The sequence below is a fragment of the Halichoeres trimaculatus genome, unplaced genomic scaffold (genome assembly GCF_033239565.1).
Source record: "Halichoeres trimaculatus isolate MK-OKI-2021-1 unplaced genomic scaffold, fHalTri1.1 fHalTri1_scaffold_6, whole genome shotgun sequence".
In the NCBI taxonomy this organism is placed as follows: domain Eukaryota; kingdom Metazoa; phylum Chordata; class Actinopteri; order Labriformes; family Labridae; genus Halichoeres; species Halichoeres trimaculatus.
Genome location: NW_027437184.1, coordinates 15,514,755 through 16,080,126, shown reverse-complemented (window position 1 = coordinate 16,080,126; position 565,372 = coordinate 15,514,755). Strand labels below are relative to the sequence as shown.

The window sequence follows — 565,372 nt, the reverse complement described above, 5'->3', positions numbered from 1 at the left end:
CACATTGCACAGTACCTACCCGAAGGCTGCGGAACTCATTTTCGTCATTAGAAGCCAGCTGGAGTCATGGTGAGGGCTGCTGTTGCATCTGATGGCTCCAAGTCTCCTTTGGTCTTCATTCAGGAGGGTGTGAAAGTGAACAGCCAGGTGTACACCTGGTTGTAACTTTTTTCTTGAAGAAAAAGTGTTGCCTTGGTGTACCAATGCGTTTGGAAACCAGTATGTCTTCACACAAGATGGTGCAGCAGCTCACACATCCAATGTCACACAGGCCTGGTGCAAGCAGAACTTTCCTGGCTTCTGGGACAAGAACATGTGGCCTCTGTCAAGTCCGGACATCAATCCAATGGACCTTGCGATCTGGTCTATCCTGGAGAGGGAGGTCTCAAGAGTATCTCACAGCAGTGTCACTGCTTTGCAGACAGCTCTGATGAAGTCATGGTCAAAACTTGATGCAGAGGCAGTGCGGCGCTCATGCCAGGCAGTGCCAGGTCGTCTCCTGGCTGTGATGAAGGCAAAGGGCGGCCATATTGAGATGTAAATCTTTTTGGTGACAGAGAATTAAGTATAGAAACTGTGTTCAATGTTTGTTATGTTTGTCTGCAAGAATTTTTGGATAGTTCGGAAAAAACGATGGGTAAATCTTTCTGGCCCACCCTGTGGCAGTGAGAAGAGAGCTCTGTGTTTTTCTGTCCTGAAAATGGTTTGTTGGATTAATTTTGTAGCAATGGTGGACACTGGAGCTTAAGTGTCAAAAAGAAAAAGGGCAGAAGAGCAGAAAAAAGGGAAAATCCTATCCTAACACTGAGCCATATCTACTATTTGCACCAGCCAAGCTGTTTTTTTTTCTTCCTCGCTGTGAGAGTTTAAGACAGGCCAGTGACCTCCCCTCATGGTCATCTGCATATGATACACAGGTTGTTATAGAAGACACTGGGGATTAGAAAAATCAAACCGTTAACCCTTTAACATTGCAGGTATTGCAGTAAGATAAATGAATAAATAAACTGAGTTTATGTGTTCCTGGTTTCTGTTCTGGTTGTTATCTCAAGGGTCACAATCCAAAAGTTTGGAAAGCACCATTAAGGGGAAATCTCTATTAAGCTTTTCCATTTGTCTTTTTTGTCATGTGTTTTTCTTCTGGTACTAATTCCCATAACTCACATCTATTTTGCATTATAGTTCTTCCAGAAGTTCATTGACAGTACACAGTAGTCCCTCACTTTAATCCTAAAGCTTTTCACTGACTTTATCAACCCTACAAGTTAATTTATTGACATGCAAACAGCAGAGATTCTCTCAACACAAGCTGGATTGTTTTATGTTGATGATAACAAAGTGGGGCAAAGATAGCTCTGGACTTTTTTGGTCAAAAATGACCTACCCTGATCGATACTTATTCCAAAATTTGATGTGTGTTAAGGACTGCAACAACACTGTTGTGGAGAAAAGTGTATAAGTCTGGCACATTATGCGGCTGAGATGACCAAAGATCCTCTCACTGTTAAGAAATGTCCAAATAATCAAGTTTTTTCATTGTACCCTGCAGGTAAATCCTTAAACATGACAATTTATGGCTTTTGTCCCATTTTTTTGGATGAAGTTACAGGAGTACTACTAAACTGAAAGTCTGTGGTTGGTGCATTTGAGCTAAGTGAGAGCTTCCAGTTTGGTTTCATACCCTGAATTTTATCTGTTTGTGTCAAGTTCTTTATATTCAACAGTAACTCAATAGCCAGAAAGGTCAGCCAGCTGAGCATTGCTTCAGTGGAGACGTATGAGAAATAATTTAATGTTTCATTTGAGTTGCTCATCCAATGGCTCACCATTGAACATAAATCTGGGGTTTGATATTCCATTAACTCCAATCAAGAGGCTTTTAGGGTCCCAGAATAAGGAGAGATTAAGTAGAACCATGTGTGTCTTTATGAGAGGGTACCCAGAATGAAAAGGATGGCTTGGTCTGACATTTATTCTTCACACTATAATTTGGATCCCAAAGACAAACTCGATCTGAATGAAAAATGTGGCATCAATCATGGAGCTGTGATCAAAGTCTCAAAGTGTATACAGAATACTGGTGGAGCGGGTCGGAGCTGCTTTGGCTCCTCATAATCCCAAACATGGATGTTTTGGGTGGTCCGGCTGCTTTGGGCCTTTTGTTTAAACCAAGCCATGAGATAGTTTGACTCGCCTATTACATGCCGAGGAACAGTCCAGTTGTGGTAAGCCAGAAAATGACAATGACAGCAAATTACTGCAGTCTGTAATCCATCAAGAGCACAAAGACCAGAGCACGTGAAGAGGTAAAGGTCTCATTGCTGACTTCATTTTTATAATGCTGACTGTTTTTATGATGCTAGCCATTCATTTCAATGCAACAAATAAATTCAGTACTACCACCAGCACTTAAAACTTTTCATGGGCTGAGCATATTGAAGACAAATGTAAAAGGATGATGTCATTTGCCATTATAATCCTATAAAACAGTGTTAAGCAGGCTCAAGGCCTTATCTACTACTGTGACTGAAAATGGATCATAATGCAAGACAGACAACGTGGCACAACAAAAGCCAGTGCCCAAACCTTAGTCCCTAATCCTTAATGAGCTGTCCAGAACTCTAATCATACGCTGTTATTTATGAACAAGAGTAATCAAGGCCAGAAACCCACTAATCAAAACCTGCTGTGGACTAAACACTGAAAAACATGCCTGGAAAATATATCAGATCTGAAAAACACACAATCAAAAGATGCTGAAGCGTGGATACTGAAAGTGGTTGCAGACTTTTAGTTATTGCTCTATTGAGTGAGATAAAACACTTTAAGAGGCTCATGATTATTCTAAATGAATATATTCCCATAAAGTTTATATAAGCTTTCCTCCACAATATTAAGGTAACATTCAGATGTGTGAGTGGATGTTAAATCATGACACCTACTCTGAATTCTGTAAAACGACAGGAAAAAAAAGACTTGGCTGCCCCCTCAGCAGAACAGTGTAAAATCACTGTCTGTTTGCACTGTCTGGTGAGGGTGAGCTGGATTTCATATCAGAAAAACAAATCCATTCATCACATTTAAGTATAAATGAAAAATGTCCATGCTCTTTGTCTTACGGTGTGCCAAAATCCATGACAAGCATCAACATGTATCAAAGCAGTTATTCCCTCAGTCTTCAGTCACACCAAGAGTTTAATACCCGAACACAATTAAAATCTCTGTTTAAAGTCCACCACCAAAGGGGTGGCAGAAGTGTTACGCCCTAGAAAATATACTCATTTTTCTCTAAAATGTACATGAGAAAACCAGACAGCAAACTAGATGGATTACTTTCAGGTACACCTTTGTTTTTTTGTGCTTCAGTTTTTGATTTATCAAACCAGATTCAGATCATCTTTCTCTCCTGCTGTGACCTTCAAAGATCAACATGAGCAGTGTTGATAAGATTTTTTTAGGGGGGAAAGACATTATCATCTTTTTTCTCTCCTGAAGATGTCTATTGAGCTGAAAGAGCAGAACTGCACAATGTAATGGCTGAGAGCCAGGGGGCTCAGGGGCAGATTTAAATCAACCTGTAAAGACTCATTTTTAAGGGGGCGGTGGGAAGATGTAGACAGGGTTTACAAGAAGACAGATTGGGGTATTTAATGCACTGAATGTTTGTGTGACACACTCTTAAAACATAGATTAAAAACCCTTCAAACCCTCCAGAACCAGGGTAGAAAGTCAGAGAAAACACGTCATTACTTCTACTTATTGTGGATGAAATCTCTTGGATTTAGGACAAAAATGCTGACCAAAAGACAATCACTAAAAACTGAAACAACAAGTTTAATGGTTCAGGCAAGCCATGGTGGTGATACTGTGGTGGATTCTGGGAGATGCTGAGAGCCTGTGGCTGGATTTAGAAACATGAAGAACTCAGTGTTCTTCCTGCAGTTGAATTATTTGAACTGATGTTATTCTAGACCAGAAGCCCCAAAAATCTGTCTCTGAGTTTAACTGAAGCTAAATGCTAACATCAGCAATGCTAACAAGCTCAAAATGAAGCTGCTGACCCGTCACGCATTAGGTTTAATATTCACATAAGGCTGACTTTCACGCATGTCGGAGTTTGGTAAGACCAAGTTTTATGGGTATGTCATGCAGTACATGGTGATTACTCAAAGCAAAGATAATTGTGTTTTTATTTGGCTCATCCAAATTTGTCAACTGGTAAATATTGATGTCTGTACTGTACCAAATCAACAAAAGATTAGTGAGAATATTTACTCTGGACTGATCTGAACAGCCATCCTTCAGTGTTGTCATGAATGATGAAAATAAAACATAAACCACATCCACAGTCATCTGTTGATGCTAAAGTCTGACATGAATCAAGGGTTATTATAACTGAACTGAAAGGAAATTAAACCAGCGTGTTCATAAAGTCAGAATTCACTAGCCACTAGATTATTATGTTTGTTTTTCAAAGAAAATGACTCTGGGCACTTAAAAAATCTGCAACATTAACTCTTTCATTTTTAATAAAAAACAAAACTTAATAAAACAGCTTGTGGTAAAATTACCGCCCCCATTTTTTTTCCTTATTACACATTGTAGCTAATATTCCACTCAACACCCACTGCTACTTTATTTAGGGGTTAATCATGACATTATGTAATTTTATGTGATGTTTTTACAGAGGAACAAAGGCTCAAGAGCCACTTGGCTGCTGCCTTGGCATATTCAAGAGTAAACAAATGAAGGGGTGATAAATTGATTTTGTAAATACAGTGTCATGTTGGTTCATTGAGGGTTTTTGTCAGAGAAAAGCTCAGTCTAAAGCTCAAACAGAAAATTTAAAGCTCAGTAGATGACAGGCTTACATATCTGGTACAAATGAGAACCCTTCTATATATAAATGAATACTGAGTTTAAGTTTTGCAAGCTTTTATAGGACAGTGGATAGAGCAGGAGACAAGGTGAGAGCTGGAACTGACATGAGGTCATAAGGACTTGAACTGGAGCTGACTGCTTAAGGGATAACCTCATGAAGTGTGTGTTCTAACTGCTAGGCCTTTGCCCCTCACATATTTTTTTTATTTTTTATTTTGAAACATTTTGGTGGTGTCTGATTTGAAATGAACACATATTTTTCGTTTTTCAAAACATTCCTTTTTTCAGTTTCAACAGCTGAAGATGGCCGTGGCTCTGCAGTAGAGTCAGATGACTCCCAGTATGAAATGTCCATAAAGGTCCCATATTATGCTCCTTTTCTGCTGTTTAATATGGATCCTTCATGAAATGGTAGCAACAGGTTTTGGTCCAAAAAACCAAAAAATTAAGCACAGCAGCATTGTTTCCAGGCTCTCATAGCCCCTCTGTTCAGAACAGTCTGATTTAGTGGGCGTGACTTTCATATGTAAATGAGCCACCGCAGATATCGCCCCGCTCTTCCGCGTCACTGAGAGCGGCGCCACGAGCGAAAACAGCGAAGCTTGTTTACCGCAACATTAAAGGCTAAAACAACAGGCTAACCGCAGCTAAAGTTAGCATCCTGAAGCTAGAGACAGGGGGGACACTGAGGAAAAGCTCTTACATATGCTCCACAGCACACAACATTTAAAATACTCACATTTCCAGGGTCAGAAGTTTGTTGGTGGATGGTTGGAAATGCGCCTGGATTCAGGACCAGTCTATTCACTAGCCCTCTGTTGTACTGTCCAAAGTTAGAAAAAGCAGTCAGCCGTTAAGTGACTGGCACACATGCACAGTTTTACTGAGTGTAGCTGGAACATTTTCTTGATAAATGAACTCTAGCTACTTAGTCTTGTCGTCTTCTGAGGTGGGAAGCTTGTGCATGGAACTATGTGGCTGTTTACAGCCCAAAACAAAGCAGTGATGGCTCTTCAACTTAGACATTGGCATAGGAGGGGAGTGGGCAGGGAGGGGGGTGGGAGGCATCTGCCCGGGTGGACCAATCAGGTCAGACTTGCCCCTGATTGGTCAAAAAAGGGAATCGCTGACGTCGGCAAACCCCAAAATCCAAACAGCTCGTTTTAGGTCAGGATTTTACATCCACAAGCACTTCTAAATACAGGTTTTATCATTAAACATCACATTTTGTGGGCTGGGAGGAAAGCCAAAGACCCACAACTTTCACTAAAAGACTTAATAACGTGATTTTTGCATAATATGGGACCTTCGAGAAACACACCAAACCCATAACTGTCCCCAGAGCTTTGCCATCAGTGTTTGTATTAGATTATCCCGATAAGCACTTTACATAGTAGCCTCTGCCATCTTTGTATGACTGTGGAGCGAATGATAAAATCTAACATGTCATGTAAAAGGGCCTTGAGTGGCAAAAAATTAGAGAAGGCACAACACAGTCCATTAACCATCTACCACATTTTGTTACACTTTCTAAAAAGTGAATTAAATAAAATTTTACAAAATATACAAACACTTTTTGGTTTGGTCCAATCAGGACCTAGCCCACTGAAAATCAGATTGGATGGGGTGAGGCTTCTGCCAGAGCAAATGTAACATTAGCTGGCAAGTTTTCACAGTTATAAAGCTATAAACTTTAATGAGATAGTCGTTAATCATGATTTGGATTTTTCACATTGTTCAGATGAAGGGCTTGATTGCAAAGCTGTTGTGTTGTAACATTAACTTTTGACTTCAGACTTGGACTACTTGTCCAAAGTAATTATAAATCTCACAAAAGAGGAGTAACTTACAGTAAACCTGAAACTTAAACAAACATTGTGTTCATATCATGAAGCTTGAAGCAGGGTCATTTCCAGTTATTCAAATTGAACAGAATCCCACTTTACACACAACACCAGACTTTACCTCTAAATGCTCTGAATCAAACTCTCGGAGGGTCAGGAGTGGCTGCTCACTGCTGAGAATAACAATCAAAACTCTAAATTTTCTTGGGATAGTCACAAGATGACAATTTCCCCATTACTCTATTACTTTATGGCCAAAACAACACCGAGTTATTTTCCTTAGTCAGTCTCTCCCACATACTGATGAGGTTTTGCTGTAAAGTCATTACAGAGGTCTGAAAGAAAAACTGAACCTAGGCTGAACATTAAACATTATGAGCCCATTCCTCAAAGGGCTGTCATGAATAGAGATGAGACTGCCAAATGCATCGCCCAGCAGAGCACAAAGGAATGAGACTGTATATGAGACCAGCATTTGTAGTTTTCCACCTTTGAAAGGAAGGTAAGAATAAGTCTACAGAATGTCGCCTGGTGGACTGGATGAAATGGGATCATGGTTTGGAGAACTGTCAGTGACATACTAAACATACTGAAGCACATTGTATGAGTAACATGCAGTGTTGGGAAGTAACGATTATTTTTCGTTACGTTACCTAACGAAACAACTTTTCTCTGTAACTTCTAACGTAGCGCGTTACTTTTGTCATTCTGTAGTGCCGTTATAGTTCTTTTGAATTAAATAGGTGCGTTAGTTGCGTTAGTCGCGTTATAATGAAGCACTCCCCGTTCCTCCTCCTCTCACAAACGAGGAGCGGTGAGCTCTCACAAGAACATGGATCTTGCTGCTGAGAAAGCGAGTGATAGTGATGATTGGTTGACACAGGGGAACTGCTGACGGTAAGCCAATCAGAAACAGAGTTTGGCGGGCCCATGCTGCTGCACACACACAGACATGAGTATGATCAAGCGCGCACACACACAGTAAACAAACACGACAAGATGAGCAGCAGCGAGCAGACGAGTGCCTCACACCCATCTACAATGGAAGGCAGCGGTGCCTGCTTTGCAGGATAGAAGTACAACCACTATTTTGATTTCGTGGGGGTAAAGGCAAACAACAAAACATTGTTGTGAAATGCAAACTCTGCCTTGGTCAGAAACGTTCATCCATGTCGAAATCCAGCAATGCCAATCTTTTAAAGCACATGACCACGAAACACACGACAAAGAAACTAGTCACTGTTACACTGCCAAACCAGAGCAATTCTGGTTTACAAAAATAAATATTCCTGTCAATATTTCTTAACATATTTGTTGTGTTTTATTGTTCCACTACATGTCATAAAAATAGTAGCTATAATGATAAAGTTGACTTTTCTGTTACTGAGCCACTTTTGTAAAGTAAAGTAACTAGTTACTATTATAATTTAGAAACTAGTAAAGTAACTAATTACATTTTCTCAGCACTAACTATAACTATAGCTAGTTACTTTTTAAAAGTAACTTTCCCAACACTGGTAACAAGTGGATATAGTTTCGTAGTTTTTTCAGTAGAAAAAGTCATGTAGTAAGAACAGAATTTTTTAACGTAATGTTAGCATTTCAGTAACTTAGTGAGTGCAATGTCGACAGTGTTCATTAAAGCACAGTAGCTTATTGAAAACACTGCATTAGAGGCAGAGGGGAATAGTAAGATCAGTCTTCTGGGGATCATGAATGTCACCTTCATCTATTTCTCAACCAAACTCCACATTCATCGATCACAGAGCACCAGAAAAGACAGAACAGTCACATAGCTGAAATGTTTGATTCATGATGCTCTCTTAAAGAGGGGACATGTTCAGTTTTAGACCACTCTTGCTAACATTTAAGTTCGTATGAGAGGCCCACAAAAGATCTTACAGTTTGGGGTTTTCTTTCTTCTTCTTTTTTTCTTTGTTGTGCTTACTGTGCTTTATTTTTTGTCAACCCAGTGGATTTTTGTGTAACCATCATTTGCCTTTGCCCTAGGGTAACATACTTACTTGTTATTCTGATGATAAACCACATGTGTTGTGCTCAGAAAACACACTAGAAAGAATCCCTGTGTTTGTGAGCTCCCACAGATACTCTTTGATGATGCACTCAGGACAGTGTTAAAGGGCATGCACTGAACATCAGTACAAAAAGAGAAAAGAGCTGGAGGGATTGAAAGTAAAACCTACATTATCTTTGAGGAATATCTGTGCCAGTGGGTTTTATGATCACAATAATCACAATGAGTTTTATGAACTATAATCCAAGATCTTAGTTTATTTTGGTCACTGATATACTGATATACTGGCTCAAAAATGTAACAAGGTTTGCTCAGGGGGTAGACCAAGTTAACCCAACGCCCACAACAAATGAACTTAATAAATAACGAAATCAATCAATGAACATATACGCTCACCAGCTTTTTTATTAGGTACACCTGTCCAACTGCTTGTTAACACCAATTTCTAATCAGCCAATCACATGACAGCAACTCAATGCATTTAAGCATGTAGACATGGTCAAGATGATCTGCTGCAGTTCAAACCGGGCATCAGAATGGGGAAGACAGGTGATTTAAGTGACTTTGAACGTGGCATGGTTGTTGGTGCCATACGGGCTGGTCTGAGTGTTTTAGAAACTGCCGATCTACTGGGATTTTAACCCACAACCATCTCTAGGGTTTACTGAGAATGGTCCCAAAAAGAGAAAATATCCAGTGAGCGGCAGTTTTGTGGGCCAAAACGCCTTGTTGATGCCAGAGGTTAGAGGAGAATGGACAGACTGAGGGAGCTGATAGAATGGTAACAGTAACTCAAATAACCACTGGTTACAACCGAGGTCTGCAGAAGAGCATCTCTGAACACATGAACACACAACACAACACGTCCAACCTTGATGCAGATGGGCTACAGCAGCAGAGGACCACATCGGGTGACCCTCCTGTCAGCTAAGAACAGGAAACTGAGGCCACAATTCACACAGGCTCACCAAAACTGGACAATAGAAGATTAGAAAAAAAAAAAGTTGCCTGGTCTGATGAGTCTTGATTTCTGCTGAGACATTCAGATGGTAGGGTCAGAATTTGGCGTCAACAACATGAAAGCATGGATCCATCCTGCCTTGTATCAATGGTTCAGGCTGCTGGTGGTGGTGTAATGGTGTGGGGGATATTTTCTCAGCACACATTGGGCCCCTTAGTACCAATTGAGCATGGTTTAAAGTCCACAGCCTAACTGAGTATTGTTACTGACCATGTCCATCCCTTTATGACCACAGTGTACCCATCTTCTGATGGCTACTTCCAGCAGGATAACGCTCCATGCCATAAAGCTGGAATCATCTCAGACTGGTTTCTTCAACATGACAATGAGTTCACTGTACTCAAATGGCCTCCACAGTCCTCAGATCTCAATCCAATAGAGCACCTTTGGGATGTGGTGGAACGGGAGATTCGCATCATGGATGTGCAGCCGAAAAATCTGCAGCAACTGTGTGATGCTATTTAATCAATATAGATCAAACTCTCTGAGGAATGTTTCTAGTACCTTGTTGAATCTATGCCAAGAAGGATTAGGCAGTTCTGAAGGCAAAATGTACCTAATACAGTGGCCAGTGAATGTATAACAAATGTCTTCTTTATAGCTAATAACTAGCAAAAAAGAAGACATAAAAATAAAATGTCATGGGATGTCTTCACAACAATCACAATAAACAAAAGAACAAAACAAAACTCAACAGCACTAAATTTAAATCTCACTGCTTTTTGAACAAATTAACCAACATTTGGTTGTATCCAGGCTGTTTTAAATGGGGGAAATGAAGATAAGGCTCCATGAGAGTAATAATAATGATAATGTTGCATGGACACAGCTACATTTCTCCAAAGCCAGCTCAGAGGTGATATGGTGAAGGACTGTTTAACAAGAGCTTCCAAATGACAGAAAAAAAATCAGACATGCTCTGCTTTATTTCAAGAAATCTCTGACCTAAAAGTCTCCTAATGTTTGTCTTTGTCTGGAGCAGGGAGTAAGAACAGGATCCAAAACCATCTGATCCAGTCTGAGGAGAGGGAGATTAGGGTTAAAAATCTCTGGTTGGACATTAATGCAGAGATTTCAGAGATGAACTAATCTCTCTTTCTCAACCTTATCTATGCTGTCAGGAATGAAAAATACACAGACAGAATAACCTGAAGCCAAAAGCAGACTGTAACCACAAAGTATGAGTTGCAAAGGGATATTTATTGCTTATGTATTAACATGTATGAATGTTTGTTGGACAGGAAAATAAAAAACTAATTTTGGCGATGTTATGGTTTGGATCTTTGCCAGACTTCCTACAAGTTTTCACTATGTTTAAGCTTGATAAATGTCCCAGGAGAAGTAGGTCTGGAGGTCAGAAAGCCATAACTACAGAACTACAGCCAGAATTTCTGCAATCCACAACACATTCCTCCAAAGTATAAACTATGATTGATGTTCCTGTTCTAGCCAAGAACCTGGGAATGGTCCCTGGAGTCAAGGTCGTGACACAGTGGGCAGGGAAAGTTTTTTTGTTTTTTTGGGGATGGCGGGGGGGGGGGGGGGGGGGGGGGCTCGAAGACGTTAAATTCCAATAAACAACATTCCAGCTACATGGTCCTGCTTGTCACAAAGACCAGCAAGTTGGCTGTAGACTTAAGTGAGCAATAAGTTAAAGATCTACATCAAAAACATGTCGGTATTTATCCAAAAGACATCTTTTCTTTTTTTTAACAATAGAAACATAAAAGGACTTTTTCAAAAGAACAGTCTGCAATTCACAACATTTTTGAGGCAGAGTGTGACTGAAACACAGACAAAAAGAGAATAATTATTATGAACGGCTTTGCAGTTTATTGTTCTGTCTTTTAGGTTTTTGAAATCACAGCACAATGGCGATGTTCTTTGTGAATGAGAAAGTTTTGTTCTGTCAGACTTTTAATTTAATTCTTGAAATGCTCTGCCAGACCTCCACAGTGTCACTGTGAAAGTGATGGTAAATCATGCTAAACTGATCATGCTAAGCTAAGGAGGAATTTTTCTCTTAGAATATATTGATTGCTTGTTCTGGAGCACCTTATGTAACGTCACACTATATAACAATGCCCCAATTTGTAATAATGTAATAAATTTTCACTTCATTATGTGATAACACCACACTTTGTAATAATCTGGCACATTTTGAAATAAAACTCTTGAACGCAATATGTAATAAACTTTGCCGCGTCATTTAAGAAGTTCTTACTTGTTACATGCAGGAACCTGCATTTTTTAATAGGTGGTGCAATATTTAAGAACTTATTACAAAATGTGGCAAAGCTTATTCCATATTGTGTTCAAAAATGTTATAACAAAATGCAGCAGATTATTATAAAATTCTGAGTTATCCCATAATGAAGTGAAAATTTATTACGTTATTACATATTGGGGCGTTATTATATAATGTGGCGTTAGACACCTCCTCATTTGATCCCTCTAATGAGTATTTATCTCAGAGTGGTTATTATGAATTGAATAGGAACTTATATGACTAAAAAATTTCAAAGCCTTTCAGAGGGACATGAATTTTTGTGTCCGCTTTGACTTTTTACCAGACATAAAAGAAAAAGGTAATGACTGCACTTGTCAATCCTATTCTCACATGAGAAGTTAAAGGACAGCCAAGCTGTGAAAGAAGTGCTTGTGGAGAGCGGGTGTCCCTGTGCCAGAGGCCCCACTGAGGTACAGACAATTATTTTTACTTAATTTTTACTTAAAGAACTGCTCTTGGGGGCCAGTATGACTACTTCTGTTTATATTAAACAGAAAGGAAAGCTAATGGCTATGGCTCCTCATGCAGACTGGCAACTATGCAAGTGTTTTCAGTAAATGTATGCATGTGCTTGTAATCCTGGACTGGACTGGCAGATCTTGGTAGAATCAAAACAAAGAGGCACTCATCTCTCCTGTTGGAGGTCATGTGGAGAGGAGATGGTGGACCACGTTTTCTGATCTTGCCTCCCTGTTAAGCCATTCTGGAGGAAGGTAGCAACAATCATCTTAAAGCGTCTTGGTTTCACCACTCAACATGGCTTTACCGTGGACATATATCCCTGAGTAAAAATGACGACTGCCTCAGAAATATTTTAAGTCTAAAATAATAATTAAAAAGCACACACAGACGTTTAACTCAGAAATGTCAAAGATAGTCAACTGTCTATCCAAAGAAATCCTCCAGTGCCTGCAAGACTTCTTTTTTCCATTTATTGGCCATGGGCATGATTTTCCTTCAGTGATATCAAACACCTTTTTCCTTCTCAAATCAAGACAACCATCTCAACATGGGACTCTGTAAAATGTATATCTGTTTGTACAAGGAACTTTAAATGTAAGTGGAGGGTGAGTAGTTCACATCCCACACTGATAACATCAACAGGATTAAACCCTATAGGTATCACTTCACAGTTTCAATATTATTGCTTGATCTGTTTTGTTATGTCAGTGCACACTTCTCATGTAATTGTTTCATGCAGCCTGCTGCATGTTGACTTTAGAAGCACATGTGTTCTAATAATTGGAGAAACTATTTCCAGCTTTTTCCTCTACTTGAGATAAAAAGCACATTCAGTTGTTTAAGAAAGGAAGTCCAAAAATACTCATGCTGTGCCACAAGAATATTTGAGATGAATAAGATTTTAGTGATCCTTTTTATTCTGAATTGAACAAAATTTGTTAAATATTTCACAGATTTTACAGTGAATGAAATATAAGTGGACTGATACATAAGAAGAGTAATTAAATTGATTTTAAATTAATTTGACATCAAATGTTTGATGCTGATTTTTTCCATTGCATATATTGATACATTTGAACTACTTTTTTCACAATAAATAAAAACTTCAGTACACCTTTAGAGCCTTCAAAAAAGACTTTTCTTTTGGTGAATTCTTTTTTTTCTCATTTTATATCTTTCTGTGTTTGCCTTGTAGAACAGAGTATCTGTGCTTTTAATTTGTTCTGTTGTCGTTAGAGTGCAGCTGATTAGAGTAAATTAGCATGTGGGAACACGCAATGGAATGAAGGCTTTGATCAGAGCAGGATGAGGAGCAGCAGATTTTCTGACCATAGCTTTTGTGAAGCTAAAATTGGAGTATTTTTGTTATTTAAGCAACTTGAAAGTGACCCGAGATGTGCTTTTCATTTGATAGCTGTAGATATGTCCTGCCGCATGTTGAGGAAGGTATTTTCCATTCCACTGTGAATGATAAAAAAGTGGGGAAATCTGAAACCTTTGATGCATGAAACATAAAGGCCGGTGCCAAGTTTTTTTAATTCTTCGTATGGCATGAAAAAAGTGTTTGCAATACTTTTTCAGATGTTATTGTTATTTTTTTCTTTTTCAGAAAGTGACAGAGCGATCTACTACAGTGGACTTTATGTGCCTGAGCATTCAAATGAAACAGTATGAACTCAATGTGTCAATGAATTAAATTGTGTTCTTTTGTTAATTCCATCAATAATCCTTCATGCTTTGCATAACATTTTAACACATTTTAACTTGTGATATTTTATAGTTTAGTGTTTTAACCCTCTTAGTGCATGTCTGTAACTTTGTGTCTGTTGTATTCAACATTAAGGTCAAAATTTGCGACTTTTCAGGTTGCTCACTAAATAAATGGGTGTGAACGAAAACCATGATAGTGCTTTCTACATTTTCTTTGCAAACATAGCACCCCTTAAGTAATACACATCACTCAACAAGAGATCCTTATCTGATCTGCAAAACTTTGCCCCCCTGAGTAGCTCAGCTGTGTATAGGAAACCCACAGAGGCTTTGGCCCTTTTCCTGCACATGAACAAGATCAAGAAATGCAACAGCGTCAGAGTAAATGAGCTGGGCCTGTGGGACATGTTGCTGCTCTTACTTTCATCAGAGCCGAAGAAATAAATATTGACATATGGAGCTCTGAGACACCTTATTCACAATGATCGATGACCACCATCTTCCTCGTCTTCGTCCTGATGAAAAAATGCTGTGATGTAACTTGATTACAAATGTAGAAATGCAGACAGACATAGTGTTCTCAAAACACTGCAGGAAACTGGAATAACAATTCTCCCAAGCTGAGCATTCTGCAGTATAACTTATGTCTTATGCATGATCTATATTCCTGCTGAGTGCTGGTGGTACTACAATCTGTACTGTACAGCAGTATACATGTTTATTACACTGATATTTCACGGATATTACAGAAGGATGGCAGAGTCCCTTCGTTATCTGGATTGCAGATGTTTTCACTAACCCCTCACATGCTTGCAATCTGTAAAGCCAGAAACATGATGTCCTACAAAAAGAGTTTTATATCCATGTCTGCACTTTGTTTGACTAATTGCTGCCAATTTTTATAGTTTCTTTCAGGCTGATTAATAATGGAAAAAAGTGCCAAAAGACAGAAATCACGAGTACCATTGTTGATTGATTTTTCCTGTTGACTGGAGACTTCTGGAGGAACCTTGCCGTTTCCATAACAAGGAAGGTCTGAACAAAGCTTGCAAGTTGACAAAGGTTTCAGTTGTAGTAGTTGCATCACGTGTGTTTAAGCCAGAACACATGAAAACGGGGGTTTGTGGATGGCCGGACTGTGTTTTCAACGTATGGCTAAATCAAAAGAGATAAGAGGTATTAAGATCACTGCCTTTTAAAAACAAGGAGAAAGATATTAAAGATATCAAAGGCACTGGCTGTTTCTAGAGATACAGTTGGAGGAATAGTTTTAAAGTTTTAAGTTAAAAGAATAGTAGCAACATTTTCTGAGGAATTCGATACCAGATTCCTGGAGAGGCAAAAGATCTACAGTAAGACCTGGTGGCATTTTGCACAGCAACATAGATGATAAACACTGCAGGTCTCCATGAACAAACTCCAAAATGTACCCCATTACTGACCACAAGGATAATGGTGCGGCCACACCGAAAGAAAATTTGTATTGAGATTACATACAAAGGCAATGCAAAGACGCGTTCGGACGCCAATTCCCCTGGACGGTGCGTTGGACACGTTTGGTGCGGCGCGATTGGGGCGTTTGCACATTTGGGCGTCAGACGCCTAAATGCTCGAGTTGAAAATATTGAACTTTCGACGCGAATTTGCGTGAGGCTGTGCCGTGGCAGCCAATCAGCAATGACATTCCTCAACAACGTCACTGATTTGATGACGTTGTTGGGTAACCACCACCTGCTCTGACTCCAACCCTGCCGGAAGATGGAGGAGAAACTAATCTGTGCAGTGTGTCATTATCCAGAGTTATACAATGCGTTATACCTGTACTCTACAGAGACCGCAAAAAAGAAGCAGGCTTGGGTGAAAGTCGCTGAGGAGACAGGTTTTGAAGGTAAGTTCTGTAAATATTTGTTTCCAGCTGGATTTGCCTGCACGGGTCGTCACTGAGTCCTACTGTGTTTTCTTCAGTGTAGTTTTGTAGTAATGTAAGAGCCTGATAGAGAGGAGGAAAGAGAGGGGAGGGGCAGAGCCAAAGAAGAAAAGATGGAAGTTCTCTATGGTCCTGTCTTTCCTCAATCCCTTCATTATCCCCAGGGAGACCTCTGGGAACATGGGTCGAGGGTTTGGGGAGTCGGGAGTTGAGGATGAGGTCGCAGGGAACAGCCAGGCAGGGCCGGTGGATTACCAGGGAAAGGCAGCAGGCCTTGATTGTGATGTCCAAAGCTTTCACACATTCAACTGTCATGCTTTTGAAACCATAGCTTATTATTTTTCAGATGCTCTTTTGGGCTTTCGGTCTTTAAATGAGTGGGCTCTCTACTCTGCATGTGCAGTGACCCGCGTCAGCCCCTCAGCTTGTCAAAATAGTCAAGCGTACAGACTCAGGCATTCACGCAGCCCATTACAGGCGTGACGCGCGTTTAAATTTGCAAGTTCGCGTTTAGTGTGGCCGCGGCATAAGAAAAGTAATCTCTTTTTTGCTTCAGGCTGTGGATCAGCAGTATGCCTGGAGTAGGAAAAATGAAGCACATGTTAACAAGGAACAACCCGCCTCTGGTGAGGCATGGCATTGGCGACGTTCTGGTGCTTCTTTGCTTTTTCTGGCACTGGAAACCGCAACAAGTGAAGTGCTTGATGTAGTCAATGAGTTATCAGGAAATCCTGGGAAGAACAGTTGTGCCATCTGTGAGGAAGCTGGAGCTAGGGTTTGGTTGACCTTCCAGGAGACAATGAGCCAAAGCTTCTGAGACCGTTGAGGCTTGGTCTCAGAGGAAGTCCTGGAATATTCTGGAGAGGCCATCACAGTCGCCTGACTTAAAGCCAGCAGGAAATCTCTGGAAGGGTTTGAAGGAGGCACTTGTAGCAAACCACTCGCAAATATAAGTGGTCGGCTACTTAAATTGTTCTTGTTTGATTGGTTTATTTTCCAAAAGCTGATAGTTTGTAAATTTGATGATAAAACTAATTTTCAATGGAGCATTAATCATCTAGAGTGCAACTAAGTACTAGGGCTGGGACAATATGCTTTTCTTGCGATTCAATCCTGTTACGATGTTATTGAGTGCTGATTCAATTCAATTGCGATTATTATCGCTATGTACGATTTTTAGTTTTCTTTTTTAACACCAGACCATATGAAAAAGTTAAATGCTGATGATAGTGTCTACAGACTTTACCAGGAGCCATATTTTCCCATAAAATGCACATCACATGAGTCAGAGAGAAACATTTCACCCTCTGCTGGAGAAAAGTGGTAACTTTTTTCCAATCCAGTTTATAAACAAAGACTGAAATGAATCATTTGAATTCAAATTCAAATTATTCATTCCAGTCTTTTTTTTTAATTTGAAAAATAAGACTTTTTGACAAAGAATCCTGGTGTTGATATTGTCAAACGAAAAATCCTGATATGTCGATTTTCGATTTTTTCTCCTACCCCTATGAAGTCTGTTTGTAAATTTCAGGTGACATTGTCACTTATAACCTGAATGATTTACATCTGTTTAGCAAGTCTGAAGACCTCAGTGGAGCTGCAGACAGCAATGGGCTAGTGGAGCCTTTTAGTTTCTTTGTGTCAGCCCACAGAAAAAGGCCCTGTTTATACAACGTTTCATCTGAAAACGCTAAAACGCAGTGAAAAAAAATTGGGTTTACATGGAAACGCTGAGGGACTGAAAACGCTGCAGTAAGCATGCTAGGCCTGTAGGTGGTGCTATAATTGTCCAGTCCAGAAGGACACTTCCACCGAAGTAGAGTTGGGCCAATCATCTGGTGTATTGGTGAGTACTAAGTACAGAAGTGCAACAGATGCGCATTTTGTTGAAAGACAACCAGCAAATACAAGCACAACACAGTAATCTGCAACGATTATAACAACGGAACTGTTGGACTGTTGTGAGGCTCACGCTAAGCGTGATGTTAGTGTTTTCACCGAAAATGCCGGCTTACTGTTTACACGGCGACGGTGTCGGCAGCGTTTCAGAAAAATTCCACTCTGGATTTTCAAAAGTTTGCATTTGAGGCCGCCTGAAACGCTATTTCCGTGTAAATGCGAGGCCAAAACGCAACAATACTTTTGCATTTCACCCTAAAACTGTTGTCATGTAAATGACCTCTGAGTGTCATGGGTGCTTTTGGTGGAAACATGGCTGTAGTGATAATTGTCTTGTTAGAGAGGCATAAGGCCACTTTTATGACTTTGAAAATGCATCTGTAAGCCAGTGAGATTATACATGACAGAATAAAACAAAATCAACGCCCTGGGTGAAAGGAAAACCCTCTTAGAGATGTTAATGTGTTGCATACTGTGTACTTGAGAAGTGTATTTTTCATAGTGAGCCACTTCAAAGAGCTTATCAAGCGCACACATGTCTGACAGGATATTCCTCTCTTTGTGTCCGTCACTCGTCACCCTGCGCTGCCCAGACCCACAGGCTCCGTCTGGCTGTCTGCCAAAGACGTCAGTCAAAGACGCTGATGTTCATGTGAAGCGGATATGGATGTCTTCATTACGGCTGTCACAGCAGCTCAGAGCCCTGTCAGCGCACAGACATCTCCGGCTTCCCTTCATGCAGGTGTTGTTCTGGGTCAGAGTGGGTGTAACGGATCAGAGGAAACCATCAGTGTATGATCTCATTTCAGTGCATTACACACAGCGATAAAAGTGACGTCAACAAACAGGAGACCTGTATCTGATATCAGGAAATCATACCGCTGGGGTTTCTCTTTAAAGGATCATGTATGTGTTAGATTCTGCAGTTGGCAGTAAATACTATCAGTTACCCGTGGTGAAAGGCATTTTTTATACAAACTGGTACCACTCACCGTTTTCCTATTTTTGTAAGTGATTAAGCACAAGCAGACATCAACACAGGGGCATCAGCCAGGTATGAGCGGGAAACCCTTTTCTGGTCTAAGAGTTCAACCAGTTTACACACCCAGTTTTAGGAGAAGCAGGTCAATCCGGACAACTTGAAGCTGCAGCAATGAAAAGGATGTTGATGGAATTTAAAAGCAGCGGCGGGACAGAGATTAGGACATCACCGGGCTTCCTCTCAGAGATGACAGCAGGATTTAGGCAGAAATAGCAGAGTTAAGTGGTTAAAGAGGTGAGAGTGGGCAAAAGCACATTTCTGGTGGTTATTTTAAAGAGTTCCTCGCCACACTTTTCGAGAAGTGGGTCACTTAAGAAGTGACTCATTGACTGCAGTTGCAGTGGGACCTCAAGATGAATTATCCATTCAAACCCACAATGGCATAAAACCTGGAAAATGTTCAAACTATTTTGTTTTGGCAGTTGTCTCTATGCCTACAGCACGTAATTATCATCCTGCAGGATATCCTGCTTTTTTGTCTCCCTCCAAGTCATTGATAGACTGGAAACTGAGGCAGACAGATGCACAAAGCTAACGCTGCCATCTCCACCTGATGTCTGTATGTGTTTGATCTGTTCAAGGGCTCCTTTTTTCACTATATGTCAATTTAAGATTGGCTGACTTTTCGCAGCAGATAATCACACATGTCAACACACTGTCAAGCAATAGGTTTATCAAATGAAGCCGTCTAAAGAAAAGATGGCAGATTTCACTAATACTTTCCTACTTGAGTCCTCCGGGCACACACAGTGCAGAGTGTGTCCAAAGAGATTAATGTGAGTCCTTCAGTTCTGGTCAGGTGGTTCTGATTAGGAAAATGTTTTTGATTTTCAGCTCTTCTGCTTCACTCTTCATCGATCTGTAGTGACATCATGACTATATTATGAGAATCAGAGGCTCCCACATACAAAGTAACTTCAGATAAGAAGAATATTAAATGTATCCAGAAGGGAACTTCATGCTACTTCACAAGACCGTCGCTTTATGAGGTCTGCTTGAGATTATGACAGTTGTTGTGAGAAGTGGAAGGAACAAGTTATCCTCCAGGGTGAGCCAACAAAGGGAGGCTTCTTATTCTTCAAACACCTTGAACTACTTCACAGCGACAGGACACAACAGTCAACACTTCAACTTACAGGAATAGGCCTGCTTTATCCAACAGACTTCTGTGGACATTTTTACCCATTTTTTTCCATTTCCATTTGTAGATATACAAAAATCTTTATTACAACAGAGACCTGGCAGAGAAAGCAGCATAACATTTCAGACAAACATTACCAAGAGATGAATATTAAAAGTTATAGATTAGCAGCTTTTGGCAGTATCACATGTAGAGTTAAAGTTCAATATTTTCCTTTATCCAGACTTAACCAAAGACAGAGAAAGTTTAATGACTGATTATGTGTCCTTGGGGAATCCCAGAAGCCATTTCAGAAACAAAGCAAGACAAACCGATGGACAGATGGGATCATCCCACCCAGGTCACCATTAAAGGGTAAGTTTGGTTTATACAGCTTTTACATTGTTTATAGAATAAAGTAGAACAAAATAGTCACCCAGAATGTTTTCCTGATCCAAGTAGTGCTTCGGGAGATATTTAGATCCAAAATCGTGCAGCAGACGTCCATATAATGGGATCCATCGGGGCTAAGACAGCGGCGCTCCTAAAACTGCATTAATCGTTCAAAAACTCATGTTTTTCACCAATATTCCATCATAGTCCGCCCCGGGTTAGTCCTCTGCTGCAGTAGTGTCACTCCAGACACTACTGTGGCTGTACTGACCTCTGAACTGACGAAGACTTTGTTTACGATTGCCCCTCCGCGCATGCGCAGTGCGGCTCATTGTTTCAGAGGAAAACGGCATGCTACATGATGACGCGCGGAGGGGCAATCGTAAACAAAGTCATCGTCAGTTCAGAGGTCAGTACAGCCACACAGCGCTGTCTGGAGTGACAGTGAGTGACAGTGGATGGAATATTGGTGAAAAACATGAGTTTTTGGACAATTAATGCAGTTTTAGGAGCGGCGCTGTCTATGCCCCGATGGATCCCATTATACGGACGTGCGCTGCACGATTTTGGATCTAAATATCTCCCGAAGCACTGCTTGGATCAGGAAAGCCTTCTGGATGAGTATTTTGTTCTACTTCATTCTATAAACAATGTAAAAGCTGTATGAACCGAACTAAGGCTGGTTCATGCTTGACGCATCCGCAGGGTCCGCACTGCTTCGTGTGGACAAATTACATCATTTTCGCACCTACGCCCCCTCGAACGGTCCCTTACAGGGAAATTTCCACGCCATGCATATTTGAAAATTTCTAGCCTGCCAGATGGAGACGCGCGAACAAGATGGCTTAAGAGCGGGATCTCTTAGGAGTGGTCGAAGTGCAGAAATAAGAGCATCTGTATGACTTTCCCCTCAGAGATCACGGTGATAACTGAGTGGTGAATAATTTATAGTGTGAAACTGCGGCCACTCTTGGCAGAAAAAAGTAATCGGTTGAAAGAACCTGGAAAAATCTTTTTTTTTTTTTTTGTAAACAAAGGCAAGCTTCTTCGACTCTCATGTCGAACTCTGGTAGTTTGTAATACATCGCCCCCTGCAGTTTGACACCAACGGACGACGCACTGGGTGTTAAAAAGTATAAAAGCCTCACGCAATCTCTTGGATCTTGTGCATCCCATTTCTACGCGCCCCGTTCGCGCGGAAAGCATAACTTTTCTGTGTTGTTTGCAAATTCTTCCTGTGGATGCATAGTTTTTCTCTGGGTGCTCTGGCTTCCTCCCACAGTCCAAAAACATGCTCACCAGGTTTACTGCTGATTCTAAATTGCCCATAGGTGTGAGCGTGGGCATGAAAGGTTGTGTGTTTCTGTCTGTCAGCCCTGTGACTGGCTGGTGGCCAGTCCAGGGTGTATCCCGCATTTTGCCCAATGACAGCTGGGACAGGCTTCAGCCACCTGGGACCCTGAACAGGACGTGCAGTAGAAGATGAATGACTTACTGAATGGATTATAAGTTAACTGATAAAGAGAAGGTACTCCTCTGACAGCTGTGTGAGGAAGACAAACCTGTCTCATAAAGTGACAATGAGCTTCATAGAGAGAAGGTCACTGCAGTTTCTTCCTGTGGCTACAAAAAAGAAACAGCTGCTCAATGGAAGAAACAAATTTCACCCGTTTTGTAGTCCCACCTTCCTGCACTCTTCTGCATGGACATTTGCTATTGAAAAGGTTGCGATCAGTTGTCCCTCTCCCATTTGATTTGAAAAGTTCAGCAATGGCGACATGACATTCACTATGTGGCAGTGTAACAAAAGTTAAATTCCTTCCAACGTAGAGCACTGTGATTGCAGGGACAAAGAAACACTGGCACCAAATAAGTTTCTGTGCTCTCGACAATGAGGGATGAAAGTGGTGAACTTAAAACTGACTCATTCTTTTAGCTCGTGTCCTCCAGTGTCTTATCTGGGCAGTGCTAACAAGAGTACGAAACTATGATACGTCACTTTTGTTGGAGAACTTGTTGTTGTGATCTCGTTTTTATCAATTCCTCAAGAAAAGTTGTAAAAGTTCAGCATTTGATCTGCGTTTTTGTTCCATGCTGAGCTAAAAGATACAGTAGCTGTGTGAGGTTTGACCCCGGTCTGAGGAAAGCTGAGGTGTGGGCAGTTTATTGTTTGTCTGCAATCACGTGTTTGTATGTATGTGTGTGTTTCTGTCTGAGCTCAGAACAACAGCTTGGGTCCAGAAGGCCCCAGTGATCCTCATGGTGCCCCCTCCTCCTCCTCCTCCTCCATCCCCAACAAACACACACACATAAACATACAGACACACACTCTCTCTCAGCTGTGAAGACTGGGCCGACATCACTCCTCCCTTCACCCAGTGACTCATTCACAGAATATTCTTTTTTTCCTCTCATTTTTTTCTCCCCAAGGCTAAAGCCATCCATTGTATTCTGCAACGGCCTTCAAACAGCTGCGGTGTAACTATGATCTTTTCTGCAGAGAAGTCACACATCAGCAGCAGCTTATCACTTGTGTTCAGCTCCTCTTACATTAAGTTTTGTTTGTGACAGAGGAATTTAGTCCAGACTTCTTTTTCAAATTCAACAAAGAAAACTCAACTTGCCAACAAGTTGCAACATTCACACGTATCATGTTTCCTTTTGAAATTTCAAGTCAGAGGATTGCCAGCTGGGTGAACAGAAAACATTTGATAAAAAAGTATGTCATCAAAGGTAAACATGGAAGCTAATTCTACTCTGCTGATGCAGGGAACAGTTCCCTCAGCCAAACTGAGCTATCTGCTCTCCATGCTCGACTTCGGTGTGGCACGCAACAGCTCCAACAGCTCCAACAGCTCCAACCACCTGTGAAACTCATTATCTCACAGCAAACTAGTTCCACATGTAGAGATGCACTCCCACAAATGGTGTGTCACATAAAATGGAAATCTTGGCATGAAATTGTGTAGAGGGAAAAAAAAAGTGTTAAAACTGTGAGAAACATTGTTGGAGAGCAGTTCACTGGAAAGGGCTGGGCTGGAGTTTTATGTCCTCGTTATAAAGATTGTCAAAGAGAGGATCAAAAATGGGGAAAACTGAAAAAAAAAACTTATAGCTTCCTTTGTGTAAAAATCTGAGAGTTTTTTTTCATCTACTCACACAGAAACACAGGTGAAGCAGTTACTTTATACAAGCTGCCCTGTAATTTTACTCTTTAAGTTAACCTTCAATTACCTCAATAAAGATATTCTATAAATTCAGCCTAACCCCCTAATTACAGCCTCACACTTCCAAGCTGAATGATGCTGTAGGTTCCTCAACATCTGTTAATCTGAAGGTGTGAATCTGCCGTCAGGTGCTACAAGTCAAGGCAATTGCCGTGAATGGATGTTTTTTCTTTCTCCTGGACCATAAGCTGCAGATTTTTTTTGCTTTTAAACTTGTTTTCTCCGGCTTCAGCTGATCCGTCTCAAATGACTTCATTCTGGGTACTTAACTGACCTTTCTCAGCTTCTTCTGGACCAACAAAAGGGTATAAACAATTTCTTTCCCACGTATACTTCACTCTTCAAACCCTACAAACAGTTCTTGGTGTTTACATCAATGGAATCCCCCTTTAAATGACCAAATTTACTTTGTCTCTTCAGCAGGAGAGCCAAGTCATTGACCTCCTTCTTTATTCTATTGTTTTATTTTGCTCTCAAACAACTGTCCACAGAAAATGTTTACACAAAGATGAAATGTATCCTCAAGATGATGGACATTTGGCAGAATATCACCTCTAGAAACAATGTTCATGAGAGCAACAGCATGATGCGCTTTGTTGGGCTGTGACACACCAGCATAAAGGAATAACTTAGACTTTGTTGTTGGAAAAAATTACATTCAAACAGCTGCAGTTCATTCTGTTAATGGTGCAAACGTTAAATTTTACAGTGAAAAAATAATTTAAAAAATGAGTCAACAGTATTGAGGAGAACTTTGTCATTTTATTCATTTTTTCTCAAAATGACTTGAGTGAAAGAAATAACAGTGTTTGCATTGCATGGAGTGTGTTTTTACTGCTGTAAGCCTAAATTTATGCATCAGCTGAAATAAATGAAAGAACCCTCAAAGTGTGAGGGCTGTAACTTGAAACCATATGGAAACGTCTGTGAACAGCAGGGGTTGCTTCGCTAAATGTAGCCCAGCAGGGCTTTAAAATGTAAATTGCAATGAGCTCATTTGAAAAAGCAACTTTCCTCACCTGGGAGTTTGTAAATGTTGCAGGTTGTATTAAGTTGTTTGTTTTCAGGCCTACAAAACTCAGCTTGAGCACCTGCAAATAATAAAGAAAGAGCTCATTACACCAAAAAGCACAGAGTGCATGGATAGTGAGAGTCTCTCAATAGTTAGAGAGTTATTTCTCTCTCTGGCAGTCAGTAAGCTGATACCTGACAGTGAAAGTGTTAAGATGCACGGGTGAATACACTCGAGAGTTAGAGTTAATGAAAATCAATGTGAGATTATTACTGTTACATGTTGTATTCAATCCCATCTTAGATCGCCTTTGAATGTAAGAATAAGGAGCTGACAGATGGTGCTCTTCATCCTTCTAAGGAGACACCATCATCCCTCTGAGAGCTTTCCAAACGTACACACGCGCTGTGGTCACATATTGAGTCGACTTCAGATGGAAACTGAACTAAATTTTTCCCATGAATCCCTCTCCCACATCTGAAAACCTCTGTGGATGGCGAGGACACTGACCACAGCTGTAATGAGAACAGCTGTACTGAACAGACCTCCTTCTCACAAATGGATTACACTCCAAAGTTAAACCACATCTAGAGATGGACTGGATATGAAAAACATTGTAATGCTTCAAATGGAGAGAACCTGAAATCATCGCCGTCATCAGCAATCACCCAGAGTCCAGAGTCCTACAATAATAATAAAAAACAAATCCATAAAACACCGATTCTTCTTCTCACACCATGAAACAATTTTTCAAGTCCAGAAGCCTCAAACCTCTTCTAGTTGACAGCTTGAGTCTAACACCCACACTGACAGAAACTCATATGCATAACCATAAATATATACATTTATCCATGTCTATATTTTTACTTTCTTTAATGTTCCTGGATTTTGTAACATGATCTTGTTCTCTGTAGTTTAACTTTGTTAGTATTTCCTGTTAAGCCTCATTTTGTTGCCTCAGATCCAGGGCTTAAAGACTCTGACCTCTCATTTGTCCAAAGCTCCTCCAACAGTTACGGCAACAGTCCTGGTGCAAAGAGCTATCAGCTGACTGGCCTCAAAGAAAAGCTATCTACCCATCAGAGCCTATTTGTAATTTTAATCCAGAGTCACTTAACGAGGAGGTTTTGTGGAGTTAGGGTTCACGTTATCAAGTCATTTTTTTGAATGGTGGTCAGAAAATTCAGCTCTAGAAACACACCACTCTGTCAATCATCGTCCTGTCTGATAATTAGTGAATCCATCAAATTCAGAATATGTTAAAATCCTGCTGTTATCTTTTGGTTTCACAGCTCATAACACAGACTCACACTCCATGTTAAAAGTTATTCAGCTCAGAAAGCAGGAACTAATAGATGTGGAAATCTTTCAACAACCTCAGCTTTGATATATCCCAGAGTAATGGTTAAAACAGAGCGCCCGTTTTACAGTATGAAGGGAAGCTGCAGACAGAGGGGAAATGTACTTTGGCAACAGGGCCAGAAATTGGCAGAGGGGGAGAAAACACTTAGGTTTGTCCATGTTAGCTGGGTTATAAAATAATCACAAAGAATTCATCTTATATGAAACACTTTGAAGAAGGACTCCCTTTGATTGGCCTCACTGATCGTACTTGGTTCAATTCTACACTTCCTCTGAAAACGAGAAAACGAGGAAATCTGAGCTCTCTACAACTCTGTCTAAGGTGGCATTCAGACCTGGACTGTTTGGTTCACTTTAAACTGACCAGGGTTCGTTTCCCACGCTGGTCCGGACTTTCCATGCAGGTGTGAATAGACACAAACGAACCCTGGTGCGGACCAAACAACCGGACTGAGACCCACTTTTTGAGATGGTCTCGGTCCGCTTCCAAACAAACTCTGGTGCGGTTTGTGGTTCTCCGGTGCAGGTCTGAATACAAAACAAGGTCCATCCGAACTAACTACAGGATACATGCGCCTTTTTGGCCTATAAAGCCACCGTAGCCAAGCATTGTGCATTAATCCCCACGTATTTCACTCGCAGCCCATAGTGAATGTTGATCTTTAGTTCATACCTGATTCCGTCTTCTGTTTAGCCACGCTGTTGCTAGCATGTTGTGGGTCAGGACACACAGAGCATAGCGTCTCCTTGCTGCGTGCATTCGTCTTCGCTGTTTCAAAATTTAAACGGAGCATTGTTAAGCCTGATTTGAAGCAGCTGCTCTTGAAACTGAAAATAATTTAGCAGCTCTAATAAGAGCACAAACACACAGAGCGGCATTTAGGACTTCCATGTTTACCACCATTTCCGGGTCTGTACTCTGTGTGCCACCCTTTGTCAGTGCTGTCCAATGAGAGCACTGATCGTCACATACGTGGATGTGTTTACAGAATATAGTCCACTTGCAAAAAGTACAATCCGAATACAAACCGCACCAAATGAAAAAAAAAAGTCTGCTTTTGGTCCGGATCAAAGGACTTTTCTGGTCTGAATACAGCCTAAGTCTCAGGAAGATATGAGGAGATGCATGCAGACCATGGCTACGTTTACATGCAGTCAATATTTGGGTTGACTTCAATATTCCAGTTTCTGAAATATTCAGAATTACCTGTTAACATGCGTGAGCAAACAGGGTTATTCCTTTTTACATGGTATCCTGATCAAAACAGCGAAGCACGGACAACATCTCGACGCACAGAGAATGTCATGATGCAATATGCGTCATTTCCTGCATCCATAGCAACGACAACAGCAGCAGCACAACAGACTGCCTGTACTCAAAAGACCAAGATTCCTTGAAAACAGAACATGTGCAAAACACAAATTAATTTTCCTTTAACTGGGGATATCCTGATAGACATATAAATGACCAACTATTCGGGTTACAAAAGGAGTAACCCAGGGTTGTTCGTTGGGTTTTTAAAAACTGGAATATGAACATATTCTGTTTCTTCAAAATGGTTATTAGTGTTTACTTGGCCCTTGCACAACCAGGTTATTGCTAGTATTCCGAGTATGAAAGGGTTACTGACTGGATGTCATCTCAATTAATATCTCCCCTGGGAGCAGTGACTTTGTTAGGTTTATTAAATAATATGGACACCCGCCAGCATAACAGGATTGAGACTTTTAATTTTTTAAAAATATTGTCTCAACACCCATCCATGTTTTATTGTTATTATCTTATTGACTACTCTTCTCTTTCAGGGTTGGGGGACTGGTGCCTATTCTCTCCACCACTGGGTGAAAAGCTAGGTACACATTGAACTGGACCCCAGCCTATCACCTGACACGTAGAGACCAACAACTATTCGCTCACACCTGGGGTCTTTGAGGCCCCGTTTACCTGACAAAGTTTCATCCGAAAACACAAAAACCCAGTGAAAAAAAACCTGCATTTACACGGAAAGACTGTGGGACTGAAAACACTGTAGTTAATACGCCAGGCCTGTAGTTGGCACTGTAACTGTCTTGTCCAGAAGCCACTTTTGGGAGATCTCCACCAAAGTAGAGTTAGGCTGATCATCTGGTGTATTGGAGAATGCCAAGTGCAGAAGTGGAGCAACAGATACACATTTTGTTGAAAGACAGTCAGCAGATACAGCAGATTGAGCAGCACAAGCACAACCCAATAGTCTGCGAGGATCGTAACAACGGTACTGTTGTACATGCATGTGCAAAGTGGAGTGTGACATCAGCGTTTCCACTGAAAATGCTGGCTTACTGTTTACACGGCAATGATGTCGGCAGCGTTTCAAAAAAATTCTGGAGGCCATTTTCAAAAGTCTGCATTTTAGGTTGGCTAAAACGCAGTTTCCGTGTAAAGGCCAGGCCGAAACACAGCAATACTTTTGCGTTTCACCCTAAAAGCGTTGTCATGTAAACAGCCCCTGAGAGTGACCGGTCAAACGTCACACCGGGCACGTTTTTGGGCTGTGGGAAGAGGCTGAAGTACCCAGAGGAAACTCCCTCCCCTGCCAGCCAGGGAAACAAGTCTCTTAGCTTGTTTAATGTGTCATTTGTAACAGATTTGTTGAGGTATTTTAATATTTCAGCTTAAAAAACATCAACATCCAGTTTAAGTACCATTTACACAAATACAAAATACCAAAGAAGCCATATTTTATCAAAGCATCACATATTGCACTGCAGTTTCCTCTTTAATTTGTCAGCTTGAAAATGTTTAAATGTTCTGGATCCAAACTATTTTGTGATTTTACACAGAAGTGGTTTATTGGTTATGTTTATAGAAGAACAGAACTACAATTAAAATGGTTTTGCGGTCATACTTTAATACTTCTTTTTGGATGTGGTAGCTGTACGTTCCCATGAAAATAGTTTGGGAGAAAAAGTGGGAGGATTTATAGTTTTTGGAAGTCTCCATTTCAAAACAGTTCAATTCAGGGTAAACATTCACACTCACACGTGCAACATGCTGAATGTTGAGAGCTCAGAGAGAGAGCCGGGTTACAGCAGAGATAAGGAAGCATTCTGGGGCCTGCAAACAAAGTTTTAATGGTGTACATGAGAAATATTTGGCACGATGATCAACCATGATGGATGTATAAGCAGTGGCAATTACACTCCAACTTTTCAGCTTGAAACTGGTAAATGAGCCAACTCAGGATCCTCAGGCTCTTTTTAAGAAATGTTGGCCAGTCTACATGAGCTCTACATACTGATACGTACAATCTGCTCAGCATAATCCCACAAACACACATAAACAACATCTTGACGCTGACAGACAAACAGCAGCTGCAATCACTGTAGTCAAACAGTTTAGTTTACTCCAGATTTACACAGAGTGAATTTATCTGAGGATGTGGAGCCTTGTGTGATCAGAGCCTGACAGTCTCCATCCGGCTAATAAAACATATCAAGATGGACTCTGATTGGATGGTAAGATTTAGCATCATGGAAAACACTGCTGAGCCAACAGCGTACTCTTAAGTTGCTCTTAAACTCTGTAACAATAAAGTGTCCTTCAGCTTTGGAAAGAAAACTGTACTTGGACATGAAATACAGAAATACCTGGAGTTACTTTTCAACATCAGTGTGGACATCAAATGACTGAGGGGATGTCAGCCAAGTGCTTTCTGGAGATCCTTTTTGTTGGTTTCAAGGGATAAATTTTATTTGTCTCCCGGACATGGAGTCCATAAAGTCGATTTCACACAGTGTCAATAAAAACCTCAAGTACTAAAATAAATGATAGAACCTAAGAGATGATTTGGCCGTGCAGTCTCAGCTTGAGCTCTTAGACAAAACGTACAAAATGATAGTTTGCGTGTGTAGCTTTGTAATTAGACATTTCAATTCTATTGCTGATGGTGAAAGATTGTGGTGGTAATGACATACTTCATTCTGGATTACATAACCAGTTTAGAGAACTATTTTTCCACTAACCGCACAGAGATAACCATGAATCTTGTCTGTCCTTTCCATGCAGGAGACAGGAGGGATTAAGAATGACTTTCTATAACCAAATGTACAAGATGGAGGGAAAACTTGCATTCAGAGGTTTTTCATTTGGAAATATTACAATTTATTGAGCTTGTGTAATGTTTTATTGAAACGCTCTAATTATTGGACCTTGAGAGACACGTTTTCATTGCAGAGGTTTGGGGTTTGAAGTGTTCACCAATTACATATAAATCCACACCTATGGCACAGAGGTGTATGTTTGTTGTAAGAATTTAAGGGTGAAAACATCATTTCTTTTACTAAGAATGTGCCATGAGAACGTGTTATGAGCTCTTTCCTCAGAAATGTGAAGAGTGGAAAGCATGATGAAGCAGATTCATGATATTTCGACCTCACATTGTTTTTTTGTTTGTTTGTTTTTTTTATTTTGACGAGTAATGGCAAGTGTTTCAGGCAAATACACTCAATGGTTACTTTCAACTCTGTGTTTGACTCATTTATCAAAATATCTTAAAGAATCTCAAGTTTTATCAGATTTCTTTGTCAGTATTAAAAGGTTACATAAGAGCTTGGAAGGGTAATAAATCACTGATCCAAGATGAATACAATTAAAGTTTCACATATACCCAGAGAGGGTCCAGGCCTAGAGACCACCGACATGGAGCATATGCGACTCTTTAAGTAGAAACACCTGATGTTATTTGCTCTGATAAAAATCTAAACCTTTATGGGCTGAACGTATACTGCAGAGAGATGAGATGTTTTGACAGAGGAAAAGGAGGAAGAGCCGTAAACAAACAGACATGGAGAGTATCAAAGGTCAACATGTGGTGGTTTAATGAGATCACGTGATTTGATGTAGAAACACTTACTCAGACATCTGCCAAAGGGTGTAGGCAGTGGTGTGCACAGAGGGGGGACTGGGGGTGTCACTCCCTCCCTTCTGGCCCAGTTGTTGAAAAGCATGCATGAAACTGCCTTTTTGGGGCTGAAACGCACTAAACTGTCCCCTAGGTTGGTTAAACATAATGAACTCCCCTTTGAGTAGCAAAAATGCATGCTAAAGAGCCCTTCAAAAAATCTGTGCACACCACTGGGTGTAGGAACCACCAACATTCAATATAATGTTCTTGAACAATGCTTGTGACATATTCCCAACTGATCCTTTGTTTTCTCAACATCCAGATCCTTCAAATGTAAACGGTAGAAGTGAAGATATTGTGGCCCTGAAACACAAAATGCCTCCAAACAAGCTCTGACATAAATGGCCCTGGTGTCAGTCCTGTTCAGAAGAGAGCTGCCTTAATTAGAACCAAAAAAGCTTGAAAGCTGCCAGTGTTATAAAGCTCTGCCTCGCCAAAGCTTGGCGCCTGCGAGCTCAGCACAGCCTGCAATTTGTGTTTCATCTGCACCATCAGAGCAGAATGAAAAACATGGCTCCAGGCATGTTACATGAAAACGTAACAGCTGGCTCACATAGAAAGCCCAAGTTGAAAAGACATCCAAAGGCAGTGGTGATGATTTAATCAAGAACAAGAGAAGATACCATGGAGTATAATTAATCTTTCAGAGGATGACATCACTTTTATGATGAGACAATGTAAAGAGTTGAACATTGTTTACTCAGCACATAATTTTCATGACAATATACACACAAGGTAAGAGTCTGAATAGATCATATCATTGAGGACTTTTTAAACTTTTGTAAACTCTCTAGGGTGGATTCAACTTAAGCTTTTTTTTCTTTGGGAGTTGGGCCACTCGACCTCGGGAGTCTAGAGTTAGAATTAAAGTCACAGCTGTATTAAGTTTGACTCAAAGGTAAGAATGCTGGACTTAAAGTCAGTATTCAAAAATCTTAAAGTGTTGATTTGCTGAGTCAAAGAAATTATAATAATAAGAAAAAAATTGGTGGCCCCTTATACTTTACCCAAACAACCTTATCAGGATTTCCCCTTGTGATATTTTTAACTTTTTCTTTTCTTTGTTTTACATTGAATGTTTTTTTTTATCTCAACATGTGTGTGATCAGAAAAAAAACAATTACACTTTAATGAGATTTCAGAAAATTCAAAGCCTCTTACATATTCAACCCTGCAGTCGAGTAACGTGTGTCTCACATTGTGTCATTGTGTTACGAACCAGACAAAGGTTTGGCTTGTAACACAGCAGGCACTCCATATGCATACACAGAAACATACACACACATACACAGCACTGTTAAGCTGTTACACACAGCTGCTGTCTTCCCTTCATTTCACCTCTGTTATACTCATAGACTGTAAAATGGATGTAGCCTCCAGGATGTCACCTATATTTTTCTAAAAATGAGTTTTAAAGCAAATTGTCGTTAGAGACCATATTGGAAATAGGCAGGATTTGAGCCTCCTCTCTGATAGGGTGACCATCAACCAGCTGGGCTCTACCTCTGATTGGGTGAATTAGTGTCCATAATATCTTCTCAACTGTTGCTGTTGTTGGTAGAGTTTGTGCCATTAGAGAAATGTTGGTTTATGGCATCTCTTGAGCCAGCCTCAAGCAGACATTTGATGAACTGCCGCTTGGTTATACCTGAGAGCGGACCAAGAGGTGTGATGACTTTCCTCCACAGACTACCTATGTGTGCTACTGACTGCAGATGAGCCCTAAAAAAGCATCACCATCCCACCAGTATGGCAGTATGTAGGCTCCAGACCAAAAATCCTCACTACCCCTTTTTGACCAATTTATTATTTCTGCCAAGGAGGTTATGTTTTTGAAAGAGTTTGTCTGTTTTTCTGCGAACAACATAACTCAAAAAGTAAACAGATCTTGATGAAATTTTCCGGAAATGTTCAAAATGGGATAAGGAAGAAGTGATTGAATTTTGGAGGTGATCTGTATCACCGTCTGGATCCGGGATTTTTTTAAAGGATTCTTTATCATTGTGAGATAAAGCCGTTTTTACCATATGTGTGTATAACTCCACGATAAATGGTCGGATTGCTTTGCAGAACAATACAAGACAAGGTCACCATAATTTCTGACGGATGTAAAAGCCCGAGCCAGTTCCTGTCAATGTTCTGGATACTAAGATCTGGAATATGAATTATGCACTGGGTCATACTTTATTTTCAACACTGTCAGGTAACAAATCATCATACAACCTTGCAACTAACACCAAATTGTAGCAGACAGTTTGCTGAAAGGAAGTATAACGTTAAAGTAGGACTAAAGCAATGCGTGAGAATCACAATATGTTTGGTGGAGGTCTGCGCTTTCTGAGTGCTTTTCTAGTTCTGGATGAGCCAGTGGTCTGGACAAACCACCAATGAATCATCTTTTTTGTTGTTGTTTGTTTTTACTTTTAATACAGCAGGCAGCCCAATACACTTTGATTTCAACACACACACACACACACACACACACACACACACACACACACACACACACACACACACACACACACACACACACACACACACACACACACACACACACACACACACACACACACACAGAAGATGAGCATGTCTGACCCACTGGTGCATGTTTTCAATAGGGATTTTTTGTTAAATAGACCATAAACCTAAAAGGTCATCTAAGGACTTTCAGTTGAAACAAAAGACACTGACTGGTGTTTTGCTTTGTTTTTTTTTTAGCTTTGGCTTTCTTTATTGTCAGCCATGCAAAAGGGTAAGTCGTAATGTGGTCGAACATGTTGTCCAATAGAAGCTCAAATATTTTCTGCAGGGCTGACCTCTTGGCCTGTGCACGTTTCCGGCTCTAAAGAGGGCAACGCCGCACATGTCAGAGTCAGTTTTACTGCTTATGACAGGAAAGCCCTCAGGTGATGCTCTGCAGGTGACCTGATGAAGCCAGAGGAATTTGGTGAAATCTGTGATTCATGGACTCACCTCTCTGCTGACTCACATGTGAGCCTGTTAAACATGCACTCGATCAATGAAATCATAACGTTTGTCAAAGCTTTTATAGGCTGTACTGAACAAGCTGAGGATTTTATAGCAGCGGGAGTAGTATTTGTAAGAGGAAGGCATGTAAATAAGGTAAGATTAACAAAAACGACGTAAAAAAGTTGAATGTTGGGAAACTCATTGTGTCATTATCAATCAGCAACACAAACTGTGGCCACAGATAACCATTTCACTTAAATAATGTATCATACCAATCGCCTTTGTATTTTCTATGATTACAGAACATTTCAACATTGCTATGCTGAGGTTAAAGGCAGAGAAAAAGCAGTGGTCAGCACGTGACATGTCAGTTATAAATCCTGCAACCAAAAAAAGTTTGGAAGCGTTTAAAATCCAATCATGTTTCTGGCTCGGTCACACCTCTTGTCAGTGACGCTGCCACATTGTTAAACCTCCTGCCAAAATGTGAAACAAATATTCTATTCAGTGAATTACATTTGAGAGGGAGGGGTTGCATCACAGCAGTTCTTAAAATAGTAATGACATGTAATCTATACCAGCACAGGCATTTGTGTTTTTCTTTTAATCTTTGAACGTCTTTGACCTCTGGGCTCAGCGGTTCATGATGCTGCATGTAAAAACAATCTATATCAAGCAAAAGAAACAACCTCGGTGTGTGTTCTTTCAGCAAATTGTGCCTACAATTAAGAAATAATATTCTATTTTATGTCATGCACAAAGCTAAAATTTAAAGGACGATTTAAAGAGAGTTATAACTGCTTTGTTAGCTCTGCTTAATAAAAGCTACAGGGCCGACCTTTACCACCGACAGATCTCAAACTATAATTAGGACAGATTATTTTCAGAGAGGAGTATAACTGCTTATTTTGGTAAAATCATGTCTAAATTAGAGAGGTAAACTTATGAATGTCTTAAGTGAGCTGTGTAGTACGCAGTAATGTGTGTACATACAATGCCGATGCATATTTGTGTATAATTAGGCCTTTATTGGTGTCTGTGAGTTGAATCTGCCTTGAAAAATGTTGCATCTGCAATTTTACACCAAGCAAATCCCACAATAGTAAAAATATGTTAGCTCTTCAAAAGCCAAGCCTGGAAACTACTTCCACATTTATAGCCTGAAATATCCATAAAACTGTTCCCTCATGTTGGACAAAAACACGTGAGTTTCGGCAGCAGGAAGAAGCTCAAATCCAACACATGAGCGCAGGGATGCCAGATTTAAGCCCAAACTTAGCCACCACCCTCACTGCCATTTCCTGTATAGCTATGGAAACAGAGTCAATGGGGTAAATTCAGTGTCCAACTCCTGACAATAAACACTCACTAACAGCCAGCAAGGGGAAAAAGCCAACAAGTGGACCATGAGGCGGCCCTGTGCTCCCATTACGACTCAGAAACATGTAGGCCACCTCATGGCACAGGTTTATATTCCTTTAACAGTCAGTGTGTGGCGAATGCATCCAGTTGTGCTTGTTTAGCTTCTGACAGATATAACGTCAGGGATGGGAAACACACATGCCTGCAGCGGTTCTCCCTGACCCACATCCTTTTCCTCCCAAGCGTCCTGTAAGTATGAAAAAACAGAGCTGCAGGAGGGAAGTGCAAGCTGGTGTTGATGGATTTTCATGTGGAGATCACAGGAGGCAGGAAAAACCCAGGACTTGTAACCTAATTTCTAAAACTCACCGGCACTGAAACACTAACATACATGTTTGAGTAAACGGCTTGTGAGCATCAGATGAACATTAAAGGGACAGTGAGGTCTTTTCCTGCAAATCCTGCAAAAGTCTCCCTTCTCGATATATGCCTGACCGAAATCCACACTCCAAAATAAGATTATCAGCGCCAATATTACAGGTTGTTTCAAAATGCTACTTTGTAGCTCCTCGATCGGGTCAGGCAGGACCGGATTGATTTACGGCACGTCCAAGTCTCTACACAGGGGCGTATTTAGTTGTTTGGGGGCCCAAGGCAAACCCAGTCAATGGGGCCCTCCATGCCCTTGTAACTCATCTTCCTCAGAGCTAGACTGGCCTTCCCTGGGTCCACTGTCTCTTTCCGAGAATCAAGGCATGAGACAGTGCTAATCTTGTACGTGGTAACTTAACGCAATTAAATGCATTTCCTCAAGTTCTGTACTTTAGTTTAATTTTGAATAAAACAAATACATAATTTAGTCCACTTTGTCCTGGATTTGAAATCTTTCATGGTCAATTGACAGCTTATTTGTCCCACAGTGGGGAATTTACAGAGTAACAGTAACAAACAAGAAAGTGTGAAGTGAAAAACATTACAATAGGTAAAAATTGAAAAAAAACAATTTAGTAAAGAAAAAATATGTAAATATCAATCACAACATAAAACTGGAAAAAAATCTACTGAAAGAGGTGATATTTAAAGTTACCATACTTTTTGGTACTGTTATTTTAAAGTTAATGTATTTTTATTATACCCCCTGTCCAGTGAGTTATGTATCCAAAAAAGAGATTTTGTACAATGTTTATCACCAACTCCAAAATTTTGATTTTGAGAAATTTATCCTATTTCCTGGGCTGGATAAACTCCTTTGAATCCTAAAAGTCTTATATGTTTATCTTAGATCTCAAAGCAGCATTGTTTTTATTTCAGACTCGGTTGAAAATGAGAAAAAAAATGGGGGAAAAAAGTGTTTTTCACCACTTTCTTCCTGAATCAAATTTTCCAAGTGAGTTGTAACATGAAATAGCCCATTGAATAAGAAGGGAGGGGGAGTACCCAAAACGATCATTAAAGATTAAGCCTTTTGATGTATTTTGAAGCATGCGAAGTAAGATTTAGAAAAAAGAAATGCTTTCAATTGAAGAGAACTTCATAAATCAGTTTTTAAGAGATGCTTCTGGGGCACCTGTGAATCTTGGGGCCCCAGGCAACTGCCTGTGTTTGCCTAATTGTAGCTATGCCCCTGTCTCTACAACCACACGCCAGCTGATGAAGTTTAGAAGTTAGAAGAGGGCTCTGTGTGCTGAAAACAATTTCTGTGATTAATTTTGTAGTGATGGTGGACACTGGGGGCTTAACTGTCAGACAGAAAAAGGACAGAAGAGCAGAAGAAAGCTGAACGGGAGAGTGACAGCCCACGGGCTTAAGGCTAAACAGGGACTTAACTGTTACAGTGGTCTGTTCAAACTTGAGAGTCAATCAATAAAATGAAGAGCAAGGTTATGTTAGCTATGCTTGTTAGATGACTGGCAGGACATAACCAGGATTAGCTAACGTTACACTTTGCAGACATGTCTTAGGGCGCTGTTACACTGGCCATCTAAACCATCCTATGCTAAGGCACATTTGCCCCCCCCTGCAGTGCCGTTTTCCCGCTGGAGAGTGCAGCCAGCAGTCACACTACTCCAATATGAACCGGACTTTATGGGGTATCACACATGCACATGGCCCACTTACGTCATCCTGAAGCGTCTGTTTACATGAAGTGCGATTTCATTAGAGTCAGCACAATGAGACACAGACAACGCTGCTACAACTTTACACACTTTTTGACTTTTGTGCTCCGGCACAGTACACGTGTATCAGAGGACTGTGTCGGACCAAGAAGACTAAACATAAGCAAAAAAAAAATATCTTAAGTTGTTGCGATGTTCTCTGTTAGTTTCATTTTACACTTTTACACTTGTATGAGCAAAGACTCAAAGAAATAAAGCAGGACCCATACAGAATACAAATGGGGAATGTTTTTGCACTTGACTGATAATTTGCTTAAAAAACATCTTTTTTTGCACCCATGCTGTTTGCTGATGAAGTCATTCTTTTGGCCATATTTAGTCTTGAGTGCACACGTGAGGTTTACTGCAATGTTGTAGAGTCAGGATTACAATCAGTAACTCCAAATGTGTCTACATGATTTTTTATTTCCCTCTGAAATAACTTGGAGCAAAGATCAGTTTAGAGACTCCAAGAAAACACTTCATAGTGGTATGATAACATCACTGCTTCTCCTTTGGATTAACCATCAGTTTGATTTCATTACTATGACAGTGATTATAAGTGGTTTACTCTGCCACACAGAAACCTGTTAGATAGATGGGTACCCAAAGACCTGGATCATATAAACTTCCTTCATGCAAAGTGCAACAATTTTTTCTTAGAAATGATTTGTTTTCTTTGTTTATGGGGAGGATAAAGTATAAAGTCATTACATAGCCAGAGTTTTATTAATTTTTCCCCTTTTGAACCCAAATTACAGGCCACTCAGAGAATCACGTTGTAGTCATGTGTCACAGATTGATCTGCTCAATAGGTTTTTATTAAGCAAGCCAAGTCCCCGTAAATCCAGCGGACTGGAGATGAAAAATGTGTTTTATTTTGCTGTCTTGGAAGGAGAGAAAGGGTAAAAAGAGACTTTCATTGGAGCACCATGTAAGGACATTTCAGTCTGAGGGAGCTGATCAAAAGCACCTGTTAGTGAGTGTAACAGACAGACAGGTTGTCAGACTGTTCTGGTACAGTGATCCATCCAATGAGCTCTCTGGCTTTAGGGTTGTGCCCTCTATAAATGTTGGCAAGACTGATTTTCTCCTGCAAGAGTTGTTCTAATCTCTTGGACTGAAAAGCTCCAATTTTTTCTTTTTTTCCATTAACATCACATAAGCACATTTTCCAAGAAAACAGATGAGATTCATTAATAGCAGAGATTAGTGGAGAAAAACCATCAGGACCACTGTGATAAACTTCATGAGTTATAGACGCAAAGGAGCATGTTACTTAATTACGCAACTGCTTCTTCTTGAAGTTCGGATCAATTTTTTTTACATGACAATCCTCGAATCACACTAACTTACTGACCCTACAATTGAGCTACACCCCGCAGATTAAAGGCATATTGCAGGTCAAAGACAGCAGTTAAGGAATTGATAGTAAAATAACCTAAAAGTAATAATTTGCAAGAAATTCTGAAATTAATCAACCAAAGGTTCTCTTTGAGACATTTTAGTTCATTTTAACTTCCGCATTTAAAACTGTCATTTGAACGTGACATCACAGAGAGGAGTCCCTCTGATTCTGCCTCCGTTTAACATTAATAAACATGGATCCGACTGTCACTGCTGTCGATTAGGAGGAAAAAAATCTATAATCCTGTACATATGATGGTCTTTAGGGTTATATTTATGAGCCTGTCACGAAAGATGGAGACTGGGAACAGGGCAGGATTAGGAGAAATTAGGAGAACGGTGGAGATGTGATTAGGGCTGCAACTGACGTTTATTTTAGTAATAGATTACTCTGACAATTATATTTATGATTAATCAATGAAGGGGGGGTGCATAATAGTAAAATTCACAAAATCAAACGTGTTGTTATTTTAGTTGATGACTATTGTTTGCTTAAAGATATAAACAAAGAAAAAACATATTTGAACATAGTTTAAACTGACCAGATGCTACATTTATAAATTATAACAAATGACAAGAATGTATTGTCTCTTAAAGAATCAACAGTATGGGCAAAATAATAGAAATATATTGTTATGTCATCAGATTAAGAACTTAGTGGGCCAAAAAGGCAAATAAATATAAATGTGTCCTCAATCTTATGTCTTCTCTCCTCTTATCTGTCCTCAAATAATACACCCCCTATTGCCTACCACTATCTGTAGCAGCTAACGCTAATGCTACCATTAGTTCAATGAACCCCTTGAGGTTTTCAAACAGGGTGACAATTTAATAAGAAGACAAAACAAGCCCTAAAAGACATACTGTGCATTTCACAACATATAAAAGGAGTGTATGTGGGGTTGTGTAGCTCTTCACCTTGCTGTTGAGCTCCCCAGCTAGTCATCAATTAGCCCAACATGTTTGCGTTTTAAATTCTGGATCATTGCAGTCTTACTGCCATGCCATGCAAGGTCATTTTTGTCAAACACTGCAATTAACACGCTGTGTGCTTTTACTCAGCATGAAATACTCCCCAACTCTTTTTTTGACGAACGGCTTTTCCTGCTCTGCCATTATTTGCGTGTTAACTCGTTTCCCTCACCTGCTGGCTCAGCTTCTCCTCCATCACGCTGATCTGTTCACATGTGATTCATTCAGCCCCACAGCCCAGGTAATCTACACTCCAGTCAAGTAGGTGGCAGTAATGCACCCTCAGCTACATGCCAACTGCTAAATAATCTGTCAAAAAGGAAGAAGACAAACAAACTGAAGACAAACTAATATAATAATAGCGCAGCACAATGCATTGATTATTCAAAACCATTGTTGACGCTTTTACTTATCGATTTTTATCAATTTTATCAATTCAGCCCCAGTAGAAGTGTGAGGAGAACCAGAGGTAAACGGAGCAAGTGTCCCTGTGAGTGGCCGCTGTTAGCTAGTGATATGTAGCCTAATGCTGTGTTCACATCAGTGAATTTAAAGTTTGAAGTCAGATACACTGACTTAAAAAATAAGTAGTATGTGTAAGTGCTCATCATAAAGCAGCCTTCATGATAAAGCCTAAAGAGAGAAAGACAGAGAAATCTATCAGAGGTTTATTCACTAATCTTAAGTCAGAAAACCAAGACTTAGATTTGGTGCTCAGCTCACGTTTCAGTCAGATTAAACCTTGGGCTAAATTTCCGAAAAATCCTTTTCTACATCTGCCACCTGGAGCTGGGCTAGGGCCTGCTGCTGAGGATGAAGCTGCAGTTGTGTGTTGTGTTCTGGTACCCCATCCTGAACTCCACCCATAGACTTTATAGAATAGATTTCATCACATCACCAGGCACAAAATCGTCCGAGTCCTGCGTTTTTTGAGAAACATGCTGAAATGAACTCTCGACTTGTCACCTGCACAAAACGAATCCGACCACGAAAACTAACTCCATCAAGACTGAAATAGTGGACTCGATGTCCTGTCAAGCTGATATTTCTGCATCCATCCATCCATTCAAACCCATCTGAATCATCTTATTGAATGTAAAGTGATCAGTTACATCAACTCATGCCCCCTGAAAACTGGAGTTGGTCCTAAATAGCGTTTAAAAAGATCTAGAGTGGAGCCAGCCTAGAGAAGAAATCAGAGGCTACACAGGCTACTTAATGCTAAATTAACAGTGCAGACTTGTGTGTTTGTCAGGGTATCATGTTTCATAGCTGACAGACTTTACCAAGTGTCTAAACATTTTCAATTTATACCACTAAAACTAAAATTAAAACTACATGTTGTCCTCAGATGACATGGTTGGTCATTACATTTTCTATGTTCCAGCTCGCTGTATTTTATTAGCTGATCTTATGCTAATCCATCTTCTGTAGATTTGGATGGTGGCACTAGATGAAAAGTCAGGGGATAACCAAAGCTAGTAAGATTGCTCCTCTGTGGATCATAAATGCCTGCAACAAATTTCCTGGCAATCCATCCAGGAGTTTCTCAGCTGTATCATTCAGAAGGAGGAGCAAAGTGGACAGAAAAACAAACCTTACAAAGCCAAAAAAGAAGAAGTATCAGATCGCATGTTGTTCCCCCATGTTGTAAAACTGCAGCTGTAGCTTTAAAAGTTTAATTCTTTGTCATCCTTCAAGGAAACACTGTGTGCTTAAGTGCATGTGTGAGTGATTCCTGGAAGACAGCACAGACAAGATCGAAGACCAGAGCTCACTCCAGCAGTTCAAAGCTGTGGGTGTCTCAGGATGAAGGGTTTTGTCTATGATTTTAGGGGACTCATAAAACCACAGCACCCTGCAGAGTCTTACCCAAGCTGTCCTGCTGGTTTTCTTAATAAAGCTCTGCTGTCTGGCAGCATTCACTTTTTAATGCACCACAACAACTCTGGGAGCATGTCTCAAGGTTTGTCATATTACACTTCTTTTTATGTGCACCTGAATACCACAAGATACATATACTGTCGAATAAGTCATGGTTATTGATTTTCCCTAAAACTAACCTGAAGTCTGCATCTGCACTGTACTGGATATACACGCTCACAGGTACAAATCAAGGAGGTTTTTATGGCGCGCAGCACTCCTCCTGGGAACATGTACCAGATATTAATACCATAAAGTATGACATGAAAAGCTTTTGCAGTGCACGGGGCTTTAAGGCTGTGTATTACGTATCTATTATGGACCTCTTTGAAGGTGACAGCTGCTCATTAGGCCATATAAAAACCTGGATGTTGACAGTTTGTTCTTGAGCTGTTCATGACCTGCTGGTGGGATACAAAATACCTCAAACATTACTGCGGAGAGTGAAAATGATTCCCATGTTGTGGTCCAAACAACATCCCTTCACAAGGCTCTGGTAACATTTTTCTCTTCATGTCCTTATTCACTTCGGGTTAGGGTTACAGCCAAAGCATTAAGACAAAGAGAACCATGACGGCACACATGTTCCATACCAATGTTCAGTTGTTCCAGTCTGTGTTGTAGACTCTAACCTTTTCAACATTTCCACTGTTATCTCTCAGGGGGAGCAACAGCCAAGGCAAGCTAATCTCTTGAATCATATGTTGTGTTTGTTAGCCATGTTGTTGTTACAGATTGATGGGGCTCAGCACTTCGACCCCCAGAGAGGTTCCTGGAGGTTGACTCACAGCCACGTTGTAATGGAGTCAGCATCACATCACAGCAAACCCCAACTCTACAGCACATTTCCATGGTTTGGCAGAAAAAAAAACACCCTTCAAAGCAGAAAAACCACACTTGCTCTCCAGAGTGTTCCAGTATTCCCATCAGGAGGTTCCCTTCCAAAGTACACCCCTGAAACACAGAAAAATCTGCTGAGAGGGGAAAACATCATCATCATCGTCACTGGCCCAGTATCAGGGTCTGTAGGTTGATCTGTCAGGCAGCTGTTATATGAATAACTGCTGTTTGTCTTACTTTCCAGACAATTCACTGATGTGATTACTTTATTCAATGACAAGTCAAAGAGGATTATAATATCAGTCTAATTCAGTTACTTTGAAATGTGTGTGGAGTCTGTTGGCTGAGTTTGATGAAAGTTTCACTTTTTTCAGAAAAATGTGTCAGTCTTGCTCGGTAATCTGACCGCACTGTTCTTTGTATCTTTACAGGCAACTATTGTTTGTCTCACAATAAGACTGTGAAGATTAAACATTTAAGATACTATGAGGAGGCTCCATTTGAATTGGACTGCCTCGCCACATTCTGGTCTCACACATACTGTCGTAAATGACTTTTAGTGGCTCATGTTGGTTTTGGAACTAAAAGATTGGATCAAAACAAATCTTTGTTCAATACAACTTTTTACCAGATACAACACACCAAGGCAAGGTATTTATCAGTAAAGGTACATAGCGTCACGTTTTGAATAGTGACATCAAGCAAACGTTGTAGTAGCCGGCTATATGAAGTGCTATCGGCAGCCCCGTGCTCCAACGTATCTGTAAGCTAACGTGACAACAAGTAAACACTGGCAGTTTGTAAGTAGTTTAGTTACAGTTTATATTTAGTGCAGCTAGCAGGCTAACATTTCTGTGATGTGTAACACTAGTAAATCCTGGTTAGCTATGTCCTGCCAGCAGGCAAGACTGTTTTGCTCACCAGCTACTGGGGCTAGTGGTTTCCCAAAGCTACTAGCCACACAGCATTTTCACTAGCCAAAATTTTGATGTTGGATAATAGCGTTTAATATGATTAAAGCCAACAATGACATGCTAAAGTTTGAGCTACATTTAAAACCTCTTTAAATGTAAATGACCCCTGTGCACACTCAAATCAAGACTACATAAATGTTTAAAACTACAGGTCATTATCAGGTATTCCGTTTTGAAACAGTTGTGTGTAAGGCTGTGCTTCTTTAATATAAAATTATGTAGTCTATTGAGACAAAGTCACAAAAGGAGGAGCTTGTGAAAGTTGTTATGCTTGAAGGTTAGTTGAAAAGATAAAAACTAAACTGAAAAACTAGCAAGAAACACTGTCTGCTTAAACATTTATTTACAACAGTAATAAAGTAAGTACCATACTTTCTGGACAACAAGTAATTTTGTAGTATAATTATAGTTTTTTTAAGTCGTATCAGTCAAAAAAATGTGTCATGAAGAGGAAAACAACAGATATAAGTCACACTGGACCATAAGTCTTATATCGATCGGATCGGAAATCGATCCAGTTCTGCCCGACCTGATCAGGAAGCTAAGAAGTTTCCAAATAACCTGTAATATTGACGCTGATAATCTCATTTTAAAGTGTGGATAACAGGCATATATCTCGAAGGGAGACTTTTACAAGATCACTTTGAAACTCCTCACTGCCCCTATAACTTCATATGAAATAAAGTAATGCTGGTTCAGCACGTAGATCAAAGGTTTGTAGGTGTAAAGCAGAAAGCCCTCTACAAGGATGTGAGTCTCCTCCCTCTTCTTCTTAGTATCAGACTTTGGAATGATCTCAGTATCCAGGGTGCTATTAACGCTACAAGATTTTCAAACTTCACCGGGTTCTCTAACCATCCGTAAACAATATCCACTCACACCAACGTGACCAGTTGAAACTTTTACTCGCGGGTGATGTTTCCAAAATGTCTGTGGTTTTTGTCTTAGCTGCCCCCCCTAACCAGGAAACATTTAGACAGAGTAAGTTACTGTCCTCTAAATCACATCAAATTATTGATCCAACTTTTTCTTTTCAAGAGATCCCAACTCTGCGGTTAATATTTGGTAAGTGAATATTCAAAGCTGTGGTCACATTTAAAGAAGGACTCAGAGCTGACAGTGAATGACTGGAAGTCTGGTTTACTCCAGTGATGATTGTTTTTTAATGTCTCCTCATGTCAGTGACCGTAACTATTCACACTTCAACACTAATTCACTCGGCTTAAACAAGCCAAAGGATATTTTGGCAGCTACTTATGACAAAAAGTTTACATTTGCAGTCTGTTGGCTAAAGAAGGACCAGACATAGAGGGGTTACTCATGAAGAGGACTTGATGTCAACTTTATTAAAGAAGTTTTAAAGAAGTCAGTCTGAATGTCAAGGCACAGACAGTTAATTCAGTGTCTTACCCTCAGTGTTAGTCATACAGAGGACAATACTGATCATGTGTATTTCTCTCACATGGGGTTTGAAGTTCCACATGATCTCTGACATTCAACAATTTAATCACAAACAGACTCTTTGCCTCAGGGTCTTTGACAGTAATCGAAATGATACATTCAGCTTTTTAGAGCTGCCATCAGTTCCTTTGATGGCTAAAAGCCTGTAATCTGACAGATATTTTCTTTCACTCATAAAAGGCTGACAATAAAAAGTTTATTCTGATCATGAAATGTATTTAAAGGATTTTGGTTGTGTTTCAGATACCTGGGCCAGACATGACCATCAAAGTATTTTATCTGCACTTTCCTCTTTTAATTCAATTAATCTTCTCTAATATTTAATGGTATGATTTTGTGCAATGATTTTATTTTGCCTATTGTGATTTTTTTTTTTTTAGCTGTAAAGCACTTTGAATTGCCTTGTGTATAAATTGTGCTGTAGAAATAAACTTGCCTTTCCTTTCCTTATTTTTTTCATCAAATGAAGCAATTCTTGGTAATGTGTAGAGTTAAAAGGTGTTGTACGTGGTATTTAATTTATTAAAATTGTTAAGCACAACAGACTTGGATATGTATGTATCATCAACTGAATCTAATGAGTGATTTTTTTTTTAACTTGGATGTGTTTTCCTATCCACCTTAGGATGAAATCTCTTTCCAAGAGGCTTCCACTTTGCCAAGTTTCTACAGCAGCACTAAAAGGACAAACTAGTAGCATACACGTTTTTTGTATTTAGTAAGTGGCTCCACAAAATGTACCAGATTAAAGATGAAGAATACAAGAGTGGTTGTTGATGGCAAAAGAATTGTCTTGAAAGATGTTTTTGATGATTAGGACTTGGCAAATCATAGACCATAACTATCATATATCACAGGAGGGACCTGTCCTTGCAGGCTACCATCACTTCATCAGTAGAGAGCAGTGTAGCGTTAGCTGGATACAGCTTAATACTCTCATTTCTACACAGTGAGGAGACCACTGTAAATGTACCTCAGGGGCCCGTTTACATGACAACTGTTTTAAGGTGAAACGCAAAAGTTTTGTTGCGTTTCAGCCTCGCGTTTACACGGAAAACGCAAACTTTTGAAAACGGCCTCCAGAGTGGAATTTTTTCGGAAACACTGCCGACACTAGCCACGTATACATGGACCCAAATATTCCGCTGTCATTCGGTTTATTTGCTCAAACGGAAATAATTTAAACTTTGTACACACCTCATTCCGAAAGTAAAGTGCCAATCTGAATTTTAATCAGTTTCACAGGGGTGGAATATTCCTTTCCCCAAACAGATTGAGGTATCATGTATCCACTCAGACGGAAAATTGTCAGAGTGCGTTCTTTCAGCGCATGCTCAGATATGACGCAAGGCGCAACTAGAGACGTTCCTCAATTTAAAAAATGGCGGCGAGCAGTCAGCACTGGGGGAAAGTTTGCTTTTGATCCAAACTTTGAAGAACTGAACATAATTTCAAGACTGGACGGACACTCGCAATACGGAGTATTGCAATAACATGATAAAAAAACTGTTGTCCTCTGTCTTTGATAAATCAGGTGATGTTTACGTTTTTCTGCGCACGCCCCATTGACTATTGTTTTTGGAAAAGTCATTCAGAAAGATTCCATTCGGAAAGACGAAATACTCATGTAAACGTGGCAACTGTTGCCGTGTAAACAGTAAGCGGGCGTTTTCAGTGGAAACAGTGGCGTCACGCTCCGCTTCACGCTTCACGCATACAGCAGGACAACAGTACCGTTGTTACGATTGTCAGGAACTACAGTGTTATGCTTGTGCTGCTCAATCTACTGTATCTGCTGACTGTCTTGATACAAAATGTGCATCTGTTGCTCCACTCCTGAACTTAGTATTCCACATTTCACCAGATGATCAGCTCAACTCTAGTTCGGTACAGATCTCCCAAAAGCGGCTTCTGGACAAGACAGTTATAGCACCACCTACAGGCTTGGCATGCTAACTACAGCGTTTTCAGTCCATCAGCTTTTCTGTGCAAACACAGATTTTTTTTCATTGCGTTTTCACTGCATTTTAGGGTTTTCAGATGAAACGTTGTCATGTAAACAGGGCCTCAATCATCACCAAACAACAGCAGATTGAGCTGAGAAGATCTGGTAAAATTTCCATGGGCTCAATCCACATACTCAGCCTTGCTGTTTACCCCACAAGTGCATGTTCCTTCCAAATGCGGCACCAATTTACAAGAGACACAGGCTTTCCAACAGTATAAGATTTATTGCCAAATAATTTAACACATTTTTTCTTGCTTTTTTGTGCTAAGTTTATAAATTGATGATGTTTCAGTGTTTTTGTTTTGAGTGTGTCAAAATGTTCAGCTCACTTTCATTAAAGGCTGATTATTTCTGCAAATACTCACATCAATTGTTACATTATTCAAGTAAAAAAAAAAATCTGGACATGTCTGATCAGACTACACTGGAAGCAATCTATGACCCCATCTGCTAATGTTTGAGGAGGATTTCTGTTTATAGGTATTAAGCTGATTAGATTAGCCGATGGAGCATAAGACATGTTTTTCATTTAGGAGTTTTATTTGAAGGAGATTTTTGTGTTGGGATTTTTGTCTTAGATGAGGACACATAGACAGAGTTTCACCAGTAAAATAATTTATTCTGTTTGATAAGAGTGTGAAGCTTCTAATGGCTAGGAGGAGAAAAGATAGCATGAGGATTAACACGCAACCCGTTTGACTAAAGCTACTTTTTTCTGGTGTTGGTATACGTCCTCAACAACTCACCTTGTCCCATGTCCCCATTCCACGACATTAAAGACAAAAATGTAGCCTGCTCTAAGGCGAAATTCTGAAAAAAAAAAAAAAACAACAACGAAAAAACATGTTACAGAAATTATAAAAACTCGAATAAACACTGAAAATAAACTTGCATGTTGGATATTTACACCTTGTCAAGAATTTATGGGCCTATAAAACGGCAATCCATCAAAAGTTTTCACTTCGCCTCCATTTCTGGATGTTTTTATGGTGTTTGGCAAAGTAATGTTGACTGCATTGCCAAAAGAAGTGATTTAACCCTGACTTGGATGTGACTTTGCAGCAAAATATTCTTGTTTTCATAAAAGGTGATCAGAGTCTGAGTGAACTTTCTTCAGACTTGGAGGGGAACCATGTAAGAGCTCACAGAGACCATTTCTTAAAAGAAGACACCTTTTAGAATTCACATTGAAGAAATCCTGACTTTCTGTGAGTTTTCTGCTCCAGCTCATCAAAGGCCCTTTCATCCCTCCCAGAGAGATCAGGCAGATTTGTCAGCCATTAAACAAAAAAACTCTGGAAAATATTTGACTCTTCCCAGAGATTTCAGGGATCCCTCCTCCACCCAACTCAGAGTTCCCACCATCTGAACGTCTCATGTCTGCAGGCTTTATTCTCACAGCCCTGGCTTTGTGATTAAAGTGAAGAGATCAAATGCCTCCATTACTGATGGATTTCAGCTGAACGTGAGATAATTTTAAGATCACACCTCAACTTTTGTTCCTTGCGCCTGAAATACACCAGTTCTGCAGTGCGACTCCGTTGCGCTGCGTCTTGACTGCGTTTGTCAACTTACACTGGCTGCGTGTTCAGTCCGACAAGCTGCATGACTGACAGACAGCTGGAGTTATGAGACTGAGAAGTTTCCGCGCTTCCCACTCCCCATTGATAAGTCTCTCTTCATTCATGTTGGGCTGTAAAACCTCAAACCTGTTGACTCCTGGTCTGACTCCTCTAGTTATGTACGTTAATCATCGTGCAGTCAAGCTAAATACAAACTGATTTTGACACAGGTTGGTTTATTTTGAAAGTCACTTGGTGTTTTTAGGTAGTTTCTGGTCACAACTTCCTATAATCCCTACACTGAATTTATGCACCACAGCGCCGGGTTTGTCAAAAATAGGATGGCTGCGTATCACCTGCAACACGATGGACCAGCCATGCAGACGTACTGCAACAGGATGGATCCAGTGTGAGTTGACACATAATTTCATAAACCAGGCGCAAATGGCAGAGAGGGAGGAGAAAAGCCGTGAGTGGGTTTAACACAGCTGAGCGCTGTCTTTACCAATCAAATGAGCGCCTCTCCTCGCCTTTAAATGCCCTGCAGCCGAGGCGCAGCGTCTGATTGGTCTGAGTGATCCGAACAGTGTGCTGGAAAGACCTGGTAGCGGAGACTGTCAGAGCTGCTGTCCCTGCAGCAGGAGAATGGACAGCGGGGCGCATCGGAGGACACGAAGCGCGTCACCTTGTGGGCCAGCTCCCAGGACAGATGTAATCTGTTCCTTTGTCATCAATAGGAGTAAAAAATTAAGAGACAGTTACACAGCTGGCTTATCCATTCAGAATACTTTTGATCCACCTGCACTCCTGGTTTGACATCGCGAAATAGCAGAACCTTTGGTGATATACTGTATACTCTCCCAGTGTCTCTGCCTCATCCTCCTTACAATAATGTACTCCATCTTTTTACATCACGTTAAAAATAAAGACTAAAACAGAGAAATATGGGAAATCACGGGTAAATCCTGAGTTACATACATTTATTTTGTCTCTTTTTTTCTTCGTCTTTTCTCTCCCTCTTTTCTTTGAATTAAATGAAATGAGAGAACCAGATATATACTCAGTATCAGATGTTAAGGCTGTTTATTGTTTAATTGTAAGATGTGCATCAAACTTCCAGCTGCCGTCAGGTTAACTTTTCATTATGACAAACGGCTTTAATCTAACATTAGATGCGACAGGACAATTAATATAGTGGAGCAGATAACTGTAAAATTTCAAGAGAATCTTTCAAATGGTGATGCAAGCATGAAATTTGGTACAGATACTCTCTTAGGGTCACTCTTTTGAAATAAAACGTTAGACACGCCAAAATTCAAGATGGCGGCCATTTTTAAAGATGGACGCCATTTCTATCAAACGATTCTTATTTCAAAAGTGCGAACGGTGATGCAAGCATGAAATTTGGTACAGATACTCTCTAAGGGACACTCTTTTGAAATAAAATGTTAGAAACGCCAAAATTCAAGATGGCGGCCAGTTTTTCAGATGGACGCCATTTCTATCAGACGATTCTTATTTCAACAGTTCAAATGGTGATGCAAGCATGAAATTTGGTACAGATACTCTCTAAGAGACACTCTTTCGAAACAAAACGTTAGACACGACACAATTTCAAGATGGCGGCCACTTTCATAGATGGACGCCATTTCTATCAGACGATTCTTATATCAAAAGTTCTTATGGTGATGCAAGCATGAAATTTGGTACAGATACTCTCTAAGGGACACTCTTTTGAAACAAAACGTTAGACACGACACAATTTCAAGATGGCGGCCATTTTCATAGATGGACGCCATTTCTATCAGACGATTCTATCAAAAGTTCTTATGAAATCCAGTTCTCCTGGATCCTGTCTGCTCACAGCAGGTGAAGCTCCTCCAATGTGGCGCCGGCGTCCGATGTCAGCTCCGTCAGCCACGTCTGTGAACAGCACGATGCCGCTGGGTTAGCACAGCTAGCTCATCCATCCCCCGGGGCTAGATCCCACGTTCCCAACAACGATGGATGGAAGGACAGGTCCACGTCATCATCTCCCAGCTCACATCCGAGAACCAGCACGTCGTCCTCACCTCCTCCTCCTCAGCTCGAGGGAAATCATCAAGCCCTACACTAGTTAGCATTGACATGCTACAGGCTGCTAACAGCTAATTTTGCATGTAAACAATGCAGCCATGGTTACATGTAGGATCTCCAGACAAACACAGGAGAAAAGTAGTAAAAAATATCGCCGAAGTCACAAAGAGTTTGGTGTCCGTGACCAACAATGAACCATACAAAGTGATGATCCACTCCAAATACAAAGATGACAAAAAAGAGATGAAAAAAATTACAAGAAACGGACAAAGACGAGAGAGCTGCTGCAACAGGCAGCTACTTGGGTAGCGCCTAGCGAAATGAAATGGCTGAAATGGCAGCCATCTTGAATAAAATGGCCCCCATCATGAAAAATGGTCACCAATTTGTATTTTGGGGTGTCTAAATTGATTTTTCATGAGTGTTAGAGAGTGTATGTGCAAAAACTCATGCTCGCATCACCAATAGAAATATATTAAAATAACAAGTGTTCAACAAAATGGCGGCCATCTTTAAAAATGGCCGCCACCTTGAATTTTGGCATGTCTAACATTTTGTTTCAAAAGAGTGTTCCTTAGAGAGCATCTGTACCAAATTTCATGCTTGCATCACCATTTGAACTTCTAAAATAAGAATCGTTTGATAGAAATGGCGTCCATCTGAAAAAATGGCCGCCATCTTGAATTTTGGCGTGTCTAACGTTTTATTTCAAAAGAGTGTCCCTTAGAGAGTATCTGTACCAAATTTCATGCTTGCATCATCATGTGAACGATTTTTTCACTTATCTGCTCCACTAATATGGATACAAATGTATATGCTGGTTCAGACAGTTACATTAAATAGTGATTGCTGTGATTGTTTATTGCGTTAAAATGTGCCTGACACTCTGGAAACCTGCCTCTGAGGCTTTGTTGACATGTGTGCACATGTGCACCTGTAACCAAATTACAGCTGCGGAGGGTGCACTCCGCTTTGTGCCAAGAATAGACCAGGTTGGAGCTGGTGAGCTTTCAGCACACTTTCTGCACTGTTTTTGGCACAAAATTGTCACTGAACCAACATGAATCTGCTGACACCTCCCCCTGGTGCGCCGTCAACTCCCCCTGGCGTGCAGTCACACCCATCTCTGCGCAGACGGTCTACCAATTTGTCAAATTGGCAGCGCACGGTGCTGCGCCGCACGAAATTAGCACTGCGCAGGGTGCGCCAGGCTTGTGCCCCCTGTGCTGTGCCACCAATTAGAGCCCATAGAGTTGAAAGAAACCTATTTGATCTGTTTGCCCTTACGGAACAGAGTGTATTTTAGTTGTTAGAAGAGGTTGAAAATGTTCATACCATTTATTCTTTATATTAATAATCTTAGATTTATGAAAACAAATATGTTGCTTCTTGATAGAGTTTAAGTATTCTAATCTGGCACTTAATTTATGCTATATTTTACTGGCAACCTGTCACCTGCAACCTCCATGACACTTCAGCTCACTGATGTGACGGTTAGTCCAGCAGGCTTTCTGATTGGAGCCACATCACATCCAACACTCTAAACCTCATAATAATGGTCTGTTCTTCTCTAAAGCAGAACTTTGCCTAGTAACACTGGTCCCAATCAAGTGTTTTTCATACTAATTTGATTTCATTCATGGTTTGACTGCTAGGGAAATGCGAGTGAAATGCTGTATCAGGACAGAGCTGTATGTCTGATTTACAGTCCTGAGATTGTGGAAAAAGACAGATGATGGATCCTTTTCAAACTACAGACGACTGAAATATTCCCCTTCAATAAGACTTTAAAAGAGATCTTCAGCTGCTCATAACCACAAAACATGGGAAATGACTTAAAACACATTGGACAATAGAGAAGTATAGATAAGACACGTTCTTGCATAAAACCCCGCAGCTTTACAACACCTGGCACCAGAGTATAGAGACTGAACCAAAGAAACTCGTGTCCTGGATTTAATTGTCAAATAAACACGTATGTATTGAAGGGCTGTATGACAGAGAAGTTTTACATGTGTTCAACCTGTCCACATGTGCATCTCGACCTTGCAGCTCACTAAACATGCCCCTAGCATCGTTTTATGACGGTGGCTCCACCATCTCTGAGCCTCTCAACACCTGTACAATAAATCACTGGCCCACTCCTAAAGGTGTTACATAACCCAGCAGGGGTTTACTGACGCCAAGCACAACTGCCTGCGGTGGAGGCCTGCCGTGGGGCCGGCAGGAGCCGACTCATCTGCCTAAACGGGTGGGTGGCGCTTTGGCACACGGATGTCATTACAGGTGCTTCACAGTAGAAGCACACAGTAATAAAACATGTTGTTTGGGCCCTTTAAAGTCATCCAGAAGAAGAGACTGATGCTCTGTGGGGTGATCCATCAAGCTGGAGTCCACGCTACAGACCTGCTGAGCTCTAATGAAGAAGTTTGATCTATTAGTCTTTATATATATTTTTTACTGTAAAAACTGTCCCTTAGATTAAGTCTTACAAAAATCAGACTTACTGAGCCTGTGGGTCGTAAAAAATAATCTATGTAAGCAAACCTTGCATGCTAAAGGTGAGCATGTTTGCATAATCCACTTATTTAAGTTCTACAAATAATTCAAACAACTCCCAAATCAACTGGAGCATGGTGTAATAATTATATTTGTTCCTGGCTTTTTAACACCAGTCACCATCAAAGTAAGTCCTTAAACAGGGTATATGCTAAAATCCTGAGGTTGATTTCAATACCTTTTTAAGACTTTTTCAAAAACCTTTAAAAAAGTTTTAAGACTTTATCGCAACTTTCAGTTGTTGTTGGCATCCACTTTTTAACAGTTGTAGTTTACATTTTTACAGAAATGATGTAAGCTAAGGAGGAATAAAGCTTGAAAAACAAATGAAACTAAAGGCAGGTTTATCGACACTCCCACAACAAGAAACAGCAGTTATTTAAGGCCAACTTGCTGAAGAAAATGAGAAATTATTTAATCATTTTTAAAATTTAGGACATGTGCAAGAGATTGTGTGATTTGCTTTAATGTTGTATTTAATTTCTCTTTATGAAATTAGAAATGACGTTAATTTATAGCTAGTGTTTATACCGCTCACAATCCTTATTGTTGTATTTTATTGTAACCAGAGTCTTTATGTATTTTTTTTTTATTTTATTCTTTTTTATTTTTGTATTTTTCTACTGACTCCATCGATTTCTGCTGTTGGCACAACATTTTTCCAGTTTGGGATCAATAAAGTAACTCTATTCTTTTCTATTCTATTCTATTTTAGAACTTTATCGGCTGAATGTTTAACGTCTCAATCAGGGGACAGTTGCAAGGAGGAAAATAAATATTCATGGATATTTTTTGGGTCAAAGCTTGAATACCTATGAAACTTGATACCTCAAAAAACCACAATTAAGACTTTTTAATACTTTTTAAGGCCCTTAATTTTCCCAAAATTGATTTATCAACTTTTAATACTTTTTAAGACCCCGTGGACACCCTGTTAAAGCTGAACGTTAATGGGACACCAGTGATAAACAGAGGTCAAGTACTGGTCTTGGATCCACCAGGAGTCTATAAACAAGACTGCAGGGCTCAAACTTTGATTTTTTCATTGTAGGGGTTTGGTTATATCTTCCTGGATGATCCACTATTTGGGTTGGAGTATGAATATTTGACCATGTTTAATCTTGTTGTGCTCTAATCAAAGGGTCAGAGAGAGGTGAGGACCTTCTTTATGTCACCCACCTGAAAGCATTTCTCCCTCTCACAGCTTTAGACCATAGAACCTGTTATCAAAAAAACTGTCTCAGCATCAGGTTGTCTCCATCCTGCAGGTCATTTTTTTTTCCTACACTTTCTTCCCACACCATTGGGGATGTCCATATGACCCCCAGATCAACCAAAACAGCTCCACAAAGTCACCATTTTCACCCTAACACTTTAAGCACTTTGTTTGTAGAAGGTGTTGCTCATAAAGAATTTGAAAATCATCACGCAGTTCCCCGCTGATAGAACAAATTGCTTCTTTTAGCCCTCTCCTTGTTTTTACGACCCCCAGACAGCACATTTGGACAGTTTCCAGTAGTTTTCTGAGTAAAAGCTCTCAAAGTCTTTAAAACACTAAGTGCTTTGCCAAAAACAGCCAATCAAAGTTTGAGATGATCAAAAACTGCAATGTCGCTCTTTCCTGTGACCCATGGAGGTCTTTACTTCTCATGTCTGCACATGAAAGAAAGAGAAGGTGTGCTCTGCTACCTCAGGCTTTGGCATTCCTCATAGGCATGTGAAATGGCTGGGAGCCCTCAGAACAGAGCCATACTTTCAAATATGACTCACTGCATGCAAATAAATAATTCTTTTGACAAGAGTTGATCTGAGAAAGTTATACATAAATTAACAGTCTGATATATAGACTCACACAAAACAGTTCGAGACATGTAAAGAACATGAGTGTAGCTTTTGTTGGAGCTGTTCGTGTGAGCTGGCTGTCATTACAGCGAGCTGTTTCTTCAGTTTGGGCCGTTATATAGAGTTCATGTGTGATTTTCAAACCAGATATCCAAATCTATGGTTCAAACAGTGATTACAGCTCCACAAGTGCGATTCAAACCTGCTGCAGTTTCCATATGAACACAATAAATACACAACATGCAGAGAGGAAAAAGTGATGTGAACCCAAAAGTGAGTCAAAAAACGAGAGTGTACAGTGAGGTGAGCTCATGAGACTCATTCTCAGTAATCACAGTCCAATCAGAGCAACATGCCAGAATGCAGAGACACTTAAAGAGTGCACCTCATGTCTGATAACGTGAGGAGAAACCCTGCGCTCCAGCTTCTCAGTGCTTGTGCCTCGATTGAGACTGTTCTTTGTCGTGGCAGAGAGCAAACTTCCAAAAGCAGTTTGAGAAAGTCCCTGTGTGTGGAGCCAAGTATTAATGCAAACCCTTTGACTCCACAGGAGGGAGAGTTGGTGAAACCAGCTCTGGCTTCAGCGTGACATCATTTGTCTCTTCATCATCCCTGCATGAGATGTATGTGATCACAATGTACAGCCACAATGTAATTTAATCATGTTCTCTCTGGGGGAGCAGCTGAGTGGGGGTATGCAGGAATTTTGCTCGGCCCTTAAGGAAGAGCAGGCTTGGGGAATCCTTGTAAAAATCTGTGTTTACTCCATCAGTAAACATGTGATTTGTGAATCAAGATGGTCCTTAAACCAACTCTGCATCAACACTGAATTACCCCACAGAGTTCTTCATCCAAGTTTTAGGGATTATGAAAGTAGACACAGAGCTAATTAAAGTGCACTGAATGATAAAAGAAGTCTTTACCGCTACAAATTCTGTGTGAATATGAAGAAAAATCAGTGGCTTTAACCATGAAGTCTCCACATAAAGATTAAAGCTGCTTTAACTGAACCCTAAATCATCAGCTCTGGATTATTTAAACAACAAGGGTCATGTTTAAAGGAGCTGTGAGGAGTTTGAAAGTGAAAAAGCCTATATATATATATATATATATATATATATATATATATATATATATATATATATATATATATATATATATATCCCTAAATATAAGCCTGATTGTAATCCACACTTTAAAATGAGATTATAAGATCTAATATTACAGGTTGCAGGTTATTTTAAAAAGCTACTTCTTGACTTTCTGATTAAGTTGAGCAGGACTGGATTGATTTACGGCATGTCTGGGTCTCTATGACAACACCACGCTGTCTGACGAAGTTTAGAAGTGAGGAGATACTTTTGTGTTTTTCTCTGCTGAAAAATGATTTCTGTGATTAATTTTGTAGTGATGGTGGACACAAGGTATAACACAAGGCTAACACAGGGGCTAAACTATTTGTGATAATCTTCATTCCAACCCATATACAGCAGTTATTCTGCAGTGGTCTGTTCAAACTTGGGTTTCAGATCTCCATTTAGTTCAAAAACAAACACACGCCCCATTAAGGTGGTTCACAACAGTTTGCGTGAGACTCCGGGCCAGAAGGTGGCAAGGCAGTCCACTTAAAAGAGATCCTCCTCATAGCATCTTTGAGTACGACCTACTGAAAACATGAAGTTCACATGCACAGCCCATCATTATGAAGCTCTTAAATGTTTTTCTAATGCTGTTTTTTTTTGTTTTTTTTTTGGCCTAACATCTTTTTTTTTTTTTACCACGACAAACAGGAAGCAGACTTGGTGGGACAGTTACACATTTTTAGGGGTTGGGTAGTGCTATTTATTGTTACTGTGAGAAAATTTTGAAATATTCAGCCAGAATTTGCTGCCCAAATGCAAAACACACAAACTCAAACAAACAGGGTCATTAATAAAGCAGTGCCACTTCTCTTCAGGGGCAGCAGGCCAAGTGCAACACAGATTACTGCATTATGAAAAAGGTTGCCTTGCCAACTAGCTTTGCTCGAAAGTTGTTAATTTCCAGTACTAAAACATGAAAACAAACAAATCAAAGCTGAACACAATTTATCTAACACTGCTGAGCGCTGAATCCCAGAGTCTACAAGGCTAATGTGGCTAAAGTTAGCAGAGCTAGCACCATCAGTCTTCAGTTCTCTTTACACATTGATGTACATGCCTGTGCTGGCTGCACATAGCTCCATGCAGTCAAGTGGTTATCAAGCTGCAACCTCAGGTCTAAGGATATGAGACAATGCGGAAGTTTCTCAAGTGTCTGCTTGAGGCTGTCTTCATAAGTACCAAAAGTCACATACGCATCAAGCCAAAAAAAGACATTTTCATAGCAGAAATTAACCCATTAAAAAACTGTTAAAAAAAACGTCTCCTGCCTGAGTTGCTAACTTTACTATCCCCACACACTGTACAGGGGGTGATTTATTTTCTAACTCGGGCGTTCAGAGGATATTAGGATCATGAGCTCACCCAGTCAGAGGCACAGCTCAGGTCACGTGACTGAGAGGCGCCCTACAGCTGCACGCGAAGCCCTTGCCACTACCAATATGCCCATGATGCTTCATTTTCTGTTTCAGAAACAAGACAGGTGACGTCGGGGAGACTATGTCCATGTTTTATACAGTCTATGGTGGTTATATGTCAGTTAAAGCAGACAACCTTGCATAAAACTTGATCTGGATCAGAAGATGCCATCCTGCCACTGTGCTTGTTAACACAGCAGAGTAATACAGCATTATGGCAGCACTCATGACTTGAAGCCCCAGCACCAGCTCGTGGAGCATGACTGCACAACAGATCAAACATTTGACCAACTTGGCCAGCAAAGGTGGCAATCTTTAATCAACTAACTGACTGACACACCTCTACTGTTACATTTTGACAACATGGCATCTCAACGCCCTGACATGCAACACATCTTGTTCATCTCACTGACATGTTCACTCCAGCTTGCAACAAATTGATCCCTCTTGGGCCTCATTGCAGGAAAAACCCCAAACACTAACATAACACCCTTATCAGTCATTTATAACAGATCCCAGTGTTTTTGTCCAAACTCAGAGCTGAGTGAACTCATTCTAATTCAGCTCAGCTGCTGTGGCTTTGCAACCATGGAGGAAGTGAGACTCAAAGTGTCCAGAACTATTGTAACACAATAACCACAAAAGCATTTTACTTTGTGAATACTGGATGAGAAAACCATTTGGAAGACTTCCCTTTTCCCTGTCCACACAGGATCTGTGAGCCAAACCCTCTGGCTGCTGGCACTGGGCCTATAAACCGCTCTCCTTTGTGTCACATGTCAGTATCGATTGTATGAATGATGGCTGACTTCGGCCCTGACAGGCAATGAGGTGACTGCAGACCTACGTCAGCTCTGGCTTTAGTGTGTTATTCTGTGTTGTGTCAGCTGTCATGTTTTTTTTCCCATCATGCATGTTAGAGAAGTTTATTTTTGAACCCACTTTTTCTCCTTACACTCTGAAGGTAGGCTACAACAGGAATCAGAAATGTGCATCATGTGAAGTGAAGGCTCACGTGTGACTGTAAGACGACTTCCTCACTGAAGCACAGACACACTGCAGACAGACCACAGCATTTATCACTGCAGACAGACTGATGTGGTTCACCACAACGCCCTCTTATGGACTCAGACAGACTCAGCGTTGACACTGTGATGAGTCGAGGTGACTAATCTTTACTTTATACAACAGGTTTTTAAGATGGTCTACTAGTATGGCTTGTTTACTTTTAGCAAAGTTTAGTTCAGTTTACTTTTTCTTACCATGCTAATCATCACAAAACAATGTCAGTTTCTTGTATGTAAACACTCAGCTTATAATGAACCCACATTTCGAGGATTAAAAAAAAAGTTAAAGAATTCCTTGCCTCAGTATTTTAAGAGTAAATCTGTTTCACTTTACATTTCTTTTCCTATTTTTTTCACAAAAATATCTCAAGAGTCAAAATTACACATCAAAACACCATCATAGAATATCTCAGCCACTCAGATTTCCTCCCTCAGTGTTGAACCATATCAACCATTAACTAGAAATTAAAAGCAGGATACTTTCTCTCTTCAAAGAATCAAAGAAGTATTTTTCCCAGAAGCATTTGGCTGAAATAAGTTTGTTCCATCAAATGTTAATAGTGTTTCAAATCACATGTTGTGGATCATCATCACAGACTGTGTTAACTCCTGAAAAACCTGTCGTAGCTTTTGTCTCCCACCACATGAGACCGGTCACAGTCTAAATCCAATTACAGCAATTTCCTTCAACTTCCAAAGCCCCCATAAAGCCTTCAGACCTCATTTCCCCCAGGTCACGTCAAAAACAGCAGTGTGAGGGAAGGACTGCTACAGTCAAACACAGGGGTGATTAAAGGAGCACAGTTAGTAACACAAATCCTGCAGGTGGGCTGATGCTTTGTGCATTCTTTTCTGTGACACACCTGCATGCAGTCTCCTCACTGAGAACAAAATAAACACACAAACTTTAAGAGTCTCTACACATTTTTTGGCATCATGGTCAAAGTGAGACATGTCTTTAAATATCTCCAAGATTCATTCAGAGGAAGAGCATCATTTAATTCATGTTGTTTAAGAATGCTTTGGGTTTAAATTACAATAACCAACATCCAAATGATGTTCATGTAATGTGTTGACAGGAAATTTTAGGAGAACGTGACTGACGGCGTCGACTTCATAAGATGAAGTCTTCCAAACAAACCTGCTGGAAGTAAAAACCGTCAAAAATCCCCAAGATTCTTATTTAGTCTCCGAAAAACCACAGGGATTTTCTGCTGACTAATGATACGACATGAAACTCTTCCCTGAAACTGTCATTTCTCTTTTCACTTTGTTTAAGAAGTAAAAGATGAGTTTTTTTCAAAATAAGAATCAGAAATACTTCACTGATCCTGAGGGGAAATTTCTTTTAAGTAACTGCTACTCCTTCAAAAAGGGTAAAAAAAAAGAAAAAAAGGAAGAAAGTACAAAATATGAAATTATAAAATGTAAGAAATTACAAAATATAGAATTATAATAAATTATAAAACTATAAGATATATGAAGTTACAAAAATATACAAATATAAGAAAGTACAAAAAAAGCATAAGGGTAAGTGTACATGAAATTGAATATAACTATGAAATATATATAAAAGTATGAGCATTTGCTGAGAATATGTTACTAAAATAGGAACACAAGTTAAATATTGCACCTATTGCTGTAAACAGTGAGTCCAGAGTGAAACTAAGAGAAACTCAGAGTGAGGAGTTGTACAGACCGATGGCCACAGGCAGAACAAGTATACTGTGATGGCTCAACATCTGGACAAAAAACAAACAAACAAACAAAGGCTATAGTCTGTGTCCCAACAGTTGCTGGTTCAACTCCACCAACTCATACTCTCTGCACTCCACATCTTCTGTCTGTCTTCAGGAAATGTGTTTCCCCCAATAACGGCAAAACACTAACAAATATAACTTAAATTAAAAAAATAAAACACACACACACACACACACACACACACACACACACACACACACACACACACACAAAAAAACGGAAGGCAATGGCCTCCATTCGATCATTTGATTATTTGCTCAAAGAGGGGCCTCTTCCAGAGTAAGGAGACCCAGAAGTATCCAAACAGCAGTCATAGACCATATTCCTACAGTGGCCATTTTCTAGTGACACTGCGCTCAGGATGAGACGTTGAAGTAGTATCTGTTCAAGCTTGTGTGAAGATAACCGAATGAGCGAGAAACTAAAGTTGTGTTTTAGCCTTTTCTTCTCCAGGGTGACTTATTTGTTAGGACTCTTAAAAAAAAAAAACATTTGAAAAAGGGAAACAACAGCCAGGAAAAGAACTGTAAGCGTGTTTGTGACTGGCTGATGCAAAGTGAAAATGAGCAACGCCATTAATGCACACACTATGAGTGGTCAGCAGACAAAATAACCAATTGCTTTGGTCAAAACAGGAAGCTCATTCATTAGCATCGCCATCTTAGATGCAGTTTTACTTTCAATTCTTTGGCAATTCAGGATAAACCTAATACAAAAGTGCAAAGAAAACAAAAATACAGCCCAATATACTCTGAAGGGTGTAATCAATCTTCTCTTCCCTTGGCGTCCCCTCCAACCTTAAAAAAACCTGAACAAATTGATGTATGTTCCACTGGTTGTGGCTGATGGCAGCAGGTACATCATGCTGTATACTTCTGTCATTTAAAGGTCAGTGTGAAGTCCACTCCAGAGTCTGTAGAGTTTCTCCTGCTACTTTTGGATTCCTACTCATCTTCCTTCCTGCATCAACTTGTTTTGGAGTGTTATAGAGATGTCTTCCAGTAACACATAAATCCCAGAATTCCTGTCATATTTTGTGATTTTGATCCATAATGAATCCCTTAAACTTCTGCTTTTTCTTGGTTGAACCTGTAATTTAGCCGTCTCTAGTTTGAGGGATTGTTTTGGCTATGTCTGCACCCTCCCTGCAGTCTATTCCAGACGAAGCTGACAGATAGACCCTGCTGCTGGAGTTTGTGTGTTATGTAGTACAGTCGTGTGTAGAGATAGACTGGTATAGATTTTTCACCAATATCGATTATTTGTATTCAAGGAGGCTGATAACTGATATTTGAAGCCAATATTAATTTGCAGTAAAAGTGAAGATATTGGTGTCAAAATTTTGAACAATACGAACTTCAACGCTAAACTTCATTCAAATGCCTTCAAGCATATGTTTATTAAACAGCTCCCAGGCTCAGCAGCATGTTATATAAAGTTAAATTAAAAAAAAAAAGCTTAAGTTTTCAACAGTAAATACATTTTTCCCAAATTTCAATGTAACTGCAATAACTGTAATAACTGCACTGCTGATTGGCTGTTGCCCAAGTAATGGCTCTGCTTGTAACCAATCAGATAGTACTGTGGGTGGGACAGTTCTGGGGACTGAGTTGTGACTGCGGACAGCGGAGCTGCTGCATCAGAGCCGCAACAACTTAGTTTTAAATGTGTTTCTTATCGGCCGTCAGTTATAAAAAAAGGCTGATGCCGATATGCTTCAAAATGCCAAACATCGCCCAGATAATCGGCCCAGCCCATAATCGGTCTATTGCTAGTCCTGTGTCACCTAGATGGGATTTTTTACAGATGCTGAAACACAGTTTACATGTTTGTCTAAAAATATGATAGCTTGGTCTAATGCCTTCAATATGCTTAATATCAGAGATCTGCCAGTGACAGTATGTGACAACAGATAACAGAGTCTTTATACAAAAAAGAAAAGTTGTTGTTCTTTTAAATCATACTATTTCATGCTGAGGACCATGCATTGAGCCCCAGATACTTCATAAAAGAGGCCAGACCTGGAGCCGTGTAGCAGCCCTGAAACCTTGCTTCTCTTTAAACAGTCCGTACTGTACTCCTGGCCTTTGCCCAGGGCTTACAGAAGCTAGTTATTATCGTGACAGGTGTTTTGTCGCTTTTTACTTCCTTTAACACGTCCTTTGAGGTAAAGCTCGTAACTCCAATCATGTAAGAACGAGCGCCAAGCTGCGAGAAAATACAAAATCTTTATGAGTGTGTTGCATAATGCTACATTTTGTGAGACACCTCCTGTCATCTGTTCTCATGTGAAAATTTATACCAACGCGCTTCTTCTCATCACCAGCAGACAGCTGCTGTCTTCAAGCTACGACACATCGTCTCCATACATGTTTCTCTTAAATGCTGCTAAAGTGTTGTCGGCAGTAACAATGGTAACCGTAATGTATGCTGGCAGACATAACTCAACAATTAGAAAGTGGAACGTCCTGTTCAGATGTTCAAGTCAACAAAACGGGCAGATTTGACCTTCATTGGCTCATTGTAGCTCTGCACTGAATTACTGAGATAACAAAAACAGCACGTTTTTCCATTTAGAGGTTTTTGACTCAAGTCCCTCACAAATCCCAGGCTCCTCTTTAGATAAGCTATAAAGCTGTCCAGCAAAAACTAAACAGATAAGAAAAATCCCTCTCCTGCATGTTTCTGTGATTATTAAACCTGATCTCTATAGGTGTGGTATTGTTTGACACATAATTTGGTCCAGCCCTTGTTCCAGTATTAAGTAGAGACAGAGTACAGTGTAAGTTGTAACTGAGAGGATGTTGATGATTAGTTGCCAACAGATATTCAAAACTTTCTTCTGCAGGTTATGAAAGAATGAAATCAAAGACTGATGTTTCTACAAAAGCCAGCGAGAAAATTTGTAAATTGTTTGGTTTTAGATCGTTTTTTTCTGCCTGTAACCACTTCAGACAGAAGAGCCGTGTCAAACTAAAGCCTCTAATACAGCACAATTACACAACAGCACCAGGACGCTGCCCCCCATGAGCTAAACCTACAGTTTAGTGCGTCTGGGGAAGGTTGTTGCTAACTGTCTGGATATTTATTATCTGCAGAGTTTTTCTTCAATCAGATTCGACAGGGCAGCACATTCAATCATTAAAGGATTGTGATTCTGATTTACACGTGTACGTGATCTCATTTCTAAGCATGGACAATTCTTTCATTCTTTCAATTCTACATTTTTTTCACGGGCTGCATTGTAAAAAAAAAATGCCCCCCTCTGCTTTCTCTTTTAACCAATGGCAAAGCATCCTCACAACACATAGGCCTACTGCTGCTGGCAGCTCACTTTACTTGTATGACTCGCGAGCATTCGGCCCTTATGTCGTCTATTCTTTCCAAGTTACCTTAGCTTAGCAGATAGATTTTTTCAAGTGAAATGACAGAGAGGACTCAAAAACAGTTTTGTTTTAATTTTATGAAAAACTCTTTAACAGAAACCCCTGTTTCTCTCCTGGAATTCAGCTGTTCTTTTGTTTTAAAACCTTCACCTTGTGAAATCTTATCAATATTCATGCCCATTTGACTGTTCTTTTTTTGTTTTGTTTAAGTTCATCAGTGCAATAAATATTTTGTGGGAAAATCGTGCCTCAGAAACGTGAGCTCAACTCTAAGCAAAAAAATAGTGATTTCTATTTTTACCAAGAATGCACCTATCCAGCTTTTCTGGTCCCGATACTGATACCTGGGCTTTGGGTATCGACCGATATCGATCCTGATCTGATACCAGTGTTAAATATTAACCTACAAGCTCTACTGTGGGATAAGACTGGTAGTGTTTTGATCAAAAGACAAAAAATGAGTACATGTGTAAATACTGAAGTCAATATTTATTTAAACTAAACTTTTATTACTTTTATTACTAACTTTTATTATTTATTTAAACTCTAAGTGTTTAAATGTTTAACAGCAGTGTGGTTAGAAATGCTTCAGAATTTACAGAAATGACTTTTTGACTATTTTATTCACTATGAGGAGAGGTCAAAAAAGGTCAAACTCTGAAAGAACAGGAAACCAGAGAAGGAGTGTGTGATAGTTTTTCCGTCAAGACACAAAGATCTGTCTGGCACAGGCCTGTCATAAAAAGTAAAAACAGTAGCTGTGGGGGTGTGCATCATGTTGGTGACAGAGTGAACCAACCGCCCATGAAAGCCACAAATTATACCCTGAAGATGCAAATATTTTTACCAAACCAGCACTAACTTCCACTATTTTAGGATAGCTGACATGGTTATTTGTGGTTAAGGCAAACATTCAAATGCATCCCACCATGAAACACATACCAAACACAGCACCTTGACCTCAGAGAGAAATATCTGTCAGAAATCTGTCTTTCTTTGTTATGACTGCCAGTTCAACAGAGGTGCAACTGCACAGCGTCAGTTTTGTCTCAATTTGGGTTTACTGTCTGCACAGAGCCTTCACTTTGCTAGAGTCTTTGAGCAAGAGGTGGGTTTGTCCACAGCTCCAGGGTTCCTCTGGACTCGCTGACCGATTTGAAGAGGAAAGACTGAGGAGAGGATTTTCCTTCAGGGGTACAAGAAAAACAACTTGGTTTTGAGAGATCAGTCACTTTCTTTTTGCGTGGACCTAAAACTAGAAATACCACACATCAAGAGACATGGGGAAGCCACCAGATTACTATCGTTGAGGCAGATAAATTCTAGTAACTCTTTACAGAAGAACTTGTGGTAGCAATGGCAGTAGGTTAACCTTTTACAAGTGAACTGATTTAAAGTGATACTCCAGGATGGAACAAGTTGGGTCCTATCACAAGGTTTAGGGCAGAAATTACCCCTACAGCAGTGATTTTGTGCAGCAGAAGCCCAGAGCGCTCTAACCAAACACCCCCTCCCTGCTCCTCTGCCGGTTTCCTCTGCACTCAGACGGGACCATTTTCTACTTGACCAAAAAAACAGATAAACAGACTCCTACCAAAAAGAGTCTGATATCGGTCTGCATTCACGCTTTATTTAGATAATTCTCAGCGCGTTACTTTCACACAAAAACACCGCTAAATAAGGCTCTAGTTCTTATCGTGTCTCTTCGTCCTGGCAGACTACCTCCGTTTGTTTATATCTGGCACGCCGCACGCGCGGACTGATACACTAAGTGGCGAGCGCCTCGTAGCCAGCTGTGGCTCTGCAGCGGAGGTAGCGCCGTTTTACGACACGATGAGAACTAGAGCCTTATTTAGCTGTGTTTTTGTGTGAAAGTAACGCGCTGAAAATACTCTAAATAAAGCATGAATGCAGACCAATGTCAGATTTTTTCGGTGGGAGTCCGTTTATTTTGTTTTTGGTCAAGTAAAAATTGGCCCCGTCTGAGTGCAGAGGAAACCGGCAGAGGAGCAGGGAGGGGGTATTTGGTGCGAGCGCTCTGGGCTTCTGCTGCACAAAAACACTGCTGTAGGGGTCATTTCTGCCCTAAACCTTGTGATATCAGGACTAAAATGCTAGCATCAAGAAATTACTTTTTTCAAGTTTGGGCAGGAGCGGAGTGAAACCATACATGACGAGACAGAGCTTTTTTTGCTAACAGTTTCATATAATGAGGGAGTCAATCATCAAACTAGTCACTCTTGTCAGCTGCTGTTTTATCTTTGCTACTCTAACATGACAGCTGCATGCAGTCAGTACTCTTGAACTTAAAATTAATGCAGTAGTCTCAGAGCACCAAACTGACCGGCAGAACCTCTTACTGAACCTTGAGGAGCTTGTCCTGGGGTCAGGAGTCATTATAAATAGACAGTTACTGCGGCTGAGAGTGACTGATGGTTTGACTCAGACAGTTGTCCCAAGGCAGGGTGAGAAAGAGGTCACTGCACTTTCTGCTCTCCCCAAAAAGAGGCTATCATGTTTCTCCTTCTGTGTTTCACACAAGAGTTTTAAATCTCAAACACAAGAAAACATAAACGTCCACTCACAGCAAAGTCACTAAACACATTGTCTGATTTCCTCACGCTGACCTTCACTGCATCATGTTCAAACTCAGCAAAGTAAAAGAGCCAAGATGGAGGTTAGATAGTGTTGTAACATGATTAAATATGTTTGATGTTTCCCAGAAAAGTTTTCATCCGAGTTGTTCCAGCAGAAGCAGATGTAAGTAGGGCACTGAGGCGGAGTGTCAGAGTTCCTCAAAGGTCTTACAGCACATCTGCACGGTGATGCAGAGGACACAGTGCTAACACGAACCAGATTCAATTCACTGCAAAGGTCAGACGCTTGAATCAGCTCTTAGGCACGCTTACGCCAGGAGATGTTTGCACATTGTAGTCGTCATTCGTAGTTTATTCCAACATTGTTGTGAGGAGTTATCATAAATGACAACACTGTAATCTGCATCCAATCAAGTGTAATCCTGTTTCTAATCAAACTATCAATATATCAAAATGATGAGGGGGAAAATGGAGCTGCACGTCACGATTCAGACGTAACACATACTCAGCTGTGATACTCCTCTGCTCTGACTAATCACTACATCTGGGAGTGAGTGAGTACATTCATCTTTAAAGATGGAAATCCCCTGTACTCACTCCTCGAAGCTGCAGCTGCTCAACTATGACTGTCAGCTCTGTGGTCTAAAGGTGGGACTCACTGTGGTCTGTGAGCAAAGCGTCACCTCTGGCTGTTAGCTCAAATATCGCACACATGCAGGCCTACAGGACAGCTGATGTTTGGCTCCAGAGCACTCAAACAGAGCCCAGTTCATGATTGTCATCATCATGCTAATGGTGCATGTCTGCAGGCACAATCCAGGGCTGCATTTTAATCAGCCTTCTGCTCGGTTAGGAACGCTGTGGGCTTCATTCAAAGACAGGATATTTTTACAAACCTAAACAGGCTGGACACCTGCTTTAGAGGTGCAGCTACACAAAGACCTATCCCTCAGTGACTGAATGCTGACAGTTGTCTACAGACTGTAAAAAAATTGATGTAATCTTTGAGGTTGCCACAAAAAGTGCTCCCCCTGCTGACTAGCTGTAGTACAGGTCAAAAAATCTGTTTCTCCTGTCATTCCAGATGGGCTGTGGTCAAACTTCCGATCATTGTGGTGATTTGAAGATATTACTTGGCTGCCTTGTATTCGGGTCCTCTTTTTTCTGAAAAGTTTTGTTTTCATTAGTTATACCAGGTTAAAAACAAGGTTTAACGTTACACTTCACGATGAATGACAGCTGCCCCTATTGTGCATTTTTGTCAGGGATTGTAAAATATGTCCGAAGGGACAGCCAAGAAGAGATTAGACTCTCAAAAGAAAAAATGATTAGTCATTTATCCGGACCTAACTAACTGGTCATGTATTAAGGTTGTCAAAAGTATCGATACAATATCCGGATACAATACTCACTTTCAAAAGTATCGATACTACCCCCCCCCCCCCCCCGCACTCATGCCACACCTCCGATTTCTCACGCTCAAGTCAGAGGCACAGGAGCACAGAGGACGCAGAGGTTGTGTTGTGTAATATAGAAGATACGCAGGTATGCACCCTATACCCACTAGAAACCCCAAGAAATACCATAACCACTATAAAACATAATTATAGGATGGTTGTGTAACTTAAACTTTCACTTTCCGTGTACGCGCGCTCCTCTTTGTGCCGGTGTGCGTAAAGGCACAGATAGACACACATCCCAGCAGATAGTGAGAGATCGTCAGTCACTGTGCGTGATTTTATATTTCAAACTGTGTCTTGATAGCTCATGAGCACATTTTAAATGAACGCAGAGACTTAAAAAAGACGAGTCAACCTTTTGATGAATCAAAATGCAGCATTGTTCATCAGTCCATCTGAGCTGCTGTTTTCACTCACTCACTGTTTTCTAAATGATTAATTCATCCTGAGGTTCCCTGGGTCACATATTGTTCATGATGTAAGCAATCTTTTAAGGATCAAGCTTCAAATACAATCTACTAGTGCAGTGGTTCTCAACCTGTGGCTGGAGGCCCATAAGTGGGTCTCAGGGCTGTTTTTAGTGGACAGTGCATAAATCAGGCAAAAATTTGGTAAAAATGTCTTCAGTGTGTGCTCAGGCCTGAAACTTTCTTTTTACACAACTGTTTATTGTGTGTGTGGTACTGTTAATTGTTACATGTTAAAACAGAGGTTATATTTGCATTTTTTTGTTAATAAAAATGTTTCTTTTAAAAACTGGGTTCTTTTTTTTTTTAATCCTTGTGGTATCGAAAATAGTATCGAGTATCCAATATTTTCCTGAGTATCGGTATCGAGTTGAAAATTTTAGTATCGTGACAACCCTATCATGTATCCTTCCGCGCAGCGCTAGTGCGCTCCGTCCCCCCTCCTCCTTTCAGCTGTAGGGAATGTAAAAAAGCTATGCTTCAGGCGCTGGTTACAGACATAAATGTTTATATTTGCGAAGACTTAATGCACTTAAAATTATTCTATGTAGCGTACTCTTAAACTGTGGTATTACTTCTTGTAGGCAGAGAAAATAGCCTTTGAAATTGGTAAGGTCCCTCCCTGTTAGCGCCTATTTCCTCATCACCAGCGATTACAGTCTGTGTCTTACTGAGGGAGAGGAGACAACTTTCACTGTTTCTAATGTCTTTAGTGGTCACATAGAGCTCATACAGCCCCACTTCAAAAAAACTGAACTGTCCCTTTAACTGCGCAGACTCTGGCTGCACCGTAACCAATGGCTGCACATGTGACGGGGATATTTTGGCAACAAAACCATACAATGGTAAATGGCGGAGCCACACTGTCCACTCTATATACAGTCTATGGCGTCGTCCCAGACCAAACATTTTGATCAAGCTTAAGTTTACATGGAGACTTTGAGGAGTGATGAGTAAAAACATAATGACCACAATCGGAGTTTGCAGTTGGATGCTGGGGTGGTGGTGGGGATGGAAGAATACAGGGCAGCAGATGCACTGACAGGTCGCGGAAGGGATGGGAGATTTTTAAGTTTAAAAAGACTGCCAAATTAAGAGGCAGGGGGTGAGACTGGAAGATGGTTATGAAGAGTGGGACATGTGACATGTATGACTGTGTTGCTCGATTTGTCTGCCTGCACTAGTTCGCAGGCGTCACTCCATTTCTGTTAATTCTCTTGTAGTGAAAGAGTGAGCAGAAATATAGACCTCAACCCACATAGGTCCGGTTTAGCATGAGAGCTGCTGGACATTATTCCAGGACTTCACTGACTTCCAGAGATTTCAGGCCCTAAAATAAACCTCAGCTTTCATTTGAGTTTTAGGAGCATATGTCTTACATGACAACGCGGTGACTGTTATGGTTAATGCTATTAACCAGCTAAATTAAACAAAGATTTAAACACTTTGCTGTGACACTTTTTATAAACATAAGGGGAAAGAACCACTCAAGTTAAGTCTGAAGTTTACATTTTGTGATGAGATATGTAGGGAAAGAGAGGAAAAAGGAAAGGCACACCAAAAGAGTCACATAGAAAATCAATCACTTAAAGAGAATTTTGAAGTAAGGTTTTGTGAGGTACCTGTCACTGGAAATTGTATTGGGCCTGTTGAGAAACAGGCAGAAGAACAGGAGTAAAAGAAACTTTAATGCATCATTTGAAGAAACTGTGACCAAAACTAGCGTTGAGTAAGAATATACTCGTCTTTGATATATGTCATTGCTTTACTGTGACACCAGGCCTTTTGTTTTTGTACTAATTGCAGACACAACACATACATAATCTTCCACCATTGATCAGTGGTTCAGATCAGCTGGTTCAAAAGAGATAAAAGTAAAACACAACCGAATGGGAGGGATTCTGACAGCAGAGATGACAAACTGTAGACGCATAAGGATGCCTTTGAGTTTGTCCTCTGAAAACTCAGGCTCATGAAAGGTGAAGATATAGTTAAAATTACTTTATGGTGAGCCTGTTACAAAAAAAGGAATGAATTCTGAATTAAAACCAAGAGTTCCGGTTTGCGTTAAAGTTTGAATAGAGTCAAAATTGTGACTTCAAAATCAAAAAAGTCCACTTTTTTTTCCTCAATGTCCTCCTGTTCGTTTTTTTTTCCTTTTAAAGGAATTCATTTAGTCCTTTCCAGTTTTACATTTGTGATAAACAAAGTTTGGAAGAAAAATTGAAATACCTGTTTGTTAATATACTGGTAAAAGTAAAACTGTAAATAAGTCTTTATATACCTAATCCTCAATTTCAGCAAAAAAAATAAAAGTTATTCAGCAGGGGAAACCTTTTAAGAGTTGATAAAAGATATTCTTTGCTCATGAACATTTAAAGACAAGTCCAGTGAATTAAATAATTAAGTAACTTTGTATCAAAGTTAATCCAATAATGTAGACGATGATGCTGTGATTTTATCAATCCGCACGTCAGTCGGAGATCAGAAATTTCCCAGATGTGTGTCCCACTGAGAGAGGTGTTGAAATTCAGCTGCCTTGTCTATGAGACGTATGGGCCACCATCAATGCAGTTAGGCTGTTTTGTCTCCTCTGACTGCCAGTGAAATCCCGGGGTGTGAGCCAGTAGGTGGGAGCTGGCCAGTATCAGCCCATGATATCATGAGAAAGGAAGCGAGCTTTGCTAAATGTTCCTGAGGTCCAATATACAAAGTTCTTCCCAACAGCTCGAGGAAACAAAGAGAGAGGGGTTACACACTGACATGAGGTTTTACACGTGAACATCAGCATCAGGAAAACTTTGGGTTTCCTCTTATTGTGTCCACATGTCCCTTTAGAGGCTGTGTCATCTTAAACACCTGAGTTCCAGGAAACTTTGTAATACTTCAAACAGATATTGAACTTAAATGGCATGCTGTGACAACATGATTCCCTGTTGCACAAGACATACTTAGACTCACCGCCAAGAGCCTAAAGAAATGAAATTCAGCTCTCTGCACTGTTGTAAGGTGTTTGGACTCACACTCAAATTGATTACAGACTAATAATACCATGTTTATCTCAGCACATGACCTTTAAATTCACAACACTGGATGCTTGCCCAGAGAGCCTGGCGACTGCATGAGATCTTTAGCATCTAATTGGAGCCTGGAAGCCATTAAATATTATTTTCTTTAAGTGGCCTACATGTTGTGGTACAGAACGCCTCGATTTAAGCTGTTGCCTATAGGAACACATGACATCAAAGCTATAACACAGTTACGTCTGACCAAATATCAGCATTGCACAGAGGAAAAACAAGAGGAGACACATTTTTACTCATGTGAGTTCCACTAAAGATTACATCTGATTTATTTACAAAGCTCAGAGGCTGCCACATACACAAACATACATGAACTAAGTTAGCTTGCAGTTTGTGAACATGAGTTATTTATTTACTTATGTTGGTGGTGCTGATGTTGATCCTCACTTTTTAATTTCCCCTGAAGTTAAGATCTTAAAGAAACCTTTCCGCCAGTCACATAAGTCATGCAGTAAGGTGTTAATCTTCCACTGTTGTGGCTTCATCAAAGAGAGTTTCAGTGAGCAGCTTTCAAAGGCCGCTCAAGATCAAAAGATCATGGGCGGACTTTCACCCTGCCTGCCTTGCTCTTTGTATAAATCACTTTTACTGGTGAAATCGGTGAAAGCCTGGGATCTGAAGAGAATTAATCCAAGTACTTGAGTCAAATTTAAAAGTCTTTAACATATTAAAGGCTTTAAGAGCATTAGCGCATAAAGGTAACGTCCTGAGTGTCAAGGTCTGACTACTTTGTTAATCCAGTCAGTTTAACAAACCTTCAGAGTAGTCAAAAAAAACCTTTAGATTAGGAGTCTGGCTTTTAAGTTAAACCAGCGGAGATTTCACACAAAACAGAACCAATGATACAAAAAAAAGGAAAACTAAAATAGAAATAGACACGTCAGCCCACAGGAGACAGGAAGAAGTAAATTATTTCACATTAAGCCACAAGTTGATACTTTCAGGTCACAAGAGAACGTGATCCTCTCCTATTAACAGACCTCATTCAGAAATTTCCCAAACAAGATTGTGTTTTCTTTAAAATGTCAACTCTTGTTTCTAAAACATAGAGAAGTTGGAGAAACTGTTTGAAAGCTTAAACTCCGAAAATGTGATAAAATCACACAGTCACCTCTCTCTATGACAGGTTTTGTACTTTGCTCAAGGGAAGGGTCTACTTCATTATTATGATTGCATTAAGAGCTCTTTTTTTCTGAGATTTACCAGAACTAAAACGTGTATTACTTCAGTGCCTCCTTGACAGTTTAAAGAATTGTAACCTACCAAGCATCAAATTGAAGTAAAAAATAAAGAGAGGCACATATAAGCTTCACATGACATCTTAATACATGCGTTTCTATTTATTTCAAAGAACAAAAGTTTGTATGACTAAAAGGTGTGGTTAGCAGGAATTTTTATTACTTGTTAACACAACATTCAGACTAGGTTCTCCTCTGTGCCATTGTGTTGTGCGAATCATGAATGAATCGTTCAAAACCCGAGAATCACTTTACTGACTCGAGAATCATGATTCTTCGCCCCAAATGACTAATTTACTGACTCAGTACAAAGCTCACGGTAGCCCAGCCCCTCACTCACATCACGGGAGAATGGCTGGTACGTAGAATGGCTCAACTCACAGTGTATACGGGTCATTAACTCACCCACAGTACATACGGATCACTAACTCACTCACAGTATGACTCAAAGCACATACGAGTCACTCGCCAGCTCGAACGTACGTACGTAGCATAGCTCGACTCTCAGCACATACGGGTCGCACTTACTCACTCACAGAATCACTCATACAAGTCACTCGCTAGCTCGAACGTATGTAGCATGACTCGACTCTTAGCACAGTCTCACTCACAGAATCACTCATACCAGTCACTTGCCAGCTAGAACGTGCGTAGCATTACCGTCTCAGTCCTGGAAAGGTTTGTGAGATCATTTTCCTGAATGCCAATTTGTTGTGAGGATAATTCATTTTAAATGAGGGGTGACTTTTTGATGACTGCTTACACTTTATTTTTTATTTCACTATTGCTTAAGCTATTCCGTTTATTTTCATATTTGTCAAGAGGCTTTATTTTACTTAAGATTTATTGTACAATGTTATTTTTTCTAATGTTGCACTGTTTGAACTTTGTAATTTTTCTGTTATATTTATCTAATTTAATGTTATTTCATTTGTGAGTTAGAAAAATAAAAGTTTCTTTAATATATATTGATCTTTAACTCTTTTTTTCACATTGGAGTGAATTAATTGTCCTTTTCAGTCATTTCGCTGGTATGAATCCATCTGAAATATAGATTTCTATGCACTTTCTGGGTAACTGACTCGAGTGACTCAAATGACTCAAAAACCAGATTCACTTTGGTGAGTGACTCATTTAAACTCGACTCAGTAAAAAGAATCGAGTTTCCCATCACTAATGTGCTAGCTGCAGAGCACAGCCTCCAACCGTAGCAACGTGAACACACCCACTAGCCTAGCAACCGCCTGTAGCATCGCGTTTCTACAAAGACATTGGCTGTTTCCCAAACCACCTACAACACTAGCAGTGCCTACTACTTTGGCTAAAATTTAGTATGTAGAAGGTATCCGAAAAATGCAAAATCTGCAGTATGCCAAAAATCCCCTGATGTCCTACTGATCCAGGAAATATTCCTCAGTATGGAACGGACCAGTCTACCTGGTATACCGTTTCCCACAATTCGCGGCGCTTACGCAGTTTGTATATGCAGGTTTTGGTGAATAACCACCATCTACTGGAATGAATCAGCATCATAACCACAACACAACAACACTAATGTTAGACGGTCCTTGAGCTAAAAGGGACGTGATTCAAGAGAAACACAAGTAAATCGTGTTACTCCTCGATATAAAAGAGGCGCTTCCTGCTACAAAGTCATAAAAGCCCATATAACCAACTAATTCACTTTTTAAACCATACGTGGAAATCCCGTGATAATTCTGCTATGATATGATAAACAAAATAACTGCCCACTATACTACATTCACACGTAGAGAGCAGTTTGAAAACAGCCGTTGCTTGAGATACCTCAGAGCAGTGCACCTGACTTGCCATGTTAGCACAAGCTAATCACGAGTGTTTGACACATACCTGGTTAGCAGATAGCCAGTTGGCAACTCACTTCGTCCCCAACTGCTCTCCAAGTGTCCGAAAGCGAGTAAATGTCGAATCAAGCTTCATCCTCGTTTAGGAAAAAAAAAGCATTATCCGTTGGGCGTTTAGTTCCACTTTGGTTGTGTTTTTCTTATTCCGTGATATATCCAGTTGTCTACTATCATAGCCGCTCAGGGTAGCTTCTTCTTCTCGCTAGCCAACACGCAAAGTCACTTGCGCACTGGGCGCGCTATGATTGGCTGAGGCAACTACGCTAACTCTCCACCCAGAAACGTCCCGAAACAACCAAAAGATCAACACACTGGCCGAGAGGACAGAGACAGACAGACACTGGCATACATGTAAAGAGACTTAGAAATGACGATAGACCGGGATCCTGTAAAAGTTGACACTTTATTTTTTAGGAAAATCTTGCAGAAGGTGACAGGGTTTGCCAAAGAAGATCTTAAATAATAAAAAAAAACATCATTAAAAAAAAAAAAGCTCCACAAAAAAAGTTTACCGTTTGTTTGTTTTGTACCACTGTTGTGATTTTTGTTTTACATTTGATTGGGTTTCTTATTGAGTTTAACTGTTTGCTTACTGATGATGATCCCACAACTGCTTCTTCATGAACTCATAACATTTTTTTAATCTTTTTTTTCTTCCACACACAGGCAAGAAAATCATTTTTACCATCAATCAATCAGATAAATGACAGCAGCTGACTGTCTATCCCATTGCTGTCATCTTGTTCTTTCAGGCCGTCATTGAACCATCCCAGCCCTTTCCCAGTAAATTTCTGATGTGTCACACCGTTCATCACATGCTGCAGATCATATATGTGAACTCTCCCTCTCTGTGTCTTTGGACAGGCTCTGGAGCAGAGACCTCTGGAAGCTCTCATCACATGACTCAGGGATGAGAAACTCCAGCAGCAGGTCACAGATGCAGTAGATCAGATGCCTGCATGTGATCACACAAACATGGTTAACAACAGGCTAATCTTATCTGTGTTGATACTGTGTACATATCCCCAGAGCTCCAGAGTGAATTCAGATTAAAACAGCAAAATCAGACATGTCTCTTTGTCTGTAGACTCACTTGTTTATCTGATGGTCCTGTAAGGACTCCAGAATAGTTTCCAGGCTCAGCCTGTACTTCTCACTTCCCAAAAAGTCTGTGATCAGTTCTGTTCAAACAGTGAGAAAAACACAGAACGTTACATGGACTGGGCACGTTTTAAGGAGAATTCAAAACTCCGTGGTCTGAAACTTGAAGTTGCTTCGTACCTGGGAGCAGCTGCATCAGAGAGAGTAAGCATTGCTCTTTGGTCTCCTCTCTTTCTGCAGCGCTGCGCTCTGGATGTGGTTGAGCAGGCAGCATGCCGCCTGGCCATACAGCTTCCTGCAGCACTTGTAGGTAAATTACCCAACAGGGGGCGCTTGTAAGGTGGGCAACTCCTACATCCAACCATCTAAGAAAGAATCAGATTAATTAGATAAATAAAAACAAGCAATTTCCCCCTTATCTGTCTTTGAGTGTCTCCTTTTCTACATGCAAACATGCTTCAATTAAATGGAGAATGGAAAACAAAATCATGCAGCAGAAAGCAACACAACTAAGCATGCCTGAATCCCCACAGACCACAGTGGAAACATTGTTTGCTAACATACTTTGTGAACCCTGAATCTCCCAGAGGCTGAGGTCATGTTCAAAAACAGAGGTCAGGGTGATCAGCAAATGACAGCAGGCACTGGAGATTTGTCAAGCACAGTTCCCACAGACTGAGTGGTAAAGACATTCCCAGTGGTAATTCTTTATTCCCAAATCACCCCCAAAAACATTGTAATGAATACAAGGGAAGAGAAGAACATAATAAAAGACAATCTGAGGGACTTTTCTGTGCTAGAAACCACAGTGTCGTCCCCTATATGGAAAGGGATCCAGGCTCTGGATGGTCAGCTGTTCAAAGGAAAAATGATTGAATGCCACAGCGCCAATTAAAAAAAAAGTAGTACAGGAAGTGTAGGTAACTTAAAACTGCTGTCACTCCTAGCCCCCTTACGTCAATAAATACTGGCAGGCGAAGGTTGAACTGTACCAGCTAAGTTTATTGTGTCACACAGAGCTACTTGTACAATATTTGGGGACATTATTTTCCTTCCAGTGACTTCGAGTCCTTTGATGACACTTTTAGATCTTTTTTGTGCCTGTATTTTTAATGTTGCCATAAAGAATAAAACCCTTTATTGGCAATTGATGGAAAACAAGGAATAAGCAGTGTTTACGTTCTAAATAATTAGAATAGGATTATTAACAATAATAAATACACAAACTCTAACCAGCACAGAAATGACAGAAGTCCTACCTCTCAATGAAGGTGCCAAAGAGCAATCTGATGGTTTTCTGTATGTTCTCTGTGCACAGCCAGCTCCACTGGTCCTTCATCAGCAGACACAAAATGTTCAGGGCAACATCTGCCACAGCTGTGTCTGCAGAACAGAAACATTAAAAATAAAATTCATTTATCAAACAAAACAAGTTTTCTGTAAGAGAAAACTTCTGAGTAAGGGACCCATTTCAAAAGTGATCCTCTGCTGCACTCTGGTGGACACACTGTGTCACTGCATACTGGCTTCATTCTGCTTCAAGCAAGGCAGCAAACCCTTGAAGGGAAGAAACAACTCTAACAAGTATGTCTAGTAAACTTACCTGTCCCATGACTTTTTCCTGACATCTTCTTGTCTTTGCCAGGGTGCTCATGGCGCTGCCGGGTCGCTTTCTGTCCACTCGGCTCACACAAAAGTCTTTCCTGCTCCCTGACAAAGCTCTCCAGGCCTGACAGTGACATACCGTTGAGGACCTGAGGAGCCACAAAAAGGACCGAAACTACATGTTTAGTTTATGTTTTAAAAATACAATTTTTAATCAGAGATAGTAGAAAGTGAATGGGAACTCACAGTGCTGCCTTCACTGTAGCAGTATGTTACTTTCGGGTGAAGGTCGGGTATATTGAGAGATGGGGATATTTTGCTGGGAAACATGAGTCTTCTGATGCATGAAAAACAACACAGAAAACAAACAAATGTAGATGAATAACACAAAAAAATTATCCTGAATTTCTACTTTTTAGTGATCCTGCACTTATCGATTGAACCAACAATGAGACAGAAATGTGTTAGCTCACCTGCCAGTTAGAGAGCCTCTGGGTGTGGGGAATGTGGGTGAGACACAAAGATAACTTTACTGTCACACACAGTACCATTTAAGTATTTCACTGCCTTTTTTCCAATAGGTACCATGATGATAATCTTACTAACTTGGGAGGGTTCACCAAGAATTAATAGATTGCAGCTGCTGACAGAACCATGAACTGGACATTGTTTGTCCGCAGTTTGCTCAAGTTTTGGGTTGAGGCTGACACTATGCTGAGCTGAGCTGTAAGGGCTCAAGTTGCTCAATTCTGTCTCTTTATAGTATGTGATGAGTTAAGTGAAATCTGAATACAGAAGGGAAGTCTGTAACACTAGAGGAGATGATTTGTTACAAATGTGACAAATGTTTTACAGTTTCAATTTTAACTTACTTCCTGGAGTACTTAGCTAAATGGAGTTCATCCAGACAAAAAAAATATGTATACATTATTATGTGTAAGGGACCTGCCTTTGAGAGCTGAGCCTCAGACGTACTTGACAGTGTAAATGTTACAGCACTTATTAAAGCTGCTTATAAACACAATTGGCTTAAGCTCTCAGCAAATGCTACAAATTTTACTCTAAAGGTGAGAGACTGATAGCACCAGTGTTTGTGGATTGGATGTTATTTGCAGAGTGGCTCCAAAAAGGCCTTTTTTCACACATGCTTTGTTTTGTAAATTAGACAATGTCTGTTAGGCAGCATGAACCAAAACAGCACAATCCTTTGGCCCTGAATGAGTGATTTCAAAAGGGTCAGTGACTGCCTGGTTTAACAGGGGTCACATGGTGTTGGACTCATAGAGGACAAATACCTGTTCTTCCTGTTGTACGTTGTTCTTCCATCAGCTTCTCCCTCAAGCTCTTCTGTTGGACTGAGAGGATCAGGATAAGGGAATGCTGTCTTCAGAGTGTCCAGTGCATTTTCCACCATCTTTAGAGCAAACAAATCAGAGGAGACATGAACTGTTGTACTAAAATTAAATTAATGAAGAACAAAAAGGAAAATTAACTTTTTAAAATGAACAGCATTAATTCACAAAATAGTGAGTGTTCATTTGGTTTGATTTGAGCTGGTCTTAGAAGCTGCAGTATTTCAGTGTTTTCTCACCTTGTCAAATCTTGACTTGGCAAAAGGCTTCTTTTCAAAATACGTGCAAACATCTGAGTTAAGAGCCAAAAACTCCTGCATTTCCTCACTGTTGGACATCTCAGAAATGCTGTTTAATTGCTAGAAAAAAACATGTAATATAATTAGAACACTGGAAAATTTTAGTAACTAAAATATCCCTCCCCACTACCCACCTTGAGAAACGTGTCCAGTTGACTTTTACGAGCCTCAACTTTCTCGCTGTCTGCATTTCCAAACGGGAGGTCAGGGAACATCTTTTTTGGACCTTTCACATCTAGATATAAAGACAGAGATTCAGTGACATAGAACAGCTGGTTGGCTTGAATTTAACCACAATAGTATGAAATATGTCTGTATCATGAAAAAGTGTAGCATGGTTGATATGTGGTGGAGGATGATGGCCTCAGTAAAACAAACCAACTAAAAAATTGAAATCTAAGTTGTAATTTTATGCCAATACAACACTGAACTCTATGTACACAGGGGCAATGCTGCAAAAAAAAAAGTCATTATCGTACAACGTAATCTAAGAAGAAAAGTTCTGATATTAAAAAAATAATGTTGTGATGTTATAAAGATAGAGCTACAGTGTTTAAAGACCAAGGTTGTGATGCTATGACAATGATGTAATGTTGAGAGACAAAAAGAGAATAATTAATGTAAACCTGTGGCTTTTATCTCACTACATTACAAATTTATTCTCATACCATTAACATTTCTATTTCACTGCATCAAGATTTTGTTCTCAAAATTTTATGTTTATTCATTTTAGTTCTGTATTGTATTAATGTCTGATAAATATACTTTGATGAGATTTTGAATAAATTGGGGAAAGCTTAAGCAAGCACTTGCCTTATAGCAGTGGTCCCTATATTATGGCCCGGGGGCTGGACACGGCCCGCCTCCACATTTTGCCCAGCCTCCTGAACAATACCAGAGGCGCATTAGGATTTTTTTTTTTTTTTCAGTCTGGCTACGTGATCGAGACTTACACATGCATAGAACGCAACTTTCTATTCCACCCTTCTGCAGTTCATGCAATATCTGAAACCCCTCCCTTAAAAAAATCCTGTTATACAACCATACTAGTAGTTAAATGTATTGTGCTGGTAGGTGTTGTATCACTTAGTTCAGTTTCTTAGCCTGCTTGCTTTCTGGTTTTCACAGTGAAGTTATTGAGAGAGCTGCAAACAGTGGTGTCTACAAGAAAGTGAATATTTCATGGTCTTTTTTTTCTGTGAAAAACCTGTAAAGGGTTCTTTAGTTATTATTTATTTCACAAATAGTGTTATGACTTATTTTCTGTTTTGTTTTGTTTTGTGTTTTTGGTTATGTGTGGCTTTCTGGGAAACAATAAATATTTACGTTTGGACACCTCTGTGATTGTCACTTTTTTTTTTTTTTTTTTTTACAAAACTGACCCTGGCCCCCCATCAGAGAAGGGAAAAGTTGTTTGGCCCTGACGGGAAAAAGTTTGGGGACTCCTGCCTTATAGGGTGCACAACCTAGACTGCAAGGATATACTAGTGATTTCCATGTGGTTCTAAGGGATAAAAATTGAATTTTTAAAATAAGGAATAAAGAGAAAAAAGGGGGAAAAAAACAGACCATGACATAAGAGTCTAGTACCACTATAATTCATACACTTACATGAAGTACACTACGCATACTATAAATTTACTAGTGCACTAATTTTCACATTTCACAACCCTTAAGGTGTTCTTTAATTTTTTTATTTACTCAATTTATTAATTGCAACCATCATTTATCATTTGATCCATTCCTGCCCCCTTCACTATGTAGCCAAGATGGCAACAATAGAGAGCGAGCAGTGTCCAGTGTTCCACACTCAACTTTTTGGCTGTTTTGACCGAGCCAGCAGTGTGATCTAAGTGAAATATCCTTTCCCATAATGCCAGTGTGAACGCACTTATGCACAAAACAGTGAGTGTAATACGGGATATAAGACACAGCCTATTTAGTTTTTTTTAAACACCAAACTGTGCCACCAAGCTGGACCAGAGCAGGGTAATAACTACATGTAGAGAAACCTTCGTAGACATATTCCTCTGGTTAATTACAGTCAGTGATACTTAGGAGTTGAAATTCCAGATAATGAGGCTTTTTCTCTGAGAATAGCAAAAAATGGATGAGACTTGCTCAGGCATGTGGCGTAATGCTTTCCTCGCAAAGGTTGCCCAATTTTAAAGAAACGTTTTTTTTTTTAGTCAGTGAAAGCAGTATCATCATTTCTTACTCTTGATTAACTTCTTTACTTCAGGCTTCTCCTCTAAACGTGTCTGTAAGTTGAGGAACTCGCTGTATCTTCTGTTGACAGTGTGACAGGACACAGACCGTGGACCGCCATCCATCTCTGCTTCTCCAATTCGCTCATACTGAAACCAGAAAAGTAGAACGCAATCCACAGTTACCACTGGTACACTTCATACATCAGACATGAAAGGAGGACAAAGGGAGATTTACCTTTATGGTGTAGAGAGTGTAAGGATGTGTGCCCGTGCCACGCTGTTCTACTGCAGCGACTGTACCAGAAATCTGCACGTTGTGGATGTTCACAGCTGCAGCCTGGTTGTTGGGTGTTTCAAAGTTACAGGGACCTAGACAAAGTCCTCTTGGGGGACATGCAGGAGATTTCTCCTGGGCTATACCCGCAGGCCACAGGGAGTCTTCAGGCACAACCATCTTCGGCCCAAGACTTTTCAGAGGACCAAAGCAGCCGAAGTCTTCATCCTCCTTAAGAGTGCAGAAGTTCTTAGGAGGACCACAATCACAAAAGCCTCCAGTGAGGTCTTCCTCAGAGTCTGACTGAATCAGGGGGTCAAAATAATTCATTTTGGACTCTGATGAGCGGCAGTAACGGCTGGGTGTGAGGGAACAGCAGCTTGCTTTGCAGGGTGTGAGCAAACCAGGGTGACATTCCTCTGCCCTCCCAGCAGACATCAGGCTGACCATGCTACCCTGTGACGAGCCTTTCTGACTCTGTAGATCGTCAAAGTCTGAAGAACTTCTGCTTTGGAATCTGGCTTGTTCTGACGAAGACTCCGATTTACATGTGGTCCAGGACTCCTGCTGGATGGGACACATGTAGAAAGCATCCGCTGGGAGCCGATCCACATTGATTGACTGGTTTATTGGTTCTCTGGACCTGGTGATTATGTCTACAATAGTCTGATTGAGCCAGTCAGGATCAGATACTCTGCTTATGAGAGGAAGCAGCACGTTGCAAGTAATAAGCTCCGTGACCACGTAACCTCCTGTTCTTGTTTCCATCTGGGGATATGGAACAAGAACATGTAGGACAAGGTTTACCAGCGCTCTGGAGTAGCTGAGCTCAGCTGCTGCACTGTGCACTGCTGGGTGAGGTGAGTCTACTTCACTGTAGAGCTGCCACAGGCTGATTCTCCTCTTCTCAGTTGACTGGATCTGTCTTGCTGTCATGTAGCTCTGCAGGTGACAGCCATACAACTCTAGGAGTCGTTGAACAAGTGCTTTCCTGTCCAGGCACCGTGCACGCTCCTTCAGCTCCATCACGGATTCCAGCATTGAGTTACGTACTGCACGTTCAAACTCCCCCTCCACCTCAGGCAAAAGAGTTCTATACCAAGAGGACACAAAGTCCCGTACGGCTTTGTGCACAGCGCTGTGGATCTCATGATTCAACCTCCACTCATGTTCAGGTGAATACAAAGGTGGGTTAACTTTACCCAGGGGCAGAAAGTGTTCCAGGTGGAGAAGACTGTTTGCATCCAGGATGGCACGGGACCCCAACCAGCCCCCAAGAACCACCAACAAACTGGTAAAGATACAAAGCAGCCAGACATTCACAAGGAGGTGAAAGAGGACGAGCCACGCCAGCAGAGCTCCAAGACCCAACAACCTCCGCTGACCTAGTAACTCTGACAGAGTCCAGTGATTGAAGCTATTTGTGGACGCCATTTGTCTGAAGGTTGGACGGGCTCTGGTGGAAAAAACACAACCGAAAAAAAAAAAAAAAAAAAAACCCCACAAAAAACAAACAAACAAACAAACAAACAAACAATAGTTACTCAAGCTTTTGCAATAAGAAAGTGGTGCCTCAAATAAGAGACCATGTATACCTGATTTAACAAATAGACAAACACAGACTTAATACACACTTGAAAAAAGGAGGTTGCAACACTTGCTTGCAGACCCTGAGTTGCACAATATTTCAAGATAATGAACTAGCACTGAAAAGATTTTTTGTGTGTTTTTTACTAATCTTAAAATAATCTTTGTCATTTCTTCATTATTTGGTCTACAAATTTATTTAAGACCTTTCAACCAAATTAGTGGTTGATCTTGAGGTGAAAACAAAAAGGTGGAGATTTGGGGTGTGACAAATATTCCTCAAGCATAAAACATAAGAAAATGCTTATTGTTGATTACAAGGCTCTAACAAAACAAAACATTGACTGTATAATTAATACAACTGTTCTCTGATCTTCTGTTTTTAAACAAGGTGATATAGTAATTACACTTGACATTAACAAGCTGGCTACCTGATAATATCATATAATTTTCATTATTATTAATACTATTAATATCATTTTCAATGTATATAGTGTATAATTAAAAACTATGCTACTTTCATGGAAAAGTAACTAAAGGATCTTTCCTGGATCCTTAACACATGCGAGAGCTACCTCCATCATTTTGCATAATTCACCAAATAGATAGGGATTTGTTCATAGCTATTTATAAACTTCAACTTCTAGACTCCTAGACAATAATATTATCTGAATGAAGACATGAGCCGGAGTGTAGAGGCCATTAATTTAGCTCTTCATGGCATTAGGACCTAACCTTTAAAAGCTTAATGCAAAACATGCTCACAAATGTAATGTTTACCATGTAGTTAGCATACCTGTTGCTACCTTAGCCTGCAGGCTTAGAATGAGGTTACTGACCTGGGACTGCAGTTATTTGGAAATACTCATCCCCTTAGCAAAAAATAAAAAATAAAATTAAAAAAACTGTAGTGGACTGTGAAACAGACATTACGGTAAAGGCTATGGAAACCAATTGAATGTAAATGATGTCGACTCTCCTTCCACCTCCACACAGCTTTAATCCTCTAACAAGGATTAGCTGGATCAGACTGCAGGTCAACAGACACGTATGGCCCATGTGGATAGAAGACTGCTTTTAGGCACCAGCTTGACCTGGCAGCAAAATAGAAAACCGCTGTATTCGATTGCTACATTGTGCCATATATAATCCTGATTGTAGTTTGTTTATTACAGACTAGTATACAGACCATTCCCAGAAATCATTGATTCTTTAAATAGACGTGGATTTTTGATGATATGGTGGTGCCATGTCATCTGCTGCTGTTGGTCCACTCTGATTTATCAAGTCCAAAGTCCACACATCTGTTTGACAGGAGAATTCAGAGCCCTCAGTGCCAAAACTCCCACCAAGTTGTTTGTTGACCATGACTGTGCACAACTGGCCTGCAGAGAATCTGTGGAACGTGAAAAATATCTTAGGGCCACGATCAACCCAACCTTGGCTACAATGACACACCAGCAGTGCTATGGATTGATGTCACCCGTGCTGTGCAGCACTGATGCAGGTCATGATGGTGAAGGAGCCCTCACCAAGTATCAAATGTACTGAATGTGTAAATGACAAAGGTTTTTCAGAAGCTCGACATTGTTGTGTTGCATTTTTATAATTTGAGACACTTGCTGATTATTAAAATGGTTTGGTAAATTTCACTTGAAATGCATTATAGATTCAAATGACAATTAAATCAACTTTTCATGATGTGTACAGTTTTTGCAGTTTGTATAGCTCTGCAATGAATCTTTTTTTTTTTACCCATGGATGACTGAATGAAGGCTTTATTTCGAACATGGGAGAGTAGTGTAAAAAAAACCAAAAAGAAAAGAACAAATGAAAACATTTAAATCAACAAAGAATCAACAAAGCACAAATTAAAACACTTAAATCAACTAAAACAATACTAACTTAACATGTTCAAAAAGGAGTAGGAAGAAGTAGTAGCTTATTTAATCCTACCCCTTCTCCACTTAAAAATTACACAGTTTACTTCCTGTGTATCCTGTTTTTCTTTATTTTTCTTTCTATCATTATCCCTTTTCTTTTCTTTTTTTTTCTTTTTTTTTGATCATACCTACCAAACACAAGTAACTAAGTATATTTACCCGTGCCAACAATAGAAAATAAATCAAATAAATAAACAAGTAAATAAACAATATGTGAGAACCCTAATATTTGCCACACTGTTCTTCTTCCATGTACCTTGTGAATACCATGTGTTTGTACCGCTGTTTGAACTTGCTCATGCTTGGACATTGCCTTAGTTCCCCCATCAGTCTGTTCCACAGTTTCACTCCACATATAGAAATGCAAAAAGTTTTTAAAGTTGCGCGAGCACAAAGATGTTTTAGATTCATCTCCCCCCTCAAATTATATCCCCCCTCTCTCAGAAAAAAAAACAGTTTTTGTATATTTCCTGGGAGCAGGAATTTTATTAGGGCAGTTATCATCTTGTAAATTATATAAGACAATTTCTCAAGCCCACTACTTTCATGACAAACAAAACAGGGCATAAATTAGAATATGAGTTTGAAACTGGTGTAAATTCACCTGATGCCTGAATTACAAGACATTGCAGTTCTACAGTCTCATCAGCCCTTGACATCATCAACCATCTCCCCCACCCAGTCTTTGTAGTTTTGATTAAATCAAAAACAGCAGAGGACACAGAAACAAAAGGGCCATCATTGACAGGCTCTCCAGACGCATCCTATGGGATGATTGAATTATCGTTTTGGGGTAATTAAAAGGGGACAAGAGACAGAAAGTTTTTTTCACCAGTTTTAAGATTATCGGTTTTATATTAAGCTTAAGAAATTAAAAAAAGAGATGTAATTCAGTTCTAGTGTTTAAACGTAAGCCAGCTACACATTGTTTATTTCAAAAACAAATTGTGCACTTTTCCTCTTCTTTTGTGTGTTGTTTCAGCTATTATCATAATTTTCCTTTTAGAATTTGAATAAGCGCTACTGTAGAAACGAGCAGTTTTTGTACACTAGAACATTTAGTCCTTTCTCACACACTATAAAATTTTTACTACAGCTTTCTTTCTTTTCTTTTTTTTCTTTTTCTCTCTCTCTCTCTCTCTTTTTTTTTTTTTTTGTTGTGTCGTCTCTTTCAAACCTCCTCTTTGTACCCGCCCCCATTCGCTTAAGTGAGTTACGTAATAACATGCCACACACCCCCACGGCTGCAGAGCACTATATTAGCTGCACCAGCTTTCGGGTGCAGGCAGGAGAAGCTGAATCTAACCAAGATTAATTACTACCATGGCACCAGTGGAGCTTGACAGCTCAGGTAACCACTTTCAATTCTATAGCTAAATTGTCTTCAATATTTTTTCTTATGTTTGATGTGGAGGGAGATAATCATTGCGGTCACCTGTTAGTAGTCCCGCAGTGCTGCCATTACCGGATGAAACTTGTGCAACCGTTTGACTGAGAAACACTGCACGTGATGTGGTAATAACTCAGGTCATATTTGGCATGTCTGCACACAACGATGGCAGAACCGGTTACTTGTGACTGCGTCTGTAAAGTAGCCAGTTGGAGACAGATGGAGAGGTGGCAGCACACGATGTTCACCCTACCCCACTGCTTCAGTGTCGGGTTACATCTCTGCGTTCAGCTATTGAATCCATTTAAAGGACTGTTCTCCACAGCTTGCGTTAAGTGGATACAAAACCTGCCCCTGCAACAAAAAAGGATTAAAATTTTAAACGTTATTGTTCCTACTCAGACTTTTAGTTCATTAAAACTTTCCTTCATTTTTTTCAAAAGGCGAATAGACCTTTCTTTGACAGCGTGGCGGGTTTATAACTGCATGTAGGGACTAAAAGTAGAGCTACAGATATAGCAGACATGCAGCGTTTGTTAATGGAATACATGTATAGCCGACGCGCCCCCGTATGCCAGGGCCAGACAAGGAAGTCAATGAGGAATGACTTACAGGCTGATTTGCAGCTACTCTCCCTAAACACATACAACAATGAGCCAGAAAATCTCTCAAATACACTGGGACGCCTGCTATTCAACCGCATGCACCTTATAAACTCCACAAGTAAAGAGTATTTCACATTGTCCTCCCTTCAGGATGCAGTTCGTTGTAGGTCTTGCCCTAGGCCTCTTTTTTGGCGTTGTGGTAGGATCTCCATCCTGTCCGCCAGGTATGTCCTTGGATAAAAAGAATTACTCTGCCTTCAATAGGAATTAATGTTTCCACAAAGAAATGTCTTACTTGAAATAGATTTAAGGGTTGTGTTTAGCTGCACAATGACTAAAAACCATCACATACAAATAGTTAAACCCCAAAAAGATCACTCTTGTAAAGGAGTGCTAAATAATATCAATTATACAACAGTAGGCTCTTTTTAAAAATAAACATTGCTACATATAAAAATGATATATCTCTCACTTGTTGGAATTTCAATGGTTTCGAAGACGCCAATATAATAAATATTCCAGAGAATAAAACATGTCACTCATAAGATGAGCCACACCAAACACTGCCTTTTAGCAGTTTGTGTTGATGGGGCGGGGAAACACGGGGACTGACTGTTGATGGTAATGCAACTCACATGCTTTTGTCAGTGCTGGAATGTGCCACAAAGAGAAGACAGCCCTTACTTCTGTGGAAATGTTGACTCTAACATTAGGTTGTGCAACATGGTTTATTTCTACTGCTTTTTTGATAAACCACACCACATGTCAGTAATTTGTGAGTTGCCAAGTTAGATGAGAGAATTAAAACCATAAGAACAACACAACAAATAGAATGAGGTTGTTACGTTGGTGTATCATGGAGGTCACAAACACAAGGTAAGAATTAGAGAGTTGGCATATTTTCAGCTTGTTAGATAATCAGAGACTGATTACTGGAAGTTTTTCTTCATAAACCAGTTAACACCATTGTATCTTTGCAGAACAAAGAATGATATGTGTATGTGTGTTTCGCAGACAAAAACGTACCTGTCAAAAATGGGAAAGCAAAGGATTGCACCAGCTCAGGCAGAAAGGGACTGGAGTCGATTGCCCCACTGGTCCGTTCCATGGAAGAGACACCAGAGCCCATTTCCACTGAAGTACATGGCACCATTCCCTCCTGGATCAATGGAAACTTGCTCCGCAATGGCCCAGGGAAATTTGAGTTTGGGAAAACACAGTAAATGCACCTCCATTCATTTCTGCACTAAACAAAAACAAAGCAGACTGTTCCTAGAAAAATGTATTTAAGACTCACCGTGTCTATTTTATCACAGCTACAACCACTGGTTTGATGGGATGGCCATGATGCACCAGTTCAAGATCACCAAGGGCCAGGTGACCTACATGAGTCGTTTTCTGCGCAGCGATGCCTACAAGAAGAACTCAGAGAGTGACCGTATTGTGATGTCTGAGTTTGGCACCCTTGCCATGCCTGACCCCTGTAAAAACTTCTTCCAACGTTTCCTGTCCCGCTTTGTGATGATGGGTGAGTAGAAAGGGAGTTGGGTACAAGAAGGAGAGCTCACTGCAACAGCTCTCATGTTTTTTTTTTGTCCTCTTTAATTTCATTTTTTGGCTATAAGCCCAGATCTGTGACTCAATAGGACCTGCTTGGTAAAATGAGAAGCAAGTGAAGACACTTAGAGTAAAACCTTTACCAGATGTAAAACAGGGAAATTTACGACTGATTGTGCAAACTCTGCCTTGCTCCATCTGGGGTAAGGCTCTGGTTAGACCCCCTTAAGTGAATAATATTATGTAAGCTCTGTGTACCCAAGCTTACATAATATCATGTACTTGCACAGTGGGGGACGAAAGAGGGGAGAGGGGGACAAACCTATTTTAACTCTTCAACAATCTTATTCCTTTTTTAGGTCCAACAAACAGTCAATCATGAAGCAAAATGGTTTACCAAGATCTTTTTTAAAAGTGAAACTTTTTCAAATATTGGGAAAAAAAGTCATTATTTCATGATTTTGTCTCCTGTAGAGCCCACCGACAACGCAAGTGTCAACTTTGTGAAATACAAAGGTGACTACTATGTGAGCACGGAGACAAACTTCATGCACAAAGTGGACCCAGAGAATCTGGAAACTTTAGAAAAGGTGAGAGTTGTTACTCATCTAGGTGAACTCAGAGTTTGAAGGAAAGAGCTGTTAGGAGTACATGCGGCTGAAGGCAAAGTTTTTCATGTAACAGCCTTGTATCAGACAAACATAAGGTACATATAGAAACACATATTGCTTTTAACTTTGAAAGAAAATCTGTTTAGAATTTGCTTCAGTATCTCAAGATGACTCAAAAAATAACTAATCCACAGACAAGAGCCCTGCCCAGAATCTTATTTACAAGTACCTGCTGACTACCTGAAAGCAAGATTATTTACTATATTTACTAGAGGAACTGGATGTTCCACCTTTTCACAATGGTCTATAAAACACAAACACTGTTCTCATGGACTCAGTGATAACGGCAGTCTCACACAAAGTTAATTAGCTCAATATGTTGCTGTTGAATATATGGCAAACATTGTAAAGAACAGCAGAGTAGCCCTTTTTTTTTGGTTAGCAAAGACACTAAAGTTCTCTCATTGTCCTACTGTTGAAACTTTCAGTCTAGCTATCTCCCAGCACTTATACTGTTTTCATCTGTGGTATCAAAGTTTGTTGTGTCTACTACTCAAGTAAAGTAGGCAACAACAATTTCCACCCCCTGACCTTGTCATTCTTTGCTCTGTCTGGTAGGTGGATTGGAGCAAGTTTATTGCTGTAAATGGAGCTACTGCCCACCCACACTTTGAGCCTGATGGTACTACCTACAACATGGGCAACTCTTATGGAGCCAAAGGTTTGTCTGTTGTACATCTTACCCTAAAACTCTCTCAAAATATTATAAAGGTACTCTGGACGTCTGAGCAGTTTATTCTTATCTCATCTTTGATTCAGAAGATTTCAGATTAAATTGATGTTCAACCTATAATAAACTATGTGTTTTATCCAGGGGCCTTGTACAACATAATCAGAGTACCTCCTGGGAAGAAAGATGCCACAGAAACCCTGGAAGGAGCCAAGGTACTCTGCTCCATCGTGCCTGAAGATAGAGGCAACCCTTCCTACTACCACAGCTTTGGTAAGACACCACACCTCGTCGTTTGATCTTTGTGTATTTTTTTTGTGCATCTATTAAATAATTCCTATGCTTCCAGCAATGTCGGAGAATTACGTGGTGTTCATTGAACAGCCGATCAAGATGAACCTGCTGAAGATTGTCACATGCAAGCTGAGAGGGAAGGCTCTGAGCGACGGCATCTATTGGGATCCAAACATAGAAACTGTCTTCCACCTCGTTGACAAACGCACTGGTGAGGTCAGCTCGGTGAAGTACCACACCAAAGCCCTCTCCGTCTTCCACCAGATCAACGCCTTTGAGGAAGACGGGTTCTTGATGGTCGACATGTGCTGCTCAGACGATGGCCAAGCCATCAACAACTATCTCATCCAGAACCTACGCAAGTCAGGAGAAGCTTTAGATGAGGTCAGTGTGTAAAAATGCGAACATACTTTAAGGGCGATAAAGATCCACTGAGAACATTACAGAAACGTTATGTAACATTACAGCAGTGTTATGTAACATTACATATGTAGTCTCTTTGGACTAAGAATTGCATAGACACACTTTAACAGATGTAGTTTATGAATGTAACCCCTGCACTTCCCTGATATGATTTTCCCAGGTGTACAACACTCTGAGCCGCTCCTACCCACGGCGCTTTGTTTTTCCTCTTAATGTGACCAATGAAACACCCATGGACAAAAACCTGAACACACGAGCCAACAGCAAAGCAACCTGTGTCAAGGTCAACAAAGACAAGGTGAGCTGGGGATGAAGGGTTTGTCTTCAAGTGAGAACTTTTTAAAAAAGATACTGGATCTAGTCTTTCTAGTAAGGTCAAGCTCCTGTTAGGATTTTCCTTATTCAGGGTTGAATCCCAAACCAATTTGAGCAAAGTGTTGGTGGATTATTAATTATTCAAATCTTAGAAAATGCTTTGCTTTAACTTCGCAGTCATTATTCTAGTTGGTCTAAATACTGAGGTTTTGGAAGGCAAAGGGAGTAAGTCAGACCATGGAGACTTTTCCATATTTTGTACTTTTCAAGCAAAACATCAGCACAACTTTTCACGACTTAAAGATCTAGCAATTTGGACAAGTTTGTACAAGTTTGGTGTTATAGCAACTCAATCAATTCAAATTTAAGAGGCACTGGTTTGGTTTCAGAGACAAGTTTGTGTGTTTGTGTGAGTGTAAATATCTGCCCTAATGTCATTGCTTTTCTCTGTAAACAGGTCTTCTGCCAACATGAAGACTTGCACAGAGATGACCTGCAGGATTATGGTGGCATGGAGTTTCCTCAGATTAACTACAGCAAATACAACACGAAACCATACCGTTATTTCTACGGCTGTGGCTTTAGACACCTGGTGGGAGACTCTCTGATCAAGATGGACTTGAAGGACAAGACATTCAAGGTGTGTGTGATTTTTGGAAAACAACTTTATCTACATCAAGTCATTCTTCTAAGGCAGAGGTAGGGTTCATGCTAGCTTTGTTACAGTGTGGGTAAGGCCATTTTTAACAGCTGATGTATGAGGATAGACGTGTACCCACAATTCCAGGATTTATCCGGAAAAAATATAACGACTAAACACTGTAGTGTGTCTAACAGAGGATAAAAAAGAATTAATGATGTGGAGAAAAAAAAACAGTACAAACAATAAGGTTGACAGACTCTAACGTCTCTACTTAGCTGTACAAGGCTATTGAATTACTAAGCTTTCCTTAGTGAATAAATGTGTGTTTGACCCCAGGCGTGGCACCTGAAGGGTTTCTACCCATCAGAGCCGGTGTTTGTGCCTTCACCCGATGCCAAAGAAGAGGACGATGGAGTCATCCTGTCTGTCGTTCTTACTCCCTCACAGGTGAGATTCTGTTTCTGAGGAATGAAAAGGTGTTGGAGCTATAACATGATTTGAAATGTTTTCTCTTGATTTAAATGGTATGAATTAAGAACTGTTGCATTTTTGGGGTTTAACTCTTCACTAAGCAGCAGATGTGTAAGTCTGCCTGATCAAGGTGAGTTTCCCCTACAGTCTGCCATTAACAGAAATGTAACCATCATAGATATCAGTGAGGAAGAGGAGCAGATTTTTGTTAATCTGAAGTCTTTGTATATGAAAAACATTTCTATGAAATGATATGTTCTAATCAGAAAAATGGAGAATGAAGTGGACCTTTTCTAAATGATTTGGTTGTGCTTACCTCCCAGTGGCCCTCATTTATCAAACGTGCATACAACCAAAAAAATGGGTGTACAAAAAGGTCTGAGTTTGTTAACGCAAGTTTCATGTCAGTGGGGAGCACAGTGTAGCGAGGAAAATCCGTCTATGAAGGAAATTTATTAGTTGATATGAGTGCAGAAAAACGGATATTCTTAGATTAATATTTATTTATTAATACTTGAGATTCTGATGCCCAAGATGATATATTTGTTCCTGCAAACTCAGTTTACTCCACATCTGTATTTTTTATATCTTTCATGAACAAAAGCACTTCTAACGTAGTTGTATGATACTTGAAGGTCATTTGAGCTGCTGTCTAAAGATTTACAGTACATTCACACTGTGTGTGTGTAGAATATCTTTGGTTGACATTTTTCTAATTGTAAACACAGTCGGAGTTCAGGGTAACCCCATGTATCTTTTCTTTGCAGGATAAAGGGACATTCCTCCTTGTTTTGGATGCAAAGACGTTTGAAGAGCTGGGCAGAGCCAAGGTTCCAGTCAACATGGCTTATGGCTTCCATGGAGTCTTTGAGTCAAGAAATTAAAACACCTACAATCAAAGAGTTACCATACAACAGAGAACACCAACACAGTGTTGATCCTTTTACCACTATATTCCTAATGGTGCACATTTACTGCTGCTCTATATGCTAAAATTGAATGTAGTGTTCTGTCGCTGATATAACCCAGATTTGAACGCAGAGCCTTGCAGATCCTGTGAGGTTTTTCAAATCTCTATATTACAGTGTCACAATGTAATCCTCTTGATTGACACTTCGTTTTGACCAACTGGGTTGATCTAAGGTCTCTCCAGAGCTAATAATATCCTCAGCTATGGCATAGTGTGAACGGACACCCGCGTACTCTTATTTCAGTTTCATTTCCATACCACTACCTTACCATGTGCTGCTACATTAAAAATGACAATAATAATAATCCAGGCCAGGACAACTATGTTCAAATCCTGTGTGTTTTTACTTCAAGAACTACAAACTAGTTACAGTTACAATGAGTTTGACTGCTGTGGTTTAAGGGGCTGTGAGGAGTGTGAAAGTGATCTTGGAAAAAGTTTCCCTTCAAGATACATGCCTGACCGTAATCCACACTTTAAAATGAGATTATCAGCGCCAATATTGCTGGTTACAGGTTATTTTAAATTGCTACTTCTTAGCTCCCCGATTGGGTTGAGCAGGACCGGATTGATTTATGGCATGTCTGAGACTATGACAACACTATGCTGGCTGACGATGTTGAGTAGTGAGAGGAGATAAAAACACAGAGATCTGTGTTTTGAGGCTAATTAGCCTTTAGCTTGGGCTGTATGACTCCATAACACAGGGGCTAAGCCGTTTATAATAATGTTCATCCCAACCCACAAGCAGCAGCTATTCTGCAGTGGTCTGTTCAAACTTGAGAGTCTGTCAATAAAATGAAGAGTGAAGTTACGGTAGCTCTGCTTGGTAGATGACTGGCAGGACATAGCAAACCCGGATTTACTAATGTTTTGCATTATGGACATGTCTTAGAGCACAAGGCTGTCAGCTGCACTACATGTAGATGGCTACATACAACTAGAAAACTTGTTTCCATCCAATCTCCAATTAATTCCAAAACAAACACACGCCTCCCTAAAAGTAATTTATGTCAGTTTGCAGAAACTCTGGGCCACAAGGTGGCGAGGGAGTGCAATCAAAACAGATGCGCCTTGAAAATTTCAGAGCGTGACCTTTACAGAGAGACAAAGCTTTCTTGTGTACTTTGTAGAGTTTAACCACATCATATCATGTCAGTTTGTTCTGTCTCTTTTGGGGGAAGGTTAAGGGGTTAAAGCTGGCAAGTTAGTTTTTTTCCAGTTTGTGTTAACGTCTGACGTTTAGAGAATGTAACACAAACTTTCCATGGGAACCAAGGGGCAACCTGAAACCACACCAAAGACATCCTTTAGTTCCTAGAACGTTCTGAGAATACAAAAATTGTTAGAAGGGTGGGGTGTCATTTATCAAGAAACTCAAATACTTCAGACTAGCATTGCAACTTTGTTTCTTTGTGAAAGTTTACATTCCATCAAATGCCTTATGACTTGTAATATTGTAGCATGACACCTGTGGATTCCTGATTGCAGAATGCACCATCTATCAGGTCACCAAAGTGCCAAATGACCTTTACTTTTATACTTGTTTGTCTAATTGAACAATATTTTTTATTTTTGGGAACTTTTTACTTTACATTAAACTTGTACTCCTGTGACCCCTTTAAAAGTTGCTGTGAATTGTCTTTGTCTTCTCACACACACACACACACACACACACACACACACACACACACACACACACACACACACACACACACACACACACACACACACACACACACACACACACACACTCACACATGCACGCACCATCACACTGTTCCTGCAGATGTCTGGTTCTGCTCATGGCCTCTCTCTGCTCTTTAAAAGGAGGTCTCTCCTTTGCTACCATTCCAAGTGGACTGTTTCCAAGAACTCTACTCATGGTGGGTTGATTTATAGTCTCTGGAGGTGATATAACAAAGACGACACACTCGACCTGCTCTTTTATGAAGCGTCTTTGGAAACAGTGTTATAGATTGACACTTTACAGTGTCGACTGACACAAAATCCCTGTCAATGATAATTTTTAGAGAGGTACAAACCTGCCCTTTGTCTCCTGAGAGGATTTTACAATTTTTTTTATCACAAATGCTTTGTATGTGAAGCAAACGTATAGAGTCTGAAAAACCAAAAGTAATACTTTATTTTCTAAAACTCTTGGCACAGGAGTTACAACTTAGAGATCAATTCCATTTTCCAGATTGTGCTTATTTTTCTGATGCAAATTGTATCATATAACTGTTCCCAGTAAATGTTTCCACATCAGATACCATGAGAGGACCCAGTGAAGAAACTGATCCTTCCCACCTTCGCCCTCTACTGGTAAATTCAGTATCCTACAACATGTCTCCAACAGTGCACCAAAGCCACCTGAGCCAGCATATAACTGGTTCATCAGGTGGGCACCTCCCTTCACTGATGTTTGGTGAAGTTAGGCTTATGACATCTTGGAGAGGCTTAACAGTCTCTGCCGGCTCCCGCCATATCTTATCTGCAGGCTCCATTCATGCAAACTCCAGGTAGTAAGAACACTGATACAAACTACTGTGTCACATTGCCCCTAGTGGGCCTTATCCCCGAAAACACAGCAGGAGGAAGAAGAGTCTACAGTGAGACAAAAGGAAAAAGACAAGGAATGAAGAGCCAGGGCAAGGAGCATACAGTTCATCCCAGCCAGGTGCAGCTGTACACAGATAAATGGATATATCAGAATCAGAATCAAGTTTTATTGCCAAGTACATTTGCACATACAAGAAATTTGACTTGGTGTGTTGGTGAAATAATTAACAAGAAAATAATACAGAATTACTAGCTGTACATTCTGTAAAATAGAATATAGAGAAAGTTGAGATATAGAATATACAAATATAAAAAAAAAAGAAAAATAAAAGAAAAATAAAGAATATTTATTGAAAAAGGAAATAATAATAATAATAATAATAATAATAATAATAATAATTATTATTATTATTATTATTATTATTATTATTATTGAAGTAATAATAATAAATAATATAATTATTTTTATTAATATTATAAAAATGAGAAACAGAGGATACAAGGTGCAATATGGAGCTGTGCAATTTAAAGTTCAGTGGGCGTTAATGTAACGCATAAGTAGTCCAACAGTCTCATGGGTAGAGTCTGGGTTATGTGGGAGGAGGAGGGAGGGCATGGGCAATGTTCATCAAGCTGACGGCAGAGGGGAAGAAACTGTTCTTGTGGCGAGAGGTTCAGGTCCCGATGGACCACAGCCTCTTACCTGTGGGCAGAGTCTCAAATAGTCCGTGTGCAGGGTGAGAGGGGTCAGCCACAGTCTTACGGGTAGACTTACAGCTTGTATGATTTATCCTTTCATATGTTAGAGTAAGGGTGCATAAATATTTGAATGAGTTACTTGCAGTGAATAAAGACCATAGACTGATATTGAATGAACTGTAAAGCATCCAGAAGAAGCTGCTGCTTTTTTTAAATCATAGTTTGATATTAAAAACCCTAAAACAGACACCAACAGAAAGGTGTGGTAAGCATCTGTGACCAAGTTTAATTTCATAGCATGCGGTAAGAAGAGTTCGCACATTGCCCACTAGAGGTCAGCACCTGATCCTGTTTCCAAGTCAGTGCCTGGACATAAAATTGTCAATAAAATGTGACACAAAATGAAAACACTTAGAAATGTGGTCGAGAAATTTGTGTGTAGTCCAACCATAAGAAGTTTTCTGGCTTTCTCTGCTTTTTGACTCTCTCCCCTTTCAGTTGTACTGAGAATCTCAACAGAAGTCTTTTCTAGTTCTTACATCAGAGATTGAGGCAGGAGCATGTCTGAAAGAGGCAGGCTCGACACAAGAACAGCATCTATGAGAGAGATCAAACCTGTTACCCACTGACAACTGGGCAGACCTTAGCGGCCAGTACTTAGTGCATGTCAAGTCTGTGACCCAAACTACTGCATTTATAGGAGACTAGAGCCAGGACATTCAGTGTAAAGGACAAAAGACAACATACAGGAAAAGAAAAGCATGCTCCTGAGAAGTAAACTGAAGACAGGAGGGAAAAGTTAAGAATCATTTGTCTTGAAAAAGAAAAGCTTAACAAAAGATCTGGAAGAAACAGATTTAAGCAGAAGACTACAGCTTGCTAGTTCAAGTTTTCTGCAGCGTGTGTGGTCAGAGAACAGATGCACGGCTCCATAGATGAGTGAACAAAAGAGAGAAAGAAAAAAAAACCTCTGTGTGTTCCTGACAGCTGGTTAAAGAAACAGGAACCAAAGTCTGAAAAAGAAACCTCAAAATCTGTCAGGTTTTTTGTGGCCAAACAAAGTTTTCAAAGTTGTAATGAGGGACGGGAAACACATTGTTAAGGGTTCAAACACTGTAAATGGCACGTCATGTTCAGACAATTGCCATTTCCTAAAATGAAAAAGGTTTTTTCATGAATGATCTGTGATTGTTACCCAAAAGGTAACACATCTTGTACACAGGAGTGGCTCCTGAGTGTGCATTATCTTCAGCAGGAAACTTCACAATCAATACATCAGTGTGTGGTGACTCTGCAGCACAGGAAGGAATGTGGCACGGCAAGGTAAAATAAATCAATCATTAGTAATTGCAGTGATAAATCAGAAGTATGGCCTTGATTTTACATTGATCTGCTTCAGTTAGACCAGCTCAGTGAACAGGAATCCAGCAGCTGTTTCTTTTGATTTATTCTGCAGAGAGAAGTGCTGACAGATTACTTTCCCATTCCCCTTTTCATGAGCCAAAACTAAACTGAATTTTAATTCTTACTTGAACAGAATTGTTTTAAAGTTGTTTTAAAAACTTTGAACTTTTATGAATTGGTTTTCATGACTTTTAAAATGTGTACAGTTTTCTTTATTTGCCTGTTTTATTTAATCCTGAAGCCCTTGGGAAAGACTAGTCACATGGGTTTGAAAAGTGTTTTATTAATTGTTTTATTATTATAATATATATATCTATTTCATTTAAAATACTTCAGGGCATCACATTATCTTTTACCACAAGGTACAATTTGATATGATCCTATATAAACAGTATAAAACATGGCACTGTATGGCAATAAAGGATGTGATTTATGATATGATGCAATAAAATAAAATAAATACTTCAAGTTATTATAAAAGTCTTGTGCTTTTAGTTTGAATCCAGTTGCCTTAAAATAAGATAACCAATTAACAAACAGAGATCCCACACCAATGAGGCAGACAGACAACATGCTGTACAACAGGAAGTAACACATGGAAGATGATTCACTCTACAGATAAACAATGACTGATTTTTCTTTTTTAGCACAGACTGGCTGAACTTTAGGGAGTGGCTCCGTGTAACACTTATTCAATCTGTCAGCAGTGTCTCAGGTCAGGAAATGTATTTTTTCTAAGAGGGTCGTATCTCTGATCAGCTCTGTCAGAAAAAGTACAGTGTGTATTTTTAGCATATTTCTCTTTGTGATATGAATAGCTACAAAAGCTGCTGCCTTTTCTGTAAACTCAAGAAATGTCTGAAGTCGGACAACACTGAAAGAATCTGTGCTGCCTTATTCGCCCAGACATCTATGAAACTTTGGCTGAATTCATTTGTACTATTACTGATTGTATTTTATTTACAGTTGTCCTAACATGGCTAACAGTTGGCTAATAGATTACAGACCTCAACCCTAAAATGCTAAAATGCAGGGATACTAGTGAAGCCTTCAATAAAACCAACATGTTGCTTAAATCTGCTGTCATTGAAGTTGAGCAAGCATAATTAACACAACACATGAAACAAACTTGATGTACCTCAGCTAACAGCAGCATTCTTATTGAACTCAGCAGCAACTGGTTGTTAGCTCATTAAGTCCTCCCCCATTTATCCAGGCTTGAGCAGTATTTGAAATAGTTTTACCAAATCCATCTATCCAATTTCTATACTGCTTATATTGTTCAGGGTTGCAGGTAGCTGGTGCCTATCATTGTGTCTGAGGGCTAGAATTTTTAACTCAGCGCGTTATGTACAGACCACACTGGCATACAGATTTATGACTTGAAAATAAACATGAATGAATAAATGAATGAATAAAACAACAATAATAATTACAATAATTATAATAAAATGAAATTTAAGAAAAACTTGAAAAACACTAAGACAGCTCAGACCTCCACCAAGCATATTGTGATTGTCACCAACACTTTAGTCCTACTTTAATGTTATACTCCCTTTCAGCAGACTGTCTGCTACAATTTGGTGTTAGTTGCAGGTTTGTACAATAATTTGTTACCTGACAGTGTTGAAAATTATGACCCAGGACACATTTCATATTCTGGATCTTAGTATCCAGAATACAGCCAGGATGTGGATCGTACTTTTACGTCTGTCAGAAATTATCGTGACCTTGTCTTGTATTGTTTTGCAAAACAATACGACCATTTGTTGTGCAGTTATATACACAAATGGTGAAAACGGCCCTATCTCACAATGATAAAGAATCCTTTAAAAAAATCCAGGAAAATGTAACCACATCCCCAAAATGTAACCATTTCTTCATTATCCCATTTCGAACATTTCCTGAAAATTTCAACATGATCCATTTGTTACTTTTTGAGTTATGTTGTTCACAGGCAAACAGACGAACTCTTCCAAAAACATAACCTGCTTGGTGAAGTTAATACACACTATAACTAACACTATTAAACTGGTGTTACTTATACAGTTTTAAAACCTGAACAATCATGGCACCACAAAAGCAAATATGAGTTCACTTTATGAAATTGTCTTAAAAGTACTTTAAAGTTCTATTTTTAAGAGGTCTGACAATTTGTATGATAAGAAATCAGGAATTAACAGCTGAAAAAAAACTGAAAAAAGTTTCATGGTGCTGCATGTCTAAGAAGCGTTTGTTGATTTTGGAGTTTATTTGACTTCTGCAAAACTCTCCTTTTAGGAAAGCAAAACTGGCCTGATTATAGTGGGAAGTTGCGCTGCACAATTCATCTGAGTTAATTTCTTTTCCTCCTCTCTGTAACCTATGGATAAAGACTGGAAGCTGACTGAATGTATCAACCATTAGCTGTGGATAAATATGGAGTAGATATCTCTAGCTTCTCTTATTGTTAAACACTGAAGCTATGACAGGTGATGCCATTTTCTGCTGGTGGAAATTTGATGCCAAAGGAAGTGATCCAAGTACTTAAACTTACTGATAATAGATCAGAAATGCTTTAGGCTGTTACAACTTTGTGTTTATTAGCAGCAGACACTCACAGTTATGGAAAGTTTCATGACTATGATTGATGTTTAAGTGTTTCTTCTGAGGTGCGTGGAAGTAGATAAATTGCATTCATCACTCACATCTCAGTAATTCTGTAGCTTTTTATGTATATGTGATACCTTAATTTGAATTTGAGCAAATGTCAATGTCACCATTTTCTTCTTGCCTGACATCAAGATTGGAATTTTCAATGTGGAAATATGGACCATTCTACAAAATTGGTGCCTTTTGTTTGTAATAACTCTGAAAGCAAAGTTACATTTCTGCCTTTGTTCAACTCTAAATCTGACAACACACATACTTAACCACTCAAACTGTGTATTGGCTCAGGAAACTTGATCTATTTTTTAAAGATTCCTGATAACAAAACTCATGTGACATCTAAAAAGCATTTTTATTTTTTTTTATTGAATATGCAATCAGATGCAATGATTTGCACTTGGCTTAATGCAAAAATGTTTTTTACAGTTAATTTTTTTCATGCATTTTTACATTTTATTTTCTGAGGATGCAAATGGCACCTTTATGGTGCAATGGTACAAACTGTCTTATGCTGAGCGTATTGTAGTTGTTTGCTTTGAGCGCTTTTGCCAGCACTGTTTGCAGCAGAAACAAATCCATATGTTGATGCAGCTGTGGACTTTGAGTTGCTCCCATACATCAGACAAAAACCCTGCAAATGCTATCTTTGTTTAATCAATGGCACAACCTAGTTTTAGAGTATAATTACATTACTTTTACTTCTACTCGAGTGAAATTTCATTAAAACGATAAAACTTTTACTTAAGCAGAATATTTTGCCACTCTCACACATTCTTTACCTAACACTAATTAACAAACTGCAACCAAACTTCTCTCCTTGCACATGAATAAATGATAAGAAGTCACTGTAGTCGGTAAATTGGAGAGAGCATTGTTGGAAAAATATTATAAGATACTTTAAGACCCCATATCAAGAAAAATATAAGAACCCAAATCCAACATGCTGGAGACAGTGTGGTTTATAAGAGGCAAATCATTTTCATGTCTTCTGGGGTTGCCCCAAACCTGGCAGCTAGCAAAAAGTCCATCACTAGAAAATGGCTCAATCCTGTACCACCTACAAGAGACGAGTGGTTCTAAATAATCCTAGAAATCTTTAAAATGGAGAAGTTGACCTACAATCTAAGGATTCAAAAAGACAAATTTTATCTCAACTGGAATTAGTGGATTGAATTTGTTACTTCATTTAGAGCAGACTTTGTCTGACCTTACTATAAGTTATTCTTCTTCAACCTCCTAAGTGAGAGACACAATATAAATGTAAACTCCCCTTGTTCATTTGTACATAGTTATTCGTTTATATGAGTGATGTAACATATGTGGATATAATATGGAGATTAACACATATTTAAAATGTAAACAGCAACAATGAGAATATGTTTAATGGTATATTTTTGAAGAAGACACAAAATTCTACATATGTGTAAATACAAAAGACTGGAAAATGACTTTGTATAAGAAATGCTTAATTGTTTATCAATGAAAATGTGATTTCCAACAAAAAAAATAAAGAATTATAAATATATATGTGTGTGTGTGTATATATATATATATATATATACATTTATATATATATATAAAAGAAGTCACTGTAGTGACAGAAAGAAAATACTCTGAAGGCATGTTTAAACTTTCTACTTTGACCAATGTCTGATCAGTTATGATGGAGTCACCAGGCAGGGCTCTTCACTTGGGTTGTATGTCTTTTTATCCAGTCTGTGGTGTAGAAGAGGTTTCTTATAGGGTTGAAGAGTCACCAGTTTGACAAATATAAAAGAAGGCATCAGGGCTGTGTTACAGGAGAAAGGTTGGTATTATGTAGTATGTAGGATATCTTTCTGTGGCATTTTCAGAGGAGGAACTTTGCAGCAGTCTGTTTCAGCTGCTGGGGTTGTGGCTCATCAGTAATTGATAGCAGAATTGATTTTCATTCATTCAGTTCTTTTTTTTTATTTCTGAGACCGCTTCAAGGGGGTCAGACATTTTTTTCCCAATAAAAAGTGATGGATTTAATTTACTGCCAAATACAGTAGATTATGAGAGATGTTTGTTGTTTATAACATTACGTTCACATGTGCAGGACTAAAGCAGCAAAAGGCTGAGAAGCAACTGCTTCGTTCAAATTTGACATAAACCAGAGTTTTATGCAAAAACTGTGAAAGGCTTTGATAAGTTCTGTCATTTAATCAAAAACTACAAAGATCCTCTGTACAGGAGATACAGGAGAATCTACCGACTGTGACGGATTCAGCCGCTGCTTTGGTCGAGTAATAAACATCCACAATATAAACTGAACAGGCAGAAAACAAAAGGTCAGGATGCTAAACTTGCACAACAGATTGTTCACTTCTCATTTAAAGATCTGAGAGTTTTTGTGTTGGGATCAGCAGCATGTTTACAGCAGTTTAAGATATAACACAGCACAGAAATGTCTTTTAAGTAACTTCAGACTACAAAAAACGGTGAAGTTGTTCACTTCTGTTTCTCATTGTGTGCTACATTCTCTTGATAATCATGCACATGTGAGGAATCCTATTTCCCATTTCCACTCCACACTGCTCTGTTTCCAGTTACTCTGTTACTACAGTGATTGTGCAGTGGATGTGTGTATGCTAACATTTTTCAGAGCGAGAGCTACTTGACCCCAGAGGAGTGTATATGTGTGTGTGTGATATGTCAGCGCAGCACACATACTGTATAGACACACACACATACACACACACACCAAACCCCACTGCAGCCTTTTCAGTACATGCAGACTGACTCAAGTTAACCCATAAAACATGTCTGACATACTAATCGGGGCTGCATGTGGGGGTAGCTCTACTACTGCTCCGTGCAGTAAGTGGGAGGGCTCTCATTGGGCCATCTTACGCATCCTAGCGGCCAATAAGAGAAGGCTGAATCCCTCCTCTCCTAGCAACAAGACTCCTTTTTCTCAGTGCGACGCAATCAGCAAACCAACACCCGTAATTTAAAAACTGAATAATGATCTTAACAGTTCTGCCGCAGAATCAGGAAAACAAGTTTTCTCATCAAAGGAGGATCTCTGATTTCTCATCCTCTCCCTCCTTCTCTCCATCTTGGCCACAGCTCTGTCGGTGAGCACATTCAGGCAGCTCCTGTCTTATGATCTTAAAGGAACAGCCCTGCATATTTAAGTCCCCCCCCCCCCCCCCCTCTTCAGTTCAGGGGCATTGTGGGTAATGGTCTGTACTTGTTGACCTCACAGCGCTGAATGGCGGGGCCTCTCTCAGGAGGGAGAAGGAATACCTTGGCACAGAGCTATCATTTCCCCGAGACACTACCAACCGCTCAGCTATGAGCTTCTCCCTCTTTCTGTGCAGATGTTAGACTCTGAGTTTCTGTTTCAACAAAATTCTACAAAAGAAAAAAAAACAGTCTGAATATTTGAAGTTAAAAAGTCCTCTCATTAAGGTGTTTAAAATAGCAGCAGATGAACAGAAGTGCATACTGTCAGGAAAAAAATTACAAAAATGTAGCCTGATTGTATTTCGCTGTAAATGACTCTGCTGTTGCTCTTGTACAGCACCTGTTGCCAGGATACAGCGGTGCACGTGCACATGGCTGTCCGACCCCTGACCCTCGCTGCATTCCTGTCCTTGCCCCTCGGGGAGTTGAAGAGAGCTGAGCACATGTTACATGTCTGCACAGCAGCCTCAGACAGCCAGGAGTACACTGGATTTCTTCAGCCACTGTGCTGTTCATTGTGAGAGCAGGTACGGACCAAAGTACGCACCTGAAGTTCGGAAAAACTTTTTCACACAGCATTTTTTTTCTAATTCTTTTTATGGTTTCTTTGCAAACTGAATCAAAGATATTTGTGTATTTGACCAAGAATAGAAAGCTGCGGAACTCAGTATGTGAAGATAAATGCCAGCACTGTAGTTCAAAGTCTTCGTCTCGTGTCTGTGTGAAATTTGACATGTAGCAATTGCAGGAACAGTTTGACCTTACAGTTGCTAGACTTCTGAAATTTAGCAGAACAATATCTCATGGTCATTATAAGTCAATTGGGGAGAGGGGGATGCGGAAAGTGTCTGTCAGCTTGAGAAGCAGATAATTAACTACCCATCTGACCCCCTGTCCTTTTCGGCATCTTCCGTCCTGTCTCTGAATTGTCTAACAGCAGGAACAAAAGCCCCCACAAAGCTCATTTAGCCCGCTTTCAATGAGAACAGACAAGGAAAGAGCGCTCTCCCTTTGAAGTGTGTTCCCTCCGTCCTGCTCCAGCCCCACCTCCTGTCCACCGGATCAGACCGTTACAGTACGAGCGGCTCGAACACACAAACCAGCGTTCAACCTTAGCTGACCCTTGCTCTCGTCAGACCCGCCCTCCTCTGTGGAGGAATGCTGCTGATGGGAGTTTTTAATATTCCCCGGCCCTGTGTGCCCTCAAATTTGGCGGTGCGGCGTTAACACAAGCTGACACCACAGATTAGCTACAGACATCAGGAATGCTGCTGCCTTTTTGTGCCACGTGGACTTTGGCCAAGAGAGCCTTCGGGTTGCAAAGGCCACGCAGACCTGTGGAAAACAGGTCTTTGACAGGAAGACGGACGCTCCTTGCCATGGTCACCTTAATGTTAGCTAGCCAGCAACTTACAGACAGGTGTGGTTACTTTTTCTCATGCGTCTCAAGTTATTCACAAATATGAAGGTTCAGTGTCTCTAAAAGTTAGACACTGAACTATCATAGTTAGTCACAAATATGATTACTTATACACAACTTTTCAAACTTAAGTCTATCTGATTTATTCATTCCCACTGATGATGAAACTTAAGTAAGATGGCACAATGAAAAGGCTGTTAAACATACAAGTTTTTCTTGTAAACATACAAGTTTTTCCACATATTCTACTACTGCACACGCACGTCTCTTGTTAAAAACGTTTTTTCTTCTGTCACACTGACTCGTAAAATGGTCCAAACAATGACTGAAAATACATTCTGGATGTTCACTTGGTGGGATCAACGACAGTATTTTTATTTCAACATTTCCATATACGTCTCTCACTACATTTATCTCCAATGATGTGTCACAGTTACATAAATAAAAAGCAGGAACGTTGTCTTTAAAGGTACATTAACCTTTGTTTTGTCAAGTCTTTCTCTCAGTGAGGCGAAGTCAAAGCTGTTTCAAACAGACAACTCTCCTGTATATTGCTGTAAAACTACTGCCAGACTGGGAAAAATGCAGGCCCACACACAAATTGTTGTGGTAGACCTCAGTGTTGTTATGGCAGTTCTGCATCAAATGCATATTTTCAAACACAAATCAGTTGTGCGGCAAACGTGTGGTTGCTCCTGAAAAACAGTTGCTGCTAACCTCATAAACATCTTTCCCTGCTTGTGATTTTTCATGCCTTTGTGCTTCTCTTTACTTCACATATGGCAATAAAGTGAGAAACAGTCCTCATTTACTGCCACTCAATCGTTCTAAACAAAATTAATTTACTTTTCAAGATCACAGAGATGATCTACTGACATTTGGAGCTGAAATTTTACTGAGTTTCTTACTCATTGAGTATGTCATTAAAATGACAAAAAATACTGTCTCTAAAAGACACCAAACTATCAAAAAACAATAATAAAAATATTTATCTTGAGGGGAAAAAAATCAAAGACCAAATTCATCAAAAACTGAATTTAAACCGAGGGTTTGAAACTCATTTTTCACTGAGGGCCACATCGGCTTAATGGTTGTCCTCAAAGGGCCAGATGTAACTGTAAGAGAGAATAAAATGTAGCTAATTGTAACTTAAGTCAATGTAAAATAAAAGTGGCTACTTAATGCACTTTTTGACCACCACCACAGCCTCATCACACAAAAGATATACCAGTTCTCCTTGAAGCACAAACATATATTAGCCTTTCCATCTTTCTTGAAACTGCCTTCAATCTGCATCAACTTTTCTCTCTCTGGACATTTTGGGATCATTGTTTTATTTCTCAATTCCACTAGTTCGGATATCTAGTGGTGGTTGACTCATCTATTATAAGACAATCAGACCTTTTAAGCTCTCACAGGCCACATAAAATGGCCTGTGGGCCACATTTGGCCTGTGAGACTTGAGTTTGACACGTGCTACAAACTGAGTGTTTTAAGACTAGTAGCCACAGAATAATTAGGAACGAGTCTTTTTAAAGTGAAAAAATGAACTCTGTCAAACTCACATACAGCAGCTGTTAGACATTTACTCACGGCTGTAAAGGGTCGTTCACAAAACTGACACTTTATCTTTAAGGTGGACACTGTACAGTACTGCTGCCCCTGAATGTCTTCCTTTATTTGTTTGACTTAGATTTAAAAATTGTTTGCCTGTTAAATTGGCAAAGAAGCAAACAAAGTGTGACTACACATGACAAACATTTCGAAGCCACCAAAGTTAAGACTTCACAACAGTAAAAGAAGAAAACTTGAGCCCAAGGTTAAAGGCTGATGAATACCTAAAAGTCCTCAAACCTTTGATCTGCAGTTGAGACCATCTCTCTTTTCAAAATGTGATCAAATAATCATCAGGGCATCAGGTTTGTGCAGCTGCTGCAGTATGAATACAGTGAGACTTGTGATCGGTCCAGCGAGAGGAATCAATGTGACACTTTGCTCTAAAAAACTGTAGAACCAAAACACGGCTTTGGCCTTTTCCTGATGAGAGAAGCAGGGAGAGGAATGAACAAATGACTTTTAAACAAAGGTGAGTTAAATGGGCTGGCCTCCATAATATTAAAACAAAATGTCCTCTATCGTTTGTGTTATAAGATGATAAAATCGATTCTTTGTATATTTGAATGTTATAGCATAGCCATCTTTCAAGGGACTAATAAACACCTCTTTTTAAATTATCAACTAATGCACACATGAAACATAAAGTGGAGAATCACAAAACTAGTGATTTTTTTCTTCTTTAAACATGGTCAACTTCAACTTTGTAGTAAAAAATAGCATTATTTGTATTCAACACGTTAAAACTTGTGACTACTGATTTTACGAAGAGACGTGAGACAAATAGCAGGTTAAACTTTTTTTCATAGTTACAAAAAAAATTTGATTTATGTTTGATGTTATACATTTAAAAACTGGTGTTTTATCACTTTTAGTAATCAAAGAGAAACTGTTCCATCATAGCTGTGTTCTGCTTTGACAAATTGTTAAATCTGTTACATGAACTGAATTTCTCAGCTGCTGACATGGCATGGGAGATGTTGTCTTCATTTTCTAAATTTTCTGTCAGTCAAATCAGATCAGTGACAACCAGAGCGTTGTTACTTTAGATTCAATAGGGAGCTCCTGAACATCATTGAGAAATAAAGCAACAGCTGTTAGGGTGTCGGGATTAGACAGGAAGGGCATCATTGTTTGAAACTTATTGCAGATAACTGTTCAAACTTACCTTTGATGAGCGCTCAATGGACTTAAGAGTATTAATGACGTTAAGTCGACTTCCGACCCACTTTAACCTGCCACTACAAACTGGTAAAGTAGATTTTTTACAAGTGACTTTGATCAGTCACTTCAATCAGAAAGAAATATAAGAATCATGATTTCTTTATATTGTTAAAAATGGGCAGTATTCTTCTTTGTTTTGTTGTAAAAACTGAACCTTGCTTGAACTTATTTCATTCTTTGACAGCACTCATTAACCTGCTGACCTGCTGGTCTTTCTTACTTAACCCCATCTCTCCGACAGCAGCTACCGTTGCAAACCAAAAATTTTAAAGTTGGGAATATTTTTTCTTGAAGTTTTTGTCTGAGGTGTTTTGGATAGCTCATCAAAGCATTAGAGGCTTTCTTCTTAAAACTAGAGGTGTTAAGAGCCACAAGAGAAAAATGGAAAAAAACGTGTGCTGTTTTATCAAGGCTTACTGTTAACTGTTTTAAATGTAAGAAAAAAAAATACAGCTTTCATGAGAAAAAAAAGTTAAATGGGGCCATTTTATCCCTGCTCCATTTGGGTCTGCCAACTGTGACTTTTAATCTCTTGTAAAGCAATTAAAAACTTTAAAACACATCCTTAAAGTATTATGGACTAAGTGATAGCACAAACGTTTGGTTCCGTGATTCACACAGATAATATGTAAAGGCAAAAACGCTGTGCAGTCTAACCTCGGCATAAAAGCTTGGACTAGAAATCAAACTCCAAATAACAAATGGTGATATTCACAAAATGTACTGTGAGGTGTATGCACAGGAAAACATCTTCTTCAACAGGTTTAGCATGAGAGGGAATAAAGATTCACAAAGGGCACACAGAGAAGGGACTACATATTGTTTATCAGCAGCTTAAACTAAATGGGAAATGAATTTTTGCTGCTGCAGCGGTCAATAAATGTGTCGTGTCTCATTGGTTAAAAGAAGTTTGCACTGTTTTACTTCAGTCTTCAGTGTTTCATGATGTAATGTCTGGTTTCATTTTGAAGTCAAGTTTTTCTTCTTGTTTTAGGGAACTTCACATCCTGCTCTCATGTTTTCTCACCATTGTGACTGTCAGCCCCACCCCTCATTGTTTCCACCTGTGCACCATTAACTTTGAATAAAAGTCTGTCTCTCTTTGCCTTCTGCCAGATCGTCATGTCTTTTTACATCTCTCCCATGCTCCAAGTTTTAAGTAAGTATCTTTTCTGTGGTTTTAAGATTGTAGTTGTCACTGTTTTTTCAGTTGCATCTTTGATAATCAAGTCCAGTCCAGCTTAGCTATGATTTTTAGTTTTACCTTTTTCTCTAGTTCTTTTTTCTGTTCTATAAAATACAGCCTGTGTCTGCAGCATGAATTTGGTTTAACTAAGAATCCTTTTTTTAACCAATTGATCTTAAAAATTGCAGTTTATATTCTGTCTACATAACAACTTCATGTTCATTGATACTTTTTTTTTTTTTTTTGATGTGTTTATTGCTTTAAAAACTTTTGATGTTGCTAGGTGCTGCCCTGTTGGCTATGGCTGCCTTTTGCAGCAGCTCTCTCTTCTTTGTCTGTTTCTTGTATTTTTTTTCATCCCTTTTACGTAATTTTTGTATTTGGAGTGGATCATTACTTTGTACGGCTCGTTTGTTGGTCATGGACACCAAACTTTTTGTGGCTTCAGCGATATTTTTACTACTTTTTCTCCTGTGTTTGTCTGGAGATCCTACATGTAACCATGGCTGCATTGTTTACATGTGAAATCAGCTGTTAGCAGCCTGTAGCATGTCAGTGCTAACTGGTGCAAGGCCTGATTTTTCCCACAAGGTGAGGAGAAGTTCTCAGGTGTGAGCCAAGAAGTGACGACATCGATCTGTCCTTCCATCCATCGTTACTGGGAATGTAAGATCTATCTCCAATAAAATGGATGAGCTAGCTGTGCTAATTCAGCAACAGAGGGAATACCAGAGGGCAGAGTGGCATCATGCTATTCACAGACATGGCGAACGGAGCTAACATCAGACACCAACGCCACATTGGGAGAGCTTCACCTGCTGTGAGCAGACAGGATCCAGGAGACAGAGACTGAACAGACTGCTGAAGAAGTTCAGTCCTGGACCCTGTGGAGGTGGAGGCTGGCTGAACTGGAGAATGACGGACAAGCTGTCATCATTTATTTTCTTATGGACTTTTTTGCACTTTCTATACACTTTCTTACTTTTGTTTTCTTGATTGGTGCTGTGACTTCAATTTTGTTGTTCTTGTTACAATGACAATAAAGTTCTATTCTATTCTATTCTATTCTATTCTATTCTATTCTATTCTATTCTATTCTTTGTGACTAATTGGTGACTTTTATCATTTATTTTCTACACAGGTTAGGTTCATTTTAACGACACACAGCACCAGTACTTGGGTATGAATTTAAACTGCTTAACTATTTTTTCACAGATATTTAATTTTGTGATGCTGGTTAAATGAAAAGTGGTTCTTTGCCGCTCTTTGAAGATTTTGAAGCTAATTGCAATAACAGGTCCATACTTTATATGTCTGTGTATGCGGTGCTGTGTTCGCAGAGAAGCTATGAGGCCAATAGCCGTGTCAGTTACGTAAAAGTGTGACGCCATAGCAGTGCGACACAGCGTACCTTGCTGATAAATTCAGTGAAGAAGTAAAACACAACACAGTTAACAAAGAGCAATGATTGAATCCAACAACTCTCCTTCTCTGTGACTGGTGTGTTGATCTTTGCTACAAAGCGCAAGGTCAAGCTTTGGTTCAGAGAAGGCTGTGTGCCATGGGCAGAAATACAGCAGCCGCTGTCGCACAGTAAGTGACGATTCTTTGGACTGATCAACGCATTGCAGTGTTTTAGTTCAACTTCTGGGGTGGGATCGGTTTAGTTTGGCACCCCAATGGAAGGGTCCCAAAAAGCGTGACATTCATCATGGGGATTTGGGGACCTGTCCCAGGATTAGTCAGTGGAAACATCACACAATGTGTCCTGTTTAGAGACGAACTGAACTGAACCGTTTGGTGGAAATGGAGCTTTAGTGTAGCTTGGGAGCAGCTGTTGTTGGGACAGCAAGATCACAAGAGCTCCGTTTCAGCAGCCACATGAGCTGCCATCTAAGGTTTGTTGCTTCATACAGGGAGGACACCAGAGTGAGAAAGAAAATGTTTTCTCAACCTTCTTGATTTTGACTAGTCAGTGATTTGACTAGTTAGTCAGCATCAGGCTGATTTTGAGATGTGACCTTAAATTCAGATCACCCTGTAGCCTGGGGTGTAGGAACTGTCTGGACTGTTAACAGAACCACTGATTGCTGATATACTGTTTCACATAAGAAGACTGATCTGTCTCGTATAGGAAAGCAGCAGATTTATTACTTTGATCTTTAATGATTTTGATAAAAGTGCATCAAACCCAATGACGCAGAAACGCTGATTAAGAAAAGATGGAGGCAAAGTGTGAAACTGGCTGAAGGAAGAGTTTCCTCACAGTTCTCTGTCATCTATGCTCGAAGAAAAAAAAATCACATACAGAGCCTGTCTCATTTCTATGGCAACCTGAAGGCTATTATCGTACCTTGCTATTCATCATGAAAGGACTTCAGTAAACTGGGAGGGAAACTGGGTATGGGGGAAGGGAGAAGTACGGTGGAGTTTTTTGGCTCACAGTTTGGAAACAGAATCAAAAAGAGTAGATGAGTGAAAGAAACATAACACCTTTGTCAATGAGACCTACAGTACACAGGTGTATAAAAGTGAAAGACTTCCTGTTTTGAATGTTTGTGACTGTTTTCTGAGCCTTTGTCAAGAAAAGGAACATGAGATGACCATGACAGATGAATAAATGTACTCAGTACTATTGTAGTTACACGTTAAAAGAAAGTTCATGTGCACAGCCAGCATGGTACATTTAAATCTTAATATTCAACAGATCTCCAAAGTCCACTCTGTCTGCATTTTCTCTTTTTGTTACCTCCGCCAAGGAGGTTATGTTTTTGGAAGAGTTTGTCTGTTTGTCTGTGAACAACATAACTCAAAAAGTAACAAACGGATCTTGATGAAATTTTCAGGAAATGCTCAAAATAGAAAAAAGAAACAGTGATAAAATTTTGGAGGTGATCCAGATCACCGTCTGGAGCCAGGATTTTTTTAAAGGATTCTTTACCATTGTGAGATAGGGACGTTTTCACCATATGTGTAAATAACTCCACGATAAATGGTCAGATTGCTCTGCAAAACAATACAAGACAAGGTCACAATAATTTCTGACAGATGTAAAAGTACGATCCAGATCCTGGCAATATTCTGGATACTAAGATCCGGAATATGAAATATGTACTGGGTCATCATAATTTTCAACACTGTCAGGTAACAAAATTATGGTACAAACCTGCAACTAACACCAGATTGTAGCAGACAGTCTGCTGAAAGGGAGTATAACATTAAAGTAGGACTTAAGTGTTGGTGACAATCACAATATGCTTGGTGGAGGTCAGCACTATGAGTAATTTTCTAGTTTTCTTGATTGAAAGTGGGTATGAGGAGGGGGACCTAGCATGATGAGGGGAGTTTCCAGGATGCTTGAGCTAGCTGCAAAACCTCCCCAAGGTGTCGAAGGCCTGACTAAGCACTTGTAGTTTCCATCAATGCACATGTACTTTGTGTTAATCTTCCATACAGTGACACAAAGAATGAAGTCCCTGAACCATGAAATCTTTCTGTTCATTCTGTGTACCAATATTTGTCAAGCAGTTTCTTTGAATAACAGAGTGAAAGATATGTTTATATAGTAGCCACTGTAGTGGTCACAGCCTGGTGCTCTGCTTTATGCCTGTAACATGAAATGTTACTGAATCCTGATTATGTCCTGCTAGTCATCTACCGAGCAGAGCTAACGTAACTTCACTCTTCATTATATTGATGGACTCTTAAGTTTGAACAGACCACTGCAGAATAACTGCTGACTGTGGGCTGGAATGAACATTAGCACAATTAGCTTAACCCATGTTTTTTCCTGTGCTCTATTACTCTTCCATTTGGCTTTCTTCTGCTCTTCTGTCCTTTTTCTTTTAGCCAGTTAAGCTTTAGTGTCTGCCATTATTACAAAATGAATCTAAGAAATTGTTTTCAGCAAAGAAAAATACAGATCTCTCTTCTCTTCACTTAACTTTGCTGGCTGGGTGGCGTGGTGTTTTCATTACTTCAAAATGCCGAAAAATCAATCTGGTCCTGTCCAGGATTGGGAAGCTAAGAAATAGTATTTAGAAATAACCCATTTCTACGACTGATAATCTCATTTTAAACTGAAGATTATGATCAGGCATAAATCTAAAAGTGAGAATTATTCAAGATCACTAGGAAAGGCCTTACAGGGACTTTGATGAAATGACTGTGGTAGCGTTTAACTCCTGTGATTACAGCTGAGTTGAAAAGTTTCTGATGTGAAATGTGCCTTTTGTCTTGAACATTTTCAAGCTGGTTAAAATTTGACCTTGAGTTCAGGCCATTGTTCCCCAATTATGATGTTGTTTGTGTTATTCAAGAATGTACTTTTAAAAATAAGTTGGACTGTATGGTGATGTGCCATCAAAAATATCAAGCATGAAATTGAGTTTTTGAGAATTACAGAAATCAGCTGAAGAAGATATTCTGATATTGTACCACCAATCACTGTGTATAAAGGAAACAGCGAACAAAACATAGATGCCACCTGGGAAGTTGTAAAAATATAATTGACCTGAATGACGGTAATGAATCAGTAAGTTGTGAGTGCTGTTGAATAGTTTTCAGGGCTTGCGTGAGTGCTCTGCTGCTGTTTCTGACTGTGAGAGAGGACTGAGCGGGTTAGTGTGACAGTGCATTAGCAGCCAGAGTCCATTCTCTGCGTCCCCAGAGAAACCAGAGCGGCCATATTAACATTCTCCTCAGAAGGGCCACAGGATCTCCCTTCAATGCCGTCTGAATCCAAACAAAAGACTGTGTGTGTGTGTGTGTGTGTGTGTGTGTGTGTGTGTGTGTGTGTGTGTGTGTGTGTGTGTGTGTGTGTGTGTGTGTGTGTGTGTGTGTGTGAGACAGGCTGTTGGTGTGTGTGTGTGTGTGTGCAACTGTGTGGAAGACGAGGAGGAAAAAGCGGAGAGAAAGAGCGAGGGAAAGGAGCTAAAGTCGGAGGGGGCTGGGTTTCGGCATATAACTCTGGCGGTTCTTTATAAATATACGTTAAATCAAAAGTTTTGAAACTTTGGCGGATGATTGATTTTCTCGTCGCTCTTCTTGGATGAAAACTTTGTCTTAAAATCCAATTTCAGGAAATTGTGCCTTTTTCTTTTCTTTCCATTACTTTTTGGTCTCCAAACCTTGTGTGACAGATTTTCTTGCTTAGAGGCCAGGCAACACTAAAACCATTTCATCCTATATGTAAACATATCATCCATCAACAAGACTAACTGTAAAAACAAACGTCTAAATCTGACTTGTGACATTCCTTATTCCTGGATTTTTTGGATAAAGATTTTGACCAGTCATGTTGACCAACACCACTGTCAACCAATCTGACACTACTGAGCTTTAGGGGTGAGTTGTTATGAAAATTGACCAGTGAATAATAAACAACTCCTCTTACCTTCTCAAACATAAACTTTTTATATGCTTAGATGTAAATTTCTGTTTATGTAATGTTCTACAAAGATTTTTTCTGAAGCACTCTCAAGCTGTAATATGTAAAAGGGCCACTTTAATTAGATCATACAGTAGATACCAGAGCTGGTGCCTGGCTGCATCACAGACATAACCAGTAGCAACTGTTGACAATCAACTTCCTATGCATAACTCAAACATCTGGCCTTCATCACAGAGTGTCTGAAATCTCTCTACATTCCATGTGCAAACTGCACAGTGTCATGCAATCTATGTCTGTGCACCAGAGATCATTCACTGCTCTCTTATGTCTCGTACTCATGTACAGCTATATCTTACAGTCGCACCTCCTGTAAGATGTTTTTTTTGATTATAAGCTGTTAGTGACTGTAATGAAAAATTAAGACTGCTAGAGCAAAGTAAACCATAATACAGTGCCAGGTTTAAACACTTCTGCTCTACCTACACATACGTGAAATTATACAGGGCTTAACAAATTTATCAGACCACATGTCATATAAATGGTTAAGAATTTTTTTAATTATTTATTTATCTATTTATTTAATTAATTATTTATTATTGATTATTTATTTATTATTTTATTTATTTTTATTTTTGTAATATCTATAGTATATGCAGATGACCTGAAGTATTTCTGGACATACTTCTTTATTTTTGCACTATCTGCAAAAATTAATAAAAAGATTTGGGAAAAAAAGAAACTTAAAATTGAATTTATGTTTTATACCTAAATTTGAGCAGCACACTGGAATTTTCTGAGAAGTCAGGGAATAATCAAGAACAATAGCTCTGCTAGAAGGAGTCCTTGCTCAGGCCTCGGACCATAAATATACAACCACTCAAACAATTGTTTTCTGTTCGGGACTTAAATAACTGTAATTTGGCGATCAAAAATAGTAATTTGCTTTATTATTTTTTCTACTTTTTTGTAAATCAGTATTTTGGAAATTTAAGGATAACTACTTGAATGATATTTTGGTATTAAATATAAAAGTACATCAAAGGCTGACTTGCTTTTGGTATATAGATATTATAGAAGATCAGAAATCATGTACACACCCAGCCATAAAAACAGCCTTTATGGCAATAAAAAGCATATTTACAGCCTGGTTCAAAAAACAGCTTGGGTCTAAAACGCCAATTTTGCTATCGGCACACTGTATTGTGAGTGTATTTTTTTCTAACTCAGCGGTTTAGTAGTTTTTGGGATCGTTTGATTGCCCAATCAGAGGCACAGCTCAGGTCACATGACTGGCGGGCGCCTGTAGCTGTCGGAAGAAAAACTCACAGCCGGCGTCATAGCAAATGTGGCTGCATCAGCGGATTGTCTTCATTCCACAGTTTCAGGAACGGACGGGTGATGTCGCAGAGACTATGTCTATGTTTTATACAGTCTATGATAACAATCATAGACTGACTACTGGGAGGGTAGAAACCAAATGCCAAATCCCAGCCTGGAGAAATGAAGCCCATTCAAAAGTGTTAAAATTTAAGTTCTTGAGATTGAGTTTCTCCCTGAAGCTGGCTGCAGAAACACTGGAAACCACATACATAACAAGCAAAAAAGATGATTTTTATAGGAATAAACATGTTTACAGCCTGGTCAAAAAAAGCCAATGTTTCTATCAGCAAATACTGGGAATAAACTGTCTCTTTGTCTAATACAAACCAGAACAAAGTTAGGTTGAGTTTGGTGTTTTGTCAATATGGTCTCTGTTGACTGTGGGCTTCAAAACTCCACATCAAAGACAAATGGGTGACATCACAGAGACTACATCTATACAGTCTATGTTAAAAGTTGTTTCCTTCATAAAAATCACTCACAGACATCTTTTCAAGTATAAGGGCATAAAATGAATAATTGTAAATTTAAGTTCAAATTTTGATCTGATGATGGTGCTAGATGACAACTTTAGAGATTATCATATAACATTAGAGAATGAAACTCCTCTAAGGCGAGGCTATGAATATTCATCCTAAAAATAAAAATGTCTACTCATGATGACACCAGAAGTTACATGTGGGTCAGTGCTTTTAAGTCATTCATTGTCTGTACCAGTGTGTCTAAATGTTTAGCTGATGCAGAGGTAAGAGAAAAATGTTTACTGTTGCTGGCTTTCAGGGAAAATGTCATGAATTTTTGACAAAAGCCAAAAAAATGAGTCACTGCAGTACAGACTAGCTGCAAACTGACAAAATAAAATACTTTATAGCAGGTACTGTGAAAAAACAGAAATCAAACACAGATATGACACTCTGTTTTTCCTTCTATTTCTAGTAATTATAAGACAATAAATGGTGGGCACACGAACAAGATCATCTCACAGAGAAGAATAATGGAGTTAAGACCCAGGAAATTTTATTTATGGGCCTTAGATTAAATGCTAACTGTGGTAATTGATGTTTAAGATTTTAATTGCAGCATACGTTGTGTTGCTGCTTTTGACAGATTTATAACATATTCTGTCAACTCTTCTAGTATCTCTCTTACATTTCTCTGTTTCATGATGTTTTATCTGCTTGTATTTTAAAACACCATTAACTACTCTCCTCTGGTGAAAAATTCCGAACATTATTGTGATATTAATTAAATATAACTTATGTCATCTGTCAGTAAAAACACTATTTGTGCATAATCATGGCTTAAATTGAAGGAAATATCTTTCATATCATGATTAGATTTCAATTTTTTATCTGATGATAGCCTGTTAACATCATCGTTTCAGAACTGGCCACATGCACGATTCACAGAGAATAATTTTCACAACAGCATGAAACTGATACTGGTAGGAGGAATTACTTAACTACCAGCTTGATAGAAGAACATCTGATAAGAGCTGACAAAATTTAACCTTGAAGAGAGGCAGCTCTTGGCCTTCTGTAGACAGTATCACAGCAAAGCTGCAGAGCATGAATGCTCAAAGACACGAGGGAAAAACTGAATCTGGTGACCTCAGATGTATGGGTGTATCCTCAGGGGACGGTTTGTTTTTTCTTTAAATTCTTTATGATTGCATTATTGGAGTTTCTTGTTGGCAGAGTGGTTGAGAAAACTCGAGACCTTCTGATCTCACTGCTGCATCACTCTGGCCTCCACCTACGCACATCCACTCATTTTTCAGCTCAGTTCAATGCAGCAATATAATCTCCATACATCCAGCTGATATAAGCTCCCTGAATTTTTACCCTTTGCTTTTACATTGATTCTACCTGTACACATACTGAAGACCTAGCTGTTAGTGGTACCTCAGGGGTTAATCATTTAATCATTCCAAGTTTTAGTCTCGACAAACTTGTATTTTAGGACTTTAGATTATTATATTTCCTTTCTGCTGTCATAAACATTTTAACAAGTGGTATTGGGTCAGTTCAACCCACACAATTGTATAATGAAATCATCTACCCTGAATCTTTGAATATTAAAATATGACGATAATAAATGTTCGCATTTGACACTTAACTTAGAAAAGAACCATGAATCGCCAAATGCACCTGCTAGAGAAGACATTTAAAATGATCTTTACTCCTTAAACTAAACATTGAATCACTGTCAGACGCTTGGTTTGAGTATCTGTTTCATCAAGCACATGTTCAGACAGCTTATTAGCTTATCAGCCATAACACCTCTCTACTGAAGTGAACAGTGGTGATTGCTCTAAGACTGCAAGGGAAGCTCAGCTTCCCCTAAAATGTCCCCAAAAAAGTGGTGATATGTACTGTTGTGTGTACATTTCATTGACAATATAGATGCAAGAATTCCTTCATCTTTTGTTCAGAATCAGCTACCTATCACAGGTAACTGGCTCGACCTCCGTCTCATTCATCCCCGCAGCGTCTCAGCGCTTTAACACAGTCGGACGCTGAGCGTCTTCTGACTTCAGCTGGGAAGCGTAGAGTGGGTTGTTTCATTGTGGAAACTGGGCGGTCATTGGATAAACGCTGGGCTTTGTCCTGCCCATCAGATGCTCAGCGTCTCTGGGGGTCTATGAGGCAGTGGGCTGGCCTGGACGCTGGGCTTCTGCATGATGATTGGTGATCTGTCTGAGACTGAATCCCTTTTTGACTGACAGTGAAATGAGCCAATCAGCGATCTTGAAGTATAACCCTCCACCTTAGCATCTTCTGAGTTTTACAGTCAGTTGTTCTGGACTGATCCGGAGGCTTTATCGATCCCCAGCAAGTTTACTTTTCTTCAAAACGACAAGCGTTGTGTTTAAAGATTCTCTCTCTTTGCACCAATAAGCAGCTACAGCTACAGCTGTGGAGCTTCTCCCCCTGTCACTCACATTTACAGCCTTCGTAGTCTCACGTAGCAGCTCCAGCTGCTAGCAAGCTGGCACGGAGGGTAGAATTTACGTTTAAATAAATAAACAAATTTATGATGTAGGCCGGAAAAAAATGGGCTTCCCCTCCTTGACTGCCCAGCAGCCGCCACTGGAAGTGGAAAATAATCTGTTGGTGGGCAGTATATGTCAGGCAGCATGTCAATGTTTTGTTCTCAAAGTTGATGATGTAGAGCAAAAATATAAAACAAGAAGGTGTAAGGATGTTGGTGACTTTGACAAGAGCCAAACTGAAATGGCTTGACCACCAGGTCAGAGCATCGCCGCATCAGCTCTTGTGCAGCTCATCCAGGTCTGCAGTGGTTTGTATCTAACAAAGCGGAGTGGAGACAGGATCATGGGCAGTTGAGGCTCACTGATTTGTCATGAAGAGCAAAAACTGGCCCACAGAGCCACTGGAGCTCATACTGCTGAAAAAAATAATGCTGATTCTGACAGAACAGTGTCAGAACTTAGTGTGCATCGCTACCTGTTGCAACAGGGGTCAGCACAGCCACAGACTGGTCAAGGTGCCCATACTGTCCCCTGTTAACCTGTGAAGGCTCAACAATGAGCAGGAGAGCATCAGAAATCAACCACAGAGCAACAGAAGAAGGAGACCTGGAGAAAAAGGACAAGTTCAGTGATAAATTTGTCTCCAAATTCTCCAGATCGCAATCCAATTGAGCATCTGTGAGATGTTTATTTGATCAATGAAGGCCCTTCTTACAACTTCCAGGATGTTATCCAGAAGTTGCTGCTAACATCTTTGTGGCAGATACCACAGAACACCTTCAGAGGTCTACTGGAGTCCATGTCCCATCAGGTCAGGGCTGTTTTGGCTCTAGCCTGATGAGACACAGTGGCTGTAATGTGACTGATGAGTATATGAATTGAGCATACTACACTCCTTGAACAGAAATCCCAAGCTTGAGATGCAATTTTTACCTTGGAAAAATCACCATCACTTGCTGAGATTACATTTTCAATGTCACCATTTGTAAAGTTGTGAAAAAAAGAGTTGTAGTTTCACTCACATTTATTTAGTGTTTGTCATTATGCTTAATGATGTAGGTAATAAGCTTACAGCAGAGTTACTGTGATCAGACACAAAGTTCAAAACTCAGACATGACACAGATTTGTCTTCTTATCCAACTGATTTCCCTTTTATAGTGAGAATAACATTTATTCAGCGTTACGATGACGACGTCTGCAGTACAGACCATCAGGAACAATGCATGTGTTCAAAAAGCATCCATTCGCTGTTGTAATAAAGATTAGCATGGAGCACAAAAACTGTGGCAGGGCTGAGACACTGGCAAACACTTGAGGCTGGGTTCGATTTGGTTTGAGCCCAGCAGAGGCAGCAGACCGGCAGCAAAAGCAGGAACAAGATGGCGGCGGTCTGCAGCAGAATAGTGAGCTCTGTCCAGGGAGGAAAGACACAGAAAGCCTGAGTAACAGAGCGTAACTTGCTCAGGGCACCAAGGGCCAAGTATCACAGTGATTTGGAGCCAGTCCCATCTACTGGTAGGGGCGGGCAGAGACGGCACCCACAGGGGCACGAATAGGTGCAGGGGGCGCGAGAACAATGGAATGGCTGCCTCCCAGACAGAGCTGCCGTACTGCAGTGATAAGGGAACAGGAAGGAGGGGGGGCAACACAGGAGGTAGACACACCTGCTCCTGCCGCTGGAGCAACAGCAGCCACTGTATCGAGCAGACAGAACGAGAGAGAGATGGATTCAAACGCGAGTCCAGCCTCTTATGCAGCGAACAGAGGGCATCTGAGGACTCATCCTCTGTGCCGTGAGAGTGTGAGTGAGATCACAGCACAGGGAAAGAGCTAGAAATGACAGAGGAGAGGAGGCAGAGAGCTGACAAAACCATGCTCGCTGACATATGCTGCACACGCACATGACAGATGTGTTTATACATGCAATTAGACATAGAATATGTGTCGTAATGTTTTGTTTGCTCTTGGTTTATTTAGCAGCAAATCCCTGACAGGGTTTTTTGAGTGAGTTACACTCATTTATAGTGCCATCAAACATTTTTAACACTGAGACAAGCTGTCTGCCCAAACAGCATTATGTAAAAGGTCAGATATCAGAACTAAATCGTATTACTCAGTGGATCCAAAACTGACTGAAACAAATCAAGACCAGAAGGAATGATCTTTATCTTTATAACAGAGAGAAGGCAGAATAAAATAAGATATTTGACATACAATCCTGTTTTAGTAACCTCCCTCAATTTAAAGACACGTGCTTTGACACCTGGTTTTTATCTGTCAGTCTGAAATCTGAACATGAAATCTGTTTGCATATTAAGTCAAGTTGCATCCATCCATCCATCCAACATTTTTAAACAGGTAACAATCAAACTGTAAATGAAAGAAACAAAGAGAGATGGTCTTCTTTCAATAGTCAATCATTTTGCAAGTTTGAAAAAAAAAATCCAGTAGATGCAGGAGGATAAGGCTGTTGCAGGAGGTCTTAATAAAGTGGCTGGTGCATGCACACACACATACACACAGAGTGACGGGAATAAAGTCTGAAAGCTTGAACTGTACACATGGAAATTATTGCTTTTCCTCAGTCATTTCTGTCAGAGTCAGAGCAGAGATGACATTTCAGAATCAAACAGAAATCAAATCAGCAACCACTCTACAAACATCCTCCATGTTTTCTGTTTGTTTCCCCTTCTTGCTGTCTGTGTGGATGTAATCTTTCACCGCATGTTTTTGCTGAACAAGGAAAACAGTGACACCATGACCTACTGCTGCTCCACGAAGGAAACCCCGCTGACATCACATGATAAGATTTACATTTTACCGCGAGAAGGAAAAAAAAGATGGTGAACCTCTGCTCGTCCTCACTGATTCTATTTGAGATGCAAAGAGGCTCAGAGATGGCATCAGATAAGCATCCAACAGCAGATTTAAGGTCTTTAAATGCAAGGGATTGCAGAGACGGAGACTTCAACAGTGACATATATATGACCCTGATGATCAAAGCTGCAAACAAAATCTGGATAAAAGTTATGACTCAGGTCAGTCATGCTAAAAGAATCAGCAGTCAGACTCTACATTGCAGTTTTCTGTCTTCTGTTAAAATCTGTGACAGAGATGATTTAAAGTATCATATGCTGGTTCACTTCAAAAGATACCTGCTAAATACAAGTTATTCTTACAGCTGCATCCTCTCATACAGTAAACTGAAACCATGATTTGGAGAGAAACAGCAGAGAAGATAAAAGGCTACGTGAGTAAGTTGCAGACACACTTAAGTCATTGCTCCTTAGAATCATTTAGCAAAATGAGGGAAGTGAAATAAATCTTGAGTATGGGTGGAGGTTGTGACAAAAAAAGGCAGCTGTTTCTTCTTCTGCATTAATCCAAAATGGCTAAAATTGCCTTCAAATCAAAACTGAAAATAGAATCAGAGCTCAAAGCTACCTGTCCTTCAACCACACAATCACTGCAACGCATCTTATCCAATGAAAACTAATGAAAGAATGAGGACAACACATCAGACAGCATCCTCCTCTGAGTGCTTGTGAAGCTCCCTGAAAGAGTGAGAGCGACTTCAGAGTGTCTGAAGAGGAGGAAGCAGACATGTAAAGGGTTACATACAGGAGGTGTGGGTAAGAGCTGGAAATGAAGCCGGTACTGTGATCACAGATCAACGTCCAATTATAGAAACAGACATTTTCCTCCAGACACATTACAACATACTGAGCAGTAGTTATTGCAGCAGAGAAGAGAGTAGAGGAGTGAGACAACAGCAGTCTCTAGCATGATGCACTGTTCACTAGCTGAAGACATGAAGATAACCACTTACAGCACCTGAACCAAATACTGACTCATTCTGAGGGTTATCTCAACCATCTGTGAGGTAATTTTGCATGTCTGTACAATCCTGCTTTTATTCAAGGTTTTATGACCCTGCTGTACACATGGACATGTATCAACTGTGCATTAGATTAGCTGTTTTATTATCTGATATATCCATGAACTGGCAGATGCAGAAAACAGAAAGATGAGGATTTCCATGAGGTCAAACACAAGTGTACTGAGCTTTCAGTGTCACGCTCTCACCAGTACTTTGTGCTGCTCTCAAGATAAGGGGTGAAAAAGTGTTATGTTGAATTTGTCTGTTTGATAGAAAAAGCACAAAATAAAATTATTTACACAAAAGGGATTACCCTTTCCAGCCAAAGTGATATTATGTGTGCTACATTATCTGTACTGAGCATATAGATAACTTCACTGTCAGAGTCTCTCTCTGAAGCCTGAGTGTGTGTCTGGACAGTACACGCAGCATTCAACAGACTGACTGAGCGCCTTGTGCTGTTGCTCTGTGTAAGCACGTGTAACATTAGTCACTGTGGGTGTAACCTTAGTCATAAATTCCTCATTCAATAGTTGTACCTGCCCAAAACAAGGATACTGTACATGTCACAGTGTTTCGACAGGCCACCCCACCTTGTCTGGACATCTCTATCCCAGTCACATGTCCTTCATGCCGACATTCCTCCATCAATCTACCCCACCCCACACCCCACACACACTGTGCCTGCCTCTGGGTCTAACCCATCCATGGAACGAAAGAAACCCAGTGTTCTTCCTTTTCGATCCTCTCTTTCTCTCTTATTCGTTGTGTGGGTGGATGAGATAAATGTACATTTCTCTGTCACCAAGCTCAGCTTCGGAAAAGGGAAGCTGTCCCTTCTTCGTTTCGCTTTGTGTCTTTCCTCCATATTAGTCTTTTTCTTTTTTTGTTAGCTCTTGCTTACAGAGATGTGTGAGTGCCCCTCGCAGCTCCCAAGAACCCAACCCGTGCACATCACAGGAAAACGTCACAAGTTAGGGTCTCAGGGAATGAGAGAGGTACAAGTGGCTTTTTTTTTTTTTTACCTTCGGCCTTTCATATGCGACATACATTTGCTGCATGAGCGTTATGGCAGAGACCGGAGCAGACAATGGTAGCTTCCTCTCTCCCTAGCTTTGTGCTGCTTTCTTTCCCGAGTGTAAGTTATGTGACTGACCTTAAATGACTTCCTTCGTATCATTTTCATTCTCCTAAAGACTAATGTTGTGCGGGACTCAAGATATCAATACATATGGCATATCACATCACACAAGTGAGACTGACCACAAACCATCAAACTGCCAAGTGAAAACACACACACTGTACACACTTGTGCTGCAAATGAATGGCAAAACTAACCGAGACAGACAGACAGCACTAAATCATCACATGATGTTCATAAGAGTGATTCTGCCTTAGCGTATTTTGGCCTCTCTGTTTTTGTTGCCGCCACGGCCTGGCTCGGCCAAACAGTGCTTCAATAATCTTTGATATTCAACTGAACGTGCCAAAATCCTCCACACTGCATGCACACTGAAGCAACCAGATAGTATGGAGAGCAGCAGAGCCCCACGACTAGACTACCATGGGTCTCATTCGGATAAAATAAATCCTTCTGCATTGCTTAAAAAGCCAAAGCCTCTTCCCTTTTACAGTTTCCCTATGAGACATTCCATCTCCAGACACACCAGGCTTGTCAGCCCTTTGAGACCACACCTGTCAATCATGCAGCTCTGATTTTATGGAGGGAAAGCACTCATTGAAAAACTGGGAGGAAAAGGAGGGTGGAGAAAAGAGGCAAGGAAGAAGAGAACGGAGGAAACTCACCCAGCTGACTGTGGCGGCGGAGGCTGCCGCAGTCCTCACTATGCGTGTGTGCTGGTCAGTGGAGCAGAGGAGCGGAGGATACGGCCAGACGCACGGAGAAACGGAGATCTGCGATGAAAGAGATAACTGGAGAGAGAAGCACAAGGAGAGGTTTTAGTGCTACCAGCTCAGGCTTTGTTGAATGGATGGTTCGCACTAGCACATGAGGCTGCTGTAGCAGATTGCTGCTGTCTAGCCGTCTGCTGCTCAGACATGCAAGACTATACCATGTGCAGCGGGAGAGGGAGATAGTGGGAGAGATCCAGAGACCGAGAGATGAAAGGAAGGGCAGGTGTGAAGTTAAAAGGTTACTTTAGGTGAACAAGGAATGTTACAAAGCCGGGATTCTGATAACAAGTATTAAGAACGACTAACACTAGTACGAAATTAAAGAAATAAGGAGGACAGAAGCCACGGTATGGCTCATCAAGCAGCAGTTAGAAAAAAAACACAAAAGCAAAATGTATTTTCCGAAAAGACTAAATTTCAGTAAGACATATTCTAGTGGGCGTGAGTAGAAAGTAGCACACACAAGGGCCGAATGAGCAGATCAATGGGCCTGTAACGCTACATGTGTGCTTGTAAAGGAGTCGCAGAACAAAATGAGAAGTATTGCAAAAAAGACAGAAAAAGGAAAGTCTAATCAAAGTATCATAAGTTTTGACAAAATGTGTCACTGATACTGATAAAGCAAAAACACTACATAGACAGTCATGCATGTGACATACATAAAGTACAGTTTGGCCTACAAGCTCAAAGTTTTTCATATAAACCAAAGCTTAACATTAATCCCTTAAAAAAACAAAACAACAACAAAAGACAGACAGAAGTTCTTCTTCTCATCTGAACGTAGCAGATAGTTATGAAAATAAGTGCAGACAGTGAGTCCAAACAGCCGCAGAAGTAAGTAATAGGAAAAAATGTGCAATGCCTGTTGCTGTAGTGCCTCTGGCCACTGCTACTCACCCCTCTTTCTCCATGTGACACTACTACCCATCATTTCCTTCCCCTGTCTGCCTATCTGTCTGTCTGTCTGTCTGTCTGTGTCACATTTTTCTATCTGCTACTGCTCGCTGCTTTAGTCTCATTATATCACACCTCTCTGTTTGTGTCTGTGCCTCTGTATTTTCTTTCCCTCCTCTGCCTCGCATGCTTCATGGACTGCAGGCTCAAGTCCCCTGGGCAGAGAAACAGTAGAGGCTCTGCTTGCCCCTCTGCCTGTTACATACAGCACAGAAACGGCAGAGGCAGAGCGGGTAGAAGAGAAATAAATATCATCCATTCATTCCCCCTTCCCAAAGCCCAAATCACAGACTCTAAACGCCTGCCATAATGCAGGGAAACAGAGATAAGAAAAGGTGAAGAGCAAGGGAGAAGTCGAAAGACAAAAGATAGCCACTAGCAGAGGGTAAAAGAAAGAAGGCAGAGGTAGTTAATCCCATTTCTATCTTACAATGTCTCTTTTCAAGCTCCCTTTCATTTAAGAAAAGAAAAAAAATCCTTCTTCAGTCAGCAAGTCCGGTATTCTGTTCCTGTCTCTCTCCCCTCTGTGTCTGCGAGAGTGACTGGGTATTACAGCGTGCAATCATGGAGGAAAAGGAGGGTGGGACAAGAGAAGATTGAAAGAGGAAAGGAGCAGGAGGAGGGGGAGCGGGGAGCTGAGCGCTGCTGCACGGAAGAGATGTAGGCGAAACTTTATGCAAGCAGCATGAGGTGACTTTCTCATTTTCATACAAACGGCGAATTCCAGCCTCCATGCCTTGTCAAACAAAGTTCCCTATTATATGAAATTACCAAAGCACACACTGACTGGCTTTGGGGGTGGACCATGAGGGCCTGGATCACATAACTATGAATAACAGGTACACTGGGGATGCTAATGCTAGCTCGTCAGAAGAGAAACTACACTGTTCTACTATGTTTAAAAAAAAAGCCTTTAGGCTCACTGAAGAGTGGCACTGACACAAAAATGGCTGATTAAACATGGATATTCTTGCTGTCAGGGATCAGTGAACTTCACAAGTTTCCACCAAATTAAAGGACAAGTCAGGCAGCAGCCAACAGGATGTGGTTAAAATCAGTTACTGACACAAATCGGTTTGAGAAGCTTTGGGCTAAAACCTCCAAACAAGGTGCGGAGATCTTGGAGGTCTTGATGAACAAATGTCCTCTGATTTATGATTCCTGTGATTATTTATCATGTATTGTATTGCAGGATATGGTCTTTGGCCAATCATATATTATCTTCATCAACCACTCAAACAGCATGGTGTACAAGAAAGCTGGTTTTGTGGTGTAAGGGTGTGGCTCAGTCATTTCTGCGGGTCTTGGCTTTTCCCGCCAAATGAAGTTCTGAAAAATTCACAAAGTGAGGAGAAAAACTGATTTAGCAAACATCAACTAGTTATAGTCTGTGCGACTTCTAGGGAGCATTAGTTATTTTTAAGACATATCAGGGAACACGACAAAACCTGAAACAAAAATACTCCAACACTGTCACACAAGTGGAGCAGTTTTAACATTTTAACAAGCTGCTCATGATTCAAGATGTGGAAAAATATCAATAAACTCAAACTCATCAAAAAAAAAGAAGAAAATATCAAGTGAAGTCATATTTATGACATCACTAATGGGAAAAACCAACTGCACTTCTATCACTTGTACATATACAGAAAACAAAACTGAAGGAATCAACAAGAAGCTCAGATTAAAAACTTCACTCTATGCAGATGACCTGCTACTGTATATGTGAAAACTCTACCGGGTTTATTTTCATTTCACACTTTAAACTGAATTTATTTGACCCCAAGCTCCTCTTGAATCTACAGATCGGAGAGTTTTTTTCCTACCCCTGTAACTCCTCTGTATGCTGGAGTAACTTTTTCTTTGTGTTTGTGTTACCGACTCATTTTCTTATCTTTTCTGAGCAAAGCTTTTCTCTGAAAGGTCAGACACAGTCTCACTTCTGGATTCATTTATCAGTGGGCTTGAGGTTGTTTAAGCTCCATACAAATTAATATTCCTCAACGGACTGAGTTGAATGTTTTCTGCTTGTACTATGGTATGTGAAGTTCCTGAATGGCAGCAAAGGTTTGTGGGTCAAAACATTATGGGGTAAGGGAAGCAGCAGACATTTTAGTCTTCAACTGGGCAAAGCTTTATGGTGTGTTTGAAATTTCTTCTTTGGCCAACCCTTTTTGTAGAAAGTCAAAATATGACCCTTCCGACTAAAAAAAAAATCGTGAGGTAGGATCACCAGTGATCAGCTCTGGTCTAAATTTGCATTAAAACTACAAGGAGAAAACTTTCCTCAAATTTTTGAAATTTTTCTTTCACTGCTCTGTTAATGGATGGTGTACTTTCTGTATTTGAAGATTTCTGTGGTAAACTTAATGTCTTTAGGAGTATTTCCCCCCCCTGTGACTTTCACACAAAACTCATGCTCATTTTTCTGCCTAATCTTAAAATCCATGTGATTAGCTCTTCAGCGGCCTCTATCATCCAGACACAGAATTTCAACACAGTGAAGCAGGACCTTGAGGCCTTACATTCCTCAATTTAAGGTGGATTGGGAAACTTAACGAGAACAAATCTTATAATTTGCCTTTATCTGATATGAAAAAGATCTGAAACTAGTTGTGGAAAAAAAGGTAAAGAGCAGTAAGAAGAAGAAACATTCAGGCCTTTAGAGCAGTTGAGGAAATGGAACTCAAGGTGGTGTTATTATCTAGATGTTTCAAGTGTTGGCTGGTGTAAAGCAGCAGAGAAGCCTTGTGAAAAGATAATACACAAGACAGTAAGACAGTGAGACAGATAAAGAAAAGGGAATCACTAAGATGAGGTTTCTATGACGGCCAACACATGATGGGCTGAGATAAATGACAACAGAAAAATAGACTGTGTGGTCTCACAGCCTCATCCCCTAAACCCTTTGTTGGATGGATTTAGTCGAACAACCAAAAAAAGCAGCAACCTAACATTTTTATTTCTAGCTGAAGAATTTTTTGTTTTAATCTTAATTCCAGCTCCTTGTTTTAAGGCTTTCTTTGGATCAGTGACGTCAAATTGAGGTGTCTTAGCGATAACACATGAAAATACACTTAGGTATCAGTTCAGTAGTAGTACCAACTTTAGAAAACTTCCACTTTCTCTACGGTGCTTCTGATGTTTTACCATAAGTTGGCCACACGCAGTGCAGCTAAACAGAGCCTAACACACAGAAAACACCGCACACAGATAAAGATATAGATGAAAAACTAAAGGTTGCACTCGCAGAACACAACTATCAGGCTCAGTACGCGGTGAGAAAAACATTTCAAATGTCCGTTCCTTCATTTCATATCTACTGTAACCAAAGGCTCGCTGTCTCTCACTCTGCAAAAGCTGCCCCGTACCAAGGGCCCCCGCTTCACTCTGGCCAACAGAGCTCCTTACTCCACCTCCATCGAACCCGGTGGCCTCAGGACAGAGAGCGAAGGGTTTAAGTGGAAACAGTCTTTCATCATCGCAACACATTATGGCTCACACATCTGCACACAGCAGCACAGATACTGTCTGTAACCGAAACCACTGACATATTTTATATATATTTAATTGGTTTAAAACTGAATACTGTTGGAAAAGAATACATCAGAGCAACACAAATAGAAATAAAACAGAAATAATACGTTTTTCAAACTATTACTGAAGTAAAGCCGAGAAGTTGTTAATTTACCACGTTACTCATCATGATAAACGTAGAAGATGAATTCAAAACTTTACCAGCACGTTCTTGAAGTTTATCTCATTTGTGAGTCACATGTTAAATTTGACAAGTCAAACGTAGTGATTTGTTATTGCTCACCAATAGCGATCCAAAACAAACACCCTTACTTAAGATTGAGTTTCAAAATGTTGTTTCCAACAGAGATCAAAGTTATGCAGCTAAACTTTGAATGTGAAGAGGAGCACAAAGACACACAGAGAAAGACGAGGAATTACTTAGAATATCCATCCTAAGAAAAGATACCAATAAAAATGGTAATAATCCAGTAAATTCAACATCACTGTGAGGGATACAAATATTTTAAGAAACCTGTGGTTTCTTGGTTTGAAGCAGTGAAAGTTGTTTCTGGTTGTTTTCATCACAGCAGTGTTTTAACCACACAGCTGAGCAGAGGAAATATATCGTTTTGGTTAAGTGAAACTGAACTTTGTACGTAATTGGCTGCCTAGACAGTATTCTTCCCCCTGCGGCTGTATGGTGTTTCCCTTCAGTGGCATCTCTTTCATTGGAGCGCCCACAGAACTCGCTGCTGCTGCAGCATGTTAGTGCTTTTTACACATCTCTTAAATGTTTTCTCTTTTTGTCCCCTGGTCGGTAAATGTTTTCAGTTTTTCTCCACCAAAAAGAAGGGATATGCAGGAGGTCTGATTTATCATGTTAACATTTGTACATGCTACCATTCTTTTCCTGTAAATAATGTAAAATGGAACAATTCCAAATTGTAAACTCATTATTTTGTGGCAAAAAACAAACCCCTGATAAAAGACAACATATTTTCAACCAACCATAAATCCAGGCTTATTCTTGAAACAAATGAAGCATCAAAGTGAATGATTTGAAAAAGAAATGATCAGTAGTTGGTGTGTGTGGTGTTTCCTCAGGGAAAGCTAGGAGGCTGTACAGTTACCTCCTGTGGTGTCACTCTGAACTATACAACCTACTACCTCAACCTGCGGGAACACTGGAGGAAACTGGAAGATGATTACCTCATGAAGGTTAAAAATCGACCAAACCTTTAGGAGTTTGTTTGATATACTGCGAAACTCAACTTAATATGTGATAGAACGTTAACGCAATATTTGGAAAATGTTTTGGGCTAAAAAAAAAATCAGAAAAGGAAAGAAAAGGGGGAAAAGGTAAAAATGTCTGATTTCCACTTTTAATTATGTGTTCTGTTATTTCACTTTTACTTCAAAGTAGTTTTTGTTCGCTGATTTGCAGCACAGCCAGAAGACATCAGGACTATTTCATGTCGTGTCACATCGTCATACAGTCCAACCCTCCTACTTGGGTGGGGTTACTGCATAAAGATGGGACATGGGGGATAAGTGTAGAGAAGAATACCCTGTTGTGAAAAGCGTGGGTGCTGTTTGGTGATTAGAACATAAATAAAAGCTCAGTATTAAAAATGACACACTGAAGAAAATAATTTAAACAAATCTGGCAATAACCTTCTTAATAACTGCGGTATTTGTAGTGCAGATTACGATGCTGGACTACTTCATTTTAACAGGCATATTGTAGAGCAGGTGTTGTGTTTGCCACGAAGACACATACCTATAGATACGAGCTTGTGCAGCCAGTCACCACAAGTTCGGATCTACGGGTTTGTGGCAGCTGGCATTACCTCTCCAAGAACCAAAAGAGAAAAATGTTACAATCTGTAAACATTCCATATCCAGCCCTATCATTGGGCGTTCACGCAAATGTTTCACAGCAAAAAACACAGATTCATTAATTCTTTGGCATCACATTTTCCTCTGTAACAAGATTTAGGAGCGGTATTCATTTTAACATTTATCGCTTTAGAAAAAAAGTGACGGAATAAATTCTTTCTTTTATGATTAAATTAAAAACGGTTACCTGAAAGTATTTAGCATGTTTTTATTGAGTAAATACATTTCAGTGTGGCTCTAAAACATGTTTGCTCCTTATGTATCTCATCAAAAAAGCTTGAAATTAAACCATGGTCCACTGAACAGGCCAAAAGCACATGACTGTGAGATGGACATGGTGTTTGTGTAACCTACTGATCACATTCTTCTGAGGTCAACATTCATTTTTTCGAAATGTCAGACAGAAAAAATATACTGCATGTTCTCTCTTTATAGAACACAACTGCTAAACAGCTTTCATTTAACAGTCTTTTACATTGTGAAAATGAATTGGTGTTAAAAAAAAGAGGATTTCAGGCAGTTTTTTATGAGTTACCACGATATGAACAAAGTGTCCCGAAAACACCCAGCAGAGCATTTGTCCCCAAGCAAAAGGATTCAGTTCAAGTACGCTGTCCACAGACACAAAATTAAACATCTTTGAGTAAATATTGTAAACAAAGGTCAGGAAAGGGGATGAAATTGTATGAAATCACACTTGAACAGAACTAAAAGCGTGACAGCAGTTTCAGTTTTCAATATAAGTGACGATTTCTAAATAATCACTGTGCAGCTATCTGATAAATGATGCATTTTTATAAAGTGTAACAGTGTTTCTCTTCCCCTCACTACCTTTCAATAACACCGTAAAAAAGGACAGAGAATGAAACATCAGGTACGTATCACATGGAGAGGTTAAAAACAAAAGCTCACAAAAAGGCAGAGAAAACTACACGTATAAATAATCACCAACGTACCAGCAAGGCGCAGGCTGGGAATGATGGTCAAGGCATCCTCTGAATCAGCTGGAGTCAAGCATGAGGAACAGTTTAGGCCAACCCCTCAGCATAAATCAAGGTACCTATAAAATAATAAAACAGAATTACAAATCATCACCAGGAACAGAGCAGAATGTCTAACACTGACAGATTAGATACCCATGAACACACATTCCTCTCACCACACACTAAGAAACACGTGGTGATCCAAACACCCCCTTACAACACACAAAAACTTACAACAGCGAATCGAAAAACAGTTACAGTAGAACAAAAAAATCAAATAACAAGCCAAAGTAGGAAAATAACATCCCCTCGGTCTGTCCCTGTTGGCCCTCCTGACCCGTTGTCCAGTTAGTGTTTTCCGGAGTACAAAAACCTCAAATCGCCTTGAAAAAAAAGGTACGGCAAGAGAGAAACGGCAAAAGGTTGAATGCGGTAAGATGTGGATGAGGAGGAGTCGCAGCGCAGGGCTGGCTACAGAAAAAGTGGAATTTGTGATCAGGCAAAGGAAAGGGTGGTGTTTTCTTTTTTTTTTTTTGGTGCTTCATTCTGCTTGGCTTTTTTGGATCCCAGCAGGATCCCTGGCTGCTGCTCTGTGTCTTCGTAGTGCTGCCAAAATTTGGACATATCCTTTTGTCTTAAAGTCTGTCAAATTGAGAAATGAGAAAAGACATATTTTAGAATCGACAGGGGAAAGCACCCAACAACTAAACTAGAGCACAAGTTATTAAAGAAAGGACACAGCGTGAGTGAAAGTGCACAGCAATGAGCAGAGAGGCTTAGCAGCTGAATGCAAGGGAAATGAAAATTCATTTAAAAAAAAGTCAAGATGGAAGAGCGTTGTTTTTCGCGTCAGATTTTTTCTCTGCAAACATATTATCCCCCAAATGCGAGCTGCAAAATGTCTCTTCTGTGCTCCTAAAACACAGCAGCCGAAACCTTTCCAAAGCTATGCCACGTAGTGAGAGAGGGAGTGAGACAGCAGCCACTTTTTCCTCTCTCCAAAATGGCTGAGGGCCGGGGGAAAGCAGCTCTGAGCAGAGAGGAAGAGTGGTGCTCCCCGTCCTGCTCAGGGGAGGGCTGGGCGATTCAGCGAGCATCTCTCCCTCGTCTCCCTTTGCCTCACTCGTGCCCTTTGTCCCATTAGCCGTCTTGCAGATTGGACGATTTGTGTACAGCGGTTGTTGTGAGTCCATGAGAAACTCTACTTGGGCCACCATGCTGGGGAAAGCTACGTCTGTAAGTGAGTCAGGCTGATACAGCTTATTTTGTGTCTCCCACATGCCCACATCACGCTCCAACCTGATGTCTGCGCTGTGTTGTCCTCCTAATGTTTGACACACTAAACTGTAACGTCTCCTTGATACCTAATAGGACGCAGGACTATTTCTGCTTATTAATGGAAAAATACACGTCAGTGATGGATAAATAAATATTCCATCTTTATTCATCACTGCATGATTTTAAACGTACATCTTTTAACTTTTTGTACATTCTTTCTTTAGTGAGCAAATTACTCATGATAACATTTTAAATATGTATACTGTTAATATCAAAGCCAGAGTCATCACAATTAATGACCATGAACAGTGGTTTACACCTTTCATCCTTCTCACTTCACTTATCTTAACCCATTGATGCCTGTTGTCGCAAATTTTCGACATACTCAGTCAGGTCTCAATGCAGCTCAGATGACCTTTGTATCCCAGTAATACCTATTGACTCATATTCTATACGTACCAAGGATCATATCAAAAGCACTATGTCTCAATATAGTGGTCAGAGGATGAAATTATTATGAACTTATTTTATCTTATATATTTCAAATAAATTATTTATAACTGTTTTATGTGCACTATTTAAATTTACCACATTCTCCACTCAGTTTAGCATCTATAAGAAATCAAAGACACATAAAAACAATTTCTTTATATAATTGTAAACTAATTCAGGCAGTAAGGGGTTAGGCACCACCTCAACAGAATAGTGAGGGCTCTAAAAGTGCTACTTCCTCATCTGTGCTTCTTTAGTGGAGTATCTCAAGGCTCTATCCTCAGGCTGCTTCCATTTATTGGTCTTTGTGCTCCTGTCTTAAAATGCTCTTCAGATTTTAAGTGAGGACAAATACACCATGTATCCAAAGTATGTAAGCTTTAAACAGAACACACTGAAGTTCAGAGCACAAGCTAAAGAAAGGTTGATCTGATTTGAAAAAATTAAGAACATTAGCTTAAATGCTACTAGGTTATTTCCTGAATACAGTGAAGTCTTCCCTTTGATATCCAGTACTCTGATATACTTTCCTGTGTGGTTGGGCATTCCAAAAAAAACTTATCAACACACACTGGTAACAATTCACAGATTAAGGATAGAGACCCATTTGGCACATGTGCATAACAGTTGTGGATACTAGGGCTGAGACGTTATGCTATTCTCACAATTAGAATCTATTACGATTTTTGGGATGCTGATTTTGAGAAAGAATCATGATTTTGATATTGTCAAATAAAAAACCCAATATATCGATTTTCATTTTTTTCTCCCACCCCTTGTAGATACACAGGGTAATACCAGCAACTGGCACTTGTGTAAAAACAATTTTAAATATGAAATAGGTCACATTAACAATGTAATTTTCCATCATTAAATGATTGTTTGAAATCACCACATCCCTTCTTTACAGAAAAAAATGTTTTCTTCCCTAAACACTACAATACTTAATCCTTTAAGAAAATAAAGTTATGGCTGCCTTCTTTTTTTCACATAAAATACAACAAATTATCTCATCCAACCATCCTCTGCATTATCACAGGAAGACGTTCATTTTTACCACATATCTTAAGGTAGCCATTTGACACACATGCACATTTGTGCTGTATCTAAGCATCATAAAAGTAAAAGCTTCCCTATTTCAGTGGCTCTAAGCCAGGCTATTGCCATGCTGCATACAAAGACCACCACCCACTTGCTCGTCAGAGTTTTGAAAAGGGAAAACATTGAGTTTAAGACATCAAGACTCCTGAGCGCTAGTTTTGCCATGGCATGCCAATGGGCTGCTGTCTGCTCCATGGTCACCACTTGAATCTAAATGACCAGATTTGACTTTCAGGTTATTGCCAAGAAACCTGTCACAGAAAAGAGCCTCTCCAAAACAGAAGGTTAAAGAAAACAGAGTGACTGACACGGGCATAACCCCAAACCTCTAACAAGGTAACCCCTTAAAGGCACTCTCAGAGCCTGGGAAAGGCAGGAAGAGAACGTGGGCTGCCAGCAGAGGAAAAATCATTACCACATTATTTGCACAGTAATGCAGAAGAAACTACAGTGGCGATTGAGCTCAACTTCATACCTTCAGAATTCAGTGATGTCTCAGCAAAGGATGTATCACTACAGTGCATCGGGCACAGTTGCAGCGTGAGACACTCCTTTGTTGTCAGGCTGAACCAGAGCAAATATGTCCACTAAATTTTGCCTTTTGACACCAATTTGATGGAACATGACTTATAAAAAAAATGTCTTTACCTACAGAGATGTGTATGTGATGGGCGGAAGAATTCCTTTTACTGCTTCACTTTACCAGGGGTGGCCAACCAGTCAGAGACCAAGAGCCACAAAAATGACCGAGGTACTACAGAGAGCCACGCCACGCTGGGGTCTTACAGACACACTTCCTCTCACACATAAATGGAATGACATAAAATGAAAACCAAAACATTTCCAATTTTTCAAAACGAGATTTACTGTGTTTGTTAGTGTGTTTAAATTCGTACTAGAGAAGAGAAACTGAAACTTAAGTATCAATGTGTACACCCAAATACTGATCAACACTGAACCCAACATTGGCATTAGTTAGAAATATTTTACATTGATCGGCCCACCACTACTCATAGCTTTATATATATTTTTATGAATGGATCGAAGAGCCACACACTGAGAGGCAAAGAGCCATATGTGGCTCACGAGCCGCAGGTTGGCCACCCCTGCACTATGCCATTACAAATAACTTGAAACTTCTGATTTTGTTGTATGTATTATTTCAAATAATGCAAACACTCCTCAAATAAAATGTCTCAATAAAAAATGTCCCTCCAGTTTTGGTTGATAAAAAGTTGTGACAATTAAGCCATTAATTTTACTTACATTTTTTCTCTTAAGTTATTCATCAATCAGCAACTTGTTTTAAGGTTGTACTAAGTGTTTAAATCTGCAACATTTTACTTTCCAACACTTCTGCATGTATGATATCTGAATCTATTTAAGTAGGATAATTTAGACTACCACTCAACCTCAGGTTGAGAAACAACCTACATCCACTTGACAGTCAGTTCACTGCCCTTTGAACTGCTTCTCTGTTTTTGATAATTAAAAGTTACTCAAAATAAGAAATTTTGGCCAAACGTCAGAAGGCATATTGTGCATAAACTAAAGTAAATTTTGGCTTTGACATGGAGCTATGAACTGTCTATTAAGTATAATATGAGATGAAATGCTGGTGAAGATGCTGCTGCTTGTTGTTTTGTCAGTGACATGTTGAGAAAAAATGATTGATGAAAATGAGGAAGATGTGTGGAGGCAGTGAGACACACTTGTTGCAGGTCAGTGATAAAATCAACACTGTGCCCCACTGCAAACTTCACCCGTAAAGCATTGCTGGCATTCTGAGTGACATATCAGATATACAGTGGAAACAAATACTATGGATGTTTGAACGTCTAAAGGCCCATAAACATTTAAGCCCAGTTTAGTTTGGATAAAGAAAAACTGAGTCCTAAGAAAACTAAATATAAATTTGTTGGAGTTTTTATTATCAAGCGATTTATTACCGTGATAATCATCATCGTCTTATTTTATTCCATAACCCCATCTTATTTCCCAACTGCTGTATTCTGCGAAGAGCAATGGTAACACCAAATTTCCACCCTGGGATTCATAAAGTATTCTTGATTCCTGACCCCTGTATCATATTTTGTGTAAACATTTATCAACTCATTAAGTAAATTGTGTGCAATATTAGAGATTTATTTTCTCTTACAGAATATCAACTGGGAAGCTAAATGCAGCATAGAAAACAATTATCTTTTTCGGGACCTCTGGGTAGCTTTTGCTTCCCATCATGTCCTCTGATGTTTCTCTTTCAGACATTGTTCTTGTCTACAGTTTTTTTAAGAAAGACAAAATCTTTCTCGACTTCTCAAAGCATAATTCAACACTGCAGGGGGTGGGAAGTAATAATAGCTGAATTCAATTGTTTGGTTACAGCTGTCAAAACACAAGTTAAACTTCTGTAGTTCACACTTACAAGCTTCAAAAAGTTGATAAAACCCCCAAAATTCATTCAAAATGTTCAACTTATAAAAACTAAATTAGGGTACAGCTAGTTCAAATATAAATCATGTGGGTTGACCGAAACACGACTGTAATCTGCTTATTTCGACTCCAAATAATCACAGTACAAATGTATTAGGACTTCAGAGTATATGTGCTCATGGGGCATTTTGTCTACCAAAATCAGACAACCAAACACTGCATGAGAAGAGCAAAGACGTAATTTCATAACGGTTACAGTAGTGCCTACAGTACACTCACACAGACTTTAAGCAACATGACAAAAAATATCAATCATGAATGATTTCTAGTGTAGTCCAAAAGGATGGGACTTGTTCTTTTCACTCATGTTGTGAGAGATATCTAAACTCAGCTGAGGCTATATTTCAGCTCTCTGTGAAGGCCTTTGTTGAGCTCAGTGCAACAGACTAAATGTGTAACGCGCACAAACTGTGACGCGCAATCAGACAAGATAAAGCACCAGTGGGAGACGCCAGACAGCAGAAGTATTTAATACTGTAGATTTTGATTCATGTTCATACATCTTGATGTTTCAGTCCAATTTTATCTGTTCCCCTGCTTTCATCTCCCCCATCTCATGCAGTTACTTGTCCCTCACTCTTCCCTCCTCTCACTTCCCCCATCAAATATTCTGCTCACGCACAACTGCGGCACCCTTTCTCCAGTCCTCCCCATTAATCCACACCACAGACATCTTGGCCCACTGTCTCGTCTCTCTCTCAACGTGCACTCGAAACTCTCAAAGTCTGGGCCGCTTCAGCAGAGAGCATTTTTCAGAGGCCAAGGGGCCCACTGCTGAACATGCTTTTTACTGTACAGACAGAAAAGTACATCACGTCGCTCTCCCACTTTAAATACTGCTGATTGGAAGACAGCACTTCATTCAAAGCAGAGGTCGTATGAGGATAAGCAGCACTCCTGTCCTTACTCACACATTATAAAACCTGTATGTCCAGCCATGCCTAACATTTACTTTTACTACTGCAGGAAAAACAGCACTAAGCAAACGGATGGCCTGCTCCAGCCGGCTCTGGCCAGCCTGAGATTTGAGGATGGCTCTGCCCTGTTTGAGCTGGTTTCTAAAGACACTGGAGATGCTCGCCCGAAGTCAAGAAAACAGCAAATCTGTGGCTTTTTTCAACAGTTTTCCGTTAAAAGGTGATTTCTAGTCCTATTCATGTAATAGCTAAAAGTGTACACATTTTCAATTTATCTAAAGCTGTACATTTTCTTCATCATTTGATTAGTTTTGACTTTAAAGCTATGTCAACAGATCTACAAGTAAGTGGTGTAGATTTTCTATGTAGTGAGGCCCTGAACCATGATGACAGAGTTGTCTTTAAATCATTATTATTTTTTTTTAAATTGGGGGTCAATGTTACATTAATGCTACCTGATATGTTCATAATTAGAAGATACACTCAGGTCTGATTAAAATGTGTCCAAATTAAATGGAGCAAGATTTGTAACCTAAGAAAGTTTTAGAAACACATTCGCATTCCAAATTAAATATTTGCTTTTTGTAGCAACATTACACTTTTACATTTTACTGCTCACTAGTGAAAAATGGTATCATGCTGGTAATGGGACATGGCAACCACTGTTGGAACGTATTGTTCCCAGCCACTACGGCGTGTCCCCTGGACAGTAAAACAAACTGTTGTTGCAGAAGCTTGGCTAGCATGTCCAGTAACTATGTGCATTTAAAGAGGCTTGACACAGGAATGCTTTTACAGCAAAGCTTCTTTTACTGATAATCGATATATTACCAGAAGTTAGTCATTCTCAAATATGTGACCTTTATGGGAAGGGTGTGCATGGAATGTGAGTCTACAGCATCTTCTTTGATTTTGATGCATCAGAGACACAGGGTGTGTATCTGGCAGCACCTCTGTCTTGTAGTGAATCAGTCAGACTCATTTTCTCATGTCTTGCATTAGGTTGAACGTTTTGTATTATGAAACAAAAAAGACTAAAAAAAATTGTCCATCTGCTACTTTATTAGTCTAACTTTAAAATCATTGAAAACACGCTTACAATGGCCTTTGCTTTCCTCTTGACAAGCTTCAAAATAAGCAAATTTATCAAACTCTTCAAAACTGAAACTTTTTAATAACTCTAGAAATCAGCTTTTCTCTGAATCTCACTGTGTGAATTATTTTTAAATTCCATTGTATCAATAACCCCTTGACTGTACTTCAGTGTTTGACAACATAGCAGGAAATTGTATTCACCAGACAGAGACAAATTACAAAGTAAAACCATCCATCATGGGTGGCACACTGCTTCTTCACATGCTTTATGCACAGAGAGTTAAGAAAAGAAGGAGCACAATGACTTAGCAGGGGCAAAGCTGTAGGAAGAAGGAAAAGATCTAATTACTGTATTAATTACTTAATTCTTTTCATCTACAGGATCCATTGGCTTGAACTAATCACTCTAAGAATGCAGCCAAATGCTCAATATTAACACATCTTCCATGACAGGAGGAAGAGAGTGGGTTGAGGAGGGGATGAAGGGATGAGATTTGCAGGCACATTAAAGCCACTAATGCCGTCAGACTTGCAAAGAAGCAGCTTACTGTGGATATCGAGGAAGAGTATTCAGGGAGGTCACATTTTTTCCTTTCTTTGTGAAGAGCACTTGTTCTTCACTGAATTGCAGGCAGTACTAGGTAAAAAAATGCAGGTGGATTACATCAGTTTTTTCAGGTATTTCTGTGTATCAAAATCTCAGGTGGGATGAGTGAGTTTACCTCTCACTCTTTCTTCTTTGAAATGAGGCTGAAGTCAAATTTTCCAACAGTGTTTCGAAAAAGCCCACAGAGCCTCATCAACCTCCCTCCTCTCCTGCCATTTCTTCTTTTTATCACCCTTCACTCCTGCCATTTTAGACCCTCCCCTCCCTCTGTCTGTCCGTCCGTCTCTCCCTCTCTCATTCATTCAGTTTAATTTTGAACTCTGTGCTAGTAGACAGGCAAAGAGGGGAGCTCCATGGTTACCTGGCACCAGGCCATCTCATTACACTGCCAATTGATTCTGGCCTGCCGCCACGTCCGCTGCCTTCCTCTCCCCCCATCCACCATCTCTGCACCCCAGACTGTCTGCAGCAGAGGAGATTTCAGAACACACAGGAAGAGGAGAGAAAACAGCTTCACTTACGCACATCAAACACGTGCTCTGCTACAAACGCAAAGAGCACAAGCATCAGATCCAATAATAAGACGTATCAATAATACAATGAAATCTCTGACGCATCATGCTTTTAAAATGTAGATTCTATTAGTGTGATTAATGAAAACATCAAATGAATTTCCTCTACTTACAAAGTCAAACCATTTTTCTCAAGGATAAAGACATGAGCTGTGAGCAAGTACAAATTAAAGTGTTCAGCAAAAACCATCATCATTGACGGCACATGAAACAAAAATAATGACCTCTTGGGAAATATTAATAAAATATGAAGGTCGATGTGCACAACCTTGTGTTAAGGAACTAAATTTTTAAGCTTTGTAATTCTTTTTCCTAAAAGGCTCATAAAATAGATGTTGCTTTCAACTCCTGATATAAATATAAAAAGTTTGAGGAACCATCACATGTGGTTTAATTATACCCTAAAACAAGCCAAAAAAGAATTAACACCTGAACGTTTTCACATTTGGAGACTCAGATTTTTGTAAGAAAATGCATAAAAAAACTGTTTACAGATGCTGATTTTATGAAAAGAGGTGTTTTGAAAATAAGCCACAACTTGCGGACTTATTGTAATTTTACATTCTTCAAATTCTGGCTAAAATATTCCCTGTGACATGTTACCCTAGCTGGTAATGAGTCAACTTTTATTCACCAAAGAGAATCAACTTGTTGGTGGCTCAGAAACCAGTGATTTCACCATGTGACTTCTTTAGGTGGGTTTGGAGCATGGATCAATAAAACACCCTTCAATAATTCAACATGTTCAGGTGTTTGACCTGAATATTCCTCATAATTGATGTTAAATTTGACTGGGACCCTTACTTTTACTAGGATCTAAATCAGGAAGTAAAGCTTCAGTTAAAAGGGCAACAAAGTTTAAAAAAAAAAAAACTCATAAGAAATCATCGAGGGGAGGCTTAATTGACAGAAAAGTCGGTAAACACACACCTTCGAGTTCCCTCTTAAGTCTCACTCTGTTTCAGCACTACAACTCTGGTATAAGTTTTACATACTAATACCAAATACTATGAACAGCTGCCCTTATTAGGCAACACTGATCCGACACAACACAGTTAAGAAATTTGGCCTCAGATTCAGACATCCATAATTTACTTGGAGACACACATTTTACAGCAGTTTAAAACTAAACAGAATCCTTATAGGGCGTTCCTGATATCTGAAGTGTCTGCTTCAAATCATTTTGTGTAGTTTGGAGCCAGAGAAGTCAGGATTGATGTGTAATGACTCATCTTGCCCTGTGAGACCTTCGGTAGCAGAGACCGTAAGTGAGGTTTCACTATACAGACACTTCATATTACAGAGCATCTGTCTGGGTACAGTCGGAGCTGGCCTCCACTTCTGCTGCTGCTGGCAGATGCCAGGGTCGTGGCCTCTGGGTCACTGGGGATTTGATGGGATCAGGAGTGAAAGGGATCATAAAGCCATATGACAGACTGTCTTCTGTGTCTTGAGTGTCTCCATATCTGACCCCTTTCCATTCTTGTCCTGATTATTAAAGTAAATGATGGATTCAAGCAGTTTTTGTATCAGCACGTTACTGTTCTACAGAACTCCACTGGTTATCTGTTGTCAACAGAGTGTAAGACAATTTTGGGTGAGTTTTCAGTGTGTGGTGTACAGGTCATAGGCTGTATATAGAGTGGACAGCATGGTTCTGCCATTTACTATTGTACGGTTTTGAAGCCAAAATACCCCCGTCACAGGCGCAGCCATTGGTAGGTAGCAGTTGTGCTGCCAGAGTCTACGCAGTAGAGACTGTGAGGGATTCTGGGAGAATCTGAGTAGAGCCGGGTGACAATTTTTTAGGGATGCACGATTTATCGGCACAATATCGGTATCGGCTGATAAAAGCTTAAAAATACGTTTATCGGTATCGGCAGATATGAAAATTTCTGCCGATAGGCACAGCCGATAAGGTGCTATTCAGTTAGGATTATTATTATTTTCCATCTGAAAAATAAGCTCCTTAAATAAAATGTAGCACTTCATTTATTTGCACTGCAGAGCTCTGTGTCTGTCACCAGGTTGTTACAGTAGCTCTAAAATAATCAAAGGCAACTTGGTTATGTTTAAAAATGCATTGTACATTTAAAGTTCATGTGATCGAAAGAAATTATTTTTCTGTATTTCAATACTGAATGTCTTGAGTTTGAAAAATAATACATTTCTTATTTATGGTAAAATCAAATGTTTTTTGTCTTGTTTTATGTGTGTTTCTTAAACAAATAAGACCGTCACAATAAGAGTAACATATAAATTCCAGTACAGGATAGACTTAGCTTTCTTTACAGTGAAAAAAACAAACTAACATGTGATTATCGGTATCGGTATCGGCCAAAAGGGGTTTTGATATATCCGATATCATAGCGGATATCGGCAAAAATCCAATATCGTGCATCCCTACAATTTTTCTTTTTTTCCGAGAGTCTGATCACTTCTTGACCCTACCTCCCACCATATTTTGCAATCCCCTTAAAAAAATACATAAGAATGGCAGCTGTCAATCATTGTTAAACGTGAGGTAAGCCTCGTTTTTAACCACTCATAACTAAGGAAAACAAAACGTTCAGAAAAAAGAGGGTTCGAATCCAAGGCAGCCTTCTTCAAATCACCACAACAATCGGACATGAGAAAGATTTCTATAAGGTGTACTCATTTTTTAGAGTTTGACCACAGCCCATCTTGAATGACTGGAGAGCTGGATTTTTTAACCCATGCTGCAGCCAGTCACCAGGGGGAGCAGTTTTTGTGGGGACCTCACTTCGAGCCCAGCAAGATGACGTCTCTTTTTTTTTAGCCTATGGTTCAGAGCATCTCTAAATAAGACAGGAGACATGCCATGTTACTGCTTTGTACTCTATTTCCATCAGTAGGTTACTCAGACATATATCCAACACGTCACATCTGCTGACATGTTTTTGATATCGGAATTTACAAGCCTCATCTCTAACTGTAGAATCTGACTTAAACTCTCTCCCATTTTGGTTTTCTTCTTTTAAAAAATAGTCCAGTCGTCCAAATAAACTCCATACCCAATAATCATTTGAAATGAATACCATTTGTGTTTGCCGAATGAGATTAAAATTGAAGACCCAGCTATAAAACCCACTGTCTTCATTGTTCCCCGGATATTTTTTGATTACTATACAAATATTCAAATTTCAGGAAACAAATTTACAATCACCACAGAGATATACAACTTACAACTCATGCACACACTTCTAACAATAAAGTAGACTGATCTAATCAGTTCAATACTTAAGAGAGCACCCAAAAACATCTGCAAATCAAAGCTAATCAGAGGGTGCGCTTGTCTTCATTTTGGCTGGTTCACTCACTTAATTTAAGGTACAGCCCTGAAACTGATTGTCACACATTCCTTGCAGCAGAGGAGCGAATCAGATGTTGTCTTGACAAAAAGCCAAATGAAGAGCATGATGGCTACATTTACTGCTTTTCAATCTCTCAGATCACAGTGGAGAAATTTAGACACCAAACAACAACAGCACCTGTTCCTTTTTCACATTTATACTACAAAGCTTTTACACAGATGACATACGCATCTTTTAGTTTCTGCTATACCATCCCTCCTCACAGCTGGACATTAAATGTCTGTTTTAATTAGATATACAAGTGTTTTTATTCTTTAGAAACTCTGCCATTTCATTCATTTACTCTAGCTTTAAGATTTTAAGCAAAGAGTTGCATTATTACAGCCAATGAGTACAGAGAAAGCTGCTGCTCATGGTTCTCTGACACCAGTCTTAACTTAGAATAAGCAACCTTAATGAAATCTATTGTTCTGCCCATTACTGAGAACCAAGAGATAACAGATTAACCTAGCTTAACTGCTCGACAGGTCTTCAAACTGATGATGCACACATCTCATATCACTGACATTACTTCAGACATACTCATGGGTATCTGTCTGGTGTGCCATTTTTTGGCTTCAGCACAGTCATGCTCTGTGACTCAGCACACTCAGGAGGAGGTCATCAATTACTAGCAGGTGCCGTCCATCTGTCTATCTATCCATCTATCAGGATATCCACCAAGATATCCTTCTATTTCTTAAAAGGCAGGTGCTCCTTGTGAGGGGGAACAACATGGAGGACATAAAGGTCTTTACGCCTTAAATTAGTTAGTAATAGTAGCAATAATAGTAATAGTAAATATCTGATACAAAAGAAATGTTTGCCTCGACACATACCTGAAAGAGAAATATTCTTTCAAAAAAATATATAAAATTTCAATCATTTAATCACTCCAATGTGAATTTTTCTTTGCAAAATGGAATTTAAAAAAAAATCAGGTAAAAGCAGCTACATATATGGGCTGAACTAGAAAAACAACAGAGACACATAAGAATATTTTTCTCCTGTTTTTTTTAAAAGAATAACTGAATGCCGCAATCATTCGAAGGATGCTAAATATATGTTTTCATTTTAGGAAAAAATTTAGAGTTGTATAATGCCTAACGTAATGATCCAGGTATATCTATATAAAAACATTTATGAAAAACTCATGTAACTCAATGTTAAATGTTTATTTTTAGTACCGAATATAAAGGTTACTCTGTGAGTTGCCATTATCTGACAGATAACACTTGTACTTTTGTGGGCAGTGACTGTGGAAAGAACACCTTGACATCTATTTATGAAGAAAAGTCAGTGCAGACATTTTCGAGTGCAACTCTGTCTCTTAACAAACGAAGGGATAGAGATGGGCCTCCCTGCTTCGGGGCCCCTTTCCTGTACATGCACACGGGTTGTTTAAGGACACAGTGAACCAGGCTACCCGATCCAGAGAAGGGGCCAGGCAGGGGGAGCAGTGACAGGACGGCCAAGTGGAAGAAACTCTCATGGAATCCTACAAGCTCAAGCTGCTGGCTCAAAGCTAGAGGGAGTAGAGAGCGTTGAAAGAGAGTGACAGGATTGGTTGGGGTACGAAAGAGAGGGTGGACCTGTTCAGGAGGAGAGTGGGGGAAGATTTATGGACTCCGCTGACAGAACAGAAGAAAAAAAATGATAAAGGTTGTGGTAAGCAGCAGGTTATGCAAGTGTCTTCCAAAGTTACTCGAAGACCTTCTCCAAACAACACAGACTAAAGGCAGAGCAGCAGGTATGATAGCTGGTCTGGTTTTACATGACAAACATATCACACCTGGGTCCTTATGGGAAAGGGAGCTGCCACATGTTTGCCCTCTCCCGCCCCTTCTCTATTTTCTCCCTCTTGTTACCTAGTCTCCCCCAATCCTGTGTCCCTCTTCTTCTGTCGCTCCCCTTTCTGTGTGAGTGTGTCTGGGTCCTGCTGGAGAGGCTTTGTCTGTGAACACTGGAGCCTGGACCGGCCCACGGGGGCCAGATCCATGAATACCCACACTGTGAGAGCCGCTCTTTCTCTTCACACCACTCTCTCTACTGGAATGCCTGAGCAGTGAGGTAAGAAACATACGCACGCGCAAACACACACACGTATACAGTACCGGGTGAACACACACATTTCCTCACTTTCTCTGCCATGCACACACGCAAACACACGCACATCCATCCACACACACACACCGTACTTTACACACAAACTGAGTGAGTCATGCGGTGATGAAAAGCCAGTGTTTTGTGTGTGAACCCTCTCACCCTGGACTCACATCCTGAGAGCCTTTCTCCTCCATCAGTCCCTGCCAAGCTCTCCCTCTAATTAAAGACTATCGGGTCCAATAGCATTGGCCCAGACCATGCCCCATCCCCAGCTCATGGAGGTCCTGAGCAGAGTAGAGTCTATGTGGAATGTGAATGACTGCGGTGATTAACAACTTCTCAGGGTTTCTAATTCCATAGTTAATGGTGTGCTTGGCCACAAGACTCCTGCCAGCTTTACAGAATGCTTTAATGTATAGACGGCAGCTGACGGGACACAGTCTGCAGAGGAAACTCAAAGAGACTTTCAAAAGACTTTCATGTTGTTTGACCTGTTTCTGAAATCAACAACAATAAAGCACAGAATGGGCAAATATTACCAGAGAAACATGAAGAAAACTACAGTTAGGATTGATTATTACTGCCTAAATTAGAAGCTTGAGAATTGCCTGACACAAGTACAATTACAGGATGTCTTCAGCCGCATCTTACATTGCCACGAGATCTCAATACTGAAACGTGACAATATTTCTCATCAAGATAATAAGCTTCCTCGCAAGGTCAGGATGACCCAGGGTTATTCCTGCATCATTTACTACAAGTTGGCTGACTCAGCTTTGTTCAGAGTCAGACAACGCCCATGTTCCTTATGAAGAACACCATTTTCCAATGACATCCTTTTATGGGAACGTTATTCCAAAAGCAATTTTTGGCATGATAGTAGCCACGTATACATGGACCCAAATATTCCGCTTGCATTTGGTTTATTTGCACAAACAGAAAGAATTTAACCTTTGTATCCACCTCATTCCGAAAGAAAGTGCTAATCCGAATAGACATTTTATCGGTTTTGCAGAGGTGGAATATTCCTTTCCCCAAACCAATTGAGGTATCATGTATCCACTCAAACGGAAAGTTGTCAGGGTATGTTCTTCCAGCGCATGCTCAGATATGATGTAAGATGCAACTTTGATAAATCACGTGATGTTTACATTTTTCTGCCCAAGCCCCAATGACTATTCTGTTTGATTATAGCGGCGCATGGAGACCAGTGATTGGAATATTCCTTTCCATGAATACTATTGTTTTCGGAAAAGTCATCCAAAAAGATTCCATTCGGAAAGACAAAAAAATCCTCATGTAATCGTGGCTACTGATGAAGCGGCTGAGCTGTATCTATTGTCACAGCAAATCCACGTTTGCTAACCACTATGGCGGTTAGGCAAGTAGGATGATCTTGTGTCTTTAACACCAAATGGGAAGCAATGGCTCAAACACACCTGATACATCTCTGGCCCTGCCCCGTGTTATGTGTTGACAGCATACGCCAGCTCACACCGACTACTTGTTCAGTCTGAGGTGGTGGCAGGACTGATGGACAGCTGGAGTTGCAAAAATGAGGATTCCCTGTGCTTCCCAATCCATTAATTCCTCCTCATTCTAGTTTGGGCTGTAAAACCTCAAATGTGTTGACTCCTGGCCTGGCTCTGGTCATTACCTCCACCAAAGAGATTATGTTTTGGGGAGAGTTTGTCTGTCTGTGAACAACATAACTCAAAATTTTCAAGAAATGTTCAAAATAGGATAAGGAAGAAATGATTAAATTTTGGAGGTGATCCTGATCACCATGTGGATCCAGGATTTTTTTTAAAGGATTCTTTATTATTGTGAGACAGGGCCGTTTTCATCATATGTGTATCTAACTCCTCGATACATGGTCGGATTGCTTCGCAAAACAACACATGACAAGGTCACCATAATTTCTGACAGATGTGAAAGTATGATCCACATCCTAGCAATGTTCTGCATACTGAGATCCAGAATATGAAATATGTACTGGGTCATCATCATTTTCAATACTGTCAGGTAACAAATCATCGTACAAACCTGTAACTAACACAAAATTGTAGCAGACAGTCTGCTGAAAAGGGAGTATAACATTAAAGTCGGACAAAAGTATTGCGTGACAATCACAGGAATTATGGTGACCTTGTCTTGTATTGTTTTGCAAAGCAATCCAACAATTTATCATGTTATATACACATATGGTGAAAACAGCCCTATAAAGAATCCTTTGAAAAAATCCTGGATCAAGACTGTGATCCGGATCACCTCCAAAATTTAATCACTTCTTCCTTATCCCATTTTGAACACTTCCTGAAAATTTTCATCAAGATCTGTTTTGAGTTTGAGTTATGTTGTTCACAGACAAAACAAACAAACAGACAAGCTCTCACAGAAACATAACCTCCTTGGCGGACGTAATGATACATGTCAATGGGAGAAAGTCCACTGACTACAGAAAAAGGATAAAAACAAAGTAAAAACTTGTTATTAATGCAAATATTCATGGAGGGGTATAGCTATGACTGTTCCTGATAACAAGTTAGAAAACTATTTCAACATTGTTTCTTACTGACGAATGTTGATGTTGAAATATTATCTTTTCCCATCCTCTTGAACACAATATCATGCATCACCCTGTCTTGTGATCTAATGGTGTTGTAAATACCCCTAGTATCCAATAACTACAATGAGGTAGGATCTAAAAAGTTAAGATCTACAACATTCAATCCTTTAACAGTGTCATGTGTCAGCTTTGTTGGTAGTCACAGAAGAAGAAAAAGGTGCTGCTTCAAAGACTGCTCAGATTTTTTCATTTAACAGTGACAATTGCTGTAGGACCTCCATCTGTGCGCAAAATCTGCTTGTTACATTGAGACTTTTCGGTTCACGTATTATTACTGGGGGCATAGTTGTGCCACAACGTAATTTGCATAAACATCTGAGTGAATCATCAAGTGAGCTTGTGCAACTGAGCCGCAAACAATTAGGAGCAATTTGAGGCAACTACAGAGCAAAACGACCCCAAAACATACCAAAGCGAATAAAGGCAATCAAAAACAACTTTATTTAACATAACAATTATCTATTTTAGGATCTTTTGGGGGTGTCAAAACCTGAAATTACCGAGTGCATCAATTAACAGCACTAATGTTGTGTGATATTTTGCAAAAGGTACAGTAAAAGGGTCCCAGACTAAGCAGAATGGTGCCCAGATAGCTCTCACCTGGTGGAGCGTGAAGCATTAGAGCAGAGTCGTTATCACAGTCTTTGCTACACATCACCCCTCTCTCATTCTCTCACTCCCTCTAAAACCCTCTGCTTGTGCGTTCAAGACAAAATGATCTGGAAAAACATGTATCAGAATATAAAAAATGTTGCGGCAGAGAGAAGAGTCAGACAAATCTGTAGGTTTTTCATAGAGTATATAATAAATGGACTTCATCTCCGTGACGTCACCCATTTGTTTCTGAAACTGAGTTTTGAAGCAAATCATCACCAGGGGCTATATTAGAAATGAGGCCGGCTTGGAGCCTCGAAACTAACAGCTATAGGGTGCCCACCTGTCAATCCTCTGATTGGTCAAACTCATGATCTTAATATCTCCTAAACTGCAGAGTTAGAAAAAAAATCACCACCATACAGTGTGTGCTGTTGGTGAAATTAGCCATTCAGACAGGAGAATTTTTTGTACCAAGCAATAAACATTTATTTCTGCATGGGTGGATATACATATGTGCTGTAAGGAACTCTCACTTCAAGCCAATCTTGGTGACAGAGCGTTTCATTCATAACAGTCAAATATAGAACTCACTGAGTTTTTGTTGTTTGATTTTGAGTCCTTAAGAGATTAAATATCAAATCCCATCAAGACAGTATGAGATGCATGGTGAAGTCAGAGGTAAGAACAAATGTGTTAATGAAGGTTGAATAAGTCACTTTCACTACAGATGGATGAACCTCATGTATGATCGAGGTATATGTAGTTGACTTTGTTACATAATTAAAAAGTAATCAGTGGCTAATCAGGCACCTGATTCATGTTACATGGTATCAGAAGTTCAAAAAAAGAGTCAATAGCAACAGAAGAAGAGGCTGTTTGGCATAGGCAGAGAATGTATGTTCCTTATAAATGTGGCACTATTTAAAATGGAAATGAACAGACTTTCCAACGGTGTCAGATTTATTGCCAAGAGGCCTTGGGACAACAATGACTTCATCTACCAAGCACAAATTTCATCATTTTCTGTGTTATGCTTTTAAAGAAATATCTGCCCCGTCCTGGTGGTCCCATGCTTCATGTGAGGCATCAGTATTAACAGGTATCTGTGTCATAAATACCTTAACAGAAGCTTAAATCACCTAATTCGACCAGTAAAGGGGAAATTGTCAGTCTCAAAAGAGAGGAAGCTGGAATCAAAGGTAAACACCTTTGCTAGGCGCCGCCATGTTGGCTATGGCTGCCTTTTGCAGGAGCTCTCTCTTCTTTGTCCGTTTCTTGTAATTTTTTAGTCTCTGTTTGGTAAACTTTGTATTTGGAGTGGATCATTACTTTGTTTGGCTCATTTGTTGGTCATGGACACCAAACTTTTTGTGGCTTCAGCGATTTTTTTTTACGACTTTTTCTCCTGTGTTTGTCTGGAGATCCTACATGTAACCATGGCTGCATTGTTTACATGTGAACTCAGCTGTTAGCAGCCTGTAGCATGTCAATGCTAACTGGTGTAAGGCCTGTTGTCTTCCCATAAGGTGAGGAGAAGGAGGTGAGGATGACGTGCTGGTTCTCAGGTGTGAGCTAAGAAGTGACAACATGGACCTGTCCTTCTATCCATCGTTATTGGGAACGTAAGATCTATCTCCAATAAGATGGACGAGCTAGCTGCTAGCTAACCCAGCAACAGAGGGAATACCAGAGGGCAGAGTAGCATCATGCTATTCACAGATATGGCTAACGGAGCTAACATCAGACACAAAAGCCGCATTGGAAGAGCCTCACCTGCTGTGAGCAGACAGGATCTAGGAGACAGAGATGGAGCATGACTGAAAGAGCTCAGTCCTGGACCCTGTGGAGGTGGAGGCTGGCTGACTAAAGAATGAGGGACAAGCTGTCATCATCTGTTTTCTTATGGGCCTTTTTGCACTTTCTATACACTTTCTTACTTTTGTTGTCTTGATTGCTGCTGTGACTTCAATTTCGTTGTACTGGTTACAATGACAATGAAGTTCTATTCTATTCTTGTTTTATTCTTAGGGGTATTGGGGAATATTAACCAATAGGCCCCTGAGCCCCTCTCAGCCAAGTGTTGGAGTTAACTTTTGCTTGTCACTGCTCTCCTTTGTCCAACCCAAAAGACAGCCTAAAACAATCCCTTCAGACACCAGGCAGTGATGTCACAGACACAGCATCCTCTAAGTGTCTACACTCTGTGGTCTGGTCACACCTCAAACCTCTGACAAGTTACTCCTTTCCCTTTTAGGCATCACACTGTGGAAGCTGCGTCAATGAGATACTCTAATAAACAAATAGTGGAGCACTGTGGTTTGGAAAATGCCAAACATTACACACACATTACCAGACTGTTACACACGTCTACTTGCAGAGGAGGAAAAGGACAGGCAACGATCTGAAACGAAGAGATGGCAGCGGTTAGTCTGAAATAAAAACAGACTTAACAAACAAATGGCAACTATGTTTTTGCAGCTTGCCTTTTTGGAGGAATAACTACTCATCTGATAAAAAATAAACCCATGGAAAGAGAAGACCTGTGCTACCTGTATCAAACTAATATATGATCTCTAACCCCTTAGTATCTAAGACTGAAGGAAAGAGGACTATCATTGTTGGGACACATGGTTGTATTATGTTGTGTGGTCTTTATATGATCTGTATTGTCAGTGTGGTTCAATATTTATGACTAGTGGCAGGACTTCTTGCATGCGCGTGCGTGTGTTTGTGTGTGTGTTCACTGTATGGTAAGCAGCGACACACTAACAGACAGGTAATTGGTCATCTTGATAGCAGGTTGAGCAGGTGCTCCCAGATGACAGTCAGCTATAAATCATCTCTCTTTTTTAATCAGCCTCACTGCATGATGATAAGTGAGAGGAGCTGTCCTCCATGCTAATGATTTTCTCTTCCTGCTGTCATTTTGAGCTTTGCTGCCAGTGCTGTTAATCTTCTGTTTATCTCAAAAGTTCAGAAAAGATACACCAACATTTTCATTATACATCTTAATAGGTTTTTTATGATTCTCTATCTTGTGGTTGTGGTTAGATTTGACAACCCCAAAGCCAACCTCACTAACCTTCTTATCTTTCTTTTATTTTATTATGTTTTTTTTTTTTTTTTTTATCAGACTTGAAAGAAACATGTAGCCATTGTTTTCCCTGTCAGTTTGACCCACTGTGTATTTCATGCTGATGCTTCCCCTGGGGAAAGTAATGTTGTGATCGTAGTTCTACCTCTCTTTGGCGTGAGAGAAATTTATTAAAGTTAGTTTTCTGGTTCACTTGTATTTGTAATTGTTACACCTAAAAGGAGGCTTGATTTTATAGTGAAAGTGAAATACAATCAAAAAATCTAAGCTTGTTTCCCTCATATTGGTTAAATTTTCACCACGTAAATAATTGTCTCCATTGCCAATGATAAGATATACAAAGTTAGAGAATAAATCTGAGACAACTTGAAGCAATGCTACTGAGTGATAACGATGCTGAAAGGCTAAGATCACTTCTTAACACACTTAACCCCCCAAAATTACTGAAATTGGTGAAAATACATTTAACCTTCTCTTGAGACAGACAAAAAGACAATCAGCTGATGGTCAGAGCAAAAAATGGCTGGGAGTGATGTCATGACATGTACGTTCACACTCAAAGGTCCTGCAGGTTTGTATTCTTATGGAGAATCCTAAATCCATTGGTTGTTTTACTTCTGTAACATTTGATAAAATCTCCGGCACTGAATATTTCTATTGAACCAGAATTACATGCCAAAACAAATACAGAATTAAAAAATAGCGATAGTTTACTGTTTGAGTCAGGAATTGTGGGTACAGCAGGTATAGTGTATCTTATATGGAATATTAACCTTACAATTAGGGAGGAGGGGGGCTGAATGTATCAAAGTATCTGGATTTTTTTTTTTGATGATTTTAAATCATATTTTTTTTGTTAAAAGTTTTTTTTCCTTCATTTTAGCCTTTGCTTATAAGATGGCTTGAAAAAAGTTGAGATGTCAGATCCCCTGAATAAATCCTAAAAACTGACTCATACATGATTTTTCGGGAAAATATGGCTCCTGATATAGTCTGTAATCTTTATCATCATTGCCCAACTTTTTAACATGGTCTGGTGTTAAAAAGGGAACTGAAAATCACAAAAATTGGACCTATCATAGATTTTGTTATTCAAATCGAATCCGCACCCCAAAAATCCCAAAAGAAAAGAATAAAGAGAAAAGCACATCATCCTCCCCCTACTTAAAATATTTTTTAACAATGGTTAGACCAAAAAAAGAGCGTAATTACTGTAGTTTCACTTTTCAACTGTGGGTCAGTAGTTCAGAGAAGTGACTCAACCCTGTCTGCATCCCCCTCTGCTTTTCTCAAAGCTATGATTCAGAAAAGACTATAAGGTGTGTCTATCCAAACCATTGGAGACATGAGTCAGAAAAGAGCAAAGCAATCACGAGCAGGAAAAAATACCTAATTGCATCAATCAAGTTACTCCACTGGGTCAATGTGTGTGCATTCAGTGTGTGTGCATTCAGTGTGTGTGTGTGTGTGTGTGTGTGTGTGTGTGTGTGTGTGTGTGTGTGTGTGTGTGTGTGCTCTGGGCAGAGGGAAGTGTAGACACTGCTGTGACTTCCTGAACTATTGTCCGTCTGATGACTCATGTGCACTTTCACTTGCGGTGAGCACATGAAACAAACACTCAATGAATCACATCCTCGACCACAACCACATCTACACACACACACGCAAACACACACCACACACACAAACCATGAGGGACAATCTAGTACAAATCTCTTTGTCATCATCTTGTGCAGTGGACAAGACCAGAGACACAGATAAACCCAAGTTACACCTCACCCTACACTGCTCAGCCTTTCCAGAGCAGGCGTACAGCACACAGACAGACAGACAGACAGACAGACAGACAGACAGACAGACAGACAGACAGACAGACAGACAGAGACACACACACACACACACACACACACACACACACACACACACACACACACACACACACACACACACACACACACAGACACAGACACACACACACACACATTTTAATGCGAGTCATGAACCAAAGCTGTGAGACTGTGAGGGAGGGACACACACAGACAGAAGGACAGCGGTCTGCAGTCTCCTCAGTTAGACTGCATCACAAGATGCACTCATAAATCACGTTGTCGACTGTCAGACTCAGTCAGAGAGCATGGGATATTTAGAGGAAATGAAAATTTATTGTTTTTCAGTAAAGCATGGTATCATTTGGGTGTTTTTAAGATATTACTTGAGACTCAGGCCTTGTACACAGGTAGCCGGGTATTTTCAAAAAGAAATACCTCCTCTCATCCGTTTTCAAAAATAAATTCATCAACACGCAAATTTGCTGATAAGTGAAGCTAAAGGCATTTCAAACCCATATTTGGCAGTTATTTTCAGACGTAAAACCCACACCAGCCAATCAGAATAAGCTCCGGTCATTCAGTTGTGACATTTGAGAAACAAAAACTCTGTTTCTCGGCGTCTATACAAAACCATGAAACTGGATCTTCGCTTTAGCCGGAGTTTTCAGAAAACATCGCTTTTAGTGACGTAAAGCTGCGGTTGCATGTGGACGACAGGCATATAAGACTTTATGCAGTTTCCCAGATACCCAGCTACGTGTGGACATGGACCAAGACAATTTTCATCCACAAACTGGAAAACCACAGATTTCATATTACAAAGGGAAATCAGTTAAAGCTGCGAGAAAATGGAATCTGAGAATGGAAAAAGTAAAGCTGGAATCTGAATTTTCTCAAAGGTGTTTAAGCAGCTGAGAAAAAAAATAAAGTTAAATGTAAAAGCCAGCATACGTCATCCATCTAACATTCCTTTGAAAGATAATTCACAGCAGAATGATGATTTGATACTACCCATAATATATCATGCATTATCTTTTATTGGAATAAAGCACACAATGAACAGCATGTTTACTTTATTCTCTCCAGTTAGATGATGCAGGACATGGCAGTAAGTTAGACCTTAACCTTCACTAAACTGAGGTTTTCACAGAAGTCTGTGGCACATGACTTCTTCCTTCAGTACAGTCAGTTTGGTGTCAATGCACTGCCCCAAGTATTGTTAAGCAGATCAATTAATTTTTAACACAGCTTATCAAAAAATTATACTTTTATTTTGGATTATTTCATTATTTCACTCTGCACACAAATACAATATCAATGCACACAAAAAACTACCAGGGTCAGGGTCAGAGTTTATAAATCAATTTAGACTAGAGAAAAAGAAATGATGCATGCAAAGCAGAAGAAGGATACACAAAGTTATCACAGTGTTTCCAAGGGTCAAGACTGGAGCAAGAAGTATGTTTAAGAAATTCAAAGAGCACGACTCAGTACAGAGCAGAGGTTGGAAGACAAAGATTTCAAAGAAACTAGAAAACTAGTGAGATATTTGTCTAAAGACCCTAAAACAACTACCACAACTCTAGCTAAAGACTTTGCCAAGTCAGAAATTATTGCGTCAAATAAGAAAATCACTACAGCCCTGCACAGAAATGGACTGCTGTGGAAGATACAGACCAAGAAAGACTCCACCTCAACAGAAGAGACACCTAAATGTCAGACTGAAGTATGCTGAGGACAATCTGGAGAAAGAGTCTGCATTGTTGGTTAGATGAGACCAACCTAGAGCTCTTTGGTCATAGATATAGTGCTCATGTTTGAAGAAAAAAGGGATACTGTCTCCACAGTTAAACATGATGGTGGGAGTATCATGCTGTGGGGATGCTTCAGTGACCAGTCTGAAACTGGGAATCTTGTCAAGGTTGAAAGAATCATGAAGAAAGGAGGTTTTGTGAAGGTTTTGAAAGAAAACCTCAAGCAGTCAGCAGCAGAACTTGATCTGGGTCGAAGCTTTATCTTCCAATCTGATGCACTGATACCGATCCTGGTATTGGTGCCCCTCAAAGTTGGATCTTTATTGGTGGGATTGGGCTGATCCATGGTGTCAATCTTGGCTACCTGATTTGAAAAGTTACCTTTGATGCACTTTCTTAGTTTTTTGCTGCATTACCAGTCTACATGGTATAAAAGTTTACGATTAAATTACTTGTTACAACATCACCAGTCTTGTCCCAGAGAAATGCAGGTTATTATTTAACACTGGTATCGGTATCAGTATCAGAACTAGAAAAGTTGGATTAGTGCATCCCTAACAACCATCCAAACACATATGGCTCCTGTCGTAAGAACTTCCCCCAGAAATCCAAAATGAGCGTCACTGACTGCCCTGCACAAAGCTCTGACTTGAATCTCATTGAATATCTGTGAGGTGAACAGAAGACCAGGGTCCATGCCAGGAGTACCGTAAAATACCAAATAGTAGCCGGGGCGTTTATTTGTTTCAATCACTGAGCAGACCAGGCGTTTATTTGGGACCGGGCGACTATTTGGGACAGGCGTTTAATTCCTTTCCCAGCAAATAACATTCAGCGGAAGTGGTAACGTCTTCTTTGACTCTTCAAAGCCTCCTCATCTTTACGTTGTTATTGCATAATTCGTCCTGGCAGACTACCTGCGTTTGTTTATATCTGGCACGCTGCGCGTGGACTGATACACTAAGCGGTGAGTGCCTCGTAGCCAGCTGTGGCTCTGCAGTGGAGGTAGCGCCGTTTTACGACACGATGAGAACTAGAGCCTTATTTAGCGGTGTTTTTGTGTGAAAGTAACGCGCTGAAAATTCTCTAAATAAAGCGTGAATGCAGACCGATATCAGATTTTTTCGTTGGGGGTCCGTTTATTTGTGTTTTGGGTCAAGTAAAATATGGTGAGCAGACGGCAGACGAGCAGGTGTTTGGTGCGAGCGCTCCGGGCTTCTGCTGCACAATAAACACTGCTGTAGGGTCATGTGTGTGCCGAACCGATTACGTCCATCCGAACGGATCAGGGATCAATGATGATCCGTTGCACCACTACTAATAAAGTACAGTCTGATTATGTTTCTTTTACAAAAATCAGTTTTCAAGAGTCAAATGTCAGTTGTGAGCTCAGCTTTTGCATGTGTGTTCTGTAACTATGACTGCGGAATGAAAAAAAGAACAAAAGAAATGGACCGCGGCTCGTAGGCTGAGCCGAATAACTTACCATACCCCCGGCGTTTATTTGGAACAGGCGTCTATTTTTCTAAACGTGCTGCTACACTCGGCGTTTATTTGGAACCTGGCGATTAATTGGAACTCGGCATTTATTTGGTATTTTAAGGTACATCAAATTTAGAGGATCTAGAAATATTTGCCAAAGAAAAATGGTCTGGAATTACAGACTTCTTATAAACTACAACAAACGATTGTAGTGCTGTTAGCATCAGGGCCACTAATCATTTTGTCCCTGGTAGCTTTTGATTTTTTGTAAAATAACATTTCTGTGTGCAAAGTAAAATATAGTAGAATTTCAAAGGGGGGTAAATAACTTTGATCTAACTGTGTGTGCAATGTACGTTAAACATCCACTGGTCAGTCTCCAGTGTAACACAAACAAAACGATACATCAGTCAATCAACCAATGATAAACTCAGCTTGGGAAAACTTATACATGACCCACTGAGGCTAAAAACACATTTTCTTTTCATTCATTCTTTACACAGTGCAGGAATATCAGCACTGTTGAAACATGGACAATAAAGTAAATGCTGCTTTCTGGCACGGCGCAGTCTGGACAGCAACATTAAGGCTCACCATGCATTAAAGTTTATGCTTAAAGAGGGATATATAATGATAATGGCTTCACTGTACAAAATCCTTGATAACTGTCACACTGATTGTGGATGAATGAGTGACTGTCATCAATACTTAATGTGTTTGAACATAACACAATCCTGTTTCAGATCAAGGTGTGCTGAGGGCCAGTATGAAGATAAAATACAAGGGGGTGGAAATGAGGTGATGAATAAGAGAGGGCTGAAAAGGAGTGGTAGTCTGGAAGAGACAAGAATGTCAATATGTGCATATCTAATATATATGGAACAAACACATTTTACATTTTACATTTAAATTTTGCCATTTTATACAAATTTCATCGCTATAGCAATATACTCAAAGCTGCAGTTCGTAAAATGTGCAAAAGTACAGCATTGCCAGATTCCCTCCTTGAATAAATTCAGGCTGCACTTACTCTTCTTCTTTTTTTTTTTTTTTTTTTTTTTTTACTACTGCTGCTTTCTTTGCTGCAGTGCTCTGTGATTGGTTGGATACATGTGTCAAATCACTCCAACACTGTCACGATTATGCGTGTGATTGGCTGGCGCTCCGACCCCACTCCACCCCCGCCAATCACCCACCTACCATGGCTGTGGCGTAGATGAGTGGGCAAGCAGATGTGTGCATCAGGTGGGGCTGTGCTCGTAAAAAAGGAGGAGGAGGAGGAGGAGGAGGAGGAGGAGGAAGAGGAAGAGGAGTGAGAAGGGGAGGAGGATGTTGGGGCCATCCCAGGTAACAGGGAGCCAGAACGGGGACAGTGGAGCAAGTGGATGCCTTTCACTACACTTGCTTTTCATTCACAGACAGTCAAGTGCAACGAATGGTGAAAGCATCTGTGCTTAGTATGTTCTATGCTGTCTTGAGTCAGATGTATTGTGCAAATTTATCCAAGCAAGTGGAGTAAAAATGATGAAACTAGGTCATATGAGGATAAAGTGTTTTAAGGAAAAAGGATTTCAAAAAGCTGTTCATTTGGGCTTACATCGAGGGTTATCTGCCTTATGATGATCACCGATGAGAGGTCATACCACTCCATAAGAGGAAGACAGACATGATCATTTAAAGCTATAATCCACTTTTTCCAGATAAGTCAAAGTCATGGCCTCGCTCAAGTCTCATTCAATCCTCTCTGACTGAACAGACTCACTGGCAAGCTCCGGGCTCACTTCAGGGCAGCACATCAAAGCTCAACAGTAGGCTGGCATCGCACATAGACCTCAGAATGACACCGTAGTTGAAAGCAGAAAAAAAAAAAACAAGAAATTGGGTCATGCCAGCCCTGTGAGTCACTTTATGGGGTCTTCTGCCATATACTACTGACAAGTAGCTTCAAGTCCATGAGAGACAAACAAAAAAACACACAGGTTCTCACTTACACAGACAGACGCAGAGGTGGAGGGGGCACCAACTGTCTGTCGCATTACCAATTCACACCAAAACTTGGAAGACCTCAAAAACTGGAGAGAAGAGTTTTGGTGCTAGTATGTGGAGCACACACAGCAATGGGTGTGACTTCCACCTGCAGGCCAGTCATGGGACTTTAGGCTTGATGTAGTCTCAACTTACCGTTTAAAGCGTGGTGTCTCCTTTTCATTAACTGCAGAACTTCATACAGCCACCTACGGAAGACAAAAACAACCGTGAACAAGTGCAAAATGTGCCTTTTAACACAACAATAATGCAATGCAGTCATGTTTGGACTGCTTTTTTTCCTGATGGTTCACAGCTAATACAAAGTTGAACGCTTTTACCACAGCTAGTGTGTCCTTTTTCACAGATTGAGGTCAGGATTTGGTTTGGAGTGTTATGTAATCTGGAATATGGGCCAGAATAATAGTATTACACATGAGATTGCAGTTAAAATAGGAGTCACGCCGGTGAAAAAAGGCAAGCTGGTGCAGACTGCGGCAATGTCTGTGTTTTCAGGCTCATAACGGTCAGACATGCCCCAGAGAGCAGTCCATGTCTTTTTCTTCCTGCCTCGTTTCATTCCTCCTACCCCCATCAGTTTGTGCTCTCCCCACTTCTCCTCACCCACACTCTGCTATTCTGTCTCTTACATTGTGTTTTCTTAAATTCCCTGATGTCGCCATCATCCGTACTTTGATGCTTCCACTTCCCCGTTTAGTCTCACTGTGACAAAGTGCCAGACAAGCTGACAGATTGCCAGTTAGACATGCAGGACAGACAGACAGACAGACAGAAACACAGACAGATAGATAGTCTCTGCGTGTAGGGTCTCATTAGGGTCTTGTCAATGTGTCATTACAATTTCTCTTTTTTTCGCCTGCACTCTGGTAGGGTGGGATATCCGCATTGGTTGCTATGGCACCAGACAGCTCCTCGTTTCCTCAGACAACAGCTAACTGTGATTGTGTGTCTGTGTGTGCATATGAGTCTGCACACTTGTGTGTGTGCGTGCGTGTGTGCATGGGCCTTGCACACACGTGTAAGACCCCTCGTGTTTAATGAGATGAGGTGCAGGATAGTGTAATCACTGGTGTTCGGTTTACCATGCCTTCACTGCAATCAATAACAAAATCCAACTAATTGGGCATCAGCTGGTGTGAATCTGCTACAGATTACATTGAAATTCTATCAGTCTTGATTCCCAGTGTCTGTCTTGCCTGGGTTCCTCATTACTTCATAAAACTCTTGTCTCTTCAGTGTTCAGATGCCCTTCGTCCTCTGGTTGCTCTCCAGCAGAGGGCAGTGTCTGCTTGACACTACTTACACTCTGCATCTAACAAACTTCACAAGTTGGATGTAAAGTTTAGATAGTGACAGCACTTGTTTCTTCAAAAAAATAATAAAAGAGCATGTCTTTTTTTATTCTTTGTGTGTTCTCTTTTTCAAACATTAACTATGTTTGAGGAACATGATGAAAGAAGCTCACAAGTTTGAATATATTTGACTGAATTTCTGAGTTTTTTATTGAGGATGTATAAAACTAAAAAAAAATGTAGTACAAGCATTTGCAGAATTTTCACTCTACAAGTTGACATGATTGAAGAAAAGTGAACTGGCCAACAAAAGGATGTGCAAACAATAAAGATGTTTAAACTACAAGAACTTGCAGCCCTGACAGCTGGAGGGTAAGGAAAGAAAGCCCTTGAGCACTTGTCTGTCTATCTGTCTGTCTAAGCATGTGTCTGTCTGTCCATGCTGTGTGTGTGTGTGTGCATGTATGTGAGGAGGCCGTCTTGGTGTTGGTTGAGGGAGGAGTGTTTTTTTCCACCCTGTGGGGCCTCAGGCTGGGCTAGGGTGAGGCGGAGCTTTGGGGAGGCGCAGCGTGGGGCGGGCTGTTTCAGCTGAACTCAATGCACTGTAACAGCACTCGGGGCGGGAGGTCACAGAGTCCAGCATTCCTCCAGAACGCTGTGTGTTTACACGACTGACGCTGTGCCGGGGGGAGGAGGTGTCAGCTCTGCATAACTATACCATCAGATAACACTCATCGCTTGTATTTACGTTCATCATCTGTAGAGAGATAAGAATCCTCTATTCGTTGATTCAAATGTTAAACTTAATTTTGCTCCTTTCTTCTTCATGTACAGAAATCAGTGTAGTCACAGCAGCTTCATAGTACAAGAGAACAAATTCTTGCATTCTTGTGTAACCAGTCAAACCTTTTGTTTATCCAGCTATATAGGTAATCTACTGTACGCTTACTCCTTTCACTTTGTGTTAAACATGCACAGAGATACTGAAGAAAAACATGTGATAAGACTGTAAAGACTTATTCTACTCCAAACATAGAAGATTGCAGCAAGAATGCGTTGATGTATGTATATGCTAAACGGTGCTACGCATTAAATCTTATTGGGATTATCTAAATTTTATATCAAATAGCTGCACAAAAGGCAACCGTTGGCAATTTTTAAAAAGTGTGTGCTAAATACATCTTCACAAAAATATCTTAGGTCAATAAAAATGCCACATTTTTATTGCCTGTCCACATTGCAGGAAAGCAGAAAAAAAAGTTTATTTTTAAGTATTTTTCAAAAAAATAAAAAAACATTAACTTCACAGTTATTTTTTTAATTCAGAAAATACATTTTTTCTGCATGTTTTTGACAGCAAAGTAAGTAGATTTAAAATACCATTTGTTATATCACAATTTTAAAAATGGTCCTCTATTATTGTAATTGAACACACACAAAATCATTTAGGGCTAAAGAAAAAAAAATCTGTGAAAAAAACTGTCAAATAATAAAAATTCAGTATTACTTTGACTGTATTAGCATACAAAGTTAAAATATACGTTTATTACAAAAACATTTTTTATTCTTACATGAACCAAACATCTTAGTTGCTTACAAGACCTCTGTTTAAAATAATGAATATTTTGACTGAGTAAATCCCAAAGTGGACCTGAGGCATAATGCTGCATGAAAGACTATCAGCTCTCACTGGGAAGCCAAAGTCAAAGTCACAAGTATCCCTCAGAGAGGCCAAGGGGCCAGACCAGAGCTGAGATTATCCAGGGAGGGTCAGTCTAAAAAAGACTGGTTCAACCTCCTCTCAAGTGGTCCAGCTTATCAAGTTATTTATGCAGGAATAGCCTGGACTCTGCTGGGCTGGGTCATTGCTGGCCCCTCTGCTAGGCTAATCTAGACTGAACTTTGACTGTAGCTCCTCTGTGCGAGTGCTCTTACATCCCAGAGCCTAGAAGCCAGCTGGTCAGCTCCAGGGGAGCACAACAGAGATGTAGAGTGACACCCAAGCCCTGGAGAGACAGTACTCTGACTGTACTGTGGACGAGGGAGGGGGGTATGGTCGTCAAAGGCTCCATTGTTTGACAGGCCAGCATGGTTTCACGTGCAGCACATGATTCTCGCTGCGGGTCTGAACTGTAGCCCGGTCCGACCTAAACTGTCCGGGAGGATGTAGCTGTGGCCTCCCTGGGCAGGTTAAAGTGTAACCGTGTCCGTGTTTTTTCAGGAAAGTGTGTTTATCTAGAGGACCAACATGGAGGCCCTTTTGTTTAACTAAGTAGTGAGGCTCGCCCTGAAAGTAAAGCTCTCTGAAACACACAGGAACCAGGTGGCCCTCCTCTGTTCCACTTACTGCGAGTCAGGTACAGTTTGGATGAGCATACATGTGTGTGAGTATTTGTTTAAGCTAACATAAAAAGAGCAGAATGTGCTTACACAGACTATTACATCTGTGTAAGATGATGAAAAAACATAAGCTGAGATTTTCTTTCGGCACACTGCATGCAGCTCAGAGTGAGAGCACAGAAAACCAGAGGCACCTATCTACTGCGGAGGGTGAAACAGCTGCAGCCAATTAAGGCTAAATAGTGTGAAAGGTAAATGATCAGGCACAATGTGGCACTGTTAAAGGAAACTCTGGTGCTCTTCAACCTATGTCTTGATGTCATAGCTGTGGCCGCTATGACTTTAGCTGAGAAATACTTTGCACCTGCCATCACTTCTGCCCCAAAGCAGAGATTTATGACGCAGAACCTTTTAAAACGACTCATTGTCGTTGTATTGGTAAACCAAGGATGTTGCTGTTGATTTCAGAAAGAAATTGAATAACTGTTACTAATAGTAATAAAAAATGATGCAAGATAAAAAGTTTCTCAGAAAAAAAGAGGCTCATCAAAATCATTATGGTTCATCCTGCAAGACATGCTGTTTTAAGTTAATGCTGGATCCATTCAATATTTGTTTAAAAAAATTGATTAAAAAATGTGCCAGCAGAGACAGGGGAACCCAAAGCCTTCAGTATCCATTGTCTTGGGTTCGTACATTTTTTTTACAACACAAAGTGTTACTAACCTTGACTAAATCAATAAAGAGGCTGAATCATATCATGTGCCAGAGAAAAAAATACAACAGCTGCTTAAAACCTTCTGCTTTCTCTTTTTTTGTGTGTACTTTACTCTGTTTTCATGGAAACAACTTCTAATAATATCCAACAAAACACGTCAATGACTGGTTAGCCAAAGTTCCCAGGGTTAGATTTTGTTTGTTTTCATTGTCTCTCTGTGCCCCTGCTAGAGATCAGCTTGCCAGATGCTGTCAATCAGACACTAACACCAACAACTCTGAGGCAAAGACACGGTGTTTAGGTCACCTCCCTGCAGTACTTTAAGTTATATCATGTGTGACTCAATAGTTTAGTTGGACCTAAAGACAGGCATATCAAGCTGAATAAGTAGATAACAGAATTTAAAACTCCAGTAAAATAAGAAAACATAGGATAGCAGCTAATACATAGCTCTCCGATTATGGGCCATACATCTCACAGCTTCCGTGTATACTATGACTACAGTAAGCATCTCTTAGGACAACTCTAGAGTGAAACATTCAAAAGCTGTTGAAAATAAGAGGTTACCTTCAAAAATCTCACAGCTTCCGTGTATACTATGACTACAGTAAGCATCTCTCAGACAACTCTAGAGTGAAACATTCAAAAGCTGTTGAAAATAAGAGGTTACCTTCAAAAAGCCACTAAATGACCCCAGGATTTAAAAAGCGAATCTTATAAAGCTGCAGAGAAGACCGGCACAAAGACTGAGGAGAAGCTTGGATTCCTTCAAACCAAGTTTGACTTTTTTTATGACTCAAGAAATCCCTTCACTCACAAGAACGCAGGATATGTGTAGCTTTCAGTTGTAGTTTACAAAAGAGGTATCAGAAATGGGAAATTTCATTACAATTTTGATGAATACAAGCTTTCTTTTTATATTTGAAGACAAGGTTTCAGCTATATACCGATTTACTGTTCCTGTATTTCATCAACAGAAGTGCAGCAGTGTCAAGCTACATGAGGGGATGAACCACCAGCTATCCAGGGTTTCAGTGAGATATTAAAACAGATAGGTCATGGCAAGTGGACAAATAATAAGTGGTTAGATGTTTTCAATGGAGAAACCCTCAGTGTACACCAAAGTTAAGCAAATCATATGACTACATTATCTGTGGTGGTGCCATATAGTAATAAGAGCCAAATAACCATGTGTAACAATTCCAACCTTCCTTTTTTATTTACTTCTCAAAGCCAGGGCTTGAAACCAATCTTTGACAACGCACAGAGGCAAATGGGAACAAAATCACAACAGGTACTTCATGGATTTCAAATCAAATCTGATTAAACTGGCATTGGACACACTCTGTAGTTACAGGCATAATGTGAAGAGTTATATTTACAGTGCATCAGGAAAGTTTTCACAGCACTTCACCTTTTCCACGTTTCGTTAAGTTACAGCATAATTCCAAAATGGAAAAAAAAAAAAAGTTTCCTCAAAATTCTACACACAGCACCTCATAATAACAGCATGAAAAAAGTTTTTTTTTTTTTTTTTTTTTTTTTAAAGGTAGAGTGGCCAGACTGAGGCCACTCTTTAGCAAAAGGCACATGGCAGCCCTCTTGGAGTTTGCCAAAAGGCATCTGAAGGACTCAGGCAATGAGAGTGAAAATTCTCTGGTTGGATGAAACAAGGATTGAACTCCTTGGCCTGAAAGCCATGGGTCATATTTGGAGGAAACCAGGCATCACCTGCTCATTATCATCCCTACAGTGAAGCATGGGGGTGGCAGCATCATGCTGTGGGGATGTTTTTAGCAGCAGGAACTGTGAGACTAGTCAGGATTAAGGAAAAGATGAATGCAGCAATGTACAGAGATATCCTGGATAGAAACCTGCTCCAAAGAGCTTCTGACCTCAGACTGGTGCAATGCTTCGTCTCTAAGCAGGACAATGACCCAAAGCACACAGCCAAGATATCAAAGGAGTGGCCCCAGGATAACTCTGTGAAGGTCCTTAAATGGCTCAGTCAGAGCTCAGACTTGAGTCTGATCATACATCTCTGGAGAGATCTGAAAATGTCTGTGCACAGACACTCCCCATCCAACCCGATGGAGCTTGAGAGGTGCTGCAAAGAGGAATGGGCCAAACTGCCCAAAGACAGGTGTGCCAAGCTTGTGGCATCGTATTTGAAAATACTTAAGGCTGTAACTGCTGCCAATGGGGCATCAACAAAGTATTGAGCAAAGGCTGCGAATACTTCAGAAAAAAAAACTTGTTTCACTTAGTCATTATAGGTTGTCGTGTGCAGAGTTTTGAGGAAAAATGGAATGAGGCTGTAACATAAGAAAATGTGAAAAAAGTGAAGCACCGAGAATACTTTCTGGACTGATTAAACTTATCAGTCACCTCAAATGTAACCATCGCTTCAACAGACTTTTGAAAGCATATGATGACGCCCAGGATGCTACAGACACTAAAGCCAACTCCAAAAAAAAGCCACCAGGATTTAAACACTTTTGAAAAACCCAAGAAATTTGTCAGACATGACCCATGGGCATGAAGAATTGTTAAGAGTACTGATAAATGATGCCCTAAATTAAACATATAATACACAGATGGGGGTCTGCACGGTGGCACAAAGTCACCAGTTCGACCCCCAGCTTGGCCAGTGAGCCTCTCTGTGTGGAGTTTGCATGTTCTCCCTGTGCGTGGGTTCCCTCCAGGTACTCCGGCTTCCCCCCAAAGTCTAAAAGCCTGCTCATCAGTTTAATTGAGAACTCTAAATTGTCCCTAGGTTTGAATGTGTGAGTCTGTCTCTGTGTCAGCCAGTCCAGGGTGTACCCTGCCTCTCGCCCAATGACAGCTGGGATAGGCTTCAGCCACCCACGACCCTGAACAGGATAAGCAGTTCAGAAAATGAATGGATGGATTAATACACAGATGGCATTTTAGCCTTGGTGTCCATTGCAACAGACAATAAGTGAGGTGCTAAAAAGTTGAAGGAATGTGAATTAAGATAATCATGTTTGTTTCTCCTTTTTTAATACAAACAGATCCATAAAAAAAACAACCAGACAAGACCAATAAGTACTTCAGGAGAAACTCAGGAAATTTTCCCTCCTGTCCGTTTGCTTTATTTCAAAATGCCCATACAGGGGGATCATCCCACAAATGGAAAGGTATATATTTCACTCATGGATTAAGCACACAGTGCAGAGGCCAACCATGAGGGATGATCCTGATTTTGTGGTTATTCTCTAGATAGACACGTCACATCATAGCAAATATAAATATTGGGTTTTGTCTCATGATGTAACTCCATTCCTCACGTGCAAGCTGCAAACATCCTTCTATCTTTGCAGACAAACCTTTGCTAGCAAGGTTGATTATCTTGTTGGCTGAGTTGGACCAGTGTTCTACACCAGGACTGGAGTAAGGTTTGTGGTTTAAATGTGCTCAGAGTGAGTTTAAAAAGTCGTGGATCAGGAGTGACTTTTCTTCACAACTATGAGAACAACTGGAAAAGGAGCCAAACACAATACCAAGTACAAGTAAAAAGGGTGACTGTGATGTTGGGAGTGGGTCCTAACCACAGCCGTCTGGAAAAGATGAGCGTAAGAAAACAATCCTCTCACATGCTCTGATGTTACTAACTTCATATTATAATCTAATATTCAGGCACAAGGTAGTGTAAGAGACCATGGTGAAATACATCAATATCTTCTTCAAATATCAGGCACTGATGGCTATGAAAAAGCATCCAACCAAAATGCAAGGTCAGCAAAAAAATGTGCTAGATACATTTATTCATCGGATGACAAATAATGGCAGCAGAGTGTCACAAAAAAGAAACACACTGATCTATATATATATATATATATATATATATATATATATATATATATATATATATATATATATATATATGTAAAGGTGGCAACATCAACCTGTACTTCCATACATCGTTATTGGGAAAGTAAGATCTTTATTCAATAAGATGGACAAGCTAGCCATGCTAATCCAGCAAAAGAGGGAATACCAAAAGGCAGAGTAGCATCATGCTATTCACAGACATGGCTAACAGAGCTAACAGCAGATACCAGCACCACATTGGAAGAACTTCACCTGCTGTGAGCAGACAGGAAACTGGAGACAGAGACCGAACAGACTGCTGAAGAAGCTCAGTCCTGGACCCTGTGGAGGTGGAGGCTGGCTGAACTGGAGAATGATGGACAAGCTGTCATCATCTATTTTCTTGCGGACCTTTTTGCCATTTCTATACACTTTTACTTTTGTTTTCTTGATTGATGTGATTCCTGAATTTCCTCTCTGGGATAAATAAAGTATTTTCTATTCTATTCTATTGTATTCTCTTCTATTCTATTCTACTCTAAAGAAGAAAGATAGAAATACAACATGAACCCCTTAAATTTAACAAAGTCACAAGTCAAATTTCTCTTACTGGAAAACCAAAGATAAGTGTAAAACTAACCCTGAATCCAAACAGCAACTCCAAGCTAACCTGCAGAGGCTGAAAAGAAAAATCTACAAAAAAAACGAAACTGATCCATCTAAGAGAAAATTAACAATTAAGACAGCATTAGCAACTAAAAAATGATTTGTATTACACATAATGATAACTTAAATAAATGGTGTTCATCTGGCTTCTCTGTGTGGCTGAGTTTTTAGATTATCCCACATACAGCAGAATGTTTCTCTAAATCTTGAGTCCTGAGATTACATAAAGCTAAGTTGATGGACGTGAGAAAAACAACAAAAAACAACTGCATTGGCAGCTTCTTAAGTCTGGACCAAATGACAGTGGAAATCTAGAAAAATCTTTAGGAGGGTGTGCCCAGGCCTGGGCCAATAACAAATTACGCTGGACGATATACTGTCCCACAAATTATTGGCAATGAATGATATTACTGAGATTATTTTGAGACCAAATTAACCACTAATATAATAAATTATACAATAATAATTAATGCAATACAACTTTTCAAATGTTCATTTAATAGGACAGTGAATGAAATCTTACAGGCTGCTTTGCATTTCCCGGAAATTACAATCCCATTTCACCTCCATTCACAGGTGTTTCTCCATCATTCATTGTTTGCAACCATCTTTTGTCTGTTCCCACCCTTCCTGTATGTACGGTGAACACTGAGAAGTGTCCACCATTCAACACTGAGTGTGCCAGCTGAGAAATCAAAGTGTACTGCATTTTTCCATACTGTCAGTGTGAACGCACTTATGCACTTAAAATAGTAAGTGTAAGTGCAGAAGTACGTGATTTGCGACACAGCCAAAGTCTTGAGTCAAATGTCACTGGTCGCACACAGAATAATTTTTCATGACATGAAAATATAGATGGACCAGATGACTTGAAATACATAAGAGAAGTTTTCTGAAGTTGTCTCCATATGTTATCTTTTGACATCTATTTTTTCAAAAGCTTGGGATAACTGGTGTAGCTACAACCAGGGCGGCTTCATTTGAATAATTTTCTTACACATTAGATCTTAGGCACAGGTTAAAGACAATTAGCATTCTAAAACAAATAGCACAATAAGACTCTTTAATCAGTTAAAAATGCTACAGTTGATAAACTCACTTTGCAGTGGCTCAATCTGTTGTGTGTTCAGTGTGTTTCTCAGAGGCTCATATGTGATCAACAGCAGACACAGAGTCCAACTGCTTCCCACTCACTCACACTGTGACAGCCTCAGTCTCTGCTGCAGGTTGATCACAACAACTGGAGTTCAAATGGCGAAAAGCGAAGCGCCCAGAGCGGGTGCTCTACAAGAGCCACTCTCTCCTCTCTTGGCCTCTCCACACACTGCGGCTCTCTAACGTGTGTTACCTGAGTAGGATCAGGATGGCAACATCTGGATATGTTCTGAGGGCTGTAATTTTAGAAGCTCTTCAACACTCTTAATCCCTCTCAGTATGTTGTTTATTTGGGTCCTGTTCTCTGGTCTATTGCCAGATTTCTAAGAAGCAACCCCAGGTTACTGGGACTGACACAGTGAGGCCTACAGAGTAGGAAGAGATCCAGTTTGTATGCAGTCCCCCTTGGTGAGCGATCACAAATATCTCCTCTGTAAACAGATAACACACAGGCCTATTTGTCAACACAATGTTATGTCTGCTTATGGAACATCACAAGCCAGTTGTTGTTTATAGAAATTATATTTAGATGCTTAGATAACTCACATGGTGTCCTTTTTTAAGAAAAAGGAGCAGCATTTGAATTTATGCATGGACAAAAGCAGACAAGAAAGATTTTACAACAGAAAATGGAAAAATAAAAATGAGAGTTTTTTATGGATTGTTTGTGTTTGTAAGATATTAGATCTGCTACTTGGACACAGAGTTTCACTGCAGAATGGTGATGCATAAAAGATGCACATATGAATGATCAGCAATTGGGGTATTTCTAATAGATTATTGACAACATTACTGCAAGAATGTAGAGCTTTAGCTAAAGGTGCAAAGCAGCTAAATGTTTAAACAAACTCTGCTGAGTTTGATGACAATGAATAAGGAAAAAATATCAGTGCACCATGGCATAAACTGTCGAGGCTGTGGAGACTGAGCAGAGACATCCATGATAAACACAGTAAGAGTTAGGCTCCACTAGTTTCTTAACCACGTTAAAGGGGAAGAAGGGAACGTTACATATGAAACACACTGATTTCAAAGCGAATTAAAGCTGCAAGCAGTGATGAACGGGCCCTCGCCCTGTGTGCGCCAGTCGTAGCGTGTGCTAGCCGCCGCATGCGCTCGTTCAAGGCTTGCCAAGTGGAGCATGTCCCAGCTGCCGCATGAGCAGCGAAATGTGGCTCAGCCAAAAGCCATAGGTCTAGGCACGAGGGCTTAGCCCAAAACTTTTGATGCCTGTAGCTCAAATTAGCTGGATGGGCTACAGATATGAGCCCCACGTTGGCCCTGTGGAGCATAAATGTTAGTGCAACCAGTGTTAGAAATGCACTTAGGCTGTGAAACTGAACCTCTGTGTGCATTTTGGCCCTGATCCAACACTGCACAAGAGAGAAATGAAGATTTTAATGAAGCAGCCAAAATGGTCAACTTTGACCGTCATTTGTGGCCACGCCCATTGACGTAGCAAAAATCCGTTTGGAACGTATCATTGTCCGTGTGTGTAGATTACACAAGCCAAGTTTGGAGTGGATCTGATGAAAAACCAAGGAATTGTTCCATTTCGTCTGAGGCTAAAAATCACCAAAATCCGATGTTTACGGGCAAATTGCGAACTTCCTGTTCGGAATTGACTATGGTCATAATACAATTTTTTGTAGGTCTTGGCATGCTTGTTATGCCTACCAAATTTCAGAGCTGTAGCTTAAAGTAGCCAGGGAGGCAAAAATTTTGAGCCCCTGGGTGGCGCTATGGAGCATTACTACTAATGCAAGTAATGATAGAAATGGAATGAGGCTCTGACAGTGAACTTGTGTGTGAACTTTGGTCCTGATCCAACATTGTACAGGAGAGCTATTAAGATTTGAAAAAAGTGGAAAAATGGTCAACTTCGGTGGTCATTTGTGGCCCCGCCCAAAAAAATTATAATTATCTTTTAATAACTTTTTGTCTTTAATATGTGTTGTTCACACAGGCCAAGTTTGGAGTTGACCTGAGAAAAAACCTAGGACTAGTTCGTTCAAATACGTACCCTATGAACGCATTTTTTGCCAATTTCAGGCCATTGCCACTAGGGGGCGCTGTACTTTCTGATGAAAATAATTACATGGCTGCGTCCGCAGCGGACCACTGAACATGTGTGTCCGTTTTCGTGCATATCGGGAAAAGTTAAGAAAATGCCGAACTTTGAGCTCGTGTCGTAGCCATGCCCAATAAGACAGAAACAATCTTTTAATAACTTTTAATCTTCACTGTGGATTGTATACACATGCCAAGTTTGGAGTTGATACGTCAAAAACCCTAGGACAAGTTCGTTCAAATACGTTTCCCCAAAACTGCTAAATCACGATGTTTAGGTGCAATTAGCGAAGTTTGTGTTCGGAATTCACAAAATTCGTAAGAGACTTTTTTGTTTGGCTTGGCATGCTTGATATGTGCGCAAAGTTTCAGGGCTGTAGCTCAATGTCGGCCCAGGGGCTGCAGTTTTAAGCCACTAGGGGGCGCTATGGCATGTTCATTTTTGTGCAAGTTGCAGATTCATAAATTTTTTCGGGCATGTGAATTTTGGGTACACGCGCGTTCACCTTTTTTCGAAGCGTCGGCGTGCAATTTGGGGTTAAAGTGGCGGAAACAAATAATAATTAAAGCTGCAAGCAGCGATGAATGGGCCCTCGCCCTGTGTGCGCCAGTCGGAGCGTGTGCTAGTCGCCGCATGCGCTCGTTCAAGGCTTGCCAAGTGGAGTATGTCCCAGCTGCCGCAGGAGCAGCGAAATGTGGCTCAGCCAAAAGCCATAGGTCAAGGCATGAGAGTTGAGCCCAAAACTTATGATGCCCATAGCTTAAAGTAGCTGGACAGGCTGCAGATATCAGCCCCCCGGTGGCGCTGTGGAGCATTAATGTTAGTGCAACCAGTGATAGAAATGCACTGAGGCTGTGACACTCAACCTCTGTGTGCATTTTGGCCCTGATCCAACACTGAACCAGAGAGCAATTAAGGTTTTCATGAAACAGTTAAAATGGTCAACTTTGACCCTCATTTGTGTCCACGCCCATTGACGTAGCAAAAATCTGTTTGGAATGTATCATTGTCAGTGTGTGTTGTGTACACAGGTAAAGTTTGGAGTGGATCTGATGAAAAACCAAGGAATTGTTGCATTTCGTCTGAGGCCAAAATTTGTCAAAATCCGATGTTTACGGGCAAATTGCGAACGTCCTGTTCGGAATGGACTATGGTCATAATACAATTTTTTGTAGGTCTTGGCATGCTTGTTATGCCTTCCAAATTTCAGACCAGTAGCTCAAAGTAGCCGGGGAGGCAAAAATTTTGAGCCCCTGGGTGGCGCTATGGAGCATTACTATTAATGTAACTAATGATAGAAATGGAATAAGGCTGTGACAGTGAACATGTGTGTGAATTTTGGTCCTGATCCAACATTGTACAGGAGAGCTACTAAGATTTTAAAAAAGTGGAAAAATAGTCAACTTTGACGGTCATTTGTGGCCACGCCCAAAAATTTTATAACAATCTTTTAATAACTTTTTGTCTTTCATATGTGTTGTTCACACAGACCAAGTTTGGAGTTGATCTGATAAAAAGCCTAGGACTAGTTCGTTCAAATATGTACCCTATGAACGCATTTTTTGCCAATTTCAGGCCACTGCCACCAGGGGGCGCTGTACTTTTTGGTGAAAATAATTACATGGCTGTGTCCGGGACGCCACCCTGAACATGTGTGTCCATTTTGGTGCATATCGGAAAAAGTTGCAAAAATGCCGAACTTTGAGCCCGTGTCGTAGCCACGCCCAATAAGATAGAAACAATCTTTTAATAACTTTTGATCTTCACTGTGGATTGTATACCCATGCCAAGTTTGGAGTTGATACCTCAAAAACCCTAGGACAAGTTCGTTCAAATACGTTTCCCCAAAACCGCTAAATCACGATGTTTAGGTGCAATTAGCGAAGTTCGTGTTCGGAATTCTCAAAATTCGTAAGAGACTTTTTTGTTTGGCTGGGCATGCTTGTTATGTGTGCAAAATTTCAGGGCTGTAGCTCAATGTCGGCCCAGGGGCTGCAGTTTTAAGCCACTAGGGGGCGCTACGGCACGTTGATTTTTGTGCAAGTTGCAGATTCATAAATTTTCACGGGGTAGCTAATTTTGGGTACACGCGCGTTCACGTTTATTCCAAGTGAAAGGCACGCAATTTGGGGTTGTTTCGGCCCAAACAAATAATAATTAAAGCTGCAAGCAGCGATGAACGGGCCCTCGCCCTGTGTGCGCCAGTCGGAGCGTGTGCAAGCCGCCGCATGCGCTCGTTCAAGGCTTGCCAAGTGGAGCATGTCCCAGCCGTCGCATGTCCCAGCCGTCGCATGTCCCAGCCGTCGCATGAGCAGCGAAATGTGGCTGAACCAAAAGCCATAGGTCTAGGCACAAGGGCTAAGGCAAAACTTTTGATGCCCGTAGCCCAAAGTAGCTGGACAGGCTGCAGTTATGAGCCCCCGGTCGGCGCTATGTAGCTTAAATGTTACTGCAGCCAGTGATAGAAATGCACTGAGGCTGTGACACTGAACCTCTGTGTGCATTTTGGCCCTGATCCAACACTGCACAAGAGAGAAATGAAGATTTTAATGAAGCAGCCAAAAGGGTCAACTTTGACGCTCATTTGTGGCCACGCCCATTGACGTAGCAAAAATCCGTTTGGAACGTATCATTGTCAGTGTGTGTAGATTACACAAGCTAAGTTTGGAGTGGATCTGATGAAAAACCAAGGAATTGTTGCATTTCGTCTGAGGCAAAAAATCGTCAAAATCCGATGTTGACGGGCAAATTGCGAACTTTCTGTTCGGAATGGACTAGGGTCATAATGCAATTTTTTGTAGGTCTTGGCATGCTTGTTATGCCTGCCAAATTTCAGACCTGTAGCTCAAAGTAGCCGGGGAGGCAAAAATTTTGAGCCCCTGGGTGGCGCTATGGAGCATTACTATTATACAAGTAATGATGGAAATGGGATGAGGCTCTGACAGTGAACATGTGTGTGAATTTTGGTCCTGATCCAACATTGTACAGGAGAGCTATTAGGATTTGAAAAAAGTAGCAAAATGGTCAACTTCGGCGGTCATTTGTGGCCCCGCCCAAAAAAATTATAACAATCTTTTAATAACTTTTTGTCTTTAATATGTGTTGTTCACACAGACCAAGTTTGGAGTTGATCTGTGAAAAAACCTAGGACTAGTTCGTTCAAATACGTACCCTATGAATGCATTTTTTGCCAATTTCAGGCCATTGCCACTAGGGGGCGCTGTACTTTCTGGTGAAAATAATTACATGGCTGCGTCCGGGACACAACACTGAGTATGTGTGTCCGTTTTCGTGCATATCGGAAAAAGTTGAGGAAATGCCGAACTTTGAGCCCGTGTTGTAGCCACGCCCAATAAGATAGAAACAATCTTTTAATAACTTTTAATCTTCACTGTGGATTGTATACACATGCCAAGTTTGGAGTTGATAAGTCAAAAACCCTAGGACAAGTTCGTTCAAATACGTAGCCCAAAATCGCTAAATTTCGACGTTTAGGTGCAAATAGCGAAGTTCGTGTTCAGAAATCACGCAAGTCGTAAGAGACTTTTTTGTTTGTCTGGGCATGCTTGTTATGTGTGCAAAATTTCCGGGCTGTAGCTCAATGTCGGCGGAGGGGCTGCAGTTTTAAGCCCCTAGGGGGCGCTATGGAGCATTCATTTTTGTGCAAGTTGCAGATTCATAAATTTTCACGGGCATGCAAATTTTGAGTACACGCGCGTTCGCGTTTTCGCCAAGCGTCAGCGCGCAATTTGAGGTTGTTTACACGGAAACAAATAATAATAATCGCAAGGGTTTCAATAGGGCTTTCGCCCCCGGTTCCCGGGGCTCGGGCCCTAATAATCGCAAGGGTTTCAATAGGGCTTTCGCCCCCGGTTCCCGGGGCTCGGGCCCTAATAAAGAATAATCGCAAGGGTTTCAATAGGGCTTTCGCCCCCGGTTCCCGGGGCTCGGGCCCTAATAACTCAATTTCTAAACTGACATTTGCGCAGTTTTCCCACATAATGCCCTGCTTGCCCTGCTATCCCCCGTTTAAATTGGACTGCCTCGCCGTCTTCTGGCTTGGAGTCTCACGCACACTGTCGTAAAGATGTGACTTTTAACCACCACTTTTTACCAGATACAACGCGACAAGGTTAAGTATTTATCAGTACAATTAAGTAGTGCTGTTGTTTGAATTGTGACAACAAATAAATTCGTACTGTACACCAGTAGCCGGCTTTATGTAGCACTACTAGCAGCCCTGTGCTATGATGTGTCCATAGGCTGAAGTGACAACAAGCAAACTATCAGTCTGTACAGTGGTTTAGTAGCCGTCTATATGTAGCACTACTGACAGCCCGATACTAGGAGACGTGTTGGTAATGTGTAATGTTAGTGAATCCTGGTCATGTCCTGGCAGTCATCTACCAAGCAGAGCTAACGTAACCTTACTCTTCATTTTACTGATTGACTCTCGAGTTTAAACAGACCACTGCAGAATAACTGCTGCGTGTGGGTTGGAATCAACATTATGACAAAGAGCTTAGCCCTTTTAGTATTTAGCTCAGGCTGTATCACTCTCCTATTTGGCTTTCTTCTGCTCTTGTGTCCATTTTCTGTCCGACAGTTTGGCTCCTGTGTCCACCATTACTACTATTCATCATAGAAATTGTTTTTAAGCAGAAGAAAACACAGATCTCCTCTCACTTCTAAACTTTCAGGTGGCGTGGTGTTGTCGACTTCGACATGCGGTAAATCAATCAGATCGGGAAGCTACGAAGTATAAGCTACGAGGCGTTTTGAAATAACCTTTATCAGTACCGATAATGTCCTTTTAAAGAGTGGATTGCAATCAGGCATCTATCTAGAAGGGAGACTTTTTCAAGATCACTTTGAAACTCCTCACAGCCCCTTTAAAAGCATAATATTTCAAGTCACGTTCCCAGAGGCTTTACGTTTGACTTTAGACTTAAACAACCAAAGGTATGGCATGCTTGAATCAGCTAGAATCAGATAAATAGGAGAGAACAGTCATTGAAAAAAAGGCAAAGGAAGTGTAAGCTTAAAGAAAGGAGATAGAGAAACAAGATCAGGTGGTAAAAGCTGAGAAAGAAAAAGAAATGATGAAAGGTGGTCAAAAGAGCATTGAGTAAAAGGCAAAAAAGGGAAGCAGCCTGGTTGTATTTTACAGCAGACAGTAAGCGTGTGGTCTAGCAGGCGCACCAGGAGGTGGTTTATTAGAGTCGTTTCTTTTATGAGGGGTTGTCCCACATCAGAAAAATTAGCAGGTTCAGACCAGTCATCTTTGTCCATTGTCTGAATACAAAGTACAGACTAATCTGTGTATGAATCCACTGGCTCACATGCACATAATGTGCACTATTTGCACAAATATCTACTAATCCTGTTTGATAGATCTGCTTGCTGTTTGTCTTTGAAAATCATATTCAAAACCAATTCAAACATCAAAGAAACTTTGGTGCTGCGTTAAGAAACAGGAAAATTAACACAACCAGATGCCAGTTGCCAGACATTACAAGCGGAGAAAATAAATTCAGGTTCTAAACTTCTAACATGAATGCTTCATCATGGCAATGGCACGATAATATTCCAGTAACGAAAACAAGGTTATAGATCTCTCTTTACATGCTAGCCAAGCAGGTTTTAAAGTCACTAACACTTTAGCCACAGGAAGAGACATTTAAACGTTTTCAGTAAAATGATTTGGTATCATTGCCATGATACTTTTTCAGCTAATGCACCGTAATAAGGAGACTGTTTTCTCATCCTTTATCTGCTGCCTTTATTTCACAATGAACTGAGTCAATTAACTTGATTTCTGACTTATTCTTCAAATAAAATGTATTTAAACAGACCTTTTTCAGAAAAAATACATCGGTTTTTCCTCCTGCATGCTACATGTTAATACTGCTTTTGTGACCAGATGACATTATGTTCATACCTCTGTGGGAAAATGGGGTGGCCAACATGACAAACAAGCAAGAAAAGGACAACTAAAAGGAGAAGAGCATCTTTAAACAATGCTTAGCTTCCAGGATCAATCCTGGCAGTATGGGAAATCTTAAACAACAGAATTTCAGTTTGTGTATTTTCGTTTTTTTCTTTTGCAATTGCCCCTAAAAGAATATTTCAATTACAGAAGATGGTTGGACTCACAAACATCAAGTCTGACTAAGCCAATGGTCGCTGCAGCATGACCTTCAAACCCGGCTGTTGTTATTTTCCAGAGAGGTCAGCAGCTAAGAATTTGAGGCATGCAGAGTCTGAAACATGCTTCTCTTCAAAACAATTCAACACTTTTTTTTGTAAATTAATTTCACTGCTGCTCCTTCACAGTACCCCAAATGCACTTTATCTAAAGCACATTTTGATGTATATATCCTATGTCTCAGCCTGTCTTCCAGATTTGGTGGCTCAACTCTTGACAGCTAGGTGCTGAAATATGGTGTTGTAGGTAGGGATGGGTACCTTTCATATTTGAAACAATACTGTACCAATGCCAGGTACCTGGCAATCATTATCATTGCTCAACGGAACCAATTTTCGGTACTTTGGTGTGTGTTTATGTGGTAATATTAGTTTGTTTAATAATAAAATATCAAAGTTTTACCTTTTAATACATCTATTCTTTAATATATAACCTTGCAATGCTGTGTTCAGTCTAGCATGGAAAACTGGCCACTCTTCCACTCTCTCACAGTCTAGAGGTGTCCCAGTCCGATATTGATATCGGATATCAGTCCGATATCAGCAAAAAAACAAATATCGATGTCGTATCGGGATGCATCTAAAATTTCCAATATAAGCAGTTCATTCCAGACTCCAATCCTGCTGTTTTTATTTTATTTATTCAGGTTAATTTCTGGGTCTTCTAATTTATTCTTTATTTTATTCAATTACTAGTATTTTTTATGTTTAATGTTAAAATTTCTGTTACCCATTGGTTAATAATAAATGGGTCCGTTTTTCCTCACACCTACTGTTGCTGACTACTGCTCTTTGTTTGAGTAATATCACTTAATCAAGCCTTTTCTAACATGACAGACATACTACAAAATAAAAGTATGCATGTTTAATGCTGATATCGTATTGGATTAATATTGGTATCTGCCAACACTCAATGCTGCAGTATCGGTATCGTCTCGAAAGTGAAAATGTAATATCGGGACATCCCTATCACAGTCACAAGGATGCGTTTAGGTACCTAAACATGGTACCTTTTGATTTTAAGTGAATCTGTACTCGGCAATGCAGATGGAATTCTATATACTATTCAAGTATCTAATTCAGTACCCGTCCCTAGTTATAGGCAGAGCACTAACCATTAGAGAGACAAACTTGGACAGTAAGCAGTTGTTGAGGCTGCTGGATACGTGCATTTAATCGTCCTGCATTAACATCAGCTCAATGATCAACATCAATCAAATAATCTTACACAGTCCTCCTGCAGCCTTGAGTCCCTTTCATGATGCCTGTTTGATGCTGAACTGCACAGTCTGGTGTAAACTTTTGTGTGGACTTCGTATTGTAGTACGTGACGCTGTCATGAGTACAACATACATCAGTGTCCCACACTGTGCATAACTGTGGCTCAATGCTAATAGGCAGTGTGGTGTCTATGCTAGTCACACTGCCTGTTTCCAGTTTACAGAGAAAACTAGAGAGGAAACGTTAGAGGGCATTGGATGCTCACTGAGGCACAATCAATGTACAGTGATTCCTGACATGTTGTAATGGTTGGAAATACAGTGTTACCCAGTGGATTAATCACAGGACTTGTGATCAGCACAGCTTCACAGTTACATTTTGAAGAACATGCTTGTCATGCTACATGTTCAGGCTTCTGTGTAGGAACAGGGCCATGCAAACTTATAGTGTATGCTACAGTACTGATACGCCTTGCTTCTGGGTAGCATTGATTCAACTCAGAATCTAGGCTTCATGTCTCTATTAAGTCTTACATCAACATATATATATCACAGAAGCCTAGTGATCAAACAAAGGTGATCTGCTGCTGAGCTGGAAATCGAGGTAGCATGGGAAGCATTACAGAGGTAAAACCATGTTAATGTGAACATTGCAGCTGTCAGAGCACAAGAACTGTGTGTGTATCTTGAGTTTAAAGGTATATTTTTGGCTGAGGGGGGCCTAAAGTCAAACTTGGACCATTGGGAAAGCAGTTCATCAGGAATTTGTGGTGGGACAATCAGAAAGACAGTAAGTATTTGAGATTCTTCTGTTGGCAGATCAATCATAACCTTGCAGAGCAGATGGACCTGCCTGATTCAGTTTCTGAACTCCTGCAGGTCCATCTTGCCAGGCTCCATTGACCAACGAATTCACTCGGCTAAATTCTCACCGGCCCAATCAGGGAAGAGAGGCGGGAGCTGTGGGAGCAGACGCGATGTCAGTAGACTTTTGTACTTGTCAGAGGTCCTTTGATTCTTAAGTTAAATTTATAAAAACGGAAGCTGTCATCTAACGCCTTTTTCACAGCTGTTTCTGGTGATTCAGTAGTTGTTCATCTATTGTTTCTTAGAAGCATCGGCAAACATAAGCTACGTCATACCGTGGCTTGATGTGGATTGATCCGTGGTGAGTGTGTTAATCAGAACGGTCGTCCAATCACCAGCTGCGGATTCTTTTAAAGTCCTGCCTCTGACAACAAATCGGAAGAACTGCTACCCAGATGGACTAGTGAAATATTTCCGTGGCAGATATATGAAACTGTTCGTCTGGCGTGTCAGGTTAGATCAATCAGGCCAATCAATGACATTTTGACATATTCTGCATCAACTGATGCTTGCACTCATGATGCCAATTAAAGAATTGACAAAAAATGCAGACAACGCTGGCAGCCACATCACTGTGTCTGAGGTTGAGCAATGGTAATGCCTCTTGAATCATCTGACCTGCATTCTGTTCATCAGAATTTGATTCCAAAAATCACTGTTCAACAACCAGTATGAATTCAAGTATTACAAGGCAGAACAATATTTAATAATTTGCTATCAAAACTGTTCCAGAGCCATAAAATAACCGGATTTCAGTTGGTACATTCCAGGTGTAGGCTTTGTTGTGAGCTCTTCAGCCTATTTCGTGGTTGAGTGGATTTGTGAAGTTAAAAGATAACCTGTAAGAATTTAATTTCCACTTATTCTCTTCACCCTGGATTGCTTGATAAAGGTATGGTCAGATGTTGATCTGTAAAATAAGTTGGGACAAAGGTTCTATAACAAAATAAAACTCTTATTACCTCTGTCTGCTGACATAACTGATCATGGCCAGACTGCTCTACCAAGGCAGCCCTTGTATTGAACAGAAGAAGCTAATCTGGTAGGCAAAGAAAAGAGACAAAAAAAAACTTCTATAGTCTTCTGAGAGTCTCTGGTTTGAATGGGAACAAACAACTGAAACCAAGATACAAACAGTCAAAAAAAGTGTCCTCTGTATGACACCTGGGCTCCTCCTTTGACAGGGCGGGGAGCTCTTACATCCAGAGAGAGATTTAAGTACAGCTTGTGCATCTCTGCATCGTAAGGAGGCACCTGAGGTGATTTGACCAACACTAAACAGGAGGCACCCTGTGAGCCTCCCTTTGAAGTTTTCCAAGGCAAGCCCATTTAGGATGAGAGCCAAGGGAAGACCCAGAACTTTCCAGTGGGTGAAGAGCTCATCTGGACAGGGAGAGTCTCGGATTTAGGAGCTGTACAAAGTTGAAAGAAGGGATTTCTGAAATACCTTTCATTGCATGACACCACATCCCAGGTCTTAAAAAGGAGAGGAGTTGAGAGGGATGGACTGTGAGGTCTTTTCGTGAAACACAGGCTTTAGAAAAAACGCCTTCGTATGTAGTTACAGATTTCCCCTAATGTACTTCAAACTGGCCTTAAAGATATGTGACCTTAAACTAAGTCTAAAAAGCAGAAACTTGAAATGAGTTCTTTCAAAACTATAAATGATAACTTGTGTAACTGATCTACACCTGAACCAATGTTGAACAGAAACTGTCATTTCAAAAAGTGAATATACTTCTTTGTAATGTGACTAAAGCAGGCATATGGTCTAACCAGGGATGGGTACCTTTCACAGTTGGACCAATACGGTACCGATGCCCGGTACCTGGCAATCAGTATCGGTGCTCAACGGTACCAATTTCAGGTACTTTTTTGTGTTCATGTGATAAAAAATGTCAATTTAATAAAAGTTAGTAGTAATAAAATCTCAAATTTCTTTAACTTCACATATTAATTCTTCAATATATAACCTTGCAATGCTGTGTTCATGGTCAGCATGAAATATTACCTACTCTTCCAGTCCCTCAAAGTCACAAGGATGCATTTAGGTACCCAAGTATGGTACCTTTTGATTTTCCATGAATTGGTACCCAGTACTTATGACAGAATTGGGTCGGTATCTATTAAAGTACCTCATTCAGTACCCATCCCTAGGTCTAACAGTAATTTTTCCTAAACTTTAAGTCCCAAAACGAGTTTCAGCAGGCCCAAACTTTTATGATAAGATGTAAAACAACAATATCACTTGAAATTGCCATCAGTCACCAATTTAACCTTCTATTTCACCCGTATAAGCTTCCAATAAAGTTGAAATCTGAGAAACACTTTTTTTAATCAATCATGTATTTAATTGATAAAAAAATATACTGCAAAAAACTTTTGAGAATTATCAAACACAGGATCTTGACCACTTTTTTGCTAAAATATCCTACCATCAAAACTGACCTGACAAAAGTTTTGCCATTATGAACTGGGTAAGGATATACAGAGGATTGGTTTAGAAATACACTGCTGTTACTTGAACCGGCAGGAGTGAATCCTGTCGGCTGTGGGGTGAAGACATCACACTGTCCTGTCGCTTCCTGTGTGTGTGGAAGTGTGTGCGTGTGTTTATTTCTGGACATGTGAGATGTCTGAACAAATGAACGAGAGAAAACAAGACATATCCTGAGAGAAGCAGAACAGCTGATTCTAATCCAAAGATGAACCACAAACCAACCAACACATCATAAATTTCAACAAACAAAACACACGCCCTCACACACGCCTGTGCACACACACATACACAAACAGACTAATAAGAGCTCAAGTTAAGATAAACTGTGCGAGTGTTACAGTCTTGCTCAGTTCACTCCAGTGTACCACTGGAGCGAATTACAGACAGTTCAAAGAGGTAAAAACTTCTGTTGATCCAGGTTTGAACCAAACAAAGCAACTTCAGCTGTTTGTGAGTAACTCACCCTTGTCCACACAAGTCTGCTTGCTGTCAGCCCTTCATTCCAGCTAGGCAAGTTTGTTCCTCAGATTTCTTTCGTCTCAAGATGGAGGCAGAAACTCACCAAACACAAATCCTTTGCTCAGAGTTTCTGTTACTTTTGTTGTGACTCCAGCATGTCCAGCTCTGCCTCTCTCCTGCTGTTTGCTGCACAGGCTGCAGACATGGCAGCATTGATAAACAACCGGTTGGACTGTGAGTGACACCAGTTCTGAGGCACACAGGTGCAGTTACTCCCAGTGAATACAAACAGCTCAGTATGAAACGACTTCTTTGCCAGTGGTTCCCCTCCAACCTTTCTCCACCTCCCTCTTCCTCCCTCCTCCTCCTCCTCCCTGTACCTCCCCTCCCTCTTCCAAACAGCTCTGAGACAGAACAGAACAAGGCTCAAGAGTTGCTGTTTCTTCACTATGTTCATGTGAACAGTTTGGGTTGTAGATAAGACAAAACCTTTGTTTTTGTTTGTTTTCACTGGGTACACCGACAGGTTATGAACCAGACATTTTGAATTAAGCCACTTTTTTTTTTAAATTCACTGTATACAAACAATGTCACATTTTTGGAGCAATAGGTCAAAGGCAGAGGTACAAACTAAGATAAAAGCAAAAAGTCACGAGCTCAAAAGGCAAGAGCCAGACCTTTGACATTTTCTTTTCTCATGTCTTTGAAGGGACTCAGTGAAACGTCACTTAAAGTAGACAATTAATGTAAAACGTGATAAAAAGTAAGCCTTATAAAAAGAGGCAAAGGGTGGGTCCATGGAGTACGGAGAAGTCACACGTTATGTCCTTCGGGGTACAACTTTGCTCTAACAGCTCCTGCCGTCTCTTTCTCGTTTTCCTACATAATCAAGTGATGTTTCGAAGGGTTTCAAATGGTCACAGCAGAGGTGAAGTGAATAATTTTTTTGATGCCACTTCTCTATCTAATTACTCCAAACAGTCCACCAAGAGTAAATGAATGTGCCCCTGACAGTTTTCACTGCAAATGAGAGAGGTGCGATTTCTCTCTCTGTACCTGGCATCATCCCTGTTTGCTGTGATACACTCGCATTCCCCTCTTTCACTCCCAAGTCAGTTAAGCTCATCTCCGTGAATACAAAGTGGCCTCTCTAACTCGTGACAGCTGTGCCAAACGCTATTAGAAGCTGGGGTGAGAAGCATTGTCGTTAGAAAGCAAATGGCTTAATTTGAAATCATCAACATTCATTATGACGTTAGCTTTACCATCTTCAAAATATTGTGCAATGACTGAAATTTGTACTGATTGTTTTTCTCGTCCCTTTTCTACAGTGTTGACCTTGTTTTACCTGCTGCTTTGTGTGCCTTTAAAGATCTTTTGAGTATGAGTTTGAATCTTTGTATCATGTCTGAAAAGTCTACACATTATGTTTCAACACAAGGTTAGAAAGACACATCTCATATCCATTCACTGATTTTATTAAAATCCTGTTTTTGAATCTCAAAATGCTTCAAACTACTTCTCAGGCATAAAGATATGATAGCGCTGGTTAAATTCAGCCCAGTAAAAGGTAAACAACAATGAGCTAATTAACCGAAGGAGCAAAAAAAAAAGCATCTATCAGTTGAGGAATGACTGTATATCCAACAGGTTTAAACTAAGCTGGAGGAACTCTGGGACAAGTCTTCATGGTCTCCACACCCCACTCATCACAGGTTTTCACCAGACACTCTTCCTCCCACTGTCCACAAACATGTACGTTGGGTTAATTGCTGCCTCCACACAGCTCGGAGGTGTGAATGTGATTATGAATGGTTGCCTGTCTTCCCTCTCGCCCACTGTTACAGGGATTGAGCCACAGCACAGCTCTATGAATAAACATCGTAGGTACGGGATGTTAGGATTATTATCATGTGGTCCCTGAGAAACACTTTTGATTTTTTGCTGATCAGTGTTTCATTTTACAGAGTCAATGCTCTCATCAGCCCGTTTTCAGCCCTAACAGGCAGCAATAAACACAGTGATGATCACCTGCTCACACCAAACGACAGAGTGGAGGCTAGCAACTGGCTGTTAGAGTGAAGCACTATGTAGTTAAGAGAATATTTTACTTGTGTTCGTTGGCTGATCAGAAACAGCTGATGTTTAGTCTGTGCCAGCTGGATGTGAAGTTGGTTATCTGTGACTTTTACTACATTAACTTTATTTCATTTTTGTTTATATTTACAATACTGAACCATAGGGAGAAAAAAAGGATCCGTTGATAACAGATGATCTGGCTCAGCAGATGAAGGTAATACCCCCTCTTTAAACAATGGAATATATCCAGGTCACTTGCCATCAGGTACTACTGGGTGTTTACACTTTAAGTGCTTCCACTTTGATTTCACATAAAGCACACAACATAACTAAGCAACAAGTAGAAACAAACAGTGACCTTTCACAGTGTGGAGAAGAAGAACATGTCAATTCAGACTGTGGATAACTTCCTCTCATGTTATAATAACGACAGATTCAGTTTCTGGCCATCTTTAAAATCCCCTTTTTCTAGAAATCATACAGCATACCTATAAATTATCAAACTCTGTTAAGAAAACAGTCCCTTTGTAATATGTTTTAAGTTACAGCAGTTGTTTTTTTAAATTAAAAATGATGATTGAACTTAAATTCCTATATGATACATTGTTGATAGATGAACATAACTTGCACAACACTTTGAACTTCTCAAGCTCCTGATTTGCCTGGTGCAGATCAAGACAAGAAGTGATGTCAATCTAAAATGTTGCAACATGTAGATGAGAGAATCACTTGACACCTACCTGCTGGCTGCAGAGGTTTTGATCTTCACAGCCTTCTGAGCCCTGCAGGGTAACACAAGGATGAAATGTGAGCTAAATAAACACTGCATACCATGCCATTATTTTTTCCCATCTCAATAAATGAACATTTCATGTATTTATTTGAAGTTACATGAGAGTTTTGGGTCCACTTTTACAAGAAAGCTGTTGAAGAACTCATCCTAAAATCATCATCCACCCTAGCTGTAACACCACTATCATAACCAGTATCCTGGCAGATACAACCAGGTGGTCTTTTCAAGTTCATCAGAATTCATTAAAAGTTATTTGTCTTACCTTAAACATTTGTTCACACGCCTATAAATGCTACACAGAAAGTTGTAATACCATAAAATTATTTCAACCATATTTTGTCATTTTAACAATTAGTTAAAAAGAAAAAAAAAAGTTTTAATCGCTCACTAAGCTTTGTTGTGTACTGGTTTGTGGTTGAAGAACAAGGAGCAGACACTGATATTGCTCATCAAATTGCACCATCTAGTGTTTGTCTCACACTTAGTCTGAGTGTAAGCATTATGCACTGTGAGCTTTAACCACCGGTGACTTCATTTCCACTTGTTGTCAATCTTACTCAAGTGTGACTTCATGGAAGTCATCTTGAACATTGCTTTTTATTTGCTTTCAAGGAAACCTTCTCTAAAATAGTACCTTTGATGATCTTAAGATATCTCAAGATGACTTGCATGGAGTGGTTTGAGTCGTCCAAGGAGAACAAGGTTTTACCATGTTGTAGGGGTGTACAAAACCAATCTGGATTGAATTAGCAATGGATCCTATGCAATTTATACTGAATATCCATACATAGAAAGGTAATTAATTTTACAATGTATATATTTCTTTATTTAGTTTTTTTTTTTCAATAAATAAGCCAAGAAGAACTGCAGGCGGTAAGAAACATGGATTTCATGTCCCTGAGAAGGGGGGTGCTGAGGGCGCTGCAGCACCACCTGCTGGCAGGGGGTATGAACACACAGACAATGTGTAAACAATAAAAGCTTTTGTCGGGCATTCAGTTGTCTCTACGCCATTAGTTTTCTCTTGGCATATCATAAGTCCTCTCCATCATTAGCTGCCATAATACTCCATCCCGATGGTCATGTCCCCACAGCAGCAGCCCCTCACGTCCCAGTAATTTAATGGATCAAAAATACAGCTCCAAAACTGTCCTGACAACTTTTTGGTCTCTGTCAGCACACTCGGAAAGCATGGTAACGATAGGTTTTTGGTTGAGTGATGACAGCATTTTAAATGACTCCAAATGCATGTCGGAAGCATCTCGGCCCAGTGTTCTCTCCGTCAGCCTCAAATCAAGTTGCTTCTGAGCTTTAAGAACTGAAAAAGTCAGATATTCTTTTTTGTGACATTGTTTGGCTCCTCCAGACACTGCCATAATTCAAATATATAAATATTGGGCCCCTTTTTTGCAAAAAAAAAAAAAAAAATTCAAAACTTTTTTCTGTAGAAAAGTACTGAAAGGTAAATACATTTTTCCAACAAAACAACAATCAAAGTGCAAAAGTTGGAGCACAGACCAGAACGTAGAGGGATTTTGGCAGTGTCTGGAGGAGCCAAACAATGTCACAAAAAAGAATATCTGACTTTTTCAGTTCTTAAAGCTCAGAAGCAACTTGATTTGAGGCTGACGGAGAGAACACTGGGCCGAGATGCTTCCGACATGCATTTGGAGTCATTTAAAATGCTGTCATCACTCAACCAAAAACCTATCGTTACCATGCTTTCCGAGTGTGCTGACAGAGACCAAAAAGTTGTCAGGACAGTTTTGGAGCTGTATTTTTGATCCATTAAATTACTGGGACGTGAGGGGCTGCTGCTGTGGGGACATGACCATCGGGATGGAGTATTATGGCAGCTAATGATGGAGAGGACTTATGATATGCCAAGAGAAAACTAATGGCGTAGAGACAACTGAATGCCCGACAAAATTCAAAACAAAATGCTAGAAATTTTGGCACAATGTCCAGCAAAAAATTGTGTCTCAGGCCAAAGAGTGCACGTTCTTTGGGCTACCAGCTGATGGCTACAGTTTCCCTGTAGCTTGTAGTATGTAGATAAAAATCTTGCAATTGTAAATGGTTCCTCTTTTCCTGCACCATTGACATTTTTGTGTGCTTAAACTTGCTGTTGGATTGCCTTCAAGGATTTTGTTTTGATGGCCCAAGCAATATGTCAGGCTGTTTTGCAGATGTCCAAGCAAAATTAAAGACATTGTGTCCTACTGCTCTGTACATTCATTGCAGCAACCATGCGCTTGATTTGATCCGCAAGGGAGATGTGCCTGGTGGCTGACATGCTTCACTTTGTGCAGGGCCTCTCCATTGCAATAGGAGAATCATCGAAGTGCGAGCAACTATTCCTGTCACTTTTAGGAGTTGAGGATGTCATCTGCAGATTACTGTCATTGTGTCCAACTAGATGGGCCGTGCACACAAAGGCAATAAAGTGAGTGAGCTCATCATACCCAGTGCTTTTGGAAACACTCAAAGTGCTGCAGGAAGACAGGAGTTTAAGAGGGGACACATGAGCCAAAATATCTGGTCTGTGCAGACAAGCACTGAAGGCAAAAACATATTTCAGAGAAGTCTGCTGTGAAGCTTTTTGAGCCATGTGAAGCAGTGGCAAAAAAGCACCAGCACACAATGGCAAGCGCAGGGGGTGCCCTGGAGTGCATCACTGTACTGAAATAACGCATATAGGCCCTGAGAGATGATGCCTTTGTACAAGAGCTGGTGTCAAAAGTAAACACTTACAGCACAGAACAATCTACAAATGCCAGAGCCACCACAAGCAAGTAGAGATCCAGCTCATTTGAGGGACACACAGGCTGTGCAGGACGTGGCACCACATGCAGGACATCAACCGTGGGGACAAGAATTATTTCGAGCATCAGAGTTGGTTGCCGATTTGATCAGCCAGGTATGAAAGCTGCTGTGCAGGGAGAGAAAATTATAAAGGATGCTGTTAACAGCCATTATTTTGGTTTGGATGACATTGCAGCTCATCTCCCTCCTCAGATCGACAAGTCTCTACTGCACATGCAACTCACCCTCCTGCGGGACCTAACAAAAGAAAAGAGATTCAAGACAGCCTCTGATGTTGAAGGTTTTTTGGGTGACCTGTATCCTCAAACTCAGGAGCTGCCGGGAGAGGTGGAGAAGTTGCCTTTGGAACTTTGCCTCTGCCTAACCGTGTCCGTGGCCTCTTCAGAGAGGTCATTCTCCACACTTAGCAGATTGAAAACCTGGTTGAGGAGCACCATGAACCAGAAAAGACTCACATACCTGACTCTGCTACACATAAATCAGGACCTTTTGAAAAAGCTGGACATTAAGCCTTTGATCTAGCGAAGTTCAAGGTCACCTTTGGGGTCTTTGGTTAAAGTAAGATAACTCACACTCATATTTGTTTTAAAAATAGGATTGTTATAATTTTGTTTAAACTGGATTTTGGTTTAGTTATGGGTTAGAGCCAAATTACACGGTTGAAAAATGTATGCATGTTGTATATTTAGTTGTTATTTTCTTCACAATATAATTGCACAGTAACAGATGAACTGATGTTGGTGGTGTCTTTTTATGTTGTTTTTATGTGGTTAGAACATGTTTAGTAGAGTTGTGTGTTGAGGCCTTAAAATGAGGCCTGCAAATTTGCAGAAAATTAAGGAATAAGAATTTTGCTAAATTCATGTTAGTCCAACACGGTTCTAGTCTTGCAATGTAAACAGCATTTAGAAGATATTAAAGCACACAAGGGATGGGTACCTTTTACATTTGAAACGATACGGTACCGATGCCCGGTACCTGGCAATCTGTACCGGTACTCAACGGTACTTTTTTGTGTTTATGTGGTAAAAAATAACAATTTGTTAAGTAATAAAATACACATTTTTTTCAACTTAACATATTTATTCGTCAATATGTAATCGTGCAATACTGTGTTCATGTCCAGCATAGAAAATCACCTACTCTTCCACTCCCTCACAGTCACAAGGATGTGTTTAGGTACCTAAACATGGTACCTTTTGATTTTACGTGAATTGGTACCCGGTACTTTTTTTTTTACCTATAAAAGTACCTAGTTCGGTACCCATCCCTAAAGCAGACATAGGCTGCGTTTTGTTTTATTTCACCTGAGCTGAGTGAAGGTATATGTAGGCAGCTGCACATAAACAGCAACGCACCTTACACCTTGCAGCATCCCTCAGCAGAAACATGATCATGTGTGAAAGTTACTATCTCCTCTTAAAGCAAACTGAAAGAGAGAGCATGATATATGACAGAAACTAAAATAAATGAGGTTAATCTTTGTAAGCTGGTTTATCACATTATCTTCATTATTTTGTCCTCACACTTGTCAAAGGGCACTGTACCTGTGCTAAAAAAGGTTTAAGACTTGAAGTTAAGAACATGTAAATGTAAAGGTTTTGACCTCAAACAGGTTTATGTAAAATAGCCTGACGCTACATTTCTCCTTCACCTACGACTTGAAATATCTAGAGTTACCGAATAATTGGATAAGTGTGTCTTGTTTTTTTGTTTTTTTCTATCTGACCAAAACACCGTTAGCTTCTAAGTCTCCATGATGTGACGAAAGCCAGCAAACTATAGCTGTTCCCATTAACTTCTTACACCTTTAAATAAGAACTTAGTCATCAACATCAAGGCGAAGTTTACCCTTGAAAGGGGAAATTTAGTTGACCAAATGCATCCCTATTTTCGGCAAAACACCGAATGTCTCACGTGTCTCAGCGCTTACTCGTAGCCGTTAGCAAAATGGTTCGTAAGCTAGCTAGGCACGTGTTGCTATCGCTTTCACCTTATTTTCTGTAATTTTAAAAATCTCTGGCTCTAAAATTCAAGTTAATGTTTCACCTTGAGATCTGAACTGTCCAGTACCTCGAGCTCTTGAAGGGAAGAAGTCTTCTCTGCCATTAGGCTGATATGAAAAAATATCTTCAAAATTACTTTCTACATCTCAGAAGAAATGTATATCTTTACTGTTAGGCCTCAAAGTTTCCAAGCAAGTAAAAAACACTCTCCAATCTGAACCCAAAATCCAGAACTGTAATCAACTTAACCATTACCTTGTAAAAATCACGTGCTAATTCGTTTCAATGTCCCCGCAAGGGCAGCTTCAAGTGTATACATTGTCGTCAATACTGGCCGCGTTCCATTTAGAGTACACCTGTGAAATGTTACAAGTAGCAAGCTTCGAAAGCTAACCGAATTGGGAAATGGAACTCAGCCAATATCGTTGCAGTTACAGGTGAGGTCAAAATCTCTCCCTCTTTGAAATAAATACATTAATAAAGCAATTGATATTTTTTTAAATAATATTTTAAATATGTTCAAAAAATAACCTATTCAAAACTTTGTAGTTTTTGAAAAAAAATACTATAAGCATGTGATAAGTAATGTTTCTACAAAATAAACTGCAGGTCCTTTAATGTACATAAAAGCCTTCATAACTCCGCAGCCTTGCTTTATTAATTTCTTTTTGAGTGTGAATACATTTTCTGAGTCAATAACAAATATTTGATCTGGGCTGTAAGCACCTAAATAATCTGACATATCCAAAGAAAATGTTTTTGAAAAGCAGTGTGGTCATCAGGCTTATACAAAGCGCCATGGTTGTGATAAATGGCAAACATTTAATGCATCTAAACAAAATAAACAGCTTTTTGTAATTCATCATATTCTTTTTTTTCTGTCATTTTGACTAACTTGCACATGTGATGGTAATCAACACTGTGTAACAGGAATGTTAAAGGATTCATGTGGACACAGAAATGTTAAGTTAAAATAATCACTTCATGATATGACATTTACAGGAATAAATCAGGGATCATAAACTACCCTCCTCAGCACCAGAAACAATGAAGATCAGTTATCCCCCTGTCTGATTGTCAGCATCTCTTTGTGCTTTTCAACTGAAGGGGTCAAAGCTACGAATAAAATAATCATTTCTGACACATGGAAAAATACTTCTGTCTTACAAGCTTCTCTCATCTAATTCTTGTCACAGTGTGTGAGGAGGCTGAAAAACACAAAGTCTTCATCACCACAGACATAGCTTGACAGCACTGTCGTGTGTCACAAAACCTGATTCTTCATCAGCAATCGCAAAGAAACAACCAAGTTTCTCTGAGAATTTCCGCATTTAGGTATACGAAACACAACGAGTCCAGTTACACTTTGATCTCAACAAAAACTGCATCTTCTCTTTCCTGAGCAGTGCTTTTGAATAAATTTGCTTCAATAAATGCACATTTTTTGCATGATGTCTCTGTAGGAAGCCAGACGTGAATTTGTTTTTTTTTTTTTGTAATAGGCCTGGATTTAAAACAGTGTGGGTTAAAAATAAATATTTTTTGGCAGTTCAGGTGTGCCAAAGCATAGAGAGCCAAAAAGCATATCCTTCAGTCTTGCATTAGCATTTCCCTCCAGTTGAAACTGTGATTGGGTCCATGTGTGAGAGGCAAGATGGGTGGGTCGACCAGCTGCCACACCCCAGTCTCTCCCAATTCTTCACAAGCACAAAATCCCAAGTAAGGAATCTGCACAAAGAGGAGACAGATGTGCTTGTTATTGATGGGAATAAAAAAGGGAGGGTAGCAATGAAAGGACCATTATACTAAAGCAGAAAAACTGACCTTTCGGACCACTTGGACAAAGTCCTTGGAGTTCTGGGGGCTAAGGCCTTGAATCTGGCGAGTGCAAGCCTCCAGGGAGGAAGCATGAGCCACAATCAGGACTGTGTTTCCTGTGTGAAAGAGGTAGAGAGCACATTCCAAGGATACCATTAGCTTTCTATACAGTTTATAGACCCTCAGTCTATAAACTCAGGATTTGATGATACAGCTTAAAATGTTGAGGATCTTTGATGTGTACTTAATACAAAAATTAAGGAGCAAGCAACCAAAAACACAATGTTTATTAAAAGCTGTTAAGTTTCATGGTATTATGATAGAGCATACAGAGACATGTATACTTGGCAAGAACCAGTTTTAGGCATGTCTCACAGTTTTGTTTTTTGGCTCATGCTCACTTAACAATGGCCACCATAGATTTAGTTAAAAACAGGGAAGCACTAACATAAAGTAGTTTGAGGTAGCTAGTGCTTTATGCAACTGTTTGTGATTCGTGGTACGAATTTGAATGAACAGATTGACATTTTGACATTCTACTTTACCCAGGTTTTTGCACTCTGCCAGAATCTCTCGGGTCACTTGGAAGCTCCGGCTGATGTAGGTGTCGTAGGACTCTGACACAGTCAACTTACTGATAGGAATATGAGGTCTGTGGATGAGACGGAAAAGAAAGAAGTTTAATTAGCTTCACAGCTCAAACGTGTAAAGTATGCGGTGGTGTCACTGTGTACCTGTATGTTGTGTCCATGCTCATGTTAGCAGAAGCCAGTTCAGCTGGGGGGATCCAGGTGGGCAAGCATGTGCCCGAAACCCATTTTGTCCATTCAAACAATCCAGGTTCCACTCGTATTTTTGTTTTTCCCTCCTGCTGGAGACCTGACGCCCAGTGAAACACACAAAGAAACAGTCAGGGGAGACAACAACACTTAATGAAGCTTTTGTTTTCTATTTACATATTACTTCTTCAAGGGGAATCATGTTGGCCCCATCTGCTCAAACACAACAACTCATGTACTTGGGAGTTTAATGGTTTTGCAGAGACAACATTTCTTAACAGCAAAACATTTGTTATCCAAGTTGCTGGAGAAAGTAAGTTGACCTCAGCATGGAGCTGGAAAACAAGTCTGACATCCTGTTAAATCTCTTTCCTCTCTTATCTGTTCAGTTCCTAATGATGTCTCTTGGCAACACAGAAGTTTTGTTGTTGTTCATTAAAACTTTGTTTTAGGTTGCTGGAAAAATCCCACTGTTATCCTCATCAGGTTGAAGGTTTGTGGACTAAAACTACAACAAAACCTCTGTTACAAAGCAGTTACTTTTTAAATGCAAGCACAACAAGCCACCTGAAAAACCTGATTGCATGCATGAGTTGAAAATGTATATTAATGAGGACAATAAGGTGAAATGAGGTCCTACCGTTCAGAATGTGCTGTGCAGTCTGGACGCAACGAAGTGAAGGAGAGCAGTAAACAAAGTCTATTTTGGCATGACTTTCCAACAAGGCTTCACCTAAGATAGAAATAAAGAACAAGTAATTCTTTAAGTAGAGGATTTTAAATCAAGGAAACAGTCTCCACTGTTTTCTATAATCCTCAAATATAAATCATACCAGTTTGATCAGAATCAAAGTGCTTATAAAATGTACTAACCCACAAGACGGGCCTGGGTGGAGCCAAACACAGTAATTGGACAATCTTTATCATAGTCCCGGTGACCTCCACTTCTAGCTGGCAGGTTGGACGGCATGTTGAGATTAGAACGAACATATCGGCCTACACACAGAACAAAAACATTAATGTTACACAAGGGTTACACTACAACAGGTCTAATTAAAGCTTCTATTTATAAGAATGAGTCCTCCATCCGTGGTGCATTCTAACCTTTGGAGTCGAAGCACTGAGTGACCCAGTGTTTCCCAAACACCACATCCATCCTCTCACCATGGCGACAAACAAACAGCCTCATTTTGGACAGGGATGACTGAGTAATTTGCCTTGAAACCTAAGAAAAAGAATCATTTTTAAGTGTGGCACAAGTTGCATAAGATCAATCTCAAAAAAAGTGTCTTTAAAAAATGAATTATGTACATAGACAAATTCTAGGCTTCATTATTGCTGAACAATACAGATTATGTTGAACTGATGGTTCATTCTTTTCTGGAAGCCTTCGGGAAAGTTTCACCATATAAAAGTGGTGCACCTGCATAGGAGGACAGAGGCTGGTGAGGCTGGGGGGATCCATTAGACTGTCAAGCAGGCTGTCATTCAGCTGTCCGTCAAATAATAACCCACCCACAGTGCTACCAGAGTTGGACGGAGAGGCACAGTTGAGAATAGACTGAGACCTAAGAAGCAGACAAACACAGCAAACTTTATTTATAAAGCACTTTCTGTTCATCCACAGCACAGAGACAAGAATAAGTACAAGTAGGGCAGAGGAGTGTATTGGATGGGTTAGCCAAGAAGCTAAGAAGATGATTCTTTTCTTCTCTCTAATCTTTCCTGTCAGCCAAGAAAATCTGCCGATTTGTTTGTATTTGTGCTTTAACTCTGAAGGGATTAGTAGATTGTGAGTCTGACATTACACCCGGTGATGCCTTTGTTTTATGGCTAAAAGACCGACTATGTGGCTTTGAGTGTTGAGCAGGGACGATCCTGTTATCTACAAGTGTTGGATTCATGGCATTGTTTGTTTTTATTTAATCAAAGAATCGTACCATGATGGCGTTTCTTACCCGTGGACAACCCAGGTGTCTGACTCATCAGCTCGGCTGACGTAGTTCTCAGGCAGCAGGCCAGACAGTCCTGTTCCCAGTGAGGTGCCATACACCCAGCCCTCGCTGGCAGCGCTCTGCTCCACCGGAGACATGAAGATAAAATCTCCAGGTACCAGCTCCAGCTCATCATCATTCTGAGGCACGTATGGGTACATGACCTGCAGTGTCTTCGGAGGGCAGACACGAAACAACCACAGGACAGTTTTAATAAAGAGGTAACATCTGAGTTCAAAAACGAACATTTTTGCTGTTGTGAAACTCTGGAAAGCCTGACAGACAGTTCAACAGGAAAAAAAGAAGAAGAAAAAATGAGTCAAATCTACCTCATGATTGGCAAAGCGAATATCCCGGGAGAAGAGCACAGCCAGCCAGTCACAGCCTGAAGAAACATCAACACTTTTGGCTAACTTCTCCAGAATTGGAAGGTGGCTGGCTTGGAAGTGGTACGCCAAAGTAACATGGAGCTGTTTCTTATGAGGCTCCACGTGAACATCTAAAGAAAAGAACAAGATTGAAGTAAGCTGATCATATCTATATTATATGTAGAGCTGATTTAGAAGTCCTTCTGAATGGCAAGGGATGTCAAAAGACAACTGTAATTAGCATTTATTTACATATTTTATTTTTTGTTGTTCCCATTTCTTCTTTATTGTACAGAACAGCTGTCAACAAATGTGGGAGTGGAAAGTGGGGAAAGACCTGCAATTGCTGCTACAAAGACTATAGTTCCAGTACATGGGGTGTGGTGCTCAAACTGCTAGGCCAATGGACACCCTCAAGTTGATTATTTTTTAATCACAATTAAATGCTGGTTGTCCAAAGTTAACCTCTGATTAACTGCAAAATAATTTCGGATTCTAAATGTTCCTTGAAAGGATATTTTTATAGTCCTATAGTAGACACGACATAAGAGTTCATTGTCACGGCATTTAATTACTTTGACTAATGCTCATTTTTCTTAAACCCTCATTTAATTATCTTACTAGCATCTTTTCAGCCGATATGGGAGCTCAAATCATTGATTGGGTGAGATTTGAGTGGAGAAGAAGGAAGCAGTTTCCCTGCAGAAGCCTCAGTTCATTGAGTGTTTTTAATCTGAGGCCAGTCAAAGGTTTTGCAATTAGCCAACTTTTAGACCTCTTCACACGTTCAACCATCCTCGCAAGCAGATGACCACCAAAATTTGTAGCTGCATGTGTATGCATCACTGATTTAATGCAAGAGACATGAATTAACTCAAGCTATGTCAAAGAACCCATGCGGCTTAAAAGCGGTGAGATAAGCTCAAACATTAACAATTTTCCAGTTTGGAAAATGTAGAACCATGCCCTTAACAGAGCTGCTTTACATTAAAAAAATCAATTTCTGCTTGAGGATGTTTGTTTCTTTTAGCCCTCGACAATGTGACTGCTGCATTGTTTTCTGATTTTCCACAGGACAGCCAAGGTTCACACTCCCAGAATGTGAATGTGTCAACAACGTGTTTAAAAAACAGTGGCACTAAAAGGACTTTGAGTTAATTAGTTTTTAACATGTTAACTTTGACAGCCCCAATTCAGATTCTTCAACAATGCCCTAAATATGATGACAGTAAATGAAAGTAGTCCAGATGTTAGTATGTTGCAAAAATCAAATTTCTTAATTAATCTGGCATGGTGGCAGAGCACAACTCTGTGAGCAATGATTTGAAAAAACAATTGGGTTCAAACCTGCTTTGGCTGCTGCTTCGGAAGCAAAATCAGCAGCGAAACTCTTCAGCACTTCTGCCACCTGCTCCTCTACAAAAAGGCCAATGAAGGTGGAGGAGGTGTAGAGCTCCAGTGGAAGAGGTGCAGGTAGGCGAGACTTCCATTTGGCGACAGTGGTCTGGAGAGCATCTGAGAGAGCCTCCACTTTTCCATCAGCACACTGACAACAAAGCAGAGAAAGCCGCCAAATTGTAACAAAAAAAGCTAGCAGAGCATTAAGCTGAGAATGATTAACAGAAGGGGAAGGAGAAAAAAAATCTAAAATCGATATATTGAGATTTTTTGTTTGACAATATCAAAATCAGAATTCTTTGTCATTTTTTTTTTCAAATTCAAATTCTTCATTTCAGTCTTTGTTTATAAACTGGATTGGAAAAAAAGTTACCACTTTTCTCCAGCAGAGGGTGAAATGTTTCTCTCTGACTCACATGATGTGCATTTTATAGGAAAATATGACTTGATATAGTCTCTAGACTTTTTCACATGGTCTGGTGTTCAAAAAGCAAATTAAAATAGCAAATATTAAAGATTTTATGTAAAAAATTTAAATCGAATCGTCACCCCCTAAAATTGTAATAGAGTCAAATCCCAAGAATAGCATATGGTCCCAGCCCTAATTAGCAGGAATATGATGGACACTGACCATGAAGAACTGGCAGAGGGTGATGTGAGGGAAGATGTTGTGGGCCTTATTCTTGCCACAGGAGAGGCGGGACTGCTGCCAGAAGAGCGAGAGCTGCTGGAGCAGAGGCCCACTGGGTCGCAAGTACAACACATACTCTCTGGGCAGAGGGTCATCCAAGAATGGGTCATCCACATGGGAGAAAAGCCTAGAGGGACAGACACAACAAAATGTGATGATGGAAGAGTTATGACTGTAAATGTCCAGCAGAGGACAGCGCAGTTGAAATAGCACAGTGACAGGTCAACAAAATGTTACAGGGGTAAATGTTATATTCATCAATTCACAAGTTTCAGTTTATATTCCAGCTGTGTATTGATGACTGTAGAAGAGCATATGAGTAAAGTGTGTAATTCTCACCAGTCACATGCTGCCTGCACATTTTTCCCTCCTGTCGAAACCAGAGCTTTCAAGCTGCAAAGAGAGAGAGAGAGAAAAGGCAGATGAAAGCACCGTCACAAAATCAATAGTTTTTCATCCGGTCCATGTTTATTAGAAGGAGACTGCAGCTCTTCCACATGACAGTGAACAAAGAGCAAACACCCCAAGAGAGCAGCAAAATAACAACATGTCTATATATTATAACTGAGAGTAAAAGTTTATGATTTATACCAGAGTCGTGAAGCACCATCAGGACTGACTTAAAACAGCCGTATCACTGCAATGAAAATATTCAAAAATGTGGTTTTAATGTGGTGCACAATACTTCCAGCATGAGGCTGAGTCTGTGAGGATTTGGTCAATGATAAGACAAGAACCCAGCAGATCAGTTTCATTTTAGCAGCAAATGCGTTAAAATATCATTTAATTGACTGTGGCAATTAGGAAAAACATGATGACTGATTTTTGCTTTAGCTAAATGAGCACTATAAAGGAAAAAGGTAAAATTTATGTCCTATCTATGTCACATCATACAGTCCTTTTTTATCATTTTTTTTCTTGAAACAAGAGCAAGCTCACTGCATGATTCCTCTCAAGTGCTCCAAATCTAATTAGTGTCTTTTTTTAAAACCTCTGGTGGATTGGGCTGTCTCTGAGGGGACTTAATGACTTGAGCATCTTTCTCTGGCTTTGAGAGGCAGACAGAATATCTGGACCAGACTGTAAATCTGACAGTCACAGCTCTGCCCTTCTGTTAGTCAATCAACACACCACTAAAACCTTTTTATTCAACAAACATGATGAGGCTGTTATTATCACCTGCTAGTCTGTGAGACATCACACAGGCTTCTGAAGAGCAGTGGAGTCCAAGGATGCCAGCTGTTATATTGGTATATCCAACTTTAACTTACTAGGCAAACCTAGAATTTAGCAAAGAAGTGAAGCTGAAGCAGTTAGTGAAATCTGCTTAGTTCTTTATGACTCCTCTTTAACAGGATCAAAACAGATGAGTAATTGAATTGTCACTATACAGTTTTCACAGACAAGCACATAAGGTAGAGCAAATTTAAAGATGCTAAGAGGAGTATCTGTTTTAATTACACTCCCTCGCCACCTTGTGGCCCGGAGTCTCGACACACTGTCATAAATTACTGTTGGCGAGGAGCGTGTTTGTTTTGCAATTGAATGGAAATTGGATCTAAATAAATTTTCTTTGTTCAAGACAAATTTTTACAGGCTACAACGCGCCGAGGTAAGGTATTTATCAGTACAGTTATGTAGCACTACAGTTTGAAACGTGACATCAAGCAAACATTGTAGCAGTCGGCTGTATGTTAGCAACATCGTTAGCCTGGTGCTCCAACACATCTGTAGGCCAATGTGACAAAAAATAAACACTGTCAGTTTGTAAGTAGTTTAGCAGGCGTTTATATTTAGCGCAGCTGGCAACCCGGTTCTCTAAGACAAGTCAGTAATCTGTAACGTTAGTGAATCCTGGTTAGCTATATCTTGCCAGCCATCTACCAAGCAGAGCTAATGTAACCTCACTCTTCATTTTATTGACTCTCAAGTCTGAACAGACCACTGCAGAATAACTGCTGCATGAGGGTTGGAATCAACATTATCATAAACCACTTAGCCCCTTGTTATAAAGTGATACAGCCCGAGCTAAAGGCTAATTAGCTTTGACCGGGCTGTATCACTCTCCCATAAAGCTTTCTTCAGCTCTTTGGTCCTTTTTCTGTCTGACAGTTAGGCTCCTGTGTCCACCATCACTACAAAAATAATCACAGAAATCGTTTTAGCAGAGAAAAACACAGATCTCTGTGTTTTGTTTTTTTTTCTCAGGACTAAACTTCATCGTGGTGTTGTCATAGAGACCTAGACATGCCGTACATCAATCCGGTCCTGGGAAGCTAAGAAGTAGCGACTCAAAATAATGTGCAAACAGCAATACTGGCTCTGATAATTTCATTTTGAAGTGTGGATTACGATCACGCATGTATGTTGAGACGAGCCTTTTTCCAGATCATTTTCAAACTCCTCACAGCCCCTTTAATGTTTTAGTACCAGACTGTACACGTTTATTTCTTCTGCAGCATTTTGATTTGAGACTAGGGGTGGGTACCTTTCACATTTGAAACAACATGGTACTGATGCCCGGTACCTGATAATTGGTATCAGTTTTTGTTTTTGTGGTAAAAAAAAAAAAAAGGTTTATAATAAAATCCCATTATTTTCCTTAATTTTCCGATATTTATACTTCCATATGTAACCTTGCAATGCTGTGTTTATGTCCAGCATGGAAAATCACCTACTCTTCCACCCCCTCACAGTCAAAAGAATGCATTTAGGTACCTATTCATGGTACCTTTCAATTTTACGAGAACCGGTACTTGGTACTTTTGACTGAATTCGGTCAGTATCTATAAAAGTACCTACTTAGGCGTTAAAATAATTGTCCCTGACCCTAGTGCGATCATTTAAGCCCAAACTCTCGTGTCTGACCTCCACTTTTTTGAGTGGTCACAGTTGCCTTTAATTTTGATCCTTCAAAATCAAATCAATTCATCCTTAAAGTTAAGTAGATATTTCCGCCAAATTTGAAGAAATACCCAGCAGGCATTTTCGAGTTACGTTATTTAATCAACAGGCATTAAGAAACAGGTTTTGTTATTAAAAATTCAAAAAAAGCCCTGCTGTCCCCTCTCAATTTCATGCTTGAAACCACATTCATTACAATACATGACCATAACCAAAATCACCAAAAAAGCTACGATCTTTCATAACTGTGACTTTGCCTTTCCAGAGCTGTTTATTGCAGCTCCAAATATCAAGGCTTGGTGGGAAAAAAAAGCCAAGTGTTGCTTTCTGAGCCACCACAGGGCCTCTGTCTGATAAGGAAACAGACATGATGCAGCCTTTCTCTGTGTGACTTTGTTGACAGGGCTCAGTGTGCCACTCTGGAGTTTCAATTCAATGAGCCATTTTTAAATTTGTCCCACTGAGAGAGAGGGTCCTAGATTCAGCACTGTCCCCGAACCCCCTCGGGGCAGCAGCCAGTGTGGCCTGACCGAGTACAGCAAGCAGGAAGGGAACGCCTACGCAACAGCATTGTAACAGATGGCTCATGCTGCTCGACTGAAACAAACACACACAAAACACACACACACACACACACACACACACACACACACACACACACACACACACACACACACACACACACACACACACACACACATGCTAGGCGATCATGTATTAAATACAGGCTACAAAGACAGAGAGTCGTTTGCCGGTTACACTCGTCTCCTTCATCACCTGGCTCTGTGTGGAGGAGGAGAAGAAGGGGATTTTCTCTCTGAAGGCATGATGGGATTACAAGCAGATGTGACTGAGACGTCACTAAACCAAATCCTGGTTGGAACACTGGATTGCTTCTTTTTTATCTGTGGGGTTTTTCATGAGTGAACCCTTGAGACATGAAACAATACAGAGTTCATTCTGCTGTCACAGAGAGAGGACGTGGTTGAATTTAATCCACTTCTTTTTCTGTTTGGGTTTTTTTTAGGCTGTCAAATTTATCAAAAATCCTGTTCTAGATATGAAATAATAATACAGGATCAGGCAGGAGATGGAGCGTGGTGTTGCTTGCTGTTTTTATTCACTGATGTGGGACCTACTTTCTACAGGAGGGAAATAAAAGCAGCGTCTACCACAGATGGACTTAATGTAATCTTTCAAATTAAATGCAGGAGGCCAGAGTTTGGGACTGTAAATGTATCACATTTTTATTTTATTGAGCAGGGCTGCAAAAAATAAAGAGGACAGTCATATCTCTGCGAAAACTCATCATTTGTAAAACACAAAATGGATTGAAAGTTTCTTCCTAATCCTTCAAAAGGTTTTTTTTCGTGCTTAAAGTATCCTTTGTACCCAAAAACAGCTACACTGTGCATACTTCAGCTCAAGAAGACAAAGCTTTTCAAAACTATGCGTTTTTTTTTGTTTGTATGGTTTCTTATATCCTTTTTCACAGAGTAGCTTAGACACTCTACAGTGATTTTAAAAACAACTGATTAAAAAAATATACTTTTTATTATTATCGGGGTGATACTGTTATAATGCAGAGTCAGCATTATGTTATGCTGAAATGCTGAGTCAGCATCAACATATTGTTATTCGACTTTATTAAGCTTTTTCTTATTCTTCTGTATGTTTTTTTGTTGTTGTTGTTTTGTTTCTGTTTTGTTTTTGTTTTGGGGTTAATGTTTGTTTTTTCTTTTTTTTTTGTTTTGAGCAATTTTCACAGTCTTCAAACTCAAAAAGATTTCCAACATTCAAATGTCAATTCAGCATGTTCAGGAACTTGTGCTGTTCTTGCATTGTGCTTGTATTTTTTATTTTACATTTCTTACCCTTATACTTTTTAAAATATTCAGCATTTTTTACATTTTTATTTTTATTCAAATGAATGGAAATTTTCCATCACCATGGGTTGTTTATACTACCCAATCAAAACACTCATGAACAAAGACATGCGTGGGATTATATGTACCTTTCATGTAGAAGCAGTCATTCTAATTTTCTGCCTTCAGCATCAGCATTCCAACATTTCAATATTTGCTGCAAGGAAACGTCTCTACTATAAAAGATGTTTGAAGATGTTTCCTTCTTCTTTTTTGCACTTTGTGTAACATCAAGTTATTCACCAGAAACAAATATCAGAGGTAGATCTGATTAAGCAGAATGAGCACCAGCAACCTCTGGAGCAGTTTTCAACGGTGAATTAAGCTTTGGCACATTTTTTTCTTTCCAGTTGCATTCACTTTGTGCCAACACACTTAACAGCTGCTTTAAGGCATCTTCACTTCAATGTCTAATCAAACCAAAACACTTAGCAACAGTAAACACCTGTGGGATGTTTCCTTGGCTCATTCAAAGAAAATGTCAGGTGCGAGACGACTTAGCTAGAACCATTTTATGTTAAAAAGACTCAACAATCGTTTTTGTCTGACCTTTGAGCACAGTCAATAGTGTGTATTAAAAAAGGAGTCATTCACATGGACCCATACAGCGGGTCGAGGCAGAATGACACCTGGCTCTCTGTGGTCTAAGTGACAAACAGAAAGGAAGTCTCAGTAAACCGCAAGACTCACAGTCTGAGGTGAGACGATGATCTTTTGCCACGCGTAACAGCCCTGTCCTGATGCTGAAGGCAAACCAAACTGAAAATGTGGACCCCTTTAACATACTACATCACACACAGTGTGGGTGTTTTTTTTCTTTTTCAAAAATAAATGATTAACTTTTTACATTTAACCATTTCTAAAAAGCAAATAATTTGCTAAATGTCATTCCCCACTCTCTCCTCCCAGTTTCCTTCTTTAACCACTGTCCTGTGTCTAATGAAAGGCATTCCTGCCCAAATATAAATGTTAATGAAAAATAAACATGATTAAATAGACCAAATAATAGGCCATTGTACATACAGATGTAATATCAATAATCATAAATTAAAAAGAACATATCATCTAAGTTAAAGAATTTTTTGCTATTGAAAGACAGAATAGCAGTTTGAGTCTACCATCAGTGTTACTGCAACTGTACCACTTGTTTTAAGATATTCAGTGAATTATGAAAGGGACCTCAACCCATACCCAGCCACAGAAATCAACCAATAAAACTTATGATATGTGTAGGAAACCATCACTTACTGATATTTTTTTACAGAAATGTTTCAAAATAACCGACTAAAAAACCCTTAATTTCATGAAGCTGGATGTTGGCGTTTAAATCCCTAAATATTTAGGTTTAATACTTTCCAGAGTGAAGTGCTTCTCCTTAACTGGATATCTATTAACCCTCTATGCAAAATGCTGTGTTTTGGCAATTTTTCCACTCCTCTTGGCAAAAAAAACTGTGACATGACATCCGTGACCCCTCTTAGAGTAGTAGAGGTCAGGCAGGGTGTTGCATGGAAGCACTTCTCCTTCAGGGTCAACTGGTTCATGTTTTCGGCCTGAAGACAGCACATCCATCATAGTTTATAACTCTGTCTTTACCTCCAAGCATCTCCAGTTTGTTTTCAAGCTAATGTTCATGCTTAAAACTAACTCTCTCTTTCCAACAAAGTTCAAAAAGAAATCTGTCATCCATTACTGCATCTAACCCTGATGGCCTCTCCTCTGCTCTGAGCGAGGAACTGAGCAAGTTATTTATAAACTGCATTTCCTGTTCACAGCTCGACGAAGATGAAAAAGATTAGAGGGAGAGGGAGAGAGTCACTTTGGATTCAGCGTGGCCTTAAACTGGCAGTGCTGTTTGCGTAATAGGCAGTGACCATTATCAGATGATGCCTTTCACTTCATTCACCCGTGCCCCACTGCTGTAGGCCATATTGGAAACAGCCTTTCAATCATTTCACCCACATATGGCAAGTGTTGAAGTTAGAGGTTGAAAATGTAACCTCCCTCCTGATAGAGAGCTCAGCATGTTTAAACAGCAGCTTTTGGTTTTTCATACACGTAAACATTCTCGGGTCTGTTTATTGCAGCTGACCTTTCTGCTAAACTTGAACGTCTTCCAGGCTCACAGAGAGCATCATAGCTTTATGTCAGGCAATCTGCATCCCATGAGCTCTTTGAATTCCAGTAAACATCATGTTTGAAGTTACTGCAACAAAACTGGACTTCATTAATTTCATGCCTTTCACAAAAAAATAAATCGTAAATTCAGGCCAAAAGTAAAGAGCATGGAGTGACACAGAAAAAATGAGTAACCCTGTCACAACACACACACACTGACCCTCCCAGCTCTACTCCCAAGGGCCTCTCCCTGAATCAGCTCTACGGGCAAAACATCATTTCCTGTTTACAGGCCGGCGGTGAACACTCATCACTAACCACTTATTGCTCTTACAGGGCTGAGGGAACGCTGCTGCCCAACACCAGACAGCACCCAAAAGATAGGCCTGTCAGAAAAAGACACTGGCCGACCTTTGTCTGGTCTGGCTGACTCTGTCCTGGTCTAGTGAGCCTACAGTAAGCCATGTGCCAGACACTTAAGCCTTTAAAGTAATGAAAAAAAAAATTGACACTGTTAAAACGCAGCTTGTTTCTGACTGGTGATATCATTACTGCCTCCAACATGCACCAGGACTATGAAAAATACTGTGTTTAAAATTTGATACTTCCTATAGTACATCTGCATGAAGTAAGTAAGTGTGCACTATTGCACAACCAGGGACTGTTAAAAAAAATTGACATCAATCTACTTGACTCGAAATGAGGTTGCCACAAAAACTGCTCCCCCTAGTGACTGATTGAAGTATAGGACAAAAACCCTGTCTTCCCAGTCCATTCTAATAAAGCTTACTAATTCAAATAAAGCTGTGGTCAAACTTAAAAAATAAATACACTTCGTAGAAATGTTTCTAACATCCATTGCTGTGGTTATATGAAGTTATAATTGGGCTGCACTGTGTTTAAGTCCTCTTTATCCAGAAATTTTTCTTTTTTATTAGCTGTTGGATGTTAAAAAACAAAACAAAACAGGGTTTTACGTCACATTTGACAATGATTGACAACTGTTGTGCTTGTGTAGATCTTTCAGTAATAGTAAAAATGTCTGAGAGCAAAGAAGAGATTAGACCTTCAAAAAAAGAAATTAGACTTATTTTTGTTAAACCATTCCACAAAGATTCTCTACTGCACAGACTCTGGCTGCAAGATAGCAGCTACTCAGACAGGGGTATTTCAACGTCCATACTGTCCAACTGTCCTTTCCATACAGTCGTGTTCATAACCCTTCATGTTGTTCTTTTGCTATTAATTAATTGCCATCATCATCCATTGTTTGATTCATTCCCACCCTTTCCGCTACGTAGCCGAAATGGAAACCACTGAAGGTGAGAAGTGTCCAGAGTTCTGCACTCAAACAGTTAGCGAGAAGGTGTTTCAGGTTGTAAAACAGCCGTCTAAGGCTGATATTTCATGTCTCCAATGCTTCATGTGTTAGCATGCATGGCCATCTTCAAGATGCAGTTAGCATTCTTCTTCTTTTGTAGTTCATGCATTGGTATTCTTTTCTGCTGTTCCTAATTAAGGTTAGCGAACAGCTGTCAGACATGCTACAGCCATCCTCTGGCAGGGATGCCATATTACAACCGAGCGCCAGTAAAAATGGTGGAGTATTACAGCAAATTGTTTTAGATCATGTCAGAATAGCTAAGAAAAATGTTCACATCTCTTATGTAGCTTAAGCCACCCTTTTACACTTTTGTGAAAAAAAAAAAAAAAAAAAAAAAGCTCATGTCTTGTGGCAATTTTATTTTGGATGACAACTGTTCCCATCTGAAGCTGTATAAAGTCTTGCTTAGCTTCTGTGTCAGATCTCTTGCTAGTTTCTCTTAACAGGAGCTGGGGTGACTGTTACCTACCATATATAGCTCATCAATTGTTAATAAGTATCTTATGCAGCCCATTTCAAAACCCTAACACATCACTTTAAGAGCCACCATCAAGTCACGGAGACGCATTAAAACTAGTTATTCTGCCAGGTTGAGAAAGCAGTCTTTCTCTTTACGTAAGCTACATCACAGCTCTCAGAACACTGTGTGTAAACTGGGTTGAGCTGGGGGGCTCTGCCTAAACAGCTAGCTGGCTCACACTGAGGCATCAGTACTAGCCATAGCTGGTGACTTGACACAGGTTGTGTCTGAAATCACTCATTCATTCCCTACTCACTACTCACTGTATAGTGAATTAGATGTAGTGGACTATATAGTCCACTCAAACAGCTAAAGTAAAACAACATTTTGGACACTACTCACTCATTCGCCAGCTGCTGACAGTGACGTAATTACTCTTGCGTCGCTCACGGACGGCTGGGGATTTACAGTTATATCTTTTCACAAACACCGCAAAACAGCATTTATTTTAGTGATACCTAATATTATATGTAGCTTATTTTCTGCAACAGCCAAATATAATAGAAACATTTATTGCACGATAATTTTTAAATAAATAAACCATATATTTGCGCGGAACTTGTGCTGTGTTTAAGAATTACAAGGTCCTGTGAATGCATCACCCGCAATGAACGGTTTAGCAGCCAACGTCTGTGTTGTTTGTTTCTCGGCTCAAAGTTGTGAGACGGGCTCGTCTGAAAGTTAAACAGGGAGCTAAGTGTTATTCTCTGACAGTTTTTAATGTTGTTTCATGCTATTAGTAATCATTAATCATGTAATCAGCCATTTCTTCTGTTTGAACCGAAATGCATGATGGTATATATTGGTCATATAGTGAGCATCGCTAATACACTACTTTTCAAAATGCATTGTGGGATACATTTAGTAGACTATATAGTGAATGACCATGCTCACTCAGATTTCAGACAGCACTACAAAATGGCCGATTCACTATATAGTGAATAGGGAGTGATTTCGGACACAGCCACAGACTGTTTTTAAAACTCTTGTGTAGGATTTAACTGAATACAACATAGACTGCAATAAATACATTTGAAAAGGCATGTTTCTTCATCACTGGCTAACTGTTGCTGCTAGCTTTTTTCTGTCTTTGAACTCTGCTAAACCATCAGGCTGCTAGCACTTTACCGCTAGTCCGTTTGTCCTGTACAGACATGGGAGAGGTGCTGCTCTCCCTGGAAGTAAGTCAAAAAGTGTAATTCACAAAATGTCCAGCCCTCCCATCGATAGTCAGACTGAGCCAGGGTAAATGCTTTTCTGTTTATTGCCACAACATTTTATTGAGGTCAGCAACAGTGTCAGCCCTCCGTGTTGTACACTCATAAAACTTTTCTTTCTCACTAACAAGGCATCGCTTCACTTTCTTCAATCTTTCACAGAGTTGGCTGTGTACAGTCAGTGTCTGGAGCTGCTTCTTCCCTCCTCACTTCATTATTTCTGGAGAAGAGCACAGAGAACCACTGCCATGAGAGCAGACAGAGCAACACAGAGACTGACACCATCTAATGAGCTGTATGGGCCTTTGTGTGGCGAAGAAATAACATTCTCTGAGTACATCAAGCTAATAGGCTTTAACAAAAGATTATCAAAGCTTCTGTCAAATAAAACCTGAAGTGTGTTGTTTTAGTTTGAGCGGTATTATTAGCACTGCCTGACGTCAGAGAAACAAGTCAAGGAGCACAAAGCGAATGTTTCACTGAGAATACTGAGGCAGGGAGCCAGAAATATGATGCATCACACATCAGTACTTCAAGAAGCAGGATGTGTCATCGGCTGCCAAAAGCAGAAGTTTGGGAGTCACTGCCATGGTTGGTGGGCGTGTTGTAGACTTCAACTAAACTTTAACACAAAAATCAAACCCATTCCATTTTAATACAATAAGTCACCTGGCAAAAGGTACTGACTTAAAAACTTAAACATCTATCGGGCCAGTGACAGCTTAGTTAGTGCACAAAACTTTTTCCTGCTTTAGCCTCCCTCAAACAGCCGTCTCAACAAAGCACTCAGTAAAGGTCACAAGCCACTTCCGGAAATGGGCGACTTCCCGTTGGCTGTCTTGAACACAAGCTGAGAGATTGTTCTTGAAAGTTGCACTGTAGAGTCTTGGGTATAAAATTGAATTGCACTACTAGAAAACACACAGATATAATCAAAATTAGTTCCTTGTTATAGGTTCTTTTTGCACATTAGGTAACAGTGAAGCTGTCCATAAATGTTTTGTGGATAAGTTAAGGTTTTGAAAACTGATGTAGATAAGAGAACAGACACTTTGACTGACTTCCTCAAACACACAACAAGCTTCACAGACTAACACAGTGTGAAAAAAATGCTTATGGTTTTGTTGGGGAGGAAGTGCAACAGCTTATGAACCACTGTGATGCTTCAGTATTGAAGAAGCCCGTTAAATGTGACAAACTGAGAAATCTGTAAAAAGAAAGGTTGATTCTGGAGCTGTAAAAGATGTGAATTGATACAGAAGGGGGAAAATTTTCACTGTTGTCCATCTGCTTGAGCTCCTTTTCGGGAGAGATGAGGGGGTCTTTGTTTAGTTGAACTAAGACAGGAATCAAAAAACATTATAAAAGTCAAACAGAAGATAAAAATATGCTGAATGTTAGATTGTTCTAGCATCTGAAACAAAAGGTTTAGCAGATTATCTCTGTGAATGCATTTGGGTTCCAGATACAAAGTTAGACATTTGAAGGCATCACTTTGAGCTTTTGGAAGTGTGTTCTCAATAGATTTGCATTCAAGTTAATATCAGTAGATTCATAAGAAGTAAAATATGAACATTTCACAAAACTTAAATTTATAACTAAAGAAAAAAAAGATAGCCATCACTACCAGGTACAGCATTAAATGAATTTGAAGCTACCAATACCAAATTAATATGCTATTATCAGGCCATCATTTTATCCTCTCTTCAACCTGCCAAACCTGTGAATGTGACAGGGCTTTAGGGCTTCAAGACTACTAATTTCATATAACTCAATAATAGAGAATGTGGCTGTTTTTTTTTTTAATAGAATATTTAGGAGTGGTAATCAAGCAGCAACTTAGTCTCTAGAGACGTCCACTTGGCTTGGGGCTAACTGCAGAAGCAACAGAAAGCACAACACCTATTTAAAAGAGATTATCTTTTATGTTATTTTATGTGCTGAGGTGTTTTGTTTTCCTATTCTCAGACTGTGCCCCCCTCCCCTCTTCAGGAGCATAGTCTAGTCCCTCTCTTCCCTCTCGTATTCCTTTTCACATGTAATGAAACGGGGCACTGGGCACACTGGCTGCAGCTCAGTTCTCCCGCTCCTGTCCTTCCCATGTTAAATGTCACTTAGTTTTTATGTTTATTGAAAGGAATGAACCTAAAATGTAATTCGCCCTTGGGGATCAATTAAGTATTTTGGATTCTGATTTACACCAAATATAAACCTGTTTGCTGCCTGGTTCATAAAAACGTTGTGGTCTGAATGGCTCGTTCCTTTAACCGCACACAGTGTGCAGGGGAGCGACTTTTTCCGTAATTCGTTATTTTTGATGATATCAAACGTCCAAGTTTTGCTCTGCACCAAACCACTTGCTTGGTCAACCAAAGTGAGGTTGAGCCAGTTTTTCCAATATGATGACCACTATTGATAGGTTTAAAAACTTCGCAGAAACACACAGCTAATGTGCATGCTTTTTATGTGCAAGGTTAAAATGAATTAAGAGAAGATGAAGCATTAGCTCTCTGAATAGCAGCACTTGACCAGCGCCACTGTTAGAGAATCTGCAAGTGAGCCACAACACATAACACTTCAGAACTTCCTTATGGAAAATTTAGCTTCTGCTTCAGTGCCTCTTTCCACACCAAGTAACACATGAAGAGGAAAAAAGTTTTCACATCTAAATTTCCTCTTAGGTCTTCATCATCGCAAGTTCTCATCCATTTTGCTTATTCACTTCCTGTTTGTCTCATTTACAATACCTGCGGTATTACTTTATTTTCCTACTATGGAAGAAATCTGCAGCCACTGATGTGTATCCTGCATCATATTCAAAGGTGTTTCTTCTTCTGTCAAATAATTTGTTTCTCAGCTGCTTGGGGGAAGCTTTGTTCTTCATGCATGGCTGAAACGAAGAAGCCGCAGACCTGCTGTTTGTCGACTCTGGGTTATAAATGTTCTGATGCACATCACTAGCACTCGCCACCTCTTTTACAGAAATTCAAGGTGGCAAATTCAGCTCTTAATGTAAAGAAAAATATGTACCCACACAGCTAGTAATTGAAGTTCCTGTGTTCATCCAACCAGCCCTGCCTCTAAGAGGGATTTCCACTGTTTCCAATCCTCAGGCGTGTATGCCCGGTCATTATTTTGGCTACAAGCACAACCTGTAGAACTGCACACACGTTTCTTTTACTAGTCTTCAAATGCACCAAAACAATTCATGCAGTAGGTATTTATGTAATGGAAATGAAGGTCTGGGAATGCATCAAAATTACATAATCAAGAAAAAAGGAGTCAGAGCTGTTTTTGGGAAGGGGGGTTGAATACACTGGTAATGGTACTGCACTAGCATAATAAAATAAAGATGTGGCATAGAATTTCAAGGTAAGTGAACTCTAAATAAAATAAATTAATATTTAACTACAGTCACATTGGTACAAGGAAGTCCCCTTGACACAAGTCCAATTTCAGAAACCCCACTGAGGCAAAAATAGATGATAACAGACTGGGTTAACAACCTTGGATTGTTGGTATACTTTAGGCAAGTAGCTCCCCAAAGACAAACTTTAGACTCTCTGTCCAATATCAACCTCCTAGCTTAAGTGACTTCAGAGTTTAATTCCTGATTAGACTAAAGGAGGAAGGACAAAGGTAAAAACTCAGCAAAATATTACAGAATTCTGATTGTCCATTTGACATCTGACCAAAATAAACAGCTTCATAGAAAACACTATTTGAGAGAAAAAAAAATGATGATACTATGTTGATCCTTGATCAGTTTCAGCCCCTGCCTCTGACCACCAGACAATCAGAACAGGCAGAGGGACCACTGTCCATCAGGCTCCTATCTGATCACATCGCTCAATTCCTGAGTGACTCAGCAGAAAATATTCCCCATTTAAAAGAGAGGGGCTGTGTGTGTGTGTGTGTGTGTGTGTGTGTGTGTGTGTGTGTGTGTGTGTGTGTGTGTGTGTGTGTGTGTGTGTGTGTGTGTGTGTGTGTACATGAATCATGCTCCTCACTGGCAGAAAAAAACCATCAAACACAATGGCGGCCTTGTTCCCTGAAGCTATGACTGATAACTGATTTCCCTATTATCCCCTCTTCCTCTTCACCACAGTTTAGGGAAAGACTGGATGGTAAAAATTTCAAATTAAATGTCTAATATACTATTTCACTACAATGTGTCTTATGTAGTGGCTGAGTACTAAAATGCAGTTTGACGATACCTTAAAACATAACCGAGTTCTACATTATTGCTAGTGTTGTTTGTCAGTATAAAAAAAAAATCTGCAGTTTGGACAAATTATGAAAGAAACAGTCAAGTGCCAAAGGCTGAATGTCTGGTCAGAGTAGTACTTTGATCAGACACTTTATGGTTTGAATAATTTGGACAGTTTCAAACTTTGTTTTATCCAAGCAAATATGTTGCACAGCTGCTCTGGTTCTGACAAAACTGCCTTCATTGAATTTACGCTTACACTTGCACACAGCAATAAGACATATTGTGGTTGTTAGAAGGGAATGCTTTGGCATTTAGTTGTGCATTTTCATCAATCAGATATGGAGCAACAAAACAGATAGGTCTTTTTAATTGAATGTCTTTTGAGCTTAGTTTTGGTCTCCACCGGATGTTGTCTGTACAATCCACGGTTTATGTCGGTGTCGGCTGTATTCAGTCCCACTGTACCCTCACCATCCTGTCCAGACAGCACAGGAGGTAATGATGGCAAATTATTCTGCTTCATTATAAATTTATAACCTCGATCAAATCAAAGTGTATTAGTCTGCCATCAATAATGGATGTGAGTCTGCAAATATAACAAAACCCAGTGGCTCATCTAGTCTGCAGAGGTTCATTAGGAAGAAGAGCTGCAGTCTGAGACGATAAAAGTCTGAATGACCTTAGTCAGTTTGCAGAGGATAAAAAGGCTTCATTCTGGAGATACTGTCTGTCTGGCTTCAAGAAGAAAACAGTTCTGGCCTACTTAGCAAACTTAGATAACTGAATAAATGCTGCTCTCTTAGTGTTGCAGTGGTAGACGGTTTTATATCCCACAATTCAAATACTGAAACAAGTAACAGATCTCGGATGTAATCCCTGTGCATCAAGGTTAGTGCTGCTAACAAAGACTCAAAGTGAACACTTTTTACATTTCCTTTGTTACTGGGGACACAATACTGGAGCACACTCCACATACAGGAAGGCTTTGTGTAAGACGAAGCTATTCAAATGATCATTTTAAACTATAATGTGGGAGTCGATAACACAAGAGACAATGGGAGGACGTTATGATTATAGATGATATGATTTAGTTCAGACAGTGAGAGGAGGCTGGGATGTAGAAATTGAAAAATAAAATGAAATAAAATGTATTTAAAATTAAAATCTACAACTGATGAGTGTCTAAAGTCACGAGTCATACTAGAAGCTGTATGAAAGCGTAAAGGAATTCAAGCTTTGATTAAAAGGTGAATGGTAAAAAAAAATCTTGAGCTGTATGTGTGTTTCTTTGCAGGGTTAGATAATCAAATCGGCATAACATATAACCCAAAAAATGCCTTTGTTGATTTTTGTTTCAGTAATGTTGAGATACAATACCAAATAATGTTTAAAATTTCCAAATTCCAAGGGTAAACTCTCATTTAAGAGTTGTGCAAACCTAGTGCTTTAACAAAAGTCAATAATTCTGACCTGTTCAACTGTGCTGTCAAGTCCTAGCCAACAAACACCAGCAACAAACAGAACATAACACGCCATTTTTCTTTACATAATTACATAATTCATAGACACCATTCACAAGCCAACAGTGCTTGTTTCCTTCTCCTCTTGGAAAGATGAATAAGGGGAAGACTGAAGAATATAGGAATACCCACAGGATAAGGACTTCATTGAAAACTCAAGTGAGTTAAATATTTCAGAACTATTGAAGTGGGTAATATGTACAGTAAGAAATTAAAAAGGACAGGTTTTTACAGAAGTACGTTTGAAAACAAATATTATTCTGCTCAAATTAACTCAAATGGTCATGTTCTTTATTTTTATGTATTTTACATACATTCAAGTATATTGCTGCAACCTAAAACAACTACTTAGATGTGAATGGTGTTTTTAAATGTCAGTAAAGCTGACTGTATCACACATAACGTTTGTTAATTCTTGGATATGTAGAATTTTCTAATTTAAAGTATTTTGGAAAAGGCTCTAAATTATTAGCTCCTCCTATGTTTACACAGATAGAAATTCTGAGTGCACTATGTAAATATAATATACTTTTGACACGAGTGGAACTTGAACTTGACACCACAGACAGCCTGAGAGTAACATCCTTGAGCATCACATTCAACGCGTATTTGAAAGCAGGAAATTACAGTTTTAGGCGAAACAGTATCAATTGTACAGTAGACTAGTTTGCATCAAAGCTGAGGTGTGTATTGCAAGGGGACAGATAGGAAACTTTGGTAGAAGATAGGTTGTCAGTGATGCTGCTGGAAAGCCTCGCTTAATCTGGTTGCCAGTGCCTAAGTACATGTGTTTGTGAAATTGTCTTGGGACAATGCAGCTGTGTACTCACGCCCTGGTCTTGGGGAAGCCCATGGACAGTAGTATGTCCAGAGTGGACCCATGTTTGATGGTGCTCGGCCGGGTCTGGCGCTGTCTCCGGGGGGTCACTTTGGCATATAGTTCTTCTTTAGCTGCCATAACTCACTGATCCATCGGTGTGTCAGTTCCTCGGCTCATCTGCTGTATGCTTCTGTCATTTATTTAACAGGAAATATGTACTGTAAGACGACTGTAAGCGGTAGACTTTTCAAACCAGGACAACTTGTGTCAGGCGGAAGCTCGTAGAAAACACCAAACCCTGCGAGGAAATGAGCATTATTCTGGGTACAGCAAATGCAGTGATCTGGATCAAGCTGCCTCCCGACGGCTCGCACATGAAGTCAAAACCATCAGCGGGAGGGTCAGCCATGGGAAGTCACTCTTGCTCTCTCAGTCGTGCCCCTGGTTCACATTCCCCCACCGAGGTGAACATGTCTGGTTCCTGTGTGCTCCTCGCATCCGGTCCGTCGAGTTAAAGACAAAAAAACATCAGACGTGATTACAACAGCATCCTCTCCAAACGATGTCTTATTTATGAATGGATCCCGAGTGAGCGCAGCGGAGGCTCAGCCTGTAAACGGCTGCAGCTCTACCAGCGCGCGGCCCATTTACTTTTAAAGGGACAGTGCACTGTTTGGGAGAGGACAGGAAATCTATGAGAAATATGGGTTGAACTCGACGTAACACTCTTCGCATTTATTCGTGCTGTTCTGACGCTTGGTCACTATTTTTTTTAATCACATCTGTGAAGCAGTGAGGAAAACTAGTGTCGAAGTTCAGCTGGTTGGTGGAAAAAGTTGGTCACACTTCCCGTCTACGTAAGTGGGTGTTGACATTCCCCGCATGCGCAGTGCTGGACAGGGACAGCAGCAAGCCATCATCAGTTGCTATAGCAACTTAAGAGTGACAAACATTTCCTGGGACTCACACGTTATATAGTTTTGTTCATCATCTGATTCAGCATTTTTCCCTTCACTGACCGTGATTTATACCTTGTCTAACCCAATCAATCCTCTAGCCTTTTTGAAGCAGCAGTTCAATGATCCCAGGATTTAACCAAACAAAACATAACCAAACACAGTGTATAAATGTACAAACATTTAGTAGAGAGCTTAAATATTGTCCTATCAAATTAACTTCTCTAATGTAGACTGCGTAAGAAAAAAAAAACTTACACTGATTGATATTTACTGAAGAGAATCCATCTAACTTTAGATCGGATTTTGTTGATAATGTATGCATTATAAGGAATACACATACATGCTCTATGCTTATTTACCTCTAAGTTTAAGACATCCATGCACTTCTGGCTGTGCTTTAAAAACTTTACTGGATCACTCATGTGCAGTACATCGTAGTAGTACACTTTACCTTTGATAAATACAAAACCGCTAGTTCTGTAGACATAGAAGTATTACAATGGAGAAGTTGAGCTGAGACAGTCAAAAGCATGTGCAAGAATGATAATTTAGCATACATTTTTTTATGAAAATTCCAAGTTTTTGACTTTGGATATGACAGGAGACAATTGAAAACGTTTTTGACCAAATTTTATGCAAAGTTACAAACATAAGCTGATGCATTAGTCCCAACAGATCCATAAAAGAAACATCAAACAGTGTGAAAAACGATGCCTCTTTTTGAAAGTAAACACATATCTACATCAGGATCATACACCCATTAATGGGGGGCTCTGGTAAAGTACTTAAACATCTGGGACATTGGGTGGAATGAGGCAGAGGAAAAAATAAACAACTAAAAATCTTGTTAAATGTATTTCATCCATCCAATGTGTAGCATTACAGATGACGTCTGATGATTTCAATAGGAAGAGGACCTTTTGCAATTAACTGTGAACCAGCTATGCCATGTTTATTTCTAAGGTTAAAAACATATTTTGGAAAACCTTACAAAAATTGTAATATTATCATTACTAAATAGTGTGCGATAGACAATGAGAATCTAAACTGATAAAGACATAAAGACATTAAAATGGGTGTACTGTTCATGCTAGAAGACAATTGCATTGATTTCTAAAATTAAGATGTAAAACTGTTTTTATTTACAGTACAGAAAAAAGACATTTGAACACAGGTGTCCTGTACATAAAAGTTTTGTTTGCTCAAAAAAAAGAAACAACACATTCAAAACCATTTAGCTGCAATATACAGGTGATATTAAAGTATAATTACAATGATGGGACTGATTTTTTCTTTTTGACAGAAGAGGGTGTTTTTTCTGTTGTACTTCATACTTGTTTTTCATGACAAATAAAATGTATCTCCCTAACTTTGTTTTGGACTGATTTTTTCTTTTTGACAGAAGAGGGTGTTTTTTCTGTTGTACTTCATACTTGTTTTTCATGACAAATAAAATGTATCTCCCTAACTTTGTTTGTACCTGATTCTGTGGACTATTTGAGTTCACGTAGACCATTAGATACATCATGAAAACACATTAAAATGTGGTTTTAAGAGGAACAGTAAACAGGATGTACTCAAAGTACATTGTGAACTTTCAGTTAAAAGAGTCTGATCCTAAATGAAAGTGAGACATAGGTCTTACACCTGTTAGTGTCAAATCATTTTATGTTACATTTAAGTACAAGAGGAACTCATAGTGTCACACTAACTGGCAAATGAAGAACTTCAACTCAAGAGAAATTTATATAAAAAACACACACACACATTGCTTAAAAAATGGAGTAAAATCCCACGCTGACAAACATTTGGAACAGAGGTGTTCTTCTTTTTGTGTACATTTGTTTCGAACTATACCACAAATGAAGACTTCTGTTTGAATTCCCCCTGTAAAACAAAGACATCAAACATCAAGAGGGAGCATTTCTTAACAACTCTTTCTCTGAACTGAACTTTTTTAAACTCGACAAACACTAGTTCAGACTTATACTCACGTCATCATCTTCATCACCGCCATACGCTGATGTGGGCTGGTACACCACGCTAGGCTTTGGTTTGCTGCAGGGAGGATTACAAAAACATGTTGAGCCTGTGCAGAGTTCAGACATGTAATCTGTGGAAACATTTACTGAGAAAAGAGTGTAAAGTCAGCCTGGAGCAGCACACCAGTCTGATCTGCTAAATTCCATTACAGGGCATAAAAAAGAAAATCCTCTTACCTTTCAGTCTTCTCTGTGAAGGAAAGAAAAGAAACAACATCAGTGGAAAAGGTGCTTACAGAAATGCAAATTATGTGCAACAGTCTGCTTTTTTGATATCACTGCTTTAATGGTACTGTGACAGACTGTTTTTATTCATTCACTTATTCAGGTCAAATACCTAGTTAAAAAGAGGATTTTAAAACTTCATCAAGAGCTGTTTCAGCTGATGTCATATTTATTACTTAACGTTAATTTTTTGTGTCATAAAATTTGGAATGCTAATGTTGAGTCTTGCTTTACTATTTGGACACTAAATTCAGATCAGCTATACTTTGAATTCACTTATGCAACCTTTTTTTGAACTTCTTTTTAATGTATTCCGTTGTTAATGGTGTATCTATAAATCAAGTGACTCAACCAAAATTTCATAATAGTATCATGTGACCAAAGCCTTAACCTATAAATTCACACTCCAAGCATCTTTTTCCATGTACTGCTACCCTGCCCACGTTGCAACATTGTATATCTATTAATACATGCACAAAGTCCTTTTTCTAGTTTTTAAAATTAAAGGAAACTCACTGGGCAGGTATCCTTTCTTGTTGGCATACCAAAGGCCAAATATCAGCAGAGCCACCAACAGCAGAGCCACGATTACCCCAGCAACAATTCCTCCAGTGTTGAGGTCACCTTTAAAAGAAAATCATCACTTTTTTATAGTTTATTGGTTTAAGTACTTTAAAACATTCTGCTGGTGTGTTGCAAAAACAATTTAAACTTCACAATAATCCCCCAAAATGATGGAGCACCAAATGTTTAAATGTTAGCCATGCTAGCCTGGCCTCAAGTGTTTATTGGATTTAGAAAAGAGCACTCACGGATTTCCATTTTAGCTCCTTTGCATCGCTGAGGAGGACCAGCCTCATTGACCGCTTCACAGTAGTACTGACCAGAGTCTGCCTTTGTTGTTCTGGGAAACTCCTGAGGAAGCAAACAGAGTTATACATTGATTTCAAAGCCATGGGAATGACAACTATACCAGAAAAATGACAATAACAGCTTGTGGCTGACCAGGTTGCCGGTGTCAACATTAATCTTGAAGGTGGCGTTTTTGAAGCCAGCAATCTTGCTGGGTTCAGGCGGAAGAAGAACACCGTCTTTGTACCACCTGTATGCGGGAGGAGGGGAGGCATCACTGTCATGGCAGGTCAGCTTGGTTGGCCTGCCTGTTGTCACTGAAGCTGGGATCCTACACAAGGGTGGAGATGGGGGCACTGCAAGAGAAAATTTTCAGTTTTCAAAGAGTATTCATGAGTTAAGTACTTCACAACCTTTCTTAAGTACACAAACTTCAGAAAAGAATAAGAGAGTATAAATATTTTTACTGTCCTGTTCTGGGTCTAAGTGGGTAATGAAGGTGGAACTTCATAACTATGGTACACTTACCAAGCACGGTAAGCTTCACTCGCACTTCTCCAAACTTTCCATTTCCTGACACCTCACAGTCGTACACTCCATTATCACGGCGGGTCATGCTATCGAATCTCAGATTGTTGTTGTGTACTTTCACTCGGCTGGAATAGGGTTCTGGGGAAGAATTGAAGAATTACAAAACAGATAGGAAAAAAACCCAGAAACCACATTTCTCTGTTGTTTCTAAGGACTGTCATTCTGCATCACAGGACAAAGTGACAGGAAAACTAAGAATCATTTATCCCCTATAACAGAGAGGTACAGAAACAGACCAAACTTTGTGGTACAAAAATAAACTGTGGAGGCAGTAGCCTATAGTTTGAGCCCAAACAAAACACAAAAAAGAGGAAAACTTTGAAAAAGTATTAACTTTCTTTTGTAAAGGAAGCATAAATGAGACCATTCAAAATATGTTTACTAAGACACTGCGAATCAAGCTGTCATGCAAAGTGCTTCAAAAACATTAAATACTCAATGTGTTCAAGGGCCATGTCTCCTTGACAGGTAATGTATTATCATTAAACTTCATTAAAGTAGTTTTGCAGTTTTGTTTAAAACGGTTGACAAACAAACAAACAACAAATAACAAAACTAGCCGTAATCAAGCAGCCTACTTAAAGAGAAATAGAGAGAATAGAATGAATCAAACTTCTTACCTGTTGTTTTCCCATCGAAGACCACATAAACCTGTGAGCCTTTAAGGTCCTTAAACTTCCACTCAACTCTGGCATTTGAACCAAAGTCACCTGAATACGTGCATGTAAGGTCGCCCCCTGAAATGAAAGGGTTCAAAATCAATAGCAAAAGCGGGTGGTCTGTTGTTACTGTCTTCACTTTAATCTTGCAATAACTGTTTATGAACAAATCATTGCATGATTTTTTTTTACATTTGTTTTGAACTCTGTGATGAGTCAAGAAATGTGTCTGCCTTGTAATATATCAAAAAATGAATCTTTTTTTTTTTACATGATAGTAACGAAAGAATAGTTTGCATAAGGGTGCCCTTAGTTTATTAGACCTAAACATAGTTAGGAAAAATAAACCGAGAGTGAGGAAGTGAAGAGGTACCTGTTGAGCACCTGATTAAAAAAAAGTAAAATCTTGGACTATATGTGGGGCCTCTGCCTGGCACATCCTGTTTTTTTTAGTAGCAAACCTACACAGCACTGTCTTTGACATCAGATTCTGATAAGGCTGCTTAAATGTTGTCCAAAACCTGCAGAGCTGTGGGCTGGGTGCAGTATTTGTAAAATAAACCAGTTTAAAAAATGAAGTGATATTTTGGTCATTTTTGCTTTTACTGGTTAGTATAGCTGATGAGAGACAGGAAATATGGGGGTAATAGGCGGTAAGATCCGGAGGGCTATTAGGTCATTTGACAATCAAAGCCTACAAGTACATGCTGTGGACTTCTTAGTTAGGAAAATTACATTTTAGCCAAATGCTAACTGTTTGAGCCTAACCATTTATGAAGTGCTTCAGTGCTTTCACAGTTACATCAAAACACTGCCTGTTCAAACTGTTGCTCAACAGGAAAAACAGCCTGTCAGTCCATTGTTTTTTTCAGGAAGTGGCCTTAACCTATTATTTGTCAGATTAAAAACATCTAAATGATGCAGCTCTGGAACAGCTCTTGATTTTATTTGCATTTTTTACACTTCCCAACACATCAAGAGATGGAATCTGACACTTCGCTGTACCTACAGCCCCAACAGGACAACTCTGCCCCTAAAAAATGTTAATAAAATTGTCTAAACATTTGGTAAATACCTCAGTAATGAAATATTCATTATTTTTCATGTTTCTCCTCTCTGTTTTAATTATCTAAAACTTTTGGTACTTACCCATGTTCTCTTTCACGCGCACATCTGGGTTACTGGTAGTGACTGAAAAGCCGCTCACACCTAAACACAATGTTCACAAAAAACACGTTTGGTTTTAAAGTCACTCATATTGGGCTGCCACTATTGGTGAGAATACATTACAGAAACCAAAATTATACCCGAGGCAAGCAAAGAGAAATTAATCCAAACAGTATGATCAGCTTGTGCAAAGCATGTCTATTTCAAAGATTAGTGGTGTTACTGATTCAGTCATTGTTTGAATTTCACAGCATGTTTTATCACTGCTAATAATACAAGTGTCTGATGCTAAAGGGAAGTGAGGATTTAAGACACAGCAGCTTTCACTACTGCATTGTGTGTGGGGGGACAAAAGTGTGAAGTCACAGACTGAAGAGTCTTCTCTGTGGGTTCAGTTCAAACATCCATCAAAGCAGATAGAATAAAGTCATGTTGTAGTTAATGACGCTTCAGAATTGATGAGATTCAAATATTAAACATGTATAGCTATTCCACAAATGGGAAAACGCCTGTCAGATATCAGAAAATTAGTTTCAAGAGGATCTGATGGCTTGGAATGCGAATATATTTCTGATTTCCCTCATGCACGGCTCAGACTGAGTAAGACGAGAGATAAAAGCTTTCTGCTCTGTAACATTTATGAGGATGAACAGAGGAGAGATGTAGGGTAGTAATACCAAGGCTGAGTTGATCCAGCTTGGATGTAGACAGGAATCAAGCTCTGAACATTAGCCTTTAAGGAGAACATAGATCTGTGCTAAGCGTTAAGTACTGATAAGTGGTTAGTTCCAGAGAAGAAATGTTTTTATCATGGTCGAGTTTTTTAAAGCTGCTTTAGATAGATATAGTTTATGAAATGACAAGCAGATAATGATCATTAAAAAATAAAACATGCGCAGTTTGTCAAGCCTTCAGGGCGTGAGCACAAGCTGAAAAGTGCTTCATTCCAAACAGCTGAGCTGAGAAACTTCCGGTGAAACTGTCAACACTGAGGCAGAAACTGTGTCTTTCCAGGCACAGCACTCTCACAGTACAAACAAACGTGACTACACCGTAAAGTCATGGAGTCAATGACCTCTCCGGCACACCAATCATAGATCTATTGTATATTACATTACACCACTGCCATTTACTTTAATTGTTGGGTGTGTTAGGATTTAAATAATAGCTGGTTGTCTGGTCGTGTTATTCTGAGAAGATTGCACTACACAGATAAACAGAAGTTCCCCGTTAATCATTAACTCTGTGCTAAATTTAAAATAAATTCCACTCAAGACCTAAATTGAGTTTGTCTGCAAATAAAACACTTATTTTCCTTTCAGGTACTCCATAAACACCCTGCAGGAGTTTCTCACAGGCGTCTCAGCAGAGATAAGGCAGCACAGTCACAGTTTTGGTTTTGTGAGATAAGCCTCTAGTGTAAAATGAAACCAGAGCTGGGAACAACTCCTTTGTTTGCATACTTTGAGAGTTTCAGGGTTTGGGTAGTGATATACATTCTACAAGGTAAAGACCTGGGAATATCTGCGGGTCAGAGCACTGGAGGAACTCAGCAGGCAGTAAATATTTTCATTCACCTCAACAGGCTCAATGAGTGGATATGCCTTTAAGCTGCGTCTTCACAGCAGGCTGTTCTGCAGGTGCACTTATGAGATGTACAGCAGAGACAAGCAGTAACCAGCTGGAGGAATATTTACTTAACTATTACAGAAAAAAAACAAGTTACACTACACAACGTGTAACGCATTTCACAAATCTGAACAAGGTTTATCGCTTAAATAGTAAAAAGTATTGAGTTAGTGGACTGTCACCTCAGGAAAAGGGAGGCTTATATCATGGACTGTTTTCTATACATGAAGTGTTAGTTTCCTGACAGATTGTAAATATGACAAGAAAAACAATGTATGAACAGTTCTTTTGAGACTTTCTTTTGAGGTCCTTTCTTTTAAGGACCACCTCACTTCCCCTTAATGTGATTAACATTACTCCACTGTTAATATTCATAAAACAGACAACAAAATCAAGAATTTAAGTAATGAAAATGTATTCACTTCTCTTATCTATTTATTTATTTTTTGTTAAAACAGGAAGAACCAATTGATCTGACGTACACACCTGCACATTTTTTATGGTTTCTTTTTACAGCCTCTTTGGACCTTGTACTTCCTACACCTGCTTTTAAAACTAACAAAACACCACTGATTTGATCTCAAAGTTCAAATTTTCTAGTAACTTTTATATTCCAGAAGAGAAAAGTATCTATTTTTTCTTGTTACTAACCCCCAAAGCTCGCATTAGCATAGCTGATGTAAAACAGGCCAACGTTGTGTGCTAGACCAGGCCCGGGGTTGTTTAAGGGAGATAAGCAAAAACACAATTTTTTGTGTGCGTGTGGGAGACAAAAAGCCACTTTCTTTTTGTTGGTTTATTGCACTGTAGTGAAAGTAAAACTTTTAAAATGATAATTGTTCACAAACTGATAAAAGTAGTGCCAAATGCGCTCACCTGTCGCTGCAAGGAGGAACAAAGCCACCGAAACCAGCCTGCTGACGGTCATGTTGGTAAGTTTACCCCTCCTCGTCCTGATCTTCTGCTTTCCCTCTTCACTGGGAGAAAAAAAAGTTAAATTAGATAGTTTCCTCCCGTCGAATGAACGACCAAACGTCAATATTTCCAACTTCTAATGTTCTGTGTCGACGTTTTAGTCTGCAATAATGGTGTGGCTTCACCTGAGGAGTCCGCCCAGGTGAGAAGCTCGGTAACTTCCGGTAACAGGAGCCCTCAGTGACGGCAGAGTGGAAAAACGAGTTTGACCATTAGACAGCGCATTTACATACAGAGAAAACAGGAGGAGGGAGAGCGCTTTAGTAGTTTATTAACTCGACAAGTAGGCTAAACTGAAAGACAACAGCTGGGCAAACGTCCCTCACCAATCCTTGTTTAAATTTTGCAGATAAACGATTTTTAAGGCTTATTTCAGCAATTTCAGATCCGTATTCATTCATGGTTTGAGCCACTGTGATTAGTCATAGAAGAACTATTTGAGGGGATAGTTTTTCATGACATCACAACAGAAGTGAAACTATCATCATGTTGCAATCACAAAAATATTAATCACATAAGTTTGACCACTAAACCACTTGAATTAACTCTACTTAAAGTTTTGTTTTAACTTATACTTTAAATATAATAAGGAATATAAATCAAAAATGTTCCTACAATGTAATATTTTCCTTCATCAGGCTACATGTAAAAATACTTTTTAAACTAGAAAAGTTTCAGGTGTTATTTACATGTCAAAGTAATAACTAATAAAATTAAATATTAAGGGAGCTTACCTAACCAACAATAAATTACACAAGGTGTGTTTCTTGTTGTTGTAAATATTGGAACAAATATCTCTTTTTGTTTTAATCACCGCAAGTGTGCAAGCTGTTGTTGATGTTTGTTTATGCTGTCCCTGTACTGTGTACTGTACTCTGGATATTTGGGTCCAAAATTAAGAGTAGAAAAAAGTTCAGAAAGAAAGTGTTCTTCTGTTTTGATTCCTGCTGAAGGTCTTTGACAATTTTGCCCATTAATGCTGTCAGTAACGACCTTATATCAAGCTCTATGTGATGTGCAGTATCTATAGTTACTTTGTTATTTAGTTTTTGTTGAAGGGGTTTAGTGTGTTTGAATATAAAGTTTATGTACGTCTGCTTTACTAACAATATTGAACAAATGTGCTTATTGGGGTAAAATACATTGTTGGACACTTGATGGAAAGTTAAAAGCTCCTGAGAGGTTATGGATCAACCAGGATTTAAGGTATTCCAGTGATTCATCTAGCAAGTGTTGGGTGTAACGAGCTATAAAGCAACGTGTTACAGTAACACAACTACTTTTTGGGGTAAAAAGTAATATGACGTGTAACTACTGAAAAATGGTAAAAGTTCCTTTTTCAGTTGGGCACAACATTACTTTTCCTAAGGACCAGTTTGACAGCAACACTGCCTCAGCTGCGCAAATGCGCAATCGGGCTCTCATTCCACACTGAGGCTGGTACTCCCATTATCATGCAGAGAGCAATCAGTCAACATGGCATTATTGTTTTTCTTGTCAAGTGCTCTGTGGCATTTTTCAAAATAAAGAGCACAAAAGAATTACCTGTTATTTCCTCCATAGTTGAACTTTAAAAGAAGTTAAGCCTATACACATTTAGGAAATGAGATGGGGTTCTGCCCAAAGTGGAGTACCATAAAAGTAACGTTAAAGTAACGAGTAGTGTAAAAAGTTTCTTCCCATATAGGGCAATTAAGTAAAGTAAGGGACTACTTTTTCAAGAAGAAACATGTAACGAGCCAACACTACTTTTCAAAAGTAACTTCCCCAACACTGCATTAGCACCTCATTTCCATCAAGTCTCACTCGCGCGATAATGTAACTCAATAGTTCATTCATGTGAAACTTCATCATTATCCAACTTTTCATTTGTTATTCACTCTTATTTTTTGTTTTGGTTTCTCGGATACTATTTTTTCTGCTTTTTGCATTTCGCCCTAACACTTTGTCACCCTGAAACTTAGTAGTATATAGTATTGTATAACAGACACTTTGCATGTGTATCTTGTATTTTCTATTCTATTTGTTGTTTACTCACTAACAGTCAGTATTTTTCTATTTTACTTTTTACTGTCACTAACTTTGTACTTAGTGTTTTGTACCCTAGCAACACAAGTTCCTTCGTGATAAATAAATGGTTCTTATCTTATCTTATCTCATCTTATCTTATCTTTAAACGAACAACTTAATGTAAAATCTGCATTTCATCTTTTAAATAAGTTTAATTAAAACAGTGTACAGAATTTTCATCATTGAGAAATGACAAAAATATGAGGTTGTTGCAGTAACAGCTCTCAATCACCCAGGTCATAGCTATTTAAAGCTCGGTCAGATGAAGAAAAAAAAAATTGGATTTGGACAAAACTTGTAAGGATGATTTCTCTCTCTTCCAACAAATTTTAGTATGGTGTATTTCAGTAATGATTATATGGATGTATTACTTCACTCTTTTGAGGCATTTGGTGGAATTTTATAATATGTGGTTTTCAGTGTCAACTAAACAATGAGGTAAATTTTCATACTAAGCTGATATATTTTTTTTTTTTGATCGTTTGACTGTCAATCTATTAGTCATTGGGTTGTCAATGCTCTGTAATATACTCATATTTATTCAAGATAAAGGGTAAAGATACAGATACTTTGCTACGATTTAACCTAATGTCCCAAAGTAACGTCCACAGTAAAAATGTATTGTTGCTGAATTTAACCTCACAGATATTGTGGCAGCTCTGCAGAGTGCATTACCTCAAATCAGTAGTCCAATGAAGCATGATCACACACTAGGGTTTAACACATCTGCTGAATAATCTCTGTCTTACACAACAAACAGTAAAGAGCTTCACTGTGATGATATGTTGCCTTGTTTCAGTGTATGTTTGACCTTTTTGTGCTGTCTGTTTACTTTCAGTTTATCAGTGACGTCTTTATGTGTAATAAACTCTTCTGATATGGCCTCACAACAGAAATGAAACTGAAGGATGAGGGAAACTCACGTCATTTGAATGACGTGGAAAGTAATCCAAATACAGACAGAACTCAGTACTTTTAAGTTCACTTTAATGTACTACTTTATTTGTGAAAACACAAATTGCAGCATACACGTTATAAAATGTTGAAAATCACTCATTATCATACTTAGAAATCCTGAACAAAACCTGCTCTCACAAGACACTCTCTTTGCATAAGTTAAATGTTTGTGTTAATTAATGACTGCATTTTCTGCACTCATCGCCTTCTTCTTTGTGACTCTTTCTGATACAAGTTGATGCTGTGCTGCCCTCTACAGGACATCCAAAACACCTTCAGCACTTTGCATATACAGTACTAACTGTGGAAATGCATGCAAGTGGTCATGCTTACTTTGGTGATTAGTTTCAGATACAGAGCATTGCTCTTTCAATTCTAAATAAGTTTCAGTGTAATTTATTGTCATAATACAATACGTACAGTAGTAAAGCAGTGCTTTTCAGTGCAATTAAATGATTGTGCTTTGGCCACACACCTCCTACTGAACTATATACATGAGTAAAAATACTTTACATTATAACCAGACAATCAGTGCACAATATAAAGCATATTCTGTGAAAATCTATAAACAGAACAATCTCTGTGGATCTAAATTAATTTAACATTCAGAGGAAAACTTTGTTTTTATGACAACAAGCCTCAGCTGAACATGGATCATGTCTCAGGCACAAGTGAAAGGCAAATAAAAAACATTTGGTTTTCTTCGTGACAATAGCTGAGGTGCTGTCTCCTCACTGTAGAATAAAATAGAGTACAGACATTATTGCTCATGCATGCGTTTGTTAAAACCTGCTTAGAAGTTTTAGTTTCTCTGAACTGCATTTGATGAATCTCTGCCAAAACTAGGTCTGATGCCCTTCCCACTTCTTATTGACAGGTACAACACGATCTTCCAGTGGAAGACCTGTGAGGCACGAGGTCTCCTCTATCTGCCCTCCTCATTTGGCAGCCAAGAAGACACACAGGGGACACATTTTAGTCAAGCTAAATAGATTGCCTATTTTAAAGAGTGATGAAACTCAGCATTAACGTCACATTGCGGTGTAAAATGTTACATTACTTTTCAGCTGGTATAATCTACATTGCCAGATGGTTCAGCAAAAGCAGTCTCAACCCATCAATAAAACCTCCTTTCTTCCCTATCTATGGATAGTTTTTCTGAATATCTAATTTTCAAGACCAATACCATCACAAAAATATTTTAAGTAGATATTGAATCAAACAGATGATAGATCTGAGTTTCTATACTACCTGTGGGTCACATTCATGCTTTTTACCTGTCACCTTTTCAGGCAGATCTGCCAGAAACCAACATAGATCAAGGCAATTTCTACAGTACAACTGACAGCTGTTTACATGTGAGAGTATCATAGAGTATAAAGTGTATTCATACATGTGCTTAGTATTAGGTGCAGGCATACACAGAGTAAGCAGGCCTGTGACGTATCAGATATATACTGTAAGTGGATTTAGTTTAACTCATTGCACTTTGTGCATACACGCAACTTCAGGAGAGAGTCCGACGGCGGTCACCAGTTAATTGCGAGTGCAGTGTTAACGTTTGCAGCAGTTTGGGGCCTTGTTCACAGCCAGTGAATTTCCAGCAGCATTGAAAGTGTCATCAAGGTCAGCAGTAGGCCACTGCAGCTTTGTAACAGGACACTCCATGCTGAGCAGGGAAGAAGGAGCTCTGCAATAAGAACAATAATGCAGGTTCAGATGGAGGAGCATTGTATTTAGCAGTCAATTAAATACTTGTCTTTGTGGGTACAATAAGAATATGCATCTCTGTAAAGCAGAGCTGATCCAAGCACAAACAGCTTACTTTTGTCAACTACTGAGGTTTTGGTTGCCGTCACTGAGTCAGCATACTTGATGTTGCAGGTGAAGTTGGACTTGCCGTTGGGCAGGTTTTTAAACAGCAGGCGACAGTTGTTGCCTGGAAAGATGCGGACTTTGGCACGCTTCCTGAAGGGGGCATGCTGCTCCTCATCCGGGTCGGTGGTGTCAAAGAGTCGTTCGCCATGGGTATACTTGCAGAACGGTTCTGGTGACTCAGCGGGTAGTGCGTATTTGCAGTCCATCCTGAGGTTATGCTCATCTAACGAGCAGTAGGCTAACTGAATTATTTTCTGGGCTGACGCTGAGCCTATGTAAAGTCAAACACAAACTAATTTAGATCTTCACTTAACCCATTCAACGCACCATATTGATAATGACCAGACAAAGGGTCAACAATGTGAGAAACAAATTCATATTCAGAGAAAAAACAAGCGAGCATTGAAAAATTGTTCTCAATCATTATGCAAACCATTCATCACCTTACCAAAAAGTAAAACTGTTGCAAGAAAGAACATCTTCCAAACTTTCCTGCAAAACAAAAAGAAATAAAAATATTTATTAAGAGAGAATCAACACCAGGCAACACCACATCAGACCCACAGAGCGGGCTCATTCATTTGTCATCTGTGTCTTTACTATATTGAGGTTTAAATCAAATAAAGCTGACACTGCTGTAAAGAGCAGGCTCAGATTTCACAGACATGAATACCACACTTCTGCAGCTGAATGCAAACCTCCAGAGGTTACCGTAGAGAAGTCACTGGACCATAATTCTAAACAACAATACAGCCTCCGTCTTCACCCTGCAAAGACATGAACTGCAAACTTCCCTGGTGGTCTGCCAGCATTGACACATTTCAGTCCCTCACCTCCCTCGAGAGCATGAGCAGATTGTTTGCCGTCTTGTCTTCAATATGTCAAGAAAACACATAAAGCTGCTCAGCTCTGTTTGGTTTGCTTGATGCAAACCCACTCTCGCCTTCATTCAAATATTTGCTCTAGTGCTGATTCCAGTGTTAAGGCAAATAATCCATGCAGGCTCAATGAAAAGCACTGTGCACAATGGCACAGTTCAATATGTTAACACGTGCAGTAAATCACAGGATATAAATCACTCTCACCTTGTCAGATGCAGTTTGAGCTTCCCTCACAGCTCTGCAGTGTGATGCCAGGGGTAGATACAGTAGAGGTCGGCTTATAGAAGAAACAGAGGAGAGACGGGAGGGGGACAGAGAGGGAGAGGAGGGGAGGGGGAGAGAGAAGGGGGAGAGAATGCTGCTCCACTGGACTTTGGGGACATTTCTCAGTATTGTGTAAGGCTTTTTCATCGATTTTTACTCGCTGTTTTACCAGGAAACAAAGGATCATATGTCAATACACAAAAGACTGGATTCGTGCTCCTGAAGATGAAGGAAACAGGAAACAATATGATGAGGGTTTGATTAGCTGAGACACCTCAGCAGCTGTTCTACATTTTCTTATGCAGTGAGCCAGTCTAATACGTGTCAGCAGTTTTTCACCTTCAACATAAATTTGAATAAATAAATCCCAAAACCAAATGAATGGACGATTTGATTACAGTTAATGATCTGAGGTGCTATAGTATGTCAACATCAACACACATTTTATTTAAGAAACATAATAGAGGTCAGCAGAGATCACTGTAGCAGTTGTACATGTGTGTGAGAACAATGCTAGCAGGTCCAGCATCAACTCATGACTATCAAATTAAAAAAGGTCAAAATGTATTTGTTTCTCATGTTATGGGCTTAAATCTATATGTCTGTGATGGCTCGTCTCAATAAGAGACTCAGCATTGCAGTAATGGTTTTAGATCAGCATATGCAAAATATCCAGGATTAGTATCCCCAATGATAACAGTATACAAACACTAAGGTTGTACAGCATCAGTGGTCTTCAGTATTTTTTTTTAATTAATGATGAAGAGTTCGTGGAGTAAACAAAAACAACATAGAAAAGATGAATGTTTATAACACCTAAGAAATAAAACTAACCTGGATCAGCATTGTAATAAATATGTAATGACAATGGTCACAATGGTAAACATTTTTGGTGTATGTTTTTTCATTCATTTCTTAAAATAATGATATTAGGCTATTATTTCAGAAACGAGCAGTCACCATCTACGAGCTTTGCTTCAGCTGAAAGCCTTTAATTTTTCTTTTCATGATTGGGATTGTGATGATTTCTGCTGTTCAATCAAAATAGATATAAAATTTTAAAATTTTAAATTTTATCAAAATAAAATAACATTCATTCATTCATTCATTTCCTTAAAATGTGAGAAGATAGGGCTTAAATTGAAGGGAAATGTATGAACACAAGACCTAATTTTAAAAATCTCTTAGAAATGTGGAAATATAGGGCTGACCCCAGTTCCGTAGGTTCCCCTATGGTGGGAAAGCAAATTTTTAAAAAGCGTAATTGGTGACCCTGATCAGAATAACTGAGGACTGCTCAATTTTCTGACATTTAATTTGTGATCTGGGAAAGGTTTGTTTGAGACTAAAGCTGAGGGTATAGAATACAGGCTTGGTGTTCTACTTTCACGCTTGTTTCCAGGTCATTGTTAAGAAAAATGTAAATGAATGACATATTTTGGGCAGCACTGTGGTGCAGTGGTTGGCGCTGATGCCTCACAGTAAGTAGGTCCCTGGTTCAACCCCTGGCTTGGTGCCTGTCTGTGTAGAGTTTGTGTGTTCTCCATTACATGTGGGATTTTTCTCCAGGTTCTCCAGCTTCCTCTCACAGTCCAAACCATGCTGGTCAGATGAACTGGTTGCTGGTAATTGCATAATTGTGAGTGGGTATGAGAATGCTCGACTATGTCTTCATGTCTGATGGACTGGTGATCTGTCCATCTGTTCTGAGAAGACTGAGGGTACAGAGACCGAACCAAATGACAAAATTGAACTTTGATTTCATAAAGTTGCAAGATGATACGTCAAGGGGTCAGCCATTCATTTCCAAGGTTCCTTTAAAGTCTTAAAAGTATTGCTAATCAAGGCTGTAGTTCTGATAGTTCCCAGTGTTGAACAGACCTGGCCATCACCCCTAAGGCCACACCACTTTCATGCCCTTGGCTGGACTGTGGGAAATAATAAATGCAGTAGGTCTCCTTTGTCTTGTTAAACTCTTATCGTTGCAGCCAACTGAAAAAAATAATGGTTGTAATTGACAAAATAGCTCATAATTTCAAATGATGCATACCTTTTTTTTTGACTCTCTGAACTTAGCGCACAGAGCACAACTAACAGTGCCAAAGCACTCTGGGTAGTATCTTTAAGGATCCTTTCAGTGAGGCGCTATCAGTCAGTCAACCTAGATATGACTGAACAGCCCCGGTGATCAGTAATGACGGGCAGAGGCACCATCAGTGACTGAATCACTCAAATCTGTCATACACTTCATCATGAGACATAAACTGCACAGCAGTAACTGGAACAGTGTATTGATGTGAATATGAAAGACTTTTGAATGTGCAAAAAAAAAAAAGAAAAAGTAAGTAACACTGGCTCAAGCTGCCTGAAACATTTACTATAAGCTGGATATTTTTCAAATCTTGTGATCTGGATGTGCTGCATCCTCTGTATCCTCTCCACACTGCTCATCCATATTGTCAAGGTCTTTGCTGGACAGTTGCTGAACACTGGCATGCTGAAGCAGTCTCACAGGACTCTGACAGACGCTGTAGCAGAGCTCTCTGAAAGGCACAGCCCACTAATGAGGCTATGGATGTCTGCAGCTTGTACTTGTACAGTATTCTACAACACCAGGCTGCATGTTTTTAGGTTTTTAGACCCCTACGTTTTCACTATTAAAGCAGAGACAGCAGGTATAGGTAGTGATCCCTGCCAAAAGTATTCATTAGAGATTCTGTGGCTGTGATCCCTGCTGCTCCTCTGCTGGATGCTGCTGTTCAAACACTGCAGATAAAACACAGAGGCATCACCTATCCTCCCTAAGAGATATACAATATATTTTAAAACTGCACCAGGTTTACAATACAAAACTGTGCCATTTACTGTTTAGGTCTCTACCTTTAAAGCACTATGCTGAATACTTATCCCATTCTTTGACCATTAGTTTGCTCTGGAAAGTAGTTTCTTTGTTACTGAAGAAAACCCCATCCACTTTAATTTTTTCTTTCAATTTGGACCTTTATTTTTCTAAATAAAACTGTTAGTATTTCTGTTACTTGTGTTGCATGAAACAACATCAGAAAAACAATAGAAAATCAGACTCAGCCTTTAAGCTTGAGCTTTAGAACTTTGCTTTATGTTACATTATCATTTTTTTTGTGTCATACCTTTAATTGTATCACTCAACAGAATGAAATGGTTAACCTACAATTAATCCAATTTTCTTAAATTATGATTTTTTTTTTTAAATCAATAGATTGCCTCAAAGCATTTTGCTTTATTTGACTATTTCTCTTGTGCAAAATCCAATGTACACAGCTGCAGAATCCCACGCAGAGTGTAAACGAATTATTGATAAAGTTCCCTCCCAAATCACAAGCCATCACCACAAGTCTTACAGCTCTGCTAAGTCAAATTTGACATTTTACAACAAGAATGGTTGAGTTTTCAAATATTAAATTTGAAGTCTATTTGAATTTGTAGAACAAGAGTACTTTGTCAGTAGCTTTTATCATTTTTTGCTTACTCAAATTGTCTTTATGTATCACACTTCCATGTATTTCAGTTGCAACGAGGCTTAGTATTCCTTCAATTGGAAAGCATATTGAGAATAAATCTTTTGTTATGAACATTTAAAGAGACCTTTTTCATCTGTCTTTATAGCCTCAAACATGGTTTGCAAACCATGCATTAACTCATCTGCAGCCTGCATCAGGCAGTGTAATGTGTGCTTTTTAAAATCTGTGCTTGAAATCCAGTTGAATCTTCTTGCAACAAGCTCCAAATAAAAACTCCAACACTTCAGAATTCGTTTGAAGGGAAGATTTTTCTGCAGCACTGCATATGAGCTTATGACCCCAAAATCACAGAGAGACAGCTGCAGCCGAGGTGTGAATTAATCTTGTTAACTTTCAGAAGTGTAAATCCGTTGCAAGGCTTAAGTTAATTAAAAATATAATTAACGCTTGCCCTTAAACCTTTTAATACTGTGGAGCATGTGTCCAGCACACTGTACTCACGCAGTCTTTTCACAAGATGTCACCAAAGCATCGTTTGGTATGTTTTTGTCATATCTGTTGTAGTGCTTCCTTTGCCCTGCAGAGGGAGCCCTTCTTTTGCAAGAAGAGTATGAGTATGACAGCTCCCCGATAACAACTTTATGAATAGGGGTAGAAATTGTAACCGGAGAAAAAAAACTGGGTACTTCCCATTTCTGGCCCCTTGTTTTTTAATGATGTGCAACATAACAGCCTCGGGAATGTGTTAACGAGGATAACACATCTGGTCAGTGTAGTAGTCTAACTTTTTTTATTTGATAACTGTAATAAAATCGTTTGAATTTCCTCTGAAAAACTTCCTGGTTCCATTGGAAGAGGGAGTATTGGGTCATTTTATTCTTTAGACAGCCTGTGTAAAAGTGTGCATCGGTAAGGACTGAGCCAGCACTACTGGAGAGCAAAGCTGTGCCTCCTATCAGCACACGGGCGCAGCAGCTCCATCCCGTGTCAGCGACCAAACATTAAGGTAAGACTTCATGTCTCATACGTAGACTCTTTAAATTAAGTCGTATGTGTAAAAAAAAGAGTACGCAATTTTACATCTACGTCTCGGTTTTGCATGAGTCTGGAGCCCAGTCAGGAACGCCTGCTCCGCTCCGTTCACCTGCAGTAAGGAGAAGAGGAGAGCTCTGCAGTCTGCTGCAGCACTTCACACTGCAGGGCGTAGTCATCTGCAGTTGGGCTGCAAGCAGCTCATCACTGTATTCAGGCCTGCTAATACTGCTGTCTGGGTATCGTAGCCTAATATTTGGTGTAATTTTCGGTTGAATGTCTGCGTCCCTGGGTCTCAGCATCACTGCATTCGATGTATGTATCTTTCATTCTGTTTTGATGTGACTGCATGCACATTTTTGAGTGTCCTATGTGAAACTCTACCAGGTGCTAACGTGGTGTGAAGGTTATTGATCTGTTCGGGCTGAAAACAGTCGCCATGGAGCATCACCTGTTCGCCACGGCCAGTCTCCTCTTCTGCAGGATAGTAATGACGCACCAAAATCAACACAGTATGTGATCTTTTGTTCTTTCATACTTTATTTACAGTCTTGATCTGCTGGAGAAGCATGGCTGCACTTTGGAGTTGCACCAAAAGTCAGGCTGAAGTTGAATCAAGGCTAAGTGGGAGCAAATTGTTGTACTGGAAGGGCTGAAAATGAGGGTTTCTATATAGTATAATTATCCATGAAAACTCAACTATAATGCAGTAAGGACGTCACAGTCAGATACCACCACACAGACAAGTAAAGTGACATTTAGGTGATGTAATCTTAATGTTTGTTTTAATTAGGCCCAGGGCACAAAGTGGTGTGAAAGGCCCTCACTGTACTCAAACTATTGGTCTTTTCTGCTGTAAATGTCAAATATTGATATTTGAAATACCTCTAAACTTACCAAATACACCACAAGCATCAGGCATAAAGGAGTAATTTAATGTCTCATGCAAAAATTCCCTAAACGGGCTCAATAGCGCCCCCAAAACTTCAAAAATGTAACTCCTTCACATGGTTTATATGGAAGCATCTTGAGGCAAAAATAAAATTAAAATGCAATACAGGAAAAAAAATATATTTCAGGAATATAGGTGCATTTTGAGTCAAAATGAATATTAAACGTCAAATATTGAACTATCATTTTCATCTTCAAGACACTTTATGTGACATTATTCAAACTTAAATGAAATTAGTGTTTGCCTTTAATTTCCAAGAAAGTGTCCAAAAAGTACTGGACGTAATTCATTGTAAAAAAATTCATGTTAAAGCCATATCTGAATAGTCAGCAGTTCAATTCAACTATATGTGATCAAAGTCAAGTACATGTGATGTTTTCCTTTGCAGTGCAACATAAGTGAAAAGTGACACAGTGAATGAAGTATATGGAAAATACACAAAGATATTACATAGCTCAATAAATGTTTTTCCGCACTGAGAAAATTTTAAAAAGATTTTTATATATTTATTGATTTATTAACTTTTCTTATGAGCATAGATTTGCAATTCATCACATCCTGCTTCTGTGTTTTTCAGTGAACCCAGTGTCGACATTTCTGTTTGCTCCACGTGGGCCTCAGATGTTTCCATGTCTCACGTACCTGGAGAGAAACGTCAGGGTGGACTGTGAGTTCCCAGAAACCTATCAGGTCCCCGGGCCTTACTGTGAGTATCGACAGGACAGCCGTCTGGTTGGCAGCACCTACCCCAACGCAGTCGTCTATGTGTCTGTGGAGGATCGAAGGAGGAGCAACGTCAGCCTGGTCAGTCCAAACCTGTGCCGCCTCACTTGGGCACCTCTGGCTGATGAGAGACCTTTCACGTACACCTGCAGGGTTTACCAGGGCAACTCCTGGAAGGAGAACAGCATGGCTGTCCATCACAGTATGTAGAGTTTACTTTTGCCTTTTATTTGGGCCTTTTGTCCTCCAAAAAAACAGAGAAAGCAACATCTCAACTCACATTCTGCTCTTTTGCAGGGATTCTTCCAATCTGCTCTGCAATCAGCGTCATGTTCAAATCAGCGCCTTGGCTTTTGTCTCTGGTAATGTCACTTCCTTTCGCTGTGGGACTTCTGAGTCCATGACCCTGTACTTCCAGAAAAATCAAGTGGACCTTTCTTACATGATGTATGACTCATTCTGACTTGATAGGTAGCTGTTGATTCTGATGATTTTAATTTCTGTCATTATATATTTTGGACAGAAAACAGAAGCCATGAAAGCCCCTTCATACAAAATAAATTAACATAAATCAGCCCCTCATTGAACTTTGTACCACTATTTAAAAAGAAACAATGAACTAAAATGAGAAAGACCTCATTCTCAACACTTTACATTAAAGGAATTTTAAAGACGATCCAACAAACGGTGAGCTCTCTTTGTAAATAAGATTCACAGAGACCTACTGTATATGTATAAAAAAAATTATTTCTTCAGAATATTTTTTTCGTTTTGTATTTTTTCTTTTCAGAAAATGGAGCTTCCTATAGATTTATATTGCTTCTTTATATTATATTGCAGAACATATACACAAAGATATTTGATTACGTGTGCACTTAACTTCAAAAGAATATCTTTCCTGGAGTATTCATGAATAGAGGGCCCTTTGATAATTGGATTTATTTTGCTATCATTAAAGAATGTAAACATTGCAGCTGTTTGTTTTGGTTAAAATTCTCAAAATCTGACCTCTGTGTATGTCTCTGAATTTCGCTCAACTATATAATATGTATAATGAATATGTATTCAGGTGGCTGACATGGGTATTAAGTAATAGCAAAGAATAACTGCTAACACACTGCCTTTCCTGCTATTGAAAAGAAATAACGTCTCTAAACTTTGGACCCCTCATATTAAGTTTACATCACACGCAAAACCATTTTTTTTCCCTCACACACAGAGCAATATCAGATTTCTCCCCTCGGACAGCAATAAGACCAAAAGTTGTGATGATTGGGATGAAACATTAACATCTGCTGACCTTATTTTACTCTGTGCTTCCTTGCTTATCTGCTTACAGCCCGAAAAGACATGTAATGTATGTTTCAACTGCAAGTTTGCAAAGTGTTGACAAGGCAAGACTGTCATGTATAGTATGTTGTTGTTGAATAAGCAACATTTAATGAGTAGTTCAGGAAAAAAGTGATGGACAAACACGGCTGGGAAAGAGTATATGATGACGTCAGGTGCTGGTGTGAATTAAATGTTTTGCACAGTAAATGTTCGGCCTAGTAGTCCTGGTGCTAATATTGCTCTCTGGTGCAAGCAAGCATGTGTAGATAAACACAAAACTGAATGAGTTATATGAATGAGCACTGAAGGTTTAAGCTTTTAAAGCTACTCTTGCACTTCTGTGGACTCCTTGAACGCTTCTTACTCAATATGTTGATGCAATATTTTTTTAACTTCAGTGTCACTTTTTCAACAGTATTTGTGTCCACAGCACATTTTTTAATTTGCTATTATTTTGATGCTACACTGCTACCTATTGTTAAGTAGTACTCGTAGTGCTTGTTATGAAAAAGTCTTTATATTGTTCAAATGAACAGATCAGCTTGTTTAGTTTCTTTATTCTATCACCAAAGGTGTGATGAATGTTATGGGGAAAATTTAAAACTATTAATAAAGCTTATGCACAAGTAAGTCTTTTGTCTTTCCTCTGCATGTCACTGTTTCTACAGGGTAACTGCTGTTAAAAATATTTATGCAGTACATTAAAATGAAAATGTTCACAGTTTGAAGTATGAATGGAATAAATGATTTTACATAGCAAAAGGTTAACAGCAAAATTGAACATGGGACTCACTCATATTGTAAAATTATGGGGTTATATATTATAAATGGTGGGTGTATAGCAGAGTAACAATCCATAAAGCTCTGGTGAAATAAAGTTAAGTGAGAGTATCAGCTCATATTGAGCCTTATGTTTACCTTAATCTAACACTAGGGGGCATGAAAGCATTTGCTTAATGTACCTGACAGCTCTGAGGTGATGCTTCAGGTTTTATCCTGCAGGGGGGGACTCTTGATTTGCACACACATTTGACTTCCCCTCAAAAACAACCAAGTTTAGCAACAGTGTATGGGACAGCATGAATAAAATTTGAGACATTTTGGCTCACTTGTCAACTTTGCATGTTCTATACATCAAACTGCAGCTGATTATTCCAAATAACCCACTGCATTACTTCAATCTTTGACACTGATGTCAGTTTACATGTCTTAGAAGAGAAAATCAAATCATCTTATTGAATTTTAAAGCACGATAATCCTTCTGAATACTGTCAGGCAATAAAGCATAAGGTCAAAGATGACCACTAGCTGTTAGTACGCAAGCATTGCAACACAGTGTAACGGTTCCTTACTGTCAATTAAGTGCTCATTAATGAAACTGATGTGCAATTAATTTTCCAGACCTGTGATCGCAGTTTACCCTGGGGTATTGATAACCCGTTTCCATGGATTTTGGATTAGCAGCTCTTGTGATTCAAGTGTGACAACGCAGCTGAGACAGAAATTCTCTGACATGCTGCATGTGGCTCAACAGTAAGTGCGATTTATACACTCATTGCTAGTGCCATAACGATGCAAGTAACACAAGTTAAACAAATAGAGCCTGCAGAGAAACCAGCAATCACATTCAACCTCTTTAAATGAGGAATGATTTCCCTAAGAGAGGTTTCCTATAGAGGTAATGGGCATAAAGCAAGTTGGAATCACAACAGACATAACGTCTACACAGCCAGCTCAAAAAGAAACAGTGCTCACCTTAAATCAAGAAAAAAAAAATCAAATTAGGTCTTACACAATTCTCCATGGTGTTCTACACTAGAGCTGGTTATGTAAAATCCAAAATGTGATTTCTAGTTTGGGTTAGAAATACCTAATTAACATCATTAATGTCCAAAATAACACATTCAGTCATTTTTATGACACAACAAAAAAGAAACACTGATTTGATCTTTCTTTGATGGAAAAAAAAAACAACACACAAAAAAGTAAATTTACCATTTCACTTTCAAGCACACATGTTTTGTTGCTGATTTGATCCAAGAAGCAAACATGAGTCTTAACTTTGTTTATATTTTGTTTTCATTCTACTGTGTCTAAGCATCATGTGATGAAGTAAATAAGATGCTGCTGGTTAATCTCATCATATATTAGTCTTCATCCTGGCCTCCCTCTGAGAGAAGCATGCCAGGTCCTAGGCTGAGTGTGCATGTGCATATCATGGTTTACATTATCAAAGCTCCAGTGGCCTATACCAGCTAATTTCATGGCTTTGTGCCAGAGTCACACACATAAATTAGCCTGACCTTAGCTCACTAAACAGTCTTTTCAGGCCACTCTTCTCCCGTGGTGAAAATTACAGCAAAGGTGCCTACCTTCATCACTTCTGAACTGCAACAAACAAACATTCGTCCTTTCAATGTAAAATCTAATCAAGGTTCTGCTGACTTTATTTTTTATTTTTTTTACCTAAGAGCTAATTACCTGGCATCAGGTAAGAGCAGTAGCACAGAGGGACATATATAAAACCACATCCTTGCCATGAGGTAATCAGAAATGTTAACAGCAAATTTCTAATCACGCTGCAGAAGAATCTCAAAACTCAGATTCACAGACATACTGTTTTTAATTTTGTGTCAAAAAGACATCAGTGATCTGTAAAATACTATCACTCTAATCCACTTACTAGTGTCTTTCTGAGGATTTTTTATAATGTGGTTTTAGTTTTGGGTCTGTTGGGTAGTGATGAGTACCTTTCACATTTAAAATGATACGGTACCGATGCTTGGTAACTGCCAATCAGTATCAGTACTCAACCGTACCAATTTTTGGTACTTTTGTGTGTTTATGTGGTAATAAATATAAATTTGTTCAATGATTTAATCCCAAATCTCCTCAATTTGACTATTTATTCTTTAGTGCATAAACTTGCATTGCTGTGTTCATGCCCAGCATGGAAAATCACCTTCTCTTCCACTCTCTCAAAGTAACAAGGATGTGTTTAGGTACCTTAACATTGTACCTTTTGATTTTATGTGACTCTGTACTTGGTATTACAGGCGGAATTCGGTGGGTACCAATAAAAGTTCCTAATTTGGCACCCATCCCTTCTGTTGAGATTAGCATTGAAAAATATACAATGAGGGTTTAACTTCCAACACCTCCTTGTAAAAACCAAAATCCTCATAAGTCGACATCATCACATTATTTCCTTTGTTCTAACAGATAGGAGGTGCTTGTTGATTAAACACTTGCGTATTGTGTGTAGTTTATCTGTAAACTAACACTGGATTTAGAATTTAATCATTCATATTGTGGTTATATTTTATTGTTGTTGTTGTTGCTGGTGAGGATCTTTGACTGAGCAAAGCTAGCAAGCTAGCTGTTACACCTCCACAGAAGCCTGTGTTCCACTGTAAGCCTATCATCACCAGGCTCTCTTGTTGTTTGATTCACTGTTTTATTGTAATTAATCAACACAGTTAATGAAAAATAATGTAATAACCCACAGTCTCCTTTTCTTTGTGTTTTTAATTAATCTGATCTTTAAACCTACTGAGTTTTTTTTCTTATGAGAAAACATTTTATCTTAAGAAAAGAAAAAGAGAATTTTCCAATACTTGAACTATTTCAGCTCACCAGCGTTTGGTTCTCCAGCATTAAGTAGGTAAATAGGTCATGTGTATGTTACAGAACGTGTTTTGTAGTGAGTCTGACAAGATGTGCCTCTGTCAAACAAATACGTGACACCCAGCAGCCGTCCCTCTGGCCTCCATCTGCCACCATCACAGCTTCTGTTAATGCACTTTATTGACCAGTCAGGCAGGAGAAATGACCTCACGATGCTGGAAACAACCACTTAGACCACCTTTGTAATCTCCCTCTTGCTGCTGGCCTCCTCTCACTGTGTGATTAATTGTGTGAGTAGCTGGTTGTGTGCCTTAAACTGGCTACCATGGAAATGAGTTACAGAAAAGAGCGATATTATTGCCTGAAATCAAGTTGAAACCAAATATAAACATATTCTTTTCGACACCACTGTATAATAAAATGTTTGCAGTGAAATAATAATTAATGATTGTGGAAAAAAAATATATGTAGAAGTTGATCTTATTGACAGTGTGTTTGGTACAACTTTTAGGATATGAAGATTTCTTTTCAATGTTAAGCTATTTTTAAGCCATATTTAGATATACTCAATTTTGTAGAAATGAAAAAAAAGCATGCTTTGAATATTTTTATTAAATTCTAAATTTTATTTTTTTATTCAGTAACTGATACAGAAATATGAAACCATGAAATTTAATCAGTCCAGGATCAGAATGTATTTAGCCCCATATGTTTTCAGAGAACAAAAGAGGAGCATAAGAAAGAGAACATTAAACAGGAAAGTATGTCTTCTTTTCCGGTCTTTCGAGACAAAAAAAAAAAAAAAAGTTTTGGTTTTACTTACATCCAAATCACAGAAGCTACAAAGTACATTTCCTCTGGAATATGTCTCCATCCACCAAACTCAATGGCCAGAGAGAGGACACCAGATGTGTACTGTGCAACCAAAGAATTTTGGCTAATAGACTAATGAGATATAAAATATTATTCAGGACTCAAACTATGTTTGATCTGCATGAATGCATATGGCTTGGACAAAATAAGTTTCCAACTATTTTATTTTATTTTTTTCCAGCGTAGTCCAGTCCATTTCTGTCGTTAACCAGTCCTAGCCTGGGCTGGTTAACGACAGAAATGGACTTTAAAGGAAGGTAGATGACTCCACTTTTAGATATGATAATATTACCAAAAAAGGTAACAACCATATGTTTTATTCCTTTATTTTGTTGAACACTTTTCTAAACAAAGTGAAGGTAGAATGTGCTTATAAAGAATAAATTATAGATTAGTTGTTTAAATTCTGTTTTAACTGAGCCATACTGTCAATAAAATTAGGTTTGTCATTAGAGATGTCCATGGTGATAAAATTGACTTCCAGAACGCATTCATGATTTGTAAATGTTTCATGGGGCAGTAAGTTTTTTTTTTTTATCCTCTGTTTGAAGCAGAATAGAAAAACTCAATTTAGATTAGATGGCTTGACGTTATTATCTCATAATTTCTTGAATGAGTCATTTTAAACTGAAACTAACTGATCTCAGCGTCCTGAAATGACCTCTGAGCTTACGCCTTTCTTATCAAATTTAAAGATCCTATGTGCTCATACATGAAAATGAAATTTCTGAAATCTCTTAGGGAGGGGCAAAAAAAACAAAAAACAAAATTAGAATATTGTGGTTGCAAAAGTGTGCACACCCTCTTAATCTGGGATGTGGCTGTCTTCAGAATTAACCACTCACATTCAAACTCTTGTTAAATAGGAGTCGGTCGACACCTACCATCATTTTCAGTGTCTGCATTTTCTTTGGTCACATCTCACAGTAAAAGCCATGGTCTCCACGGCAGAGAGCTTCAAAGCATCAGAAGGATCTTGTTGTTTAAAGGTATCGGTCAGGAAAGGGGCACAAGAGAATTTCCAAGTCATTAGATAAACTGAGGAACACGGTGAGGACAGTCAGCATCAAGTGGGGAAAACACGGCGCAACAGTGACATTGCCAAGAAGTGGACGTCCCTCCAAAATGATGAAAAGACATGAAGAAAACGGGTCAGGAAGGCTGCTAAGAGGCCTACATTAACATGAAACGGAGCAGCAGGAATGTCTGGAAAGTACTGGCTGTGTAGTACACATGAGACCAATCCCCTGTGTTCTTCATATGTCTGAGCTATGGAAGGAATCCCAAAAGAAAAATCATCCTATCCTGGCTAAATTTTGCAAAAATGCATTTGGAGTCTCCCAAAAGCATGTGGGAAAATGGTCTGTGGGGTCACAGTCTGATGAAACCAATGCTGGACTTTTTTGGCCATAATTTCAAAAGTTGTGTGTGGTGCAGGCTGCACGGTGGCACAACAGGTAGCGCTGTGGCCTCACAGCAAGAAGGTCACCGGTTTGATTTCCAGCTTGGCTGGTGGGCCTCTCTGTGTGGAGTTTGCACATTCTCCCTGTGCATGCGGGGGTTCTTTCCGGGTACTCCAGCTTCCTTGCACAGTCCAAAAACATGCTCATCAGAATAATTGAGCACTCTAAATTGTCCCTAGGTGTGAGTGTGTGCATCAATGGTTTTCTGTCTCTGTGTCACCCCTGTGACTGGCTGGCGACCAGTCCAGGGTGTACCCCGCCTCTTGCCCAATGACAGCTGGGATAGGCTCCAGACACCGCGACCCTGAACAGGATAAGCAGTTAAGAAAATGGATGGATGTGGTGCAAAAATAAACACTGTACACTTCAAGGAACACCAGATTCACAGTGAAGCACAGTGATGGTGATGGTGGCATCATGCTTTAGGGTTGTTTTTTCTTCAGCTGTAACCAGGGCCTTAGTCAAGGTAGAATGAATCACCAGTCAGTGTTGGTACAAAAAAGGTTTCTGCAAGACACCTAAAGATGGAGAACCTCATCTTTCAATGAGCCCAGAGAACAACCCACTCTACGTTTCCTCTCTAAAGTCAGATGACGCTCAGCGCCCGGCGCCAAGACGCTGGGGGATGAATGAGAAGGAGGTCGAGCCATTCACCTGTGATAGGTAGCTGATTCTGAACAAAAGATGAAGGAATTCTCATGCATATCTTTTCAATGAAATGTATACACAGCAGTACATATCACCACTTTTTGGGGGGGCAATTTAGGGGAAGCTTAACGTTCCCTTGCAGTCTTTGAGCAATCACCACTTTTACAGGGGAGTAAAGAATTTTCACATCCACAGTGTGCTACTTGTGCATTCTTGACTTAAAGTTACAAAAATTGATTCAAAATACAATCTCAAATGTGATTTTCATTTTCCTCCTTTAATTACAAGTGTACATGGTGAAGTATGCATTGAATTTGTTACATATAAAACTGTATTTTGTTTTCCCTGAAAATACTTGTGAATTGTCCCAAAATAGTATAAAAAGCACAATTCATTATAGTACAATGTGACAGACATCAGCATTTTTTTAAAGCATTAAGAAGTAATTTTGTGCAGGAAGCTACTTTACAAACAAAAACGCTCCTGCCATGTATAAACAAGCTTTAACAATTCCAAGTCTTGTTCTGTGATAAAACTGATCTCTGTAAACTTTAAAGCCCTCCCTTGGGTTTTACATAAAGAGATGAATACAAATAAAAGCAACAAATAATTCAAAGTTTGTCATTTCACACTATTCAGCTTTAATTTAATATATTCACAACATTTGCACTGAAAAGAATTAATGGCTGTAATCCTTTTGCATGAAAACATCTGAAAATCATATCCAAACACTGAAATCTCCAAGTGAAATACTTTAAACACTTAAAAAAGGAAACAAAAATATGTACAAAACTTCATTTGTCCTTTCTGAAGATAAATGCTTTAATAATTCATTGAGCAAAATGCAGAATCAACCCTTCAAAACTTAAGAGGTAAAGTATTCTGAGGTATGAGTGTTCATCTACTGTATTTATCACTTTAATATGGACAGTTATGTAAACAACTATCATACAGTATAACTCTAGCAAGCCATGTAAAGCATTCATATTCAAAAATAAAGAATAAAGAATAATAAGGAATAAAATATGTACAACATAATGAATTCATGAGATAATGTTGAAACAACTATTCAGTCTTATATATTATAGGATTTATTGCCTATGTACGCTGCTGGTCGTGAGGAAAAAAATGAGTTACATCTGGAGACATGTAATGAAAATAAAGAGCTTTAAACCTTAAATTGATGCTGGGAGTTAAATACTTCAAAAATCTGTCACAGCTTCTCATATCACTTTAAAAAAACAGTTCAGTGAAAATTTCAAAAGTTTCCCTTTAATTCCAACTGAATTACAGTATTTTTGCACAATTGAAGCTTTTTTTTTCAATTTTGTAAAACTAAGTTTAGAAATGAATAATGTGACAGATAACCACATAGAGCTATTTTCTAACAGTAATACTTACATTGTGAGAAATTGAGGAGCTTTGTATTTCATACATGCATCAAATAATTTACAATAATAGGGAATTACAATAAAGAAGAAAGAAAAAGAAAAAAAAACATGTGGCATTACAGCAGACAATAAGTATACACATTTTAAAGAGCCATCTAAGTATAAAAGCTCAAGTCTAACAGCTACTAAAATAAATAAATATCCTTATACTATATAAAAATGATTCATTAATTTAAGCTGGAGAAATCATTCATCATTCATGATCTGGACTTTTCAGTCAAATACAACTGTTTTAGAAATGTATTAATGTTCATTAAAAATGCTCAAAGGTCATTTGCTTCTTTTAAAGTCAAGACCTGTCATTATGCAGATGACACCCTCCTTTACCTTATTGATCTCATCCAGTTGAAACAAATAGAAACATCTTAAACCTGTTCTTCATTCCAGACCTTACGTTTTTGTCACAAACTACAACAAAACATGTTTGAAACTGAATTATTAGTTAATAAAGAGTAAATTTTACCTCTTTTTAATCACCACATTTGAAACTGATGTGTGCATCTTAAGGTTTTATTTGTATCCCCAGCCAGACATAATGACTGCTCCAAACTTAATTCTAAACAATAGTTTGCTAAATATAAAACTGCAACAAATCAACATTTGGTAGAATACTTCAAGCTCCCTTTGTTTAGCATTCTGTTACAGATTTTTCTTTCTCCTGCTTTGTAACGCACAGCAATTTTTAAGGCCTTGAGTCACCAGAAAAACAACAACTATTAACAAACTATTTAAAAAAAAACTATATACATATCCACAGTTTTGACAGGCAGTTTATACAAGTGCAGGTTTAACACTCACTGTCCTCTCGCTGCAGAGATGTTTTAAAATGAATAAGGCATTGTCACAAGGTCAGGGGTGACAGTTTGATCTGCTCTGTGTAATTTTTATCTGTATTTGAATGAAAGGTTTTTGTTTTTTTTTAATTTGAACTTTGGACCTGCAGCCCCATTTTTTTACAGCATGTACTTTTTAAACTATGATGTCTCTGTGGAGAGGGATGGCGGGGGCTTCTTTGGGTTCATGTCTCCAAAGTTTGAATGAAGTCAATACTGAGAAAATCCTGCACAGGAGAGGAGAAAAATGTCAGTGATTCCTTTATTTTACGACACAGTTTAAAGAAAAACTGTAAGTGTTACCTGTTTTTTGATCTCCAAGCGTCCTAGCCTGACACCCAGCTATGTGTGGTGGTCTTCACCCTCTGGGTAAACCCATGAGGTGCTGCAGCGGGGTCAAAGTTAAAGTCAAGTGCCCCACCATCCATGAGGGTGTCATGTAGGACAGTCTCCACATCACACTCAAACCTTTCTATGGACATGTTGTCCAGGTCACTGGGCAGCCGCTCTTGGTGACCGTGTTGAACTGAGCCAAGACCTCTGAAGATATGGTTGTTGGTGGTGCTTGATAAAACATTGTTGGTGTGTGCTGGGTGACCACGGGGTAGTTGCATACATGTCCTCAGGCTGGTCATTTGAGGAGAGGCCCCTGAAAGATTAGTCCGACTAGTCAGAGGGATCATGTTGCAGCTATTCAAGTCCCGTGAGGTTGAGGGACCTTGGCTAAGTATAACTTGAGAATTCACATGAGGAACTGGGAGACTGTGAGGAGAATTCATCATTTTAACCCCGTTGAGACCCCCAACATGACTCTGGCTACTGTAAGCGGGCATTAGACCACCTCCCCTCCCAGCCTGAGCCACCTGCGTATCCCTGGGGGGCAACATGTCCCTACTGGTGTCTGGATCTGACGTCAGCAGCTCTTTCAAGAGGCCATCAGGGCAGATATACTGGTTTTCATACGCTCCAAAGCCTGGCTTAGTCTCTGTAAATGTCCGCGTGTGAGCAGGGGACAAGGAGTTCATCCTCACCTGGCTGTACATGCATTTGCGGTAGTCCTGCTGTTGGTGTGGGGGCAGACCAGTGGAGCTGTAGGGGCTACTCTGCAGCATGGCAGTGTTTGGGGAATGTGAGGAGTCAGGGCCCAGCTGAGAGGGTTTAGGAAACAGCAGGTTTAAGTTATCCATCAGACTCTCCATAACCCCCTCTCTGCCATGTTGGCTCACTGGTCCAGCCACCTCAGACAGGCTTGGCAGGGGGGAGGCTATCTTGGTCCCTACCACCCCAGGATACATCATGTGGCCATCAGACTCCACCAGGTCATCCTGCTCAGGGGGGAAAGGTGAATGGCGACCACTCAGGGTGCTGGCGTCAGAGCTGGTGCGTGTCCTAAAGGAGCTCCAGGCTTCAAAGTCCTCGTTGCTCTGAGAGTTTGGGCTTCCCATCCAGTTAGAGTACTGAGAACCAGGACTGCTTTCTCTTCCCTCGACGCCCTCCTGTAGAGCCACCTGAGGACAGAAAATAAGTGAAAGCTCACAGGCTGCCACAAAAATGACTACCGTGTCAGCAACCAACATCAAATTTAAAAGAACAATTAAACATCTGGGGACAACTTTCTGTTATCTGACTTTTGACTGAAGCAGCAGCAAGCAATCAGTTCGCTTCACTTAGCAGTGGAGAAAAGGAGAAGAGGCTATACAAAGAGTCTCCAGCATCATCACTGTGTAGGTTCTTCTCAGTATTTTAAGTTTTTTTTTTTTTAAGTTAAACAGTGAGAAAAGTCACAAAAAATATGTAACATATGCCAAGAATACTTTATCACCTCCGCCAAGGAAGACATGTTTTTGGGAGAGTTTGTCTGTGAACAACATAACTCAAAAAGTGACAAACGGATCTTCATGAAATTTTCAGGAAATGTTCAAATTGGATAAAGAAGAAGTGATTAAATTTTGGAGGTGATCTGGATCACCATCTGGATCCAGGTTTTTTTTAAAGGATTCTTTATCATTGTGAGATAGGGCCGTTTTCACCGTATGTGTATATAACTCCATGATAAATGGCCGGATTGTTTTGCAAAACAATACAAGAAAAAGTCACCATAATTCCTGACAGATGTAAAAGTATGATCCAGATCCAGTCAATATTCTGGGCACTAAGAAAAATGTAAAATGAAATATGTACTGGGTCATCATCATTTTCAACACTGTCAGGTAACAAATTATTGTACAAACCTGCAGCTAACACCAAATTGTAGCAGACAGTCTGCTGAGGGAGTATGACATTAAAGTCGGACTAAAGTGTTGCGTGACAATCACAATATGCTTGGTGGAGGTCTGTGCTCTCTGAGTGCTTTTCTAGTTGTTTATATAATGAGGGTGGATGTGACTGTACCTTTTTCTTCGTGGCTCTTCCTCTGCTCTTGACCAACTTACTGCTGTTGTCCATGGAGGCAGCTCTGCGCCTTGGTGACTTTCCATTTTTTCCCCCTTCTGGGTTCAGCATCCACCAGGAGCTTTTTCCAGTTCCTTCGTTCTGAATGCGCACAAAGCGGCTGTGCAGGGAAAGGTTGTGTCTGATGGAGTTCTGGACAAGGAAAGTGCAAATCAGTTGTTGAGGATGTCACTGTTTGGTAAATGTAAACTCCTTTAAAATAAGAGATACAAGTTTATTCTAGATCAGAAATTTCAGTAACGGATGCCCAAAATTCTCAATCAAGTGTTTTACTCTGCATCTGTATGAAAGTCAGTTTATGCAGACAAATGCTGACGTTACCACTGTTGCTTTTAAGAGAGGGTTTAATGGTTTGGAGATGTTTATCCTCCCCCAGGCAGGGCGGTTTAGGTAGTTGAGTGTTTGGTCAAAGCTAGATGAGGCGCAGGGAACATGTTTACATTCACATGCTCTGTAATAATAGTGTCTCAATGAGTCTTTTCCACTTCTTAATGCCTTGGAACAAGGATGTATAGAATTTGTGCTAGATAATTTACGTTATTTAGTGTTCTTGGATGACTCCAAATTCAGTGTACTGGAGCTGTGACTGGATACGAAAATGGGAAGGATTGATGACAGCAACAAACAGACTTCATGATACTCAGCACAACTTCTTCCCTTAAGCACAACCAAGTATGATCAACAGAGTAAACCTGTTCATGAGTGACACTAAAACTGTTCTTATAGTATGAACTAGTCAGCTTTTTCACCCCTACTCTGGTCCATAATCATGTTTCCTGTCTCTACAGGTTTTGTCTGTACAGCCTTATCTAATTTTCCAGCAGCAGCAGCAGCAACTTTGAGGTACCAAGCTGGAAAAATATGACATGGAGAAACCATAAAGCGACCACTAACATATAAATCAGAGTAATCAGAGCCAGTATAAAAGCCCTTGTATGATTTATTTCTCATTGTGTCTTGTCCTGGAGCTACACCAATGTAAGATCAGACCAAAAAAAAGAAACTCTCCTGAATAGGACAGAATGTACCTCTCTGGGTTTGGCCAACGTATGTCCATGTGGTCACTTTTGTCCTTGTGTGAACATGTATACACCTAAATCCTGATTCAGTCGATTTCCCTAATGCTATGTTATGAAACCTAAAAAGGACACAGTGGTGTCTCCTGTGGTAATTCTCTCGGGAAGAAAAACAACGATGGTTGAGGAGCAGGTCACGCAGGACACAGACGTAATGTACAGTCTGCGCTCTCTGAAGAACAAAATCTTCCTAATATGCAGCCCATTTCTGCTCTGGATTGTGGGTGCAATAAAAGACCAAAGTGCAACACACTAGCAGGGAATTCCCCCAAATACTCGTGAATGCAAAAGCAGCTCTGTGCAGTTAGTGAAGCCAGATGTCCCAGACCACAGGGCTCAAAAGGGATGCACAAAGCATGAAGATAAAGACAGTCATATTGAAACAATAGATGCATTGTTTGAGTCCATGCTTTGGGGCTTTGAGAAAATGCATTCAGTATAAAAAGTGTATTGCCTACCATGTTAATATGACAAAATGATTAATAAATCAATCCTGATTAATTCTCTAACTTTTCACTGAAAGAATGACAAATCTTCCCAGCTTCAAATACACAAAATGAAGAAATAATTTTATACCAGAATATACCTATAGACAAACAAAACTAAGATTTAAAACCTAGTGACACTTTTCATAACTGTGGAAAAGAAAAAGTGCTATTTTGAATGAGTGTCCTCATATGGAGGCACCGAACCGCTGCAAGTTAAACCTTGCTCTATACATCACCACAGCGCTGTGAATCCTCATTTCCACAGTGGAGGTGGCGAGCTGTGCAGGAACAAGCTCTACAGAAAAAGAAAGTGTAAGAAGGTTACGGAGTTCAGAGCGAGGATGGGGAGGGTGAAAGAGTGAGATGTTTTTGCTGGCAGACACAGGGTCAATGAGTTCACTGAGCGCTGAACACGAGCTCCTCAGCCGGCACTGACAGAGACATGCAAACAGGTTGGATGGAGCGCGCAAATAGGGAGGGGGGGCATCAGATGTGACGCTCTGGCTTGGACTGCCTCACTACAACAGAACCCACCCCCACCGAACTGGACTCCTCCCTTCTCTTCCACTGAGCTTTAAACAAGGCTTCCTGTGTCAGAGGACATCCTGCACATGTATACTGGGGAGATTCAAGGTGTAGCAAACACTCCCTCAGTGCTACAAAATCAATCTCACTTGTGATCTTCTGACCTTTCTTCTCTATCTACATAATTTCTCTATCTGCAAAAAGACAGGAAATGAGTCATTACAGGAGGACCTGAGGTCTGTGTAGCCTGGTGCACAGACTTGAGGGTGTATAAACCAACTTCTCATCAACGTGTCTTCTTTGAACATGGCTCAGATCACTTGTGATATGCAAATGCCCACAGACTCTGATTAGAGCCCACAATAGATCATGGACTGCATGACTGGGCCCTGGGTCGGGCTATTCTCTGCATGGCCTGGGATAATCCTTGTCTCAGACAGACCTCACCTCAGCCCAAAGAGAACAAAAGATGTCTCCCGCCTCACTTATTCAGGAGGTGCCTTATTCACACATTATGTCTCTGAAAGCTCAACCCAAGGTGGCCTAAGTGTATCTTTGTTGCTAAACTTTTTTATAAACTGATGTCTATAGCCCTCAACGTTGAATGATGTTGAAGAGGTAAAATATGTGCACCTGTAGCTACAAAACAATCACGTGACCATGGGGTGTCAAAAATATCAAATGCTCTATACTGACCTTTCTAGGCGACCAGAAAAGTTCCCAGCCATAGATTAGGTAGCCGTTAATGGTTTTAAAGAGAGGGTTTATTGAGGAAGTAGGGTATTAATCCAACACAATGTTAAAGAAGGCTTAAGATTACACACGGACAGAGAAGTTTACCAACACAGGGCTGTTATTCCTCTGCCCATCTGGACTTCAGAACTTTGTATTTTGCATGTGTTAATTCTGGTTGACTAATGGGTTTATCTGCATCATATGGACTGTGTTAGAAAATAAAAAAAAAATAGGTAACCCTCCTGTTTTCTTTTAAGAAAGTTAGGTTTAAAAGAAAGAAAATATGGGGAGAAGAAGTGGGGAGGACAAGAAACAAAAGACAGAGGCTGTTTTCTTTTTCTTTTTATGTCACTTAAACTGACATCAGTGTTTGGGTCTGACGTAATAAGAGTTAGCCAAATTAAGACAAATAAATGATCTAACCATAAATTAACAAAACTATCCAATTAAATTTCAAGGTTAAGAATTTTTTTACTTTAAATGTTAATGTTCTGATTTAGCTCATGTTATATCACATCATTTATACATAAAACAAAGTAACTGTGGATCAATTATCGCAAGGATGCCTGCCATAAGAAAGGTCTCCCTGACAACCAAACTCAGATATACAGGGGATGGAAATCATCCAGTGTCTTCCAACATTTCTAATGAACCTTTTGCCCCAGCATCACATGTGATTGATATAATGTAGACACACTGCTGCAGTCTAAAGTGACTCCTCCTGGACTTCAAAACAATCAAATTGACACAGCTGCTGTTTCTTGTGTAGTGAAGCGTGAGGCCTGCAGTAACGGTCACAGGATAAGTAAACAAACAGGGCCTACTTGCAGGGACAGGTGCAGCCACAGTGAAAGTGGCCTCACATACAGCACGTCCTAACGTTTTACATACAGCGCCACGCATAACCACAGACAGGACAGAGGATCTCCCAGGAGACGAGCTGCTGCTGTGGAGCAGCTGCTGAAGTCAGCAGCTAAATTTAATATCTTGTGTAGCCTGAACTTCAACAGTGATGAAATAACAGCAGATACCAGACAAACATTGCCTCTTTAAGTTTGCTAACATTAATCTGTGATGTTGCTTACATTTACCTAACATAAAACTAGACTGTTTTCCTAACCTTTGTGATGTTAAGATGTCAATTTTGCCAAGATAACAAGGGATGCACCGATATGAAAATTCAGCCGATCCCAATCCAATGTCAAATTTGTTGTTATGGCTGATAACCGATATTTACTGATATCAATATTGGTAAAAATTTAAAAAACAACAACAACAACAACAACAACAACAACAACAACAATCTGAGATGATGTATAGAGGTAGTTCAGAGAAAAACAGCGGCAGGATTGTGAGAAAAGACGACCATGGAGGGGGTTAAAGGATGGAGCGCCCGAGATGAATGCGATTAAAAAGTACATTTTGTCTGTTTTTTGGATCAAACACAGAAAAAGAGATATAAAATAAGAGGGTCCACTCTTCTAAGGTAGTTTTGGTTTTTACATGGTCATAGAAAACAATATTAGTTGGGTCATCGGCTGGTATCGATTACCTTAGCATTATTATCATTAGTAAACAATAGTTACTGGTGCTGCATTAGGTGAAGCTTTCAGCAAACTAAAGTCAATCTTTTCCTTTCTTTTGGAAATAAAGCGCTTCTTTCAGTTGCCATTTATTTTCTTACTTTTAATCATCTGGCCTCAATCTATTGTTTCTGTTACTTCTACCCAGAAGTGACGTAAAATGGTGCAACAGCTGGAACATTTGTCCATAAATCAAAATCACTTCAACACTGAAACAAGGAAGTGCATTTGCTAATCTCTTTGGTCACTGTGACCAGCAAAAGTTCAAAACAATAACATTGCTCACAGTATAAATAGATTGCTTGGCAACCATCTTTACATCTGATTTTATTGACAAAGAATAAAAAGTTTATAAAATGAATAATTTTAGAAAATGATGCATTATTAAAAAACAATTTCCCCAAGATTCTGGCAAAAGATAGTAGCCTACAGACGCTACATATACGTTATGTATCATGACCGTGTTATGTGTTTGGTCTTTGTGTTTGTTTTGTTTATTTAAATTGAAGCAGCATGAATAAAGTTTTAGGCAGCAGAAAAGGAATTTAAAGTGATATCTGTCTTCAGATATTTTTCTACCACTACAAAGGAGTGAGATATCCGTGCAAATAAGAACTCTAGAAAGCACAGCACTTGCACAGATTACAGTAAAAGGACAAGCCACTTCCTGACAGTGTCTTCCTGTACACCCCTCCCCCCTTTCTCCTCTGACCCAGGAAGTGCAAGCACAGAGCAGTGCAAAGGGGCCCTGAGCTTTCTGTTACAGCAAGGGGGGTAAATAAAAAGATGTTAAACTGGCTGCAGAGGAACCAAAAAGAAAACAAAAACCTACTTCACCCCAACCCGTGTTCCCTTTTAATTGCTGCAGGCAACGGTGCAATCTACTTCATTAACACTAAGTATCCCACAATGACCTACTTCTCTGACTGCTTTGAAGCAGGAGCATCACCAGACACGGGGGGGCTTTGTGTCAAGGAATTCAGCTTTAGATACACAAGCAGCTGGAAAATAAGAATGATAGGGGGACAAACATAAGTAACTGATGTGCAAGTGATACTAAAGATTAAAAAAGCCACTGTGTTTTAACTTTGATCTTGAGCTCAGTCTAACCTTAACTCTGTTTCACTTTCTTTGCACATAAACGGCTAAAAAGGCCAACCTGTTGCAGGATTGGACATTAATCTTAATTACCCTTGATCCAGCTTATCTTTCTTCATGCCATATGTCTTTTACCCTCCGGCACTCTCGCCTTTTGTATTTTGAATAATAGACTTGAGGCCAGCTTCTTTTTGTGAACATAATACAGAAGGGAGCTATTGTCCTGTGTGTGCAGGCTGGAGGACAATGCAGAAACCCAAATGCCACAGATTCCAAAGGCTCACACATGTGTAGACGACAGACTGTACACAGGCAATGCTCAGTTCACTGCCATCCAGTCAGCTGACTGCTCCCCACTTTCCTTCAAGCCACTGGTTGCTCCTCTTTGGAAACCCCGGCCTCAAGCCTTCTTTTCTTCATGGGGTTACTCGAAGCTCTCGGTGGGCCTCTTAAGTTCATGCCTCCCTTTTTAACCTTGTGATCCCAAGACAAATAGCTGGAGGTTATTCAAGGTTTTTTTTTTCCTCTTTGTTGGCTAGCTGTTGACTTTTTCAGGCTTATGTGGCTACGCTAAGTTCGTGGGCTAACAACACAATACTCCTTTGCAGGCTGAGTCATTTTAAAATGGACCCTGGGCTAAATCAAGTATGTAAACTTAAACTGGAAAATACCCACAGTAGTCTGGACATTTCTGTGGTCCAAAATGGTACTTGTTGGCTTAACCCTAATTGTGCCATAAGGCATATTCTAACATCCACAAGTTAACATCTCTATGATTAAGTCTTTATGCTAACATTTTTACAATGACTTTATTTGCGTTTGGTACATTCAGTCTTAACCATGTAAAATGATCTTACTTTCAAATGTCCACAAGCTTAAATTTACAGCAGTAACTCAGTTCAAAAAATGTAGCTATTGTGTTCCCACAAGGTTCCTTTTATGTTTCCACGAAATTCTGTTAAATTCAACATTTCTAACTGCAAAACTCAAATACTGTTACATATGCTGAGGTCCAGTCTGAAGTGCATGTAGACGGAGAGGAATCTGACAGTGTTATCATTAATTTATTGCGATGTTAGCATTAAGCCACTTAAGAGCTTATTTTCCCATTAGCTTGGTTGTTAAAAATACAAAAAGGTACCATTTCAGAGGGCTATATGACTCAGTGAAAAAGACAAACCCTTAGCTAGCATTAATGCCAGCTAAGATGTTAACAGCCTTCAGCCAGTTACGGTTAACATTAGCCAAGCGAAAGATAACATCAACTGTTGTTTATCGTAGTTGGACACAATAGGGGGATTCTCACCCACACTGTTGTAAAGATGTGACTTTTAACAATAAGTGTGTTTGTTTTGGGACAAATTTTCTTTGTTCAAGACAACTTTTTACCTGGTACAACACAACAAGGTAAGGTATCTATCAGTACAGTTACAAGGCACTGTTGTTTGAAACGTTACAACAAGCAAGCTTAAGTTTGTACCATAAGTAGCCGGCTATATGTAGCGCTACAAGCAGGCCTGTGCTATGACATATCCGTAGGCTACAGTGACAAAAGAGCTTTCAGTTTGTACAGTACTGAGCCACTGACAGCCCGGTGCTGTGAGACGTGTCTGTAGTGTGTGATGTTAGTGAATCCTGGTCATGTCCTACCAGTCATCTACCAAGCAATGCTAATGTAACTTCCCTCTTCATTTTATTGATAGACTCTCAAGCTTGAACAGACCACTGCAGAATGGGTTGGAATAAATATTATTTGAATTGAATTATCACAAACACCTTAGCCCTGTCTTAGCCTTTAGCTTGGTTTGTATCCCTCTCCCAATTAGCTTTCTTCTGCTCTTCTGTCCAATAGTTAGGCTCCTGTGTCTTCCAAATTAATCACAGAAATCGTTTTTAGCAGACAGTAGTCTTACTACTAAACTTTGTCAGCTGGTGTAGTGTTGTCATATAGACTTAGACGTGCCGTAAATCAATCGATCAGGGAAGCTACGAAACAGCATTTAGAAATAACCAATATCAGCGCTGATAATGCTATATTAAAGTGTGGATTACAATCGGGCATTTATTTGGAAGGGAGACTGTTTAAAGATCACTTAGAAACTCCTCACAGCCCCTTTCATATGCTTTTCCATTTGGCTTCTCCGTGTTGTCTGTCATGTTTTCCACAGCAGCCCTTAACAAGCTAACAGACAACAAGCGCTGATTAGGTAGTGGTGTAGTAGTGTAATAGTGCTACATGCCTCAAAATCTAAATGAAAGTCAACAAACGGCCAGAAGAAATTTCCTGTAAATGAATCTAAAATAAATGCATCAGAGCCTTTGTACCATTTTTTTTCACTGGCTGCACCTTCCTGTTCCAGTATCTAATGTTACAGTCCACTGAGAAAAAAACAATGGCACTACCAGTAAGATGGTGAAGTACCTTACATGTTCACTGCTACTTATAGACCCAACATCCCAGGGGAACCAGTCCACCCAGTTGGCAAAGGGCCTCTATCTTGTGGCAAAGGCACTGAGATCACTGAGCTGCCACACAACTTTTGGAGGGAAACAAAACATGTCCATGACATGGGGGAGACAGGAAGCTCTAGCAGCATCGCCCTCGTCCTCGCCCTGCCCTCCACCCACCTTCAGTTTTCTAGGTGGAGCTACATAATCACTAAGGTTCAAACTCAACGCCCTCCACCCACCATGAGGTCTCTGGCAAACCTCTATCTGTCATTACAATCAGGGGTGCTCATGCATGTGGATTCTAAAGTCAATACAAAGGCCACACTGATGATTTCTTTGTGGTGGGACTGTTGAAATCAAACAGTTAGGTGCACAAACATAATCTGGACTGACTTTTTTTTCCAGCCCTGACCCTCATGTTTTGCAAGGCGGGGAAGTGAACACATGGCACTGTTTTCCATCCACTAGGCAGGAAATGCATCATAGTTCATTGTGGGGGGACTGCCGTGTTTTTTTAACAGGAAGGTGTAAAAATAACTATTAGCCAGTGGTTCCAAGGCCCAGAGCAGGCCAACATTTAGGAATGCAGAGGTTGAAGTAGAGATGTGTTGATCTACTATCAAAGATAAACAAGCTGCTGCTATTGTTCTTTATAGGAATGGATTTACATCAAGGAATCTACCAGGCTTCTTTGAGTTGTGCATAAAAACAAACAAACAAAAAAACCTTATCACATTATATATAAATACTACACTATTACACAAAGAACAAATGTGTTTGGCCTTTTTAAAGAGCTCTATCTGACGGTTTTTGTTACAAAACATCAAATGTTAATCCAATGGTGGCACTGGAGCACAAGTTTCGTAATGACCAAAGTCAGAAGAGTACAATCTCTTCAGATAATGAATGTCTTAACCCGAGTCTGAGATACTTAATCAGATAGTTCTAGAAAGGTTTTAATCAGACCAAAGTGGTGTCCATAAAATCCATGCTAGCCAAAAAGTAAACCAGTTTTGAAGTTCTCGCCCACATTTTTAAAAGTCCTTCATGCCCTTGAGCATTAAGAGTACACTCAGGATCACATGAATCCCATAACTAGGGCTGGACAACAGAGTTGGTTATATTCAATCACAGTGTGATAAATTCAGAACAGTGTGCTCCTGGCTGTTAAGAAAAATGTAGTTTAAGGGTTAAATTATTGCAAGTCTGTACACTTAAATCAAAAAGCGCAGGGTAAAAGGGCAGTACAAAAGAAAGTTCAACCCCCTCAAGGTCCACTTGACAAAACCACAAACATCTCCTGCAAAGGCGAGAGAGGAGGATGTGATAGGATAAAAAGCAGTGATCTCTCTCTCCGAGCCGTAGCATCCGCAGAGGAAACTCTAGAAGACAGGGACACAGAGGTATGAGCGCACAACTCAGGAATGGAGGATGTTTGACGTTGTTCCCAGCGTTCCCTTTTCTCAGCCCCTTCCCCTTCTACAAACTCCTGAACACTGATTGAGCTGTTTGCGTTACCTCTTGTTATTATCAAGGGAGTTTACTCCACACTGTGTCCTTGGATATCTGACTGTATTCCCACCAGTCCTTGCACCTACAGTACATACGATACAACACCATGCTGAAGAGCTACAGAAAGGCTGAGGAAAGGGAGGTTTAGCAGAGCCGTATTTCATAATGCTAGCTGTGATCAGGCTCCTCACAGAGGGAGTGTTAAACAATGGGCACTATATTTGATTGAGGTTCACAAAGGCATTTCCTGACATAACTTCAAAATTACATCTCATTTCAGGAGGATGAATGCAGGGGTGCAAAGCAGGAAGGCTGCAGAGCTGAAATATGAACCTGACTCAAATTTTGTCAGTTTGCACATTTTAAGTGGCGTCTACTTTGGCTTTCTTTGCCTGTTTTCATCCTGAGTTATTTTCTATCCGCCTCAGCTGAGTAACTTCCTCAACCGGTGAGACAATATTAAGAATAGAATAGAATAGAATAGAATAGAATAGAATAGAAAATACTTTATTTATCCCCGAGGGGAAATTCAGGAGTCACCGCAGCATTTAAGAAAACAAAAGTAAGAAAGAGTATAGAAAGTGCAAAAATGTCCATAAGAAATTAGATGACGACATCCCGTCCACCACTCGTCCACCACTCTCCAGCCCAGCCAGTCTCCACCTCCACAGGGTCCAGGACTGAGCCTCCCCAGCAGTCTGTTCAGTCTCTGTCTCCTGGATCCTGTCTGCTCACAGCAGGCGAAGCTCCTCCGATGTGTCGCGGTGTCCGATGTCAGCTCTGTCAGCCACGTCCGTGAACAGAACGATGCCGCTGGATTAGCACAGCTAGCTCATCCATCCCCCGGAGCGAGATCCCACGTTCCCAACAACGATGGATGGAAGGACAGGTCCACGTCTTCACCTCCCAGCTCACATCTGAGAACCAGCACGTCGTCCTCACCGCCTCCTCCTCAGCTCGAGGGAAATCATCAAGCCCTACACTAGTTAGCATTGACATGCTACAGGCTGCTAACAGCTAATTTCGCATGTAAACAATGCAGCCATGGTTACATGTAGGATCTCCAGACAAACACAGGAGAAAAGTAGTAAAAAATACCGCCGAAGCCACAAAAAGTTTGGTGTCCGTGACCGACAATGAACCATACAAAGTGATGATCCACTCCAAATACAAAGATGACGAAAAAGAGACGAAAAAATTACAAGAAACAGACAAAGACGAGAGAGCTGCTGCAACAGGCAGCTACTTGGGTAGCGCCTAGCATAGAGCGGGATTAACATGTTTGTGCAGGCGTTAGGGCTAATGCTTTTACAACTTGTTCCTTGTACTTTAAACATTTCCAGACAGGAAAGCAGGAAAGCTTTCAAATTTCAGGAATGTACCGGGTTTTCCATTACTGTGGTATTGCTGCATAGACTATGACTCAGAATGTGTTAGTCCCAGACAGGTTGTTCCCATCAGAGTTTGTTCATTTACATGTAGATCAGCACAATATTCACTTCAGCCTAAATCAATTTCACTCACAAATAGTTCCTTAACATTGAGTGTAAAGATACATTATGAAGCTGAGGATGAATCATACTCATGCCCAACTCCATCTTTTTTCTGCAATTCACATGCCTGATATACTTTTTTTTTTTTTAATGTTTTTTGGGATTATTTCACCTTAGTGTACACAGAATGAAAAATTCTCAGGAACATGCATGGGATGTTTACAGTCAGACTTGCTTCTCCTTCCTCTCTGACACAGCAGCGTGGAGGCGTGTGCTGCTGCTGCTGACAGAGGAAACCACTCCAAAACTTCAAAGGCTACTGAAACGATGAAGTTAAACTGCTTCATCCAAGAACTCCAACTACATTTAATAATTTGCATGAATTGTAAGTTTAGACCTTTAGACGGGTTGTACAAATTCCTGATTTGAGATGAGGTGAGGAGGCTTCAGTTGCACTTAACACCGCTTAAGTCAAAATAAGTGGATGCAATGCAGGTCTCTTCAGTTTAGCTTTTTCCAAAACCAGCTTTATTATGTCATTGGAATTTATCCAAAACGAGATCTTCTCACATCTGATTCACAGGACAGAAATGAGCAGAACAACGTTGGTAAAGGTCCCGCATAACTTCCAAATAACACTCCAAAAATTTTAGAACTGTAATCTGATTAAATAGAAAAGGTCAGGTGAAAAAAAATAGTTCAAACAGTATAGGCTGCTCATTAAATTTAATGAAGCTTAAATAATTTGTGTCCACAATTAATTGTTTGGTTTAAAGAGCTTATGTATGTGTTTTTCACCTCAAGTTTTATTTTTGGTATCTGGTTTTGGTTGTAATGGTGTTCAGATGTGATAAAAGGTGTCATCTCAATTTGATCCTTCACAACTATATTTTTGTGCACGCGCACTCACTCTGTCAGGACCTTCACGCGCACGTGGACACTCACCTTCCAGCCCGCGGAGCTGTTGCTGTCTCCTTTATCCTTGAAGTAAGGTACACTCTTTACCATCCAGTCGTAAATCTGTGACAGTGTCAGCCTCTTCTCAGGTGAGCTGTCTATCGCCTTGGTAATCAGGTCGGCGTACGACATGTTGCCCCAGGCGTTACGACGGGACGAGCTGGTCTTTCTCGGGCCGGGGCCACCCAAAGCTGCAACACCAGGAGGGGGCACCTGTTGCTGAGGCGGCAGCTGTGGACCCTGGAGTTGCTGAAGATGTTGATTATGGTGGTGGTGATGAAGATGCAAACAGTTTCCCTCTCGGCAGATGAATTCATTGCAAGGTAAAGGTGGTTTCTGCTCCGTGTACTCTTCATAGTTCTCCTCCAACAAGCCGAGGTTACCGATAAACTCGGTATTTCCTCCCGGCTCCTGCTGAACAGACGGAGCCGGCGAGGATGTGTTGGAGCTGGCCGGGTCAGTGAGCTCCGGTCGCGGTAGCGGCCAGGTGCATGACCGCGGGCGAGGGAGAGGCTCAAACTCCGGGTCTATTTCGACTGGCAGCGGTCGTGATGAGGGTACTTCATCCATATCAGACATCACACAGTCATCCGCATAAAAACAATAAATAAAAAAAATTACAAGTCAAAAATAAAGTTTCTTCTCCCCGCCAGATTCCAGGGAGCTGCTTTGACAAAGGCTTCTAAAAAACTTAAGTGCGAGAACTTTTTTGTTCAAGGTCTCAAAGCTCACTCCATCCTGCACTGACTCGTCACTCTCAGGTCTCTCCGCTCTGTCATAACATTAGTAGCCGGCAGAGTAGGATGATGCCTTCATGGCCCACACACAGATGCAGTCTTCCGGGTTTTACAACGTCATGATGCATTCACATGCATTCGTGTTGTAATTCGTTTCAAATTGTAGTTGTAAATAAACTGCACATTATGTGTGCATTCAAATACCAGGCATGATGCTAAATAAGGCTATTGTTAATCCTCATATATACCCCGTGTTTCACGGAAATAACCTTAAGGGAGCTGTAAAAATGCATGAGGTTATTTTTGGACCTGTTGAACATTATATGAAGCTTGTATGATGTCCCACATAAAGCCAACCAGAAATGGTTGTCATAAGCTCACCTGGTAATGATGTAACCACAAAATTAGCATTTTTTTCATTCTGCCACATTCACAGTCTCACAGCATCTTAAAGCACAACAAAACAAACGAGGATGCATTGGAAGTAATTGAGAAACTTCACCTGAAACAAGAGTTTGAAGACATTACAAAAACTTTAAGTCATGTCATTGCATCCAGTAGAGTCACTGATAAATTAATTATCCATAATATTATACTGCACTGACAAGTTTTTTTTTTCCTTTTTTTTTTTTTTTAGGTGGGTGGGTCTGGAAGGTTAGAAGTATCAAAGAGCCCATGCCTTGTTTTCAAATGTTTAAATGCATATTAAGATACTGAGACACAATATCAGTAGTGCCCTCTGGTGGCCATTTTGTCCTTAAGAAACAAGGGGTCACCTCATAAACGGTTCACATTCACACCGATACACACAAGTAGGGAAGGGCTACCAACACGTTTTATGCCAATCACGTTTCGAGAAAAGTGAACAAAATATGGGGATGAGGTACTTTAAAATGTCTTGCACTCATTCTCACACTTTTTCAGAAAATGGGTTGCAGTCCGTTTTTTTTTTGACCAGGAAGGATACGCACCTACTTTGCACACAAAGCCCAAGGTCTAACAACACTCTTACATTGAACTGAATCTATAGTCAATTTATTCTTAATTTTACAACCTTCCAAGAAAAACAATGTTGGTCATGATCACAGGTGTTTGACTGAGCTTCATTAAAAATACAGTTTTGTTAAGATCTTGAAAAAAAAATCTTCCGAAATCTTTTTTCCAGGGCAATTTATACTGAAATTGGGGCTTGCAGATTATCCCGTAGACTCATCATTCATCCTCAGTATGGTACTTTTGTTAACAGACTATCAGTTATAGATGTTGGTTTACAGCAGAGAATAAAACAAACAAAAGCGATGACTACACTTTTGCTTCTTTAGATATTTTTTTTTATAACTTGCACAAGATATTTCCCTCATTTGAACCAGCCAGCAATGAAAATATGTAACATTTTTAAAGTCCTAATTTTTAGAAACAGGAGATACTCTGCAAACTCTGGCATTGGAACCCTGGCTTCTAGTCCAATCAAACTAACCACCAAAGTTTACATCTAAACTTTTAACTCTTAAGGCTAAAGATGATTAATGTCACAGAGCAGTTTGGACTTACAGGGTTTTGCAAATGCTGACAACATATTAGACTGTTTTGAGCTTAGCTTAGGTAAACATCAGCCTCTTTCAGGACCTCTTCTTTTTGGTGGAAATAGTCTCTGAACCAGGAAATGTGCTCCTTCTTCTGTTGGACAGTTAGGTAAGGGTTTCTGCTCAGACCAGCCACCACAAGCTCCATAAAGTGACGCACTGGTCCCTGACGAGGAAAACCCTCCTCCAAGTGTTGATCTAAGAAGACGTGCTCATGGAATAAGACTTGGGCCTCCTCCTCCAAACCTAACAGAGAAGGAAGATATTGTTAGTTAGGTCTCCCAATGTTTCGAACTTTTGATGTCATTCTCTATCTATATAACCACAGTAACTTACCAGCCTCATTATTAACTGGGTACTGCCACAATTTCCCCTCTTTGGTCAACTGGATCAATTCTTCAAGCCCATTCCGGGGCATCTGGTTGGTTGAGAGAGACAACTGATGAGCGAAGTCCACGTCCCAGAGAGTTGGAAGTGCTGAAATATGAAAAACCAATTGCAAGCATTAGTTACATATTTTTTTTTTACAAAGACTCATCAAGGTAGGGAAAGATCCAGTCCTATATTGAAGGCAAGACTGAGCCTTATCGCAGCTTAATCAACCATGAGCAGATAGGTCTGAGTCTACCTCAGACTATGCAACAACAATCATGGAGAAATTGCTATCTGAACAGTTGTCCAGATAGGGCCTTCGCTGAAAAGGTGGCTGTTTGCAAAGTCTCGGGATGACTATCAAGAGAAGTTGATTCACAAACTTTGAAGATCTCCCAAACAAGTAGACTAGGGCTGGTGTAAGACCCATCACACACACAGACATCCTCAGGTAAAGAGCAAGTCCCTCCGAAAGAGGAACAACATCTGAAGTGTTTGGTGTTTTGGGGCCAATTTGAAAAAAGAGGTGGACTGCTATAAAGTGTTCAATCCTGTTTTCAGTTGGAAGTAAGTTTTGCACATTGAGAAATCAAGGTATAGAGTATAGAGGAATTGTGGAAGACCCCAGAATCCACTGTGCTTGAATTTCAGTGTGAAGATTCTGCAGTTTTTGATCATTTGGGGTGCTGTGACAACTGCCAGTGTTGATCCCCTGTTTTGTCCAAAGTCGATACAGCCACCTACCAGGAGAAAGCCCAACAATCTGCTAAAAACTCTATGGAGAAACCAATTTCTTTTCCAATAAGACTTTGCACCAGCCCACAGCACCAAAACTAAAACCAAATGGTTTGCCAGCTGAATCATTACTGTGCTTGATTAGCCAGCCAACTGGCCTAGCCTGAACAGAGAAACTTTGGAAAAAATTGTCAAGAAAGATGAAAAATCCCTGGCCCCAAAATACAGATAAGCTGAAGGCTGCTTTAAGTTACCTGGGCTCTAATGAGACCTCAGTAGTGCCACAAGTTGATTGCCTCTGAGCTCTGCTGCATTGATCCAGTGATTTGTAGTATAACAGCCTGACCACTTTTCAGAAGTTTGATGTTTCAATATTTGAAATTTTTGTTTTTGATTGACCTTGGAAATATTGTAATGAAGCCTTGAATTCCAATATTAAAACAAAAAAGACAAAACATTTCCCTTTACAGAATATGAGCATTAATTAAAGCTTATTAGTGGACTCAATAACGGAAAAGATAATTACCAGCTGTGGTCTCCATGGCATTTTTATCGGTAGCAGGAGAAAAGATGTTCAGCCTTCTCCCTGACAATAAGTTCTTCCTTGAAAGGATAAAACAAACATTTAGCACAGTCTTCCTGGAAAACTCTTTGAGTTATGATGTGATGAAAGTTCTTACCTTCTCCTGACACCGTCCAGTTCAGCAGTGATCCCTCTTTCTTGAACATATTCTTTTCCATCTTCATCAAACCGGATTTGATTAGATGGTCGACCATTCTTTCTGTTATAACTCCTCCCTACTTTCATGTCAGCAATAATCACTCTGCAAAACAAAATGAAATTTATACCTAAACACAAAGAGATACCTTTTATTTCTGTTTTACAGAATGAAAATGCAGACCTGATATCATTTTAAAATAAATTCAACCAAAAGATTCTGCATTAGAAATTTACCCAAGTTTGTTAGTATTTCCTTTCCTCTGAGCCTCAGTGACGACCTCATTTTCCCTTAGCCGTCTGAGCAGCTCAGAAGTGGCCTGGCTTTTATTAGGCAGAGTGGAGGCAGCAGCGGAGGCTGCTGCAACCAGTTCAGGATCTAGTTCACTATAAAACAAAAGAAAACATTGCAAGGCCGGAATAAGTGGATGAAGAGAAGTATCAGATACCTTGTCAAATTGGTTTCTAGAGTCAGTTAACAAGTTAAAACCCACAAAAACACATTACACGTTACAACAGTGGCAGTGCAGAGAAACTTGAACTTGAAAAAGGGAACACGACTCCAAGAACATTTTACCTTTGTGAAGCAGCCTCCTCTGTTGCATTCTGAAACATACTGATGGTGCTCTCCATAGCTGCTGGCATTGTTTTTGGGGCAATCTCGGTGCTCTGTCTTGCTTTCAAGTCTTTAAGCCTCCTCTTCCTTGTGACATCCACCTTCATGGTTCCAAGAATGCTTAAGAGATCCTCTTTACTGCTTTTCCCATCAGGTGACTTAACCTGTTTTGTTGTTTCAATGGCCTCTTCAAATTTAACATCCATTTGCTGCTGCTGCTGTTGCTGCTGCGTGGCTCTTCCATTATCCGTCTTTAACACCACTGGATGCTCACTTTGCTCTGGAGCTGTACAGACTGTACTGTCATTCGCTTCTTTCTGTGTCAGTACAGTTGAAGTTTCTTTTGGGTCATCTTCTGTTGCTGTGGTTATTTTGTCTTCCTGGTTGGAGGGGGAAACATCATTTTTCTTCTCACAGTGCCTGCCTGCAGTTGTGATGAAGGCTCTGACTCTGCTTCCATTGTCAATCCTTCATGATGACAAAAAGAAAAAGTAGAAGAAAAAAATAAAATAAAAAAGCAAGTTAGGCATCGCATGATTTTGACAAATTCATTATTTAAAAACATAAATAAATCAAACACTTATAGGGTTGTAAGTCTTGTTATGACAAACAATTTTATACTTTTATACTGTAAAATAATCAGACTCTTCTGGAAATTAAAAAAAAAAACGGCTTTCAAATTACAATATCAAATGGAGCTGAAAACAAACCTGTTTTTCATACACGCTCCTGTATATATATATATATATCCGTTGAAATTTAACGAAGGTAACCAGCACCTAATTGATATACCTGAACAACGCAAACTACTAAAAGTTGAGATGGCCCACCCCATTATTGTTAGTTCCATTAACTGCATTTGTTTTCTTGTGTTTTCTTGTAATGAAAACCGTTTTTTTTTTTTTTTTTTTTTTTTTTTTTTTACAAGTAATTGCCATACAGTAGAGTTTTCTGCCATGAAATCCATTCCTAAACAGCTTCGAGACTTATGACTCAATGGTTGTCTCACCATATTTTTGTGTAGTCAAAGCAGTCAGACTTACCCAAACCCTGGAGTTACAGTCTTGTCACATTTAGATATCAATACACACGACTTTGGGACACCAAGTGAAGACTTTCGAGCTGCATTTACCGCCCGTATCACAAATCTATGCATGATTTCTGCTCCAAATGCCCTTCCACGCTCCTGACATTTGTATCTGGTGCAACCGAGTAAGGTTCCCTCGTGTAGTTAAGGATGTTAGGGTTCCGGCTACCAGAAATAATTCTTGACTAACGAATATATGGGCAGTACGCTCCACGTTAAATTATTCATTAAAAATGGGTACATAAATCTTCCTTGGCATGTATTTTACGACAATGCCAATTTCTCTTCTCGCTATTTTAGTTTTTTGCTTTGGACAACTGTGATAAAATTACGTCAAGCGGTTATTTTAAAGTCTCGCGATATGGTAACCGGAACGTGACTCAAAATGGCGATGGAACGCAAGCGCTATTTTAGCAGCGGCTGTTTCTGCTGCTACCCGTGAACTGTTGGTGATTTACTGTAAATATGGACATTAAGAGAAAAGGATCGGCTTTACTAAACAATTGCAGTTGCATTTTTTACCACTGACTCTTTTTATAGCCTTATTGCCTGTTCTAACTCAGAAAAGGAGAGGAAAAACTTCAAACAGGTAAAACGTCAACGAAAGCTAAGTTGTTAGCACTCAAGCTAACATTCTGCAAATGTAGCGTTAATTAGTCACTCTTAAACCAAACGCACACCTAAAGTGGTTAGAAATATATTTACTTATTAGTTTGACACTTAAACATCTTAAATGATATTAGTTTGGTTTGGGTTGTGTTTTTGGGAGCTGATGGAGAGTTGGTTAGTTTGTTTTCCCGTCAAAGTGGTTAACCCGCTTCATTTGAGTTCCGTGTTTGTTTACACGCATTGGACAGAAAAAAAACTTGTATATCTTTTTGATCTCCACTGGTAAAGAGTTGATATTATGTTATTTCAGGTACATCGCTGAAACGGCTAACGTCAGCGTGTCGATGGCAGTAAACATACTAGACGTCAACTCTCGTGTATTGTGCCATTTATTTATAATATGAGTGAAAACCGTTCCAATCGATCTTTATTTTTACATTAGCACTGACTACCGCTTTATTTTCCTCTTTTATTTCCTTTCTTTTAGTCAGAGGCGTATCTGTTTTACAGTCGAGCTCATTTTTTTGATCAGTGGCATATTGATTTGATAGACATCGGCCGATGCATGCACTTGTGAAGCCAAATAATATAAGAATAATGATAGGGAAACCAAAGGCAGCGTCGTTGGTGTAGCTAAATGTCAAGCAACGCCCTCCCAATTAGAACCCATTTGTCCTTAAACTCAGCTGATCAAATGTAAAATCCTTATTTATAAGTGTTTTTCTTCAAACTCTGTCATGATGTATCGGATGATACTAAGGTGATTAATCAGACATCAGCTACCCTGCAGTCTGATTATCAGCCTTGACAGTTTAGGGATTCTGGTCAGCCACTACTTCTATTATTACTTCTCTTGCTCAAGTGATGCTTCAAGTTGATGACTGCTCTCTTGGCCTCAGCTTAATGCATGTCGTTGTTTTGATGTATCATTGATGCCGTTCTACAGCGTGCATTTGTGCGTCTTAGAGGGTGTGTGGAGGAGAATCATCTCAGAACAGCAACTACTGTCGAGCTTCTTTGAAGGGATTTTGTGTTTAGCCATCACAGGCTTTTGTGTTTCTCCAACAGTTATCTTTGGTTACATAGGAGTAGATTTATTTTTTTCCAAACTAGATTAATGAACCCCTATGTACTTTGTGGCTTTCCAAATACCCCCAGTAAGCACCACATTCATTACTGTTGTGCTCTCAAGATTTGTTGTCTCCTGAAAAGTTGAATGTATTTGTTTGAATATGAGTATTTGTTGTGACTTCGTAAGCGTGATATTCATTGATCCATGTTGCCTCATCAGCCATGGCAGAGGAACGTCGACAAAAGCAGTGTTCGGTCATCTTGCCCACTGAGTCAATGAAGGCCATGGCAGAGTCTGTGGGAGTGGGGCAGTTACAGGAAGAAAGCTGTGTTGCCCTCAGTGAAGAAGTCAGTTACCGAATAAAAGAAATTGCACAAGTAAGCCATTCATCATTAAATACATTTCTTGTTTTGCTTTTTTTGGATTTTATAATGTTCTCTGAGAGAGATTGTTTAACTTATCATATTTAAAACATAGAATTGAACTATTTGTTTTCTTTTTCTGTTTTTCACAGGATGCCCTTAAATTCATGCATCATGGGAAGAGACGTAAACTAACTACAAGTGACATTGATAATGCTCTCAAACTAAAAAATGTGGAGGTGAGAGAAAAAAGTCATCCTTTTACCTTAAAAAAGGTTTTTATAAAAGTTTGATTCAATTATGATGTGAAAATAAAATTGAGGACTGCATAAAATTTATTATTTCTGGTTTGTTTGTTTTAGCCACTGTATGGGTTCCAGTCGCAAGAGTTCATACCTTTTCGCTTTGCTAGTGGTGGTGGAAGAGAGCTTCATTTCTATGAAGAAAAGGAAGTTGACCTTAGTGACATTATCAACACACCACTCCCGAGAGTTCCACTAGATGTGTCCCTCAAAGGTAACTACACGACTAGAGTAACGAGCAGTCAGAGGTTGTTCAGACCTGCAATTTACGTGTTTGTTTACACAGGGCTTTATACTCAAAAATTTAACCTTTTGACTATTTGGCTCCTGAGTTCATGCAACATGATTGTTGTTATTCCACAGCCCACTGGTTAAGTATTGAAGGCATGCAACCTGCTATTCCAGAAAATCCTCCACCTGGTGAGCTCTCTTTGAATGTGTAATTCTTTATGATTATCGGAATATTCCTCTTAGTTCATTGAAAATAAGTAAAATGAAAACTGATTTGGGTTGTCTTCCTTCATTTTAGCACCAAAAGAGCAACAAAAGATTGAGTCTACTGAACCCCTCAAAGTGGTCAAGCCTGGTCAGGAGGAGGAAGGTACAATTCAAGGAAAGAGTCAGGGGGCCACAGCTGCTGACGGCAAAGGTTAGTATTTTAGGTTTTAATCAGCTTAAAATTTCTGTTGTTCTTTCATTCTTTACCCATTTTGATGGATTTATTCTGTGTTTGCTTTCTCTCAGGAAAGGAGAAGGGTCTCATTAGGTTGAAACCACGCAGCACTCATGAGCTGTCTGTGGAACAGCAGCTCTATTACAAGGAAATCACAGAAGCATGTGTCGGCTCCTGCGAGGCCAAGAGAGCTGTGAGTACTGTCTGTTTGTAAATGTACTTTGTGCTTTACTCATATTGTTTTGGTTTAGTTACAGTACACTTCAGGCATCATGGGTCAGCATTTTGATAAGAAAAATGTGATGACAATGCACACTTGTACAAAATTATGAAAAATGTTTGCTAGCATCATTTGTGATGCCCTCTTTGTTTTATCCATGTTTTCTCTTCATGTTTCATTCAGGAAGCTCTGCAGAGTATTGCTACAGATCCTGGGCTGTATCAGATGTTGCCAAGATTCAGCACATTTATATCTGAAGGAGTGAGCATCTTGTTATAAAGCTTTGCATAATGAATCAGATCACTAATGAGACAAAAAGCGTATCACAGCCGAAAGTACTAACTTTTTGCTTTCTTTAAGGTTCGTGTAAATGTGGTGCAAAACAACTTAGCTCTGCTGATTTATCTAATGCGGATGGTCAAAGCCCTAATGGACAACCCAACGCTGTATTTGGAGAAATATGTGAGTAAAAAAGAAACAAAATTCATAATCTGTAAAGAGTTATAAGCTCAGAAAACTCCATAATGTTTTCTTTTCTTGATCTGTGTTTGTAGCTGCATGAGCTCATCCCAGCTGTCGTGACGTGCATTGTGAGTAAGCAGCTGTGTTTGCGACCTGATGTTGACAACCACTGGGCTCTGCGAGACTTTGCTGCTCGTCTTATGGCACAAAGTTGTAAAACATTCAGTACCACAACAAACAACATCCAGTCCCGTATTACTAAGACTTTAACTAAGGTGGGTGTTTTTAAGGTCTTACAGTTTAAAATTAAGTCATGAAGTTGAAGGTGTGACTCTACATTAAAACCACTTTAGATACTAAATCAGACTGATGTGCTTTCCTAGAGCTGGTTGGATGATAAAACTCAGTGGACCACACGTTATGGCTGCATTGCTGGACTTGCAGAACTTGGAACTGACGTGAGTGTGATCTTTCCTTCTGTCTTTAACATTCCTACTCCTTTCTACTGCTGAATACCTTTTCATACTTTCCTCCACAGGTGATCAAAACATTGATCCTTCCCCGGCTTTCTGTAGAGGGTGCTCGCATCAAAGCAGTAATGGAAGGACCAGTGGTCTCCAATATTGATAAGATTGGAGCTGACCATGTTCAGACCCTCTTACTGGTAATAATGAAACTCTCACTTTTTAATAGGCAACTCTCCAAGATTGGAATGCTTTCATAATAGAAAAAGAAGTAGACAGATCTATGTTTTTGATGGAAAATAATTTCTGAACACATGCACATTGTAACGGCTTTGCACAGAACTAAAAAACAATGCATTTAATTAAGCACTTAAAGGGAGACACGGTTAAACAAAACATTCACCAAACTTTAAAAGATAAGATTGAAATACTAAAATAAGTTTACAAGTGAAAGCTTTTTGAATTCTAAAAGTAACAAGTCTCCAAATCAGTAAGATCTATGGATTTAAAATTAACTAAAGGTGACTGATTAATTTTTTTTTTTTTTTGCTAGAGTCCTAGACATAAAACTTGCCTTTAGTTTATTACTATTATTACTACTGTCGTGGTTGATTTTAAATGTGTTTGTGTCTTTTTTAATAGAAACATTGTGCCAGTGTCATTGCCAAGATCCGGCCTCAGCCTGACACTGTGGAGGCATACCGGACAGATTATGGTTATCTGGGTCCAATGCTGTGTTCTCATGTAATGAAAGCCAGGACTCAGGCAGCACTACAAGCTCAACAGGTCAACAGAACCACATTAACAATCACCCAGGTACATCAAAAACTGATCAAAGATATGTTTTATGTTTGAATCAGTGTGGAAAATTTAGCAGAAGTAAACCAACACACAGCTGTTGAAGAATGAGCTATTTGTGTGTTTTGTTTCAGCCTCGCCCAACACTCACAGTCTCACAGAGCGGGATAAGTGGGTCAACTGGTCCTCGCACTCCCAGCATCATCAAGGTCCCAAGCTCCCTCACCCTGATGTCTCCTCGACCAGGGACCCCGTCACAGCCTTCTCCCCCAGCAACAAAGTACATTGTCATGGCAACCAGTGCAGGTGCTGCCTCAACTCAGCAGGTACTCCTTTATTTTATTTTAACAATACCACTGTGAGAAACTTCATCCTTGTACTTCCAAGAGCTGTAGTTAAAATTGATGAAATAGTCACATCATGATGGTTAAGAGTGTGGATGTGTCACTTCCCAGCTCAATGATGCCACTCTTGAAGATTTACTGAGATCTGTTTTTATATATTCAACCCCAAAATATTTTTCTTTATCCTCTCTAGGTAATCACCCTGAGTTCTTCTCAGTCTGCCTCACCAGTCACCAGCACTGTTCCCAGCGCTACATCTACCTTGCAGCCTTTGGTAAAACTGGAGTCAGGCAGTGGCCCTGGACTTACAGGTCCGAGACCAGTACAGAAATACATTGTGGTGTCTCTGCCTTCATCTGCCCCTTCCTCTTTAGAGACTAAGAGCTCCGTGCTACCAACCTCAATCTCCTCCACCTCACTAGAAGCAGGGATGAAGCTTGATCGGTCAGAGTCTCCTGGAGCTAGTACGCAGTCACCACACTGAGACTTGCATTGGTAGTGAAATTTTTTATTAATAACGGTGCTTCTGAACACACAAGGAGGTTGATTTGGGCTGAACTTAGTGGAATGAACTCTGGAGTGGTATTAAGGGGGAATATTTGAACTCATGACTGATGAAGAGCATATGTGACCAGACGTGTATATATTAATGCCCAATGAAAACTTGAGTTCCCTCTGTGAGATCTGTGATGTTCCAGCTTATATTCTAATGATTTCATGTTCTTTTTTTACTCTAAAATAAATCAAATTTTGTATTAAGTTTTGTATGTGGAGGCTTGTTTTGTTATTGAACTTCTACAATCAGCTTTTTTTATTTTAAGGTTTCTGACCATCAAAATGCATGTAATTAAAGTTGGGTGCCCAATGATTAAGAAAATAACATCATTAATTCAATTTTGTAAATGCATAAATATAACAATAAAAAGCTAAAACTGGTTTCACACCAGAGAAAAAAATCCCCTTGTCATGTACAGGAACACAATATGTAAGAACAACCAGTTCCTAGCTGTTAAAAGAGCAGTAGGGTAATAAAACCATCGTAAACGAGGCATTAACAAATACTGAACTTGAGTACGTTATTAAAATTGTTCAGGGTCTAAAACTTCGAAAGTAATTATTTTATACATCAAGGTCGAGAATTAAAGGATGGAAGTCCGGATGGTTGATTGAATAACACCATTAACCACAACTCCCATGAGGCTTTGCGGTTAAAAACGACGGTTGAAGGATCTCACTCTCCTTTATTTTGAAAGACTCCCGCGCCGTAACTACTTCCTGTGGTTTCTGCATATTCACCTGTCACCCGCTGTTTGTGGTGTCCAGTGTTCGGCATTGCCGCCCTTTGATAACACATGCAGCAACAGTTTTACCTAGACATTTGTTCAGTGAAAAGTGAAATCTTAAAACTGCCGCTGAAATGAATTTCAAAGTACGAGCTGCGACGAAAGAGGACTGCAAAGATGTATCGAGAATGATAATGGTGAGTTTCGGTACCGGGCGCTGTAACCGAACTAGCTGTTGTAAGTTTTGCGAAGACACACAATGCCATAATTTTCCCCTTTCCCCAGGAGCTGGCGGTGTATGAAAAAATGCCTGACCAGGTGAAAATCTCCCATGAAGGTAATCCTGCATTTTTTTTAGGAAGAAAGAAATATGCTATGAAGCTGGCAACAATCATAATCTCAATATGAAACAACACTAACTGAAACTAAATGAAGCCAAAACCAGAGAAGCTAATAAATAGCAAACCAAAAAATATGTGATTTTATATTTGGATGCGTAGGTAAAACTTGGAACACCACAAACGCCAGTGGTTTGTAAATCACACCCTTAAATAAACATGCTTCTTAACTTTATTGCTCAAATAGGTTGAGACCTTTTTAACCCAAACAATGTACCAGTGATCTTTCACAGCAAGTATCTGAGTTAGTTTAAGAAGAAATGATCTCAATCATATGCACTCTTAGTAGAAAAAGATACTGATGTGTTTGTTGCTCAAAGTGTGCAAAGTGCAGCCTGACATTGGTTGAACATTTAAGGAGTTTAGTCTCTGCGTCTTTGAAGCGTGAGGTATGTTGAGATAGGTTTAATAATCAGTAACAGAAAAAGACTGTTTGTTAGGTCTTCACTCAGAACCCTTAAAGAAGCAAACTTGGCAGCAAGAGTGGGAGGAGTGGATGACATTTACTCCGTCCTAAAGCTCCCACTTTCAGATGTCTCATGAGCTGCAAGCAAACACAGAACAGAGCAGGGCAGGGAAGGTTTTTAAGAGGCTGACATGCAAACGCCTTAGCCTGTCTGTACCAAAAATGGCCGTGATGTGACTCTTCAGACAGTACTCTCTCTGAATCACTTGCTTTTTATTGGATCCCACCAGCATGCTGCTTTGGCAAACGCGCCATATGCAGTATTCAGTTCTTTGTGTTGAGTTTGCAAGCACAAAGATGGTGAGACGTTTCTGCTGACTGAAGTTCATTTGTTAAATCATTACTTGAGGGATATGATTTATATTAAAAGAAGAAATGTGCCCATTGGTGAAGGAAAGAGGAAGACTGCATGCAGATACAGGGTTGAAGAATTCAGGACACGACTGACAATGTAAAGGTAGGAAAGGCAGGAAATATATCTGATTCATTTGGCAGAATTAGATATTGTTATGCTGATGTTGATGTTAAGGTTTTGATACTCTAACAGACTATTTGGTATCTACATCCCATTTGCTGTAAATGTGATTTGAAATTTTAAATATAGAGGAACACTATTTGTTAACATGAGAAGACCAAATGTAAAAAAAAATGATCTGTTTTATTTCACTTAAGAGCTGGAGCGTGATGGTTTCTGCCCAAATCCCTTCTTTGAATGTGTTGTTGCAGAAGTTTCTGAGGAGTATAAATCCAAAGAAGGTAAAGTGTTTTTTCTCTTATGATGAGAATTATTCACCTAGTTAATAATAGTCCCATGCCTTTTAACAGATTTTATTTGTGATCATTTTCAAAGGTAAGACTAAAGATTTTATATGATGTTGGATGATAAGTGAGCTAGTGCTGTTCATGACTAGTTGTTATAGCTTATTGTAAGACCCAGATTCATCTGTCATTGTAGGTGATGCTTGGTTTTTTGGGGGGTTCAACTTTTTAAGTTGAATAAGAGGATCAGACTTTTTCACTTCATACACAAAAGTGCTTTATACATGGTCAAAACTGTAACTGTGTTCTGAATATATGTAAGAGCTTTATTCTTCTTTCCACACAGGATTCACACTGGTCGGATATGGTCTTTACTTTTACACCTACAGTACATGGAAGGGGCGGTCAGTGTATTTGGAGGATCTGTACGTGATGCCAGAATTCAGAGGTATAACGCAGGTTGAGTTGATGTCGACAATGCAAACGTCTAAACAAGCACGAAAAAACTGAGTAGTGTTTGATGCTTGATGGAATCATAATACCTTAATTGTGTGTGAAATAAAATTAAGGGTTTTCTTGTTTCTTTGTCTTTTGACAGGAAATGGCATTGGCAAAGGTTTACTCAGCAAAGTGGCAGAGGTAGGCTCTGTCAGTCACTGAAATAGGAGTAATTACATTTGCAAACACTTTGTTGTAGCTGAAAATCTCTTTGTGTTTTAAGGAAAAAAAAAGAACCATAACTTATCAAAATTGTTTGGTTACTTTTTCAGATAGGGAAAAAGAAGCAGTGTGTCCGACTCCAGCTGTCTGTATTAGACTGGAATACTCCATCACGGGACTTCTATGCTGCTAAAGGAGCTCAGGACCTAACTGAGAGTGAAGGCTGGCACTTTATACGCTTTGATAATCAAAGCCTGGACAATTTAGCAAATGAGGCACCTAAAGACTGAAAGTTTCCAAGAAAATGTTGAAAAAAAAAAAGGTACAGGTACATGTTCTTTTCATGCTCAGTAAGGCCAGGCTAATAAAGCCATGGTTAAGATTCTGTCTTTCAGGTAAAATTCGTAGATCAGCCCGATGAAAAAACAAAGAAAACTAGGTTTGTGTGAAAGTAATGGTTGTTTCTATCAGTAGATTAGGAGGATATTGTGAGGCAAGAATTGAGTCAGGGCCTTTATGCACATAATTAAACAAATGGGACCAGAAGTCCTAAGGTACTGTTACCACTGCAGTAGTGTTAGCCGCATGCAATATTGTAAATAATTGGCCAGTCAGCTAATCACACTATGAAAGCAGGTGGCAGGTGCAGTGTATGTCTTAATTCTGGGGAACCTCTTGGAAAACCCCATCAAACAAATTAGAATTGCTAATGCCTGCTTTGCACTACTCTCTCCTGAATTTGCTGTAAAGCTCCACATTGTCATGCCTTGCCAAAGGATTATTTCAATCCCTAAATATCCACTGTCTTTGCATATTTTGTCTTAAACAGTAACACATAAGCACAGTGTCTGCATTTAAACTGCTAAACAGCTGTTCCTAGTGTTGGTAATGGTGGGGTCTACTGCCATTAAATTTAATGCTCTTTTTGGGTGTTAACCTGACTCATGCATACGGCTCATCATTTTTTTTTTCACCATTGGTACAAACCGTCTGTTTTCCTCACTAATTGCTGGATGTGCATACAGACCCAGATTTCTAGCAGCATAGCTAAATTACTTAAATGTAAACTTTGTTCAGGACGCAGCACCACGTCCTGACAGTAGATGGCACTTGGAACCTACATAATTATAGCACTTGGTCATTCCATTTATCCATTACCTTTACTGCTTTTTTTGCTGGGGTGGGAGCTGGATTTATCCCAGGTTTCCTTGGGCGCAAATGGGGTACACCTTTGACAATTCACTAGCCTATCACAATCCAACACACACACTTTGCATATTTAGAGTGACCAATCAACCTGAAAAAAAAGGCACCTGACCAGCCAGGGATTCAGACCTTCTTGTGGCAACAGTACAAACCACTGCACTGCCATGCAGCTCCTGATTCATTTTCAGATGCTGAAAACCATATTCATGATGTCAAGTAAAGTCTGCTTGACTGAGCTTTCCTTTTTGTCTCTGGAATTGTCATTTATTATTAAGTCTGAAGTCTTTATTGCCTATTAGTAAAAAAAAAACAACAACACCCTTCTGATTGCATCAATACTTCCATTCAGGATGTAGTTTTCTCATCTTATTTTTGAGCACTTATTTTCTTCAAGAATGGCCACAAGCCCAAATGTCTCAGGCAAAATGGAAACTATCATGAGTGCCCCCAAACAAATACTGTACTTCAGCTCAAGTTCTTTAAATTTGTTCAGGGTCCAAAACTTTGGCAGTTGTTCTTTTTGACGTAAAGTGTAAGAATTTAATGATAATCCAGATGCTTGATTGAATACCACCATTAACCACAACTCCAAAGAAGCTTGTCCTTTAATTTGAAGGACAGTCATACTGTAACCACTTCCTGTACCTTTGGTGTCTTCTGCCTGTCACTGCTTTGCCCAAGGCTGTGTGGTCAGTGTTCGGCACAGTAAACATTTGCCACCCTTTGACAACACATGCAGGATCAATTTTACTTTGACGTTTGTTCAGTGAAAAGTAATTCTTGTAACTCTCACTGAAATGAATTTCAAAGTACGAGCTGCAACGAAAGAGGACTGCAGAGATATATCGAGAATGATAATGGTGAGTTTCAGTGCTGAATGTTGTGTCAAAGAGCTAGCTTCTCAAGTTGTGTTCTGGAGTATAACTGCTGGCTCCGCACAGTTGAAATGCACCTGTTCATAAGTGTAACTTCTTTTACTTCTCAGGAGTTGGCGGTGTATGTTAAGATGGCTGACCAGGTGAAAATCTCTCATGAAGGTAAAACTGCCCTTGTTTAAGGAGAAAGAACTATCATGGCTATGAAGCTTGCCCTAACCACAATCACATTATTGGAATATTGGATAACACTTAGCTAAGACTGAATGAAACCAAAACCAGAGAGGAGGTGAAATAGTACAGCAAATTTTCGTGCAAAGTGAATCCATGATATTTAGAAGTTTAAATCAAAGATAACACAACAATAAACATGATTTTTTCATGTATGTGTCCTGGAAATCACACCCTCAAGAAAACCCTCACCACACCATTATAAATGGGTTGTAACCCTTGTAATGTACCTGTGATCTTTCAGAGCAACAAGTGTCTTGCTAGAAAAAACGATTGATTATTAGATATGGTTATTGTTTAACAGTCTGACATTAATGGACAATTGGAAGACTTTAGGCTCTGCATCTTTTAAAGCAGTGTTATGTTGATGTTAGTATGTTTACTGAGTAGTGACCATGCTAAAGATGAGTCTTCATGCAGAGGAGCAGGCCTCTTGAAGAACAAACTGTGGTTACAGGAATGGATAAGATTTCTAGATTTTAGCTGTAAGCTGCAACAGAATGGAGCAGGAAACGTTTTAAAAATCAAACATGCGAATACTTCTTACAGACTGTACAAAGCATGGCTGTAAATCGTCCTCTCAGACGGTGCTCTATAAGGCACTTTGTCCTGTATATTCGATTTTACAAGCACATCATATACATAATATTTCGTTTACTGTGTCGTGTCACATTCTCTGAGCAAAAATACAGTGTGACATTTTCATGCCTTTAATCAGATAGAGAGGACAGTGGATAGAGCAGAGAAGAGTCAGATTCAAACCCAGGCCAGCCGCTTGTGGGCAAACCTCATGGGGTGTAGAAAAATGTGACTCAGCTGATGTTAATGTGGTTCTTCTCAAGGTTTTGATACCCTAACAGACTATTTGGTATCTACACACCATTTGATTTAAAGGTCATTTGAAAATTTGAATATATATGAACACTAATTACTAAAATGTTTTATTTTACTTAAGAGCTGGAGCGTGATGGTTTCTGCCCAAACCCCTTCTTTGAATGTGTCGTTGCAGAAGTTTCTGAGGAGTATAAATCCAAAGAAGGTAAAGTGTTTTTCTCTTATGATGATAATTACTGGTGTGCTGTGAATTTATTTTATGATGTTGGATGATAAATGAGCAAATGCTGTTCAGGACTAGTTGTTATAGCTTATTGTAAAACCCACAGTTTAACACTGATGTATTGTTTTTACCTTAAAATCAGTTCTGAATGTCATTGTAGATGATACATAGTTTTTTGGGGTGTTCCCTTTTAGTAAATAAGAACTTTAGTAAGCTTTTCACTTCATACACAAAAGTATTTTCTGCACAGTCAAAACTGTAATTGTTTTCTGGTTATATTTAAGACCTTTATCTTTCTTTTCACACAGGATTCACATTGGTCGGATACGCTCTTTACTTTTACACCTACAGTACATGGAAGGGACGGTCAGTGTATTTAGAGGATCTGTACGTGATGCCAGAATTCAGAGGTATGATGCAGGTTGGGTCAATGCCGACAATGCATATGTTTAAACTAGCATGGAAAAACTAAGAAGTGTTTGACACCTTAATTGTGTGTAAAATAAAAAAATAGCTTTCTTGTTTATGTATTTCTTGACAGGAAATGGCATTGGCAAAGGTTTACTCAGCAAAGTGGCAGAGGTAGGCTCTCTTTTGTCAGTCACTGAAATAGGAGTAATTACATTCGCAAACATTTTGTTGGTGCTGAAAATCTCTTTGTGTTTTAAGGAAAAAAAAAAGGTCCATAACTAATCAAAATTGTTTGGTTACTTTTTCAGATAGGGAAAAAGAAGCAGTGTGTTCAGCTCCAACTGTCTTTATTTGACTGGAATACTCAGGCGCGAAACTTCTATGCTGCGAAAGGAGCTCAGGACCTAACTGAGAGTGAAGGCTGGCACTTTATACGCTTTGATAATCAAAGTCTGGACAATTTAGCAAATGAGGCACCTAAAGACTGAAAGTTTCCAAGAAAATATTTTAAAAAGTGACAGGTAAATGTTCTTTTCATACCCAGGTAGGCCAGGCTAATAAAGTCTTGATTACCTTTTCTGTCAGTTGAAGAAAAATGTATTTTTTTTCCACATTTTGATGTTTTTTCCAAGCAATTGTTGCCTTTTGGGATCAGCTATAAATCTCCATCACATTGTTCTCAGGAGCAGGCCCCATCAGCACTGAGGACTTCATCTGAAAACTTACCACCTTAAGCCTGCCAAAAGCCTGTCAGGTGCCATAAGTTCAGCACAGGATGCTCTTGGCAGCTCCTGATACCTCTCTAGAGTGAGCTGTTCTCACATTGCTCACATGTTCATAAGTTTCCAATGGAGCCATTCAGTTCACAAAAATATGAGCATATTCAGTGAGCTTTTAAATCCTGTTCATGACTGTGCTTTTATCATTAAATTATGAGGATTTTGTGTAGCTTGGAGAAGTGAGTCCAAATTCTGAGCAGCACAGCGTATTAACTTAAATGTTACCTTATTCAGGTTGCAACAGAACGTCTTGCCAGTAGATGGCACCCTAAATAAACATACTTGGTACTTGGCCATTCCATTCATCCATTACCTTAATTGCTCTTCCCTTGAGGAGTTGGGAGCTGGAGCCTTTCTCAACAGTTATTGGGCACAAGTGGAATACAGAAAGGCACCTGACCAGCCACGGAATAAAAAAGTTGGTGCAACTGAACTTTCATATATGTCTCTTAAATTGTCATTTGACGAAATTCTTTCCATTTTTGAAGAGATCTGCTGAATATGACAATGTGCACTGAAGCTTTTTGGCCTAAATTTGTCAGACTGTATTTCATGGTTACAAACCTAGACTTCAGCTGTTCCAATTAAAGCTCCTCTCTGTAAGTATTTGAGCAAGCATTATCAATAATGATAATAACAACAACAACAACAACAACACTATTATTATTATTATTATTATTATTATTATTATTATTATTATTATTATTATTATTATTAACAACAACAATGATAGTAATAATCAATGATAATAATAATAATAATTATTATTAACAACAATGATTGTAATAATCAATGATAATAATAATCATTATTATTGTATTGCTCATCACTATGAGGAAAATAGTTGTGTTTCATCTGCATTCTCATGGATTAGAAAATCAGTCAGTAAAAATAATGTTTAATATAAGTATGATACATACAAAATCTACAATAACACATCATAACCGCCCTCCGAACAAAGTAAGGTCATTCACAATGCAAAAACAGTTTACAGTGCACAAAAAAACACCTATAATAACAACTACTTATGTTTCAGAAGACTTGACCCTGAGGATTAGAACAATAATGGCAATGAAATATGCATTAAAAAGTCACAATTCAGATTAACTCTGTAATACAAAGAATACATATAAAAAGTAATACGTAGTTTTAAGGGAATTTAAGGATGAACCATTTGTTGATTGTCACCTAATTATTGTCCTACTCAGACAAAAAAACAAAGGGTAAAAAAATTGTGTTTAGAAGTTGTGAAAAGATAAACAAGTGGTCCTTTATTAATAGCCTCCTCACATTATTAATGTGTTAAAAATCAAGAATAAAGTATATTTACTGTCTCTTAGAACAATTCTGTATTTAAGCAATTACAAATCTGTTACACTTGGAACAGGGAGAAAACAAACATATGTACATAAACATGAAAAATCAGAGCTAATATGAAATATCCCATCTCAAAATCAAGTCTATCCCCATAAAGGAAGTATAAAGTGATCAGAGCTCTGTTAATTCTGCCTTCCTCTCCTTCCACTCAGACGTAAGCATTTCTTCCATATTGGCTTGGTGCTGTCTGAGACGTTGCCACAGTTGACAGCACATGTCCTCTTGAGGTTGGCTGGTATGGATATGGCCTAAAAAATGGTGCATGTGTTAGGAAACATGCAGCACTTTTCATTACACCCACCCAGTTAATATATTTAATTTCACCAAAATACTCACACTTTTTCATTGGGATTACTCAATTTGCACGCGCACATCAGGCAGGAACCTCCACACATAGCGAGTACGGCTGAAGCCCAGCCGATGTACAAGCCTTCTCCAATCTCATACCTATGATACAACAGCATTTTGGTTTCAATGTGTCATTGAATCCACAGTCACAACATCAGCATCGCTGAAACTATTGGTCAAGCTGATATGGATTGTATTGACTTACTTTGTCCCTGGATAAAACTGGTCAAAGAACTCCTGCGTGATGTTGGCTGCATACCAGGATATGGCAATCATGGTGCAAAGACCTAGGAAAGATAGTTTAGTTTAAAAAAGTGGGATTTTTCCCCAGTGCACTTGGTTATTTGAGAACAAAAAGAAAGCAGCTTCTCAAATTAACTGAAGAAGGGAATACTTGTCCTGTTAATTCCTTCATTTTTTTGTAATTTGTGTTATTTAACCTAATGCAAACAGCTATTGTAGTATCAGGCTTTTGAGCATCAGACAGTTTTCAGGATAATTACCTCTTGGATGAGTGAGTCCCTATCTGATAGCAAAGATTATCTCATGTTGGAATAACTTCAAGACTTCACTTAATAAATTTGCTAAGGCAGACATTTCCTTAACTGTTTTCAAGGGGCTGAAACCCTTCCTCTACCCAACATTCATTCTTTATGTGTTATGTGTTAGCATGTTGATGTAATCAAATCCCCAATTCATTACCTTGTAGTAAAAAGAACACTCCACCAATTGCAGCAATCCTTCCCTTCAGGATGTAGTTTTCCCCTCCTATTTTTGAACACTTCATTCCTACAAGAGTGGCCACAAGCCCAAACGTCCCAAACACAATGGCAGCAATCATGAGTGCTCGAGACGCTTGAATGTACCCTGTAATAAAACAAAGAAGGTAGCTCTAAGACATGGTTCATAGACACATAAACCCAAGTTTTGCAATATATGGCGAGAAATAAAACACAAAGTTGCAACAGTAAGAGAACTATAAAATTACTTACTGTGTAAATACAGCTCTGTTTTTTGACTGTTTTTTTGTTTTGATTGTACAAAGGACAGACTTTTAAAGCAATTGTGAGGCTCACTGATACTAATCCTAGTCTGCGTAGAATCTGTTTATCTTCACTCAACGCATACAAACTGTACACAGGCATTGTTGACATGGTTGCCAAAGCCCTGAACTAGAATTGCAGTATCCATAAAGGCGTGTTCAACACTCATCATTACTCAGCCGATGATTCATTTTCTTGTTGATATGGCAGAGGCTCAACATACCTTTGATTAGATGTTCTTATGTTTTTGTTTGCTTGTTTTTTTTGTATTTTAAAGTTTTTTACTTATTTATTTTATTTTAAAAACTAATTTCTCTCTAGGACATATACTGGAGTGAGACTATGTCTTGAAGCTCATGATTGTAGTCAGAACAATTAACCAGAATCTGTCTATATCAGTACGAGGATTCAGAAAAAAAGGATTGGCCAAAGGGTTCCAAAAAATTTAAATCTGTAATGCTATGCCAACACTTCGATAATTTTTTTATTGTTCTGTCTCAACACAAAAAGAGCATTTTTTGAATGTCAAACAGTATGTATGTCTATGTCCTAACAAATAGGGCTTCACAAAAGTTTTACTACATGTCTCAAGACCAGGCTAGACATCCAGATTTGTTTTTCACATGCTTGTCTAACTTTAGTAAATGTTTACAGAAATACAACACGAGTATTTTTATTAGCAGGTAATTAATGCCAAAGTAGTCAAAGGCTCTGATAAAGAGGTTTTGATTTATTGTTCTATTGTTCTTCGATTATCTCAGTCACTGTTTGTCCAGGTTCATTATGGTCATTCTTGCTTATCCTTTGTCACCCTGTTATATCTTATATTACCCCTCTTTACTTCTGATTATAGCCCCTACAGTAGAATGCTACTGATAGCTTTTATAGCTACAACAAGGTCCCACAGTATCAAGAAAAAAAATTGCAAATAATGACAACCATTCCTCAAACGTTTTAGGTTAAACTGGAAGTATAAGATTTGATTACATTTAATTTGCTCGGACTGTACTCTTTACTAAAAGCTATCTGAGGTAGCACACTTTGTTGATCACAGAGAATAGTCTTGCCATTTTTGAATCACAGTCTGTAAGCTTGTTTCTCTTCTTTGTGTGTGGATAGATTACCATTTCAGATTAATAAAAAACCGATCAATACTAAGACAATGTCTGTCTTGGAAACATACCACTAAGTGCGAGCAAAGAAGGAAAATCCCTGCAGTTGTGAACCCCTGTCGAGTCAGTTGCACAGGACATCCACAGGTTTTCATAGATGGTTGATGTGGTAATAACATTGCCATCCACCGTAGAGACCCTCCAGTATCGATTTGGAAGGGCAACGCCAACCATCAGCCATCCCAGAAAGCCCAAAAAGAAGGCAAAAGCTTCCACTATTGCATTCATATTTTCTTGTTTCTGCCCTACCCACGTCGACTTATCCGAAAAAAGCCTTTTCACAAAGCTGACTCTCTGCGATCTCTTCCTTCACAAACGTGTGGAGTTGGTCCTCGCACAGTCTCAGTATGCCACACCAGTTTCCTCTAACCCATGAGCTAAGATGCTAGAAAACAACAAATCAATGATTAATTCCAAATAGTTCACTTATAATTTCCTCTATTGTTCTCATCTCTATTGAGCCTTTTCAAAGACTCTAAATGTTTACTCAACTTGAGGGACCACAGAGCAGCCAAGTCCAACCTTCAAACGTGCTTGCCAGCGTCTATAGACTTAAAGCTATTTTTCAACTTTTGACATTTCGTTTGAACACTGTGTCAACGATGTGAAAACATTATTAATGGGATTCAAGTCAGGATGTGGCTCCTCACCTGACCCTGAGTCCAAAGGATAACTGGAAGCTCGTGCCATTAGGGGCTGAGGGTGCAGAATCACATGATGACCTGCAGAAGACTAGGTCTGCTGTTTTTCTCTTAAACCTGTTTGCTTGCCTGACATCTGAGCCCTAAAGATGTGTCTTCATTGGTTTAACAAATATTGGGTTGTTCACTGGCCTGTTATCACAGAGAACACCACAGGGTACTGCTATAGCTGTGTAGCTTTAAATATTTTACTCCATTATCTAATGCAAATTAAAGAGCTGTTTGACTTAACCCCTGAAGCCTGGTTTATACTTATTCATCAAATCAATGTGCCCTTTTCTTATGTGACTCAGGCATATAGCTTGACATACACCTCCTCCAAAATGTAACTATGGATTGAAATGGCTCAAACTACATCCTCTGTGAATGGTCTGCCGAGAGGCATCAATTTTCCTGTGTCAACATTCTATCTCTGTATCTTTATTTTATTGTGGTAATTGTTGTTAGATCAACAGCAACATTTATCAGCTCCAATTTGTCATAGTATGCACAAAGTTACTGTGAACGAGCAAGTAGCAAATGTAGCGAGAAAATCATCCCCATCAGTTGTTCTTTGGGGCACCAGTATGGTGTCTAAGTTTGTGAGCCCTTTTGAGGGCAGCCACTGAGCGGGTGGTCTGGGTTCAGTCCTAATCTGTTGCACTGTGGTCACTTTTCTACTCTTTTAATTGTCTTTTTCTTTAGATTAGACTAGACTTAAGACATACAAAGCCTTAAAAGTAGCTTCAATTTAGACAATCTGACTAGCAAAGTAACCCAACTGCCTACAGGTGTTTTAACAGAGTATTGCCGAGTGACAATGAAACACTGACAAACAAGTATCTACTGCTTACAACCTGGACAGCCACTGTGGTGCAGCGTCAGGCTTTGAACTCAGCACATCTTTTGCCAACATCTCTGATTTAAATGAAGTTTTTCCTGGATAACACAAAAACTTTAGAAGAATAAAGTCTTGATGACACTTAGTTGCAATTTACAGGTACAAAAGATTAAAGAGGTAGTGTCCATTCAAAGGGTTTGTATACACACACATGTACTGTTCACTCACTGTGAAGTATAATGATAATTCTATGGCTCTAATTTTTTTTTTTTTTGATGACCAGATCTTTTTTTAGAAACAGTGTTTGTATGATAATGTAATCATTGCAATGTTGTTTTGTTTAGAGATGTTTTTAAAAGTTCAATAAGTCCCTTTGTATTCAACCTTGAACTTCGTAAACTTTATTGTGACACTTGATTGTACAGCTGCTGATCTGTGGAGATTAGAATACAGTTAGATAAGTATAGAGCCAAGTAGGCTTTCAGACGCCAGGAATGTAGTACGGTGGCACACGAGAATAAACACTGTAAATGAGCTTTAAGGAATAGGTCCAGAAAATGCTGAAGGATTTGAATCAGTAATGTGTGGATATTTCACATCTGTTTACACTCCTGGGTTAAAGGTCGTGCCTCAATCTCTTAAATATATATGCTTTGTCTTCTGTGTTCAGTGATTGATATTTTTCTCCTGGATGCTTTGTGATTCTTTGTGAGGATTGACAAGAGCTTAGACTTGAGGGAGAGATGGTTGTTCAGCCTTTACAAATCAAAGAAAAGTGAGCTTTATTTTCAGCCTCATTTTTCTTATTTTGTCTCAAAGATTGTGTTGCCCCAAAAATGTAGTTTATTGTTATTCAGATGCTTGCTTCATAAATCTTTCTCTTAACCATGTAAAAGAAAATGAGCTGTTTTCAGTTGAATAGTAAAGATTAGAAAATGCATAGTCATCTATTACATAAAGCTGAATTATGAGAATACATGTAAAGGAAAGCTGATAATATGAAAAATCAAAATTGAAGCAAGCAGATTGTTTGGCTGACAATTGCTGTCAAGTTTTTTGATTTTAAAGATGATTTTAAAACAGCTGTTTTAAAAAAAGAGATCATTCCAGAATCTGGTAATATGTGTTCATTACCATGAAAAGGCTGATAAAAAATTACACCTAACTTACCTGGGAGAGCAAAAAGGGATGGAAAGTCTCGACAGTTGTAGATCCCTGTTGAATCACTTGCACAAGACATCCAAAGGTTCTCATAGATTGTGGAGGTTGTGATTACGCTGCCTTCTGTGGTGGACTCTTTCCAATATTGATCTTGAAGTGATACTAAAATCAAGATCCAGCTTGCAAAACCTAGAAAAAGTGCTACAATCTCAATGATGTCTTTCATCTTGAAGAAAGTTTACTCCTAGAAATTAACAAAACAAATAGATAATCGCACCGTGAGCTGCTCTATTCACAACTCCTATATCTGGTATACATTTTTGGAGTGTGAGAGCTGACTCAGGATCTTTTTCATGCGCACTCAAACCTGGACTAATTTGAACATTGATTTGTTGGCTGTAGCTACATTATAAGTCCGCTATTCCCGCCCAAAATTGATGACATTTCCCCTACCTGCCATAGAAATGTAAGTATACAATGTTTTTTTTCCTCTTTTCATTTATACTGGAGGTAGGGTTTTAGGTATTTGATGTATTATTACAGCTTTAGATCTTTGACCCAAGAGAGGTTAGATGACTAATCTTTTTCTTTAGATGCTTCGAAGCTTCCTCAGGGGGCAGTATAAATTAATTGTTTTATCTTGTTTGCATTTATAGATAGCTTTAATTGTAAAATGCACTTTAAGAGGATGTAGTGCTGAAATAAATCTGCAAGAGAATAGAGGAGGAGTTCTATTTGGGTTTGATCCTTATTTGATTTATTTATTTAATCTATGTCAATCATCTTGTCCTCTTGTCTGTTAATTTGAAATGGTAGCTTGTGATTTTAGGAAGATCAATTCAGGCTTCATAAGCAAATAGTACTGTGGAAACAGTAAAAAGAGGTCATAGCTAGGTAAGGTGGGTGATTTATGGAGGTAGAAGGTGTCTATTTTAGTTGTGGTTAAGCATTAACAGGTTTGCAGCAGGACAAAAGACAGTGTTTGAGTCTTAAACTGTAAATTCGTTTTTTTTTTTTCTTTTAACAGAGCATATAGGTATAATACTGATGGCTTTCTTTTGAAATGTTATGTTTGAATACAGTGCTGTCACCTGAAAGGCCAGTTTGTGCTTACACACCCTTGCGATGGATCATTTGGCTCTATACTGTAAGGAACTTATGGAAGAGTGCAACATTAAAAGAGTTTAGATTTTTTCTTTTTTTATATGTCACTGGCAGGTGACTGAACATATGCATGGCACCAGTCAGTCCTGTGTTTTGTGTTCCTCTTCTGAAACACAGTCATTATAAACTTACATTAGAAATATCCACAATCCTGTGAGGATGATTTTTCAAAGTAAACAAAAGTGTTTACCCTCTTTGGGAACTCGTACACATAATTTACTGTCTGTATCTTATCAAATGGGAATTTTCTTTTGCCCAACCAGCAATCAGAAGCACAGTTCAAAGTACTGTTATATATAAACTGTAATGAACCATCGTTAAGGCTTTAAATCATAATCAATTCTCTGTCAATGTTTTATTTGCTTGCCCTTCCCTCTGTAAGCTGTAATATTTATTCCCTCGTGTCCGCGTTGACCTCCTCGCTTCAAGGGAGGGGTCACCCAAAATGAACCTGGAATCCTTTTATGGTTTTCAGCCTTTGACGTTGGCTGTGATATGAAGTCATATATGTGTAACAAAAATCTAATATTTTATCCAACATACTTTTTTAACTTCTCTAGTTTAATTTAAAGCATCAAGTTAAAGTCTGATTGTAAAATCAGGCAGACTACATGGTTATTTTAAATTTCGTTGTGCATTTTACATGTCACAATGACAATAAATTCTATCTATCTATCTATCTATCTATCTATTTAACTTTACTTTTGAAAATACCAAGATGTTTCAAACATTTAGATAAAAAAAAAATCCTTCTGAGTTTCATGGTAGTAAAATACAATCCCATTCTCAAAGTGGTATTTGAATCTAAGATGCAATATTTTATTTCATGAATAAATCTATCCCAGTCTGAATGTGGGCTTTTCACAGTATTAATTGAAGAAAAATCAAAGTTTTCATCCCAGAAAACATTAAAGTACTACTCCTTGGTTCAACATTTTAAATCTGTGATTTCTTCTGAAACCACTTCTGCCAATACAATTTTCCCATTTGAGTTCTTTGTACAAAAAACTCAAGTCTTTTGGCAACCACTGAGCTAATGGGGATGACCTTGTCACTTTAATATCACAGAACAACTGCTCCAATAACTACAGTTCGACACAAAATAATGTTGGTCTGTGTATACAGTGATATTTTTGGGTTTTTTATTGTAACCGTTGAAGTACTCTGAACTTGACCAGATCTTTTTTTCTGTTGAACTACACTGAGATTATGATTCATGAGTGGGTACAGCTTTCAGTCAAAGCTGTTTAAATAATGTGTCAGGTGTATAAATTTGAACAGTCAGTATTTGTGTACTCTTTGTCACAGAGTTTCGGTGAAGTCACAGATTTGAAATAGTCTTATAAGCAGTATGATTGATAGTGAAGACTACAGCTCTCAGTGGCTTTGGCTCACTTAAATGCTCAAATATAGACAAGATAACTTTCTTTGGGGTTGATCAGGTCAAATTAAGATCATAAGCTTAAAGTACCAATTTTCCATACTTGTGGTTTCAGGATTTAGTCTTTGGTAACCTACAACTAATGAAGATGGGCAATAAGGGTTTTTGTGTAAGTCTCAATAATGAATGTGTTAATTGCAACTAAAGCTCATTTGATACTTTACATAACTAATTTCAGTATTATTATATACTTTTCTGAACAAATCTAAAATTTAGCTGTAGTAGTATTAGTAGTAGTAGTTATGACACTCTTATTCCAAGGAACCTCTTAGCTCATTTTCTTTGCACTATTCATGTACTAGTTGTAATCCTCAAATTAAAATGTATACAAACTGAACACTTATTGTATGTAAAGGATATTTTTCCTTTGCAAAATTTTATTGATTGCTTTTAACTCATCTGTCCACAATTTCTGCCATGACATTCATTTAAGAACTGCCTGTTCTATAACCAATAAATACATTTCTAATACACATACAGACCTTTTTTGTGTGGTCCAATCATTTATATAACATATTCATTGCATGCATCTCTACAAACTGACACTTTCTTAATTTGTACATCATTACTAAACAAAATTATTGGCATAAAGGAGTAATTCAGTAGTTATGTCAGTACAACCATATTTACAGTTTTGTTACATACACGGTTTTTCAGCTACATCAACTTTTTTTTTTAACAAGCTGCCTCTTGAGAATAAACACTAAATAAATCACAATAAAAGTTCTGCTGTAGTATCGAATAAAGATATATAATACGTAATGCTTATGTCAGTATTTATAGAACGTTCATTCATTCATTACATCAGTAACAGATAATTGTACAAATTACAGATAATATAGATAAAGTAAGTGGCAGCATATGGGCAATCGTTGATTCTAATAGCATGTATTTTCCGCAACTCTCCCTCCCTTCTCTTCATCTGCTGCTCAAAGGAGCACACATCCTCCACCTTTGGCTTCCACAAAGTTTGGGTCAAGGTCATTGGGTAGCTTGCCATTCTCCCCCCAGATATTCATCTCTCCAAACACACCCGTCTCAATCATTTCCTCCTGCCAGGGGATTGGGACATTGCCGGAAGCGAAGTCATTGAAGAATTCAGTGTCCTTGTTATCCAGGACCAAACCTTTTATTGTGCTGAAGGCGCCCACATCATCAATATCTTTGGCGTAAACCATCTTGGGATCAGGGACGAATGGTGGAGGTAGCATACCTGTAAATCAAAGAAGAAAACAAAGACTTAACAAGACAAGAAGAATATGAACAGATATTTTTGTTGTGTTTTCGCCCTTGTGTTGCTTGTTATCTTGGATGCCTTTCTGCTGAGGGATCTGAGGCTGTCTATGCTGAGACTCTAGCCACTGCTTCTTTAAAAGGTTTTGAACACCGCTACCTAGATTGATCAGTGTTTGGATGGTTTCGGACAAGTTGCCCACCTGCTTCCAGACGACCCCAGTTAATTTCACTGAAGAAGGTCTGGTTCTTGAGCTCATCACAGCAATTATTTTTAAACCCAAGGCGTTTTACTGGGTCTCTGTCCAGCAGGCCTTCACAGATAGCCTTGCAGTCTTTGCTGAAGGTTGGTGTAAATGGAAGTGGGTCATTCAAGATTCTGCGAACAACTTCCTCATTCTCAACCTAAAAAGAGAGAAAGCAAAAGAACTGGCAATGAACCAGGGCAAACAGGTGAATTGGGAAATTCTCTTTCTCCTATTGTGCTTTTTTCAGCAATTGATACCTTCTCTCCTCGTGCTCTGAAGGGCCCTTTGGCAGCAATCATCTCAAATACTGTTACTCCCAGTGTAAAGTAGTCAACTGTGTAGTCATATTCCTTCTTCTGGATCAGCTCTGGAGCCATGAAACCTAGGTTCAAACAATGTAGTTGTAGTTAGGAGCGTAACCTATAACGTTTATACCGCTTTAATTTTTACGGTAAAAATGACCACATAGTGTATGCACTCCTATTGGCTTTTTTAATTTCAACGACAGACATTGGATGTTTTTACCTGGGGTTCCAGCATATCCAGTTGTTTTATCTTTTCCTGGCGGGAGTTCAACAGCCAATCCCAAATCAGACAGGCGAACATGTCCTGGGTGGTGGAAAAAAAGCATTGGCTTGAGCTAGTGGATTGATGACCAATTTAAGGCTGTTAAATTTATGAGTCACGCTAACAGTTAGGTTGGATTTTCATATAAATTTTGTATCGCATAATTGTCATCCACTGAACCAAGTGTTAGTGGCAAGAGTACCACGGTTACAAGTCAGCCATCCTCATTCTTTTAACCAATCAGCTGTTAACACACCAAGTAGCCAATAGGGTAAATCAGAAACTTTACCTGCATCATCCAGCAGCACGTTCTCTGGTTTTAGGTCTCTGTAGATGATCCTGTGCTGGTGCAGATGCTCCAGCCCACAGATGATTTGAGCGGCATAATAACGTGCTCGCTTCTCGTCAAAGCCTGGATTTTTTTCGTCCACATTATAAATGTGAAATCTGTAAAATGGCAGAGATGGGTATTGTTGTTTCTGAATCCTCTTAGGAGAAAAAAAAATCCTACCCAAGACATTAAGCGATCTTCTGACTCAAGGCAGGGTTCAACCTAGGGTCTATTTGTATCTTAGCAGACAGGTTTATCTGTGCAAGGCTGATTAGTGATGATGAGAGCAATGGAGCACAACTTGGTAGGTGTAGAAACCAGTACGTAATGGGTTTTACAAATATATTCCAATAATTATTACAATAAATTTGGTGATAATGATGAAATACAAAGTACCTGAGGTCTCCTCCATTCATGATGGTCATTACAAGGCAGAGATCAGTCTTAGTCTGGAAGGCGTAAGCCAGTGAGACAATGAAGCGACTGTGAACTTTTGCAAGGATGCGCTTCTCCACGATTGCTCCCTAAATACAAATCAAAATAAAAAAATCATTGGTCATACTTAGATAAAATAAAACTTTTTTGGTCAGTTTGAAAAGTTGTAGACTGTTGGCACAATCTTGATAAAACTTAGAAATTTATGGTGGAGCTTTATCACAAATTATTTTTCTTTATACTTTGTGAGACTAGTACTTTTCTTATCACCTTGCAGTTACAGTTGTACCTATGCCATGACAGTCTCAAATTTGGGCAAGCAATGTGACTGCATGTGGTGTAGTTTACAATTCAGGATCTTATAAGATACAGACTTCCTGCATGTGATGTGCTACAGCATAAGGTTACCAGGTGGTTAGACTACAAATAGAGGGGATGTGCCCCTCTAATCACAGGCAACACCTATGCAAGTTCGTTATCTACTAATGCTCATAAAGGCTGGGGGCTCCAGTCAATCCCTCAGTGTCTGAGTCTGTCTCTGAGCTGCTTTATGAGACCCTTTAAAGAGACAATCTTCTTTGCAATGAGCTGCAGAGGTAAAAACTAACCCTCTGCTCTTGTTCTTTCTTTTTCAAGTATTGCTGATACAGCAAGCTGGCTTTGTGTCGTTTCTGTTTGGATTGGCATTGTGCCAATTGTGAATAAATATGGGTGGGACAACAGATGTAATATGAGGACTTTACCTCATAGCCTTTGCGTTTCTTCAGCCTCTTTTTATCCAGCTTCTTGTTGGCATACATTTTGCCTGTTGCCTTGGCCTGACAAGCAAACACTTCCCCAAAACCTCCTTTACCCAGGACTCTAAAGTCCATGAACCAGTTTTCATCCACTGGCTGACTTTCCAGCCATTTGAACTGAACATAGCGCAGGAAGTACATGCTGTTTTTGAAGCCATCTAAGGCTTTCTTCTCAAGATGTTTAAGCAGCTGCTGCTCGCTCTCCTTAAAGAGGTCGCCACGGACGTTCTTGTAGTCTTCCTTAACTCGAGTGACGGCTTTCTCCTCCAGGAAGCTGCAAAAATTCTTTGAAGCAGACTCATAGTATTTATTGACTAGTTTCTGGGCCTTCTGCACTCTGTCCTTCTCTTGGCATGTTGTGTACTCTTGGATGTCTCTCCACAGCTCTCCAGCATTTTTGTTGGGTGCATCGCTATCCAGAAACTGTTGGAAGAGACGCTTACCAATGGGCTGTTTAACACACATGCTGTCGAAGGTTGAGTCTACAGTTGTCTTCATGTGTTCACAGTCTCTGATGTGCGGGAGTTTCAGCCTTGCCCGCATCTTTTTGTCACGCATAGCAGCAGCTGCTGCAGCTCCATCCACACTGCCACGGGCTGAAACGTAGGCAGAGTTTGCCACCACCGTCTCCAAACCACCTATGTCCATGGCTGCACCTTTGTGAGGCACAAACAACACAAGCAAAGCGGTTATTGAGGTTATCTTAAACTTTTTACAGCATGACATGCTGTGATAACAGTGACCAACATATTCCCTTTCCTTTCCTCGATGCAGTGAAAGGTCAACTTATTCCCTGATTCTGGTCCTCAACACTCACTGACTCCAACACATAATGTAGCGATATGCTGCACCCTGCTGTTCAAAAGAAAAACAATCTCTGCAAAGAACTATTTAATTCCACAAGTTAACTAGGTGCATACAGGAAGATATGCACACAATCAAGTAATGCAAAGTATTAAAAGACCTGTAAACCTGGAAAAGAATACATCAGCACATATTGAAGCAGACTGATTTCTTCTCACTTCTCTAACTTGTCACCTTCTTAATAATAAATGTAATGAAAATACTTATGTACAACCTCCATGACCCAAATACATTGGGAAAAGGGATTTTTCCTTCACCTGCTTTTGTTTATTGGCTTTGCAGGTGTTAAAACAATCTTAACCTCAAGAGACTGGGATTTTATTTTTATTATATATTACTATCTTAACTGTTTTAGATACATGCAACACCAGAAGAATAGATCTCCCTGCAAAAAAGTAGGACACCAAGCGAGAAGTAGATCTCCGGCTGGCAATGTTAAGTCTTCCACGGTGTCTATTTCACGTCTGTAAGCTGCTTCATCTTGACCTGGTACAAGTGGTGATACTGTTGGCTTTCTCCTTCATCCAATTAACACTGACTGTTGATACCAGAGATTTTTAAAGACATGACTGGACGTGTTGCTTATTCATTCTATATTTTTAAACGCATTTTGTCATGTTTTATCAGCAAGAGTATCTCACCAGACATTGTGATTATATTGCTAGTCATAGGATTTCTTTTACTTTGTTAAGTTAAGATTAGCTTTTACTTAATTAAAGTTACTTAAAGTAATTGAAACTAGAGGAACTCATAAGAATCATGTTGTCACAGATTGTTTAAAAATTTTAAAAAGGAAAATAAATGTCACTAAAATCCCAGATCTTTCCCAGGAACATATTATCTGTATGCCAAAAGTTAATTTAATAGTAGTATCAATAAACACTCCTTGTTTAGCAAAGGTAGATTCTATATCCATACTGATGCCATATACCATTCAATAAATATAAATAACAAACCACTTACTGTATTCTCCAGCTGTAGCAGAGACCTAAATGGGGACTCAAAGACAATAGATTAAATCCAATTGGGCAGCATCCAATATTTATTTTCTTCTCCGGTTTTCTTTTTCTTCTTGTTCCATCAACCAGAGCAAAAAAAGAGACACATCTCCCCTGAGACAGTGTCAAATACTATTTCTTTATTTAAAGCTGCTCACTATTCTGTCGACCCCACTCGTCCCTGCAGCTTGCAGAGCTGAAAAGGTTGGGGCTTCAGGTCGAGGTTTACCCTGTACCTGAAATCCGACTTGGTTGTTCATTAGCTGGTGAGGATTACACCCTAACGGTATTGGAGGAGCAAACTGGGCAGATGCTATTAGTGTAATAGCAGGAGTGATTAGGACTGAGAAATACTGCACCAACTCAGAAGACATCAATCAACTTTCCAATACAAAACAATGTTTGTATTCAGCAACGGCAACTTTCCTGTATCAAGAGCCACAAACTACAAACCGAAACAGCAGATTGAGATTTTTTTCAAACTTCTTTTTCCTGGCAACTGAGTTTTGAATTGAGTAATTCTTAAATAAAAAGGAAAAAGTCACTTTTCATAGATAATCACTTATTAAACTGCTGAGAGACAGTCCGACTCAAAAGTAGGCTGGAGAGCAAAAATGAATGGTCCCGCTAAGAGCTTGACCCCATGCCAGACTTAATATCATCTTTTAACTTTTGTATGTGCCTCACTAAATGAGAAACAATCTTCATCTTAAATGCTGCAGGTGTATTTGGATCCAAGCAGAATTATGAGAAAGAAAGAAAAAAAAGTATTAGGCTACATTTCAGGTGAGCGGATTTAGAGGGTGGATGAGGGGAGGAAGTAAGGATTGAGATCATGAAGCTAAAGAGGGCAGATACCGCCTCTATAAGACAACACCTGATATGAAGACTGCATTGCAGACTCTTAACTCTGACTTTGAATTAACATACTGGATACAGTGACGCGTATGTTACATCAAGTACAACTGTGACCTTTTTACTATATGTATTTTTTTCCTTTTCTCACACACATTGGCAAAGTGGTGAAACAATCAGCAAGTAGGCTGCCAAACTGCTCATGAAGCTGATGATTTAAAAAAAAAATGCTGTATCAGTTAATTTAAACTCTCATAGTATAGTCTGAAATTATCATTTTCTTAAAGATGAAATCAAGCTGCATCTATATAAAGGAATAAAAGATAAATCTGGGGTCATATTCTTGGGCTAATAACAAAAGCAGTTCACCAATGATAACAGTAGTTAGTTAAGCTCAATTAAACAAAAACTTCCCCCAAATAAAGCTAAATTTCCCTTCAACTGTGTACACTAAGCCGAGAGTTGGTTCTTCTGTTAAAAAAAAAAAGTCATACAGAGAAAGGAGAAACTGAAAAGTAACAGACTGTTGAGAAATCTGTTGATGGGTTTGTTTGTTTTGATTTGTTTACTTAGACCTTATCATTTAAAATCACCTTAGGCAGATTTTATTCTGAACATGTAAAAGTAAAATCAATAACTCTGTACACTTGTTGGATTGTCCAAAGACTTTCACTCTGTCCAACCAGGATAAACGTGTGAAAAGAGAAACAGTTTGTAAGACAGCACAATTCAAATATACAGCCCATTGGAAGAAGCAACTGAAGAAATATTGAAAAGTAGTCTGGTTAGGGCATGTTAACCCAATTCCGTGTTTACAAATCCTATTTGAAAGGGGGTAGAGGTGAAATAGATTTTACGTTCAAGTCTAATCCAGCTCAGTGACCAGGAACAAACCCACCCACCCAGAGATAATGAGTCTATGCTCGGAAACACGGAAGCAACACTTTAAATTGTTAAATCACCTGGTAAGAAATAAGTAACATGTTTTAGACGTTGTTCACATTTACCACCATAACACTGCTAAAACTAGATCTGTTAGCTACACCAAATGAAAGCAAGTTAATGTTTACTGTCAGCCAAGTAGATAAGCTTTTCCTGTTTAATTACTTCAGCTCTAAATAAAAATCCCATTACATGGAGGTTTGAAATGTGTGTGACCCTTGGGCAGCTGGGCTGTATGTGCTCTTCAGCTGATTAAACAGAGATGTAGTTAAATAGAGATCTTAAAGTCACTGTTCTCTCTAGACAATTACCTCTAATTAAAAGTCATGGTGGTGCCCTGGTGACCCAGTATTTACCTGAACTCACATAGAATGCTCATAGAGATAGTGTGGAATGTGTGTTAAAAGGAAAGAAGTTTACATATTTATGTATAAGAAAATGTATCTTGTCAAAATCAGAAAGAAAAATAAAGTCACAAATTAACCAGATGAGGACTCTTAAAACCAAAGGTATTGATAATTCAATTTTGTAGAGCAAAGTAAAATAGAAACAAACACCACTAACTAACCTTCAAACTAAAATCAACCAAAAAATAAAACAGGATTCCTGCATCCAGCATACCTAAACTGAGATTAAGATGCTAGATGCCTTATAACAATGCATGGGGCCCTGCAAGAGCTTGGCCACCATTGCTGTGCCCAAGCCCTTGCAGGCTAACTCTGGCTGTGGGATTTTGATTCTGTCCTCATTTAGTGTGTAGTGGAAAAGTCAGAGTGACCTGCATAGTTATTTGAGCAATGTTCTCCATGCAAGACGGCCACACATGCACAAAAATACATTTAACATGGAAAAGACATACAAGCAGGAATGTGTACAGAGGGGTGGCCCTGTTCCTCTTCAGAATCTGATGTCACCTTAAGTTTCACTCCTAAATCCTAGACTAGGCTATCTTTCTTGTCAGAGCTGGAACATGTGTTAAAATCAGCAATTTGTTTTAATATGGCAGCACAAAGGTATTAAAGTTTTTAAGGACCTTTAAGGTCCTTATAAAGACAGCATTTTTGCTTCCTTTTCAGAATTATCTTCGAAATTTAATCCGCCTAAATCACATTTATTTCTATACTTTCAAATTATACATTATGTGTCTTCACTTTTTCCATGTTTTCCTTCATTGCTTGCCCTAACAGATCACTGGTGGGATAAAGCTATCCATTACATAAGTTCAATAACCCCTTGTGCTAGATTACAGCTTATTCAATGAATAATGTGAAAGATGTCTTTTAGCAAGACGTCAAATCCTTCTCTGGAAGTCCTCAAACCCCCCTTCTTTGTCAACATGGCTGAGTGATGTTATGTATTTCCTCAAAATGGAAAAGATAAATCTAACAGTGAAGGGCAATTCTAGCATTTTTCAAAAAAAAAAAAAGGAAATTTTTTCTTGACTATTTTCAATCATTGCCAGTCTTTCCAACATAGAATCCCCCCCACCCCCCCTTTTTTTGGTCTTCTCAGCAAATGCTTATTTGGTGACCTCCTTTTAATTTATAATAATAATTATTAATAGATGATTATATATATATATATATATATATATATATATATATATATATATATAATTATATGTTTTATTATTTATTTATTTAAATCTAGAACGATGTATTTGTGTGTGTGTGTGTGTGTGTGTGTGTATACATACATATATATATATATATATATATATATATATATATATATATATATATATATATATATATATATATATATATATATATATATATATATTTATATATATAAATGTCATTTTAAAAAAAGTTTTATAATTTTCTTTGAATGCAGAGACAATGGGTTTTGTTAGGGGAAAAAAAAACAGAAAAAAGAGAACATTGTACATTTTGAATTTATATCATTGTATTTCATTTGACTGTGTCTCCAATAAAATATATTTTTTTTAAAGAAAAAAAAATCAGCAATTTGTTCCATGTTGTAACAGCATTTATAAAATACCACTGTTGTAAAAAATGTAAATAATAAAAAAAAAAGAATGTTGCTATGCCACATGTTCAAAAAAAACTGCTGTTTTCCCATAGGCAACTATGCAGATATGTGGAATGTGGAATAATACAGAACTTTATCTAGAGGGGAAAAATCAGGGAGGAGTCAGCAACAGTATGGAGATTCGACTCTGATAGTTGTGTTTTGAGAAGAGCTTTAGTTATTATACAGCTGTTGTATTTTAAGTGTTTTGTTTAGTGAAAAATAATGATAATTTAGAAGGAAAGATGTTTTGTTTGCAAAGAACTTCAGTTGGAAGATCATCTGAGGCTTTCCGAATGGACAGATTTACTGAACAAACTGGATGTGGTAAGTCAAGATGGCTGCCACTCGTTTTAAATACAATTCACAATCCAGCATACTAGGGGGCTGTTTTGAAAACTCGACGATAACGGGCTTTTCATTGGCCGAGAGGACGAGCGTCAATCTTACGTCATCACGCTGCTGTACAACAGACTCCAAGATGAGGCGTTTAGGGGACAGGGCGTAAGGGATGTCCAGCCAGACCCCTGACGACTGCCTCAAAACTACAATTACACTGACCATCTCCAGCAGGCATGTTCTACTGATTTTGTTCTAAGACTCTTATTTTAGATTATTTTATTAATTTTCATGTTAGGATACATGTTGATTATAAGATGTGTTTTTATTACCATCAAAAGAAATTCAAGGACAGTTTAACATGTTCATTTTTCCCCAAGGGCATTTCCTCTTGTCAAAAGATGTTTTTCTTGTTGATAGAGGATTGTTGAAATATAATGACAAGACTTTAGCATTTGAAATAGAAATAATGATTTAAGACAACCGGAAATCATGAAAACGAAGGGAATAATGATTAAAAAGATGGAAATAGGTATGTTACGAAATTGAAAAAAATAAATAAACATAATACAAATTTGACAAGTTAAAGTTCTGTAATAATGAACACTGCTGCCTTGAATAAACTGACAAGTAGGAACACTCGAGTATGTTATGTGCCAAGAAAAACACGTGATATTGACGCTTTTAATTTCTCTTTTTCAGAATTACGAGTCGACGATGTGTACTTGAAGTGCTCACATGTCTGCGCACTGCTGTACCTCGAGTTGGTACACTGTGTGATTGTGTGAGTGTAAAGAAATGTGGGAGGAGGAAGCTGTTACATGAAGGACAGGTCGGACTGGGTGCAGGCCTGAAATCCACATCTGTCCTGCCGCCGTCACATCGTGATGGATTTTGTGCTGAGCGGAGTGGCGGCCTGCGGCGCCTGTCTGTTCACCAACCCGTTGGAGGTTGTGAAAACGCGGATGCAGCTGCAGGGCGAGCTCAAGAGCCGGGGAACGTACCAAGTGTATTACCGTAATGTGTTTCACGCATTTTATACTATCGGTAAAGTGGACGGCCTGACCGGCTTGCAGAAAGGACTAGTACCAGGGTTAGTCTATCAGTTTTTTATGAATGGAGTCAGACTGGGCTCTTACGCTGTCATCGAGTCCTCCGGATACATCCACACAAATGGGAGGGTCAACGCGGTCAAAACCACGATAGCAGGAGCTGTAGCTGGTGTGGTGGGGGCCGTTATGGGCAGCCCCGTGTATTTGGTCAGTTGCTGGTTGTCTTTTATTATGTATTGACTTCATTTTATGTGCACTGCCCCTTTAAAAGTTAAGAAACTTCAGTGTGAGAAAAGTAAACATAGTAACATAGATTGTCTCCACTGACAGGTGAAGACTCATCTGCAGAGTCAAGCTGCCTCCTCGATAGCAGTCGGACATCAGCACAAGCACCAGGTAACAGAGTAACTCGGCATGTTGATGTTACATATGATTGGCAGGCATCAGCAGCTTCCTCTCACGTTTGTCCCCTTCCTCTCAGGGGATGGTCCATGCGCTGGCAGCCATCTACAGGGAGCATGGCATTACTGGACTGTGGAGAGGCTCCAGTGCTGCAGTGCCCAGGGTCAGCGTGGGGTCAGCTGCACAACTCAGCACTTTCTCCTCTGCCAAAGAGCTGGTTACAGACCTACAGGTTAGAATATTTTTATCCTTCTTGGACTGACAAGCTGAGTATGTAAATTCAAGAGGGATGAGGGATCAGGCTGACTGACAGAGCCCTGCACCATGTGTGCACAGCTTCTAAATGAGCAGGCTGTTCAAGAATAAACATGACTGCTTTTAGGAAGCTGGGGTCTGGGGGTTTAGAATAACTGGAACACAGCTGCTGTGATTATGCACTGTTATTCTTTATCTGATGCAGAAGTGAGCAGTCAGTCTTTATATGTATGTCTGCTCTTAGAAGTTTCAACTTTTTGCTGATATTATACAGAGTACTGACTAATCTAAACACTAGACTGAGAGATAAATGCAGCCAAACATCCATTTATAGACAATCAGAATGACCATGCAGACCTAGGTTTGAGAAAAGAGCACTTGCAGTCAGTAGCGGCATACAAATTACAAAAGCAGTCATTGTGGCACTGACAAAGCATGAGGCATTGGACTCTTCTGGAATAGAAATTCGACACCTTTCATTGGCCCCACAGACCAGAGCTTACACAACCAGTTCACTGGTACTCGGTGTTGACCCAGCTCAAGTAGGAAAAGGTCCAGCATATGACAGAACCTCATCTAGAATTGAAAAAGTGATTCATTAAGTTAATCAGGCATCAGATACAGACAAGAAAAAAATAATATTCTGGTGAATTTATGTGTTTTCTTGTACTACTCCCTCGATTTCCCAGACTTCCTTTGAACTGTTGCAATTGGTGGATGGGTGGGTGAGGATGGAGGAGGGTCTGTACCCACCTCCCAATCTCTAAGACAACACTCCCACATCTCATTGCATAACACCCTGTATTAGCCCTGCAGCACAGCTTTCACACATGATGTTCATTAGCCTCTGGTTAAAGTTGACAGTTAACAAGTTTTTGCTGTTTTACAATGTTAATTTAAGTTAATTAGAAACATGTAGAGGCCACATGTGTAAAGATGCCGTGTTGTTTGTTTACCCTTGTTGTAGAGCTTGTGCTTCATAAACTTCCTGTTTTATGCTGTTAGACCACAGGTTAGAAAACATGTCTGACTACAGCTGCTAGAGAATGTGTTTGTAGCTTAGACACTAATAATAGACCATTCTTCCATTTCGCTGCATGTAAGAGATCATGACCAGTTAAAATTAGAAGCTGTTACAGTATCACTGCACTAGGAAGTGAGACGTACTGTGTTACCCAGTTGTATCATATTATGACGTGAGCTGTACATATTTTCTTCACTGCTGTTTTTTCTTCTTACCTAGGTGTTCAAAAAAGACAGCTGGTTGGTGGCACTAAGCGCTGGGATGATCAGCAGCGTGGTGGTGGTTCTGGCTATGACACCCTTTGATGTAGTGAGCACACGACTGTACAACCAGCCTGTAGATCATTTGGGCAAGGTGGGGAAAGACAATATGACCCAGTCATCTCACACTCTACTGTATCTTACTGTATCAAAACACAGCATGTCACGTTATCCTGTATGGTGACATATCACACCATAAACTTACTATCTGTCGTATTAAAGTGTATCCTGTCAAATTTTACAGTGTCATTTTGTAAGGCACTGTATCATGATGTAATGTATAATAGTGTATAGTAGTGCATTGGATCTTATAGTGTGATATCCTTAGTATTGTACTGCACCTCATTATGGGTAACCCTGTGCTTTGAATAGGAAGATGACGTAAATAACTCCTCTTTCTGCACTGACTTTGCTCTTTCTAACCAACAGTTGTGAGACTCCTTCTTAAAGATTAACAGACTTTCTCTTTTTGCCTTTCAGGGCCAAATTTATAAAGGATTCCCTGACTGCTTTTCTAAGACGCTGAGGAAGGAGGGCTTGTTGGGACTCTACAAAGGCCTGGGAGCCTCTTATTTTCGGCTCGGCCCTCACACCATTCTGTCCTTGTTCTTCTGGGATGAACTGCGTAAACTGTACAGGAACTGCAGATAACACCAGGGGCGAAGAAAGTGGGTAACTCATTAAGCTCTGAGTGCACAGGTTAAATGTGTCCTCATTTAATGAGTTTGTTATGAGGAAGTAAAAGAAAAACCAGGAGAGACTCTCCTTCCTGGATGGAACAGAGAAAGAACGAAGGTGATGATTTACACTCCATTATAAAAACATTTAGGCGCAGTTGAAATGTGTCACGGGAAAAAGGAGGAAATGCTGTTACTCCAGCTACAATTGCTGACCAATGTGACTGTCATGTTATGAATGAACTTTGATTTGTGTTGGTGCCAATTTAGAGCAGATATGATACCAGCCAAGTTGTAACTTGTAAGGTAGACCTCATGTATTATTCTTCAGGGCTAATAAGATCATCGTCACAGCTCTTGTTACTCTTCAGTTTTTCCATTCCAATACATATAAAAGTATCTCCACTTGACAAAGCTGTGCCGCCTTAGCAGAAAGCATTGAATGTAAGCCACTGTTTGGAAAATTTAAGAACCAGAGACAGCGACCAAAGCAGAGACAAGTGGTAATTTAAATGATCGGAGATTATTGGCTAGATTGCAGCTGTAGCTGAGACACCGTCTGAATTGTGAAAGTAAATGTTGCAAGTTAGCTTGACATGACATAAGAAAAAAGTAAACACTCCAGTGTTTGAGCTCATTTTGTTTGCAGATTGAAATCACGAAAGTAAGCATTAGTCATCTTGCACTGGCAGAAAGTTACATCAAGTATGAAATACCACAAGGAGGAAAACTGTGGTTGAGGAATCTTCTGTATTCAATCAGGCCCTCACTCAGTGATAAAAGAAACGTGTTTGAAAAGGTGTTAAAGGAAGCCCTCCTAAAAGCGGTCTTTTAAAAAAAATCACAACAGGTCATTCAAAACTTTCCACCTATGTCATTTTGTTAGCACATGTGAACCAGCCTTTAGGGGAAGGAACAACAGAGCAAATGGTATCTGTTGCCTTTTAGTTTGCCATACAGTTTAAAAAAGGGAACTGACTTTATGACAAAGGTGCCCTCCGAGCTAGAGCCAGATTTTGTGTTTTCCTCATGTGCATAATACTCTGCAACACGTCGAGAATTTCATGACACAATGTTAGTCATTAGATTTAAAGAGACCACAAATTTCATGGCACATTAAATAGGCAGATGTAGATTTGAACTTTTTTTCTCTCAACTTCTCTGACACAAAACACAGGAGACAGATGATGCCTGAGTTTTTTTTTTTAGATATGCACTCAAAGTTATGGTCTCCTTGTATTGTAGGTACCATTTTTATACTTTTAAATAACACTCACTTGTACTATAAACAACGTTTTTGGACTTCTTTGAGTAGTCGTTAGTCTATTAAATCAGTTGTTTTGTGATTTTTTTTGAAAGGTCAAACAGATTCAGGACGGATCTTACTGTATGCAACATACACTGATCAGATTAAGTGCTTCAAAGAGGCTTTTATGGCCTTTTTCAGACATTAATAGGCCATGAGAAGTTGTCTTTGAAACAAACCTTGGCTGTTTTTATTGTTGAAATAAAGCCTGCTCAACAGTATGTAGCTGTTTAGGCACCAAAATGTATTAAAAGAGCAAACTAAACTTACTGATAAACACTCCATTGATGGTGTCAAACCATTAAGATAAGCAAAAAGAAGTTACTGCTTAATTTATGTTATTTAGGAGCCTGAGGATCTTTAGTTAAAAAGGAAGGTTTAATAAAGGCTGATGGTAATGTAACACAAAACAAAAGTGCAAAAATGTTGGATGTTGTTTGTATTCTTTGGTTTGAAAGTAGGTCAACTCATTTATAGATATAAAGTGAGGATGACGATGGTTAAACCTCATAGTTGAGCAGTATCACTGAATGTCAGAAGCAGCAGAGTGGTCGTGTTTCATGAATGTGTTACTGAAGGCTGGTCTTGTTTTTGGACAGCCAGTATTTAAGTGCACTGCACTTGAAGAGCAAATAAATTTTCTGATTTTCTATCAAGAAACAAGGCTTTTTTTCATTTGTCTGATTAGGCTGAGTATTGTTTTTCTATGAGTACACCGTACCCTGAGGAGTAATCAGATGCTTACTGTACACAGTTGAGAAGTGAGAGGCTTTCATTTCAGTCACTCATCCGCATCAGTAAGTTTCTCACCACTTTATATTTTCAAACATCTGTCAGTTCATTATTTCCTCATTGTCTGCTCTAAATAAAGGAGAACTGAAAGAGCAGTGCTCTGTTCTCACACTGAGAGTTAATGAAGTTAGTTTATGATATCTCAAGATGACGCACTGTTTTAGGATAAAGGCTGCCATAGCATTAAATCAGACATGTACACCACTGCAGGATGATGAGATGAATATTTGATGGCTGTGATCAAATCAGGCCACAAGTGGTAACAAACTTCAACTGAAAATGTCAGATCAATCAATACTAAGTGATGATTAGGGCATCAGATTTTTCTTGATCATTACTCACTCGATCAAATCAGTCCTTCCAAACAGTCAAGGCTGTAATCAGGGCTAAAAGCAAGTATGATTACATTAAACATACTTAAATAGAGATTCTCTCTCATGTGGCGATCCTCTGATGACAAAAGAACAGTTGTTTCATAAGGAATTATCTAATTTATTATGTGATGAATAACCTGATATTAAAAGAAACACTGTTGAGTTAAGAACCTGAAAAAGATAAGGGGTACAGAATTACACAATCCCTAAAAGCAGGGCTCCTATTGGCCTCACTTCACTGATTTTGGTAACTCTACTGGGGATGTTGAGCCAGTGCTAACATCAGTACGCTAACTTACAAAATACTCGGAGCAGGTGTGCAGAGGGGACAATGTTCAGCATCTGTATCACATTAGCAAAACATGCTAACACTCACTCAACATACCGTCTCTCGGGGGTTTGTATCTCGAGTTGCACCAAGCCTTAACATTAAACCAGCACATTTAAAACTTAACATGTCTTTAAATGTCTGATTATGAAAACCCATGGCAAAACAACTCTGTCTTCTCCCACCCAGGAAATACATGACAGGGAAGCACACAGGAGTCTTTGATCAAGCTTGCTGAGTCCTTTGCGTCATCGCTCACCTCACATGACGTGTCCTAGGTTGTGCATGTCATAGCACAGCCTGGGTGTGAGCACATTGAAAACCTGTCTGGTGAAAGTTCACAGTCTAATGTGTGAAAATGCAAACACTACCTCGTGTTTTAATACTGAATTCATATTTCCAAACAAATTCACAGCCTGATTAAATCAAGTTCACTTGTAAGTTCAACATGTATAAAACAATGCAGGAGTAATGTAAAGTACTTTAAAATAATGACAGCTGTTTTGTGTTCAGCTGGACAAAAAAAAAATCACAAATAACTCCCCAAACAAAGTGAATGTGTTGTACATTAACTCCATCAGTCAGTGTGTCCACTTCAGCAGAGCTCCTGAAATTATCAGGAGTGCTAACACTTGACAGATAGTTCTGACTCCACGGATCTCACTGTTCAGTTTAGAAGAGCAGCACAAAAAAATCAAACTGATAGACCAGCTGCTCTGGTGAGCTGCTTAGGAGCTCAAACAGCATAAATGCTTGTGCTCATGTCAGACGACAACAGGGCTACTCAGTTAACAGAAACAAAACTTTTTTTTACAAGGACTTTGTTGGAAAGGAAACATAGAAGAAGTGTCGTGTAGAAATATAGAAAGAAAAACTTGAGGCTAAAATGTGACACAACTATTTTCAGATGGAATTCCCTTTGTGGGGGTTGGCAGGATCATTGAACAGCGTGATGTTACTTTTACCTTTAATTCTGCATAGGGACCAAAAGTGAAGTTTAAGACCTGATGTAAGTTTATGTGTGCTCATGACTGGCGCATGACTGCATTTCCTACTCACTGAGTTTTTCCTGACTTATGAAACTTTTTTTTTTTCATAAATGTTGGAAGACTTAGTGTTAGCAAAGCATTGATACACATAGTCAGCCACTTTCTGCTTAGATTAAAATTTTTGAAGCTTTAGTTCCTGAAACATAAGGAAACCTGAGTTTGAATCAGCTTGACAAAAATTTACAGTCACTAAGAGACATGAACCACACCCAAGAAACCAACCGTTATTAGGAGAAGAGTGATTCTCACATGAAACACTAGAGGGAGACAAAAGAATTCTTACACTCTCACCCTTTTAAAATGCTGTTAAAGTAAATGAGGTGTTTAATTGTATGAAAATAAGAGTTCTCATGGGATTGAGTTAATATCAGTGTAGCACACAGTCACATCTGTATAAATAGTGTAAACATGTTCTGCTTTCTTGGCTTTGTATCTGCAGTAATTGACAGCCCTGAAGTCTTGATGGTCCATTGATCACTGTCCCCCACTTCCTCTACTGGCTCTTCTCTTTAGTGGGGGCTATGCTGTTTCTGTAGCAGAGGACCTGAGCCAAGAGGACACAGCTGAGCCCGGCAGACAGCACGTGTGACAGAGTCTCAAATAAGCTTCCTGTGTCCTTTAAAAACAAAATGAGGCACAATCACATAAAAGAAAAACAAACACTGACTGCTTGTATCTGTTGGGAATATGCAGTCATTAAGCAATGTTTACATTTTTGAGTTGTTCCTGATAACATACCTGTAGAAACATGTAGAGAGTGCCCAAAGAGCCTGTCCATGATAGTATCACTGACAGAGTGGACAGTTGACCTGTGTGACCATTCCTGTAGTTTGTTCCAGCCTGAAAACCCTGGGAACAACAAATCCAGCAAAACCTGAATCTCTGATTTTTAAAAGTGTGAGCTGGGTTTTATCTTATTACAATCCACAATAGCTATTAACCAGATAGATCTGGTAGTGGTTTGAACAGACGCTGTAAAACAATGTGTTGTTACCTTGCTTAGGGCTAAAGCTGTCAGACTGGAGTCCTGGAGCACTGAGGCCACAGCTTTCACTTTGTAGGAGCCAAGGAGGAACATGACACCAGTGCAGGCCAAAAGCAGCAACATTCCTACCATAAACACACAAAGCAGGATGATGTTTAATAGAATTTACTTTATGCACAAAAAAGGCCACAACTAAGATACATCAAACCACATGCTACAAGAATGTGTTTATCCTAGTCTCTTACAAATGAGTCAGTTATCTGACTTCAAACAGGCCTTTAAAATATTTATCTCAACTTAGAATAATAAATCTGCTCTGCTTCACTCTGTTCAAACAGATTGTCCCACTAAAAAACCTGTTTTAAGGTCATGAATCAATTGTAATCTCCACAAGGTGGCGCTGCAGGACAGAACTGACCACAGGCAGATTTTTTTAGTGTGTGTGACTCAGACTCTGAAACTCTGTGGTCAACTAATAAATTATGCATTTTATTACAGGGCTGAATGACAGGGTGCCTCACACAAGGTTTGAGCAGCATGTTTCTGCATTTTCAGACACGTTTCTTTCTTTTAAGCTCAAATACAAATGTTGAAAAACACCAGAGTAAGTGCTTGTAGTCTAGTTGAGCTGGTTCACATCTTCATTAATGTTAAGTCTCACAGAAGTACACCTCTGTGGGAGTTTTTATAGTATGTCCATAGAAAACAGCCTTTTTATTCGTGCTCTGTGATGCCTTCAGACTTCAAGATTGAAACTGTTTCCAAATAACAATTCACCGTATGTTTTCCTGTTCCATCTTTTACCTGTGATTCTTCATTGGAACACTGTTTTCTTCTGAGTTTTTTTTTTTTTTGCAAAAAAAAAATAAAATAAACTAAAAACACTCAGTTGTAGGAAATTTGTCACAGATCATGTTTTTATTGGTGGAAAATCTGTGTTTTCTCCATATTTCAAGGACTGAATTCCTAGGACCTGAACGAGCCACAGTTGGAGGGTGAGGTCTGTGTATTCATGGACGACTCACACATGAACGGCCTCTCCCTACTCATGGAATTTGTTTATGTTGAGAAAAAATGTGGGCTGATTCAAGTGCTACTCTGTAAAATTCTATTTGGGTTGTGAATTTGAAAAATGTGTATGCAAACCTTTGAAAGTTTTCCCACGATGATAGAGGATAAGGAAGACGATCACCACGTTCTGAGTCAAAGTAATGAGTCTGTCAGCCCAGGCACTGTACGGAGGTTGAGTAAAACAAATGTGAGGCACAGGAAAGGAGTGTTTTTGCATATCAGACAGTCTGTGAACTTATCAGAGGCTTACAGAATACATCTTTCTTACATGTATGGACTGCCTTTCTCTAGTGTAAACAAAGTGGCCTCAGACTTCATGACTCACATCTACCAATGAGTCACACACTCACTCCAAATGAGCAGTCTGAAGGAAAACCCGGTGAAACACGTGTGTTAAGCCCTTTCCAGCATTACATAAACAGAAAGGCTCATAGTTTGCCAAATAATGAATGGAACAGCCACCACATGCTGTAGGTCTGTGATGTTTCATTTGAACTTTATCAAAACCACTAGAAAAAACAATTAAAGCAACACTTAGTTTTAAATAACTGTCTGTGTAAATATGAGGGTTTTTTTTTTACTGCTCTGACTTTTCAGGTATTTGTTTGTGTCAATACTCAAAACAACAAACAGGAATTGAATTTGGAGGGAAAATGTGTCCGACCCACCAGTGTTACTGTTTTAAAAACTCAATTAATTTATTCATCATCGTCAAAGTACTTACAATAATGGGAAGTTGTGGGCTATGGCGTACACAACAGGACATGACAGGGCATAAAGCTGCAGCAGGCTGGCAGTCAGACTCAGGCCATTTGCACTTCCTCTCCACAATATCTTTAAGAGCTGAGGCAGCTGGGCTGTAGAGAGAGGAGAGAAGAGGTGCATCACACCTGAGTGGAGGAAGTGAAAGCAACTTGTGTTTCGATGTTGGAGCCCTCAACCAGGGCATGTCCCTAGGTAGTAAAATCTAGTATTATTTTGGCTCTGGTTTAAGCCAATGGGAGATACTTGTGTCTTTAGCATTTGGTAATATTATACATCTGTCATTTTTACAAAGGCACAAAAGGGCTTACAGTTTTATGGATGTAAAGCCTGCTCTGAACTCTGAACATGACGGTACTTGTCCTGAGCTGGTATGGCATGCCTTAAGGACACAGTGATGCACATAAAATGATTTCAGGCAGATTAGTGATGACTTAGTTTCATTAATTCTGAAAAATAAAGCAGATTTCTTTTAATTAAAATGAAAAAAAAAAAAAAAGTAAATTCAGATTGACTAGTTTTCTCAGTTGAATGCAATAAACCCATTAATTCTACCTTCTTTCACAAAAAAACATTACCCAAAAAGTTGGCCCTCCTTAATATCACAACAGAAAAAAACATTTCCAAGTACTTTTTAAACAGCAAAATGGTTGTGATAGGTTTGAAAAAAAGTGGCAAATTTAGAGAGGGTTAAATACAGATCTACAAAAAAACAACATGTAAAATGAATGACTACAAAGATGAAAACGTTATCTTTTAAGTTCTGTTTAGGATTTTAAAAGCAAAATCCTTACAGTAGGCAAGATCACCAAGCTGATGAGCTTTACCTAATACATGTGATGTAGCAGCTATATATCAATCTATACTGGGGTCAGTGAATGATGATTTATTTGCTGATAGATTGATATCTGTTGTTACTCTGCCAGTGCATCCATTACTATGCTCTGAGTAAGACATTGTGGCCTAGGAAAAATAAACAAACTTCTGTGGAGTGGTGTAAAATTAACTACAGTGTGATTGTAGCATGATGAGTGTGTGAGTAGATTTACTTCCTCTTACTGAGGATGGTTTTGTGACATCCTCACAGATGTTGATTATCTTTACTGGTACTGAACTTTACTAAAACATTCGAATATTTTAGTAAAGTTACAGTAGTCTACAGGTCTTCATGTCACTTTGCTATTCATTAATTTGCTGCACTGAATGTAAATATTTTCTAAACTACATTATTTAACAAGTGGGCTTTCTAATCTCGTCTGTGATAATCAGGTTAGTGAAACTAATCTGATCATCTCTTTTGTTTTGTATCGCGTCCAGATCAGGTTTGTTTTGACGGAGGAGACGAGGTCTTACCGACGAAAGTGTCCAGGATGATGAATAATCCCACGATTCTGTTCAAAATAAACTTTAAACAAGCCCCTGCGACATGAGGTAGAAAGACAACAACTATGAGAAGTAGGCATAAATATATCACGGTCAACAACTACAATGCAGAGACCACTGACTGTACGACTTCATATTCGACCAAAATTAAGTGAGGCACAAAGTTAAATATATATACAATTTAGAAAAAAGTCTTAACAATAATTAATGTTAAAGACTTTATTAAAGTAACAGTACAACTGTTTGTAACTCCACAGACTCCTCCTCCTCAAACACATCTGGAAATACAGTTGTTGTTTTTTTTTCTCTCCCGCTGCTCAATTTCTCCTGATCAGATCTCACCGTTTAAATGAAAGTTGACGAAAATTCTCTCATAACATTTTTCTGGCATCAAAAATGTCACCAGAAAGTTTTTGAGGAAGGAGGTGGCCATCTCGGGTCAGCTGCAACCAGGAGTGATCCTGTGAAGTGGTCGAAAGGTTCCCCAATATTTACACCGCAGCAAGAGAGGTCAGAGTGGGGAGGGTCCTGAGGGGGCGTTTATACAACAACAGTTTTAGGATGAAACGCAAAAGTATTGTTGCTTTCGGCCGCTCGTTTACACGGTAACGGCGTTTCAGTCGACATAAACGCAAACTTTTGAAAACGCACCCAGAGTGGATTTTTTTCTAAAACGCTACTGTCATCGTTGCTCTAAACAGTGTCCCGCTTCGCGCATGCGTATACAACCGTACCGTTGTAAAGAACGCTGTGCTTGTGCTGCCCATACCTATGTGGGGCTCACCTTGGACCGGAAGTACTACTTTCAAAAGAAAAGTGGGCACAATTCCGAATAAAAGATAGATCGAAAGATGCAAGTAACTGTGGTGTTAAAAATGAGAGTTAGCTATAGAGTAGTTTTATTGCATTTATCAATATGCTTTATCACTTAGCTGATCTGATTGAGTTTGATGATTATGTTGCAACATGTCATGACAGTGGTCTTTTATTTTGTTATGGCAGACTGAAATTATTATAAAATTTTGTCACAAAATGTTGACACAAAATAGTATAACAGGATTACTATCAAGGTTTAATGATGTAACTGTTCTGGTCAGATTTATCATCTAATGAAAGATTCATATTGCAATAGAACAGAAACATTCATTACAGTTCATTGCAGTTGTTTCTCTCCTTCTGGTGGGAAAACACATTTACCTTAATGTTGATAAGGTTCCATTCATGAGCATGGGGTTTTTAAAACGGTTGCACTTTTTCTATCATACCTAGAACTTAGCCCTGGAATCTATTAAATTGCTATAGATAGAGGCTAAATTATTAATAATTAATCCAATAATGATGCATTTCCCTGGTTAAGTGTTCTGTGTGCTTCCAAACAGAATAAACAGGTTTTCTTCACAAGTTTTTTGTTTAACTGGTTAAAAACAGAGACAAAGCACACTCAATATTTCATCCATATTTACAGTTCACACGTAGGCCCAGATAACTTACCTCAAAATTGGAAGAAGTGCATTAATACAAACATTATACACCACTGAAATAACACGAAGCCTACAGTACTGATCCCACTCTTTAACCGACCAAGTGCAATCTGCTCCAACAATAGAAAGTTTCCAAAGTAGCTGCTGCAGAGTTCAAATCATTCAGCTGACACAATGAAGTGTACAGCACATTGATTCTACATATTGGTTAGTTTGGAGGAGTTTTTTTTTTTTTTTTTTTTTTTTTATAACAGGAAGTAGTAGAGAGGATGTCTGAGTAAACACCCCAATGATCAAGAGGGTTTACCACACTCAGTTACTGTCTCACTGGCAAACATGTGCACTGGAAAATGTTCCCGATGCATTGCTGGGACTCTGTACCCACTGGTACTCCTATCCATCGCCTGTAACACCATGTTGTTCTTCCCCAACTGGGACGACAAGTATGTCAAAGATGGACACATTACAAAGGAGGTGAAGTACATGGGAGGAATCATTGGAGGGGGCATAATGGTGAGTTTAATTTTTGCTAGTGACTGGATTTAGAGCTGCTATAGGTTTTTTCCTGAAAAACATATGCAGAACTTATATTATTTGCTTGTTTTTAGGGGTTTAACTGCGGTGATGTGGCCTCTTAAGTTACTTGTAGTGCATTAAATAGAACTAAGGGTTTGTGTTTACTACACTGTACATGTAAAGCACTTTGAAGTGAAACCTTTGTTAACTTTTGCAAAGTTTCATAAGTGCTGAATTCCTTGAACCAAATTTTAAAAGCTTTATTGGATGTGTTTTACTTTAATCTACACAGGTGTTTATCTGCGCACTTTACATCAACCTGACTGGAGAGCGACGATGCTGTGGAAACCGCTTTGGGGTGAGTTAGCCAGGAGTATACATTTAAAAAACTGAAAAAGAATAAAAGAAAACTAGAACAAGACTTTTTCAACAGAGGCCAGTCAACCAAAAAAAAAAGAAAAAAAACACTAAATAACAGGAAAGTCAAATTCTGGAGGGTGCTACATCCTTCTTTCATAACTCTTGGTTGTTAAGTTCAGATGAAGAAGATGCAAAACCATTAGAACCACAGCTCAACACATTTCCTCTTTTCATAAGAAAAAGAGAGAAGATGTATTTTTAACTTGAAGTGTGGTGCAAAAGGCTAATTTGAATGTTTTTACCAGAAAAAAAGTAATGACCACTGCTAAAACATTCAAATGTATTTCCTTTGCTCACCACTGATTCCTGCAGATGTTCGTATCTATCATCTTTGCTGCCATGGGAGCAATTGGGGCTCTGTACAGTTTCATGGTGGCATATTTCAGTTTGTGGAATGGACCTCTCTGTAAACATGCCGGGAAATGGACAACACCATTTCAAACCAGGTGAACAAAACACATGGCCTCTTGATTATTTGATTTGTCAACACTCTGATTTCTTGATAGTCATAATACCCATCTCTCATGCAGTAATTGGACCTATCTGACCGACTCAGGGTCGTGGGGAAAATGCACAGAGCCTAAAAACGTGGTGCAGTTCAATACTGGACTGTTTATCACTCTGATGGTCACCAGCTGCCTGCAGATGTCACTCTGTGCAGCTCAGATCATCAATGGCCTCATTGGCTGCATGTGTGGAACCTGCACTGGCAAAGAGGTAAAAACAATGAGTTACATTTTGGTTTCTTAAGAATAAGAATTCAGTCTAAATCTTTTACACAGAAAAATAATAATCTAAGCTTTATTTCTCTTGTCACTATTTGTTTGTTTGTGTCCTTTTTAACTTTCAGGAACTATAAGTTTGTGGTAAAGAGGCGTCTGAACGTCTGCCCTTGCTCTTCAGCAGAAAAATTAACCAGCATCCTGTGCTAGAAGACTGACCTGCATAAAACCTGCACTGCAAACATTGAAATCTAGGCAGGTGTTTGTCTTATTTTTAGTAAGATAAAAAAAGAAAAGTCTATTAGACTAAATATCAGCCAGATTCACCTGATGAGGGCAGAAAATGGTCTTATTTCTCGAACGTTAAAGACAAAAAAATGATGCCCCAGTGACTTGTTGAAACGCATCTGCCAGTGGGGTATGTTTATTGTAAAGAATAATTGTTTGATACAAGAAATTAAACAAGTATATTTCTCCAACCCCATTGACAGATTTTTCTTAACTCCTTACAATTAATTCAGGCATCAATTTTGTCTTTTAGTTTCCTGAAATATTATATTTTTCTGTACTTGTCAGGTGAATGTGGATCATATTTATTCTAGTAGACATTACTCACTAAAAATAAGTCAAACACCTGTTTAGATAACAGGTTTCTTTTTGTTTCATATGAAACAAACTTTAATCTAGTCATAGGGCTTAAAAGTGAAGTTAAGTGTAAGAACACAAGTTCTAATTTGAAAAATGTCCAAGAGATGTGGAAACATAGGGCTGACCCTGAAACAACTGAATTGTTGAAACACTGCTTATGCTGCAGCTAATGCTAACCTTTTGATTTACTGTTCTTTTACAAACCAAGTGATTAAAACAAGTTTTCCAGTTTCTTCAGTTTCCCCTGTAATCTTGACTGTGCCTCTAATTATTTCTAAACATGTATATTTGCATATAAGTTCACCTGCTGGTTCTTCATGTCTTGAACAAAACACAAAGATTTCATTCATGCAGCACCCAGAGATCGATCAACAATACTGTATTTGGTGAGAAATAGAATATTACATCATTTAAAACAAAGTAAGGTAACTATGGCGTTGTCTCAGTCGAAAATCATGGTAAATATGAGTTATAATGTGTGCTCTTCTTTCGACAAATCCTTTTTCTTATCACAAATGAAGAACCTGAGACGCAAAGAAAATGCTTCAGAAAAGACACTTTGAGTTATCTTGACTGGTAATAGATCTCTGGTGAAACTGATTACGCCTTAGGCAAACAAAGGGATAAATAAGTATATTCTATTCTATTCTATTCTATTCTATTCTATTCTATTCTATTCTATTCTATTCTATTCTATTCTATTCCATTCTATTCTATTCAACAGAGATCTATACTGTATTTTAAGGATGAGAGAGAAAGCCAATTCTTTGTGTTATATTTAAATTCTAAGGAACACAGCCTCGCCCAGGGGTTGCTAGGAGACACCACATGTTTTGGGAGGCTTGGCCTTTTTCTTTTTTTCCCCTGCTCTAAGTTACCATTTTTTCCAGTCATTTTCTGACAGAGTATGGAAACTGCTGCAGTCAATTGCATTCTGAAGAAACCCCCAAAAATGTAGCCTTAGCTGTTAGTGCTTCATTTTTCACAATGCAGACATTTATCAGTGTTGTGCAGTCAGTGTCAATGACACACTGTTCTTCTCTGTCAGGCATGCTGCCACAGGTCTCAAGTCCAACAGTGTGATCTGTAACACGAGCAATATACCACAGAAACAAGGTGGAGTCAAAGCAATGAATCGCTGTCTGTATAAACAGTAACTAATATTCCAGTAACACTTTATGGGGTTGTTCATCAGAAAATAACAATAAACTGTAATTTTACAATTGTCAAGGACTCTACATACAAATATGTCAGGGTGATGTCCTCGTCAATAGCATGTCTGACTCAGAGGACCAGAGTACACCTTTAACACACATGTACACGCAACACAAAAACACACAAAAATGGGAATCTAGAAATGCTTCAACTTAACAGACCCCTCATTGTGCCACAAAGACACATTGAGTGAGTCACATATCCTCCTGCAGCCTATCCCTGGATCTGTTTGCCCATGCTATCAGCCTTTCCAGCACCTCCCACATCCCATCATCACTGTATTTAGTTTCTGGACTCAGTGAAAACTCATTTTGCTCTTTGGACCCCTTTAGTGGAAGTGCTCTCTGAAAGTTAAGCTCAGACTTCTCTTTTTGAAACTCAGTTACTTTGTTACTCCTCACCGAGACAACATGTGTACTGGAAAATGTGCAGGTTTTATCGCGGTGACTCTGTACCCGTTAGCAGTCATATCCATCATCTGTAACATAGTGCTGTTTTTTCCGGGTGGAGACATCAAATATGCCAAAGATGGACATATTACCGAGGAGGTGAAATACATGGGGGGCCTCATAGGAGGAGGTCTCATGGTGAGTTATATTATCCTTTACATGTTACTGAAGAGCGTAACTGTAGACTTACAACTGCTGTGAAGTCCTTTGTAAAGATGAACCTCTCAGTTAGTAATATGTATGTATATGAAAGACTAAAATGCATTCAGAGATATTTCTAATGTCTATAACTATACATTTGAGTATTCCAGTTTAAATAAAAATACTAACACATTTACTCTTCTGTCCTCCTGCAGGTGTTGCTGCCCGCACTTTACATCCACTTGACTGGAAAACAGGGCTGCTGTGGGAATCGCTGTGGGGTAGGTCCATCAGGACTGCAAATAAGATATTTATGTGGGGAGGGGCTTCAATCAAAGCCATTCCCAAAAAGTTTTTAATAAGTACTAAGGCAGGTACAAGTTAAAACATATCTTTTTTGTCATTTTTTTGTCAAATTGAGCTGAAGTGGAGGATTTAACAAAGGCAAATTATAGTAAAGTTAGTGAATAACTTAACAAAGTAGGCTTTTGGGTGTGTCCTATACTATCCTCCCACCGTTACTGTAGCCTTCAGTAAAATAAAAAAAAAATCATCAGACCAGTCCATGCCACCACATCAGCCTACTAGGAATGTTTATAAAATGTTATTCCTTTTTGTAATGCTGCAAATATGTCTTAAAAAACATGTCTTCAGATAACATCAAGAGATGGGACTGGTTATAATAAAATGTGCGATGATGGGTGTGGCTGCTGTATGGCATTGGCAAGAAATATGAAAGCATGAACCTGCATTCTGAGAAGAAAACCCACCAAACTAACCCAACAAACCACTACAAAACATGTTCCAGCTTGTAGGGTTTAACTGTGTGCCTTATGTCTTTGGGAAAAACCAAACAAGGAGGGAATAACTGTGAGGAATGTGTGAACGGAAAAAATGTCTGCATGCTACAGGGTATTAGGCTCCTTTCAATCCATAATTCGAGTGTGCCAAAATACTGGGAGGAAGACTAGCAAAGGGGGAGCTCAGTCAACTAAAGTGCATTTGGCATGTTTTCTGAACTTTGTCTATCATTTCACTCCTGCAGATGTTTCTCTCTATTGCATTCGCTGCAGTTGGAGTGGCCGGGGCTTTGTACAGCATAATAGTAGCAGCGGCCGGGCTGCAGAATGGACCCCTGTGCAAAGTCCTGTTGATCTGGAACACACCGTTTAAAGGCGGGTGGGTTGTCTGAAACTATTATCTAACTATGACTAGATAATAAAATTGTAGTCTTAGTGGATATCTTGTTTTTCTTATGACTCTTTCATTCATAAATCTGCTCTGTCGCACAGTGATCGGAATTACCTGAGTGACAAAACCTGGTGGGGAGTGTGCACCGAGCCTGAGAACATCGTGGAGTTCCACATTGGGCTGTTTGCGACTCTTCTGGCCACCGGCTGTCTGGAGCTGATCCTGTGCGCCATTCAGATGATTAACGGGCTCTTTGGCTGCCTATGTGGAACCTGCAACAAGGGGGTGGTCTGAGGGGGAAACAGACTCTTCACTGATGAATGGAGCTCTCTCATTGCTTAATTTAATCTTTCCCACTGTTTTTTAATTTTTCCTTTCCATTTGTTTTCCTACCTAAAGATCTTGTGAGGTCAAGACAGTTGTCTGGCGCCCCCTGCTGTCCTCCCCTGAACATGTCTACAAAACACCATTTTAAAATTGTTGAATGTATTTCACTAATATTTTTTTATTTCTTTGTATATATCATGAGGCGTAGCATTTCAGTTTAATTGGACGCTAATTTGAAGTATCTGAAATATATTGAAGTTTGTTGTTAAAATGGCAAAGTATACGGATTTTTTTTAATAAAACCTTTTCTAAGCTTTTTAATCACCTCTACATCTTTTTAATTAAAACAAAATTCAAGACAAAGGTATTTATGAGAACTTTAATGTAGTTTTATTGCTAAATTGAAAAACGATTTGTTTCTTTACAAACATTTCAGTGTCATAATTTTTTAGTAATCTAAAATACTGACATACCTTGATCAACAACGAAGAAATACAACTAAGAAATTATTACTTATTATAACCACCACAACAAATACTGCAATGCAGTGCACAAATGGCACATTAACTGAGGCAGCTGATTATTTTGCACATTTTTTTAAACAATAAAGATCTCAAACCAAAGAAAAGGCAAAATTTTGTTATTTAAAGGCAAACACTGGATCCCAGAGGAGTGGAAATGTCATCACAACAGGAGCGGAATATAACTTGTAACTTGATGCATAGAACAAAAACAAACTGATTGAGACCTTGTTGAAAACATATGCTCTTTTTGTCAGAGGATGCTTGTGAGAATAAGGGAATAGAAAAGATGGACTTAAGTCAAAGCAAAAGTTAATCTTAGATGGGATCCAAAACTGAGGAACACACTTCTCTAAGAATGATCCTATGATAAAAATAATCATAAAACAGCTTTAATGAATTAGTGTATGCCACTTCACATTTCAAAGTTAAATCTTCAAGCAATGAGATATCTTGGCTTTAAAAATAAACTAACGGAGTGTTTTCCTGTGCTTTGCATTCAGAAAAAAAAGGATGATTTGAAATGACCGACAGAAAAAAAAGTTTTTCTAAATGTGGTTTGAGGTAGACAAAAAAATGATTCACTGGAATCCTCATGAAGAGGAAAGAATAGACTGGTCAACACTGTGCTTCATGTATGTTTCTTACATAAGTATCTATGCAGTATGTGGAAACAATCCTTTAGGAGTGATTAATTCAATCAATATTGAAATCTATAGAGAAAATAAATATTATGATTTAAATTCTGTAAACACTACGTCAAAGGTATTTCTTGTAGGCTGAGATGGAGTGTTGTAGGCTCAGAGTCAGTCTGTCAAAAGCAGGGAGTGTCACAAACTGGTCCCCACACATAAAATGCTTAAAGCTTCAACTGGAGTTTTGACGGACTAAACTGCTCTAAAACTTCACTTTCAGGTCACTGTTTGTGATCAGAACACTTCAGCTATCAAACTGCTTCATCATGAGCTTCCTGCTGGCTTCATAACCCAGGAACAGGGCCCCATTAGCAGGGAAAGTGCGGACCATGGTGGGGGTGAGACCAGAGTAGAGAGCCCTCACACCTGAACCAAACCAAGAGTAAAGATTAGGATATGGCTGATAGTCAAACAGCAGGACTCATGGTTCACTTCAACAGCAAATCAAAATTTAAAAACTTATCTTAAAACACACCAAGCTCTATTTCTTCTCACCTTCAGTCCTCGCAATAGTCATGAAGGTCTTGAAAAACCCCGCCTGTTTACCCGTCATGGACATGACCTGGATCCGAGATTTGACACAATCCATAGGATAGACCACCAGCCACAGGCACCCTCCTCCAAAACCTCCGCTGAACATGATTGGAGCTACACCTGAATCATCCAAAGGAACAAAGAGGAAGTTTATTATTTGTCCTAGAACACTTTCCAACAACATTCAGATAACATGTTCAACCTCACAGTATACTGTATACAAATCTGTTGAAATTTTGCCATTACCTATGTCGTCTTTGTCACATTTCAAGTAGTTGGCAAAGGTTGTGCGGCAGAGCTCATAGGCACCAAAGAAGCAGAAATAACCTGGGACCTCTCTGGCTATAGTGGTGGTAAGACCCTGGAAGAAACCCTGTGGTCCCTCATTCCTCATTATGGATTTCACCACTGACCAAACTGTGCTGCAGACAGAGAGGAGGGACCAATAGATGAGTCACTAACTCATTTTATATCCACAGATCAAGGCAAAAGCTTGCAGGGTCAAACAGTCATTTTGATTTTGGTGGAGCTTCGTAACAGTGCTGTTGAGTACTTGCAAAGTCGAAAGATCTGTTTGGTAAATTTTAGATTTTGCATTTTTGTCCTTTGGTTAGAAATTTTTACTGTGTGTTAAAATGCAAGCAGTGTGGACAGTCAAGTGCCTCCACATTATGAGTTATATAAATTATAAAGAAATAGCATAATCCGATTTCTTTGATGATACAACACTGACTTAGTCAATCATTCGTATTTGTGCATGCTTAGAGGTCAATGGTCTGATAATTCTTCATCACTGTGCAATCTATCCATGTATCTTAAAATGTATGTAACACCCAAGTAAAACAAGTCAAAGGTCAGACTTTTCCAATACTACTTACTTCTGGCTCTTGGCTATCTTTCCTGATGCCTCCATTTCATACATAGCTTGCAGACGACACTTGACGAGCTCAGTGGGGCAGAGCACAAGTGAGGAGAAGATGGATGCTACTGAGCCGGCACAGGCTTTCTGCACGTCACTGATGCAGAATGAAGGATAAACAAATGACATTTGAAGATCATCAGTGTTTCACTGTCCATGTTTTCTCAGAGTAAACCCAGGACTGCCTGGTTGACATCCACCTACCTCAGCACAGCTTCACTGTGCAGTCCAGCTGTGAAGCGGATGACCTGCTGGCAGAAGCCGTAGCTCATAAAGAGAACAGAGTTCTCAGCGATGTTAGCCATGAGTGCTGGTGTAGTGCCCTGGTAAAGGCCACGCAGGCCAACCTGTTTGTAAGTAGACGTGATGCAGTGAATGAAACCCCTGTATAGTGTAGGGAAGGTCTGCATCTTGACCTTTGCTGTGTCCAGAGGCTGCCCGCTGAAGACACATGCAGCCCCTCCTGGTGTGTGAGAAAACAGTGAGAAAAAAATATTAATTTCTAAAACAAATAAAGGCTGTTACTACAGAACATCAAAGTTTGTGCGCCAAACATGTGAAGTGAGGAGAGGGTTTAACCACAGGGGTTCACTTCACTGAGCAGAATAAACAGTCAATGAAAACACAGAGAGAAATGAGCCGTAAAAACACTGGAGTCATCATACTCTCCTGCAGCTTCAGCATTAGCTGCTGAACAGATTGATAAAGCAGCGGAAAAAGTAGCAGGATTATTCAGCTGAGGTTAAATTCTGCACATGGTTCAGACTTTGATGATTATGGGAGCGCTGTAGTTACCTACAGCTCCTGCAGAGAGGTCAATGATGGCCTGGACCACGGGGTGTGGGGCCATGGTGTCCAAGCAGTTGGATTCTGTTCTCCCTTACAGCAGTCTGGAACATATTCACAGAAATCAACAATATTATACATATAAACATCATTAAAATAATACTTATCTTCTAAGATTAGTTTATTAACTGTAAATCTATGCAGTTTAACTAGCTATTTGTTTATTCTGTGGCTCCTTTAAGGCTGGAAATATGAGGGATATAGTCAGGGCTTGACATTAACACCGGCCAACTGGCCAAATGCGGGTGGATTTCAGCAGTGGCTGGTAACACCGCCGCTCCCACTGGCCACTTTAGTGGATTGAATTTTATCTCAAACATGGAGCAGAGAGACAAGCAAAAAGATGACTCTGATGATGAAAGCTCTGAGGAAATTTAATTTACCTCTCCTTCATTGTCATCCTCATGAAAAAAAGAAAAAAGATTTTCTGATTACAATCGTTAATAGATGTTTAAGCAGACAGTGTCTCTTGCTGAGTTTTTATCAGTTCAATTAATCCCCTTTACCATTTTATTATAAGCAATAACAAACTACTATTTTAATTACTATGTCTTAATAGACTGCATATTTTCATATGACAGGAGCACAATGTTGCACAACTTTATCAGAGCTGAATGCCTGTTTAAGGTCCTGTGGATTTTAACATTGATGTAGTCTTGTTTTGAGTGTGCATAGGGGTCATTTACATTTAAAGAGGTTGTAAATCTTTTTTAAGTAAACTTTAGCATGTCATCATCCGCCTTAATCATATTGAACATAATTATCCAATAACAAATTGTGGCCAGTGAAAATACTGAGTGGCCAGTAACTCAGGGATACCACTAGCCACAGTGGCTGGTGAGCACATAAGTTAATGTCAAGCCCTGGATATAGTCCTTGAACAAGCAGCTGAAGCAGCTGGGTTATAAAGTTCACAACAATAAAACCTGTCCTGATTTGAGGCAACTATTTACAGTTAGCTACAGGGGTTGAGTACGACTTATGTACAATAACACTCAAAGTCAATGTAACATAGAACAAAAGTAAACAGCAGCAGAACATGTCTGACTAAAGAGGTAAATAATAACTTTTTGTACCTTGTAAATTAAAGCCTTCTAAGTGCCTTTACTAATAATGCTAGGACAGGCCTCCTCATGAATGTAACGCAAGGTTACCACCAGAGGGTGGTATAATGCTTGTCTTTGTACAGAAATGTAACATTTTAAAAAAATACTTAAGCTTCAAACGGACACGTGTAGGCTTTTACCTCTTATGTGGCTAAAACAGGAAAAAAATAATTTTAGAAAATTTTACCTTCAATAGATAACAAATAGAAAAGGCTTTTAGCTGCAGCTATGGGCAACACCAGTAAGTTAACGTAAGCGACAAAAATGCGTAAAGTTAACAGTTTTGCCTCGAGCTTATAGTGACTTAGTGAGCACGGAAGCTAAAAAGACCAAAGGATCGTGATAGTTTAAAAACACAAACCTTAAAGTAGAGCTTCAACGACCTGCTGGTGTAGTAGTAACAGTAGAGTCTGTTTGTCCCTCATATGTCAAACAGTAACGTTATCAAAGTGAGCTGCTGACCGAAGCTAACATCGTTCTCGGATGGCTGCATTACACCATACACACACAGAGACACGCGCGCGCCCAACAATCACACTTTGTCTGACCGTTATCTCATCTGAAACATGCACCCCGGTGGTCAATGAATGGATCGGCCATCAGTGATAATGATGATGAGGAGGAGAAGCTGAAGCTGGAGGTTGTATCATGACCTCAGATTAAGAAAAAAATATGATATCTCACTCTGCTAAGAATTCCAGGTATCAAAAATCACCTTTAAGGAAGCCCTTTGTGGACATGCATCCATATGTTTCATTGTCTCGTTTCCCACAGAAAAAAGTTATTTCAGTCGTTTTCCTAAGACATCAATCTTTTTTTTTTTTTTTTTTTTAATTCCTTTTAAAACAACACTGTTTTCCAACAATGATGTATTCAGCTCGTGTCTTAAGAGTTCAGCTCATTTGGTCTGGTATCCCATTAAAGGGACAATAATTTGCATTAAAATGTGATTTTTCAAACAATACGAAGATTTTATTGTGATCTATTAGACTTTTTTTTTCACTTTGAGACCATCTTATTCCATTGCTCACACTAGTTAGGTAAGTGGGTCTGTGTTTGTGCGCTGCTTGTTACTGTACAATAAAATACGATTGCTGGACATTGTTGAGAAAAGAGCAGAAATTAACAGGTTTTCACTGGATAATAACTTGTATGATTGCACGATGCTCACTCTTTTTACTCTGGGTTAGAAAACCACTTACAATAATTGGTACGTTGTCAGAAATAATTAATACTATAAGTAAAATGCCCATAGCTTTATAAAATATTGTACTCGTTTTACTTATACTTGAATTGTAAACTCAGATAAAGCAACACAGCTTGGGAACATTAACACACGGAAAGCGAATGAAGCATCTTTAAAACCGAAGATCTCTGTCATATATGGCAACTACGTATAACTTCCGGTTCACGTACCCTTTTCTGTCTTTCAAAATAAAGTCACCCTAAAAAGGGGAGTGTTACAGCACCTCCTGTTGGAGGTTTCAGGCGCTCAAAAGTAAGGTTATATGGGATATCATTTAACCTCTAAACCAAGGACAATATTTTTCATGTTTAAAGGCATCATTTTAGCTCTACAACCTCTCATACTTCATTTAAAAAAATAAAAAGTAAAAAAATAAGGCAGCATATTGTTCAAAGGTGCATGAGTAAGGCAATGAAGGTCAGAAGATTCAGCTAAGTAATAAATTAAGACAAAGATAAATATTTTACTCATTCATTTTTACATTTTTTGACAACATCTTATCATTTAGATTTTAACTCCAGCTAAACCTGTGATTTGGCTCATTTAAAATAAAAGCCAAATTTTTGTTCTTCACTTTCTTTCAGATAATTTAATCCAAACTCACACACTCAGATTAAAGACCACCATGTACATTTGGTGCAATTTTGATTTTCCCTCTGGTTAAATGATTACACCAAGCCCTGTTTAGTATTTACAAAAACCAGGCTGCAGAACACTTATGAAATATTTAGCCAGCAGTTGCTGCAGACATAATACAAACATCCAATTTATAAAAACAGAAGAACTTCTTGGGATGTGCTGTTCCCGATCAGAGTCTCCCTGCTGAGTTCTGCACTCTCAACCCCATACATACCTTTGTGTATAAATGCTCTACCTAACACTTGGGACACTCTTCGCAGCACAGGAGCTTCAGTAGAGGGAGTCTGCATGTGGGAAGTTAGAACATTTTTCTCTGCATTTTACAGCCTTTCATTTACTGAGGAAAGAGACAAACAGTCAAGAAGTTTTTGTTTTGCTCTAGTCAAAGTGTCTTTGTTTTACCATCCAGACTTACACGTGAAACACCAGTACATCTTTTCACAGGGTTCAGAATACCCCGTCCAAATGTAAAGTCAGAGGGTAATGGCTGCCATGTAAATAGAGATTTAATTCCATCTCTTTCTACCATACTTTTGATGCTCTTCTCTGTCACCATGAATGATTACTATGAAAATGTGTATTTGATAGTTAATACCAAATGTATGAGAAAAAAAATCTAAATGAATTTTACACTATTGAGATGTTTGGAAACAGCCAGCAATGCATTGAGTAATATGTGGAACTTATAACATGTGCCTGAATACTATTGTTATCACTCCAATGACGTGGTCAGAGGCAGAACATTTTGACTGAGAATTTCAGACACAGCAGCAAATCTTTGGTAATGTTAACTAAGTGGCTCACACAGGTCAAGTAGAATAATCAATTAAAGTCTTGCTCCTAAAATTTAAGATGTGATAACAGTCTGTGTCTTGCATCTATCTGTTATCTTTGCCCCCTTATCCTGTTCAGGGTTGCAGGAGTATTTGTTTTGTTTTTTTTCTGTTTGAGTAAGCACTGCAGGATGAGAGTTTGCGGTAAGTGTATATTAAAGGTCCTGTGGGGATTTTTTTTTTTTTTTTTTTTTTTTTTTTTTACCACTGATTGTAAAACAGACTGAGATAACAGTGAACACTCTTTATAACCTATAAAAGCAAATGAGACCATCTTTAAATAAATGAAAATAAAAAATAAAAAAACAAAACAAATTGCAGACAAATTCTGCATAGTAGTTTTTAATGCCTGACACTACTACGACCAGATCAGTGTCGGACAAGGAAATTTACAGCGAGGTGAAGGGAAGCCCCCTTGCTCCTATATTAGTGATGCATACGACTGTTGAAAGGTTTGATTCCTTTATTCATGTATTTGTTTACTGTCCTGACTCCCCCGCACACAGACAGAGAAAGAGCAGCAAAAAAAAAAATAAAGAAGGACATAACTTTGTCCACAGGGGGGCACTTGACAGAAAAACAAAAAAAAATTCACCTGAGAAGAACTTTTTAGTTTTGTCAATTTCAGCACCCAGTGTGAACAAAACTGGATGGATTCAGTCTTTTTTGTTTGTTTCATTTGTTTTTACTGTTCATTTCTTAGTGGTGCTGTCTCACAATAAATGTGTTTTCTTTTACAGTCATCTGGAGCACAGCACACAATGAATCTCTGACTCTAGAAGTGTTCAAAAAAATCTTGCAGCATTCTGTAAACAACGTTGACCTCTTCACTGGCAGTGAAAACATTTGACCTCTTGCTCATGCAGTCCCATCACTAAGTAGTGAACCTCTTCCCATCTTTGCTTTGTGAGACTCAGCATCTCTGGAATACCATTTTATACCTTGTCATGTTAACTATATTTTACCAGTAAACTTGATAAGTTAATAAGATTTTACAGTTCCAACATGTGATGTTTTGTCCTTACTATTTCTAAGGTAAGACAGGGTTTCATCGACTCATATCTGTTTTAATCAGCGTTTTACATAGCATTTTTGTTGTAAGAGTTGTAGACTGTTTCTTTACCAGCTAGAATCTCCCCAAAAAACTTAAATAGCTTCTATATTTTCTCTGTATCAATTAACTCAGTGTCAGAGAAATTTGTTTATAGGTTTTAAACTGTTCTTTTATTCCTGTGAGACGGGAATGCTAGAGGTATTATGGATGCTGTGAAAGCCCCCCAAAACAAAACTGTTTTGACCTTACGTTCTGATGCAGTTAAATAAATGCAACAACCTAGAGTGCAACACGAGTTAGTGAGCCGTTTTCTGCATTATTCTATTCAATAAGTGACGCTGTTTTTATTCATCCGTGAACTGAAATGCTCCCAAAATACCATCTGTTTTAGCAGAGTGGCCTGGGATTAAATACATGAACCCTCTGTCCACAGGCTTATCCTTAAAACTCAGACCTACAATGGCTTACAGTAGTCTAGACTCACGTGTTCGAACACCACTCATTTCCTCTGACTTTAACACACATGCAGTCAAAATAAGACACACGAGTTCCAGTTTTTTTATATCACTTTGCCTTTTATCAAAAAAACAAACATTGACGTTGTCTACATCACAGACAAGAATCATCAATATTCTGTTTTAAACAATTTTGCCATGAACAGAATGAACCCCATGCCCATCCCTCCCCTGGAGCAAACTCCTCTATACACAGTATACTTTACATACCTATAGTTCCTGTTCGGTCTTTTTTCAATTTACATCATTATCAAAGTAGTATCAATAGCTTTAAAATACATACAATGCTTTTTCCATTGTAATTATAATCGCTATCCTGATTGTACATACAGTATCATTTCCCACAGTTAGAATCTGTATTTAATCTGCCTTGTTGTTACAAAATATTTTGGGGAGACAACACAAGCCTCTGCATTTCATTCAACCAAAATACTTGTAATGATTCGCAGATGAGAAGCATTTTTTGTATGGCTGCTGGAAGTCATGAGAATGGAAACACAGCAAAAAGCCTCTCACCGTCAAAGTACTCTGGTTCACACAATAAATCAAATATTCACTCAAATCTGTAGTTTTTTTTTGTTCAGTGTTCCTTTGTTTTTAACCTCAGTAATATCCTGAACCCTTCTCAGACTTTCCAAGGGGCTTTTCTACCAACTGTTGCGTCTGCTCCCACTCCAGATTATGGGGTACAGCCATAGAAGCTCTGTAATCCCCAATTAGAAGAGTTGCACTGATCGAACAACAAAGAGATTATAAAAGATCACTTCAACAAAAGACAGGTTAGAAAAGTGGAGCTGGTCCATGTTAGTGTATGGATTTGTTATACAAGAGTTTGGCAATGAAGTCCTCAGTATCGAGCACAAACTGTTGGCAGTAGCTGGCTGCGCTCAATCAATACACTTTTTTTTTTAACTTCACAGGATTAAAAAATGACCAATAAGTGCCATACAAGTTTGTAAAAATCAGATTTTCAAAACTTTTTGTCAGTTTGCTGTCAGAGGTCCTCAACCCTGCAGAGATCGCAACTCACACATAAAACTTTGGCACCGAAAACAAAGCCTTTTGTACGGAAAAGTGTCTCAGGTGTTTGCACACATTTCCAACAGATTACTAAATTGATTTGTGGAAGACTCGCTGAAGCTGGTTTGTGTTTTCATATTTGAAATTACTGTAAAATAAGACTCTGTAACCGCAGCCAGGCACTTTAAAGTGTCCGGATCAGTGATTGAGGAACCTCTGGACTGAGTGGAGTAAATATCTGCACCCATTTACTCCTACAATTAAATCATTCCTTTTTAACCCCTTATGTGTAACAGCGTGCAAGTGCAGTAAATATCCAGAACTGAACTTAATCTAAATGTGGGAAAAGCTACAAGTGTTAAAAATACACCAAGAAAGCCTTCTTTCATTTGTACCCTGTATACACACAGCCAGGGCCCCACACTGAGGGAGTTTGGTCACTGCAACATCATATCAAGTGGACATTTTTATTTTATACAAACATGTCCTGATTCAATGTACAGTTTCACATCATGTCACAGCGTGTGAAAACTCCCACCAGTGGCTCTGGATACAGTCAAAACCAGTCTGAAACAATGAGTCACACTACCTTGAGAAAAAAAACATGTGTAAAAAAGTTCCCTTGGAATCCAGGTGTCTTTTTTTTGGCCATGTGGCTGTCAAAGCGAAAAATATTTTTTAATCAGCTCAGTGGCTATTTGTCTAGTATCACGTCTGCAGTAGACCTTTGAGTGTGGTCAGACCTCTTCTTGTTTTTGGTGATTAGTTTGACAGCAGCAGAATGTTTTCAAAAGAATAAATGAGAGAGTAATGAGTGTGAGCAGGAATGGCACCGTCTCAGGGTTTAGTCCCCAAAAAAGAATAATGTGAACTCATCTGAATCCACATTTAGCTTATCCAATAAGCAATGCACACTCGGCACCATCCTTTTCAGGTTTGATTATGTTTTTTTAAGATACTGCAAGTAGATAAGAGCACATAAAAGTTTTAGGACTAGGGACTGACGTCCAGATTAGACAGGCAGTTTCTCTTATTTACAAGACGCAGTCATCAGTTTCTGTTAGTTCTTAGTGTAAGAGCAAGGATTTCTTCAACGCAACTAATCATTAAAAATATGATTCAATGTTCAGATCTATACAATGCAGATTTTTAGTTTTTTTTTTTTTTTTTTTGTTCTTGTATTTTTTTTTTTTTCAAAACAAGCAGCTGCTTGGTGGGCATAAATGAAGGAAAAGAACTGCAGGAGCTCAAAGTGGAACTGTCCCTGGATGTGAAAAGAACTTTTAAAATTATTATTATCATAATTATTCATTTGTTTTTTAGTTTTTTATTTTTGCTTTGTGTGACTTTTTGGCCAAACCTCAGCTTGAAAAAGCCAAACTAAATAGTGAGTGAGTGCTTACATTGTGGCTGAAGTGTTAGGCACTGCAAAAAAATAAAAATAAAAATAAATAAATAAAAAGAGATTTTCTTCCCTAATAAACACAGTAAGGCAATTTGATTATGGCTGACTGATAGCAAAAAAAAAAAACAAAAAACAAAAAAAAAACCTTTCCAGTCTGTTTTGTCTATAAAGTTTAACGTATTCACAAATTTAGACTCAGGAGAGAAACACCTTTTTTCATTTTCAACAACCCATTTTAAGATTATCTGTGTAAAAACAGCTACAATCAAAAATGAGGCACTTTATAAAAGAGTATATAGATATCTTGGCTATGTAGTATTAACCATATGTATATTGTATATTTTATATAGCATTGTAATGTGTCACTTTATATTAGCATTGTGATTACTGAAAACAAACTACAGTATGTACTATAGTTTCTGTTCACCTACTTGTATACTGTAGTATATACCATAGTGTCATATACAGTTAGAATAGAAAAGCTCAGTCACCCAAAAGCCTTTACACTTTGACGACAATTTCATGAACAAGTTTGCGCGACATGACGATTCAAAATGCATAAAGTTTGAAGATTATAGGAGAGGTTAAGTTTTTTTTTACTATAACATCTCTGGAGAATTTTCTGGTCCAGCAGGAGAAGAAACGTCAACATTTACTCTTTTTCCCACTAGTATTTGCTGTCTGATATGTGTTTCTCCAAAAGGTTACGTCCATCTTATGGGAGACTTATATTTCAATACTATTCACTGTTAGAAATGGCTGTCTCCAACACACTGCTTATGTGACTCAAATATCATGTAAATGTTTTAACTTCAGCTGCCCCCTTTTGCTGTACTTGACAAACTGAAAAGTTGGTGGGAAAACCAGTGCTCTCAGAGGCCAGAGGACTTGTGCTTGTCCATGCTTAAAAGTGTGAGGATTCACTGTTTTGCTAACTTTGCTAAAAAACAAAACAAAACAGTATTTGTTATAACTCAAGAGGTGAGATGCCACTTTTTTATTGAGAACTTTGGGTTAATTTTTGTTTTAGAGCTATATTTTGAGCTATTTTGGACCGATGCATGCAGAACAAGTGCTCTTAGCCCACTTTTCAAAAAATCCTTTGACACTTGACTTCAACTCCCTTACCATCTTCATTACCACATTTCGCCAAGTGTATTTAAAGGTTTGAAGATATCACAACATCAGCCCTATCGGTCATTCTTATTGTTGTTATTATTCCAAATCAACACCTCTACAATTATTTTCTAGTATTGTTGTAACAGTAACACCAATAGAATACATATAAATGAGATTTAACCAAACTGCATGGCACAGTATTTTTGTGCATACCCTGGAGTCTTTTTCTTAAACTTCAGCTCTCAGCCTCCCTTCTCTGTAATGAGGTCCCTCAGCACAGACTCTCTGTTTACATGCAAAGCACATGTACGTTGGGTTAATTTGATTATTTTTATGAAATGTTGCATAGTGTGAGGATTGAATAAACCAATTATGCCTCTATGCTTATGTGATATTAATCTTTTTCCTGAAATTGTGTCTTGTGGCATCAAATCTGTGACTTCTTTCAGGAGTTTAGCTGTAGCACAAATTATAACAACTAGTCTAATAAATGTCTATCTTAATTTTTAGCTCCTGTAAATTAGGGCTTGCGGTGTTGAAAATATTCAAAATGTAGTCCTTCTTATTTTGGCATATGAACTGATTTATTTTATTTTTTAAATTCTGTACGAACAAAATAGAGATGAAGAATTAAAAAAGGCTTGATGAGACCACCTCTGTCTTCTATCAAACTTTAAGCAGAAGCTCTCGACTGTCCCTGTGAATAAACCAGGAATACGAAGGAGAAACACTGGACTGAGGCAAAAGTCTGAGAGCCAGCCTCAGGACATGACAGGACATGTTTAGTTTATAGATAATCAAAGCTGGGCCTGTGTAAACATATTTCCTGTGTGAGCGCACATCTGGGGCTTTAGGAATAAAACATATTTCTGGGAGGAAAATCACAGAATTACAAAACGACCATTTTGAAAGGATGAAGCTTTTGTTCTCATGGCCAGCTACAACCTAAAGATAAACCCTGAGCACAAAAGCATCTGAAAATGAAACTGTAATCATATCGTCTGATATCCAATTTAATACGGGTTAGGCTCCTGTGGATTTCACATAAATTACATAAGATGTGTGCGATTTTCTCACAACATTTACATGAGACATTTACTGTCATCTTTCTAAAACTGAGCCTTGGTCTTTGTGTAGCACAAAGGAGTAGTCAAAGGATAAAGGCTTTTGGGCAACTAGATATAATAAATCAAATATGTTTACAGTGACAGTGTGTATGAGTGTATGAAACCTCTGCCAAGCTGCATTTTCCAATTGTTTCAGGCTCAAGATGACATCTGATTATCACTTCACTTATAAAATACAGACAAAGGATAAATCAAGGTTATAAGGTTATACACCTTGAGGGTGAAGCTGCATTAGAAGCTACACAGATGGACATTTTTGCCATTTGTGTGGCTCCCTGAAAGCATTTTAAGCTATGACTGCCTGTTTGTTGGTGTGCTGCGTTCAGGTGAATCAAGTTAAATGAAGACTGATTGACATGACGGCCACAAATTGTCATCCTTTACCTATACTACTCTGAATGATAATCAGAAGTCATTTAAAATCACAATGAAGAAAAATCTTTTTCCTTACCCAGTTTGTGTGTGTGTGTGTGTGTGTGTGTGTGTGTGTGTGTGTGTGTGTGTGTGTGTGTGTGTGTGTGTGTGTGTGTGTGTGTTTGGCACACATTTGGTTGACAGAAAACAGCAGACGGGATGGGGATGAGTCTTCCAGGGTGTTCAGTGTTCAGACTTTAGTGTAGAGTTGTGTTGTGACAACAGAGCAGGCAGTCCCCTCACAGCCACTTTTTTTGTGGAGAGATCAACAATCTGGAAAGAAAAGAAGACAGACATTCATGGTCATGATCAGTAAAACTGTCCTTTTTAAACAGGTTTCCAGTAATTAGTTCCTTTAAAGAGTTTGTGTTTTTTCCTTTAATATAATTTAGATAAAATGTTACCGCTGATCTAATCTCACCCCAACCTCAAATAAAACACAGTCGAGGGTTAAAACAGTTCAGAGTACATGATATATCCTTCAAAGCACATCACATGTATTGAGTCTAAAGCTCCTGCTGGCTTCTTGAGTAAACATCACATGACATACGTTATCTTTTTAAAAGGATTCTCTGATGCACACCGTTGTCGATGTCAACAGTCTGTGTGTTGTCTTTGTGTCAGACTTATCAGTTTGAGTGAATGTTTGAAATATTTCTCCTTTCAGTGAGCCGCACAAAGAGCCTGCTGCTACAAAGGGTTTTTTTTTCCCCTAAGGTTGAGAGGCGTTGTCTTACAATATAATTTTATGAAAGATTAACTATTTGTACATCAAGAGGAGCTCAGATAGAGAGCTGAGGGAATCAACCTGTGGTTTCATGCAGGTGTGAGTCAGTGTTCCTGCTCCAAAGACACACTTTCAGGATGAGATGATTATCCGAAACCAGTGGATCACCATGAGTTCAACATTTAATATACTACATGAGTTAGACATTAACGTTACTCTTAAGAGTTCACAATCCAAATACCTGTTGTAGCAATTTCTTGCTTTTTGCCAGGACACAGACCTTCACTGCAAATCCTCCAAACCATTAATGATTGGTCTATTTTCTTAATTCTGAATATAATGAGAGAAAATCAAGATCTAAACTCCCTGAAATTAGTAAAAGAAGAAAAAGCCATCTGGTAACAGGTTTTCCTTTTAACTTAAACGTCATAAAGCTTTTTAAAGTTAGTTGTGCCATTCAGATTTGTTTCGATGTTATTTTCTATCACAGCAGCAGCAAGAAGCAGAAAGTAGGAAGATGCTGTGGCAGCTTAAGGACAAAGTGGTTTCAAAATCAAGTAATCATTTTGGATCCAAATCCCACTGATGTTTACAGGTTAATACGGAGTGTAATGTCTTTTGTAATTTATTTGTCTCCTTTTTTTGAAGGGGGAGAGCTACTTTTCTTTTTCCTTAATTGTCCTCCCATTATAAATCCACCATCATGTTTCATAGTTACCATGATTAGCTAAGCAAAAACGTAAATAAAATAAACAAATAAACAAAGAAAAAAAGTGGCCTAAAATGAATGAGAAAAAGTTCTGTTCAGACACTGAAAAATACAACTGCAGTGCAGGACAGCTACTAATTCTTCAAATTTGCATATTCAAACAAATGCTTATACATTTTTCTATTAAGCCGACTGCAGTGTCATATTCTGACTGTTACTGATCTCACAGCATCTTATCCTAATGTCGTCACAAAAGGTGTGGTTATGTGCTTTGATTTATTTGCAATTGACAAACATGTTTGTTTATTTGTACACTGCAGTGCAGCCATACTCCCTATATTCAAGATACTTACACTGGACTCCTTTATTAGAGCACCACTGCACTCAATGTAAGCCTGATAAATACAATCTGTAGCATATAGGAGTGGAGGCATATTCAGTCTCTAATTGCAGAGGGAGAAATTAAATGAATGAGTAATCTACAGAAAATTACAGAGCCTTTTTTCTTGCTATGCATGTTAAATGCATAAATGTACTACCCACGACTGAAATAATGAAGGAACTGTAATGATTATACATGTACACGTACAGATTGAATAGCATTAGCATATCAATCATGTAAATGCTGTAGCAGTGGAGAATAAATGAATAAGGTGCACAAGTTGTTTGTTCCATTTGGTCCCCTGATTAATAATTAAATTTACACTTAAACACAGCTTTCATTCCAAGCATAGAAAACTGGATTTATTCTACATTTTCATGTAAACCAATTAAAAATGCACTGCAGCCAACAATGCTAACCATTCAATAACCATGCAAAAAGGGAACCCTCAGCGCTACCCTGTGAAATCCTGCAGTTGATAGCACACCCACACATGAACATAAACACCTTGTCTGTGTTCTGTCCCCTCTACCTCCATTTATGTGAAATGGCTCATTACCAGCAGACAAATCAATTGGCTTTGCTCTCTGAACACCCACTTGTGATAATAAGAGACTCTACAGACAACCCACAGTCGAAACACTGTGCTGCCCTCCAGCTTGAAGCAAAGGTACACATTGCTTAAAGGATGAAAAAGGAGAGTGAAAAGGAGTGACTAAGACCCAGAAAGGAGTTTTGTCTGTGGATTATGCACATCTTGTTAGAAGCTGCAAAAACTGTCTTTTCATTTACTTACCCTTATATATCTTTATTCTTCTGGTTTGTTTTTTAGTTTTTGTCACTGATGGAGAGAGTTGAGTCAAGCCAGCCTCAGAACATGGGGATTGTCTAAACTGCCCTGTCAACCAGTGCATCAACCCACACTATTATGGATCATTTAGATAATAGTAGAATATTAAAATATCTATCACAGGTTGCAGATTAATTTCCCCTAATTCCCTAATCAACTTTTTAAATATTTGTTCAACTTAAATGATAATACATCTACTTCGCTGAGAATATGTAAAAATTTATACCAGTTATATAAAAAATGCTGCAGCTTTTAATCAGACATTTTCTCCGTATTGATGCAGATCTTTAGATTCTTTTTTTTCTAGATCTGAGCATCATATTACAGCCGAATAACTAGAGGAAAAAGGCAATTAAAGATTTATTTATTTTTTTGCTAATTGACTGTCATATTTTTCTTGATAAGTACAGAAAAAACTTAGTGTCTTTTGTCCCAACTCAAACAATCAAAAGAAAATTATCTTTAGTTAAGTAAAGGGTTAACTAAACACACTACGGTCCTTTTTTGTTGGTCAACAACCAGGTGTTAAACTCTTTAACTCTTAATGTAAATATTTAAAGCTCAGTTTCAGAAATCTCATTATTAACAATTTTAAGAGTATTAAGAGTTGTCATCATGTCAAATAGAAATGATTTCAACCAACATCAAAATAAATGGAGATTGAATTCAAGAAGTTTTGTGAAGGTTTTGTTGCTTTGTATGCTTGACATGTCAAAGAGACTGGAGCTGCGAGTTCTTCCCTAAGCACACAGTGGCCTCAGTCAGGTCTCACTTGGTACAAAATGTTCTTCCCCTACCCTTTGTTTGATAGATATTTTAAGACGAGATGGGTCCGCATTACCAGATTCTCTTACCTTGACCATCTTTCCTGCTGCTCTGGTGTGCTCTCAGTTCTTCTGACTTATAAAAATCAATGCTGGCATAAGTGTTGAGGCTTGAGCCAGCACTGCTGCCCATCGCGCTTCCACCAATGTTGTAGGCGGCAGAGGATCGCTCCACTCCAGCTTGAGGACTCTCCTTAACGGCCAAGTCAAGGTCAATATAGTTAAGGCCTTGTTCAGCAGATGAGGTGGATGCTTGTGGTGGAGGTGTGGCAGATAAACCGGCTGCTTGCCTGCTCTCCCATGATGAGCAATCCAAACCGTGCCGATGGCTCACTGCCTGGCTACCCTCAGAGAAGAGGGAGGTAGAAGAGGGTTGGTGGCGTGGAAGGGAGGGAGGTGAGCTGAAAGTGTCTGAGCGGTGGCTCTGCCGTCCCTGCTGGTCACCTCGTACCAACCTGCTGCTCCGCTCAGGAGACTGGAAGGACTTGACTGGGGAAAACCCCAAGCCTGTCTCCTGCTCCATGGATAAGGGCTGACCAGAGTGGAGGGCAGGTCTCGCTGAAATGCTGGGATCTGAACCTTTGTTGTCTATGAATGCTGTAGGGGGGTCTGTTGGCAAAGCTGCCGTCTTTCCTTTTGTTCTGTAACTGGTATTGCCTTCTGCTGCCAGAGGAGAAGACGTACTCTGTTCATGTCGGGCCTTAGGGGCAACAGCAGGTGGGACCTGTGGGGTGCTGAACGTGGATCTAGAAGCAGTCAGGGGGGCTGAGGGCTTCCCTAAATCCATGCTGACATACTCAGCAGAGGTGGACAAGGGTGCAGAGAAGCTACGAGGGAGGTTGAAAGGACTATCATGGCAGAGAAGAGGTTGATTGATGGGCCGTAGTGTCCCATGGATCACAGGTTGTCCATGTTTAGATCCTGCATGTTGTCTTCCATCAAACTTGTCTTCCTTGAACACAATACTGACATACTCACCAACATTTTGAGACACTGATGGCATCAGGTTCTCTTTCACCCTGGGCAGAGTGTTTGCTTTGGCAATGTCGGACGCCATGCTCAGAGGGCGACCCCTCCTTTGTTGCTTAGGGCTTTTGCTGCTTGATCCCCGTTTCTGATGGTGACGCCCATCTTTTACGCATGTTCCCGCACTCTTAAAATCTGCCCCAGTCCTTAACAGACTTAACCCCCTCCCTGCTGACATGGACTTGTCTTCTAGGCTTTCACTGCTGGCTGAGCTGGAGGAGAAAGAGGAGGAAGACATGGAGAGTTGACAGCCTCCTGCAGAGCCCACTGCAATCTTGTTCCTCTTGCTGTATCCCACTCCCCCTCCCCTTCCAGCAGTTTCATGCCCACCACTGTCCTGCTTTCCGTCCCCTTTGTTTAAGTCCTCCTCAAAGCGAGTATAAAGAGTATGCTGATAGGCTCGTGGCAGGGAGAAGTAAGAATTGAACATTTTTGGTTGGAGTTGGTGCTGCTCAGGGTGCGAGGGTGGTGTGTTGCAGGCAGAACGGCTGCAAACAGGTGAGACGTTCATGTAGTCGCTGGCTGCCCGGCTCTCCATGCTGCCCCTACCATCCCACATGCCCAGTCCGTGCAAATCTGTGGAGCTGCTGCTGTTAGGAGACATGACCATGTAGCCCTCAGAGCTGGGCTGACGGATGTGCTGAGGAGGGGACACGCTGTTGTTTGGAGTCATGGCCATGTACTCATCATCTGCCCCAGGTTTAGTGCTTTGGTCAGACATACCTATTGTGAGAGAGAGTGAGACAGGGGGGGACGTCACTCCGGGCAACATGGACATATAGCCACTGTCCACAGCTGCTCCTGACTCCACGTCTGCTCTGCTTTTGTTAGCCCTCCTCATCTCCCCCACGTCAAGCTGCCTGGCTTGGTTAGAACTCTGGGACATGATGGCATATTCTTCATCGTCTTCATCGTCTTCATCTTTTCGCTGTGGAATCAGTCTTTCATGGGCTGCCAAAGGAAGTGAAGCCCTCTTACTGAGCAGTCTGCGCTCTGCCTCAGATTCTCTGCTGGATGCACGCCTTAGAATCCGCCGACCTTTCGAGCGATGATGGGAACTAAGGAGGCCCTCTCGCTGTCCCATCACTATGTAGCTGGAGGAACCTTCTCCATGCACATGATGGCCAGAGAGGCTGGGGACGTGCAAAGAGTGTTCCCCGGGACTGGAACCATATTCATCTGAGGAGCCGTAGTCACTGGGAGAACCTGAAACAGAGACTCTCTGAGAAACACGAGGGTAGGAGCAGATTGTCATGCCCCCCACTGCTGCCCCCACCAGACCACACTCTGAGCCATGTCCTGAACTGGAGGACAGACTTGGTGCAGGAGAGGGGGCAGGGTTAGGCGTGTAACGTGCAAGGCTGAGGGTTATCTTAGCAGGCGTTGGGGCCCTAGTGGGCTTAGGCCTCAGTGTTGGTGTGGTGGAGCAGGAACCATTAAGACTTGGGCTTGAGCTTGCCCATGTCCCCTTTGCACTTGCTCCACTCTCCTCTGACCTGGCGCCAATGCTGGCAGTGCGAGCTCTTGGAAAGCCATGTCGCGACGTGGGTGAGGTGCTTGTGCTGCTGCCTCCTCCAGGGGTCTCTGTGCGAGCTCGTCTGGAGAAGCCCACCTGGCTGGGTGGCAGGTTTGGATGATGACGACGGCTCGGGACGCTGATGGGATTTGAAGCGGTACCACCTCCGCAGGACGTCCCCACAGACTGAGATTTACTGCGCTGACGGAACTCCTCGCTCAGGGCCTTCATAGCCTCCAGCAGGGTTTCGTGCATGTTTTGAGCCACAACCGAATCATCAACCTGCATCCAGAACTCTCCTGGGCCAGTGATGGCAGAGCGACCCACCTCAATGAAGAAAAAGTTCTCCGAATGGCCACACCTGCGGACATTCATCAGCTGCAACACCACAGATGCCACATCAGAGTTGAGTTTGACAAAGTTGACCGTTTTGTCAGTGAGGCACAGCCGGTATATGCCCACTAAGTTCCTGGCATGTCCAAGACCTTTAGGCCAAACCTTAACCTGCCATACTTCTTTAAAGGTTGGAACAGGAGACGGCGAACTACACTCTCCACTGCTGCCATAGTCTTCTGGAGTTTTACCTAAAAAACAACAGAGAAATACATGAATGCAACAAAGGAAAGAAAATAAACCCATCAGATTTAAGAAAACAGACAACAGCCACACAAAACACAGGATTTGTTGAAATACAGATCAAGCCATACTGACAAACCCACAAATAACAATGTTTTTTTTGCGTCTGTGCTGCCTGGCAGACATACTGCTGTGTGCACATGAACTGCTGCATGCACAGATAGTGCAACTACCTTTTTTGGGAATGAAATTATGTTTAATGAAAACACATAAGGTGTGGTTCCTCCTGTTGTGTTGTAATTAAGAAAAATGCCAACACATGATAAAAGACAGTATTTTAGTTTTTAGTTGAAAATACAACTAAATCATTTTTATAACAGTTTCTGTCACATTCACCGAAGATGTAACAGGATTTTTCTCTTTCTGCTTTTAAAGGAATACTTGATGCATTAAAGGTGATCTCTGCTCATACAGTACAGATTCACATGTTTCAGTCTTAATTTATGATCCATTGCGCATGACGAGCAGGTTTGCGCTACTATTAATCCAGAATATTGTTTGACTGTGGCTGTCTTAAAATAATCTCAACAAAATGGGGGTCTGTTCTCAAATGTGAGTCTATTCAGGACTCTAAAATTATAGATCGGCAAGCCCATCAGCCAGCGCCGTATGCTGAAATGCTGAGGATAACGTGGAGGTTGGGTGGTGGTGTTTGGCTCGGCATAAGGATAACAACGTAAACACGAGGATAACCAACAGAAACACATTCCAGTGAGAGCGCACTGACGATGCCCTCTCCTCCCTAACAGCAGCAGCAGCAGCAGCACCGTGTGACACAAATGTAGGTTAGGCAAGCGGCAGTCAGCGCTGTGCAGAAAAACAAAAACACAGGCTTCAGCGGAGTGCACCACGATAGGCTACTACTATATGATGCATCCGTTGGATGGTTGCTATATGCCCACTGCGCCATGCAAAAATACACCGTCGTGTGGCAAGGGCTGCATTTAAGACAGTGAAAACGCTCGTCTCTATTTTTTACTGTGTACATTTGTTATCTAATGCATAAAAATTCATTTTTTATGATTGAAAAGGAACCGCGGGTTACAACTGTAATAAATTGAGACTGTGCAGCACACACACACACACACACACACACACACGCCGCCCATAGCGTGTTGGTCTACCCCGTTCAGAGGGATCCACCTGCCTCTTGGTTAAAAACACACCGTACAAATTACATCTCTGTTACTCATCCCTCCATATATATATTTTTTGGATCAAATAGATATCATAGACCTGCAGCAAAATATTTAAGCAAATTGATCAAATGATATGAAATGAACAATCAGGAATGGCCGAGCCAAATAGTATATGGAGAACAAACAGCCTACGGCAGGATAGGCCTGATGCAGAAACAGACAGTAGGAATCACATCACACTTATACATGTCTTACAGTTGCACTGAAGGTCCAGCATCGCTTGGTACCACTCATTTTGGATCTCCTCGCTGTCTGCTGCGATGGCAAAGCTCTCGCTGCGGGTATAAAGGACTATCATGTGCTTGTTTTTGGAATCTGCCCGCTTGTTGATGTTGAAGCAGGTCTCCAGACTCAGGACTTTTTTGGGCACTGGTGATTTACTGCGGAATTTCTTCTCGTTTTCATAATACTCCAATCGAGCTGGACCATGCTCTGAGGCCGCCCTCAGCACGAAGAACCGCCGGTGCATTGATTTATGCTTGCGGAGATAGCCGCTTTTCTGTACGTCTTCATAGTTCTGCGGCTCGGCTGCTTGGTTCTCCATGGCCAAGGCACGGTGATAAATATTATAAGCCAATAATCTAAAGAAAATGCCGAAGTTTGGGCGCACTTCTGATTAATCCATTGCAACTACATCCCTCGTTCTCCCCGTGTCCACATTTAAGTGTCCAGTAGATGAGCGGAGGCTCAGGATGGAATAATCAGCCAAACCATGTTTTGGATCAGGTCTCATTCTCTGAATCAAGCAGCTGCAGGAGCATCCGCGCACCGAGCGTGCACAGCGTCCACCGCTGCTCGCCCTGCAGCCCAGCCCAGTACTGCCCGATTATGTCCAACCGCGGTGCAGTTCAGTTGCTTCAAGACGTCTCCTCCACCTGTCTGAGGTTGTCCACAGCCAGTCCGTCAAAACACGCGAAGTCAAGGCTGAACTTCCGGTGAACACTTTCAAAATAAAACCCCTATCAAGCTGAAATCTGACAGACCTGTCATCAAGCTGAGCTGGGAAGCGACTCCTTCTGGAAACGCTGTTTGTCGTTTCTGACGAAACCCAGTACTGACATTATGGCTTCCTGAGATGTTTGCCTGTTTGGACCAGCTGACAAGTATAAATGTGCTTGCAGTCAAAAGTAAGTACAGCCTAATGCTTTAGCTTGCTAATGTAACATAAGGCGGAGACTTTGATAGCTGTTTTTCCTTTTTTAATTTATTTCTATTTTTTTTTGCAAACGCTGTTTCCTCCCAAGCGCCAACCTTTGTCTAGCTGAGGAAACCTTCATTTTTGAGGAACCAACATGGTTGTGTGTTGCCAAACTCATCAAAGGGACTTCTCAGTCAATGTTGCTAGAAACATTAGCATAGCATATAGTTCACAGAAAAAAAACACAACCCCGTGTTGTAAGTTGTAGTCTTCTAAAAGTCTTGTTAAAACGAGCGGTCAGCAAGTTACATATCTCAAAAACCAAAAGCATACATATAGATTTATTATCTCGCTAATTTGCAAAAATATCCGTATTTTCACTGTTTAATATTGTTACAATGCTGTTGTGGCTTTACACCACATGATGCTTTTATCGTGAAAGTTCAGCTGCTGCGTTTCCGGTTTCATCTTCACTCCCCCTGTTTGACTTGATGCAGCCACTGCGAGGCTGGCATCTCCAAGCTGGTGCCAGTCAAATGTCAGGGGAGGTTTCTGGACTGATGAGGTGCACAGAGGAACACGGTGTTCGGCAGAAAAACATATTGTTTGTGATAATTTGGACGACCTGACAGTTAATCTCGTAAATTTCCTATTAAATGAGGCATCTTGATAAAAAAACAAATAGCCCATGCTGTTGGGGTGATCAGGTTTATCTGGCCATGCGCTTTACAGTGAGAGCACAATAATAGGATGGTTATCAGATTTTATTAAGACATGTACACATCCAATATTCAATGATAACGGTAAAAAGCTGTATTTTTTTTATTTAACTATTTCATTTTGAGCAAGTCCAGGGATTGAGTTATGGCTCAATTATACTTGAATCTAAAGAAAGTTTTAAGATACTTTCTGTCAACATTTAAAGACCACTGTATTGTTCAGCCATAGTTTTGAGTTGACTGAAAATCCCTGCTTAGTTTATGATAACATGAAGTGCAGTCTATATCAAATCATTGATGTGGTAAAATGTACTTTAAAGTACTTCCCCACTGGCTTCATTTTCAGACAAATATTATTGTCTGTAGAAATGGCGCAAATGTGCTTTGCAAATACAAAAATTAATAATAATAATAAAAAAAAACTGCAGTGCTTCAAATGTCCACTTGAGGCTGGCTGCAAAGGCCCAAAAAACCAACTACACATTCACTCTAAAAGCTCTATTTACAACTAAATCAGTGTTCCACAGAAGACTCTTCAAATACCTTTACTACTGAATCTTTTTAAATTCATCTCCAGGTGACTGTGATAGGTTGAGGTATATATCTTTCCTGAGCCTTTCTGCTTGTGTTTTAGAAAGTATCACAGATCAGACAGATCTTTGCTATGAAAGAAAAAGGGGCAGCAGCAGTGGTGCAGGATCACAGCACAGCAAAAAACAAAGTGACAGTCATACAACTGAAGGACAACCAAACAGGGTAGCCTCAAAACCTGACAGACTCACCAAGTGGCTCAGTGGGTCACATCAGGTAAGAGAAGGCAGGATGGCAAAGCCAGTTAGCAGATTGATCCAGAACATGACACAGAGAAATACACGAGCAAGTTATCTGGTCAGTGGGGTTGCCAAAACTCCAATTATGTAGGTTATTGTGTCATTGGAATAGTCGTTGGCCCTCAGTGAATGTACAGTTCTCTCGGCAGGTTAAAAGATCAGGGAGCGTTTATTTGAGACTGTTGCACCGCACATAAGGTACTTTCTTACAAAGGTGGGCTTTGGTGATGACACACCTAGAGGTATACCACGGAATAAATAAAATGCATATTTCTTGCAACCCCTGAGTTATGTTGCGGGTGGTGTTCACCAGCTTGTAGCAAACATATCAAAGTGCCAAAATGGGAAGCAGCCTGTTACACTGATCTCTTTGCTCTCATAGTGACCCTGTTAATAAAATCTTTCGAGCTGACATTTTCCTTGGTATAACATCAGTGGTATGTCATTTGACTGTTGAGGACATTGCAGCAGACACACTATTGTAATCCAGTTTTGTACATCTTGCTAATGTGACAGTCAGGTGTTGCTGTTTTTTTTTTTTCATTTCAACCACTCACTACATTGAAACCTACCTCCATTACTGCCACATGTTGTGTTGTTCAGGAGAGAGTAGCATTGGCTAAAGCAATTTATTTACATTCATGGGATTGTTCCACTGTAAAAACAGCAGTGTCACACCAGCTAAAGTAAAAGAATAAGCCAGTCCAAAGCTTGTTACCGTCACTGTAACTTGCTTAGGGATTTATGGTGACGTATCACCTCAGCAGACTTAATTTGAGTTACTGTTCCTCCTTCACAGAGAGGAGATTTAACGTTTGAGGTGCTTTAAGAGCGCCATCCTTTGTCTTCCTATGTTAAAACCTGCTTAAAAAACGTAGAGCTTGTTATAATTATGATATGAATCAGATCTGAAAGATATAAGCCTCTAATGTAGGAATGCCAAGCACAGCTCGGCTAGATGAAGATTTACAGTTTGATTAACCGGCCTTTATTGATTTTATAATTTATTGTTCTACTTGTTCTGAGTTTAAATGAAGTGAGCCGTCGGGGCAGCATTTGGGGAAATGGATTCAACACATAAAGACTCACGAGAGCAGTCAGGAGAACATAGACGCAGAACTTAGACACAGTTTTCACTAAAACCATAATTTATTTACAGAAACACATTGAGATCACTTTCAAAATGAACAATACAGTCCATTCAGTTTTGATGAGATCTATCTATTTGGCAAATTGATTAAAAACCTAGAGATGTAGAACCTACCTATGTGATAGATTAACTTATTCTGATCTTTAGATACCCATCAAAATAACATTCAGACACCTTCTTCATCTCAATCCAGATTCTTGTGTTTCCTCTGTCAGGGTTAAATCATGTATGAAGAGGCAGTGCTTATCACCCGATGGTTAGAAACAAGCAACATGAAAACAAAGCCATCAACTGTCCGTTTTTTTTTTCTGAGCAAACTTTGACAAGTCAGTGTAGTTAGGAGCAGTCAGCAGAGAGCCCTCAAAGAAAAAATAATCTTTTGTCAGAGAAAAATCCCAGCGTGACTTTGCCTGCCCATTGTTGCTTCAGTATCAGGGCTGCGGCAGACAATAAGCAAGCCAACAGAGAATGAGTGAACAATGCCACAAGTTGCTCTCTTATTGAATGCATTGTATTTAAACCCCTGTTTTGTTGATAACTCCTTTTTTTCGTCAGGGGTTTTGGGAACCCAAGCAGAGAAACATAGTCTCCAACCCTGCAGGACAGAAAGACAAGCTATATGTACAGATTTACACTATATACAAATCTCCCTGCAAAGGAGAGATGACTCATGAGACCCTGTCCTCACCTCCTTGTATGCATGCGTCCACAGTATCTTTTGCAACATACAACACAGTACCCCTGAGGTCAAACACTGGAGAAACTTGGATATTTATCTCAGATGACCATCAGATACAGTCTCTGATTGAGGTCCTGGATAACCGAGAAGAGAAGAAAAATACTTGAAAAGCACTAGACCAAGCCAGACATTTTCCTCAAGAAGATGGCAATACACATGAAAAGGCTCAATCTGCTTCAGCACATTATTGGAGATGATCATTTCAGTCGGTTGACCCAAACCTTCTTCCAAGAAGATATGTTGTATGACAAAATAATCCAGTCCTCCTAACCCTGTCCTATTAGAACCTTGTGAAACACAAAGCATGCATGGCTGAGTTCATGTTACAATAAAACTGTGCACTCAGGCATGCATGCAGCATGTTCCAGTAATAAGCTACATACAAGTCAGTAAGAAAGTTAGGGTCACGTTTGTGTGCTTTGACCTTCTCTTACAGGTATAAAATATTAAAAGCAGTACACAAAACAAACCACATTTTGGGCAGTATCATGACATCATTAAGGTGAAAAACAAACTGGATACACAAAGGTCCATTTAAATGACTTCATTAAATGTAAAAATCTGTTGTAATCACTATCAGGAAAAAATATCTAAACTTAGAGCACATTCATGTCTTTTTCTGATAGAATTAACCAAACCATTAACCAAGGATAAATACTTCCTAAAAAGTGGATTGAAATTTCAGCAGACCCATCAACCAAAAATTACAGCATTTGTATCTATAGATACCCATCGGATTAAAAAAACAGAAGCTTTGTTGACATATTTGGAAATCATGGCTTAATAAATCAGATGTGTGGAAATAAACTGATGCTTCTACAAAACAAAGTCTCAACAGATCTCCTGCCTGAGCTCTCCACCTGGACTGATCTATTCATTTTAAATCTGTGTTGATATGAAAGAGTACTGCTCTAAGTGAGAGTCCATTATGCCTGACATGATTCTACATTAACTCGAGGGGTTAATGAATATATTATCTTTCCAATACCTCTACAAAGCACAAAGAAAAGCACAAATACATAAAGTAAATGAAGTATCAGACAAGACATTTGGACACATACATCTCACAAATCCTTACGGTCAGGCCGTTGCTGTTCTCGCAACCAGCACCTTTACAGAACAAAGATGTCTTGTGAACAAATTCAGTTTGGACTGTTGCCTCTGCTTGCCTTAGTTCTGCATCTCAGGACCAATGCATGTTTACAGTAGCGTTGATCTAAACCTATGGAGGAAGAGAATGATGATCCCAAAGCAGGGTTAATTGTCTGCAGAAATGATTTCAACACATTTAAGAAATGTTGCTTTCCTGCAGCTGGATTTCATTTCTGTTAAAGTGCTCTGCAGATGAATGTTCAACTCCTCTTTCATGCATCTATTTGTGTGTTCATGGCTGAAAAGTCTTCTTGCTCATTTTGGAGGAATCAACACACTAGCCCATCTTCTTCTGTCTGTCCAGGAATTTCTGTCTTCTGTCAGGAGGAATCTCTTCTAAACTGATACCATGATTGCTACCCCTGTGTCAAGATGAAAACAACAGCTTTGTAAGTATCTTGACAAGGACACTGAGCATTACGGCACATCATGCCATATATACAAATAACTCATTATGTACATCACACAGCATAATCATCTAGCAGAAAAATAATGGCCAGATGACATTGAATTATCATGTTAATGCACGTAATGAGACATAGCAACAAACTTACCCTTGGAGATCTGGAGGGACAGGCAGAGGCTTATTGAAATCTTCCTTTCCCACCAACCAGTAAGTGTTCTCAACACCTTTTCCCTGGAAATAAACAATCATCAGTATCGTTGTTCCAAATGACAAGAGTGAAATTTGACAGTACTTCTTTACGTTTACCTTTAACTCTGTCATGCCTCTGACTTGAATCTTGTATCCCAACTTCAAGCTATTCAGGATATCAACTGTGCTTTGATTGACATGGATTCTGTAAGCTGTGAGGGTAAATTGAGAAAAATCGTTAGCCTTTGCACGCTCAGATTTCACTTCTATGAAAGTCTGCTTTATTGTTTTTAAACTTTTTAAAACTGGGCATAATTATTTTGATGCACTTAAAAAGAATCAAGCTGCTATTTCTCAATCATACCACTTGGTGGCAGTAGACTACTCATTACCCTTTGGCTATCTACATGGTACAGAGGAGAATATAACTAAGATAAAGTGAACAAGACTGGTGTTGAGTTCAACTGGTAGAAAATATAAGTCCATGAGCTCCTGAACTTTTTTTTCGCCCCTGAAATCAGTTTAAATGAACACAAAATCAGCTGTTTTTATATCAACAAATTGTGAATACTTGATTAATCAATAGTTAAGTGGATTGAAATTTTCTAAGGACAGTGTTAAGTAATTTGTATTTTATAGCTGTAATTAAATAAAAGTCTCGGAATTATAAAAGTCAAAACAAGACACTATTCATACATGCATTTCTTTTTGTTTTTTACAAATCTTGACAACATTTATCACAATTAATATATTCTAATCATGTTAGGGCCACATTTTTTAAACTTGATAAAGATTGTTAGAATAGCCCTTCTCTTTTATCTCTATTACATCACCTGTTCTTTTGCTTTAAGTATTACTAAGAAAAGTTTCAACAGGATCTACTGGCAGTGACATCAAACATGAGTATTTTATCCTGATCACAAGAAAAATAACATTAATTTTTAATTCTTGACTTCTTGATTAGAACAGCATGCCGAGGGGACCTGAGGCAAACTTGGTCACTGACAACATTTGACTGAAACTTCAAATTGGCCTCTAGCTCTGCTGATAGCCTTAAAGGATTAGTAAGGACTGCGCACTTAAAGCCCTGTTTAGCCTCAAGCAGCATGCACACTAACTACACCTGACCTCCCAACCACTGTGTCAGAAAGTGACAAAATACATATGTACATCACAGTCTGCAAAATGAGACACTCACACAACCCTGTGGACTCCATTCGAGATGCTGTGTTGACGGTGTCTCCAAACAGACAGTACCTTGGCATTGTAAGACCCACCACTCCAGCTACCACTGGACCTGCAAACATGGCGTGCAAGAAGGAAGAGACACATAGAGGTTAAATGGGCTTTGATTAGGACAGTTCTTCTTAGCAGGAACTATAATAAATGTAAACCATTTTTATTGTCAAATATTTGACTGTTGACACCTTAATGACGCAGTTTTCAGTAATTTTTCCCCTCTATTTTTATAATCTCATATTCTGTTGGTCATTTAAATTCAATAGATCCCCAGAATGCATGTTAAGATATACATGATCAGAGCTGCTTTTAACTACCTGGTCAATGTGCAAACCCAAAATCATAAAATAGAGCTTGAAATCCAAAGTATGCAGTGTGTTAATTGGATGACAGCACTCTAAGTGGATAGCGTTTCACTCTTCCAGGAATAAGTTCCAGACAAGGATAAAGAGGGTAAAAATACCTCGCTGCCTTAGCAGCTTGTGTTCCTGTATTTTTAATTCACAGCAGCATATTAACTTTTACTGACTCTGACATGGAGTCAAGGCTGATTTTATGACTAATCATGACCATTGAGCATACAATGTGAATCTGTCACTAAGGTCAGATCAGTTTAACACAACACGGCACAGATGAACATGTTTTGCTCACCAGAGTGCAAGCCAATACGGATCCTGACTTTTACTTCAGGCATGTGCCTCATCTTGAAGGTTCCTATGCAGTGGAGGATGTCGAGAGACATGTTGGCCATCTCGGCTGCGTGACGATTACTGTTTCTGGTCGGGACTCCTGAGGCGACCATGTAGGCATCTCCAATAGTTTCCACCTGGAGACCACGATCAAACCCAAACACACACGAACACACATACAGACAATGTTATATTTGCAAGTTTCACCTTGAATTAACTCTGGAATTTTGAGGAGTATGCCCTAACCAAAATGATATTATGCATTATTTACAGAAATATATTAAAAGGTGGAAGGAAAGGTTTAAAATACTATCAGATGATTGTATCACTTCATAACAAACCATATACCTTGGCATCATGTGGTATTCTACCATATTGTATTGATCAGTATCAAATCCTATAACACTGTTCTGTACCATACTAAAGTGAACCACACTGTAATGTGTGCTATGTCTTGTCATGTTGTGTGATAATTGATCATATATAATAGTATCACTCGGTTCCTGCTGTTTTAATCCTGCCTTACATACTTTTTTAAATGAAAAAAAAAGCACTGAATGAACCGTATGCGTACTGCTTTCCACCAGATTCCCCACCACTCACCTTGTAGACATCATGCAGCCCAATGATAGCATCAAAGAGTGTGTAGAGGTCATTGAGCAAGTCGACCACCTCGATTGGTTCACTGAGAGCTGAGATGGTGGTGAAGCCCACAATGTCACTGAAGTACAGCGTTACCTCGCTGAAGTGCTCTGGCTTCACAGGCTTGCCTGTCTTCAGTGCTTGAGCCACAGTCCTGTGGGGGACAGAGGATGAGTCACTCTTTTTTTGCACTCGCAACATTTGAGCCTTAGTACGATTTCATGGGGGCATGGATTTTTTTTTTGTACTCAAATTGTAAAATAGTAAGAATTGGAAACAATAAAGACTCTGGAAAACAAAAATAAGACACTGTATCAGGTGTGATCAGATGCAGAATTATAAAATTGTGTTTGGTAAAAATAGATAAAATAATCCTGTTGGATCACAAACAAGTAGAAAAAGAGCAAGGAAGTAGACAATGTGCCGGCAGGACACACTAAACGATGTATGTGGTGTGTGATGTGGAGTGTTGCATGAGATACAATAGTTGGTCGGTAGTATCTTTTAATATATACAATAAAGCCAAAGTGTACTTATTCAAAGATGGTGTTATATATAACAAAAAAGATATAATAAAAAATAGTAAGCACAACTTAGGAGGTGTTATAGCAGTGAGGATTGATCATGACAAGTTTGGTCAGTTTAGAAAACACTCCTGTTTTTCCTGCTTTTTCTTTTTTCCTTCAACAGCTCCAGAAAATTACAGTTTAATCACTGAAGAAAAGCATCACATGTAAAGCATCAGCCACCAAGCTGAAATGAGTATCAAATCAGTTTTAGCGTATGTGATGATGTCTCTGATCAATAACCACTTTAATGAAAATCACTGACTGTACTCTGGCCTACAGGGGTCCTGACTTTTAGCATGGCACAATTATTCCAATGTGACTCTTACTTTGGCAACATCTGAGCCACCAGTCTGTCAGTCTTCTGCCTCTCCACCTCCAGCTCCTCCGTCCTCTCTCGAATCAGATCCTCCAGGTTGGAGGAGTACTGCTCCAACATGCGCAGCATGGAGTCAATAATGTTTGTCTTCTTTCCCTTGGTGATGCTCTTGAACTGTCACATGAAAGGCAGGGACAGAGATGTCATCTCCGACTGGTTACATATGTGCAGAGCGTTATAAATGGAGGATCTGAACTGGAACATGTGTTTTCACCTGCTTGAAGATCTCCTCAAAGGTTGGCCTCCTCTCCGGCTCTTCACTCCAGGCCTGTTTTAAAACTTGTATCACATCCAGTGGGGCTTCATCCACTGACAGAACTGGCCGACACAAAGGAGGAGGATCTTTGACCTTGTTGATTATTTCTGCCATCACACACAAGCATCCAGCACATGAAAACAAGAGAAGAAAACCATGTTAGACACACAAAATTGTTCTTTTTACGATGGACTAACGTCTTTAAGATCTACATAAAGCTCTGCCTTGGCAGTTTTGTTAAACATAGATTGTAATTTCAAAACCAAAACCTTGTTCAACTCTCATGTTATTCTTCCCTGTGGTTGGTAACGCCATGTCACTCACCCTTGGGAGGCATGTCCAGCATGCAGAAAGGTGCAGAGCGAGAGATGACTTCCTGTGAAACGATGGCAAAGCTGTAGACATCTCCTAAGAAAGTGCCCCGTCTCCTCTGACTTGTACTCCGCAGCAGCTCAGGAGCCGTCCAAAGCAGATCTTTATTCAAACAACATGAGCAGCAATGAGCAAACAGTTGACATGCATCAGCAGACTCATTAAAGCAGCTGATATATTTTCATGAACTCACTCTCTGGCTTTTCCTCATCAGTGTCAATGCTTTGGGCAATCATGACATCATTGAACCCATAATCTGTCACCTTCAATACAAAGCGGCCATCAACGACACAGTTACGTGATTTGAGGCGTCCGTGGATGATGTCACGATGGTGCAGGTACTTCATTCCCTGAGGACAGAATTTTAGGTATAAGCAATAACACAAAACGACAGGAAGTGAAACTCATGCACTTTATTTTTTCTCTCTCACCCGAATCAGATCCATTAAAAGGGAAGATTTGAACATCCAGTCAAGGCGCACTTCATCATTTACGAGCAGATCCTCCAAACTGCCTCTGGTGCAGTGCTCAGTCACAATGCCGAAGATCCCAGAGTCTAAGAAAAGTCCCAGGTACAGATTGAGGTTCTCGTGCCTCATGTCTCTGAGCTGATAGGAAGACAATGGAAGCAGTAAGTCTATGAACAACAAACCTTGTGTTGCAAGAAGACCACCACTCAGTTTTTGACTGAAGAGTCAGTAGCAGTAATAATGAGTGGTAAGCTCAGATATTCACTTACCTTAACAAAGATGTACTCTGTACTGTTGTTGACACACGTCACTGACTGGGGGGATTTCTTCAACCAAACCCAGTCCCCCTGAAAAGAAAAATACAGTTTTTATGAAACCAAAGATTTGAAAGTATCAAAATGGACCACAACATTTTTCTGAAAGAATCAGGACAGACTGGCCTCACCTCAAACACGGCAACATTTGAGCTGTCAGGTGTGGAGGCCAAGTAGCTGCGACCAGACACTGAGTGGTGAGGAGTCTTCATATCGAGCTGGCTTTTCATGATGCTATCATCATTAAGCTTCTGTTCACATAGATTATAAAAGGACAAGTCAGATCTCAGCATGTTATCATTCACAGAACAAAGAGAAGCAAACCATGCAACACAGGTTGGCATTGTTAGAGATCTAGCCCAGGACTAACCCGTTTGCTGACTTGAGTGTTGATAAAAACCAGGTCATCGAGGGTCAGGACTACCTTTGATGATCCTCCATTGCCTCCAAAGCTAAACCCAACCCTGCCCATTTTCCTGGACAGGCAAAAAGGGAGAAAAATGTCTTTTTGTTGAAAAATCAGAAAGACAGCACTGGATGAATTACTATCACTGCAGCATGCTGTGCATACCTGAAACGTATGAAGAAGTTGATTCCACATCCTGCTAATGCAACAAACACGAGGAAAAGGAAGAGGAGAGTGACCGAATCCATCCCTTCAGAGTAGAGGAAAAGGGCAGAAAACAACAACAGAGACAATTTATATTCGCTGCACACACATTCTTACGCCTTGAAATTACAATAATGATTCACGTACCTCCAGTACAGGCAAAGTATGGACTAAACCAGCAGCCTGAGTCTGTGTAAGGCGTACTTCCTGCAAAATGGATTGAACGGCTGAGGTATTTCAAACTGCCAACCCCGCCGTTTGTGTGACTGGCCTTCAAAATGTGAGTAGAATAGAGAGAGGAGCCCATGCCACTGTAGTCCAGCACAACATAGTCCCCCTGCATCCCTTCGCCGTTCAAGCCTGCCTTCAAGGGCTGATTGAAGCCTTGAAATTCAAAGTTGCCCTTGCTTTCACCCAGGATGTGACCAGTTACCCAACGACCTCCACTTGCACGGGCCTGCTCAGCAGCCATGGCTGTGTAATACATCATGTTGTAGATTGTTCCAAAGAATGGTGAAACCTGATGACAGAGAAATTAAAATGGTTAAAATAAAATGATTGTTAATCTCACTTCTATCTTTTTCTTTATTACTCAGGGGAATCAAACCTGTTCTGGTGGGGTGCTACTACGGATTTCATAGCTGTCCTGGGCATCTTTGAAGGCCTCATAGAAATTGCGTTCCCCAGAGTCCATGGTGATGGTAAGGACTCCGTCATATGCTTTCCTCAGCTTGGTGTCATTACCTAGCATGTAGTAGGGTGAGTCTTTATAGGGTAGAGCGTAGAGGAGGGTGTCGTATGGGATGAACACATAGCCACGGTCAATCATACGCATGGACAAGGCTGTTGTCAGTAGCTGGTACTGGGTTTGTCCACCAATCAGGACAGAAGGCATGCACATGATGATTACTGTGGAGGAGTTAAAAACATCATTTATTTCATTTTAATGGTAACACTGGAAGTGTAGGGTTCTTCTGATATTGTCAAACACTGGTTGTTGATTTACCTCTGACCCGGTCTGCGTCCCTCACTTTTGTCAAGGCTCTCCGAGGCCCATCCTTGTCATCTTCCATGGTGACCACAGGGTTGACAGGCAGGCCAAGGGCCCTAAGTGATGAGGCAAGCTCCTGTCCTGTGGCTTCCCATAAGTCTGTCTCCTCAGAGATTATGGCCACATGAGCCCAACGAAAGTACCGCAACACAGCAAACAGTACATGTGAAGACAACGGCAGTGGCCGCAGGAAAGTGGGATACATGCTTCCTTTTTCAATGTTAGGTTTGAGGCAGCCCCAGGACAGAATGCCTACATCCCACTCTTTTGCATACAAAGCAGCTGAGGAGCAGTAGCCTGGGTTGGCAGGGCCCAGGATGGCAGCACCATAACCTTCCAGCTCTGCAAATCGAGCGAGGGCCCGGGATGACTTGCAGTCTTCGCTGATCAGTGTGTAGTCATACCAGTAGCCTTTGTTGAGGTAGGGGTCCTTGTTTATACGGGCGGTAGCTAGTCGGGCTGCTAGGTCAGGGACAGCTCTGGAGTATAAGATGTCACATGTCCAGGGTCCAACAAGAGCAATCTTGAAAGTAGCCCCCCAGGCTTGACAGGGTAGAAACAAAGCCAGGAGGGAGGGAAGAAGAAACCAATTCCACCAGTAGCTTCTGGGGCGTTGAGCAGGTGAACATGGCAACTGTGGTTTTAATGACGATGATTCTAATGATTTTAACCGACTATATTCATTGCAAGTGTTTGAAGCCACTGTCCGTATATGTCTTTTTCTTCTCACTTCTACTGAGTCATGTTGCCATCGTGGGTGGTAGGACAAGTTGTGCAGAAAGCGAGGGTCTCGATGACTGGCCATTTTCTCACACACAACTATTCTGATGCTTCAGACACAGAAGAGGAGTGGAGAGTTTATGGTGGTTATGGTAAAAGGGAATGTGCCTTTGTGGGTGGCACTCTTGGCACTCTGCTGTCCTCTAGTCCAAAGCTGGACGGGTGATGAGACGACGTCTAGCCATCACTTCCTCCGAAAAAGAAATAAAACAGGAGAAAAAACATTTTAAGAATTAGAAAGCTTGTAAAGAAGATTCAAGTTTGCCTTTCAGCTTTTTGATGCTCTGTCTCAGAAACAAGCTGGTTTTAGTTCAGTTGTGAGAATTTCACCATGACACAGTTGAAATCTCTTTGACCAGAAGTTTCTGCCCAAGTTTGTATATCTAAAGGCTAAATGAATTTATAGACTGAACAAAGGTTGTGAACAGGGTCAAGAACAGCAACAAACAACTAAAACTCTACATGTGTAACCAACAAACCAGCTTCCTGAGGCCCTAACAGTGGCCTGTAAGCTTCATGAAAGGGCTCAACCGGGGTCCTTACTCACTCATTAGCACTGAAGTAATATGGGGAACTAAGGCAGCTCTAGTAATACACACACTGTTTCTGTGGGTAATGTAAGAAGTGTCTACACTGAAAATGTAATTCAACGAATCTAAAACTGAGACAGAGTTATGGACAAAAAAGTGTAGTCATTTGAGATTCCTGCCTACAAAAGGATAACTCAGGTCATGAGCAGTCCTCAGGACTCTGTCATGATCTTTGACCTGACCTTGCACTATCCTGAGCTGTTTTACTTCACAGAATGTGATGCTGAATCTTATCAGCATCCATCTGTCTCACATAAGACAAGGTGCCCAGCGTTCCAATGCAATTCCTTGAAGAATTAGTGCCATGTGTGTGGCAAGCTGATTAGCTCTGCAGAGGCCACAGAGTTTAACAAATCAAGTGCCAGGTAACGTGGGGCTAAATCTGGACTTGATGTCTCAATTTGGTCTTGGTATCTGTTGTGGCTTCTTAAGTCAAGCACTTGACATCTTCTCAGCAATCCATTTCTGGATGATTCCTGCTCTTAAACACAAGCCAGTCCTTGAATTCTTAAAGCAGAGTCTATATTTGTACTGGCTGCTGGGACTGTCTCAAGATTAAGTGACCTCTGGGTCCAAACAACATAGTGTAATGGAGCTAACACCAGAATTTAGGAAATATAATAAGTAAGGACAGTGAGGTCCTATTTTCTTTAGAATTAACTTTACATAGAATCTTTGTGGCTGAAGACAGCGACAGTGAAAAAGGCTAAGTGAGTGTAATGGTGTAATTACTTGTAGGTAAGTGAGATAAAGCAGAAAGAATCAACCAACTTTTCAAACTATTCTGATTTTCTGACAGTTATCACAGAGAGGGATCATTATTTGTAGTGAACCATAAAGACTGGAGTAAGCATGCTCTGAAATCCTGTGACTAAAAATCATACACAGCTTCTGCTACCATTGTGTTAAGATGCCTGCCTGCATATGGTCATAATTTGAGCAACAGGCCTTACAAACCTGGGAAGTTAATATTATTGCGGCCATAATTTAAAGCCTTGAGGTGTGTGGAGCTTCTTCTTCTTATTATTTTTTATAAGAATAATATGTGACACCAAAAAGGACTGATTGGTTCAAAAGCATCAAATCTTGAAAAAAATATCTGTCATTTATATTCCAAGTCAGCTGATATGGGATTTCAAAAGAGCCATTAGCTTCATTAAATCAAAAGGTGCCCAAACATTTCAATCAAAAAAAACATTTTCATTCTGATCATTTTCATTTTTCTGCTGAATTTTCTTAATTTTTAAGAATATTTCAACAATTTCAAAATTTCCCCATCCAAACAAACTTATCAGTGCTTTAAGATTAAAAACAATTACTGTTACCTCCAATAATTCAACCGTGGTGTGTTTTGTCCTTACAGAACACCTACTGTCTTCTATAGACAGCATTTGTGAGATGCTAACATCCTTTCAATCTATATAATACCGCTACTCTTCATTTGGAATAAATGTTACACTTGCACCATCTACACTGAAGCCAAATTTATCTTAGTCCAAAATTAGACTGTTAATTTAAGTTTTTGAGAAACTTTTACTGCGCTCAAAAGTCACAGAGCAGGTTTTTTCTCCCTGCCTTCAAGCTGCAATGCAGCCAGCGAGCAAGGTTACCAAGAACCCTTCAAGAACCCTAATACATACATTGGCTTATCAGTTGCTAATAGGTTAAGAGGAGCACTAACTAATATTCCAGCCTTGTTAAGAGGTGCGACTGAAAATAAGAAGTGGGTCGATCTAACAGTCTTTGAAAGCATATCGACATTCAATGGACAGAGCATTATTTTAATGACCCCAACAAATGTCTTAGAGCATTAAACAAACATTTGTGTTGCAACAGTCACACCTGGACAGAGGAGCTCTGCTGCAAACAAATTAAAACAAAACTAAAGAGAGCATTAGAGATGAAATGTTACCAGCACCTTGTCGATGTTAGATTTTGGGTAAACAATGAAATCAGAGAAAATGCTGACCTGGAGCAGTTATTCTACATTGAAGCCATGTTGAAGCCTGTTTTTGAATAGCACCATCCAAACTCCAGGTGGATTTAGCAAACAAAAGTTTACAGCAGGAAAAGATATCTGTGTCCCCTTATTTGAAGAAAATAATATCATAGGTAATCCAAACGTGGCATGAAAAGTAAAAAAAAAAAAAAAATTAATTATCTCCTCTTGTATCCAAGCTCCTTAAAGAGAGTCAATAAAAAGTAAAACATTTCCATCAGATGTATCTTGCTTTGGTCTCGCTGTCCTTGTTTTGGACTGGGACCCACCCCAAACCACAGAGCAAGGGACAGTGCATGAGCCGAGCAGCAGAGGTAATTGAGGGTCTGGATTGGTAAAAAAAAAAAAAAAATAGATTGGCAGAGAGCTGGAGAGGTAACAGGTAACAGGTAAAAGACCAGGAAGAGTGGGAAGGACCGGCCAGCTTTGACTTCTCAGCCCTCTTTAGCTTTTAATCCATACTAGTGTGGGAAGAGTGTATGTGGGGGGAGGGCCAGAGGAGATGAGAAAGAAGGTGAAAGTAGAGGCCTAACATGTAAACCAAGGTGCCGATGTAGCTACGTGTTCAAAACAACCTAAACAAAAACTCTTTGGGCATTGATCACTCACTCAGCGTCACAAAAGATGCCTGATCTCATTAAAAATCTCATTATTTCTTTGTGGTAGTGAGTTTGTTCCAGAGAGGGGCCACTTGACTCATCAATACCCTTTGTTTATGTATGAGGGTCATCAATGTGTTCAAGATAAAGAACATAATTTATCCTTAGCTGCACTAATTGTAGTAACATTTTTTATGAATAAACCTCATCATTCAAAGCAGAATAAAGAAAGCCTTGACAATAAAACATCTGCACACTTGTCCCTGGTAGCTTCTTTAAATCATAGAACTTTGCAACAACCTGAGCTTAAAGCTGGTGCAGTGATTATGGTGCTTGAGTCTGTAGCCTCATATAACCCTGCTGCTGCACATCAAATCCTTCTGAGACCTTCACTCTTCCTCTAGTCATACTGCAGCAACTAAAGATTCTAATTAGAATGTAGCGCAGCTGAAACTTTACATTCACACTGGTATATTTCTCTTTCATCCTGCCACTTTGGCTGTAGCAATCCCTTTGCCTCTCAATAACCTGGGATATTTGTTTCAGTTAGCTTGATAAATAATACAAAAACACCTATTTCATTGTCAGTTTTCTACTTATCATCTGAAGCTTTGCTGACATAAGTGTTAGCCTTCTATTCCTCCTGGGGTCAGGCCTAATATTCTGAATAGATAACAGTCAGAAAGGTCAGCATTAGCACCTTACATATGGAGCAATGCTAATAAAAGCATCAAGTATGTGACCTGGGGGTCGAGGGCAGAAAATATCTTGAGGTAAGCTACTAAAAGTCTGCTGTTGCTTCTTTGACCTGGTAGCATGTGCAGCTGGAAGCCTCTGAGGGAGGGGTGAGTCAGTCAGGGGGGTAGAAATTATATAATTATTTGCAAAGATTCAAAAATTAAACTCAGTGCACACACTTCTGTTCAGCTCCACAAGGGGTTACGAGGGTCCCCCTCATATGGAAATGTGATGATATGTTTGTTCTAGTCTACCCTCCCTTGTAGATTGATAGCGGTCTTGTTGAAGTAATCAGATTAGACAGGTGAGGCTGTGCTAAACTGATTCGCTGCCTGCAAGCCTCTTAGCAACATGACTAACGGCACTGACAGAGATCACTTCAAAGCAAGGTCAGACGCACAGCCGGCACAGTTGAGCACAGAACAAGCCCAGCCAACAGGGGCAGCATCACTACTCTGTACGACACTGACAGAGGAACACAAGCACTTTTAACCTTTCTTATTATAGTAAGCCCTTGTTGACCCCATTTTCATCTGTAGTACAGAGAAAGATCAGCTGCTCATGAAAAAAAATTAAGGAGTACACCTTATTACTGAAAAAGATGTATTTGATGTGTTGAACATCAACAGCATCTAAATCCTTGATGGACAGGTGAGATTGGCATGTGCATGGTCACATGACTTTCAAAGCTGTCCTGTAGGGCTCTCTGATTTAGAAGTACATCTCTCTTGGAGTGCTTTACTTTCTTTAGTGGAGCTTTTTGTCGGTGTTAATTAATCAGGTCCTGAGGAAAAAAAATGGTGGGAGGGGCGATGGAGGAGCTTAGACATTTGCCTCCTTCCTGACCCTGCTTAATTGATCAGGTGAATTAATTTGGCTGCTTCCTACGTTTGACGTCACACAGTCTTTTCTAGATCACAGATTCAGAGTTATAGGAAACCAGGAAATCTTCCATGGGAGTAAGTTGTTCAAACAGTGTTGTTGCGCAATAGTTAACCCCTTGTTTCAGTTCCTCGAGAGTTACAACCAGAGAGCAGTTATTCATTGATTCATTTGACCATTGAGACAGAACAAGAACAGTCCCACATAGAAGACAGGAAATTTTGCTGTTAGTTGCTCAGAAACGACGTCCTGCAGAATTACACAACTTGATAGGAGGAATTACAGAAATGCAGCAATTTTCTCTTTGGTTTAAATTTATCATATTATTTTTTGCAACCAGTTAGGTCTTCCAGGAGAGCAGAGGAAAGGTACTTTCACATTGTCTATTGAGACCAGCAAGCTTAGTCCACTTCTGCTGTCTTAATTAATGTTAGAGTCATCTATTAAACAAAACACTAACCACTCCCAAGCATTGACATCCTTTTAAAGGTCAAAGTTGCAGGTTTTTGTGTTTTTCAATCATCTGTGCGTACTCAGTTTCTTTTCTTGTGCTTTTATTTTATATTCGCCCCAGAAAATGTCTAACAACAACTACTTTCCTTATACAGGATACTTTTACAGACCAACCGGTCTCAGCTGAGCTGATATGCTGTATGAAATCCAGCTCCAGCTGTGGCCTGTCAGGGATACAACAGCTCCCTCTGGTGGTTGAAGGGGTTACTGACTGTAAAAACTCCTCTTCAACCTTTGACACAAGCAGTTTAAATTTCTGTTTTTTATCAACATTTGTTCTAGTCTAGTCGTCAAATGTTAAACTGACCCCACATACGTAACAGCTTAAGTAAGCTGGCCCTCATGTGGGCCGGGTAACTTACCTGTCAGCATTCTTGAATAGACTGAACAATACACATCAGGGTCATGATGATAATGGCTTGATTGTAGTTTTTCATCTTTTTTTCTTTCTTATCAAATCCAAAAAGTTGACACACCTTTAAACACAGATGAAAAGTAGTATCGCTTCTGGTGTGTATTACTCTGGGGGACCAGCTCTGCTGCTGTTGTTTGATTTACCCCTAAGGGATCTTGCTTCATTCTTCCCTGCTGGAAATATTTCAACCAAGCTGCTCTCGCTTCTGTGCCCATTCATTACTTTGACACCCACAAGACCAGACTTGTGTTTTTTTTCTACAAGACTTACCAGTTTGAAGTACAATTAGAGCATTTATACCTGCCACAGTGTCAACAGGTAGAGCTGAAATTAGTCAGACTCTGGATTCATTTAATGTGACGAGCAGCTTCAGGTTATCTTGGGTATTGCTTTTGCTGTCATGGCTCAATCATTATTGTTACTGAGCTTTGACCAATTGAAAATAAAGTATCTGATACAGCCAGGTAATAATCAACTCAAATTTATAGAGTGAAATCAATATAAAGGTTATCTGATGGCACTTAAAAAATTAAGCTGGCCAAGACTGTAGTGTCTGCAGCATTATTCACAAAGACTGTCATAAATCCACCAAAGAGCAAGTATTTGGCTCAGTGAGATAAGAACTTCCCTTTTAGAGGGTGAAAACATAAAGCAGAACCAGATTCACTGGTGAACAAACATTCTCTATGATATCTGCTTAATGCTCTATTGCATGGATTTTTATGTTTTAGAGGAAAAATTACACTCCATTTGTTGGTAGCTTTTGGGTTCTACTGATGTAATCTACTCAGTGGCAGGAAGTAAGGTATGGATGAGAGATGCCCTGGAAAGAAGGGTCCAATGAAGGGTCCTTCTAAGGGTTATGTTGGGGGTAGAGCCAGAATATTGCTTTCCAGGGCTGTTACTAAAAGTTATATGGTCCTGCAAGGTTTTCCCCACAAGGCTTTGCCTTTGACCAGAGGTGAGTACCACTCACTGTTTTAGCATGATTACCCCAACAACAGTGGTCTAACTGCATAATTTTGCCCATGGGCAATAAACAAAAACCATAGTTTTAGAGAATTAACGAAATAAAAATTGTGTTAATTTGTGATAATTGGGTCCAGGTTGCTAAAGATTACCTAAAACTGCAAAAATCATGCCAGGGATGAAGGCATGTTTGAAGGAGCTGGGTATTCGTATGAAGTCTCTTATTTAATTCAATTTGTGCTGTTAAAGTTGAAAAAAAGATCACTCATATCCCCCTTACCAACTTTCTTTCTTTCTTTCTTTCTTTCTTTCTTTCTTTCTTTCTTTCTTTCTTTCTTTCTTTCTTTCTTTCTTTCTTTCTGTTTTCATGTCAGTGGTAGGATAGAGACTTCTTCCGGGTCATTGTTGTTCAAGTCCAACAAGCAAAGAGCCACAATGACTCAATGGTTTACCACAACAATAAAGTAGAAGCGTTTTATAATAAGCAGCTCTCCTCCCCTCGCTGTCAGTGTGCTGTACTGTCTTAATGTATGACTGGAATTTCTCTATCATGAACACTATCACTGTGACATTTAATCAGAAGCGTTTTTAGTTTATCTATGTAGGAACACTGATTTATCTGTAGTGGATGAACTGTTTTTACTGACGTATAAGTTTCCTGATTGTTACTGCTGTAGAACTTATCATTTGACCCAAATATGGTGTCACGTTTCAAACTAAATAACCCTTTTTATCTGTTCGAAGCTGCTGGAGGGATTAAAGTTCTGGTTCAGTCTTTTGTTTTTAATTAGAAGCAAACTCTACACATGTGATGACAAAAATCATGTTGGAGAAACAAGAAAAGCAATTCAGTTGCGTAATAACCACAATGACTCACAGAAGTTTTGAAATAATAACCCAGATGATAATTGTAATTGGGTCAGCAGGGTAACATGAATGAAGACTAAATGTACTGGAGTTAGATTCTGAAAACTTAAAGTGGTGGGGTTTTAAAGATTCTTGGGAAGTCAAAAAGTTGTATTATGAGAAATGTAGCCTCCAGCTGCGGTTTGTGCGACTTTTTTCCCTTTTTTTTAGGAAAGCTGTCTTTCCTATATTTTTTTATTTTATTTTTTTTACCTGTGACTTGCTCCACTTTGTAGAACAAAAACAAAAGAGGCAAAATGTGTATTGGATGTTTGGACTGGATATTTGAGTCCACATTTCACTTTATCAGAGGGCTCTTTGATTAAGCCAGACTTTAAATTCTACAACCTGACATGCAAACAGAACAGCAACGTCATCCATGTCCAACTTCAGTCGTCAAGCTCTTGATAATGTAAAAAAAAAAAACAAAAAAAAACAGTGATCTAAATATGCAACACTAGAAGCAGCTGAGGTGGGGTGGAGCAGTGTGGGAGGAGCGCAGTAAGTAAAAAGTCATTCTTTCTGATATAAAAGAAGGATTACCCTTTTCGAGCCTCTGTCCATTGTGCCACCAACGAGTCCCGTTCAGTCCTGAGCATTGCTGCAAAATGCCCTTCACGGATGCACTGGCTATTGTTGGAGGACTTACAGTTGTTTATCTGGTCTGGAGAGTTTGGTGTGGATTCAGAGAGTACGTTCTGTCGCTGTTTTGGCAAGAGGATTTACTGAAATTTGGACAATGGGCAGGTAATGTCAAAGAAAAGGTGCTTTATCTTTCAGCTATCACTTTCTTTTTCAGAGAGTAGCTGATGTTATTGTAATTATTTAGCTTTTATGCAACTATGTTGTTCTGTTTTTGTGTAAATTTTTAACTACATAAATCCAACATCCAGGTCTGAGCCAGGTGTTTAGTAGATCAGATGTCTTAAACTCGCGCCCCGCGGGCCACTTACGGCCACAAAACCATTTCATACGGCCCGCCACGTTGTGTATTGTTAAATCCGGTCCGCAGCGTTCACGGCCCGGTCCGCTGTCAGGACCGGAGAAGAGGATATTTGATTTCCGAGTTGACCCTGAACGCAACATAATCCCCGCGTGAACCCAAACGGAAAAAAACAAACATTGGCACTCTGCCAATGTTCTTACAACGTTTTTACAACAGGATATCTCTTTAAAAATTAAAAGAAAGGCTAATTTCAGTTAAAGGGTGTTTCGGTAGAAGTTGGACAATGATTAATCTGTCGAGTTTAAGGGGGATTTCACCTGTCTCATAAGCAAAGAGAAAGTGTCCAAGGAGTGTAACCTCAGGCGGCATTATTCAACTAACCTTGCGGAGCTGCTCAGCTAGAGAAATAGCTGTCTACACAATAAAATGTGTTCTAGAGAGCGACAACAGGGGCAATTCAAAGGTAGGTATAGGTATAGGTCTAGATTCAGCTATGTCCTTTTTTTAAGCCAGATAACCTGGGGTTTCAACTGCCACCTCTCTCAGAGCAAATGTGGCCCAGCTGTCTGAGAAGAAGTGCTCTCAGGTGTCTGGCACCAAGCATTAGGCAAGAAAAGACAAAAATGACTGTAAATCAATTCATGTTGAGAAGTACAGTTGTTTCAACGGATAAACGTTTCTTTCTCGTTTCTCTTTATATTTTAATTTATTGGGGTTTTTTTTTCTCAGTGAATCACCGGAAGTGACCCTTTAGGACATGATAGGCTGCTCATTGGCCTTCACGTGATTAGTTTGAAATAATTTTCAAGACTATTGGTTAGGGTAAGGGTTCCCAAACTTTATTGTTTGGAAAGACCCAAAACAGATAGTAGATGTCTCCCAAGGCCCCTGACTCAACCTTTCTTTGTGCTTGACCATTCACGATCCTCTAGTCACTGTTGTTCTCCTTAGACAAACTACTGCAGTTGTGATCAACATATTAAGGCAAGCTTTGTCAAGAGGTCAATTTTTGCGCTCACTCACAACATCTCATCATACTTACACCTGAATCCAAGGTTATTATACTTTTGCATTTTTATTCAGTTTTTATTTTAATCTAATTTAACTTTTTACAATTTCTGTTTGGTTTTTATTTGTTATTAAGCAGGTTTTCTGATTCTTTGTTTTTAAATGCTTATTTTTATCATGTTTCTATTGGTTTTAGTATTAACTTGAGTCTGTCCTGAAATATTCAGTTGGAAATAATGTTGGTTTCACATAACAATCTTATACTGCATTTTATTTTTTGGTTAATTTCAAGAGATCAGGGCTAAGCCACAAGATGAATAAACTGTTTAACCAGAGCAAGAGTTTAACTCATGACATATGTTAACAGATTATTAAAGCTCATTGATGCTCTGATAACCTCTTCATTAACAAGTGTCACACAGCCACCTGTTGTCTCTGTGTGTTTGTGTGACTGTAGCAAGAGAGGGTGTCATGCAGCACCGTTGGATCAAACCAACTATGGGGAGAGGGGTGGATGTTTTTTGAGGTTTCAATACAAGGCACAAGTACAGGACTTGATATTACTTTAAATTCAACATAAGAGCTCACTGGATCATACTTTAAAATAGAGAGAAAAACGTGAGGAATCACAAGTCAGGAGTACAGCATGAGAAAGGGTTAAAAAGCTAGAGACTCCCTCCCAAGTGGAGAGTGCTGGCAGGTCTGTTTAAAATAATGAGTTTATGTATGAGACACAGTGACAAAGATGAAAACTAAAGACATTTTCTCTTAATTGCCCAGTTTGGGAAAGGCTGGATGGGGTCCTGAGGAGAGCAGGAAGCTAAGGTGTGGGAATATTTGGATTTTCTTTCACTATTTGAAGCACGCTGAAGTCTTTCTTTCCATGTGGGTATGTTTGATAAGCACTTCACATTCCTTCTTGATGGGACACTTCCATCTACTTGTGTAGAAAAAAACCCAATCCCTTACAAACTCAAATTTATCAAAAATAACTCAACTTGGAGTAATCTCTTAGACATTGTTTTTTTCTGCAAAGTTTGTGATGTTTTTTCTTTCCAAGTGTGACATAATAATTGTTGACACAGTTAGTTTGGGGTCCTACCAACACACGTATCAAAAAGGAAAACAAAGTGGGAACAGGCTGTCAGGGGTTTGGTCTTTGACCAGGATTGTGTTCCCAAACAGTCGCAGGAAGTGTTGTCTTTGGCTGAGTGAGCAGACATTTAGAGCTTCCTCCTCTGTCCTGAGCTTTTGTCTGACATCTTAGACCTTATTCTTTGTGTGGACGTCTGTTGATATCGATCCACAGCATTGAATTGCAGTGTTTTGGCAAAGCAGCCTTGGTGAAAGTCAAAATGAGATTAACAATTCTTGTAAAATGACACATTTATAACTAAAGAGTGCCAAAGGAACCACATTAAGTGTGGCTTTGTAGAAAAGACTTGTGTCACCTTGAAGTTGTCGTTTCATTAAACCATGTTTCGGGCACATGCCAGCTTTCAGATCATGATCTACAAGTTCATATTGTCAGAATAGGAAAAAGATCCACAGCTTGTAATCCTCTGCCGTGGCTTAGTTCATGCATTTAAAAGCACAGTTATTTCAGTATTCTGAAATTTGTGAAACTGATTCCTCAAATTACATGTTTTTGCTTTCTCTTCTGTATAGTTGTCACTGGTGCAACATCTGGTATTGGTAAAGCCTATGCCACAGAGGTGAGTCTCCACCTTCCATCCATCCAGCAGTAGCTCACATCTGAACAGAGTAGATTTATTTTTCTTTTGCCCCAGTGTGTCAGCTTTCACTGGTACATTGTGTTGCCACCAAACTTGTCTGTCTACATTTTTCCCTTTAGTTGGCACAAAGAGGCCTGGATGTTGTTTTGGTGAGCAGATCTGATGAAAAGCTTCGAACTGTGGCCAAAGAGATAGGTGAGTTAGATTACAGTGTAACAATCTTACCACTGTTGCAACAAACAAATAATAAATTATCCTGTCTTTTTCAGAGGAGAAGTATGGAAGAAAGACACGCATCATCCAGGTGGATTTTACAGATGGACCCAGTATATACCCCACTATAGCCAAAGGACTACAAGGACTGGAGATAGGAATTCTGGGTAATAAAGAAAACAAATACAGGGCAGAGTGAAGCAACAGAGAGTTTTTCAGGAGTTTGAAAATCCAGAAAGTATTAAGCCCCTGAAGTCCCATTTGCGCAAAATTATGATCCTTATGGTTATTACAATAATTAAAAACCCATCTTGTGGGAACAAGTTGTAAGAACAAGAAAATTGTCCTGTGTCAAAAAGTACCTGAAGGCAGCAAGATATTTGCCTGGTTCGTGTGCTCTTTTTGAGTCATATGATGAGCAAGGCTTCAACTAACTTTTTGTATGGACACATTATATACTAACTTAAGCAGAAATTAATTTAAAAAAATGTTGTTTCACATAAGACTTAAAATACACAAACAAGGTAGTTGTAAGTGTTGATTGACTGAAGGATGTATCTATCTATTGAAAGTGTAAAATGTTTAGATGTTGTGGCTGAAACAATGTGTTTTATACAAAGACAGTAGTTAGATTTAACAGCACTATGAAGGGATAATTCAACAGTTTTCAAAGTGTCACAGATAAATGCCCATTTACTTGGTTGTCTTTTGTAATCCACCTAGTTAACAATGTAGGAATGCTCTATTCCAAGGCTTTTGACTATTTCCTGGATATACCAGATGCCGAGCAGGTAAGTTTTTGAATTCATTGCCGTTTTTGACTGCTTGATGACCCAAATGTATTTCTCTGGCTGTATGTAATTCTTTCTCTGTGTTTCTTTTTCCTGTTTAGAAAATCACACAGATCATAAACTGTAACGTGCTGTCTGTCCCTCAGGTAAAATAAATTGTTAATACGGGCGTTAACCTTATGATCCGTGTTTATGTGTTCTTAAACACCTGTTTTACCTGTTTTGTTTCTTTACTGCATTAAGAAAACACTGTTTTATCAACATATTTCACACGCAGATGACCAGGCTAATCCTTCCTGACATGGTTAAAAGGTATTTCCTTAAGTAGCCAGATAATAGTAATATAAATTAAACTGTGACAGTGTCAGATGGGGGGATTTATGAATGTTTGTCTCCTCTTGTCCTCCTTCCAGAGGTAAAGGTCTGATCATTAACATTTCCTCTGGAGCCGGCTGCCGACCACAGCCTTTATTGTCCATTTATTCGTCTACTAAGGTACTTTCTAACAAAGGCTCTTTCTTATGTATTTGCACACATTCATATAAACACAACCTAACCAGATGATCAGCACAAAACACACACAACACAAAAAACTCTCCTTTAATGAGTTTACATTGTGACACAGTCATTGTCCTGCTTGTTTTGTAACTTCGACTTTCTTGTTTTTTTTGTAGATTTTTGTTGCATATCTGTCTCAGTGCTTGCATGCTGAGTACAAGTCAAAGGGAATCATTGTTCAGGTAAAGTCTGATGTTGAAATCTGAATCAAAAATTGTCAGTCTTACTACCACTTGCTGTTAGCTCATCCATCTATTACTTAAACTTCCTTGTTAGAGTCTGAAATGTAACTACAACCCAAAATGTCATTTAATACAACCCAAAATCTGAGAGGATTAAGGTATTTTTCTTAATTCAAGAAACTTGACAAGTATTTTTTTTTAAACCATTAGGGTGTATATTTTTTACTCTTTCAAAGGAATTCAGGCCTTGTTTTTGTCTTTTATTATTTTGACATCAGACATTTTCTGGACCTATCAGGCAAATGTGGCTCTTGGTCAAAAGTTACTCTTTACTAAAAATAAGCCATTTACATATGCTTATATTATCAGTATTTGGAAGGGTTTTCCGATTAAAACTCTACAGAGTGATCAAGTCAAAATCAACCTTTGAGCCGGGACCCAGATCCAGTGTGGCATTTAAGGTCAAAAAATGAAGAGGAATGTGATAATCTGATAAATGACTGTACTGAAGGCAGGCTGTTTGGAGCGTTAGCAGATTTCTATCTTATCCAGACTGGTGTAACCAGTTAAACAACTAAAAAAAAAAAACATAACATATGACTTCAGGTGAACCCTCATCAGTTGGAACATTATGAATTTCCTGTCATTAGATTAGTTATATGATACCTATATTCAGGGAAAAATTAAGGAAGAGGCTTCATTTAAAGTGCCTGTGTAATCAGTCAGAACTTAATTTGAACAGCGTGATCACCTCGTTGAACAAATATTAAGCACATAAAATGAACCTTTGCCCTGCTGCTGCTCTCACTGACTCGGGTTGGCTTCCTCTTTTGGACACTTGGTGTAACAGACTACACATTGTTAATTTCTGGTGTTTTAACCCAAAAAGAAAAGCAGCATGAAGAGTCACTTTAACCATGCATGGTGTAGAGTAGAAGGAATTTCAACCTGTTCAAATTCATGTTTCCTCAGTGCGTGGCCCCCCTCGTGGTGTCCACTAACATGACAAAGACGATGAAGAAAACATCTTTGATGAAGAGTGCTCCGGATTTTGTCCGGGAAGCGTTGAACACAGTGGGTCACTCTCCGTACACCAACGGCTGTCTGTCCCACGCACTGCAGGTCAGAGGGCTGAGAGTCGACCATCACTTTTCAAGACTCTGCCACTGTAATGCTGTAACATCTCTGCTTTTCTCCTACATCATCCCACAGAACATGGTATTCAGAACACTCCTGCCCGACTGGCTTCGGATGTCATCAGCCCTCATCAGAATGCAACACAAGCACACAAGAATCAACGATAAAATGTCAAACTAAAAAGCTTAAGATGGGGAGTAACAAAGCTTTTTTTCCTGCAAAGAAGACAAAGATCTCATACTACAAATGATGACCAACATTAAATGATGTTCTTTAGAGCTGAGCACTGGCATCATAGGTTAGTGTGATGAAAAAGATTAGTCTTAAAAAGAAAATTCAACAGATGACTTAGTGAGTCTTCAAGAGTGCTTGGGGTCAAACATATCACAGCCTTAGTGATGTTAATAGTAATACCTGTGTTGCTATAGGAATGTTTTGAATGCAGTTTATGATGGTTTGAAGTACTGTTACAAAGTTGACAATACACACAGTACATGTTTCCTCCATCAACAAACAGCCTTTTTATTATGTACATCTACAGCAAAGACCATCATTCACAAATGTCAGTCCTTTAAGGCTTCCTCATTGACCAGTAAATAGAGCTCATGGTGGAACATGCCAGAAAGTGCAGATTGCTTTTTCTTAGCAGCTATTGAAAGGTCCAAGTGATTGTTGTAACGCTATAAAATGAAATACGACATATATGGTACAGTAAATTAACATTAAGTAGCTCTGGTTTCATTTTTAGTTTGGTCTGTATTATCATTGGTCCTGGCTGAGCTGGAATAGGAAAGAAGTAATAGTTTTTGCATTGTTACACTCCATTCTAGGTGTATTTTTGACTTTCTGCATGATTAAACACAAATATTGAATGTTTATCAAGTTAACACATACAACAGCAGAATGTGCTGTTCATTATTTTGAAGAAATAAAGCTGTTACCCTACAGCTTTTTTGTTTTTTTTTTTACTGAGAAAAAAGTGCTTGCACAAAGTGCTTTGAAAATAAAAAGCAATACTTAAGTCAGCTCAGTAACATGTTGTCTTTACATCATTGGTCCTGCACCAGCAAAAATGTAAGAATACTTTTATAAAACAAAGAGAAAAATACACCGGGGTTTAAAACAACAATGATTATGCAGTGACACTACATTATTTAGAAACGTAACCAGGACAGAAGTTTTCACCGTGGTGAAATGATACCACGAACACCAAACACCACAAATACAGCTTTTCATCCCTGCAATTATAAATAGACAAGTCTATGTTTGTAACATTCTACATCATCTGTAAAGCTGAAATTAACCAGTGGTTTTGGACTCTGAAGAGTCTTTGACACATTTCATTTCTGTCTTCTGTAGAACGACAGCACTAAGTTAAAGAGAACATGAGAGTATATAAGCATAAATCAGGCAGACAAACAATGGCATGGCACCGTTACTTGACTTAATCCCCATACCAGTTCAAGTAAAAGTTTAGGAAGTATCCTCGTTGAAAACATTTAAATAGTTTCAACCTTTCAAGTGGTGTTTTGTTAAAACTGCATTTAACTGGTCTTTTCTGAGTTTCTGTAAGTATTAACATACATGTGCCCAATCATCCAGTTTTTATTAAGTTATGTGTTAATTTGACGTGAGACTAGAGTTTGCACTTGTGCTAAAATGAGTCTAAAGGTAAGCTGCTGTTGTGTGTACATCATCAAGTGACAGAGCATGAAAAGTGATGACTGCTCATGCTCACAGTCCTGTGTATGTGACGGGGGTGACACCGTGAATCAGCAGCGTTGGCCCTAAATTATTGGTGACTGCTTCCAGTTGGGCCAAATACTGCTGTGAGTGGCCGCGGTGGGCAGGAGGCCGAGGCAGATATAGGAAACGAACAGCAGCTTGTGAGCTGTGCTCCATCAGCATGCAGTTCACTGCAGACAGGAAGTCCTCTGACAGAGTGTGTTTTGGTACCCCAGCTGGCTGGATGTGGTGCTGAACCACAGTGTCCCACGGCACGATCTTTATGGACGCCCTGATCCTCAGCTTCTTCAGCAGCTCTCTGAACGCCTCTTCGTTTACAACCCAGCCCTGGTCGTTGGACTCGGTCTCCACATTCAGGAAGATCCTCATTCTGGCTCGGCGCCACTTGTGGGACATGTTGAGCACACAGGCCATCTGCAGCAGAAAGAGGCTGCATACATCCTCGTAATCACGACTACCGGGCTGGAGCAGGTTAAGAGGCCATACATCTATAGTCCGCTCAGAGCCGTCCACCTTACTATCTTTATCCTCTCCCTCCAACTGGAAGAAATAGCGAGCAAGGCAGGCGTTCTTTCCCATCTTTAAGGCATCAGAAATGATCCCTACGTACTCCTCAGGTGACAGTGAGCGTGGGCTCTCAACGTGTCGGACCGGAGGGAAGTGTGCCTGTAATGAAGGTAGGTCTACTCCAAAATTATACTCTCCTTCACTCCCTCGTCCCAGGGAAGAGTTACAGAATGCGCTGTCTTGCAGGAAATAGTCGTCCGGAGTGCAGCTGTCATAGAAGCCCAATATCAGGGTGTTGGGCTTCATGCCGCCTATTAAAAAAAAAAAAAAGATAGCCACCATGTACAAAGAAAGCAGTATTTTAATGCGTACCGAACGTGAAGAGAAATAAGATCTCACCTAGGCCTGTGATTCGCAGTAGATGCTGTGTCCCCTGTCTGACGGAGGGAGACAGTGAGAGGTCCACAAAGGCTTTCACATCCAGTTTATCAACCAGGCTCAACCAGAAGTTGTACTGCTGCTGGACAGGGTCAGTCGGTAAGGTGTCTGAAAAAAGTAGTTAGAATATTTTTTATGCTTAATTTTGTTGCAGAAAAGAGGCAAGTCACCTGTGAAGAAAGAAGTATTTAGATCTTTTAGATAAAAGGAGGCATCCCAATGTTTAAAAACAAAGCAGAAAACCCCTCTCAAAATGAAAGGGCAGAGAATAATCATTTCTGAACTGCCATATTTAAAGTTCTTTAGTACAAAACATGCATTCAATACCTGAACATGCAGGTATGTCAGCAGACCTTATTACTTGCAAACACTGAAGTGTTCCTAATGAACACCAGGGGGCAGAAAGACAGACTGCGAGTTAGTGACAGTATGTTTCAGTGTCCCACCCTTTGTATTTCTTCATAGTTTGGGAGTGAAGACACGAGGGTGAGTTGTATTTGTCTGGTGTAAACTCTCAGGTTTGCTGCTTCAATGAAAACATACTCTCACATTAATAATGCAGGAGAGGCAGCAGATGGAAAGTGAAAGTCCCTCCATGGGGGCCTCTGAGGTAGCCCAACCAGAACTGGATTGTAGCATCATTGATGTGCAAACTGGTTTAATATTTCCTGCTCCACTTGGTCATGGGATGTATCAGTATGATACTAGCTATAACTTGATACCATGTTGAGAAAACACATATTACGCATGAATTATTTCTCCCTGCATATGTCTTCTTTTTTGACAAGATTTTGCTGGGGTGATTTTTTTTCTTTGAGACATTCAAGATGAGAGCAAGGCAGGAGGGCTAACGTGTAGGGGAGGTAGATATAATTCAGCCGTTTCATATGGGGTAAATTTCTGACTTTAAGAAGAGAAAATATTACAGTACAGTTTACCATTAAATAAATAAATAAATAAATGGCAGTGCTAAAACACATTCTGCTTTATAATGTGATTTTTACAAGTACAAATACTCACATGATCTTTGTGTAGTACTGTGTTGGTTCAAACGAAAGTAAAATGAAAGTGATTTTCTATCTATAGTTTTATTGACCTCAACTGCTCTCCTTACCCTCTTTGGGTTACTGAAGGGCTTATAAATTACACAGTGAAAAAGTTCAGTATGGTCACTATTGTTTCATCATCACCTGCTTCAGACTGAGTTGATGGGTTGCACAATTATAAACCTATTTCAAAAATTTCCAAGTGTTGAAAACTAATCCTATAATTATTACTAAACAGAAACTTAGTTTGTGCAAAAACTTCAGTTTAAAACAATGACTTAATTCTGAGAGACCCAATGTGGAAATGCGTCTTTTTACAAGACATTTGAGAACACTGCTCCACTTTTTCCAGCTATTTAACCCACTGCACCTGTTCTCTCCCTCCTCCTTGTAAATGGTATTTCTTTTTAGCTATTACTGGCTTTACTTTGTTTATTTTTTGGACAAAAGCTCAAGTTTTTGTCTCATAAAGTACCAGGCTAGACCTCACTACTGCAAATTATGTAACATTTTTTAAGTGTCCCACTAAAGTCATGGGCCCTGAAACCATCCTAACTTTTCTTCCTCAGACAACACTTCTGGCTCTCGACCAGGGCTGTTTTTTTCTGCATCACTGAAGCACGCTAACACCTAATTGGTCGATACTGCATGGACCACAAACCTACCACAAATGGAAACCACAACATTGCCATTGATGAAAACACAGACCTCTGAGTTTGGATTTTACTTTCTTCATGAAGTATCTATGAATCGTTTGAGACCACCCTTATCAAGTCAGGAAAGCATAAGCACTGGTGGAGGCATACTAACACTGGGGGAAAAAGGCACAAAGATAAGAATAATCTAATACTGTTAGCTGCAGATGGCCATTACAGACCATCAACAGAGAATTACCTAGATCTCCCAGCTGCACGTGGCCCAACACAAACAGTCCTCCCTTTTTCAGCTGGTTGACAAACAGGATGAGCTGGCAGGAAGAGCGAGGGTTGGCCACCATTAGCAGCACCTGAGGCCTCCAGAACTTCACATGGTCTTTCCTCACATCCAGCATCAACAGATATTTACGCACCTGAACAAAAAGGGTGACATGTCTACAGCCATACTTTGGGACATGTTTATCTGAGCGTGGGTTTATTTACAGGAGAAAACAGTACCTGATGGAAGATAAGAGCCTGGCTGATGTAGCCCCAGCTGCTGGTGGGTGATCTGTAGTGGAGGAAAAGAAGCAGCAGTAGCAGAAGGACGATGCTGCCCGAGGAGTATACGGGGTTAATGACAAACATCATCACCAAACAGCTCAGGATGCCCAGGAGACAGGTGTGCCAAGAGAAGAACTGGAATGTTGGTCTGTTAAGACACACAGGGACAAAAACATACCAAACTTAAGGGAGGCAACATGTATTAATTTGACTGTCTGAGAATATAACAACATGGTTGTTCAGCAAAATCGTGGCGTTAGATTCCACATCTAAGCGTGCACTCAGAGAAAGAAAATACCATGAGCTCCCCTACTTTCTAAGCTTCTCCAGACCTACTGAACAGCTCTGTTTTTTTCTTACATGCTAAGCCATAACACATGACCTCACTCACCAGTGAAAAATTAGAAAATAGCCAGCAACTGTTGGGAAATATTTAATCTGATTTCTTGATATAAATTCATCCTGAAAATTTTACTTCAAATGTCTGATTGAGAAGCTGCTCATAAAGATGGACATGTATATCTTTGAAAATGTTAATTACCCTTTTTTTTTTACCTGAAATTTGGTGCAGATGCCCACTCCAGAGCCAAACAAGCCAGGTCGACAGCAGCATAGGCGAGCAAGTAAAAAACAGTCACCATAGCTGCTACAGAGTTGAGCTCTCCTGCAAATACAACACACTGAAGCACAAAAGCCATAGATTTAAACCTTTGGACGCAGCTTTTAATCTTATATAGTGGTAGTCTGCAGAAATACAGCTCACCTGAGCTAGACCCCAAGTATATAACACTGCCACCCATGGGTTCCCTGAGTTTGATGTGATGGCAGCTGGGGCTAATGGCAAACCTGGTGTGGAAAGCAAACCCTTTTTAGGAAAGATCTATAACAAGTAAAGAAACCACTAACCATAATGTAGAAATGTTTGGTTTACCAAAGAGGTGGTCTACAGCAAGCGCATGGAGGATACGTGACGCCCCAATCAGGGAGCACATAGCAGCTGACAAAGACGCGCAGTAAATCCCAGTAGTGACGAATGGTGGCCAGAGGTTTATTTTCTGCAGGAATCCATAATCCTGAATTAACAGCGTCCTGAAGAAAATAGAAAATATATGACATGATAAATCTGTGTCTCTGAAGGAGTGAGAAATCACACTTTCTTAAACATGTTTTCATACCTGTTACAGGTGGCAGAGACCATGAAGAGGATGAGGACGTAGACAGTGAATGTGTAAAAGACGGCAGAGATGGTGCCTTTAGGGATAGCAACACTTGGATTCTTCAGCTCCCCTTAACAGATATGTGGAAGGAAAAACATTAGTACAGGCTAAGCAGACTGATTGGAGAAGAGACATATCATGAGTGCTGATACAGAAAATAATCCTTTACTTCAGTGTAATAGTACAGAAACCTGCACTCCTAGGCTGATCAAGTTGAAGCCTTAAGCCACATATAACTTGTTTAAAAAATGTATAATGTAAAGTTGCACACAAACAGGCTGAAACCAAGATAATGTTTGTATAATTTACAACAGAAATAAAGATAACCTAGTGTTACTCATTACTTTTTCAACCTAAATCTTATTTTTCACCTGACATGTTGGCTCCAGCCATGATCCCAGTGCAGCTGGTAAAAAAGACGGCAAACACGGTGGCAAAAGACATGACCGTGTTGGTGCTGTAGTCCAAAGAATAACCAGCTGCAAGTAGAAAAAAAGGAACCTGAGAGGGGCCTTTCATAGATGCTGCTAGATTATAACTTGTCAAGTAGCTTTTTCTTAATAATCCAGTTTCATTTCATCATTAACAACCACCATGGTGTGTCTCAACACTCACAGTCCAGGTTGTTTCTCAGAGTGGTGGAGCTGAAGCCCGTGTAGCTGGCATTGTACTGGGTGGTCTCGTTACCAGGTCCTTGATGAGTTATAATGAAATCAAAAGGTTTGACGGCCACAGAACTGACAAAGATGGACAGCAAGGATGCCGTGACAATCAGCAGGATGACAAAGGCGGTGCGGGAGTAGATGTGGGCGCCTACGAGACACACAATCAGACACAGCAAGAGGACGACTGACGAGTAGAGCACTTTGTACCAATAACCATGAGGGAGCAAACGGAACCCCTCAGCTAGGTGTGTGTCTGTAACAGAGGAAAACACAATAAAATATATGATTATTAATACTATTATTATTATTATAATAAACAGAGCAAGAAATAAACAATGAATACAGAACATTAAAAAAACTTACCAGGATTTGTCCCAAACACATCAAGTATGGCCTCAACAAGTCCAAGAACATACTCTCCACAGGCAAATACTTTGGCTAGGAAGAACATCAAACCAATACTTCCTCCAAACTCAGGGCCCAAAGAGCGACTTATCATGTCTGTTTTAATCAAGTTAAGGAAGATGTTAATGTACACTGTCATGCATGGAGGTGCTGACTTTTTTACCAACCACTGCAAACCACCTGTGCCAGCTGGATCTCAAAGTCCGAAAAGCAGAGATGCAACAGTGTTATACTTTTAAGGGAAGCCAATTGAGTTTTTAATAGATATCCTTGATATTAAACCTATGCATTCTATACTAGTGAGGTCTTAAACTGCACTAGTTTACTAGTAGGATGCAGAAAGATTTACTAGTAAACTAGCAGAAGGCAGAAAATCCTACATGTTAACTAGCGAAGTGCAAAAATATCTACTAGTTACATGTACAATATATTTTGTGTCTGCTGGTAAACTAATGGGCATAAAAATCTTTTCTAGTTAACTGGTAGGGGTTCACTAGTTAAACTAGTTTTACTCTTTTTAACCTAACTTGTAAACTAGTGAGGTGCAAAATGTTTACTAGTTTACTACTAAGACCCAAAAGTCCACTAGTATCACTGGTCATGCAGTGACACGTTTTACTTGTTTACTAGTTGGACCCAAAATGTCATTACTTAGATCAGTAGCACTCTTTTTGGTCTAACTAGTTAACTCCTCAGTTTCAAATGTTAACAAGTACTATAAGTGGACACCAAAATGTGTACTAGAAACACTTGATGAAATACATCATGCACAGCATGCGGTCCACCAGTGCCACCAGTTTAACTAGTGCTACTAGTCAAGCTAGTCACACTGGATGGATGGATGGATGGATGGATGGATGGATGGATGGATGGATGGATGGATGGATGGATGGATGGATGGAACAGTATCTGAATAATAATCTATTGACTCTTCAGAAATTAGTTTATAACCAGTCAGGTCATAGAAATGTCAGCAATCAGTTTTCTAACATAATGTTCAGTTTTTAATCCTGCTGGTACCGGAGGGGTACTACATTTCAGCCAGTACTCAAGTCGAGGCATCAAAACTTCTGACAAAAAAAAAGAAAAAAAATAAGTACAAAAACACCTCTAAGCAGTGCCAAATATTTCTAAAAAAAACTATACTTTGAAAACTTGTGCAAGGATACAGTAGGCTCCACCACCCTGCACAGCACCATTAGTGGAAATAGCACATATGGACAGTATTGTCAGTGATATAATGGTGTAGGCAACGAACACCATTAAAAGTCCTTGTAGCAGCCCCGCATGACCCACCACAAACCCTGAGAGAGAGAGAGAGAGAGAGGGAGATCACGTCTGTGTTAGTCACAACTATACCAACACAATGACTCATTTATACTCCATCATACAAACACACACTGTCTGCAAACCAAATCAGCTTTTTGGTTTTATAATCTTTTCATTCATGTGTGGCTCACCCATTCTTAGAAAGAGAATAATGCTGAACATGGAGAGGATGGTTGGCACCATCACCCCAAAAAATGTGTCCAGCTGTCGGGGGTCTTTAGCGGGTGTGTCAGGGCCAGAATCAGGGGTGGTGTCTGTCTTTGCGCCGCATGCTGCTGCAGCTACATTCAGACCACAAACCCCTGAGGAGATCAGGGGGGTGCGTTCATTCAGCATGGTTGTAGGAAAGAGTCCACTTTGTCTGAGAAACTGAAAATTCACGAGAAAAGACAGAAATATGATAACAGAATGAGTGATCCTGCAGAGTTGTGACAATTCAAACATGCAAAAGCGAGCTGCTAGTTGCAGAACTTATAAAATGCCAGTATTTCCATGCAAGCTTTATATACCCTTGGTCCTCAGACATATTGCTTAATTGGCTTTGATGCAAACTTATTTCCACCTGACCTGATCGGTTTTGCATAATACAACAAAGACTGCAAAGTAAAGGTTAATTCATGCAATAAACAAAGTTGGCCTTAATTCAAATTTTTCTTCCATTTTTGGGCTTTGTTCAGTATTTTCTCATCAACCAGAAAAACAGAGGGTAAACTCACTGATGGCTTTTTGCAGAATGTTGAATCAGTATAAATAAAAGATACAGCTTCTGTTTACCACGTGTTACTTTTTTGTATCACACAAAAAGTATGATATGCATTGCACCAAACACTGCATTTCTCTTTTGTATCTCTTGGCTCTCCTGTGTGTACCCTTTCCAGGCCCCTTTGAAGATCATCATGTGCACAGGAACACATGTCCTGTGTTGCAGTGTGGATGTCTATTTGGCCTGAGGTAAACCTATTGTTTACTGTGGAGAGTTATATGGTTTTGGAGCAGATGGAAAAATTCAACTTGGTTTAATCTTTAGGCAAGATCGATGAATATGTGCTGCCATTTCTTTCTAAATCTGATTCCCTTTGCTTGGCATGTTTGAAATAAAGCATGCAGGCCCCATATGATCACCTGATGGACACTTCCTCTGTTCTGTTTTCTTTTACAAATTTCTTCTTCTGAGTCTCTTTACAAAGATTAGTACAGACCAAACACCCACCACGAGAGAGAAACTGTGATTGAAGTTTTTCTTTCTTCATAATGAAAGGTTCTGCTCACACCTCACGCTGGTATTTGTAGTCAGCTGATTCACAGCAGCTTGTCTGCTTTTACACCCAGCTCAAACCAACATCAGACATCCCAGCTCCCTGTGCTCAGGCATCTTGCATGGTTTCTACCTCACAGGTACCAAGGTTCACCTTCACCAGTTCTCTGAAAGGTTGTTTCTAGAGCTGCTTTAGATCAGCTACAGAAATCACATGATCTCCTACTGGCACATTTTACACAACAAAGCATGATTGCACATGACAGACATAAGCTCCAAAGTTACTGTATGGTTCACCCACAGTACCTTATTTTTGTCTGGAGTTAAAAAAGTTTGAATGGGGAATACATTCTTTTTCAAAATCCTGCAACAGTACATTGGTCAGTTTATAGCAGGATCATTTTATCAATATAACATGTAGAACTGAAAAGGTCTGAGTTTTGTGGTTGGGGAAGCTATCTAATGCTTGATATGTTTAAATAATGACAGTTTATCTGACAGGCATAACTTAAATTTCAATAAATTTTATTTTTATTACAGTTAAGTCAGTGAACTCAAAGACTTCTATCCACAACTGTTAAAATGTGCCTTTGTGATACTGGTTTGTAACAAACAGGCTGTTTGCAATGTAGTTTCACAGATTTATTTTTGCTATGCTTAATTGTAGGATAGATTTTGAGAGACTTCTGAGGATAAGCTTTGACATCTTCAGACATGTCTTGCAGGAGGATGTAACTACTAAACAGAAATTTGTCATGTTGAGTAGTTGGATCAGACCGCCTAAAACTATACCGACTGGCCCTCTCATGGTCCGCGGACCGTACTTGATATACAAGTCTGTTACCAAAATAAATCACCGGTACCGTCACATTTACGTAGCATTGGGTGGAGTAACTGCGGCAATAAACTTCGCGTCTTTTCGGGGTCAAAAATGTTGAAATGATGCGCCACATTTTCGGCTGCATCCTTTGATAGATGTGTGTTTACGTCTCGAGGCTGTGTGTCAGGAAGTGCCGCAAAGCAACTCGCGCGGCTCCCATCAGAGCAGTTTGTAGTCATTTGAACGGAAACATCCAGGATGTAAAAAAGACACACCCAGAGGTGTTTCATTTCCACAAAAACAAACCGAGAACAGTCAAACTTACCCCGTCGAACCCGCTTCAGACAGTTGTACCCACTTCCTGTTTTACACCTCTAGTTGTTTTTGCCTGCGCCCGGCTGTGCCTGTGTGTTTCAGCGCTGAGGCTTAGAGAAAAGATGTCCCAGGTCGGATGCGCAGTTGTCGGGGTTGTTGGACCGCAGCAGGCCGGTGGACTGGGTTGAGATGTCCCGAGAGTTGGATGCTGTGGATAACGTGCTGCCCAATAACAACACTGCAGCCATGGCACGCCTCGTCGCCCTGTTATTTGTTCTAAAGTGTCACGGGAGAGCTCAAACAGCCCATGTGACAGCCGAAAGGGGAGGGCAAGATCTCAAAAAATGAGCAAAGGTAGGCTGCTGTTTGTCAAAAACTAACCCCGCCCCCTACAGTACGCCAGTCGAATATAATCTCAGCAATAATTTATTATTTTACGGAGACGTCAGTGGCTTTATTCCAGCTGTGTGACTGGGAAAAGAAACTTGTGAAAGCTTTGTAACACATCCTGAAAAAAAAAAGCATCAGACGTAGTACTGTAGTCTGTAAAGTTAAACTGTAGTCTGAACTGCAGAGATATACTTCATCGCCAGAGGTCACTGTTGGGATAAATATTGTGTGGCAGGTCTTGACGAGTCGGCCAAACTTTTGATTCAGTGATATTTATTCATTCATTTATTTATTTAATTTATTTATTTGATTTATTTTTATTAAAAAAAAACTCACAAAACAAAAGAGTTGTTTTTCCTACAATTCACAGTCTAAACCAGACTATCTGTGTACTGCTCTAGGAAGAAAAAAACCTTACTATTTGGGACTCTAAACCAATAAGCCAATATGTGACGCACCACATAGAATGTACTGGCATTATTAATGAGTTTGTACAACATGTCCTACAGCTAAGATCCCCTATGATAGCATTTACAATTATCACTTGTTAAATATCATACAAAGTGGCAACTGGACAGGAAAGCTAAATGAATGATTATATCAACCAAAGATTACCTGTTATGTAGCTTTTTTTTTTTTTTTTTTTTTTTTTTTTTTTTTTTTTTACCTTATTATGTCACTGGTTAAAGTGTTGTCTAAAGCAAAATCACACTCAACAGTTGAGAAGGAAATGCTCTCCAGCCACTTAAAATAAATCACCTAGTAAGTAGGCAAATTAAAATGTGTTTAAGTGTGTGGGTATGTATGTATGTATGTATGTATGTATGTATGTATGTATATATGTATGAGTTGTTTGTAGGGGTGGGTAAAAATATAGATGAATCGATGCATCACAATATTTTCTCGCCCATTTCAATAACCTGGGGACTGTGCGGTGCGTGTCATTTGCGTTGTATGGACAAGGGCCACCAGAGACCAAACAATAAAGAAATGGCAGCCAAAGCACCAGCAACAGCATAAAGCCAGATCCTTTGGCTTTAAAGTCTGACGTTTGGGTTGTTTTATTGCTCTAAAACATGGAGTGACATACCACATATGTTTACATGGATCCTAAAAATCCATAATCGAAGCATTTAAATCAACATTGAATCAAATTGATACCGAATCATGAGGTTCCTTGGCAACACCCAGTCCTAGTTGTTTGGCTAAATCCCTGCTGGCCTGTGATCTCAGCTCCAACCCCAGACCAAAAAAATATGAATAGTATATGTAGAATAATAGATAGTAGTTTGAGATGTGTAACTCTATGTTCACCCCCATACTCAACAAAGCATCCTACAATTAAAGCTCCTCTATGAAGAATTTTCTCTTCATGGTCCTTAGGCCCTCTTGTGGAAAAAATAGTAATTGTTTTCTCTTTGCTCATCTTGTCCCTTCAATTTCCAAGTTTTTTTTGTTTTTTTTTAACTGATGACAAACTTCTTCCTACTATTTAAACAGCACAACACATCAGTTTGTGTCTTTAGAGAATGCCTACATAAGCTGTTTGTCCATGTCTGCCTATCCCTATAACAGTTATAGCACAAAATACTTCTATAGAAATCATCAGTTTTGTCACAGATGGTCTGGTTATATCAATATATAAGTATTTGTCTATTTAGTAGCAAGCTGAATTTTTCCACCAATAGCTTTGATCTTATAACTTTTCCTTGACGTTAGAAAATTTGCAGTTGTATGCAGTTTTACTCATTTAGGAGTCTTTAATAATGATAAAAGAAAAAGCTAAACAATGAAACGTGTGTTCTAAGAGGTGCTGCTTAATATAGTTCATTTTAAATCAGTAATCCACTTGGACTGATTTCATTAATGTATAATGATTAGTATTAGTTTGTTCTTATTCTGATTGTGTGTGTTGTTAGTATGTGTGTTTTAAAGCACCTTAGGGAGTGGTGCTGGTACTCTCAGCATTGTGTGTTGTGGCATGCAATGACAACAATCTTTGTGATTCAGATTCTGATTTATGGTTCAAATTTCCACAATAGTCACCTACAAGTAAAGATAATCTGAACCAGCCAATCAAAATGAAAGGCACAGGGTGATTACAGATCATCAGTGTTAGTTACTGAATTATGATTTCCCTACCTGGTCGTAATATCTGAAGTACTACTACTTTTTTTTTTTTTTTTTTTTTTTTTTTTTTTTTTTTTTACTGGGAGATAATCAGCACAAATTGCAGCATGCACTTTCTCCATTACCTAGCATCATGCAAAGCAAAAAAAAAAAAAAAAAAAAAAAAAAAAAAAAAAAAAAAAAAAAAAAAAAAAAAGCACAATAAATGAATAAAAATCGAATCCAGTCAGAAAATTCTGAAGAATACAGTAGTAGCATCTGCTTCTGCACCGATGATCATCAAACAGGGTATAAACGATATGTACCCTGCAGGGCGGTCAGATCAGAGGGGGGTCATGGGATTTATTAGTAATTAAAAGATGGGTGTGGTCGACACATGCTTTATGCCCGGATTTGAGGATCCTCCTGCAAGCGCTCACCGCGTGATCTGGTAGCCTGATTCTCAGTGATGATATTAAAAAACAGGAACCGTGCGGAAAGTGAGCGAGGGAGTAGCAGCCTGTCATTTAACTGTAAGCAAATCCACTTGTAACACTTTTGGCACTGTTGACTTGATTCATTGCAGCTTTTTGCTATTTTAGTGTCCTTATTTTCTGTATGGGGCGCTTTGCACATCTCTCTCACTAATTCATTGTGGGCTCGGAGGCGTCTGTCCTTATGAAGTGTCGGCAGAGGAGGGAGGAGGAAACCAAAGAGAGGAAGGAAGCGAGGATAACGTCACGAGAAGCAGAATCGGAGTAAAACGGACTCAACAGTGTTTAATGGACAGTCTTTGATGCGGGCCGGACACAGCTGCTTTTTTTTGGCCAAATAGTGTTTTTCTTTACGAGGATGTTTCTGTGAGCTCATCAGACGAGAAAGAGGAGGTTGTTCGGAGAGGAAACGGCAGCAGAGCAGCAGATTTCATCTCTTTAAGGAGCTCCACTAAAGAAGAGAGAAAATGGAAATGTGTGGAGCCCTCCTCCGTTTGCCTGGCTGCTGAAGGATTTGCCTCAATCGTGACACAAGTGGACCTCTTCTGCTGCAGCTCGCTTTTAATGACTGTAAAAGACATTTAGATCTACCCTGCGTGAGATTTTTCAGGAGGGCTTTCGGTCCTTTTGACGGCGGAAAAGAAGCAGCGAAATCATCGGGAGAATTAACAGGTAGCCGCCCATTATCAAACGCAGTGACAGCAGCTGTAGGCCAGCCTACAGAGTGTAAGATGGCTGGGTGATGATGTGCCTAATCATGGCATCTTTTTTTTGACTAAATTCAACAAGCTCTGTCCGCATTTTATTGGAGCTGAAAGGGCCTCCATCAGCCAGTCTGAGCTGATCAATATGTGATGTAGCCTGCATTCATGGGCCCTGTCTACTCATTTAGGAAGCTCCCATTGCTGCAGACAGAGAAATAAAAGCCGACATCTGAATCCGGCTTCTACTCAATTTATATCTCTTACTGCGGCTTCTATTTCCTGCCTGTGTTTGTTAGTTAACCAGGGAGTGAGCAGCCTCTATGACTTTAACATTTACTCTTGTCAAACATGCGGTTATTGGAGGCTGATAGGGCTGTGACTCTCCTCCAGCTGCAGCTGTAGCCGTGCCATGTCGGTGTAGTTGCACATCAGATGTGCATCCAAAGGGGTGGGGCCACTTACACTTCGTATCCTGTTCTGTTCTGAGTTTTGTGTGTCATAAAAACACACTCCTTCAAATTTGCAGACGCTGTTACATTGTCCATTGAATAATCCTCAACAGCATCAGCATAGTGGGGGGTGGAGGGGGGTATCTCTTGTCTGCTTCTACACAGTGCATGAGTGGAGGTGGGATCAGTTTGTTATATGGGGTCCTCTTAAGAAAGATCCAGTCAGTATCACACTTGATATCAGAGTCCTTTGATACCTTTTTCTTATTTTTGCCTGTATTTGATAGGACAGCCTTGGAGTGATAGGTAGAGTGTGCTGCATCTGGGAGCCAAACCTGTGGCCTATGCATTGAGGACCGATGCCTCTTTATATGTAGCGCCTGCTCTATAAATGACATTAAGATCCCTAACTTTTAAAGAAAGATACTACAAACATTGTGGTAATGCTCTGATATATAACATCTAGTTAGTTTTGGGTGATATCTAACTCTACTAAAGCTGCACTACTGCCATCAGTTGGTTTCCTGGCTGGCACACTCACTGCTACCTGTAACACATTTGAATGCTTGATCATTTTAATTTCTGCATTTATCACTTTCTGATGCAATATGTGCTTAATCTCAGTGCTGCTTTCAGCAGAAGTATCAGAACAACTCCAGTGCACATATTCAAAGATGCATTCAGGCACCTGGCAGCCCCCATCCAGACCTGATCTCCGATGTCTCAAACCCCTCTATTCTCTGCTCATCGTTGGCTAAATGAGCAGCTGTGCCAGGAGACTGAGACCCACGATGATACACCCCTTTTGGCCTCCATTAGTGCGGTGTGATCCATCTGGTCGCAGGTCCCTCCAGGGAACAGTGACCTACTGTAGCTAATTGCTCTTCCTCTGTGGCGTGCACTGTATGCATGTTTGATGTGTTTGCTGTTGAGCGTTATCGCGGGTTTGAATTGCCTCTCAAATGCAAATAGAAGCTCCCTCTTTGAATGTGTAACTGTGACAGTTACAGGAAATGCTGCTTCCTACTAAGGGCGTGATGTGATGCACTGTGTGTGTGTGTGTGTGTGTGTGTGTGTGTGTGTGTGTGTGTGTGTGTGTGTGTGTGTGTGTGTGTAAGAGAGTGACCCTGGTTGGCCCACAGCTAAAGGATCTGCTGCCCGTTTTTGGCATATTTACATGCTATGCAAATCTTTGGAGCCAGAGTGATTCAGACAGACAGAGAACCATAAAGATGTCAGTGTGTGAGCTCTGGTTTTGACTTCACACACACACAACCTGCTGTCAGTTTATGGAGTAACAAGTTGCCTCTGCTTTTAAAGGGAGTGTTCGCTCAGTATCTGTTGCTGCCTGGTTGCAATGCTGGCTGCTCCCTAGCGGCTTAGTCATTACAGATTATTCTCTGTAAAACCAGGCATGGTTGCACCGGCATAAACAGATTACAAGGTTTTTCTCTCACTGTTCGTGTTCAGTAAATCTTAGAGATTAATGTGTGTTTGTTTTATCATTTCTCTCATGAATCTGAAACAAACAGTATTTGGAAGGAAGGTATTTGACTTAATTGAGTCATTTTTGATAAAAGCAGATTCCCGGATAACCGGATTATGGGAGGCATGAGAGTATGCTAATCCCACCTGGCTTCACTGACATACATCAGTAGCTACTTTTATGCATTTTGAGATGATGCTTAAATCCACATCTGGTCATTGCACAGGTGACTGCTAGGACAGATTGAAAATGAGTGAGCTGGAGCAGCTTCGTCAGGAGGCCGAGCAGCTGAGGAACCAGATCAGAGTAAGTCTTTACTTTTTACCCCTTAGCATGCTAATGCTAATGCATTTTACCAGTTGTATAATGTATTTGTTTTACAACCTGTAATTCTGTCTTTATCAGGATGCCAGGAAAGCATGTGGAGATTCAACTCTGACACAGGTAAGAGCCAACGAAGACTCTTCAAGAGTTTATGGACATAATGAGAGTCTTCTTGGTTCTACATTTTAGATGGTTCTTCTGGTAGTAAGTTTTTTAGAAAAGTGACCAACGAAAGACCATAAAAATAGAAACGTGCCAAACAACATTCAAGGCTACCAGTCAGTTAGACTACATACAGAAAGAGAAGGAGTAAAGGGCAGTTATTAATGAAAACCTTTCAACATCTCAGCTTATTTCATCCTCGTGTTCAATAGCAGCTTTATTTAACATTCTCAGAAAACATGCTCAGTAAGATAGTGATTTCGTGTTTGATCCCTCTCTCTGCTCTAACCCAGATAACTGCTGGTCTGGATCCTGTGGGGAGGATTCAGATGCGGACAAGACGCACCCTCAGGGGCCACCTTGCTAAGATCTACGCCATGCACTGGGGTACAGACTCAAGGTGAGTTGTCCCAAAAATTTCATCTTCTCTAAACATGTCGCTGTTGGTTCAGTGCTCCATAAAGTAAGGTTACACTTTCACCTGAAGTGTCTCATAAACATTTTGAAGCTGTCATCTGAACAATTTGGCTCTATTCAACATCAATCCTTCATGGAAAAATCAATTACACTTTGATGAAGAGTGTGCTGAAGAGTTATGACAAGATTTTTGAGCCAAAGGAGAAGTGTACTTAAATCTGTTACTTTCCAGTTCTTACCTGACTTTGGTTGAAGACACATGATTCAAAGATGTGCTGCACCATAAATTAAATTGCAATCGCGTTTTGGGACCGTGCAACTATAATCGCACAAAAGGCTGCGGTTTGCAATTTAAATGGCTAAACGCGTGTCTGTGTTGTACACCTGCCAGCTGCTCTGACCCCTTGCGTTTATATACTGAACGACTATAACAGTAAATAAGAACTAACAAAACAACAAAAACTAGGATGTTACAAAAGTTTCTCTTTTACACTGAGCACCCTGATGGACAACATTGTTTATGGTCCGTATCAACGGCCCAGAGTTTAATTTAAACAATAAGTCTTCTCCGTATAACTTCAAACCCCTTTCCTTCCTGTTTTCTATCAGCCGAGAAACCTGTTTGTTCACCTGCAGATTAATAATATTGTGATAGACACACGTAAAAATATGATATGTTCAATTTTTGCTTTCGATAGTGAATAATTATATGTTAATTTTTCTCAGCGCACCCCTACCGGACAGAAGAAAATCCCCTCTTTTTGGTGATGTGGATGGATCATGATTTGTGAATATTGACTGCAGGGAGGGAAAAGAGTTGCCAATGGGTGCTCCACATTACACTATATGGATACAGGTGTTCATGGTGCACAGGGAAAGAAACGTTAAGAGTTTTTTTGATGAGCGGTATCTGGGCTAAAATGTTATCTGTCCAATACTTTGTTTTTCTGATCAGTATCAGTTCCATTCGTGTGTATCACTAATTAAAAAATGTCACCGTGCTAGCACTCAAAAGTAAGTTGGTGTACATGATTTTACATTATTTCTTCTACATATCAATCTGTGTCGGAACTGTAGACTCAAAAAGGATGAATGTAGTTATGCCTGTTGTTTAACAGGTGTGTGCTTTTTTAAATACCTGGAAAAAGGCCTTGCTAAAGATTTTTGCACAACTCGAGTTGTGTCGGCAACATATTTTGTCTAAGACAGACACGTTAAGGTTTTAAATTTGTAATTGTTTTTCCTGACAGGCTTCTGGTTAGTGCCTCTCAGGATGGAAAGTTGATCGTGTGGGACAGCTATACTACTAACAAGGTAAAGGAAGCTTCTCATAAAGTCTTCAATTGTAGAAATAGTCACATTTTACCCGTCTAACCTAAAAAACTAACTGTAAATTCTCTTAAGTTGTCGGTTGTGTTGTAGCATTAGCATCCGGTTTTTAACATCAAACGGTCCCATTTTAGCTCCTCATTTAGCCTTTACATTAGGTCCCTTCTTATTCCAAAGGTTAATTGTGGTTCATTTCCGAATACCTGTCCTTTTTTAGATCCATGCCATCCCTCTGCGCTCGTCCTGGGTGATGACCTGTGCGTATGCTCCCTCTGGGAACTACGTAGCCTGCGGGGGCCTGGACAACATTTGCTCCATCTACTGCTTGAAGACACGTGAAGGCAACGTCAGGGTCAGCAGGGAACTACCTGGCCACACAGGTTAGAGGACCCTGCACATCAGACTTCTATTTGAGTCTTCCCGGGAGTCCCACCTAGGACACATTTCAGATAAGCTTCAGTCGCCTGTCTCGTGGGAAAGCTCAGCTCCCAAACCTCTGAACAATAAAGATTTCATTTACATGGTTAATTAATCGCAGGGCAACACAGTCTTAATGAGCTGAGACATCAACTCTCATCTTTGAGACTGTAGCTAGGTGCTGCTGAATGCTTTGCGTTTATCACTGCTCCTTCAATAGACATGATGATTTTATTTCCTTTAAGATGATTAAAACTATTTCTTTTTAGCATTTTAAGACAAATAAAGAATGGTTAGGCAGTTTTTAGTTGCCGTTCTTTGGAGACAAAGGTGAAGTTTGTGAAGTTGTCTCCTGTGGTGATGAGGATGTCCCTTAGACTTAACTCTCCCTCAGGGTCCAAAGGTCTGATGTATGTTGACACCCATTTAGCAAGAGCTGTAGCTAACATATTTGATTTGGTTACATCTACAAGTTTGTGGATTCTGAAATAGTGCTGCTGGCTTTTGTGATGCAGTTGCACCTGCATGCTTAGTTCATAGGTGGTAGCTCTAAGTCAGTTTAGCAACCCTTTAGGTGAACATTTCTTTTTTTTAACACAAAATAAATTTTATTGCTGTTTTTTCAATTGAGCTGTCTGGAAGTCCTTAAAGGGTCGTTTAAAGTTGAGAAGTGAAGTTCCTTGCTGTCCTAAGTGCAGAGAAAAGGAGGGAGACTTAGCTTGCAAGATACTGTGGCAAAATAGCATGCAGTTAAATAATAAATAATTTATTTGAAATAAATTGTTACCTTTGACAGCCCATTCATTATATCATTTACTGTTACCTTCTCCTCTCTCAGGTTACCTGTCATGTTGCCGCTTCATTGATGACAATCAAATCATCACGAGTTCTGGAGACACCACATGGTGAGTCTCGCAGGTCACAATATGAATATTCAGTTCAAATGTCCTTTCCTAAGCTCATCAGTCTTTTTACTCCATACTCTCTGCCCCAGTGCACTGTGGGACATTGAGACAAGTCAGCAGACCACAGTCTTCTCCGGCCACAGCGGTGACGTCATGAGTCTGTCCCTGTCTCCTGACTTCCGCACCTTCGTGTCAGGAGCCTGTGACGCCTCTGTCAAACTGTGGGACATCAGAGACAGCATGTGTCGGCAGACCTTCACGGGCCACGAGTCAGACATCAACGCCGTCTGTGTGAGTGTGCTCAGGGCAATGCAGGCCTTGTAATTATACTACAGGTCATGCAATTGGAAGTTATTTGTTAATATATGAAACCTGAGAGTCTGTAGGTTTCCACCCAGCCTGCCCAAACGTGTAGATATTAATACGCTTTTGAAGATGTGAATATAAGGAGTGCTGGTTGGGAGGGTTCTGATAACAAGGTTTTGGAGTTGTAATCTGGATTTCAAGGCTAGAAAACATCACTCTGTCTCTGCAGCATTGATTTGACTGTTTTTTAAGTGCCCTTTAAGAGACCATCACCCAGACATAAAGAATAAATGCATTAAAAGAATAAACTACTTAACTGGTATATTTTAGACAGAGCTCAGGGATTTCTATGGTTTTCAGTTTTGTATGTTATTGTTTTTGCGAAATTTCTTTTAGTATGCCACCTTATTGCCCTGTGATGAAGTTCAATGAAAAACTATTAAGGCAAGACATGTGGACATTAAACATCAGAGTAAAAACAGATATTTGAAGCTCAAAAAAGTGCCACTGGTTCCAGCACTTCAGTGGTCTTTATAATACTCTATCACCAGAGCAGCTCCAGGATTTGTCTGCGTGACGTCACCCTCTGTCTTGTCTCCGGCTTTGGGAGGGATTTAACCCAGGAGTATGCTAGAGGATTAACAAGATTATCAATTAACACCATATCTGAACATCCGCCAGCAGTCCAGACCCCAGATGAGACCTTCTCATGTTGGAGTCCAGAGTGATGTCAGAACAGGTTACCTAATGTTGTCCTAGGTGTCACTTTCTATGTTTTATCTTAATCTTCTCATGTACAGTCACTGAGGAGTGAGGCATTTGTGTGTTTCCTTCCCTCTATCTCTCTGAAGGCAGTTTTCACCCACACTTCCTGTTCCTCATTCTTCTTCCTGTGCTCCTCCTCAGTTCTTTCCCAATGGCAGCGCCTTCGCCACAGGCTCCGACGACGCCACCTGCAGGCTGTTTGACCTGCGTGCAGACCAGGAGCTCAGCCTCTATTGCCATGACAACATCATCTGTGGCATTACCTCTGTGGCTTTCTCACGCTCTGGCCGCCTGTTGCTTGCTGGTTATGATGACTTCAACTGCAACATCTGGGACTCCATGAAGGGAGACAGAGCAGGTGGGTGTGACCACAGAGCGCTGTGATGGTCTGATGCTTTGAAGTCAGTTTTAGAAGGTTCAATCTGACAATGAAGTGAGGATGAATTATTAATGACAGTATTTCATTGAGACGCTAGAAGTCTTTTACATTTCTTTAGTCTCCTGCAGTTTTTGTGGTCTCCAACCTTAAAAGCTAGTTTACTCTAGGTTCTTTGGTCTGTGTGCTTCAAATTCATATTTTTCTTACTAAAAAGGGAAAGATTAACACACAGGACTCTTTGGTGTTCTTTGCCCGTGTTTTTTTTTTGCACCAGATGCATTATAAGATGCCAGTATTCAAATTCTTTCTGAGGCTCATCAACCACCTAAAGTTGAATGAAAGTATATTTCTTTTATGTAAATGAACAGGTTTACAATTGAACTATCTGCTCTTTAACTCATTTCCCAAGTAACTTATGAGCACTTTGTGGTTAGAAAGTTTTTTATTCAACAGATAGGGCAGTGAAGGAAGCCCATCCTCCAGGTTTTTGAATTTGGCTTAAAAGGAAAAAAAATCCAAAAGTCAAACTGAAATTAGTAGATCATAATGATTTAGGTGAAAGAGTAATGCTTTATTTCACCATTTCAACCCAATTTTTCATATTTCCACTTTTCCTCTCACGACTTTGACTTCTTGCCTCAAAGTTTTGCTTTACTCTCCCATTATTTCCACCACTTTCCTCATGATTATGGTTTATTATCAGGATTTTGTTTTTATATTTGGGACTTTTTTAAATCAAGACCAAGTCTCCCTTTTTTCATCTTCTAACAAGATGAAAATATGCTTTCAGGGTTTTGAGTTGATTTAAAATGGAAACAAATAAATCATCCAACATTTGACAAAGTAAGATTAAAGAACCTTGGTAATTAAAAATTATGTTTCTAGGGTTGTCAGTCTCATTCTACACAAATAAATGGCAATTTGTGTTGGGGAAAAGGTGGGCTGTACCTGCAAAACATAGGATTAAATTGTAAGTTTGACTGTTTCAAACTGCAGCTTCATGTCTGACTTATCAGTGAATTCACAATCCTCAAGCTTCATTTTAAAGAGATAAAAGTGGGTCAAACAGCCCAGCCTGTTAAAAGTAAAAACATTAAAGAACACTAGGTGCCTTTGTTCTGTGAGTGTTTTTAAAGATCCAGCTTGATCAAGAGTGCAAAACATTTTTCAGCAACAAGTCTCCTTTTGTTTCTCCTCATTTCTCCTGCAGGAGTCCTGGCTGGCCATGACAATCGTGTGAGCTGTCTGGGTGTGACAGATGACGGCATGGCAGTGTGCACTGGGTCCTGGGACAGCTTCCTTAAGATCTGGAATTGAGCCATGCACATACCCCCCCCCACCAACAACACACACAGAAACACACACACAGACACACACACCGACATGCACGCACATGTTCAACAAACAGGCACCGCTCCCACGGCTTGGGACACAGTTTGCACCCTGTATTCACTGTATGTAAGATTCAAACTGCAGCATTTTACTGTACATAATATGTATGACTTAGGTATGAGTTTACACACACACACACACACACACACACACACACACACACACACACACACACACACACACACACACACACACACACACACACACACACACAGAAACACATCACACTGTACACAACATGCCCTGAACACGTCACGATTCCTTCAGCTGATGTGTGCACAGCAGCAAGGCGATAGTCTCTCACACACACTCACACACACACACGCACGCACACAAACAGATTAAGGAATGAGTTGTCACACACATGCACACATATTTGTAAAATGTAAAAAAGCGACCAAATAAAGTTGGATCTTCAGCTGCTCGAATAAAAACACATGCCACTTTTTACCCGAAGCCTTTTAACACATGTAACACGCCCATTCTCTTCCTCACACACACAAAGACAGACAGACACACACACACACACACAAAGACAGACACACACACATGGACACACTTTTTTTTTCCTGAGAAGTACTCCTCCTCGAGTTAAACGGAGGAGAGACATTACAGGACAATTCTGTCTTTGTTTACAATGAAGTCTAAAATGCGCTTCAGACAAAATTTTCCTGCGTATTTTCTTGGTACCCTTACGTATTTCAGTGACGCTAATGTGAAGGAGGAACAGTGGTGGTGGCAGAGAATCATGTGATTTCATGAATACAGAAAACAAACAACCACTGACAGACGAGCCGAGCTGACCCCCGCACAGTCTGGGGGAAATATCAGCTCCTGTTTGAACTGGCTCCAAACGTCTCAAAGTCAGTGTTTTTATAGATATATACCCCAGACATACAGTACAGTACATCTGCTCTTCAGTTTTTTTTCTACTTATTTTATTCATGTTTTCCCTGTGTGCCTCAGATACACTTTAAGGATTATTAATAGAGAATATTGAAGAAGCTAAGTTAAGGATAAAAAGGATTAAAAGAATGGAACTCAAGAAGGTGGGTGGAAATAAAAGCATTGTAAGACGCATCCTAATAAAGCAGGAGCCAGTATTCATACTTTGACTTTGTCAATGTATTCTCTGGACATTATGATGGTATAATTGTACATAATATTAATAAAGAATAGCCTCTCCTGCCAGTTATTGTGTTTTTTTTTAGAAGTCTGATAATTGTGTATCTGTACAAATTCGCTGACATTCAAACACCTCAGCCATTTATCTACTGAGGGCATGCAATAGTTTTTACTTGGTCTGGGTCAGCAGTTCCCAAATACTCTCAAAATGCCTTAAAATTGTTCAAAATAGCATACTATACCCAGTTTTGTACAATATATATATACACAAATTGAAGTCAAACTTAAGCTAACTTTGCAAATGGATCAGTCATTATTTTTGTCTTATTCTCAGAATTTGTAAGGCCTCATGACTCTAAAGGTGATCATGACAGATTGAAGGCAGCATCAGTTGCAGCAAGTTATGGTGACAGACATCATCTGTGTGTCTGCTTGTTATTATTATCATTGTTATGCTAATAAAAAATGCTGTTAAATCTACACAGTTTTCATTTGGCGAAGTATTTCCTGCATGCATTTAACTAGGGCTGCAGGATATGGTCAAAAAACAATATCTCAATATTTTAAGGCTATATCACAGTACACAATATACATCTCAATATTCTGATTGCTCCTATAAATCACTATGGTACGGATGGTAGGGTCAGAATTTGGCGTCAACAACATGGAAGCATGGATCCATCCTGCCTTGTATCAACAGTTCAGGCTGGTGGTGGTGTAATGGTGTGGGGGATTCCATTTCTTGGCACACTTTGGGCCCCTTAGTACCAATTGAGCATCGTTTAAATGCCACAACCCACCTGAGAATTGTTGCTGACCATGTCCATCCCTTGACCACAGTGTACCCATCTTCTGATGGCTACTTCCAGCAGGATAACGCTCCATGTCATAAAGCTGGAATCATCTCAGACTGGTTTCTTCAACATGACAATGAGTTCACTGTACTCAAATGGCCTCCACAGTCCCCAGATCTCAATCCGAAAGAGCACCTTTGGGATGTGGTGGAACGGGAGATTCTCATCATGGATGTTCAGCCGACAAATCTGCAGCAACTGCGTGATGCTGTCATGTCAATATGGTGTACAGTTTATGAAGACAGATAGACAAAACTATGTCTCTTCTGCAGCAAAACAGAAATCCATCTTTGACAAGGCTCCAAATACAAATTCAAACACACTAACAAACACAATAAATTTTGCTTTGAAAATTGGAAATGTATTGATTTTCATTTTATGTAATTTGGTTTATGTGTGAGAGGAAGTGTGTTAGTAAGAATGTGTGTGTGATGTGGCTATTTGTAGTACCACTGTAAATTTTGTGGCTCTAGGTCTATGACTGGTTGGCCACCCCTGATGTAAAATCTGCAGGTGGTAATATACTATATGTGGACTCTTGATAGGATGAGACAGGATCCTTAACACAATTGGCGATGTTGATTGGTCAGTCCTCTCAACAGAGTGATTTGATATGATGTATTCAACCCTGGGGTTAATTTTGCTTTTCAGAATGAAACAACGTTGGCTGCCTGGTGCTGCAGTGGATCGCGCTGTTACCTCTCAGCAAGGTTACTGGTTTGAATCCTGGGCTGGGCAAGTGCCTTCCTCCTCATGTTTGTGAGCATGAGAGGCTTTAGTACCTCCAATAATCCCAAATGCTTTTTCAGGGTGAAGTTAACTGACCAGCTGACCTGTCTGCACTCTGCTTCTCACCCAGTGACAGATGGGATAAGCTCCAACACTCAGCAGAGGTAATAGATAGACATTAAGGGGGTTTTGAACAAACTGAATCAGATGTGACAAGGCTTGCCAGATGATTAGTAAGACAGCTGGGTAAGCTATTCTTCCTCCAAAGCATCATCCTAAATTATTTAAACATGAACTTCATGTTTTCTTATTTATTTATTGCTGGATGAGACAGCAGCAGCACTTTCAAAACAGATACATGTCCCAGAAACTGGACGGCATTTTCTCAGAGTAAACCCACAAAGGTTTGGTGCAGATTAAGTTAGAGTTCCAAAATATTTTTTTGATGCTTGAGTGAAACCACTTCTAAAGCTGCAACACTGGCTGGAAATACACAAACACAAATCTATGAGGGCAACTTGTGTAATCATTTATTAAATATTCAAAATCAAGAATCAAAAGGGTGCACCATGTTTCTGCTGTACTAGTTTGAAAGAGGCTGTGTTCAGAGTCAAACAATTTTATGGTTGCCAGTTAAAAACTGACTTGAAAATGAGAAAAGATTACTTTTCTTTTTTCTGCTGATCTCAAAAATAAGAAGTCTTTTTCTTAAAGTGTTTTCTGGTTCAGTCACCAGAGGGTGCAGTAGCTTAAAGAGCGTCTCATTACCGGGGAAAGCAGGTAAAAGAATATCACAGCACCACCATGTGGTCAACCACTGACATGTTTTATGTCCTCTGTTCCATTGTTATGGACCCTGCAGGGAGACACCCACAAGAGAATCAAATCAGTCCCAGGACTGAGAAAACTTGTACAAAGGACTTGTTTTAGGTTCCTCACTGACTCTATACCCATGTTTCACCTGTTAGGGAAGAACAAAGGAAACATTTATTATCTTTATCTCAGCACAGCTCCACCAAACGCCAGCCTGAGGACAGCTCTAACAACTAGATCAGAGTTGGAAAAAAAAGTGTTGAAGGTAAATCATTTAAGAGATTGCAGAAATAAGACACAATTAACAAGACTAAAATGAGATCAAGGTATTTTATTTTTCAAACAGTTCTGTATTAAGACATGAAATCATTCAACACAATCTTTTGAAAGTTTAAAGTTTATCAGTCTATGAAATACAATCTCGAGTTAACCTCTCACAAGTAACACAGACGCGCGCACACACACTAAAACATTGCCAAGATGTTTACCGTCTTAAAAAAAAGTTATTGAAAAAGAATAATAGATATTTGAGTTCTGTCTAAAGATCTGTGTCGTTTAAGAGCTTGCCAACTTTGATCTGCCTCACTCCCAGCTACAGCTAATCCACTCATACGTCATTAACTAGAAATAAAAGCTTATAGAGAGAGGAGAGTCCCATCAGAGTATTATTAACCATTCTTTTAGCGATACTTGGAGTTCATAAAGGCAGGTTGTGGGATGCTATTACAGTGAAACAGAGACACGTATCCAAACAGGTGACTATGTTAGACAGTCAGAGAGGAGCAGTTAGATTACAAAGAAAAAGTTTACAGAAGAACGTCTGCAGGCAACACACAAACCAACCTACATTCATTCTGCCTGAAGCCACTGAAGATCCACTTCCTGAAAGTCACACTGAGATGATCGGCCACAGGTTGGATACATTTAAATGCCTGTAAGATTAATCTTTTTAAAGACATGTCAAGTCTGCCCACAACGTGCTCAGACTGACATAAAAAGAGGTTCGGGTCATTTTAATGGCTCTTGGCACACGATGAAGTAGCACTTTGAAATCTGAAGGTGCTCTCAGGGAATAATTCTCAGCTGTGTAAAACATCAATCAATGAAAGGTGTGTTGGCTGCATGAGGTTAAACAGGTGTATTATTTGTGTGTGGCTGCTGCAGTTAAGTGTCTTACTTCACTTTGAAAACTGTACGCAGTTATCAAGCACAGAGCGTACCTGTGGTGCTTAGTGTCACATTTTTGTATGATCCCTGTCTGTTTCTCTTCTGTTGTCTTTTTTTCTCAGTTAGAGAAAGAAAGTCAAGACTATTGTATTTGTTACACTGTTTTTTTTACACTAAATGTTATAATTTGTGCATTGAGAGTGTTAAAGGAGAACTACACTGTTTTTCACAGATCAGTCTGTTCACTGTGCTTTACTATTAAAGTTTCTGTAAATGTGCAGGGTGGAAAAGCACTTTGTGGAGCAACACACCATCTGATAAACTGCCTCCAGCGAAGAAGGAAAAATAAAACAAGGTGTAGAGCAAAACAGAAGTGAGCTTTGCTGACTTCTTTGGCCAAATCCTGATCTTAGCAAGCAACTATTAGAACAAGGTTAGGTTAGCAGCTTTGAACGTAACACAGAAAAAGCACCTAATGAACTGCTAACAATCCAGCTGCATTCTGGGTAATGTAGTTATCAGGTTTTTGTATACTACAAAGACTGTGGTGTACAAGTGAAGAGATTTATCTGAAGGATTGATTTCTTGAAGTTGTCAGTTTTTCTTTGTGTGTACAGTTTTAACTTGTGAAATGAAGACACTGTTGATAAAATCCCAATGCCAAGAGCCAGTGACCTCACAGCAAGGGCTACCGTACCCTCATATGACCTCTGCCCCACCTGTGTGGTGATCTGTTAACGCCTCAGCATATTAACAGCCTGTCAACCACTGCACAGGTCATTTACACCAGAGACAAAAATCAAACACACAACAATCCGTGTGTGAACCACTGCTGACCCGTCAGATTTGACTCTTCTGTCTGGGTAGCTCCACAGTCATACAGATTGATGACACAAGCTGTCTCCTTGTAATCAACCACTTTGACAACTGTTGAATGAACAAGGGGGAAAAATGCATCTCTCTTTTTGACTCACTGACAGCTTTGATCTCTCTGCTCTAAAATACATTGTGCTTTGATTAATCGAGCGATACACATTTTATATAAATACAAATCTGTCTTATAGATGTACATTCACTTTTATTTCTCAATATAGACTAATTTACATATTTTATAAAATAGGCTTCTGAGAATATATCAAGCTAATTTCCCTACAACAAGATTACACAATCAACATCTTTAAAGAACAAGCTCTGTCCTTGACTTTTGATGCACAAACCTACATTTTCTGTGCGGACATCAAGAGTACTAAGTTTACCTATAGACACATTTCATATGTATGGCTTTACTCTATGTCGGCTCCCACTGCAAGTAGATCCTTTACATGAGACAATAGATTAATCGTGATAACTTATTCATTATTGCAATTTACCAGATGGGTTATCTGCACTGATCTTTTTTTTTTTTAATGATACACGGGGTGCCAAAAAAGCATTTCAACTCCATCTACATATTACTGTGGATTTTACTTAAGTGCACTTAACTGGCACAGGGCGTAAATCTTTACGAGGGAGTAAATGCAGTTATGTCTCTTCTTAATGACATTTCAAGTAAGAGACAACAGGGGGAAAGGGGCCCATAACCAATCCTTAAACCTTTCCAGCTCCAAGGCACTGCTTAAACTGTAAACAGATTAATATAAAATGATGATTTAACCATAAAAAGCACGAGTGCCAGAGATCCTGGTGGAGTGAACTCTTATCACACATAGGTCATGGCACATAACATATTTAAGAAAAAAAACACATTCGCTAAAAGGGGAAAACATTAATACAGTACTATATACTCTATTTCAATGGCTCACATGCACACCAAAGTTTCTGCTCCAGATATATTTGTACATGTATGTTTACAGTTTGTTTTATCTCACCAATAAATCAACCATTTATTTATAATCTTTGATTTAATGTCATCTGCCCTGACCATATGCTGCATTATCAATAGCTTTCTCTCCCCATATAAATCTCTTTTGAGCATAAAGCTCAACTTTATGAAGACTATCCCATTGATCACGGACCAAGACTCTTTCATAGTAACCAAAACTTTTAAGATCTGAACAGCTGCGTTCTTCAAACATCTACATATCAGCCTTTACAAACAGATGAACTCACATGCTGAAATATGAAGATGTTTTGCCAACAACTACAAGCTGAGAAGATGTGTCACAAATAATCTAGACTTCTAAACCTGTTAATACCAAAGTGCTGAGGCAACGTGTTGTGACTCACAGAACAAAAAGATGGATTCATGACTTGATCTTCCCACCACTGACACAGATCACCAAGCTTCTTCCTGATTATGCTGCCTGGCACTTCTGCACAGCACATGGGTCAAACAGTATCATCTTTGTGCAGCTGCCAAACCAAAGCAGTTGGTTAGTTTTCTTAAAGAGAGGAGGGAAACTGTGCACAGACATTAAAACTAATATGTGACCGGACTAAAAGTTAAGGTGAGCAGACTTTTCAGATCATTTTTCTTCATAGAAAAGATCATTGGTGGGTGATCAATGGGAAGAACTTCTCACTTCCCTGCATCTGTCGAAAAGCTCAAACCTTTGGCCTTGATTCTTCCTTCTCTGTGAACTTTGGCAGATTGTATAAAATATATTTAGTCCAATGTGCTCTAAAGTGCCAGATGGGATGGTGTCCTCTGTGGTGTTACAGAGACACTCTCGGTTACATTTTCCTTCTGTCCTCAGATAAATATGACCTGGATCACACCTCAACCTGTTCTACAGAGATCCCCTGGGCAAACTGTTCTCACAGAAAGATCCACAAAATAGTCGAAGAACTGAAATATAATACAGCAGAACAGATCACTGTGGTAGCAGAGTGAAAGGACATTAAACATGATCTCCCTTCTTTGTTGTAGTCTCAGCGGCACCCTCCTGTCACGCCTCTCCAACATCCTCATACTCCCTAAATCTACCACGCCAAACACATGAACTCCCCTCTTGAAACAAACACTCCACAAGAATAGCATATATTGCAATATAATGGCAATATAATTACAGTAAAATTAAGAATACCAGTAGGCTAATACCAATACAGAATCACTACATATAAATATCAAGTTTTTGTATTTTGTAGATGTATGAAAACAGGAAGTTTAGATACAAGCCCGATGAGTCGAATAAGGGATTATCTAAACCATAGAAAAAAAGGCAAAGCAGGAGATTTCACAGCACTGATTCTGCAGTGCTGCACATTTCTGAGGCGTCGGATTTTTATCCAAACTTACATGTTTTTCACTTTTGAAGCATTCAAGACTCATGTGCCATGATTTCAAGATGCAACATCATTTTTCATTCCGAAAAACAGTTAGCAAAAGCAGGACTTCAGGTTACAGTCTACCATAGAATCTCACAATAACCAGGCTACTTCTTCCTGACTTCAGTGTCCCTTGTAGTGTTTGTATTAAATCCTTCCTTTAAGCCTCTGTTAAATTATAATAGCCCAAATCTCTGGGGATCCAAGAGCCACTGCAGATGGATGTTCCAGCATGTTATTATTTGTAGTCCACACTGAATGGAGGCTATATAAGAGGCCTGAAAATGATTCAGATTTAAGTGTAAGGTGCTACCTATTTACAGCTTCATCTGGACATACAGTAAGGTAAATAATGCCTTCCTCAAAATGTACTGAAGAACCATCAAGGAATGTTTTTAACATACTTCACAATTAGGAACTAAATCACAACTGAACACAGTTTCACCAACTAAAGTAAATCAAGACGAGAATATATACATTACAAATCAATAGATGGTATTAACATTTGAAGCTCACATGTGATTATTTTTCATAATGAATCAAGGGAGGATGTTATCAGGGAGCCTTGGTAGAAACTGTATCTTAAGAAGTGTAGGCTGGAATGGACTCAGATTGTTTTTGTGCCTGTCTATGAGGGTTTGAGTGTTTGCGTGTCTTCAGAGAATGAGTGCGCGAGTAAGAGCGAGCTGGAGAGAAAATAGAAAGGTGTTCACATTTGTGTGCATGCGTTTGTCAGAAATTTGAAGATGCACTTCCTTCTCCAAACCCCTGCTGGGTTCCCACACACTGACCGGAGCTGCTAATCCTTCACCAGTTCATGATGCAATTTCTGTTCAGGGTCATGAAGTAAACCTGGCTGCTGCCTCCAGACCGCACTGATGCGAAGAACACCTGCAGAAACACAGGGCAGAGAGCGTCGGTATCATGTTTGAATTCAGCTGCTGTTACTGTTTTCACTCAGTGCCTCATGCTTCTCTTACCTTGTCATTTCTCTCACAAAGGAACTTCAGCCTCTGAGCTCTTTTGTGCATGAAGACACCATCCAAGTGGCCGGTCTCCACAGACCGGATCTCAATGGCTTTTTCTCCCCATCCCATGATCTGGTTTGAACAGATATGAGCTGCAAGTAAAAATGAAATGTTAGCAGGCTGGCTGATAAATGCTGTGGAGCGGGCATCACATCTAAATGTTGCTGTGGTTTATTTTGAGACCTCAACAGCCCGTGTCCACTAATAGACAGAAACTTTTTGGTCTAACATGAGCGCACAAAGGCTCAGTTTGCCTTTTACCAGTGCTACCTGTAACTAGATTATAAAGTTGTCTTACAGCACTTCCACTTCCCTCAGTAGTGCACAGGGATGGTACCTTTTACATTCAAAACAATACGGCACAAATGCCCAGGACCTGGCATTTGGTATTGGTACTCAATGGTACTAATTTTCTGTACTTTTGCTTGCGTTTATGTGGTAATGAACATTAAACTATTTAATGATAAAATCCCAAAGTTTTTCAGTTTAACACATTTATTTCTCAATATGTAAACTTGCAATGCTGTGTTCATGTCCAGAATTAGAAACTGCCTACTCTTCCACTCCCTCACAGTAACAAGGATGCATATAGGTACCTAAACATGGTACCTATTGATTTCACGTGAATCACGTGAAACATATAAAAGTACCTTGCTCTCTACCCATTCCTAGAGTGAGCTTTGTGTTCCTAATATTTGATTCTTATTTTACAGAGACAATGTAAAATTGTTGATTTAAGCAGCTCCCTGACAAAGCTGTAAAATATTTTATGGGGATAAAATTCTAAACTTTGACAAAACCCTAATATTAAAGTAGTAGACTAAAGTGTCCAGTCCTCTGCTTGAATCAGGATAATCCAAACTTTTGTGATCTCAATTACCCAGACTCAACCCAGGAGCTTTGAACACAGCCTTGAGGTTTGAGCCAGACTTTAAAGTTGTTGTTTTATTTTTGGACCTGAGGTTGATGTTTGCCACTTTTTCACAGTCTGGGATCAGAGCTGATTACTCTATTCTCTGTCAGTTTTCAAGTTTTCAGCAGTGACTCATACCAACAGAAGTGGGCATCTCTCCCCACTGCAGAACCACATCCTTGATGATTCGTCCGTAGGTGTTGACATAAACGCCCTCATCTTCGTAGCACAGCAGCATCTCCATACCGTCTGAGCTGGGCAGGAAGACTATTGCGTGTGGAGTCACTTGGCTCTGGATCTGTTTGAGAATCAAACAAAAAGGATGATCTCCTGAAAGTTTGACAACCTCTGAAAACACTGCTGTCTGACCTCTGCATGACTTACATGAACTGGGATATAAATATCATAATTGTTTCCAGAGTCCACATCGATGGCATGAAAGCCAGCACAGGAACCGTAGATGACCTTTAACCTCTGACCCTCCTCCACTGTCAGGTCCACGAGGACAGGCCTGTGTGGCAGGTCTGCAAAGGACTGGGTAGAGTAAAAAGTAAGTGTAAAACTTGAATGCTCTTCTGGTTGATTGATCTGCTAGAACTGATCCAGCTCAAAGGAAAGAGGAGACTTACCTTGAAGGCCATGAATTTGTGATAAGGTTTGGGCGCCCAAGCATACACCTCCACTGCATTCTTCAAAGCAATCACCAAGAACTTTATCCTCTCATATTTCACTAGACAGAACAACCACAAGGCCGTCCGACATCAGAAACTGGGAATGAATTATTCACTCTGCCAGATGCACTTCTGAGGTTCAGTCATGAGTTGAACAGACAGCAGAGATAAACTGCCATCCTCTGTCACTCACCCACTTTGTAGTGCACACAGCCTTCCATCTCCCCCACAGTGGTCCAACCTTGCTTCTTCTCCACTTCAGGGTCATTGTGGAGGATTTTGTTCCTTAGCCAGGCCAGGTAGTAGACACGCACCTTGTTTTTCTTGCCTTCATAGACAGAGGGGACATAAATGACAAGGAATACATATTATCAGTAACTGTGTAAATGCACTTAAGAAGTGAAAGTGGAATAAGTTATAGCATGTATTCATTCAGATATAAAGAGAAAAACATTCTGCAGAAAAATAAATTTGCCATGATCATGACATCAAAGCCAAAATCCTAAAAAAGGCATGAGCACGATTTGGCATCTCGTGTTTGGCATCCCCTTAAAGGGATGCCAAAAGCACACACAGCTTTAACCAACTGTGGTGAGAGCAGACTGGCAACGAGCAGCAGTAATGACCTGATATTGTGATGAGCAGGTTGAGGCCCTCCAGGACGTCCATCTGTTGGAATCTACGAGAGTTGATGAGGGGGTAAACCTTGCCCTGACCACTGCGGTCCAGCAGCTTCAAACCGTTCTCTGTGCCCACCAACAGGTTCACACCTAGGACACACACATGCACAAAGTAATTGGTTTTTGTTTTCAAAGAAAGTGACTGAAACAACCTGTCCTTCAAAGATAAAAATTGCAACAGCATACATGTGACAGAACAATTATTTGACTTTCTTATACTTCTATTTTCCACAACTATTATCCATCATAACCTATAGGTAACTTACTGATAGGTTATTTACAAAGAATAAATAGCTTTAAAGGATAAATCATGTAACTTAGTGTCACATCAGCCAGATAAGTGCCACAGAAGATCATTAAATACTCCTGAAAACCACACTTTTTAGACCAGTTTATTGAACCTAATAAATATGTGTGATGTTCACAGAAGTAGCCGCAGAATGAGCGTTGATTTGACAATAAAAGCAGAAACACAGTGTTCTCCAGCAAAGAACTGTCACTTTGGACTGGACAAGTGTTGGCCTGAAATCTAATTTCTATGTGACATTTCTATTTTGGCATTGTTTAACCGGAGCAGTACTGACATAAAGGCTTGTAGTCAGGACACTGAGAAAGAAATAAAGGCTTCAAACAAACTGCCCAAGACAAGGCATTAATTATCACACAACATCTTTGCATTCTTATTAAAATTGCATTTGGGTTTTTAAAACCCAAATGCAATCAAATTTACAGAGACAAATTAGTTCATGATAGCTTGACTTCTTTGTATTGAGTCTGTAGGTCACCATAAAATGCACTGGATTTACTCTCACCCCAGAGCGCAGCACACAGGATCTCCGAGTTGAACCTCTTCTTGTACTTGCGGATCTCAGGTGTATCATTAGGAGGTCGTGTGTTGGTGGGATTGACGTTCACCATGGAGCCTTTCCTCACTTCCATCTTCAGCTGCTCAAACCTGGAGCCTACACATGGACACAGTCAAGGCACGGGCTTAACTAAGGTGGGAGAACACAAACTGGGGCAAAATGGTGCGAGATTTGGAGTCTGCTCAAAGATGTTCAACTCACTTGTGACGGACATGGTATCCCCTGTGCTTCCTGGTGACTGGTACATGCCAAGGTCTACAAAGGTAGTGAAGGAGGACTTCCCAGATGCTTTAACCAAACCTCTAGATTGATACTGCAGAGCAGATAAGGTGTGGAAGTTGTTAAGTGTCTAAATCAACAATGTGTCAGTTTAGGTTTTGCAAAACAGCACTTTTCAGATTTACTTTTCAAGGGAAAAAGGAAAAAAATCTCTGGGGAAAAGATTGTCATGAGATTAAATTTGTAACATTGTAAATTTGTACTGAAGTGATGGCAGATGGGGAACACATAGAAATAAACCAGGAATTCAGGCCTGATATATTTAGCATCATTGAACTCACATCATAAACAGAGTCCTTCCCAGGAGAGGAGTGAGAGGCTGAATCAGTGGGGGAGTGAGAGGGCTGAACCACATCTGGCAAGTTAGTGTACCCATTGTGACTCCGCTTCTCTGGGGTCTTTGGGTACAAAAATACACACACATACACACATTAAGTTATGTCAATTAAAGACTAGGATCCATCCTGATCTGCTACACAAACTTCTGTGAAGTGATCTATTTTGTTTACACACCAAAGTAAAATAAAGAAGTGAAGTGGCCGTTTGGAGTTGATTTAAACAGATCAGTTTTGTTAATCACACAAAAAGAGTCATCAAGGTGACTTTTTGTGTCATCACTGTTATTGCAGAAAAAAGCCTCTGTATTGTTTTCAGAGACTCGCGATAGGTTTTCAACGACTCCGCACACATCCAAGCATTACCAGACCCTTCACTTTATCTCGTAAAAAAAGACCCAGGGATCCTGAAAAGGCAAGAGTTTGGCTTTCTTCTCTTTGTAACTCAAAAAAAGGGCACCTGTGTCTTGCAGTTTGTTCAGTGCTGCTCTTTTTTGCAAAAGCCCTGAAAGACTAGAAAAAGACCATGTTGAGTTGTATTGTTTGGTGCTTTCTTGGTTTATGTAAACCCAAAGAAGAAAACAGTTTTACGTAATAATAATGTGACGATTACTGTTAATGCTCTCCAACACAGATTCAAAGAAACTGAACGAATGTATCTCCTTATTTTGTGTCAGCCAGAGCAGTATGGTGCTCATCAATGGTTAAAAGGAAGCCTCTTATTTGCAAATGAACATGACTGCGTGAGGAAAACTGAACTGTCCAGTCTAGCGGGTGTCACAAATGTAGAATTTCTGTTGTCACTCTGCCAATGAGCATGGTTCAAAAACTTTTTTTAAAGGAAACATCTTTACGTACTCTCTGCATGTGCAGAGGTGATCTGCATTTCATTTTTTGTTTGCACATCATTTTACGTTTCCATGTTATTTACAATGGCTGCCAAATTATTAATTCCATATCTCTCACTGATGCTCAGTGATGTAACTGTAGCTTGGCAGAAACAAATGACACTTCTTCTTCTTATTTAAACACACGCACACATCAAACTATTGCACTTCAGTGAGGGTGACACATCCCACGTCTAACTCACCAGCCACCTGCAAGTCTGTCACTGAATAATATCGCTATCCCACAAAAAAAAAAAAAAAAAAAAGAATCTGATTGATACTGATCTCATACAGAGAGGATCACACAATCTACAGTAGATCAACCATGTACAGTACAAACATTACTGATGCATAAACACCCTCAAAAGATCAGTTACTGTACAGCAGAATTGCAAAGGATGTCATGCGGGGATGAAAACCTTAACTACCCAGCAGCACCACTTTTTTTCCCTCATTTTTCATATTACCAACAGCAGCAGATGTGTGATAATGGAGCTGCGGCTGCAACACATCAATGTCTATTGATAGCACACTTGGCACTGTATTGTACGTCTGCATATCCTATGATTCATTTCTTCCAGAGAGCTTGTTGGACAATGGTGCAAAGCACTGAATGAACAGAGCCTATCTTTGGTTTAGAGGGACTAAGATCTGACAGAGATCATTCAAATTTTAGTCATCACTTATGTTTTCATTTGATGCATCAAGGTGCAAGGGAAATGCTCCCTGATGAAGTAATTTCTTATGCATCCATTAAAAACTTGTGCAACATCAAACAACAAAACAGATGCAGTGCCTCTTTGAAATATTCATTTGTACGACCTGTGTTGATTTTTCCATTATGCATTTTAAGCATCATTACTAATAGAGATGACTCACCCTCTGCACAAGCATGGTTTGATCCCCATAGCCTCCGGCCTGCTCTCCCTCACCCACCTCGCCTTCGTCTTCATGAACCACCATGGTGTTGACTGAATCTGTGTCAGCATCCCTGTGTCTGACACCAAACAGGTTAGTGTGTGTCAGTAAAGGAAGGTATAATCACACATTTAAATTTATTCCAAGTTAAGGCTGACAAATTAAATTTCTGGGCTTGTATGGTTGGTGTTACCGATCAGTGGGGCTTTCTTCCTCTTCAACACCCTCTCCACTCTCACTCTCCTCACTGCTCTCGCTACTTTCTGAGGAGGAGGAGTAATCATTGGCCTTGACAGGAGGCCTAGGCTGCTCCTCAGCACGCTCCTTGGCAAAGAGGCCGTGGTCCTGTCCACACAGTTTCACCATTATTTCCAGAATGACACAAAGCATGTTCAAAACAGAATTGCTTGTTAAAATAAGTAGCATATAACAGAACAGTACAATGGACAGGAATATTAAAGATGATTCAAAAAGGACTTGAAGTCAGGCACCATCAGAGGTAAACACATTTTAAAGCTAAGTCCCAACACTCTAAAGCCCCATCTCCACCAAGCAGTCTGGTTTAGATCAGTACGGTTTGGTGTGGGTTGGCTCGGTTAAGCTTGGTCCTGTTTGCATTTCCACAGCCAACAGTGCCCCCGCGTGGTAGGCGGTGTGTAAGCTGGATGCCGATAGCCGCATCAGTTACATAATAGTGTGACGCCATAGCAGCACTACACAGTGTACCCCGCTAATCGATCCAACAAAGAGGAAAAACATGACACAGTAAACAAAGAGCAACGATCGAAGATGTCCAGCATTTCATCTTCTTTCTCATTGGCTCTTTGATACAAAGTGCAATCAAGCTTTGTTGCAGAAAAGTCTGTGTGCCGCCAGGAGAAATGCAGCCGCTGTCGCACAGTAAGTGACGATTCTTTTGACCAATCAACGGTCTGCAGTGTTGTAGCTCCACCTTCCGAGATCAGATTGGTTTAGTCTGGCACCCCTACTGAAGAGCGCCAAAAAGTGGGACGCCTCCTCTCGGTTATGTGGGATTAATCTGTGGAAACGCCATAAAATGCGGGACGAACCGAACTGAACTGCTTGGTGGAGACAGAGCTTAAGAGCTCAGAGCCTCGGGATGGGTACCTTTCACTTTTGGTGAAACCGATACCCAGTACCTGGCAATCGGCACCGGTACTCAACGGTACCAGTTTTCGGTACTTTTCTGTGTTTATGTTATAAAAAATATCAATTTGTTTAATAATAAAATTTAATGAGTTTTTCAATTTAACATATTTATTATTTAATATATAAACTTGCAATGCTGTGTTCATGTCCAGCATGGAAAATCACCTACTCTTCCTCTCCCTCACAGTCACAAGGATGCGATTAGGGTACCTAAAGATTGGTACTTGTTGATTTTACATGAATCTGTACTCGGCACTTTTGACAGAATTCAGTCGGTGCCTTTAAAAGAACCTGATTTGGTACCCATCCCTATCAGAGCCTGATGATTTCTAGGATGACTTTTAATGATATCGAGGTCTGTATCAGGTATGAGATTGCAGGAAAAAAAAACAATCATCACATCACATTTGACTGAAAATAAAAGAGTGACACTTCATTAAAAAACACACAATTTACCAAATTAACCAAGCCAGTGTAGAGCATGCATATCACTCCATGATACAACCAGTGAATCCAGGTACAAGGTCATGCATGGACGCTGAGCAAACAGAGAACAGCAGTACTAACCTCCCCTATTGCTCTCTTGTAACTCTGTATTTTAAAGGTAAAGTCAACAAACAGGGAAATTTAAGAGGAGAAACATGAAGGTAAACAGTCACAGAGATGTGTTTGATAAGTGTGATTAAATAGACAGGGGAAGGGGAAACCTCTAGTTGGGGTGCCACAGGTCACGTTACAGAGCAGGTGCATATGTGATCAATCTGAGCATGTGCAGAGTGAGTCAGACCAGAGCTATATTTTGTGTTGCATGCACATCTTCAGTGATGAGAAAATAGTCTCATAAGTAGAGGTTACTGAAGAGTCAGACAATATGTAATTTATTTGATGGATGAACTTACAGCAGGGCGCCCAGGGCGAGAGGAGGTGCGAGACTCCCCAGGCTTATGACGACTATCGTGGGTGAGAATTGGTGAATCCATTTTGGACGTGCCTGAAAGGGTTAAAATTCAGAGAGTAGTTATGATCCTGAAATGTGACTTACAGCAAAGACAGTCTGCAGAGAAATAGCACTGGGGAGGCAGGGACTCACTGAGGATGCGATGCCTCTCTAGAGAGCCAGTCTGGGGCAGATTGGATATGATGCTCATACTGTCTCCTCTCTCCCAGCGATCATTGCGACTCAGATCTGGATTGCTGCCAGGAGGATACGAATCAGTTATCTCATGTCGTCATTTAAGCCTAACATCATTTGGGAGGAACTAATTTAAGGAAACATCTGATCGGACCATTTGGCTGCGTGCAGTACCTGGCTCTTACTGGATGCCGTATGCCAGAGGACAGGTTGGTGTTGAGAGCTGTGGCAATGGACGCTGTCCTCTGAGGGATCTGAAGACAGAAACCTCATATTCACATTTCCAAGGATTTCACATCAACCATGAAGTAACTTTGTCCTACTGAATACTGTAATGTCTACTTAACAGAAGAGTCACGATTCCAGTATTTTAACGGCACTTTGATAAGGGTATAAATCAAAGAACATCAAAACCTGTTTCAAGATCTTAGGACTCTGTTGGGTGTGAGAGCCCTATAGCATTTTCATAATTTCATTGTCATGAGTTTCCTTTAATGTCAACATATAATTACAGGTAGACATACTACTTAATCCACCCGCTACTGTGTAAGAAAACGTGTGTTTTCATGTTTGCTTTCACGAATCATAATCTAGTAAACATGGGATCTGAGTGGATACAGAAGTGTTTCAGTGGAGAAAGTAACACTTTTGTTTCTTTTTAAGGTTTCTGCATCTTCTTCTGAACTCTAACAAACTATGATTCTCACCTTGGGTGGTAGTTCCACATCTGGCAGGCGGATCCATGGTCCACGATCCTCTCTCATTTGGTGCGCCTGTGGCACCTGGGTCTCAGAGGTAGGGTCTGAGTTTTGACGCACCAGCTCTCTAGAGTGGATGGGGCGAGGTGTGGGGGCAAGGGAGGGGTCCTGGGTGGGGAATGCGGACATAGTCTTAGTGGGCTGGTCACAGAGAGACTGGGAGCGAGGCACAGGGGCAGCGTAGGGCTTTAGAGGGACCAAGTGAGCCATCTGAAACTGCAGCACACCAGAAGGAAAGAGCAGCCAGGAAGGACGCGTGCACAGGACAGCCATAGCAGCAGGTCAAAGTGAAGGAAAAGGAGGATTGTTTTTGTATCCAGAGTTTTTTTTTCCATTCAGGTTTGCAGATTGGCAGAGAAGAAAGAAGGGGAAAAGAAGACAAGGAAGAAAAAAGTATAAACAAGGACCACAAAAAGTTAAGCAGCTCAAGTATTAGTAGCAGACAGGCATCAGAAGTTGTTTCTCCCTTAGTTTTTCCAGGAATTTAAAACACTCGTTCAAAGTTCACTCACCTTCCCCTGCCCTCCTTGGGGCTCCACTGGCCTCTGCATCGGTGGAGTCTGAGCTGACTGCCCCACTCCTGATTGGCTGATTGAATCAGACCGTGACTGGATGGCAGTGTCAGAGACGGTGGTGCAGATTTTGGGTGAGCCCTGTCTGTTGAGCTTACTCCGCTCCTCCACCTTATAAAGGGACAAGAATCAGAAAAGTATTCACTCTGTAAGCTTGTACATGTTTGGCAACTCATGTTTTGGTTGTGGGTAAATTTGCTACCTCTCTGGCCCAAGTGGGTTTGTTGTTGGGCTCTAGGTTTTTGTTGTAGTGGTAGAGCTGGGGCTTCTTCTCCTGCTGCTGTTGTTGCAGAGACACCAGGTAGGCATGCTCCTGCTGCAGCTGCCTCTGCAGCCGCTCTGACTGGCGCTGCTCCTCCAGCTGTTTGCGCTTATATTCCTGAGCCAAAAGGGATGCACTGCAGGTTAGTGATTCAGGCAGGTTGGTTTAAAGCTCATACATAAGTCTGTGTATTTCTGGGACCAAGTTTCATCCGCAAAGAGAATCAATGTTTGGGAAGACTCTAAAATCTCTATTTTTAACACAGCAATCAATTACAACACCACAAATAACACTGAATAGTACCCAGCTGAACCTTTGTATGCCATATATTAAACAGACGGTGTATAAGTGAGTCAGTTGACTTATTGGTTTTTCACTGAGTCGTAAGCACGTCTTCCATGAGTCACTCAAGTACAGACTCAAAATAACATTATAACAGTAGGTATAAGTTTTCCATTCATTAACAGATAAATGGTCAATCTGAATTTCTCACACTAAGTTTATTTGATAAATATGAACAATCTTAAGAAGAGAATCACTCGGTCTTTTTCAACAAATGCTCCTTTTTTCATAGTTCTTCAGCTCTAATTACCATGTGCCACAAAGCCAAGTATCAGATTGAAACATAAATCTTTGTTATAAACCTCACATATGGCCCACTCTGGGAAGAGAATGAAAGCATAAGTCTGTGGATAAAACCAAAATAACTTTCCTCAAATGTCCCTCCACAGTGAGAAGCTCAGCCTGGCACAAGGTAAGGGTGCATTAACCAGCTGCTTCCCTGTGTTGGAGGGGACTTAGAGAGAAACCGAGGACACAGTGGAGGCATTGCAGCACTTCTCTTAAAGGACCTTGAAGAAGCTTTCATGAAAAGGAACACACAAGCTTCCTTTCCTGCACTGCTGGAAACCAGGGCAAAGCACTGTGCTCTTGTGCAACATGTCACTGATTCTTGAGACTTGGGAAAAAACATGTCCCACTAAGAAAAGTGTAAATTTGAGTAAAAGTGAATTAAATTATCCAATTTACAACATTCTTTGATGATTATTAAAGGGTTTTTGCACAGATATATGTCATTTCATGTTTGTTTTTAGTTAGTTTAGTTTTAGCAAAAAAATCTGCTGTTCCCAAACAACAGGTTAGTGTTTCAATTTGTCATAAAGTTGTGAAAAATTATTTAAAAAGAAGAATATATGCCAGATAAAAGAGCAAAATTAAAGTATCTTTAAATCACCCAGCAGTGATTATTCAACAGCAATTTCACAAATTTGTGTGATTGCTCAAAATGTGGCTTGAGTTTGTGTCAACAGCGTCAGATATTTATCAAAAAAGCAATAAATTAGGATAATCACTTAGTCAGCTCTATTCCCAAAGACCCTCTTCCCCTCCACTGATCTGCCAAATGCTATAAGGTCACAGAAGCTGCTGTAATTTTTCAGTTTTCCTTCATATACACATGCGTTTAGATTTATTATCACTGAAAGAAAAAAAAATCAAAATTAAATCCTGTTTTAGCCAAATTCTCAAGAATCAGTGATGTATGGTAATTGCACAACCTAAAAGCTGTACTGTAATAAATCTGTTTTAAAAATCAGTTTTAAAATCTATTTTAGCTTTTTTTTTTAATCTTATTGTTTTATTGTATCTTTGTAATTTTAATTTTCTTTTTAGTTGAATTTTAATCATTTTCTTTTAATTTGTTTTGTCTGTAAAGCACTTTGAATTTCCATGCTGAAATGTGCTGTATAAATAAACATGCCTTGCCTTGCCTTGCCTCGCGTTACTGATTCTCACTTTAGTTGAGGTTAGCCTGATTTGATCTATTTCCTCTCAGGGTGTGATAATAAAGAACACAAAAATTTCTTCTTGAGAGATTATTTCGAGTAAAGCTTAATACCAATGAACAAAAGACAGCTTATCATTTCTAATCTATTAATATTTTCAGCCAATAATGGTGCTCTAATGGTCTTGAAATTCCTACAATAAACTAAAACCTGCATCAGAACATGTAGAAAGGAGAGTTTGGGACAGGTGTAGCTTAGTGACAGACTTGGTTGAATGTCATTGGAAAGACTGATGGTTTGATCCAAGCTCTTGCTGTCACATAACCAAGCATCCTTAGGCAAGATAATGAACCAGAAATTCCTTCATCATAATGAGCAAAATGATTATAGGAGTTGTTGCCATTAGTGTGAAAATGTGTTGTGCATACAGGAATGTGACTATCAATCGTAGCGTGCTTTCAGAAAAGCCCTGTTAAGTACCATTTAGGTACATTTTTCAAGAAATGATTTATAAGTGACTACCTGCAGCTAACAATCAAAGTCTTTCCTTTTGGTTCACAGCTTTTGTCAGATATCACTTCTGCAGGAGGTTTGGTTCAAAAGACTGAAGTTTTGATTGACTTCTGATTTGATTACATGAAAGGAAATTGACTTTTTCAAAGGTGTATTACAGTGGTCAGGCAGGTTGCTTACCATTCACCACAGATGTTTTAAGCTGAATGAATACTTGTATCCCATTGACCAACTTTTATTGGAGCGATAAGGACACTAATGGCCCTGTCTTCAGCTCCCTAGAGGCTTGAGCATTATTGGATTCCAGAATGATGAAGCTTCTTAGTTGATTGCTTTTGTGATTACCTAAATGGGAAATAATGCAACTACTTTAAAACTGACTCAAAGCACTGGTCTGGGAGTGTGCTGGTGATATTATCATTGCTAATAATTGTTATTTGACCTGTAACCTGGTTCATTAAGTGACGGCATCATCCATTCAGCATTACGGTTTGGTTCTTTCTTCCATTCAAATAAACAGGAGCAAAGATCTAACACATCACACACACTGGCTTCAGTAAAGATGTCCTGACTGAGGAAACTTTCTCTGGGAGCAATATGCACTCACAAAAACACACCAAAGTATGCCCATACTATTCCAAAATGTAGGTTAGAGCATGCTTTTCTGTGGGAGATGCATATACTCTCTCAGACATGTTGAGCATTTCTACAGGAGCAGGAATCTGTTTCTTTTGTAACAAAATAGAGTGAAAGTAAAATAGTTAACTTGTGGAAGCACTTATCTCCACTACTCAAAAAAAAATCCATCCAGCATGCAAAAATGCAAGTTCTTCAAAAGGACATTTTCAGAGACATCAAATCATTTCCCGAAAAGAAGGAAACGTGTGTTTTCAAGAGTGAAAATGATAAAGGAGGAGTGAGGGTTTGTTACCATTAGTAGTGCTTGTTCCTGAAGCAACTGCTGCTGGAGGATTTCTAACTGGCGCTGCTCTTCTTCTAACTTATGTCTGATAAACTCCTGAAAGGGAAGGAGGTGGGATGAAGGCATTAAGGTGAGGAAAGAGAAGAAAAATGCAAACTATGTTATATACTCATAAAAAAAAAGTTAATAATTGTTTTTCAGGAGACAAGCGTTTCAACATAAACTAGTCTAGTGCTACTTTAAGACAATGACAACAAATTAGAGTAATTTAACATTAAGCAATACATTGTGGGTTGCAAGGTATCATTATGACATAAAAAATGTGTTCTGGACTACTGGTTAATGCTACTGGGAAGCCAGACTCTTGTGTTACTGAGGGTAGACTGGAAACTGCAAAAGAGACGCAGAGAGCTCACCCACAGAAAACTCATCTCTGAATAAATACACTAATTTAGACCCTTGCTGCTATGGCAACCTACTCATGGAATTTCACCACCAGAGCAACTTGCACAGTGTTGCTTGTGGACACGCCCACACTATACTCTGATTGGCTGATCATAGCCCCACAACTCCTGTGGTTGGTTACCTGCTCCCTCTCAGCCAGCCTCCTATCTTCCTCCCGTCTCATATCGTCGAGTCTCCGGTGGGGACCTTTTTCTTGCTGCCTCACCATCTCTCGCTCTTTTCTCTGTTGCTGGGAGAGAAGGGGGACAGGAAAAGAAAAATGAGCATAGAGGCTGTGTTTGCACAAGGGAATTCATAATGGAGAGCCTGCTTATGAGCAAACCCTCTCTTGTTTTTTGTGCAAAGAGCTGGTGAAAAAGAAAAGAAATGAAGGGTGCGGAAGTGCAGAGCAGAGAACAGAGGATGTGAGTCACTCTCACTAACACACACCTAAAGCATCCTAATCATCTGACTGACTGTCAGTTCCCCAGGTACTTCTTTCGTCTGCTTTTTGAAGGGTCATAAAAGAGGGAAGGTTTGTTTCCTGTGAAAGCCTCCCACTTAGAAGTGACACTGAGCACTCTGAGCTCGTTTGAGCTCATTGAGTTGTAGGCATTTAACAGTTTAACAGGACTACAGGAAAAGACAATGAGGGAGTGCTGGTCGTTTAAAAGAGTCAGACTACAGGACAGCACATAACCAATACAGAAATATACTTAACGGTCATAGCAGTATCTGAGTGCTTATGCACCTTATGAAAATCCCACATACCTCCTGAAACATTTCACAGCTGCTGACCCTTTTCACAGCCCACCAATGAGCTTTGTTAGGTAAGATGCAGAATGTGGACTATGATCACATCTAAAAACACATCTACATGCATTGCACTGGCTTCAGAAATGAAATCAAAGAAGGAAAAAGATAATAAAAAACAGTTACTCTCAGTCAGTTTCTCATTTTAATAGTTCTAGCTTACCAGCCACTCCTGACAAGAAAAGGAAAGCTCAAACATTTTAAACTAGAGTGGCACTGACTTCTGCAGGTGTGGCATCAAGTATGTGCCTTTTCCATTTCTACTAATCATTTCTAATGTAACTCCTCGAAAATATTATTCACAAAGATTATATTATACAGTATTTCCTTCTCTACTTAGAAAACAGTCTGTTCTAAAACAGCATGAGAGCTTCACGAGACTGGCTAAAATGATGAGGTCATTGCACAAAGATTTTCTTTACTCAAACAGGTCAACGCTGATATCTGACTCCCCCGAGAGGACGAGCCAATCAGGGGGAATGGGATTTCTGGAGTAAGGAGTCTTAATGAGACAGTAGCTAAAACATTGTTACAGAACAGTGTTACAGACAGAGGCTGAAATAAGGTTTTTTTTTTAAAACATCAGTGTAAGAACAACAGGGATTTTTTTTAGTTGTAAATCATGTAAAGCCAACATGTTTTCAAGAGGAGCCATGGCCTTTCTGAGACCCACCCCTCTGAAAAATACCCTTTTATTCAAATCTAAATCAAGAAATACATTGAAACATATTTAAAAACAACTTTACTCAAGCCCCACAATAATAAATTGACACATGCAAGCCTCCAAATCAACAAATTCTCCCCTGAACACTGTTGACAGCACTACATCAACATGTCAACAGCCAACACGTCGAGGGAACCGTTTCCTGAGTAGCAGCTTCCCGTGAAGATGATAAAGAGTGATTAATTCAAAGGTAAGAGAAGTTTGGATAGTTCTAACGATGATCACTTCATTATTTAACAGTCCTGTTAAGGATATGGTTTGTTCAGCTGCACCAAATCTTGCACGTAAGCTTGCCTGCTGCTTAAGCATTTAAGCCTAGCAGTGGTGAAATTAAAAATAGATTTTAAAAATGAATTGGTATGTGTGTGGTTTCTGTGCACTGCATTATTCAGATTAGCACGTGCAGCCTCTGGGGCAGTTTCAAAGCTTCATAACAGGCAGATTAGTGTTCTTAGTGAAGAGAAAGTCTGAATCTAAAGTCACAAATGCAACACACTAATCTTTTTTCTCCTCAAGGGTTGAACTACATTTTAACAGCTCCATTGCATCATAAAAACTTAAAGAAACTCACTCTAGGCTACAAATTCATCTTACTTTGTGCAAATGCTGACAGAATTATCATACCTGAGTTGCAGGAAGGTACTTCTGTAGTTATGCTGAATTGATCCCTCCGACTTTCCTTTTGATTCACTTTGAATGTCAACGAACTACAGGTAGGTAAGTAGGGATGGGTACCGAGTTAGGTAGCTACCGAATTAAGTCTGTGGTACTGATTACTGATAATACCAGGTATGGTACCTAAACACATCCTTGTGACTGTGAGGAAGTGAAAGAGAAGGCAATTTGTCATGCTGGAAATGAACACAGCATTGCAAGTTAATATGTTGAGAAACAAATATGTTGAATTGAAAACTTTGAGATTATATTATCAAACAAATTTATAATTATAAACACATATGAAAATACCACAAATTGGTGCTGTTGAGTACCAATACTGATTGCCAGGTACCGGGCATCGATACTGTATCGTTTTAAATATGAAAAGTACCCAGCATTTCCATTTTTTTAAGCAAGTCTTTTATTTGAATGAAGTTTATGCCTTTCTTTTCAGAAAAAATGTTTATCTACTATTAAGTTAACACATTTTTTAGCAGAAGAGGACATTTTAAGATGTCAATTATTTCTATGTGAATAAATCATTTCTTTTAAACACGTCTTAAGTTATTTTTGTTTCATAGTTGATGAAATAATAATGTTTTGTGCCTGGTCAGGATTTTTTTAAAACAAAACTGTTTTGTGCTTGTTGGGGTACTTAGCAGAAAAATAACATTTCATAGGGGGTAATCATCACTGATAAAAAGTTTGAGAACCACTGCTTTCTTAATGTAGGCTTCATTTTTTAATGCACAATGTAAGCTTTGCAAACAGCTTTTTTTTAAATCATATTAGAAGTGCTCACAGCTTATTCATTTGACATATTACATAACAACAGTCAAGTAGGGCCAACAATAGAAGGCAATCAAAGACGCTGGGAACTCAAGACCGGGCGAGCCATGGAAAATAATGACCTGAAGATTAGAGAAAATAAAAGGGCAACAGAAAGTAGTTGAGTGTCTGGAGGGGTAGGGACATGAGCAGGAACATAACACACAAGAAACCTGATCATTTCACTGCCTGGTGCAGTGTCTTACTGAAGTCAAATGTCTGGAGCTTCTTGTTTGTGCAGAAAATTGCAGAATTACCTCCAGACAAAATCAAGGTCAACCTTTTTTTCAGAGGCATTTAGCTGAAACAAAATCACACTGCAGGTAACAAAAAGGACAGATCACGATAATAGGCTAAATCTAGTAGAAGAAACTTTTGAGTTGAGTTTGTGTCTGCCACTGTGCAACAGATAGCATCTGATTTTTTTCTGTCACTGTTCAACTGTGGGGTATTAAACCTATGTAATAACTAATTCTCCTAAAATGCACTTTTGTTTAAGAATAGGTTAAGTATTTCATACGTGGAGCTTTCTAATTCCACTTTCTAACAACTTAGTTTGTCATGCTCAGAATTTTATTTTGGAGGTACAACTCCTAACATCTTAGTAATAGTATTTTGAAATATGCTGCAATAGGTTACTACTGAAATGTCAAGTTTTAACATAAACTTAAATATTGTAAGAAAGTTCAACTAAGGACAAACAGCAAAGGTTTTCATTAAATAAATGCTTTAAGATTTTTGTAAATATGATGTGATGCTTTGTCTGCATGAACTACACGATAAGAAAAAGAGATAGAATTCAAGATACAAGCACTGTTACTGTTACTGTTAAGTTAAAAAAAAGATATTTTTACTTGCGATCTGTTTTGTTCTGTGGTTGCAAAGAAGCAGTTACAGCACAAGGGCCGATAGTTTTCTAATAGTAAGGCTATTACTCCAAAAGGTGTCATTACCTCTTCAAGTCGACGCCGCTGTTCCTTCTGCTCTTCAATGCGCTTCTGTCGGTCGTGCAACAGCTGCCTCTTGTGTTCTTCAGGGTCCCTGCGCTGAGCAGCAAGCTGGGCCTGCTGCCTCTTGTGAGCCTCAGATCGCTCTTTGTTCTCCTGCTGCAGACGCTGGAAATCCCGCCTTAGAGTAGACTCACCGGGCACATTTAGGATGGAGCTGATTAGAAAGATGAGAATGAGGTTATCATTCACAGAGAGAGCAAGAGTCAAGGTTTCATTCTGTTTCAGTGACACAAAAAAATGAAATTACCTTGACTCTCTGTCATCTCCACGATTTTCATCCTCTTCATCACTACCACTGTACTCATACTCTGTCTCTTCTGAGAGAAAAAATAGAAGACAAAAAGTTCAAATCAAGAATTTTGTGGCATACTAACCTACATTACACTTTAGTTAATCACTGTTTGTAAAATCCACTGAAGCATCTTCTCCTGTTCACCTTTTTCTCCCCGCTTCTTGCGAGTTCGGTCGATGTGGTCTTTGAGCTGAATTCGGACTTGACGCTCAGTGGGCTGGTCCCGGATGAAAGAGTGCTTCAGCAGCTGCTCTGTGGATGGCCGGCTGGGATATGTTTTCACAAGACATCCCTCTATAAAGTCAATGAACTTCTTAGACCTGCGATAAGTTTAAAGGGAAAAAAAAAAAGAAGAAGTGTTGGAGGAGAGCTAGAAAGGCCGACATGATCAGAGTAAAATAAACTCCAACACTTAAATGATCAATCAGGGAAATCTACAAGCACCAGCTTTCCCAGAGTTATTAGGTCTTATTATTGTTTCCATTCTTTGCTTTAAGTTTGTATTTGCATAAGTGCTTCTACTTTTAATTACAATATAGAAAACTGTGTTTTATAGATACAGAGCACAATCTTTTCCAATTTTACAAAAAGACCACACACCGCTTTAAATGTGTCTGTTAAAGCCTTGTAGGTAAAGTATTGCCAGTGAGAATACAAGTCTTAAAATGAGCATAACAGATAGCTGCGACTGCTTTTAAGCTCAACCTGAAGTACAACATCTGCTTAAAGAAATCACACATTTTGCCTGCAATATTTCAGCTTCCTGTACGAGCAGCATTCTTTCCATTCACAGTTTTTCCTATAAATCTAGTTCAGACGCACTCAACTCTGTTTACTGTGCTTGATATTTGAGAATTTGGGCAATGCAAAGCAGTAAGAATCAAGCAACAACAGTGCCCATGAATGTACACAGGATTTAATATATTGCATTATAGAGAGATCATGTTCCAGTGCTGAAATAAAGTGTTCACTGTGACTGGATAGGAAAAGTATATTCACTGCTTTAATCTACCAAATGGGGAAAGTCACACATTCTTTTCTGCTTTAAAGTCTAGCTAAAGTCACGCCATGTCATCTGTTTTTCTGAAATTTTTATCAGTCCAAAGAAGAGGTGTGTAGTTCGACTGACTGTAGCAGACAGGATGCGAGAGTGTTGGTACCAAGAGGGAAACAGGGCACAAAGAAGTTAACTTGTGCCATTTGCCCAGAGCATGATGTCAACAGTGTTAAAAGTAAAAACAACATTTCAATTTGACATAAATGAGATTTAAAGGTTTGTTTACATGCCTATTGTTGGCGTAACAATAGCAGTGTACCTTTCTCATGTTCCCATGTGTGCTTGTTTGCTCACTTATGCAACTTGCCAAGGTGAAGGGTGACGTTTGTGTTCATGTTCGGAAGTAAGCAGAAGACTTAAACAGGAATCTTATACGGTTCTGAGTCTTTTTCTCCTGCACTATGAAGCAAAGCGCTCTCAGGCTGTATGTGACCGTCTGTACAGCCTCTCACAGAAGGCTGATGTCACTGTGTTGTGCAAAGATTGACTGGTCTTATCAAAATAAAGTCAACCTCTCATGATATATCAGAATCAAAAAAGCTTCTGTGGAATTAAAGCAAAGTATGGGTGCCATGATAATCCAAGGGCCAAGTGATTTATACAGCTCTAACAGACAAAATAATTTCATTTCATATCAGCTGGACTTCAAACTTTACTTTGGCAACATGTTTTGAGGGTGTTTGATTCGTGATAATATGTGAGGGGAATCTGTTAAGCAGGATATGACTTATGTGATAGAGTTTGAGGCGACGACAGGTTGGTAACTCACCATTTTTTGGATTTCAGTTTTGGAGGAGGGTTCCTCGGAATAAGGAAGAGCGCTCTCATTGGGTGCATGTCACACAGAGCTGAAAGAAGGAGACAGTGTTATTATTGACTGAGTGTTTTGTAGTTTTTAAATATTATCCACCATTACACATTGTTGTATCCTCAAACATGGCTACAGCTGCTGTTATCCAATATTTCCTGGTGCCCCAGGCTTATTGTTGCATTGAATGTGAGAGCAAGGCCTGTGAGTCATTGTGTTCCCAGCGTAGGTAGGTAGCTAAACCTGACTGGTTAGCTTTACAGTTTCACAGTAAATAGGCTTTTGTAGAGCAGTCTTTTGGAAGTATGCAACATGATTCAGACAGCCGAAGGCAAGGGGGTTATTTTATTTCAACATACTAAGGACCACATCAAAACAGAAGGAACAGTTATGCGGATAATAGTAATGAAACTCCATCTTAACACATACTCCTACTCATGCTGTAGAGTTGCACTGTATTTTTTCCCTATCTAAAGGGAGAAGAAAACTTTGTGACAGGGAGTCTGCAGGTTTGTCAATGTCTTTGTCAGAGGAAATGATAGAGCCCACAGAGTTCTAAAATATGATCATAAATTCTAGTTTAGAGTGTCACTAAAACACCTGGAGGGAAATATTTGATTCTTTATGCTATTAGCTGATCAGAAAAAAAAGAGTTTCCACTGTTGCTTCCATTTCCTCTGTATTTAAAGTCACATTTCATGGTCTGACCGGCACCCTTTTCTCGCCAAGTTTTGCCAGTTTGCAAATGCTTTGACAAAAATCTTGTCTTTCTCAAACATTTTCTAAAACTATGAAATCAAAACTCCAGGAGGAATTCACTAAGAATGGATTACAACTGTTAATAACACCAAGAATTGGGCATAATTGGCCCTGATATCTGCTCCGCTCCAGGTCTAATTCACAAAGCAAATCGCTCTAATGATATTCAAGCGCAAAAACACCCAGAAAGTTCTGCATCTTGGTGCAGTATGCTCCAGATTTAAAAGGGAGAGGAGCTGCCACATCAACACATGTAAAGCTCCACTGTGTCTCATCCTGACAACGCCAGAAATTACACATGTATGATGAGTCGCCGGGATGGGAATTGAAAACCGGTTCCTGTTGAGAATCCATAAGAAATGTTTCAATCCATCGATATCATTAGCCTCTGTGCTTAATGATTCCCTTATCAATTCTTTACATTGTGCTGAAGCCGCTGGGCCTTAAGTCAACTAGCCTCCTGTAGCTATCTTAGCTTAGCAGTAAGATAACTTTTCCCCAAAAAACTCTGACTCTGAAGAAGTTTTACTGAAGAACTTACTTCAAAAAGAAATGTACATTACTCTGTCTCAGGAGATTCATATTCAGTACATTCCAAATGGTATAAATCACCTTATTTACCAAAATAGCAAAATAGTGCAAGCTTGATGCTAACGTATATGGGAAACTGCATTGATATGCTAGCAGGTTAGCAGGTAGCTAGGTTTGAGAATCAGACAGCCCCGACCTGATCTAACCCCTGATTTTTTTCATAATAGTGAATTCAAAATACTACTTACAGACTTATACAGCTGTTATTCTTTTAGGTCATTTAGAGGTTTATTGTTGTTCTGCTCTTTGAAAACACTGGTGCAAATATTTTACTCAACTGCACAGGGCAGTTAGTCCCAGTGCCGGTGAATAAGGTGTTATTAGCTATGTGGCTTATTTGAACAGAAAAGGGACTTTTTTCTTAAAATGAATTCCTAATGGATCATTTACATGTATGGTGCAGTGAGACACTGTTTGCTCTGCAGTGTAGTTGTGGAGCATTTACATTTTTGCATGCGTGTATGTGAAGTGTGCAAACATCCAAAACAGCAAATACACGCAATAAGATTTGAAAAAAATAGTGGCCTAGGTCAACAATGATAACCACACCTTCCCTAACCTCGCTGTGGAAAACAAAAAGGAATCAGTATCAGTAATAGGTCATGTGATCAATACAGACACTGTACTTAAAAAATTGGCTATGAACAGGAATGAAATGGACTAAACAGAAATGTGACTATTGATTAAAGGTCACATGCTGCCACATCACTGTCATGACCAGGAGACACAAAAATGATGCAGTGACTAGAATAAAAAAATAAATCAAAGATTTTAATGACTTAAGTGAAAAATACACATTTAAAGTTAATTAAAATCAAATAATCTGGGTCTTCTTTATATATCTTTTATGTTTGGCAAACAGTTAATTTTTGAATTAACTGATTAGTAGAAGCTATCTTCTATTGATCAAATGATTGGTGCGGCTGCAGCTCTACTCACTCACAACATGTGGGCAAATTCACATATTTATCACTGAAAAACATACTTCAGCAATCAGATTGATGGAGTGAGTAAGTTTACACTGCATAATTCACGATGCTACACCAACACTAGCTCGCTAGTTGGCCTACATGCCTTATGTCACCCACAGCAGCATTGACATGATCTGCAGGAGCTCTGTTTTCAGCAGTGCAGCTCAAAAGGTTTTAGAAAAACAAGAAGTTTTAATTTAAAAGAAAAGAAGAGCAGATCATTGTGGTGCTTTTTAAAGATGAAGTGTTGTTTGTGCTCTTTTTCACATCAAAAAGCTCTTTAACCTATTTTTTAGCTCTTAAAAAAACATTAACTTTTCCCCTTCATTTAAAATGAGGAACTTATTAAAAAAAAGATGTCTACTCCTGGTGCATGTACCCTGGAGGCTCACAAGTTTTCATATGAGACCCATAATTGTAGGAGAAACTTAAATCACCAAGTGAAGTAGTAATTAGAGATTGGAGGAGGAGTTAATTTGGGCAGTAATTTTATTCAAGAGAGCTTAATTAGCCCTCAGCTCAACAATAAGCTGCCTGTGGATGTAAACTCCAGGCAGAGTTTGAACCTGATTTGTAAAAAGTGGGAGAACATAAAGCACCAACCTTACAGTACAAGTCTGTTTTACTTTAAAGTCAATCTGAAATTTTTATGTCAAACTGTATCTTACTGCATCTTAACTTTATCTTTATACCATTAATTTAATGCAGGGAAGCTAGTATACCAAACAGCTGATTCAGAGAAGAGAGCTCTTATGACAGGCAGGATGATTAACTGACGGGCCAAGGGCTCATAAGGCTGATCAAAAAAATATAGGGATGCATGATATCCGTATCAATATCGGTATCAGCCGATGTTGGTCATTTTTTTTAACATATCGGCATCGGCCAATGAGCAAAAGTGGGCCGTTATTTACTCATTAGCTGCTGGCCATTTTCAGAGCATCTTGAACGATCTTTCAAGACCCAAATAATATTTCTATGACTATGTAAACACCAAAACTACCTAAGAAGAGTGGACCCTCTTCTTTTATGCCCCTCTTCCTGTTTTTGATCTAAAAAACAGACAAAACATACATTTTTGATCGCATTTATCTTGGCACTCCATCCTTTGATTTGAACTTTTTCACAGATTTGAGATTAAATAGAGTGAACTTTAATTTAAAACATGTTATACTGTTAAAAATAATTTCCTAGTTGCCAGGAATATTGGCAAGTTTGATAAGCTAACTTAGTCAGGATATTACTTTGAGTTGTGATCCTTATTGAGATCCTTATTTGTGATCCTTATTGAGATCCATATTTGTGATCCGAAAGTTTCTGTAAAGCAACACTGTTACTTTTGTTTCATGGTGGCCCTGTCACCTCCTTATTTGGAAAGAAAACAAGTTTTAAAATAAAAGGAGATATTTAAAAAATTGGTTTGCATGATTTTCAGTATGTTCAAAATTTGATCATCTCAGATTTTTCTGATTTCTTTCAAAATTTTCATATCGGTGCATCCCTAAAAAAATAGACTAAGTGTGGTGCTGTGAGGGTAGCTCTGCTGTCAAACCATTAAGAAAATGTTGAAAAGAATAGTTTTGATCCCTATGCCTTAACTGTTAATCTCATGCATCCTGCTGTAAATGTTTACCAACATTTCCTTATTCCCTATTGTCTATTTAAAGAGATATCACATTTTCCTAAACTCAATGACAGTGTACCAATTAAAAAAATACTTGTAAGAATGTTTTTAATATAAATTCTGCCATGATGTGCAGAATTATGTAGGTTGATACTGCTTCTGGCATTATTATCAGTCAAACTTTGAAAACTTTATATAATTTAAAAAAAATCCAAGAACTTGTTACTTGGAGAGATAATCATGAACTGGATTGAAGAATTACACATTATTTTTCTTTTACCTAAATATTTTCCTTGCTTTATTTATATTTTAAGAATTACAGATGTCTGGACAGAAGCCCAGAGGTCCTTTGTGGCAATATTTTACCAAGAAAGAAAAATAAGGAAATGTATTTTTTATATTTCACTGAGTCAACACCAAGAAAGCCAATTATAATAAAGTGTTTGTTAAAGTTCAGCAGTGTTTCAGTTGTAGTCTCTCATTAGTTATTACTATCAAATTGTTGTTCACATAGGCAACTTTAGTCTAGTGGTTTAGGTGTGTGTCCCATATACAGAAGGTATAACCCTTGTGCAGTGCTTCCTAGTTCAACTCCATATATATCCATATTTGCTGCATTACATTTCAGCCGTCAGCCAACCTGTGTGTTCAATCATCAAAACACCAATATGTGTTGACTATTGGTTTTCATTTGCCACAAAAGTTATCAGTTGGACATCTCTCTAATTCACTGTCATGTCCAAATGTGAAAGAAAATGTTGGTAGTGTGGAGGTTTAACACCACTGCTGAGAGAGATCTGTGACGTGCAATTAGTAAAAACATGGTCAGGGGGCATTCTAGGGGGATTAAAGGAGGGACAGAAAAATTTCAATAAATCATAACCAATAGGTAATTTGGAAAAACAAACAATTAATGCAAATCAACATTGGTATCATGAACATTTTATACAATTTGGTGAAGTAATATTAATAAAATTGCAATATAAATAATATTGCAATATGATTATTTACTTTCTTTATGCCATCTTTACATGTGGATACTGACAGAGGGTGAGCAAACGTGTGCACCTGGTGAAGTTCAGAAAAAATAACAGACATAATGGGCTTATACAAAGAAAAGAGGAGGGTTTAATACAGAATCTTAAGGCAGATAGATCTCATCCTTGAGCAGAGAAATCTGTGCAATCAGCCTCCACATGCCAACTGCCAGCTCACGACTACACTACCTTGATTAGAGTGAGTCAGCTGTCCATCTGAAGACACAGACAACGGCAAGGCTGCATTTGCAAGACAAGACTCATTCACAAGGTCTTTCAGAATGAGCACAGAGACGGTGACTAATTATCTGCTGCTGAGTACTAAGGATTTGCGTGATATAACCAAGAACAGGTAAAAAAAAAAAAAAAAAAACTTACGAGGAGCTCCCTCTGCCATCTCTATGGCTGTAATCCCCAGGGACCAGATATCACTCTGCAAAACAGAAGAGATTGCGTCAGTCCCTGCCTTTTATAAAATCTCTCTCACAAACACACACACACACACACAAAGAAAGAAAACATGACTATTACCCTGTAGTCATAGGTGGAATCAGGATTCTCATCACAGGCGATAACCTCAGGTGCCATCCAGTAGGGTGTGCCGATGAAGGTGTTTCTTCGGCCCACTGTCCTGTCCAACTGAGCACTCACTCCGAAATCAACTAAAGTTACACAAAAGAATAACAGGTAGATAAAGTAAGATGACCAGGGATTGAATACAGCTGATTTTTCAATGTCCAAGCATTCAACATACCAAGTTTGACCTCTGCATTCTCTGTTAGCAGCACATTTTGACCCTTGATGTCTCTGTGGATAACTTTATGGGCATGGAGGTGAGAAAGGCCCTGTAAACACATAAAGGCGACAAATAGGTCAGTGAAAAGTGACCTCTGGAGTAGACTGTTTTTGCTTCATGCAGCTGTGACTTCTCACCCTTAGGATCTCTCTGCAAATGTAAGCAATCCAGTCCTCCTTCAGAGAGCTGCCCTTTGTGTTCTTCACCAGGTCAGTCACTGATCCTGCCCCACAAAACTCCATCACCAGCTGCACACAGACAAGCATAAACTTAGAGCGAACAATCCATCAAGGAAACTGCTGTTAAATCATTGGTTAGATGCAGAAAGTAGCCAGACCCAAAGTTGGTCGTCATGTCCAGGTGGACTCTTCTTGACAAAGGCACCGTAGTATGTGGCTATGTTCCGGTGGTGGCTGTACTTTTTCAGCATGTTGATTTCTGCTTTGATCTCCTCCTCTTCCTCCTCTGTAACATCCATCACTTTGATGGCTGCCAGCTGGCCTGTCTTCACGTGACGGCCCTGAGTCAGACACAAGTTGGATTACTACCACAGCAGTCTGCAAAGATCGAAATAAACCTGTAGCCCTGTGTTTCGAACACTCTTTGAATACCACTTTTATTAGTGTGTCTCATCATATCAGATCACTGTTATTCTCTGATTGCGCACTCTCTTATCTTTCTGTCACAGCTACTTTAAACTTCTCAGATGGCCGGCATAGCAGTTCAATCTGCTGTAATCCACGGCATTAATGCACAGTTCTCAAAAAGCCAACTCATTTTTGTAGCTTCCCTTCAGTATGCTCAATACACAAAGTCTAAAGTGATACATGCAGCATGCCTCACCTTGTACACCTGCCCATATGTTCCATTGCCGACGACCTCGACCAGCTCAAAGATCCCTGCTGGATCCTAAAGGAAAAACAAGCAGCTTCTTAAGTTATGCAACGTTCAGACTGCCAGAACTGCAAAAGCAAAGCAAAGATAATTGAAATTTACTGTGTGTTTTTATCTTTGGTGTAAAACTGACCAAAATAAACATAACAAAAAGAAACTATGCCATTTTCATAAAGCACCTGTCTCATTAGAACAAGATCAGACTATGTTTATTAAATGGGTGATTGTTGCTTTGTTGTCCTTCAATCCTACACATCATCACTCCAATGATGACATGCTCCAAAGCAGAGGTCTAATATCTTAAACACCCATGCATCCCTTGTTAATAGTCAGCCTTAAAACTTAATTCCTGCAATCCGGCTTCAGTTTTGTTGGCACAAAGGCTGAGATAAAACCAGTCAAGATGCAAAACACTGTTGATGCAGTATGGAGGACAAACTAAAACCAGGCCAGCATGATTTTACAAGTCTTTCTTTCTGTTAGTTTTATTTCTCAACAGGGAAGTGTACTGCTGTACTCTGCATTTGTGAATTGACAAACGGCTGCAATTAAAAATAATTTTCCTTTGCAAGGGAAGCTGTTTGCATCCATTAAATGAACATAGCTGCTGATCGATGCACTACACCATTAACAGGGTCATACAAACATCCAAAAAGGCCTTCGTCTGTGCATTAAAATCATTTAGAAAAACATGAAAAAGGAAAAACAAAGGATTTATTTTAAATCCTAGACTACAATGCTACATTTCCATACAAATCATCTGAGCTCAATCCTCCTGGCCGCCTACTCACACACTCACTGCCCACCTACAGGTTTTACATGGAGGAAACAGACAAGCAAATACACTAAATATTGATACTACTTTAAAGATGGATTCTGACAACACTGACGTGACTTCTGTCCTCTCCCTGATTTACTCATTGCAATGAAGGCATCTCATTGAAACCAATAATGAGTAGGTTGCTTTGACTCAATTATGAAACCCCCTCCACGAAAGACAAGGGGGAATGACAAGCAGCTCCACTTTCATGCAATTTCACTACGGCTTTAAGAAGATGTGTGGGTGGTGAGACTGCTGCTTTGGGTTTAGAACGTACAGCATGACCTATCCTGCTTTCATCTGTTTCCAATGATGGGTTTTGCCTCCAACAAGGAGGGGGAAATTCTTTAGACACATTTATGGGAGAAAAAAAAGAGGCAAACCTATTTTTGGAAGATTTGGCATTAAAATTGGGAAATGACCGCACATATGATGCAAATACGTGTTTCTCATTTGATGACATAAACATAGCCTCCTGATTTAGAAGCATGTTATGTATGAGGACACAAAAGGGGAGGGGGGGTACCATGACGTCAAGTAGGAGGCAACAGAATAATGTTAGGAAGAGAATAATGTAGCAGTGGAGTGGGTGGCGAGGCAGGGGCGGCAGCTTCACCCACAGCCAGTGCTAAGAGTGGGCTGAGAGGAACAAAGTGATAGAAGGGGAAGGGTACAGTCATGTTCGAGCAGAAGCACCAGCAGCAGCAGCACACAGACAAACAAACTGTCAGAAATGATGGCAAGGAAAGGGAGCAGTAAAACTACAGGGGGACTGACCAAAGGGGGAATCTAAAGTCAGCGTGCTTCAATCGGATCAATGGCAGATTTGACAGACTGATAAGCTGCTGATGTTAATGTAGCTCAGTGTTTTAGAAAACAGATGGGAACAGGACGAGGAATTTGCACCTAAGTCAAGTTTCTTACGGCTTGTTGTCCAAAGCTTAATGAACAGGGGGTGAGAAATGAAACATGAAGATAGGCCAAAGAGGAAGTGGACCACACATTTCCTGCAGGAGTGTCAACTTGGCTGACAAAGGAAGTCTTAAAAAAATAGGATGTATGTCTGCGGTGACACAGCTGCAACAATCAGCTAAATCACAGCTTGGACACTTTCACAGTGAATAATACTAAAAAACTAGCCTCTGTTTTTAAGACTGTTATGAATTTCCACTCTAGACCAAGCTATAAAGGATCTTATAGCAATCAATCTTGCTGAACTTAAACAAGTTGCACAAAGGGGCATGTTGATATCTTAGAAACCTTACAGAATTTTTTGGAAGGAATTTTAGCATTTTTATTTTTATCTTTTTTCATTATGATGTTTTATCTAAATGTATCCCTACAATATGAATCTGTTTACACATTATGTAACCTTACTCTCTAAGCCTAACTATCTTGCTTTTGGTCTGACTAGCTTGGAGGCTTGTGCTACCATCATAAACGAGGTGCAAAAACTGTGAGACAATCTGTAAACATTTAGATTGCTGAGTAGATTTATTTTAATAAATGCTAACTTTCCCCCAAGGAAACGTAGTTGACATTTTTTAACCTTTAAAATGTTACTTGTGCTGAAGTTTTCAATAAAGGTTCATAAAGCCAGCCTCTATCAGAGCTCTTCTTCATATTTAGGCCTTCATTTTTCTCCATCTTATATGAGGTTATTTATTCCAAACACAACAAGCAAGCACTACTCCACTTACTGCAACACAATAAAATCACAAGACAGAATTTCTCATAAGTTTCAAGCCCAGAGGGTCTGTTTCTCTATCTTATCTGCATCAAACATTCTCAACGCTTTCTATTAGAAAGTATCTGAGAGGAAAGTGTTCTGTTTTTTGTTGTCATTTAATCATGTTGGTCCCACTGAGATTAGAAAATCTCCAGGTGTCCTTGAAGACCATCATGGCTGGTGCAGTTTAACAACACTGCCATAAAGAATTAGACTGTAAAAATTCCGCAGACATGTTTTGCTGAAAAAAAATCTGTGTCAGATTTTGTTGTCTCCATGCTAGAAGTGTTGCTTTTAATGCCACCTGCAATCAACACAATTCACAGATGGCTTCATTTTACCAAACTGCACTGTTTACAGTGGAGAATAAGGTTTCTGCAGAGATGATTTTTGTTGCCTGTGTACAGTGGACTGGTGTTATGTAATGCTGGAGTCTGTACTAGGTAAAAAAAAAAATCTTGAAAATGCTGCGATTGAGTCACTTAAAAGCCTCCCTGTGGAGTTCTTTTCCCTCTAGAAGTGCTGTGGAGCTGTTTTTTAATGAGTGGGTCCCTGTTTGGTTTGATGTGTGCATGCGCACAAGGGCCCTGCCTTCAAAGAACTGCAGGTTGATTAAAACTATTTCACTGATCAACAGGTTGAGCTTACACCACAGACAGGGCGCAGTGCACCAACAAACGTAGGAAGAAAAAAGACTGCTAGGGAGTTAACATAAGTCTAAATAATTGTGGATTTCAACTACAATGTGAGGGTGGGGGTGGGGGGCTTTCCAAGACTGATAGGGGAATTAACTCATTTGCTACTAAAGAAAACAAAATAAGTTCTGGCAACAACACAGAGTACAATCAAAACTTTTATGTTTATAAGTTGACTTGATTTTACATCTTTAAATGATCACAACAAAAAGTTTCACCCTCATCTTTAGCGTCAGCCAGCCATGCAGGCTCTGGCAGCTCCTGCCACCTCAATAAAATTAAAGTAAAGATTTCATAAACATCATTAACACTAGAGAGAAATGTAAGTCCAACTTCATAGACAATACAAGGCCATATAGTATCAAAAGTTTTCAGGAAGCCAAAAGAAAAACAGAAATTGAAAACATGACTGAACTATTGCTGTAGTACTGAAAAATCAGCAGTAAGCAGTGATACTGTTCAAACAATCCCATACACCCAGGTGCCATGGGCAATCCTCACACACACCCCTGTTACACAGACATCTTGTGATGAAGAACTGTGTCTGCTTGAACAATGACCTGGGATATTTGAGGTAAGAAGCTCAGGTGAGCCAGGAGAAGTAACCTCGACCTAACAAAAAAGAGCTTAGAAAAACTACCCCTAATCTCCTGTTAAGCCCCACAAATCTGTTAAAGCTGCACCAGGGCAAAAGAAATAGATTTTTCTCTTGTAATTTTTTGAGAATAGCTTTCATGTTCTCATGTATTTCAGATTGTAATGAACTACACATTGATGATTTTTCTTAACAACATGAGTTTCTTGTTTTGTTGTTGTTGTTTTTTTTTAATCTAATGACACTAAACGCCTAAATGAGATTCACAGCTTTTGGACTGGACTAGATACCATGTATTCTCAGTGCTTAAATTGCAGTCTTAAGGATGCAAGATACATTTTGAGTAGCTTCTACCCATGGCCACTCATGACAAGGTTAAACTACAGCTTTGTTCAAAACAGTGACTGTGTGAGAAAGTGGAATGCAATCCTGACTGTAGGCATCAAATACTTATTTTACATGCTCTCAAGTGTTTTTAAGGCGTCTGTAGAAAAATCACACATTTTGATTCTTCTTTAAGATCAAGACAAACTGAAAAAAATAGTATCACAAATTTAGTCTACAACAGTAGCTGCAAAGACATGAATTAAGTACTTTAAGGTGAATCACTGTTGCTTTTTAACATCATTTCTTGCCTTATAAAGCTGCTATTTTATGGAAGGCTAGGGTAAGAAAAGCTTAGTATTTTTAAGGAGCAAGGCCTTCAACAGAACCAGCAGTTTACTCTTACTATGTTTAATGTATTATATTTTAGAAATAAGCAGTATTATACATATATACTACATATTATTAGGCTTTAAAATATGAAATGCCTCCAGGATGGGATAAATAAAATAAAATAAAATAAAATAAAAACTTAAACACCAAATCTAAATTTTATTAGGATACTGCTAAGTGTTCTCTGCTCTTTAGTTGTAATAGTGGATGCACATCCAAGACAAGTGTTGTGTTGTTTTTTTCAGTGGAAAAAGAGCCTGATTCTGAAACAATCAAAGTATTCACCATGGCTGTCTTCAGTGTGTCATTGAAGAATAAAACGAAAATTAAATAAAATCTCAGAGTGCCATGGTGCTGTGTGCAACCCCGAGGACAGAAGCAGCCACAATTTACGTTTTCCTTGTTATCAACACACCAATTGCCAAAAAAAAGTGCCAGGACAACGTGACCCTTTGCCAGTTTAACGAATCATAAAATCTCTTTGATGGGAAGCTTTTTGTTTTTGCGGAACAGCTGATATGCCTGGAGCTACAACAGGCCAAGGGCTGTTTATCCCAGTTTAACTTTGTTGCGTGGGTGTAACATGGTCGTGCTTGTGTCAAAGACAACCTAACACTTCAGTTGATATGACATAACATTCAGTGAAATCGTCTGTTATAACTGTACACGAATAAAGTACAGCACACTTATCATGTAATAACAATACTCACCCTCAGAGCTGCGAGGTCTATGTCATCCAGGCTTCGTGTGGGGGCGTTTTCAGACATAGCTGGCCAAACTTAGGACGTTAGCTAACAAGTTAGCCACTTATTGAAACCAAGTAAAAGGGGGGATTTAAGTAGCTGCTAAAACGAGCTTGTAATGGCTTATCTATGAACACAAAAACCAATGGTACAGTTCTATCTATAAGCTGAAACTGTTGCGGAACACCACGGTAGCACTTAGATTAGCAAACACATCGCAGATAGAGCTGCACAGACGCACCCAGCTGACTAGCTCACATTAACTCCGGCCGAGACCAACTGTTATCCGCAGTTGTTTTACAGAAACACAAATTTCAACATCTAGTAAAAACACATTTAAGTAAAAATAGGAGATTCAAACAAACTGTCAGGATTGCTCTAGCCGGCCATTGGTTCCGTTTTGTCAGCTTGCAGGTTTTCAATGCAATGCACCTCCGCTGTTGTTGAACACCTTGCTGCGTTCATTTTGACAAGACGCCGCGTCTCTGCTGCTGTACAATATCCCAGTGTACTCTCAAACCAGCAAAGACTGAGCGTTGTTGGGAAAAAAACAAACAGACAGCTGTCAAGCATTCCTCTTCAAATGGATGAAATATAAAATCATTTTTAAAGCTTTGCAACGCAGCGCCTGATTTTAGGGAGAACGCAACGTCTGTTGTGATGGCGTCCGGGTCCGTCCGCGCCGCACCAGAACCAACTGTCAGGCTGTCATTATCTGCCCCAAACAGATGTCTTACATTAATATAACCATAGCATAAGTATACAGAATGGAAAAAACTCTCTCGATCAGAACACGACTCAATGCAGCAGTAGTTAATAAACTTGTTAACACGACTTAAATATTTCTGGATTTCGTCGGGTTCGGATGGTCATACCGAGTCAGGTGCGTGCGATCAATCTAACGTTGTCGTGCAAGCTAAGAAAGCTAAGCTAACAGGCTAGATAGTCATCTCCACGATAAACTTTCCGTCTTCATCCATTTTCCGTGTTGACAGTCGCGCCTAGCACTGCCAACCTTCCGGGGAAAACACAAGCAGAAAGGCAGGCACTATGTTCTCGACAGCCACCGTAATACTTGTAAGCCGGGGCCCTCGTCTATTCAAAGTTTGGCGTTATTATCGCTCTCCAACGTCCAGGTATTACAAACTTGCAGTTGTAGTCCAACACTTAATTTACGGTGTAGATTTGAACTGCGGCTAAGGGCAAAACTTGTTATTTCGCCATGTTTTGCTTCCCAAAGCCTCCCTCCCACTCCCAGCCTTGCTGTAGTCTTGCAGGGTTGTTCTAGCGATTGGCTGCATACAACACTCCTCAAGTGTTTTCGTCTGTTGGTTCGCTACGGTGCTTCATCAGGGACAAATTACCTGAGAAATTACAGTGGATTTACCCAACCTACGCAATAGGCTGTCCACTCTATGCAATAAACTGAGATCATCTCTGACATACCTGTTATCCTGCACTGATACATGTCACTGAACACATCCCTCAAGTATTTTTGATTCAGGTTAAGAACAATTTATACATTCATAACGTCTCTTGCAAAACAGAAAAGTCTCTACTCATCGTTGAGTTTTTCTGTTGATTTTTCTCTTATATGCATGCCACATAATAGCAAAATAAAGCCATAGTTGCAAGCCTAACTTAACTCATATAGATCATTATGCTTGCTAAAAGTGCATTATTACATTTCAAGAGTTTTAGATAAAAAGCTGAAAAACTGTCAAAGGAGACATGGTAGTCAACATACTGTCTCACAAATGTCTCTAAATCAGTTATGTAATGTAATGTAAGTTATGCTCAATCATGTCTTTGTCACAATATGATTTTAGCCACTGTGATTTACAAGTACATGGAAAGTTTGACATTTTGAACTTTGTGTGTGTGTGTGTGTGTGTGTGTGTGTGTGTGTGTGTGTGTGTGTGTGTGTAGAATCTATAATCAATGCAACAGACACTCTCTCTGAAATTCAGTTTAAAAATATTGTAGACACAGGTAATACAACATACTTTAATGATAAGCTGTCAATAACTAGACTTGGACATCTGAGTAAAACTATTTGTTACCTCTACCCCTGAGTGTTAGTGAACTATACATAGCAAATTTTATTAACTAGATCTACAGGGAAGAACACACATACCTTTATACATGATGACTTTTATGGAAAATAGGGATGAGTTTCACTTTTTTTCCCTCTCAAAGTTATAAACTGTACATCAACATGTGTAGGTATTGCTCTTCACTGCTCAGAACAAATAAGATCCTTTGCATAGAACAAAGTATAAGGTCACTTTGAATCATAGACATTTCAACAAAGACAAGGTAACCCTTTGTGCTGTGTGACAGAAGTCAGCTTCTAGTGTGCAAGAGCTCCAAGTGGCTTTTTAATATATTTCAAAAGAAATGAACATTTTTGGCCAGTACTGCACTAAATCTAAACACAGATGGTCTTGCTAGCTCCTCAGGTAAAGGTGCTTCATGTGGTGTAAGACAGCATTCCTGTGGGACACTAATCATCTGTCACACTCACAGACAAGTTTGCACTGACACCACACAGGTAGTGTTGTTGACTTATGGGCATGTCTCCAAAGATTATGAAGCAATCCTTACACTTTGACTGGCTCTGTCAGAGGTTCGACTACTTTCCACTTTTATGTAGTTCAAGTTAAATAATCAACAATACTACAGCACTACAACTTATTTCTCGCAATATAGGTCTTCATAAAAACAGCATTGGAAAGGGATTTATGCCAAGATTACACAGAAGTCAAGCGAGAACATTACCAAAACATTAGGCCCATTGGTAAGGTTCACACACTATTTCCTGTCTATCTCTTTTGTAGTAATTTATAAAACCCTTGGAATGTCACATGCGCTTTATAAAGGCAGTGATATAAGTAAAAAAGACTATGCGTGAAAAACTTTAAAATCTATGAAAATGCTCTCTTTAACATTACACATACCAAGTTACAAAACCCCCCTGATCTCTTTCTACTCTGCGTTTTGGATATTTACATAGTAGTCATTAAAAACTTTAATTGGGTCTACTTTAAGCACTCATGCTACATAATTGACTGGTGCAAGACCTTCCTAATTGTCTAACAGTGGTCACTTGGATCCTCGTGGCTCAGAGAATGATATTTCTTTAAACAGCTTAAAATTACTTGCATTATAACGTTAAACACATGACTTGATTATGCTCCAACTATGTGTTCTGAACAACAAAAGTGACGTTTAAATGAATGTAACACACCCTAATAAATGCTTGTTGTAAGCACATTATTATAGGGTAGATATGCAGCACGTTTCATGGCACCTGGAAGCAGAATGATTGAATAAATAAAAAATGCATTGGTTGAACAATTTGTGTCTGTACTTCAGACAGCTTTGTCAAAGCAGAGTGGATAGAGGAATGTTCTGTTCTGGGCTGCTGACAACATGGTGAAATAATAACTCACTCAGTTGTCATGGTGACTTTGAAAAAGGAAAATGTAACAATTAACAGTAAATCAACCTAACACCCTTTAATTATCTTGTCCTGCTTTTATTTCCCTCCCACAGTTTTGCCCACCTGATCTTTTATCCCAAACTATTCAAATTATGTCTGCACGGACATCTTCTGTCCCCGCCCCCCCCCAACATATTACTTTATTTCTACCATTACACAATCTTGATTTAGTAAGTTATCCCTGTTATCAGTGCAGTCTTTTTTCTCTCTATCTAGTCTTTATTTCAGCTCCAATTCAGTCATCTCTTTATATCCGTCACCATAACAACCACAAATGTTCTGACAGATTTGCTGGCACTGCAGTGAGAGGTGAAGCCTCAGAGGGAGAGAGTGAGAGTGAGAGTGAGGGCAAGAGAGAAAGAGAGAAAGAAAGAGAGAGACAGAAAGAGAGAGACAGAAAGAGAGACAGAGCCACCCACCCAAAAACCTTCACCAATAACTGTACACTATGTTCCCAGATCATGTGAGATGCTCGGTTTCCTACAGAACCTCACATCCTCACATCCTCCCTGACTCATACATTCATTTGTGTGTGTGTGTGTGGATTTTTTTTTTTTTTTTTTTTTTACCAGCGCCAGTTCAGATTGTACTGAAGAAGTTCTGAAGCAGACATTGAGGACAAACTAGCAAGTACAGATTAATTAACATTGTGACTGCAAACCATCAGACCAGCTCATTGTCTGTCAAAGAGACAATATAAAAACAGGATTAAAAAGTGAATTGGAGTGCCAGTGCTATTACTGTTTTAGTGTGTTGTGCTGAACATCAGGTCTGAGGAGTGTGTGGTACAGTAGCCCTTTAGTGGTCTGATGTGGTCTGAGCTGTGGTTATGTCCACAGCCCGACAGGAGCCATGCCTTCTTTGGTGCCCAGAGGGGGCAGCAGGTTCTCCTCACACAGGAACCGCAGGGGGAAGTGGACCAGTAGGCCTCTGATTCCCTGCAGCTCCTCGGCCGCCTTCTCAGGGTCTGAGTCGCAAAGTCGCTCCTCGCTTGAGTATTCCTTCAGCTCACGCATGTTGTGGACTGAGTTGTAGGGAAGGCATTTGAAGACCTATGTGAAGACAGCACACATCAGCAGATGATAACAGCAGTAAAAAGTACTAAAAAGAAATTAAACAGATTTCTTGCTAAAGGTCTATTTTTCTTGTTAAGTCACGATAAGGCACCTAAACAATTGCTATCAACATCTGATTGTTTCATTAACTACAGAAACTTGATTCTTTAAAAGTATAAAGATGTCAAAAAGGCTGCATTCATACCTTGTCATAAATGATGGCATTTTGTTTGGCTGCTGCATTCCAGGCCAAGAAGAAGAAATCATCACTTATTGGATCATCAACGCTTATACTAGGGTCCGAAGAAGCACCAACGAGAACTCTATAAAATTAAGCAACATAAAAGTTTAGTTTCCCTACCATTTAACATTATTTAAAAATTGGGTCCATTTTATGACTGCAGTATGCCCTAAACCTTAATGTTGAATCTAATGGGCATCATAAATAAGGCATTAAAGTACTAAAGCAAATAGTCCTAGTAAAAATACAACTCTAGAGAGATACATTTTTTTTTGCCCATTCTCATCATTCAAGATACTTTTGCTTGCTGTGAATTCCCAGTGCATGGAAAACAAAGTTACCCCTGATTTTTTTCATGTGAGAAAGGAAGGTATAGCAGTGCAGAGATACACCTTTTAAAGTCATACATTACAATAAATTTACCAGGGGTTACATATTTTGCCCTGACCTGAAACACTCTTTGCGCAGAGCCAATGTGAGGGGCCCTGCTTGGTACTCCTCCCCTCCCATGACAGACAGGACCCGCTCTTCATCTTCCACAAACACTGCCATCTCACTGTCTCTGCTGCCCAGCATGCTGCGATCATTGATGTTGGCTGACCCTGAAACACATGTGCAAGATACACCATTTACAATCTGTTTATTCAGAGGCATCAGAATTCAAAGCACAAATGAGTATTAATACTCAATGAAATCAAAAGTATTCTTTGGAGTATGCTCTTCAAATTTAGGTCTGTTCATAAAATTTCTCATGATCTAAAATGAGTCAGGGTATTTACTGAAGTGAGACGTTGCAATTTACAGCTCAGAGCTAACAAATCATTGGGTCTGTAAAGACTTCAACCTTGGCAAAGGAAAAACCTCATCAGAATCTTTTAGCCAAGTGTCACATTTTATCCTTGTTTCTCGCTTTACCTGAATGGATAGTGGTAGAAAATGTTTGTGTCTAACAGCAGCCATTTAATGCTGCTCTGATAAAGTATGAGCAAAGTGACTGGTAAACTGTGAGGCTAATATCACTTAGATTCAATTCAATGATCATTCAATGACTTATTTATTATTTTTCTCTAAACTCATATTCGTGCAACAAAAAAAATATAATCAGCGTGGAATTGGCATATTCTGACACTAAGAATTGTAGATCAATCTTAAATGATTAAAAATTTGGGTGGGTGCATGAACATTTTTAGGGTTATGACTTCCAAGGCTTCTGAAGCACTGCAAAATAAAAAAAATATTTATGTGGTTCACCCTAAATAACTTCAACATCCAACCCCCTGGGAGCCTGTAATGAGCTAAAATAAATTTGCCATTTCAGATATGCCATTCTTTTAAATATTCATTTTTAATAAATTATTTTTCTAAATATATTTCTTTATTTGCATACTTTTAATGAACATCAGTGTAATTAAAGGGTTCCATTACATCACAGATGAAATCAACTGATTGACATTTACTTTAATTTCATAGCATCCTGACAACTTTAGATTGCATACACTGATTACCCATTTCACTTGGAGCACTGATTAGCGATTATGAATCTCTATTGTATATGATAACCTGACTATAAATGAGGGTTTGCAGATGGGGTCTCACCAATGATATAGCAGCGATCATCTGCAATAAGGGTCTTGCTGTGAACATAGATGAGCTCAGTGACCAGTGACTGGGAAAGTTTGGCATGTGTCCTCAGGCCACAGAGTGAGATGTACTCTGTCCACTGATCCTTTACTGAGGGAGCAAGACCAGATACAGGATTGGCATGAGATTTTATCAAAGTATAAAGACAATTAATCAACAAATTTGCATAGATTAAAGGAACATAAGAAGATGAAAGAGTAAGTGATGAAAATGGAGAGAGATGGAGAAATACCTAGCACCATGAGCTTCAGTTTAAAGGAGCAACACGTGGAGAAAGAAAAACACGCGAGTTACAGAGGAAAAGGTAGTGCTCTGTGATGTTAGTTACTGAAAGCAGTAAGACTGACCATACCTTCGCTAAGTCTTGACAAGATGGCGTGCTCTCCTCGACACATGGTCCTAAGGAAATAAAACAAACATGATCAAAGAATTGACCACAGAACAAAAACCAAAACTATATCTGAAGCTGAGAGGCTGCTGGCATCAAAGAGTAAATCCCTTCACATAACAGAAAGAGTGAGTCTTCTTACAACAGCACCTTGATCAGGCTCATGATGCATTATTACTAAATGCAGTTTTATCCAAAATACTCAGTGATAAAAAGCAGCAGGGCTCTTCCAAATCTTACTTTTTTGTTGACAGAAACCTTCATTTCATACTAATAAAACAACCTTGCAGTTCAAATTAAACTTTTGATTTTTTCTATCTATTAAAATTAATTGAGATCCTACAATTTTACAGTTGAACAGAAAAAAAAATTAGCCAGTTGATGAAAATGTTTCAAGGACTTTTAACAAGTGGTCCACCATACATAAGAACAAGCCAACAAAATCTGTTAATGCTACAACTCTACATGATCTGGAACATGCCTTTCAGGAGATATATTTATTGAATGAGAATGTTTCCTGTGGTTATCATGCTCTCTGGTCTTCACTAGGCTGAGTGCAGCGTGCTAATGGGGAGAAAGGCTCTCACCTGTAAGTGAAGTGCAGAATAGCCTGGATGGCATTTCCACCCCCTGCACTGATGTCTCCCTCAAACCCAGGAAGCAAAGGAACCACCACGTACACTCTGTACTTCTTCTGCTCTCTGCAGTGAGTCACAACATTAACACAAGGTCACTCATATTTCTATTCTAGTTTTTGATTTGGTTCACTTAGTCTGTCATTTTAAGTTTTGAAACAGCAAAACAGTTCCTTGAGTAAATGATTTCTGTTAATTAGGTGAGAAACATAAATGGTCATTCAGTTACACACACTGGGATGTACTTTCCTTAGTGCTTGGTTAGCATGTCTAATCCACTTCCAGAGTACAGATTACATACAAAGCTGCTTTATAACTTAAGTGTTCAAGTATGTGTGTACAAAATAAAAGATGTGCCATACACTCTAAGTATTGTCAAACCAGACCTGTGTGCCAGCAAGATTCGATCTACAATTGCATCAGCGATCCCATTATAGACAGTTTTCCCATCGGCACAGCTGATGAAGAACTGGTTCTGAGGGCAGAGAGAAAGCAGATGGTGGCTCAGTATGAGGTGAGGGCTTAAATAGGCAGGTAGCTGGCAAGAAGGGTCCAGGCTGTGATTGAATTTGGGCTCTGAAAACCTTGTGACTGGACACACTTTGGGTACAGAAACTCAGTGTGAAAATACTATGTTAATGGTGTGTAAATGAGAAAACCCCATGCCAAAACATAAGAAGCAAAGTAACATCAGTGTATGATTTGGATGGAACATATTTCTGTCTCTTTTTTCTGTATCTCATCTCTATGTTGACTTGATCCTTTTGCTGATCTTATCATGTACATGTGCAGAAGTGTTTTCTGAAAAAAAAATATGTGAAGACTATTTCTCTATTTCTCAGCACCCTGTACATCACTTTATCTGACACATGGGCAGTGTTTACAAGTATTGAAAACAATGATAAGGAAATTATAAGTCTTGTTGCTGATGCTAAAGCACAGAAAAACTCAAAGCTGAGATTATTCTGTCACTAGGTAGATACTTTTATATAACCCCTCTGGTGTTACCTCAATATAGATGTAGTGCTGGCTGTTCTTGATGGTGTGGATGTAGGCATTAAGGATCGAGCTCTCACAGGTTCCAGTTGACCAACGATCAGCAGACCGTAACACCTGGGAAAAAATGGTGAAGACTTAATGGGTTTGGTGGTCTTGAAACAAAATATTTGAATTTAATTTCTCTGTCATGTTTTTATCTATTAGTGCATAATTTCACCACGTTTTATGTTCCAAGTTTTTACTTTAACCTGAATACCTGAATTATTTCTGCCACATTTACAGTTTTGTTTGTTATGTGTTTAAATAGAATTATGTAGAATATGTCATTTGTAGAAACCAACTATTGTGATACCAAACTTAAAACTCCAAAACTCATTTTGTTTACACATATAAGTGTTTGTATTTCCTGTATTTACAGTTTTCTTGATGCATTTGCACCATCACCCAAATGTAGCACAATAACTACAGGGAGTACATATACACATTTTTCCACACCTCAACTGCATTACTGTTGCCACAAAATGTCACATGAACTTCTACTTTACATACATGGGTGTTCTATAAGCTCCAGTGCTCTGACATAAGAGCTGAAACATGAAGAGAGCCACAGCTTAATGTGGAGCAAGGTTTAGGGTTACGGGCCACCACATGCAATGGAAGATGGAAACACACAGGGAAAGCTACTGTCACCAAATACTCAAAGCACCTAAACATGACACCATGAGGATATGTTAAAGAATAATGGTGCAGATTATTGAAAAATTATGGGATGGTGCAGGACAGAAAAAAACACTTTCATTGTTCCTCTAAGACTTTGGGATATAGTACATCAGGCCTGTGCTTGTGTTTGAAAAGATGCAGCTATCTTACACTGATCACCATCATATTTCAAAGTTGCAACATACAAATTCTGGTTTTTGGTTTTATCCGGACCACATTTCCCATGATGCTTAAAGCAAATAAGATGCTTCCACTTGTCCTCCCCCTCTCCATCTCTGGCAGTGCATTTGTTTTCTCTGGCTTTACTGAAGAGGATAAACATGTTGGAAGTGATTTTTCTCCACAGGATTTACTCTTGTTCCGCCATCTGCTATTGCAAAAACTCTCAAGGCTCTAGATGCTCTGCAAAAGCCAGTACACTGTGTCTTTGTTGTATGCACAGAAAGCTATCTGATTTGCTTCTTGAGCTCGGTGTTGCACAATGTAAAATGTACAATTGTAGAAACAAGTAAGGGCTTTCAACACTGTTTGCAACAGTCTTATTGGTTTATAGTGATTGAAGTCATTTCACTCATGTTTCTAACCGTACATGGAGTTTTCTGTGTGTGTTTCTTATGTATGGGTTTCTCGTTTCTGGCAGGTCTGTATTGTGAAGTCTTTTTGTTGTCCTCTTTTCATGGCTTGGGGAGCTTGTTTTACAACTAGCCACTGTTCTCAAGCAAGGCTGCCACCCACAGTGAACAGAAAGTCTGATTTATCTGGCAGACTAATGTCACGTGGGAGCAGTCTTTGTACAAGAGACTGTATGTACCCGTAGAGGATGAAAAGCACTACACTACCCAAATGACTGCACCTGGCAAACTGTAGGACCAACACCAGCAGCAGCACATAACGTGAACTACAGCATAGACTCAGACATGGTTTATATATCGTGAAATTGTAGGCACATATTTTTCAGATGAGATCCACCTTACTTTTCATACAGGTGTTACACACATTGTGGTATGTATGTGCATACATACCTGCACTTTGGCCTTTGAGGAACCAGGCACTGTGTATGAGAGGTTGTCAGCAGTGCAGTGAGACTTGGGGAGGAGGTAGGGGTAGAAGTCATCCTTGTACTTATTTTTGAAGAGCTGAAGAAGACAAAAGAAACAATAAAACCAGATTTCTTTTAATCTTCCTGTAAGTCTTTACCTTTCTAAAACGCTTTTATAATTGAACACCATGTCAGACTGAGTACATAAATCAAATTAATGTAGTAGTGGCAAATCCAGAGGGTTTTTGGAACCAAGTAGATTGTTTCAAACAGCTGTAGTTTCACACAGCAGCCACAACACCAGTGTATAGTTTTTTTAGCTGAATCAGATAACTTTATGCTATAGCAACTTGAAACTGAACATAATCAAAATATCAACTTTGTGCATGTTTACAACCTGAAACAGCTGATTTGGTATAATATGTATACAGAAGCCAGTGACTGATGTTGCATTTCTAAAGAATCATTTCATATGGATTCAAGCTACTGTCTAAAAAGAGAACATGTTTATAACATCATGCAAAATTATAGTTATTCAGACCAAATCTACAACAATCATATCAAGGCAGCTTTAGACAAACAGATCATTTCCTCTGAGTCCAACCTTGGTGAAGTTCCAGCGCTGGATAAAGTGGCGGGCTACATCTCTGGCAGCACTGCCATGAACGCCTGCAGACAGATCGCGCCATGGCATGCGGGGAACTTGAGTACGGTCGATGTTATCTGAAAAAATTTAGAGCCCAATCCTTTCAGCTCCCTGCACAGAGACTGATTTTGTGTGTGTGTGTGTGTATATGTGTGTGTGTGAAATACTAAGGGAGATTTAGATAGTTTACCTTCAAATGGTCTGTCCAGTTGGACCCAGTCTTTCCTGATAAAGTTGCTGTAGTCTTTGCCAAGCCACAGTTTAGTGTTGCCAGTCAGATCAGCTGGGTTCTGCTCTGCGTGCTTATCTGGTTCAGAGGGTTTTTGACCATCAGCCACCCCATTGTCCTAGTTAAGAGAGACATCACACAGTGTAGATAGTGTGACAAATTCAATACACTGGTGTATGAGCTTCAATAAATAAATCAAAAAGAGCCAACAGAAATGCAAGGATGAGCTTTAAATCATTCTTACGACTGTATCTGGTTTGGGGGCCTCATCATTCACACTGGCAGTGCTTTCCTTCAAACCCAGATCGGTTAACCTGTACTGGCTGTCATCCCATCTCCCAAATGCCAGATCAATCCCCCCCACAAAGGCTACTGTTTGGTCAATGGCCACCATTTTTTCATGATGAGCCCACAGGAACACCACAGCAGAGACATGGTCAGGATGTCGCATCACCTAATAAGGGGTTAAAACTGATGGTTAAATATTAGATGAGGTCTCTGGTATGAGCCTTGTAAATCAAATGATATGGAGATATGATTGACCTTGATGTTTGGGTGCATATTCATAAGAGTCCTCTTGCTGTGGTCACTGTTTATGCCAAGTGCCAGCTCCACCTCTTTGTACAGCAGGATGCATATTTTGACGCCTTGTTCCTGTAATGAACAGTTTGGAACTTCAGAGTTATGGGAACCTCAGATTTTTTTTTCTATTTTAAAAAAGAAACGACTGAAAAGCTGAAAGCAACCCTACCGCTTTGCGTCTGAGTATCTGATCCAGGCGCCAGTAGTTGTCAGTAGCTGGTCTCTTTAAGAACACTTCAGGGCTGAGCCTGAGATAAAAAGTTGCAAAAAGCTCATCTTCATGAACAAAAGAAACTGACATTATATGTGGATATAATACTTCACAGGTATAACTTATATTGCTGAAACTTACCACCAATCTGTGATGAAGATTTCCTCCTTGGCTTGTTCGAGTGCATCAGCCAGGTCTTCGAAGTAGCCACTTCCATTCACATACCTTCAAATGATATCCATAAACCATACAAGTTTAGGAATGAGGATGAAATCTTAAGGCACAGTTTTGTATATCTGCTGTAGACAACATAAATGACCATTTTGTGAGTGTGTTCTCCCGCGGTGGAGCAAAGCCCTCAAAGCGTTGCACTTTCAGAAAGTCACAGGTTTCTGCTAGCCGGTTGATTTCGTGACTCCACCAGTGAGCCTGTCTATAGCTGCTGCATTTGATGATCAGACTCCTGGAGAAAAACAAACAGACCAGGTATGAATCACAAACACAAGAAACCACAGACATAAAAACAAGCAATATACTTGAGCTCTAAGCGTGCAAACACACACACACACACACACACACACACACAAATGAGACCCACCGAGTGAAGTTCTCAATGCAGACTCCATATTTGGTGTCTGTGTATGCACGGCCAACTTTTACTTTGAACTCAGGGTCAAATAGCAACACAAAGTTGATGCTGCCGTTGTCTCGGTTCATGTATAAGAGGAAGGAGTCTTTCACCACCAGCCAGCGGCGTGACCAGCGAAAACAGAACTGATGATGGCCAATGCAGTTCAGGCCTTGGATCCGGTGACCCCCCGACCTCTTGAAGATGGGTCCTTCTCTGAAATCAAGTCATCAAGTGTTTCACAACTAATTTCTCTCACAGACTTCGACATTTCCCAGTATCTCCTAGCAAAACACGGTCTAATAAGGTTTGCTTACAAGCCTTTGGGCCCAAGGTCAGTGACAAAGGAGAGGGCACCCACAGAGAGGAATTCCAACTGAAACAAAAAAATAGAAATAAAAGTGTTGTCAAGCTACAGGGCTTTCTTTTTATGCTGGTGTTACTGTGCGTTAGTCATTACCATGCTGTGATCATTTCGACAGAATACATTTTCCAGCAGACCATTAAGGTACTCCTCAAGGTATTTCTGCAGAACAGGGGAAATTAAAGTTAGATTTGTTCATTGCAAAATTCAGAATGTTTGAACAAAACTTGATAAACTTGACAATAAAGAATCAATCAAATTGTAAGGATTTTTATTTTATAGGGCCAGAACAATTAAGTAGCTTAAGTTAAGAGCATAAAACTGATAAAAGGATGTGTTATTCTCCTTCTTATCATGTAAACATAATGCAGTATGCATTGTCTATACCAACTGTTACCCTGTTACTAACACTGAGAGCTAAAGAAGCCTCTACACTGCTGTGAGCTACTATTATAGTGTGATTTTCTGCACACAGAGCTTTTACTGCAGGTTGGTGTTTACTGATCATGAAACTTTATATACATATTTATCAAATTTGTGTTGTGGGTATCAAGTTATTCATGAGAATATGAAATCACTCACATCCTCAGTTTCTTCATTTGAAATTAAGTTGGACATTACTCGTACATTAATCATTTTGACCCACAGCAATTGTCCAAAATTTAAACAAAACAAAGTTTCTATGAGGAAATTGTACTTCTAAAACCCCTGTTGTATTTGCAACAGTTTTGGAGATAAGTGCATTAAGGCAAATAGACAAGCAGGAGCACTTTATAAAATTGTCTTCTTCCTTTCAGGTATCAAAAAAAAACATTCTGCTTTTTAAAATGAATTTTATATATAACATTCTGAGTTTAATATGTTTTAATGTATCTGATTGGTCTGTTTGATACCATTTTACTGGAGGTCCTTCTGGTGCGCTCTGTCCCATGAAGACTAGGCATTTCCTCTGACATAGCTCTCAACTGCTGTCTGTCCTTTGCAAACCTTTAGAAGAAATTTGAATATTCAAACCACTCATTGCTGCATAAATCTGACAACAAAAACTCAAAGCAGCTCGTCGCTCAGATTTACCGTCAAAGTGACAGGTTCATTTGCATCATGAAGACGAACAGATAGGCACACCTACCTTCCAATAGGCAGCAAGTGCAGCATCATTTTGTGCTTGTAAAGGTCTCGATGCAGCTCCTGGAAGTGCTTGTATTTCCTCTTCACTGTCCAATGGAAGTGACCGTGTGTGAGTCTCACTGTGTACAGGGTGCCTACATGGACCTGGAGGGACATAATTGAAATGATGTCTGTTGGACCAAAAGTTAAATTACTTCACATCAAATCAACACTGGAGATAAAAATCATCAGATCGGGGTATGAGTTCAAAAACAGAGGGAGAACTTGTGAACTACAATCATATTTAACATGGCATGGCATGTGGATATTTTGTGTAATATTTCTCCCTATGGAACAGAAAGGTTAACCTTTGAGCGAGTCGTGTATTTCTCTGTGTTGTCCACCCTGCATGTAATAGGAGTACCAGGCATTAAGTAAGGCACACCCTCTTCTTTCAGCTCAGGAAGATGATGCACCACAAGGAAAGGCCGACCCTCTGTGGTTTGGGAGATAAGAGCATTCAAATTGTGTGCAGATAGAGCAATTAGTCTCTAAAAGGGAGCTAGTTTCTTACCACTGCTGGACATGAGTCCATCTATCTCATCTGGACTCAAGTAGTGGATGTCGTGCAAAAAGCGCCTTGTGCTCAGGTTTTGGGCCTTTGAGCTATGAGCCAATGGCTCGATCACATCCTCTGGACTGGCCATTGCACTTAATCTGCCAGTGCCAGCTGTTCTGCAAAGATAAAGAAAAGGAAGTTTGGAAATCTATAAACTCAAAGATATGAGTTTTAAAATTTCTTATCAACTAAACATACACAGTATGGCAAACGTGAAAAAAACTATGGATGAAATGCTTAAAGTGAAACCACTCTCTTAACACCCATCATAACATATTTATTCATTTGATTCAATATAAACTGAATGCATACAGCAAGCAGAAAGCTTTAATGTGCTTGCTATTGTTACACTTTTTGCATGCTGCTGAAATGGATCCAAAGTAGACTCATATGAATACTTGTGAAAACACAGCTAGGTGCAGAATTTGACAAGGTAGTGAAGTACAAGCAAACTCCTGAAGTGAGCCCAATCCCTTAGGAGAGCAACATATGAGGATTATATGAGAAAAAGCTTTAAAAACACCCATTTTCTCACCATTCAACAAAAGACATCATCATTTCAGTCGTACCATTTAAAATGCTCATTAAAGGAGTACACAGACATCTACGGATGTGTACCTGTTGATCAACTCATCCACTTTGTGACATACAAAACTGACAAGAAAGAAGCACATGACACGACGTAAAGTGAAAGATTAGGGTGAGTGTGTGAACCCTTCATGTGTGGGCAGATATCTTTGAATAGCTGGATGTTTCCTGGGCAATGAAAGGAGGAAAGGGAAGGAGCATTTTTTATGTGTGTGTGTGTGTGTGTGTGTGTGTGTGTGTGTGTGTGTGTGTGTGTGTGTGTGTGTGTGTGTGTGTGTGTGTGTGTGTGTGTGTGTGTGTGTTTCTGTATTAAGGAGAGCAAGAGAACTTGTGTCCAGGAATGTAGATAGGGATGAAATATCTGAATTAAATGTGCCCACCTTTTTACAGCAGTAATGACTTAAGGGATTTAACCCCAAGTAAAAAGGTCATAAATATAGTTTAACATGACAAATACACACACATTAAAAGCATTTTATGGAGTTAGTTTTAAATAATACCTACAGGAAAAACTACTAACAGAGCAGGTTGTGACAGGGGCCAAACTGAACACTGGGTGGGTGCGTCGCCCTCACTGTACAGGCCAAACGCTATTGGCAGCCTCTGAACACTTTAGGAGTGCCACTGAAAACAAAGGACAAGTAACGGATGACTGAAACACAAATCTCCAAAAGTCTAGGATCATTACACACACTAAAAATGGTTATGTGTTTCAAAGGTTCACTTTTATGCTTTTATGTTCGCATACAGTTTAACTGGAAATAGTCACTTGAGAGGGTTGGATGCACTTAAAGTGAGCACAGGGAAAACTAACATAAGAATGGAAAACATATTCATGCAGCTGTTGATTGACTAGTATCAAATTTAAACAGAAAAAAAAACAGAACTCATATCATCCTTTTGTTATGTTGATTTAACATCCCAAGAGCTCAAAGGCTGCACAGCTGCTGAACAAGACATCTTTTAGTGTTCCCTGAGTTTCATTTCCACTGATTTCCACCAGATGTTTTTCTGACTCATGACAAGTTCTGTGTTGTTCCTTTTAAAAAAGCTTTGGGAATTTTTTTGTGTTTTTTTTCATGCTTTTAAGTTGCTTCATTTATAATCTTAGATTTGCTTATATCACTCAGCCCTGTAAGACATAAAAAAGCCTTCATTACAAAACTTACTTCTTTCTGTTTGTTGATAGAGGCACTGAATTTTAATGTTTGCTAAACAGTACAATCCCAAACAAGCTCTTTGTGCTTTCTATTTCTATGAAATCTGGGAGTATTTTATTTCTATAAATGCCTCCTTTGGAGATATAAAGCTAGTTTGAACTTTTCTTTACTAAACAAAATGTGCAGTACAAATTCATGCATAAGTGAAAATAAGCATAATAATACTCACAACCATTTTTTCACACAGCCCACAGGAGACTGTAATTATTCAGAGACACGTTACATTTACCCTTGAATGGGGGGACAAGATTTTCTTGTTTTTCACTTGCTGACGTGAATCTTAGTCTGCGCAATTTACTGAGCCCCACTTGTAAAATACAACACTACACCCACCAAGGGTCTTCTACAACATAAGCCAAGGTGTCCAGAGCAAGATCTGCCAGCAAAGCTGTGTGTTATCATGACAATTCTTTCTGAATGTATCAATAGTGTTGGCTCAGCAGCTGCTCAAAGGATATTTAGCAGGCAAGAGCAGCAATCCCAGGAGCAGTTTAAAGCCCCGTTACATGGGATCATGATGTTTCCAACTTAATGACTCCTGGTTAGTTAAAGAAAAAAAAACTTGCATGAATGCAGATAAAAAATCAAAAGGATCCTGAGACAAAATGTATGACTTTTCAACAAATAAAAATCTATCTTCAGGAGTGCATACAAGAGCATTAGTCACATGGCAATGCTATGCATACAATTTTAACCACCAGTTTGACATGAAAAATTCGCTTCTACTGTTTTTTAAAGTTCTCACATTGCATTATGCAATAGGGTGCTCAGGGAGTGCTAGGCTGTCCCACTTGTGTCTGCTGGGTGTGGTTAAAGGTGAAACATAGCACCTAAGTCAATGTAGTACCTGAAACTTTGACCAATGCTTTCCAGCTCACTAAAGTTACTTTAAAAACATCAAGCCTCTTGTTGCATAGTAGATTATGTTTCCACATCTTTAACCATTACTATGCTGATTCAAGTTGATTTTGTAGTGAAACAACATAGACAGGCGCATATCCAAATATGCTGCAATCACTCATTTAAAAAACGATTATAATAATAATAATGATAATAATGAAATAGAAACTTAAGATGTCCTTTTTTTTAGACTGAAAAAAAAAATTCTTTCTGCCTACAGCTTGAAAAGAGGGAAAAGCAGCATGCATAATTATATTACTTAATATGAATAAGTGTAGACTAGGTCAAAGTGTTTGACCTATGTCTACTTGGCTGTTTCCAACTGCAATTTGTGCACAGGTACTTAAAATGGCAACAAACTCAAAATACCTGCAACTAAATAACAGGATGGGAATATCAGTCATGATTTCCTACATGACTAAAACGGTGCTGAGTGAACTCGTGTGTGTGTGTGTGTGTGTGTGTGTGTGTGTGTGTGTGTGTGTGTGTGTGTGTGTGTGTGTGTGTGTGCTGGTTCCCATTGGATTACCACGAATGGTAACAATTCGTAATAGGCTGAGACTCTTTAAACTCGAATAAATAATTGAATGTATTTTTAACCCACCATTTTAACCTCTAAACAGTAGCAGCAACGTTGTAGTGTGTTTTAGGTGAAACTTATAAGAATGAATCTAAATTTTGCATCCTTTTAGAAAGTGTTTAGAAGTTTCGACCCAAGTGTGTTTCACTTTATTTCATCGAGCACAAACGTCAGTAATGTGTACATTTCTCTTAAAAGAACACGATAACACTTAAATAGCATCGCTGTAACACTTCGGACACAGGGGTTATTCCATGAGTGCTGATAATGCTGAGAGCTAAGTTTCGTCGTCTCCACCCAAACCCTGTTTCCTACGACGCCGCTTTCTTCAAAGGATGTACTCGAAAATATCAATATTACGCCACAACTGTCATTTGACGTGTATGCCAGTGGCTTTTACAGACCACACTGTCAGTTTCGACGTGTTAGTGCCTCGATGGAGTGAAATGTGAAATCTGCAGCTGGACATTCTTCTGGCAGTCAGCAACGCTGCCTCAGCTCAAACGGAGAGAAATATGCGTCAAAGTGAGGCCTAGAGATGTACTTACTCTTAGTTTCAACAGCACCCCGGCTCAGCACGCACAGCTTCTCCACTCACGGGACCAGCAAGTAAAATTTACATTCAGGCTAAAAGTAATGTTTCATAGTACAACAGCCTGTGTTTCCTTAGCACAGAGTTCATTAGTATTCCCCGTAGGTGATGCACACTTTAGTCCCACCCATTCGTCCAGTAGGATAGATCATGGAGGAAAAACGAAACGAATATCCTGAAATACGCCAGATATGTCATAGAAGCCAAAGTTTGATAAGCACAGACATTTTTTGAAGTTTGTACACGATTCTTGGCGAGAAATAATGATTTAATGTTAATAACCCAGTGTCGTGTGTTATCATTGGTGACAGTCGTTTAGGTTCTTGTCTTTGGTGCTAAGCTCTCTGCACTGCCCCAAGAGAAACGTGACTTTCTTTGACAAGACAAGTCTTGGCTGGCCCTTATTGATGTAAACACAAACAGAGGAATGTGGATGGCAGAAGGCTTAGGGCGGTCAGTTTTGCTTTACTGAATTGGACCAAAACACGTGGATATCGTCGCATATCACGACTTTTCCGGTAAGTCTTTTTTCAAAATAAAATATCAATGATGTATCTTAAACTCCGTTCAAAATATAGCGTTTAACCATGAAACTTGTCCCAATTATTAGATTCATAAATTCCAGTTTCATTGAAGTTAATGCCAGGAAATCAACGAAAGCTGTTAAATATATGCGTCACTCTACTTTCGGCAACTCTTAATTTGAAATAAAATTTGACGCACAGGAAACACTTGTGGCGTCATCACCTTACTTTCTAAAGAGGACAGATCATGAGAGGAAGCCCCCATGATTCGCTCAGATGTGCAGCAATTCCACACTACACTATCCACTTCCAAAGTTCAGCTAACAAAAAAGGACGTTTTATTTATTTATTAAAGTATAAATGGAAATTGTCAAAAAGATATTTTTTCTAAACTGTGTTCATATGTGTAAATGGACTCAGAAACTACTAAAGAAACAACATTCAAAAAGGAAATGGGATATAATATGAATTCACTTAAAGAAATGGAGAACAAAATAAAAAAAAAATACAAAAGAAAACTCTCGACATTATAGAATCCCGAAGTGTGTAAATTGCTATGCCCTATGTGTGTAAATATGTAGCAGAGAATTGGTATGAACATGGGATATGTAAATGTATGTTTATTTGTATGTTTCACACAATTTAAAAAAAAAGAAGAAGAAGAAAGTACAATGAGACATAACATTCTCTTTGTCTCATTTGCTGTCTCATTGATGTTTTGGATCCCATCTGAAACATTAATCATTTACTAAATGCGTGCAATGTGTTAACTTACACTCATAGAATGAAGTTAATTCTACATTATCACAAACCATACCTTCAATTACTGATTACTGCTGTGTCATATGCAATTGCTCCAAATCTGAAAATAAATTTATGTAACCTGAGCCTGAATCTGCTGTATTGGCTCAGATGGCTAGTATTTGAACTTTGAAAAAAATAGTCAGCATTTTTTTAATTCATTTAATGGTTGAAATTTGAGAGTGCTGCAACTACAGGCTGCTCAGCACTCCAGGTTTCCTGAAGGATGTTTGATGTCATTATATGACTTTTATTCATACATTCAAACAAAATATTGTAACTATGTGCATTTTTTATTGATGCTATTACCAACCTCTGGACATATTCCAAGACCTTTTGTTATTATGGCCCTGATTGCTTCAAAATGTACTTTCTGTTCCTAAACGTTTAACTATTTCCTCTGTTACTGATGAAATCTGCTGTTTATTATTTCTTACTAACATCTTTCCTACATATGACACACCCAGGAGGTTGGGGGCAGGGTCTGTCTTCATTCCCCTCCCAAGAGATTTCCCACTTTGGGCCCAGTGTTGTGATATTTGTTGCTGTAATGTCAGTCGTCTTAATGAGTTTCTGGAAGCACAGAACAAAGTTAAAAAACTTATTTTTGAGCGGAAAACTTTCACAAGGTGGTTGGATAGTCGAAGTTCAGTTGAAGTGAAGTAGGTCTGACAAGACTGTGACACTTCATGACCCAAAGTTGATGAACTATTTAGTTACTAGTATCTCAACTCTTGAACTGTATCCTCTTGTAGTACCATTTTGCACCACATGGAGGTGTTAGATCACAAAAAATTATACCAGAAATAACATGGATTTTAAAACAAAGAACACCAGAATATTATTGATTTACAGTCGTAGTGTTTGGGATAAATGAAAAATCTAAATGTTATTTATTTATGTATTCATTGAGTTATTTGCCTTTTTTGATACATACATGATTTTACCATAACACAATTAGCAAACACAAATTTTGCTTAATGTTTCCAGAAACTTCTGTTGGGATGTCACTTCTTGCTGCATCTTCAAGTAAAAACAAATCAACAGTAACTTACAACAGCAAACACCCATATTACATATTACATATACCTCATAGGTTTTGTTTGTCTCTTTGTTTTTGATTGAAGAGTTCATGATATTACTTTTTGTTTGAACTAATGTAGATGTGCTTTCTCACAAATACACATTTTTGAATGAATTCATTTGAAAAAGTCTTGATGCACGAAAGAAAATATTTATTAAAAAACATGGCACAATGAATCAAGACAATACCTCTAAGGCCTCCGAGCCTAACAAAACATTCTAATGAATAAGTTATAATACTAACAGAAGAAGGCTTCAGTACAGAGCTGGCTGGCTCAGGTTACATGCATGGCTTCTTTATGTAAGACATAGTACATGCAGGAAAATGTGTCCAGATTTTGGCAGATATGTCTCACAGTACAATTCATGGATACTTTTTGTGAGCTGATGAATAAAAGAAAACTGAAGCTCATAACAGGTTAAAAAAAAACTTGTTGGTGTACAGTCTTCATATCTATTGTTTCACTTAGTTCCATACAGAGGTCAAGTTATCATAAAAAGTGCAGTGGCACATTTATTTTATTTTTTTGAAAGTTCAGTGATGAAACTGCAAAACTCTGTAGTGGTAAATTGGCTTGAAGTTTGAAAACAATTTATGCACTCACACTGCTAATTGGGTTACATTAAAAGCATGTAATAAAAATGGTGAGATTATGTTTAAAACACCACTTTTTCAACTGGACCTCATTGACCTTCCAATGTATGCATTTAAAGACCTTATTCTAGGCAAAACTTTGACCTAAGTTGGAAATTAAAATGAAATTACTCTGGCGCCTGGCGTGTCTTCCAAGAACAGTTTAAGCTGTGAATATGAAAACAGTTGAATGTTTTGAAACCTCTGTAGTTTAAGTCCTCAAACAGAGTTTGGGGCTCCTCAGCTTTTACATCAAGCATAAGGCACAGTGGCCCCTGGAAAGGTTTGATCAAAGTTAAAATCACATTTATTAAAGCTCTAATCGCTGGAATATTTTTTGTTCTCCCCAGGAAATGGAAAGTCAGGAACCCGGTTGAAGTGTCCTGTCAGGAAGATCCACACCGTGCCAATAATGAAGAGGGAGATGGCTGCCCAGAAACACACCTTGTCGATCATCTTTCCAATCAGCACCCAGCTTTCAATTTCCTTCGTTAAAAAAAAAGAATATAAATCAGATCACTGAGCTACAAGTTTGACCCAAATTATTACTGATTAGTTACTAACACTACATAGTCCAGGTATTGCTTGACATGATAAGCTTGCTGGCTAAGCAGATACAGCTTTGAGTTATACTCACAGATCCTGTATCATTTTGCTGTCTTGTGCTCTCAGCAATGAAGTTACAGGCATCCACACACTGCTTTATCTCAGGTGCAGCTTGGGCCAAACTCTTGTAGAGGTTTGCAGTGCTACTGACGTCTATGTTGTCCACTAGAAGGAGACACTGAGAGTTAGACCACTATACGCAACAGAAATACAGTGAGTCAGTCACAGGCATCTTTGATAGTCAACAAGGAAATAAGGAGGAGTTCAAGAACATATAGTTCCCTCCAGTTACACAAACAGGTTGCTGGGCAGAATGATTAATTGATGAAAAAAAAAATAACACAAGAACATCATATTTGAAGTAAAGAGATTTTTCATTCTTTAACATGTTAAGACAAGTAATTTAAGATATGTTTTTATGAGTTCATGAATGCCCAAAGGCGGGTCAGGTTCTGGTGGTTGGTTTCAGAAATAGAAATCTTACCAATGGATCCTTTGAGAACATGCCTCTCTCTTTGTTTGTCAAACATCATTTCACTGCGAGGTTGTTTCAAAACATATTCCTCTGCCCTCTGCATGAGGCCGAAGGAGCTGCGACGGCGCTCTCTCACTCCATTCATCTCTGTTGTCACTTCACTGTCATCCACCAGAGGGGACATGCCTAGAAAGCGAGGTACCATCTCCAGGAACAACTACAGGAAGCAGTCCAGGTAAGTCTACATTTAAATTTTACATATATTATCTTTTAAATAGACTAACTGAACACATTTCCACAGGATGTACTTACATGCTTGATACTGTGAGACATGGTATGAGTGCTGGGGCTACGTAGTGAGAAGTTTAGCACGACAATTTGATTAGTGGCAATGAGAGTCGTCACACTCATGACAAAGATCAGGTACCTAAGAGAGATGCAAGGGAAGATCTTTGTTAAAGAGAGGACTTAAATTGGGCGCTGGTATAGCCTAGAAATCATGGTTGCAATCCATATGTCACTCCCCAACCTCGCCTTGTTTCCTTCTCTACCCTCTCTTATGCCTTCTCTAATTAAAGACACAAAAAGCTCCCAAATTATCTGTAAAATGAAAGCAATGCCTTAAACTGTGTGAGTTACAAACAAATTCCAGCAGATGTCAGCACAGATCACACACACTGACTTACTTGCCAATGAGAGGCACAGAGAGAGAGGTCTCTGGGACTTTCTGGGCAATGAGGAAGAGGAAGACAGTCTGAGCCAACAAGACAGAGATGGCCACAGTCAGCTTTTGCCCACCAGCTGTGAAAGGGGGCAACAGAGATTTAGGGAACAGGAAAGCACATGTAGTCATGAACAATCAGATTTCTTATTTGCTTCCATGCTTACTCTTTGTACCCAGGAATTATGTGTAGTTAACAATGCGTGGTTGATATATTACCGATAAATAAATAAATTTCACTATAGATTCATTTGATCTTACATTCGGATTCTTGTTAAAAACACTCTCAAATCAAATTTGCTGTGTAAAGCAATGCTTTTTAAAGAATTTTTATGATAGTTTATTTTTAACATTTATTCCAATTTATCATCAATTGCTCCTTTAAAAACTGATAAACTACAAAACAAATCCTTTTTTTCTGTATTTGAACTATGAAATAATAACCTTAATCGTTAGTTCAAAGGGCATGCTGTGTCCAAGGCACAACCTACCCTTAAACTTGGTGTGACAACATTCCAGTAATATTTTCCCATGTGAAACAACAAAGACCTGTGTAATAATTACACATGGCTTACAGACCTTGTGCAGGAAGGAAGTAGGCCAGTACGACTAGTGAGGAGATGAGGGAGCAAGGCAGGATGATATTGATGATGTAGAAAAGGGGCTTTCTTTGGATGATTATATTGAACATAATCTCCTGATACTCCAGGTCCTCTGGGGAATACTTTGTGTTGATTTTCTTCCTGGCTGGACGATGTACGATGGCCCACTCGCCATTTTCTAAGGTGTGAAAATATAATAAGCTCAGGAAGAAGTGTGTGTTTTAAATAAAGAGTATTGAAGTCTGTGTGCTATACCTGTGAAAGCCTCAGGGTCAATATCCACCCACTCAATGACTTCACCTGTAACTCCTAGAGCTAAGATCAGGTCCACTTCGTTGGCGCTGTATGTCTGAGATCTAGAGTCAGTGCAGGAGGAACAAAATAATGCAGATAAATGTTTGTATCAATGTGGATAGTCTCTGTTTATTTGAAACAAAACATATTTTTTCCTCACCTGAATATAAGTGTGCAATTCTGATAATCAAATGGAAAGTAAGTAATCTCAATAGCACATGTGCTGCGGTAGATAGCAGGTGGCAGCCAGTACATACCACCATCGTAACTGATCAGTACATTGGCATAGTAAGCCACATCAAACTTGCCGTCGATGCTACGGAAATAGGGGATAGAAAACAAAAACATTTGAAACCAGGATTCGATCTTTTGTGTGAGGGCACTTTGTGCTCAAATGATTTGCAAAAATTGTTTTGTAACTGTCTTACTTGTTCTCAAGCACTATATCAGGAAGCCAAACGTAGTGGTATGGGACTCGAATTTGCTCAATGCCATAATACTCAGATATGTTCCAGGCAAGGCGATAATCATACCATTGCTGTGGGTGACATTTGAGAGAAAGTCAACCAGACTCGACTGAGTGCTGGATGAATGGGACTCAGACCCCTTGGCAAAACACATTATTTCAAAGAGTCCTGGATTTGCACAATACAAAAAGCAAAGGTGTCAACAGAAGGAAAACTCACAATCTCAATCCACACATTGGTCATGAGAGTCTCCTCCTTTTCATTCTGTGGAAAAAGGGAAAAACTGGTGTAAATATTTGAACAATACTTCTTAGTTCATACTCCAGTGAGCTGTATTGGCTGGACACATGTCTAAAGCTCCAACCAGAATTTCTGAAGGGTTATACATACAGTGAATGCTGGATTTTGAAAATAAATATTTAAGTGAAATTTCATCCTTTTCTCACCAAAGAGATCAGGTTGGTGAGGATCAACTTGATCTGAATTTGCAGTTTGTCCTCAGGCTTAACCACAGGGCGAACATTTTTCTTGTAGTTTTTGAACAAGTCTTGGATCAGATGTACCTCCTCATTGGGCTGCACTGCATGGGGAAGGTAGATGAAAATTGGTATGAGTTTGCACATCTGCTGTACGTAATCAGTTAAACATACAATGGAGTTAGCCAACCTTTTCTAAAAGTTTCATTGACTTAAATCATCATTTAGCAGATACGGTCAGACCGAGCATACATTTTCTTTATTTGCAACACAGCTTGTGTTTTTGTTCCATAAAATGTACTGCATTAAGCACAACAGGCTGTCCACAAAGATGGCTGAGTCTTTGCTGCTACCACTACACTTTATAGTATTCTTATATTTACTTTCCAGTTTTCAAAATTTGACCACAAGGGTTTTTTTTATTCGGCTTTTGACTTCCCTTGCTTTCTGCTCACACTCATTTGCAGTCTTTGTCAGTTCAGCCTTTTGCTGCTCAGTTAGCACAGCTACTTCCTGTGCGCCCAGCTTTGGCTCCAACTCTGCAATGAGTCCCGCTTCCATATTGTCATTTGCCTCCATGACCCATTCAGCCTCTGTTGTGATTTTACTGTAACTGTCTTTCAATTCCTCTTCAGTCATTTCTTTGTAGGTCCTTGCAATGCTGTTCACAAGACGAGAGAGTGATCTTTTTGCAATTGCCCTTTCCACTTTGAGTTGTTCAGTTGTTTTGTTTAAAGCTTGATCAGCCATTATGATTTCTTTTGCAGGTTCCCACAGGGAGGTAAGATATACACTTTAATCTTGCTTTAATTTGATCCTTTCTCTAGGGTTTTATACCTGACTTTTCAGTTCTTGGTTCCAAGACTCAGACTTTCCGGTTCATCAATGTCTCTGGTTTTTTACTGTCAAGTTCTTTTTCAGCTGTGCAGAGATCCCAACTTGAAAGGAAGAGCAAACTGCCCCAAGTAGGCTGGATTTTACTCTTGAAGGATGACAAGACAGATTCTTCTTATATTTGCCATTTTTTTATACTTTTCAAGCTCATAGTTTGACTCCACACTCAACTCAACACACCTTTGGGATTAAAGCTAAAGCTACAGCTGAACAACTTTTAGTGGATGAACTTTTTCATCTTAAAATCAACATCGTTGTGTTACAATCAAGGGGCAACATCCAATTTAGAAAAATGAACAATGCAGAAGACTAAGCAGAGAGACCAAAACCACAAAAAATAAACAGACTTTTATTGTATTAAAGTCCATATTTACAGCCTGGTTAAAAGATGGCTTATGTCTGAATCCCTAATTTCACTATTGATGCACACTGTACAAGGGTGAATGTTTTTTCTAACTCAGTAGTTTAGAAGATATAAGGATCATAATTTTGCTCAATCAGAGGCAAAGCTCAGCTCACTTAACAGAAGGGCACCCTATGGCTGTTCTTGTCATATTCGATATGGCCCCTGCCAACAATTTGCTTCATTATTCTTCATCAGGGACAGATGAGTAATGTAGCGGAGCCTACATCCATATTTTATACAGTCTATGGTTACATTACAACACTAGCTGCCAGTTTGCTGACAATGCAACTTTTGTATTTTGTAACTGTTACATTGTGTTTTTCATATTACTGTTGAAAAAGTATCATCAGTAAAAAATTTTCCTGGCCCAACAGTTCTGTGAATACAGCCCTAATTGGTCTGGTTTTAGCATTAGCCTGAAGTCACCAATATTGGCTAATGTTCACCAAATAAAAAAGTTTTTTTCTGCGTAAGCATGAATCTTAGACAGGCAAGTAGACACTTGGCCCTTTACTATCCATACTTCTATTTAGGACTTGGAGATTAGCTTTATCTTCTAACCATCACCTGTTGACGAAACATTGTGGAGAGGTTATAAAATCTCACTTTGAGCCCCAAGAAGAATCAATCCAAAAAACTTATTTGTACAGTCACCTAAAAGTTGGTGAACAACGTTTTGTTTGGATTACCTAAAAATGTGCATATCAGTGCTATCAAATGTTCACAGTGGCACATTTTGATCAGGATTACAAAATAGCCATTGCTCCTTTACAGTAACTCCCTACATAAATTTTAGGAGGAAATAATCACAATCACACAATGAGATCCCAATCTCGTTGTCCTTCCAGGATGTCCTTTGGTTCAACGACATGTCAGTGTCCTGTTTGATTCCAGTCGACTTGTGCCCACAAACTCTGCCAGAAATCTGGGTGTCATGATTGATGACCAGCTGTCCTTTAAGGTTCATGTGGCCTCAATTTTGTGCTCGATTTTGTCGATATGACCTCTGTAACATCAGGAGGATCAGACCTTACCTGACACAACAGGCCACGGAGCTTCTGGCGCAAGCTCTGTGATTTCTTGCATCGACTACTGCAACTCCCTCCTAGCAGGCCTCCTTATGTGCACATTTAAACCTCTGCAGATGATCCAGAATGCAACAGCATGTCTGGTCTTTAACCAGCCCAAAACAGCACATCATCATGTTAATCTCTCCTCACTGGCTTCCATTGGCAGCTCAAATCAAATTCAAAGCTCTTCTTATGGCATTGAAAAGAACGGCTCCTGCCTACCTGGAGTCCCTCATCCAGGTCTACACTCCTTCTCGCCCAATACGATCTGCTAGTGAAAGAAGCCTGGTGCTCCCATCCCAGCTCAGCTCTAAATCTCTAGCCAGACTCTTCTCCTCTGTTGTACCCAAATGGTGGAATGAATGACCTAACTCTCTACTATCCGCAGAGTCACTTTCTACCTTCAAGAGATGTCTGAAGACCCATTTGTTCAGGGAACATTTGTGCACTTAAGCTGTTCTCTATTCTCTAAGAATTACCCAACATAATAAACCATTATCAGCTTCATAACTTCATCCTATATAAACAACAACAAAAAAAAACCTTTGTGACTTCATAGCATTGGGTTTACATTATTTTGATTTTTTTTGTCTCATGCTGTGCTCCAAAGCTTTTCTTATTTTAGCATAATCTTCGAAAGGCTTTATGAGAGGGAGAAAGGTGGAGGTTATTTCAGACGTTGAGCCCCTTCCCTGCCAAGTGCCACCATCCACAGCTCAGGTTACACAGCAACTGGGTAACACTACACCAGGACTTTGAGTCACACTCAGGTCATCTACAATGATCATCAATATCATTCTGAGAGAAAATGGTGACAGTAACAGATACAGCAGAGCAATAAAGATGTCAACCCCTATGATCAATTCTGGCCCAGGTCTTCCTGGTTCAGTTGTGGACACAAGTGTCACATCACTGGAGCTGTTAGAATAGTTCTGCCATTAAACAATCTGTGTAGACAATAAAGTTATTGTGTTGAAATGTCTCACTTCCCAAGGGTCCAACAGCTGCAAATTAATAATCATATCAAATATTACACTCAAATGTGACCCATGATTGTGAAAATGTATAAAGACCAAGTAATGTGAGAAAGCAGTATGAAATGGATCTGCTTTTTGAGTTTTGTCTAAATGCAGCTTTGCTGTGGTATCCCACAAGGCCAGTGTCTCTGAGTTTGTAAACAGACTCAGCACCTTCTCCAATGTCAACACAGAGGAAAACAAAGACAGTGCTTCCAAACAGGAAGACAAGAAAAATATTTAGAAGCTATAAATAGCTCTCAAAGAGGATATGTTCTCACATTATAAATCCAGACAGCATGTTAAGCATGGCCTACCTTTATTTACTATGAGAAATCACACACCTAACAGGGTCAGAATATCCCTGTAGTTAGGCTTTGTTAATCAGAGTCCACGTCAGGATGCTCTGTTCACAAAGACAGCACTCCACTGGGCATTTTGTCATGTTTGTATTGGTCTGCAACTGCACGTTTTTAGGTTTTCTCCACTGGAGTTCCCCATCAACATGATTTGTTCACAGGATGAAACCATGAAAGACATTTTATTGTGTTTTCACCACTGCAGGGGCGTTGCCTCCTCTTTAAGTATTAGTGTTTTAAATATCACACAGGAGTCCAGTAGTCTCTGAGCATGTACATATATAATCAAAACGACAGATATTGATGTTGTGTTTGCATGTTTAGTGTATTTTTATGAGCACAAAAAAGGGACTCTACACTGAGAAACACTGACTTCAGAATCAATGCTCAAGCTTTTACTGCATGCTGTTTTATTTACCATGCAGTGTGATCAGCCTTCTCATGTGGATCTGCTTTAGTGTATGTTGATACAAAGTACAGTATGTATGGTGTCTATGCTTTTTCCTTACCATTTCTCTCAGAGCACTTATAGGAGAAGGATGCATGAAAAGCTTGAAATTGGTTGGTTATCTCGAATCTTGCATTGGGAGACTGTAGGTCAGACTTGTTGTTCAAATTTTGTCACTCAGTTGACCTGATAATTTGAGGTCACAAAGAAGCAGGCAGCAAAGGGTCGGGACAACATAACCATGAAGGTAAACATTTCAACATCACTGCTGACTGAGTTAAAAAAAAGCCAAGCTCACCCTAGCTGACTTTGTCCTTTGTACAGTTTACCACATCATTTTCTGTTGACCTCAGTTCTAAATGAAAGCTAAACAACAAACAGAACTGTCAACACCGTACATTGAATCACATCTCTGTATAGTTTGATTTGATTCCGATGCAGTAAGTTTATGCTGGCAAAAAAATTCGACTCAATTTCCCCTCAAGTTTTTATGTAGAAGATCTTAAAGGGACTGTGAGAACTCTCTGTTTGAAGTGGATTGCAGTGGCACCTTTGGTCCAGAGTCACATGCACACTGTTGACATGAGTCAACAGGCTTGTTTGTTTAGAAGCAAATGAACACAGATTGGATCTTCTTTCTAAAACTACTTTTCTTTGGTCAAGACAACTTTTTACCAGATACATCACAACAAGGTAATATATTTATCAACATTTATGTAGCACTAAGGTTTGAAATGTGACAACATGCAAACTTTGTCAGTTTGTACTGTAGTTTGGTAGCCGGCTAGATATTTTGCGCTACACACAGCCTGGTGCTCTGAGACATAGCCGTAACGTATTAAGTTAGTGAATTTTGGTTACGTCCTGCTAGTGCTTGTCTACCAAGAAGAGCAAACACAACCTCACTCTTCATTTTATTGATAGAATCTTAAGTTTGAACAGACCACTGCAGAATAACTTTTGCAGTTTAGCCCATGTTTTTGCCTTTAGCCAGCATTTTAGCCTTTCGCTTGTGTTTTAGCCTTTAGCCTGCATTTTAGCCTTTCGCTTGTATTTTTGCCTTTAGCTTGTGCTCTAACACTCTCCTGTTGAGCCTTCTTCCGCTCTTCTGTCCTTTTTCTGCCTGACACTTAGGCTCTGGTGTCCACCATCCCAACCAAATTAATCCAAAAAATCATTCCCAGCAGAGAAAAACACAGATCTCCCTTCTTACTTTTAAAATTTGTCAGCTGGCGTGGTGTTGTTATGTACACTTTGATATGCCATACATTTATCTAGTCCTGTCCATCCTGAGAGGGAAGCTGAGAAATAGCATTTAGAAATAACCTATATTGGTGCTGATAATTTCATTTTCTCATTGTAAATGATGGTTTATGATCTGGCATGTACCTAGAAGGGAGACTTTTCCAAGATCACAAAGAAAGTCCTCACAGTCCCTTCAATATTATTACAGTGTGCTCTCTTATCAATGTTGTATGCTGTGGTGGCGCCAGTCAAGCAATAAAATACTGTTTGCAAATTTGAGCTATTCCATTACAACAATATGAAGATTATTCCATGTTAATTCAGGGTTGTAAAGTTATTATGTCCTGCCAGGAGAATGAACTCAAGAAGACCACAACTTGTTGTAAAACTTACTGCTAACACTCCAAAATTTGTCATTAGTCTCACATTTTTTAATCCTGTACTCCTGTCTTGTAATTTCACCCTATTATCCCCCTTTATTTATGTGGTCCTGTAATCTTCCACAGTTTCTAAAACTCCTGTTCTATGGCCACATACGTTGAGATATGCTTTAAAGGTCCCATATTATGCAACTTTTCAACAAGTTCAAGTAGGTCTCAGAGGTCCCCAGGACAGTCAAGTTAAAGTTTTTTGCCTCAAAATCCAGTTATTTCCTGGACTTCAGCCACTCTGTAGATCCCCTCTCCTGAGAACAAGCTGTTTCTGTGGGCGTAGCTCTAAATGATAATGAGCTGCCCTGTCCGCGCCTCCTTCACAATCTCTGTGGACGAGGGCGTGGCTTTCGCTCCGGTAACATGCTGCAGTGTTTACACAGAGTGCGTAGATATGGCTCATAGAAGCACCCAGTCATACCAGTTTGATCCAGAGTCTGACCCAGAAGGAGAGGCGTCTGAAGAAATACAAACGCAGGACGTTTCTGAGTGGTTAGTAACTACTGCAGTTACCATCAGGTTAATAAAGCTAACCTTAGCAGCTTTGTGCTAACCAGAGTTATATGACCATACTGAGCAGAAAGAACTGTGTGCAGCCTGGACTGTTAGTTTTTCGAGACAGTAACACGAGGGACATCTATCAAGCAAACTAAACTGCAGCAGTAACACACACATTAGTGGTGACTGTGGTCTTAGTGTAACAGCTGAGAGTGCGTTAGCTCTGCCAGGGGCTACCACAACAAGTGGTCACATCCGTCCAAACAAAAGATAACATTATGTAAATAAAGCTAGCTTCACGTGACATATATGTCCATATATCTTCTCTTTAATCTCCCCTGATATTATTTACTCATGTGTGTTAATGTAGTGTAAGGAAACTAAGTTACAAACCGTAACTTATGTTAGCTGCCATGCTAAAACCACATTCATCAGGCTATCGTGCTAGGTAGAGCAGTTGGACAGTTGGTACAGATCCATGCTTCAGCTTCAGGTTCTTGGCGAATCTTGCTTTGTACTGGCCCTTGTTGAGAAAGCAGTCCGAAGTGAAATGGTGAGCACACACATACATCATTGTAGGAGTTGTTGTGGGTGCATCTCCATCAAAATTAAAATTAATTCCACCGCGTCTTCAAAATCTCAGATGGTGGAGTTAAAAAAAAGAGAAACAGAGCAACTGCCGTGCTTTGCTCGTACCTTCATCATGTTTATTTTACCGAAGCAGCCGAGCAGCCAAGGTGAAAAACGCACTGCACAGAAGGGGCAGTACAAGGGGCAGGCCTGGAGGAGTTACTTTTTTACTTTTGCCCTGCATGATGTCATGCAGGGCAGATCTCAGTGCACATGTCCTGAAAGCAAGCTTTGTCTGGAGCAAGCAAGAGAAGGAGAAAATGGAGTTTTCTCATTTCGGGGGTGTTTGTAGACAGGCTGGGGACGCATATTGCTGTTACAAAACCAGTCTGAAGTGAATTTTGCACAAAATGGGACCTTTAATGTAGCATCCACTTATATGTTCACAAGGAGAGTTTAGAGCTGCATTAATCTTAACAGTAAGGAGGCTGTCAGTTGTTAAAATCACAGTTTCACAGGTCAAAGGTAGTTAAGTACTAAATTCAACCTGATAACTTTGTGTTCTGGTGCAGACAAACATCTTTAAACAAAGAGCAGGAAGCACCTGAGATTTACAGTGCAAGAGTTAGGTTCCCTGATTGAAGTGATGGTGACAGGTATCAGATGAACTGCATTAAAAAAAAGTAAACACACTTTGATATAGATGACATACATTCAAAACAAAACTGAATAAGAAAACTATTATTTAACTGTTTCAGGTTGTAGGATGGAGCCAGCCTCAGTCATATTACTGTGGCTTACTCTCGCTGGTTTAATAGTGAAGGATTTGTTTAAAAACTTTCTTCAAGACTGTACGTAATGCTGTCTTCAAAGTACTGTTTTATTTTGATCTGTAAGATGCCGAGGACGCAGCTAAACATGGAAAGCCTAACAATGATCTTATTGATTTTTTAGAATAAAACTTGTAGTTTTGATAACTAATCTGTAGTTTAGGGTCATATGTGGATGGGGTTGCTGGATGGAAGACGATGTTCTGATGCCTCAGAAAATCTCTCTTTTTCACACTCTAATGTCTGCAGGTATTCTTTTTAATTGTACATTGATCCTGTTCTATCTTCTTCTTCCACTGCATGAGCAGCCATTCCTGCTGTTGCAAAAATGCATCAATGCCAACCACAGCAGCTTCAAACATTTTAACCCTCTGCTGCTCTCATGACAAAGCAGTGATGACTGTGCTAAATAACTTGTAACAGCTCCTATAACGGAATGAAGTGCATGCTCAATGAGACACGCTAAATATTGCAGATGAATTTAGTCAACATTTGTGTATGTTACAAGGTATATGGATATATATATTTAAAAGAGGTATGTTATTAACAAGAAAGACAAATTATCATGCTCATAAAACTGTTTAAAGTTTACAAACAGCTAGCTAACAACAATATGAGTGTATTTTTAAACAAGTTTTGGACAGACCATTTTCTCAGCTAACCAACATAGTTATTGTTAAAGAAGTGGCTGCCTCTTTAAACACTGATTTCCTGCCTACAGCAGACAGACAGTTTTGACAAATAAGAGGGCAACCACTTAGCTACTGAGGATGTGCCAAACATGCACCACTTACCCTGAACCATTAAAGTCCCGAGAACTGTTACAATTCCAAAAAATGTCAGAAAATTGCATGCTGCCATCATGTCCCAGGACCTCTTCCAGTCCAGCACTGCTCTATATTTAAATATCAAGTTTGAGAGAGCAAGAGTAAAGACCGAGAGGAAGAGCCCTTAATCCCACGCCACCCAACACCCTGGCTGTCGCCCACCACGGCTGTCGCTGTCCCTGGCTCAGATTACACAGCAGCTGAGAGGCACTAAACCAGGACTTCAAGCCACACTTTGGTCACCCACAATAACCATCATCACGACCATTAGACCCTAACTATCTGTGAGCTGAGGCCACTAATAGCTCATCAGGGTTTGTCTTTGGAAGAACATAAAGAGGGAAAAAACACATGCTGTTTATTTCAGTTTACTTCATCTCCCCTGGCTATCCTCCTTTAAACTGATATGAACATTTTACTTTGAGTATTTATATTTTAATAACTGTAGATGTTGGAAAAACAACATTGTGAGTTTTGCACAGTGATGTAGATATGTTGCTGTGTGTGTTTGTGAGAAAACTGAGAGGTATAGCCACCATTGGGTATTGCAAGGTGAACAGGTGACAGCCTGCTCAGGCCTGCAGCCCCTTGCAATGTGCCCATAGTATTTATACACACACTAGTTCAGTGCAGGGCTCTAGCAGAGTAAGAGTGTGTGCAGATCATGATGGGATGAGGGGGCTGGAGGCTGACATACTCAGAAATCTTGGACACACTGAGAAACACAACTTGTAATTGAACCTGAACGTAAACTTAGTCTGACAGAAATGGATCAACTGGCAAGTTCATAAGGTTTAAGTCAGACCCTCTAGACGTCATAGTTCACACACAAAAACTAAGTTTGCGATCCACGTTAGCAACATGAGAAATATAAGTAGTGTGACTTTGTGGTGACAAGGGCAACACACTAATTTTTGGAATGCATCATGTGAGTTGCTCAGTATGTGATGGACTTCTAAAAATATATTTAGGGAAATAGAGATGAGCTTCTTTAAGGTAACGGGAGCCTCCAGAAGGCAGATTATGTGTCTCACACTCAGGCTCAGGGGCAGTAGAGGGGCTAAATCCTGTAGTTCACCAAGAGGAGTTGAAGGATAGTGTAGCAAAACAACGTCCTTTTTTAAGCATAGCCAAACAACTGTCCCACAAACTGATCAGTCTGACGGCGACTTCTTTGTGGAGGCATATCTTGGATAAAATACTATCTAAGTTTGGTCAAGACTGGTCATACTTGAGTGAATCTATTGACTGTTTGTAACTATGGGCAACACTCTTTTATGTCCCCGTGTTGTGATAAAAAGTAGTGAAAAATCTAACACGTCTAGGGACATATTTTTAAATGGCATAATCATTTTTCAGGGAATTTTCTGAATTTTTTCCTAATTGAGTCTGTCATTGATATAAGCATAAATATTTGCCATATGAAAACATACATGCAAATATGCCTGATACAACATTTATAATGACACTTATTAGTTTTTAGAACTGTAATGGTTGATTTTTTTCATAGAACAACAAAAACCATAAATGTTGAAAAATTAAAGAAGATTAAGGTTTTTACAGTAGCCAAGACATACACCGTTTGTCACCTCAGCACCCCCAAAAAAAGCAGTTTGTTTAAGTTGAATGTGTCCAACGTGTCCAAAGTGTGTTTCTTAAAGGTCCCATATTTTGCTCCTTTTCTGCAGTTTAATAAGGATCATTAATGTCTTCATGAAATGGTAGTGACATGTTTTGGTTCAAAAAGCCAATAAATCAAGCACAGCAGCATTCTTTCCAGGCTCTCATAGCCCCTCTGTTCAGGAAGGTCTGATTTAGTGGGCGTGGCCTTCATATGTAAATGAGCCACTGCTGATACCGCCCCGCTCTTCCGCGTCACTGAGAGCAGCGCTACGAGCTCCGAGTGCACAATGTTTAGAAAACAGCGAAGCTCCTTTACCGTAACATTACAGGCTAAAACAACAGGCCACCCACAGCTAAAGTTAGCATCCTGAAGCTAACACAGAGACAGGGGGGACACTGAGGAAAAGCTCTTACATCTGCTCCACAGCACACAGCATTTAAAATACTCACATTTCCAGGGTCCGAGGTTTGTTGGTGGATGGTTGGTAATGCGCCTGGATTCAGGACCAGTCTATTGGCTAGCCCTCTGTTGTACTGTCCATAGTTGGAAAAGCAGTCGGCCGTGTAGTGACTAGCACACACATGCACAGTTTTACTGAGTGTAGCTGGCACATTTCCCTCATAAATGAACTCTAGCCACTTAGTCTTGTCTTCTTCGGAGATGGGAAGCTTGTGCATGGAAATATGTGGCTGTTTACAGCCAAAAACAAAGCAGTGATGGCTGCTAAAGCAGCAGCGGGGAGGGGGTTCGGGGTATCTGCTCTGGTGGACCAATCAGGTCAGACTTGCTCCTGATTGGTCAAAAAAGGGAATCACTGACGTTGGCAGATCCCCAAAATCCAAACAGCTCATTTTAGGTCAGGATCTTACATTCACAAGCACTACTAAATACAGGTTTTGTCATTAAATATCACAAAGACCAAAGACCTACAAATTTCACTAAAAGACTTAATAAAGTGATTTTTGCATAACATGGGACCTTTAAAAAAACTGTTTTGTTGTTGGGGCACTAAGATCAGAAACAAAAAAAATATCAGAAAAATTATTTCAAGCAGCAGAGATGACCCAATCAGGTTTTACTCATTTCATCATATTTTCAATGAGGTATAGGGACGAAAAATGCTCCACCAAATAGTTAAGCAGTAAGTTAAAGGGTTAACTCGCAGTTCTCAGAAAAAAGCAAAAATTTGGACACATTTCATTTGTTAACCTGGAGAAGGTGGGATTTTTGACCCATAATGCAAGCAGTCAGCATGAGGAGCGCCAAACATTTTGGCATCACTACAGGGTGCAGTTGTGCGAGCCATCTTTTTTGTACAATCTGCTGTTGAATCCAACACTTTTTCATTCAGTTGTTTTCATCTCTGTATTCCCAGCACTCTTGTAGAACAAGAAATATGGAGGCGAGTCTAGGTTCAGCCATTTCAACTATAAGTCTTGTTAAAAATATATCCACATTTGAGGTTGTAAGGGCTTTCATACCATAGCAGGGTCAGTGGAGTGTGACACTGTGATTGAATATGCAATGACTACATTTTGAGTTTTATTACACTTCAGCTCATTGATTACCTGTGTTAAGGGATTTAAATGTTATTTTTATGATTTTTCATGAATACAACATTTAAGATTCAGAACAGTATTGTTTCTCAGCCAATAAACCACCAGGGCTCCCACTCACAAGGATCAATCATACATTGTTTCTCTCATTTGTCATTGAACATCTACACTATTGTCTTTCCATGTTTTAGCTCAGAAGATATCTCTTTTTAATTTCATCTTTATTAAGACCCATTTTGATGAAAACCCAAACTGCAAACTGCAACTCTTGCAATTCTAATCCTTGTGCTGCAGTTCAATGTTTTTTACTCTCCTGCTGGAAAATCTGGTGTGGTGGTATCCGACAGTGACAAAATACCTCTCTCCTGCTCTACTGAACCTCCATATATAAACACAGCCTTACAGTGTGAACGCATACCAAGTGTTTGAGTCAGCCAGAGCAAATGTATATCAGCTGCTTCTTATTTCACCACACACTTTTTCACAACTACATCCATTTAAAGATGGATGTTTTTCTGTAACATTCAGCAAAAGGGCAGCAGCTGTGTGGAGTCAATCAGTTCAAGTCCTCATGAGGGGTCACATGTTTCCTCAAGGATTCAGTCCCTCCCCATGTCAGTTGTAGCCTGTTTCAGCTGGGATCATCCATTCAAGTGCACAGAGTAAGAGCCCCATGATCGGCCCCTCCCAGCTAAGACATTGCTGTGACTGCTTTCAGTGGTTTCGCGCTCCTCTGCTCTGCCACAAAATACTATTGTTAACCCCCCTCCCCTTCACGAGCACACATGTGGTTCAGCTTGAGCGTTCAGTTCAATGTCTGCTCACCTCCCCCTCTGTTTGGCAGCAGCAGCAAGCCCGGCGATAGTGACCAATCATAGGGTTACCCCCTGATAGTGATTATCACAGGAACACCCTGCATGTGTTAATCATGGTTTCTGACACGTCTTGGACTTTAGACCCTAGCTATCAAATAAAATCATCAAATTATAAACAAAACTGATGTGTTCAAAATGTTATAAATGAACTTTTATGAAAGAACTACAGAAAGGAATGTGTCTCTTAATTTCTTGTAAGCTTAAAATGCTGTTTTTCTTCTTTGGATGTTTTATTCATGTTGCTTTTGCAGCAGGATAAGCTTGCACATGCTTTGTTATTCACTGAAAATCACAAAAAAGGAGGTTGTGTTAATACAAATAATTACTCCAAACTGCCAGGTCTTTAACAGATAGATAGGAAAAATAAATTTGTTTACATGAAGAGTCATCTGTTTCTTGTTTAACATGAGGAGAACATGCTTTCAGAAACATCCCCTCTTCTGTTTTGTGTGTTGCCGGTCGTTGTGTTTTTCCTAATGGTGTGTGTGAATGAGTGATAGAGGGTGGGAGGGAAAGGGGAGGGTGTTGGTATAGTGGGAGGAGAGGAGAGGAGAGGGAGAGCAAGTGTTTCCTCGGAGTGACCAGAAATATAACGCATATCTAGAAGATGAATCTGGAGGAAGGAGGTTACTGGCGGACAAGCTTCACTGGTTTTGCTTTATCAGGCAGTAGCTGCACTCGGTTGATCTCTGGACCCTCAGATTGAGCAACACAACAGGAGACAGGCTGCTTCTAAATCAGAGACACACAAAGGCAGGAGGGAAGCAAGACGTGAATCAAAGAAAGTGAAAGAAGGAGGAAATAGGCAAAGGAACAACATAGTGACAAGCGTAGGGAGTAGTTGTAAAAGAGTTGAACATTAGCAGAGAGTCTCTGAGGTAGAATGGCAGGGAGAACTTTTTATTCAAGAGGAGCATGAGAGGAAGGACTTGGGGGTCAAAGGCAGGGGTACCGTACTTACCAACTGTGGTGACAGCCTGTGCCAGGGGACCAGGACTCATGTGAGACTCAGAGGAATGAAAAGACAGAGACAAAGAGAAGAAACAGAGAAAGACCCAAAGCTGGACTTCAGTATGGGTGTGAAGAGCAAGGCTGCTGCTGCTATCTTAGTCCTGCTGCTGTTCCTCGGCTCCCTGTGGCTCCGTGAGTATCACTCTCCCTCTCTGTCCGTGTGTGTGTGTGTGAGTGTGTGTGTGTGTTTGTGTGTGTGTGTGTGTGTGTGTGTGTGTGTGTGTGTGTGTGTGTGTGTGTGTGTGTGTGTGTGTGTGTGTGTGTGTGTGTGTTCCTACGTGCCTATGTAATACTATTAATCTATACAATCCCTTCCTTGTTGAGAAGGTACATGCTCCAGATGAGGAATGTGTCACATGGTATGGTGGCAGCAGAGTCCAGCATGGTGGTCACACACTCAGACTCATCCACTCAACAAATGACAGAAATAACTATGCAGGATAAATTATCCCCAAATGCTGGAGCCATTTTTTACAAACTTGTTTACTTTGTAGAAACACAATTCTTTCTCTATTGATAAAAAACAAACAAACCCCAAAATATTAACAGTTTTATTTGCTTTGGGTTATAGTACGAGCACATAATTGCATAAATGGTTCTTTTCCATTTCAATCCAAAGATATAATAATCTTAAACAAATCTGTTAACAGTGTGACAGCATTCAAATTATGGCGATGTAATGTTTTTTTCTCTTGTTAGGACTAAATTTTAACACAGCAGATTGAGGACAGAGTTCAATCTGAGGGCAGCAGTTTAGCTCAAACTGAGCTCAAAGAAGCGCTTCATCCTCGTAGTCATTCATCATCCTCAGCAGGCCAGAGTCACACTTTCAAGTCAAGTTTCAGTTGATGAACTATGACATTTTAGTTCCCCAATCATCTGACAGTAACTCACGTGTATAATCTGGCTTCAGTTTGGAAACTGATTTTATGATCAGCAATGTGTAACTGGGTGACTCCTGAGGGGACATCCTCTGAAGCTTTTAGTGATTTTGCTGGATGCTGTTTCCTGTGGTGATCTAGAAACATGCAGGAGCCTATGGGGACATATTTGGTGATCACATACTAAACAGTTGTGCCTCAGTCAGTTGGCTTCACTACATGCTGGGAAAATTAATGAAGCCTCAAATTTCCCACACTGACCTCAAATTGAAGGCCTGAATTAAAGTTGGTGATAAGAGGCTTAAAAGGTCTTAGATTATTTGTTTCTTTCATGGATGTAAATGTAAATTACCTTCAGCTATTACTATGTTTGTGTGTTTTGCACATTTGACACTTGTAGTCAGAAACTGGAAAAAGTGTGCACATGATGGTCACATTCCTCCGATTGCTCCAGTACAGGCTGAAATTAGCTCAAAGTGGGATTAATGGGGGAAGTCAAACAAATAAAGTCAGCTGTCTCATAATCAGTTTTCCATGTTAAAGATGAGAGATTTCACATGACAGCTATCTTGTATCAATGAATGATTTGTGAATGTCATGATGAAATATAGATAATTAACATCTAATTCTTCATATGAAAGAGCTTAGCAGCAAAGATCTCTGCACAGTTAGCCACGGCAATCCTCTGAAGGTGTATCTAGCCAAAATTAAGCTAAAACAAACGGAATGATGCTCTTGAGTTTAACTTGATGCCAAGAAATAGTAATGTTGCTGGCATGCTGACCAAATGCCACTCAAAGGTGATGTAAATGATTTGGAACTGCTGTATTAGCACATCTAATGTGCGGAGACAGTACGCATTATTGACCCATTACTGTTAATAATTGATATGAAGATGCAAACCTATAAATATTTTATTTTTTTGTGTTAAATGCCCCCTTACTGTGTTGAATGACCTTTTGTTTGATTTAAAGTAACAGTTAAAGGAAAAGTAATGTCATGTTTCAGACAGAAAACAAGCACTATTTTTTTTTTGTCTCTATTTTGATGTCTTTCTCAGATGGAGGTTTGGATTACCACTGGGATTCCTGTTTAAAAGGTTATAATCAAGGGAATAAGGTAAGAGCCCAGGCGAATGGCTGAGCAGCACGTTGTTACATTTCCTCTAGAGGGTCTTGCGAAGCAGATGGCCAATTTGAATGTGGTGAATCACTTCCGCATTCTCTCTTTCTTTGTCCACAACCCCCCCCAACTTACACACACCTCCCCTCCCCCACTGGCAGCTTCACCAGCTGTACAACAGCAGCGGGGCCGAGGGAGCTGATGGCCTGCAGGTCCTTCAGGAGTGTACTGGTCAGACCTTCCAGGTGTCTCTGCTGCTCTCCCACCTGCTGGCTGCACCAGCCGACAGCTCTGACGTGCTCCTGCAGCCGTATCTATCCAGCTGGGATGAACTTGTGAGGTAATATCATCAGATAACACAGGAGTGTTCTGAGAGCGTTACAGCTGCTGGAAACAATGAAGTCATTTATTGCATGATTTGGATTTGGTGATTCACTCAGTGCAGTTTTCTTCTATGGCTGGGTTGGTATTGCGGGCATGACATTACATCAGGTGGAAGAAGGTTCACCATCTCTATTGGACACTTTTACTAACCCTACTATTATTACCTTTTTTCTGCCCTGGGACAGACCATAAGAAATATAAAAAACACATCATCCACATGACAGTCACATAGCATTCCTTTAATTTTTATTATCACAAGCATCTTTCAGGTCGTCGTTGTTCCTGAACTGCACGGAGGCTACACTGCAAAAAACTGAAATCTTACTAAGTGATTTCCCTTATTTCAAGTAAAAATTGTGTTTTTAAACTTGACATGAGCCACATTCAACTTATCAGTCCAGAAAAAAGTCTTTTTTCAAGTTATTTAAAAACAAAAATAAGGTCCTAAGTGCTTGTAACAAACCTGCCGATGGAACAAGAAAAAATTGGAAATTGGAAATTTTGCTTGAAACTAGAATAATGTCTTAATAGAAGTAACTTTTCCCTTGTTCCAAAGGCAGATTTTTTTATTTTTACTTGTTACAAGCAACTCAGGCCCCATTTTCATCTTTAATTAACTTAAAACAAGACATTTTTCTGGACTCATTTTAAGTCTAAAAAGACATTTTCTACTGAAACTAAAACAAAAACACTTGATAAAATTTCAGTTTTTTGCAGTGTATAAAGTACTTGGCGACTTCTGAGACCATGTTAGTTCTGCTGGATACACAGCAAAAGGGTGTAATACGAAATCAACTGTTGTCATGCAACAGCAACATTAAGCAGCTTTTCAGATTATGTTATTCTGCTGAAGGAACATTAGCAAACAGAGGTCTGTAGTTTCAATAGCTAAACCTTAAATACCTACCCATGCACCCTTTCCTTTATGTTGCATATCAGCTCTTGATAGGCTAAAAAGTCCTCCAGTAAGACTCTGTACCAGGTTAAACAAATATCTCAGTACTCCTCTTCACTGGATCAGCTACATTGAAAGATTCTCACCTTTACTTACAGAGCCACAATCATGCTTCAATATTTCCCTCTTACTTTCCAGTTTGCCCCTTTTGGTCAAATATGATCGACTTGCTCTCATTTTCATTAATGTGTAAAGAGCTCCTGATGAATTTTAGGCGTGATATTAGAAATTCTCAGTTTGTTGATGTTTTCTTTTTTATTTTTCCATGTTACAAGCTTTGCATGCTTTTTACAGTGTAGCTCAGACAGTCATCCTATTCTTATTGCTTTTTTAAGCTTTTTTTTTTTTACATTTGAGTTTCTGGAAACAAACATAAGACTAATTTTTTTTCACTTACTTTACCCATTTTTTCTAGGTTTATGAACGCTCTTGGCCCAATGGTCGGACTGATATCAAAGGAAATACAATCTAAGACCTCCATAATCCGTCAACTAGCTGTGCTGGCTGGAGAGAGCCCTGAAGCAGAGCTGGCTCCAGATGCAAACTCAATAAACGCCGTGAGCACTAAGGCAGGGGCTGAGACTGACCCAGAGGCCTCGGAGCTGCCTGGTGCCTACCACTCTGTGCGCTCCATGATCTCAACAGAGCTGAGCCAAGGCGTAGTGGACTTCCACCATCAGACAGACTCTGGGTGTCGGACTCTCCTGCGCCTGCATCGAGCTCTGCTGTGGCTAAAGCTTTTTCTGGAGAAGCTGGCTGAGACACCGGTGGCCGGGCGGCTCAGGAGTCCCTCAGAGTTGTGTCGTGAGGCCTACCAGAGTACTCTTGCACTCCACCATACCTGGGTGGTCCGTAGGGCTGCTGAGCTGGCCTTTATTGCCCTGCCTGAGCGGGGCTTCTTCTTCAGACTGGTGTGTGTGCAGAACCAGGATGAGCTGAGTGTGGTGCTAAACAAAGTGGTCAAGGCCACTGGGGAAGTTTACAACAGGACGCAAAAAGCCCTGGAGGAAAATGGCATGCTGGACTTGCCATAAGAAAGATGACTCTGGACTAGACAGGACCAATGGCTCTGTATTGTACCATGTTTTGCACTGTCCTCATTGGACACAGGGCTTGGCACAGAAATGCCTCACTACCTAAAATTTAAAGCTATCAAGCAGAGCAGCAAAATGTTCTTGTGCCATACATTTCCTTCTAACCAAAGTGCTGTTAACAATCAATCCATACTAAAAGTTTGCTTTCAGTATTAAGTCATTCCTCATGATGTCTCAACTTCTGCTGTAAGTGTGAGAGGCATTAGGAAGGCAGCTGGTGGTCTGAACTGAACACAGACTGTGAATTATTTAAGTTGGTGGACACCACATACAAAAAACAACAAAGATAATGCTTGTAATGTTCTTGATTGCATCAAATGATATATTTTGTGTTTTTGTGCCTCTTAATTTGTTTTACATTCATAATTTTATGTGAATTATTCTCTTTTTTTTTTAATCATATTTGACATGATTTAGTATACTACCTCTTATCTGGCTAGGTCTAGATGCCTTTTTAGCCTTAAAATCTGGGACCAATCAATCCTGTATCACACCAACAGATCAACATGTGACACAAAGCTGGTGCATCAAACTGACCATGGTGGGAATGTGGAGTCTTATACATTTTTGTACCATGCTCAAAATGATTAAATATATGAGGAAAAGTGATGAAAAATGCAGTTGTCTTTTTTCTAACTAAGTCTGGTTCAGATGCATCATAACTTTGACTGTTAAAGTTGTTGTGTAATGCTATTCAGCAACCAGCAGAGGTTCCAGTGCTCTTACTCTCGTTATACAATGGTTAATAAAATCTACTCTGTCTGAGGCTTTTACAGAGATATATTGTAAATAACTGGCGTTTGAATCCAAATGGAGAAACTCTTATCATATTTAGTTACCAATCTTTGAAATATGAAAATATGAACATGTATAAAATATGTATTAAATATTAAGGCTAAGTCAAAAGAAGACTGGGCCGTGATAATAAAATCTGTGCGCAATACAGAGAGTAGTGTATGTAAGAATAGGACACCAGAGCTACTCTTGATCAGACTATTTTCAACCCACAAATACCTCTAATGCTACGTAATCCTAGCTTTCTCTCTTTTCCTGCCCCCCCTTCTCTCTCTTTCTGAGGAGGAGGCTGTGAGGAAAGGAGAGATAAGGATAGAGCCTGAAGCCTTGGAGCCAACTGGAGACAGGACCTGGTTGAAGGTCAGAAAACGGAAGTCCACTTTGCCTCTAATCTTATCAAGCTGTTGGTGGCAGACTGTATTAAAACCACTCCCAATAGGGGGGGGATCCCCATATTTCCAAGGCTTGGTCAGTTTTTATTATGACCAACTTCTGTGAGTAGTGCTGGGATGTAAAGAGGACTTCAATCTGTGACCTTTGACCTGTGGTGTGTGTAGGAGGATGACGTGGTACATGTGGTATTTCCACCAAGCACACACTTCCTTGTGACCATAAAGCAAGAGAGGTTACGGTGTATAGTTGCAAGACTGTATAAACACATCACATTGTGTCTGTTTTCTAGGGGTTCACCTCCTGCATGTTCCTACACAAAGTGTTACCACACAGGATAAGGCTGCTGCTCACTGGGACTGCAGGAGGATTACGGTGAATGGGATTACAATAGATTACATCCACTTGATGCTACTTTTGACACCGGCTGGTTTCTTTTTCTGTCTCAACAGAAGGCGGGGCTGGTTATGACTACTTTTTGATTGCTTATAAACCATGATCCGCACAGTTCCTCTTTACCTGTGTATCTCTCTATAACTAAACAACGCTGTCTTAAAAACAAACAAACCAGGAAGCAAGAATGAAGCATGAGTCTGAGTTCCCTTAAATGACATTTATTTATTTCTCTATCTTGGTTTGCGGTAAACATGAGCAAAAATATACATATATTAAGAGCAAAAATAAAGATCCAGAACAGAATAACCATCCATTTAGGGTGAGGGTATCTCAATATATTTCACTGATTTCTTTCTTTTACTATCCGTGCACACAGTCTTAGGCAATGAGTGATTTTAGAGGAGGGAGGTTAGTTTGGGAAAATGAGGTTCGTTAAAATTTTCATTTACTGACGAATGAATAATGGACTCTCTCGCTCTGTGTCGGCCCTGTTGTAGTGTGTGTTTTAAAGGTTCTTGAAACTGAAAGTTCCCTGTAAACAGTCTGTTCAAGATTGTTTTTAACATTTTCACCTCAAGTGACTAATTTCTTATATAAAACAGATCGAAGAATTCAGGGAACTTTCATTGTAAACCTCACAAGCTCCTTTCAAGAAGGAGGACTCAAAGTGTGACAATAAAATGTTTCTATTCTGAAAATAAAGAAAAACTCTCCAGCCAAGCTGTTACTTTTGGCGGTTTACGGAAATAAATGATGAAAACCTACCATTTAACTCCCAAGACATATACAAGCTTATACATTCTTTCCTCTTTACAACAAAATAGCAATAAAAATACTCTTCTTTTTATAAACAAAACACAACTTTTCTAAACTGCTCCGTCTGGATAATGCACTCTGACAAAAATGCCTGAATGCACCATCTCCCTTGCTTTTAATCACACACTGATTTTGTTTCTAATAAACACATCATACAGCCACACGATAAGTAAATAATCATATTGCTTTTTGAGAACATCTCCAAATTATCAGAGAGAGGAAAAAACGACAAATAAATGGAGTTAAGAGGAAAAACATTCTGTGACACTGGGGAACAACACTGTCTGTCCACCAGGAGGCACTGTTACGTTGCAGTGAGACACGTTCCTTTTTGTGCGTATTCTTATTATATAAGAGTAGGCCTTTTAATAACACAGGGTGGCAAGCCCTCTACCTGCTTTCCACAGTATCACCACACTAGATCCTCACTCACATCTGCTGCTGAAAAGAAAACGAATTGAATGTGATGAAGATCTTTGGTTGAAGACTGAATCTTTACATGCACACAGGTCAAAAACAGAACAAAACCCAGTCAGGTGACAGAGCAGCCTGTTTGATTCTCTGTGCTGTGATTTAAATGAACTTCAGTTACTTCCTTCAGTGATTGAAATAGTAGAACATAAAGATGATTGAATGCGTTGAGCATTGGGGGGGTTGGAAGTGGAGGAGGAGCGACAAAGTAGGGTGAAGAAGTTCAGCGTGCCTGCTCTGGATTAGCCGACCAGATTAAGAGATTACGGAGAAATTAAGTAAGTGTTGCAGGAATGCCAGAAGAGAAATGCATGGGAACTGGTCAGTGGACTGTCTCAAAAGCAAAAAAAGATTAAAAAAAGAAAAGAAAAACTCTGGTGGCTGTTAAATCACACTTCATTGTGAATAACTCCCCTGGTGCATCAAATATTCAGATTACATCTCACAGTCTTTCTGTCTCCCTTCATCTAATCTGCTTCAGACAATGAAGCCCCATTCAGATCGGTGTGAGATATCTGCACGCAGACTGAGATACATCGCTCTGAGAGAAATAAAACTGTGGAATGGAGCCAGACTGTAATGTGAGTGAACAGATGCCACATTCGCTGTGATGAAATTACAGGTTCACACTCATAATTTTGTGTTAAAATAATGTGCCTGACTTGGAACAAGTGTGACTCCACAAATTTTCTCTAGCCAGTATTAGCAGGTGTTTATTACAGGTCTGTGTGCCCGAGACTGCAGAGTGAACAGTAAACAGCTTCAGCACCAAAACGCAGGACTAATCTAAGACCTTGCTATCACAATGGCTGTACTTTCAGACTCATTCATATAGGAGTGGAAAAACTACAACAAAAATAAGCACATGGAAAAAAAAAAACTTTTCTATGTGGTCAAAGAAGCAAATCTCCACTTTTGTTGGATTCCTACAGGCCTAAAAAACCAAACTCAAATGGACAAACTTACATGTTTAAAACTCTAATCAGCTTTAATATAATCTTCAGACTATACATTTTGATATTTTAAAGTTTGATAATGAGTATGAGTGAAAACAAAGAGAACAGACATTCTACATCAATCTCCTCAAAAACTGTACATGAGTTAGTTCAACTCAGATTCACAAAAAAAAGAGGAAAAAAAGCACACTTTGAGTGCAAGTCAATACAAAACATGAAAACAGCATCTATTAATGACGCATATGAAATAGATGCAATACATGCACACACACACTCACACACAAACACACATAAAAAAAAAATCTAAACAGGTAGACAACATGACCAATGTGAAGAAGGGAGTCAGCAGTTTGATATCAGATGTTTGTTAACCTGGTAGGTAACCACTGAAAAAAGATGCTCTAGGATGCAAAAATCAAGTTTTTGCAGACCTAACCTGGTATAATGAGTCTTAGATTACTTCTTGAAACATTTAACACACTTAAAGAGAAGCTGGATAAGAAAAAAAAAAGATTTCTCTAAAGCATTACAGGTGTGTTAAAATGTCATGTGGCATCAATGGGGTGCTCTGAACACAACCCAAAAGTGAAGGTCATTCATCTTCTGTGATGCTCTCAGGTTAAATAAACAAGCTGAATATCAAAGAAGCCAAATTAATTATTACTTAAATGACATCTTCTCATCCAAAGAGTTGATTAATATGTTCATAATGTATGCCATGAAATGAGTATTGCACATTGCATGCAACTTCCCGACCTACAGTATGAAATGGGACCTGTAAATGAATGAAGCACACACACACACACACACACACACACACACACACACACACACACACACACACACACACACACACACACAAACACACACACACACACACACACACACACACACACACACACACACACACACACACACACACACACACACACACACGCACTCACGCAGAGTCACTCTTAAAGGTTTTGAGCTCTCCTGTAACTTCTTTTCTTGTGAGAGAAAACGCCTATCTCATTGGTTTGTGTTCTGGTACAGCATGGTCCCTCCTGGTGGTCAGTGGGTGAATTAATCCGTTTTTTCACACTGAGCAGAGAGGTGGGACACGTGGGGCCTCCTGCCCCCTCATAGCACACTAAAGACAATACACACATGCAACATGGCTTCATCTCTGCATCCATCCATTGAGATATATTTGCGAGTCTGTTGTATTATTTTTTTAAGTGCAACAAAATATTGATATAAGGTTATGATGCCGTATAAATACTGTAGGAATACACATTTTGTATTGTAATTTGTGTATCATCATATATAGAGGGGGACTCTGTAAAGAGGCAGCAGGAAGGGGGAGCAGCATTAATGTGGTGCTGTTGCTGATCCTTGCAAACTCTGGAAACACACGTTGACATCCTTTACATCCCCTTTATGTTTGGTCATGCAGTATAAATAGACGTCACCTCAAACTAATTTACAGAGAATGATTTGTCCCAAAGCTCACAGACAGAAATAATGACAGGATTAGCACCCTTTTACTCTTCCACACAAGACTAAGGTTAACTATTTCCCCCTGAAATATGGAGGATGTAAACAGATCCTACAAAAGGGTGTAAATACTGAGATTACTTTCTGTGTATGTGCAGTGTCGCAGAGGATGAAGAAAGTAGTTTTCAGGAAAGGGGAAAAAAAGGTCAACCTAGTTGATGTTCGTGTTGATTCTCAGCTTGAATGACACCCGCCCTGCAAACTTGTCCCTTTCACTGCCAATGGGAATGTTGTTTGCATTGATCTTGCACTCGATGTTGACGTCTTGGTTGGCGGTGATGTTAAGAAACTTGACGGCGACCAGCGGCTGAGAGTAGTTCACCTGAAGAACAGACCCCAGGGTGACTTTAACAGCAGGAAGTGGCATATCTACAGTAAACTGTCTGAGCATGCTTGGCAGCAGTCTTACCTGAGCTTTCTTGCCATAGTAAGGGTAGTACATGAGGTTGAAAGTGCCATTTGGTGGGAAATAAACCAACTGTCCAATTTTGTCAGAGTCTTCTCGCTGAGGGCATAAAATACTGTGTTAGTGACAGGGTGAAAAATCCTCTCATTCATGTAGGAAAAAAGAGGTTGCTCTCATTAATGTCCTTTTTTCTAAATCCCATCTCCCATCATCTGTTCATACAGATATCACTACCATGTACACACTATTTGTGGATGAAGCTACAAACTTACTACTTCTACCAATGTTCAAATATCTACCAATACATATTCTTCCCTGCTCTTACCCATTCATTTTTGCCAACTTTGTATCTCTGTGAGCAGGTGAATTGATGTGAAGCAATGGGAAAAACAACACAGCAAGTGGTGTAAATGACAAAATGGCATGCAACATAGATCAGCGAGAGGACAGTCATGATCAGAGGAGGATCATATTGCATGAGAGAGTAAGAAACAAAAGCTTTCAATGGCTGTACAGATTCTTGTGTCAGAAAGTGCGTTATATGAGACAATACTGGAATACCTTTGCACCACAGGTGACATACGGAGCCTGTCCGTCCTTTCCTGGAAGCATCCCAATCACCTGGTGAGGTAATAACAACATGTATCCAGTTATATTGAAGTTTATTCTAATTTGAATACAAAAAAAGGAAAATCAGGATAAAAATGGCTTAAGTATGCCATAAACTAAAAATACATTCATCAATATCCGTATTTCTTCTTTCCCTCTCTCTACAACACTTTCATTATATCAGTCGCTCCATGTCTCCTAGCAACACCATTCTCTTTCCCTTTCCTCTTTCATACCCGATTCAACTTGATGATGATGCACGGCTTGCCCTCCTGGTATCCATAGTAACGGTCGTTGAGCCCCGAGCAGTCCTCCAGGATGGTGCGGTTGAACTGACAGGAGCGCTTTGGGTTGTTCTTCACATCCCCGCTGTCCTCCTGCAGGAAGTACTGGTCCGGGGTGCACTCGTCGTTTTTCTGGGCCTGGACTGAGTTGTTGTAGGCTGCAGGGGGGAGAGGAAGAGGGAGGGAGAAGAGAGAGTGGGGGTGGGGTTTATTTTGTGTGTATTTAAAGGCTTATGATGCAAGGCAATCTCCTACCCGCTGACTGTAAAGGAATTATCTCTTATTAGGTAAAAACAATTCATTCTGGGTGGTTGGCTAATCCCTAGCAAGCTTTTCTGAGTCACAGTGGAGGATCCAGACTTACGTCCCAGGAACCTGTTCAGGGCCTGAGTGTACATGTCCCAGCTCTCAGTGTCCTTGATGCTGTAGACAATCTCAAAGGTCTCATCTGCTTTAGGTCTAATCACCATGCCTGTGAGTGACAGAGACATGACAGGAGGGTCAAGACACCGCCGCACACACTGTGCTCCATGTGTTGGTGCAGTTTGTATCCTTAGCTGCAGCACCTGGTGTGGAGAGACGGTCCTGCCAGGTAGGTTTGTGGTCATCCAGCGTCTGCAGCATGACGTACATGGTGAGTGCAAAGAGGCCAGCCAGGAAGATGTAGAAAACTACATAGAAGAGGAGAATAAGACCTGTGGAGACCAATGAGACAGAGTTCTTTTAGATACACAATATATCAAGTTATTGTTGTTCAGGAAAAAAAACACAAGGCCTTTTTCTTCAAAAGAGGGTCAAACATAATGAAGGACACAATTCTTTAATCTGACATCTGAGACCCATAATATATTAAAAATAAACACATCCTCAAAATCTTGTGTCCATATTCAAAGAGAAAAGCTATCTGTTTTTTAATTTGAGGGCTTAACATCCCGGAGTCTATTAGAAAGATGAAATTCAAGACTTCTTGACTGTTTGATAAAAATGATAAAAATCAAATTTGTTTCAGACATTTGCAGAAGAGGTTGAGATCCACTAAAACAATTGATGAAAACCAGACTTTTTTGTGAGATTAAAGTTAGAATTAAATTCTGATAAAACAGAATTTTGACATTAGTAACAAAATACATTAATAACTACTTCCTACTACTACTTTGAGTTTCCCAAAAACTACACTCTAGCTTGACACAGCAATCTAACCATCATAATGTGTGTATGTTCGAGCTATATGTTCAGATAGTGTAATGACTGATATTTAAAATGCATGCAATAATGTTTAGTGCACCCATTATTTCTTTGTTATTCTTGCTGTCTGCAGTCTTTGGTGTCTCACAGGACTCTTTGATCTGATGATGTGCATTACAATGAAAGGTAGGGTTTGAATTATGCATGAAGGCTACATTAGACTACCATTTACAACTGTAAGTAAGTGCTGTGAAGTCCATTTCATAATTGCTGTTGCACAAAAGATATTCTTTAATATGAGTAATCTAACATTTGACAGTGATGATAGCAGAGCTGGCTTTGATAACACCACGGCCACATTGTGTTTTTGTTTGTGTGGTCAAATATGTTCAGAGAGAGAAAGCTGTTTAATCCTCATTAATTAAGAGTGTTTCATTCCATCTGCAGCATCTGCCCCTCTCTTCCTCACTCACTAATACACAGGGTTTGTTTAGATACACTAAATCACAGTTACTGCACAAAATGGACTAAAATTAGATCAGTTCATCACCTCCTTGACCTGACAGAGACAGAACTGAAGTGACGTCATGTAAAATACACCAAGACTGAACAACAGCTCTCCGGTGGGTTTCATTATAGCGTTCCCCAATCCATAGAGGGGGAGAGATGATAACAGAGTGAGACACAGGAGGAGGGAGGACAAGGACCCCCTGGAGACCAGGCACCAGGGTCAGGAGATTACAGGCCATGGTGGACTAGGCCTTTTTCATCAGCTGTGTAAGGGGACACTGATGATGATGTTGCATAAGAGGGAAGCAGCTCTGAGACTGAAACTTGGTGCAAGAAACTCCTCATAAAAAGACATATGCTAATGTTTCTATAAGTATATTTTGTCAGACTAATGGCTTGTTTAAAATACAGGACATATTTAGTCTGCAGGGTTGAAATCAAATAAAAGTTTCAAATTTATAAGAGTTGGTAAAGTTTTGATGCTAATATTTGATCTATAACTATAATCACACAGAAATAATGCTTCATTTTAAGTGTAGTGTTTAAATATGAATCATATTGTCATTTTCAAGCTCTGTTAGAAAAATATATAATGAACTGAAATTAATTGTTGGCCACTGTATTCTATTTAAGTTCTCAGGATGACAGTCAACTTGTTACATTTTTAGGGAGCAGCTGTTTTGGCACCACCTCATGCACTCCTCACAAAACATAATGATGTTTTCTCTGACATGTCTGTCACACAGAAGACCAACACCTGAGGCCAGATTGGAATAACAACTGAGCACCCTGACCCCTCTGTCTCTGCTGTGCCCTCCCTTGGCGTGGAGCTCTTTCTCTCAGTCAGCAGCTGCATCTGCCTCCCCACACAGACACAGGATCCATAACAAAATGTCAAGGGAAGGCTGCTCCATGGGTGGTGACTGCAGAGAGGAACCTTGATGATTTAGAGCTTGTTTCTTAAATTACAGGAATCTGAGTTGAAATGAAGGAAAGAATGAATGGCTGAGTAAGGCAACAGAGAGCATCCCGTCTGTCACATGAAAAGGACCCAAGCTGAGTCATTAAAAATACACAGTCAGCTCTCCAGGCTTCGGACCACGCCGGAGGCATTACAGCAAGCAAGGGAGAGACAGGGAGGCAGCAGGGAGGAGATGTGACAAAACAAAGTGTTTAAGTGGTTTTCTCTGTCGTCCAGAAGTGAGTTTGCGCTCACCACAAACATGACACCACCCAGGGGAGACTGAGTGTGTACACGTGAGTGCAGGCAGGGTGGCTTTCCCCCTGGCAAGGAGGGTGTTAGGTTTACAGTCTGCCCTTCTCAGTCCCAGTGATGATGGACAGTGTGGCCTCTCTCTTTCAGATGGGTTTTGTTTGCAGATGGCAGTTGAAAGCAAAGAACAGAAAGGCCAGGGCGGCACGGTTCAGTATCCTGTTCTTTCTTCTCTAATAAAGACCAGAGGTGTCTGTTTTCTATCAGAATAAATTAGGTAGACCTGATGCTCCATTGCTTTGAAAATTTGTTCTTCATGAAACTTCTTAATAAAAAATTAAAATCTATAGAAAAAGAATGAATAGATCTAGGCTGTGGCTAAATTATTAATTACCTTGTAAATTTGCATGTTAATTTTAAGGACTATTTTTTTTAAAGTAGGTATTTGCAGTCATTTTTCAAACTAGAATATAGAAAATTCTCAAATGGTGCAATTTTAAAAAGAGGTAGCTGTTTGGTCATCTTGTCCTGATGTGATCTAGTGGGACTGTAACCTCTAAATATCAGACCCTTGCACAAAGAAGATGTAAATTAATGACAAATGTTTCATCCACAAAATGCCTTTGAACTAACATTCCCAATTTGCAATGCTCTGCATCATTTTCATTGTGAGCTTAAACCCAAACTTCCCTTTTCTCTTTTTTTACAGAGCATGTTGAAAAAAGTTGGCACAGAAATTGGAAGACTTGACTATAAATAGTTAAAGCCACCCTTTAAAAGAAGAGACAGTGGAGCTGGGTAGTAGAGTACAGTACAGTACAGTACAGTACATGGCCTGCTGTGTTTGCGTCATGGGGAGAATGAGGAAGTGCTGAGGTGAAATGCCAAGTTTAGCAGGCCTACATGTGGTGGCAAAGTACGAAAATAGCCTAATTAACAAGCCTTAGAGAGCACAGCTTAAAAAGGCCAGCAGACCTTAAAGCACCTAGGAAGCACTGAGCTGGATTAAGTCGTACACAGTGGGAGGATTCCAGCAGAGGAAACTGCAGTCAATGACTCCTGCACTAATAGTACAACAGTGTCCATTGATGAGACATAATCACCACAGTTCCACAGTTTTCACTCAAATACAATCCTTTTCAGTGTTACTTCAATCCAAGACACTGGACTACAGTGTTTCCAACATGAGCGTGTCCACCAGTGGAATGATCAAAATAGCCCAAATTCCTGAAAGTGGTTTACTTTGCTGGCTCCCACCCTGAATTGATACCTTCCCCATCAGCCAATGAAGTCATTAGATTAGGATTAAATCCCTCGCTGATTTACACTCACTGGGAGGGGCTGGGGGTTGGAGGTGATACAAATAGCATTTGGCCTGCGGCTTTACCCAGATTAAAACGCTCCAATGTCATTAGAACAGAGCCATATGTGCCCTATCATTTCATGAATCATTGAGAAAAAGTTACAGGCTGTTTGAATAATACAAAAGGGGACAGTCTATCAACTATTATGTGTTGTACAGGGGGTGGGGTTTGGACCCCTCTTTGGGATTTCAGCGGAAAACCCCGAAAAAGAATGACATCATGTTGAACTCTCATCACACAAAGCTGCAAATCATTCTCTGCTGAACTTCAGTAACATCTCTTCAGAGAAAGTCTCATCTGCAGAGGAATTCACATTAACGCTGGCCACAGCACTCTACCACAGAGAGGAGCTGATGGTGCAACAGAGTGGAGCCTGCCTCAGCACTGCTGCAGTAATTTGGCTAATTCAAATGTAAAAATAAGACCATATGCCTCCACCCTTATGTTGAGCGCATTGCGCAAGGAAAATTTATAAATAAATTAATAAATGAGAACAGAAACTGAGTAGAAGGTTTTTTTTCCTCCTTCCCCAGGAGCGGTGCCGCATTCAGATTTCAGCACCACAGAGTGGACAGCGACAGCCATCTCATTACCTGAACCCGGAGGAGCATAATCACCAACTTCTAACAGGCTTAACTCACATTATAGTTACACACGGTCATTCCTGAATGAATCCTGTCCGAAGAAGCATGTTAAACATTCAGCACAGAATTCACAGACTTTGACAGAGACCTGTTAGAGAGCCGGGGGACCCGGTTTGCTGCATTGCTGTAGTTGGACTCCACTTACCCCAGCTGCTCGCTGTCCTGCCCAGAAACTCCCTCGTCCTTGGGTTCCATATAAATTCCTTCCACTCGCTTTTTTCTCCGTCCTTTGCCATTTTTTCATAAAACGTAGGACCCCAAACTCTAATTAACGTGCCCTGATGAGAAAACGCCGGGTCTGAACAATTAGCAAGCCAATAGAGAGCTAGAGAGACCTAGTGTGCCTCCGCTGAAAGAAGAGAGGTGTTTAAACAGGTCCTCTCAAACTAAGAAGTTAAATTTTACAGTAACCAATCTAAATAAAACAAAATGGACAATAAGAGGTAGAGTTCCTATACTCAGCACAGAACTAGCATCTGCCCTCCCCCCCAGCTCTTCTTGTCTGCATGCCGCAGAGTTTTGATGAGTGGTGCAGAAATCTAGTGATACTGCGGTAAAGCACTCCCTCCGCCTCCCTCTGCGAGCACCCCCCAACCCGCTCCAATCAACTTTACCCCTCCCTCCAAGAGCCTCATCCTCCATCCAACCCCAGCAGAGCTGAGCCCTCCTTCTCCGCATCATGCCGCTCCCCCCTGACCAATCATCTGCGCTGCACGTGGTGAGTGACAGCGCCTCGAGCCAGTCACGTGGTGTGTGAGAGCCTGCTGTCATTGGTCCTGCGAAACGTATGGTCGCGTCACTGAAGCCATACCAATTAAATACAGCTCTGACATTCCTAGAGGACTGTGAAGCACCTGTAGTTCTCCGAGAGTAGATGCTGTGATATATTTCTAATCTTAAAAAATATCATCGCATCATTGTTGAGGATACTGTAATATATTACACTATATTTCAACGTCATTTAAAACCTTAGTTCTGAAGAATAGATGTCAGAAGTCTGCTGAAAGTTTCTGTTAAAGTTAATTTTTCTTTTGTATCCCTAATAAAAACAATCAGATATTTTAAACAGTATTTGGCTAAACTGCAAAACTGCAAAATATATGTCAGACTTTTGGTTTTTGGTATAGATATTTTTAAATAATTGGGAAATATTTGTGAGACAAAGTGTCTAACTTTTAAAATATTTTTGCCATTGGTTGTGTATCAAAGCTGCAGGTTTTCCATTGACACTAAGCTTCTGCAGAACTTTTCCCCATAATATAAATAATTCTGGTGATGCAGCTACTTGAAATTCAGTTCATACAGGTCTGAAGGATTTCTCTGAGTCAACGTGCAGCAGTCTGTGCGTGCTTCAGTATATTGCAGTGCTGACTCTGGCATTAATGCAGCCACACCACCACCCCCAGTATCTGAGGCAGCAGTCGAAGTTAGGTAGAAGGTAGCTCCCTCATCTGGACGCAGAGGGAGCTGCAACACTTGCTGCAGGAGAGCAGAAGGAACAGGATGTCCACTTCCCCCACAATCTTTCCTCTGAAAAACACCACAAGGCATGAACACATTCAATAGTTTGGTTTGTTGTGTAAAGTTCATTATATAAAATTTATTTTGAATGACAATATCAATGCAAATATAGCACTACAGTGATTCCAAGGTACACCGTATCTTACCATATCAATATAGTATGGCACTCATATAATGGCCACTGTTTTAGAAGACACACAAAACCAACAGTTTTTGTAAACTAGTTTGGAAATGATACTTAGGGTCCATATCAGTCTGTAAAAGGAAATAAAAGGTGATTATTCTGTATCTTAAATTAAATTGGGCACAATAGTCCGCCTCATAGGAACATCTTTCAGCTTAAGGAATCTCTGCATGCATTGCACTCGCCCATTTCCTTCACCCTGACCTGTTTGTTTGAAAATGGACGCTTTAAAAACCTCAACCCTCAAACACGAGCAGGTGGGACCTAAAACAAACCAAAAAAAAAGGCCAAGCAGTGACTCTCAAACATTTAGATAGGTCATCTTCTCACAGGGGGTGTACTGTTACTGTACAACTTGGTGCTAACTATCATTTAAAAAAAAACAACAACCAAGAGACATTCAAGTGCCTTAATACCAGTACAGAAGGGCTCACTCTTCAAGGTACAAACTTCAGAACACGTGGCTTTCAGAAATAGAACAAATATATAACAATAACCACTACAGTATATTGATTTTCCCATGGTTACACCATGTGGTCCAATGAACAACACCAGTAGTTCAAGATAGCAGCAAAGTAGTTCAAAAGTCAAGACAAGGAGCTGTTGAAATCTGTACACAAATAAAACTGTATGTCATAAAAAAGGCATAAATGAAAGAAAACACAGCTTAAAGGGAGTCTTGCATAAATCCTAAATAAACAACTGTTGGCCTGTGCCTTTCTTCAGAGGGCTTACTGTTTACTAGTAAAACTATAAGTAATGCATGGACTGGCTGCAGCAGATAAAGTACTTAATTCTTTTAGAAAAACAAGTGAACAAAGTTATGTTTTTACAGTATATGCTACATAATATGTATCGATTACAAGTATGAAAATGGAAATAATTGCTACATTTTCAATACAGTTGTACATATCTATTTACAGTACATTAGGGTTTAATTTCTCCTAAGCGAATACCATGTTTTTTGTGCAGATTGTTCCAGCATTCTGTTTGAGGTGATCAATACTCACAGTCTCATCAGTTGCACCATGTATTACAGTCTGTGTTGATGGGTGTCAGTGCTTGTTTTTCTGTGTGGTGGAACAATCACTAATGTGCAACTGTGGAGAAGCATGAGCGATGAAGTTTCTGTACCGTTGACCTGTATCTATATTTGGCTGGATCTGTCACGTCACCTTTATTAGCGATATATTTGCAGTTTTTATACAACCACATGTTATCATAGTGAAGATTTGCTGAAAAATGTAAAAGTCGCACATGATCATCTCTACACATATTCTTTTACAATACTGTATGTCTATCGTGACATGCAGAGAATGACACAGTAAATATGACTTCTTCAAGTCTTAGATATGTATGTTAGGCTAGTTGACACAAGTCTTAATTATGTTGCTCCACCGTCGGGAGCATATTGCTATAAAATTGCAGAAACGTTGAGAAAGTAAATAGTTTTACATTACAAATATGCAAACAGATACAGTAGGTAGCTTTTACTCCTCAGTGATGATTATTTGCATCCACAATGACAATCTACTGATACCAAGACATCTCATAATGCATTCACGATTTCAAGAAACACTTCGATAACTTATCAATGGTTCCTACCTTTAGTCATTCACAGAGTAGTTTATATGTGTGTTGGAGAAAAAATACATGATTCCTTTATGTCTCAAGTAGTCAGGAGAATTTGGCAACACCAATCTCTGCAAACATCCCACCCCTTATTAAGTTGGCGCTTTTGTCTTGTGGCAACAATACTGGCGTTTTGTGGCAAAAAATCATTGGCAATTAGAACAATCCAAAGGACTGAGCAGTATAAATCATCCAGGTAAGAGATTAATTTAGTCTGATTGTAACACTTGTTTCACCTCTTTCATCAACCTGTTTCTATTTTTTTTTCAAACAGGTTCAAAGTGTCGATAACTTTCATTTTCGCTCTGAGATCAGTTAGTCAAACAACAAGAGCACAACAGATTTCTCTCTCCTCCCGTCCTCATAGCTGTTCAACAATCACCTCCTCTGTGTGTTTATTTCTCTTTAGTGCTGTATTCATCAGCTTGTCTCTCCACCTCAGATGGCCGTGTCCCACACAACGGCCTGTGGCCTCTGGCAGGGTGGCGTGCCAGTCTTGCGAGGCTCAGGTGTCCGTCTCCAGCTCGGGAGGATGGGCATGCTGTCCTGCTTGCACAGGCTTTTGTCAGGGCGCCTGTGGGCTTTGATCTCTTTGCACAGGCAGCGTTTACGCTCGATGACTTCCAACAGCTTGCCGTCTCTCTGGGTCTGTGATGCAGACGGGGTGGTGCCCCCGCCGACAGGAGGCTGTCCCTGTGCCAGCTGGGCGAGCTGCTGGAACTGCAACTGTAGATGGTGCTGTTGCTGAAGCTGCTGGAGCTGCTGCTTCAGCTGGAGCTGCTGCTGGTGGAGCTGGAGCTGCTGCTGTTGCCGAGACACGCTGGGGCTGCTGGGACTGCAGGGCGCCTGTGACTGGGCTAGGCCGTGCAGCTGAACACACATGAAACAAAAAATCAGTAAAATTGATCTTAGCCTTTAAACTTTCAGATATTCAGCAGCCAGCAGAAACAGCCAATCCTCACACTGAGTGATTACACCTGCAGTTCCTGTGCACAGCCACCAGGATGCAGCGCTGCTTTATCTACGACAGGTTGAGGGAGGGTCAACCAGCCGCATGCAGACTGTCTCTGCAGCACACTCAAACTGCGTCAGCACTTGCTATGCAGCCAGAATCTGGGCAAAATGTGCTGCTAGAAGACTGCAGCTCATCACTCCAAAAATGTAGCACAGCCTGTTCTCCCACCCATGACTCTCTTTCCCTCGTTTCTTGATTACATATCAGCCTACGTCAAATACCTTTGCAGCTCTTACTCTTTAGAGGCGAGCCAGAGCCTTATTCTGCTCAGTGGGCATATCTCGCAGCTATAAATAGATCTGCTGGAGCACTGTCTCTAGCAGAAGGAAATGTAATAATGAGAACCATATTAATGTTCTCTCTCAAAACTACTATGAATAAAGTTAATAGAGAGGGGATAGTTATATCTGACTGTTCTATATTCACCTGATTCAGGGCTTCTCGTGCTGGTAGGCTGCTCTGTCTCTGGACGTCTCCTCCACCCACTTGTCTCACTCCAGCAGCAGAGGAGGAGCGGCCCAGCCGCCCCACTTCTGTAAGGAGACAAACATTAGACTGGGTGTCTGCTGGTAAGAAGATGAGATATGAGTTTTCATTTTCACAAAGCCCCCAGTCCTGCATCAATATGACTGATATTTATCTTATTTTATCTTAATACCACTCCACTTTTTCTTTAAATACCAACACAGAACCCAATTTTGGTTGTGATCATGTGCTGTTGTTTTTACTACATTGTACTTTGAAAGTAACAAAACAGAGTTAAGATGGAAGGTTTATTGACAGATGCGATGAAATCACTGATGTCTGAATGTTTAGGGGGATGCTTAGTTTGCACAATCTGACGATTACGCTCTGGCACACGATCACTTTACTTGAGCTGTGTACAATAATCTAGTAGCAAGTGTGTGACCTACAATATAGAAGGTTTCAGTATCAGTGTCAGGATCAGCACCCAGTTCATTCAACTGTTCATTTAAAACTGAGAAACTAATGATCACAATATGTAAATGCACATCTTAAGCACCAAAGATCAGGACTCAGGGATGTATAAGTACAAGAGTGTATATGTGGGTGCCTGAGTTTGAGAACATCTATATACGTATTATTTCTGCATCAGTGGAATTGTTGCACACAACCTCTAGGTAGGTTGAGTCTCTGTAGGTAAAGGCCTTGAGATTAGCTGTAAAGAGAGTGACAAAAACACACAGAGTGTCTGGGCTTGTTTCAGGCTGTAATGGAGGTGGAGCTGGTGGCTCTGTTATGACAGTCATGGGAGCGAAGAGGACAGAGTCTTCACTTCCAGAACATTATCAAAGTTGCATTTGATGTCAGGCAAGGACAAAAAAACGAGTTAGCTTTCCAAGCTGAAGACACCACAGAGTCAGCAGAAGACTCCCCCAGTGAAAAATCCACTGTAATACCTTCTCTCTACTCAACAGTTAGCCAGGACTCATAGTTGTGTTTGCTTACCTCCGTTTCGACAGGCAGGGAACGTCTGGCAGGGAAGGGGCAGACCCACTCGGGGGAGCGCTCTGAAACCAGGGCTGCTGTCCACACCTGCCAGGGACTCACTGTGACCTAGGGCCCTGCTGGTGGCACTGCTGAAGTGGACCGGGATGCCTGAGTGTCCCCCTCGAGACCCCATGCCCAGGTCCTCCTTATCCATTCTTAGTAGGGCATCTGCACTACCATTCCACGCACGGCCTTCATCCTCTGGGGCAGGGGAAGGGAAAGAATGAGTACTTTAAAGTCTATTCAACTTAGAGAGAAGTGCCAGAAGGCAGAATTTTCTCAGATTAAATATCATCTAACTTACTCTCTGTCTCTCTGCTCCCGTGGCTGAAGGACAGTTTCCTCTGCATCGGCCAGTAAGACCCATCATCTGCGGCTAAGCTACCACTGCTGTCCCAGGGCATGAAGCCAGCTTTGGAGTGAAGTGACCCTGACCCACCGTTACTCTTAGATGTTCCCTCTCCAACACCAGTAAGACTAGAAGGCTGCTGAAGGGACGGCGTCTGAGAGCTGCCTCTTAGGCTCTCGTAGGCTGGCGGTCTCCGGAAGCCGCCAGATGGGTAGGTCCACAGCAGGGGGCTATCTGAGGAGGGAGGCTTGTATGCTGGCAGGCCGTGGGGGGTGTGAGAGCGAAGATGAGGGCGAGAATGAGGACGATGGGAGGAAGATAAAGGCGTAGGGGTGGAGCTGGTGCCGCTTTGGGAAGTTGTGGAGTGCTCCAGTGGTAAAGAGTAAGGTCCACTATCCCGATCCCTGTCTCTGTCCCTCTCTCTTTCTCTCTCTCTTTCCCTGTCTCTGTCCCTGTCCTTTTCCCTCTCTCTGTCCCTGTCCCTCTCTCTGTCTCTGTCTTTGTCTCTCTCCTTGTCCCTATCTCTGACTCTGTCCCTGTCTCTATCTCGGTCCCTGTCCCTTTCCTTCTCCCGGTCTTTGTCTCGGTCTTTCTCTCCTCTATCAGACTTTAAAAGGAAGCTGACTGACTTCCCTTCCCTGCCTGTACTCGATGTCTGGGTCTGAACCGTGGTCTGAGTGGACGTCTGCGAGCTGCTCTTGTTAGGAACAGGTGAGTCTCCTCTGTCTGGTTTCCGGTAGTGATGATAGTGTGAGGGCCGATGGTGCGGGTGGTGGTGGTGATGGGAGTACGGAGAGGTGGATTTGGACGACGGAGGCAAAGGCGTGGAGTGACTCCTTGCCCTCAGACCAGGGGCGGGGCCTAAGTCTCTGCTGTGTTTGTCCTGCTGGGATGAACTCCGCTCTGACAACTCCTTTGATGAAGGAACATTAGAGGAGGAAGCTGAGGAGGAAATGCTGGCTTGAGTCGACCCACTGGATGTTTGAGTTCCCATTTTGGCAGATGAAGAGGATTTGTTTTGCACGCCAACCCCACTGGAGGCTGCTGCTGGCTGAGGGAAAGCGAGCAGAGGGGGGCGGTGCTGGAGAAGATTTGGAAAAGGGGCGGGGATTTTCGTGTTAGACTCAGGCTCTGATTTATTTCCCTGCAGCAGGTAGGGAGTTGGTGCTCGTGGGGTGTGTGGACTAGTGGAGAGGACCTGTGGAACTGGGGTTGAGGATGTAGAGGAGGGTAGAGGAGATGAATGGGAGATGGAGACGGTAGCTTTGGGTTTGGAGTAGGAAGGAGAGGACGAGGCGGGGCGAGGCAGAGAGGAGGAGCTGCTGGAGGAGGAAGGTGTGACGTGAAAATGTTTAGAGGTTTTCAGTTTCTCGTGTTTGGGAGGGAGGTGTCGGTGGGAGTCTCTGTCCTCCTGCAGCGGATATTTCATTTCCTCGTAAATGGCCTCGCTCTGATCAGAGTCAGAGTCAGGGGTGGTGGCCATGGGGGTGACGGGGTGGGGGGTGGCTGTCTGGCTGTCTCTGGTGAACACTTGGCCCACCATCTCAATATAAACCGGCTCATCATCTCCATCTCCTATTCGGATTTGAGTGTCTGCGCCCTGGAAAGGCAGGGACGTAGCAGTGCCAGGCACACGTGGAGGAAGAGGGTCAAAGGTCAGCTGGGTGCTTGGACTTCTTTTGGGCTTTAACGGAGGCACCTTCTTTGAGCCGATCTCCCCAGAGTCAGACTTCTTCATGGCTGCAGGAGAAAGGAAAAGGAAAAGGGTCAAGATGGAGAACATTTTCTCTGTGACATGCATGTCAGAGGACGTATTTCTCTTTTACCGTTTTTCTTCTCTGAGTGTTTGCCCTGTGAGTGGGAGGATGTAGAAGAAGGTGGCGGTGTGTCAGGGAGTCCTCTACCATCAGCAGATGAGGAGCTGAGGCGAGTGCTGGGGTGACGTTTGGGTTTGGCCGGTGGGCAGCGGCCACCGTGTTGGGATTGTGTGTCAGAGTAATCCCCATTCTCGAGACTCGTATCCCCAGCACCGACCGCGTGGCAGGACTGCGAGCGTGGCGCCATGGCAGAGGCACAGGAGTGAGGGGACAGGTCCTGGGAGGCTGGCATGGTCATGAAGCCCATTCGAAAGTGCCGGCGAAAAGAAGCCAAGTCTCGTACTTTGCCGACAGTGGCTGATGAGTCATTTTGGGTGGAGCTGCAGAAAACAGACATAGAAGAAAAAGCCAAAGTTATCACAGCGAGGTACAAAACATTCATGACCCTCTCTTTAGCCTGACCTCACTCTCCCCTCACTCTGTTTTTGGTCTTCAAACACAGCCTTTGCATTAAAGAAATGCCTGCAGGGCTTTCATTGCAGGAGGGAAAGCCCTGGAGGCTCCTCCATCTTTGGTTTTTCGTATATCTTTCAATCTGAATTCCTCCACATCTGCTTCTCCCTCAAACACATTCAATTAGGAAAATCAATTCCCCTGTCAAAAACAAAGTGCTCTCATTCCTGCTGGAATCATTTTTTACTTTATATTTTCATATCCTAAGCCCACATCAGTAGTCTGCTCTCATGATCGCCAAGAGCATTTAATCGGTTACCATGGGAACAGTTGTGATTTTCATGTATTTGATAGTTTGTCTTTGAAAGCTTTTATGATATGAGCAGGCAGAGCAAGACAGTGAGCTGCTGGAAGCTCAAATGTAACAGAATATTACAGTAGTTTACAGAACAATCAACTAAAATAGCAAACCGTTAAAACACTGAATAGAGCTGTTGTGTTTAGATTATTATGCTTGATTATTGGTCATGTAAAATGGGTTAAAAACCTTTCATTCTCTTAATGGTCTCACTTTCAGAAGGCTACGATTGCTGTTACATCCATGCTTAAACGGATTTGTTTGCAGCCTTTAAAAAACAAACTAGTGTCATTTTCTTTCATTCAGTTTAATTTAGGGCATGTTAAATACCCCAGACCCTTAAATCATTCTAATACTCTTTTATTTTCAACTTGTGAACAGTACCCCAGAGTGAAATCACTGCCCTAAAGCATGCTAGTTGCTTACAGTCTGAGGTCAAGCACAGTTCAGGCGTCAGTGCCAGTGGTTCAAGTTGTTGACATCAAACTGTGGGGTTTGACGCCCTGCTGAGTTCACTAAAGCTTTACAAAATGGCTTCTGATAAGCCTCGGCTGGCTCCTTTAGGCTTTATGCTGCAATGATGTGGTGGTTCCCCAGGGTGATATGCTGCTTCACCCCACAGCAACACCCGATAAGCCCCCGGCCTTTGAGCCAACTTCGATCGAACGAGGTTGGCTCACTTCCGAACAGTTTGGGTTAAAGTTGAGCAGAAACAGACTTTTTTATTAAAACAGGGAAGTTACTGAACTTACACAAAATGTCAGAGAAGAGAGATTTTTTTTGTGGTGTGACTGTTCATGAAGAACCCACGGCTCCATCAGGATGTTTTATTCTTGGTTGCCTTTTTATTAAATCTGTCTCTGAATATCTGAGTCTGCAAAATATGGTGTTCCAGAGTAAGCAATCTGATAGCTCACATGCAGCTTTGCTCTGTGTGTAAAGACCATATGACTGACTCTGTGTCATGCTGTGCTCTCTTTTAGATCAGTTGTGATCCCTTTAAGGCACTGAAGCACAGAAGAAGACAACTGGAGCTTACAATTTGTAGTCAACATGAATGAAGCAGCAGAGGCAGAACTGAGGCTCCACGTCATGATTATTACAAACTCCTGTTTTATCACCTGATAAGCTGCTTTTTCTGGCAGTATTTTATGCATTTCTAACTCTAAATACATATTACAAAATGCGAAGTATAAATACAAATTGTGTAGCCTCTGTATGTGTATGTTTGTGTCCTTGAATGCCGTGAAGATGCTCTTCTCAGTATCGACATGTGCATACTACAAGGTCAGATATAGCTCAGAACAGAGGCTGAGCAGCTCTTTTCGGCTGCCTCGAGTGCTCTGTGTGTTTCTGTGTTTCTCACTTCTTGGGGTCGCAGAAGCTCTGAACATCTTCAAAACAAAGGCCAAAGACTCAGCTCTTTAAAAGTATCTTTTCTCTCGACTGCCTCTGTTGGCTCCACTCCCTGCTTCCCCGCTCCTTCACATCCTATTCTTTATGATGGTAAGATATAAAGTGTGGAGTGTATGATACGTGTATTGCTGTATATACTCTTTATGGCTGCACCTTACAGTGTTTCACTCCTGTGAGTTCAGGATTAGCATTGAGATCCTTATTTTTAAGTCTTGTGACTCCACTCGACTCACTGAATCATCAACTATCAGCTTCACCAAAAGCAGCGAAGGATAAAGATCAATCAGAGTCACATTGTATACGACATTCAAAAGTAGTAGGCAGCATGCACTACATCAACATTCATGTGTAATGTGTCTTAGGTGGTTTTGAAATCAGCCGTTGATACAGCTGGCCAGCAGACAGTACAGTCTGCCTCTCAGGGTACCAACCCCTGGGTCCAAGATTTGTTGTTCATTAAAATTTGTATCAAAGACAGGTTGCCTGCTAAGTCTCTGAGACACCTGTGCCGGTATGATCCCGCTGCATCAGAATCAGGAAGTGCTTTTCCTGTTATGAGGCACAGTGTGCTTTTTAAGCAGAGGGCTATAACAGTATCAGTAATGTAACTCTCCAGACACTGACAAGATCAGTCAGAATCTGATGTTAATAAACAAAATGTACTTTCAGCACATCTAAAGGGTCCCACACCCTGTGAAACAGTGCTCTAATATTAACCACAAGGACTCAGCTCTGACTAGGGCCGTTTTCGAATTTGCATACTATACTAGCAGTGCCTACTGATTTGACCAAAATGTAGTAGGCAGTATGCAGTATGCAGTATGCGAACAAATGTCAGAGTTGTAGTATGAGAAAAACACCCAGATGACGTACTGAATCGGGAAAAATCCACAGTATGCATCGGACCAGTCTGCTTCGCCTACTGTTACCCACAATGCAATGTGCCTGGTCCCATATCAGAAGTGAAAATGGCAGAGAGCAGAGCAACAACAACCGGAGTAGCAGAGGAATACAAATGTAAGAGCCATTTCTTTTTTATCTTTACATCCTCATCATCTCCACCACTGAAAGTTGATATAAAATGATCTCTCTGGCAATATATTTGCAGATAAGTAACTCGTGGTTTGTTTATTTTGTACATTTTCAATAAAGTTTTCTGGGGGAAAAAAAACAGCCGTAGCCAACTTCCGTTTTCTTCGAACTGAAGACCAGCGTAGCATACTACAAAAATTAACCCAACTGAACAGTCATACTACATACTGCTTATGAAAGTAGTATGTGGTAGGCAGTGCCTACTACATACTACTTTAATAAGCAGTATGTTGTAGGTGAATTTGAAAATAGCCTTGGATTTGGGTAAAAGGGACTTGACTTGTGTTCTTCTTTGGTGACTTAGGTTGGAACACAGAGGACTCAAGACTTGACTCTGACTCAACACTGGCCTCTTACAATTATATGACATTTGCAACTGAAGCTGGTCGCTAGTTATCTTAGCTTCGTAATAGTTAAAGAAAAGCTGAAAAGGATGGGATAATTGTTTCCCACATTTGTAGAAAAACATCAGCCCACAAATTAAAGTGTTATATTTTCATTTCCCCTTTTTGATCTTTTTACAGAAGCTGAAGTGAAGAACAAACCTTGGATTTAACAGGGGTTATCACAGGACTGTTTCTCTGATAGGAGCAGTTCCTTCCTGGGGTCACCTGTGGTTTTCTTACAGCCTCATGATGTTAATGTTAAAAAATAACCCTTTGATTTGCATGCACAGGGGGTGAATGAGGGTGATTTGTTCAAAATGTTAAACTTTCCCTTAATCCTTAAATAAAAGAGTTGTTTTTCTGTGTTTTTCAAAGAGTATCTGTTCTACAGAACAAGATGATTCTGTCTTTATAAGGACAGTTTGGCAGTTCTTGTTAAAAATGATACAATCTGATTGCTGTGAAAAATATGTGTACTCACATGATCTGATATCAAGTGTTTTGATCAAAGACTATCAGTACACAGACACTGATCAAAAGATATGGATGTTTCAAGGAAGTATCAAAGACAAAATAAGGAGGATAGTTGTATGAATAAGTTGAATCTTTGAACAAGTTTTTCTTTTTATATGCTGCCGCACTCCCTGGAAAACAATATGTGAACTAAAGTACATCTTTTTACAGTTTTACTAAAGAGAAGCTGGAAGAATTGTTCCTGCTCATCCTGAGGTCATGTGCTGCTCCTCTACGCAGCACCTTTGCCAGATTTATCCTTGAGCAGGCTCTTGAACGCCTCCTCCTCCTGCACCTCCTCCACTTCAGAGAGGGAGATTTTCTTAAAAGTGTCAAAGACTGCAGTGATAAAGCTCCAATCCAGTTTGGATAAATTTGCTCCCAGCAGCTACTGTCCTATTTCAAATGGACCTTTTTGGGGGCAAGACTTAAAGGTGGGAAATGCTAAATGAGACTTTCTTGGTGTGAAGTCTGAGCGTTTTTTTTTTATCGTATTCTAAGGAAAATCAGAGCAGCTAAACTGTCTCTTGTTTGAGCTTTGGATGGTTGAAGGTTGAGCTGCTGACACTGAGCTGTGTGTAGCTGTTCTCATTCTGTTGAACCTCACTGACATATCTGACACAATACATGACACTTTAATTGATTGCCTTAAGTTATGGGTTGAATCCTGTATGATTTCCAACTCATCTGAAAGCACTAAAAAATACTTGAAAAGTAAAACTGGCTACTGACTCAAAGCAATACAACAGAAGCATTTTTATATTTTTTGTTTACATGCCCATAGTAACTGTTTTTCTGTAATTTCTTCCCCACTGACACAATAAAGAACACGCTCACGTTCAGCTGCTGAGACAGCTGCGATTAATTGTAACAAACTGAATACAAAAAGTGAACGAGCTACACTGAGAGCTGGTTATTAAAGGTTTGAAAAAGCTTTGAACCATTTGATTAAGGAGTTAGCTTTAAATGAAAAATACCTCTCTTCTTTGGCTCTGATGTGTGCGTAACAGGGACGTGATGGGGATGTGAATGAAGGACTGATTCCCTGCTTATCTTAAAATGTAGTCGCCTGTTTAATGACGAGTCAGGATGGTTTTATATGATGGGATTAGTTTCTGATTGGTAGATGACCTCACAGGATTGAAATGTGCCTATTTATATTTGTTAAAGAGAAGAAAAAAAGTGAAACATAGACTTCAAATTCAGAGATGATTCAAAACAAAGCCAAGGAAAAAAAAGCAATTTATCAGTTAATTTTGTTTCATTTTCCCCTCCACCATTAAGTGAGCTCAGCTTAATTCAAAATACTTTTAATTTAGAAACCATTTATCCGTGAATCTGCTTTGGTCCATTCACACACTGTGACGGTTGTGTATAAATCATAGCTACATTTATAAAGCTACCCTTCACAGAAAACACAGTGATGCAGCCCTTCCTAAAACAAACAGAGCTTATGAAAATGATAAGGTAGTCCAAAATACTAGTCCCTCTTGAAACTGTTCTTTTAAGAAAGGCAACGGCAGAAATGAAATGACATTTTTTTTTACGTTGAACATGTCAGAGCCTGGTACAAAATTAGTTTTGATCAACTTGAGTCTTCTTATGACACATCTGTCAAGACAATAAAAAGGCTATTAATTATACACACACATTTACATAATAGGGGGGCCCAGCTGATTACACTGGCAGGTGGGCGTGTTGAAGCTGTTAAAGCTGTTTGCCAAGAGGCTCAAGACCCGCCTTAGCTCCACCTCTTTGACTGTTACTGAATTGATCGATGTTCGGCTGAGTTGGCATTTCAGATATGGTGATTGACATCTTTAGGCTTTTTGATGTTACTCCAGAAACTAAAGGATCACTGATACCAAGTCTATGATTTACACACTCCACAAGTAGAAAGCATATTGAAATGTATATTTTTACAAGAGGAAAAAAAATCTACAACATGGTGCAAAAACCTGTCACGAGCATGAGGGGGTAATGTCTGTTTTGACTACATGAAGGCAAAGAGTTGTCATTTCACATGTATTTAGGAGTGTCTGACTGAGAAGTGGCTGCGTTTCAGCTCTGCTTTGGCCTTGACTCCATCCCTTTGCTGGATTATTCCTGAGGTGAAACTTATCTTGATCCAGTGTTTCCAATAAAGCATCTTCAGAAACCATTTAGTGATCACATTCATATAAGACCTCTGTACGGGATGTAGATGATACCAGAGCTGTAATTTGATCATAATCCAATTACACTGTCAGCCCTTTAAAACTCTATTATTCAATGAATCTACTCCCAGCTTTATTTTTCTTCAATACACAGAACAAATACTTCATCTGCAAAATCCAATTGTTTATTCAGTATTACTTTCTATCCGTAATCTGATTTATATTTTCAATCCCTTTATAATTAACATAACTTAATAGTTTTTAATTTGTCTTTTATTCCCCTTTTTGTCATTTTGCCTTTTTGAAAATACTTCACTAAACAGCATTCAAAGAGGAAATGCAGAGCTTCATTAATCCCTCATAAATCTGCGCGCACACACACACACACATTCACACACACACACACAGGACTCTCAGGCTCATTCACTCTGCGGGAAATAACAAAACCTCAGCTGGCAGAGAGGTTCTCACCTTCCACTGGTCGCTACTGGGAATAGTCTGTCTCCCTGCCACAACAAACAGTCTTTATTTTTAAAACTGATATCAAACTTCCTTTTACCCATTTACCATTCTGTATCTCCACAGCCCATCACTGCCCTCCATCCTCCTTATTCTCCTCCTCCCGTTCTGAAGTGGCCTCTGTTCTGTGTTTTCATCCCTTCATCCCTGTGTGCTTTCATACCTGACCCTTTCCTGTTCACAATCATCACCAGTCATGTCCTGATTCTCACCTCTGCTGCTCTGGCCTCACTTCGCTCTGCTTTCATCGCTCATCGTGTCCCTCTGTCCCACAGGCTGCCCTGCTCCTCCACGGGGCTGATGCTACAGTGATGACGCTGCTCTTATGCTGCTAGCACAGGGGGGGTCTCTAAGTGACGCTGTGAGACAGAGCGCACCGGATGACGCTTCTAAACAAACTAAGTTTGTGTCTTTAATGTTCCTCCTCTAGTCTGTGGCACAAATGTCCCTGAACACAGTCAGGAGTTTAGGGAGTTATGGATGACTCACACTGGAACAGCACGTTGCTTCTTTTGACCCCAAAACACACCCTCGCACACACTGAATCACTCATTCACAGGCACCCACACACTGTTCAAGACTGTCACGACCTGCTGAGATTCAGACTGTGATGATGTGATGCTGTTGACACCTGTTCTGTGGAGCACATAAAGCTCCTGTGAGTAGTTTTAAGCTGGTTATGAAACAGACTGTAATTGATAGTATGGCTTCTTTATGACCTACAAAAACAGACAAAACCATCACGGACAAGGTGGATTATTTCTACACAACTCTTTTTAAAATCTGTAACTGTTGTCAGAAAACATTACTAACCCATGTAGAGGACGGGATCATCTAAGAAACAAAAGATATCTATTTCACCACAGGGGGCACTGATGTCAACACAAACAGAACGTTCCTCACAGGAGCCTTAAGCACCAACATCACAACATCAATCAATCATCAATCAATCTTTATTTGTATAGCGCCAAATCATAACAAACGTTATTTCAAGACACTTTACAAAAACAGTTACAGGTCTAGACCCGTAAATGTTGATAAAATTAAAATTTTATTAGCAGAAACCCAACATCAAGACAAGATAAGGAGTCTTATCTTATCTTAATCCACCATGAGTACAGGACTTTGCAGCATTCAGCAAGTTACAATGGCAAGGAAAAACTTCCCTTTAACGGGCAGAAACATATCCATCATACTCCAAATTTGAATACTTAGAGTAATGCATTTAGTTTTAATTAGTATCATTCGCATGTGGCACAACCTATAAATAATCAGCTGTGTCTTCTATACAGCAGTCAGATGATGAATTGAAGAAGGATTACATTATGTCTCCCTGGATTTTGAAGTAGAAGTGGAAAACAAACTTTCCATAGTTTCCATATATTCTGTTAACTGTTTTTAAGGTCAGCAAACTCTATTTTTTGCAACCTATCCATCTCTTATGTTTTCATCAATACAGCAACAAAAAAACAACATGAGTGAGTCACTGCCCTACATTTTGTGACACATTACAGTAAATTAAAACAAACAAGCTCAAAGGATAAAGGTCTGTGGTGGTTAGAGAAATAATTGAATCTAAAATGAGACAAATGTGGCTCCAACATCTTGTCTTTGGCCTTGTTTTGTACTTTGACTTTATGGTTGATATCATCATCCTTTATCTCATCAACAGAACATATTAACTCTGTGACTAAGCTTTGCTATTCGTCCCCAGACTTTCTAGGTGAACCTGTCTGACTTTCTGAACTCTGCTTCGTAGTCAGATTTTGAAATTAAACTCACTCATGCCGCCTAAGAGGTTTATATAGTCTGAACTGAACCCTAAAGTAATCTCATGTATGCAGAGCTCCTGTTCACTCATCCTCTCACCTTTTTTTACTCCCGTCCTGGTCCCTCTGCCTCCAGTCCAAACGGCTCTTACGATACAGCAGGTTCATGTCGCTGCAGGGTCGCTCCTCCTCGCAGCCTATCACAGCGCAGTGTAGCCGCTTGCTTCGCCGCTCTATGTCACGCAGGAAATGCTCGACTGCCACATCCTGGGCAGAGCCAGAGCTCATGGTATAGAAGAGGGGACGTATGTCACAGACAGCCTCCTCAAACTCACCTAAACAAGAGGAAACAAGGGGAATGTTTGAGCTCATTAATCATTAAAAAAAAACATGTTGAACAACTTCCCAGCCTACTTTCAACTGACAGGAATGACAGTGATTGCTTTCAGATGCAGTGATGCACCATGAAACCCAAATAATCAAACCTAAATTACTGTCAGAACTTCAGGGGAGACATTGCTTATCATGCTGACTGTGTCACAGCAAACAATCCTGCCCATTACTCTGACTGGCAGCCTTCAGAGCAGAGACAGAGCGGTGCATGATGATGCAGGATGCAGTTTTGTTTACCCCCACCTCTAGCATATCACATGAAAACTATTTATATTTTCATTATCCTGTTATGAATATTTGAGTAAGCATGGTAACTCAGCTGCACAGCGTCTCTGGCTGCGGGCCCTGGGATGGCCTAGCTAAGCCTGTCTGCTAGCCAGACAGTAATGTGGTTTGTCATATGTAGCGCATGCACAGCTTCCTACTCACGCTCACCCCATGAGGAGTCAGGCTTGTTGTGGGGCAGATATCTGAGGGCCCAACTGTGTTTTCATGTTGGAGAATGTGGATATGCAACACAATTGGCTAAGAAAAGAGCAGCTGTCAGCTGATGCACATTCCCAGTGTTTTTCCATCATAGATGGGAGCAGTTTTTCTATTGGTCGACTCTGGGACATTAGCAGTGGTGCTTTTGGCAACTTTAATTTTTTTAAACACAACTGATTGTGTCACTTCGTATTAGATGCTTTAAGCTCAAGCGGCCTATACTGTGTTTACAACAATGTTGGTAAGTTATGTGCAGTGAAATAAATGGAGCATGATGTTCATATCGTGTTCTTGTGAAATGTTTTTTCATCCAATATGCAGATCATTTTTTAATTTTTTGGGCTGTAAGTACTTCTATAATATATGAAAAACTAGATTTTTTTTAATGCAGTGTTACTGGTAAATAGTTGATTACCATGAGCTTCCCTACCAATTCCTTCCCTCCAGGATAGGGTAGGTTCTAATGTCCATGCTGGCCATGACTGTCATGTGCAAAACTACTTTCCTTATTAGGATGTGTCATGTTCTTTTCTAAATACAATATTCCTTTTATTTCATCTCACTGCTGTTTTGTAATCCTATTTCATTTTATTTCCTACTTTTATTTCAAACAGCTGGACTGTGTGAAGAGTGACTGGTATCACCAAATTTGCCCCTCGGGATTAATAAAGGATTCACAATCACTATTTTGTGCAATATCTCTTTTTTTTTTTTTTTTAAATCTTCATGTTAGGCTGCGTGAGGGTAGTATCAGCTTTGCCACTGCCTGGAGCTTGTACCAGAGTAGGACAGGTTAATGTTCCCTCTATTTCAAGGCATTAATATTTCTTTTTCTTTATAAATTAAAGGAAAAAAAAATATAGAAATGCATAAATGAGATAGGTCACATGCTGTCAAGTTGAAACTCTTGTTTTGTGTTGAGTTGTCTTGAGTATGTAATGGTCTCGAACTTAAAGAGGGGGCATTATGTAATCCTGTATTCTAAACATGGATATAAAAAACAATGCTGAATGTTCATATTTACATTTTTATATATTTGTATGATGTTCAAATCCCAGATTCTGTCCGTAAACTGCTAAAAATGTTCCACCCTAAAAATAATAGCAAATGATGAGGTCAGGGCTTGACATTAACTTTTTTTGCTCACCAGCCACTGTGGCTAGTGGTATCCCTGAGTTACTAGCCACTCAGTATTTTCACTGGCCACAATTTGTTGTTAGATAATTATGTTCAATATGATTAAAGCAGATGATGACATGCTAAAGTTTACTTAAAAAAGATTTACAACCTCTTTAAATGTAAATGACCCCTATGCACACTCAAAACAGGACTACATCAATGTTAAAATCCACAGGTCCTTAATCAGGTATTCAGCTCTGATAAAGTTGTGTGTAACATTGTGCTCCTTTCATATGAGAATATGCAGTCTATTAAGACATAGTAATTAAAATAGTAGTTTGTTATTGGTTATAATAAAATGGTAAAGGGGATTAATTGAACTGATAAAAACTCAGCAAGAGACACTGTCTGCTTAAATATTTATTAACAATTAAATGTAATTTAAATTAAATTTCCTCAGAGCTTTCATCATCAGCGTCATCTTTTTGCTTGTCTCTCTGCTCCATGTTTGAGATAAAATTCAACCCGCCAAAGTGGCCAGTGGGAGCGGCGGTGTTACCAGCCACTGCCGAAATCCACCAGCATTTCGCCAGTTGGCCGGTGTTAATGTCAAGCCCTGGATGAGGTCATCAAATACGGAGCTCCTAATTGGTTCATGACAACTTGGAGGAGTGGATCTCATACATCAGAGTCGACCCATATCTCTGTCCCCAACAGGGTTCCAGAGAGCTGGCCAATCAGAGAAAAGGGGGTTTGTGGAGCTGGGAGCCTTAAAGAGAAAGCAGGGACTTTTTTTTTGGCTGTGAATCATGTAAAGCTACAACAGAGCTATCATTAGTTAGCCTTCTAAATCAAGCAGGAGGCCTTAGACATGTTTAGATTATGGTTGGTACAGTAAACAGGTTTTCTTACCATTTAACCCCTAGCTGCCTGAATTAACTTACAATTATATTAAAATATTGTTTTTTGTGTGTTTTTTTTTCATTCTTCTGGATGCTAAATTGAGGGAAGTTTGTTGATTTCAACATATAGCTAAGGATGGGTACCAAATTAGGTACTTTTATAGGTACCTTTATAGGTAATGAGCAAATTCTGTCATTAGACCTGGGTACCGATTGACATAAAATCAAAAGGTACCATGGTTAGGTAACTTAATGCATCCTTGTGACTGTAAGGGAGCGGAAGAGTAGGTGACTTTCCATGCTGGACATGAACACAGAAATGCAAGGTTATATATTGAAGAATAAAAATGTTAAATTGAAATAAATTTAGATTGTATTATTAAACAAATTTATATTTTTTACCACATAAACGCACAAAAGAACTGAAAATTGGTACCGTTGAGTACCGATACCAAGTATCAGTATGTAAAACATGAGTCAATAGGCATTACTGGGATACAAAGGTCATCTGAGCTGCATCAAGACCTGGCAGGATATGTCACAAATTTGCGACAACACGCATCAAGGGGTTAATGCTCTGATAACATTTATAGAAATCTCAATATGAGGGTGGGTGTGATTCATAACCAAGACTAGAAATAAATAAAATAGTGTCAGACCTTTCACAAAGGGCCCTGTGCACATGAAAATCTATCACTCATCATGTTTTGTATCAATGTGTATTGATCTTAAAATGTTCTGAAATCACAGACAGCCTTTTACAGCTCTAGATTCCACTTTAATGAGCTCCAAAGAGCGCTTTAAAACTCTGAGAGCCAAGATGCACACAGCATTAAAAATACATGACATTTTGGTATCCAGCAGTGTTATAGCTCCCTCTATTCTTTATATAATCAGGAACATTTAAACCACATTTGCCCCCAGCTGCACAGCTGCCTTACTGTTAGCACAACCTCTCAACCGCGTCACCACATAAACACAGAAACCCACAGTGGGAGCATCAGGATGTGTCACCTGGGCCAGGCGGTGTGTTGTGCAGTGTAGCAGTGTGTGATTCTATTGTCGTGGCCCAGTGTGTCTTCCTGAGTGTCAGCGTGGCTCGTGCTATTCTTGTATCCCACAGCCCTGACCACAACATGACCGCTGCCGCTGCTGCTGCCTTGCTTGCTGACTCAATGTTAATTAGGTTATGGAGCTGTGACTGTAGGTTGGGCTTCTGTAAACTGGAGCTCTGATTTTGGTTTTCGAGGGTCTGGCAGCTTAGTCAACCCCTCTGCAATTGTTGCATTACAAGCTTTGGGTTGGTGTGCAAATAGCCAAGCTGATGCAACCAGGAGATCTTTGTCTTTAATCCACAGGCAGGTTTGCTTAATCAAACTAGGTAACAATCTTTTTTTATGCTGCACACCCCTTCAGTAAAAGCTGGCTGCGATTAATCCCCGGTGTCTCTTTGGATCTCTCAAAAATCCAGGGTGTTTAGCGAGTTGTTTCAGGAGCATCTGTAGGGTCAGGAGCCGCTTGGATTCCTCTCATTAGAACTAGGAGGCAGATGGAGCCATGATTCATGAGGCTGAATCTGCATGCAACGCTGCAGATCGCTACTCACTGAAGCACATAAGCAAACAGATCACACACATACTTAAATCCATACATGTAAAGCACACACACACACGGCATGCATAGCAGTAGCAGCTGATGCAAGGCAGAGAAGCTCAGATTCTAATTAGTAAAAAAAAAAAAAAAAAATAGATTAGAAGTTCACTCACAGTATGATTCTCTGCATCTAAAAGTGCAGATCCACCAGTTAAGTGTTGTGCAAAAATTAAATAAACAGTGTTGAAAATGTACTTTTTGGCAGTACATTCGAAGTATTTTTGGTCTAAAATGATCTTTTACTGTCACTTCATCCCTGAAACACTGTGTTCTGCAGCCCTCTGCCACTAAGCCTCCACCACGGCGAGAGGTCCTGTGGTGTTGCTGCTCCTCACTGTGAGTGAGGCAGGAACGCTGCAGAGTGGAGAGACACATCACAGCTCTGGACTTGCCTTGACACAGGTGCAATGTTTTTTTTTTAGACACATTGTTAAAAGACATTTGATTATGATACAGAATTACTTCCTCTTTTACTTTGCAGATGTCCACAGAATCTGTGATTTAAAAATTAGATCTTTGGACAGATCACATCCCAGTAACAGGTTCAGAAAGATAAGGTGGAAGTCCATCCATCTTAGCCTGAGTTAAAGAGCAAATAAGCACAACTTAACTTTTAAACATAAAGTACAACAGTATGCAGGGTAGAAAACATCACAACTGGTTTGTAATTTTATGTTGAATTAATTTCTGTTTTTATTTCTGAGTAGGGTTGAAAAATTCCAAGTTGCAACTTTCCATGGGATTATTTCAGGAAATCTATGTGAATTAACGTCAATTTTCAAGAATTTATTTATTTACCTGATCATATACATGTATAAATATAAAAAGTTTTAGTTTATCATCAGACATGCACCCAAACGTGTCTAATGCGATATTTTTAATTCTAGTTAATGAAAAGGAAAAAAGAACAGACATTTCAAAAATTTCTGATGCCAAATTTTACCCAGAATCTTAAAAGAAATTAATTTAAGTTCACAGCAACAAAACCCAGTAAATTTTCAATATGTCCGAGCTAAAATTCTATTGGAAATTTCGGGAAACTTTTTTGAAACTTACAGGAAAGGTTCCTCCACTAGCAACCCCATTTTTTTAGAGTTTTCTAAATATATCATTATTTTTGCTGCATTTCAAAGAGAGGAAAGAGGAGGAAAAGACCTAAGAACACCTTTTGTTTTCTTGTATGTTTCTCTTTATTTCCATTTTATTGTTTGAATTGATTTACTCTCCAACAGCACCACGGCATCTTTAATGTCAGAGAGAACCCCACTGAAGTCAGACACGATGCTGCAGCTCAGCTGGAGGAACCAGCAGAAGGAAGGAGAGGGGAAGAAGCAGCACAAGAGGAAAGAGCGACGCAAGGAGGAGAAGAATGAGCAGCTTGAGATGCACACAGCTAGAGAGGAGAGAGGGAGAGCGGCAGCAGGAGGAAGGAGACAGGAGGGGGTGCGGTGAAAAATGGGGAGAGCCAACAAATGGAGAGTCAGTGAGGGATCAGCGGGGCTAAAGATAAATATGATTAGGCGGAAAACATACAAGTGAAGGAGGGGAATAAGGAGGCAGAGGGATGTAAGAGAGGAGGGAGTTAGCAAATGTAGGAGAGTGGATCAGAAACAGTGAAAAGGCAGCCAGACTACAAGAATGGGGGAAGGGGGGCGAAATCAAGCCTCACACACTGGTCGCTGTGTGTGGTCTCCTAGCAACACTGTCAGCCATGCATCTCTTCCTCAGCCACTGAATATGCACAAAGACGGACGTCAGCCTCGTCATACGTGATGATCCATGGGTTAAAGCTTCAGTCGTACCTTATCCTCCAGCAACAACAGATTGCATGTATCTGAAACAGAGGAAGCATCTGTTTCCAACAGCAACCATACATCTCTGTTGCTAGGACTCGTGACGTCAAGCTCTCCATGCTGAACATTGTCCAGACATTACATATGCTGCTAATCAGACATACTGTCTGCACAAAATAAAAAAAAGGCTAAAACAGCAAAAGATCAAGAGAATTTGAGTTGTTTTGTTGAATCTGTTGTCTTATTTCACAAACAAATCCTGATGAGGTTATAAATTATTCAGCACAGAAATCAAGTGCATATGCTTGTGCAGTATAGCGGCATTCAACTCGCTGTCACCGTGAGAAAGGCAGCATTTACATGAAATATATATAGCGTGTGAGTCTGGAGAATATCTGCAGCTATAAATACCTCGAGTGAAATACTATAACAGGAGTCCCATGAAATAACACCTGTTCCCTGGCAGGAAACTCAGAGTGATCACTGAGTTTGATCGAAAATAGATCTCCACATGTGCTGAAGGTTTGAACAGACACTGAGCTCATAATTCTGCTCATTATTTCTCGCAGGCTTACGCATATTATCAGCCTATTGGAGATGATTCTCAGAGACCAGCGCAGTGCCATCAGAGGTGTTATTTCATAACGTTTGATGGTTTGTAAAGTAAAACCAAGCTTGGGTAACACTCTGAGGGCCCCAGAGGATTCAACCTTTTCATCAACATCCTGTTCACAAGCTACTGCTGCTTCATCTTGATTTGCTCCTATGGGGCAATTGATGTAGTAAAACAAATAGGAAGTAAATTAGTTAAGTAATAAATAAGAATTAAATAAAGTAAAGGCAGAGAAGCTAGCCATTAGAAAAAGCTAGTTGCTGTAAAAACATGCAATCAAACTTTGATGTTCAATGATTCTTTCAAAACCTGCATTACAATGTTCAGCCTGAAAATTAGTGTAAGATATTGATCAAATTTGCCCGGCTGAGTTGGGATTGGGATTGAATGGGATTTTGTTACATATGAATCAGCTGTAAATAAATCAATAATGTTCCCTCTTTAAGTGGAAATTAAGTTGCTGCTTTGGTTTACAAACACTGTAATCACATTTAACATTCTAGCTCTTACGCAAAATCTTGTAGGTGTTTGGATATTTAGAAGATATTTTGATATAAATTGATTTTAAAAAGCTTAAATACAATGACTGGAGTCGTATTTTGAATATTACTACATATGGCAGCTCTTTTGCATTTAACGCCCCAAAACACCACCTTCATTAAACACGGATTATCAGTGATAGTCTCATATTGGTGCAGAGATTGTCAAAGTGTTAAGCTTAGAATTAGGGATGTCTTGAAACAGATTTTTTACTTCTGATCCAATTTTTTATGATATGTTTTGCAGATATGGGTCCTACACCAATCTGATAACTTTTTCTGAAAAATCCCATTCTCTGTTGGGGGATTCAGTTGTAAATGACAAATCACATTTGTTGTATTGAAGTAAGCCCTGTTGGTACCTCTTCAAGGAACACTCACTTTATAAATGTTACAAGATGCTGTTTTACTATCATTGCTTTTAAAGAAAAGTCCCACACAGTGGACATTTTTGTAACATGGTTTGATTTACAGCAGCCGTAAAGCACGACGGTGCTGAAAACACGCAAAAACTAAATCCAATACCATCTGATCCTCCAAAAATAGCCATATCGGGCGCCAATACCAATCAGTGAAGCGGATCGGGACATCTTTACCTAGCACAACAAAAAACAAGTTTTGAGTTTCTGTTGGTTTTTTGTTTGCTTTTTTTATTTTTTCTTAAAAAAAAATACAAATCAAACAAAGAAAACGTCATGTGCTGGTTTGCTGTAATTAATGGGACTAAGATGTGCTGACACGCTGATTTGGCTCTACAGAGACCCAGCATGCTTCCAAGTTTTACGCTATCAAAAGCCTTCCAGCATCTGGGTTGGGCTTCACATTCAAAAACCTACATTGTTGTTGTATGAATATTAGTTAAATCTTTGGGGGAGGAAAAAAGTATATCATGTTTAATTATTCCTTTACATATTCAATTGAATCTCATTCTTTCATTTCAGAGATTCGTGTACTCTGACAAAGTGAGACTCACAACAACAGCTCTCATGGTGCTGACTGAGTGTAAACAAGTTCCCACAACATTCATGTCCAGATGTCACTCAGTGTTTTTCTCACAAAACTTTCAATGAGAGATGCTGTCTGAAACATTTGGTCAGTAGGATATTTTTTTCTGCATTACACAACAGATCATTAAAGATTTTACACAAGTGCTCTGAAAAAAACAAGAAACTCTGAAACTCATGACCCTGACAGAAAACCTACACTTTACCACCTGCTGTCAGAGGTTTCATTTACCACAAGAAGAAGAAGAAAATATTTTAAAATTAATAAACATAACCACTGGTTTTTATTACTGATGTTCATTTTCTAATCTTACATTTTAGATGACACACTAAGCTCTTCAAACACTTTTTTGAAGGTTAATGATGATATGTTCTCTGAAGTAGAGCGTCACACATCTCTCTGCTGTGCTGGGCTTATTTACTGTAAAAATGATAACCAGCTGATCATATGAAATCAAAAACACAACTCACTGTTTCTGACAGCTCTAACCGCCTTGTTGCTCATGTCCTGACTACAACCTGACTCTTTAGACACGCTGAGATGTTTTCCTTGAACTAAAGGTTGCACTCTGATAGACTGACCTGAAGGCCAGAAACTCTATCAAAACACCTCTGTCTCTGTGTGACTGTGTGAACAAAAGTAAAGTCAATCCAAATTTTTCCAACAACAAGACAGTCTCCTGAGGTGAACCTGCCTCCTGCTCCAGCCCGCCACTCTGTACTGTGCTCAGACTGATGCTTCCACTACCGTGTCTGCTGTTTGTTGCTTTTACAGTGGGGGGCTCTCCTTCTTCTCTTCTGTCTCCTTTTGCTCCACTGGGCCGCTCCTACATTCTCCCAAAAAACTGTTGATACCCTCAGATTTTCTGAACCAGGCTCCTGGGTATTGTGTGAGTTTAAAATGTAGAGGAAAAGGAAACCCGGGAGCAGATTTTTTTTTTTTTGCATGTCAAGCCTTATTAATATGTATTTCTAAGTGTGTCTGTGGTGAGAGGGAAAGAAGATTATTCATTTAACTCCCTCATTGTGCATCACTAAACCAGAAGTCACTTTTTTCACCTCTGGGTTATATGGGGCTCTCTGCTGCTCAAGCCTGCCTCAGCTCCTCTGCATGCACTGCTGCTGTGTGCTGACTGCTCTACAATATTGCATTGTGCAGTGAAACGCCTGTGGCTGATGAGAATGGACAGAAAAAGGAGGAGGAGGTGGAGGAGGAGGAGGAGGAGGAAGATTTAGAGGCTGATGTATCACTCCAGGCCTTCGGATGGAGGCGGGTAAGAATTTTGGTGAATTTTTCTCTTGACCTCTTTTTGATGTTTTGGACACAAATTCAAAACAATAATAACTGCAGAGTTTTATAAGTATTGCCACATGAAGCAAACTGCACCTCAAAGGCATCTGCATTCTCCTTTTCGAATATAAACTGAACCACAACATAACACACAAGGCCAGTAACCCAGATATACTGCACAAATATCTCATTCATTCACAAGACACTTCAGACTCTTTGGTTTCTCCTGCTCACTGTTATACAAACTGAGTGACGACTAAATTTTTCATTGACTTCCACCAAAAATATCCTCCAAAAAAGCTTTTCCTGTTCCCTGTTGCCCTGTGCAACCAGGATACAGCCTTGAGCCACAACAAACTTGCAGAGATGCTCAATGTTTGTCTCAACAACGCCCCTTCTCTGCCAACAAATGAACAGATTATTGCCAGCGTGCATGCACATAAGTAAACATGGGTATAAAATGTGTAAATTGTGAATCGTACAGAACGTGAGCTAGTGCTGCCACACAGAGCTGTGATGGTATGAGTACCTCAGAAAATATCATTGTTCTGGGGTATCACGGTCACATATTTTATAATTCTGTCTCCAGTTCATTCAGTATTTTCATGGCGCTTGGATGTACAAAGCATTTGCACAATTAATATCTTTACTGATATCTGAATAAATGGTCAGAGATCTTCAAAATACTGGATAAAATAAAATGAAAATATGATAAAAATAAAAAATATTGGACCATCCTTTTATAAAGTCAGCACCCACCAACAAAACAACACATGCATCAGGAAAAAGCTATGGATGTGCGTGTTGAGTAACATTAATGCTCAATTTGATTGAATCCAAGTGGTTTCCTATGCAAAAGTCTACACACACCATGTGCATCTCTATAAAAATATACATGCACATCAAAGCAGACTACAAGCCCTGTAATTTGTCAACTGAGAAATAATTTCCTGTGTTCACAACATTTCTGGAATGCCATTTATACTGATTCCTCACACTCCGTCTCCTCCGTCTTCTTCCTCTGTCTTCTTCCTCTGTCTTTCTTTTTTTGCGATATTTACAGTATGTTTGACTGCTGCTTGACATGCAACTTCAACACAATACATTTGGCTGGAGCCGATGCGGAAGTGTTAAAAAGTGCAGTTCACTGAGCATCCACTTGAGGCCGGCTGTCAAAGCAGCTCAAACCAAATGCACGCCAACTCAAAAAAGGAAATCTTTACAGCAATATTAAAAATGTTTACAGCCCAGTTTAGCAGTTTTAATGAGAACCTCCTCATTTATTCAAGATCACACAGTGTTTGTAGGTGAATCTTTACCTCTGCCAAGAAGGTTATGATTTTGGGAGAGTTTGTCTGTTTGTCTGTGAACAACATAACTCAAAAACTAACAAACAGATCTAGATGAAATTTTCAGGAAATTTTCAAAATGGAATAAGGAAGAAGTGATTAAATTTTGGAGGTGATCCGGATCACTGTCTGAATCCAGGACATTTCTTAAGGATTCTTCATCATCGTGAGATAGGGCCGTTTCCACCATTTGTGTATATAACTCCATGGTAAATGGTTGGGTCGCTTTGCAAAAGAATATAAGACAAGGTCACGATAATTTCTGACAAATGTAAAAGTATGATCCAGATCCTGGCAATACTCTGGATACTAAGATCTGGAATATGAAATATGACCTGGGTCATCATAATTTTCAACACTGTCAGGAAACAAATTATCGTAAAAACCTGAAACTAACACTAAACTGTAGCTGACAGTCTGAAAGGGAGTATAACATTGAAGTAGGACTAAAGTATTGCGTAACAATAACAAAATGCTTGGCAGAGGTCTGCGCGCACTGAGTGCTTTTCTAGTTTACATTATGCATTTCTCTTTTTTTTTCTACCAAACTTAGTAACCTTGGGAGTTTTGCCCATATAAGGGCATGGCTGACTTGACCGATGGGTCGGCAAGTTGTAGCTACCTGCAAAGAAGCTCAAGACTCACCTCATCCTAGCCTAATTTAGGCTTCTAAACTCTGTATCAAATGGGTAATGTTCTGGAAATTATGTCTATATCAACAATTTGGATTCAGTCTCCATGTTTTTGTGACAATCCCAGTGTGTAACAAACTCAGAAACAAGTCCTATCGATATGTTGAGTGTAGAAATTACACCGCCGGCATTTAGGCGTTCAACTGCAGGGCTCTACTGCCCACTAAGGTGTATGTCACCACAATGTAGCATTGATGCAGAAGTACAAACCAGGCTCGAGTAAGCATCACCAATAAATGGCTAATTGTTAATTCTGAGGGCTTAAGTGCTGGTCATATGCACAGCTTTGGCTGATGCTCTTTGATTGGCCTGTATTTGACCTTTTGGTCACTCTTACTGATCTCACAGCTGCAATAAAAGCCAATCACAGCAAAGAACGGCAGACATAGGCTGTGCCGTATTAAGAGAACAAAGACATGTTTGGTTTCACAAACTAACATCAGCTTGTTTGCTTTGGCTGGATAATCCTTTGTTGTACAGTGAGACTAGCATACTGCTGCAGTCTTACCTGCTAGTGTGTTACCTGCTACCAAGTCATTCATTTTAAGTCAATAGAAATAACACTACAGTAATCCTTGGTTCTCTTGTTGATAAAAAGAGAAGGCCATTAAATGACCTCCAGTTTCGTGTCCCCCACCATGCAACCTTCCCTCGCCTTCATCATCTTCTGCTGGAATCTGCAGGAACCAAGGTGACCCACTGCACTTAGCTAGTGTATAGATCCACAAGCACTTACTCGACATCAGGCACACTTTCTGTTCGTCTACGGCGTCTGCCTTCTCTTCCTTTGAACATGTACGGTTCAAAATGTTGCGGAAACCCAACATAATTTCCAATAAAAAGCATCCTGAGCAACCTTTGCCCTGAGATCGACACGTGGAGGAGATGAGGAGAAGCAATGAAGATTAAACCCAGAGGTTCAAAGGAAAGGCGCGTATTGGGATTCTCTGAACGTGTGCAATCTGAGCTCTGTCACTAGATGTGGTATGATGAAAGAGTGCACTGTGTTCAGATTGTTTCTGCAGGGTTCCCTCAAGATAGTCTGCCTTTCTGAAGCACTATTCAGTCCATCACATCACAGAGGAAGAGAGAAATCGCATCATGTGAAAGCGGGAAAGCCTCTATTTTGTTTCCTCTTTGTATTTTGCTGCTGAAACTTAGACTGTGGGGTATAGAGCTGCAGGGAGCGGAAAAATGCGGAAAGGAAAAAAAAAACTCATCGTGCTCGCGCCTGAGCATGAGGGGGAAAGAGCTCCACTCTGCAGCTGCACACGCTTCACTGAGCCAGCATCCCTCTCCAACCAAGATCTGACTTTTTTTAGACGTGGATTACCCGGCAATATTGCAGGCCTACCTGTTAGTTTGTTCAGTTTAAAGGAAAAAAAGTCTTTAAAAATGTTTAGCCTGGCTGTCTAAAATAATAAAAAAGTGCCATGATGCCCTGATTAACTTGGACTGCATGTTTAGCACTAAATCTCTCCCGCTACATGATGTTCTTATCTTTTATTAGAAGTGAGGAATTTCTTGTCAGCTCCAACAAAGCTCTACACTGTGGGCTATGAACAACAAGTCAACACTTTTTATGATGTGTTCCGACTGGCTACTGGTTCTCATTTCACAGATTTGATTTACCTTTAAAAACAAGCTTAAAAAGCATCATAGCCTGCAGCACTGCACGCTGGCCCTGCCCCAACATGACAAACATCATAAACTATTCAGCAACAATTAAGCAAAGCCAGCTAGCCCAAAGCAAAACCAGGGATCAGCTGAACATCAGTGCAAAGCAGGCATGTGATTTGCATCACAGCAGCTTGTAGTGGGCTTGACTCATATCTTTTCAGGCTAGTATGTTTGAAATTTTAGAGGAAAGAGCACCAAGGCTTAAAATTTGACAAAGGGATTCAAGATGGCTCTGTTAAAAATGAATACACATAATATGCACAAGCTGATAAATATCAAATGAAAACAACTTGAGAGTCGTGAAAACATGAGAATAGGACCAATAAGTCATGCGTGGTTGTTACGAAGCTGCCAGTGCACCTGCCGAGCTGCCTTTGAAAGATGGAGCAGCAGCAGCAGCAGCGGCAGCAACAGCAGCAGCGTTGGTGTGATTAGAAAAAGCCCAGTAGGCCACAAGTGGTCTTCCAACGTTTGAATCATCCTACTCCTTGTCCTTAAAATCCCCCGTTTACCCAGTCATAGCGTAGGCTGTGCAGTAAAAGCTCACACATACACACACTCACACACATGCCCACACACAGCTCTCCCACTCATTCATCTCATTACAAACAAATCATGTCTCTTGTGTCCAGGCTATTTGCACCCTACTGTGTTCAGCGGCATGACAGTGAAACAGAAAGAAGAGATTCTGTTGCGACATTTTGTAAAAACACAAATGAGAAAGATTACTGTTGGTTAAGCACACACTGCCAGGTTTTTTTGTGAACAAAGCCAGATCAGACATGTTCAAGATTTGTTAAAAATCAGTGGGCCTGTTATATCTAAGAGCATTTAAAGGGTCTATATGTCACTCAGGAAAGTAGAAACGTGGCTAAACGTACAGGTTTAATGGCTTCACAGAGTGATTGGCAGGTTTTCAGCGCAGAGTCTCACTCAAGCAATTCCTATTCCTGTCAGTCCTGCTGCACGCTGCACTGACAGCTAAGCAATGAAAAGGGACTCAACGGGCCAAATGGCAGGTGAGAGCAGATTAAGCTCTGCAGGGTGTCTGCTTTTCTTACAGTTTGCTCCAAAGGTTGGGTCAGACACACGGCCAAAATGTCAGATAGAGAGATATCATAGACTCCAGCTAAACATTACAAGTGTTTTCCCTTCAAGAAATGAGCGTTTACTGACAGCTAGGTCTCACCTCTGTACTTCCGACACCATCTTATTTATTGTGCACAAATACTTTTATTTTGAAATAGGGATGTCCCGATATTACATTTTCACTTTCAATACGATACCGATACTGCAGCATTGAGTATTGGCCGATACCGATATCAATCCGATACGATAACAGCATTAAACATGCATACTTTTATTACTTATTTTGTAGTATGTCTAAAACAAAGAACAGTAGTCAGCAACAGTAGGTATGAGGAAAAACTGACCCATTTATCATTAACCAATGGGTAACAGAAGCTGCTTATGTTGGGGATTTTAGATGCATTCTGATGCATTCTGTTTTTTTTTTGCTGATATCGCACTGATATCCGATATCAATATCAGACTGGGACACCTCTATTTTGAAACACATCGGCAAAGACTTTCAACTCAATTCACAAAAAAACTGAATCGCATTACAATGCAAATTGTGTAAGAATTTCTATCAAAAGAACTCCTTAAAGCTGCACTCTTTCTAATAACCAGCAGGGGGCATTTTTTCATGTAGAGTTCAATGAGTTCTATTGTATGGGAGTGGTAAGAAAATTATAGTTAGTTGCCGACTAATATTGTACTCTTTGGGCCTTAAATCTAGTGATTCTTGAATGCAAGTTTCTACTCCAGTGAAGCAACATTTCAATAGGGTTAGTTCAAGTCCTATTCAGAAAAAAGAAAGACAATGCAGGAATGACAGACTTTTTATCGGGAAAAAATCATAGTTATATGTGTCCACTGATCTGTAATCCAAGGAGGAGCAACAAATGCTCAAATGGCTAAAGAGGGGTTTGGCGTTATTAACTTTCCTTTTTTCTTTCCTTTTTTCTTTTCTTTTATCTTTTTTCTTTTCTTTCTTTTTTTTATTTTTTTTTATTTTTATTTTTTTTAGGGGGGGGGGGGGGGGGGGGGGGGGGTCTCTTTTTTGGTCTCTTTAAGGATTTTTGCTCCACAGACCCCCTTTTCTTTGGTTTGCAAGCCCTCTAGAGACCTGTCAAGATCAGCGAGGTGGTCAAACTTTGGTATTTGAGGACTGCCCTTTAAATGTGTCATGAGCCACTTCAGAGATTTTCTTATTTGATTTTCTTATCATTTCAGCAAGTCTTGTACAAATCTTAAGCTTATTGTTATTATTATTATCATTATCATAATTAGCATTAGGGATGCACGATATTGGATTTTTGCCGATATCCGATGTGCTGATATATCGAAACCCCTTTTGGCTGATACCGATACCGATACCGATAATCACAAGTTTGTTTGTTTTTTTCACTGTAAAGAAAGCTAAGTCTATCCTGTACTGGAATTTATATGTTGCTCTTATTGTGACGGTCTTATTTGTTTAAGAAACACACATAAAACAAGACAAAAAACATTTGATTTTACCATAAATAAGAAATGTATTATTTTTTCAAACTCAAGACATTCAGTATTGAAATACAGAAAAATAATTTCTTTAGATCACATGAACTTTAAATGTACAATGCATTTTTAAACATAACCAAGTTGCATTTGATTATTTTAGAGCTACTGTAACAACCTGGTGACAGACACAGAGCTCTGCAGTGCAAATAAATGAAGTGCTACATTTTATTTAAGGAGCTTATTTTTCAGATGGAAAATAATAATAATCCTAACTGAATAGCACCTTATCGGCTGTGACTATTGGCAAAAATTTTCATATCTGCCAATACTGATAAACGTGTTTTTAAGCTTTTATCAGCCGATACCGATATTGTGTCGCTAATATCGTGCATCCCTAATAAGTATTATTTTTATCATGTATCTGTTTATTGAGAATGAACTTTTTAAAGCAGATTACAGACAGATTCTGAGATTTCAACACATGAATATATCCTGGTTTGAAAATTTGCATACATTTAGTGACAACACCCTGTATTCCTACTTGCAAGTTTAGAATAGGGGAAAGCATTAAGTGCTCCTTTCATACACTAGATTTGAACATGTTTACAGTGAGTCTGGTGTGAAAAATGATTTTGGTCTTTACATCTCATTTCTTTATTCATAATGTATGAATTTTTTATGACTTAATTTCACTGATTATGTTGCCGCATTACAATTAGGCATAATGGCTGGTTTGACTGATTGGCCAGTCAGCTGTAGCTGTCAACCAGGCGGCAAGCCCACCTTTCTGACCTCTCAGACGGTTTTTAGATTAGTTTGAGTCAGCATTCTAAATAGCAACCAAAATCATTGTGCCTCTCCAGAAACCAATGGGTGGTATCATCAAGACAACACCCATCTTTTATTTATTTTTTGGTCACAGCTGCTCCAAAAGAACAGGATGGCACGAGCAGAGTGGCATGCTGAACTCAAGATGTCATTGTAGAGCTACATTCACTTTTCCTGCAGTTCGTCCTATAAAAGAAATTCCATAAATAAGCTGGTGCAGTGAATGCTGATCATGTTCAACAAATCACTTTCTGAGAAACAAAAAATCTGAATCTTGGAGCTTTTTAAACATCTTTGTATCAAAACCCAGTGAGTAAAATGTGTCAGAGCATCTCTGCCTCCTCACCAATCAGCTGGCGTTCATTTCAGCAGAAAATGCAGATTGCTCTGACATTTACAACACGTACCTACGATCTCCTGCAGATTTGCATTTTTGTTACACTCACTTATTTCACAGCCCACTGGTGGAGCCTGAGTTTTGCTGCCTTAAGTGACCTTTGGGAGTGTCACAGACAATAAATGACTGTTGTGGGATCACCTTTAAACCTGTGTGTTCAAATGAAACAATGACATGTCAGGACAGTTTTGGTGGAGCATCATATGTGTTTCACTGCTTGTACTGAACTGCTTGAGAAATAAAACCTGTCACTAGCTGCTAATGATTCAGTTCAAATTATTCAAGGTCTTTTGAAGGTCCTTGCATAAATGTAGCACTTTAATGTCAACAGGGACATTAAAGTAATAATTTGGACGCTTTCTTCTATTTATGCATGCTTTAACATGTATAATACAATACAATATGCTCCTCTGATAATTCTACATCTTGCCAATTATTCCTCTCACAATGAAGCTAAAATGCCTTTGCTGAGGGCTCCTTGAGGAAAACGAAACAGAGACAGCATACAAACATGTAAACATATTTGCGTTCTGTCCCTAAAACTAACACTTGTATCCACGTAGAAGACACTGCACGGAGACCGATAAACAGGTGGTGATTGACATGGCTTCAGACGGAGACCTCTGTGCCAACAAGAGAGGAGGAACTGTTGACTCCTAACTTTATTTATTTTGCATGGTAGCATGTGAATGGCTTTGAAAGGGTTTAATGAGAAGAAAACAGAGGGGAAATGAACAAAGATGAGTTGCCTCAAGGAAATCATTACCACACATCATTACTCTTGACTACACACCGCAATAAAGACTGCATGCTGTAAGATACTTATAAACCAGAAAGAAAGCATTGAATGGGGCGTTTACTCTGAGTTTTGGCTGGTTAAATTGGCCGTACATATGTCCCAGATATCTTCTGGTCAGACAAGGGACACGGTTTAATGACCTTTCCAAGTGGGGAGCACCCAGCCAGACAATGTGCAATGGGAGCTCCCAGAATAAAGCACAAACAAGTTGCGTTCATTTGTAAAACAGAGAAAAAAATCTCTGGATGAATGACCGTCTATTTCAATTCAGCTGTGCAGCACATAAGAAAAAAGAAATCTGAAAGTAAGGACATGATAACCATTTCCATAGGGGTATCAGGTAATCCTTATGCCTTTCTGATATATGTCAAGTGAGAGACTCAACAGAAAAGCTGCTCTGGGATTCAGTTCTGTTTACTCGACCATCGATGAGTGAAGAGCCAGAGGGGACAGAAGACAAAGTGGGTCAACATCTAACAATGTCCAAGGCAGGGTTTGTACCCTGGACATGGCTGGTAAATGGCGTGCCCTTTAATCAAGGAGCCACCAGAGAGGACCTTTACACCTTCAGACTATTTATATCTGAACTCTGTGACTGGCTCAAGAGTATGAACGTAGACTCCATCCACAGGAAACAAAATGTTTACTTTAAAAGTTGAGTATAACCAGGAATATGATATTGATTTGAAGATAAAGCAGAGTATTCGATCAAGTGAATCCACACGTCACTCATGTGGATTCAACACATATGCAGAGAAAATTCAAAACAAACTCAAAATATTAAAATTGATTTGAACTAAATGGGATTGACTGTCAGAGATTAAAAAGCCGTATTTTTATCAGCCAGTCAAAACAAATTGATGTTGTTATGATACTGATGTTATCTGGATGATTCATGTGTGATCTAAGCATGTCAAACTCACTGGTTCACAGAGCTGTGGGTTTGCATTTACAACTACAGGAGTCTATAAAACAGGTGCATTGTGGGAAGTGTAGGTCATAGCTATGCAGGTGTCTAAGGTCATGAATTTTCTGTCTCTGCAGTTTTGATTTTTTTAACAAGCTGTAGTAGTCTATGTCTGTATCTACTTCAGAGGGATGAGAACATGTGCCAGTTACCAGGATAACTGGTCAGTTAAACAACAGCAAAGCAAAAAAGTGAAGGCATGCAAACGTTTACCAGTAAGGAGGAGAGAAGATTTAACCAAAGTTAGCTACAATCTGTTCCCAATGTGACACTGCTCTAAGTTTGTTAGTTACGATATCTGTCAAAATGGAAAAAAACACAACCAAAACAGGTTGCCTCAGGACATCGCTGTCTCCAAATGCTGTGAGTTACTGATTTCCTTTCAAAGTAATACTAAGGCCCATAAAACAAAAAGGTGGCAATCCTTAGGCTAGCCTGCTGGCATAAAAAAAGGAAATATGATTAAAACAATACCAAGCCTTCTTATGGATAAATCCCAAATATGTCAGCAGACTTACACACACAAAAAGACACAAAACTTTTCTCAGTGTCACAGTCTCATCTTGCCTGTTCATCATCAGGTTCTGGGAATGTCTTACTTTGACCTAAAGACAACGGCTCAAAGTGATTCAGTTTATCATAAAAAAAATCAAAGAGTTATTGGGGGTGCATTACATTTGAGAGGCAGGATCATAAAACTAAAAGGTAAACTTCAATCAGATTTCTAACACAGGTGCAGATAATACCTCTGTCAATCGCAGAAATGGGAACAAGGTGGATCCTTCCTGCTTCACTTTTACTTACATTTTGTTTATAGTACTCGGCAGGTAGAAGTGGAGCAGGGTGATGGGAGAGAATGTGCTCTGCCTCTGAGCTAAAAACAGTGTTTTCTGCTAGGAGAACCACTCCATCCAAATCACCCGAAATTCCTCCACAGCAATGATCACGGGCCAGATGAAAACTTTGTATCCACAAAAGCTAGAAGATTATAAGTCCTTCATTTTTCCACCTTATGGCAGCAAACATATATCATCCCTCATGCTGCAGTACAAACAGTCTTCCTCCACCATTTCTGATGCTGTCTCTCTCTGTGACAGAGCTGCACTGGCTCTCCCATTGAACAAAGACACACTGAAACTAGCTACATGGTATCTACAGTGCTACTGACTCTGGAATACCTGCACAACTGACCAACAGTATTCATTGTTACTACTCTCTTAAACCTATTGACCTGCTGCTGCTCAACCTCAGGGGAAACTACCTGTTTGGGTGCTTCAGGAAGTCCCTTCACTGCTCATCCAGACGGGCATCCACTGGACTTGAGGGATAGGTTTAAAATGTCAGCATCTGCCATGTCTGTCACACATCCATCAGTCCCTGTGCTCTGTGGCCCTGCGTGGGCCGTCCTCTCAAGGTCCAGTAAGATTGTGCATTCAATCTGAATGTCTCATCCTTTCTGGAATCAGAGAATCTGAATCACCCACTTCCTGGAGAAAAGCACAGTCAGAGTCCTTTCTTGTCACTTTCAATTCTTTCCTTTAATCCATCAAAACAACCCACTTTTAACACCTCTTTAACAAACTCTGGGGTCTCTGTCCACGTATCTAACACTCTGATTTAGGACCAAAATGTTCCAATTTAACATATCTGCATTCCCACACTACGCTAAACAACTTGGCTGCACAAAGAGCTGCTGTTTCCTCAGTTTTAATCACATTTCTGGACTGAATTTGGGATCACCAGGTGAGCAGGGACAGTCGGCGACAGCTTTTGTGAGCGCCAGTTTTCTTCTGCATTCGAGACACCCTGCACAGTATGTGCAGCTCACAGCACTGCACTCGATGACCCCAAATTCGCAGCTGCTCTCACCCAGCCCTGCTCTCCTCTGTACCTGTACCAACATAAAGAAAACAACACGAGACACGTCGTATCCTGTTTATCTGCATGTGTTAGCCAATTAGAGCATGTGTATGGTATGACTTCTGTTATTAGCAGCTCCAAGGTCAAGCCAGACTGAATGATTGTGAGGTTCTTTTTTATTTTGGGACATTTCAAACAGATGGTGAAGTAACATGTCTGTGCATCATCCCTTAAAATAAGCAAAATAATGTACTTAATATGTAGTATAATGTGCATTTTTGTGGTATTAAAACAATCATTTCAAGTCCCCTGTGGTGTTTTGTGTTGAAGCAGATTTGCTTAATAGCTGACATGACTTTCATTTCAAATAAAACGTATTGTTGGTATTGATTTCACATCTCCTGACAAGAAAAGCATCCTTTCCTGTTTTTTTTTTCCAAGAAATATTGGAAGCCACATTGAAGCCAGTCGAGTAACAGCAAACCTTTTCATTTCAGCAGTCTTTTAACTGGTGTTTATCGATATTTCTTTTAATTTGGGGCGGTGTGCTAAAATAAGAAGTCTCACAGGGTGTGTAATGCACATTTAGTGGCTGTCACGTCCGAATAAAACGAGGGGGATAATGTTCCCTAACCTCATATTCGCGTTTAATTTACAATCTCTCCACTCCTTGGGATGAAAGTGTCATAGGGGATGTGAGGTGGGATGCAGCGGCGGTTTGTCGGGTACCATGTGGGTGTTTTTTTCTCTAAAAATAAGACATCTGATGAACCGGTTCCCCTCACCCAGACGCCTGCCTCTCCCGCACCTCAAAGACGCGCCAACACATCCTCACCTGGCTACGCACAAATACACACACACCCTCGCTCACACATCACAAGTGCATTCACCTCCCATTCACAGTCCACATGCACATAGCTCAGGCATTATAAGCTCTGCTCTGCTCTTTTTTTTATCCGTAAACATGCAGATGTTTTCCAGCACGGCCTTGCAGAGTAAGCCTCCCCCTCCCGCTGACACTGCTGATGTGTTGGTATAGGTATTTGATTAACACCGCCGTGCATGCCCTGCACTAGTAGTCAGCTGATGGAGGAATGTTTTTCGGTGAAATATTCATCAGCTCTTGTCACGACTTAAACTTAAACTCGGGCTAAGGGTTCCGTTGCACGGCGTTCATCGCATATCTTAACATATCGATGGTATTTTGGGCGAAAAATTCAGGCCTTATGTTCACCGTCATGCTCTGTGAGGCTTCAAGGTTGAAATATTTTGCTCGTGGACACACGGTGGTTCACTGTCAATCTTGCATTTGTTGAAAATAACCGTAAAAACACCATCAGGCCCGAGGTTTCCTCCGCAGTACAGCATCATATTTTCTGCTGCTAATTAGGCAGACAACGCATTTGGGCTATGACAGTGGCTTATAAAGGCTATGTGATGAAAGCAGCTGATGTGGTTATTTATGGAGAAAAACATTATATTAATGAAGGTGTATTCCTACCTTAGTAACCGAGTAGCCTATGGCTGGCGCAGACTATGCCGATATCCAGAAGCCCAGGCTCGTAAAATCAGACAACAACAACACCACGCCGGTTGTTGATGACACAGCTGTCTTGGTAGACGGCAGAGAAAGAAAAAAACGCTTTCCCAGATGTGTCAATTGACGTGGAGATAAAAAATCAGTAATTCAGACGCATATCACCGGGATGACGCCTTTTCTTGACGTGAAAGGTCTTCCATTTTTATGATAAACAGAGCACTGTACCTACTATCGAGGCAGCTCGGTGTAGCCTGGCCGGTGTAAGGTCTGATTGAAAACCATGATGCAGTTCAATGCGACGTTACAAAATGAACCTCTGCTAAACAACATCCTCTGTAAGCAGGTTTCCATTAAGCATCCTACACGCGACCTCCGCGAGTCTAACACGCTCCGCGAGAGGGAAAAAAAACACGTCAAAACAAAAATGCGCAGATATGAGCGCGCGACGCTGGTTCACGCGCTGGGCATCCTCACTGTGTATTTGCATACACATTAATATTCACGCAGGACTTCCAAAGACCAGACCCGTTGTTTTTAGACGGAAAATAAAGCCAACGAGGTGGTTTTCGAGTTCAACTGCGAGGAGAAGCTGTTATCGTCATCTGGCTGTTATCAGCAGAATGAAATGTCCCTCCACGGCTCATATTTAGAAGCATCTCGCTCATTACATGTCCGAGAGGATGTCTGATAAAGTGGCGGGAGAATCTATTTACCTTTGATTAATCTAGTCCCCGTTTATTCATCAAGGAAATACACATACACAAAAACAAAAAGCCAAATGTTAAATAAAATACCATAAGATCGTGATGAGATATGGAAAGAAATAAGCATAAATGCGTATGAAATAAAAAACACAAGCATCACAGAGGTAAAGTGGGAAAGCCCCCGTGGTTTTTCATGGCATTTTGTTTCGTCTGTGACAGCATGAGCAAAAATAATAATAATAATAATTTTAAAAAAGTAGCCCACAAGGGAAGACATAATATCTGGACAAAAAAGCCATGCGTGTGACTCTTATCTCATGTTTAAAATGCATTCCAGTGTTGATTTCAAGTATACACAAGCCTATACATAGGCTTTAAATATGAGGGTTTTAGGGTGTCACATGACCAGCTAGCCAACACATAGCGTGTACAGAGCAGACACGCCCCCCAAAGCCTACAGGAGATGTAGAGTAGTAGAGAGGGGTTAACGTTGAACAAGTGGAAGACATCATGATTGAGAGCTCTCAATTGAGAAACACACAAACTGTACACCTCAAAACGTGTAGTATCTGTATCAGAACAATCTTTGGACTGTGGACCTGAGCAGCCATGTGCCGAGGTCAAAGTATGTCTTTGAAGGGTCATCTCAGCCATCAGGTAAGACATTTGGTGAAAGTTCAGTCCAACTTTTTCAGTGATTGATTCAGTTTATTTTGTAAACTTTAGTGAAATGTTGAGAGAGCAAGTTTGTCTTGCAAAGAAAATGTGGTTGGACCTGTCAGTCCCATGCAGTAAGCAGCATCTGAGAACATTATCATGTTAAACTCAAATGTAGCCTACAGGTTACTGTTGATTCTCTGTTTTATACACAAATGTTCATGATTATCAGAAAAAATGCATGGATGAGCCCCAATTTAGTATTGAAGTTGTAGCAAAGGATACAAGCAGTAACCACACAGACCGGACCTTGTTTCCCTTACTTTTTTAAATACGTTTATAGGTACAGCCATGACACAGAATTTTGATCATCCTGTCTGCCATTTAGGGTTAAATACTGAAATGCTTCTGTGTCCATGTTTCTCATGCACAGGTGCTGTCACTTAGATCTAATTAACCCTTCTCTTAAGTTGTTTTTGGGCATGAATTAAAAGCCCTTCACAGACATCCCCCTCACCGCACTGTTAGCTGTACTGCACCTGTTAACATGTAAAAACTACACTCAGTTTGGTGAAGTTACTATAAAAAAAACGCAGACTTGGTTTGTTTGTAGAGTATGGAGTAATCACAAGCTCCAATATTTTGTTGACTTGTATTGTGAAAGAGCAACAGGAAGTATTACATTTCAAACGACAGTAACTTAACAAAGTGAAAGTACATAAAATTGATTACTTAAGATCAAATAAACTGGATCTAAATATACCAGATGGAGGGAAACTGTGACTCACATTTTACTTGGATGAATCTAGAGCTTTTATCATCAAGGCTAAAATGACTCGTGAGGAAACAGGGATATTTAAGTTGAGATCAGCCGAATAAAATGACACATGACCATGGCGCCAAGAACCGAAGAGACACACAACATACAACTCTGATCTGATTATTGCATATCCTATCAGGAACACTCACAGATCCCATCTCTGAATTACCTAAGTATAAACCTCTGTTATGTGTTATCTCTGGCATGGCATGCTTGTGTGTCAAAGTATCGGGGGAGTGGATTTGTTATCAGCAGCTTTACATGATCTGGTCAAAGTGCATCCTGCATGTCGGACTTTTCCTCAGCTGATCAATTTGCATCCATCCAAATAACTTTGGAATAAACTCTAACAAGGTAAAGTGATCTTAAAAGTTGTTTTCAAGAGTGGCTGCTTATGACCTCTAGCTCAAGGTGTTCTTTTGCCGTACAAGCTTGACTCTGTTTCATTTGTGTGTGAACTGAAAATATACTCTCAGTTTGCCTGTGAGCTTGTTCATGAGTGAGTCACTTCACAGGCTGCTGCATGCTTTGCAAGTTTCTAAGTCCATTACTTCCCCAAAGGAAGATCACAAGCTGAAGTGCTGATTACTGATTCATTTTAATCCGTCACATAGGCTTTGATAGACAAAGAAACTTTTGTCTTCCTGCTTACATTCTAACTGTGACCTTTTAATGAATATTAGCACAGTTTCCATTATAACTGATTGCTTTTTAATGAGGATATGGCCTACAGGTTGCAGAAATGACCAAAGAAAAAACTCGATGGAAGGATTTTTTAGAACAAATCGGCGTTCTGCAATGGGTGCTATCGTTCCTATTCCTTGGTAAGATTCTTCTGCAAATATCCTTTGTTTCAAATGACACTAGAAAAATGTACGTTTGCAATCTAATCATCACCATTTGTTTCACACAATACATCTCCAGGGTTGTCATGTAGCATTTTGATGGTGTACCTGATGTTTACTTCACTGTGGCCTCTTTCCACTCTGTACTTCATATGGCTGGTGATGGACTGGCAAACCCCTGAAAGAGGTAAATAACAGCATTTAAGAATCCAAGAAGCACACCAAATGAATGAGTGATAAAGATATAACTATTAGCATTGCAATTAGAATAATACATATATATAATAATCAACTTTTTGTTTGTGTTCCCTGGACAAGTGTTAAAAAGTCCCAATAATTAGTTTATCCGGTGTCAAAACATTATGTACATTATATGTTCTACAGAGAAGCTTATCATAAATTTGATTTTACAGCCCCCACAGTCAAAGTTGTTTTTTTCTTTATGTCTGACAACAAAAAACAATCTGTTTATAATGGATGCTGCATATAGGACTTAGTATATCAAAGTTTTTAAATGTCTTTGTCAGGGGGCATGAAAAATCGATTCGTAAGAAAGTGGAAAGTATGGGAGCACATGAGAGATTTCTTTCCAATCAAGGTAAGCTCATTTCACATCTGATGTTTTTTTTTTTTCATTATATGGTTTGGTTAAAGTTAATTACAAATAGATAGACTGGCTGTACATTAATCCTGATGAATTGTAATCTAGTTTTACACACAACCATTTTTAACGTCAAGGTCACCAAGAAACAGAAAAAGTGGAATTTTATATTTAACATGCAGCTGTGGCTCAATGGTAGTTGGTTACTTCTCAATTGTAAGGTCAGAGGCCAACAGAATGAAAAACAGGTTAGTTGGTACTGATGACACAGGAGTAGTTTCTATCCGTCTGCAGTCTCCATATTAAATAATAAAAACTATAATTAACACTGGCACCATTTTAAAACAGTTTACAGCTGCACTATGGACCGCACAGTTGCACTTTCCCACCCTCAAATGTAAATATCCCAGTATGCTGTAAATATTTCTGATGCACATTTTATCCCAGCCCTTTTTTACACCTACATCTTTTTATTTATCTTTTTTTATTGTCATGTTTATGTGTCATGTTTGTGTCTACCTCTTGTGCTATAGAAAACAACTGCCGGAGTCAAATTCCTTGTATGTGTTGCATACTTGGCAATAAAACCTGATTCTGATTCTGATGACAACTTTTAGTTGTCTGAAGACTAGAGTGCTTATTAAGCCTGATCCATTTTCTGTTTTCTCCAGTCAACATGTTTATGATTATCAGTAGGGATAAACTTTGTTGACTAACCCTGTTTGTCTCTGCGATGTTCTTACTCAGCTGGTGAAGACAGCGGAGCTGAATCCAAATAAGAACTACATTTTAGGGTGTCACCCACACGGTATCATGAGTGCTGGGGCCTTTACCTGCTTCAGCACAGAGAGCTGCGGCTTCTCTGAGCTGTTTCCCGGAGTGAGGGCCACCTTGGCGATCCTGGCAGGACTCTTCAGGTTACCACTCTTTAGGGAGTACATCATGAGTGCAGGTATATATAAAATTCTATACACTGTCATCAACTACATATATCAATACTACTTTCATGGAATATATTTAAGGGATTGTTTTGGGCAAAAAAATGAAATGGGAAAGGGATGAGATGGTTAAAAGTACAGCTCTGAGGGAGCCAAGACTTATGTTTACGACTAACCCACGGTATTTTTTTTAAAAAGATATTTAAGTTCTGCCTTACTGACTTACTTTCAGGTTTGTGTCCTGTTAGCAAGCCCAGCCTTGCTTACCTCCTCTCACAGAGTGGAAAGGGAAATGCAGTAGTGATTGTCATAGGGGGTGCTGCTGAGTCTCTGGCGTCCTCTCCTGGAATCAACACAGTGGTCATGAAGCAGAGAAAAGGATTTGTCAGAGTGGCCCTTGAGTTTGGGTGAGTACACTCCTTAAAATAAAGAGTAAATATCAGTAGATGTTATTGTACTCACATGTGGCGAGGAGCCTCCCACACACACTCAGACGCACTGATATAATCTCTACTGATGCTTCACAGGGCTGATCTGGTGCCTGTTTACTCATTCGGAGAGAATGAGCTCTTTCAGCAGGTGATTCTCTCAGAGGGCAGTCTGGGTCGAAGGTTACAGGATTTGTTTAAAAAGATTATGGGTTTTGCCCCATGTCTATTTGTTGGTGAGCACATGGCATTCATTCCCTACAAGACTCCAGTCACCACTGTGGGTGAGTGTTTCATTATTCTGCAGACAAACATTACTCACTGCTTTGGGCAAAATTGATTCAAACACTTTGCTCCTTTATAGTGGGAAGTCCAATCCCGGTGCCAAAGTGTGCCACGCCTACTGATGAGGAGGTCGACCACTATCATAAACTCTACATGGAGGCCCTGTCCAAGTTATTCCATGAACATAAAGTCAGCTGTGGACTTTCTGAGAGTCACAAGCTCCAGATCATTTAAGGATTTCACTTGGAATAAACAGTCAACCTGATTTTACATGTTGCTGTTTTGTGGACTGATGTGGTGAACTTAAGCGTATAAAATGTTTCAATCTTGTGGGTATTTTTTGTCCATGCTATAAAATCACAGTTTTTGAAAATATTTAATACCATGTGCCATAATTATCAGACTGTGAAAAACTTTGATGTCGTGCTTTATTCATCTTGAGTTTTCCAAAGATACAACTTCACTCTGTGTGTATTTCAAATAAGCAATGTTGAGGAACAAATAAATTATTGCCTATATCAAAAAGTGTTTGTGTGCCTGCCAGAATGAATCCTGCTGGTGTATTTTATGAATTTGGTAGAAGATACTAAAAAAGGTTCTTTTTACTCATAGTTTGAGAAGGACCAAGCTCAGGATGAACACTTTGATTTATCATTACAAATACAGAACTTGTACTTAGTTTCTGTACTAAAAATGTCTTGCTATGTTTCTCAAAATTGTCAATTTGTCATGTTCATTAAATGTTGCAGATATGTGGTTACTTGATTTAACCACCAGAGGGCTACAATTCATCACATCTGTTTGAAGCCCTTCTCCTTAATCCAACCTTAGGTAAAGGGTTTACCAAGTCAACACATCATAGAATAAAAAAAAATCTATACCAGTCTGAAATATTCACAAACCTTTGCTAGATCTGACCACTAAAGGATCTGTGCATCACCTGTCTATTATTATCTTTCACTGTGCAACTATGTGTTTTTTTCACTGGGACTTTTTTCTTTTGCTCCGATCTGCATGACTTACACAAAGTTAATTTATTCCAAAACCAGGAGGACAGAGATGTGTTAGATCACAACTTTATTGAGGAACCAGTTTAAATCAGCAGTTTTTTCTAGTTTCACATTAATTACATAAAATACTAAAGAAAAGAAATACTCAAGTCACCACAAAAAGCACAATACATAACTAATCAAGGGTGAAGACTGGGAGTGAACCTTTAAAAGAAGTCCATGTCATCTGGAGCATCCAGGTCACGGTACTCTATGATGTTGCGTGGGTCACCTCGTGACATTCTTAAATGGTTAAAGGCACCGGAGGAAAAAAGCCCCAGAAAGAAAAGAGTGGAAATGATCATGAAAAGAGAGGTTCAAAATTCTTTAGGAGCAGAAAATCAAAGAAATTAAGGATAAAACGTACAGTGGTCTCACCTGATGTTGCGTGGCTTTCCCAGGTAGCCACCTTGTCCACGGAAGTTGTCATAACTGCCTCTTCCTCCACCACCTCCTCCTCCTCCACCTCCACCTCCATATTGGTTGGGAGGGTAAGGAGGAGCACCTGTTAAAAAGGTGATTAAACATCAAAGCAGACAAGACAAGAAGACAGTTCTTGTCATTTGAAACATGTCAGAGAAGCTCTCAACAAGGCATGACGAGGACATGGCTTTTAAATGTGTGCTGCCAAAACAAAAACATAGACAAACCGATACCATGTAGCAGATAAATTCAGAAAACACACCTCCATAACCCATCAATGGTGGACGCGGCTGCCCAAAGCCCATTGGACCCTGAGGACCTTGAGGAGGAAACGGCATGCTGGGAGAAAGTAAACCTGTCGGACCAAAGATAAAGTTCACTGTTTAGAGAGTTTGATGTTTTTATGAGTGTCTGCACTGATTTGAGAGGAAATGTGTTGATCATGACCTGGGCCTGGGAGAGGAGGAAGTTTCATCTCTGGCAGTGACGGTCTTTTTGCATCCATCAGAAAATTATTGAAGAAGGACACTTCCTTTTTCACTTCTTCAATTTTGTCTCCATGTTTGTTGAGGATGTGTTTGCGTACAAACTCTGGACCCTTAAAAGTAATGAGAAATAAAAAAATTTCAGAAAACCTTAAAATTATACAATTATTGTGGCTAGTACAAAATACTGCCAGTGAAACTCCAATAGAGTAGAGTATGTATTTTCTTTCCTTGGCGACCAGACAGTCTCAAGTAAATCTTTCCAGCATACTTGACTCTCTCTCTCTCTCTCACACACACACACACGCCAACACACACTTACTTTAAATTTTTTGCCACTAAGCGGACAGAGCCACTTGTCCTTCCCCAGCTCTTGGGTGTTTGCGGATACAAACTTCTCCACCTCCTCCTCGGGATCTTTGCGGCCCATCTTCGCTGCCTCATCCTCAGAAAGGATTTCTTTCAGTCCAAACAAAGGACTCAGCTTCTCCTCCACAATCTTCTGCCATTGTTGCACTGTTTGGAGTTTACCAGAAGAGCATGAAAGGTTTGAATTGATGAAAAAAATGTAAAATGATTTGGAGATCACTTTTTAAAAACTCATCTTGGGCGTTGGGGTTCTCAAGCTTTAAGAGGACGATACAGAATAAGTTTGACTGCTGTAAGAAATATTTGTTTACTTTCTGTTATACTGACACACCTCCATGTTCCAGGGAGGGCAAACACACTCACCTTCTCCATTTGCGATGCGGTTTGGGGGGACCGGCCCCCGTACATGGATCATACCACAGCGATTTGGCATTTCATCTTCACTGGGGTATTCGCAGGTGTTGTAGTAGTCAATTGAATGCACAATACGCAGGTACAAGATCAGACGATCTAGAACCTAAGGAGGGAAGAGTAAAAGAAAAACTAAAAGGCTGAATGCTACTGCTTTATTTACCTATTTTTACAGTCAAGGAGCTCTGGGGCAAAAACAACAAAAAAATGCTTCAGAAACAGGGCGGAGGAAAACAATAGGGAAGTTTTGATAAGGAATTGAGCTACACAGATATTTTCAATCAAGAGTAAAAAGTAAAACCTTGGCTAGTTTCTCGTCCCTCTCCACAGTGGTCTCAGCGGGGTTCCCCTCCTTAGCGCCCTCCTCAGGGTCCATCCCACTCCCAGAGCCCAGCAGCTCCTCCTCCTCAGCACTCACCTCCTCTATCAGGTAATCTGTGATATTCTTAAGGATGGGATTCTGGGCTTGTAACTGAGGAAACAACAATCAAGGAATAAATGAAAAACAGACAGTACATTAAAAATAAATAAATAAGACTGGATATATCAGCTGTGCACCTCAGTGCTCTGCCCCTCCTCTTGAAACTTGTTGCTCCAGAGGTCTCCTTTCTCATCCAGGGCATGGATGAGCTTGGCAGCCAGCTTGATGTCGTTGCGGAGCACCTGCTTGTGCTGAGTGATGCCATTAACATTACGCACCCTCCGGGCCAGGTCCCTGTTCACCCCCGGTGCCAGTTCACAATCTCTCAGCTGTGAAGGGTAGAGAGTGAAACACACATTTTAATGGCCTCTACTGCTATTTCGCAGATTATACAAGTAATAAAGAAAGGTGCTATAATCATCCAAAGCTCCCATGAGTCCGACATGTTTGGACAAGCTATGAAGCATTATTTTTAAACACAAGCTTTCAACACAGCCACTGATTTCATACTGCTGAAAATGTTTAATGTGAACAGTGATAATAAACCTTCATTACTCTTTAAAAAATTATGTCTGAATGAATGCTGTGTTGGTATTTTCCTATTTGCGGCTAATCCATCTTATCCTTGGTCACATTGCTGTTCTTTTGTGATTGATTTGGTGCAATAAATAATTTCACTGTCTCGGCACATATGATACATGTTTGTCCATGTAACTTTCTTCACATCTTAAAAAAATAAAGTTCTAATTATCTGTCAGTGAAGTAGCAGTGGTTTGTGTGTGTCTCATTCTCTCTACTGTTTAATTATCTGATGGTTGCAAAGATTGTGATTGCATTTAAGAAAGGCTTAACACCTACTCTGATGTTCTGCAGGTTCCAGCACACCTCTTTGATGTTGACGCTGCGGTCGAAAGTCACCCAGCAACGTCTGAAAAACCTGCAACAGCACAGAGTTTTTGTTTGAGGGGCAATTTAAATTCAGTCCATTAATAAAAATAAAATTGTTTGCTTTAGTTGCCAAAAGCATAATCTTGTTCATGCCTTTAGCAACTTAGTTCCTTCCATTTAGATTCAAAACTCTATCTCCAAAAATGGGGCTTTCTTGTCAATAGAAACTTTGGCCTCTCCTGCATAACGTGTAAAATATTGCTGTATTTCATCCTAATTTTTCAATGGATATCCACAAAATTAAGGCCTAAGATTATCTGTGCAAACCTAAATAAAAGCTGTAGTTGGGTAAATTAGCAGAAACATTAACAGACAGGAAGTGTGTTTGAAATGATCCAGGGCTCTTTTTATGGTAACGGTACGACTGATATCTTGCTGTTCTTAACATACCTGCGCTCTGGATGAGGGTCAGACAAGCAAACCCGTAAAAAGCCAGGGTAACGACGGCAAAGCTGAGAGGAAAATAGGAAAATGTAATTAAAACACAATTCAATAAACCCCATCAGCGATTCTACATCTGCTGGGAAACTCACAGCGATGATCTCAGCCTTGGAGATAGAGGGAGCAATGCTCCTCATGAACAGGGAGCAGGTCCTGTGGAGAGGCCGTGGTCTTGGGGAGTCATCTTTAGGTTTCTTTTCCTCCTTCTTTTCCTCTTCAATATTCTCTTTCAGTTTCTCCTCTGCAGAAGGAAATAAGGGGAAGGAATTGAGGGTTTCAACACTTGAAGAAAGGACAATGGAATGGCTTTCTGAAAAAGAAATCATAAACCGTATTTATTACCTTCACCCTCCTCTTCCTCCTCTTCCTCCTTTTCTTCCACCACTTCTTCTTTCTTCGCAGGTTTATCAGAACAGTTAGAGTTTGAGTCTGAATCTGAATCAGAGTCACTCTCAGAGGCGCTGGCTTCATCATCACTGTCTCCACTGCGCTTTCTCTTCCTTCTTGCCTGATGAACCAAAAAATTAGATTTCTGTCACTTATTAGCCAATAATTTCCCTCACAGAGAGGCTACTTACTTTCTTTGGTTCAGACATTTCAGCTTTGGCAGTTTCTTTCTCTGCCTCTTCTTTCACATCCTCCCCTTCTGCTGCAGCAGCTCTCTCTGTGCTGGCTGAGTCGTTCTCCTCCTGTGGAAGAGATTACCCACATCAGCAACGCGCCAAGAAACCTGGACCACTGGTTGATGACTGACAGAGCAGAAAACATACTTTCTCATTCTTGTCTTTCTCTACTAAGGGTTTGCGATCAGTATCCTGGGGTTTCAGGTCATCTCTCTTAGGAGGGTCAGCCCCGCCTGAGACAGACGCTGACTTTTCCCTCTCCTTCTCCTCTTCCTCTTCTGATGGCAAGTCCAGGATGCGAAGATCATGATCCGTCCCTCCTTCCATCTTAATCACAGCTGAAGGTGGTAAAGACAGAACATGTTTCTAGACTTAAGATTGATTGTCGGAATGGACAAAAACTACTGTAATAACACGAGTTATCACGTTAGCTATCACCACAATTCTTTTGTTTACCTGCATCCAGAACCTTGATAATGGCCGGGGTCTGTTCAATATCCAGGGAGACATTATCAAACCAGTTGTTCTCCATCAGAAACATAAAGACGTTGAGACGGTTGTGCAGGGCGCTCTGAGCCTCTGCCTTCAGCCTGCTGGCCTCATCTGGGTGATACTTGGACCTGAACCTGTGTCCAGAGTTTGGGTCCACAAAAGAGTGGGGAGGGAATGACGGGGTAGGGGTGGATGGAATGTAAAAGTTAGACAACAAACACATTTTTATATGCCAATGATGCAAGTGTGGTGTCAAAGTGGCACTGAGAAATATAACACATTAGAAAATTAAAAAATCTCTAAACACCTAACAGTATTAACCCATGTGGTTAAGTCATTTGTTGGATAAGTTAAAAAATCCCAAATTTAGTGATGACAACAGTGTAGCTGAAAAGTGTTGTGATACAGAAATTAATTTCAGTGTTTGATTCTACCTAGCCCTTCTGTTGGTCCTTTAGTGAATGTGATGTCTGACTTTGGGATTATTTGGGCTAATTATTGCACATCACTGTAATGTCAGAAATTAATTTCCCCAAAATCAGAGAAAAACACAACAGGAAGATTATAAAACTAAGCATTCACATATCAAGATTTCACATTAGAAATGTTGATCATTGAGTGGACTACAGTTACCTTTCGTTCTGCCAGTTTATTAACAAATAAATACAGAGAGGGGGGTCTCTTCTGTGAAAGTGCGCTCCACTTCACCCCAATGGTGTCTGTACACACAAATTCGGTTTTGGGATTGGATTTGATCCAAATAAAAAGAAAATAGTGTAGAAAAAGTATAAAACAAGAAAAAAAAACTCCAGGCGCGGAAGTTTAGTTGACTGTCTATCTAAAATTCCTGATACTGTGTGTCTAAGAGCAACTGCATTGTGCGCAGTGCATGCCCTTGCTGTCTAAGACCGATTCTTGCTGACGCGCTCCACTTTTTTCTCCTTGTAGTAGTAGGAATGAAGGGGGGAAATTGGTTATATCAAGCAAAAAAATATTGCATGATACCTGTGGAATAAGTGCAATAAGCATTAACATGTATAAAAACTTTGCATTTTGGAAAAGTTAAAACAAGAAAAAAGAAAATCATCCCAAATAAAAGGAACAGCTTTTCGATTAAAGCCTTAGACAAAAATACTCAATCAGAATTTAGAAACATTGTCTTTTTTACTAACTTACTGCAAACAATGTAAGAGTTTAGTGTTTTTAGCCACTTTGTCAGGAAGTGGTGTTATAAACATTTATGGAACATTCTGTCTTCAATCACACGTTTGTAGTTGAACCAAAGAATAACAGGTGCTTTGACTTGGGTTGATTTTCATCTATGATCAAATATAAGTATTGTAAAAAAAAAAGGAAAAAATGAGAAAATTATGAGTGGGCCTGGTCCCAGAACTGGTGCAACGGGGTCTTTGAAAAACTTGGTAGAAGATTAAAAAGAATCTATGACACAATTTAATTTCACAATGTGGGAGAACGTCTATTTATTCCTGAGACAGGTAAAACTAGTCTTTCTTCCCATTAGACACCAACAATGAGACCAGGCCCTAAGTATAAGCTTGGTACTTGAGGAAAAAGCAATTATATCAGAGGAAAATGTAAAAATGACAGCAATTTGCTTGGTTTCTACCTAGCAAATTTAGAGATTTTAATTAACAGATCCTATCACTGTAAAATGAAAACTAGACTAGAGAGAACCTAAATTACAGAGAAGAAATATTCATGAATAAGCTGTTGGAAGGTAAAGCAAGTGAGTTCGTACCACTCCTCATCTTTATGAGCCAAAAAGAAGTCCTGCATCTGCTGTCGGCGGAAGTCAATCTTGTACTCATTGTAGCGCTTGACTGCCTCAGTCTCGTCCACAGAATCATCCAGGGACAGCAGAAACTCTTTAAAGCTTTTCATTATGGGGGGAGGAGGACCTAAATCCATGTCGTGGATGTTACCCAGCCTAGTGGACAAGTTAGAAATCATTTTGAAGTTTCTGTAAATTCAGTGTGTGATAAAAACTGATAAACTGATAGCACCTCTTACCTTGCCTGAATAGGGATACCATGATGAGGCTGCATAATGTGCATGTCGGGATGGCCCCAGTGCTGTGGTGGCCCATAACTAGGTCCTCCTCCAACACCATAACCTAAGTCATATCCTCCACGGTAAGGGTCCCCACCATGGTCATCCCTGCCATGCACAGAAGACGGATATGAAGCAACAGCTTATACAACCTGTACTGGCGGTGTGTTCTTATTGCTACTAATCAACTCACCAGTCTCTTCTCATGCGTTTCTGTTGCGGACTCATGTCGTGCCTGGGTGGGGAGAATCTCTCTCGTCGGCCTCTGTCATAATCTCTGTACTCTCCACGGCTACGACGTTCTCTACCCCTGTCCCACTCCCTTAGAAATTTGAGACACAAATCAAGACATGAAAAAAACGGCTGTAATTCCATCTCTAAATTTTAATTTTACCGTGAAGGTTTGCTGGAGTTGTATCCTGTCTCTGCATCGGTGGCTCTTTGAACCTCAATGCAGCGTTTTTGTTTTTCGCTCACCTGTCGTTCCAGTCATCTCTGCGCCTGTCCTCCCTCTCTCTGGATCTGTCGTAGTCACTTCGCTCCCGTCTAAACTTGTCCCTTCTCCTGCGATCGTACTCATCATCACTGTCCCCCATCTGCGTAATCAGAGAAAAGCAAACTGAAATCATCGTGTGGTGGTGGTGGTTTAAGATGGCCTAGATTTAAACGCAAACCTTAGTGGAAAACTTTATGTCAAAAAGTCATTTCGGCGTTGGCGTTGTTTCATTTCGCACTTTCAGCAAGACAAAAAAGGTGAAGTATGCAGCTAAACCGAAAATAAATCAAGTCATAGATGAGAAAACTGCAGAAAAGAGGACGGATATCATACTAGGGTGGCACAACATGGGAAATAGTCAGCCGACTTTCCCACTGAAACGACGAAAAAAAGAGGTCCAAGCAAGTTGAACGTGTGGTTATGAAAATACTATACACACAGGCAAATATTATCCGAAACAACTTGCTTAAAACAGAAGTTTGTCGTCTCTGTGTCATGAGCTGGAACCAGCGAGGTGCTAACGAGCTAACTAAGCTACTATTGTTGAGCTAACCTCATATTTAACATTACTGTTAGTCTCTTGAGACACCACTTGCTTTTAAAATATGAATGACAAGTCTCATTTGAATCAGTCCAACTTTGTTTAAGTAATATCGTGGAAATACGTACCTCAGATATTTATTTAGCTCGACGCTTTCTGCTTTCCCTCTTCCGCTGTTTGTCTTCTTCTTGACGTTGCAATGCAACGTCAAACAAACGACATAATGTCACGCTGCTGCCACCAAGTGGTGACTAGGGGAGATTTACTTCTCCTTTACAGTGCGAACCTGGTGCAAACCATAGACTGTATGATAAGGTCAGAACATGTCAGAATTGAGTGATTAACGTATAAAAATCTTCACAGCATCTAATCCAGAGATGATATTTGTCTGGATCTCTGAGATTCAGTTTTGACCAAGATGTTAAGTTACTGTAATTAAAGGCCATACAAATAAGTTAGTGTTAAGGTTAATTACAGTTGCACTAAAATCCCGTCTTGAATTACCTTAAACAATACCTTAATTTTTCAAATAGAACACACCCTTTTGTTGTTGTTTTCTATCTTTTTGTTACTCCAAAACATTTTTTTTATTTGCTTATGATTTTCATTTTACCATATATTTTGCTTTAAAAGTGTATGCTTGTATATTGAAATCAAGACAAAGAATATCGTTAGTGTTGCAGCATAATTGCCTGATTCACATATTACACGCATTTGAATTTTCTTATATCAATAATTTGAATTATCCCTTCTCCACTATTCCCAGAATTCATTAAGACATTGTTTTTCTGATTGTGTTTGTTATACATTGTAGTTTGTATTATTACATGTTTCTGTTCAGGGGTTTTACTTAAAATTGAGATGCTGCATCTTGATGGGCTATCCTTTGATAAATTCAAATTCAAGAACAAACAAGAAAACAATAGTAAACAGTCCAAATATTTCTGTTATTCTGTTATAACACCAGTTAAATGGTAAGGTCATTTTTTAGGTGCAATAAATACTCAAATGCCAGCATATTTGACAATTTGAAACATATTGATGTCTTCCTGTTTAGTTGCCAATATCAAATCTCTGTGGGGCAACATGGACTTAAATAGTTATTCATTATAGATAGAATCTATTTTTTATAAAGTATTTCAAAGGGAACTAACTATGGCAAAACAACATTAAAACATAAGCATATTTTCGTACTTCTGACCACTCAAATTTCTTGCTCAGAATATTTGAACCCAACACTCCCATCAAACAAACACACAAACTGAAGAGTTTGGAAAAACATCTGTTTTAGTGTGATGTTATGTTAAAGAGCACAAACAAAAGTCGAAATGAAAGTGCTTCATTAAACAATTTAATAAATGAAACATTCAAGCTACATTGTTTCACGTCTTGTTATCCAATAAATGCCTGAATCTGGTCTTTTTTATGCTTTTTTTTGTCCTTCCTCTGAAACGTAACTGCTGCCTCATATAATCCAGCATGACGTGTGGCCACATTTGAGTAGACTGCGGTTCATCCTCCAGGATAAATGCAGATTCCAGCTCCTGGGAGAAGGGTCTATCAGCCATGGGTTCGAATGGAAAGTCTCCTCCGGGTCCATCGGGAATGAAATGCCTTCGGAAAGACCTTTCCAAAAAAGGCTACAAATGTGTAAATGGCTGTTATTCCTTATTCCAGGGTGACATTAAAATTTAAAGTAAATATACCTGACAAGTTCATGAAAAAATGAAGGATGTTTTTATAACATTTGCGGTGTTTGATACTGTTCAGTATGATGTGTTTTCTTTTGGCACTCTGATCTCTGTGATCCTAAACTAAGTACTAGAAATCTGAATAATAAAGATATTGGATTAGGAGCTTACCTTCTCGAGGTCTTGTGGAGTTGCGTTTGAATGCAGCTGAACAGAAAAAAAGACGACAAAGAACAGCAAGGAAAATGATCTGAGCACGGACCTGTGCTTCTGCAGTGTTGCAAACATCTCTCAACTGCAGAGTGAACGCAGCACACCATAAGCTTAATGAGCTCCCTTATGAAGACTTCTTGCTTCAGAGATCTATGTATGTGATGTCATGTCCCCATGTTTGAACTTAGGGCCCATATATCTTTAATGAGTTGTTTGTTGAACAAAGTAAAAGAACCCCACATGACTTCTTCCGTTAACTGCACCCCTCCTTACCGCTCAGTCCAAAGATTCAATAAGGGTCATTCTGCTCCAACATGAATTGTCTTTTCTTGCAAGCAGCAGGTGGTGTTATGACATGTGCATGAAGTGATGTGTGTGCAAAGAAATGAAGGGATTAAAAGGGAAAATGCTCATTGAATTCAGAAAGTCTTAATGAATCACCATCACACACACACACACACACACACACACACACACACACACACACACACACACACACACACACACACACACACACACACACACACACACACACACACACACACACACACACAGGTTACTCCTCGCAGGTGAAGTATTCTACAGTAATGTGACAACTCAAAGGTGTTTAAATTATAAGGCCTTTTACAACAGATTCAGTGATACTGATCAAAACAAAGCAACATTTCGACGTACGTTTATGGGACTGTGTCTGATCTAGGAACAAAAATAACAGAGACAAAACTATACGAAAAGGATCATTGTCTAAACTGACATTCATCCTGTTTGTGTGTTTTTTTTAAATAGAGCATTCATTAAGACGAGAGGAGAAGAATCTGAATGAAACGCACAGCTGGGTTTCTCTCCTCTATGGGCTAATTAGCTGCTAAGTCTCTCATGCAAATAGGATTATAGACTTGGAATAATTAGCAAAGCATTTTTTTGGGTGACCCATGTTGATGGCGAAGTTTGACAATTATATCTATCTGTATTGAAAAAAAACTCTCATAGTTAGAAATATTCCAAAAGGTTTAAGTACTAATATTTGCTTTACCTAGGCTTTTTTCCAAACACAATCAAGTATGAGTAGAGTGTTAGAAACATCAATGTGCATGTTTTCTTCTTAAAACAAAATAAGACACAAGAGCAAAATTTTCTTTTCAAAATCAGTTTAATCTCCCACAAATCAGACATTAAATGTGGCTTTTCCACAGACTGTGTATAGACTTCCTAAGGATTCTCCAACCTGCCTTTATACATGAAAATCATACTTGACACTGTACATTTGTTATTTAAATGTAATAAACTAGGCACATTCTAACAGAAAAAAAGGAGAAATCAATTTAATGGGTGGAACAGTTTTCCTTTGTTTCAGGTAACAGTCTCTGAAATTGAGACAGATGGAGCAAACCAGAAAAGGTACAGTACAAAAGACACTTGAAGCTTACTGTGACAAAGGAACGGCAGTTCTATTTTACAATAAAGACTATTGCCAACAAGTCCCGATGAGAACTTAGTAGTGTTGAGTGTTTTTTTTTTTGTAATTTTTTTTATCAATCATCAGTACGGTAAAAAGATGGAATGTTCTGATTTTCTACTTGGTGACTGTATGTCACAGCAAAATACAACTTTGTGAAATCAAATCTTGAGATTTGATTGATGACATTCATGTATGTGCTAGTGTTTTTCTCTGTTGTAACTTTTTTTTTTAATGTGATGTTGATATGTTTAGGGGTGATTATCTTGTATGTGTTTATTTTAATTGGTAAAACAGATTTTAAAACGTCTGCAGCACTCATTTTTATCATACATGACTAATTAAAAAAAAAAAAGCTCAACACCCAGTAACAATAAAACACATAAAAAACAATCCAGTCAAGAGTATCTGGTCTGAGACAAAGTAAACACTGTGAAAAAAATAGAAGTGAAACAGTTTGGCTGAAACAACTATTAAAGATGTCTATTTTTCCTGCTCTTTGTGTGAATCAACAGTTTGGACCCAGCACAGGTCACTGTATAAAGCACAGAAACAAGCCCTACGTGGTTTGACAGCCAATGAGCTTATCCAGATTTCTAGGTGCAAATCAAGCAGTTTATGTTGTCTCATTCTGAGCCCTGCACACAGGGAAACACGTGCGTTCTATTTCTTTGTTTTTTTTTTTGTCTTTCTAAGAACAAATGTGGAGCAAAAGTTCAGACAAGGAAACAAGCTGAAAGCAGTATTAAATACGGCTAGACAAGAGGAAAACAGAGGAGTGTGAATCCTGTCCCTTCAGTTTCCAAACATTTAATTTAACATACCAATGTACACCAAGGAAAATGTAAGGCAATTATGCTCTCCTCAGCTAAAAACAAAAATACCCTCTCGGGTCCCAAGTTTATAATCATGAATAGATTTTTCACTGAATCAAAGAGAACAAAACTCTCAAAACTATCTATAAGACCAAATCCACGTCGGCTCTATGTTATGCATTTACAATACACACTGACCTTTACTTTGCTGCTATAAACCTGAGTTTGCTCAATTTGACAAACTTTATAAAGCTAAAAGGTAACTTCCTTAACTGACCACATAAACTCATCCATAAAAAAATGTAAAAGCAGCAGAAAAGTACAACATCTTTGCAGTGTTTCGTTTTAGTGTGTAGATAGAGTAAAGTGGAGTTTAAGATCAGTGTTAATTTTTTAAAAAGATGAAAAATAGCTTTAAACTGCAAGACAAAGAGATCAGAAAAATAATAAATGACCAACATTTCCCCCCACTCCCACTCTTATGTCAGGGAAATCTGTGAGAAAAAAACAAAAGTCTCTAAACTTTGTGTGTGGAACTCAAATCTTACAAATACAGCCTACGATTGCGCTTCCAGCGCAGGATGCATTTAGCAATTACAGTATCTTTCTTTTTCTTACAGCACATTAGATTACAAAAAAAGACTGTAGTGGCCCATTCTTTTTGTGCAGCACTAGTGGTTAGGTCACAGAATGTGGCAAAGTCATGAATAAAAACATGCATTTAAAAGGAGCTCTGAGAATAAACAGAGGGGAATCTATGTAAAAACTTGGCTTTTTGCCCCATTTTTCATTTTTAGGTAAATTGGTTCGTGTAAGTGCTGCATGTGCTTTGACACGATCAAGGAAACCTTCTCTGGTCACTTGGTAAAAGATTCTGTTACATTAAATGTCAAGCCAACCACATTAGTAGTGTGAGAAAAGCAAGACATGAACCCCCTTTTTCAGGTTATTCTGTGTAATCTCATTGTACTTTAGTTCAGTTGTCAGACGTCGACTCTATCCCTACCAATCAGCTGTGCAGTGTCATCGTCAGTGTGGTGCCTGTCCTCTCCAGTGCTGTCGCTGTCTGAGTCTGTGTCCTCTAGTGGGGAGTGGTAGCCCTCGTAATCCAGGAGTGGAGAGTCGCAGCGGACGGGTGAGGTGAGGCACTGGGCAGTAGTGGTGGTGGTGGTGGCGGAATAGGCCCCTGGACTCCCAGAGGGAGACCCGGGGTTGGATGGCCGAAGCAGAGGAGTGCGCTCAGAGTCTCCCTCGCCCTCTGTCCCTTCTTCTTCTCCCCGTCCCCCACTTTCCTCCTCAGACTCAGACTCGGATTGTTCTGTTTTGTTCCGAGTGACGCGTTGTTTGCACACCGGGCAGGTCTTCTTGGTCTGTGTGAGCCATGGGTCCACACACTTGCAGTGATAGGCTGAAAAACAGGTTGAAAAAGTTAACTTTATGTGATGCTTTCACTTTCATTTGTCATAAAAAGAATAAATGAAAAATTAGAGAATTTGCAAGTTTGGTTAACAAATGAGAATGTTGCATTGTGAACACTTTGATTCTAGCTTAAGATAAAAAAAATAAGTTGAAAGAAGACTGCACGTTAAAAAAGAATCACATTTGAAAGAATAATACTGAATTCTGTTAGTTCAATAGAGGTTCTTTGTCAAAGTACAGAAATGTATAAACTCTGTTATGACATGAGAAGAAGATTTAAGATTTACCATGAGAGCACGGTAAGACTCGCAGCTTGTCTCCCTCTTCATACTCGTCCAGACAGATGGCACACACATCATAGTCATCTCCTAAAACAGAGGAAAATTCAAATATTTCGAGGAAATAAGATTCCTTCAAAAACTTAAACTCTTTTCTATTCCACAGAAGAGTAAAATGGCAGAAGATCCTTGAAAAAGATGCAGCTACGTCCTCATATCAAGGTTTCAATGAGAAGCAATAACATCTGGTTACCTTTACGGAACTTGTGGGTTGGGATGCGCCTCAGCTGTTCTTTGGACAGACGATTTTTCCTTAGCCGTTTTCTGTATTGCACACATCGTATAATCTGCGTAGAAGAAAAACGTCGTGTTAGCTGTTGCATGAGAAGTAAAGACCAGCAACGACAGGTTAGTTGTCATCATGGGACTAAGTAAAAAGCCATTTAAATTCTATTTCTTATTCAAACAGATGAGCCTTCTCAATGAATTGGACATCTGAGCAGGAAGCAGAACTCAATTGTAAATTGCTTCCTTTTGGAATCTTAAAACTGCAAACTAAAAAGATAGTTAACAATTTAGTTTGGAAACACTTATGTTTTTTTGTAGCATGGAACAAATGAAATGCAATGCAGAGAGAAAAGCACAAATCTTCAGTCACTAAAGGATTGTTATAAGTCGATAAATCAATCCTCACATTCAGACTTGTTGACCTGCTTGTTGACATGTTAACCTGCCTGCACTCTGCACATGCATGCATCTGGCATTGCTTGAGACGTCCACAAGCTTCAGCCAATAAGCATGTGCAAAGGGACAGCGGAGAGAGTTTGATCTAGTAACTCTTCATCCAGTTTTTGAAGAACAGTATCAGGAAAATATCTAAAATGTGTCTGAAACTTCTGGTAGGAAAAGCACCTTATGACATCAGTGCCCCTTTTTCCCCATAAACTCTCTGTTGTACTGAATCTGCACCTTCGGTGAGGCCGAGCACGTTCAGGGGCTTAAGCTTTGGCTCTGCCAGTTGGCTTCTTTTGAAATCTAGCTTACATTTGCTGTTCTCCTTCCACAACTACATCAGCTAAAAAGTTATAAATGCCTTGGTCAAACTGAGAAAACATTACATTTAACATGCAAACTTACCAAGACAATACACATCACAAGGATGATCATGCCAATGACTCCAGTGAAGGGGATAAGATAGTATGAGAGCGGAAACGCAAACTCTGGCTTGAGGATCACATAAGCCCTACAAGAAGTGAGAAGTAATGATACATTAGATATAAAAACAGTATTATGCACTTAAAATTTTAAATAAAGTTTTATGTAATCAAAGTTTGAAAGATCTATGCTCACCCTTGCTCTGGAATTATGAAATTCCTGAGAATCTGGGAAGCATAGTAGCTGGTAAACACAGAGGGGATCTCAATCTCATCTGCAATTGTGTCTGAAATAAAAAGAAAATCCAACCAGGATGTTCAATGCAGGGGGATTGCGTTAAATAAATGCATAAAGGATATGGTACTGTAGCCATTCTAAAAAGCTGAATTACCATTACTGAAGTTCATATTAAGCAGAGTGTCCGAATACATATTGTGAATTATTGCGGCACTGTATCCAGCTTGCTGGGCGTGCAAAACCTAGAAAACATATTCCTCACATTAGACCAGTTTACGAAAAAAATGCTGAGCTAAAAAACTACACAAAACTCACTGACCTTTATATCAAAGTTGCAATCAAAGCGTCTGATGAGAACGATGAATTTGGTCGTGTTGGCATCATGAGATGGTGGCAGTGGAGGAGGAGGGTCTATTATTGCACAGCCATTGAGCGGGTTGGACACCACCAAAATACCCTTTCACAAAAAGAGGAAAACTATTATTTTAAAAAAGCCTTTAAAAGACAAAAAGCTCATCTATTTACTTAACATTCTTCCTTTACCATTAATCCATCTTTGGGAAGTCGGGGTCCAAAGAAGGCAGGCAGGTCCTCAAACAACATGGATGTCATATTGCTATAATGCTGTGAAAACAAGAAAGAAAAATTAAAATAAAAAAAAAATAACCTTCCACTAAAGGTATGAGATTCCTAAAGACCAAGTTTTTTTTATCAGAAACATGTTCACTGTATCTGTTACATATCTATGACGACTTACAGCATAGATATAGGCATCTGTTGGTGAGGGAACGAGTATGCTGCCGAGGACTACAACAAGGACGCTCCATCGAGCTCCCACGCACCACACACCAGTCTGAACCATGCTTGGCTGCTTACAGTCGCAAACTGTGAAAGAGATGTGACAGCTGCAGATTATACTGAAGAGCAAAAAATGAAAGAACCATCCACATCACAGAAATGCATCTGGACTGGGTCTAAAGCTGATTCCAGAGATTACAGTATGGCATTAGACTGGAAACAGGCTATTCAGGTGGCGAACTGTGGAAATATGCAAATAAATATGCAAACAAGTAACAGTAAAACTGGTTCTCCAACATAAATTAACATGTACTCAATGGTTATCGAAGAAGAGAGCAGGGCAGGACAAAGCCAAAGGATACTGACTGTGTAAAAATGCAAAGGTTTTCTCACACTACATTAGCACTGACAAGCACCACTGCAGTGAATTCTGTTTTTATGAAGGTCTTTTAAGTTTTTTTTTTTCATGAGAAATCCAGACCCCTATCTGAGATATTTACAGCAGATGTGTACAAATCATTTCCTGATAATCAATGCAACATGTGACAATTCACTCTGGAAATGACATTTAGATTAAATCTTGTGGTTTCTAGTGCTAGTTTAATCTTATGCGTTGTTCATTACTCTTACTCTACCTTGCACTTATTTCTAGCTTCATGCTCTTCCTTCACAATTTTACATAACTTTATTTTAAGATGAAACAAAATCAGGAGTCCTGTATATTATGATCAGCAAAGTCAGACAAAAATGTTTGATTTTTTTAAATTTCTAAATAATCATTTTTTTTCTATTATTGAATATTATGACCTAAGTTTATGCACACACTGAAAAGAAATCGAACATTATTTTATACAAAGCACAGTCCAATACTGCCATGTCAAACAAAGTGAATTAAGCTTAAAATATATATAGTTTACTGGCCTTGAATCTGTAGGAGTGGTAAGATTGTTTTAATCAGATTTTTTTTATCAACCCTTCATACTAATGCATAACTTCCTAGATGCCCCATGGCAGTAATCAGGTTGATCATTTTAGTCAGATGACACCAGGCAAGGTAATACTGGCTGCACAAAAGTATTGCTGGACGATCATTTCTTCACTCATGTCGGTTACAAATCAGAAATGATTAATCCATTACAAAAAAATATGCATCAGAGACACTATATATAGTGTATTACATTAAAAGGCCGGCAATGGAGAGCAATCGGGTTACTTCAATAGGTGCATTTTGCAAAATTAAAAAAAAGAGAGAGATCTCAGGGTATTTTCTTCAGTGGGCCAACAGCACAATTAAAAGCACGCTCACGTGCTATGAGAACTGTATCTAGGCCACATTTTACGGCATTATAGTCAGAAGTTAGCCCACATTTTCATCCGCTTGTTGTTTATACCAACATCAAAACAATTGGAAATCCACGAGTTGTAGTAGCTGGCTGCCGGTAGGAATTTAGCAGACGATTAATCTGTTTTGTTGTTCCTGTCGCAATGCTAAACCTGTTCAACATGTGTCCTGCCCTCCTCATCACGTTCTGAAAAACAGTATTGTACTCCAGGAAGGCGATTAATTTGTTGCGTTACTGAAGTCTGACCCACTGGGCTGGATTTACCATTTTATCCAAGCCAGATAGCAGCTAATAAACAATTTGTTTTCAACTTCATGAAACATATTCATTATGCAAAAGATATCAAAAGCTGACAAGATAACACCCGTTTCCCTCTGTGTAGTAGCTACATACCAAACGTCCTGCTAATATGGTACCGTAAGGGTGTTAAGTCAAGTGATTTTGCTCTCGCCACTTGAGTTTCTGACATGTAAAGATGTCATCGATCGGGGACGATAAAGTAATTCTCCTAAAACCCCAAATGTAATTACATTTCCGAATAATCCCTTCAATTGCGCAAGAAAAACACAAAGACAGGAAGGATTAACGTAAGCTAATGTATAGCTAAGTGTTAGCAGACGATACATACATACCAGTTACTTAACGGATTACAATCTGTCCTCTTTGTTGTCTGTGAACATCGTACCTCACACGGTCAACTGGTTGTACAAAACACTGGCAGTTTTTTTTCCGCCGAAGTGAAATTGAAATTGAGACACTTTATCGATCGAGTCAGTGCCGCGTTAGCTTGCTGCTAGGTCGGTTTGTTTGTTATTGCTTCTTGCTCCCTTGGCTCCTCTTCGTGTTGTGACGTTAGGGTGACTCACTTAGGTTATGAGCCACAGCGCCACGAGCGACCGGAAGGACAAACTGCAGTACTGGAAACACGTCGTACTATGACAGTTTGGATAAATAAGAGTCTGGTTTCAAAGAGTTTGAGAACATGACAAATGCATGTTTGTCATGTGCTGGATGAGGCACAAAAATATGTAGTTTTTTTTTCCAGATAGAAGTTATCCAAACTTTAAAATCACAAACAAGGTGTAAGGTGCTCAGTAAAAAAATAAAGAGGGAGAAATTGAGGAAAAAAAGGCTGAGAGGAGTTTCCACTTATTTTGACCAAAGACTTAATTACAAATTTTTGATTTTGACGTAAGCATACCAACTCTTTTTCTTCCAAAGTGCTCACTGAGCTGTAACTTGGTAATCCAAACTGCCTTGACTGCTATTTGTATCTGAAGATATCTTCACTTCCTTTTTAAGTTTGTTTTTAATGTGACATTAAGTGTCTATAATGCAATGTAATGCATATCCATTGTCTTTTACATTTTTGTTATTGTACCCAATTTTGTGTCTTTTTTATACTCTCTTTTGTTAATGCAACTGAAGCAAAAAATGGTCTGGAAAAAAAAAAAATCACAGTACCAGTTTTTGGCCTTCCCAAGATAACCAGTGATTAAAATGACACTGACAAGCCACATGAAAACCAAATGTGTCTTATACTCTGGATGAATTAATTGACATTTATTATCGATACATTAGGCTATTCTGCAATTCAGAATATATGACATTACAGTAGATGGAGCAGTTTTAATGCATTCATATGGACAGATTACAGTCAGGCTGGCATGCACCTGTCTGCAGAACTCAAGGTTTTTCAGTTAAGAGGTCACAACACTGCCCTCAAGTGACAGGATCTTTGTACTGTCAGTGTTCAGGAACATTTTATCACTCATACCATCAGTTACAGACAAGCCCTACTTAGCACCAGTAATGTCATGCTCGTCATCAGGTTATGAAACCATTCACCCCATGGCTATTTGCTCTAGTCTGCTTCCTTAGCAGAAGCTGCACTGAAGGGAAAAAAATCTATCAAAAGACAGTCAGCTTGAAGCTGGTGCCTGTTGCACCGCTGAAAAACAGTTAAGGTGTGTAACATATGTGTCAAGGTTAAAGTTGAGAAGACTTACGGGGTTATACTTTTTTTTTTTAACTTTGATTTTACAACACGCTGCCCTCTTCAATGTGAGTCATGTAGCCTGTGGAGTTAATCCACTATTGCCAGTGTCAACACCTAACTCTCATGGCAAGGCCCTGTGATTGGAGCTGAGGTAGTGATATTTCCATGAGGTACATTATGAGTCAGGGTGTTATACCCTGTACAACTCTCTGCAAACCCTTTCTTTTGCCAGAGTATATTACACATGCATCTTCAGCTTTATACCAAGAGAAGAATACACATTCTAGAAAGAAGTTTCATTAAAACTCATGATACAAACCTTTCAGACAGATCAGTCAACAATGAGCCTCTTCTTTCTCCCTGGCCCAAGAATTCTGTGCTGATTTAATGTGTCCTCCCACAGCAAAGTTACAGTAAAGTCAATTAATCTAATTTCCCTCCAAATGGGTTAATTCTATTTTTTTCCTCACCACTTCTCGCACCTTGTGGTTAAAAACACTGGAAATACTCTGGACAAAGACCGAAAAAAGCTCACAAACAGCTGCTCAACAAGATTTGAATTTTCAGTACACCTGATTAAATTAAACACTTTACCCCTTGATGCCTGTTGTCGCAAATTTGCGGCATACCCTTTCAGGTCCTGATGCAGCTGAAATGACCTTTGTATGTCATTATTACCGATTGATTTGTATTCTATGCATACCGAGGATTGTATCAGATCCACTATTTCACCATATATTGGTCAGGGGGTGAACTATATATATACAATATAACTTAGGTATAACTATTGTGTGTACGATACTCAAATTTACAATCTCCACTCAATTTAACATCAAAAACACATAAAAACAATCTATTTTTATAACTGTTAAATAATTCAGGCATTGAGGGATTCATACTCTTTATAGGTAATTGTGCAGCACTTGAATGATACATTTCTTTTAGAATAACTTCTGATGATTGTTAGATGTTTTCTTGTTTTTATATTGATGCCCTTATCATTTTTATGCTTGTGGGTTTTGTTTTGGGTTTTTTTGCACAAAGAATATTACCCTTTTGGTAATGGTTCCATCCATTTCATTCACATCTAATTCACATGCATTCACAGAGTTAAATTGGTTCACCCAGGGGCTACATCAATGTCACTGTAATATATTTGTAGATGTCTTGCACTGGACCAGAGTGTTGGGACAGCACATAAAGCCCTGCATTACAGTACTTTTAAAAACTTTAATAAAAACAAGGTTTTAAAGCCTTTTGACACAAAAATGAAATGGAAGTAAGGATTTCCAATAAATTTGCTGTCATAAGTTGAGTTTGTGTACTTGCAAGTCATGATACACATTTCAAAAAAATCTCAAAAGAATTAAAATTGATAGATTATTAAAATGATACCTCCAGGATCTCTGTGATGCTAACAGTGCGTTAGAAGAAGACGGTATATGAAAATGTTTTGTTTGGAAGGTATAGTTATCTAACAGTAACATGGACACAAAGTCAGCATCAAACATTTCACAGTTATTTTTATTCTTCCTTTAGGGCTTGTCTGCACCTCTTTTCTCATCCTCAGCTAAAGGCATTTTAGCACTCTGATGTAACACTCAGTTTCTCACATGGGGGTTGCTCTTTTGTGTTAGCTGTTCTGCAAATGCAGCTGGAAAATTGTGTGTGAAACATTGGCCCTCATATCTCTAGGTTTCACTGATTGGTATTCACGTCTCTTTTGGTGATTTTTTTTCTTTTGTTTCCTGAAGTACAATGGAGAATAAGTTACAAGACTGTCTTATTATCCACTGATCAAATCTAATGGATTGATACTTCTTCTTGTGAACCCTTGTTGGCGCCACATCACTGATAACGTTAATGTCAACCCATGAAGTCGACCTATGACTGCACTTATGATTGCAAAGGTTCAAACATAGCCGCAGTTTGGCCAAAACTGTGCAAGTAATTTGTACATCTTTTAAGAAAAACTTCAACCGATTCATGTGTTTTGTGTATTTTATAATTTTATCTTTTGAATTTTCTGAAACAGGGGATTTAAAGATTTGAATTCACTTCATGGCCTACAATTTGTTCAATGAAAGACGTTCACATTTCAGTATCATATCTAAAGCATGTTGAACTGAAAGCAGTCTATGTTTAGAGTCATTCTTGAGGTTAGAAGTGTAAAATTATAAAATGATTCTGATTCAAACAGAGTAAACACAAGACTTTGTGGTTATAGTTAACCTATGCCAGCTTGTAGAGCACTTATGGTTATTTTTCTTGAGTCAGTCATTCTAAAGTGCAGGGTTCTGTCTTTATTCCTGCATCAATAGCATTTCAATTAATTTAACCCGTTCTGAAGCCAAACAAGACATTCAAGTCCATTCAACAATGGAGATGTATGCATGTTTAACATGAAATATAACAAGGAGTCTAAACCAGGGAGAAGATCTAAAAATTTAAATAAAACAGAAATCCTTTCCTGAAGAGAAAGCCAACAAGGTTAAATTGTATTTATTACTTTACATTAGTCATTTAATTTGCATGAAATTAGCAACAAAAACTACAGTTAGAGGAACATTAACGAATAAACCACGAGAGAAAAAAAAACAGTTATGATCCCACACAGCGACTTCTGTTTGACTCATCTTCTGTGGAGCTCTTCTGCTTTGACTGAACCACATGGTTCAAGACTAGAGAGACGGATCAGAAATGTTCTTCCAAACCATCACCTCATCGACTCATAGAAAATGGGATACACAGCACCTGGAAACAAACCAGATAAACAATGCATCAGATTTTAAAAGCAAACAAATGCAATATTTTCATACACTACGCCCGAGAATAAAGACTCACAAGAAGCCTTTCCCACAGCCCAGAGGTCCGAAGAACATTTCTGTTGGGAGGCAAACCTTTCTACACACTCCACTCAAACTCGGGCAGGACCAAGGAAAGGATGCTGCATCGCTCTCCACAGCTGTAATCATGAGAAATGTTGAAGTTATATTTAGTGTTAGTGCCTTTAGCTATAAGTAAGCCATTCAATTATGAATAAACTCTGGGAAGCAGATTTTACTTACTGTTTAGCAGGAGAACAACCAAGAGTGCCAAAGCAACCACCCGAAAACAAGCCATTTTGCATCTGATACAGCTGCTGAAAATGATTCAGGCCAGAGTGTGTAAGTATTTTGTTCTGAGGGGAGGAGTGAAGATAATATGAAACAGCATCCTAGTCACTTGGTTTTAAATTAGGGCATTATTAGTATCCTAAAGAGAACATGTCTTCCTTAATCACATTTAAGGAAACGACATCATTGAGCCAAACTCATGACCAAGTGTTGTCAGGGAACAGACACGCCAAATATGCAGCTTGTTTTGCAGCAGATTTAAAACACATGCACGTCCTTAGCCTTGTTGCTTGGAGATATCTGCAGACAGAAGTCGGCTTTCTCTAGGCATTTTCTCACTCAGCTATTTCTGTACTAGAGATCAAATTTGTGGAGATGAGAGATTTTGATTTAAAAAAATCAGCATTCAAATTTCAGATTACAAACCTTCCCTAGAAAGGGGATATATTATATTTAACCAATAAGAGGTGTTTAAAAATGCTTTTTGATCCCTTCTACTAGAGTAATGTGACTGTCACATGGTTTTCATTTGTTCACTGAGTAGATTCCATACATCGAGAGAGGAGACAAAACAAATGAAAAGTTTCACTTCTCATCTTTGGAAAACAGAATCTGCGTTACTTTAGGATCTCAGCGCACACATTAAACAAATCAATATTTAATAATCCCAAAGGTGAATAAATGGCACAAAATAAAGCATGGCCAGACATTACAATTACTAGTCTGTAGGCAACTTAAGGCAAGTTCTTCAAATCAAAAGCACTGCAAGGGATGTTAATGTAGGCGTGTGTACTGCTGGCAGAGCAAGCAGCTATTAGTCATTACACCTTCTTGTTAAACTCTGTCTCAACTTATTCCCCTGTTATGATAACCTTTTCAGGGTTTACAAGCTCACCCCTAACCAGGATAAGCAGTGTTGAAAGGTCATCTGCCTTCCTGCCCACTTTTTGAAACCTAATGGCTCGAGCAAGTTAATGTAAATTGTTGTAACAGCTAGAACAAACCTGTAATGTTGCTCTCTTGAATCTGGTTTTCAGCCTTAGGTTTGGCAGAGCCCCCCCTTAAAGGGACATGTCACGAGTGAAGGCTACATTCTCAGAAGGATTTAGGGTCAAGTCACATATGGATCAAAGGTCAAAGCTACTAACAATGTGAATCTTCCCTGAACAAGACAATCTGATCTGATGAGAAACTTGTTGGCTGTAGTTTGATAGAAGAAATCATTAAAATGAAGAAAGTGGTTTGATTTGCTAGATTTCTGCTGGTTAAAGATGCTATGAGGAGGATCTGTTTTGATTGCACTCCCTCGCCACCTTGTGGCCTGGAGTCTCCGCACACTGTCGTAAATTACTGTTGTTTGTTCTGTTTTGGAATTAAATGGAGATTAATGGATACAATGCACTGAGATAACGTATTTATCAGTACAGTAACGTAGTGCTACAGTCTGAAACGTGACACCAAGCAAACGTTGTAGCAGCTGGCTATATGTTAGTGACATCGTCAGCCCGGTGCTCTGACATATCTGTAGGCTAACATGACAACAAGTAAACACTGTCAGTTTGTAAGTAGTTTAGTAGCCATTTATATCTAGCTTAGGTGACGGCCTGGTGCTCCAAGACGTGTCCGTAAAGTATAACTTTAGTAAATCCTGGTTAGCTATGTCCTGCCAGTCATTTACAAAGCAGAGCTAAATAACCTCACTCTTCATTTTATTGATAGACTCTCAAGTTTGAACAGACAGCTGCAGAATAACTGCTGACTGTGGGTTGGAATGAACATTATCACAAACAGCTTAGCCCCTGTGTTCTAGAGTGATACAGCCTGAGCTAAAGGCTAATTAGCCTTTAGCTCAGGCTGTATCACTCTCCTGTTTAGCTTTCCTCTGCCCCTCTGTCCTTTTTCTGTCCGACAGTTAGGCTCTAGTGTCCACCATCACTACAACATTTTAGGAGAGAAAATCACAGACCTCTGTGTTTTATCTCTTCTCATTACTAAACTTCGTCAGCCGGCGTGGTGATGTCATAGAAACCTAGACATGCCGTACATCAATCCAGTCCTGGTCGACCCTACCCGGAAGCTAAGAAGTAGCAATTTGAGATAACCTGTAACCAGCAATATTGGTGCTGATCATCTAATTAAAGTGTGGATTGTAGTCAGGCATATATCTAGAAGTGAGCCTTTTCCAAGATCACTTTCAAACTCCTCACAGCCCCTTTAATGGAAAGTTTTTTCTTTGCCATTGTAAATTTGCTAAATGTTGCAAAGTGCTGTACTCGTGGTGGGTTGAGATGAGGTGAGACTTCTTAGCTCGTCTTAATGTTGGGTCTCTGTTAACAGGTCCTGACCCCTAAGTGTTTTGAGATAATGCTTGTCAAGATTTAGCGCAATACAAAAAAGACTGGTTGATTTGCCTTGTCCCCATAATTTTTTTTTTTATGTAATGTAAAATTGTAAAAATGATAATTAACCCCTCAAATTAACAGGTTATTGTGTTTATTACTTTTGCGAGCGACAAAAGGTTTGGCCTACTTGTAAATATGAAAATTATAACAAACTAAATCTTCATTGCACACCTGTACCCAGGTGTCTGACCATGGTCTAACAGGTGGTTGATAGAAGAAATATATTTGTCTTTTTTATTATTATAAGTGTAAAAAATTATACTGTGATAAACAATAAACAAACACTGTAGGATCTAACTCAATGGCTCATCCCAGATAGGGGAGCTGTGCTGTTGTGTTAGAAATAAAATAAAAAAATGTTTCTTCTCTCATTTCATCTCTTTGACTCCAACATGAACTGAAATTCAAGAGGATTACAACTTTAAATCAGTTAGTTTGTCATTTTTACTGATTGGTGTCTGGGACCGGGTGGTGCTCTGAGATCTTCATCATTACTGTTACTCTGAAACTTAACACACTAACCCTTTAACTACCTCTCCTTATAAAAACTTTACTTGAAAGCTGAGAAGAAATGTGTTTAGTGTAGTTTTACATTAACTCGATGAAGCAAGATTGGCACAATTTAAAGATATGGTTTCACCAACATATTCCTCCTCACATTCAAGTACAACACCAAGTTTAAACTGATCTCATTCTCTCTTTATCGTGCAAAATGAAACAATAAGGATCATCAATACAATGTGACTGGAGGGTTAGTATAAAAGAATTCAGGCAAATACAGAGTGATGAAAACATTTCACCGGGAGAATTGCATTGACTCTAAGGTCAGTCTCACCGGGGTTACATCAGAGTTGTCTGGAGGGAAATCATTACTGTTTACCTCTCTTTATTCTCAAGGTGCTGGCCAAAGTGGTCTCTACAGCAGATAACAGTGGTGTATAATTGCTTTCCAGAGGAATGGAAACAGTGAGTGGACTAATGACCACTAAACAAGTTGTTTATCCAGTTATGGCTTACATCATTATCAAAATGTTGCAACACCTCTGCGGTGAGGTGGATTTATCACAAGTGGGTTTTGTCAAAACACATTTTAAAGTGGAGGCATGAGATGTTTTTTTCAGTGATTGCAGAGGCCATACAGAAAAAATACATCCATAAAAGTAACTGTTAAATTCTTATTTTATTATTAAGCAAAGTATCCTGCACATTGATCTGATTGCTTATTTGATAAAAATAATTTAAAGATAATTTTAAACTACCTTGGACACTAGAAAATAGCATTTGTTGCCTGTCCCAGCTTCCTATATTTAGACTTTATCATAAAATAATAAGAATTGGAATCCTTCAGACTTTTTTTTCTTTCTTTGAAACATTTGTGTTATTTCCTATCCCAACTATACTTGAAGTTTATTTTATTTTAAAGATAGAGGGAGGGATTCCACTCATTTCTTTTTTCTACACATTTGGTGAAATTTCAAGTATGACTGAGGGTGTTAAAATCTCAGCTCAGTCATGTTACCAAAATCATTTTTTGACTGATCACTGTAATTTGCTAAGTGTCTACATGCTATTTGCATAAATAAACTGTGCCTAAATTTCATTTATTTAATAATTCTACACTAAAAACTCAGTCCTGCTACTCATATCGGAAGTAACAAGACTAAGGAGCATTAACTGGAGCGAGTACAGTCCTCTAGTCAATTGATTTGTTTGTGTGAATATCAATGCTGACTTCGAGGACTTTTACATTTTAGAGTTTTAATGACTTAAATTGTTGAGATTTCATACTTACAGGGAACAAAACTATCACAAAGTGCTGCAGAAAAGCAGGTGGAAATCAGTTGACAAACTTTCAAATATGCTTTTTAGAGGTCATATGAGTTTTGGTAACAGCACTGAGAAAAATACAACCATCTGTGGGTTAGGAGCCCTATAAAATGTAAATAAAGTTGCCTGAGATGGGCCAATACACATTTTGAGTCATTGGATATGTGTTATCAGATTTAGAGTTGAAAAAAAAAAAAGAAGAAAAAAAAACTAACTACTTTGAGAGAGTTACAGCAAGCAAATAGCACTGATTCGGTGGAATGACCCAATTTAATGTGTCATACTCTGAACTGCAGCTGTGGTAACTGTAATTATCTGCAGATGTAAAACATAGAATCTGGTGTATTTTATTATTTTAACTACTCGATCAGGAGATACCGCCAGTACTTTTTAAAGAAAGTCAATGAAGAAGAAAGCTCTTATCTGTAAATCTATTGTCTGTAAGGCTAGTGGTAGCCTAACTGTTGAGTTTTCAAGTCTGCTTTAACCCTTATATTGTGTTCAGGTCAAATTCGACCCGTTTTAGGTTTAGGTTTGAAAAAAGTACCATTTACTGTTTTGTATCGGAATGAGGCTTCATCTATTCCTTAAACACAACTATTTTAACACAACAGAAGAAATTTTCTACCCTTCAGTAAATTTTGAAGGCCTCAAAAAAAAAAAAAAAAAGTGACATCTGTGGTGTTACAGGTAAAAAATGACCCAGCAGAGAATACTAACTGTTGCATACATTTCTTAAAACCTGTGGGTTCCTCCACCACACACAGAGACAGAGACAGACACAGAGACTGACAGACAGACAGACAGACAGACACACACACACACACACACACACACACACACACACACACACACACACACACACACACACACACACACACACACACACACACACACACAACTGCCCTGACACCATATTGTTTTTCAGTGTTCAGCTCATTGTCCAGACACACACAAAGGTGCATGCACATACACACCAGCGCTGACACAGCATTGTCTTTCAATGGTCACTTTAAGGTTTCAATTTTTGACTTGCACTTCCTTTGTGGAGAATGAACTCGGTTTTACGAAAAGAAAACAACTCCATGCCTTTTTCCTATCCATAAATCTATGAGTGTCAATTTTGACCGGTAACACCACAGATGTCACTAGTGGTAATAATGTTAAGTCATAAAAAAAACACAAGCAATTCTAATGATAGTCTACCAATCTTGGATAGTAAACTTACCCATTATCTCCACTTTGGGAAATAAAAAAGTGAATTTTAACAGTTTTTTTAGTAAAAAACAAGTGGTATACTGTGAGGTAAAAGGTTTATTAAGCAAAAAAAAACCAAACATTTAAAACAGTTTTTATATATATCTATATTTATATTTATATAAACATATACAGATACTAAGTTAGTTATTGTAGGGGAAACAGTTTTGGATAATAACTTTTGTTTTATACGTTTTTTCAAGCTGAATTAAATACCGGGTCAAATTTGACGCGCTAACACCACAGACGTGTGCAGCTTTCTAACACAATATGAGCGTTAATCTGCTGCAGCAGTGTTTTTGTTGTTTAATAAATATTATGCAATATATAAATAAGTGAAACATAAACTCTCTGACCCTCACAAACTCCACACAGAAAGGCTAGATGGGCCAATTAAGAGTCAAGCTGGTGACCTTCTAGCTGTGAGGCTGCAGTGCTAACCATTGTGCACTCCAGAGCCCTTGGGTAGTAACAGTTGTTGTGATCACAAGTAAGAAACTCATCAGGTGACATCATCACAGTAGTGAGAAGTACCTTTAAAATGCCACCCAAGACTGGGGGGCACACTCCGCTTTACTTAGAGGAGCTCGATCAGGTAACTGTCCCTCAATGTTGTGATTTAATTTGTTCATGGTTGAGCAAACACTGCCTGCATTTTAGAGCAAAATACTTCATAAAACTATAGTGTTCTGTTAAAGTTAACCACGACGTCTAACATCAGAAATGGGTTTCCTGATTTTATTTAAAATGTGAATTATCCTTTGTCTTAAAACTGTGTTACAATTAACATTTTTTCTTTTCAGAGTTGGAGTAAAAAATGGAAAACATAACAGTGCTGACATTCACAATGACTGCATATGCTGTGATGGAAAACTACAAACATGCCATGTTGGTTGTGTTCCTCCTGCTGTATCTCATCATCATCATGCTGAATTCACTGCTCATTAGTGTAATATGCCACAACAAAGCACTGCATCAGCCTATGAATGTCTTTGCATGTGTATTGTCCATGAATGAAATTTGTGGCAGCACTGTATTGTTACCTACAGCCATGGCTGTGCTGATGTCTGATACCCATGAAATCAGTGTGAAGTGGTGCAAGGCTCAGGTCTACTTCCTACACACTTATGCAGCTGCTGAGTTCTTCATCCTGGCTGTTATGGGATATGACAGATATGTTGCCATCTGTTGTCCATTACATTACCACAGCATCATGTCTCATTCAAGGATTTGCAAGCTTATTGCATTAATGACTCTTTACCCGAGCATTGTGTTTGGGTGTTTTTACTCTCTGACCTTGATGCTCAGCCTCTGTGGAAAAACAGTGCCAAAGTTGTACTGTGTGAACATGGAACTGGTTAAAAATTCATGTTATACTGTGCCATACATAAGCATAGTTGGACTTGCACTTATTGGGGCTACTGTGGTGCCTCAGATGGGGATGATAGTTTTCTCTTATATACAAATTGCAAGAGTGTGTCAGAAATTACTGAGACAATCTCATGGCAGTGCTCTTAAAACATGTATCCCTCATTTATTGTCTTTGTTAAATTACACCATTGGCGCCTTATTTGAAATTGTCCAAAGCAGATTTAACATGAGTCATGTGGCAGCTGAGGCACGCATCTTCCTCTCTTTATATTTTATCATCACCCCTGCAGTTTTCAACCCAGTGCTGTACGGACTGGGGATTCACATGGTAAGAGTTCATATTCTGAAACTCTTTATTAGACATAAAATCCTGCCAAAAAGGTAAATAAAAGGCACAGGTTGCAGATTGACTTTCTTCACAAGAACTGCAACGTCACAGAAGTTCAAATTCAACTGGTGAACCTAATTATCTCTCATTTGATGAAATCAAAAATGTTTCTTTTGCAATGCTTTTCATATAGTTACTTTAACATTCATCGTGAGTTTCCCTTATTATTCTAATCGTAATACAGCTGAATAACACATTTTATATTTCAAAGCTATAGCTCTGATTTGAAGTGCAAAGCTAATTTTCATATTAAAACACATTTAGAATAATACCCTCTTGGCTGAGTTAAACAAAACTGTGATGTTATTTTTTTCTTATATCTATGGCAAAGATCCTCTCAGACAAAAGCAAAAAACATGTTTTTCTTCACAGGTTATCTGTATTTTAGTCGGCATGATTGTGTTTACCGTTAATGTCTGAATTTTATCAAAGGTGTTTCATTATTTTATCATAGCAGATGTAGCTTCATTTTAAATATTATAAAAAAAAATGCTCAGAGAAACCTTTACAGAGTGAGATACCTGCAGTAAAGACTGGAGGTGAAAGAAAAATGTGTTTTGAACTCAACACTGATGTAAGGATACAAACTTGTGATAAACTAATGTGCATACTGTCAGCAAGATTATCATTCATTTACCCCCATCATTTAATAATAACAGCCTCAGAGGTCTTTGACTTGACTCACACATGTTGAACATTTAAAGAAATAAATTAGACTAAAGGCTTAAAGAGTTAACAGAAATTAGAAATGATCATTTCACTCCTTATCATCTGAATTTCAAGATTCAACATTTTCTTGTAGGATTTATTCTTTATGATGCATTTGTGCGCATGTTAAATATTAAACAACCCTTTCACATGAACCATCAGACTCGTGCTGACCGCCCCTGACAGTGACACCTCTGTAATGTTACAGCAGAACTTTGTACCTCTTTTTACCTCCCTCAGGACAGGCTTTGTACTTTTTGTCCTCATGCTTTCATAATAGTAATGTGACCTGTGCAATGACCTGTAACAAAAGCAGTAATTTGCTCTTTCAATAGGAAGACCACTGACTGAACTTCCCTCAGACTGTTGTCATTTTTGATGCTCTGAATTGTGTATTTTTTCTGCCCTTTAAATAAATGTTCTCATTTTGCTTGCTCTTCAACTTTAAAGTGGGTGCAAAATTTTGTTGGTTATTCTCTGGCTTTCTGCTGATGAACATATAATCAAAATAAAATCAAATAAATCAAGGTCATAATGTTTTGAATTTGGGAAGTCTTGGATATAAAAGACAGGCTGCTTGGTTCTTAGTTCAATTCAGCTAATCATATTTTACCCTGAATTCGTTTTTTTTTTTCCCCCCAATAAAGGTCTGACAAGCTAAACTTAGCTCTACATGACTATTCCTGATCTAATTAAATGTAAGTTATACAGAATAAGTTCAAAATGAACAATCCAACTGACCACGAAAGAGTAAATAAAGGAGATGTTACAGTGTTGTAGGCTACCATTTAGAGCAGGGATGTCAAACTCGTGCCATGGAGGGCCAAGAGGCTGCAGGTTTTCCTTCCAACCAAACACTACACCAGCTGATTCCACTAATTACCTCACCTTCAAGCAGAAAGCAGGGACTAATCAGTGAAATCAGCTGGTGAAGTTTGTGGTTGGAAAGAAAACCTGCAGCCTCTTGGCCCTCCATGGCACGAGTTTGACATCCCTGATTTAGAGTATGAGATTGGTTTCTTTGATATTAATAATTTCATGAATGTTTTAGAATTTCATATGCTCATTCACTGGACTGTTTAGGGGGTGGATGGCCAGCTAAACAGCTGTCTCAGGTGGCAGACACTGTGTTAAGCGTTGTGGTGAAGTCTGCCACCAGTATGAGTGGCCACTCTTAGGCTTCTTAAAAGTCCTTCTGTCTGCTCCCAACAGTTTTTCACCTAAGGAGCTCTCTCAAGAGTTAAGATGATTAACTTTAGTACTACTTTTGAATACTACTTTTAACCCTTGGATGCTTTGTGAATATGGACCCTGGCTTTCACTCAAGAGAAGGAGAAAACAGGGCAAGGGTGGGGAGGAAATGATAGGGGTGACAGGCATCAGCTGGTGTACATCTGTGGATGCCCTCAACAACAGTCAGCCAGGTTGCTAGGAGCTGAACCCTGCAAGAATACAATATGATGAAAGTTTTACCCATCACAAATCTGAGTCCGCCAAAGCTGTGTTTGCGCTGGCTCTGCTGTGCCCTTAATCTGTTTGCTCATCCACTAAAATCTGTTTCACGGCCTTAATCTCCTGGCTAACCTTACTGCTAACACAGTGTACAGTGAGTCTGCAGGGTCCCCCCAGCCAGGCTCGGGGACTTTGGTTAGCAGAAAGCCAACTTGCGTTGCTAATCATCCTCAGGTACCTGAAAGTGAATGAAAGTCGAGACAAGCTTCACTCTTATTTAGCAAAGAGCTTTATTTGTTTGGCGTCTCCCCTTTAAATGTTATGTAAATATCATGTTAAGGGGAGACTGGGTATGGTTGTAACATAGGGAGAGTTGTAACACCCCCATTGCTACAAATCAAAGATAAGACAGGACTTATATGATCATTTTATTATTTACCCACTTCCACCCTGATCACACATGGTGGTTATCAGGGCTAGAAACAGGTGCATGCAGATTCTATAAGAAAAAACTGATTTTGAGATAAGAAAAGACATTTTTTGACCAAGTCTATACTCAGTTTAGTACTTATACTATTCCAGATAAAACCATTTAACTTATAGCAGAACCAATTGTGGTTTCTCAGGCAAAATGCGATGAATTTTTCTCATGCTAGTTTCAATCCACTATGTTGATACACTGGCTGACAGGGATTTTATGTCATGTTTGATGATGATTGACAGCTGATGTTTTTGTGTATTTTCTTCAGCAATTGTAAAATATGTTGGGAGGGGGGGCAAGAACAGATTAGACACAAAAAAATAATAATGATAATAATAATTTAATAATAAAGGAAAAAAAGGGTTTGAATTGATGCCATTTGTAGTAAACAAATGTGGGTACTTTGCATTAAAGTTTGAGAACTCTGACTCGAAAATGTAGTGAGTTGGAGGTGCTGAAGCAAAACATGATGCAACCATACCCTGTCTCCCCTATAATTTATATATATACACACATATGTCCCTTCCCTCTTATCTTCATTGTTTCTTTCTTCTTTTTTGTCATCCAACAATTCTTTCTTCCTACATTTCTTCTATCTTAAAAGCAATTCTCAGCTTGTTTTGTGAATGCATTATCAGCTATTTTTTCATTCTATCTTTTTTTTTGTTTTGCTTTGTGAATTAACTCAGCTATTTTCAGGCATTAATAGTATTAATAATATTAATGTTGATTTTAATATTTTTAACCAGCTCTTTTGTTTTCATCCATGCTGTGCATTTCAGGCATTTCTTTCTCATAAAATGTAACATTTGAAAATATTTGTATTTATCCATGATGTTAAAGTTGACAAGTGCATACAACTAATAACACACACTCTCGTGGGAGAACAAAGGGGCTTGTCATTTAGGTGAAACCACATGATCTGACTTCAGAGAGAGACAAGCGTTGAAGGTATAAGAGCATGGCTCAGTAAAGGATGAGAGGGGACCTCACAAAGGTAAAGCCTGTTTGGTTTCAGATTGTCTTGTAGAGTGAGGCATTAGACTGTGAGCACAGGGTTAGAGAGACTTTGTGTGATTGATTTGTGTCAGCATGAAAAATTTCTCTGAGGTCACGTCTTTTAATTTATCTGCTTACTATGGAATGGATAGTCTCATGCCATTTTACTTTAGCATTTTCTTTGTCATATATGTTACCATTGCAATTGAAAGTGTGACTTTAATTGGAGTGATTTATTGTGACAAATCTTTGCATGAGCCAATGTATTTTCTGTTGTGTAACTTGGCTGTGAATGGATTTTATGGAGGTACAGCTTTACTGCCAGCAATGCTCAGCAATTTGCTAACTCACTCTTATGAGATCTCTTTACCCCTTTGTCAGACACAGATTTTTGCTGTGCACACATATGCCATCACTGAATTTACAATTCTTGCAGTGATGAGTTATGACAGGTATGTTGCTATTTGTTACCCTCTGCTTTATCACACCATCATGCCACAGAGAATTGTTAAACTCATTGTTTTCATCTGGATTTACCCGTTTCTTGGTTTTCTCATTGTTTTAATGTTCTCTATCCAGTTGAAGTTTTGTAATAGAACCATAGACAAAGTGTATTGCATGAATTACTTATTAGTTAAACTTGCCTGTACAGACACATCTGCTGCCAACATAGTTGGCCTGTTTTCTGTGGCTCTGTATACAATTCCTCAGCTTGGAATGATTTTTTATTCGTATGCACACATCCTGAGGATATGTCTTATATCATTTAATAGTTCTAAGTTCAAAGCCCTGCGGACCTGCACACCTCACCTCCTAGCAATAGTTAACTACTCAATTGGGTGCTTTTGTGAAATAGCATTAAGTCGATTTGATAACAGTTCCCTGTCTGATCAAACCAAGCTGTTTTTATCGTTATATTTCTTGATTTTTCCACCCATTCTTAATCCAGCCATTTATGGACTGAGTATACAGCATATAAGAGAAAAGCTACTGAAGCTTTTCAGCAGGAATAAAAGGATAGGAGTTCAGTAGCAAAGAGGGCTCTTACTAACATGCTTTGAGAATGTGTCCTGCTTGCAGCAATCTATAAAGACCCATGCCATGCAGAATCCTCAGACTCTCCCTGTTTTTAATCACATTAGCTCTCTCATTTTCTCAAACAAAACTAATCCACAGAGCAAAGAGAACAAGATGGGCTGAGTATTTGTCATGCCATGTAGAATTCCTGTTGCAGTAACAGGCTGAAGCTCAGGCTTGGTTAATGTGATGTATTCAATTTCAGTCAGTCTGTCTAAACCAATTTTAATGTGACTGTTCACACATTTATATTCCCAAGTTCTAATTTGAATAAACCTATGTTACACTATGTCCTGCAAATACAGGATAATAAAGAGCTAATAACAAGTCTGTTTGCTGCCATTAAATGCAAATTTCAATTTCAGCTTTGATTAAATGTAGTTATTTCTGTAGGCATGAGTTTAAAATAATTGATTTGTAGTTTGCATTTTTGTTAAGATGATTTTTTTTTTCAAAAATGTGTATATTTGAAAGGTTTATATCTTTTCAAGTGCAGATACAAACGTGCAGAAGTTGTTCTGTATCTTTTCCCAAAATTAATGGAAATGAAATGATCATTATCACCAATTTGTTTATCTGGTTTCCTTCTATATCTTGTTTGATTAAAAAAAAAACACAATACATTTTTAAAAAAGATACAAACTATGATTGTAAAAATGTGTCAGATTGTGCTCATCAAAGCCATGTTTCAATCGAACTATGAAAAAGTTTATCAACAGTTTATCATTT

General features: G+C 39.6%; 33 protein-coding genes and 1 long non-coding RNA gene across 41 annotated transcripts; 15 read left to right on the top strand and 19 right to left on the bottom strand.

Annotated features, from left to right (window-relative positions):
* Positions 1 to 75,174: 75,174 nt before the first annotated feature.
* snx19a (sorting nexin 19a) lies at positions 75,175 to 83,076 on the bottom strand. Its single transcript, XM_074672617.1, has 11 exons — positions 81,588 to 83,076; positions 81,361 to 81,499; positions 79,277 to 79,377; positions 79,083 to 79,202; positions 78,787 to 78,905; positions 77,738 to 77,828; positions 77,490 to 77,640; positions 77,146 to 77,269; positions 76,067 to 76,251; positions 75,879 to 75,966; positions 75,175 to 75,740 (listed from the first exon to the last, which is right to left on the bottom strand). Exons 1-11 carry the CDS (start codon positions 83,058 to 83,060, stop codon positions 75,611 to 75,613), a joined length of 2,721 nt encoding a protein of 906 aa, XP_074528718.1. The 5' UTR covers positions 83,061 to 83,076; the 3' UTR covers positions 75,175 to 75,610.
* A 3,297-nt stretch (positions 83,077 to 86,373) lies between these two features.
* LOC141791547 (carotenoid-cleaving dioxygenase, mitochondrial-like) lies at positions 86,374 to 94,779 on the top strand. 2 transcript variants are annotated; one of them, XM_074672105.1, is made up of 12 exons: positions 86,383 to 86,507; positions 87,302 to 87,375; positions 88,166 to 88,370; positions 88,468 to 88,679; positions 89,183 to 89,298; positions 89,938 to 90,040; positions 90,194 to 90,322; positions 90,399 to 90,727; positions 90,927 to 91,064; positions 91,539 to 91,721; positions 92,061 to 92,171; positions 92,963 to 94,779. In XM_074672105.1, the coding sequence occupies exons 2-12, from the start codon at positions 87,303 to 87,305 to the stop codon at positions 93,077 to 93,079; spliced, it is 1,716 nt and encodes a 571-aa protein (XP_074528206.1). In that variant the 5' UTR covers positions 86,383 to 86,507; position 87,302; the 3' UTR covers positions 93,080 to 94,779. The 2 variants fall into 2 exon arrangements, with proteins under 2 accessions (XP_074528207.1, XP_074528206.1); XM_074672106.1 differs by lacking the exon at positions 87,302 to 87,375 and having other exon boundaries at positions 86,374 to 86,507.
* A 96,409-nt stretch (positions 94,780 to 191,188) lies between these two features.
* On the bottom strand, positions 191,189 to 215,003 carry ubash3ba (ubiquitin associated and SH3 domain containing Ba). Its single transcript, XM_074672821.1, has 14 exons — positions 214,232 to 215,003; positions 197,940 to 197,993; positions 197,541 to 197,727; positions 196,859 to 197,057; positions 195,473 to 195,642; positions 195,108 to 195,316; positions 194,573 to 194,717; positions 194,254 to 194,374; positions 194,023 to 194,145; positions 193,790 to 193,882; positions 193,105 to 193,249; positions 192,916 to 193,022; positions 192,377 to 192,486; positions 191,189 to 192,280 (listed from the first exon to the last, which is right to left on the bottom strand). Exons 1-14 carry the CDS (start codon positions 214,357 to 214,359, stop codon positions 192,143 to 192,145), a joined length of 1,929 nt encoding a protein of 642 aa, XP_074528922.1. The 5' UTR covers positions 214,360 to 215,003; the 3' UTR covers positions 191,189 to 192,142.
* Positions 215,004 to 216,459: 1,456 nt separating this feature from the next.
* On the bottom strand, positions 216,460 to 223,543 carry f11r.1 (F11 receptor, tandem duplicate 1). Its single transcript, XM_074672303.1, has 11 exons — positions 223,446 to 223,543; positions 223,222 to 223,322; positions 220,699 to 220,758; positions 219,511 to 219,627; positions 218,828 to 218,968; positions 218,453 to 218,655; positions 218,260 to 218,362; positions 217,964 to 218,071; positions 217,400 to 217,412; positions 217,175 to 217,238; positions 216,460 to 217,067 (listed from the first exon to the last, which is right to left on the bottom strand). Exons 2-11 carry the CDS (start codon positions 223,271 to 223,273, stop codon positions 217,032 to 217,034), a joined length of 897 nt encoding a protein of 298 aa, XP_074528404.1. The 5' UTR covers positions 223,274 to 223,322; positions 223,446 to 223,543; the 3' UTR covers positions 216,460 to 217,031.
* Positions 223,544 to 226,375: 2,832 nt separating this feature from the next.
* Positions 226,376 to 229,420, bottom strand: thy1 (Thy-1 cell surface antigen). Its single transcript, XM_074672712.1, has 4 exons — positions 229,311 to 229,420; positions 228,674 to 228,717; positions 228,173 to 228,496; positions 226,376 to 228,037 (listed from the first exon to the last, which is right to left on the bottom strand). The coding sequence occupies exons 2-4, from the start codon at positions 228,702 to 228,704 to the stop codon at positions 227,931 to 227,933; spliced, it is 462 nt and encodes a 153-aa protein (XP_074528813.1). The 5' UTR covers positions 228,705 to 228,717; positions 229,311 to 229,420; the 3' UTR covers positions 226,376 to 227,930.
* Positions 229,421 to 233,493: 4,073 nt separating this feature from the next.
* Positions 233,494 to 237,520, top strand: LOC141791808 (uncharacterized). Its single transcript, XM_074672462.1, has 4 exons — positions 233,494 to 233,876; positions 234,290 to 234,414; positions 235,432 to 235,779; positions 235,875 to 237,520. Exons 2-4 carry the CDS (start codon positions 234,342 to 234,344, stop codon positions 235,979 to 235,981), a joined length of 528 nt encoding a protein of 175 aa, XP_074528563.1. The 5' UTR covers positions 233,494 to 233,876; positions 234,290 to 234,341; the 3' UTR covers positions 235,982 to 237,520.
* Positions 237,521 to 245,143: 7,623 nt separating this feature from the next.
* LOC141791706 (forkhead box protein O1-A-like) lies at positions 245,144 to 260,939 on the bottom strand. The gene is made up of 4 exons (XM_074672345.1): positions 260,162 to 260,939; positions 248,196 to 248,387; positions 246,108 to 247,312; positions 245,144 to 246,031 (listed from the first exon to the last, which is right to left on the bottom strand). Exons 1-3 carry the CDS (start codon positions 260,750 to 260,752, stop codon positions 246,131 to 246,133), a joined length of 1,965 nt encoding a protein of 654 aa, XP_074528446.1. The 5' UTR covers positions 260,753 to 260,939; the 3' UTR covers positions 245,144 to 246,031; positions 246,108 to 246,130.
* Positions 260,940 to 261,552: 613 nt separating this feature from the next.
* Positions 261,553 to 266,173, bottom strand: mrps31 (mitochondrial ribosomal protein S31). The gene is made up of 7 exons (XM_074672634.1): positions 265,978 to 266,173; positions 264,896 to 265,402; positions 264,556 to 264,705; positions 264,281 to 264,424; positions 264,127 to 264,203; positions 262,830 to 262,970; positions 261,553 to 262,739 (listed from the first exon to the last, which is right to left on the bottom strand). Exons 1-7 carry the CDS (start codon positions 266,088 to 266,090, stop codon positions 262,504 to 262,506), a joined length of 1,368 nt encoding a protein of 455 aa, XP_074528735.1. The 5' UTR covers positions 266,091 to 266,173; the 3' UTR covers positions 261,553 to 262,503.
* A 211-nt stretch (positions 266,174 to 266,384) lies between these two features.
* On the top strand, positions 266,385 to 272,052 carry taf6 (TAF6 RNA polymerase II, TATA box binding protein (TBP)-associated factor). The gene is made up of 15 exons (XM_074672632.1): positions 266,385 to 266,610; positions 267,922 to 268,079; positions 268,217 to 268,303; positions 268,427 to 268,580; positions 268,730 to 268,786; positions 268,896 to 269,015; positions 269,111 to 269,232; positions 269,443 to 269,520; positions 269,620 to 269,721; positions 269,814 to 269,996; positions 270,105 to 270,179; positions 270,260 to 270,385; positions 270,828 to 271,001; positions 271,118 to 271,309; positions 271,521 to 272,052. Exons 2-15 carry the CDS (start codon positions 267,924 to 267,926, stop codon positions 271,809 to 271,811), a joined length of 1,917 nt encoding a protein of 638 aa, XP_074528733.1. The 5' UTR covers positions 266,385 to 266,610; positions 267,922 to 267,923; the 3' UTR covers positions 271,812 to 272,052.
* A 548-nt stretch (positions 272,053 to 272,600) lies between these two features.
* Positions 272,601 to 276,675, top strand: LOC141791681 (thialysine N-epsilon-acetyltransferase-like). The gene is made up of 6 exons (XM_074672306.1): positions 272,601 to 272,807; positions 272,896 to 272,947; positions 274,147 to 274,230; positions 274,580 to 274,681; positions 274,832 to 274,872; positions 275,004 to 276,675. The coding sequence occupies exons 1-6, from the start codon at positions 272,745 to 272,747 to the stop codon at positions 275,181 to 275,183; spliced, it is 522 nt and encodes a 173-aa protein (XP_074528407.1). The 5' UTR covers positions 272,601 to 272,744; the 3' UTR covers positions 275,184 to 276,675.
* A 97-nt stretch (positions 276,676 to 276,772) lies between these two features.
* Positions 276,773 to 279,187, top strand: LOC141792010 (thialysine N-epsilon-acetyltransferase-like). Its single transcript, XM_074672757.1, has 6 exons — positions 276,773 to 276,959; positions 277,085 to 277,136; positions 278,161 to 278,244; positions 278,571 to 278,672; positions 278,804 to 278,844; positions 278,982 to 279,187. The coding sequence occupies exons 1-6, from the start codon at positions 276,897 to 276,899 to the stop codon at positions 279,159 to 279,161; spliced, it is 522 nt and encodes a 173-aa protein (XP_074528858.1). The 5' UTR covers positions 276,773 to 276,896; the 3' UTR covers positions 279,162 to 279,187.
* Positions 279,188 to 280,977: 1,790 nt separating this feature from the next.
* LOC141791933 (claudin-15-like) lies at positions 280,978 to 283,620 on the bottom strand. The gene is made up of 5 exons (XM_074672646.1): positions 283,404 to 283,620; positions 281,880 to 282,044; positions 281,383 to 281,464; positions 281,166 to 281,276; positions 280,978 to 281,077 (listed from the first exon to the last, which is right to left on the bottom strand). The coding sequence occupies exons 1-5, from the start codon at positions 283,618 to 283,620 to the stop codon at positions 280,978 to 280,980; spliced, it is 675 nt and encodes a 224-aa protein (XP_074528747.1).
* Positions 283,621 to 289,608: 5,988 nt separating this feature from the next.
* On the bottom strand, positions 289,609 to 294,165 carry grk1b (G protein-coupled receptor kinase 1 b). Its single transcript, XM_074672269.1, has 8 exons — positions 294,118 to 294,165; positions 292,237 to 292,946; positions 291,455 to 291,582; positions 291,017 to 291,174; positions 290,686 to 290,769; positions 290,418 to 290,542; positions 290,116 to 290,317; positions 289,609 to 289,892 (listed from the first exon to the last, which is right to left on the bottom strand). Exons 2-8 carry the CDS (start codon positions 292,936 to 292,938, stop codon positions 289,609 to 289,611), a joined length of 1,683 nt encoding a protein of 560 aa, XP_074528370.1. The 5' UTR covers positions 292,939 to 292,946; positions 294,118 to 294,165.
* A 4,252-nt stretch (positions 294,166 to 298,417) lies between these two features.
* slc25a35 (solute carrier family 25 member 35) lies at positions 298,418 to 303,948 on the top strand. The gene is made up of 6 exons (XM_074673170.1): positions 298,418 to 298,556; positions 299,025 to 299,581; positions 299,705 to 299,770; positions 299,856 to 300,008; positions 301,275 to 301,409; positions 301,796 to 303,948. Exons 2-6 carry the CDS (start codon positions 299,210 to 299,212, stop codon positions 301,964 to 301,966), a joined length of 897 nt encoding a protein of 298 aa, XP_074529271.1. The 5' UTR covers positions 298,418 to 298,556; positions 299,025 to 299,209; the 3' UTR covers positions 301,967 to 303,948.
* A 2,051-nt stretch (positions 303,949 to 305,999) lies between these two features.
* On the bottom strand, positions 306,000 to 310,875 carry LOC141791979 (mannose-P-dolichol utilization defect 1 protein-like). Its single transcript, XM_074672716.1, has 7 exons — positions 310,385 to 310,875; positions 310,013 to 310,078; positions 308,622 to 308,754; positions 307,973 to 308,058; positions 306,836 to 306,951; positions 306,580 to 306,690; positions 306,000 to 306,457 (listed from the first exon to the last, which is right to left on the bottom strand). Exons 1-7 carry the CDS (start codon positions 310,473 to 310,475, stop codon positions 306,335 to 306,337), a joined length of 726 nt encoding a protein of 241 aa, XP_074528817.1. The 5' UTR covers positions 310,476 to 310,875; the 3' UTR covers positions 306,000 to 306,334.
* A 984-nt stretch (positions 310,876 to 311,859) lies between these two features.
* LOC141792053 (transmembrane 4 L6 family member 4-like) lies at positions 311,860 to 313,678 on the top strand. The gene is made up of 5 exons (XM_074672816.1): positions 311,860 to 312,036; positions 312,332 to 312,397; positions 312,772 to 312,905; positions 312,990 to 313,176; positions 313,310 to 313,678. Exons 1-5 carry the CDS (start codon positions 311,860 to 311,862, stop codon positions 313,316 to 313,318), a joined length of 573 nt encoding a protein of 190 aa, XP_074528917.1. The 3' UTR covers positions 313,319 to 313,678.
* Positions 313,679 to 315,373: 1,695 nt separating this feature from the next.
* tm4sf21a (transmembrane 4 L six family member 21a) lies at positions 315,374 to 317,430 on the top strand. The gene is made up of 4 exons (XM_074672696.1): positions 315,374 to 315,631; positions 315,850 to 315,915; positions 316,680 to 316,813; positions 316,927 to 317,430. The coding sequence occupies exons 1-4, from the start codon at positions 315,455 to 315,457 to the stop codon at positions 317,117 to 317,119; spliced, it is 570 nt and encodes a 189-aa protein (XP_074528797.1). The 5' UTR covers positions 315,374 to 315,454; the 3' UTR covers positions 317,120 to 317,430.
* Positions 317,431 to 317,538: 108 nt separating this feature from the next.
* On the bottom strand, positions 317,539 to 322,439 carry slc25a15b (solute carrier family 25 member 15b). Of its 2 annotated transcripts, none has more exons than XM_074672171.1 (7): positions 322,135 to 322,439; positions 320,621 to 320,711; positions 320,026 to 320,284; positions 319,781 to 319,918; positions 319,149 to 319,324; positions 318,864 to 319,022; positions 317,539 to 318,734 (listed from the first exon to the last, which is right to left on the bottom strand). In XM_074672171.1, the coding sequence occupies exons 3-7, from the start codon at positions 320,229 to 320,231 to the stop codon at positions 318,613 to 318,615; spliced, it is 801 nt and encodes a 266-aa protein (XP_074528272.1). In that variant the 5' UTR covers positions 320,232 to 320,284; positions 320,621 to 320,711; positions 322,135 to 322,439; the 3' UTR covers positions 317,539 to 318,612. The 2 variants fall into 2 exon arrangements, with proteins under 2 accessions (XP_074528272.1, XP_074528271.1); XM_074672170.1 differs by having other exon boundaries at positions 317,543 to 318,734; positions 320,617 to 320,711.
* A 5,787-nt stretch (positions 322,440 to 328,226) lies between these two features.
* On the bottom strand, positions 328,227 to 339,558 carry LOC141791774 (insulin receptor substrate 1-B). Its single transcript, XM_074672421.1, has 3 exons — positions 339,210 to 339,558; positions 334,668 to 337,763; positions 328,227 to 331,418 (listed from the first exon to the last, which is right to left on the bottom strand). The coding sequence occupies exons 1-3, from the start codon at positions 339,556 to 339,558 to the stop codon at positions 331,411 to 331,413; spliced, it is 3,453 nt and encodes a 1,150-aa protein (XP_074528522.1). The 3' UTR covers positions 328,227 to 331,410.
* A 162-nt stretch (positions 339,559 to 339,720) lies between these two features.
* On the top strand, positions 339,721 to 351,561 carry LOC141791778 (uncharacterized). Its single transcript, XR_012598335.1, has 5 exons — positions 339,721 to 340,141; positions 345,047 to 345,131; positions 349,695 to 349,818; positions 349,921 to 350,052; positions 351,471 to 351,561. It is a non-coding gene; the product is annotated as an uncharacterized LOC141791778 (long non-coding RNA).
* Positions 344,967 to 352,730, bottom strand: gucy2d (guanylate cyclase 2D, retinal). The gene is made up of 18 exons (XM_074672422.1): positions 351,881 to 352,730; positions 351,482 to 351,783; positions 351,022 to 351,394; positions 350,836 to 350,920; positions 350,635 to 350,740; positions 350,396 to 350,515; positions 350,220 to 350,297; positions 349,912 to 350,088; positions 349,674 to 349,830; positions 349,433 to 349,582; positions 349,067 to 349,215; positions 348,803 to 348,966; positions 347,869 to 348,061; positions 347,228 to 347,402; positions 346,536 to 346,634; positions 345,455 to 345,549; positions 345,297 to 345,379; positions 344,967 to 345,104 (listed from the first exon to the last, which is right to left on the bottom strand). Exons 1-18 carry the CDS (start codon positions 352,728 to 352,730, stop codon positions 345,020 to 345,022), a joined length of 3,441 nt encoding a protein of 1,146 aa, XP_074528523.1. The 3' UTR covers positions 344,967 to 345,019.
* An 8,124-nt stretch (positions 352,731 to 360,854) lies between these two features.
* On the top strand, positions 360,855 to 367,099 carry hsd20b2 (hydroxysteroid (20-beta) dehydrogenase 2). The gene is made up of 11 exons (XM_074672424.1): positions 360,855 to 361,063; positions 363,939 to 363,985; positions 364,126 to 364,201; positions 364,276 to 364,386; positions 364,943 to 365,010; positions 365,112 to 365,156; positions 365,288 to 365,322; positions 365,424 to 365,505; positions 365,685 to 365,750; positions 366,723 to 366,872; positions 366,963 to 367,099. The coding sequence occupies exons 1-11, from the start codon at positions 360,925 to 360,927 to the stop codon at positions 367,065 to 367,067; spliced, it is 924 nt and encodes a 307-aa protein (XP_074528525.1). The 5' UTR covers positions 360,855 to 360,924; the 3' UTR covers positions 367,068 to 367,099.
* A 720-nt stretch (positions 367,100 to 367,819) lies between these two features.
* slc12a9 (solute carrier family 12 member 9) lies at positions 367,820 to 378,190 on the bottom strand. The gene is made up of 14 exons (XM_074672423.1): positions 377,840 to 378,190; positions 375,571 to 375,808; positions 375,280 to 375,414; positions 374,069 to 374,206; positions 373,656 to 373,958; positions 373,412 to 373,519; positions 372,999 to 373,110; positions 372,755 to 372,912; positions 372,587 to 372,669; positions 372,379 to 372,503; positions 371,779 to 371,971; positions 371,519 to 371,693; positions 369,540 to 369,686; positions 367,820 to 369,451 (listed from the first exon to the last, which is right to left on the bottom strand). Exons 2-14 carry the CDS (start codon positions 375,773 to 375,775, stop codon positions 368,622 to 368,624), a joined length of 2,712 nt encoding a protein of 903 aa, XP_074528524.1. The 5' UTR covers positions 375,776 to 375,808; positions 377,840 to 378,190; the 3' UTR covers positions 367,820 to 368,621.
* Positions 378,191 to 380,789: 2,599 nt separating this feature from the next.
* Positions 380,790 to 390,079, top strand: gnb2 (guanine nucleotide binding protein (G protein), beta polypeptide 2). The gene is made up of 10 exons (XM_074672252.1): positions 380,790 to 381,494; positions 383,688 to 383,767; positions 383,867 to 383,905; positions 384,241 to 384,347; positions 385,615 to 385,678; positions 385,911 to 386,073; positions 386,949 to 387,015; positions 387,105 to 387,306; positions 388,228 to 388,444; positions 389,676 to 390,079. The coding sequence occupies exons 2-10, from the start codon at positions 383,711 to 383,713 to the stop codon at positions 389,780 to 389,782; spliced, it is 1,023 nt and encodes a 340-aa protein (XP_074528353.1). The 5' UTR covers positions 380,790 to 381,494; positions 383,688 to 383,710; the 3' UTR covers positions 389,783 to 390,079.
* Positions 390,080 to 395,092: 5,013 nt separating this feature from the next.
* Positions 395,093 to 431,418, bottom strand: mink1 (misshapen-like kinase 1). Of its 3 annotated transcripts, none has more exons than XM_074672147.1 (32): positions 430,074 to 431,418; positions 424,757 to 424,822; positions 424,251 to 424,433; positions 424,051 to 424,161; positions 423,872 to 423,962; positions 423,649 to 423,779; positions 423,496 to 423,550; positions 418,097 to 418,175; positions 416,415 to 416,590; positions 416,226 to 416,295; positions 415,922 to 416,132; positions 412,089 to 412,196; positions 411,512 to 411,598; positions 408,224 to 408,400; positions 407,962 to 408,132; positions 407,399 to 407,665; positions 406,866 to 406,945; positions 406,650 to 406,753; positions 406,459 to 406,550; positions 406,127 to 406,150; positions 404,583 to 404,734; positions 404,351 to 404,468; positions 402,531 to 402,647; positions 402,172 to 402,283; positions 401,917 to 402,066; positions 401,051 to 401,194; positions 400,618 to 400,752; positions 400,383 to 400,483; positions 400,138 to 400,287; positions 399,892 to 400,051; positions 398,793 to 398,932; positions 395,093 to 398,703 (listed from the first exon to the last, which is right to left on the bottom strand). In XM_074672147.1, the coding sequence occupies exons 1-32, from the start codon at positions 430,128 to 430,130 to the stop codon at positions 398,620 to 398,622; spliced, it is 3,903 nt and encodes a 1,300-aa protein (XP_074528248.1). In that variant the 5' UTR covers positions 430,131 to 431,418; the 3' UTR covers positions 395,093 to 398,619. The 3 variants fall into 3 exon arrangements, with proteins under 3 accessions (XP_074528248.1, XP_074528250.1, XP_074528249.1); XM_074672149.1 differs by having other exon boundaries at positions 407,399 to 407,557; XM_074672148.1 differs by lacking the exon at positions 406,127 to 406,150.
* A 671-nt stretch (positions 431,419 to 432,089) lies between these two features.
* pld2 (phospholipase D2) lies at positions 432,090 to 448,702 on the bottom strand. 2 transcript variants are annotated; one of them, XM_074671811.1, is made up of 24 exons: positions 448,552 to 448,689; positions 444,671 to 444,826; positions 444,465 to 444,592; positions 444,119 to 444,261; positions 443,883 to 443,976; positions 443,086 to 443,151; positions 442,943 to 443,001; positions 442,596 to 442,841; positions 442,317 to 442,460; positions 442,139 to 442,222; positions 441,956 to 442,034; positions 441,748 to 441,858; positions 441,449 to 441,658; positions 441,166 to 441,322; positions 440,934 to 441,052; positions 440,313 to 440,426; positions 438,580 to 438,684; positions 437,958 to 438,046; positions 437,524 to 437,637; positions 436,901 to 436,947; positions 436,504 to 436,638; positions 435,356 to 435,509; positions 434,872 to 434,989; positions 432,090 to 434,663 (listed from the first exon to the last, which is right to left on the bottom strand). In XM_074671811.1, the coding sequence occupies exons 2-24, from the start codon at positions 444,801 to 444,803 to the stop codon at positions 434,439 to 434,441; spliced, it is 2,874 nt and encodes a 957-aa protein (XP_074527912.1). In that variant the 5' UTR covers positions 444,804 to 444,826; positions 448,552 to 448,689; the 3' UTR covers positions 432,090 to 434,438. The 2 variants fall into 2 exon arrangements, with proteins under 2 accessions (XP_074527912.1, XP_074527911.1); XM_074671810.1 differs by having other exon boundaries at positions 432,091 to 434,663; positions 444,671 to 444,831; positions 448,552 to 448,702.
* Positions 448,703 to 452,698: 3,996 nt separating this feature from the next.
* On the top strand, positions 452,699 to 473,890 carry gltpd2b (glycolipid transfer protein domain containing 2b). The gene is made up of 5 exons (XM_074671812.1): positions 452,699 to 452,953; positions 468,904 to 469,070; positions 470,880 to 470,938; positions 471,103 to 471,281; positions 472,696 to 473,890. Exons 1-5 carry the CDS (start codon positions 452,730 to 452,732, stop codon positions 473,312 to 473,314), a joined length of 1,248 nt encoding a protein of 415 aa, XP_074527913.1. The 5' UTR covers positions 452,699 to 452,729; the 3' UTR covers positions 473,315 to 473,890.
* Positions 473,891 to 475,260: 1,370 nt separating this feature from the next.
* atp1b2b (ATPase Na+/K+ transporting subunit beta 2b) lies at positions 475,261 to 485,505 on the bottom strand. Its single transcript, XM_074672729.1, has 7 exons — positions 485,098 to 485,505; positions 480,603 to 480,731; positions 480,401 to 480,508; positions 479,989 to 480,194; positions 479,705 to 479,764; positions 479,147 to 479,242; positions 475,261 to 479,059 (listed from the first exon to the last, which is right to left on the bottom strand). The coding sequence occupies exons 1-7, from the start codon at positions 485,186 to 485,188 to the stop codon at positions 478,889 to 478,891; spliced, it is 861 nt and encodes a 286-aa protein (XP_074528830.1). The 5' UTR covers positions 485,189 to 485,505; the 3' UTR covers positions 475,261 to 478,888.
* A 1,027-nt stretch (positions 485,506 to 486,532) lies between these two features.
* On the bottom strand, positions 486,533 to 524,758 carry nyap1 (neuronal tyrosine phosphorylated phosphoinositide-3-kinase adaptor 1). The gene is made up of 7 exons (XM_074672990.1): positions 524,076 to 524,758; positions 501,745 to 501,979; positions 492,992 to 493,362; positions 491,121 to 492,905; positions 490,775 to 491,017; positions 489,731 to 489,837; positions 486,533 to 489,159 (listed from the first exon to the last, which is right to left on the bottom strand). Exons 2-7 carry the CDS (start codon positions 501,930 to 501,932, stop codon positions 488,728 to 488,730), a joined length of 3,126 nt encoding a protein of 1,041 aa, XP_074529091.1. The 5' UTR covers positions 501,933 to 501,979; positions 524,076 to 524,758; the 3' UTR covers positions 486,533 to 488,727.
* Positions 524,759 to 525,243: 485 nt separating this feature from the next.
* mogat3b (monoacylglycerol O-acyltransferase 3b) lies at positions 525,244 to 529,898 on the top strand. The gene is made up of 8 exons (XM_074672373.1): positions 525,244 to 525,475; positions 527,029 to 527,119; positions 527,220 to 527,327; positions 527,668 to 527,738; positions 528,489 to 528,693; positions 528,912 to 529,086; positions 529,207 to 529,391; positions 529,472 to 529,898. The coding sequence occupies exons 1-8, from the start codon at positions 525,428 to 525,430 to the stop codon at positions 529,624 to 529,626; spliced, it is 1,038 nt and encodes a 345-aa protein (XP_074528474.1). The 5' UTR covers positions 525,244 to 525,427; the 3' UTR covers positions 529,627 to 529,898.
* A 554-nt stretch (positions 529,899 to 530,452) lies between these two features.
* Positions 530,453 to 538,393, bottom strand: srrt (serrate RNA effector molecule homolog (Arabidopsis)). Of its 3 annotated transcripts, none has more exons than XM_074672720.1 (20): positions 538,290 to 538,393; positions 537,602 to 537,720; positions 537,318 to 537,446; positions 537,086 to 537,232; positions 536,814 to 537,002; positions 535,019 to 535,188; positions 534,710 to 534,900; positions 534,518 to 534,628; positions 534,282 to 534,447; positions 534,032 to 534,180; positions 533,889 to 533,950; positions 533,409 to 533,487; positions 532,688 to 532,879; positions 532,431 to 532,601; positions 532,082 to 532,235; positions 531,672 to 531,865; positions 531,312 to 531,462; positions 531,127 to 531,219; positions 530,809 to 530,946; positions 530,453 to 530,684 (listed from the first exon to the last, which is right to left on the bottom strand). In XM_074672720.1, the coding sequence occupies exons 2-19, from the start codon at positions 537,718 to 537,720 to the stop codon at positions 530,816 to 530,818; spliced, it is 2,598 nt and encodes an 865-aa protein (XP_074528821.1). In that variant the 5' UTR covers positions 538,290 to 538,393; the 3' UTR covers positions 530,453 to 530,684; positions 530,809 to 530,815. The 3 variants fall into 3 exon arrangements, with proteins under 3 accessions (XP_074528821.1, XP_074528819.1, XP_074528820.1); XM_074672718.1 differs by having other exon boundaries at positions 530,820 to 530,946; XM_074672719.1 differs by lacking the exon at positions 538,290 to 538,393 and adding an exon at positions 538,087 to 538,267 and having other exon boundaries at positions 530,820 to 530,946.
* A 2,826-nt stretch (positions 538,394 to 541,219) lies between these two features.
* On the bottom strand, positions 541,220 to 548,423 carry rnf167 (ring finger protein 167). Its single transcript, XM_074673026.1, has 10 exons — positions 548,199 to 548,423; positions 546,183 to 546,310; positions 545,969 to 546,049; positions 545,745 to 545,882; positions 545,580 to 545,667; positions 545,384 to 545,474; positions 545,171 to 545,276; positions 544,287 to 544,380; positions 544,043 to 544,123; positions 541,220 to 543,744 (listed from the first exon to the last, which is right to left on the bottom strand). Exons 2-10 carry the CDS (start codon positions 546,285 to 546,287, stop codon positions 543,320 to 543,322), a joined length of 1,209 nt encoding a protein of 402 aa, XP_074529127.1. The 5' UTR covers positions 546,288 to 546,310; positions 548,199 to 548,423; the 3' UTR covers positions 541,220 to 543,319.
* Positions 548,424 to 558,984: 10,561 nt separating this feature from the next.
* LOC141791284 (olfactory receptor 51L1-like) lies at positions 558,985 to 559,923 on the top strand. The gene has a single exon (XM_074671598.1). It carries the CDS (start codon positions 558,985 to 558,987, stop codon positions 559,921 to 559,923), a length of 939 nt encoding a protein of 312 aa, XP_074527699.1.
* Positions 559,924 to 563,659: 3,736 nt separating this feature from the next.
* LOC141791760 (olfactory receptor 2A12-like) lies at positions 563,660 to 564,598 on the top strand. Its single transcript, XM_074672408.1, has one exon. It carries the CDS (start codon positions 563,660 to 563,662, stop codon positions 564,596 to 564,598), a length of 939 nt encoding a protein of 312 aa, XP_074528509.1.
* The last annotated feature ends 774 nt before the right edge of the window (positions 564,599 to 565,372 follow it).

Excerpts from the sequence above, each read along its gene's own strand:
- snx19a (XM_074672617.1), bottom strand. The coding sequence starts at position 83,060 with ATGGCGTCCACAAATAGCTTCAATCACTGGACTCTGTCAGAGTTACTA. Across the intron at positions 77,641-77,737 it reads GCTACAGTGAAGGCAGCACT|GTCCTCAACGGTATGTCACT; the intron begins GTGAGTTCCCAT and ends GTGGCTCCTCAG. Across the intron at positions 77,270-77,489 it reads AGGAAAAAGTCATGGGACAG|ACACAGCTGTGGCAGATGTT; the intron begins GTAAGTTTACTA and ends TCTGTTCTGCAG.
- LOC141791547 (XM_074672105.1), top strand. The coding sequence starts at position 87,303 with ATGCAGTTCGTTGTAGGTCTTGCCCTAGGCCTCTTTTTTGGCGTTGTG. Across the intron at positions 90,323-90,398 it reads TTCCTACTACCACAGCTTTG|CAATGTCGGAGAATTACGTG; the intron begins GTAAGACACCAC and ends CTATGCTTCCAG. Across the intron at positions 91,722-92,060 it reads TGAAGGACAAGACATTCAAG|GCGTGGCACCTGAAGGGTTT; the intron begins GTGTGTGTGATT and ends GTTTGACCCCAG.
- ubash3ba (XM_074672821.1), bottom strand. The coding sequence starts at position 214,359 with ATGGCAGCTAAAGAAGAACTATATGCCAAAGTGACCCCCCGGAGACAG. Across the intron at positions 195,317-195,472 it reads TTCGCTTTGCCAATCATGAG|ACACTGCAGGTCATGTACCC; the intron begins GTAGATTTGACT and ends TGCCCTCCGAAG. Across the intron at positions 192,281-192,376 it reads TTGTCCAAGTGGTCCGAAAG|ATTCCTTACTTGGGATTTTG; the intron begins GTCAGTTTTTCT and ends CTCTTTGTGCAG.
- f11r.1 (XM_074672303.1), bottom strand. The coding sequence starts at position 223,273 with ATGACCGTCAGCAGGCTGGTTTCGGTGGCTTTGTTCCTCCTTGCAGCG. Across the intron at positions 219,628-220,698 it reads GCGCGTGAAAGAGAACATGG|GGGGCGACCTTACATGCACG; the intron begins GTAAGTACCAAA and ends CTTTCATTTCAG. Across the intron at positions 218,656-218,827 it reads AGTGAAGCTTACCGTGCTTG|TGCCCCCATCTCCACCCTTG; the intron begins GTAAGTGTACCA and ends TTTCTCTTGCAG.
- thy1 (XM_074672712.1), bottom strand. The coding sequence starts at position 228,704 with ATGTTCTTTCTTGCAACAGTTTTACTTTTTG. Across the intron at positions 228,497-228,673 it reads TGCAACAGTTTTACTTTTTG|GCTCAGCGTCAGCCCAGAAA; the intron begins GTAAGGTGATGA and ends GACTTTACATAG. Across the intron at positions 228,038-228,172 it reads AACCTCAGTAGTTGACAAAA|AGCTCCTTCTTCCCTGCTCA; the intron begins GTAAGCTGTTTG and ends TTCTTATTGCAG.
- LOC141791808 (XM_074672462.1), top strand. The coding sequence starts at position 234,342 with ATGGAGCATCACCTGTTCGCCACGGCCAGTCTCCTCTTCTGCAGGATA. Across the intron at positions 234,415-235,431 it reads GACGCACCAAAATCAACACA|TGAACCCAGTGTCGACATTT; the intron begins GTATGTGATCTT and ends TGTGTTTTTCAG. Across the intron at positions 235,780-235,874 it reads CAGCATGGCTGTCCATCACA|GGATTCTTCCAATCTGCTCT; the intron begins GTATGTAGAGTT and ends GCTCTTTTGCAG.
- LOC141791706 (XM_074672345.1), bottom strand. The coding sequence starts at position 260,752 with ATGTCTGATATGGATGAAGTACCCTCATCACGACCGCTGCCAGTCGAA. Across the intron at positions 248,388-260,161 it reads ACAGCTCCGCGGGCTGGAAG|AACTCCATCAGACACAACCT; the intron begins GTGAGTGTCCAC and ends TTCCTTGTCCAG. Across the intron at positions 247,313-248,195 it reads GAAGAGCCACGAAGAAAAAG|GTGGCTCTACAGGAGGGCGT; the intron begins GTACAGTCACAT and ends TTCTGTCCTCAG.
- mrps31 (XM_074672634.1), bottom strand. The coding sequence starts at position 266,090 with ATGCATAGATTTGTGATACGGGCGGTAAATGCAGCTCGAAAGTCTTCA. Across the intron at positions 264,425-264,555 it reads GGAAATACTAACAAACTTGG|AGTGATTATTGCTGACATGA; the intron begins GTAAATTTCTAA and ends TTTGTTTTGCAG. Across the intron at positions 262,971-264,126 it reads TGCCATGGAGACCACAGCTG|CACTTCCAACTCTCTGGGAC; the intron begins GTAATTATCTTT and ends TTCATATTTCAG.
- taf6 (XM_074672632.1), top strand. The coding sequence starts at position 267,924 with ATGGCAGAGGAACGTCGACAAAAGCAGTGTTCGGTCATCTTGCCCACT. Across the intron at positions 268,080-268,216 it reads GAATAAAAGAAATTGCACAA|GATGCCCTTAAATTCATGCA; the intron begins GTAAGCCATTCA and ends TGTTTTTCACAG. Across the intron at positions 268,581-268,729 it reads ACTAGATGTGTCCCTCAAAG|CCCACTGGTTAAGTATTGAA; the intron begins GTAACTACACGA and ends GTTATTCCACAG.
- LOC141791681 (XM_074672306.1), top strand. The coding sequence starts at position 272,745 with ATGAATTTCAAAGTACGAGCTGCGACGAAAGAGGACTGCAAAGATGTA. Across the intron at positions 272,808-272,895 it reads ATGTATCGAGAATGATAATG|GAGCTGGCGGTGTATGAAAA; the intron begins GTGAGTTTCGGT and ends CCCTTTCCCCAG. Across the intron at positions 274,682-274,831 it reads CGTGATGCCAGAATTCAGAG|GAAATGGCATTGGCAAAGGT; the intron begins GTATAACGCAGG and ends GTCTTTTGACAG.
- LOC141792010 (XM_074672757.1), top strand. The coding sequence starts at position 276,897 with ATGAATTTCAAAGTACGAGCTGCAACGAAAGAGGACTGCAGAGATATA. Across the intron at positions 277,137-278,160 it reads GGTGAAAATCTCTCATGAAG|AGCTGGAGCGTGATGGTTTC; the intron begins GTAAAACTGCCC and ends ATTTTACTTAAG. Across the intron at positions 278,845-278,981 it reads TACTCAGCAAAGTGGCAGAG|ATAGGGAAAAAGAAGCAGTG; the intron begins GTAGGCTCTCTT and ends TTACTTTTTCAG.
- LOC141791933 (XM_074672646.1), bottom strand. The coding sequence starts at position 283,620 with ATGAATGCAATAGTGGAAGCTTTTGCCTTCTTTTTGGGCTTTCTGGGA. Across the intron at positions 281,465-281,879 it reads AGTGTTCTTTTTACTACAAG|GTCTTTGCACCATGATTGCC; the intron begins GTAATGAATTGG and ends TATCTTTCCTAG. Across the intron at positions 281,277-281,382 it reads CAGTTTTATCCAGGGACAAA|GTATGAGATTGGAGAAGGCT; the intron begins GTAAGTCAATAC and ends GTTGTATCATAG.
- grk1b (XM_074672269.1), bottom strand. The coding sequence starts at position 292,938 with ATGGACATAGGTGGTTTGGAGACGGTGGTGGCAAACTCTGCCTACGTT. Across the intron at positions 291,175-291,454 it reads ATGAATGGAGGAGACCTCAG|ATTTCACATTTATAATGTGG; the intron begins GTACTTTGTATT and ends GCCATTTTACAG. Across the intron at positions 290,543-290,685 it reads TGGATATGCTGGAACCCCAG|GTTTCATGGCTCCAGAGCTG; the intron begins GTAAAAACATCC and ends GTTTGAACCTAG.
- slc25a35 (XM_074673170.1), top strand. The coding sequence starts at position 299,210 with ATGGATTTTGTGCTGAGCGGAGTGGCGGCCTGCGGCGCCTGTCTGTTC. Across the intron at positions 299,771-299,855 it reads GACATCAGCACAAGCACCAG|GGGATGGTCCATGCGCTGGC; the intron begins GTAACAGAGTAA and ends CCTTCCTCTCAG. Across the intron at positions 300,009-301,274 it reads AGCTGGTTACAGACCTACAG|GTGTTCAAAAAAGACAGCTG; the intron begins GTTAGAATATTT and ends CTTCTTACCTAG.
- LOC141791979 (XM_074672716.1), bottom strand. The coding sequence starts at position 310,475 with ATGGCCACCTCCTTCCTCAAAAACTTTCTGGTGACATTTTTGATGCCA. Across the intron at positions 308,059-308,621 it reads GCCCACAACTTCCCATTATT|TGCCTGGGCTGACAGACTCA; the intron begins GTAAGTACTTTG and ends ACCTCCGTACAG. Across the intron at positions 306,458-306,579 it reads CTCTCTACATGTTTCTACAG|GACACAGGAAGCTTATTTGA; the intron begins GTATGTTATCAG and ends TTGTTTTTAAAG.
- LOC141792053 (XM_074672816.1), top strand. The coding sequence starts at position 311,860 with ATGTGCACTGGAAAATGTTCCCGATGCATTGCTGGGACTCTGTACCCA. Across the intron at positions 312,037-312,331 it reads TCATTGGAGGGGGCATAATG|GTGTTTATCTGCGCACTTTA; the intron begins GTGAGTTTAATT and ends TAATCTACACAG. Across the intron at positions 312,398-312,771 it reads GCTGTGGAAACCGCTTTGGG|ATGTTCGTATCTATCATCTT; the intron begins GTGAGTTAGCCA and ends TGATTCCTGCAG.
- tm4sf21a (XM_074672696.1), top strand. The coding sequence starts at position 315,455 with ATGTGTACTGGAAAATGTGCAGGTTTTATCGCGGTGACTCTGTACCCG. Across the intron at positions 315,632-315,849 it reads TCATAGGAGGAGGTCTCATG|GTGTTGCTGCCCGCACTTTA; the intron begins GTGAGTTATATT and ends GTCCTCCTGCAG. Across the intron at positions 315,916-316,679 it reads GCTGTGGGAATCGCTGTGGG|ATGTTTCTCTCTATTGCATT; the intron begins GTAGGTCCATCA and ends TCACTCCTGCAG.
- slc25a15b (XM_074672170.1), bottom strand. The coding sequence starts at position 320,671 with ATGGCCCCACACCCCGTGGTCCAGGCCATCATTGACCTCTCTGCAGGA. Across the intron at positions 320,285-320,616 it reads CCTCTCTGCAGGAGCTGTAG|GAGGGGCTGCATGTGTCTTC; the intron begins GTAACTACAGCG and ends CTCACACACCAG. Across the intron at positions 319,919-320,025 it reads CACAGTGAAGCTGTGCTGAG|TGACGTGCAGAAAGCCTGTG; the intron begins GTAGGTGGATGT and ends ATTCTGCATCAG.
- LOC141791774 (XM_074672421.1), bottom strand. The coding sequence starts at position 339,558 with ATGGAGAACCAAGCAGCCGAGCCGCAGAACTATGAAGACGTACAGAAA. Across the intron at positions 337,764-339,209 it reads GCTGGACCTTCAGTGCAACT|GTAAAACTCCAGAAGACTAT; the intron begins GTAAGACATGTA and ends GTTGTTTTTTAG.
- gucy2d (XM_074672422.1), bottom strand. The coding sequence starts at position 352,730 with ATGGCCAGTCATCGAGACCCTCGCTTTCTGCACAACTTGTCCTACCAC. Across the intron at positions 350,741-350,835 it reads AACTTCTTCATACGTTTCAG|GAAAATGGGCAGGGTTGGGT; the intron begins GTATGCACAGCA and ends TTGCCTGTCCAG. Across the intron at positions 348,062-348,802 it reads GTGGCTCAGATGTTGCCAAA|GACTGTGGCTCAAGCACTGA; the intron begins GTAAGAGTCACA and ends TGTCCCCCACAG.
- hsd20b2 (XM_074672424.1), top strand. The coding sequence starts at position 360,925 with ATGCCCTTCACGGATGCACTGGCTATTGTTGGAGGACTTACAGTTGTT. Across the intron at positions 361,064-363,938 it reads GAAATTTGGACAATGGGCAG|TTGTCACTGGTGCAACATCT; the intron begins GTAATGTCAAAG and ends TCTTCTGTATAG. Across the intron at positions 365,323-365,423 it reads CTTCCTGACATGGTTAAAAG|AGGTAAAGGTCTGATCATTA; the intron begins GTATTTCCTTAA and ends TCCTCCTTCCAG.
- slc12a9 (XM_074672423.1), bottom strand. The coding sequence starts at position 375,775 with ATGCTGAATGAACGCACCCCCCTGATCTCCTCAGGGGTTTGTGGTCTG. Across the intron at positions 373,959-374,068 it reads TGTGTTTGGGACAAATCCTG|ACACACACCTAGCTGAGGGG; the intron begins GTAAGTTTTTTT and ends CCTCTGTTACAG. Across the intron at positions 373,111-373,411 it reads GGCTGGAGCCAACATGTCAG|GGGAGCTGAAGAATCCAAGT; the intron begins GTGAAAAATAAG and ends ATATCTGTTAAG.
- gnb2 (XM_074672252.1), top strand. The coding sequence starts at position 383,711 with ATGAGTGAGCTGGAGCAGCTTCGTCAGGAGGCCGAGCAGCTGAGGAAC. Across the intron at positions 387,016-387,104 it reads AGTTCTGGAGACACCACATG|TGCACTGTGGGACATTGAGA; the intron begins GTGAGTCTCGCA and ends TCTCTGCCCCAG. Across the intron at positions 388,445-389,675 it reads CATGAAGGGAGACAGAGCAG|GAGTCCTGGCTGGCCATGAC; the intron begins GTGGGTGTGACC and ends TTTCTCCTGCAG.
- mink1 (XM_074672147.1), bottom strand. The coding sequence starts at position 430,130 with ATGTCTGAAAACGCCCCCACACGAAGCCTGGATGACATAGACCTCGCA. Across the intron at positions 424,434-424,756 it reads CATATGGGCAGGTGTACAAG|GGCCGTCACGTGAAGACAGG; the intron begins GTGAGGCATGCT and ends TGTCTGACTCAG. Across the intron at positions 406,754-406,865 it reads CGGCATCCAGTAAGAGCCAG|CAATCCAGATCTGAGTCGCA; the intron begins GTACTGCACGCA and ends TCCTCCTGGCAG.
- pld2 (XM_074671810.1), bottom strand. The coding sequence starts at position 444,803 with ATGGCCAGTCCAGAGGATGTGATCGAGCCATTGGCTCATAGCTCAAAG. Across the intron at positions 438,047-438,579 it reads AGCACTACATCTATATTGAG|AACCAGTTCTTCATCAGCTG; the intron begins GTAACACCAGAG and ends CTCTGCCCTCAG. Across the intron at positions 437,638-437,957 it reads CGAATCTTGCTGGCACACAG|AGAGCAGAAGAAGTACAGAG; the intron begins GTCTGGTTTGAC and ends GACTCACTGCAG.
- gltpd2b (XM_074671812.1), top strand. The coding sequence starts at position 452,730 with ATGGATCCTTTGAGAACATGCCTCTCTCTTTGTTTGTCAAACATCATT. Across the intron at positions 452,954-468,903 it reads AACTACAGGAAGCAGTCCAG|CCTGTGCCAGGGGACCAGGA; the intron begins GTAAGTCTACAT and ends CTGTGGTGACAG. Across the intron at positions 471,282-472,695 it reads AGCTGGGATGAACTTGTGAG|GTTTATGAACGCTCTTGGCC; the intron begins GTAATATCATCA and ends CATTTTTTCTAG.
- atp1b2b (XM_074672729.1), bottom strand. The coding sequence starts at position 485,188 with ATGGCAAAGGACGGAGAAAAAAGCGAGTGGAAGGAATTTATATGGAAC. Across the intron at positions 480,509-480,602 it reads GGACCGTCTCTCCACACCAG|GCATGGTGATTAGACCTAAA; the intron begins GTGCTGCAGCTA and ends TGTCACTCACAG. Across the intron at positions 479,243-479,704 it reads ATGTCACCTGTGGTGCAAAG|CGAGAAGACTCTGACAAAAT; the intron begins GTATTCCAGTAT and ends TTATGCCCTCAG.
- nyap1 (XM_074672990.1), bottom strand. The coding sequence starts at position 501,932 with ATGAGCTCTGGCTCTGCCCAGGATGTGGCAGTCGAGCATTTCCTGCGT. Across the intron at positions 493,363-501,744 it reads CAGGACGGGAGTAAAAAAAG|CTCCACCCAAAATGACTCAT; the intron begins GTGAGAGGATGA and ends TGTTTTCTGCAG. Across the intron at positions 492,906-492,991 it reads ACACTCAGAGAAGAAAAACG|CCATGAAGAAGTCTGACTCT; the intron begins GTAAAAGAGAAA and ends TTTCTCCTGCAG.
- mogat3b (XM_074672373.1), top strand. The coding sequence starts at position 525,428 with ATGTGCCGAGGTCAAAGTATGTCTTTGAAGGGTCATCTCAGCCATCAG. Across the intron at positions 527,120-527,219 it reads GCTATCGTTCCTATTCCTTG|GGTTGTCATGTAGCATTTTG; the intron begins GTAAGATTCTTC and ends ATACATCTCCAG. Across the intron at positions 529,087-529,206 it reads AGAGTGGCCCTTGAGTTTGG|GGCTGATCTGGTGCCTGTTT; the intron begins GTGAGTACACTC and ends GATGCTTCACAG.
- srrt (XM_074672718.1), bottom strand. The coding sequence starts at position 537,720 with ATGGGGGACAGTGATGATGAGTACGATCGCAGGAGAAGGGACAAGTTT. Across the intron at positions 535,189-536,813 it reads GCTCATAAAGATGAGGAGTG|GTTCAGGTCCAAGTATCACC; the intron begins GTACGAACTCAC and ends CTCTGGACACAG. Across the intron at positions 532,236-532,430 it reads GGGACGAGAAACTAGCCAAG|GTTCTAGATCGTCTGATCTT; the intron begins GTTTTACTTTTT and ends TTCCCTCCTTAG.
- rnf167 (XM_074673026.1), bottom strand. The coding sequence starts at position 546,287 with ATGGTTCAGACTGGTGTGTGGTGCGTGGGAGCTCGATGGAGCGTCCTT. Across the intron at positions 545,668-545,744 it reads ATTGCAACTTTGATATAAAG|GTTTTGCACGCCCAGCAAGC; the intron begins GTCAGTGAGTTT and ends TATGTTTTCTAG. Across the intron at positions 545,277-545,383 it reads TTCATAATTCCAGAGCAAGG|GGCTTATGTGATCCTCAAGC; the intron begins GTGAGCATAGAT and ends CACTTCTTGTAG.
- LOC141791284 (XM_074671598.1), top strand. The coding sequence starts at position 558,985 with ATGGAAAACATAACAGTGCTGACATTCACAATGACTGCATATGCTGTG.
- LOC141791760 (XM_074672408.1), top strand. The coding sequence starts at position 563,660 with ATGAAAAATTTCTCTGAGGTCACGTCTTTTAATTTATCTGCTTACTAT.